Genomic DNA, 517,803 nt, shown 5'->3' on the forward strand with positions numbered 1-517,803 from the left:
TTGTATGGAAATACAAAAAACCTCGAATAGCCAAAGCGATCTTGAGAAAGAAAAATGGAACTGGAGGAATCAACCTACCTGACTTCAGGCTGTACTACAAAGCCACAGTTATCAAGACAGTATGGTACTGGCACAAAGACAGAAATATAGACCAATGGAACAAAATAGAAAGCCCAGAGATAAATCCACGCACATATGGACACCTTATCTTTGACAAAGGAGGCAAGAATATACAATGGATTAAAGACAATCTCTTTAACAAGTGGTGCTGGGAAATCTGGTCAACCACTTGTAAAAGAATGAAACTAGAACACTTTCTAACACCATATACAAAAATAAACTCAAAATGGATTAAAGATCTCAACGTAAGACCAGAAACTATAAAACTCCTAGAGGAGAACATAGGCAAAACACTCTCTGACATACATCACAGCAGGATCCTCTATGACCCACCTCCTAGAATACTGGAAATAAAAGCAAAAATAAACAAATGGGACCTAATTAAACTTAAAAGCTTCTGCACATCAAAGGAAACTATTAGCAAAGTGAAAAGACAGCCTTCAGAATGGGAGAAAATAATAGCAAATGAAGCAACCGACAAACAACTAATCTCAAAAATATACAAGCAACTCCTTCAGCTCAACTCCAGAAAAATAAATGACCCAATCAAAAAATGGGCCAAAGATCTAAATAGACATTTCTCCAAAGAAGACATACAGATGGCTAACAAACACATGAAAAGATGCTCAACATCACTCATTATCAGAGAAATGCAAATCAAAACCATTATGAGATATCATTTCACACCAGTCAGAATGGCTGCGACCCAAAAGTCTACAAATAATAAATGCTGGAGAGGGTGTGGAGAAAAGGGAACCCTCTTACACTGTTGGTGGGAATGCAAACTAGTACAGCCACTATGGAGAACAGTGTGGAGATTCCTTAAAAAACTGGAAATAGAACTGCCTTATCATCCCGCAATCCCACTGCTGGGCATACACACTGAGGAAACCAGAAGGGAAAGAGACACGTGTACCCCAATGTTCATCGCAGCACTGTTTATAATAGCCAGGACATGGAAGCAACCTAGATGTCCATCAGCAGATGAATGGATAAGAAAGCTGTGGTACATATACACGATGGAGTATTACTCAGCCATTAAAAAGAATACATTTGAATCAGTTCTAATGAGGTGGATGAAACTGGAGCCTATTATACAGAGTGAAGTAAGCCAGAAGGAAAAACACCAATACAGTATACTAACGCATATATATGGAATTTAGAAAGATGGTAACGATAACCCTGTATACGAGACAGCAAAAGAGACACTGATGTATAGAACAGGCTTATGGACTCTGTGGGAGAGGGAGAGGGTGGGAAGATTTGGGAGAATGGCATTGAAACATGTGAAATGTCATGTATGAAACGAGATGCCAGTCCAGGTTCAATGCACGATGCTGGATGCTTGGGGCTGGTGCACTGGGACGACCCAGAGGGGTGGTATGGGGAGGGAGGAGGGAGGAGGGTTCAGGATGGGGATTTTTTAAAGAGAAAATTAAAAAAAAAAAAATAGAACCTGCTCATCTGAATAACTGAAAGAAAGTCTTATTAAAAATTATAAATCATATATCATAAGTTTTTTAGAGAATATGGGAATTTTTTGAACTTTTTGATTTATAAAATTTCAAATATATGAGATTAAAGCATTTTAAATTAAAAATTGATGAATATGTAAAAATAAAGTCAACAAATAGGAGAGCATTCCTGTTTAGAATTAAAGTGATCATATGTACCTGAAAAAAAAAAAAAAGAAATTCATGAATATTTCTATAAATAACTTAATTCAACCCTCCTATAATTATCTCATATTGGGACAATATGAAAGGTTAAAAAATGAAGAGGGAAACTGTTACTCTTTTTTTCTTCCTCTATTTTTCTATCAATGTCAAGTTGTATATTTAGCTGATCCTACCTTCAGAAAAATTGCTAGATCAATCAGCTGCTGAGTAACCAACACCACATACTCAGATTCTACAAATAGGGTAACCCATTCTTCGAACACTTACAGACCTCCTTCACCTCCCTAACTGAATATGGCCATGAAAACCTGGACTGCTTTGTGAGGTACGAGGGGAGAAATATTTCTAACATATTCTTCACTGGCCAAGTACATCTTAACCTTGAAACTAAAGATCTCCGTTTGTTTCTATCCTGCTTCTTTTTTTCTCTTGGTCATTCTACTTACTTCTGAGCAGCCACTGCATTCTAGGAACCATGATTCATTTGATAAAGCCCATGCCTCATATTCATCTGTCTGTCCAAGCTTGGATGGAGAGTGTTTGCTGGTGGTGGGACAGTGCTAACTCTGTTTCAACTCTGACATACTGAGCTATACCCCTGCCATGAGATTTCCTCAGAGCTTTCCAAAATCCAACCTCTTCCTGACATCTAGAACCCTCTACTACCTTCAACCCTGTAGAAAAATGTAGCCATAGATAGGACCAGAGATCATGGCATAAATAATTTCACATAATTCCATCTGAATTCCCTTCCTTATGAGTAGAAATCATGTATCAAACTCAACCTTATCCACATTTCTTGCTTGTTACTCTTGTTTCAAATCTATTTCTACTATTAATAGAATTCTTTCCTTTTTATTGACAAAGAGAATCTATCTACCCTTTTGAATCTTGAGATGGAGTCTGCTCTTTCCATGTGTCTCCCCCATCCTCTCTTCTTTGTCTAATCACGGCCAATACGATGGCTATTCTGATGGAGCTCCTCTATGACCAGGTGGATTCCCCATGTTTCTCTGATTGTATGCCTTGGGATATGAGGTCATAATTCTTATCCAGTCAGTAATGCATCTACTAATAAAACCTGTCTTGGAAAGATGAAGCCATAATGAAAGGAGTTTGGAGTGAACAGCAAACATGATTAAGGTTCCTATGGTATTGATTTATGAGAGAATCATAGAGCAAACTAAGCACTCAAAAGAAATCTAACTGCTTATGTTGATATACAACAATAAGTAAACAGAATTATGCTTTTATTATTTTGATATGAAGGCTCTCTTCATTCAGGTTCCCATGGAAATGAACCCTCAGACAAAAATTTGAGGGCATGTATTTGATTTTGGAGGGAGCCCTGGCAAACCAGGGAAGTGACAGAAGGAAGTAGAAGCAACCAATATAAGGGACATCCTCAAGGAGTCACCCCCAGGGGAAAGTGGGGCCCGGTCCAGCTGAAGAACAACAGAAGTCAGTCTAGGCCACTTGGTTCAGAGTTACCCATTCGGGGAGGGGGAGTGCATGGGAACTGGGACAGCCACAAACCAACTCCCTTTGGTCCCTAATTCTCCAGGGCTTCTGGCTGCTTTTCCAGGGGGGAGAATGGGCCGTGTGCACTGGCCACCAGGCCACTGCGCACAGTAACCACACCTCTGAGGCCCAGGGACATGGCTGGGAGGCCAGTGCCTCCTTCAAAGCCTTTCATTCTTAACTCCTTTATTGATCAAAATTCTTACATGAAGCTTAATTGTCAAAACCACAGTTTAAAAATAAGCCAATGTGGGCCAAATCTTTAACAGAACCCTCATCAGAAAAGATATATATATGATAAAATAAATGTAGGAAAAGATGTTCCATATCATATGTCATTAGGAAAATGCAAATTAAAATGAAATACCACTACATGCTTATTAGTATAGCCAAAATCCGGGGCACAACAACACCAAATGCTGGTGAGAAGACAATGTGGTGGTTTCTTACAAAACTAAATATAGTCTCACGATATGATACAGCCACCATGCTCCCTGGCAATTACCCAAAGGAGCTGAAAACTTATCTCCACACAAACACCTACACATGGATGTTTACAGCAGCTTTAATCATAGTTACCCAAACCTGGAAGCAACCAAGATGTCCTTCAGTAGGTAAATGGATAAATAAGCTGTGGTACATCCAGACGATGAATATTATTCAGCATTAATCATAAATGAGCTATCAGACCAAGAAAAGACATTGTGTGGATGCTGAGTCCACTTCCTTGGCACAGTGGCTGGTGTGGAAAAGGTGATCAACAGGCACTTACTAACGGACAAGTGAGTGAGTAAGTAAATGAATGAATTCTCAACCAGCCAATAGGAAAATTTTAAAAAGCAGGAAAAAAAAGGGGGGGAGAGGTTACATTTATCCAGTTTTACTACTTTTAAACAGTGGTAAATGTGCAGCCAATGTATTAATGATCTAAGAAAGAGGGAATAAATAGTGACAGGAAAGTTATAAATTTTCAGTCAGAAATGAATGTGCTAAATAATATATTGCCTAGAAAGAGGGTAAGAAGAGAAGCATGAATGGATAACGATGACAATGGACAACACCAGTGAGGAGATAAACACAGGTCCGTGGAGAACTGACCAGGACCAAGATAACAGTCTGTAAGCAGAATGGGGGTCGGGGGGAGGGGGGGGTGAGCTTCTGGACCGGAGTGGGGAACCACTGAAAACAAAACAGCATAGGCTTCATAACTAAAAACACTAAAGCTGAAAATGATCCAGCATTTAGAAGAAAGTTGGCTGTAGTGATCTTTTCACAGAGGATACAGACACTCACGACCACCCTGGTTGGATCCTGCACTAACCTATGGATGTGACTGGGGTTTCTGCCTCTCCATGTGTGGACTCTCTGCTCACAGGACCCGCCTAGACCTTAGATACCATTGTGATTATCACCAAGTATTGTGGGCAAGTGGTAGAACTCTGACCTAATACAAAAGAAAAACACAGAGTAACTAAGGAAAAACAATCTTTACTTTAATGAATTTCAAAAAAAGAAATCTTTCCACTTGATAGAATAACTATTTTCTCTGTAAATTTTGAATATCATTGTCCGTACACTCACTTAACACCATATTTTTGAACATACTATAGCTATATTAAACCACATTCGGATTCCTCAGGAAAAGTATTATTATTTACTTTTTGTAGTTTAACAATGTCTTCAATTTGTCAGTAGCTTGTAGGAACAGCTTAGAAGAGGCACTTAAGCATGTCAACAAGCATAATACATTTATACCCGTTTAACAACGGTTCAAGATATTAGCTAGTGAAACAAAAGCTGCAGCAGGATTAAAGAATTAATTAAACTTTACAAATAGAGCTACAAGTAGACGTGGAATTGCTGTAAGTGTGAAAAACAGTATCTTCAGAACTCAACTGCTTCTAACCAAAAAAAAGTGAGTTATCGCCTTAAAGCAAAGAAGTAATAATCCAGAAATGGTAAGGGGACAAAGAACCAAGAGATCTCATAAGAATGAGTAACAAGTACTGCATAACACATACATGTACAGATATAAACAACAAACAGCTACTGTATACAGTCAACAGAGTAATTTGGCAAAATGAAGGCAATTTAGCTAGAAATATGGATAATTGAAATTTTAGCAATAAATATATTCATATAATGGATATGCATATGACCTAGAGGCTCTCAAACACAAACCAAATCTAGAAGCTCTCAAACACAAACCAAAAAATGAATGGATATTTTGTATAGTTTCAATAAAGTTATGAAGTAAAACTGCATTAACAAATCTCTCTTAAAGTGTACCTGAAGGCAATGATATATTGGTATATATCCCTATGCTTAAAAATAATCATGGAAGAAGGAGACTGAAGCTCTCTTTGCTTTTGTTACCAGAATCCTTGAATACAGACAGTAGTGAAACTAATCTACTGTTTCATCTGTGGCTTGAACAGTCCATCCTGAAGAAGCATTTCACAAGCCAACATCCTTCCATCCCTCTCGGGAAGTGTTTTGATTACTCTGCTTTATATATCTGTTAACTGAGATGTAATAAAAACACTCTCAACTCATCTCCTCCCTGGAGACGTGATGTGAGCAGAGCTGACGCTGCAGACACTGAGAGCTGTGATTTGGGTCAGCAAGTTGGAGGTGTGAGACAGAACTTAACACTAGGAGAAGATTCTCAAACCGATGTGATGTAATGACCACTTATAAAGAGAAAAGGTAAACAGTAACAGCACTCCATAGTTCCTACCACCAGAGCTGACCAACACTACCTAACATTCTTTAATTATGTGAAGTAACCACACAATACAAAGTAATCAATTATCTGATATTGCAACCTGACATGGTCTACTGAACATATCGACAACAAAATGTTCCTCAATATTGTCTACTGGGTACGCACTAATGAACACTGCCATGGGGCTGTTCAAAAATGAGCTCATGGAGTCTCATCCACTTGCAGCCAGAACAGGGGTTCAGCTTGTTCTTAGAACCCCACAAGAGAGCCCTGAGCTGTGGATAATGCAATCCATACACCACCACCTTCCCCTTCACTCTATATGAATGACTTTGAAACCTTTATTCAAACTTTGTCATGGCATACTTTGATTTTTTTTCTTGTACAGAAGAGTCTTTCACATGTTAACTTCCCATCTTCCCATGACAATTAAGTTACCACTGCTCTGTACTAAGTCTCTTTTTTATTTTGTTGAATCAAAGTCCTGGATAATGGTGACAAAAAAATGTATCGTCTTTCAACAGCATTGCAAAAGACATGGGCTTTACATGTATAACAGTGAGAAACTTGATATGTAATGTCTGATGAACACATAATACATGATAACAGACATTGCTGATGCATTACAGTTTTTGGGGTTCGCTCTTTTCTGCATCTGACTGGGGGTCTGGATGTGGACCAAGGCATCATCTGAGCCCCTGGCCATACCTAACTATATATGCTAACTTGATTAGGGATTCGGAGAAGGTGATGGCACCCCACTCCAGTACTCTTGCCTGGAAAATCCCATGGACGGAGGAGCCTGGTAGGCTGCAGTCCATGAATAGGGATTAGAAAATATAAGTAGAATTGAGATGGATGGTCAGCGCTGGACTCCTCTCAAGTATAGCATGTCTTCAAGTGCCGCACACAATAATGGTCCTGAGCAAAGAGAAGTCTAGCCTGACTGTAATGCTATCCATGCCCTATAGTTTACAGTAGACTGGGTGATGCCGTGTACAGCCATGTACAAAACTGAGAGTAGAGGTGAGTCCACCACCTTGCTCTGTCCGAGTGAGGGTAGGGTGATATGCAAATGTGAACTCATTTTACTCATTTATTTCTTTTTTAACATTTTGGAGTTTGGAAACCCAGCTCTAGGCTTCTCTTTTAGTGAGTATGAAAAGAGGAAGAGACTGTTTTTCTCCTCACTTAAAAAGTAATTTCTAGACTGCCATAGTGAAGAGAGAGATAAAGAGAAAGCTTGGCATGGGTGCTCCTTGGTTGTCTAGTGGTTAGGATTCGGTGCTTTCACTGTGGTGGCCTGGGTTCAGCCCCTGGTCAGAGAACATCCTGCAAGCCATGTGACATGGTCAAAAGAAAGAGAGAGAGAGAGAGATCTTGGCATTAAGACAATAATGAAGTGGCAGGAAATTCCGTGTCCAGTCACACGACTGACCATAGAATCTGAAGTGGTAGACTTGAGGCTTTCTCTGTGGATGGCAGGCACAACCAACTCACTGGCTGATGGGACATCCCACTTACATCCCCAATATTCCTCAGCTAATCCTTAGTGTCATCTTGAAGCAAGCACAAAATGAGACCTTGAAAGAATGGATATAAGTTCTAGAAAACTGACCGGAACTGGAGCGTGTCTATTTTCCTGAGTGTTTCTTTCTACTTTTCTGCCTATAATCAGTTCAGTTCAGTCACTCAGTCATGTCCGACTCTTTACGACCCCATGAACCACAGCACACCAGGCCTCCCTGTCCATCACCAACTCCCGGAGTTTACCCAAACTCATGTTCATTGAGCTGGTGATACCATCCAACTGTCTCATCCTCTGTCATTCCCTTCTCCTCCCACCTTCAATCTTTCCCAGCCTCAGGATCTTTTCAAATGAGTCAGCTCTTCGCATCAGGTGGCCAAAGTGTTAAGTTTCAGCTTCAACATCAGTCCTTCCAACGAACACCCAGGACTTATCTCCTCTAGGATGGACTAGTTGGATGTACTTGCAGTCCAAGGGACTCTCAAGAGTCTTCTCCCACATCACAGTTTCTGCCTATAATACTAATCTCTTTATTTATTAAATTTGGGAGAGTTCAATGATGCCAGTCGTACATACTTCCCTGAGCTGGGATTGCATCATTTGTTATTCTTGGTGCTACGAAAGACACATTAACTGCATATATCAAAATACCATCAGGTGGGCCTTAGGAAGCACCACTATGAACAAAGCTAGTGGAGGTGATGGAATTCAAGTTGAGCTATTCCAAATCCTAAAAGATGATGCTATTAAAATGCTCCAGTTAATATGCCAGCAAATTTGGAAAACTCAGCAGTGGCCATAGGATTGGAAAAGGTCAGTTTTCGTTCCAATTCCAAAGAAGGCCAATGCCAAAGAGTGTTCAGACTACCACACAATTGCACTCATCTCATATGCTAGCAAAGTAATGCTCAAAATTCTCCAAGCCAGACTTCAAACAGTATGTGAACCTAGAACTCACAGATGTTCAAGTTGGATTTAGAAAAGGCAGAGGAAACAGAGATCAAATTGCCAATATCTGTTGGATCATAGAAAAAACAAGAGAATTTTTTTAAAAATCTACTTTTGCTTTATTGATTACACCAAAGCCTTTGACTGTGTAGATCACAACAAATTGTGGAAAACTCTTCAAGAGATGGGAACATCAGATCACCTTATCTGCCTCCTGAGAAATCTGTATGCAGGTCAAGAAGCAACAGTTAGAATTGGACATGGAACAACAGACTGGTTCCAAATAGGGATAGGAGTATGTCAAGGCTGTATACTGTCACCTTGCTTATTTAACTTACATACAGAGTACATCATGCGAAATGCCAGACTGGGTGAAGCACAAGCTGGAATCAAGACTGCCGGGAGAAATATCAATAACCTCAGATATGCAGATGACACCACCCTTATGGCAGAAAGTGAAGAGCTAAAGAGCCTCTTGGTGAAAGTGAAAGAGGAGAATGAAAAAGTTGGCTTAAAGCTCAACATTCAGAAAACTAAGATCATGGCATCTGGCCCCATCACTTGATGGCAAATAGATGGGAAAACAATGGAAACAGTGACAGACTTTATTTTGGGGGGCTCCAAAATCACTGAAGATGGTGACTGCAGCCATGAAATTAAAAGATACTTGCTCCTTGGAAGAAAAGTTATGACCAACCTAGACAGCATATTAAAAAGCAGAGACATCACTTTGCCAACAAAGGTCCATCTAGTCAAAGCTATGGTTTTTCCAATAGTCTTGTATGGATGTGAGAGTTGGACTATAAAGAAAGCTGAATGTGGAAGAATTGCTTTTGAACTGTGGTGTTGGAGAAGACTCTTGAGAGTCCCTTGGACTGCAAGGAGATCCAATCAGTCCATCCTAAAGGAAATCAGTCCTGAATATTCATTGGAAGGACTGATGCTGAAGCTCAAACTCCAATACTTTGGTCACCTGATGCAAGGAACTGACTCATTGGAAAAGACCCTGATGCTGGAAAAGATTGAAGGCAGGAAGGGGACGACACAGGATGAGATGGTTAGAGGGCATCACCAACTCAATGGACATAAGTTTGAGGAAGCTCCAGGAGTTGGTGATGGAAAGGGCAGCCTGGCATGTTATAGTCGATGGAGTTGCAAAAAGTCGGACTGAGCAACTGAACTGAACTGAACTGAACTGAGTGGGCTGAATACTATTAACACTTCACTGGGATTCACTGCCATACAAAGCAAGTAAATAAATATTTAATAAGAAACCCTTTTATATTTAAAAATAATAGATTCACTGAACTCTAAAGATCAGCTTGAATTAGTTAAGCAAAAGCCATAATCATTAGTCACAAGAGAAATTAATTACTAATGTTCTTTTAGTTGTATAATTAGCTCAGTGTTTGGAGATTAACTTCTTCTTAACCTGGACTCTGCTAATCTCACATGAGTCTGAGAGCTCACCTAACGTCATGTTGTTTCTGTGATCCCTTCTTAACTCAGAGGGTCCCCTGTACAGTGAGAACTCTGAAAATCAATGCGACCCCACAGCAACCTAAGCTCTGAGCTTCAGCAGATGATGTTGGAATCATTATAACCATGCCTGTGTGAGTTGCTTATTACATCTGATTAAATAAAATTAACATGTTCACCCATCCTATTTTGCCACAAGCACAGGTACAAGGTAAAGCTAAACTGATAAGGAACATGACTTAACTGGGCTTTGTTTTGGTTGTGTGTATTCTTTGCAGCCAAGGGAATTCTGAAGGCAAACACGGAACTCAGGACCTGAGCTGGACTGGATCTCCTACATTTAAGGACTATAACTTTTAAATGCTAATTTTCCATTAATGATGACATTAGTGACCTGCATAGGTGTCTTTTGCTGGGGAAATCATGCTTCATTAGATGTGGGTCTCTGATCTCTGGCAGTCGAAGGATACATCCTCTAAGGGAATCTGAACAGTGAACCTTCCCTTGCTGCTGCTGCTGCTGCTGCTAAGTCACTTCAGTCGTGTCCGACTCTGTGAGACCCCATGGACGGCAGCCCACCAGGCTCCCCTGTCCCTGGGATTCTCCAGGCAAGAACGTTGGAGTGGGTTGCCATTTCCTTCTCCAATTCATGAAAGTGAAAAGTGAACCTTCCCTTACTTGGTCATTAATAGTACAAAGAAAATGTCTACTGCAGACCGAAAAGAAGCAATTGTTACTCATTTGTAAGCAATAAAGTTATGGATCCCCAATACCAAGAAACTATGACGGACAGGAAAAAAAACAGCTTGCCCTTCCTCTTCGAAGTGCTACAGTCCTGATAGTAAGGACTGCCATTTCACTTACAACCTTCATTTTGTCACTGCATTGTCCTTGTTCTCTCTGCATAGAGGCAGTTATTTCAGAATTAGGGGAGGAGCGTAGAGTAAGGTTAGCGGGGTGGTGGGGAGAGGGGGGGTGGGTGCTGGGAGCAAGCTAGAGAAACAAAAGCAAAAAGCTGGGTTAGTCTTTTTACTAATTACTTCCGGTTCCTTTGTCCCTTCTTCAAATGCTAGTTAACTTTCTACTCTTTTCAGAAGTGCCCTCTTCATACACTTCAGATTTCCCAGTTCTTCTTGCAGAGAGGCATTATTTAATTTATGTGTGCTATCAGCTCTCTTATTACGCGTTAATTCTACAAAGGGCTTCTGGCCTTTGGAAGAAAAGGATATGTTATACCTGAGTGTTAGTCACTGCTATGATGGCTTTTATCAAGTAGTCAGAAGGTGCTGCCACTAATATTTTTGGCAAATTGTTTGAAGGTGTATTTCCCAGTCGCTCCCTCAAGGAGGTCAAAGAGCCAATGTCTGTTTTGATGCATTGTGTGCTCAATATTCTATAAAATAAAAGGAGACAGGAAGCAAAAAAATGGGGGAGTATGAAACTAATTAAGATTCAAATTCATACATTCAGGCCTATCCTAATTTTTACAGTTTTGAATAAAATATTAGAATTTTTGGCGCACACTGACAAGTAAGAAATCTATCAACACAGGAGGCATCAATTAGAAGGCTGTAGTATTGCTTTCAGTTCTCCAGAATTATGAGTAAACCTGTGGTTCAAACACTGACAGTAGCATTGATTTGGCTTCACAAAGCGCTGGTGATGTGACTCTGAAATCAGTCCCCTATAAACCCAATGTTCTCTAGATTCCACAGGAAATTTCTGAATGGATTTAACTTTCCAGAGAAAGTATCTGGGTTCTCTGTACCACGAATTACTGGAGAACACTACTCAAAGTAAAATGAGCCAATGTCTCAACTCACCTGACATTCACACCGGGGGCCCCCCCAACCCCCAGCCTCAAAGCAGGCTTGCTCTGTGCTCCTTTTGCCCTTTCCCTGTCCACTCCCCCAATAAAGCGACCCGCACTTTACAGTGAAGATGCTTAAGCTAGCAGGAGAGAGCCAGCAGCAAAAGCAGGATCTCTGAACATACCCTGGTGTCCTCAAATACCATGGAACTTCAATATACTCATCTGAATAATCCTATCATCTCATTCTCAGGCCTTTCCCCATTTTTACACACACCATTTGCTTCTAAAAATATAACCGAGGAGAAATCAGAAATCAATGTTATACTGTCTTAAGTATGAAAACAGAAGGGTAATATTGTGCCTTGTTTCTAAACCAAGCATAGGGGAATAACTTGGCAAAAGGAATAAAATTTAGTGGGTGGGCTGAAGAAATAAAAAATAAAATAAAATAAAATGAGCTGCATATGGCAGTGGCGGTAGCTGGTGCCAATAACTGACTCATCCCAGTCTGCACTCATTACGTGCTCAAGCACTCCCCCGTGCAGGCAGCTTAATGAACACGGAAGCCCCCAACTGCGAGAGCCTCAGAGCAGCAATAAAGAGGCCATGCGCAGGACAGTCGGTGGACCGAGGCTCCGATTTGCACACACTCTAAGAAATTACTTGATGAGGGACGTTAATCTCCCTACATAGTTTATAATTAGAGCTGCACTATAGTTCCACCTTACTCAGTGTTTTGGAAAGGCTTTCAAATTTAGGTTAAGAGTTTTATTGTGGGCATATTATTAACTTTGAACTACTGCTACACTGAGCTTAATGTAAATAACTTCCAGGGGACTAGGCTTCTGTCTACCAAGCACGGCATTTTGCTCTTTCTAATCTAGTAGAAGAGTTTTTGAAGCAATGCAGATTTGCTGCAAAGTCTCACTCCTTTTCTCTGTAATTAAAAATAGGGGAATGCACAACTTACAGTCATGAACTCTAATGGGTCCCCAAAGTCGCCAACCCTTGTGCTAGAACCCTGGGTCAGTCCACTCACTCTCCCAAAGTCTGGAGGCCTCACCACTCACCCAGAAGAGCAGACCGTGCTTCTGTAGGCAGCCTACCCTGCCATGTGTGGTCAGGCTCACATCCCCTCTCGCCTGTTAGAGGCTATCACCCAGAAGTACTCCTAAAGCATCAATTTTTTTTTATTTTAAATTTATTTTTCTAGTTTATTCCCTTCTTTGTTTCCTTTACGTTGGCTAACTATTACTCCATTTATTACTCTTTTTTTGTTGTTGTAAAACTTCTGCACAGTGTTGTGTTTCTCCTTCTATCTCACAATTCTCTCCCCCCTTTCTCTTTCAAATCCACTTCACTCTAATCTTCTGTCCCCTCCCCTGAATTCCATTGCATTTGCTGTTGTTCCATTTCCTTATGGCCTCTACACTGCTAAATTGAATGATAACCGCTCTATCTTCAACTTAGAAAAATAACTGGCCATTTTATCTTCCTTAAATCATTTTATTTACTTAGCTCCCAGGTCACAAAAATTTCTTAGCTTTCCTTGGTGGTCGATTAGTACTGAGCCAAGGTATCTAAATTGGAAACGTATTTGCTGAAATCCATTCCTCACGGTACAACCGCTTGGCCACATGAGATATCTGGGGGCAGGTCTGGGAGAAGGCAGTAAAGCAGCGCTCAGACCTGTTTTATGTTGAGAAGGCTGGTGCAGGGACACAAGGCACCACGGTCACTCTCTGCTTGCCCGCAGGAAGGGAGTCTGTTGCTCCTGTCTCCTATCAGGTCTCCTTCAGGCCCCAGGAGCAATGCACCCCAGACAAGGGAGCAACCACCACACAGACTTGTTTAACCAGCTCCCAGGAGCAATAAAATCAAATCCCCATGATAAATTCCATGTTCTGTACCACTGGTAGGTCTAAATGTAGATCCAACCAAGATCCAGACCTACAGATCGAGGTGGAGAACTAGAAATGGAAATTGATTCAAATAAAATGAGTAACCCACCTGTCATACCTATGGGGATAATTAGGAAAAATTAGTTATTAATAATATTTTAGCACGTTTAGAAATTTACAGTTTTTGATTATTCAAAAAAGGCCCACAGGGCCTCCAGAAAATTCATGGTATCAACCAAACTTTCTGGGATATGGGGGTGGTGGGAATGCAATTCTACTTTAAAAAATCCACAAATGGATCCTGGCATTCTATGTGGGTTACATAGTTTTAAACAGATTGATGTTTTAACTGTAGAAATGGTTATTTTTTTCAATACATGTAGACTAACATTCTTCAAAATTCCATAGCAGGAGCATAAATTTGACTTTAGCAATCTTAAGAATATTCATTTTATTAATACCTCATTATTACTTAATAACCCTAGTTAGCGTTTGCTTAATATACTATCTATGTTCTGCTTTCTTAGGATCCCTAAGAACAAAGCCATATTTAAATAGTTCCCATTGTATTTGGAACAGTATAGAAATATTGTTCAATCTTGAAAACTTCAAATTTAAGAAAAACGTTCATCATTTTGAAAGCAGTTTAAGACTACCTGATGGCAATGTGGATCACCACAAACTGTGGAAAATTCTTAAAGAGATGGGAATACCAGACCTCCTGACCTGCCTCTTGAGAAATCTGTATGCAGGTCAGGAAGCAACAGTTAGAACTAGACACGGAACAACAGACTGGTTCCAAATCAGGAAAGGAGTACGTCAAGGCTGTATATTGTCACCCTGCTTATTTAACTTATATGCAGAGTACATCATGAGAAATGCTAGACTGGAAGAAGCACAAGCTGGAATCAAGATTGCCGGGAGAAATATCAATCACCTCAAATATGCAGATGACACCACCCTTATGGCAGAAAGTGAAGAGGAACTAAAAAGCCTCTTGATGAAGGTGAAAGAGGAGACTGAAAAAGTTGGCTTAAAACTCAACATTCAGAAAACGAAGATCATGGCATCCGGTCCCACCACTTCATGGGAAATAGATGGGGAAACAGTGGAAACAGTGTCAGACTTTATTTTGGGGGGCTCCAAAATCACTGCAGATGGTGACTGCAGACATGAAATTAAAAGATGCTTATTCCTTGGAAGGAAAGTTATGACCAACCTAGATAGCATATTGAAAAGCAGAGACATTACTTTGCCAACAAAGGTTCATCTAGTCAAGGCTATGGTTTTTCCTGTGGTCATGTATGGATGTGAGAGTTGGACTGTGAAGAAAGCTGAGTGCTGAAGAATTGATGCTTTTGAACTGTGGTGTTGGAGAAGACTCTTGAGAGTCCCTTGGACTGCAAGGAGATCCAACCAGTCCATTCTGAAGGAGATCAGCCCTGGGATTTCTTTGGAAGGAATGATGCTAAAGCTGAAACTCCAGTACTTTGGCCACCTCATGCGAAGAGTTGACTCACTGGAAAAGACTCTGATTCTGGGAGGGATTGGGAGCAGGAGGAGAAGGGGACGACAGAGGATGAGATGGCTGGATGGTATCACTGACTCAATGGACGTGAGTCTGAGTGAACTCTGGGAGTTGGTGATGGACAGGGAGGCCTGGCATGTTGCAGTCCACGGGGTCACAAAGAGTCGGACACGACTGAGCGACTGAACTGAACTGAACTGAACTGATGGCAACGTACACTGAAGGAATACCTGAAAAGGTGCCTGTGGCACACAGCATTTATGAGTGAAAAAGCTGAATTCATGAGAGAACAATCTTCTACACGCTACTGTACTTTTTAAAAAGAAGCAAATTTTGTAATTATTAAGAGATAATGATATATTTAATTCATTTATAAATACTAACTAGATGTTTCAATTTTTATCCTCTTTAATTTGAACATTGATTTTCTTTTTCTGTTAATTTATTTTTTGTAGTAAAGTTTGTTACACTTTAACAAAAAATTATGAAGTAATTCATTTTACTTCATTTTCTTACAACCAATCTTCAGTTTTACATCTATAAAAATTTATGACTGTAGAATATATGGCTAGCTGTCTAAGGAAAGGAGAACAAGATCAAGCAATCTACCTTTATGGCCATTCCTTCCCTTACTTGTAAAAGTTGTATTTATTGGAAAGATGTTCAGAAAGAGGATGGGTATGTGTATTGTGCGTGTGTGTGTGTGGTGGAGGGTGGGGGGCTTCCCAGGCTGCTCAGTGGGTAAAGAATCCGCCTACAACGTAGGAGACTCAGGAGACGTGGGTTCAATCCCAGGGCCGGAAACAACCCCTGGAGGAGGGCATGAATGGCAACCGACTCCAGTATTCTTGCCTAGAGAATCCCATGGACAGAGGAGTCTGTCAGGCTACAGTCCACAGGGTCACAAAGAGTTAAACATGACTGAAGTGACCGAGTACACCCACAGACACATATATACATATTTCATAGTACTGAAGTGTCTTTGCCTATGAGTACTAATACTCAGATATTATGCTATGTACTAGGATAAGAAATAGTGGTTGATGTCACAACATCCCCCAGACTTAAATTCTTTCAAAATGTTATATGTTAGATTGCTATCTATAAAAAGAATCTTTTTGAACTGAGTGAAATTGCCCCATGGTTAACATGAGTTTTCTTTATTACAAAGCATTTCCTTCAGTACAGTGGAAGATTACAATTATTTCACAGAGAAACCTGCATGCAGATTTGATTACAATAAGCCACAATACTTCAATATTCCAACAATTGAGTCCCATAGTCAGAGAAACTATGTGTGATCAAGTGAAGTTACCCTTTTCTGAAATAAAACCAGTGGTTGCCAGGAGATGCTGTGCTTGCTCACAAAGAAAGTCTAATCATATCTTCAGTCTCATTAGTCATAAATGTTATTAGTTCAAATAACCTCAAACCTGTGTTCAAATATTTTCTAGGTTTCTAATTTCCTCTCCTCTGGCTGGCATTTCAAGTGTATCTACAGGACTTTTATTGGGTACTTAAAATGAGTAGTAGACTCTTGGAGAGCCAACTGTTAACTCCATTTCAACAGGAGAGGAAAAAACAATAACCATTTCAATTTTTAGCGAGGACCAAAGAGCGTTTCTTTTTAAATGGGAACAATTCCCATTCCCTGTGCAAAGAAAGTAATGTTGACTGGTTTTCCAGGAAAATTCTCCAGCCTAACCTCTGGTGGAAGTCAGTGAGTGGTTGGGCTTTCCGCTGGTTTTCTACTCACTGACACTGATGCTCGCTAATCCTCACAGATTAACAGCAACTAGTCTTTAAATAGAAAATAATTAACATGGTCCTTACTCATTTATACTTCTATTTGTTTCCTTAAAATCTTCTTTAAATTTCTTATAAATCTGACCAGTTTATATGAGTTTTTACAACATCATGGAAACTGTAAGGATGGCTTCAAATTTTTATAGAAAATTAATGGGAACTCTTTCAGAGTTCCCACTATAATGACAGAAATAATAAAATATAAAATGGTGAATCTTCAGATTTCAAAATGAAACAAACCAACCATCTAACCAACTCACTTACAAATCAAGAAAAACTATCAGGAAAATTTTAGCAGAATGCCAGTAGTAACTAGAAGACAAAGGAAACATTGCTTCAAAATCTCATTATCAGGGGTTCTATTTCCAGAATGTCAGTACAAGGAAATCTATGAGTCCAATGCCCTAGAAAAGCAACCATAACTAGTATCTATTCATAGTCAGGATCTAACTGACATTACCCAACACTCCACTCCATCAGAGCTTGTTCAAGAACCCCTGTAGCAAACACCAAGACAGATTAAATTTTTTTAATTTACTTATTATAATTGGAGGCTAATTACTTTACATTATTGTGGTGGTTTTTGCCATACATTGACATGAATCAGCCATAGGTGTACGTGTGTCCCCATATTGAACCCCCCTCCCACCTCCTTCCCTATCCCATCCCTCAGGGTTGTCCCAGTGCACCAGCTTTGAGTGCCCTGTTTCATGCATCAAACTTGCACTGGTCATCTATTTTGCACATGATAATATACAAGTTTCAATGCTATTCTCTCAAATCATCCCACCCTCGCCCTCTCCCACAGAGTCCAAAAGTCTGTTTTTTATATCTGTGTCTCTTTTGCTGTCTCGCATATAGGGTCATCGTTACCATCTTTCTAAATTCTATATATATATGTGTGTTAATATACTGTATTGGTGTTTTTCTTTCTGACCTACTTGACTTTGTATATAATAGGCTCCAGTTTCATCCACCTCATTAGGACTGACTCAAATGTGTTCTTTTTAATAGCTGAGTAATATTCCACTATATATATGTACCACAACTTTCTTATCCATTCATCTGCCAATGGACATCTAGGTTGCTTAGCTATTGTAAACAGTGTAAACATGTTCTAGCTATTGTAAACACTGGGGTACAACTGTCTCTTTCAATTCTGGTTTCCTTGGTGTGTAAGCCCAACAGTAGGATTGCTGGGTCATATGGCAATTGTATTTCTAGTTTTTTAAGGAAATCTCTACACTGTTCTCCATAGTGGCTGTACTAGTTTGCATTCCCATCAACAATGTAAGAGGGTTCCCTTTTCTCCACACCCTCTCTGGCATTTATTGTTTGTAGACTTTTTGATAGCAGCCATTCTGACTGGTGTGAGATGGTACCTCATTGTGGTTTTGATTTGCATTTCTCTGATAATGAATGATGTTGAGCATCTTTTCATGTGTATGTTAGCCATCTGTATAAGACAGATTAAATTTTAATTCACAAAACCTAAAAATTTTAAAACATTAAACTATACAGGGCATGTTTTGTGACATCAATGAAGTCTAATTAGAATTAATAAGAGAAATAAAATAGGAAATTCTGCAATTACTTTAATATTAAACTTCTGTATAATCCAAAAGTTAAAAAAGAGTGCCCAAAAGATTTTAAATACTTAGAAATAAACAAAAGCTTAAAGTAAAAACATGTATAAGGCATCTAAAACAGTTTTGAGAGGAAAATTATAGCAACAAGTGTTTGCAATAAAAATATCAAAGGTCTTAAATCAATAATCTAACTCAGTAAACTAGGGAAAAATTAGCAAAATTCCCAAAATAAAAGCAGAAAAGAAAAATTCACAAAGAGTAAAAATCAGCTAAAATTAAAGTAAGGAAACAACTGAGAAAAAATCATCAAAATAAAAAGCTTTGTTTATTAAAAAAATCAATGTTGATAACTTCATCAAGATTAGCAGAGATAAAATGAAAGAAGATACATAATTAACTATAGAATGAAACTAAGAATACCACAACAGCTCCTTCAGCAAAGTAAAAAGTATAAGGGAATACTGCAAGACAAATTTATGATCATAAATATGACAACTTAAAAAAAAAAAAGATCAATTCCTAGAGAAACAGGCTACAAAGTCTCAACAAAAGTGAATGAGGTAACTGGACTAGACTACTACTATAACTATTAAAGAAAATGAATTTGTAATTTTAACCCCTGAAAAACAAATACAAAACAAAAAATTCACTTCATGACCAGATGACTTCACTGTAAAATTCTACCAAACATTTAAAATAAAAACCAAACTTACAGTTTCTTCAGAAAATTGAGCAGGAAGCCTACTTCCCTTATGAAACTACAGTACTGTAATACCAAAACCAGTAAAAGACAAAAATAAAGGAAAATAAGAAAGATGGTGTAAGAAATACAGACTAGTATCTCTCATGAACTTTGATGCAAAAATCCTCAATGAAATATTAGCAAATGAAATCAGCAATGCATAAAAGGAATTATTTATTATGTTCAAGTGGGTTTTATTTTAGATGTGTAAGGCTGGTTCAATGTTAAAAATTCATCAAAGTAATCTGTCATACTTATGAGTTAAAGGAGATCAATCATATGACCATATCATTGATCCAGAACAAAACATTTGACAAAATCCAATACCTATTTATGACTGAAAAATCTTTAATTAAATGAAAGTTACTGATTCCTTGAAAAACATAATCTACAAAAACTCACTCAAGGAGAAATTGATAATATGAGTAAATCTACATCTATTAGAGAAGTTGAATAAAAAATTAATAAATTTCCAGGCCCAGATGGCTTCACAGAGGAATTCTATGAAACACTTAATAAGGAATTTTACCAATTTTGCTCAATCTCTTTGAGAAGATAGGAGAGAGAAGACTTCCTAACTAATTAAATGAGGCCAGCATTACCCTAATATCAAAAGCAGGCAAAGAAGTTACAAGGAGGGAAAACTAGAATCAAATATCTCTAGTGAACATATATGCAGAAACACTCAAGTATTTCCATACAGAATACCACAATGTATACAAAAAATTATATATAACCAAGTTGGATTTGGACTTCCCTAGTGGCTCAGATGGTAAAGCATCTGCCTACAATGAGGGAGACCCAGGTTCAATCCCTGGGTAGGGAAGATCTCCTGGAGAAGGAAATGGCATCCCACTCTAGTATTCTTGCCTGGAAAATCCCATGGATGGAGGAGCCTGGTAGGCTACAGTCCGTGGGGTCACAAAGAGTTTGACACAACTGAGCTACTTCACTTTCACTTTCAAGTTGGATTTATTCCAAATATACAAAGCTAGTTTAACATTCAAAACCAATAAATATAATTTATCACATCAACAAGCTAAAGAAGAAAATCTTGTAACCATCAGATGCAGAAAAAGCATGCAACAAAGACTGGTGCTAATGCATGATAAACACTGATATACATGGAAACTGGAAACAGAGGACAATATCTTCAACTGGGTTAAAAAAAAAAATCCACACATCTTTCTCCCTAAGGTGAGGAACAGAACATGGATGCTCCCTCCATCATTTCTATTTAACACAATACCAAAGTCCTAGCTAATACAATAAGACTAGAAAAGGAAAGAAAATTAATTAAAGGCATACAGATTGAGAAGGAAAAACAAGATTTTATTTGTTCTCAGATAACATGATTTTCTATGCAGCCCAAGAATTAACAAAAAAGTCTCTTGGAACTGATAAGCAATTAAAGCAAAATTGAAGGATACAAGGTTAATACACAAAAGCCCAGTGGTCATGTATGGATGTGAGAGTTGGACTGTGAAGAAAGCTGAGTGCTGAAGAATTGATGCTTTTGAACTGTGGTGCTGGACAAGACTCTTGAGAGTCCCTTGGACTGCAAGGAGATCCAACCAGTCCATTCTGAAGGAGATCAGCCCTGGGATTTCTTTGGAGGGAATGATGCTGATGCTGAAACTCCAGTACTTTGGCCACCTCATGCGAAGAGTTGACTCATTGGAAAAGACTCTGATGCTGGGAGGGACTGGGGGCAGGAGGAAAAGGGGATGACAGAGGATGAGATGGCTGGATGGCATCACTGACTCGATGGACGTGAGTCTGAGTGAACTCTGGGAGTAATGGACAGGGAGGCCTGGTGTGCTGCGATTCATGGGGTCACAAAGAGTCGGACATGACTAAGCAACTGAACTGAACTGAACTGATGCCAGCAATGTGCAAATGTAATTTGAAGATTTAAATCAGCACAAGAAATATGAAATAGTGAGATACAAATCTAACAAAATATGTATAAGATTTATATGAGGAAAACTACAAAGCACTGATGAAATAAAGAAGGTCTCAACAAATGGAGAGATATTTATGTTCCTGGTCAGGAAGATTCAATATTGTTAAGATGTTCACCCTACTCTAATTAATATATAGATTCAATACAATCCCAATAAAAATTCCAGTAAGTTACTTTATGTATATCAACAAACTGGTTCTAAAATTTCTATTTAGAGGCAAAAGATCCAGAATATCCAACACAACACTGAAGAACAACATTAGAAGACCGATATCACCCAACTTCAAATTCTCCTATAAAGGCAGTATAATCAAGACAGTATGGTATTAGCAAAAGAAAAGACAAATAGATCAATAGAAGAGAACAAAAATCCAAGAAACAGACTAACACAAATCTCTAGTTAGTTTGATCTTTGAGAGAACAATAAAGGCAATTCAATGAAAAATGGATACTGGCACTGGAAAAAATGTATGAAAGTGAAAGCTGCTGAGTCATGTCCGACTCTTTGAGACCCCGTGGTTTGTGCAGTCCATGGAATTCTCCAGGCCAGAATACTGGAGTGGGTAACCTTTCCCTTATCCACATACAGAAAAGAAGATTAATTCAGACACTGACTTCACACCTTTCACAAAAAGAATGACAATGGATTGTAGCCTCACTATAAAGCACAACCATAAAATTTCTAGAAGACAGGAAATAACCTATATGAACCTGAATATGATGATGGATTTTTAGATACATACTCAAAGCACTTGTAAAATTCAACAATAAGACAAACCCATTATAAAGTGGAAAAAAATATCTGAACAGACATCTCACCAAAGAAGACATACAGATGATCAATAAGCATATGAAAAGGTACTCTACATCATATGTCATCAAGAAAATGTAAATAATACAATACTGAGATCCAGAAAATATGGAGACAATAAAAAGACCAGTGGTTGCTACGGGTGGAAGTAGGGACAGAGATGAATAGGTGGAGCACTGAGACTTTTGGAGTGATGAAACTAATTCTGTGTGACATTATAATGGTGGATACATGTCATTCTGCATTTGAAAAAATTCAAAAAATATACAACATAAAAAGTGAGCCCTACTGTGAAGTCTGGACTTTTCTTAACCAGAATATAGCAATGTTGATTACTTAATTGTAACAATAGTGCCACACTAATATATTAATAACAGGGAAAACAGTGTTTAGGGAAAGGTGGACAGTATATGACACAGTTGATACTTCTACTTCAACTTTTCTACAATCTTAAAATTTCTCTAAAAAATAATGATAACAAGAAGTGCTAATGTGGCTGTGTATAAACTGCATCTTCCTTACATTGCTTGTGAGAATGTAAAATGACACAGCCACTCCAGAAAAGGATGTGACAATGTCTTACAAACTAAGTATGAGCTTACTGTACACTTCAGAAATTGCACTGCAGGACATTTATACAAGAAAAATGAAAATTTATTTTCACACAAAAATCTGCACATCACACAAACGTTCACAGCAGCTTTATCTGTAAATGCCTCAAAGCAGAAGCAACCCAGATGTCCTTCTACAATTGAATGGTTAACCAAACTGCTTACAGTTTTTACTGAACAACTGTTCTGCAGCCATAAGATGGAATACTACTCAACAGTAACAAGAGGGCTCCTGACACAAACGACAACTTGGGTGGATCTCAAGGAAGTTGAGCTTCCCTGGTGGCTCAGAGGGTAAAGCGTCTCCCTGAAATGTGGGAGACCTGGGTTCAATCCCTGGGTTGGGAAGATCCCCTGGAGAAGGAAATGGCAACCCATTCCAGTATTCTTGCCTGGAGAATCCCATGGACGGAGGAGCCTGGTAGGCTTCAGTCCACAGGGTCGCAAAGAGTCGGACACAACTGAGAGAAAATTTTTTCTTTTCTGTTCAAGGAAGTTAAGTTGCATGCAAAAAGCCAATCTCAAAATGTTACATTCTGAATAGATCTATCTATATAACATCTGGCAGTGACAAAGTTTTAGCATGGGAAACAGATTAGTGGTTGCCAGGATTTAGGGAGGAAACAGGTGGGAGGGAGTGGCCATGTCTGTGAAAAAGTGGTACAGGGAACCTGTGATGAAACCATTCTTGTATCTCCGTGTCTTGTGGTGCTCATGCAGATTCACACATATGATCAAATTACACAAACTGAACACCCATGTGAGCAACAGTGGTAAAACGTATAGGGTGTATGCTGCTGACGCTGCTGCTAAGTCTCTTCAGTCGTGTCCAACTCTGTGCGACCCCCTAGACGGCATCCCACCAGGCGCCTCTGTCCATGGGATTTTCCAGGCAAGGATACTGGAGTGGGTTGCCATTTCCTTCTCCAAATAGGGTGTATGGGTTATATCAGATTTATTTTCCTCATTTTGATATATACCATAGTTACAGGAGATGTTGTCATTTGAGCAACTGGGTAAAGGATACAAGGTGTCCTTATGTATTATTTCTTACAACTCCATGTGACTCTATTATTACTTTCAACCACATAGTTAGAAAATACTGCTACATAGTATGAAACTAATTACAGAATGGCCTCTCAATAGATACATGATTGATAGAATACATTACATATATTTATATATAGTATATTATACATTCCTTTTATGTATGTTGTGTTATATTGTATATTATGCTATATATGATATGTTACTATCATCTACCTATACTTACAAAATAGAAAGAGATTAAATTAAGAAAAAACTATAAGGAAAAAAATTACATGCAATCTAATGCCATTTAGGTTTGGTTTCTCACAATACATCTTAGTGACAGTGCCCTAGAATTACTTGTGAAAATATTATAAGTGAAAGTGAAAGTTGCTCAGTCATGTCCGATTCTTTGTGACCCCATTGACTATACAGTCCATGGAATTCTCCAGGCCAGAATACTGGAGTGGGTTCTTCCCTCATCCAAGGGATCTTCCCAACCCAGGCGTGGAACCCAGGTCTCTCGCATGGTAGGCGGATTCTTTACCAGCTGAGCCACAAGGGAAGCCCAAGAATACTGGAGTGGGTAGCCTTTCCCTTCTCCAGCGGATCTTCTGGACCCAGAAATCGAACCAGGATCTCCTGCATTGCAGGCGAATTCTTTACCAACTGAGCTATGAGGGAAATATCTTATAAGATGCCTCCAAAAGACAGACTCCCACATGTCCCACTAATCCGTTTGTTATTTGGAATCTCACGTAAGATGTTTCTGGTGAACCTTTTGTACTTCATTTTTCCTGAAGGAACATGACTTAAATAATGGCAGTTGCTACTGTACAGCGTACCCGTGAGCCCAAGGTGGGTCGTAGAAGTCAGGCACCTCCGATGTTCTCCCTCTGCAGAGAGACTAACCCATGAGTATCTATAGATTCATTTTATTAAATTTTCTTAAATTATTGCCTCAGAACAAATAATCAACTTGGTTATTCAGTCTATATAGGTTTTTTTCAGAGTTTTAAAACACTAAGTAAATTCTCTTATCACTCTGCTGTCTGATGGATCAGTTGGAAGGCTATGTGACAGAGTGACACAGACATCTCTTCAAACAGATGCTCTGCTGTGCAGAACACACTTTAAATATTTTGAGGTTCCACTCTGCTCCTGCCCATTTACAGGTGTTCTACCTTATCTAACAAGAACATTTTTCTTCAAGCACAAACAATCCAGTGTATCAAAACTAAATAAGGATTTATACAGAGGTTGTGTGAAAATTAAAATGAGATATGGTGTGATGCCCCAGCAACTTTAAGATAAATTGTTTTAAGCATTAGGGAAATGTGTAATGTTTGGAACTTAATAAACCCTAGGAGATCTCACAGAGCCTTTGTCTTTAAAATCATTCAATCTTGAATCAACAGGTAAAAATGCTTTGGCACAAAGGTAAGAGAGATAGAAGCTAATGCTGTCTACTCTTTGAAGAGACCCCATCTGGGCCATAGACCCACTCTTTGTGGAGGTCATGGAACTGGTCCCCTCCTTGCACTCTTAAATTCTGCCAAAGTAACAGAAATCAAGACGATTTATAGAGTCTGCTTTGTGATGACCGAGAAACTTTGGCCTCTCCCTAGAAGGTCATCCAAAAAAACACAGGATTCTTCTTAAAAGTCCATGTCATGTGGTTGACTTATAGGCACAGATCTAAAGGATGAACATGCAAAAAACCCCAACATTTTCAAACAGTCAATTAAGACTCTCAAAAATGTGGAGACGAAGATTTTTTTCACTGTTGGCCCACTTACAGGTATTCTGAAGAGAGGTTTTATTAACTCCCATGGGGGCACAAGCCACTGTGGCAAATACAAGAAATAAAAAGAGGTAAGAAATGCAGCCTCTGTCCTCCAGTTATCTTTAATACAACTGAAAGAACAAAATTTATTACACAATAAGCACAGTGCAAAGAAGGTACACTTTTATTTGTCCCAATGTATTCATTGAGAAAATATGATGAATCTTAGGAACGTATGTCTACCTGAACCCAATGAATGGTGACATTTCAAAAATAAAAGCAGAGCCCGGGTACTTGGCATGAGAGAAAGCAGCAGAAATTTAAGAAGCCTATGCATAATGTAGGCAAATGTACTCAGTGTAGTTTCTTTATCAGCAGGCATAAATCTCCTAAGGAGGAAGGAGTTCTTTGCATGGATGTGTTGGAGAAAGAATTTAAAACACTAAAGACACCAGAAGACATATAACCAGTCAATTACATAACCTTGCTGCAATTTATAATTCGAAGTTCAGAACTATGACTATAAATTCATCCTATTTTTATTGGTGCTCTGAGACCAAAGATGAAACAATAAAATATTCTCTAACTGACCAATTGTATTGAATTCTGAACTCTTACCACCATTGCATGTATAAGATATTTTTTCTGTATGCATGCATAAATTATATTCATTCATATATAGTTCACATGTATATAAAGTATAATAGACAAGAGAAATTTTTATTAAATTACTCTCTCAGCACAAATAATCAACTTGGTTATTCAGGCTATATAGATTTTTTCAGTACCTTAAAGGGCTAAATGAATGCTTCTCTTATCACTATGCTGTCTCTGACGCATCAGCTGGAAGACTACATTCTATCCAGAATTATTTTGGCCGTGCAGCAACGATATAATGATCAAGCTGAGGGTTAATTCAATCCATATATCCTGTGGGACTGGCAGCAGGAGAAACAGGCAAAATGGACTTTGACAACCAAAGCACAATTTCAAAAATTACTAACTACATGTATAATTTTATTAAACAACAGTGTTAAGCAGCTGGATTAGGAAGAGCTAATAGGTTATTGTTTGTAAAAAGTCAATTAGGAATCAGTGGCATTTAATAAAGCTGATTTTTCAGGATGTCTATCAACATCATATTTTTTATAATTTGGGAAGGTCACATTTTACTCACCTTATTAAAAAGATTCTAAGTATATGAATTATGATGAAGGTATTCACTGTACAAATGAGTCATCAGTGTGAAGACCAATCATTAATATTTCATGCTCCCTAATATTGAGGAAGGTGTAAGTTGTATGCTGGCCTTCACACACCACCTTATTTTCATTTTATTTATACTGCATTTATACTGCCTGATTAAATTATTTTGTTATCTCTCTAAACATGGCAACTTTATGCAATTTAATTTTGACTACCACATCCACAATGTATTTCCTTGATGATGTGGTCTAAGAATCTGAATATATTCATCGAATCTTAAAATGTTGAACATTTAAGTTCTCCTTGGTATCAGTAGCTCCCAATGCAAGTATCTTTAATTTGCTAAATGCTTTGCTTGTGTTTCCTAACAGTCCCAAACCACAGAACCAGAGCATTCACCGAACTGTAATTACAATTCACAAATCATCTTTTGTAGAACCTGATCAAGAGACATTGCAAAATAATTTTCAGAAATGCAATTTTTATCACCTTCTTTACTATCTATCAATATAATTCATAACTGTCATTTTAAAGCTTTAATTTGCTGGTGGATATTGCATTATTGCACACCCAGGATAAAGGATTAGGAAAAGCCACATCCCTTAGCGTGCACGTTCCAGCAGACAGGCGTCTGCTTTTCAGAGCTTTGCCCACTAAGCTGATCTTTCTCAATCCCATGCCGTCCTAAAGCTAATTTCCACACCCTCTTTCTCATGCCCATCCGGAAAGAGGTGCAAGAGCTTAAAACTAGGAAATCATCTTAAGTGAATTTCCATATAATTTAACTCTTGACTGCTCTGCTGTTCTTACAGGTTTTCATAAAAATTGACAGGTCAAGAATTTAAATAAAATAAAGGTATATACGTGAAGCATACAGCATCAGTCAGTGTTTTGAGTTTTTTATAGCCTGATTTTCCTGACCAGTGCCCTTTCATATACAGAAATCAACTTTGTTTTTGCCAAAAATTCAGAAACATGAAACAAAATTATACTGGGATGTGTGATAGTGTCTGGGATCTCTAAATAGGGAAAGGACAAATATTGAAATGAAATACTGAAGGAAAGGAAGTTTTAGGGAGAGAGTTTTAGAGCCTGCTTTTTATCCAGTTATTAATTTCTTCCCAGTTTCTGATCACATCTAGGAAATCTCTTACCATGATGTATGTAATATGTTCATGTATCTCCAATTCTTATCTTAATGAGAATATGATATGTTCACAGAAACTTTACAATATTGATTGAGATAAATTCATACAAAAAATGCATATATACCATCCTAAAGTACTGTGTGAGAGAGTGGAAAGGCTGGATAATTCCAGGGACATGAGATGAGGCATGTATATTGATTTCAAACACACAAAATGATCAACTTACATAGTAGGCTCTGCTGCTGCTGCTGCTGCTAAATCGCTTCAGTCGTGTCCGACTCTGTGTGACCCCATAGATGGCAGCCTACCAGGCTCCCCAGTCCCTGCGATTCTCCAGGCAAGAACACTGGAGTGGGTTGCCATTTCCTTCTCCAATGCATGAAAGTGAAAAGTGAAAGTGAAGCCGTTCAGTCATGTCCAACTCTTAATGACCCCATGGACTGCAGCCTACCAGGCTCCTCCATCCATGGGATTTTCCAGGCAAGAATACTGGAGTGGGTTGCCATTTCCTTCTCCAACATAATAGGCTCTGCTACTGCTGCTAAGTCGCTTCAGTTGTGTCCGACCCTGTGCAACACCATAGACGGCCTCCTACCAGGCTCCTCTGTCCCTAGGATTCTCCAGGCAAGAACACTGGAGTGGGTTGCCATTTCCTTCTCCAATGCATGAAAGTGAAAAGTGAAAGTGAAGTCGCTCAGTCGTGTCCAACTCTTAGCGACCTGATGGACTGCAGCCTACCAGGCTCCTCCGTCCATGGGATTTTCCAGGCAAGAGTACTGGAGTGGGGTGCCATTACCTTCTCCAATAGTAGGCTCTATGAGGATGTAAAGAGACTAACTGAGTTGATTACCTGGTCTCAAGTTTTAGGGGGAAAAAAAAAAGACATATTCAGCAGTCAGAAAAATTCCAAGCAACACAGAATTAGAGTATAAATTGAGTATTTGTTGTTGTTGTTCAGTCACTAAGTCATGCCAGACTCTTTGCAACCCCATGGACTGCAGCATGCCAGGTTCTTCTGTCCTCCACTATCTTCTGGAGTTTGCTCAAATTCGTGTCCACTAAGTCAGTGATGCTATCTAACCATCTCATCCTCTGCTGCCCGCTTCTCTTTTTGCCTTCAATCTTTCCTGGCATCAGGGTCTTTACAGTGAGTCAGCTCCTCGCATCAGGTAGCCAAAGTATTGCTATTACTGTCAAATTGAGTATTACTGTCAAAGTATATGCTAAATATCATACTATCGAAAGAATGGTTTTGATGGAGGAAAACAAATTTTGATGAAAATAATAACACTTTCTAAAGGAGGTGATATTTGAGTCAGAAATTAATAAATAGATAGGAGTATTTTATCATTATCATATCACTTTACTACCCCGTTGACTTTAGCTAAACCAATGCTATCTTTTCTAAAGTTAATCAACAAAAGATCTGTCAATAAAAAAATTAAAATTATTGTTATTTTGGACATTCTTCTAGTTGTTTAAATGCTGTTTGTGCCAATCTTGTAGATGATAAGTTGTGTTTTGGTTGATTTTTTTGTTTGTTTGTTTGTTTGTTTTTTGCTTTACTATGATGAATTTGAAATGTGATGATTTTCAGACCTTAAAAACACAAAAAAACTAAAGTCAGGGAAAGAATGACTAGAGGTATATTACCCTGACCCATTCTTTCTAACAGAAACTGATTTATATTCTGTTCCTGATTGTGATTGTTTGCTCCTCTATGGAAAAAATTGATTTTATCCTGCAGTTCAAGCTTGGGTAAGTCAAAAAACAAAGTGAAATCAGCAAAAGTTATAAATGACCCAAGGCTATGGAAAAATCTTTTTATTGCAAATAGAACTCACTCCCCACTCTCTAGAAGTTCTCATGAGTAAATATCTGGTAATATCCTTAGAATTTTGGATGAGGATTCCCAGGGCCATGACACAGCAAAATACAGAGTCTTATGAAGCTTTCTAACATGGGAATGTTTATAGATTCTGCTAATTACTGGATTTTTCCTCCTAAATGGCCAGAGCTAACTTACCCTTGACAACACTGAGTAATTTAAGTGCCATGTGAAATAAAGGAAAAGAAGTAAGGCCTTTGGCAACTGAAGAGTAACTTCAGAGACCATCAGAGATGTTTCAAGAGAATTAAAGTGAGGATCACCATGTTCTGTGCAATGCAATCATTTTTCCCCTGTATTTCAGTGAAGTTTTCTGACAAATGCATGGTAAAATGGCATCTGTTTGGGGAGTTATGACAAAGTAGTGAATATATATTCATGGAAAAAGAAGAGTCCAAAGAACCCTAAGAAGACATGATGTATGGAATATGTCTGAGCTAACTGAATGGAATCTCATTTTCCTTTTTTCCCCCAAATATTCATGTTCCTGCATAAACATGTTCATTATGTGTAAAATCCTTATATAAAATGTCAAAAAATGAACCCAAATGAACAAAAAACCCATGTCATTCTCTTCTACCTCCATTATCTGAGAGTTATTCTTATGCCCACTGCACTTTCCACCACATTCAGCATCTTCTCACAGGCCTCTTAAGAGTTACTATATTTCCTGTCATCCAGGCCCAGTGAAGGTGTGTGATTATTACTAAGAACAAAGCAAGTACCCTTAATAAAAAGACTGTATCTAGATAGTGCTGTGAGACCGTCTTAAATGATTAGTATTCCACTTCCTACCTGCATACCATTTTAAACTCAATAAACTAAATTAGACTGAATGACTATTCTGTTTTTGCATTGGTTTACTTCTTTTGTATTGTTCAACTAATCTTTTCTTTCAATAATTTGGCTTTTGTATCAGACTGCTTATAAAGTATAAAATAAACTAGGAGTAAGAAAGAATCAAGTATTTTTCATAATATATAGAAATAGGGAAAACAGTCCTCCCACTGTTTCATGATTTACTTTCAGCCAGGCCACCTGTAACATATTGAGGGCTGAGTAAATACAAAACGTCACCTCTTACTGTCTGTTTCCTTCGAGCTACCTTCCTTCTCCTCTTTCCTTAGAATGCTGAAATGTAAGATTTCATGATCACTATCTTCCAAATTGCCTCTCACTATCACATTCTCATTCCTGCCCTCTTGATTCTTAGAATGGGTCAAGAATAACCTGCTGCATACCACATTTCTCTAGGCTATTTATCAGAAAAGAAGGGATCAATGTTTACTTTAACATAATAAAATCAAATCACAACAAATGAGTGAGTTCTACTAACTCTATGAGCTATTCTCCACACTTTTTAAAAGCATAACATAGTGAATCTATCTAAAAGATCTGGCCCATGCCTACACAACAATTTCCTAAGAGTTCAGCCTTGATTGAATATGTGTACTTTAATAATGGAAAAAAATTAGATTTCAACCATTTATAAAATACTGTGCACTTATCCTACATACTCAAAACATTTAGCCAAATTATAAACAGTATCTTACTTTACCACTCATAATTTTCAGCTATTATTTAATGCATATAGTTTACTTATTTCCTATTTCTATACTATCCATAAACATTTAAATACCAGAGATATTTTTAAAAATATGTTTATTCATATTTATTTACTGCTTATATTCTTTAATGAATAAATCATCTGCAAAGGTATTACTAGGAATTTTTGCTTCCAATAATGTCAGACAATCTTTAGTACACTTCAAAGGTTTAAAATCCTACAGAATATATTTTTCTGACAGCTCTGTAAATCACACAGTACTTCTACAACATTACCATAGAAATTAAGGAGACTACTTCTAAATTACCCATAGGGTAAAGAATAAATATGAAGAATACTAGAAAGTATTATAACTATAAAACTGCTTTCCCAACATTTTAATATGAAGCTTTTAATATTAAATTTATTGTTCTTTTTAAACTTGAGATAAGTGTTTCTGTAATTAATTTTCAGGAAAAAAAATTAAAAGAATATAAAAGATAAGGATAGAAACATGAAATATCCTACAAACATGCTCTAAATAGGTCAGTGAAATCTAGAATACCTCCTTGAAAAAAATTAATAAGACTGATAAACTCATGGGAACACTGATCAAGACAAAAGACAAAACAGAAACAATCAATATCAGAAATGACAGTGTACATCATTATTAATCTCAACGATGTAACAAAGATAATAACAACAGGGACTTCCCCAGTGGTCCAGTGGTTAAGACTCTGAGCTTCCATTGCAGGAGGCATGGGTTCTATCCCTGGACTGGGAACTAAGATCCCATAAGATAAAGGGTGATGCCAAATATATATATGGGAAAATTTCAATGATTATGGATTATAGATTAAATAGATTAACCTTAGAAAATATGCATATATATATATATAATTTTTTCTTTCATTTCTAGTTTGTTGAGTGTTTTTGCCATGAAAATGTGTTGGACTTTGTCAAATGGCTTTTCTGCATTGAGATGATCATATGTGGTTTTTTTCTTTACTCTGTTACTGTTACATACTCTGGCAATGTAGACTGAGTTTCAAATATTGAGCCCACCCTCTCCCCTCCACTCTGGATATTTCTATGACTCAAATCTTTACTCATTTCCATCTGTTTTTTAAATACTACCAGTCACTAATGTCTACTGTGACCATTCCACTAGTCCTGACTTATTCCTTTTTATTTTTTTTCCTATAATACAAGATGGCTAGAAATGGATTCTTTTAGTTTTAATTTATGTTGAAATGTCCTAATTTTCTCTTCATGTTTGATGGTAGTTTCACAAAATACAAATATCTTGGCTGAATATTTTCAGGGTTTTGAATAAGTACCTCTGCTGCCTGCTAGCCTCCGTTTTGATGATGAAAAATCAACGCTGATCTTCTTGATCTCCCCAAAACACAAAGTGCCCTTTGTCTCCTGCTGGTCTTAAGATTTTGTCTTTAACTTTGTCTTTCAGCCACTTGACCATGATGAATCTAAGTGTGGTTCCCAAGTGTGGTTCACTGAGTTTCTTCAAGATATAAAGTAATATTTTAAATCAAATTTGGAAAAATTTGGTTTGGTCATTATTCCTTCAAATATTTTTTCTGCTCCCTTTTCCTCTTCTCTAGTTTTTATTTTATACATATTTTTAAGTGCCTGATATTCCCCATCAATATTTCAATATCTTTCACATTATTACTTGAGTTACACTGTTTCTATTTACATATCCTCAAATTCACTGGCTCTTCTGTTAATTGAAATCTATTGTTGACATCAATTAATAGATTTTCCATTTAAGTCACTATAATTTTTAGCTCCCAATAAACATTTTCTTTTCTATAGACTCGATTTCTCTTTTATTTTTCTTAATTGCTGTGAAACTGCTGCACTCAATACACCAGCAAATTTGGAAAACTCAGCAGTGGCCACAGGACTGGAAAAGGTCAGTTTTCATTCCAATCCCAAAGAAAGGCAATCCCAAAGAATGCTCAAACTACCACACAATTGCACTCATCTCACATGCTAGTAAAGTAATGCTCAAAATTCTCCAAGCCAGGCTTCAGCAATACATGAAACGTGAACTTCCATATGTTCAAGCTGGTTTTAGAAAAGGCAGAGGAACCAGAGATCAAACTGCCAACATCTGTTGGATCATTGAAAAAGCAAGAGAGTTTCAGAAAAACATCTCTTTCTGCTTTATTGACTATGCCAAAGCCTTTGACCGTGTGGATCACAATAAACTGTGGAAAATTCTGAAAGAGATGGGAATACCAGGCCACCTGACCTGCCTCCTGAGAAATCTATATGCAGGTCAAGAATCAACAGTTAGAACTGGACATGGAACAACAGACTGGTTCCAAATTGGGAAACGAGTACATCAATGCTGTATATTGTCACCCTGCTTATTTAACTTATATGCAGAGTACATCATGAGAAACGCTGGGCTGGAAGAACCACAAGCTGGAATCGAGACTGCCAGGAGAAATATCAATCACCTCAGATATGCAGATGACACCACCCTTATGGCAGAAAGTGAAGAGGAACTAAAAGGCCTCTTGATGAAAGTGAAAGAAGAGAGTGAAAAAGTTGGCTTAAAGCTCAACATTCAAAAAATGAAGATCATGGCATCTGGTCCCATCACTTCATGGGAAAGAGATGGGGAAACAGTGGAAACAGTGTCAGACTTTATTTTGGGGGGCTCCAAAATCACAGCAGATGGTGATTGCAGCCATGAAATTAAAAGACACTTACTTCTTGGAAGGAAAGTCATGACCAACCTAAATAGCATATTGAAAAGCAGAGACATTACTTTGCCCACAAAGGTCTGTCTAGTCAAGGCTATGGTTTTTCCAGTGGTCATGTATGGATGTGAGAGTTGGACTGTGAAGAAAGCTGATCACCAAAGAAATGATGCTTTTGAACTGTGTTGTTGGAGAAGACTCTTGAGAGTCCCTTGGACTGCAAGGAGATCCAACCAGTCCATTCTAAAGGAGATCGGTCCTGGGTGTTCATTGGAAGGACCGATGCTAAAGCTGAAACTCCAATCCTTTGGCCACCTCATGCGAAGAGTTGACTCATTGGAAAACTCTGATGCTGGGAGGAATTAGGGGCAGGAGGAGAAGGAGACGACAGAGGATGAGATGGCTGGATGGCATCACCGACTCGATGGACATGAGTTTGAGTAAACTCTGGGAGTTGGTGATGGACAGGGAGGCCTGGCGTGCTGCGATTCACGGGGTCGCAAAGAGTCGGATGTGACTGAGCGACTGAACTGAACTGAATTGTTGATTACCTGTCAGCATACATTGCTTGAATACTGTGAACATATTTTCATTCAGTTACTTGGGCACTTTTATAGCATCTGCTTTGAAGTTTTTGTCTGCTAAACCCAACATCTGTATCCACTTGGTTTTAATTTCGAGTGGCTGATATTTTCTTAATTATAATCATACATTTCTGTTTCTTTGCATATCTAAGAATCTGGGTTGAGAACCCAATAATATAAATAATGTATCAGATAAAGTGGTATTCTGTTTTATTTTTCTGAGGGCTGTTGCTTCCTTACTTTAGGAATATGCCTTGACTTAAACTAAAATGTCTGACCCACAAGTACAGCTCCTGGTATATGATATGATGTCTTGGCTTTTCCATTCCTTTTTTCTCCTAGATTCCTGAGCTATGTGTCAACTGAAGGACTCACTCAAAGGTTCTCTCACTGCCAACACCTCCCAGTTACATTTCTGGAGAATCTGCAGTGAGCTCCCACTCCAGACCTTAGAATCCATCCAGGAAAGCTGTGGGCATTTGCTGCATGCCTGAACTGAGGCTGTCAACACCAGCTGGTAAAGCTGTGGGGAATCTCTCTCACCTTGTGTCAAGTCCTCCACCTCAGACAAATAAATACTTTGGGGTTTTGCTTCTCACCCAAATAGAGTCCGTTACCTCTTGCTGGCAAAGCTGCTTGGTTTTCACTGCCAACCACAAAGAAGCTGTCTTTAATTCTGTCCAAGGCTGGGTGGAAGCACAAGCACTCCCAGACAGAACAGTCAAGTTGAGCATCTTTCCCTAGCACAGCAGCAGTTTCTCATGAGTAAACAATTCTCAACTGATAGTCTGCCTTTTATCATTTCCCTGGGTCTTCAAATGATTGTAAAAATGTTTCCAGTTTTATACTAGACTTAATGGACTATGATTAACATTTCTTTTCATACATATTCAATTCTTTTGTTCCTGCCTCCTTTTGCCAGAATATTTAGAAAAAAAATTTTAACAGTTTCAAAATCATATTCTAAGCTTAGGCAATAGGCTAGGAGAGAATGCAGAGGGAGAAAAACACAAATCTATGATTCACTTTAAAAAACCACGCTCACACACATCAACTGAGCTTTCATGGTTTCCTGAAAAATATGATATTTTTGTCAATTTATCTTCCAACTCTTCCCAACTGTACTAGTCAGGATTCTCCAGACAAAGAACCACAGGAGATTTTATATATACATATAACGACTGCTATGACAGTCACCACCTAGGTGTGCCTCACAGGAGGATCTTAGAACACTTTACAGATTAATGGCATTTCATAGAATCTATAGGAGTTTCACTATCAAGGTTTCATAACTCTCAAGTGTACCGTTTGTGGCTGAAGAATACTGGCGAGAATTAACATGACGCCAGTCAAACCGTCCTGCCACCTTATGTATAAATGGAGCCTAAATCTCTCCTTTACACATTTAAGTCTTTGGCTAATATTATTTAAGTAATGTTCTCTTTCATGGTAAAACATTTCAGAGTAATCCAGAGGGTTCATGAACACAAAATTTTCCATTATATTAAACTGCTCCTATCTTTAATCCTCTAGCCCTTTTTATAACTTTTCTTGTTCACCATTAATTTTTAGCTGTTTTGGTTTGTTTGTTTGTTTGGAAGTCTTTTTCCTTTGAACATCTACTGAATAGTTGAGATGAAAGATGTGCTCAGGTTGATCATAATAAGGAGTCATTTTGATCATGTGTAAATAAGATTCTGAGCAGGAAGCACTGGAGAACTGTTTCTGCTGATAAGACAACATGCTATAGGAATGAAATTTCATGGCTGTATTTTCCTGAGCACATTTAAACTGGAAACTGCCAAAAGTTGTGTAGGGCTAGTCTCAGTCTCTTGTTTATTCTGCCAAGAATGATTGGATGGTATTGGACTCTTGGAGTGTCCCTCAGGTAGAACCATATCAAAAAACTTCTACCATTTCCAGTTCTCAATTCAAAACCAGCATCGTGAGTCTGCAGGGTGGTATATACAATCCTACAAATGACTACCCATGGAGACAGAACACACTGTCACCAATGGGAACATACATTATTTTAAACACTGCCATTTTGGAAGAACGCACTTCAAATAACTATATTTGAAAATAAAGGAAATCATGCACCAATTCCACTATACATATAAATATTTTTATGCAGACAACTGCACTGCTCCATGAGATGAATGTAATTTCAAAGGAGTTTCAGTTCAGTTCAGTTCAGTCACTCAGTTGTATCTGACTCTTTGCCACCCCATGGACTGCAGCACACCAGGCCTCTCTGTCCATCACCAACTCCTGGAGTTTACTCAAACTTATGTCCATTGAGTGGGTGATGCCATCCAGCCATCTCACCCTCGGTCGTCCCCTTCTCCTCCAGCCTTCAATCTTTCCCAGGATCAGGTTCTTTTCAAACGAGTCGGTTCTTCACATCAGATGACCAAAGTATTGGGGATTCAGCTTCAGCATCAGTCCTTCCAATGAATATTCAGGACTGATTTCCTTTAGGATGGACTGGTTGGATCTCCTTGCAGTCCAAGAGACTCACAAGAGTCTTCTCCAACACCACAGTTCAAAAGCATCAATTCTTCCACACTCAGCTTTCTTTGTAGTTCAACTCTCACATCCATACATAACTACTGGAAAAACCATTGCTTTGACTCTACAGACCTTTGTTGGTAAAGTAATGTCTCTGCTTTTTAAAATGCTGTCTATGTTGGTCATAGCTTTTCTTCTGAGGAGCAAGCGTCTTTTAGTTTCATGGCTGCAGTCACCATCTGCAGTGATTTTGGAGCCCCCAAAAAACAAAGTCTCTCACTGATTTCACTGTTACCCTGTCTATTTGCCATGAAGTGATGGGACCAGATGCCATGATCTTCGTTTTTGAATGCTGAATTTTAAGCCAGCTTTTTCACTCTCCTCTTTCACTTTCTTCAAGAGACTCTTTAGTTCTTCTTCACTTTCTGCCATAAGGGTAGTGTCATCTGCATATCTGAGGTGATTGATAGTTCTCCCAGCAATCTTGATTCCAGCTTGTGCTTCTTCCAGCCCAGTGTTTCTCATGATGTACTCTGCATATAAGTTAAATAAGCAGGGTGACAATATACAGCCTTGACGTACTCCTTTCCTGATTTGGAACCAGTCTGTTGTTCTATGTCCAGTTCTAACTGTTGCTTCCTGACTTGACTACAGATTTCTCAAGAGGCAGGTCAGGTGGTCTGGTATTCCCATCTCTTGAAGAATTTTCCACAGTTTATTGTGATCCACACAGTCAAAGTTTTTGGCATAATCAATAAAGCAGAAGTATATGTTTTTCTGGAACTCTCTTGCTTTTTCGATGATCCAATGGATGTTGGCAATTTGATCTCTGGTTCCTCTGCCTTTTCTAAAACCGGCTTGAACATCTGGAAGTTCATGGTTCACGTATTGCTGAAGCTTGGCTTGGAGAATTTTGAGCATTACTTTACTAGCATGTGAGATGAATGCAATTGTGTGGTAGTTTGAGCATTCTTTGGCATTGCCTTTCTTTGGGATTGGAAGGAAAACTGACTTTTTCCAGTCCTGTGGCCACTGCTGAGCTTTCCAAATTTGCTGGCATATTGAGTGCAGCACTTTCACAGCATCATCTTCCAGGATTTGAAATAGTTGAACTGGAATTCCATCACCGTCATTAGCTTTGTTCATAGTGATGCTCCCTAAGGCCCACTTGACTTCACATTCCAGGATGTTTGGCTCTAGGTGAGTGATCACACCATCGTGATTATCTGGGTCATGAAGATCTTTTTTGTATAGTTCTTCTGTGTGTTCTTGCCACCTCTTCTTAATATCTTCTACTTCTGTTAGGTCTATACCATTTCTGTCCTTTATTGGGCCAATCTTTGCATGAAATGTCCCCTTGTTATCTCTAATTTTCTTGAAGAGATCTCTAGTCTTTCCCATTCATTTTCCTCTATTTCTTTGCACTGACCACTGAGGAAGGCTTTTTTATCTCTCCTTGCTATTCTTTGGAACTCTGCATTCAAATGGGTATATCTTTCCTTTTCTCCTTTGCCTTTTGCTTCTCTTCTTTTCATAGCTATTTGTAAGGCCTCCTCAGACAACCATTTTGCCTTTTTGCATTTCTTTTTCTTGGGGATGGTCTTGATCCCTGTCTCCTGTACAATGTCACGAACCTCCATCCATAGTTCTTTAGGCACTCTGTCTATCAGATCTAATCCCTTGAATCTATTTCTCACTTCCACTGTATAGTTGTAAGGGATTTGATTTAGGTCATACCTGAATGGTCTAGTGGTTTTCCCTCCTTTCTTCAATTTAAGTCTGAATTTGGCAATAAGGAGTTCATGATCTGAGCCACAGTCAGCTCCCAGTCTTATTTTTGCTGACTGTATAGAGCTTCTCCATCTTTGGCTGCAAAGAATATAATCAATCTGATTTCAGCGTTGACCATTTGGTGATGTCAATGTGTAGAGTTCTCAAAGGATTTTAGGGCACAATGTTCAACAAACTATTGATTACACCTGAAAAAACGATTCTCATGAGACTCAATTCTCAGGTGAGGTGTAGGGAGAAAACATTCATTTTGAAACCTTTAACTCTTTGTACATAGGAACTTTTACTAGAATAGTTTCTGGTATCATTAGTCAACCTTGATTAAATAACTTTTTGTTGTTGTTTTTTTGTGTGTTTTTTGTTTTTTTACCTGGAATGAATTTTCATCATTCCTTCACTGATTTTATTGGTCAATAGTAGTTGGGGTATATTTCAGTCAAAATTAAGTCAATTAGACAAATGATGAAGCTAAGAATTTTTTGGTTGTCATTGATAACAACGTTCAAAAATTGGATTTCCATATTAGTCTCCTTCCTCTGCGGGCTCCCTGGTGGCTCAGTGGTAAAGAATCTGCCTGCAATGCAGGAGACATGGGTTTGATCCTTGAGTTGGGACGATCCCCTGGAGGAGAAAATGGCAACCCACTCTAGTATTCTTGCCTGGGAAATCCCAGGGTCAGAGAAGCCTGGTGGGTTACAGTCCATGGGGTCACAAAAGAGTCAGACACAACTTAGCAACCAAACAATAACAACTCCTTCCTCTGCATCCTAAAGGTTTTATCACATGCCCAAGGAATGGATACTACTATTATGATTTGGTAATTCCACATGTAAAAGGAAATTCACCATTTGTAAGAATTATCACATGACCTGACACCACTTTATCATATAATTGTATCATCCCTTTATATAACCAAGGAGTAATAGAAATAATAATAGTAATCCTCTTTCACAGAGATTATTTTATATAATCATCACAATAACTCTATGGAAAATGTACTAATCACCCTGAGCTACAATGCCAGAAAAGAAAATAGAATCCAAGTCTATCATAGTATAAAGTCTGTTTTCTTAACCACTTGAAAGAAACATTTGAGATAAATTACACAGTTCTCCAAGAAAGATTAGCCTTGATAATGTCACTTTTAGTGATGTGTGTAGAGGGGGTTGAAAGTGACAAGACACCTAGATAGACTGGAGCAAAAAAAAACAAAACAAAACAAAAAACATAGGATTCCCCATGCCATTTATGAAGAAAATAATTTTCAGATGTGTTGAACAACTTCCCCCAATCATAGAGCTATTATCTGAAGCTCCATACCACTTTAAATAAGACCTCTGAATCTTCAGATTCCAATTTTCAGACTCTTCCAGTTTTCACTGTTATCTCCATTTCTACAAAAGAGGGAGTTGGAACAGATGAGAAATAAAGGGAAGGATATGCTCAGCCGTGAAACTGTACAGCAAGTACCGGACCCCTCTAAAAAGATCATACAAGCCTTCAATGATACACGAGCACTCCATGTGATTTGGAGTGTCTCAGAAAACAATACTGAATTTTGACATGAAGAAGAAATTGTGTGTCAGCTAAGCTGCACCTGTGTCAAGGCTGTGAAACTCTAAGTCAGGAAACATAGGGTTCCATCACTGATCCATTACTTGCTAGCTGAGTAACTTCTCTCAAGTTACTTTACTTCACTAGACCTTAATAGTTACAGAAGCATAGTGCTGTTGTGTGAATTGGATATGATGATCCATGTGAAGTGGTTAGTACACTGTTCCATATATCAGTTCAGTTCAGTTCAGTCACTCAGTCATGTCCTACTCTTTGTGACCCCATGAATTGTAGCACGCCAGGCCTCCCTGTCCATCACCAACTCCCGGTGTTCACCCAAACCCACGTCCATCAAGTCGGTGATGCCATCTAGCCATATCATCCTCTGTCATCCCCTTTTCTTCCTGCTCCCAATCCCTCCCAGCATCAGAGTCTTTTCCAATGAGTCAACTCTTTGCATGAGGTGGCCAAAGTACTGGAGTTTCAGCTTTAGCATCATTCCTTCCAAAGCAATCCCAGGGCTGATCGCCTTCAGAATGGACTGGTTGGATCTCCTTGCAGTCCAAGGGACTCTCAAGAGTCTTCTCCAACACCACAGTTCAAAAGCATCAATTCTTCGGCACTCAGCTTTCTTCACAGTCCAACTCTCACATCCATACATGACCACTGGAAAAACCATAGCCTTGACTAGACGGACCTTTGTTGGCAAAGTAATGTCTCTGCTCTTCAATATGCTATCTATGCTGGTCATAACTTTCCTTCCAAGGAGTAAGCGTCTTTTAATTTCATGGCTGCATCACCATCTGCAGTGATAGTGTCTACTTAGTGCTTGTTAGCTGCTGCTGTTCATTTAATATGAACCAAGGGAAATTGTCACATCTAAACAAGATGCTTTGTAAGTAGTGAAAATAGCATTCTCTGACTTAACCACGATGAGATATTATCTATTGTGCTGATTCAAATGTAACATTATAAACCTACTAGAAGAAATGCGATAAATATCTATAAAGAGACATTTATAACCCATGAGATCAAACCAGGGAAACAGTGTAGCCAAGACACATTTTGGCTTACAAATGATGGAGTGCAATAGTAATTTCAATTTCTTGACTCAAGTATTAGTGCAAAGTAACAAAGAAAATCAGAAATGCAAAATCTTCATTTAATAAAATTTAAACACAACTGCCATCACCATCCACAATATCTGAGTATAGCTGCAAAGCTCAGCAAAGACAACAGAGAAAAGTAACCTGAAGGTGGTGACCAAAAGAAGTAAAAATCAGTCTGATTTCAAATTTCTCCATGGCAAAATACAATTCCAGGAGACAGAGAGCTCTAATACATAGTATGGAGTGAAAGTGTAAACCAAAAATTTTATAAACAGCCAAATTGTCACTTTAAATAAAAAGTCATAAAATGAAAAAAATTAAATCCAATAACCTATAAATCCTTCCTTTAAAAAAAGCACAAAATTCAACTAATCAAAAAATGACTAAAAAAATTACTATTAATAGTTTGCAATGTCATGGAATTTACTTTACTTTAGTGTAAACTAAAACAAATATGTTATTTATGTGTAAAGAACAGAATGTTTGTGTCAAAGGTCATAATAATGCAGCTATGAAACAAAAGTTGTGAAGAAAGACATAAGAAAATGGAAGATAGTATAAGCATACAATTTCATCTTTTACAGAAAAGAGATACATGGTGTGAATAATAAAGATGATAAATACAAGCATAAAGTTAAAGAGTAAAAAAAGTTTCATATACTAAAATTAGGTAGTAAATTAAGAGAAGCATACAAAGGGAATAAATATATTTATGCACTCTTACTCATGGTGTGAATCAATTTTTACTACATAAAAAAGGAACTTGAGTAAAGTACAGAATTGTTTTTATAGATTTAATGAAAGCCTAATTAATATTCCTGCATTTATTTTTCAGAAATTTCCTCTTATTCTAGAATCCATTCCGAAACACAAAGGACCAAGAACTTCCAAGGATATTTGAAAGCAGATTAACAAATCTGAAAGACTTAACATGACAAGATACCAAGGTTTATTATAAAAAGATAATGTGGCATCAACACAAGCATTAACTAAATTGCCAATGAAACTCAGTAGCGAATCCTGAAACAGACACAGCTATATGTGGTTAATGGCCAATGTGGCCCTACAATGCAATGGGGGAAATACTGCATTTTTCAATAAGTAGTTTTGTGTCAATTAGTGCATTAGTCTTCTATGGCACCATAAAAAAAGAAAAATTACCACACATGTACTGGCTTAAAACAATCCAAATTTATGACTCATCTTTTCTGTGGGTACTGATACAGGTGAGCTGGGGCCTTTGTTCAGGGCCTCACATAGGAGGATGCACAGGAGCTGTAGTCAGGGCTGGAGACTCATTTAAGGCTCTGGGTCATGGTTGTTGTTGGAATTCACTTCCTTTTAGGCGTTGGGCTCAAGCCCTCATTTGATAGAGACTGCTATCCCCTCACATGTGGGCCCCTCTCCAAAATAGAAGTACACTCCTTCAAAGTCAACAGGAAAATTTCTCTCATACTTTGGAGCTCTTTCTTCAGAAAGGGAAAGGCCCTCCGAAGAGCTCATCTGATTAGATCAGAGCCAGTTAAAATAGTCTCCCTTCTAATTAAAAAGTTAGCTTAAAGACATCTGAAAAATCACTTTACCTTTGTTCTGTAACATAGCCTAATCAATCATCTATTCTAGGGGAGGAGACTATTCTAGGCACAAAAGGCTGGAATCTCAGAGGGCATATCAGAATTTTCCACCACAATGAGATACCCCTAGAGACAAAAAAAAAAAGTTAAATCCTTATCTCAAACTATAAACAAAATTCAATTCTTATCTTACCTTATAAACAAAAATCAAGGAATTGCAGATTTGGGTGGGGAAAAAAATCATGCTTTAACAAAAGTGGAGAACAGTACATTAGTGATTGTGGTTTTGGCAAATAGCTCCTAAGACAGAAAAATAATACTAACAAACAAAAATGATAAGCTGACTATTTCAAAGTTAAGAACTTCTGTTTATTAAGTGCAAGTCACTCAGTCATGTTTGATTCTTTGCAACCCCATAGACTAATATAGTCCATGGAATTCTCTAGGCCATAATACTGGAGTGGGTAGCCTTTCCCTTCTCTAGGGGATCTTCCTGACCCAGGAATCAAACTTGGGTCTCCTGTGTTGCAGGAGGATTCTTTACTAGCTGAGCTATCAGGGAAACCCTTCTGTTTATTAAAGCAGAATAAAAGTCCAAAGTATGAGAAGACATTTGTAATATATATATACAACCAACAAAAGACTCTTATATCCACAATATATAAAGAATTCTTACAAATCACTATAGGAAACAGAAAATTTAGTAGTATACTGGAAAAAAGACTTGTAAAGGCAATTGAAAAAACGTATGCAAATGACAAATAAGCGTATGAAATGCACTCAATTTGATTAATAGTCAGAGGAATGAAAATAAAAAATACAATAAAACATAACACTCACTAGAGTGGCCAAAATTTACAAAAAGATTAAAATGTAAAGTTCTACAGAGCATGTGAATGAACTGGGAACATTACTGGAAAATGCTTTGTCCATGCCTACTAAAACTGAACATACCCATCACTGTGTACAGCAATCTCACTTTTAGGTTACACTTAATAAACATGTACCCAAATATATATGGACCATGAGACAGGCCAGCATGTTCCTAAGCAGCACTATTCCTCACATCCATAAAATGGAACTACTCAAGGGCTCTTCAGCAGAAGACTGGATAATCATGGTATATTTACTTAACAAAATAATATTCATAACAGGAATGAATGTCCTAAAACAATATACAGTAGTGAAATAAACACCCAAACATAAAGTTTAACAAAATAAGTGATACAAAAGAAGGAGTGATTATATAATTTATATCCAGTACATCCAGGAAAACATCTACTTCTGCTTTATTGACTATGCCAAGGCCTTTGACTGTGTGGATCACCACAAACTGTGGAAAATTCTGAAAGAGATGGGAATAGCAGACGACCTGACCTGCCTCCTGAGAAATCTGTAGGCAGGTTAAGAAGCAACAGTTAGAACTGGACATGGAACAACAGACTGGTTCCAAATCAGGAAAGGAGTACATCAAGGCTGTATATTGTCGCCTGTTTATTTAACTTATATGCAGAGTACCTCATGCGAAATGCTGGACTGGATGAAGCACAAGCTGGAATCAAGATTGCTGGGAGAAACATCAGTAACCTCAGATATGCAGATGACACCACCCTTCCACCCTTATGGCAGAAAGTGAAGAACCAAAGAGCCTTTTGATGAAAGTGAAAGAGGAGAGTGAAAAAGCTGGCATTAAACTCAACATTCAGAAAACTAATATCATGCATCTGGTCCCATCACTTCATGGCAAATAGATGAGGAAACAGTGGAAACAGTGAGAGATTTTGTGTTTGGGGGCTCCAAAATCACTGCAGATGGTGACTGCAGCCATGAAATTGAAAGACCTTGCTCCTTGGAAGAAAAGCTATGACCAACCTAGACAGCATATTAAAAAGCAGAGACATTACTTTGCCAACAAAGGTCCGTAGAGTCAAAGCTATGGTTTTTCCAATAGTCATATATGGATGTGAGAGTTGGACTACAAAGAAAGCTAAGTGTGGAAGAATTGATGTTTTTGAACTGTGGTGCTGGAGAAGACTCTTGAGAGTCCCTTGGACTGCAAGGAGATCCAACCAGTCCATCCTAAAGGAAATCAGTCCTGAATATTCATTGGAAGGACTGATGCTGAAGCTGAATCCCCAATACTTTGGCCACCTGATGTGAAGAACTGACTCATTTGAAAAGACCCTGATGCTGTGAAAGATTGAAGATGGGAAGAGCAGACAACAGAGGGTGAGATGACTGGATGGCATCATCAACTCGATGGACACGAGTTTGAGTAAACTCCAGGAGTTGGTGATGGACAGGGAGGCCTGGCGTGCTGCAGTCCATGGGGTGGCAAAGAGTCAGATACAACTGAGCAACTGAACTGAACTGAACTGATTGAGTACATAAAAGGAAGAAACAGGCAAAACTAACCTATACTATTAGAAGTCAAGATAAAGTTTACCCTTAAAGTATGCAAACAACTGAAGGGAAATGTGGGCAGAATTTTGAGGCTTGGATAATGTTCTTTTCCTTGAGCTGGATGCTATTTACACCAGTGTGTTAAGACTGTGAAAGATCTTTGAAAGGCACACTTCTAGGATATTTGCACTTCTATGTATATTACACAGCAAAATAAACTTTTACAAATAGAATGGAATGCCTCCAATTGCATTTAATTTCCAAGTTCAAAATTAAAATAAAACCATGTTAAAGATATCAGTTGCAACCAAAACAAACACACAAAAAAAGGTTAGAGTTACAACTTGAATATCAAGCTTTTATTTCAAGACAGAAAAACAAAATGAAAGAGAGCAGTGAATACCTTTATAATGATAAATTTGAAATACACAATGGATATCTAACAATTTTGCATATACAGGCAAAAAATAACACTATGTTCATCCAAGATGGGCTTATAACAAGCTCTGAAAATTTGCATCTCCATAAAACCAACAAAAAAAATGGCAATAATTCTCATAATCAACACTTTCAGGACTCTGGAAATCAATCAAAGACTAGCTACAGTAATAAAAAATTGGTATGGTATTGCCATAAGAATAGACATTGCCAAAGAAATAGATTTGAGAATTTAAAAATAAACCCATAGACCCACTGCCAATTTATTTTTGGCAAGCAAGGCAATGCCCATCAAGTCAGATAAATAATCTCTTTAATAAATGGTGCTCAGATAACTGGACATCCACTTTAAAAGAATGACAGTGGGCCCCCCACCTCCACTATATACAAAAATTATCTTAAAACAGATCAATCACCTAAATATATTGAAATTTTGCAAGAATCTTGGGAGGAAATAAGGAATGAATTAGGATAATTCACATCTTAGATCAAAAAGCTTCTGAGTTGAGAAACAAAGTTTATGGTTCAGCTCAGTTCAGTCACTCAGTCATGTCCAATTCTTTGCCACCCCATGGACTGCAGCACGCCAGGCCTCCCTGTCCATCACCAACTCCCGCTCCCACTGGAGCAGCTGTGAGGAGATACCCCATGCCCAAGGGCAAACGAGAAGCCCCAGCAAGATGGTAGGAGGCTGAAATTGCATATAGAATCAAACCCCATACCGGCCAGAGACGTTAGAAGGGTTCAAACAAAACATTGTGGGCACCAGGACCCAGAGACCCCATAGAGAGCTGCAGGGGCTCTGGGTGCATCAGACCTGGGTATGGCATAAGCTCTCTTGGAGGAGGTCGCCATTAACCCCACCACAGAGCCACCAGAACTTACACAGGACTGGGGAAACAGACTCTTAGAGGGCACAAGCAAAACCTTGTGTGCACCAGGACCCAAAAGAAAGGAGCAGTGACATCACAAGAGACTGACCCACAGTTGCCCAGGAGTGTCCAGGAGTCTCCAGCAGAGGCGTGGGTCAGCAGTGGCCTGCTACAGGGTCATGGCACTGAGTGCAGCAGTGCCTGCATGGGACCTTTTGAAAGAGGTCACCATTATCTTCAAAGTTTATGGTAAATAAACAAAGTCACTAAAGAGCCATCAAAAAATCTAACATAAACTCAGATTAAGGCATGTCCTCCTAGGTATGTTTCAAAGCTCAGAAAACGGGAGGAAAGCTACATCACAGCCACAGTCTTCAGAGCCAAAACCCAGAAACACTCGGAATGGTCACAGGGAGGCAGCCAGTGACCCGGCCCAGGAGCAGCCCCGGCGCGGCGAGGACTCGCAGGCTGCAGTGCCCAGGGCTGGGGCGGCCATCTCGGCCAGCGCCCTCCGCCAGCAGAGGAGGCCCTCACTGTCACCCCACTGCGGAAGACGAGCACGCTTACCTCGCGCGGCCTCCTGTCACCGAGGCACCTGCGGGCCGGCGTCTGGTCAGGGCGTTCTGTCAGGCGCAATCGCCTGAGGGCGGGCGTCAGGCCTGAGGCACGGCAGGCGCTGGGCGTTCGCCTCTGGTGCCGCAGAGCGCTGCCTCTGGGGCTCGGCTTTCGTAGGGACCCCAGATTTACGACGTGGGGCTTACCTCTGAGCCCTGGGTTTACGTCAGGACCCCAGTTTACGGCTGAGCCCGCTTTACAACGTGGGGCGTTAGACAAGGGCTTTAGTCAGGTGACGGTGTCCGGCCCCAGACCACGCCCTGAGTTCCCACAGGACCGTGCCCATCGGAGGGCCAAGGGGCGAGCTCTGCGGAGGCAGAGGCGACCCTCTGGGGCCCCAGCAGCTTCCCGGTCTCTACCAGGTGCATGTGCGGGTGACCGGGCAGCTCGGGTGGGAAGGGAGCTGGTCCGCCAATGGTGACCGTGGCCTGGGGTGGCTCTGCTGCCCAGCAGGCCGGGCCGTGGGCACCCGGGGCCCTCAGGTTTGCTTGGGTTTCGGGGGCCCTGTGGTTCCAGGATTGGTGGTTGTGTGTGTACTGTGCGTGTTAAGTATGTAGTTTATATAATACTTATAGTGTATGTAATACCTATAACATTATAATGCTTATAGTATATATGGTGCATATATAAGAGTTATGTACAATACCTATAATATATATAATAGCCACTGTGATTCCAGGATCAATCATTGTGTGTGTACTGTGCGTTTTAAGTATGTAATTTAAATAATACCTATAATATTATAATACTTATAGTATATCTATAATATATATACCTATAATATTATAATACCTATAATATATATAATACCTATAATATATAGTATATATAGTAGTTATATATACCTATGATATATAGCATATATTGTGCATATAATATATATAACTGTGTGTACATATGTACATATATATACCTAGTGTGTTAAACACATTTGTCAGAAAAGGAAACATGTTTCTTAAACGTAGGAAAAGATGCTCAAACTCCTTTTTAATAAAAGAAATAAAAATTTAAAAACAATTGACAATTTTTCACCTAGTTAAGTGGTAAAGATGATAGATGAATAGATAGGTAGATATACTTCCCACCAGAAAATAGGAAAACAGACTGTCTCATTTACTGTTCACGAAGGATAAGTCAGCAGAATTCAGTGAAAGGTAATTTTTACAATACCCAGTGTGTGTTCACATATACACAAACATAAGTATGGAAATTACTTTGATCTAGCAGAATTTTTCTCCTTAGCAGTTATTTGCTCATATTCTTTCACCTGTGGGAAACGAGGCGTGCACAGATTGTTGCAGCGTGGTTTATACAAACACAAATTGGATGAGACATAAATACCCGTTAATGGAAGACTTGTTAAATAAATTATGTACATCAATAAAATTGAGAACCCTGTAGGGAGCATTTAAGGGAAAGAGGCAGCTGTATATGTATTTTAAGTAAAACAGTAGGAATAGATGAATGTGTGTCTATGAGTATGTATGCTTGCAAATAAAAATAAATGTGAAATAAGTAAAGCTTGTTACTTCTGAGGAGGAACATTGGATAGATGGGGACAAATGAACTTCACATTCTTTGTATACATTTGTGTATTACCTGTTCTACAGAATAAATATCAGAAAAGTAAACAAACACCCAGGTTAATAACAATGAGATGCTGTGCAGAGACTCTAGCCCAGGGCTCTAATCTCTGACTTTTCCTTTAACAATCTGTGGCTTAATTAAGGTCAGTTCCTTAACACCTGGACATCCCTATTCTTATCAGGTAGATGAAGAGGGGACTTATAAAGAGCATTTTAGGGATCATTTGATTTCCAGTCATCTATTAAGCTATTCATGTCATAAGACAGATGCAGCAAGACCCAGCGTTTTATGGGTATTGTGGTTTTTGGGTTTTGATGTCTCTCTCTTTTTTTTTTTTTTAATTGAAACCATCTTCATTGGTCAATATGCTTCCTGCACTGTCTGACGGAGGGAAGAGAGACTTTGCTCAAAAACTCCTTTTATTTTATTCATAATGTAGGTCAGTTGCCATACAAACACTGCCTTCAGTTTCTCCCATATTCTAAAAGAAAGACAATAGTCCAATCAGAGTATTATTCCTCATTATGTAATTTTTCTATCAAAAGCTTGGGAGGGTTTTAAGTTCTATCTTGATTTGTTTGCTGCTTCACACATATGTGCTGTAATTACATTCAAATTGACACCTTCAGAGTAAAAAATTTTTTTCTTCATGATCTCACTGCCTTAGGTAGTTTCTCAGAGTGTGCACACCCCCAAAATAAAGTTGTGTGATGCTAAAAATGAATTCATTATGCGCAAATTGTTGCCTAGGAAAAGAGCCATTTAGAGGAAATCGCAGATGCACAGATTTGAGTGAACAACCGCTCATCATTTTCCAATTAGTTCTTGTCTGTGTGTGTGTTTTCAGTCTTTAATGCTGTACCTTTCTGTCTTCGCTTTTTTGTGTGGATTGTATGGCAGGCTTATTTCTCTGCCTTCGAGCTGCTGTTGAAAGGTTTATGGGATGTTATGTTTGTGGATGAAAGTCTATTGGCCCCACTCGGAAATCTGTTGAAAACAAGCTATCTTGTGTATTCAATTTGAATCTTAAACTATGGAGTAGAGGATCTGGTGAGAATGGCCTTGGCTTATCCACTGAGGTGTGTGGAAGATAAGTTTTGTGAGAGAGACTGAGGAGTGCTGAACATAGATAGAGAATAATCCTTGATTATTCAACTGACAGGAATACATGGCGAGGCTTGGGAGGCAGGGATTCTTAGGTCATCCACAGTCATGTATTTGCTTCCAGGACAGAAAATACTTCTATCCCCCAAAAGTGTTTTCTAGTTGAAGAGATGCTTGGGAAACTCAGGTGACTGAATTGACTTCCAAGAGGTTGTCAAACATAGTACAGATGTTCTAGATTTATTTTAAGGGGCATGGGATTTTCACCCTATTGCCCGCGTGCTATAGATGCCAGTAACACAAGGTGTTGCCAGTAGTGCATTCAGTAAAATGCCATCACGTTCAACATTTCATACCGTCCATCTCAACACATACCCCTTATCTTCACGTGTGACATATGGGCACTGTCACATCCATGAAGGTACTCTGGGTGTGAATGGTGTCCAACAGAAATATTGCTTAAATCATGGGCAAATCTATAACGATAAGACAGAGAATATCCACGGAAAGAAGGCCAGCTATGGACTAAGGACAAAGATCTTAAGGCACTGTGTTTGAGACTGTTTAGGGAATAGTGAGCTAACCGTCCAGCTGTTTCTTTGTGAGCACATACCTGCTAGGTTTCTGCTCCAGCCATGCACCACAGTGGGTGCTGTGATCCTGTGATTCCACCATAACTTGATCAGTGGCACTGCAGCTAAGTAACTGATTGTACATCAGGCAGCAGAGAGATCTTTGATTAATCTCCTCCTGGTATGTTTAAAAGATGGAAAACCCCCTACGGGTTCCCGTTTGCTCTCCTTCTTTGCAGAGATCTGAGACAAATAGTTCCTTGCCGTGTTATTCTTGTCTGTGTAAAGAGGATTTGTACAAGAAAAGTCCCTGGTGTAAACAGTATTGAAAACTTGTCTGAAGGATTAAAGCACCTCTAGTGATCTGCCCCCAGGACTGTCTTCTTGCAGGCTGCACTGATGATGCCAGGAGCAAGCTGCTTTGGATGGTGCTCAGCACCGGCATGGAAAATAAGTACAGACTGACACAGTACAAAATCAAGCTTTGCCTCCACATTTTATTGTAGATATAAAAGGATGGCAGGCTCAAGATATTAGGATATATGCATAATGTATCAACTGAAATTAGAGATACAATGAGCTGTTTTTTATGGGTTCAGTGGGCGTATTGAGCTATGTAAATAGGACTGTTAAGAATAGAGAAAACCAAAGCAAAGAGAAATCAAAGTATAGGCACAACAAAATACTAACACTTGAAAACACTTTAGAGCTTGTGGAAGTAGGATTCAGGATTTTTTCCTGCTACATCACAAAAGTAGTTCAGTGTCATTTACTAGTTCCCAAACAGGAAATTTGGTTTGACTGTCAAAATAATCCCTTCAGATCAGTGAATCGTTAACAACTTAATCCAGCAAAGCTCTGCTTTTATTTCCAGGCCAAGGTTACTAAAGAATGTTTGACACTTAAGCTGGGACTCACTGGCAGTCCTCTAATGCACTGACAACATTCTGAAGATTACAGATAAATCTAAAAATCACAGATAGAGCCCTGCCCAGGATGGCACCCATCTGTTCATCTTCTTTGCCCTCCAGAGTGGACAGAAGTCACTCACACACCAGTAACCACCTTTGTACCTGCTCTGTCACGGGGGGGGTGCTCTACTGACCATTTAAGCTACTCTTTAGGATGGGAAAGTTAGAGTGGAGGAGAGTCCCTGTGAGGAATCTAAACAGTGTCCTTTCTGAATTCACTGGACACTTCTACAGGTTCCCATTCACTTAGTGCTGCTTAGCCCATATTCACAAATATTTGAAGGAGAAAATGACTTGTTGCCAGTAATCGCACCACTTGAGGAGATACGTCTATAAATATAGACACCATGAATCAGCGCACCTTAAAAAGTTTTTCCATTTAAAAATGACATTTGAGATGGGATCCTGTGGATTAAAAAAAAAGCAGGAACCTGTGGGTTTAACAAGGTAGGAGAGTTGTTTGTTTTTTTTTTTTCACCCCTTAGTTTCCAATATTGTATAATATGATAATGTTTGTTGTGAATCTGCAAGATTACATTGCACGTGTGTGCTGTGAGGTTTCTAACTGTTGCCTCCAGCTATTTCACAAGATTATTAAGTGCTCAGAGTAGGTTTACTTTGGATGTCAGTTGTCCAGGGAGCTTTAACTGGTATGCTTTGTCACATATATTTTACAGCATGGTTCAAAGATACTGGATTACTGGGAGCCTTTTCCACAAACTGCTGTCCCATTTCCTTGGCTCAGTGTGTCCTGAACTACATAATGGGGAGGGGCAATCATTTATCTTCCTCATTTTCTCTACAGTTGCACACACACAGGGATGAAACATTATATTCCATGTGTCCTACTGTATTTTCTAATAGTCTGTAAAAATCATTAACATTTATTGTTAATATGGACTACTGTGGTCTTCCCAGGTGGCTCAGTAAAGGAATCCACCTGCCAATGCAGGAGACACAAGAGACGCAATTTCAATCCCTGGGTCTAGAAGATCTCCTGGAGGAGAGTATGGCAACCCACTCCAGTATTCTTGCTGGAAAATTCCACAGCTAGAGGAATCTAGCAGGCTATAGTCCACGGGGATGCAAAAGAGTTGGACACGATTCAGCAACTAAACAACAGCAACATGGACCATTATACAGATTTCTACTGAAATGCCAGCATACATTTTAAAATTTCTAGAACACATCCAGTGAGGGACTGTACTCCACTGTGATTTTGCCATTTAGCAATAATTTACATCAGTAAAAAGTCACAAGAATGTTGAGAAGCCTTTTTTTTTTTTTCAGATTGCGTGTGGTAGGATTAAATGGGAGAATGTTGATGTTTCATTTTGTGATTCCAGAAAAGTCTTTTTCTTTTCTTAGTTCCATAAACTATAGGTATGGCATCATTATTTTTATCTGCTACTTTTACTTCATTTTTGTTGTTTGTATATATTTTTAAACTTCCCGTGTTTTGTATATTCAGGGGGTAGATGGAAACTGCCAGAAAATCAGTTTCTTTACTCTTGGGCCCATATCCTCTGTGCTTTCAATAACTGGAAGAAAAAGGAAAAAAAAAATATTCAGTGAGAACATGAACTTTCCCCTTTTGCAGGCTCCCTCAAAGTGTTCAATTGTCTGCCCACTGAACAGTATGCTCTACTATAAGTTTCAAAATATTGCTGTTCTCACTTACTGTACTTTTTGTGTTTGCATAATTATAACATTTTCTTTCTTTCCTGTACTCCTCAGTTCAGTTCAGTTCAGTCGCTCAGTCGTGTCCGACTCTTTGCAGCCCCATGAATGGCAGCACGCCAGGTCTCCCTGTCCTTCACCAACTCCCGGAGTTCACTCAGACTCACGTCCATCGAGTTGGTGATTCCATCCAGCCTTCTCATCTTCTGTCGTCCCCTTCTCCTCCTGCCCCCAATCCCTCTCAGCATCAGAGCCTTTTCCAATGAGTCAACTCTTTGCATGAGGTGGCCAAAGTACTGGAGTTTCAGCTTCGGCATCATCCCTTCCGAAGAAATCCCAGGGCTGATCTCCTTCAGAATGGACTGGTTGGATCTCCTTGCAGTCCAAGGGACTCTCAAGAGTCTTCTCCAACACCACAGTTCAAAAGCGTCAATTCTTCGGCACTCAGCCTTCTTCACAGTCCAACTCTCACATCCATACATGACCACTGGAAAAACCATAGCCTTGACTAGACAGACCTTTGTTGGCAAAGTAATGTCTCTGCTTTTCAATATGCTGTCAAGGTTGGTCATAACTTTTCTTCCAAGGAGTAAGCGTCTTTAATTTCATGGCTACAGTCACCATCTGCAGTGATTTTGGAGCCCAAAAAAATAAAGTCTGACACTGTTTCCACTGTTTCCCCATCTATTTCCTATGAAGTAATGGGACCAGATACCGTAATCTTTGTTTTCTGAATGTTGAGCTTTAAGCCAACTTTTTCACTCTCCTCTTTCATTTTCATCAAGAGGCTTTTGAGTTCCTCTTCACTTTCTGCCATAAGGGTGGTGTCATCTGCATATCTGAGGTGACTGATATTTCTCCCGGCAATATCCCGTACTCCTGTACTCTTACCACTCCATATGCATATATATATAAAGTCCAGAAAAAATGACAAAAGAACCAGAGAGAAAAATCACAAAATTAAATTTGAAGCAGTTTCTATTCCTACTGCTTCAGCTGAACTTTCATTTCTGCTGCTCTGGGCTCTGTGGCCAGCATGCCAACTGCTTGACCTCCCTTGTCCTCATTCCTGTCCTCCAAAGTTAATTAGTTTGCACTTTGTGACTGGCTCCTGTTGTCTAGAGTCCCTGGAGTTAATCATGTCACGAGGGAGCATGTGTTCACTCAGGGACTTTCTATCACAGTGCTAATTGTACAGTTAGTCTAAGGCGGGTGCAGCGGTGCCCATGTAGTCTCTTGCAGAGGAGGGAGCATAAATCTAAGCACGGGCAGCTCTTCTCTCCAGCAGCTGCATGTGGAGGGCACGAGACAGTGCAGATTGCAATGGAATCCTGGTGTGGATTGCATGTCTATCTGTAATCTCTAAATACAGCTAGAGGAGAGTACTTGTTAAGCATTCAGGTACAGGAACTAATTAAACATAAAATTTCAGGGAAAGAGTATGGGGCAGATGGCATTACCATATTATGACAGTGTCATATATCAGGACAGACAAGTGTTTCCCATGTTTCTCCAAACATTACAGATATGTGCACTGATGCTTTAGAAGACCCCTGAAAACATGAAAAAAATTTCAGTCTTTTTAACTTTACCTCTCCAGTGTATGTGTAGTGGTAGCTCATGGTTTTAAGTTGCAATTTTCTGATGATTAATGATCCTGATAACTTTCTGTTTGTTACTTATTTTTATATCTATATTTGCAATGTACCTATTCAAGTTTCTTTTCCAGTTTTTATACATTGGTTTTCTTTGTTTCTGATTTGTAGTATTTCTTTATATGATATATTACAATTAAAAGACCTTTGACAGACTTGTATATTGCAAATATCCATGGACTGAGATTCCATTTCTTAGTGTTTGTTGATGAACAGCGATGTTTAACTATGATGAAGCAAAACTTTTCTCCTTGTCTATGTCCAACACTTTTACTGTTTGCCTTGTTTATTTAAAAAATCTGCCAAGCTAAAATTTCTAGTGCTTTCTTCAAGATGGTTTATAGTCATGGTTTACATTTCAATCCACATTACTTGTTCTCTATGTGGTAGGGGTCAAAGTTAATTTTTTTTCTATATCAGTAGCCTCTTTTTTAGCAAAAAAAAAATGAAAAAAGTGAAAAAAATTTGTATGGACTTACCATTAGCTATTGAATTGCTTTGGAGCCTTTGTTGTAAATCAGATGACCAAATTAGCATGAGTTTTTGGACTCCATATTTATTCTATTGGTTTAATTTCCTAGCTTTATTGTAAATATTCTCCCATTCTATTATTTTTATTTAAGCTTAATTATTCTGGGTGCTTTAAATTTCCATATAAATTTTAGAATCAGCTTGTCAGTTTCTACAGATACAAACAAATACTGACACTTTGATTTAGATGCACGGTACATACCAAATAATCAGTGTGTGGGCAAAGGATATATGGGAAATCATATACCCTCCCCTCAATTTTGCTACAAACCCAAACACGTTCTAAGAATAATCTATTAAAAATGACTGAGTCTGTAGGTATGAAGGATATTGATTTTGTGTTTGATTTTTTTATAATATCTTTTTCTAGTTTAATGCTGGGTAAATGCAGACATAAACTGAAAGGTTGGTATAGAATTGTAATTATTCTTTCTTGTATGCTTAATAGAATTCACCACTGAAACTGTTTAATTTTTTTAATAGTTACAGAGTTAGTCGTACTTTTCTTAAGTGAGCTTTGGTGATTTGTATCTTCCAAGGAATTTTCATCTATTAATACAGAATTATTTTTCCCCTTGTCATTCTTTTACTGGCCATGGGATCCTAAGGCCCCCATCTCATTCCCAATATTAGTAATTCGTTTGCTCTTCCTTTCTTAGTGTATTGATCAGTATAGATTCAGATTTATTCACTTCACTGATCATCTTAAAGAACCAGATATTATATTCTCTTATTATACTGTGACTATTTCCCTTATTTTAATTGAGTTGATTTGTGCTTTAATTTCTTTCAGCATACTTACCTCACATTTATTTTGCTCTTCTTGGTCTGGTTTATTAAGGTGTGCACTTTTCTCATTGACATCAAAGCTTTCTTCTTGTCTGACGTGAGCACTCGTTCCTATAATTTTTTCTCTATACTACTTTAGCAAAGCATCGAGAACTCTCCTGTGCTGTGATTTTATTCGGTTACACGTAGGCTCTGTCTGGTCTCTCCCCGCAAGGTGCTGCCTACCAGTGGCCAGGGGTGGTTGTAGTGCAGCCCATGATGGGTATGTTATTCATAGCATTTCTTGTGTTTCTTATCCACATCTAGATCTTTTATGAGGAGTTGCATTTTCTCCCACTTTGACTAGGAAAACTCCAACAGACCCTACCCAATGTGACCTTTAGAATCTCAGTTCTTAACCTCAGAGCACTCTTTTTGCCGGATGTGATTTGCTGCCCCTCACCCTGAGCATAAGAGCCCTGCTCTGTGAGCTCCTGTTCTCCATGGCAAACCCTGGAGATTCAAGCCCCCACCCCTGCTCCACCCCCAACTCTGAGCTCTCAGCTCAGTGGTATCACAGCACTCTGCTCAGATGCCTTAGTTTTATCCTGTGGTAGGAAATTGCCCACAAGTGAAGAACCAGTGTGGTTGTGGCACTCACCCCACGAGCTTCCCATTTCTAAAGCAAATGCCCTCGGATAGATAGTGCCTTAACCACCTTTACCAGAGTCTGGCAACAGTGCCTCATGTGTCTTGTCCAGGGTCATGGCTGTTGAGAGTGGAAGCAGTTAGCCCTGTGCCAGCTACTGCATCACAGCTGGACATCAGAATCTCCCTTGTACACCTTTCAAGTAGAGGGATCCTTCAAAAGACAGACCTGTTTCCTCCCAGCAAGTGTGATGTTTCTGAATTGTGGTTACAAAAAGAGCAACAAAAGCAAAAGTGTAAACAGCACGTCTGTCTCCCACAGTGTAGCCCTCACAGTCATGTGAAGAGTGTCAGACACACCTGCCACTGTGAGTGCCCTGCCAGACACTGACAGCTGAGAACCCATGCCTACACCAGTCACAGAAAGCCACAAGCCTTTAAAATCACACATCTGGGGGACATCTCCAGCTAGAGCCATTGGCAGTATATATTGCCATGTTTCCAAAATGATAGTAATAACCACAGAGTGAGAGCATTCAGAGGACACACCATGAAAAGACATGTCACTGGGTGCGTCCATCTGGAAAGGCAGGTTACTAGATGCATCTGCCTCTTATGTCAGCACACTGCTCTGTAGTTACGGGGTTTTTCTTTTTTTCCCAGATTTATTGAGATATAATTGACATACAGCCCTGTATATGCTTAAGGTGTACAGCATAGTGATTTGACTTACATATGGAGCATGCAGTGATTATTACAATAAATTTAGCGAACATCCAATTATAAGGTAAATATATGCAAAATTAAAGAAATTTTTAAAACATTTTATTTGTGATGAGAATTCTGAGGATTTACTCAATGTAATAATATGAAAACTGAAAGTGTTAGTCACTCAGTCGTGTCTGACTCTGTGCAAGCACATGTTCTGCAGCCTCGCCAGGCTCCTCTGTCCATGGGATTTCCTAGGCAAGAATACCGTGGTGGGTTGCCATTCCTTTCTCCAAGCGATCTTCCTGACCCAGGGATTGAACACGGGTCTCCCACATTGCAGCCAGATTCTTTACTGTTTGAGTCCACAGGGAAGCCTCAATGTAATAACATACCAGCATTGATTTTATTGTTGTTGTATATTATATTTCTAGTATGTATTTATCTTATAATTGGAAGTTTGTTCCTTTAGATTGCCTTAATCCAATTTTTTCTTCCCTGACCCCTTGATTCTGGTAACCACAAATCTGATCTCTTTTTCTGAGTTTGTCTTTGAAGCATAATTGATCTGCAACACTATGTTACCTCCTATTACACGAAATAAAGATTCAATATTTCTGTACATTTTAAAGTTATCACCATAAGTCTAGTTATAATATGGTTATTGACTATTCCCCACACTGTACATTTCATACCCATGTCTCATTCATTTTGCAACTGAAAATTGGTACTTCTCGTTCACCTGTGCAGGTATGTTTTTTTACTTCCTTAAAGAAACACCTTTGAATAGTCACCACATCCTATCTTTCTGCATCTTTATTAACACTCAGCTTTTCTCTGTTCTTCCTTCCTGTTTCTTGTCTTCTACTCACAGAGCACAGGTGGGTAGAAATCTTGAACAGTTGACATGGTCCACGTGTACTGGGAGAACAGGAAATCTAAGCAACTTGTTTCTCCTACTATAAGCCAGAGGAAATCTCAACTATGCTATCTGTGGAAGATAACCATGGCCTAGGGCATGGGTGCATTATCTAAGAATGGTGTGTCCAAATAGTGGAGTACTTTGAAATGCCATAAAACTCACAGCAACATTTACACCTCAGTTGAAAATTAAAACATAGATTCCTGTCTTTACCAAATACCAGGAATTTGTAGGAGGCATGTGTTTTTCCCCAGAGTCAACTTTTGTAAGATAATGAAAGTTGATATGCTAACCTCTGTTTCAATGAAGTAGTTAAGAATTTGTTGCCTGGTAACAGAGTTAGTATATTTAATATTTCTTGAGAAGTACACATCTTGATATATTGTTTAGAGATATTATGAATCAGGTGAAAATATTGATATTAAAATGGTTTATTTCTAATGGCTTTGAAAATTATAATAATAAATAGTACATGTTAGCTCAAAAATAATAGTTGTCTTTGGGACACAAAAAGCTCAGGGGCATATTTCAGGCAAACCCCAGTGGAAAATGAGTCCCTTAGGACAGCTATTGATTTGAATCTACTGTGGGCTGTATTCCCTGTGTCCATATTTCAAGGATTCATCTTCTTTATATTTTTTCCTGTTTTCACAACAGCTCTCGCTCCAACTCAGGCTTGATGGGCAAAAATGATGTTTGACGCTGTGTACACATCTGGTCACTGCTGACATTAAGTGCTCTGAAAATCCATCCTTGTTGACAGTGGGGAGGGCCGTGTCCTCAAGGAAGTTACTTGCCACTTCGTTGTCATTCGGTCACTCACTCAGTCGTGTCCGACTCTGCCACCCCATGGACTGCAGCAGGCCGGGCTTCCCTGTCATACCATTCTCTTATTTGCAGTTGCAGTAAGATAATTTTGTGGCCGATCTGGTGGCAGCGTAGTATAGCTTTTAACTATGTAACACTTTAAAACTGAACAGCTAAAACCATAAAAATACAGTGAAGCTTTATTTTTTACACTTGTAACACTAAAAATGCACTAATATGGTGACATAAGACGGGAGAATGTCATGTGATTACATTAACTGTGACAGAAAATAAAGTGTAAACCTCTTCAAGTAAATTTTCGTTGATCATTTTTGCTAAGCACCCCATCCAAAGATCCTTTCACTGTACTGGAACTCTGACTCTTCAGGAGAGTCTGATTGCAGGTGTGTGTTAGGTAGAGCTGGCATTGGCTTCCTGGAGCTCCTGGGGTCTCTGCAAAGAGGTGTCCCCCTGACACCCACAGCCCCTCCCCATCCACTGCCTCATAGAGAGCCTCCTGCCTCCTGCAGCGTCTGAGCAGGTGGTCTGGGTCTCTGACAGCATACCCCTGAAACTCATCTCAGTTTGGATCATCTTTGTGTTGGGTTCAGTGAATATTTAGTTGTGTATTCTCTATTAGCTCATCCTTACCATGAAGTTCAAGTTCTGAAGTTTTAGTCAAACCAAAGGGAAGAATGGAAGACTCACTCTTACTCACCCTTATTTTCTCCCTCCCTGAGAATAGAGCCTCTTCTCCCATCTCCCACCCAGGACCCCAGGGACTGGCCACGATGCTTGTTTCTTAACATGGTAAAAACATCCTGATGCAGAGGGCTTCGTAGGAGGCAGGCCAGGAGGGTCACCTGGATTGTGAAAACTTCGTGACACCCCTCACACCTGACCTGTGGTCAGTCTTCTTCGTCTTGCACTTAGTCATAAATCTGGCCTCGAGATATTGGACCCCCATACTGAGGCCAGGAAAAAAAAAAACAGCTCATCATTGTTTCCTGGGGACAAGTTCACCAGATGTGTCCCTTAGGAGATCAGTTGGTTGGACATGGCCACTAAAGCACCTGACAGATCACTCCATCTGTCAGGCCACCTCCTCCACCCACATCCCTTGGACGCAGCAACAGGAAACAGCCACTCAAGAAAGGAGCGCATCACATTCATACCCATGCAGTGGCCTCCCCGACACACTGCATGGGCTCTTGAGGCTGCGGCAGGGCCAGGTCACCTCTGTAATGCGCTGGAGTGCAGTTTTAGCCAGAGTTAAAGGGGATCATCATTAGAAACTGTTTCCTTCCTAATGGCTGTGATGACGACCTTCTACTTAGATAGCTCCGCTCAGCTGGAATGGCCACAGCTTATTATGTACTTAAAATAATGCACTTTATCAATCACTAAAATGCCACTTCTTCCAGGCGGGAAAATCACTGTCCTATTAGAGCCAGTGGCCATTGGACCCCCACACTGAAGAAGAGGGGAAGAACATTACCTTCTGAGGAGTGACTTTGTTCTGAGTAATGTGTTTTGGTTTGTTTGTTTTACTCACCGTCAGCTGTGTCCTTTTCAAACATGCTAATGTTTAATTGTTTTCCTAAGAATACTAAATACAGGCTTCATTTTACAGCTCAACTAAAAGACAGATTCAGTTCAGTTCAGTCGCTCAGTTGTGTCCGACTCTTTGCGGCCCCATGAATTGCAGCACGCCAGGCCTCCCTGTCCATCACCAACTCCCGGAGTTCACCCAGACTCGAGTGCATCGAGTCGGTGATGCCATCCAGCCATCTCATCCTCTGTCGTCTCCTTCTCCTCCTGCCCCCAATCCCTCCCAGCGTCAGAGTCTTTTCCAATGAATCAGCTCTTCACATGAGGTGGCCAAGGTATTGGAGTTTCAGCCTCAGCATCAGTCCTTCAGGACTGGTGGTCTTGAGGATGGACTGGTTGGACCTCCTTGCAGTCCAAGGGACTCTCAAGAGTCTTCTCCAACAACACAGTTCAAAAGCATCAATTCTTCGGCACTCAGCTTTCTTCACAGTCCAACTCTCACATCCATACATGACCGCTGGAAAAACCATAGCCTTGACTAGACGGACCTTTGTTGGCAAAGTAGTGTCTCTGCTTTTCAATATGCTATCTAGCTTGGTCATAACTTTCCTTCCAAGGAGTAAGCGTCTTTTAATTTCATGGCTACAGTCATCATTTGCAGTGATTTTGAAGCCCAAAAAAATAAAATCTGACACTGTTTCCACTGTTTCCCCATCTATTTCCCATGAAGTGATGGGACCAGATGCCATAATCTTAGTTTTTTGAATGTTGAGCTTTAAACCAACTTTTTCTCTCCCCTCTTTCACTTTCATCAAGAGGCTTTTTAGTTCCTCTTCAGTTTCAGATTACTCATCTATAAATACAAATAAAAACAATTGAAGTTCCCCCCTAAAATCTACTCATCTGCTGCCTATATTTTTTAAGGAAATGTATTTTGGAGAAAAAAATTTTTCTCTTACCTACAACAGTTTGAAGTAAAATCCTCCACACTCAGGGTGTCTTCTTTTGTGGTCACCATTTGTTGGTATGTCTGAGACTGAAGTGCAGTGCTGTTCCTAAAGCTGTCCTCTGACAAGTGCACCTCACAGGGTGACCACCTGGAAACGTCCTTGGAGAGAACTGCTGTTTCCCAGGCCCCGGGTGTCCAGCTCTGCCATCTCCCAAGGCACACAGATGGTGCCTTAGCTCCTGTGAATCCAGTCCTTTCTCTCAAGAAGTATATGGGGTTCATCACAGACACCCCCAGAACTCTGACTATGGCAGCCCCCACTCATCTCACTCTAGCCCTAATCCTAACCCTGTGACTACCTCCATACTTGTCTTATTACATGGCCCTTTCCTGAGTGTTCCATCACGTAGTTCTGTTTTCTTACCTGGATCTGAACTCCAAGGGGGCAGAGATCCTCTCCTTTATCCAAACACCTATAGTCCATGGGGTCGCAAAGAGTCACCACGACTGAGCAACTAAACTGAACTGACAGCACTTTGCCCATCCAGGCTGAAATATAGCATCTACAGTGTTGGCTGATTTTGGCCATGTCCCTCCTGGAGTGGGCATCACTGTCTCCATCCATACCCCACACAGCCAGGTACCTGCTAAGCATGTCACAGCTCTTAGTGTCTTTCTGGGAGGGAGATCAAAACCAAACGCCCCAGTTCCTGTGCTTTTAAATGTATATAGCACTCTCTTTTGTCAGAATGACTCAATAACATACATCACAGTTTGCCAGTGAACATGGGATGGGATGCGGGGCCAGTAGTTGCAGCATTTGAAACTTCGAGGTGAACATTCTCTCTTCGAGTTTCTCTGTCTCTGTCTCTGAGGCTGTCTGTCTGTTTATTCTTTCCCCACTTCTGCCTTCCCTTCCAAACCCTTGAATGCAGACTGACTGACTGTGAACCAGGTGACAGACACCAGTTTCAGGGACAGCTTTCCAGGTCCTCACCATGTCAACAGAGATGGGAAATACAGCTGCCTTTAGCACTTTGTCTCCATCATTATCCACTGGGTTTAATCAAGTGCAGACTCAGAAGTGCATTTGGCTTCCAAGCTATAAATCATGAACAGGAACAGTATCAAGGCTGAAGGGGAACAACAAACTGAGATCAGCCCTACAGCGAAGTACAAACCAGTAACACCCATTGTCCCTCTGGAGAATTGGATGAGATTTCCTCATGGGAGATTGTCCACAATGTATGGCAAAGCAATTTCCACCCTAACCCGAGGGAACAGTTCCCAAGGGATGGGACATGGGTCTGTTTCATTTACATGCAGGTCAAACCTCCAATTGATTTTTAACTGTACATTTTATTGTTTGTCAATAAAAAAAGAGAAGAAGTCCAATTTTAGGGACTTGGTCCCCACAGGCAAGCTACTGTGTATGTAACTGTATCCTGTTTAGCCTCCCTCAGTGACAAGCTTCTCAGCCATGTGTCCTCCCAGCCTGGAGAGCTGTAGGCATGGCTGACAGTTCAAAGGTCATGGGCTGAGTCCTGGAGAAGGCTGTGCACAGTGGTTGTGAGGAGCCACAAAGGCTTTGTCACCTTCTTTACTGCTGAAAATGCCAGTCTATTCACTTCTGAGGTTAAAAGAGTAACAGGTTTCAACAAGTCAGCAGCCATTTGTACCTGAGCATGAATTAGGTCCCTCAGATTAACATGGAGCTTCCAGTCCATTGGAGGAGACAATGATAACAAGGGCTCAGAAGGCACAAGGAAATACCTAGAGTGTGGTTCTCAGCATTTATACCAGCTGCTCCAAATCACCTGGAGACACTTGTCATAACTGCAGAGTCCTGGCTCCATGCCCAGGAATACACATGCACAAATGGTCTGGTCAATGTGTCTGCTCTTTAATACAAAATATCCCCAAATGTCCTAGTCCAAAATACTGTGTTTTCACTTAAAACATCAAATCCTAATTGGGCCTGGTTGGGAAAATCCTGAGATATCCATGGCGATGTGAAGCAGAAGGCAAGCAAGGAGGAGGTGGAGGAGGCAGGCCAGTGCAGGCAGCCACCACCATCCTCAGAAAAAAGACAGCACCCTCCATATAAGCATCCAATGTGGAAACAGCATGAGTGGGATCCAGCTGGTCTGATGTTGAAATCCCATGTCTAAGGGCAGAAGCAGAAGTTCTTGCTGATGGCTCTGTGTGTGCCTCAGTATACCTGAGCTCTGGCACCTTGTGCCACACTGCTAGAAATGGCATCTGCAGCCTCCATGATATCAGCCAGTGACGGTGCAAAGAGAAGCCAGGGGGAGAATTGTTGAGGGTCAACAAATCCAACTTGGGCCAAACCCAGCAAGACCTGGTGTCCAGATCAGACTGTCCTATAGACTACAGATGGGGAAGCTCTCTGTGATATTTAGAAGGAAAAGCTACCATGGTGAGGCACACAGATGCAGAACTTGATTCCCGATTGGAAGACATTTCTGATAACTCCTCCTGGCATGAGCTGCTAGGAAGACATTTCTAACACCTCCTCTGGGCATGAGCTGCATTCTGGGAGTGATTTCTCAGCATTTATTGCTAGAGGCTTTGGGGAATATCAGCTTCCAAGTTCATCCAGTGTTGGCAGGATTCGGTTCCTTGTGGTTGTAGGACTGAGGTTCCTGATTTCCTCGCTGGCTCTCAGCCAGGGCTGGTCTTTGCTCCTGGAGACCCCCAAATGTCTTCTCAGGTTTCCATGTTTCTCCATCCAGCCATGAAGGTTAGGTTTGCTTCTCATACTTCACTTCTGCCAGCCTCTCTTGTCTCCAACCAGAGAAAATTCTCTCCTCTTAGAGGCTCATGTGATTAGATGGGCACACTGAAAATCCAGGGTAATGTCCATGTTTTAAGGTCCTTGACCTGAACCACATCTGCAGGGACCCTTCGGCCATGTAAAACAGTATATAATTAGTTTGCAGGAATTAGTGATATCACTGGGATCACTCTACTGACACATCCTTCCATGATGCCATCTGTATGGCATATGAAGAGACTGCATTTCAGCCACAGCAGAAAAACTCTGGCCACTCCCTGAAATGAGGATTCAGCAGGTTTGTGGCAGAGCTCAGGGATCTGAATAGCTTAAATGTCTCATTTGATTCTATAAAGGGCTTTGTCTGTATCCTACCACAAGGCCTCTAGAGAGATCTTGGGAGAATTGAGTGCTTGTGGGAATATTTGGAGAGAATAGAAATGATGCAGAGTGAGGTAGGATAAATGTTAAGAAAAATGCCATCTGATTGAAAATGAACGCACCACTAGGAACCTCACTCTGCCAAGGATTCAGCTGTACCTTTAGTTAAATTCCTGGAGGTACAAGTTGTAACGTGTTCCCTGGGAGAACAGGCTGACAGCAGAAGTCAACAGCAGGATGTGTATGGGGGTGGATTCTGAAGGACTGTTGGTGAATGACAGAAATGAAGGTGACAGAAGCCGTGTTTGGGGGTCAGGTGCACCTTGGTTTACATTCAGATAAATTTCTTTGGAAAGAGTTCATGTTCATTTACCAAAACTGACTTTTGATTGATATGAAAGGTAAACATCTGTGTCTATGCTTATTTTCTAATTTAGAATATGTCTTAAATGTCAGATGCCACAAACATTTCTTGATAACATATATTAATTATTCCTAATAATATAATACATTCAAAAATTATGAAAAGGAACTTTGTGGAAATGTTTCTTAAAGGTTTTGGGTCTTACTTTTATATTTGGTAAAGATCTAGAAGAAGTTTGAGCTAACCAAATGTAAAGAAAGATTTTTAGTGTATGAGAGAAAAATAAAATGCAAATTGTTTAACTGATATGACCTTGAGATGAATGCAAACATCACCACATTGTTAGTATATGGTGTGGTATTTATGCACATTATGTGGTGTGGATTTATATGCATTTATTACACTTGGAATATTTCTAATCAAATGAAGAACTGTATTGATTACAATAAATTATCTTTTGGTGAAGTCGATTCTAACCACTTGTTCTTTAATAGAAAACTTTCAGAAATAGAGAAGGTTATTACATAATAACCCTTGGCCACTCTTCCACATCCTGTGGGATTTCACACAGCAGAAACACAATTTCTCTCCATGTTCAGGCTTGATACCTTTATATATCTGATCAAGTTCATCTCACTATTAGGAGCAACCATTAAACTAAAATGGGAACATCTATCTGTGCAAAAATCTCTATTCACCTGATGTAGATACTGAATAAAGAAGGTGAAAGGAATTTAACAGTTTGTTTGAAGTTATAGGCATGTAATTTACATACATAAATATGCAAATATTATTAAATTATTTAATGTTAAATTGATATTAGCATATATAGAGACAGGCAGATGGAGAGAGAGAAAGTCACATTTCCTAGTGTCCGATGTTGAGGAATTCCAAACCAGACATTTGGAAAGAAGAGATGGTTCAGAAGATGACCAAATCCTTTGGTGTGGACTATTAAACAAATTTATCTACCATATAGCAGAGTCCTAGTAAAAAGGGAAACAATTTGTGCCACTTCGTGGATACAGAAACGGTCCAGAGCATGAAGCACTCTTCAACAAGCAGCCTGGGTCGCTTGAGCAGAAGGCGATCTGAGGGTATGCAAAGCAGAAAAAGTACAAAACAAAACAAAGTAGAAGCTCATTCCCACATTGTGTTTACCCTCAAGGAAGTGTGTATGATTGTGTTTTAGGGAGTTCTATATTATTTATTACCATTACTCTGGTTATCTGGATGAAACTGAAAGAATGTCAGGTTTATAGTAGACAGTTTGGGTTTAAGGCCAGCTAGATTGCTGGACAGGCTTGGGCAAGTTGCAGACACACTCTGAGAACCACACAAAATGATGGAAACAAGCCATCTGCAGTGCCTGGTTTATGAAGGGACTGTAAATGTCTGTGATTCATCATATAAACCCTCGCTCCTGCCTGTGTTCACTATTCATACTTCAGTAACTCCTGTATCTTATTATAACACTGTCCTCATCTTCCAACCCTTGGCTCCTTTTGACTCCTCAAAGTGAGTTCTCGTTCATCAACACAGACCAAAGCAAGGTCTGACTGTCGGGAAAGGTCATTGTATTTGACAGGATGAGTCCCATTAGCTGCGGTCCACTGAACTCCAGGGGGAGAAAGTGGACAGCTTCCTCTCAGGCAGGATGAGCATGGACGCCTCCGGAGTCCTGGTGACAGCTGCATTCCTGCTGCCGTGCGGCTGGGCCTCCTCCTGCAGTAGAGAGGACTGGGACCTGGCCCCAGCTTCACCACTGATTCTGATATGACCACGGTCAAGTTATGCAGCTTCAAGCTTGACTCTCTTTATGTGTGAAATGGAGGCCGTGACAACCCCTGTTGATGCTGGCATTGAATGGGGGAGTCCACGTAAAAATCTTCAAGCTCACACTATTTAACACAGTGGGCCACTCGAGCAGGGCTGGTGGGTGATGGCCTCCTGGAACCCCATCCAAGAACATTCTGCTGTCACAGTGAGTCCCAGCCGTCCTTCGAGATGGGCACGATCATCCTGGGGGTCAAGGGAAGAAAATGAGACTCCAGAAACTTACAGCCAAAACCAATCCCAATTTGCACAACCAGAAAATCACCCTGGGCCCAAACCCGCATTGCCCTTGCGACTGTGTGTGGAATAGTCCTCCCTTACCTGTGAGAGGGTTATGTAAAGTCCCCGCCCCGTTAAGCTCAAGAGTGCCCTGACACATGGCTTTGGCCTATGAGCAACACATGGAAGCAGGTGTCACCTGTTCCCAGAAGCTTTCAGAGCTTGTGTAGGCTTTCTCCTCACCTGTCCACCTGGTCCAGAGAGAGGGAAGACATGGGCATCAAGACACACAATTAAGGCTCCTTTCTGCTGAGTTACCCTCCCTCAGACTGAACCACATTAAAGGCCTATTGTCTTTACCATTTAGTACCAAGAAATGATCAATCAATCATGTCCAGTTACCAATAATCTCCTGCTTATTCAATTTGCAAAGCTTCTATGCAGTGCTTAGTGATTGGGACGAAGTGAAATTTCCATGTAACATAAATACTTGTTATTTTCACTAAAGTTGTGTTAGCAAACGTTTCTTCCTTAGGCAGTGAACAGTGAATAAAGCTAAATGTGAATTTAGTTATTTGGGATAAGGCACAATTCCACAGATTTAGCTTCAGAAACTGTTGAAATTTATTGTTATGATTATACATCTGAGGTGAATTAGTCTTTGAGTCTTAATTTTAAGAAATCCAAATTCAGAAATGAAATTGTTAGTCACTCAGTCTTGCTCGACTCTTTATGACTCCATGGACTATAGCCCATCAGGCTTCTCTGTCCACAGGATTCTCCAGGCAAGAATACTGGAGTGGGTTGCTATTCCTTTTTCGAGGGGATCTTCCCAAACCTAGGGATCAAACCCAGATCTCGCACATTGAAGGCAGATTCTTTACCATTTGAGCTACCCAGGGAAGTCAGAAATAAAATTAGATTTGGATAATTCACATTCAGTAGATTCTGGTTTGAATGTAACTGAATCATGATGCCATGATCTGATCTGGTAACAGCATTAACCAGTTACAGGGTAAGCTAATCAGATAATCTGATAACCCATAATATAATCCTATGAAGGATTCAACATTTAAAATGATGGGGACACAATATGTAAGGATTAAAGGTATCAGGTCAGAAGAAAATGACTAGTCACATGGAAAAAATGACATTTTATATAGTATCCTTGCTATGTTTAGGATTGGTCTCCTAATGTAATTTTTAAACTATAACACAAAAGGAGCTAGTAGATTTTTATATCACAATGTAAATCAGAAGATTCCTATGCCAACTGCATCACCTACAGAACGAATGGGAAAGTCTTCCTAATTTTTTTTTTTGTTTTATTGTGTGATGACTTTCTGTGTTTCTCCTGCAACTGCTGTATGGGGCACTTAGGAAGCACTGGTATGAAAGTAGGGTCAAAACCAGGAGCAAAGAAAAAAATGCATTTTTGTTCAGCAATACAAAGCATGAAATAGTAGAAACATTTGAAATATAAACAATGAATATATTGTAAACCTAAGAATACCTAGCATTCTGAAACACAAGAGCCAGTGTTTGAAAACATGCAAAAGTGACCATCAGGCATGCCAGAAAGATATGTGTGATACTGTAGAATATTATGCTCACTTTGCTCTCAATTTGATATTCCAGAAATGGAACGAGCTGAAGAGGAAAGCAAGATCCATACTGACACTCCAGGATCTTACTAGCTCCCCAGAAAGGTTAGTGAAAGTCAGAAGCATTCTTTGAAATGGAGGAGTTGAAAGAGACACAGCTCCTTGAGGGGAGTAAACCTCTTCTGGGAGCAGAGGTCTGCAGTGGGTGCTGGAAGGCTACTTGGACAAAAGTCATTGCGTTTGAGGTAAGAAAAGGATGAGCAGCAAAGGAGCCCAAAGGCTTCTCTCTTTCAGAATAAAATTCTGTGGAGACTTTCTCGCCCGTAGTTGATCTGGAAGTGTAGTTTCTGAGACCTTTCCGATTCAGAAGTCTAATACAATGACTCTGGCATCACAAGTCTTTTGCCCCATGTTAACTCCATTTATGCGTCATCCCCTCTTCATCAGTCAACAAACATTCGCCAAACTGCTCTCAACTGCCTGAGCCTGTGAAGGCACAGAATGGAGAGATGGAAGGGGCATCATACCTCTCCTCAGCGAAGTTTCTGAAACAAGGACACGTGTGCCCTGAGGACCCCAGAGGTAGGACTGCACTCTGAGCACCTATCTCAGAATCTGACGTGAAAGGCCCAGCCCTCAAGTGGGGCTCGCTGAGAACAGTCCTGTGGCGCCTCAGAACATGGTCTGAAAAGAGCCACGTGAGGAAGCGACTGGTACTGTTAGTCAGTTTTTACCAATGGCATACAGAGATCTGGGATTTTAGGCATTTTTAGTACTCTTCTTCATAAGAGATTTAACCACCAAGTTGTGCAAGCCAAGTACGTCTCTTGATAACTATTTCATTACATGCCTCCTGCACATGATTTAATTACACATTTTGCTGGGTGGTGGTGGAAATTTTAAACATCTGATGTGTTTTGATGTGGAAGATCTCAGTGACCAAATTAGTTTTATTATCTATCCAAGTCATGTCAATACAATCAATAAACATATGCTAAGGTCCATTAATATACAGAGATTATATAGATTATATCATAATATAATACAGGTAAAGAGATTATCTCGATAGATGATAAATAGATAGAGATGGTAGGCAGGTAGATAGATGACAGGTAGAAATGAGACAGAGAGACAAAGGATATCCATAGCTTCCACCTGGAGTACAAGGAATTCCCTTTATTTTTGAGGGTATCCTGTGACTACACTGGAGAATCTAATTTCATCCATATATTTTGTTATGAAAACTTTGAGGGAAATATATTAACAGTTGCCATTTCTGAGTTGTGAATATTCAGTTGTTTGCATCTCTTTCACATCTCTTTCACCTTTTTTTGTTTAGCTAGCAAATACCTTACAATTTTAAACAAATCTATTGATTTTCCAAAACAATTTTACGTTTCCATATTTACATGCAGTTGAAATAGCTTCATCTGTCACATATAAAAAACTTTCCTAGGAAGAATGTTTCTGAAAAGTTTACTTCCCTGTCATGCTAGTTCACTCCCAGAAGCTCTCTGCAGCAGGCATTTTATGAGGAAAGAAAGATTCAGTCATAGGGAGGAATGTGGATAAACATAAATGTTAGACACTGTTAAAAGAAACAGTTACCTTAACAGTACTTGTATTTATTCATTGGGATTCAGCACATACAACCCTATAAACAGACTGGGAGCAGAGGGTTATAATACGAGGCTGTTCCGATGGGATGGGCTAGGACGAGAGTGGGAGTGGGCCAGACCCATGGAACAGAGATGTTGCCTGGTCAGGTTAAGTGCACATGGTGACTTTCATAAAAGAATATTTTGAGAATGCAGATCGTGTCAGAATTTTAATGTGATAACAGTGGAACTGGCATAGAGAATGGACCAATAGTGGATATATTCAGTTCCTACCATGACATTCTTGAGCTGAAATTTAATCTGAGGAAGAGACAAAACTTCCATGTGTGTAGAGTCTGGCATGAGCTTGAGAGAGCATCACTTCAGATCTTCACTTCACCCCTAAGAAGGAGAGGCCAATAGAGACTGGCTCAGGGTCCTCCTCTGGTGACTTCCTGGCTCATGAAATCTGCAGAGCCTCTAGAGACCCCAGCCAGGACACACAAGCAGGGACCATGACCTCCTGTTTGGTTCTCTGCTTGTGTCTGTGCCCTCAGGGACCAGGCAGTAATCTGCGGAGGACCAGGAGGGCCACAGAAGTGAGTGTTTACCTCACTAGAGTGCTGTGGTGCTCTGGGAGTTTTGTTGTTTTGAGAACATTTATGTAAGACTGGCCAAGGGAGCTGAGACTGCAGGTGCCAATTTTATGAATCAGATAAATCCTTACTTGTTAGCTGCAGTTGCATACATTTTCCCCTAAAGACACTGTAGCTTCCAGTTTTATTAGTAAACATGACACACTGGAGATCAGGTTCTTTGTGAGGCTGGCCACGTGTCTGGCCCAGCAGTGAGTGTTGCTTGTGTCCAGACACACTCATTTCCTGTGAGCCAGCCGTTCAGGATCCATGCAGTGTCATTTGATTTTTTTGCCCCACTTTGTTCAGATATCTAGCTTTTGCCAAGAAGCTGGGAGATACTTCCGTCAGAAATGCAGAGCAACAGAGCCATTCTGCGTTCTGGAATCAGACTTGGCTCCCATTGTGTGCTCCCTCAGACTTAAGAGTTAGATGCCCTTGGCAATCACTTAAACGTCACAGCTTTAGTTTTCTCATCTGTAAGATGGGTAGGATGATATTCTGCATGGTCCTCAGGCCTGATGCATAGTAATCAAGAGCCAATATATGTTCATTTGGGGCATGAGAGCAGCAACAGAAAAATGTTAGCACAAGCAGTGCTTCTGTGAAGAGGAGGTCGTAATGTGACCGACCTGAGGCATGGCTGAGTTGAAGCACTCTCGGGGGGAAGCCACCATCCCATGAACCCTCCACAGATTGTCTACAGAACAGTTTCTTAGAGCAGCTCCTCCCCACAAAGGTATCATGAAAACTCATGGCCATCCTCGTGATAAAAGCAGAGAAGAGGAAAACCATGTGGTTACCAGGACAACTTCAGAGGCTACTAACTGAGCAAGGGTTTAACTGACATCCTTGATAGATGACAGTTTAAGGTGTAGTGAAGACATTTGAGTATGAAATATGAGTGAATCTCTCTACCCTTCTGGACTTCCAGAAACAATCTCAAAGGAAATGACAACAGCAGTCCAAAAGCACTAAATGTGGGTGTTTCCATAAGAGGAACATGAGGAAGGGAGAGTGGTGATGAGCTGGTTAAAGGAGTCTCTAATGGAACAGACACTTCACTGGAATCAATGGAAGATTGTAATAGGAATGACTGAAGAGTAGGCTGGGAGGTAGAGAGGTTTGGGGTTACATGAAGATTGTCAGGGAGCATAAGCCCAAAGTCCTTTGTCCTAAAACTTCTATGGTTTACCATGCTTTCATGCTAATTTCCCATTTCTTTGGACATTTCACCCACAGTGTACTGACATTCTGCTACCAAAGTTCATAGCTGAGATTGTTCCAAAGCCTCAGATAAAGATGCGGTTAGGAGTGACATCATTATCATTGAAAATTAAGAGTTTTTACCTTCTGACCCTCAATTTAGACAATCGCCTGTGGACTAGAGGGCTTTTGTGAAGTCCAGGGTCCCATAGAGAAGCTCCACACACCTCTGGAACAAAACCAGTAGAGGAGCAGTTGCACTGAGAGGGGCCCAGGAGTGGTCTGGCTTTGCCCATGTGGGGCATGGTCTCTCCCTGGGGGAGAGTGTACAATGTGCTGCCCCCTAGGAGTGCCGAGCCTTGTCACAGAGACCCAGCTGGAGCACTGAAAGTCCATGAAATCAGGAAGACAGTACACAAAATACAGCAAAGTCCTAACCTGTAATAAACATGCTGTTTTGTTTGTGAGTCAGTCATTTGAAAAGAGGAGCAATAGAAACATGGGATGGTCCAGAATAAGACGGGTCATCTGTGTCCAAATGTGAGACCAGACAGGTCCTGCTTGAACAATTTGGGAGGAAAATCATGTGAAAGTTAAAAGATGTGAAACATGACTCCTGACTCGGACTATGTGAAAGACAATAGCATAGAGTAAACACCAGGTCTTCCCTGCGGCCATGGGGCAGACTTGACCTGCCACAGGGGCCGTAACTCCATCTGGTGAGTCGTGACTTGCTCTTAGTGAACTCCCAGCCATCAGATGCCCACCTGTGCACTGGTTTGAGAAGTTGAGATAATACTGAGACCTGCTCACAGCCATGCCCCTTAGGGAATCAGAGAACAAGAGAATGCTGCTTACTCTGCTGTTAGCATTATTACACTTGTTATGAAAGAAATGCAGTGTCTGTCAGATTATTCTTCCGCTCGCTCCTGTCTCAGATGGGAAGCCTGAGCACCTGTCTGTATCCACATATGTGACCAAGACTCACGGGAGTGGGTACGTGTGAGGGAGAAGAAGCATGAGCTATGATATATGTTTAGAATGTTAAGAAAGGATCAAATGGAAGAACTTTTGAGTCAAAATGTGAAACTGAAATTTTCAGAAACTGAAATCTCAGGCCAGTTTCAGGCAGGGAGACAAAAATCCGAGTAACGCTCAGCATCCAGCTTCAGATCCGACAATTCGGGTACTCGCAGGCCTGTGTTTCTGAGAGTCCCTGGGAGGAGGAGCCCCCAGTCTGATGAGGTCCAGCTCTTCAGAGGGCATGGCCATACCAGACACAGTGCTCATCAGCACTTACATGTGGTTCATTGGCACTGCAGGACGGAAGGTCCCAATTTTGTTCAAAAAGAAAGAGCCACCGCCTTGTAAGATGCCACCATCTGGTTAGCTCGTGCAAGTTCATGGTGCTCTGTCTCACTTTCTTTCCAGTAGAGCACCACATTCTGCATTGACAAGGAGGCCTTCCTGCTCTGCTGCGCCAGCCAATTTTTTCTCTTTTTTAGCCATTAGCAGGGAGGGTGTCCTTGTGGTGCCAGCGAGAGCATCCAGGGCTGTAATTTTTCCAAATTGCTGGTTTTGTTTAGCAGAATGGAGTTGGCTGTCCACAGCGATCCCGACAGCACCATGGGGGATGTTTAGACCCGCAAAGCAATTAGGAGACTCTCAGAGGAAATCCCACACGCAGCTGATCTCCTGTGAGAGCCAAGCTGGTGTCTCAGAACCAGGTCACACAGAAATGCTTGTCGACCTTCAGCTTGGATCTGCTTTTTTGTCTGTTCCTAGAGGGTCACTCTGCCCCACACGGCTCGTGGGCCCCTTCCCCATTTGCCCCTCTCCTTGGGTCCTGAGGAGGGGAACTGACCAGCTCCCCGCTGTGTCTTGTTAGGTCTGTGGCTCCCAAAGGCTGACACTCTTCGTTCTGGCACATGCACCTCTCTCAGAGATCAGCATTTTCTGCTTGTCAAATTCCTGCTGATCCTTCATGATCCAATTCAAGTATCATCTGTTTTTAAAATTAAAAGACCCCTGCTCCTTGGAAGAAAAGCCATGACAAACCTAGGTAGCATATTGAAAAGTAGAGACATCAGTTTGCCAACAAAGGTCCATCTAGTCAAAGCTATGGTTTTTCCAGTAATCATGTACAGATGTGAGAGTTGGGCCATAAAGAAGGCTGAGTGCCAAAGAACTGATGCTTTTGAACTATGGTATTGGAGAAGACTCCTGAGAGTTCCTTGGACTGCGAGGAGATCAAATCAGTCAATCCTGAAGGAAATCAACCCTGAATATTCATTGGAAGGACTGATGCTGAAACTCCAGTACTTTGCCCACCTGATGTGAAGAGCCAACTTATTGGAAAAGACACTAATGCTGGGAAAGATGGAGGGCAGGAGAAGGGGGTGACAGAGGATGAGATGGTTGGATGGCATCACCAACTCAAAGGACATGAGTTTAATTAAGCAAACTCTGGGAGATAGTGAAGGACAGGGAACTCTGGCATGTTGCAGTTCATGGAGTCACAAAGAGTTGAACACTACTGAGAGACTGAACAACAATTTGTAGTTACCCTAGCCATGAAATTAAAAGACACTTACTCCTTGGAAGAAAAGTTATGACAAACCTAGATAGCATATTGAAAAGCAGAGACATTACTTTGCCAAGAAAGGTCTGCGTAGTCAGGGCTATCGTTTTTCTAGTGGTCGGTCATGTATGGATGTGAGAGTTGGACTGTGAAGAAAGCTAAGTGCCAAAGAATTGATGCTTTGAACTGTGGTGTTGGAGAAGACTCTTGAGAGTCCCTTGGACTGCAAGGAGATCCAACCAGTCCATTCTAAAGGAGATCAGTCCTGGGTGTTCTTTGGAAGGAATGATGCTAAAGCTGAAACTCCAGTACTTTGGCCACCTCATGCGAAGAGTTGACTCATTGGAACTGTGATGCTGGGAGGGATTGGGGGCAGGAGGAGAAGGGGACGACAGAGGATAAGATGGCTGGATGGCATCACCAACCCGATGGATGTGAGTTTGGGTGAACTCCGGGAGTTGGTGATGGACAGGGAGGCCTGGAGTGCTGCGATTCATGGGGTCGCAAAGAGTCGGACACGACTGAGCGACTGAACAACAATTTGTAGTTACCCTAATTTCCCCAACAAGTTTCTTGGTCATGAATGTTCATTACATAGAATCCACAGGTGCCTTGATCCCAGACACCCAGCCTCTGGAACAGTGAAGGGTCCCTCCTGGCTGTCAGCTCCCTGCCTGTGGTGTCCTACTGGAACATCCTGGGTGGGCTGAGACAGGAGTCGGGCTCTGTTCTTTCAACACAGTGTTGTCTAAACTCACACCTCCCATGAGAGACTCCTGGTCTCCAGTCTGTCATGAGGCTATAACACGATGTCCTTTATAGGGGAAGACAGTTGGCAGCTGATAAAGGTTTGAAATCCAGGTCTGAGTGTGAGGCCAAGCAGTTGCCCACCTGCTTTTTGCTGCCCAGTCCCTTTCTAGTCTCTCCCAGTGGACAAGAGGACCCTAGATGAAGCGAAGAGGTATGTGTGGACACAGATGAGTCTCCACTTAAGACTCTATGCCTTGTGGACAAGAGTCAGGTTACTGAAGTGACCAAGATCTTTGGTACCTGAATAAAGACTGCATGGGTCCTTCTGCCCCACTGCAAGCAAAAATAATAATAGATTGTCTAGTCTATTTCGCCCATTTAAAAAACCACACTGCCTTTTTCTTACTGTTATATTTAAAATATGATAAATATCACAAAATATTTTAAAAGATCCACATAAAGTTGACAAAAATATCAGTAGCTGCTGTTTATTAAGCATCTATGCATAAGCCACTGTGCTAGGAACTTGAGATATGGTTTCTCAGATCTTCCCAGTAGCCTGGTATGGTGATTATTGTTATACTCTGTATTATAGAGGAGCAGGCTGAGCATCATCAATTAAGTGAAGAACTGAAAATCAAACCTGCTTCTTCTAGGTTTAAAGGCAGTGTCACACCTGGATGGGTTTCCTTGATGTGTTCCTGGGCAGTAAGGTTAAGCCCACAGGAAGTCGGCAGCTTACCGGAAGGTTGAAGAAGCCAGACACCTGATGTGCTTCACTTTGGGAAAACTGAAGTCCACCTTGAGGAGACGGCTCCCAAGACCCGTGCTCCATTGGCCTTACACCGGTAAGGGGCCTCAGGATCTTCAACTTCATTGTCCTGCAGACGTGTGAGTAGATAGATGCTTTGTCAGTGTGGAATGTGTGTGTGTTGATCTAAGGTAAGGGGAGACACCGCAGTCCTCTGACTGTGCCCCAGTGTGAGGAAGCATATCCCGGACCAGGAGGCAGCCCCAGGCATCGTGTGTATGTGCTCAGCACTGGTCTCCCAGCCAACCTGGGCCCCTGCTCCTGCTTTGGCCTATTGGAGAAGCTGGGTTTTATTTAGGGAGATATGAGGTTATTCCAAAATAGTTGAGTTCTGTGGGGAGGGCGAAAGCAGTTGTGAGAATATTAAATTTCCATAGGACATATTAAGTGCAACAGACTGTACAGGGTTCTCTCATGGGTGGGAGGTCATCAGGACTGGGCACGTTACATCATTGAAGATGAAGGTGAGAAGTATTAATAAATATTCCAAGAACTCAGGGATTCCATAGAAAAAGAAAACAAGCTCTGATAAAAGATACTGGCTCATGAAAAGTATTTTATGCAAAAGGACTCTGAATAAAACTAGGAAAAGGGTGAAAATCATTCACCAATACTGAAATATATGGGAAAAGTCCCTCTTTTTAAGTCCATTATCAAAAGTGCTTAAAACCCCACTGGGCAGAAAGAGTTCAGTCCATCTGTTCCTTTGTCCCTGGAAACAGAGCCAGTAAAAGCCAAAGAAAGCATTCTCTTTCTACATTTGGAAAAGGAAGAGGCCTCGAGGTAAGTTTTCCTGCTGTTACTGTGAGACTACAACCCTGGAGCCTCTTGTGAGGAAGAGGTTTCAAGGTAGGTTTTCCTGCTTTTACCATAAGACTGTAACCCCGGAGCCTCTTGCAGGCCTGAATCCAGGTTCAGTGTCTTTTTATTCGGTTAACTGTTCAGAGGTGGGGGGCCTATAGAATAAAAACACTGGTTAAGCTGAGATAATATCCTGAGCTTCTTTTGCTAAAATGTGACAGCACTAAATGTGTTACCATACTTTCATAATTTAAAAAAAAAAGTTGTTATCCCTTTTGGCGGGGGAGGGGGGGGGTAAAATGGGACTTTTATCTTAAAAAACAAAATGTTACCATTAATGTTAAATGTTTTTTTTTAAAAAAGGGAATGTAAAGATGGATATAAAGATGCCTGATCCTGTTACTCCTGCATAAAATCCTGAGCAGATTAAAAAACTTTCAGATTAAAGAATAAGATTCAAAACTGAAAAAAAAAGTGCTAAAATATTTTAGGGTCTTCACTTAAGTGCATATGAAAATGACAGATGTTTATGGAATTACAGAAGCACAGAGCCATGTTTTGTATCTTCATTCTTTCAGTCATCAAATTGGACATGGCAGTGATTCTGGGCAGGCTCTCTGCCACTGACCCACCTCACTCATTCCCACCGCATGCACCTTCTTCACTTTGCAATCCATGTACACATTGTAGTGAGAGATTTCAATTTCTTTTTTATCTGTTTGTTAGATGCATACGTGAAAAGTGGGATTTGGTTTTTTAAAAATTTGGTGATTGCTCTGTTTGTTTACAAGGAATACTGTTTTGTAATATTTTTTCTTGTAAATTTTTTATGGTTTGGCTTTCAGAGTAAAAAAGCAAAACCATTAAAAAAAAAATTAAGCTAGGCTTTAGTACGTGAACCAAGAACTTCCAGATGTTCAAGTTGGATTTAGAAAAGGCAGAGGAACCAGAGATCAAATTGCCAATATCCACTGGATCATAGAAAAAGCAAGAGAACTCCAGAAAAACATCTACTTTTACTTCATTGACTATGCTAAAGCCTTTGACTGTGCGGATCATCACAACTGTGGAAAATTCTTAAAGAAATGGGAATACCAGACCACCTTACCTCTCTTCTGAGAAATCTGTACGCAGGTCAAGAAGCAACAGTTAGAACCAGACATGGAACAATGGACTGGCTCCAAATCAGGAAAGGAGTACATCAAGGCTGTATATCATCACCTTGCTTATTTAACTTGTATGCAGAGTACATCATGCGAAATGCTGGACTGGATGAAGCACAAGCTGGAATCAAGATTGCGGGGAGAAATACCAGTAACCTCAGATATGCAGATGACACCAACGTTATGGCAGGAAGTGAAGAGGAAGTAAAGAACCCCTTGATGAAAGTGAAAGAGGAGAGTGAAAAAGCTGGCCTTAAACACAACATTCAAAAAACTAAGATCATGGCATCTGGTCCCATCACTTCATGGCAAATTGATGGGGAAACAATGGAAACAATGACAGGCTTTATTTTCTTGGGCTCCAAAACCACTGCAGATGGTGACTGAAGCCATGAAAGTAAAAGATGCTAGCTTCTTGGAAGAAAAGCTATTCCAAACCTAAACAGCATATTGAAAAGCAGAGACATTACTTTGCCCAGAATGGTCTGTATAGTCAAAGCTATCGTTTTTCCAATAGTCATGTATGGATGTGAGATTGGACCATAAAGAGAGCTGAGTGCCAAAGAATTGATGCTTTTGAACTGTGGTGTTGGAGAAGACTGTTGAGAGTCCCCTGGATTGCAAGGAGATCCAACCAGTCCATCCTAAAGGAAATAAATCCTGAATATTCATTGGAAGCACTGATGCTGAAGCTGAAACTCCAATACTTTGGCCACCTGATTTGAAGAACTGACTCATTTGAAAAGACCCTGATGCTGCGCAAGATTGAAAGTGGGAGGAGAAGGGGACGACAGAGGATGAGAGGGTTGGATGGCATCACCGACTTGATGGACCTGAGTTTTAGCAAGCTCCAGGAGTTGGTGATGGACAGGGAAGCCTGGCGTGCTAGAGTCCATGGGGTTGCAAAGAGTCGGACACAGCTGAGCAACTGAACTGAGCCAAACTTTGCTTTCAGAGTAGTTTTAGTCTCATTGTGCAAGTTGAAAAATGTTCTTTTATTTTCTGGAAGACTTTGTGTTGAATTGCTATTATTTATTCCAAAATTGTTTGGTAGATTTTACCAAAGAAGACATCTGGAATTGGAATTTTATTTCTTTAGTGGAATCATGGTTACTCTGGTCATCTCTTCTTGGGTGAGACTGCATAATTTCTATTTAATCTATCAAATATATTGCCTTACAATTTTTTAATATTCTTTTATCTTTTAAATGCTAATACGGTCTATGGTGAGCTCACACTTTTACTGATAATATTGGAAATTTGTGTCTTTTTTTTTCTTGATCACTCTAGCTAGACTTTTAATAATCTTCTTAATCTTCTCAAAAGGTCAGTTTTGGTTTAACTGATTTTCTCTAAGTTTCTGTTTTCTTTTCACTGATTTTTGTTCTTTATAATTTTGGGGGTATGGAATTAGCTTTTCTTTTTTCTAATATCAAAATTTGGAAACTTACACCACTAATTTGAGACTATGCTTCATTTTCTAATGTAAGCATTTCATGAATTAAAGCCCCCTCCAGGCACAACTTTAGGTGCATCTCACCCAGTTTCATAAATTCTGCTTCATTTGTATTCAATTAAGATATCCTGTAACTTCCCTGAGATTTCTTCTTTGGCTCTTGGATTTTATAAAAGAATATTGTTTAATTTCCAAGTTTTGGGATATTGTCAAGATACCTCTGTGTTTCTGCCATTTTTAGTTTAATTCTGTTGTGTTCAGAGAACATACTTAGTATAATTTCAGTGCCTTTACATGTGTTGATATCTGTTTCATGGCCAAGAGGACAGACACTCTGTCCTCAAATGCGTCGTGTGCACCTCACGATCACGTGGTTCCTCCGCTTTTGGGTGGCATATCCTACAGAATGTTGACTAGGAGAAGTCAGCAGGTTGGTACTGTTCAGGGCTTCCATGCTCTCATGTTTTGTGTGTCTATTTATTCTATCAGTTACTGAGAACAAGGTGTTCAACCCTCCGGAAATGATTTTGAATTTGCCTATTTTCCTTTTCAGTTCTATCAGATTTATCTTGAATCTTTATGATTAGTTCCATGAACATTAATCACATTAATTCTTCTTAAAAATTATCTGTTTTTATATAACATCTCTCTTTACGTGATAATAGACTTGTTATACAGCCTACACATTTAATGTTTACACCTTAGATATACATGTTTAAGTGTTTAAAATAATGCTTCATAATTTTAGTACAGTTTTCAAATACATAATAAAATATATAAATAAAAACACATACATCTAATGCAATTTTAAAGTAGTTTCTGATTTGAATATAAAACTGACAACTTTGAATACCTTGAAAATTATATCAAGGTACACATTAAGATGAAATGTTCTTCTACTTGATCCTTCTTAACAAATCTTCCTGCATTTCACCCAAGCAGGTCATGTATCACAAATATGTAATGGAAAAATTGTTTCTGCACTATAATTATTCAAGAAATTGATAACTAAGAGACCATTTAATCAGTTAAAAATCAAATTTGCAATGATAGACCTGAAGCAATTCAGAAAATAATCACTATAGCATCAAATCTGAATTCTGAAAAAGCGTTTGGGATTCAGACAGCTTATTAATGGTTGTTATTTAGTCTGTTTTAATGTTAGTGAATGTACTTAACATTTATACTACCTGTAAAAGTTACAAAACTGCCTTTATTTCTCTCAGAAGCTGGATTTGAGACGAGATTTATTTTCTTTCTTCAGGACCATACTACTCTTGCCTCGCAACAGTGGTCCTCTGTCTGCACTGACCGCAGCCCTGAGCATGAGCACGTGGGAACAGTAACAAAATTCTGGGTCTAGACGGCGGGATGGGTCATCGCAGGCAGTGGGATTTGAGATGTGGTTCACTTTCCTTTTAAACACATCGACACTCCTCTCGACTCTGTTACTGTTCTCACATGCTCACATCCAGGACTGCAGTCAGTGCAGACAGGACCACTGCTGCGAGGCAAGAGTGGTGTGGTCCTGAAGAAAGACCCCAGCAGGCTTGTCGCTGTGACCCAAGCTCCTATGACACCCACACGTTTAACACTGCTGGAGAAGATGGATGTACCCTGACATGTTGGCAAGGCTTCTTCCAGTCACTCCTGGGGCCTGCTTTGCCTCATCCACTGGACTTAGGAAGAGGCGGGTTTGTTGGTCTGGAGTGGAGGTCAGTGGAATAACTTGAGCTCCAGAACAGAGCTTGCCATTAAAAGAGAGGAACTTGCCAAGGGGACAGAAGGAAGCTTGAATGCAGAAGAAACATGTGGGAGGGGTACATGAGAAGGAAATTTTTAACATAGAAGCCTGATCACGGATTTGCCCAGATCTTTCTTACATGCCTAAAGCAGTTAGACTCTTACCAGTGCCTGCTGCTGCTGCTGCTAAGTCGCTTCAGTCGTGTCCGACTCTGTGCGACCCCATAGACGGCAGCCCATCAGGCTCCACCGTCCCTAGGATTCTCCAGGCAAGAACACTGGAGTGGGTTGCCATTTCCTTCTCCAATGCATGAAAGTGAACAGTGAAAGTGAAGTCGCTCAGTCGTGTCCGACTCTTAGTGACCCCATGGACTGCAGCCTACCAGGCTCCTCTGTCCATGGGATTTTCCAGGCAAGAGTACTGGAGTAGGGTGCCATTGCCTTCTCCATTACCAGTGCCTACCTGTAGGTAAATAGCTTCAAACCACAGTGCCCCTGCCTGCATATTGGCAAGGGGCTTGGTGGAGGCCCTTGTCCAGTGTCCGATGTTTAAACTCCCCACAGCACCCTCTGAGTCTGTGCAATTCCTCAAATTCACAGCAGCCCATGGCAGCGTTTCACCCTCAGACACTTCTGAGGAGCAGCATCTTCACAGGGAGCCAGGATCTGCCAGCTCTGACCATCACGTGGTGGTTTTGGTTGACAGCGGAGGTCAGATGGAATGAATTGCCCTCCTCTTCCAGAGGTCAGCCCTTCATATGCTTGAAACCCTGCTGCACCTCCACCAATTCTCCATGTCTCCTTCCACAACAAGCTCAGTTGTCCATGTTCTTTCAACACTCAAAACATTCACCATTCCGGCCACTGCTATAAAAACCCCACTTTGTCCATGTCCTTATTAATGTGTGATGCTGGGAACTAAAGAAGTATCTTTCTCTGTTGTCTGGGAAAGGTAGAGGAAAAGAATCGGTCTCTTCCTAAACAATGCTTCCAGAAAAATCAGCGTTTATTATTGGGGTCATTGTACACTATTACATCAGAGCAGGTGATAAACATGATTCCACCCCTTTGTGTTTTCAGAAGAACTCCAGAGACAAAGCTCTCATCTGCTTCAGAAAGGTTACATGATGAGGAGGAAGAAAATGTCGAGAATTCCATTTTATTTCCTCACTCCTACATTTTTTACTTTTAAGAAAATAGATTTTTCAACTCCCAAAGGAAGTAGATAACAAAAATAATTCTCAGAAATTTTTGTCCCGAATGCTATGACTGGATAATTTTTTTACTTTAGAAAGGATTTTTGAGAAGTACATAACCAAATGCACATTCTGAGCGCTTGAAGAGACACCGTTTTTCTGTTACACATACATATTAATAGGAACCTTCATAGAATGCTGTATCCATTGAACTATATCTTCATTAAATCTGAGAAATGTAAAAATCCCCATCTTTGAATAGGTCATCAGTTCAAGAAACATGAATTACGCCAAATGTTGACTTTTTAAAAATAATATCAAGATGATAAAAATCAGTGTTCTTTCATTGCTCTGCAAAATGTATCTTCTACCTCCAAACCAGTAATTGTATCAAGATAAGGAAGAAGACAGTGCTGAGTGACAATGGGGAGAATTCTGCCTAGCGCAGGCTCTGGAGTTGCACAGGACTGCCTCAGAATTGCAGCTTCCCCATTTAGTAGTTGTATGAAATTGGGGAAATTACTTAACGGCTTTAGGACTTCATTTTCCTATGTCAGACAGGGGCAATGAAGAGGATTATGCTGTAATGATGTAGAAAACTTCTCAGAAGACATCTGTCACCATAAGCAGCACCCAGCACCCCTGTCATTTCCTATAATGAAGGCCTGGGCTAATGCTCACCCTCTGAGCCTCCCTGCATCTGTGTGACCAGCACAATTAAGAAACGCTGGGAAGTTTGCAGAAAGGCCTTTCTCATGCATGCGCACCAGGCTATAGGCTACTGCCCATGCCTGTGTTTGCCTTCAATACAAATGCCTTCCTCTTTCAAAATATACTGTTTTTTTTCCCCAAAAAACCAATCTGTAAGTAGAAATCCAGATGGGCAAATGTAGATCACAGCATAAGCCAAACCCTGGCTACTCAGAGCAACCCCAGATACAGAGAATACCAGCATCACCTGGAGCGTGTTAGGAACACAGATTCTCCCTTATCAGCTTTACTAAGGCATCCATTCCCCAAGAGATGGATGGGTGTACCTGAGCCTGAGCACTTGTGGTCTGGACGCCACCCTGCACGTGATGAAGAGGATAACAGAACAAGGCGGCGTGTGGGCTCCCGGAGCAGCCCAAGTGAGAGCCATGCGGAGAGAGCTGGTAGAGCCCCTCACTTTACACACAAGGGAACTGTCAAAAAAAATTGCTTTGCACAGATCTGAATCCTTGAAAACTGGATCCCAATTCTACATGATTTTTGTAGAATGATAATTCTGCTGAGGGACACGTGGAAGAAAGAGGACTGAAGAAACAAAACCAGAGGATAAGTAACTTCAGTTTAAATCCCCTGTGTCTACTCAGCACTAAATACTAAATTGAGGTCCATGGAGATGTCATCCCTCTTCTTCACCAGAGGATCTCTGTGCCTGACACCGAGTGTAGGAAGCAGTGTTGGATGAACAAACTGGAGCCAAGGAACAGGAAGTAAGAAAGCTTCCTGGCGTTTACCGTGGAATAGTAGATCTTTCAGCTTCTAGGAAGGATCTGTGGAAGAGTTTGCTGGTAGCAAGAATACTGGGAGATTTGTGCAGACTGATTAATTGAACATTTAAAAGCTTGTTTTCATGTACAGTTTACTCAATTTATATAAGCAATTACCGAATTTGCATGTACAAATGGATGCAGCTGCAAAGCCTAAGGTATTTTTTTTTTCATTAGATCTACTAAATTTGAATCAGAAAATAGGTTTAAAAGTCGCATTTGGCATAGCTCTCTGCTAATGATAAACACAGCCCAGCATCCTGTACTCTTGAACAAGGTTACCGGGAAGGTCACTTACAGCAAATAAACTAATAGGATTTGAAATGCATGAAATCCTGTTTTACAGTTAAAATGCAAGAAGAGAACGGATCTTAATCACTTCCTACCTTGATCAACTCCCAACGCCTGCCTCAATGATTAGTTACATAGAAATAGGCCAGAGGAGTTCAGCAGCAATCCAGTGAAACATGTTTACAGTAATGACAATAACACACAGTTCGAGTTGTTATACAAAGTTGATGCTATTTTCTTTCCATTTTTTTTCTCAATTTCACAAGGGAGTTTAAAGGATGGGCAAGAATTTTAAGGCTGTGGTAGATAAAACTATCAAAATTTGACTAGATTCATACTGAGAAATTTTGACTATGTCTCCCTAATTTTTCTGAGCTCTTTCTCTGGTACTGACATTTTGCACTGCATAAAAGTGGCTTCATGTATAAATAAGAAAAAGGATGTTGTTTTTAAGTACTGATTGCTTCTGAGCAAAGAGAATTTTATGGTGGTCACCTCCAAACTCTTAAACCTCTAAAATCTTGACCAGATATTGAATGTACAAGGTTATTAGTAAATACACATTCTTGGGAGTTTCTTCATGTCCTAATAGTAAGTTAATACAGGAAGCATCTATCTGATAAATTTTAATGTCATTTGTACACAGACAGGAGTGATGATCTTGGTTTTCTTTTGAGGCTTTCCAAACCAAACTGAAGTGCTCCAACATTTGTGTATTTTAAATTGTGTCAGGCATTGTAAGCTGAAAGGGTTGCTTTTCCCTCTTGTAAATCCAACATAGCTTTTTCATCCCAGATAGTTCTAACATTTTTATCTTCGTTAAAGTACATCAGACAGGGTTGAGGTGACAGAGACTCCCAACCAGATGAAACAAATCCAATAAAGTTCAACTTGTTTGAGGCATTGCCACAAAACCCAAACTGCCCTTATGAGAATATATAAGGCAATTTGTTCCTGCAAGCTAACAAGGAGGTTCTATCTTACTGTTTTTCTTGATTTATAAATTTCCTTAAAAATCTTTGACCTTGGAGTCCCATAACCTTGCCTTTAGGATTTCGTGAACTCCATGTTTCCCTCTGATGAAAGAATTTCCTATGTAGTGGAATTCAGCAACAGCCCACCTCCACAGAATGATTTGACATCTCCTAGTAGTCTATCCAGAGAAGGCAATGGCAACCCACTCCAGTACTCTTGCCTGAAAAATCCCATGGACGGAGGAGCCTGGTAGACTGCAGTCCATGGGGTCATGAAGAGTCGGACACAACTGAGCGACTTCACTTTCACGTTTTACTTTCATGCACTGGAGAAGGAAATGGCAACGCACTCCAGTGTTCTTGCCTGGAGAATCCCAGGGATGGCGGAGCCTGGTGGGCTGCCGTCTATGGGGTTGCACAGAGTCGGACACGACTGAAGCGACTTAGCAGCAGCAGCAGCAGTAGTCTAGACATAAGTGAGGCTTAGCTGACTTCCGTGTGGAAGCACACACTCATACTCTGTATGTTAGTGTTTCACTTACATCACTGAGATTTCTCACTGCCATTGTTTCTCATAACAGTGGCTGTGTGAGTGCTCACAGGTGTGCCTGGCTTGTGTGGTCTCTGCTCATATAACCTGCAGCACAGCTCTGCAGTATAGGTAGTATGATTATCCCCACTCGACAGATGAGAAAATGCAAGTCACTTGCAGAATTCACATCTAATAAATGACTGGTTGATGATCTAGGAAACGAGATTGAAACCCACTTATCTCAGTTGCATAACCAACAACAGCTAGGGTTATACTTGGGATCACTGGATGTTAAGTCCAGGCACTACTGTTACCTAGGTTTCTGGGATTGGCTTCTGGTATATATAGTTTTTCGTATAGTAGTGTAAAAGTTAGGCTTTTTAACTGCTAAAGTGTGTCCCAACTGAAAAATCCTAAAGAGAATCTAATAAAAACAATAAAATCCATTTTTTCAAAAAAAGTTCTTTGGGCCCTTTAGATTATTATTCTGAATTTTATATCTCACCTTTAAATAATTAGATTAAAAATGTTTCACAGATTGGCTTGTATATGGTCTGCTAAGTGCTACTGCTAAGTCACTTCAGTCATGTCCAACTCTGTGCGACCCCATAGACGGCAGCCCACCAGGCTCCCCCGTCCCTGGGATTCTCCAGGCAAGAACACTGGAGTGGGTTGCCATTTCCTTCTCCAATGCAGGTAAGTGAAAAGTGAAAAGTGAAAGTTAAGTCGCTCAGTCGTGTCTGACTCTTAGCGACCCCATGGACTGCAGCTTACTAGGCTCCTCCATCCCTGGGATTTTCCAGTCAAGAGTACTGGAGTGGGGTGCCATTGCCTTCTCCAGTGGTCTATACATGGTCTATATATGGCATATGGTCTGTATCTCTGTAAATCTTCTGACAGTTATACTGGCTTTAAAAGTGTATATTCTTGGTTTTAACTTACCTTATCAAAATTCTCAATTCCATTATTCCTAATTAAAGCTACTAGTTGAATTCTGAAGCACAGTGCTTGGCATCCAAACATACTTGTCCTGTCTCCGCTTCAACCCCTCATAGTGAGAAGAGCCGCACCCCGAGTTTGCAGCAGTGGTCAGCAGCTGGGTCAGATGCAGGAAGCTGCAGCCTGTGGGTGCCCTCTGAGGCAGTTCCTAATTTTAGCTTCATCGTGTGTCTGGGAACTACATCCCAAAGTGTTTTAAAACATCTTTGCTTATCCCCTACTGCTTTCATTTACTTATACCTAGTTTAGCATCATCATTAGTCTCTTTAAAAAAGAAGAACAGAAAGAGCAGGATTGTGGTAGGCAGGTTAGAAAAAATGAGGGACTGACATTTGGAACTAATTTACATGAGGACTATTTGAATGCAACTACCTGTGACTCTATCCTACTTGCTTCTTCTCTGAAAACCATGGCCTGTGGCTATAGCCCTGGCCTCAGGCTGACACAGTCCTGATTCCTCTGCTCCCCATGGCCACCAAGGTGGCTCGCCTAGACTTCATCACAGGTCAGCCACTGCTGCTGACTGACTCTGTCCAATAGCAACTCAGAAGCGTTAAGCCTCTGGCAATTAAAATAAGGTTGTCCGTGATTCTCCTGATCTTTTGAACCAAATCCCTCTTTGAAAGGAAACTCACCAACTATCACTCTGATGACTGCATGTAGAAATGAGCCAAGACCAAGCTTCATGGACCCAATCCATTAAATCAGCATCGATCAGATAGAGCCATTTCTTCTATATTGCCTGCAATAGAATATATTCAGAGCACTTCATATTTCACTGTAATTATCAACAAAATGATTTTCATTGAATTTCATTCCTTCTCTTAATAAAAAGAGCCTTCAAAATGAATAATACAAAATTTTCTGCTCATTTTTTATACTTATAATCCACAAAGCATTCACCGGAAAAGAAATGACCCCTAAAATTAATCACAAAGGTCATTCACTATAGGGTTAAGACACTTTTTAAAAAAAATTCTACAAAGCTTTGTGAGTTTTTCCGTGGATTCAACTATTCAGACCCCCACAAATTGTTAGTCAGTGTACGAAATGTGATACAGTTTTTTTGTTTATAGATTTTCATACTGCTTCTGAAGTGCAATTTAGAAAGCTCCAGCATATTTAGTTCATTCGCTTATAAAAAGTCTGTTAAAGTCTTGTCAAGAAGCTTTGTATAAATTGTGAAGTTTGTGTGTTTTCAAAGCTGTTTGGAGAAGTGAAAGCTGTGACAATTAGATTATTTTAATATGATGTGGTCAATGTGTTTATTCAAATTATATCTGTGAAAGAAAGATTTAAATAATCTCAGAAATATATATGTATGTATGTGTATATATATATATGTATATACACACACAAAGACACACACACAGAGAGAAAGAAACCCTATTGTAGATTTCTGACCTGAAATTCAGATTCGTATTTTGAACGATCACCTCCTGCCATCCCCTCTCCATCTCTGGTTCCATCAGTGAGTTTACTCTTCCCCACTTTCCCAGCAGATTCCCAGTTCCTTCCCAGCTCAACTCTGTCCTCTGGAGATGCTGGGACTGCACTTTCTGTGCCCAGTCGCTGACAGCTGCGTTGTTGAAGGTCACAGTGCCTCCAGGAGCCTGATAACCAAATATATTTCTTCACTTGGTTTAGTAGTTCAACCAGTCATGATTTAGTATAGAATATAACCCTGAATGTTCACTGGAAGGACTGACACTGAAGCTGAAGCTCCAATACTTTGGCCACCTGATGTGAAGAGCCAACACATTGGAAAAGACCTGATGCTGGAAAAGATTGAGGGCAGGAGGAGAAGGGGCGACAGAAGATGAGATGGTTGGATGGCATCACCGACTCAATGGACATGAGTTTGAGCAAGCTCTGGGAGACAGTGAAGGACAGGGAAGCCTGGCATGTTTCAGTCCATGGGGTCGCAAAGAGTCGGACATGACTTAGTGACTCAACAACAACAACCTTTTGTGACTCAACAACAACAACCTTTTATAACTATCGGTTACTGATATGTATACAGTACATGTGCTTTATAATCCCAGTAAAGAATTCACCAACTTCAAGATTTTGTTTTGTTTCATTTTCCATTCACATGAAACATCCAGGCTCTATGGTTAGATTGACTGGATTCAAATAAGACTCCCACCACTAGTGCTCTGTGCACCCAAAGAATTCACTTTCTCACTGTGCCTCAAATATATATAATATCCAGGGCATTAATAGAAGCTACATGCATAGTTGAATATTTAAATGTAGGTAGGTAGATAGACAGATGTTAGGTGACAGTACAAAGAGAGAGATCATAATAATGATGAAGACATAGAGATGTACTGAATCATATCAAAGACTTCAGTAAATATTAGCTATTATTGTTGCTATTACCATCTATCATCACCATTGTCATAAGTATTTAACTCCAGGCATTCTGAAAAGCAAAATGTTAGACTGCTGCTTAGTCGCTTCAGTCGTGTCCGACTCTGTGTGACCCCATAGACGGCAGCCCACCAGGCTCCCCCGTCCCTGGGATTCTCCAGGCAAGAACACTGGAGTGGGTTGCCATTTCCTTCTCCAATGCAGGAAAGTGAAAAGTGAAAGTGAAGATGCTCAGTCGTATCTGACTCTTAGCGACCCCATGGACTGCAGCCTACCAGGCTCCTCCGTCCATGGGATTTTCCAGGCAAGAGTACTGGAGTGGGGTGCCATTGCCTTCTCCAATGTTAGACTATTATTCCCTAAATTTGAAGAATGTATTTCAGAGCAACTGAACAAGGAAATATATATATGTATACATACTGTATTATAATGTATTTATTTGTTACCTGTTTATTATATACACACATATATAAGTTCAATTGAGTTTTCCAGGCCCCTCCCTCCTAGGAATGTCTCCCATCTGCATTCTCAAAGCATGCACCCCCTCACACCCTGCCACACAGATGACCGCTCTGGGGGGGTCCTCTGAGTGTCTGTGCTTCTCAGTGGTGGTGGCAGTGTGGATGACAGTGGCAACGGAGACGAGGCTAGAAGCTGGCTTACTGAGGACTTACTGAGCACCCAGCACCACATTCTCAGCTGTATTTTTCATCAAGTGGTTTATTCCTTTCAATAACTCTGACACAACTGCAGCACATTCTTACCTTACAAATCAAAGTGTCAAAGTTGGAGAGTCTGAGTAAGTAGGACCAGCTCAAGAAGCTGGAAGCCAGGGGCTGGAGTTTGTGTTCTCACAGAGAGACTCAAGGCAGCTGCTGGGGCTCAGCTCTGGGGCAGTGATGACGATCATGATATTTTCTATGAAAAATAAGACATAATAAATGCAGCAGCGTTAATGTTGGAGTCTTCTTGATTTTGTTCCCTGTTGGAATCAGAATATTGACCGGAACTCTCAGGCTTTAGGCAGCTCAGAAATCTCTGTCAAATTAACTGGATTCTAGTTTCAAGACTCTCTCCACACACAGACCAATCAATACATAACATGAATCATTGGAGAATGGTTATGCCTCAGCCATGAGATGGAAGTATTATGCTTGAGTGTGAAATGCTCTTTGTTCTCCAGCCAGCTCTTGTGCATTTCATGGAACAAAGAATAAATGATGTAAAATAGGACTCTAGTTTCATTTCCCCTTCACTAAGGGACCGGTGGAAATTCTTAGGGTTCTTTGTGTATTTCTCCTTTCCATCTGTGGGATGTCCTAGTGTTCTGCTGTTCCACACTGTGTCGTCCTATTGGATCTACGTTAGGCTGTCACTCGCTTGGTTTCCAGGATCTTACTCTCAACCCTGGTTTATAAATTTTCTGAAAGTTTATATTAAGTACAAACTTACCAGGGTCTCTATAGAGATTTGCTTTATACAGCGCCTTACATTTCTGTTATTACTCTAGAAGATGATTTTTCTGCTAGATGGTGATCCGATCCTTCCTGCCACCTCTCCCCAACTTTGTTTTATTTCTGCCCCACTGTGGAAGACCAGAGTTGTTCTCTTCAGCAGGACTTCTCCCCCTCAGCTGAACCTGAGGCTCCATTTGGGTAGACATTTAGTCTTCATGAAAGCTGCCTGAACATAAAGTGTTGAACATCTCATGGATGTACAGGGTTTAGTATTTATCGTTTTATGCTCAGTGAATATCATTGCAGGCCACACTCCTCCAAATGACCACTGAGTCCACCGCAGACCTGCAGGAGTCAGTCACTGTGACTGACAACCAAGTATCGTTATATGTGCTTTCCCACCAATAAATACATCTGAATTATTTAGAATCACTCTGCCAGTTAACAGCTCTTTATACAGGTCCTCATGTATGATAGGCACTATTCTGTCCTAGATCCTTAAAATGTTTACGAAACTGAATCTTTTGGCTAATATAATTTTCTGATTAACTGAGGTTTATCTAGAAATGTTTTCTTAACTGTCATTTACTCATGGAATCATAGAAGTGGAAGAAATTTCAAATCCCATTCTGGTTGGTACCCTTACAAACCTTTGAGCTGCAATGTCAGAGACCCAGCTTGACTTTGGCCTGCAGTGGGTCTTCCAAGATGAAATGTGGGAAAGTCAAGATGGGCTTTCCCTCAGGAGGTCTGGAATCTGGGACTAGGCCTATGATTTCTGCTTCTTTTGGTGGCAAGCTTCTCCCTCTGAGCCGAACCTTCATATGAGATGCGGAGTTGGCCCTTAAAATTCTGGGCTCCTAATCTTGAGATCTCATAAGCATTAAAAAAAAAAAAAAAAGAAATAAAAAGATCTTTCACAGCTCCAGCTTAAAAGAAATCAACCTAGATGAGCCCTAGGTCCAGTGCCCACCCTCACACTAGCTCAGGGGTAGTGATGGATGGGTGCCCAGGCACTGGTCACTCCTCCTTAAACTCTGCCAAAGCAAAGGCAGGATGTGTTTCCCCAAAGGAGAGACTGCAGGACTTAAAAAAAAGAAACTCTGCTGTTCACTTTTCATTTTGCAGTTGCTGATACCATGCACAGATATTTAAGGGGCATCTCCTGGGTTCATGTTGACCATTGGTTGCACAGCTGAGATTAGAATCTGGAGTTCTCCAGGCTCTAGGAAAAATGTGTGTGTCCCTGATGAAAGTATTTCTAAATTTTCTGACCCCCATAGAAAGAATTTAAAATGTGTTCGATGACTGGCAATCATACATGACCTTGGCTGCCCCCAGACAGTCACCTTATGGTGGTCCGTGTTGAAGTATGGAGTTCTTCACTAATTGAATACCCCTTGACATTTCATAATCTTGGACACCCAAGTGAAATGAAGCTGTTTTTCTATCATTTCATTTCTCTTGTAAAATAGTAGGGAAAAAATCAGTTCAACTGTGGGTTCCAGTTAGACATTTTAAAACTTTTGAAAGATCTATGGCCCTCATTTGAACTTGGGAGCTCCTTAATAACCAGATAACATTCTGTTAACTAATAAATACACTTCCCTGCCTCTTCAGCTAATAAGCCTGTCATAGCTTGCCCCCTGTATGAAGAGGACGACAGGAGTAAACAGACTCCCAGTGAGAGGCGTGTGCTGTGCTTGTGATGAGTCAATTCGTGTCATGATCTTATTTTTAATGAGAGCATTTTCAAGAAGCTAAAAATAAGTCCATAAATGTAATACTATACGTGATATACACAAATCACCTCCATCTGGCTAATATCTAACCCCAGTCTTTGAAATGGTAATTACTGATTCTAAAAAGCAGTTGAGGAGAAATGTACAAAAAGCGTTCTTGGCATCTAATAGATGGGATCTAACTGCAAAGCTCACACCTCTACAAAAATCTTGAAGGGTGTGTAAGCAAAGGTATGTTTATGCAAGGTTCCTGGGGAGGGAAGCAGGGCTGGGGAGCAGCTGTGTGCTTATTTCTGAGTGTCCCGTTACCTTGCTTTTATTCTTAGTTTTTTCTGCTCATATCCACCAAGTGCTCTTGTCTAGTGCTCCCTAATGAGGGCTTTAAAGACAAACTGTGGGTCATGAGCATTCACTGCCCCTCAGGGAGCTGAGTGAAATGGCTCTTCTCTAATCTCCCCTCCAGTTAGGACCTGGGTCCCTGAACCCAGCCTGGGGACTGATGTCATGAGACCTGTCAACCCTATTAGAGCCACTTAATCTCTCTATGCTTTTGTTTTCTGAATTTTAAAATGTATGTCATAGAATGTAGGACAAGATAAACTCTTGCAGTTTGTGTGAAACACTGGGGCAAACACACATCGTACACACTTAAAATGTTTTTTGTACTTGATATGCCTGTGCAACAGAATCACTAGAAAAGTGCTGTAACAAGCATGTCTTTCGACATACACTGTAGACAGGATCCTCAGAAGAGCGGGAATAAGAGAGGTGTGGGAAGAGTCGACCCACATGGGTTGACAGTATGGGTCAGAGGTCAGCTAAGTCTTGCTTCAGAAACAGCAGGTACCTCACCAAGCAGGACTGCTCTATAAAAAGTAACCGAGATTGATCTTTTTTATTGCAAACTTGGTGATAATTCCAAACAATGTATAGAAGTTGCTATGAGATCATTGCATAGCAACCACATGATAAAACCTGATTGCCCCATAATTTTTTTCTTCTGGAATATTCCATCTGAACTTTTAAATACACCCTCCCATGCCCTCTGAAGCTCTCCCTCACGCAGCAGCAATCTGGCTCCTGAAAGAAGTGTAGCCGAAACATCCATGGTGGTTTTAGGAGATACTCGAACAGTCAATGGGGTTTATATTTCAGCCCAAAGTTTTTCCACAGTGCCCCCTGTGTTCTGGAATGTTCCATGCTGCACCAGATGTTGCAATCCAGGAGCGCAGTTTAGCAATGACCGCTGCATCATACCAGAGCTCCTTTGGCATCTCTCATTCCTGCAGTAGGAAAGCCAAGCCTCAGAATCAGAGAAAAATTATGTTCTTCTTGTTAGCAGTTTTGCAACCCTGTTAGAGTTACTTAATCTCTCTATGAGTTCATTTTCTGAATTTTAAAATGTATGTCACAGACTGTGGGGCAAGATAAACGCTTGCAGTTTGTGTGAAGCAACTGAAGCATGATGTCCCCCTTGGGTGTTGCATAGAGCCCAGCCCCTCTGTGAGCCCACCCTGCCCCATTTCCCTTCGTGTCCATCAAAGGCTCCTCCCCTGCCGACCCCCAGACAGCAGACTCTCGGGAGAGGGAGGTGAGGACAGAGGTGGACAGGCTCAGCCTCTGCAGGGACTTTGGCCTGTGGCCTCTGGGGGCTGCTTCCAGCCCGGATGTGGGAGCCTCCCTCTGCCTTGCGAGGACGTCCCACTTACCTCCACATCCTGTTCCATCACCTGTTTAACCAGTTTCCTGCTAAACTCTCTGCATTACAAAGTCTCAGAGTTGCTCCTGTGCTCTTGGCCCATCACCATAGGTCTGTTTCTGTGCCACACAATTAACACTTGTAGATGGCCATCCGGCTTCCAGGTGCGCAGGGCGCGCTCAGTTGGGGTGCCCCCGCCTCCAGAAGCTTCCTGGTCTTCCGGGCACAGTGCTGTCCCACCTGGGCCTTCACCCAGAACCCCACTTCTCTTCACTGCTCCCGTGACATTAAGTACTATACAGTCAACTTGCTGTCATTTGAGTTTCATTTATTTTTGTTATTTCTTAAAAACAATCCCTAGAAGGTACAAATTGTGTCTTTACATTTTTTCCTCCCTCAAAGCTATCGCAGGCACCTCAACACAATATCGGAGGTTAACACTGTTGAAAAAGTCTCAGCAGTTTGTGTTTTAATTGCTGGGATGTTACTCACAACAACACAGAGGGCCTTAAAGAGATAGATGGAAAAAAATATAAAATCTTCCAGCTGAAAGAGGCACTGTGGGTAATATCATTTACTTTTTATTTTATACATGGGAAAGTAGAGATTAAGAAAAGCTGGTGAGTTTGTTTAATGACACAGAGCTCTTAAGAGAGACTCCTGCTTCCTAACCTGGTGTGCATTCCAGCAGAAGAGAGGGATGTGCGTCTCGGACTTCACAACAAGGCTGGACGTCCAGAAGGAACAGTGTTTAGTTATTGGTCTTTATTCTTTTTGAAAAAATTTTTTATTTTTTTTAAATTTATTTGGCTGAGTCAGATCTTAGTTGCAGCAGTTGGGATCTTTAGTTATGGCATGTGGGATCTAGTTCCCCAACCAGGGATCAAGCCTGGGCCCCCTGCATTGGGAACACAAAGTCTTAGCCACTGGATGACCTGGGAAGTCCTGGTTCTCATTCTTAAAAGTGAAAATTTATTACAAAAACAAGCCTATATGGCATTAAAAATACCTTTATACATTATTTCAAAATATCTGAATATCATACTATTTTAGGTAAATGAGAAATATCTAGATGAATTTGAAACATGACTGTGTGCCCTCTGTTCTGTTACTGTTTGAATATTTATATTTTCAAGATAGTCAATTCTGCTGTGTCATGGATCTAGTTAATACACTATCAGCATAGTTGAAATACTGATTATTCAGCGGAGGGTGGGGGGGGGGGGCGGGGGGAGTGGTTTTCACAATGAAAAGTGGGGAAAAAATTAAAACAAAATCATCTTGACCTCTTGGAGTGCTGGTTGTGAAGGGGCTCCAAGGGTATTCTCAGAACAAGTTGTTGGACAGGACCAGACTGAGCCGAGCAGATCTAGGATCAATTCCAAAGTTATTCCTCAATGGTGGTCCCAGACTGAAGTGAGATACTGGCATTTTAAGAAGACACAGTAATCTCAGCCATATTGTTGAGTATTGATCCCTTTGAAGCACTTCAAGTGTAGCAGACACGAAATACTTGGGCTCAGAACACCAGCAGGATCTGAGCCTTTTCCCTTGGATGTAAGATCCTCATAGGAGAGATATGAGGGAAGCACCTGGGCATCCTGGGATGTCAGTGGCACCTGCCATGACGTGGAGCATGTGGTCAGGACCCGTGGTGGGCGGTCGCCCAGCATCCTCACGATGGCCTTCAGCTGGTGCAGAACTGTCCTGTTGAGGGCAGACAGACGAGCCAGCCAGGCCACACAGCAAGAGCACGCCTGTCAGCCTCCATCCAGGGCTGGAGAAGGGAGGGCCTCTCTCCTCTCCTTCCGGCCAGCCTCCTTTCCATCTAAAAGAGTGAACTCACACAGAAATGGATATATTTGTTCTTGTTAATAAGTAATAAAAAGAGGCTTCAGTTTCATCAGTATCACTTCTGATCACAAGTAAACACATGACTGGCCCTGTCAGAGAGCCCTGCAGGCAGGCTGCAGCCCAAAACAGCAGAGTGAGGTAGACAGAGGGCCTCCATACCACACTCTGGGTACCTTGCTTGGCCCTTGAAGCAACTTGTTGGGGCATTTTTTTTCCTGGGCAAGAAATGGGATCTGGTCCCCCATGTTGGCAATCTAGGAAAAATGCTGAAATTATCAACTCTGCAATAAGGAAAATGAAAACAAAACATGACTCTAGCCATTTAATTTCTGCCGAGGACACTAAAGACAGGAAGCAGAATTCTGTCTCTCAGTAGAAAGAACATGTTAAAATGAAATCAGTGTTTAGAAGTTTGTCAAGTACAGATATCATTCTGATAGCTTTGGACATCACTTTTAGATCAGCTGTTGCAACAAGATAGCTGTGGCAACAACTTTCGTCTGTGCTCAAAATAGATATTTATTTAACAATCTGCATGTAATATCAACATGCCGTGTGCAATATAAACAATAAAAGGAATTTTCAAGAAATACCAGAGGAACTAGAAAGTCAAAACATAAAATACTTCACGCACAGAGTTTATAGGTCTACTGTGAGGGAACACGACACAAGAAAGATTTTAGGGAAAATAGCTAATTAAATGTGCAAACTTTAAAAATGTAAAGAGTGATCACTGAGTAAATTATCCATAATGCAGTCTCCCTGTGAGAGAGAACACAGAGAGTTACACAGAGAAATGGGACATTCAGTATACTCCACAGAACTGGGTGTGAAACAAAGCCACCCAGGACTGCTTCATCCATCGCGTCACGGCTGCCAGATGTGGTCACGCTTGGCTCTGGGCCCTTCTGCTCAGACACTCATTGTACCATGTGTCACTCTGAGTCACAGCTGCAGGATGGGTCCTGACCCATTTCCATAGCTCTGGGCCCCTCAAAACTCCAGTTCTCCGAGCCAGGTATACTGACACGTGACCCGAGACTAGTGAGGATGGGCCATCTCCTCACTGCAGTTCTGTGGTGTGAGGAACTGGCAGATGTCGACATAGGCCCCTCAGGGGATGGTGGAATAACAGAAGACACGCAGCAGGATCTTCCTGATCTATTGCTAAACCAGTCCTCTAACTAGAGCGCCTCCTTCACAAACATGAACTTCGTACATGTCTGTGGGAGTCTGAGTTCTGCAGCACACCCAGACCCCTCAGTTCCAGACAGGCAGTTAAGGGCCTGTACGAGTGGCCCACGGAGCCCTGAAGATGAGATTCACCTCCCATCATGTCCGCTTGCCTCCTCATGGTTCCTCCATCTCCCTCCAGCTCACCAGACGCCCTCTGTCTCAGGACTTTGCACTTGTGTTTCCCACTACTGGGAAACCACTGTCACCAGGTATTTGCCTCACTCCCTTCCTCACCACTTGAAGGACTCCCCTAAAACCTAGCTTTCCCAGTGAAGACTCCCCCCAGTGACACTATTTCAAATTGAAATTTTTTTTCAATTCTATCATTCTCCATGGTATTTATCACACCTTCAAATGCTCTACATTTTACTCATCTTGTTTGTTTTCTCCCATGCCAAATCCGAGCTCCCCAAAGGACAAGGATTTTTATGATGCCTGTCCTATGATAGGCACTTGATAAACACTTTGGTAATTTCTGTGTGGAACATATGTGTGTGTGTGTGTGTGTGTGTGTGCATGCTTCAGTTTCTTCCAAATAGTATGTATAAGCCCCACTTTCAGACATTTTGAACCCAACTTTTTAAGAAAAAGTCGTATTGCATGAGTTGGATAAGCTGGCTCATGGTTCTTCCTTCTAACTCACATTCAGAGGTGAAGATTTGATTCTCCAATAGGGTATATTAATAGTTACTTTAGGACAGAAGGCTGTCAAATAACCTACTGATTTCATCTTTTGATTTTCCTTGAGTGCTGTATTTTTTAAGCTCTAAAAGACCTTGGTTTCCAGGGGAGTTAGAACTTTGAATACATCATCTTTCAACTCCAGTCGCTTGGGATTTGGGGGCACATCAGGAGAGTCACAAGGGATTTGTTCAAGGTTCAGTAACCTTTCCTGTTTTATTTTTCTGGGCACAATTTGACAGATGTTTACTGAGTGCTGTGCTTGAGGCTGAAGATACAGCAGTGGGCATGACGGAAGTAATCACCCCTCATGGAGGGTGCAGGCCGTGGGGAGAAAATGAAAATAATAGAATCACAACTTCTTGTAAATGCAGCAAAGTAGAAAAATGGACTGTGATGATCTAGGCAGAGAGCCTCAGGGAGAAGTGAGCAGGAACCTGTGTGCAGTGGTCCTTGAGCCGACCTGAAACACAAAAGGATTCATTGGCCTTGAGCCTGGACCAACCCCGTGGCTATGGCCCTGATGAGTATGTTCCTCCCAGAGCCTATGTTTTGTTGACCCTCAGGGGTCAGAGGTGAACCCACCTTCTGCGGAGATGAAGGTGCTTCCCAGAAGCTCCAGGCCAGGACGCAGCTTCCAGCTGTTGGGCTGTCTGTTAGTGCGGCTGCCTGTGTGTCTCCTCCCTGTCGTGTGGTTCTGGGTGCTGGGACATCAGCTCTCCAGTATCCCTGCCCATCTCCCTAAGTGGTTGCTGCCCGTCAGGGTTTCCTTTCTCCTCCAGCACTGTCCACTGATGGCCTTCATGTTATTAAAGTAGCCCAGGCTTAAGGTCATGAAAATCTTGAACGGAATGACATAAAACAGAGGCAGGGAACATTATAAAACAAGTGTTGAGTTGGGTAGATGTCACAAGAACCTCTGATGAGTAATTAGGAGTAAGAAATAGTCGGTGAAATGCTGTATCTGACAAGTGACAAACAGCACAGGCAGAAAATCAGCCAGCTTACCAACTAATGAAGGATCATTAAGTAATTGAGTTCCCTGTGACCTTCTTGATATCCTAATACGGGGATCAGAAATGAAAAACAGCACATATTTCAAAGACCATGAGACAACTTTGAGGGAATGGTAATGGCTTCATCTAGAGTAGTGTAGCTACATATCTTTGAGCGTGTCTTTTCTTGTGTAAACATTTGCAGGCAGTGATTAGCCTGTGCCCTCCTGTGCAGCCCATATTAACCACTCTGACAGAGCAGAACACGTTCTAGTGGGGCATAGAGTGCTCATGGCGAAAGGATTACAGCGTTCCTCGCAAGTGTTCTAAGCATCACTTTCTCCCAGAAAATTGTTGATATAAATGCATACTATCTTTGGACACATTTTCTGTTCTTCATTTCAGATTCTTAAGAGAAAGGTACAAAGTTAATGTTGCATATTATTCACACTTATTTTCAGGTTAGTTCAATGCCCCTTTGTTTAGAAAAATAATACAAACTTTTGCTTGTAAAACAGAATTGTAACATGACTTTGCTTCCTGTCTTTGGTTTCTACTTACTGTACTAATTATAGTGTTGCTTATGCAAATATGAAAAAAATAGTTTTACTATTTTATAGCAAACCAAAGACATAACTTTCTGTTCTCTATTGAATTAATAGTACATTTATTTCCTGAGAAATGTCTGCTTATTTTCTTATGAGAGTCCCAGTAGAAATCAAGCCATCAGAATTCCATTTGAGATGGCACAACTTACTCATTTTAAAGTTCTTCATGAAAATGTTAATTCTCCAGGGATTATACAATCAAATATGCCAATTAGTGTAAGCACAGTCAAATATATGTGACATAGTTCAGGACCATTTTCACAGAAAGATATTTTTGGATAATCTCTCCCCAAATGGTTGTTTAGAACAAGCAGGTCCTCCCTAGAGCCACTCGTGTTTCCTCATAACAACCAAGACCAGGAGAAATTCGGCCTTCGAGACAAGCAGTGCCCTCACAGGAGATGTACATTTCTTTTGCTTTAGTCTGCATTTGTTCTAAAGAGATTTTCTTTCCTAACCTAAAATCAGTTATGAATTTAAGGACAAAATTTTTTAAGATCCTTTATAGTGTATTACGGGAAAAACCAGTAGCCAGCCATCAGGTGCATACACGCATGCGCCTGCTGAGCCGAAGGTGTTAATGGCTGGGCTGATCAGGACTAGCCTATGAATTACTATCACTGTGGCCCCGTGGCTGGGGGCATGAATACAGCACCGGATATCTTGCTTTCTATTCCACGGTTTACCACTTACTAGCTGTGTGATCACAGGCAAGCTACCCAACTTCTCTGTTCTTCAGCGTCTTCATAAAAAGTTAGACATACTAGTTGTAGATATATCACAGAGCTCTTGTGAAAATTATATGGAGATAATACTTAAAGCACAGCCGAACTCTAGCACATATTAAGCACTAGATAAATATTAGCATTTATGACTTTTGGGGGACTCTGAAGACCTAACCTGAAGTATGAATATGAGTCAATGTAAAAGTATGTTTACATTGTTTCCTCTGAATTAACTATATTTTGGAGCCTACCATGTTCACAGAGTGTCTGTCTGGTTTTACAAGTCGTCAGCCAAAGTGGAACAATATCTTCCCCAGGGTAACCTTATCCCCTCCCTCACCACCGCCTCTAGACAGCTGGGACCTCTAGAATGACCTAGAAAAGACAAAGATCAAACCAACTGTGAGTCGCTAGGGAAGCTTTCATATCCTAGTAAAATAGACAGCTCAGGAAAGAACAAAAGGACATTTAAAGGAGATGTGGAAGAGTAGCGCTGAACGAGGAAGAAATCACTTCCCCTCGACATGTAGGAGGAAGGAACATCTGCTGTCCATCAGAAGTTCAAATCCATGTTTCTTCTTCCATATTCACGGGGAAAAGTCCTCTAGGCATCAGCAGTCAAGACTTCCGGCAGCCAGGACCTGCATACGGCACTGATGAATAGTCAGGAATGGAAAACACGGCAACTGAAGGGCTCCAGAAGTTCAGAAGGTGACTTGAATAAAATGAAATCCAATCACTATCAAAAAACAAAGGAGGAGGCTCTCTCAACATTCCTCTGGTGGTGCGTGCAAGCTGTATCCCTCCATGTTTAAATGGTAAGTATTTATAAATGTGATGCTTGTCAACATGGATATGTTTCCATGAAAATGTTTCCCTCTCTGACTTCTCTGATTGGAGTCTTTGCTAGCCTACACTCCCAGCCTGTGGACCCCTTGGTTTCTGTTCAAGTCCCAGTTCAAATGCCCCCATAATACGATCATAGCATACTGTGATCCTGACTTTAATCTGCAGTCCCTCAGTAGCAGCCCTACCCCATACAATTTTTATGACATCCCACTGGGTAATAAAGGTATTTGTATTCCATATACAAATGATTGTCCTAACCTCCCAGGTGGACAGCCTGGGAGCAGAAATGTCTGACTCACTGATGTAAATTTCACAACTCCATCAGAGCACCTGAGTAGACACTGCAGAGTTACGTAAATGCCCTTGTTAGAAGTACATGCTGCTGCTGCTACTGCTGCTAAGTCGCTTCAGTCGTGTCTGACTCTATGCGACCCCATAGACGGCAGCCCACAAGGCTCCCCCGTCCCTGGGATTCTCCAGGTATATAGATATTAATAATTCCCTGAATCTCAGCTGAAGGTGAAACTCAAGGTTATTTATGAAAGAGAGAGAAATATTCGATGCCTCATGTTTAGCTGATGATGTGAGAAAGTAACAATTTCAGCCAGAATAGAGAAATTGATACAAAGCATTAGACAAAAGTGAAGATGAAATGACACGGAGTATGGGGCTGATGAGAATCAAGTGAGAGATTCATTGCTGAAAGAGGCACTCAGCTGACGGTAGGTGAGCTCCACCTCGTCACTGGGAACAAATACCCAGCATGAAATAGAGAATCAGAGTTAACAAGGCAGTACGCTAACAAGCAGAGAAAAATTATGTGCAATGCTTGAGGGGATAATAGGATTGGAAAAGAGAAACTGAAAGAGAAAGCGAATGAGGCAGAGAGGAGCTGTATAACAATTGTATCTGCAGTAGTTTAAGGGGTAACTTCTGCGTGTATGCAAGACAAAAATAGCACACTCTTAGGACTGGAAGTTATGAAGAGTGAGAGGGACTGGGCCAAACTTTGAACAGCAGGTCCACCTGTCAGTCTGTCTCTTCAGAGTTGCCCCTTGGGACCTGCACTCAAGCAAAGCTCAGAGATGCAACAGGGAGAAGAGGCATGAGGTCCCATTTATCTTATCTCCTCCAGGGTGAGAACATCCACGGGGGCAGGGTTCTGGGCCAGAAATAAACCATCTTACTGAGATTCAAAAAAAAAAAAAAGACCAGAGATTACCAATTTCACTTGGACATTTTCAGGAGTGTCTGAATCATTAGGGACTGAATATTTCCAGATCACCTGGACCTTGACAGCAGCCAGGACTGCCCCCCACCATTCACATTGTCCCCACGGTGCTGCCAACTTTCCCCTGTACCCCTATGCGCTCTTCCCACCTCGTGTTCCGGGCACTCAGGGTTTTATACCCTTGGATCTCAAACCAAAACCCATTTTTATTTGTGATGATTCACTTTCCATTTCTCAGCACTGGGGTGGCCTTGCACACTTCTCTGTGTAGACATTCCAGTCTCCTTGCTTTACCTCAAGCCCACCACTTGACGCTCCTCTCTCATGTCCTTAAAGGATCACCTCAAGTTCAAATCAAGGGCAGGTTCAGTCTGCTCCTGCCCAGAGGCGCTCAGAGTTCTCAGCTGGTGGGATTGGTGTTTGTGGGGGATGCAAGGAGTGCTGTGTGACCCCACAGCCATGGGGTGGCAGCGACCATTGTCCAGATCGCTGGTGGCACAAAAGAGCTTCTCATCTCCGGGGTATTTACAGCCCCTGAGTCACGTGGCCCAGAGGTCTTCAGGAAGCTTCCTGTGATGGCATCTGAATAACCAGGACGGCCTCATCTCAGAATCCTTAGCCTGACTCTACCCTTCGGAGACTTTCCCCACGGGAGATAACATTGTGTGATGACAGTAATACTGGCCTCACAGCACAAGTTGTGAAGTTTTCCTCCTCGTCTCTTTTTTGGAAGAGTTTGAAAAAATTTGTGTTCTCTATTACATATTTGGTTGAATTTATCAGTGAAGCCAACTGGGTCTGGGTTTCTCTTTTTAAGGTAGTTTTTGATTACTAATTCAATTTCTTTGTTTTGTCTATTCAGATTTTCTATTTCCTCTTGAGTCAGTTTCAATAGTTTACTTCTTTCTAAAACCATGTCACATGGTTTGAGTTAGCTAATGTGTTGGCATGCAGTTGTTCATAAGCAGTCCCTTATGTGTTATTCCTGGAAGATGGTCAAGAAGATTCCTGTTTTATTTCCAATTTTAATAGTGAACTTTTTTTCTTCTTCACTCTAGCTAAAAATCTGTCCATTTCATTGTTTCTTTCCCATAACTGCCTTTTAGTTTGCTGGTTCCCTATTGTTTTTCTATTCTGTTTCATTAATTCCCACCCTAATTTTCATCATGCTCTTCCTTTGTTTCACCTTAAGATTATTTTGCTCTCCATTACCCTGTGTCTTAAAGTGAAAGATTAGGTTATCAGTTTAAGATCTTTCTTTTTTAATGTAAGCATTTATGTATAAATTTCTGTTTACATACTGCTTTGGTTGTATCCCATAATTTTTAACATGTTGTGCCCTCATTTCATTAATTTCATAGTTTTTTTTAAACCATTAAAGTATTCAGAAACTTCTCTTGTGATTTGCTGTTTTATCCATTGGTTATTTAAGAATGTCATAGTCAAAGCTATGGTTTTCCCTGTGGTCATGTATGGATGTGAGAGTTGGACTGTGAAGAAGGCTGAGCGCCAAAGAATTGATGCTTTTGAACTGTGGTGTTGGAGAAGACTCTTGAGAGTCCCTTGGACTGCAAGGAGATCCAACCAGTCCATTCTGAAGGAGATCAGCCCTGGGATTTCTTTGGAAGGAATGATGCTAAAGCTGAAACTCCAGTACTTTGGCCACCTCATGTGAAGAGTTGACTCATTGGAAAAGACTCTGATGCTGAGAGGGATTGGCGGCAAGAGGAGAAGGGGACGACGGAGGATGAGATGGCTGGATGGCATCACTGACTCAATGGATGTGGGTCTGAGTGAACTCTGGGAGTTGGTGATGGACAGGGAGGCCTGGTGTGCTGCCATTCATGGGGTTGCAAAGAGTCAGACGCAACTGAGTGACTGGACTGAACTGAACTGTGTAATAGTCACATATGTATGAGTTTCCCAAATTTCTTCCTGTTATTAATTTCTGACTTCAAGCCTTTATGATCAGATAACATACTTTTTTATGTTTCAGCATTTTAAATTTATTGAAGTTGGTTTTATGTCCTCCTATGGTCTGTCTTGAGGATAATGCATATCCTTACGTTGTCAGGTGTTTTCTGTAGGTGTCTGCTGTGTAGAGTTGGTCATCAGTAAGCTGTTAGTATTTCATTATTAAGCTCTATGTGTCTCTGGAGGATAATAATGGCAAAGACTGGATCCAACTGCAAAGAACTCATAACTACCTGGAAAAGTGAATATTTGAGAAACTGATGTACAATAAGCACAGTAGCCACAGGACTGGAAAAGGTCGGTTTTCATTCCAATCCCAAAGAAAGGCAATGTCAAAGAATGCTCAAACTACCACACAATTGCACTCATCTCACACACTTAGTAAAGTGATACTCAAAATTCTCCAAGCCAGACTTCAACAGTACGTGAACCATGAACTTCCAGATGTTCAAGCTGGTTTTAGAAAAGGCAGAGGAACCAGAGATCAAATTGCCAACATCTGTTGGATCATTGAAAAAGCAAGAGAGTTCCAGAAAATCATCTACTTCTGCTTTATTGACTGTGCCAGAGCCTTTGACTGTGGGGATCACCACAAACTGTGGGAAATTCTTAAAGACATGGGGATACCAGACCACCTGACCTGCCTCTTAAGAAATCTGTATGCAGTTCAGGAAGAAACAGTTAGAACTGGACATGGGAAAATAGACTGGTTCCAAATTGGGAAAGGAGTACATCAAGGCTGTATATTGTCACCCTGCTTATTTACCTTCTATGCAGAGTACAGCATGAGAAATGCTGGACTAGATGAAGCACAAGTTGGAATCAAGATTGCTGGGAGAAATGCCAATCACCTCAGATATGCAGATGACACCACCCTTATGGCAGAAAGCAAAGAAGAACTAAAGAGCCTCTTGATGAAAGTGAAAGAGGAGAGTGGAAAAGTTGGCTTAAAACTCAACATTCAGAAAACTAAGATCATGGCATCTGGTCCCATCACTTCATGGCAAACAAATGGGGAAACAGTGGAAACAGTGACAGACTTTATTTTGGGGGCTCCAAAATCACTGCAGATGGTGACTGCAGCCATGAAATTAAAAGATGCTTACTCCTTGGAAGAAAAGCTATGACCAACCTAGGCAGCATTTTAAAAAGCAGAGACATTACCTTGCCAACAAAGTTCTGTCTAGTCAAGGCTATGGTTTTTCCAGTAGTCATGTATGACGTGAGAGTTGAACTACAAAGAAAGCTGAGTGCCAAAGAATTGATGCTTTTGAACTGTGGTGTTGGAGAAGGCTCTTGAGAGTCCCTTGGACTTCAAGGAGATCAAACCAGTCCATCCTAAAGGAAATCAATCCTGAATATTCATTGGAAGGACTGATGTTGAAGCTGAAACTCCAATACTTTGTCCACCTGATGCGAAAAACTGACTCATTGGAAAAGACCCTGATGCTGGGAAAGATTGAAGGTGGGAGGAAAAGGGGACGACAGAGGATAAGATGGTTGGATGGCATCACCGACTCAATGAACATGAGTTTGAGCAAACTCCGGGAGTTGGTGATGGACAGGAAGGCCTGGCGTGCTGCAGTCCATGGGGGAGCAAAGAGTTGGACATGACTGAGCCACTGAACTGAACTGAATTGTACAATGAAGGGTAATGTTTGTGTTAGAAATTTTGAGTAGAGAAAAATTGTTCAGAAGTGTCTGATAAACTGAGAAATATGGTATTTGAAGGACAAAAGATTTTAGGGGAAGAGGGATTTGAGCTGTGTGCATCAAAGATGGGTAGGACTTGCCTGAGGTACGACCACAGAAGAAGTAGATATAAGCCATTAAGAGTAATAGGAGTTAGAAACTGTGTGGTTAGTACAAATCAAACTTGAGAATTGTAGATTAACGGAGTTGACAACTGGAATGCAAATAAAAGATAAAGTGATGGAGAAAGGGTAGACAGGAAATTTAGAAATACAGTGAAGATTGTGTGAGTGGTTGGTCATCAGTCATGTGGTGGACTAGCATGACTCCCAACCACTTCTTATTTGGTGGTGCCATATTTCGTGTCATATCTTTTCTCTTGTGCCCTTTTTTACACTTGGCTTGATTAATGCTCAGATCATTGCTTAAAATCTCTGTTACCCACCTGACCTCAAAAGTTATCTGTTTTTAAGTAACGCTGTTAAAAAGCCTAAACCCCCACTTCCAGTCTGAGGGAGGATCCACATTCTTTCTCCTATGCTCTTCAATCTATCAACACTGATTTTATTGAATAGCTACGAAACCACCAATAATTGATCATTTTGACTTGTAAACACATTAATTTCACATGGCTCAATTTAATATGCTCCTTTCTTGGGCAGTTCCAACACACAAAGCCCTAAAATGTTCATCCTTGTTGAGGATTGAGCCTTTCCCTGCATTTCTTTATCATTAGATTGGGGCTGCCCATCACACAAAGGAGCTGTGTGATTTTATTAGTTATAGGAGATAAAGGCACACAATCTTGGGTTCTCCTTCCATCCACATGCTCTGATTTACATAATAGATTCATTCCAAATTGTTTCTATTTGTCTCTCAACACAGCATGCTCCATATGGAGGCCTAATGAACACATTAACAGAACCTGTGGTGATCCATTTGTAAAGGACAAATTGGTTCCTCACGAGAAGAATCATTCCAGACATATATCTACAAGTTCACACACACACAGCCCTGTGGATGAACATAGGCCATACCCATTTTAGGCAGATTTAATGTCTTAAAATCCAAAGTAGTATTTTCTTTCTCCTTTAATCTGAATTTACTTACACTTGAAGTAAAGAAGAAAAGCTGTTTCTAAAATGTTAGCTTCATTACATTTGCTTTATTAACTCAAGTAATTCTTGATACTTCTATGCCACATTATTTATATGTATTACATAATGTGTATACATATAATATGTAGTTGATACTATTTCCAAGATTTCTTCCTGTTGTATATGGTAAGAAAATTTCGACCTGTAAATCTGAATGCATATACACAGCTACATTTGATTGAATATATTAGCAAAAAATGGAATGCTGAGATGAAAATGTGTTCTAATGAATGGCCTCACATAAACTCTTTCTGAAATGACAAGGTAGACAAATCACTTGGCCTGCTCTTGAATTTCTTTGTACTGAAACCAACAGCACCATTCTACTCACAGAAACATTGATTGTCCTAGTGTTAAGGGAAAAACATAAAAACCAGGTTTTAAATCATTCAGAACTAGAGAAAAGTGACTGTCTTTTGTGTGTTTCCTCAAGATTGCCTCGTATTTTAGACATTTTTCAGCTGCTGTATTGTGGATATATATTGGTTAAAATTGTTTTTTCTATTTGAGTTCCTATGAATGAGTCTAAAAAGGTATTTTGTATGTAGTTGAGGATCTATAACCCTGAAAGGTTCATGAATCTCCACCTTCTTCAGAGCTGGTCAGTAGCAGAGTCGCCTCTGGAATGCTAGGGTCTTTGCACAGGCCTCTCTCTCTCTCTTTCTGTCCACACGAATCCATGTCTGTGTCTATCCCTGTACCAGTATCTATAAATGGAGACATGAAATGATGGTTCGTTTTCTTTGTGAATTTGACTGGGCCACGGGGTGCCCAGACATTTGGTTAAGCTTTGTCCTACGTGTGTCTGTGAGGTGCTTGTGGACGAGGTGAACAGCTGGTCAGTAAACTGGGCACTGCAGATGGCCCTGCTCCGTGTGGGTGGGCCTCCCGCAGGTACTAAAGGAAGGCCTGCACAGAGCAGAAGGACTGAGTGAGCAGGCGCTCTCTCCTGCCCGTCGTTGCGCTGGCTGTTGGGCTTCTTCCAGCCTTTGACTCAGACTCTCAGACTGAAATCACAGTGTAGGCTCTCCTGTGCTCCAGCCTGCAGACTGCAGACCCTGGGACTCCCGTGTCCATGAGCGCTGAGCCAATTCTTACAGCAAATACATTCCGTATGTTTGCGTGTGTGCCTAGTAGGTGTGTGTGTGTGTGTAGTGTGGACATATGTATGTAAATGTTCGTATTGTGTGTACGTGTGCACAAACGCCTCCGTGCATGTACACACACCCCCCCAACCCGAGCCCCTGAGAGGGTTAGGACACACTCCCTGAAGTCCTTGCTAGTTTGAGGAGGAACGCTGTGAGTCGTCATCCACAGAGACCCAGGACACTAAATGTGATGGTGACAGTCCATCACTCAGGCCTGGAATGTGACACGTGTACTGCCGGCTGGTTTGGGCCTCTGAGCTTTTACAACAAACATAACTTGAAAGTTAATCTCATATTTTTTCCCTTTAAAAAAAGTCAGCAGTTATGACACTCATTTATGCAGTGTTTTCTCTTCACTGTTGTCACAGATTCTGCCACTCTTCCTGAATACTGTCTCCGCGCTGTGTTGCTAGGCAATTCCTGACTTGACTGGATTTAAATAAACACGTGGACGAGCGCAAGTGACTGCATCCTCCAGAAAAAGCCAGCAGCCTCCACCACCGAGCTCTCCTCATGCCACACTGAAGCCACAAGGGCCCCTTCGAAACATTTGGAAAAGTTATTTTTTTTTAATTTGATATGGAAACAGTGGTAAGATTTTTAAAATTGTAAAATATAAAAGGATATATTTTAATAAAAAATTGGAATTTTGCAACTAGTGATGGCTCATCATATCCTATCCCAAGAAAAATTTTAGTGCTGAATCTTCTTTATTAAACTTGACTTGCATTTTCAATGAAACTGATATTAATACCTTTAATTGGTATTCAGCTATTTTACTAATATTTCATGGGAATGAAATTTCTTATAGAGAATATCTAATGTCTTTAGACCTCAGAATTGGTTGTTCAAAAGTATTTGCTAGAGACATATGTGAAAATCCTCAGCTAGACATATTATGGAGAAAATGTAGTTCTTGCTCCAGAAAATTATAGTTGAATCTTGTTATACTCATTCATATTTCACAGAGAACATGGCTTCATTTTATGGGTTTTTTTTCCTATCTAAATAACATATGCTTGTTGTAAAAAGTAAATAAAATAAAAAGAAAGTAAGAAACAGAAATAACAATAAGAAAGAAAATATTAATCCATAAAAAATCTGACCCCTGACATGAAGAGGCCATCCTTGGTTGATGTGTCCTGCTCTGCATACGTGGGCATCCATGGAAACAGGGTCACACCGTCACACTATTGCAGCAAATATGCCTTCCCACTTTAAGCCCTCCCCAGCAAAGGCAGTTCCCCCAAACAGGTGGACACTAAAGCATAGATTCAGCTGCCAGACGACCCAGAAGGCAGTGGGGCCCCTGGGCCATCTCAGCCTCAAACAATCGGAGCTGAGCACACCCACATTTTAACAATGAAGGAGGTGAGGGACCATGTCTCTCGGGAGTCCTTCACTTCTGCCTGGAAGAGGGGTCACTCTCGCAGGTTCTCCCAGGCCCTAAAGTCAAATCAACTCGATAAATTAGATGAAATAAGAACGCCTTCTATTTGTAAGTGCTATGAATGTTTCAAAGTGCTTTCCAGTTCATTAGCTTTACACAGCACCTCTCTAAAATCAGAACCCTGGAGAGTCTTAGCAGAAACAGAAGTGGAGACCAATGCCCTCCCTCTGCTCAGGGAGGCCTGGTTCTGGTGTCACTCACCCACGTGCAGTCCCAGGGCAAGGAACCCAACACCTGGTGGCCCTCAAGGAACGTTTGGTGGAGGAGGGACAGATGGAGTGAATGGACACAGCCTGATGGACATTAGACGCACATAAACTGTCACCACTCCTACCCCACCTGACCCCCACGCCCTCCAGTCTCCCCAGGGATGCGCAAGATACAAAGAGATGCAAAAACACTGGCATTTGTAGATTCTCGTGTGAGTGGACAAAATCAAGTTAAAGAAGGAGGAGCTGTGCCCTAAATCACTGCAGATGGTGACTGCAGCCATGAAATTAAAAGACACTTGCTCCTTGGAAGAAAAGTTATGACCAACCTAGACAGCTTATTAAAAAGCAGAGACATTACTTTGCCAACAAATGTCCGTCTAGTCAAAGCTATGGTTTTTCCAGTAGTCATATATGGATGTGAGAGTTGGACTATAAAGAAAGCTAAGCATCAAAGAATTGATGCTTTTGAACTGTGGTGCTGGAGAAGACTATTGAGAGTCCCTTGGACAGCAAGGAGATCCAACCAGTCCATCCTAAAGGAAATCAGTCCTAAATATTCATTGGAAAGACTGATGCTGAAGCTGAAACTCCAGTACTCTGGCCACCTGATGCAAAGAACTGACTCGTTTGAAAAGACCCTGATGCTAGGAAAGATTGAAGGCGGGAGGAGAAGGGGACAACAGAGGATGAGACATGGCATCACTGACTCAACGGACATGAGTTTGAGTAAACTCCGGGAGTTGGTGATGGACAGGGAGGCCTGGCATGCTGCAGTCCATGGGATCATAGAGTCAGACATGACTGAGCAACTGAACTGAACTGACTGACTGAGCAGAGGTCACACACAGTCGCAGACAGCTTCCTTTCACTGTCCTGAGGTGAGGTGTCCAGAGTGAGGCGGTGTACTACTGTCGCAGAGCCCATGGTGGAATCCTGGCTCGCCTGCAGGTGCTCATCCTGGAGTCTGCTCTGGAAGCTTCCTGCGTTTGCCTGGCACCCTAACTTTACTGGTCACAGCAGATGCAAGTTGGGGATAGGACGCTTAAGAAGAACATCATAGAAACAAAATATTGTTTGTGACCGGAAAGGTTCACTCAGCTCTGACAGAGTGGTACAGAATGCTTCATGGGAGCAACAGTGGGTCTTAGTTATCAGGAGAAATGTCAGTGGAAGAAGATTTTAATCATGAAGTGAAGCCTTTTTTTTTTTTTTCCTTTGGATTTGTTGCTTCCCAAAAGAAAGTGTGCAACAAACTTAGGAAGAATTTATGGGGCATTTCCCACATCATATTTTATGCAAATTGTAATCATTCCATATGTTGTTTGGCTTGTTTATGAAGTTTGAGGGTAACTATTTAGAAAAATGCATGCCTAATGGGATCTGAAAAAGCTTATGCTTTTAAAGAGAAATCCATATGACACTGCTAACAGATACATTTTTCTAAGATATAGATTCTCTGTAAGTAATATCTTCCTCCATAAGCTGATTCTCCTTAACCACCTTGGCTTTGGTTTTATATTAAAAAGGCAAGCTATTTCATTGTCTGAAATAGGAGTTAGATTGAGTAGTACATTTGGTTATTCCTTTCTGTTCAAGTTTGTTGCAAAAAAAAATCTTAGGTTATTTTTATCAGTGTTTATCACCAGTTGTACTAACATAAGAAATGTTATGGTTTTTTAAAGAAAAGCCTGATCTTTATGTATCTAATTGCACTAAAAGATAACTATCTTTGCATCAGTGTGCCAGCCAACCAAATGTATAGTGAGAATCATAGTGAAACAACTTGGACTCCACCCGCTTCCCAAAGCTGAAAGTGTGTTTTATTATAAATCCATACGTTCTGGAGTTGGTGCCTAGAGAAACAGAGGAGAAATGGCAAAAAAAAAAACATGATTGCCCTGCTTCTTCAGTTCCATCACGGGCAGTTCCATGGGCCTATGTGGGCTTTGGGCTGATTTAAGGCGGAGCAGGATGGGGCTGAAGTCCCAAAGACCTGGAAGTCAAAGCTTACATGGCAGAACAATGTCATTCCTTTAGAAGCAGAAGCTGTCAGTGTTGGGAGCTGAGGACAGAATGTGACTGTGTTTGGAGATGGGTTTTTAGAGAGGTGAGGAAGGTAAAATGGGGTCCCTGGAGTGGGCCCTGATCCCATAGAACTGGTATCCTTATAAAAGGAGGAGAGGACACAGACCTGCACAGAGGGATGACCACGTGGGGACATGGGGAGAAGACGGGATCTGCACGCCCAGGAAACTGGCCTCAGGAGGAACCTGCCCTGCAGACACTTCTGCTACAGATGCCCCACCTCCAGGACTGGGAACAGTGACTCCCAGTCTGAGCTCCTGCTCCTGGGGTGTTTTGCTAAAGGAGCCTGAGCTCACTGACACAGGGGTCAGTGGTGGGCTGCTGTCCATAGGGTCGCACAGAGTTGGATACGACTGAAGTGACTTAGCATGCATGCATTGGAGAAGGAGAATGCATTTGAGGGGGCTCTGTGGGCTCAGAGGGATTCTACCAGGACAAATTCCCTGCAAGGTGTAGCTAGGAGCAGCTTCCTGGTGGGTGACCCGGATCCCAGCCTCCAGAGGGGATCGACGGGGCCCTATCTTCTTGGTCCTTAGAGGTTTACAGATGTGCGTGGAGCATAATGTGGGAAGTTCTGCTTCCCTTTCTGCCTCTGTAGACCTGCACTACTTACTGACCATAAGAGATGACGCATCCGCGGGAGCAGAGAGGAGAACCCTGAGTGACCACAGCTATGAAGCATAAAGCACAGCTACCGATGGCACCGGTATCCATTTAGAACAAAAGTGCAGCCTTTCCACGGTGTTCAAAGGTTTTAGCTGTGGCTCTGAGTCAGAAAATAGGAAATAAAAATAAATCAGGATTACTATTTGGGGGGTACATTTTATGCATATTTTTCTGACTCTGTGCAGACTAATTTTTTTCAGTCACAAGATTTGAAAATGTCTTTTGGAATGCCAAGAGGAAGGCAAGATTTTATTCTCAGATATCAATCAGAATCGCTCCAACTTTTTAGTTATTTTGACTAATATCGCAAATATTTTCTTGGTATGGAAAAATAATCTCTATATTTCTGCTGCTGTTGCTGTTTAATCTCTTCAGTCATGTCTGACTCTGTGCAACCGCATAGACAGCAGCCCACCAGGCTCCTCTGACTCTGGGATTCTCCAGGCAAGAATACTGAAGCAGGTTGCCATTTCCTTCTCCAATGCATGCATGCATGCTAAGTTGCTTCAGTCATGTCCAACTCTGTGCAACCCCATAGACAGCAGCCCACCAGGCTCCTCTGTCTACGGGATTCTCCAGGCAAGAATACTGGAGTGAGTTGCCATTTCTATATTTCTAGGTAGCAACTTTAAGAGCTCCTATAAATGACAGACAAGAAATATACATGTTCCTTGCAATGAATTTTTACAAATGTCAAACTTTGATCCTCCGTTTGTGCTGCTCCTGCTGCTAAGTTGCTTCAGTTGTGTCTGACTCTGTGCGACCCCATAGACGACAGCCCACCAGGCTCCCTGGTCCCTGGGATTCTCCAGGCAAGAACACTGGAGTGGGTTGCCATTTCCTTCTCCAATGCATGAAAGTGAAAAGTGAAAGTGAAGTCGCTCAGTCATGTCTGACTCTTAGTGACCCCATGGACTATAGCCTACCAGGTTCCTCCACCCATGGGATTTTCCAGGCAAGAGTACTAGAGTGGGTTGCCATTGCCTTCTCTGGTCCTCCGTTTACCTTTTCTTTATTCTAGTGCTGAAGAAAGAGAAATAAGGTTTATACAATAAATGAAGATCTTCATCCATGAGATTTCTTACAAAAACGAGTAAGGAGAAGCAGTAACAGACCTTTCAAAATACATCAGAACAAACATATTATTTTCCAACACTGAGTAACAATTTCTAATTTCTTGGCAGCTAAAAGTAACATGTATTTATTGTCTCAAATTTCCCATGATTGGGTCTCAGGTAACTGCAACAGAGACATCAGATACTCTGCAGTCTCACCTGCTACTTGAGCTTTTCTCCCTGGTCCTTGGGGTTGTTGGCAGAAGCCAGCTTCTTGCAGCTGTGGAGATGGGGACCCTGAGTTTTGCTGGCTGTCACTGCAGGGGCTGTGATATCATGCTCTTTGCTATAGGCCATGTGACCACAGGTCCCACCTGTGCTCATAGGGAATAGACTCCATGAGGTCATCAAGGCACCTCCTCAGCAGGGAAAGGGAGCCCTGAGGATTGGGGAAAACATGTAATGCAACCAGAGGTGAGTTCCTGAAAACAGCTGGGTAAGCATTATACAGGCAGAAAATGATACTTTACCAATTATGCCCAAAGAAAACTCATTTGCAAGTACAGATGATAACCATACTGTTTTTCTTTTGTGTCTTTATTTCCAGTACAGCCCTAACCCTTCAGTGTATTGTTTAGAATAATGAGAGGATTTATAAATGTATAAATTCATTTACAAGCTTCAAACACGGAAAGAGTAGTTGTATCATGGATTAAAAAATCTTTTGGGTGTGTAGAGCATCTTTTGCTTAAATATCAATGAAAATGTTAACTGTTCGGTTGATTCTATCAATAGCAAAACATTTTGGGACTTGGGGATGGATTCTGGAAGGCAGATAGGTCAGTTCAGACTCAGAAACGCCCAGGCTGACCAGGAGTGAGGCTATCCCTCTACCCTCAGCAAACTGGGGAAAGAGCTGCTATCCATCTCTGTTTCCAAAGAGCTTGCTCAGAAGACTCCGTGGTTCATGAGACAGACACTGAGGAAGAGAGTCTGGTGCTGGGAGCTGTCCCAGGTGCTGAAGCCAGAGCAGGACACAGAGCAAGGGACTCGCCCCTCTCTCCCCACACAAACTAGACAGTGTATTAGAAAGCAGAGATATGACTTTGCCAACACGGGTCTGTCTTGTCAAAGCTATGGTTTTTCCAGTAGTCATGTATGGATTTTGAGAGTTGGATGTTAAAGCAAGCTGAGCGCCGAAGAATTGATGCTTTTGAACTGTGGTGTTGGAGAAGACTCTCGAGAGTCCCTTGGACTGCAAGTAGATCCATTCAGTCCATCCTAAAGGAAATCAGTCCTGAATATTCATTGGAAGGGCGGATGCTGAAGTTGAAACTCCAATACTTTAGCCACCTGATGCAAAGAACTGACCCATTGGAAAGACCCTGATTTAAGGGTTTTTGTTTTGTTGTGTTTTGTGTTTTTTGGAAAGGAAAGATTGAAGGCAGGAGGAAAACAGAATGACAGAGGATGAGATGGTTGAATAGCATCACTGACTCAATGGACATGAGTTTGAGTAAGCTCTGGGAGTTGGCAACAGACAGGGAAGCCTGTCATGCTGCAGTCCATGGGGTCACAAAGAGTTGGACATGACTGAGCAACTGAACTGAACTCCCCCCTCAGGGAGCACTGCTGTGAGAAGAGGCCGATAAGGAGCCAGTGTGTACATGCAGAGTGCTGACAGGTGAGAGAGAGGGAGATAGATGTATAAGGAAGGGTCCAACTCACAGACAGGACAGTGCAGAGGGCCTTCCTAGAAGGGGAAAGGAAGCCAGGCCCAGCTGGGGCTTGTTCCAGGTGGATGTATCAAGGATCCAGGGGCTGAAATGTGGGGGCAGGGAGGATGGAGGGAACCACAGGAGAGATGCTGCATGAATGAGGGGCTCAGACCTATTCAGAACATTAAGAGGTTATGGGGAAATGGAGGTGGAAACAGATGGACACCAGAGAGAGAAGAAGAGTGGACCCTCACCTGGCACTGGGAGGGGTGGAAGGAGGGTCCAGCCCTCAGAGAAGCTGTGGCCTTGAGCAGACCCTGTTTCAGCCCACCTGGGAGAGCCCTGGGGAGGACTGAGATCCAAGATTTTGCTGACCTTTGACTCACAGTTCTGTAGGCCAAAGTTGCAGGATTATATGAATATATTTTAATTTATTTTATTTTTATGTATTTATTTTTTGGGTGAGCTGGGTGTTCATTGCTGCTTGTGGGCTCTTCTCTAGTTGTGGTGAGGGGGTGCTACTGTCTAGTTGTGCTGTACAGGCTTCTCACTGTGGTGGCTTCTCCTGTTGTAGAGCACAGGCTCTAGGCACATGGGCTCAGTGGTTGTGGTGCACAGGCTTAGTTGCTCCACGGCATGTGGGATTTTCCTGGGCAGGAATCCAACCAGTGTCCGTTGCATTGCAAGGCAGATTCTTAACCACTAGACCACCAGGGAAGCCCCTGGATCATAGGAATTGAGGAAGAATGTGAACTGGGTTCAGGAAAGAAGTTGATAAGGGCACAGGAGGAGGCAGGGCCTCAGGTCCTGGGTACTCGGTTTCCAGGATCCTAAATGATGGTATGTCACTGACAGCTGGTTATGACTGTTGTAGGTCACATTTCTCTGGTGTAGTCATTGCACAACTCCCTGGCTTATTTATATCCCTTCCCCCTACAAACCAAACCTATTCTCTTCTTTCAGCCTCCACTACTGCAAAGAAAATTTCCCCTATTTCTATCCAAAAGTGATCACTCTCTCATATTTTCACAGCACTGTCTTGTATTTTAACTCAATCACATTCTTCCTTTTCTAGTTTCTGTCCATGGGTGCATTGTATCTCTTCCAAGCTCACTGACATCTCCATAAAGCTTACCATGGTGCCTTTCTAATAGGAAGCACTTACTGAATTAAACATTGATATGAAAACCTGTCACATATTTAAATAGAATAATATAGTTAGCATTCAGTTACCATGTAAATGCAACTTAAATTTAGGTTGTCCTCTGCCATAGGGGTTACCTGGCTCCCCCATTTCTCAGCCAGGGGAAACTCAAAGGCCCCCTATCCCAAGTCCTTACTTCTTCATGCTCTCCAAGATTCCCCAGCATTTCCAGACCTGCGTCGTGTGGTCCTTAGAGCCGACCTGAAGAAAGCATTTGGAGGAAAGTGCAAGCAGCCATGAGGATCCAAGAGTGGTCACAATTCCTACAAGGAACCAAGTTCATACTGGCAACTCCACTTTCTCTGCTTGCCTGCCCTCAGGCAAAGCCCATCACATGTAGTTTTGCTGGCTTCCTTCATGGTCCAGCTGCCCTCCTCTCCTGCCCTCTTCTTCCTTCTTTATGCAGAGCACTAAGTACATTCAAGCTGGCTTGTCATGCCAAGAGGATTCCTTTTTCCTGACATTTTGGGGCACCACAATGCCCAGGGTCTTTCCTGGGGATAGAAAATATTTTTCCAAAATATGATTTTCCCCCTAAAATGAACTCTGATGCCTAATGTAGGACCATTCCACAAATAGTGTGAGAGATGGAAAATATCAGAGTCACAAACAGTTTTATGTATTTGGTTTAAAGGTGTGATGTCATTCTTAGTATTTCAGTGGTATCTACACTGAGCAAAATAAAGAGAAATGAAAAACTCATTCTTTCAGATTTTCTGCACTCAAAATTCCAAACAATTAACTTGCATGCTTGCATGATTTTGTACTGATTTGGTAGAATGTGTGAGTTGCTCAGGTATTACATGGAGGCAATCTGAGACATTCGTCTTCATTCTCTTATTCCCCCAGGTACCATTTCCTAATAAATATATGCACTCTATAAAATCGATGTCATAAATATAGACAGCTGACTCATAATGCTAACTAACAGGATTTCAATCTTTTCTCCAAAGAATGTGCAAAGCAATTCAGCTCCAACCCAAGTGGAAAAAAAATATCTGAAACTTGTATTTTTAGAAGGCATCTTCATTATGTAAGATGCTGAGAAAAAATGTAAACCCATACCTGGCATAGGAAAACCATCCAGAGGATGTGCTCTGCCCTTTCGCCCAAGTGTGGTTATACTCACGCCTCCCAGAAAGGGAGTCATGATCAGTAGATCATATTAGTCATGATCAGTTGATTACCAAACACTAATTAAGGACCTGTTCTGTACAGAGCCCTGTGCTTGATGCCTTGGGACAAATAATGGGACATAAGCCTTGGTGTCACACAAAATTACATAATATTGTTGCAGTCCTACAGTTGGCATAAGCTTCACAGTGGACTGTGAGATTATGAGTAACTTGAAGCATATCGCATTATAGAAGCTCAGAGAGATCAATAGTGAGTCAGAGAGATCAATAGTAAGCACTGAAAAGGTAGAGTATGTGCATGTGTGTACATGTGTGTGGTCTGTGCACATGTGAGGGCCAAAACGCTCTGAGAAAGAAACAATGCAAGGTTCATACATCAGCCAATCCAGGAAGTCATGAAATGGCCATGATAAAGGGCAGTGAGCTTGCAGGGAATTTTGCTCTGATTTCTAGTAGAAGAGTGATGTGGAATCAGCTGTTTTCATTGGTGATGACACTTACAGCAAGGATTGTAGCCCTCCCTACAGAGGTCAATGACTTGTCTGGCCTCTGCATCAGTGGAGTGAATGCAGCAGAATGAAGACAGGGCTGTTTAATCTTGCTTGATAAATTATCCATCAGAGTAGTGTTTTTCCCCATCATCTTCCAAGCCCCACAATTAAAACCTTCCTTATCTCTGTTCTTTTTTTTGAAGGCCAGTCTTTCCAGTGACCCCTGTTCCATGATTCTGGAGAAAAATAACGGCATATTTATATCAGTGGGAGCGATAGAAATGTTTCTATTCTATACATGTTGGTAAAGACAAAAGTTTAAATGTATTTATAAAAATTTAAAGGATTAGGACTTTTAAGATATGATATGAGAAACAATAGCATTCTATTAATCAGTAGCAGTTATCAAGGTGGTATAAGAAAGCAACAAAAATGTATAATAAAGAAAAATATGATATATTGTGGCTGCTGCTGCTGCTGCTGCTAAGTCACTTCAGTTGTGGCTAGATTAATATAAATAATTTCCATTTTAACAAAGGTAAGTGGGTTCTATTTTCCTAGTAAAATAACATCAGATTAATGTAAAAAACATCTTTCAGTCATACACTCATTCAAGATAAACATATTTTCACATGACACAGAAATGTTGAGAAAAATAGAACTAGCCCATTACAAAGAAAAATAAAAATGGGGTCAGAATATTGGTAACTAGATTACAAAGAGATACGTAACATGTAGAAGGGGTTGAGCTCTGTCAAGGATAGGAAGCTATGGGCAAAAGGAAAGGGGAGAGAAAAGAAGAAATTTGTTGGTAAATCTGATTGGGAAACAAAGGACTACTGATTATCAAGCTTTGAATTCAATAAATGTGTGTGTGTACACTGTAAGCAAGAATGGAACCAAGCATGAACAATCACTAAAATAATTTCTTCTTACATTTCTATATGTGATTATGTTATATAGATTGCCAGTTTTTCTCTCTCAAAGCAGAAAATTTCACTTCATAGCAAGACACACTAAAATAATTATATTCATCATCAGCAAAATGAAATTCAAGTCACATATCTTCACTGGAAACCCTTATAGTTTCCAGTGGATATATTCACTGGAAAAGTGATATATATTCATTTTTATTGAAGTATAGTTAATTTTGTTAGTTTTGTTAGTGTTTTGTTAGTTTCTGGGGTACACCAAAGTGATTCATATAGATATGCATATATATGTGTTCGTGCATGCTAAGTCACTTCAGTCATGTCTAATTCTTTGTGACCCCATGGACCATAGCCTGCCAGGCACCTCTGTCCATGGGATTCTCCAGGCAGGAATATGGAGTGGGTTGCCATGCCCTCCTCCAGGGGATCTTCCTGACCCAGAAATTGAACCTGCATCTCTTACGTCTCCTGTATTGGCAGGTAGGTTCTTTACCACTGCCAGCTGGGAAGCCCCATATGCATATATATGTATATGTACATTTGCTAAGCTGCTTCAGTCCTACCTGACTCTGTGACCCCATGGACTCTAGCCCACCAGGCTCCTCTGTGCATGGGATTCTCCAGGCCACAATACTGGAGTGGGTTGCCATGCCCTCCTTCAGGGCATCTTCCTGACCCAGGGATTAAAGCCAAGTCTCCTATGTCTGCTGCATTGGCAGGAGGGTTCTTTACCACTAGCACCACCTGGGAAGCCCATGTATATATACGTATAAAAGTATATATATATATACTTTTTCAGATTCTTTTCCACTGTAGTTTATTCCAAGATGCTGAATATAGTCCCTTATCTATTTTATATATAGTAGTGTGTATCTGGAGAAGGCAATGGCACCCCACTCCAGTACTCTTGCCTGGAAAATCCCATGGACGGAGTGCCTGGTGGGCTGTAGTCCATGGGGTCGCTAAGAGTCAGACATGACTGAGTGACTTCACTTTCACTTTTCACTTTCATGCATTGGAGAAGGAAATGGCAACCCACTCCAGTGTTCTTGTCTGGAGAATCCCAGGGACGGGGGAGCCTCGTGGGCTGCCGTCTATGGGGTCACACAGAGTCAGACATGATTGAAGCAACTTAGCAGCAGCAGCACCAGCAGCAGCAGTGTGTATCTACTAATCTCAAACTCCTAATTTATCCTCCCCACACTGGCCCCTTTGGTAACCATGAGTTTGTTCTCTATGTCTGTGAATCTGTTTCTGGTTTGTTGTTTTTTTTTTTTTTGTAGTTTATTTTAAATATGTAGCATATGTGATATCATGATATTTGCTTATCTGTAAAGGAGTGGGATACAAGTGCTTACTCATAAATAGTAAGCATCCCACTTCTAACTCCAAATGCTATACTAGTCTAAGCCTTTTCATTTTATTTAAAGTAGATATAAACTCTTTGTATGTTCAGTTTGATGCTGTAGGATTCTATGTCACTGCATAATTAGGAAAAGCCAAGATTAGGAATGGTTTCCAGACTATTTCTTCCATTCTTCCTGAATGAAAGGATTAATTTTCATAAAAGAACTTCATTAAAAGATGTCCTGCTCCTACTCAGTTTAACCCAGTAAGGGGGTCTCACTGCTTGTCTCCTCCTTGCCTGTGTGCGGCCCCCGTGCATTGCTTCTCTCCCACCCTTTGTTCCTGCACAGTCTCTCCCTCTTTCATCCTCTCTGCCCCCATGTCCTTCTTCAGGTCTGACTCCATATTCCTATAACTTTCTAAGGAGGATGTTCTGCACACCAGCCTGGGTTCCACTGCTACTTCACCAGAGTGCTTAGTACTACAACATATTTTCATTTAAAAAATGAGCACAAATAGTAGAGAATGACTTGGGACTATGAGACATGCCTTGGGATAAATAACACTGGTTTTGGTGTTTTGTAACCAACCAAGTCACTTCCAAAAGAATGTTCAGAATATTTTAAAAAACCAGGCCTGCGAAGGTCTCTGAAAAAATCAACACAGTGGAATAGCTAATTACCAAGATCCAGGACTGATCAACACAGAATATATATTAGGATATAATTGATGCTAATTATATCGGGGCTTCTCTTGTGGCTCAGAGGTTACAGTGTCTGTTTGCATTGTGGGAGACCCAGGTTCGATCCCTGGGTCGGGAAGATCCACTGGAAAAGGAAATGGCAATCCACTCCAGTATTCTTGTCTGGAGAATCCCATGGAGGGAGCAGCCTGGTAGGCTACAGTCCACGGGGTCACAAAGAGTCGGACACAACTGAGCTACTTCACTTCCTAATTATACCTAAGTATTAATAAAATATAAACATGAGGATATTTTGATGGAAAAAGTCAATCTAATTATAATCAAAGTTGGACTTTTTAATGACTCATCAGTCAGAGGGCTGAGGAAGCCACTTTGCACCCTGAGTTTATATTCACAGTCATGTATGGATGTGAGAGTTGGACTGTGAAGAAAGCTGAGCACCGAAGAATTGATGCTTTTGAACTGTGGTGTTGGAGAAGACTCTTGAGAGTCCCTTGGACTGCAAGGAGATCCAACCAGTCCATCCTAAAGGAAATCAGTCCTGTGTGTTCTTTGGAAGGAATGTTGCTAAAACTGAAACTCCAGTACTTTGGCCACCTCATGCGAAGAGTTGACTCATTGGAAAAGACTCTGATGCTGGGAGGGATTGGGGGCAGGAGGAGAAGGGGGTGACAGAGGATGAGATGGCTGGATAGCATCACTGATTCAATGGACATGAGTTTAAGTGAACTCCGGGAGTTGGTGATGGACAGGAAGGCCTGGCGTGCTGCAATTCATGGGGTCGCAAAGAGTCGGACACGACTGAGCGACTGAACTGAACTGAACTGAATATTCGAAACTTCTATTTGAAAAATCTTCAAAGAAAAACATCAGGCTATCTTACTCTTCTTTTACTTCTGAGAAGACAAATCAACTTATATTAGAAACATCATATTGCCTTTTTCTGACATACCGAAAAAGCCATCAGCTAATTCTCCAATTATTATACTTTTTGAGTTTTATGCTAACATCTGCCAACCAGACCGTCAACGTCTAGTAAGTCAACCTCTGAGAGCCTTGTCAGAGAGAACAGATGCTGCATGGCATCACCACGCTCTGCAGTTTGGAACAAACAGTCAGCTAGGCAGTGCGTGTTCACCCATTTTTAGATTGCACGGTAAAAGAGTAAAACAGAAATGTGGGAAACAGGAAGACCCAGCACCTTGCAGAACAAGCCCTCCCCAGGGTCAGTGATTCTCAAAATAAAATCTGTGTTATGAACAGTTGAGTCTGTCCTGACAAAAAGAAAAGAAAATATTTAACAAAATTATGAGTAAGCAAATTGGGAGAAATAATAGAAATTGTTACCTGGGGATACAGGGTTGGGGAGACAGGAAATTTTGAAGAGTGGTGTATTTGTGCATTATCTTGATTTCAGTAATAGTTTATTGGTTATATACATTTGTCAAAACTCATCAGAATTCTGTGTTTTAAAATATGTAGATAAATGCATGTCAATTATACTCAAATAAAGTTGTAAAAAAAAAGTGACAGGAAATATATCTAAGCAATTCCTGGCTAATGAGTACATTTTGATGAAGAATCTTTAAAGTAACTTATCCAGCAAGGTTAAGACATGATCCTCAGTGGATAGACCATCATAGCACAAGGAGCATTAAATTGCATGCCCCATTAGCAAGAATGAGGGCAGAGAAATAACTTTATCCAGTGAATTATTCATGTGTGGGTTTACTGAAATTTGATTTCTTTGTCTTAATTAGTATAAAACTTCGAGTTGTCCCTTCCACCAGTGCATACTGATAGAAGTGGTGAGATTTACATGAAACGTTCTACCAAATATTGAGTAAATTGACATTTGGGTCTTATAGAAAATCTTCCCAGGAAAAGCAGAAAGAACATCTCCAGTGCATTTCTTTTATGAGGCTAACCTAATCTTGAAACTAGTTCCTACTGAAGACTAAAAAATAAAGGAATATTAAAAGTCAATAATCACTCATTAGAAAAAGCTAAAAGTTGAAAAAGTAATGCATATATATATGTATAATACACTTTATATTCTATGTTAATTTAATATTATATGTGTGTATATGCATATATAAATAATATTTAATCACAAAATCATATTAATTTCTGGAATGCAAGAGTAGTTAACATTTGGGGGCTAAAATATCACTCAATTCTTAATCCCTTCAGTGCACAGTTTATTTCCCAATATAAAAAATTCTCAACTAATGTGAGTCTAAAAATATGCTCACCTTCCCATTTCCAGCACACTATTTTAACACAGGAGATGTGTTAAATTGTATTTTAAGTAAATTGGGAGAATATCACACCCTTGTAAGTAGTGTGCAAATCTTGCTGAGCACCAGCAAAGGGAGGTGCTTCCCTCGTTGCACTATAGCATCCCGTTCAGGGCCATCCCAGAGAAGGCAATGGCACCCCGCTCCAGTACTCTTGCCTGGAAAATCCATGGATGGAGCCTGGTAGGCTGCAGTCCATGGGGTCGCTAAGAGTCAGACATGACTGAGTGACTTCACTTTCACTATTTACTTTCATGCATTGGAGAAGGAAATGGCAACCCACTCCAGTATTCTTGCCTGGAGAATCCCAGGGACAGAGGAGCCTAATGGGCTGCTGTCTATGGGGTCGCACAGAGCCGGACACGACTGAAGCGACTTAGCAGGAGCAGCAGCAGGGCCGTCCTTCTGTGACACTCGTCCCCAAATTTGCTTCCATATGACCTTTCAAATTTATCATTTGTGTGTTTTCCCCTAGAATTTCCTAGGGTCTAAAAACTGAAAAAAAAAATTGAAGAAACAAGTTTGTCAAGCTCAATAGCCAGCAGGTGGTCCTGCCGCTGTCCACTGCAGCCGTGAGGAGGGCTGTCCCAGCAGAGAGTGGCACCTTCTGGGTCCTTGGTCCCTTATGCACATGCTGCTCACTAAAGCAGGTCTTTAGGTTGGAGGTAAAATTGTATGAATTACTGGCTCTGCTAGTCAGGCCATTTTGGCCTCAGCTGTTGCCACAACGTAGGATATCCCCAGCAGGGAAGGCACCCATGTCTGCATCGGGCACAGCCATGGTAAGGCCAATGACTGCCCCTCTGGAGCAGCGGTAGTTGTCCTGCTGCCCCTTGTGTGACTCTCCTCACCTGGGAATGGTGCCGCATCCAGAGTCATGCACCGTCCCTGCTGCCGGAGGGCTGGACATTGAGCATTGCTGGTGGCTGGTGCCTACAGGGCCAGCTCTCTCCACATGGCGTGTGTTCATGCCGAGGCTGTGGTCTTGCCCCACATTCTGGGCACAGGATCCCCTACTGCAGTAGGGTTCACCCTCTCCTGCTAAGCTGAGAGCTGAGGTAAGGGCAGTTATCAGGAACATGGCATAGTAAACATGGGAAGACAACAGTTTCTTTCGTATTCTTGTTAATCTGAAATGTTTCTATGGTTAACACATCTATTGAATTATCCGTAAAGTTTAACATAAGATTTTTCTAATATTCATTCTATGAATACAGTGAAATCACAGAACTGTAGATACTGGTAAAAAGTAACACTGAGGGTCATTTTAATTTTCATTATTATTAGATTGAAAAAATGTGTCTGCTGAAGTCTAACCACTATGAAAAAAGGCCAGAAGTTCATCTATTCAACTGTTATCTTGTTAAACTGAGTCATGAGTTAGTGAGAAGCTTTGTCACTTTTTGTGATATAAATTAATTTTTAAGCACAGATTAAATATTAAGCAAATGAAAACTTGAAACAGATGGCTAAAGCTTATCATATGAAAGAATCACTGTAGACTTTCTGCAGGTTTTCACAAAATAAATTAATTTTTATTTTACCTGCTGAGGACTAACTCTAAGACTTAAGAGGGAAAGTGCAGTGAGTGAATTTCTTCCATAATTTCCAAATGGCAGCTACATTTTCAAGTTCTCCCCATTCTACACTTCATATTCAGAAGGACATCTGTGCATTTATTTCTCCCTGAAGAACAGCAGTTCTCTGCCTTTTTCCCAAACATAAACTGTACTCCTGCTCGTGTGACCCGGGAAATTTTGAAGACTCCCTGGTCTCTATGGTGCGGCAGACCCACCCTAGCCCAGATTCTTTCTCCTTTGTTTCAGGTGTACAGCAAAGCGATTCATAAGTAAGTTCATTTGTGTCGCATTTTAAATTCTACATATAAGGTACATCAGATAGTATTTCTCTTCCTGACTTACCTCAGAAGGTTTATATAGGTCTTCTAAGCCTCTCCTCGTGGACCTTAAATTAGCTTCAAAGCAACACTTCTCTGAAATCTCAAAAAGGTTTGTGCCTTTTGTTTTTGCTTTGCCCTTTTTGACATCATAATTACTCAAGAAGTTAAAGACGTCTCAGTTGTGATTCTGAACACCTTCTAATTTTCAAAGTCCCTGGATTTTTTTGACCACAGGCTGTGTTGATCCCTCACATCACCTCCTGGTCACTTCGTGCCCTGTCCATGGTGCTGCCTGAATTTCTCAGGGCATAGCTTCTCTGCCCTGGTGACTCAAACAGTAAAGAATATGCCTACAATTCATGAGACCTGGGTTCGTTCTCTGGGTCAGGAAGATTCCCTGGAGAAGGGAATGTCTACCCACTCCAGTATTCTTGCCTGGAGAATCCCATGGACAGAGGAGCTTGGCAGGCTACAGTCCATGGGGTCACAAAGAGTCAGACACGACTGAGCACCTGACACTTTCACCACAGTGCTGCCTGAATTTCTCAGAGAGAATATAGGTTCCTTATGAAGAAGACACAGAACAAACTAGTGGTAACATGAGATTTTATCTTCACACATTCGCAAAGTTCTGGTAAAATAAACAGACTTTCATGCATAATGTTCCCTTCCTAAATACATCTTCAGTGGATGCAATTTATAAACTGGTTTTGTCAGTAAATCATTCTACACATCCAAAAAAAAGAGGAAAAGATTCAATCTTTGTCTTTTCATAACATGATGAGAAATACTCACACTGAATCTTTGAAAAAATTATTAGATACAGGTAAACCACTATAAAACAATTTTTAATGTAACTATTTATGGCCCTTAATTAAATAATCAACAACTAAAGAACAAACTTAAACACTGGGTAAACATAATAAAATTCTCCGCTCTGAATAAGTACATTTAAAATTGGGCCAGTTAAACACTGAGTGTGTATGTGCTTAGTAGCCCAGTTGTGTCCAACTCTGTGCAACCCCATGGACTGTGTAGCCCAGCAGGCTCCTCTTTCCACGGGGATTCTCCAGGCAAGAATAGTGGAGTGGGTTGCCATGCCCTCCTCCAGGGGATCTTCCTGAGCCAGGGATCAAACCCAGGTCTCCCACATTGCAGGCAGATTCTTTACTGTCTGAGTCACCAGGGAAGCCCAGTTAAACCTTGGCCAATGTGTAATTCTCTTAGGAAACAAATTTAAAAAAAGGAAAGCAATATTAAACCCCTCTATCTCTATCTCTCTTTCTCACACTCACACACACACACACAAACTCAACAAACTCAAAAAATTATTTGCTTCAAGAATTGCAGAGTTTAGAGCTTTAACATATAAAGTTTCTTACAAATAAATAATAAAATATGAACAGAAAGTAAGAATAAATGCAAATATCTAAAGAGAAAAAGCTCAATAAATATATAAAATGTGTGCAACATCACCAGTAAGCAGCAAAATGCAAAAATATACCAGATTCCATATTTTACATATCAAAAGGAACAAAATGTATCTAAATTAGAATGCTAATTTTGTCAAAAACACAGTGAGAAGAGAATTGCCACGCACCACTTAGGGGAATATAGGTGTTAGAACACTGTATATTGCTTTCGGATTGTCCATCAGAGCTCTTTCAGAGTTCAGATCCTTTTACTCATTATTTCTGCAATAGGAATCAGCATCATCTTCCTAATCAGAGACTCATGCTGGAATCTGTGTGCAGATATGTTTGCAATGGCATCATTTATGAAGATGTGTATTAGTACAGCTGAAACGTGCAGCTCCCCAGAGGCTCAGTGGTAAAGAACCCTCCTGCCATTGCAGGAGACTGGGGTTCGATCCTTGGGTGGGGAAGATTCCCTGGAGGAGGAAACAGCAACCCCCTCCACTATTCTTGGTGAATAAAACAACAAAAACAAATGCAGCCGGGGGGTTGTGACACATTCTAAGGATGGATGCTCTGGGATAGCCTGATAAAGTTCCCGTGATGTGCCCTAATCTTCCTCATGAATGTTCCTCTCCTAGACTATGGACTTCATATATCTTAAGTTTCATCACAATCTGTGCATCATTTTATGAAAGTCTAGATCATACTGTGTACATTTTTAGAAGTTCCTCTGTTAGTTACAGTCTCTTTGAAGATCATGTGTGCTTGATATTCATGCTACTGCTTGAGAATCTCAAAACTGTCCACTCAATGTTTTTAAACGATTAATGTTAGATGATAGATATATTAGAACTGTGGTGATGGAGAAGACTCTTGAGAGTCCCTTGGACAGCAAGGAGATCAAAGCAGCCAATTCTAAAGGAAATCCACCCTGAATATTCATTGGAAGGACAAATGCTGAAGCTGAAGCTCCTATACTTTGGCCACCTGACATGAAGAGCTGACTCATTTGAAAAGACCCTGATGCTGGGAAAGATTGAGGGCAGGAGAAGGGGGCGACAGAGGATGAGAAGGTTGGATGGCATCACTGACTCAATGGACATGAGTTTGAATAAACTCCAGGAGATAGTAAAGGACAGGGAAGCCTGGCCTGCTGCAGTCCATGAGGTCACAAAAAGTCGGACACAACTCGGCAACTGAACAGCAACAACAAAATACTAGAATGAATTTGCTAAATTATTAAGAAATTCCCATACATAACCCTTGAATCAATAATTTAAAAATTAAATCCCCCAAACACCTCAACTTTTCATTTTATATTGCATGTAGGTACTGAGTACACACATTTTAAATTTCTGTCCAGACTTTATAATTCTTCTGTGATATTCAGCATCTTCATGAATAGTAGAAATGCAGAAGACTTTATTTTTTTTCCTACAGTAAAGTCAAAGCCATGACAGCATATTTTTAGAAAACCCAATAGAGCACAAGTATTTGAGCACCTAACCAGAATCTCAGGTTGTACTTTTGTTATTTATTTCTTATTATAAAAATGGTATTTATTAATTTTTTTCCTAAAACCTTGAGATAAAAATTTAAGTCATTTCCCTGGATGTAGCTAGCTTAGATTTATTGAAAATAAGTACATTTTCCTACAGCAGACCTTCGTTCTGGTTGTGATTTTCTCGTTTCTGGAGCCTGTTTGCAGCTTTAGAGTAGATCTGCTGGAGAAAAGCCCTCTCAGTATCTGTTTATCAGACGATATCTGCATTTACTCTTCTTGGAAGATGCTTTTCTGGATACACAGACCTAAGTTACTATATTTTCTCTCAGCACTCTGAAGGCACTTTCCCTGTCTTCTGATTTCCACCTTTGCAGTTGAGAAGTTCCTTAGCAGACAATGTGCCTTTCTGTCTGTATTTAAGATCCTTATTTTTTCTCTTTCCCGGAGTGTCATTATAACATACTGGGATGTCTGTTTCCTTTTGTTTCTTCTCCCAAGTGGTACTTGTGCTCTCTGCATGTATGATCAGTGTCCCTCTGCAGTTCTGGTGACACTTGTGTCCCCTTGGGCTCACTGCTTCCCCTGGCAACTGTCTGTATTTCATGTTAAATACTCTCACTAAAGCCTTCATATCGCTTAATTTCTCTCCAATTTCCTCCCTGTCACACATCCTGAGTAATTTCTCAGACTTATCTTGTAATTCATGAATTCTCCCTTCATGTGAAACAGATCTTATTCTTAATTTGCTCATTGACTTTTTAAATTCAGCCTTTGTAATTTTCATTTCTATTTGTTCCATGTGTTTTCAGACCTCCTTAATTGTCTCTGGATGCTTGCTCACTTTTCTGTGGTGATATTTATCTCTTTAAATACTTCACATTTAGTTATTTTATAGCCTCGATTTGGTAATTCCCATTTCTGAAGCATTCCTCCCGTGTCCACCAGGCCCCACCTCCAGGACCACCATCAAAGTAAACATTCAGATTTTTTATTTCAACATGCAAAGTATTGCCTACAATATATAATCTTTTTTATTAATGCATAATTCACTCAGCTTATTTATTTGTGGCATTCATCCGTGCTATTCATGTATCAGGTTTTTTTTTAGTTGCTAATTATCCAACATATGTAGGGCTATCTCACAGTTTGTTCACGTATCCTTGTATTAAGCGACCTGAGCTGTCTCCAGGCTTTGTTTATTACAAAGAGAGCCTCGTGAACATCCTTGTACAAGTCTCTTCGTGAACTTGCATTCTCACTTCTCCATAAATAGCCCAGGAGCAGAATGGGGCACACTAGAATGGCTACATGTTTATTTTTATAAGAAACTGCTATGTGTTAGTTCAAAATACCTTTAACATTTTTACACTCCATCCAAAAATATACGAGTTCTGGGTGCTTCTCATCCCCACCAACACTCGGTATTTCAGGCTTCTCCACTGCAGCGGCCGCACATTCTCCTGGGTTTCACCTGCTCGTCTTCCTGTGGAAAGGGCCTCATGCCACACTTTACCTGTGTTTACGGGCTGCTTGAAGATTTGTTACTGAGTTATAGGAGACTTGTCCGTGCTGGGTGCCGCTGTCCTTTCAAATATCTATTCTGTGAACACTCATTCCCACTACTGACCGTCCTTTCCCTTTCCTTAATGATGTCTTTTGGAAGAGATTAAAAATTTTTGATGACAGCTAGCTTATTATTTTGGAGAAGGAAATGGAAACCCACTCCAGTATTCTTGCCTGGAGAATCCCAGGGACCGGAGAGCCTGGTGGGCTGCCATCTATGGGGTCTCACACAATCGGACACGACTGAAGCGACTAAGCAGCAGCAGCAGCAACTTATTATTTAACTCTTCTACGGTTATTGTTTGGGAGATCTGTCTAGGGAATTCATCCCTCTTGTGAAGATTTTCTGAAGATTTATACTTCTGTGTTTACATCCATAATGCATTCAAAATTGATTTCTATGTATAATATGATGTCCAGGAGGTAAAGTCTACTTTGAGGTGAATGAAAATAGCATAGTTCCAACTCCATTTATTGAGGAAATTTCACTTTGCCTGTTGCATGGTTTGGTGTGTTTGTTGAAAATCAGTTGTCTGTTGAAGTACATGCTTGTTTGTGGGTTCTCTGCTCTGTGACTTTATCCATTTGCCAGTACATGTTCTCATTGTACACTATCTTGATCACAGTAAGCTCTGGTGGGTCCTAACATCAGGTAGAAGAAGTACCCCATGTTTCTTGTTATTGTTCATGACTGTGTTTGAATAGTCTCACTTTCATATAGATTTTGCAATCAATTTATCCATTCTTCAAAGCAGGCTTCTGAGATTTTGATATGAAAGGCATTAATCAACCTATAGATCAGTTTGTGGAGAACTGACATCTTAAAATCTACTCTTCTAACTCATGAATATGGTAAGTCCACCATTTATTTAGGTCTTCAATTTCTCTCATTAATATTTTATGATTTTTCAGTATAAAGATCTTGCACATCTTTTGCTAAATGTATTCCCAAGTATTTTGTCTTTTTAGAAAGCATTGTAAATTAAATGTTTTTTTTAGTTTCATTTATCAATTTTTGTTGCTCATATGTAAAAATACAATTGGCTTCTTTTTTTAATTTTATTTTATTTTTAAACTTTACAATATTGTAATTGGCTTCTTTACACTGACCTGGTATCCTGAAACCCTCTGAATTCAATGATTTGTTTACCAGGTTTGTTGTGGATTATTTAAGATTTTCTCTCTGCTTAAAAAAAAATTCTCTGAAAATAGAGTTAATTCTTCCATTCAAATACTCATGCACTTTGTGTATTTTTCATTATTTATTATAATATCATCTAGGGCCACTGGTATAATGACTAATAAAAGTGGTAAGAGTGAATATCTTCCTTGTTCCTGATCTTGCTGCTGCTGCTGCTAAGTCGCTTCAGTCCTGTCCGACTCTGTGCGACCCCATAGACAGCAGCCCACCAGGCTCCCCCGTCCCTGGGATTCTCCAGGCAAGAACACTGGAGTGGGTTGCCATTTCCTTCTCCAATGCATGAAAGTGAAAAGTGAAAGCTAAGTTGTTCAATCATGTCCGACCCTCAGCGACCCCATGGATTGCAGCCTTTCAGGCTCCTCCGTCCATGGGATTTTCCAGGCAAGAGTACTGGAGTGGGGTGCCATTGCCTTCTCCGTTCCTGATCTTAGGGAGAAATAACTCATATTTCACATAACATGTGAGATTAGCTCATAGATAACCTTTACCAGGTTAAGTAAATTCCTGAGATTCTTATTTTCAACATTAGTGGGTGTTAAATTTTGTCAAATTTTGCATCTGTTGAAATGATTGCATGTCTTTCCCTCTTCATTCTCTATTACAGTAAAACATAGTATTTTATTTCAAAAAGTTAAATGTATTCCTGGGTTAACTCTATTAGTTTATGATATGTTATCTTTCTATCTGTTGCTGGATTTAGATTGGTAATAAATCATTAATGTTATTTGCATCTATGCCCATGAGTAATTTTGGTTTTTAGGTCAGTGTTCATGAGAAATATGCTTCTTAAATTTTCCTTTTCTGTCTTATTGGGACATGCTCCCTTCTGCTCTGTTTGAAGCGTGTAAGATGGTGTTATTGCTCTCTAAGAGAATTTATGGTGAACCCACCTGGGCCTGAAACTTTCTTTGTGGGAGGATTTTTTGATAATTAGCTTAATTGACATAGGGATATTTATATTTGCTGTTTCATCTGCACTCAGTTTTGGTTAATTTTACTCTTCTATGAATGTGTCCCTTTTATCTAAGTTGCCTTATCTGTTGACATTAACTTGTTCAGAATGTCATCTCTTTTCCCCTTAACAGGTTTATTAAACCTGTAGTAAAATTTTCTCTCTCATTTCTGGTGTTGGTAATATAATACAATGCTTACAAAGGAAAATAAGATTATTCCAGAGAAATTAAAGGTAAAATATGAATATAGTTATGGCAGGTGAATGCAAATGAAAACAAGGCAGGTGTCACACCTTGATATGAGACAAAAGCTGGTAAGAAGGAAGAGAAACTCAGATGGAGCATTTAATAACAGAGGGTTAGCACTTCATGACCCACTCCAGTGTTCTTGCCTGGAGAATCCCAGGGACAGGGGGAGCCTGGTGGGCTGCCGTCTCTGGGGTCGCACAGAGTCGGACACAACTGAAGCGACTTAGCAGCAGCAGCAGCAGCACTTCATGATGCTGAGGGATACAACACTGGTATAGAGCTAGCAGTCATTACGAACTACACCCAGATAAAGCAGCAGCATTGTTTATAATGCGGACACTAGAGCTGGAAACATAATAATAAGAGACTCTCACTTATTTGTCTCAACATAAAACATGGCAAGGGCTACATAAAGAATAGAGAAGACAGAAACCACAAATCAGTAAGGCAGATTGTATTGCTGTAAATCATACTCTAAACCCACGTAGGTGGTTCTGCATTGTATCTGAAGAGCATTTCAGTGCATTTGGATAATATCATATATGAAACGAATTGCCAGTCCAGGTTCAATGCATGATACAGGGTGCTTGGGGCTGGTGCACTGGAATGACCCAGAGGGATGGTATGGGAAAGGAAGTAGGAGGGGGGTTCAGGATGGGGAACATGTGTACACCCGTGGCGGATTCATGTTGATGTATGGCAAAACCAAAACAATATTGTAAAGTAATTAGCCTCCAATTAAAAATAATAAATTTATATTTAAAAAAATGAAAAAAAAACTTGGAATGACTTAGATTACAGACAGAACTTCAGTGTCCCAAAGAAAAATAACAAAATCAACAATCTCCAATCATTATGAAAGATATTGAAAATTGGAATGGATATCAACATTTATAGCCAAAAAGCCTTCCTAGAGCTTTTTTAAACTGTGAAGTTAAACCATGGCTAGAAGTGGGGAGAATTGAACACACACATTTGAGTAAGACAGGAAATTCAAAACAAAGTTTCAGGAATGCAGGAGTGCTTTAATAGTAGGAAATCTTTAACTTTTAGCTTATAACTTTTTACTTTTAAGAATTAACTTTTTTAATGTATTATAGACCTCATATTAATACAGTTAAGGAGAAATCATATGGTCGTTTCTAAAAATTCTGAAAATGAATTTTGCAAAACCAAAACATATCATTTTTTCAAGTTAAAAACACTCAGTATGATAGAAAATGACAGCACTTAACAATACCTATAGAATCCATATATATGTAAGAAACTTTCTTTCAATAATTTTATTTTGATTATAGTTTTGCCATTGTTAATCTCAGATAATTTCTCATTGTTATATATTTTTAAGTTCAAATACAAATATGTTGTATATCCCCTTTTCTTTAGCATCATGTGGAAATATGAAACAGTACAATCACACACATATATGAGAGAAAGCTAAAGTCACTCTTACTTGCAGATGATATAATTATGTATGAGATAAAACCAGAGGAATTGATAGAAATGCATTAGCAAAAGATAATTTATAAGTGAAAGTGAAGTCGCTCAGTCATGTCCAACTCTTTGAGACCCCGTGGACTGTAGCCCACCAGGCTCCTCCATCCATGGGATTCTCCAGGCAAGAATATATGTTGTAAAATCAACACACAAAACTAATAACTTTTATGAAAATGAAAGTGTTGGTTGCTCAGTCCTGTCTGACTCTTTGCGACCCTATGGACTCTAGCCCACCAAGCTGCTCTGTGTGTGGAATTTTCCAGGCAAGAATACTGGAGTGGGTTGCCATTCCTTCCTCCAGGGGATCTTCTTGACCCAGGGATCCAACGCGGGTCTCCTGCAGTTAAGTAAATGACACTTACAAGACATAATGGAAGGAAATAAACTATTTAGGAAGGAAGGAATGGAGGAAGGAAGGGAGGGGGAAGGAAGGAATAGGAAGAGAGGAAAGATGGATGGAGAGGAGGGAAGTACAGAGATTCAACAGTGAGCAGAAGTCTCATGTCAGCGCAATAAAGTAATTGTCAGCTTCCATGGGTGCCCTTTTGCTATCATAGTGGTTCTGCCAGTTGTTTGTTTCTGGTTTTCTTCTTTGCTTGTGATTCAGTCAGTGGTTTTACTGGGAGCCACTGGACTCAGCCCCAGACCTGCCTTTGCTGCACTGTCGGGACTCTTGCAGGGGTGAAAGGGTGTTTGAGCGGGACCCGTTCTGCTGGATCCCGCCCACCAGGGGAGGACACCCCTCTTTGTCTCAGGATCACGCCGCCTGGGCTCAGAGGAAGGGCGGAGGTGGTGCCCTCGAGATTGGACTGAAATGGAGCCTACTTTTTCCTCTGACATTCAGCTCCCAGTTACATCAGGATGGATCCAGCCTGATTAACCACTTATGAGATGTCAGGAAAATCACCAAATACATTTCTTGTGCAAGATTGCTCTATTTGAAAACTCTCAACCTCCCATTACCATGGAAACCACAAAGATTCTACAGTGGATTACAATGTGAGATTTTTTTTTACTTGGCTGGTTGTGTGTAATTAACTTTTGTTATATCATATTTTTTCTTGATTCACCAGAAAAGGCTGCTGTAATACTTGCTGTATCACTAACAAGCCCACATCTGAGCTCCGTTTGAAAGGAGGAAGCCTGGGAGGGAGACCGAGTTCCTGCTCTGGCTCTTCTGCAGGCTGTTATTAGCTGTCTGACTTTGAAAAACGTGCTTTTCCTTGGCCTGGGTATCCTCATGCATGGCGGCTGCAGCAGGGCTGGGAGGGTGGGTGAAAGGGCTCAGGAATGATTCAGAGTCCTTCCCAGCAGAAAAATTCTGTGATTCTGCACTTACTTCTCTTTCCAATTAAAACACAGTCACCATCACTGTCTGAGCACTTGAAATAAATGAACCCCACCTCTGCAGCCTGAATACTTTTCTCAGTGAAGTTAGCTTGATTTTCTAACTGGGGGATATTAAAGAAGTGTTTGAAGTAACTAATGTTGGATCAGTAAGTAAGCCAAAGTAAGCCAGTTGCCCCCTTACCCAGTGCAATGATAATAATAGCAACAATTGCCATGATAATAGTCTCTCTACTGCTTGTGACCATCCCTGTGTGCCCAACATGAGCTAGGCTCTCCACAGTGCTTGATTCAGAAAACTCTTGACAGGTGATTATCATTCTCCCTTCTTATAAGGAAAGTTCAAAAACCAAATAACCATCCTATAGCCTCTGACTTCTTAACTAGTAGAACTAGGTCTCAGTTCATGTTCGTTCACCCTGTTACTTCCTGTGGGGTCTTAGCTGTGTACTTAACCACACAGAGTCAGGCATTAGTTCCGCTGACATTTTCTAAAATTACTACCCTACAATTTATAGATAACCACAATTCTAGGCAACCATTTAATTTCTGACCAAAAAGTTAGGAGTAACACTGAAAGCTTACATTTTCAACCTTCTTTTGGTCATCGCTAATGGCAAAAAAAAAAAAAAAAAAAAAATCCAAAGTAAAGTGTCTCCCTCCAAAAAAAACTGAAAAATGTCAATTCTTGTCCAGTAAATATGACGTTGTCACAAATGATCAGAGGTATCAAAGATGATAAGTTAAAAAAAAAAACCTTTGTGCACCTTTACGTATACCTCCTACTCCAGTGTTCTTGCCTGGAGAATCCCAGGGGTGGGGGAGCCTGGTGGGCTGCCGTCTATGGGGTCGCACAGAGTCGGACACGACTGAAGCGGCTTAGCAGCAGCAGCAGCAACGTGTGTTTATAGTCATAGTCTTTTCCTTTTCTGTAACAGTGTCTTGGGTGGGGGGGAGGGTTCATTGCACTATTTCATTGTGTATACTTGTGTGCTGATTAATATGGAACTCTCAAAGGAAGTTCTGTCAATCACAAGTTCAGTGGTTGGCACGTATCGGAGAAATAACAGCCAGTCATCGGAAAGCATGGTGGCCTTAAATATCCACACACATACAGCCCAGCAGTTTAAAAGGTCACCATATACAACCTAGCCTCCTTTTTATTATACTTTTTATTTTAAAATTTAGCTGAATGTCTGTTGAGATCACCCTGTCTTTGAGTTCTACTTGAAATGAGTAAAGCCTTCCTCCCAAAGTGAATGGGAAGCTCTGCCCCCACCCCCAGTCCTGAAATCCCCCAGCTCCCTTCCCTGTGGGACTCCTCGGCCCCCCTGACACCCGACCTCCTTGTCTTCTCGGCAGCAATGTCAGGGTATCAAGTGATGTCAGGTACCAAGCAGGTGATGTTGGATTACCAACTAATGTTGGGGTACTAAGTGACATCAGGGTACCAAGCACGTGATGTTGGGGTACCAAGTGTGTCGGGGTACCAAGTGATGTCACGGTACCAAATGTGTGATGTCACGGTACCAAATGTGTGATGTCGGAGTACCAAGCATGTGATGTTAGGGTACCAAGTGTGTCAGGGTACCAAGTGATGTTGGGATACCAAGCACGTGATGTTGGGGTACCAAGTGTGTCGGGGCACCAAGTGATGTCAGGGCACCAAGTGATGTTGGGGTACCAAGTGATGTCAGGACACCAAGTGATGTTGGGTACCAAGCACGTGGGACACTGCAAACCTTAATGAGGTTCTGGAAGTAGGCCCGGAAGTGGCTTCCCAGGTGAAGAGCTCAGAGGTCTTGGGAAAGCAATGATGCTGGGAGCTTCTCTCCAGCTGATTTCAACCCTTGGCCACCAGGCTCCTACTTGTTTGCTGCCTCAGAGCCATCTCAGCTCCCGGTGCCCTGGACCCACCCAAATGACCATTTTCTATTATTTTCCCGTGTGGAGCTCCTTAGCAACTTTTAAGTGTTTGCTCTCTTCCTTTACAATTTCTCATTTGAAGTGTAGTTAACAGTAGATTGCTGGAAAAAAAGGCCATTGGGGTCAGGATCAACTTGGGTCATTTGTAGTTGATTTCAAATAACATTTGTTTCTCACTCTCTATTTTCTCTCACATCTGTTTATATTTTTGTGGCTGGCGTCCACTGTCTTTTGAATGGACTAATACACAGGAAGTTATGATTGGCAGTATTTGAAAATATCCATAGGCATCTGAATACAATCATCTACAACTAACTTGACCCACTGCTTGCCGTGCTCCAGGTAGGGCCATCTGGGCCCAAACAAGTCAGTCATGCCCACCTGGAGAAACAAGCAAAGCCTGCCCACCCAGGGCTGGGCTGGCAAGAGAGCAAGACAGGCAGGGCTCTCCCACCACAGAGAAGGGTGCAGGTCCGCCTGCTGGGATGGCCCTCCATCACACCTCTCAGGGAGCAGACGACTTTCTCTGCTGTGCGTGGGCTGGAGACAGGAGCGCAAAGCAGAGGAACTGGCACTTACTGGCCTACACTGGCCAGTTGCCAGAGAGGCTGTAGTCGGGCTTGCCAGCAGGTAGCTGCCAGACACAGTGAGGCATTAGGCAGAGGCTCACCAAGTGAAGGAAGGCCCAGTCCATCGTTTCAGAGACCTTGGAACCAGCTCCCACTTCCCAGTTCCATCCTTGATAAGAGCTTTGAGCATCTGTATTTGTTTTATTTCAAACCCAAAGGCCAAAAGTGGGATTTGCTGTTGACAAGGACTCGGTCGTGAACAGTACTCATTTGTGACCCCTACATTCCCCACCCAAAGCCACTCATGGGGGGACAGCCAGTGACATTCCTGGTTTTATCACCACCATCAAGCAGCTCAGTACTGGGTCTCTTGGTCACCTGTCCACAGGCTCTCCCAGTCTGCTTCCTAATATCCCATCTTTTTATTATTATTACTTGCATTTATTTTACAAAGAACTGTGGATTTCACTCTTCCTGTTTTTCCCTGATAAGCGTCCTGCTAAATGAAATACAATGAGGCTATTGGTGCAAATTACTGAGTAGATAATGTTGCCTGACATTGGGGTCAATGGTGTTGTTAGCAGTGGAAGGTGGTTACATTTAAACAAAAGATTGTTCAAATGAGGGAGCCTGCAAGTTACTGGCCGGTCACAGAGGCTAAAATTATAAATATGCTAATATGTCATGCTATCATACTATGACTCTGTTGTTAATAAAATATTGAAAAATTATAATTATGTCTAAATATAGTAGACACAGTGCTATTCAAATTCTTATCTGATATTTGACCATATTTTAAATTTTTATCTTGTCAGCCATAATTTAGGGGAAAGAAAAAAGAACTCCACAAATATGATTGATTTTGCTGTCATCTCTTTTAAAGTATAAAACACATCCTTTTTTACTTTGGATCTTTTAAGAAAAGGCTTTTGAATTTAATTCAAAATGAAAATCACTCTGGGGTCATTATGAGTCTTTCTGTTCATTTTTTTTACTTGATTTTGACTGTAGAAAGTACATCCAAATCATCCTGCCCTCACCCTCATTTACAAAATATAGAAAAATCGCTGTTTTAGAGGTTTATTCATGGGTGGCTACTGTATTATTTACAAACTAACATGCATTGGCTAAATATGGTTATTCTAAAATAAATATATTTCATGTTTCTGCTTAATGTCCAAAATTCACAGATTCAACCTTTTACACACCACTTTTTTTAAGAAGCTAAGAATTAAAATCCCTGGAGCATATTACTACCCTGTTGAATTTTTAGCCAGTTGCCAAGGAAAGGAAGGAGTTACATGGGTCAGGCAATTCACATGGTAAAGCGTCACACCTGAATATAGCTATACCTGTGGCAGAAATTATTTCCTCTGAGCAAATCAAGAAAGTTTCCTGAAGGGGGCTTCCCCAGTGGCTCAGACAGTAAAGAATCTGCCTGCAATGCAGGAGACCTAGATTTGATCCCTGGGTCAGGAAAATCCCCTGGAGAAGGAAATGGCAACCCTCTCCAGTATTCTTGCCTGGAAAAATCCCATGGACGGGGGAGCCTGGGGAGCTGCAGTCCACAGGGTTGCAAAGAGTTGGACACAACTGAGCAACTTCCCTTTCACTTTTCACATTCATGCATTGGAGAAGGAAATGGCAACCCACTCCAGTGTTCTTGCCTGGAGAATCCCAGGGATGGGGGAGCCTGGTGGGCTGCCATCTATGGGGTCGCACGGAGTCAGACACGACTGAAGCAACTTAGCAGCAGCAGCAGCAGGAAACAAGGTCAGGACTTTTTAAGTGTCCTCTCTCAGATAGGGCTAACTAAACATCCACAACCCTCCTCTCCTGGTGTCTCTCGACCCAGAAAATATGAAGAAAAGGTGTGTGACAAGCTCAGTTCTCTCCAAAGAGCCTTGAGACTAAGTCTAAACAAATCGGGTCAAATTTGTGCTCATTTCTGTGCACTGGCCGGGGTTAGGTCTGGCTCTCTGTCCACGTTGTTCAGTCGAGCGATGGGCTCAGTAGATGCTGGGTGGCCAGCTGCGTGTTCAGGGAGCTTTATACCTGGGAGGAGCCGCAGAGAGATTGTATAGCAAAATTTGCACATTTCACAGCAAAGGACAAAACTGGAGGCCATAACTGTGTCTTCAGGGGCTGCCAGCAGCCTGGGGGAGAGGGCGGTCTGAGCTGTGACTCCAACACTGTCCTCCTTCCCTACCTGGTCATTTAGCTGGGGCTGCAGGCCTCTGAAGGGACACTGAGAGTCCGGCTTCATGAGGAGACACACCTGAGGGAGGACACCTGGCTTGGCCTAGGCTGGGTGGAGGACAGGGGCTCTTCACAAAGGCACCTGTTTCCCAGAGCTGCTCAAACCCGTGCCCCCGCACTCCTGCACTGAACCCAGAAGATATATTCTCACAAAGTGAACCCAAGAAATGGACAAAGAATCATCCTTTTTCAGCAGCACATGGGTCAGCATTCTGTGATAAAAGCAAAAACTGTCTCTGGCATTTCAAGGAAAGTTGGATTTAAGCAAGCTTCGAAAGGACTGGGGAGGCAGGACTTGAGGAAATCCCAGAATTCAGGAAAGTGAGACATGCTGACTCTGGTCAGTGATTCTCAGGCCCCCCACCTGCCCCTCGCCACCAGAGACTCCCCTCTGGCACAGGTAACCAATCCCAGGCTTCCAGAGAGTCCCAGGCGAAGACTGAGGAGCCGTGCTGGTGCTCCTGCCCCACCAGACATCTGCTTGCCTTCTTCACCTCCTGCCAAGAAATGCACACCCGGATAGCTGGTCCCCACAGTTAGGAGAGTCTTGCATTTATACAAAAGCGGCTCCTTTTGGATGTTTAAACTTTCATCTTCGTCCAGTCTCCTGAGCCACGTGGAGCAAATGCTGCAGCCCCTGGACTGAAGGCACTTCTCAGAACCGTCCTTTGGGCTTCCTCAGGATGAATCGGACAAATTTCTGCAACCACAATCAGTGGACCGAGCGAAGCCGGGCCAACAGTAGCAGCTGCTGATTGAGCATCATGTTGGTTCTTCTCTGGATAGACTCTAGGTTACTGGTGTCGCTTCCTCAGAGTGACCCCGGCACATCCCCAGAGGCCCCTTCACTGGCCTCACAAGCAGTCAGAACCTCGCTGTCCACTCTTTGTCGAGGTTACTTCCACTGAAGTGCCAGGTTTCATGCTCAGGTATCGGCCTCGGAGAAAGCTCTCCAAATCTGGACACCGAGATTGATTCTTTGTAGTTTTCTCTAAACGTGAGCCTTTTATTGGCCTTGGTCCAGAGTTACCACCCGCTTGATATCTGAGGAAGGGGAGGGAGACAGATTGTGGTATAAAAAACGTGGAAAGGAACATAAGGAAACCTTGGTGAAGTGAGTGTAGAACGAAGAGGCCCCAAAACTGGGGAAGAATCATGGATTTCAGGGACTGGGTCAAGAGTGAAAGTCCCATGAAACCAAACAACTTCTGGGGTAAGTAGAGATACATTTTCTTCAGCTTTGTCCAGTTGTAAGATGGGCGATGTATCCACTGAAATCTTCACTGTCAGAGGCAAAAACACTCTCTATGAAAAGCAGACTGTCTCTCAGCAAAGCCATTTATCTCACAAGATATGGATTTTTCCGTCGCTTTAGATATGCCAGTCAAGTAGAGGGGACATAAAAATAAACGGATCTTAACGCGGTCTCTGTCCCATATCAGACACTAAAACTGAGTTATATGTCCACATATTCCCAGCTGGACAATAATCATTTTCAATCCCTTTATTTATGGCATGCATCTAGGGAAGAAGTACAAAATACATAAAATTCTTAAACAGCAGTAAACAGACTAAAAATTATTAGACTTGTATCATTATTACTACTATAAGTTTTTATGTTTCTATTTTAAAGGATCACATAAGTCCAAGGGGATTTTTCATTTAATGAATGATCCTGCCCAATAAAGTAAGAGAGGAAAAACCCTCCTTCCGGGACACGAATCCCATCCTCTCCTCCTTAGTAACTCAGTCTGTGACAGCAGGGCCCTCCCACGACATCCCAGAACTGAAGACTCTGGGACACACATCCTGACAAGGGAGCATACAGGGTCATTTCATCTCTGACCATGAGTCAAGTGTCACTGTAATTAGTACAGTCTCTCCTAAATGCAGTGATCCAATATGCCGTGGTTTATGGGCCAAACATGTGTGTTTATGAGTGCCTATCAGCTATCAGAGACAGCTCTTCTAAGTTCTGTAGCATTTGGGTCACGGTGGTTGGACAGACATCACGACCTACTTTCTGAGATCTTTCATGTTAATAGATATATTGCATGGGTCAATATGATTTTTATATTAACATACTGGAATAAAGACATAATTTTAAATAAAAAGCACAGTACATGCTCTCCAGTTTCTTCTCAGTCATTAAGCAGGAGAGTATTAAAATCCATTTGCTGGGACAGCCCCTGTTTATAGTGATCAAAAACTGGCTCCCACTTGACTTGTACTCGATACTTGGAAACACCGAGGTCTGGAGACAGTACAGTTTTATCCAGGAGAAACGCAATGGATACCGTCGTGTGCCAGCTTTCAGCAAGCTCTTACATTTGCTACAAAATGTCTCTGAAGTAACTTTCTGCTCTTTCCCATGACGCAGGTTGATTTCTGGCACTTTTACTTTGGGCAGTCCAGTCAGCGCACAACTGTTACTCGATACTTTCTGGTTACGAGGTGTTTTAACTGCAGCAGAGGCCTGCCGTCCGGCCTTGCTGACGTGGGTGGCCAGGTGGAGGCTTCCCTGTCTCCCTCACATGGGCACCTCTCCCAGAGCTGTGAGCTTGGCTCCAAAGGAGAAGGACCCCTCCAGAGTGTGGGTGTGAGAAGACTGCCGCTCTGGGGGACACAAGTAGGACAGAGGGGACACTGCAGAGTTCAGAGGAGTCATGGCCCTCCTTCAGATCCTGCCCCAAGATCTAGCCCCCAGGAGCCTGAAATAACAGCTCCTAGGGGCTGAGGGTCCTTATCTAAAAGCGAAGGCTTGGGATGCATTCTTTTCAGTGTCCCGTCCAGTTCTCAGATTGCCTGCTCTTAAGGAGTGAGGTGACTCCTCACAGCTATGGGTGTGCCTGGAGACAGAGCAGGGGGTGGACACAGCCTGGCCCCAGCCTTGCCTAGGATATGAGGCAGTCCTGTAACAATGCAAACAATGGGGCAAAGCTAAAAGAAAGACTCACAGGCTTAGAGAAGACGGTCAAGTGTCACCATGCGGACAACAAGTAAAATAACCTCAAAATCCTATTTCATCTAAATCCATCCATATCATTTTATTAGAATTATTGATTTTTTTCCCACGTTCTTGCTGAATGAAGATGGATTACTAGGTAGCAAATTTGTAGATAGTAAAACTTACAGGAAATCACTCAATACATGGAATACATACATAGAAGGAAGTCCAACCCAGTAAAATACAGTCTAATTTGATGACATAAGTATATAAGAATAGATCTAATGTAACCATTTACACAAAGAAAGAACATCATATTATGTATATTATGTATTTGTATAAATACATATAATGCGTGCATGGATATAAATATGTATTTAATATAATATATAACAGTCAGTGACTGTCAGTCTGACTGAAAAAAGGACGGGACTCTTCTGATGGAGAAACCTGGGGCTCTAGAATCAGATAGAGTTGGCCCTTCCTGATGGCTCTGGGCCTCTGTCTGTGGGACCAAGGTGGGGCATTCACCCTGTCCCCTTCCCTGTGTGTCCAGGATAACATATCTCTTAAATGGACTGCATGCATGCTGATTTGCCCAAGAGACCTACACAGTGGACAAGTCTTACCTCGCAGATAATCAGGTGCCCAGATAGGTCCCACGCTCCTAAACTTTAAAGGGATGAAAGGAACCAGCCGATGCCAACTGTCTGCTCCCACTTGAACAACGAAGATTCATTGAAAACATACCAGAGAGAGGAGATGCTCCTCATTTTAGTGTACTGTTAGGGACACGAGAAGACAAGAGAAGAGAGGTTAGTTACTATGGGTCACATTGGAGTGGACGAACTGACAGAAATACAGTCATTTCTCCTCCAATTAAGAAGTAATGTTTGTTTCAGGCGCTCATCAAAGAAAAGCCAATGTGTAATTATTAACTTAAGTCTATAATAGGTTTGAGATCTACCAAAAATAAATATGAGCAAAGACTGGCTCTGAGAGTCCCCTGTCTGGGAAGAGTTAGACATACAACCAAATAAATATGCAATGATACAGATATTTACATAGAAGTGAATTACATTAAAAAGTCAGGCACACATTTTCCCTCAATTTAGAATTCACATTTATTTCAGGTTGTGACTTGGACTTCAATCTTGACAGATTTAAGTGGTAATCTGTTATAGTATGAGATGGCATGCAATGTATTTATTGACATTTCAAATTACAGCATTTTCAATGAGAAAGGTATCTAATTTTGAGCTACTGAAACAGCATGGTGTAGTCATATATTTCCTGTTGAATAGTCATCACCTAGAGATTCAGGATTCTTATTTATAGCAGATATCTAGGATGGGAGTACAAAAAATGATGCTAAATAGATGAAAAGTCGCCATCATGATTATTAACATGCTGCACTTCTATTTTAAAATACTAAAGAATCCTATGATATTTCTGCATTTAATAATTGTGTGAGCTCAATAAAAAAAAAATCATTATTTCCTGACATTAATGAAGTCAACTTTCCCAGCACAATTTGAATAGGCAATTGAACAACGGGACTCAAAAATGCATTAAAACCAGGTCAGCTGCTCGGCATTTCCAACAATATGTCCACAATTCCATGAAGGGTAATCTTAAACCATTTTTCAGAACAGCCTGTACATCTTTATCTTAAAATTCCAAATGTTTCAACAATAGACGATTGTTAGAACTAGACAATTATTTTTCAGCACCCATTGATTAATGACTTAGTCTGTGACACAGGGAGAAGCTGTAGAACAAAGGAGTCCATTATAATAATGCACGGGCATTAAACCATCTTCATTAATAGAATCTTCGGAATGCAGTTTAGCATAAAACCAAATATGCCATAAAGAAAGTGGAGAGGTGAGAATTTTGAATATATTTTGGAAACTCACTTGATATAAAAGAAGATTAAATAATGTTATTGCCTTCTATTAAAATTCTCTCTCACACACACACATAGGCACACACAAAGATTTAACTGGTAACAACTGTCTTAAAACTGCATTTTTAACACTATAAGAAATTGATAATACTTTTAAATTCATATATTCATAGTGGTCATTGGCCTTACAGAGACCAGTAGTTTTTTAGGAAAATATTTATCTGTTTATTTGGCTGCATCAAGTCTTAATTGCCACACACAGTATCTTCACTGCATCATACAGAATCTTTTATTGGGCTCACAGGCTCTCTAGTTGTGGGGCATGGGCTCTCTAGTCATGGCACACAGGCTCTCTAGTTGTGCACAAAGACCTTCTAGTTGTGGCACATGGGCTCTCTGGTTGTACACACAGACTCTCTAGTTGTACACACGGGCTCTCTAGTTGTGGTACATGGACTCTCTAGTTGTGCACACAGACTCTCTAGTTGTGGCACACAGACTCTCTAGTTGTATACACAAACTCTAGCTGTACACACGGGCTCTCTAGTCACACACGGGTCTCTAGTTGTGCACCAAGACTTTACAGTTGTGGCACACAGGCTCTCTAGTTGTACACACGGGCTCTTTGGTTGTGCACACAGACTCTCTAGTTGTAGCACATGGCTTTCTAGTTGTGGTACACGAGCTCTCTAGTTGTGGCACACAGATTCTCTAGTTGTGGGGCATGGACTCTCTAGTTGTACACCCTGACTCTCTAGTTGTGCACACAGGCTCTCTAGTTGTGCACACAGACTCTCTAGTTGTGCACACAGACTCTCTAGCTGTGGCACACAGGCTCCAGAGCGCACGTAGGGCTCTCTAGTCGCAGTGCATTGACTTACTGGACTTGTATAAACATTTATAACTTATACTATTCTCTAACTAAACACAAACCAGTAAAAGAACAAACAGCAACATCAATAACAGCAACTAAAGAATCTTGCCATAGCAGTAAACTGAATGAACTTCTGAAAGCAGCTTTTTACAAGTATATATAAGTCTGTGTGTGTACATACATATGCATATATGAACTTATACAGATATGAAGGTGTTTCTAAAGAAATCAGATCTCTGGACATTTTTAAAGTCCCAGGTTATTTTGGAGCAGGGGTGGGTAATGTTGCTGTAATGTAACTTCTCTGTAGTACTCTAGACCACTCTTACCCATTTCAATCTGGTGGACATCAGCTTTTACCAGAGCTGACCTGTTCTGACCTCAAGGTTAATGATACAGAATGCAATTAATTAATGAGGTTTCCTGGGCATTTAACCCTGGCAGGCATGAGGCTGTCTTTGTAGGTCTGTTTTAGATGAGCGTCAATCCTGGTTTTCTTGGAAGAGAGGAATTAAGACTTCAGGGCAGGTTCAGGGAAGGAGAAGGTGTTTTCTCTGCCCTGTGAAATAAGAAAACGGTGCTCAGAAAAGCCCCTGTGCTGAAAGTTGGGTGGAGGAGGGACAAGGTGTGGAGGGGGGAGGAGGGGTGGAAAAGGGAGAAGGGATGGAGGAAGTATGGGGTGGAGGACATGGGGATGGAGGGTATCAGGGGTTTTTGCATCCCAGCCGCAGGCAGCCAGCACTGCCCAGGTGAATGTGGGATCTTCTCCAAGCTGCTTCTCTTCCTTAGTCCCTGCTCCCTGAAAGGAGGTGGTGATCCCCGCCCTGGCCCCACCAGTTGTGTGTTCTATTAACAGAACCTTAGGAAAGGCACTGTTGCTCTGGCCTCTTTGGGGTTGCTCCCCATCCCTCCGGGTGAGGTCCCCCCGGGGCTGCCTCACTGAACAGATGGTGCCGTCTTCACCAAAAACAAGGAGGAAGGGCTGTGTCTGCTCTGCCCTCAGAGGATAGTGTCCAGCACTCAGAAGACATTGAAATGGGCACCTCTTCCCCTTATACATCCTCCTGCTGATGCAAGAGATGCAGGAGATGTGGGTTCAATCCCTGGGTCAGAAAGATCCCCTCAAGGAGGAAAATGGCAACCCACTCCAGTATTCTTGCCTGGAGGATCCCATGGACACAGGAGCCTGGTGGGCTAAGCCCATGGGGTCCCAGAGAGTCGGACCAACTAAGCACATTCTCATTACTCATGGTGGTTATATTCTACAATTTTGTCACGAACCCTGAATTAGTGAATATTGAACCACTCTTATAGAGGAAATACAGGGTTAGGTTCCTACAAGCTTCTGTTCACATTTTACTCAACCAATCAATACCTAACTTTGAGTCTATGTGTTTCTGTTCAAAGATAGCTTGTTCAGTGTAATGTGGATCCATTGACATTGACCCTACTGCCCACAGCGCTGTCATTCACATCTGAACACTGCTTAGCACATGGGTATTTTTCCCGGGTCACAGCCTTCTTGAGCTTAGGCACAGAGGACTAGGCTGGAGCCACTTTAACAGCAAAGTCGCCAACAAAAAGCACAAACATGCAGAAGGGACCTACGCTTGCCACCTGAAACAAGAAGGCAGAGCACTGGCCCCCGGCTCCTCCACTGGGAAGGTCCAGGCTAGGCGACTCAGACGTTCTTCACTCTGCACAGGTCAGAGAGCCACCTGCGCAGAAGCCACCCTGGTGCTGCCTTAGGGACACGAGCTGTACTCTACCCAGGGGGCAGGTTCACAAATAGGGAAACTGAGAGTAATGAGGGTAAAGATACACATTCCATATAAAAATGTTAGTACTCAGCTCAATAAAGAAATGCTCATAGTAGTGTATTATCATTGGAAGATAATGATAGTTCCCGGGAGGGCACAGTGAGGGGCAAAGAGAACCAGGCAGCTTGTTAGACAGCCTGCGCTCATTCACAGACATGGTAAGAATCCAGGGGTGCATTTTGGGGTTCTGAAATAACTCATCTGAGGCATCCGGTAATTATGTTACATCCTTCACCTGAGTTAAGAAAGCATGCAAACTGAAACACCACTGTTTCTTGAAGTGTTTCTTTTAACTTTTCATAACACTTTAAAAATGTGTATAAGATACAATACTCAGTTATAGATTATCTGACTAGAGGTCCAATGCACAGGCCTCACTATGCAACTTGTACATATTTCATCGTCTAATTTGTTGGTCAGTGTCTAACAGCAAAATGCTCCAACATGTCACTCTGTTGACTGCACATTGCTAAGCAAACCCTACAGCTTCTAAACATATGAAAACTTCCTTTCTTTATTATTGGACTCTCCACACTAAATCAAATCAGAACTAATTAAAATGTATGGCTATAGCAGAACAACCTTTGACATCTGCGAACTTTAAAACATTTTGGCATACATAGAATTTTTGTTTTTTCTGGATATGACTGGTCAGAAATGCAGACAAGAAACTGCTGCAAGAAGGAGACCAGGTTATCTTGACTGGTCTTGTGTTCTTACCACCAACACACCACAACTTTCTCTTCAAAACTTAGGTTTCAGACTATACTTAGCACTTCAAGGAACATGGATTCCAGCACTTCCCACCATTAAGTTACGGATTCCTGCTAACTGTCCTCTGAATTTTCAGATTTCCATTGGGCTGAGCAGCAAACCCAGAGGCCCCCATTCAGGATCATGTCCATAGATTCCTTGAATGAAGTAGGGAAAGGGGCATCCAGCCAGAAACTGGAGAATGAGGGCAGCGGTGGCTTACAGAAAATGGGAGGACACCTTGTCCCTCTGGGAAGGCAGTCAAGGTCAAGGTTCTCAGACCCCATGCACCATCCAGACAAGATGCTGGCCGACGGGCTCTGACCCCACATCTTCCCAGAGTCACAACAGAAAGAGGCTCTTCCCTCCCTACAATCCCCCTGCTACCTGCGCCACAGGAAGGAGAAGGAGACAGAGGAAAATCTGGGGATGGGCTCTGATTCACGGACCAGTCCTTCTGTCTAGGTAGATCGATGTCCATCCGGCTGTCCCTTCCTGTAACGGGTCCTGCTTCTACCTCAGTGACCACAGGCTTGGCTGATTACATGCTCTGGAGCAGGAGGAGACTGGACTCCTGGACGCCACATCTAGACCAGGCCCTGAGAGCCACTGGGGCATGGTTCTTTCCCCTCTACCGTGAGCACAGCCATGTCCTCGATCTGGGAAGGAGGAAGACCTGCTGGAGAAGACACATTGAGAGTGGACCCTTATTACTGCTGTGAACCCTTTAGACTTGGGACTGTTTGTTACTGCAGCATAACCTACAAAGGATGACAAGTAATGTCTTATTGGCTTGGGTCAAATGCTCTTCAACACTTCATTAGTCCTGGAACGCTCCCACATAGACACATTAGAGCCAGGAAAATGGGAGGCAGGGAAGAAAGGATTCCTGAAGGTAGAAGGAGCTTCACAGGGAGAGTGTTGATGCAGGTAGTCATGACTGTGCTCAGACAGCCAACCATGCTCCCACTGAAATGTTTCCCATGACTTCTGTGCAAAATGAAATTCGGAATCTTTATCCTCCTGTCAACAGCCTTTCAGTGCTCCTGTCAGTTCACCTAGCCAGATCTCCTGCTGTTTGTAAAATTCTGGGTAAGCCAGAATGATTTCCTCAGAATCCCTAGGGAAAAAAAAGAGAGGGAGAGACAGACTGCCTGAAATGTCTCTCTGGTCTTCAAACCCATAAATCTGCAATGCCAGGGAAAGCTGGTTTTCCGCAGCAGGGTTCTTATGTGCTCAGTAATGTTTACTGGGCTGAGAACTCACCTACTAAATGAGGAGTTCTCAGACCACTCCTGTCATGTCTGTTCTTAAGCCACAATCTCCTCTTGTTAATACTGACACTCCCAGAACTTACTGTACGGTTGCTGTGAGTTACTAGTTAGCTTCCTCCACCCACCCAGCTGCTGGGTGAGCAGGTTCCACCATCATGAGACACACACCCCTCAAGGGCTGTCCTGTGGCCTTGCCTGCAGCAGGTGCTCGGGGTCCTTGGCCGGGTTCTCCTTGCCATCACTAAAGCGGATGTGCATGACTGATAACTCACTCCTGGTAATGGGAAGCTCTCAGAAACCTGCTCCACCTTTCTAGTCCAAGTGAGCCATCTCTCTCTTATTTTAAGTAAGACTGGACGTGTGTGTGTCACGTGTCCTTCAGGAGTGTTGTTGCCCAGGATTGGACATGCCTGCTAATGTGGTGAGCTGCACCCATTCCTTCTGACTCAGTGGATTAAACCAGAGAACAAAACAAGACACAGTCTTTTCTCACACTTTAGGTTTTAGATTCAGCATGTCAATTTTCAATTTCCTTTTACTAAACCAGGCACAACAGTTATTATTATGTTCTTCAAATTTATCCTCTAACCACTATGGTATTGCATTATTCATTTGTGTGGACCTTTTTTTTAATGATTCCCTTAGCAATAAAACTAGTTCTTTTTTTAATTCTAAGGTCTCATTCTTTGGCACTCTTTTCTGAGATCTCAACATCTGGGCACTTAGCCACCAAAACTGCTGTCTATAGCAGCCTCTGTAGAGGAGGCGTCTTCACGGGGTGATTTATCTAAGGATCTTGTTCCCCTTTATTAAATCCTTGGGAATAGATTCCCCTCAAATATTCTCGCTTAATTTAAAAAAAAAAAAAAACCTATTATTCATAAGAGAATTCTAAGGCAGAGCAGGACGACCTGGATGCTGTATGGGCACAGAGTCAGGAGGAGGCCCCTCTCTTGAGGCGGGATCTGGGCTGCTCCGCAGTGCCCCCAGGTGGCTGCTCGGGGACACTCAGCTCTGGGTCCCAGTGTCCTGAGGGCTCGGGTTGCTGGTGTGTCTGTCTGCATACGTAGGCATGTGTGTGTGCATGTGTGCACATGTGCTTGCATGCATGTATGTGCACATGTGTCTGTGTGCATGTGCTTGCATGCACGTATGTGCACGTGTGTCTGTGTGTGAGTGCACGTGTGTGTGCACGTGTGTCTGTGTGAGTGAGTTGGAGAGAACTAGTGGACAGATTTTATGATGAGTAACGTGGAAGCATGGCTCTTTGAAAACTCATTCCTTCTCCTTCTCAGAACCAGTAACAGAAAACAGATAGCATCTGGGACAAAGACTCAGATGGTGATGAACATTTAGGGTTGAAAACGGAGGCACCCTGAGAGGTGAGTGTGTTGTGGGGAGCTCTGCGGATGTCACTCCACAGGCACAGAAGAGAAAGCAAGCCTCAGCCGTGCGGACTCACTGTTGCCAAGTGCGGGGGGCAGCTAGCCCATCACACACACACACGTGACAGGGGACTGCAAACGGGCCCTGTCTTCTTCCTGTGTCTTCCTTTGTTTCTCCCTATTGTTTTCAGCTGTGTTTGTTTTATCGTGTTGTGCCCTTCTTCCCTGAAACGCTGGCATCTGCCTCAAACCCGAGGGCTGCAGCATCCTTAAGCCCAGGCCGGCCTCTGGAGGAGCAGGGTGATTAACCCCCAACTCTGCTGTGCTAGCAGAGAGGCGACGGGAGGAGCCCTGGCTCCCTGGCCGCCTGCTCGGGGCTCCAACCAAGCCTGTGTCTCGGAGATAAAAGGCAGCTTCCTCTCCCATGAACACAGAGACAGCAGGTCCTCTGAGGGTCGTCACAGCCGCCGACTGGGTCTGTGCTGGTGAAAGCCTGCTCCTCACATCCCAGGCCTCCCAGTGACAGGACAACCACATCTGGCCCTGCAGAGGCAAGCAGGGCTGGAATGACGGCACTCCTGCAGCAAACAGGCCACGGTCACGCCCCGTGCTCAGGAGGCACAGGGGAGCCGTAATCATCCCTGCCCCTCGCCAGCAGAGTGCCCTGGGCAGAGGTCAGCTGGCCACGTGGCCTCCACCTGCAGTCCATGAGGGACTGTCTCTTCTCCAGCTCCTCTGATGAAATGTTACAGAGTGTCCATGTGGGCCAGGCATTCATGACACAGGGAAAAAAAGCCATCTTTACACTGAAACTCTGTTTGTAGCTGAGGTGACTAGACCCACACACCCGCTTGCTGACCAACAGAACCACTTAACATACCAAAAAAGTACTGGTCTTTTGTAAAAGACCTTGATTTCTGCTATCTCAACTTGCGGTTCATTTCTTGAGACACTGATGATGTAAGAATCCAAAAAAAGCCTTAGTCATCATCTGTACCTAACTGTCCATGGGGGTAAAACTGGAAAGTGTGTTTGAGCCTCCTCACTTTAACGCACATGAAGTGCGGCTTTGATGGGATCACTGTTTATCACAGCTTTGATGGCTGACAAACACAAAATCCTTGTGCAATGAGATATCACAGGCCAAGAAAAACAACAAAAATAGGAAAGAAAATAAAAAGCTTATGTACCTCAGGTAAATATTCAGGAAGGCCAGAGAAGATTATACTGACCCTATTTCCTTAAGGTCAAAGATCCAAATTAATGTATGAAAATTCTCTTTCATACCTTTTATTCTGATTTTTACCCAAAAAAAAAAAAAAACTTGAAAGAGTAAGTAAAAGTAAAAACATAACATAAATGTGAAACAAATAACTGGGGAATTGAATGCTTGGGTGTTCATTGAGCTTTAGAAATAAACTATATCTTATCACATGGTGCAAGGTGTGAAAATTACTATTATGAGGTTTGGGGAAAGCATTTAGACTAATGTGCTTAGTAGCCACATCCAGGTATAGTTAGGATCAAAATATAATAGTATTGGTTGGAAGCATCTGGGTTTTATAGAGATGTGGATTTACTGTTTTTCCTCGCTGCCATTTTTAGAAAGCCACCTCTTCTCCTGGTCCTCTGGGATGTCATGTCGAGAGGGATTGTGGCTGTCACATCCTGAAACTTCCCGTAAAAAAAAGGCTCCGATGCATTTCAAAGCACAACTGAGTGGATGGGGGTTCACTGACCTGCTCAGGCCAATGCATTTCTCTTAACCGTGTGTCCCGGGGTGACCCAATGACCCCATCTGTCCTCAGGATTTCCCATAGTAGACAATTAAAGACACAGTGTTTTCCTCTTTCATACTATCAATAATGTAAGCTGCTCCCCTCACACAAATACTTCATGTCTAGTGGTAAAGAGCAGTGTGCGCTAAAGGATTTTCTTCTGTGAGTGCCTGACGCTTTCAGAGCTCACCTTCCACTTGATATACATTCTATAAACATTACCACTTGCCTTCATTACAGAATATGCCTTAACTGTAAAGACCAGTGAGGTCAAGTTTATACAGAGTATGCAGTGATCAGGCTTCCCTGGTGGCTCAGATGACAAAGAATCTGCCTGCAGTGTGGGATGCCCATCCAGTGATTAAGAGAGTGTCTGTTCCTTATGATATACTAAATGCATATCAGTGAACGAGACTGACTATCATGGTGACTGTGCATGGTGCAGGGTGGGGTCCTCAAACTTGACTGGACATTCACTCACCTGTGGAGACCTAAAGATGCTAACACTTGACTCTACCTTTAGAAATCCAATTCCCATCTTGCATGGAGACTTTGAGATCTGCTTTTTATTTAACACTGAAGTAAGTAACCAAGGTTAAGAGTCATTGTGTAAACATGGATCTCACAACGTAGTAGCCTCAGGAACTTTTCTAAAAGATGTTTTGAATTTTTATAAATTTCTAGTACAATTTTTTTTCTTTTTTTTTTGCCATTTTCTGTGGTTTCCAGTTGTTAAGAACTGAAAATTATTGTGTCCAACTGAATGAAGGCTCTTGCGGTTAGAACATCTATTAAACTTCACTAGTTTAGGGTTCTATAGAAGATGCTATTCCTGGGTGGCTAGTGTCACCCACCAGGAGACAAGATAATTAGTGTCATCTAATATTTTTAAACATGTGCCTCATTAGAACTATTTTCATTTTCAAGAGGACTCAGTGTCCAGTATCATGAAATAATTGGCCTCATCATAAGAATGACTCTCTTTCTAAAGGGAGCTTAGAGAAGTATGTCCCTTGTCATATAACATTGGCATGTGTTGAAAAGTAGGGAACACGTGTACACCAGTGGCAGATTCATGTTGATGTATGGCAAAACCAATACAATATTGTAAAGTAATTAGCCTCCAATTAAAATAAATAAATTTATATTCATAGAACAGTCTTTTGGACTCTGTGGGAGAGGGAGAGGGTGGGATGATTTGGGAGAATGGCATTGAAACATGTATAATATCATATATGAAATGAGTCGCCAGTCCAGGCTCGATGCACAATACTGGATGCTTGGGGCTGGTGCACTGGGACGACCCAGAGGGATGGTACGGGGAGGGAGGAGGGAGGAGTGTTCAGGATGGGGAACACGTGTATACCTGTGGTGGATTCATGTTGATATATGTCAAAACCAATACAATATTGTAAAGTCAAAAAATAAAATTTAAAAAAGACAGAAAAAAACAAACAAACAAAAAAAAAGGTGTCCTAATTTTTAATCCCATGTGATTTACTCACATATTTTGCCTTCTTTTCAGTATCTCCAAAACAGGAATGGTCATGGTACTTGAATATACATTTATCAAATCATCTGGAATGAGAGGGGGAGTTTTTTAGCTTTTTTATATGATTGTAATTAATTGATTTATATTTTAGAGCAGTTTTATATTTACAGAAAAAATTTACTGAGAGTTCCTACTCCCAGCTTCTCCTACACATTCTGAGTTGGTGGGTTTTTTTTTTCTTTCTACATTTTATCACTTCATTCTCTTGTTCACATGGTTTCTGAAGAGAAGTCTAATGTAATTCATGCCTTTGTGCCTCTGTATATAAGGTTTTTTTTCTCAGCTTCTTTTGAAACTTTGTCTTTGATTTTCTGCAGTTTAAATATGAGCCTGATTGTAGATATTTTTATATTTATCTTAACTGGTATTCTCTGAGATTCCTGGATCTGTGGTGTAGTGTCTGCATTAACTGTGGAAACTTTTGGCAATATTGTTACAACTATTTCTTCTATTTATTTCCTCCTTCCAGTATTCTTATTATACCTTTTATAATTGTCCAGTAGTTCTTGGATATTCTATTGTGTAATTCTTCCTTTTTTCTCTCTCTCTCTGTATTTTAGTTTTGCAAGTTTCTCTTAACATTTCTCAAGCTCACTGATTCTTTCCTCAGCCACACCCAATCTACTGAAGGCTCATCAGAAGTGATTCTCATTGCAGTTACAGCTTTCCTAGCCTTTCCTTCTGGTTCTTCCTTAGAGTTTCCATCTCTCTGCTGACATGACTCATCTGTCCCTGAATGTTGTCCATGTTCTTCATTACAGCCTTTAGAATGTTAATCACAGTTATTTTAAATTCTGCACCTTACAATCCCATCTGCCAAATCTGAGTCTCGTTATGGTGCTTGGTCTGTCTCTTCAACCCATGGTTGGGGCGGGGGGAGGGGGTTCTGTTTTGTTGTCTTTTGTGCACGCCTAGTATTATTTTGTTGTTTAATGCTGCACATGAGGTACCAAGTAGAAGGAAATGAGGCAAATAGACTTTTAGTGTGAGGATTTATGTCTATGCAGCTAGGAGTCAGGCCATGTTCCCTGTTTGCTATAATTCCAGGTGTCAGAGGCTAAGGTTCCTCCGGGTGCCCTGGTTTTGTCTCCTCTTCTTTGGGTTTCCTCCTCTTCTTAGATGAGGTCTCTTTCAAGCGTGTGCCCCATTATCACATGGGAGCCCTGTTAACATGGTGGTGATGGAGCAGGGGAGGCAGACGTGTTCTGAGTCTGAGGACGAAGGGTCAGGGCTCAGTCTGTTAGGGAGCCTGTGCCCTGGGCTGTGACCCTCAGTGAGCTTCTCAGTTTGGTTTTCTGCCTCCTTTTAGGTGGGACGGGATGGCTGGCATGGACTGGAGTTCAGTTTTCCTGTCCCACTGGTCATTTAGGCTCTGATAATACCAAGAGCGCAGGTCCAGGTTAAGTGGCTTCCCCTGAGGCAGGTCTTGTTAAGAGGCACAGAGTGCTCTGTCCTGTTTCACAATGGGTCCTTTCCCCTCCTCCTGCTGGAAGCCTTTGGGGACTTCTCCCCAACACCCACTATCAGAACCTAGTAGGGCTCCAGGAGGTAAAACTCTCAAACTCCCTGTGACTGGGTGCCCCTGGAGTTCTTTAGTCTCAGACTCATCCACACTGGGCCTCCAGCAGCTCGTCAGCTATGGGTCTGATCTCCCAAGGAGGGTCTCCTCATCTGTGGGTTTCTGCTCCTGTGAATTATGGTGTTCTGTGCCTGCTTGTCTGTCCCTCCAGTTTTCCCTGTGACCTCATTGCTCTGATGCATCTGAGAAGAGTTGCTGATTTTTGGTAGGTTCAGCTTCCTTCTTGTAATAAAGATGAAAGTGATGACTTTCTTCACATGTCCTGCAGGAAACTGGAAATCTTATCATCCAAATAGAAAATCAATATTCTTTTGCTTGATGATCAAAAATTCAAACTGAAACCTCACTTCTGAAGATAAAGGGATTTTAAAACAAAGGTCACCTGTAACCTTCCTGTCTCTCGTGGGCAGAGGGGCTCAGGTCCCATGTGATTAACAAATTCAGCCACGTAGCTGCTGAAATGAGGCACCCAGGTCTCAAGGGCATGAAGTGAAGCTTCATAAAGGAAGTTTCAATTTAATCGTGATTGAAAAATAGATGAAAATTTTAGAAACAAGATGGTTGGGTACATGCTCTCGGATGGCCTCCCTAGGAGATCCCTGGGCTCATTTAGTTGATGTTAAGGCCTCTGGTTCCCCATTTGGGAGATGAAGGGGGTGGAGCCGAGAAATGGCATTCACACGGCTCCTCACAGACACGGGGAGTGGTTTGCCCCTGAGGGCTCTCGGAGAGTGGGGGTGTACCCTCCACAGACAGTCCCTTCTCAGGGACCCCACGCACTGGCTACCACACTCCTGCCTGAATAGCAGCACCCTGGGCTAAAAGAACTTTGAAATGCCTTGCTCAGGCCAGTCATTTAAGGTCTCCTTTGGTTCCAACTTTCTATAAAATCCACGGAATGTTACAATGAGGAAGATCAAGTTATTTGGAGAAGAGAGGGAGGAGCAAAATTTACTTAAAAATTTAGCTCTGACTCTCCTTTAAAATTGTGCCCAAGGTAAATGGTGTTGACGCCAGGCCATGAGCCTGTTCCCCTTTCCCCAGCATCATCTCCCATCCCCGGGGACACTTTACCTGTATTTATTCTTGTGGATGAATCAGAAAATGCCTTCCGAGTAAACAGGCCAGCACAGGGGCTGGTGCTGACCTGCAATGGCAGCTCCCCACCTTCCCGACTCGGGACCTTGTGGAGATCATATCCTTGCAGAGTGGTTGGAGGGAAAGATAGATGCTTCTCAACAGGAAACATAAATATCATGACAGTCATGACCGCTGTGCACAAGGCTGTTAACCACCAGAGACACACAGCTGAATGTGCGAATCAAACATCGTGGTTGTTGAAATAACAACGAGAATGAGTGGGATTACACCCTCTCGAGTCGCACGTGCTGAGACGCCTGCAGTGGTGGTTACCCCTCTTCAGGAGCTAAGGGAGCCCACTTTCTGATGTGAGAAGCTTGTGTTTGATCTCCAGTTGCTGTTGCATTTACATATCATGAGAATGTGACTGACTTAAGTGTATGGACCTCTCCCATTTATTTAAAAACATTTTTAAAGCAAGCTGATTTACAGTATTATATTATCGCCAGGTGTATAACATAGTGATTCAATATTTTTATAGTTATACTCCACTTATAGTTATTGCAGCATGACAGCTCTATTCCTTGTGCTATAGAACATGTCCTGGTTGCTTATCTGTTTTATAGATAGTAGTTTGTACCTCTTAGCCCCCATCCCTATCTTTCCCCTCCCTCTTCCCCCTCCCCACTAGTGTGTCCTCTGTATCTGCACATCTTCTGTTTTGTTACATATATTGGTTTGTTTTTTAGATTCCACATATAAGTGATAACATAGAATATTTGTCTTCTGACTTATTTCACTAAGCATAATACCTCCAAGTCCATCCATGTTGTGGCAAATGGCAATATTTCATTCTTTTTTATGCCTGAGCAGTACTCCACCGCCTATATGTACCACATCGTCTTTATCCATCCATGTGTTGATGGGCACTGGGGTTGCTTCTATATCTTGGCTAATGTAAATAATGCTGCTGTGAACACTGGAGTCTGTGTGTCTTTTCAAATTAGTGTTTTCATTTCCTTCAGGCATATACCCAGGAGTGGGATTTCTGGCTCATGTGGTAGTTCTATTTTTAGTGTTTTGAGGAGCCTCCCCACGGTTTCCCATCCTGGCTGCATCAGTTTGCATCCCCACAGCAGTGAATATGGATTGCCTTTCTCTGCGTCCTCGCCAGCATCTTCTAGTCCTTATTTTGGATGATGGGCATTCTGCCTGGTGTGAGGTGGTGCCTCATCATGGTTTTGATTTGTGCTTCTCTAATTATTAGGGGTGTGGAGCATCTTTTCATGTGCCTTGGCCATCTGTATGTCTTCTTTGTAAAAATGTCTGTTCAGGTCTTCTTCCTACTTTTAAATTGAGTTGTTTGCTTTTTTATACTGACTTGTATGAGCTGTTTATACCTCTTAAAGATATCATTTGCCAATATTTCCTCCCATTCAGTAGCCACACCCATTTATTTTGATGTTTTCAATATTTAATACACATATTACTATCATGACTCAATTATAAAATAATTTTATTTTTCCATTGTATTTAAAGACTTAAAGAATCTAAAAAGCAACATATTTATCAATACAACAGTTTTCAGAGACATAAATGATCATTTCAGTCATGAAATTGTTAGTTCCTTCAAAAAGTGCAATTATGACACATCTAGTAATATTTTACTATAATTTTTTAAATAGTTTTAGGGAAATAGAAATATATTCACAAATCATAGAAGTCAAAAGCTCACATTTCAAAATTATTAAAATTCAATACTAAAATTATTGAAATACCATTGTACATATAGGTTATAGATGTAAGATTAATTTTTTCAAATTGCATCTCTCAAATTTTCCCTTTTTAAAAGAAATACCATATTAGCATATTTCCCTTCCTTTATCACAAACTGTTTCCTGGATATGGAAGAAATTGCAAACACTTTAATAATAGCCCAAAGTGATTTTCCGATTCAGTCCTTTACAGGAGAGCCTGGAATTCATTATTGCTTTAATGATGGGCCTCTTGACTCCAGCCAAGGAGGCTTGATATTTTCGCTGGTGTCTTGTCCACTGGGAGGTGGTCACTGACAGGATAGATCAGCAGCCTGCACTGCATTGAGATGCGGAACAAATGGGGCTGAGTCCCTCCCGTGCGGCTCTGTGGGCTCCGCTGCCACTAACAATTACCAGGGACAGGGGCACAGACGCGCGGCAGGAAGCCTGACCCCAGCGCGGCAGCTCATTTTGCACCCCACTTATTCAGTGCGCCCTGCCCTGTAATCTCCCCACATTGTTATCTGTGCGTTTACACAGTCACACCTTCATTATGTCCCCAGGGCCAGCATCAGCTGTTTGTCACATCTATTGATTGCACTCAAACTGCAATTTACAGAGATCGCTCTCCAAGGTCCTGAGAAAATCCCGTCTCTGTCTGATGGGCTGGCGGCGGGCTGGTAAGGACCATCGCAAGTGTCGGACAGAAACCACAGGGACCCACAACAGCCCCGTGTCACTCTTGGGAAGCAAACGCCAAGGTACCCTTAGGACTGGACACCACTCAGAATGACAGAATTTCACCGAAGCTAGGAAGCAGGCAATGTTGAATGCCCCGTTTGCCATGAATCATCAGCATTACAAGAAAAGAAACGTGGCTGTGAGTAGCAGTGCCCTGCTAATGTGTAACCTACACAGATCCCGAAAGTAGTCACAGCGAGCATGTGTAACACTGTTTAAACTACTCACCACAAAGCCAGAAAAGCAGAATTCATGCCCCTGTTTTTCAGATGAGGAAACTGAGGCTCATAGACTTCATGTGATTTGCCCAGATTCCCATGGCCAGACTGACTCAAGTAAGATATGAACTTAGGTCTGCTTGGCTTGGAAAACCAGCCCCTGCCCAGGTTCTGGCCTCTACCTGCTGAACGCTTCAGGTGCGCCGTCTTAGGGGAGCTGGCTTGACTTTGCCCGCCACACTCATGTGTTTCTCCTGGGATGCACCTACACTGTCTCCTTCCTGTCCCCGTCTTCCTCAAAGGCTGCAATCCTTATCACTTTCCTTCTCCCATTCCTTCTGCAGAATATCTTTTAGGGATGTGTTGTGGTAGAGAGAAGGACTCTATAAGAGAAGCAGACACGAGGAAGTAATGAAGTAAGCGTGCTCCCCCAAAGCTGCTCCTTGCCCCAGTTCTCAGCTCACCTGCTGTGCTGTGCGCTGAAGAGTACAGTCTGGAAGGTGGAAGGAAGAACGCGGCCCCACTTTCCAGGGTTGCACACCTGGTGTGAAGATGGCTCTCCAGCACTGACACCAGCACATGGCCAGGAGTGCCCTGAACTCCCACCGCCACCCCCAAGTATAGCAGGCGCTGGGCTGCAGCATGCTCACAGGGTGGGTTGGCTCAACCTCAGAACAGCTGCAGAGGTAGGTGCTGGTGGGCTTTGCCTCCTGCAGGGACGAGAGTGAAGTTCACGGCCCAGCAGGAAGGCAGTCAGGCCAGCTCTGCTGATGGTGCTCTGGACACCATGCCCACCACCGTCCGATCCTGGGGGTCCATGGACCAGTGAGGAGGAGTTTTGTGAGACAGTACTGGCTCGTGTCAGTAACAGCACATCTGCACCTGCACACAACTTTCCACCGTCCCAACAACGTTCACAAACCTTGGTTCCTCTCGTTTTCTCCACAGTGCTTCCTTTGTCCAGAATGGCAGGCTCCAGGGGATGGTGATCACAGCACAGACTGCCCCTCCAGGAACGTCCCTGGGTGGAGGAGGGGGTACAGAGGTGAGACTGCTTTTTGCTAACTTGGCTGGGCACTGAGAACATGAAGGAGAAAGCATGGGAATAGCTCCTGGATGGGAAGCCCCAAGACATCCAGGAAGCTGGGCAGCTGAGGCCAGCATGAGGACCCCAGTCTTCCAGGGCTAGGCTGCAAATAGCTTTCTGGGAAGATGGTTTTGATACGCTTTCTCTCTTTCACTTTCACTTTTCACTTTCATGCATTGGAGAGGGCAATGGCAACCCACTCCAGTGTTCTTGCTTGGAGAATCCCAGGGACGGAGGAACCTGGTGGGCTGCCATCTATGGGGTCGCACAGAGTTGGACACGACTGAAGCGACTTAGCAGCAGCAGCAGCAGCTCTCTTTCACCCTCAACCAAGAGGGACCCGGGAAGGTGTCAGTCGTCCATGCTCTCAGCCAACGGTCTCTGCAGGCACACTCGCAGGCAAGTCCTCACCATCTTCTATTCTTCATGCTTCTCATTTCTGAGGGGCAGGAGCTGCTGTTCTCTGTGGAAGTGGGTGCAGAGGAGTGATTTTCCAGCACATGAGAGTCCTAAGAGCAAGGGCTGTTCTACTGGGTCCAAGGTTTTAATTAATAAAAGAATAGCACTGTGATTTGTGGAATGTAGCCATGTGACCTGCAAACACACATCTTGCATTGACAGGTGACAGCAGAGCTGGCTGTCAGAGGGCATCAGCTTTGTCATGTGCTGTGTGCTCAGATCTCCTCCACCAGATTACGCTCCTGCCGGTATGCCTAAGTCCCTTTCACTGGGACTACCTCTGCTCCATGATGGGATCAGAGTGAGTGCTTTTTGCTCACTGTGACCCCCTCCCCTGCCGACATTACTCATATGTAGGCTCAGGTGGGCAGTTGGGAGGAGGGACCTTGGCTGAGGGTCCTGATGACCTTCCCTGGAGCCGGGGCAGAGATGCCACTGTCTCAGGAAGCAGCCACCCAGAGCCATCCATCTCCCCTATGCTGAACTCGGTAAAGAGCCCATGGGTCTTCCTTCTAGTGTTTTCTCAACTCTTTCTCTCCTGCCTTGACCAAAGCAGGGAATTATAAGGCAAGTTTTTAAACATTACTTCCATAAGTGATCAAAAAACCCTGGTGGTTAACTCGGTGTCCCTTTCTTTCTCTGCTCTATTTCTGGGCAGAGGCAAGGGAAAGAGCAAACTGAGGTTTCACAATATACACATAGCCTCGATCCCCGGTGAGGGATGAATCCAGGAAACCAAAGGCGGAAATACAGTGTTTAGACTTTAAACCTTGGGTAGAGAATTTATACAGGCTTCCCAGGTGACTTAGTGGTCAAGAATCTGTCTGGCAATACAGGAGACACAAGTTCAGTCCCTGGGTTGGGAAGATCCCCTGGAGAAGGAAATGGCAACTCACCCAGCATTCATGGACAGAGGAGCCTGGTGGGTTACAGTCCATGGGGTTGCAAAGAGTTGGACATGACTGAGTGACTGAGCATGCAGGCACAGAGAATTGAAATGAAGCCACAGCATCAGCCCACCCGAGTCCAAATACCAGAAATGTATTCCTGACAAGTTCCCATCCCTTCCTTTCAATTCATTACGTTGATTAACACCCCAAACCATTAATTCCATCTGTGCTTCGCTTTCTTCCTTTCTTCATGCCATCACACAGCTCTCTGGGGATATGACAGTGCTCGTTTTGAAAATCACTGGTTCCAAGACAAGATTTGGAACATTAAAAAATTAACTCTTTGAACTGTATCAGTTTAAGACACAAAGGAAAATCTAGGATAGGGTGTGCATTAAGGAAGCTTTAAATAGTAGTAATTCTTTATGATTCAATAAAATACTAAGGTTTCACATTTCTGAAACTAGCAACTAAGGGCATTTTAAGTGTAAATGTCAGTTATTGAACCTATCTAATGTCGAAGAGGATTATTTCAGGTCGTCATTTCTCTCATCCTGCACGAACACTTAATGGTAAGATACCATACCTTATTCCAAAGGTCACAGAGACCATAAAACACTGATGTGGATGTGGTCCCACGGCTGGCAGCCTGCACGCTAGAAAGGAATGGAATCAGTGCTACAATTAGCCCAGAGGCAGGTTCGATGAGCCAAGATCATCTTAGACGGGGCCTGGGGTGCCCGTGGGACCCACGCCGTGCAGACCATCTTCTCAGGGCTCCTCTTTTCATTTTTATGTATTTATTTTTGTCTGGGTCTTCACTGCAGTGCTCAGGCTTCTCCTTGCAGTGGTTTCTCTTGTCACAGAGCACGTGGTTTGTGGTTTGTAGGCTCAGTAGTTTCAGCCCCGGGCTCCAGAGCACAGGCTCATAGTTGTGAACTATTAGTTGCTCCACAGCATGTGGGATCTCCCCGGACCAGGAATTGAACCCGTGTCTCTTGCACTGGCAGGCGGATTCTCTACCACTGAGCCACCAGGGAAGTCCGGAGGGGTGCTTTCATCACGGAGACCACTTTGGCTTGACAATTGTCCTCATCTTGGGAAGTCTATGGTTAAAATCAGGGCACTGTGTGGGGAGAGACGACAGTAAGGCAACAGGATCCCTTTACAAAGCACTCAGCTTGCTTGTTCCTAATTCAGTGTTCCCAGCAGCTCTGCGGTGTCTTTCTCCTCATTTTACAGACGAGGCTCAGGAGGGTTCACTGCCTTTCCCAGGAGTGGGCACAGCACACAGAGAAGTAGAACATGAATCTGGCCTGTTGGTAGCAAATTCAGGGTCTTTCCTTCTCTTTACCAGCATTTTCTGAGTAATGTTCCGTTAAACATCAATACAGAACTCAAGTAATTTTCAGCTGGAAGACAGACTTTGGTAAATTAAAATTTGTGATATCGACCAAGAAAGAAAACTCAGCCAAAATTATTTGTCCCCAGAGCTCACATAGAAATAATTAGCAATCACAGAACATGGAACTTGGAAAAAGCAGATCTTTTGCAGATCTGCTTTGAAATCAGTAAGGATGCATTTGGTGTTCTCCCAAACTGCAGGCATGCCTGGGAGAGAGGGCAGGGACAGAGGGAGAGCTGGCTGTAGGTGCAGCATCGTGCCCAGGGCGGTCTCACACTCAGAGCCCTCCTCCAGGCTGGACCCCTCACGCCCTCCCCTGCTGGCCACCCTGCTCCCACCCCTTGGACGAGAACGAGGAGTAGGGCGTGGGTCACAGCACAGGTCATCCCCACGTCTCCTCCACTTCCAGGTCTCAGGCCCAGTTTCCTTGATGTGAGTTATTTAATTTGAAGAACAATGGCTGAAGATGAAAGAGTGAAAAAGCCCTCCTGTGCTATTTCTCTGTTTGTGAAAAGTAATAATTTAGTGCAGTCTGTGATGAGGTCATGAGTTGGCAGGCATAAACATGTCCAGGGAACACTCTGCTGCTTTTTTCTGCCTGGTGGAACTTGTCAGGGGAGGCAAGGGGAGCTGAACTAAACTTTGGATTCTACAAAAGTCCTGTTCATTTCTGTGGGAGTTACTTGCTTGGGGAAACCTGTGAGAAACAAGTTAACTGTACTTTTAACTGGAAGTGCAGATGTTGTGATCAAGTAAGGAGAGAACCCATGTGTTGGTCTCAACCACAGGTGCTGAGTCCAGGAGCCTAAAGGGGTGCACAGGGGGTGGAGGCACAGGAGGACTTATTGGTGTGAATGTGCCGCTCTCAGGCTCTTCACCTGCAGAAACAGACCTGTTCTTCTGTAACATTCTAGCCGGCCAGCTCTGCCTCCACTGCACCCTGAGCCTCCCTGACCTCAGAGGATGCAAGGACAACAAGGTCCCTGACCTCGGGGGATGCGAGGACAATAAGATCCCTCAAGAAGGCTTGCAGAAGTTCACAAAAGCTACCAAATCTCCAACTCCAGAATGAAAGTGAGCAGAGAAATATGGTAAAAACCACATTGGAACCATCCCCCCGGGAGCCCCCTTCTAACCACGATGACTTCGGCATGTTTCCCAAGTACTCTGAGCCTCAACTTCCTTGAGAGTAAAAGAAGGATCTGTGAGAATCACACCAGAGTCGGTGTGAACTCAGTAACATGCCTGGGACAAGCGACACTTCTGGTCTAGGCCAGCTCCAGGAACGCTCGAACCACAGACCTGGCCCAGGTCCCTTGCGGCTCTGAGGGCCTCAGGAGGAGCAGACCAGACCACCACCCAGAAGCACTGCGCACCTACAGTCCTGAGGAGACCCGCACTGGAGATCTTGGGGTGCAGGGAACACCCCGGGGGCCCTGCCCTGCCTCAGTGTGAAGACCTGCTCCCCTCCAGGCCTGCCCAGCCCCCTGTCCTTGTCCAGCTTCCACTTGATGGCTATGCAGGGGCCGCACCTGACTTTCCAGGCAGCCCCCCACCTACTGGGACCCCCACTCCTAGCTCCTGGTTTTGGCTCATACGGGCTGAAAATGGGCCAGCGGAGTCTCCTGATGGACTGGGGGAGGCGTGGGTGCCTGCAGCTCTTCCAGCATCTGTGTTTCCAGCCTCTGTGTTTTCACGTCTGTGCAGCAACACCAGCGCTAAGCTGTGCTGAAGTGACTAGAAACAGACAGGAGGCAGGGAGCTTCGTCTAAGGCATCCTGTGTCAGAGCATATGATGGCAAGCTCTGGTTCAGAAGCCTCCTCCATCCCCAGAGACACAGATTCACTGAGCTGCCAGGCCTGAGCTTGTCCTGCCTTCCCAACGGGGCATGACCTTACGCAAGTAAACAAAAACAGACTAGCCCCCGTCTATGCAGAATAATGTCCGCATAAATTATACCCCAGAACTTTCAGAAAGGTAAAGATCGGCCAAGATTTTCATCTTGACCAGCTTTCGAATCAGGATTCTAAGGATTCTAAGGATTCGGGACTAAGTGCTGAAACCCGGGTTCTAAGTGTGTGGCCTTGACCACCGCCCTCTTGGGCTGGAAGCTGTAGTCCCCAGTGACCACATCCACTCTCCAACCAGGGGGCCAGGGCACCCACGCTTCACAGAAAGAATCTGTGATGACGGGAGGTGAGGGGGGGCTTGGTAAATGCAACCAGGCTGGAAGGTGCATTTGCTCGAATTTCTCCCCAAGGCATCTCCTCTTGGCTTCTGGACTAGTGTTTTGCAAAAGGCTACACAGGGAAAGTATGGGTTGGTACTGACTCCGAGTTTCCACAGGGGGAGTCCTACAGCTGCATTTCCAGACACAGTTGATGCTCTCAAATATCTCTCATGCTACAAAGAGTACGTGGGCGGGTGGTGCACTTCTCCAGGATTCATGAGAAAGAGCAGAAGAGGTGGGCTTGTGAGGTCAGCAGCAGGAAATGATTGAACCCGGCACATAGAGGGACCCTGGCGTGACTGCGTTTATCAGCCTGAAATGAGCCAGACACTTAAACGCCTAAGCAGGAAATACACAAGCCCCTCCTTTTCTGAGGCTAACTGGAAGAATGTGTGCACATTCTCTCAAAAAATTTTACCCACTGATTTACCAGATAATCACAAAGTGATCAGTGTCACCAGTTGCTGTTGTACAGATTCTCAAGCAGGAGTAAAGGTGGTGATCCCCATTACACAGATGAGCAGACTGAGGCTAGTCTACACCACTCAGCAGAGGCAGAGCAGCGGGGCTAGTCTTGGATGCAGACACCCTCCTCTCCCTTCAGTCAGTGAGAGCTGAGCCAAGACCCCTAGCCCCCCGCGTAACAGCACATCCAAACTCCCAATTGCTTCCAATGTTCCCTAGAGGGAGTACTTTTTTCTCATATAAAGAAAATTATCTGGAAATTTCTAAGTCCATGAGGAGCTTGAAAAGGGTGTATGTAAAGTAGGAAATAGAAATATTTGTGTGCCATTTCTGCATCATCCTGTTAACGCTAATGACTTTTAGAGTGGATTTTTTTTTCCAAACCATTACTGTTATAATTAACAGCCTATGTGATTTAAATGCAAAATGCAATGAAGATGGCTGGATTATTTTCCTTCTTAAATCTTATGTTAGATTTTTAACGTTCCATAAGTATGGTCTTGAAAAAAAAAAAAAAAAAAAACAAGATAACCCTGAGAAAAATTGTTCAAACCTGGTTCAATTTGCAATCTTCCTCCTGGTGAATATTACTTTCTTTCATCCGAATGTTACATTCGGTGATAAAACTATCAGATAAAAGCCCTCTCTGCCTTTCATTTCATTGTTCCCTAAATAGAGCAACCTACTGACATCCCTGCCTTAAAAATCAGGCTCCGACCGAACCCCCGCGTCTTTATGCAGCATTTCTTCCTTGCAGACGGAACAGCCAAGGGATGTGAAGGAGAAAACCAAACAAACATGAGGGTTCTGAAAAATGAATCCCCCTAAGAGGCTGTCTCCCGGGGAACTGCAAATCTTAGCCCCTGGCCGAGGAAGCGAGGGCTCGGTATTTCTTAGAGAGAGATTTCCCCCTTGACACCCGGGTGTGCGATGGATTAACTAGTTAGAAACTGGTGAGAGGCGGGGTCCCTGCGCCTGAGAGCGCGGGAGCCGAGTGCCCTGTCCGTGCGGCCGGGCGGGAGCAGGGCTGGGCTGACTCCTCAGTCCGCTGCCCCCTCGGGCTTCTCGCAGGGAGGCCGGCTCGGCCCGCGCCCCCTCCCTCCCAGGCTGGCCCCTTCCCTTTCCAGCGCCCCGGGCAGCTCCGCCGTCCAAACCGGAGCTGAGTTTGCTGACAGGAGCGCACGGGCTGGCAGCGCTGATGTCAGAGCCGGCGGACGGCCGTGATTGGATCTAATTAGACTTCGCAGCAGCAAATAGACAGGCTCCCTGCGTGATCGGCTTCAAAGTGGCTGGTGCCCAACAACTAGCAGAGGTGCCAAAGTAGAGCCTGCGCGCGGAGCCCAGATTCGGGGCGGCTGGGGCGGCGGGCGCTCCGCGGTCCCGGCCTGTGCGCTTGGTGCGGGCTCAGACCGCCGGCTCTGCCCGCCTGGACGCAGGTGACAGGGAGCCGCCAAAGGAGACGGTGACAGCCTCCAAAGGAGACGCCAGGAGTGCGAGAGCGCAGCCCCGAAAAGTGAGCCGGCCCCGATCCGCAGGAGCGTCCCCGGCGGCCGCGGCCGGAGCCGGAAAGCTGAGAGTGTTGGAGAGAACTCCCGCCCGGGTCCACTCGCCGGCTGCTGCCATGGCATCGGTCCTGGGGACCAGCAGAGCGTCCGGAGGGCTGAGCGGTCAACTCAAATGCAAGTCCAAGCGGAGGAGGAGGAGGCGGGCCAAGCGGAAAGGTAAGGACCGGCTTCCGCGCCGCCTCTCGCGCACTCCCCGCGACGCGCGTCGCTTCTGCGCGCCCTGCCCGCTTCTAGCGGCCTCCCTCGGGATGCTGGGGCGACGTGGCCGGGGCCCGCCGAGCGCCCCGCTCCAGAGTTCAGGTCCCTCCGTGAACGCCCAGGCTTCCGCAAGCCCGAGGGGGTGGCCAACCAAGCGGGGGCTCCCGCGGAACGCGGTGCCCTCCGCGGCCTCCGGCACGGCTGCTGACCGTCGCGCACAGACGCCGGTGCCCAAGGAAACGCTCCCCTAAGCCCTAAGCGTCCCTAAGAACGAGGAACGGACCTCGCGCCAGCTTCTCCATCCCAATTGTCTTGGAGGCGGGAGTGGGCAAAACCCTGGCAACCGCCTCCCCACGCTGGGTGACAGTTTCTATTCCGAGCGGTGTCGGCTGTTTTGTAAACACGGGGACCTGCAGCGAGGACGGGGTTCGTCCGGGGGGAAAAAGCAGAAATTAATGCATGAAAAGAGAAACAAGCATCGCAGCTCGTTAGAGATGAGGAAAGCTGCGAACCAGGAGGGGAGAGGAAGTGTCTGGTGTCAGGTTTGAGCCTGGCTCCCCAGGTTCTGGGAGACAAACGAGCCCCCGAAGTTAGTCGTCAGGTGGGCAGCCCAGGGTCCCCTCGGGGGCAGGGCGCAGCCGCCCGCTGCTGCACCAGGAGGACGGCCCTGGGCGCCGTCCCGCCGGTGTCTGTCCCTGGAGGGTGGCCGGAGCCCCCTCGGTGCGGCCGCCTCTTGCCCAGAGAGTAACTTATGTCAGCCGCCCCTTATCATGAGCCTGCAGGAGAAAGTTCAGTTATTATTTGAAATGTGTTGGGGTTTTTTAAGTGACCAAAGAGCCCTAAAGAACAGGGGGAAAGACACAAGCATCGTGTGTCAGGTTTCCCGGTTTCTCTGCTGGAAGATGCGGAGTTAGTTGTGGTTGAACATGTACCTCCTTCCCCAAGAATCTTCATCCTTGCCGAGGCCTAAGATAAGTTTCTGCTCCATCTCCTCCTAACTACTTCCAAACGGTCCTGAGCCCTTCCCGACTTCTTCCTGTAGTAGAAATTAACCAGAAGGTTTGAAGGAATAAATGCCAAGACACACAGCCATTCATTATGATTACATGTCAGGGTGGCAGGGAGCTAGGTGACAGCTTCTAGGAGGGCTTCAGAGCCTTGGTGTGGGGGGTGATTCTGTAATTCTGGCTTAACTCTTGAGCTGCTGCAAAGAATGCTGGCTACTCACTTTGTTCCCTGAAAATTTTACTCCGAAACAGATCTGGTCAATGTCTTCCAAAAATAATGCTAACAGAAAGTGACAATGATATTGAAAAAAAAAATCACAGAATTTAATGAGTATAAATTTTAAAAGTAATGAAAAAGAAACATTGCCTTTTACGCTTCAAGTGTTCATGTGTTCCAGTATTTTTATTTAGTATATTTAAATATTAAAATGGAAAAGTATCAAACAATATTTTACAACAAAGCAAAACCTATAGAAAGAAAATAGAAGCTGATGAACACTCATGTATTTCTCCAAATTCATTTTTTGTACCTTTAATTTAAAGGCAGTCATGTTAGCTTAGAAGGGATTCATTTTCAGAAAGGAAAGCAAGAAATCTGAAGGAGGACTTCATTGGCTATAAACTATGACAATTCAAAATAAAATTTTACGTGAAATATTTATACGCTTTATTTTGAATATACCAAGTCTCTTAATTTTTATAGCCAAAAATGAAGTAGGAAAAGGTATTCAGGATGTGTGTACTAATTCTGGTTACTTGCAAATTTATCTGTGGGGTGAAGTTTCTTATGTCATCTGCCAACAGCTTATCATGGTGGATGAGTCAAATCAAACCTCTCAGTGTTCACTTCTTAGGGAAAAGTTAGCAGCATAGGTGTGTGTGGTCAATGAAAAGAAAACAACAATTACAGAGCTCTTTATTTGCATTTTCCTGGGAATAGATGAGTCTGTATATAATTCCTAATTATTACAGATGCTTTTTTCCACTCTTCTATCAGGACAGTGGTGAATTTAAATTATGTTCTAATATTCATGAGTTTTAACAGCAGAAATAGAATAGAATAGCCTCAACTTTTAAGCTTATCTAATAATAAAACTCTGTATCTGTCACAATTTAAAGCCCATGTGTGTATGGGTGGCTGTTAAGGAATTTTGATAAGGCTCTATAGAATACTAAGTAAAGCCAGTGATTATGAGTACACAGAAAGAGTTCTTTTTCTGTGTAAATGAATAAATTAAAGTAAATGTACATTTTTTGCCAGTGATAAGCATATTTCCACCTATTCTCACAAACAAGAATTATTTTGTTTGCATCATAACTTTTAGTTTCCCAGAGCTGCTAACCAAAATGCTACTGGCTTCTATACAAATTCTCTAAACGTGGCTTTCCTGAGATTTCTTTCTTTCTTTTTTTTTTTTTTTTTTGACTGTTAAATTGCCCTTTATTCTTTTTTTTTATTTAAATTTATTTATTTTAATTGGAGGCTAATTACTTTACAATATTGTGTTGGTTTTGCCATACATCAACATGAATCTGCCACGGGTGTACACGTGTTCCCCATCCTGAACCCGCCTTATGCTTTTCATTGTCAGAATAATCTATAGGATCTGAAATAAAAGCTCTGTAGCTATAGTATAAGTGTGGAATTGACACAATACTCCCATTTATTATTACATAGGATTCAGAGCCTTGGAAATGAAATTTTTTTTTCCTGTAAGAGATATTTTTTAGTCATGATACCACACAGAAAGCAGTCTATATCATTAAAAGTAAAAAAAAAAAAAAAAACTTAGTCTCAAAATATGACTTCAGGTATTAACTAGGCATGACCTGCATTTGTCTCTCAGGTAAACTTTTAAAAAGACACTAAGCAAGCCTCCCCATCCCCAATCCTCCTGTTATTTCATTAGGACCCAGTGCCATCCCTTTTTGCATTTTTCTCTCTGTGTTATTTTTTAGTTGGGACTTTATCTTATAAATTGTTTATGGATCTTTTACATTTTCTGTACAAACAAGAAATGTCAAATTTTGACTTTTTATGCAAAAAAGAAAGGCAGTTTTTTGAAAAGCTGAGCGAAGGACAGTGTTACCATCTCACTTGCACACTATGGTTCAGGACGGTCATCTGCTCGGTAACATGTACACCCACACTGTGGTTAAGGACGGATCCTTCACATGTGAGCCCCATCAGCTTCTGCTTTTGTCTCGTGCGGAGACTTCCAGGAAATCCTGACCACACGTGTAGTTTAGGAGACTTGCCTTTTGCCTCCCACATGGAGCACCCTCTTAGCCAGTTCCTCGTGGAGAATCCTGGAGGCCGTGCTGGGCCTTCCAGTCCCGAGTGAGACTGTGTGCAGGTCTGCACGCAGCCTGTTCATGCTGGTCTTAAAGTCATGCCTGCACATGTTACAAAAGAACTGAAGGTGTGGATATTGTAAAAGGTTGTAAAAGGTGCATATTTTAACCCTGAGTAGTAAAGGCAAAGGTGGAAGGTTTCTTAAATTAGTATCAGCTCAAGCAGGAAGCACAAAAGGCAGCACCATCAGAACAGATAGCATAAGTCAGATAAAATAAGTCGCTTACATGTATCAGCTCCCTGAACCATGGACACCTCCAGGGAAATATGCCTGAGGAATTGCATAGGTGTATTTTTAATTATTAAAATAGTATATGTATTCTCTTTTGATCTCTTGGTGAGCTTTCTTTGGTGAGAGTAATTTCCCAAAAAGAAACTGTGTATTGTCATGAAATGCATTTTGTAAGTAAAATATTTTTAACATTTTACCCATGAATACATACAGTGTATAAAACAATTGAAGTCTCTGGAAATTAAAAAAAAAAAAGATTCCTCTTTAAATACAAATATATTAGGAAATGGATTGAGAACCAATACAAATTCAGTTGGTTCCAGGAGGTAAATAGGAAGACAGGGTTTTAAGTGAAGTGCATCAGTCACTAACACAGAGAGGGGGAACTTTGGGGAACTATTTGAAATGCTGTAGAAACAATCCTTGGTAAGTAGATCCAGCTGAATGCGGCATCAACACACCACCTGTCTTTTCTGAGGCGTTTGACAGCAAGCTAAGTTAATGCTTGAATTTCACATATTATTCCAAGGAAATCCCTTACCCAGAGTTCTAGAAAATTGAGGGGTAGCTCTGCAGAAGTAAGTAAGCTGATGAATCAGGAGGAGGCAGGAGCAGCCAGTCATGAACTTGGGGAAATGTGGGGGAAAGTTGGCCAAAGGAGCAGGATAAGGAGAGCATATGGGTGGAGACGCAGGCTTGTTGTGAAATGGCATTCCATGAAAAGCTGATGAAATAGAAACATGGGCCACAGATGAAGGTGGCAGAGGCCGGTGGGCTCATCCTACCTGGTGGGACTGCCTGCCTCCTGCGTCGCAGCCAAGCATCCCTGCACGCAGTAGCCTTGCTGGCCCATAGCTCCGGATCAAGGGCTGGATTTAGTGATGAAATTAAACTGACGGAACTGTTCGCCCTCTAATTGTGTAAGGGCTTTTTCTTCCTTTCTCTTTTTAAAATTTGTATTAGTACGTCTGGTTTCTAGTGACCCGTGTAATAGCAGTAATTTGAGATTGCTTCAAGGGCATTAGATATGATGAGTGAACTTGAATTTAGAATAAAAATATGAGGCTCATGTATCCATCGCTAAACAGTGGTGATTGGGTTGTTGGAGAACTGCTGCCCCAGAGGGGCATCACGTAAGGATATGCAGAATAAGGAAACTGCAGCTTTCTTTTCTTGAGGCGTGGAGAGACAACTTCTGCCCTGAAAGCATTCAGTGTTCAATTTAAAAACCGTAGATGTCTGTGGTTGTGTGTGTGCATGTGTACACATGCACACATGTGTGTGTATACATACAGTGAAGACAGCTGAAAATCCTGAGCATTTTTTATGTCTGCCTGCTTCTTTTTCTAAAATGCTAGAAAATGAAAGTCATTGGTTTTGTACCGTGGATAGTTTTGAACAATTCCTAAAACCAAAAATAATACCGCGGATCTTTATCATTTAAAAATATTATCTCTGAATGCTGCATCAGTAAATGGAGCTCTTAATTACTAGCGAACAAGATTTCTAAAAGGATAAATTTTCACATAATAGGTGAGATTTTAAAGGTACTTATTTTAGCCATTTCTAAACTGGAAAAAAAAAGGAAAGAAAGGTGAGTGCCCACGTGAAATATGGAAAGCACAAGGTCCTTCGCAAAATATTCAGACTACTGAATGTTGGCCTTTCCCCGAGCGTATACATCACAAGAAGAGCCACACAGCCACACGCTGCCTGAGCGCGGCCAAGACCCACTCAGGCTGTCGAGTCGCTGTGAACACTGAAGCCAAATTAACCCCTGTCTGTTCAGTTAAATGGTTCTCCTGCACTGAAATGCAGAAATACATGCTGTGACACACAGGATTATGCAAAGAGAATTGTTTATTCCTCGCTAATAATGCATTATAATTCCCTTAAGAACATATCACTGTCAAATAAAAGAACATTACTTTCAAAAAGACGGGAAACATCTTGCTTAATTCTTGATCCACTCATGAATTTGGTCTCTGCCTGTGGGATCAGGAAACAGAAAGAGGAGGGCATGCTGAGAAATTTAAAACCTAGCCTCTTATACTTACGTATGTTTGTACCTCGGTTACAAACACCTCTCTTGGGTGATTAAAATTTTACTTTCTTGTTTATTTTATTTAGAAGGAGTAGGGGACAGGGGCTGTTGCCTGGTTTCCTGACCTTGTTTCAACAGTCACAGCAAAGGCAGCTCTGAGCGCCGTTCTTGTCCATCCACACACTTGTGAGTGAATTCATTTTCCCAGGAATACCATCCAAGAAACAGCAACCCAGAAGTGGAAATGTTTGCTTTTTAAGCTATCGGTAATTTTCCCCAAAATAAACTTGGCTGCTTGCAAAGACAGCTGATTTTTTTTTTCTGAAGAATAAGTGATAAATATTTGAAAATAAAGAGTTAATCTGAGTGCCTAAGTTCTCTCCAAACACTGTGGATATTTAGTCATCTTTTATTGTAGTTGCAGGTATTAAGTATGAAATAATTTAAGTATGAAATAATTTAAGTATGAAAATAATTTCGTTTTATTATTTCATGGATGGAAAATGACTGCAACCAGTATCTGGTTTCTGGTAAGAAAGTGGCTAGTCAGTGTCCCTTTTGTGTCATAAAATAGACACACACAAGTTCACTATCATCTTGTTTAAATTATGAAAATTATCAAGTTAATGTTAAAAAAATTTAAATCTCAAAAAACAGCAAGTGTGGAATATAAATTTTATATTCATACTAAAGAAGCATTTTATGCTTGATTAAGAAAGTGTCCAATAAATGGGACATTTATAATGATAAAGAGTAGCATTAAAGACGGAAGAGACCTACAAACGTTCAGGTGACTTTAGGATTTTAGGATCATTTTTTTTGAATCCCTAAGAGATGCAATTTTAAAAGCTTTTTTTAAAGCTGAGTTCACTTAAAATTATGGTCCTGGAGGAGGCTCCATGGGGCTGCCTCGGTGCAGAGGAGGCAGACAGAACAGCCCCAGCCTGAAGAGACCCAGCGAGGGGCTCAGGCTGGGATGTTCCAGCTCATGTCCACGCCCACTGCCGTCCACAGCTCCCCTGACTGAGGAGGAAAGCTGGGGTGTAGGCGGAAAGTGGGCGAGGACAGCTAGCCCCTCCACTGTGATGACCTGCTCCCTTCAGCTACAATCTGGTTCCATCCCTTCCACCAAGCACTTTATACAGGCGCCCACTGAGGTCTCCCACAAAAGAGGTCGAGGCTTCTTTCTGAGGCAGTGTCACCATTCGGATGATAAACACAGCGAACATTGCTCAGAATGCATTAGCAAATCCTCCTTTCTGGAATCTCTGCTCTACAGACTTGACTCTGCCACCCAAATGCTAGCTCAGGGCTTCCAGGGGGTCGCACACAATAGAAAGTGTTCCTTTAAATGCCTCAGCCAGGATGTGCTTTGCAGACTTTCACAGGTTTAATTAATCTTTACTGCTCCATTTATTTGAGATGCAATCTCTAATTCTTGTTTCCTTCCGCTGATAGAAGACCTGCCTCATCACTGTGTGATGTCTTACGTGATTTCTCAAATATGGCACAAAAGCGGGACAGAGGGGACCCAGTTCTTGGAAACTGGAGCCCAAGTCAAATCCTCTCTGTGTTAAAATCAAATAGAAAGTGGGGCGGCTCCGTTTCTCAGAAGCAGGACTTGGGAATCGTGATAAAGTAGCTCACAGCACGCTCCTAGAACACCAATAATTGATTTAAAAATGACTTTATCAGCCTAAGTCCATCGGAAGTACACAGATGGCCTCTCTTTAGAATTAATGCAATGTTTCCTAAAAGTTTAATTGCTCTTGGAAAAGTCCAGTATAATGAACATGACGGACACGTCAGCAAAGCAGACCCTGGCCTCCTCCCCGCAAGCCTGGCTGTGTCCGCTCGTCCCTGTCCAGAGCAGATGCTCCTTCTGCATTTGGCTGGCGGCTGCGGAGCCCGTGTCCTCACAGGAAACACTGTCCCCGTCAGACCACGGAAGGTGCACAAGCTCGGGTACCGCCTGTTGTATACAACTTTAAAAGATTTTTGTTTTAATCTGGGTGTTGCGCAAAACAATATTAAGCATCATACCTTCTCCTATCCCTTAGCTGAGTAAAAACACAGAAGGCCCGCTTTAACCACAGACGTAAAGATGCTCTGTTTGTGTTTCAACTCTAAATATTCATACCATGGATGAAACTTTGTAAAGGACCTTCTGAATTCTAACAGAATTCTAACAGAAAGCGACTTTTTCATTCAAAACATACAGTTAAAAGAGAATTTTTTTTTTTAATTCAGATGAGTCCGTGCTGCTAATTTCCTTTCTGAGGAAGAAGTGAATTTGAAATCAAAATCATTGATATATCCCGAGGATAAATAGTAGCTTTTTAAAAGCTCTGACACAGTCGGACAGGGAATGAAGTATCCTTGAAGGATACTGAACAGAACAAATGCTGTCCCCCTGACGGTGGCTCTGGGGGCAGCACGTGTGTCCCCGCAGCAGCCCCTCCCAGAACTGGAGACAGGGATCTGCTCGGGGCTGGTGGAAATTGGGGGGATCTTCTCTCCCTAAGCAGTTAGGATAAGAAGGTTACTCACTTTAGATCTAAAAAATGAGCAGTTCATATTTTATTGTTATCACCTTTTAGAGGAGTTAAATTTATTTGGGGCTTTTGTATGTAGATAATGAATAGAATTCAAGTTATTAAAAATTGCACTTTCCGTAGGCTACTAATATATGCAAACAATATATACAGATGACAGATTCAAGATTTAAGATATATGTAAATATTTATTGAAATAATGAATATTGAAATATTAAAAGATTGTCCATCAGCTGTCTGGACTAGCAGAAGTCTAACATACTCATTTTTAGATGAACATTTAAAAAATCAAGTGTAGAAAAAAGTCTTGAGAGGATAAACTCCTTGAAAGTGAAAAAATAAACTTGGTTTATGATCGTGATATTTAGCATTGAGAAAAACATCTTTTTATTTTAAAATTTCATAAAGAAGTAAAATAAATCTTTTCGTTATTGCATCTAATAAAAATTAATCTATCCTCTTATGTCATAAAACACGAGAAACAGAAACCATGGCGGTATGTGGGGCTGTTGACAGGAGGAGAGGGGAGGGAGAAACCAGAGAGTAACTTCCAGGTCTCTTTCTTCCTGTGCTCTGGTCAGAGCTCACGTTCCTGCACTTTATTTTCTGTATCTTCCACAACAGAGCGGGCTCTGGATTGAAAGTGTGGGATACGAGACCCAGCTCTGCTCTCTTTGCAGTTTGCCTTAAACGTGGCGTGTGTACTCAGACAAGGGCTAGCTTCGACCTGTGCGAGTGGCTTTATTCACCTGCAGCTGTGTCACCTTGGGCACCTGCTCTGGGCTGGGCAAAGGCTTGGAACTACAAAGGTACAAGGGAAAAGAAGTTGACAGAGTCCTCCTTTTCTCTGAGTTTATACTGAATTTGCGGAATAGATACACAAATGTACAATCATAGGAAATGAAAACAGACTCTGTGACCCAACACAGTTTTAGGTCCTATGGGAGTTTTAATGCCCACTTTTATCATATATTTTACAAAATTGAAATTCTTTTATCATTTCAGGTGAAACTACATATATAAAAATTAAATGACTAAAATGCAAACTTCTGTAGGTCTGAGCATTTTTATCCGCTCTGCAATGTCAAAACATATTAGCTGCTCAGTTAAAATCCACTGAGAACGTTGATTTCATTTTTGACATAAAGTTGCTTAAAGCAATAACCAGAATATAGTAAGAGGGAAGCTTTTCTAAGGAGACTGGGTGCAGATGGTAAGCTGTGCAGAGACTGCTACAGTTTACAAACCACAAGAGGAACTGGGTGAGGGGTTACTGGTGATTTCACAAGTCACCTGGTGTGATGACCTCTCGGGAAGGACATGGCTTCTCCCTTTCTTGTTTCATTAATTGTATGCAGGTTTGATTGGTGGGTGTTGGTCTGTGTGAAAGATGGTCCTTGGAGGATGGGAGCCAGGTACACTTGGTGTGTTCCCAGAAATTAGCACACAGGCTCTCTCACTGTACACCATCAACCAATGGTTGTTGCTGAATTCACTTATAAAGAGCACCTGCTGACTTATTTTCGAGTCATTGCTGTGGAATGTTGAGTGTGCTCATTCAACAGACGTTCATGGGACGTCTTTGTGTCTGCGCTGCACTAAACGTCAGGGATTAAGCAGTCCAGAAGTTCTGGGAAATGTTCTGAGTCAGAAAGCACATCTCAACATGGCCGTGTTGTCCATGCTAAAGAGCTGGTCCACTCCCTCAGGAAGCTGGGCAGCACCCTGCTGCCCTTTGCCAAGCCAGATCCCCACCCCTCCCCACCGGTCTGTATGCTCAAGAGTGTTTGTGTAGATGGGATGAGGAGCCACCCTCGGACCCAGAGAATGCCCAGGGTGCATCTTAGCGACACTGTTGCCCACACACCCTTGACCCTGAGGCGTTCTCAGCCTCTCCACCCTGTGCCTTTAGCCTGGGCTCTGGGGTGTCCCCTGCCAACCTGCCTCGGGAGTGCACATCTGTCCCTGAGTCCTTCCTACTGCAGCCAGCCCCCAACGCCTCCTCCGAGACAGGCCCAAGCACTGCCCCACACTCCGCTTCCACCCTGCTTCTCGTTGCCCAGAGGTCCACTCTGTCCTCATGGCTGAGGGCAGAACTTGTATGCGTCTATGCAGATCAGAAGTCTAGCACGTGAGTAAAGCATGCGTCTCACCTGCGGGATGGCTGGCATCTCTCCACCTGGAGGTGGTACAAAGTAGGGCACAGGGCTCATCCCAGTGGTCATGGGAGGCCATCCCACCACTGGGTCCACTCAGGGCTGTGGACTCAGGACACCCTGTGGGAAATACAAATCACTGGACTTGTCCCTTGTATCTGTGTAGATGGCACATTTCCTGGTCTTTCTTCTCTCTTACCTGAGACGGCCTTGGAGCAATCTGTCTCTCCATCCATCCATCCATCTTTGTCTCCATCTCACACACGTGAATTAAGTGGGTGACCAGGGTGCAGCGCCAGGAGATAAAACTCTTCAGAGCACGACTTGCCTGGTCTGCTCTTGTGGCTGCAGTGATGCTGGCTGCTCCAGTGGGTCTTGGTATTTGTCTATAATGATGCTTAGGGAAGTCTCCAAACTTGAACATCAGGAAGACAATGAAAAATGCACGTTGTTAAAAATTGAAACCATATACTGGACTGAATGCTACCTCCCATTTGTAAGTCTTCGTAATAAAATAGTTACTTGGTGTGCAACACCCCGTATGTGACACCACTGGACCCCCTGTTCTGGGAGTGGGGGGATGTTGAGTTTACCCACATCCCAGGGAAAGTATAGAACTAGATGTTCATAAGGTTGGATGTGTCTGTTTTACAGAATGTCAGCCTCACTCAAAAGGTTAGCAAAACACAAGAGCGGGCAAACCGTGAAAGATTCATTTAGTTGAGACTCTGGTATTCAGTTTTCAACAAGATTGTCTTGGTTCACCACATGTAAACCAGCCATGCTGAGGCCATTCAACCCACTGCCCATGTGGCCCTTAGACAATAAGAACTAAAATTAGTCACTAATATTTACTGAGCACCTACACTGTTCGATTCCAGAAATTCCTCTCTGCTACACCATTTCCTTATAAAATGGAACAATATTTGAACTGTAGATTGTAAGATATATATATTTCGTGTATATTTCACATATATATATGTGCATATATATATATATATATACACACACATTCACTCAGAGATTAGCAAAACATTGTCATATTTAGGTGACCTATAAATGAACTTTTAGGACAAAATTTAGAATAGAGAGGGTTTTGGGTACTTATTAGACTAAGTTAACTGTACAAAAAAATCTAGATAGACAGTATATTAGTTGGCTAGGGCTGTATAACAAACACCACAGTGGAAATTTATTCTCTCTCTGTCCTAGAAGCCGGAGATGGGAGTCAAGACGTCATCAGGGTCGCCCTCAAGGCCACACCCTGGGTCCCATGTGATCTCCCTCTGTGTGTGTCTGTGGTGGGGACACAACTCTGCCAGAAACAGACAGAAGTTCTGTTCTGTTTACCTTTAGAGACATTTCCCAAACCTAAACACACTGTGGGTTCATCAACATCCTCTTCCAAGAAACATCTTCTCCACCTCAATAAGGGTCAGAAAATGCATGTTACATCTTTGTCACCGTGATACCTCTAGTATATAAACCATAAAGTCTGTATTGGATGAGCAGTACTCGAATCCAGCTGACCTTAGGCTTGATGAGATAATGCCTGGAATACTTTTTCTTAATTATTTTGTCATGAGTGTTCCCAACTGATCTGATGATGTAACCGATGTGGATTTTATTTCACTCAACCTCTTTCCCACCTGGCAAAGACCCCCATTTCTAGCTAAAGGTGGTGTGAACTTCGATATTCTGAGGCGGGTTCCCTTCCTCCCTGCCCGACCACGGAGGCTCTTTCTCCGCAGAATCAGTCCTCTGCCTGCCTTCCTGAGAGGTTAAGTAAAGGTCCTCTTTGTTTCTGGAGGAGGGAAGGGGGACCCCGAGGCAAGCATCTCCTTCCGAGAGCTGGACAGTGAGGAGCCAGACCTGGACCCAGAACCGTTGGTATTCATCCAGGTGCGCTTGCTGAGGACCCACCGCCCTCCTGTGGAGGCAAACACGCAGATTCCTGGGAAACAGGGGCTCATTGTCTCCTGGGGATTCCTGAGCACACGTCTGGAGAACGTCCTCAGTGCCTGTGAGTGCTGCCACATGGAGCAAGATGGAAGTCTCGGGGCAGGGGGAGGGGGAACTCTGTGCTTCTGGTTTTCGCAGAGGTGCTGAGCATGAAGCCAGCTCATAACATCATAATGTGTGTGAGTGTGTGACTGTGAATGTGTATTTGTGGGGATGTATTTGCATGTAGGTAAACACATGTATTTATGTATACACATGCTTATATACAACTGTGCTTAAGTAGCCTTTGCTTAAGTAGCCTCCAATTATCTGATTGGATGGTTGAAGAAACCTTTAGAGATCGTTCAACCAACTCAGACATTCAACATCTTCATTGTTCAGATACCTAAATAATACACACTCACTCCAAAGTAAATATTAATTGTTGCACAAGGTAAAAAATATTCAACAACTATAATTAATTAATATTAGAGGTGAAGAAATTTTAAGTTCTATTTTTAAAAATCAAATACAGCAATAGAAAGTCTGAGTGCTGTACATACACAACCCCTGCCTGCACAATACCTATATACACAACACCTGCTTACACAATGTACACACCTGCATACACAACTTCTGTGTGTACAGTATCCATAAACACACTCCTATATACACAACTGTATGTACACAACCTCTGCACACACAACACAGGCAAAAAGGTATATCCAGTGAGCACAGAGTTTATAGTCATATTCAAATCGATATTTTGCAGTGAAAATGAAGCCTATCCTTCACTCAGTGAAACCCAGGAACTAAATCTGAATGTTCTAAAACCTTCTCTTCATACGTAAATACTCTTCTTGTGCATCTGGATTTAAAAGGAGAGCATCCTGACCTACCTTGTGTGTGTCTGTGTTGTGTACAGGATATTTTTCATAAACTTCCATGCATAAAGAATATATTTAATGTTCCAATTTCCTAGATTAAACTAGCTCAGAGTCTGTCTGGTGTACAAGTCAAAATCAGCTTGAAGCCACAAGTAAACATATAGGTTCTGTTTCACATTCACTGAGTAAATGGATGAAAAGTGGCTTACAAATTAGATTTGGGTAGAGAATAGTCAAACAGGACATCTGAACTCAGTGTATGACAACTGATTCTGGAAGTGTCAACTTTGAAACAAAGCAGTTAAATGATGGAGACCCTTGTTAGTAAACAGCCTGTTCCCCAACGTAACAAAGGACATTAGCATTAAGGGGATATACGCAACTCCACGGGCACAAATGGCCTGAGATTGCTCTTCCCGTCTGTTCAACATCTTACTCGTAAAATCATTCCACGTAAACACACACAGGTAGATTTCTGGACTCGTAAAATCCCTTTGTGAACAAACGTGAATGTTCTTGGTGACATTGTATTGATGTGTATGACAGGAGAATGACCTGGATCCTGTACCTTCAGCAGCGAGCATGGGAGGCTGCCTTACGCCACTGACCTTGAGCAGAGAGTGGCCTGAGCCGGTCTCTTCAGACCCCTCCCTGATTGTCCTGTGGAGCTGACAGCGGCTCCAGACCCCAGGCTGGGTCAGGGAAGAGCTGAGGGTGGATGAAAGTACAACCTGCATTTGACGGAGGGGCCCCTGAGCCCAGAGCAGGCCTGACGCAGAGGTCACACCTGGGCTCAGGTTACACGTGGCAGGCCGTCTACGCGGCCTCCCTGAACTTCCCTGCTGATGTGCTACCCTGAGTAAAATTCTCCAGTTGCAAAAATGTCTCCAAACTCCCAGCTGTTTTTCACTAGCAGCCGTCCTAATCTCAGTGTCTCCGTGTGTGTGTGGGGAGTGGTGTATGGTGTGTGAGGGATGTGTTTGTGGGTGTGTGTGTATGTGTGTGTGGGTAGAGAGTGTATTGCTGTGTTAGCTGCTCTCAAAACGTGCTTCCAGTGGCTGTCCAGCACTCAGCGACTGTTTGTTAAGGAGGGAACTTGTGTGTCCAGGTGTGCCCAGGTGTGCCCAGGTGGTGTCTGTGTACACCTGAGTGTGGGCCTATTGGATACAGTGCTGGTCAGGACCCTGGAAGCCTCGCGGGGACTCTGTGCTGTTCAACTCATAACTTCTGTGAAACCATCAGCCAGTGTCCACTCACCTTCTGTCACCACCATGTGACCTGTGACCTCTCCAGGTACATCCCCTCCCAGGTGCTCCAGCCCACCTGCCTCCCTCCAGCTACACATTTTCCCCCAAAGGCCACTGTCAAAGTCTGACGTCATCTGGTTGACACTGTACACAAACATGAATGAAAAAAAAAAAAAAAGCACAAATGGAGAAATGTGCTGTCACACCTAGGGGCCTGCCTGTCAGCAGGTAAACCGTTCTGCCCAGTGCACATAGCGACGGCGGTTTTCGTCAGCAGCAGCAAGACTGAGTGAGGTCCCTCCAGAAGGGGTGACAGGGAACCTTCGTAGCCCCCGACTCTGCAGCGGGGAGAACACAGCCTGCTTCCATCGGGGCTTTCTGTGCCTGCTTCTTCATGCAAACATGCCCAGAAGACAGAAGGAAAGGAGTGAATCATGTAATACACCTGGAGATTTCTTACCTTTGTGTGTAACAGAGTCCATCAAACTTATGTAATCTTTGCTTGTTTAAGAGCTGTGTGAATTCTTTCCAAACATGTTAATTTTTATAAGATGGCAAATGGTTCTATTTCTGCTTGGGAAACAGCCATTTTGCGTAAAGTCATGGTTTTGAGCACCTATTGTGTGTCAGGAGCTGTGCACAGAGTCAGGTACATGTAAGAAAGCAGTCACTGTCACTCTGGCCTCCGCCGCAGAGGAACCTGGGCATGAGTTTGAAACGTGCACTTTAAATACTGCTGATAACTCTGCTGTTCTGTGCATTTCTTAATGGATCTTAGGCATGTGTAATTTGGAATTTTTAAAACTTTTTAACAGGTGTGTTTTGAGCAACAGAAATCTTTGGCAGTTGGGATTCCTGGGAGCTAAAGGTCAGTCTGACATGACTCAGTTCAGTTCAGTCACTCAGTCATGTCCGACTCCTTGCTGTCCCATGGACTGCAGCATGCCAGGCCTCCCTGTCCATCACCAACTCCTGGAGTTTACTCAAACTCATGTCCATCGAGTCAGTGATGCCATCCAACCATCTCATCCTCTGTCATCCCCTTCTCCTCCCGCCTTCAATCTTTCCCAGGATCAGGGTCGTTTCAAATGAGTCAGCTCTTCACATCAGGTGGCCAAACTATTGGAGTTTCAGCTTTAGCATCAGTCCTTTTAATGAATAGTCAGGACTGATTTCCTTTAGGATTGACTGGTTTAATCTTGCAGTCCAAGGGACTCTCAAGAGTCTTCTCCAACACCACAGTTCAAAGGCATCAGTTCTTCGGTGCTTGGCTGTCTTCATCTTTCTTTATCTGACATGAATGGGGGCCACCAAAGAAGGTCTCTGAGACGCACATGGTTCCTATGGACCCTGAGCATGTAAACCTGCAGAAAGCACAAAGGAAGAACTTTCTCAGTTATCTTCAGGGTGATGGGATTGCATTCCCCAATTTCAGGAGCCCAAGTAGTTATAACGGTCACAGCCCCTGATGACTGGAACCTGTCGTATAAGACAGGAGCAACTAACCGAGAGGATAAGTGACTTCAGATGATGCAAATGGTGAACCAGCTCTAAACATCTTCAGATTTCCTCTCGTTGGCACCTTTCTCCTCTGCTCAGTGTGGGAGCGCGCCCTATGTGTCCACCCGGGGACAGCACTGCCTCATCCGAGAGCCGAGCCACACAAACCTGTGCAGACAGGCGCTCCCACCTCCCCAGGTGCGTCTCCAGGAGCCGGCTATGTCTCCTTCCTGCTGTGGGACCTCAGTCCGGCCCAGCGTGTCACGCTGACAGTGACAATGCCTCTCCCACAGGAATCACAGGAGGCAGGGTGGTTAGAGGCAGCTGCAACTGCAAGACGGGAGCCGCCAGTGTCGGAGCGGTGCCCAGGGCTGGGCTGAGACGCCCACGGCCTATTTCAAGGACCCTGGGAGCCCCAGACCAGCCAGGCCTCAGGTGACCGCGGGCTCGAGGCTCCTAAGGTTTGAGGGGATTGATATCCAGCACAACCGATGGTGTACAGGACACCTGGGCACAGCGGGCCCTGATGCAGTTGTCACCGCCCCCCTCAATTCCGGGGCATCTCGGGAGCACGTTGGGAACCCTGCTCCACGTGGTCAGAACAGGTTGAGAAACGGTGTCAGGAGCAAAGCTGAAGTCTTGACGTCCTCATTGTGCAGAAGAGATGAGGCTGGAGGGAGAAGTGGGTGTGACCGCCGGAATAGATGGCGGGGACTGAAGAGCAGGAGGCAGTCAGTGGGGTCGGGTCCTCCCCGGGTCTGGGCCCAGCAGTGAGGCAGACGACCTCATCACCCCCAAGTTCACAGGCAAGGCAGGTCTCCCCGCCTCCTCAGGGCTGGAGCAGGTCAGGCGGTGAACAGTCTTCTGCACCACTGAAGGTGACATTTTCCAAGTATCATCCCCTTCTTATTGACCCGGCCTCTCCTCTGGGGGCCAGTCACAGTGTCCAGGTGGTCAAACCAAACACACATTCATCATTTGTATTTATTCTAAATAGTAACTTTTGAGGAGAAAGGGTGATAATTATCCAAGACCCACGAGGCCCCCAGTGCCTAATTCAGTGCCTCCCAACACTGTGGTGGACACAGGTGCTCAAAACTTATTATGAAGGTTCCAAGATGATGAGAAGAAATACAGATGTATTAGGAATTAAATGTATACGCTTCTGGCCTGAGTACAAAGGACAATAAATATTGTTGGCACGGGACAAATTAATAACCAGCATAAATCACAGATGACGAGGACACGGGCTGCCCTAGAACCCCTGCCATCTTCTTTCCCCTTCTGATGGACAATAAACCTCCAGAGCAGGGTGTGGAGGCCCAGGACGTACTGTCCTCCCGGAGACACCTGGGAGGGGAGGCCTCTCAGGAGGTTGGCACACACACAGAATGACCGGGGAAGGAGAAGGCAGCTACTTCTCAAATTAGCATAATTAGTAATTATCCCTTAATAGCCCCACTCGGCTTCGGAGACTTGGCACTTGAAATTCTGCTTAAAGTTCAGTGAGAAAAAAACAAATTTCACGCTGAAATGTCTCAATAACACAGCTGAGCTGCCAAGGTAATCATCTGCTTGCGGTAAAGGGAAGGAGACGAGCAGGTACACACCCGAGCCCTCCCCTGTCGGAGGGAGGTGTGCAATCACACCTCTTTGGACAGAAAACAACAAAGAGCGTGCCACATCCTAGAATGTGCCCCAGTCTCTCTTCCTGTCTTTGAAGACACTTTCAGAATTTTCCCTCCCTGGGGAGCCCATGTCACCAGCCAGGTAGAAGAGCCATTCCATCTAATGAAACATAATATCACTTCCCAAAGATCAAAGTCTGCCCAAAATAGAGACGGTGTGGAAAAGATAAAATAAAATACAAAGAAAGAAAAAGCAAACAGACGCATCAATGTCATAGCCAGCAGCTAACAAATCTTACACACCTTTCTATTTGCCTATTGGAACTCAAGTCCAAATAAGAGCTAATAACCCTGAAGTTTAGTATCCATGGCAAGGAAACAGATGGATTCTTTCTAATTTTATGAAGACATGTTTGGCAGAACACAGAGGAGACATAGTTAGAATTTTTTTCAGCAACCAAAGTGAAAACAGTATCTTTCTTTAGCCTGGGCAAGGAACACTTTGCAACTTGTCAAAGCAGCCTTCTGATATTAATTCACTGAAGCCATTTGTAGAAAGTCTACACTATCAGCTTACGTGGTTTGAGCAATGAGCCGCTTGGCGGAATTCAGATAGGAAGGCAAGCAGGTCTCCAGCTGGCAGCTGTGGACGACACTGGTTCAGCACAGGAGCAGGAACTGCTCCGTTAAGAGATCAGTAGTGTCAGGAGGCTGAGAGTGGAGACGATCAGAGGAGTCTGGGACTGCTTGTTCTCATGGTTAACATGCTCCCCTTGGCACCCCTCTCCACTGACCTCAGTTCTCTGCTCCACCCACTGCCACACGCTCCTCGCTGTTATTTTCATGGGACACCCCTGACCCGTTCCCAGATTAGCTCACTGTGCTGGCCATCCTTCCATGTGGCTCACAGGCTCATGAGTTGTTTGTACTGGTGACTCTCAAAAGTAAGACAGAAGGAAGACTGATGTTTGATCCTCAATTCCCGCATAGAGCATTTCACAGATGCCTTCTCGCTGAATCCTCTCAGTGACTCAGCAAGGTAGACATTCTTACCTCTGTTTTTCAGGAAAGGAAAATCAGGTCCTAAAATGATACGGAATATGGTAAAAAGAGGACTTAACCTGAACCTAAAGTTTTCCCAGGACTCAAACCATCTCTCAAAGCTCATACCTTCTTCTTGAAACACCAAGCAACATTTTAGCAGCTCCGTTTTTTGAGGAAATTCCATATTGTCTTTCATAGTGGCTGTTCCATTTCACATTCCCACCAACAGTGTATCAGGGCTCTCTTTTCTCCACACCTTCAGCAACACTTGCTGTTTCTTGGTTTGGGGCTTTTTTTAAATGGCCGTTCTAACATGTGTGAGGTAACATCTCAGTTTTCATTTGTTGTTAACAAGTGATGTTGAGCACCTTTTCATATACTTGTTGGCCATTTGTATGTCTTCTTTGGAGAAATGTCTGTTCAAGTCATTTGCCTATGTTTAACCAGTTGTTTCTTTTTCGCTATTGAGTCGTGAGTGTTCTTTCCAAGAATTTTGGAAATTAACCCTTCCTCAGATCCGTGGTTCATACGTATTTTCTCCCATCCTGTAGGCTATGTTTTCTCTTCTGTTGCTGGTTTCTTTTGCTGTACGTAGGCTTCTTAGTTTGATGTAGTCCCACTTGTTTGCTTTCACTTCTGTAACCTGTGGTTTTGATGTAAATAAAGATTCATCTTTGCTCTTGGGGGTTTCTAGTGTTCCCATCATCATTTGTTGCAGACAGTACTTTACCTATTGTATTTCCTTAGTGCCCTTGTCAAAGACTAGTTGACTGTATATGCATGAGGTTTCTTTTTGTGGACTCTGTTCTGTCTTGTTGGTCTGTATATCTGTCTTTATGCCATATTGCTTTAATTACTGTTTGTGATAAATTTTGAAATCTGGAAATCTAATGCCTCCAGCTTTGTTCACTTTTCTCCAAACTGATGTGGTTCTTTGGGGTCTGTTATGGTTCCACATGAATTTTAGGATTGTGCAATTGATACTTTAATGGAGATAGCATTGACTGTATAGATTGTTTAGTGTTTGGACGTTTTTAACAATGGTAAATCTTTCAATCCATGAACACGGGATGTCTTTCCATTTGTTTTTGATTTCCTTCATCAGTGTTTTATTGCTTTCAGGGTACAAGTCTTTCACTACCTTGGTTAAGTTTATTTCTGAATATTTTATTATTTTGATGTTATAGTAAATGGGACTGTTTTCTTAATTTCCTTTCCTGCTGGTTCTGTGTTTGTCTACAGAAATACAACTGATTTTTGTATGTTGATTTTGTATCCTACAACTTAACTTATTTATTATCTCCAATAATATTTTTGTGGCATGTTTGAGGTTTTATAAATATGGGATTATATCATTATCATCTGCTAATATATATCATTTCCCTTCTTCCTCTCTAATTTAGATTCCTTTTCATTCTTCTTCTTGCCCAGTTTACCGGGCTAGGACTTCCAGTACTGTGTTTAGTAGAAGTGGTGACAGTAGGTATCCTTGTCTTGTTCCTGATATTAGAGGAAAAGCTTTCAATTTTTCATCATTTAGTATGCTAGTAATCCTGCTTCTGGAAATTTACCCAAAAGAAATAAAATCAGGATCTGGAAGAGATATCTTACTTTCATGTCCATTGCAGCTCTGCTCACGGTGACCCAGATGTGGACATGACCAGTATCTTGAGATGAGTCAGAATATTATTCAGTCTTTAAAAAGGGAAATCTGCCATTTTCAATACCATGGAGAAACCTAGAGGACATTATGTTAAGTGAGGCAGGCCATCACTGAAGCAAAAAATGTGTGATTCCACATATCTGAGCATCTAGAAAAGTCGGATTCTTAGAAATGGAGATATGATTATGGTGGCAGGGGCCTAGAAAATTGGAAACGGGGAACTTTAACAGGAATAAGGTTTGATATGAAGGATGGGTGAGTTCTAGACAGCTGCAGTGCAGTGTGCCTGATGATAGTAGTGTGGTGTCGCTAGGAGGGTAGAGCTCACTCTGTGCTCTTAGCATGGGCATGCACACATGCACACACACACACATACATGCACACACACAACAGAAGGGCACAAGGGCACTTGGGGAGATTTGGACATCTCCGCTGATTGTGATGATGCTACTGCATGCATACATGCACACACACACACATGCGCGCGCGCACACACACACACACACAAGGGAAGGGCACAAGGACATTTGGGAGAGTTGGATGTCTCTCAGCTGATTGTGGTGATACTGCTGCACACATACATGCACACACACATGTGCACACACACACACGAAAAGGGCACTTGGGGAGATTTGGATGTCTCTCATCCAATTGTGGTGATGCTACCAAAGCATTTGTGCACATCCACACTCATCAAATCCACAGCTGGCCAGAGTAGAGTGCATTGACCTGTGAAATTGTGCAGGAATCCAGGACTCCTGGAGAAGGCAGCTTTAAGAAAGGAACCCAGTGACAAAGCTGTCTTTGGGAACACTTTGTTTTGATGCAAATAATTTGTATGTCCATTTCATAAACTAAGAAAAGCCCTGGGGCTGGGTATGTGCAGAGAAGAGCATGTCAAAAGATGTCAACACATCTTCATGCTGCCACATCCAGAGGAGACACAGTATTCGTCTTTGAAGTGGGGATGCTCTGGAGAGTATTGTCCTTCTGGTGAGGACATCGGTGTGTTTATTTAGTGGCAAGAGATCTGTGACCTCAGTGCAGGAGGAACAGGATTGGAAGGACCAGATTCTGTCTCAGAGCAGAAGTTACATGGCTGCACAGTTGGACCTCTAGAGACGGATTCCCAGTTTGTTGAAACTGTAGGACTGTTTTTCTTTGAAATGAAACTATTTGAAGGACCCAAGAGGAATTGAAAACAGTGCTGTTGGAACATCCTCTGGGCTTACTGTTTGAGAAGGATGAAGGACTGTAGCAAACTTTATCATCTAGTTATGTGGATGCCAGCCACGGACTGCTCTTGGCTTCCAGAAGGAAGACAAGCCCGCGAGCAAGGAAGGCACAGGAAGATCTGGTTCTGCAGTCGGGTCAGTAATGCCTTTTGCCGATGTCCCACCTTTCACTGCCCCCATCCTGTGCATGCCCATTTCTCGCCCCCATTCCTGACACACAGAATATCCCTGCTTCTAAGTGGCAAGATGATATCACAGATGCCACAAACCTACCCGGGAGCTGAGGCCTGGCCCGTTCAGGAGATAAACAGCCACCTGCCCTCCATGAGCAGGCCAAGAAAACACCAGCATCTTCACAGACAAAATAAGTAACCAGCCAAGGAAGACAAAGCAGGGGGTCTGGCTGGTCCCATAATTTCTGTCCTTTCACCCGATGAAAGTGGGTCAACGTTTTATGCTGCTCATATTGGGTGTCATCACTTTAACTCCACTAATAAAAGCTAATGGCTGATTAACTGTTAGTGGGAACCGGAATCTCAGATAAAGAACAGAAAGATAAAATGGCAAATATATGTTTAAAAATCAGGCATTAAACCACCAAGATGCTCCTGTAAAGTATAACTTTCAGATCCAATGAATGATATCTGGGGAAGATGTGTTGAACTGAAAGAAAGTCACCGAATGTGGACCTTGCAGCTTAGGTCTTTCTCATGCCTCCACTTGTGTCTCGGAGTCAGTAAAGCAGAGCGGAGTCAGGGCTGGAGTCATGGGAAGCCCTGGGGCGCCCCAAGCTTCTCTGTTCCACAGATGGCCCCTGGGTGTGACATATGTAAAACTGCCCCCTCCTCAGTTTGGGGAGCATGGTTCTCTGCCTGAATATTTCAGTTTAATCATCTTACTCATTACAAATGTCTCTAAACACTTCTTCCCTTTGTTGACCTTTCCTGACCCATCTTTCCTGGAGACTTCACCCTCTCCCGAGTCACCACCCTCTCCCAACGCCCTGCCTCTCCCCTCTAGCAGCTGACCCCCCAGGACCCTGCAGCACTGATGCAGGCCAGCCCTGTCCATACGGCCAGCCCTGCCCACAAACTTCGCCTCATCCATCCCACCAGCAACATTCCAGACCCCGTCCACCCTCTACAGTCTCAAAATCGGCCTCGGACATGGGCCCACCCTTCACAATAGAGCAACCCCAGGGCCAAAAAGCTTTGAACTCACCATTATTACATCAAGATGGTGGTTGTGTCAAAGTCATGCTAACGCTGTAGAAGTGTGGGAAATGAAACTTTAATTAAATAGTGGAAAACCCAATCTAATTTTATCTCTTAATTTTAATGAATCTAAGGCAATGGCACCCCACTCCAGTACTCTTGCCTGGAAAATCCCACGGACGGAGGAGCCTCATAGGCTACAGTCCATGGGATCGCTAAGAGTCAGACACGACTGAGCAACTTCCCTTTCACTTTTCACTTCCATGCATTGGAGAAGAAAATGGCAACCCACTCCAGTGTTCTTGCCTGGAGAATCCCAGGGATGAGGGAGCCTGCTGGGCTGCCGTCTATGGGGTCGCACAGAGTCGGACACAACTGAAGTGACTTAGCAGCATGAGATTTCAAGTGTGAATCTTCACACTGAATGAAACGGTTCATAGGATTTCCACCCACCCCTTTACCTCTAGGCCTGTGCTCCTGGACCGAGCACCTCTGGACTTAGGGCCTGGTTGCCCAGAGCGTTCACCTCTCCGTCTGTTCTCTTCCCACTCAGGCAATGGGCCAGTAAGTTCAACAGACGTGAAAAGAGAGAAAAGATAACCCAAAACTGGACAGGTGAAGGCTGCAGTGTCTGACCAGCTCCCAGAGTGACCAGCTAGTCAGTCCCCAGGAGAGTGAGGAGGGCTGGGTCCCCCCCGCCAGCACACGGGGGTCATCACCACATGGGAGTCATCACCAGCCGCTCAGCTGTCTACACGAGACATCACAGGCTCCACAAACCCCTTTCTCCGAATTCTCTCGGCCCGCTTGCTGCTGGGCCCTGGCCCTCAAGCCCCAGGTTACCTCTCCAGCCCATCCTCTCGGCATCCCAGTGACCACGGGTCTTGTTATGTCACCAGATGCCACAGCAGGTAGGACTGTGGGTCCCAGGTCACAGGCTCAGCCCCGTCACCTGGTGGCTGGTTGAGCTGTGAGCCTGCTCTTCAGCCATTGGAGGAGCTTTCGGTGGAGACTGGAAGGAGACAGGACAGAAAACGCTGGCTTCACAGTGTGGGAAATGAGGACCAGTCGTTATCACGACTCCCTCCACACCATCACTTTCACTTCCCAGTGGAATTCCCGCCTCAGCAACCTTCCCTCCAGAGCTTGTCCGCAAGCTTAACCTGTGGAAGGACACACTTAATCCTGTCACCCGGTGGATTCAGACTCCTCAGTGGGTTCCCCTGCCAGCTGATCTGACTCAGACCCTTATGGGAGGGTTCATGGGCCACGCGACTGACCGGCCATCCCTCCCCATGGAGGCCCTGTCCCTCCACCCCCATCACCTCCATCATCCTCAGGCTCTTGATGCCTCTGTGCACTAGTGTGTTTATCAGAGCAACAGCTTTCAAAAGCCCAGTATGTGGTCAGGCTTAGTGGATGCAAAGTGAATTAAAAGCAAAAAAAAAAATCCTGACCCTCTGGTAGCTTTCATTCTGTTGTGCCTCTTGGAAAATTCTTTTTTCCTCCATCTCTTGCCTGACAATCTTGTCCCCTCCTCTTGGGGTTTCATCTAATTACTGATTCTTGGTTTAAATATTCCATCAACTCTCCAAGGCCACACATCTAAGTAGGACACTGGCTTTGTACTTTTGCCATCGTGTGTTCTAATCACTCTTCTGTGTGTGGTCTCCCCACTGGGCTGGGAGCTCCTTCAGATCCTGTGCCTCTCACAGCAGTGTTCTCAGCACCCAGCGTGGGGCCAGCTTGGACGAGGCATCCGTACCAATTTCACTTCTTTGTTGGCAAGAATGGAAATCACATCCAAGCAACTTAAGTGAAGAGTTCGCTGGAACTGTTCTGGGTGGGTAATGGGGTCAAAGCTGGAGACAAACAGTCGGAGCACAATAATGGTGACAGGTACCTGAGGCACACCTAGGCCCGACCACCAGCGTCAGTCTTGCATTTCCATCCAGGGTTCCGCACGCTTCCCAGTCAGGCTGGTTTTGTGGAGTGAGGCGCCCACGCAACAACGAGGAGGGGCTCGCTGAAGGAGGGGTGGTGCGTGGTGCTGCACTCAGCAAGGACGAGCAGAGCAAGCAAGGGGCAGGCACTTACGACCCTGTCCAAGGGCCCACACTGCAGGACAATGTGTATTGTATCCACACACCAAATACTGTGCTCAGAACAAAAGTGCAGATTGCGCTACGGTGATTGGGTGGTCATCTCTGCTTGAATGTTTCCTTTCTCTCTGCATCAGATCCCCAGAGCAAAGAATGGAGAAAAACAGGCACACATCGCACTGAGAGTCGAAGGATGAGTCCTTAAACGTGTTTCACCAAAACAAACTCAGATGATGTGTGTTCTGACACCCCTCCCCCACTCACAGCACACCTGCGTGTTGGCTGGATATGCCCAGTGACCCCTTTCTTATGCTTGGAATGTGGCAGAAGCTGTGGAGGCCACTTAGAGATTAGGTGACAAAGCGACTGAGCCTCCTACATCACGCCCACTCTGGCAGGTGGGCAGTGGACACGGGGTGGGTTTGGAAGTGGGTCCTCCGGCGCCAGGTCTCCAGGTAAGCCCTGAGGCAGAGCTGAGCTGCACCACCTGGGTTCCTGACCCATGGGAAACAAGACCTGGTGTGTCCTGCCTGGCATGTCCTGCCAGCCCCTAGCCCCATCATCCTACTGTCTTGTCTGTCTCTGGGCTTGATGACTCTAAGCATCATCTAACTGGCATCTGTCTTACAGTATTTGGTTTGTTTTTGTTTTTTTTTGTTTTGTTTTTTGACTGGCTTCTTTTACTCAGTGTAACATCCTGAAGGTGCATACATGTTGTAGCATGAATGCACTATGACTCCATCCATGGGGCATGACTTACGCGGCCACCACTGTCGACAGTTCGTTCTCCTGCAGACACACTGCTTTTACAAAGGGGCTGCAGTCAGACCTGTGCATAGGTCCTTGTTGTGAAAGCCTTGCCGTGCTTCCAATAAGAATGGTATCTTAGGTCACTTGTCTTGCTGGGCTATTGCTCTGAGTTATATGTGCATCATCTTACTAAATGGGCAAGATGACAAGAAGACAGGAGGTGTCTGTGGAAGTGGTCCGTGGCTCGTAGGTCTTCCTTTGGTGCCCACCATGCAGGAGGGGGCTTGCCTCCAACCCCCAGGCATCTGATGATTTGTACTTAACAAGTGGGGGAAGGAGGCCCAGGGAGGTTAGGACACTGCCTGCGATCGCAGCCCTGGATGCAGACTCGGGGCCCAGGGCCTTGCACAGCCAACTCGGCGAGTGGCAGCGAGGCCCCGGTGCCCAGGCCCTCAGATCTGGGCTTCTGGTCACCTTCCGTGTGGTGTGGACACCACCTTCTCCCCTTTCTGCTCGTCTCACCCCCACATCAGCATCTCAGAAGCAAGCTGTGCAGTCAGGGACCTTGCTATTCCCGTCTTTGCTGTGAAAACATAAAGAAACTGTTAAGAAATAGTCCTCATTTCATGCTTTATTTTTGTTTTGATGAATTGGTTTCACAAATATTTCCCTTACGAAAAAAAATTGTGACATTCCCTTGGGACAGTCCTAAGTCTCAGGAAGTGTCTTTGGAATGTAACAGAGCTGTCCAGCTGTGTCAGTTTCACCCTGTAGACAGCAGCGTGGGGGACACATTCTCAGCGATTAAGATGCCTTTTGCCAACAGGAAGCAGCATCAGAAGTATGGATCAACCTTTCCTCGAACTCCAAGTCTCATCCTTATGCAAACCGCTCTCAGAAGAGGTCTGGGAACCGGATCTTGAAGTTGATGGCCTTTGTTCCTTTATTGTGTGGCATAGATTGCAGTTTGCTCTCTTGTGTTCTCATCCTGGTTTTTCCTAGGCTTTCTGTAGCTTTTTTCAACTGTTAATAGTCAATTACTATTAATGTGCCTTGTTGGGCTTCCCTGGTGGTGCTAGTGGTAAAGTACTTGCCTTCCAATGCAGGAGACTTAAGAGAAATGCGTTCAGTCCCTGGGTCGGGAAGATACCCTGGAGGAGGAAATGGCAGCCCACTCCAGTATTCTTGCCTGGAGAATCCCATGGACAGAGAAGACCGTTGGTCTACAGTCCATGGGGTCGCAAAGAGTCAGACATGACTGAAGTGACTTAGCATGCAATATGCCTTGTAGACTCTGCTGCTTCTAACTGGCGAATCTGAATTGCACTGAGCTTGTTGTTGTTCAATCACTCAGTCATGTCCGACACTTTGTGACCCCATGGACTGCAGCGAACCAGGCTTCCCTGTCCTTCACCATCTCCTCCTGGAGCTTGCTCAAACTCATGTCCATCAAGTCAGTGAACAATCTTGTCCTCTGTTGTCTCCTTCTCCTCTGCCCTCAATCTTTCCCAGCATCAGGGTCTTTCCTAATGAGTTGGCTCTTCACATCAGGTGGCCAAAGTATTGGAGTTTCAGCTTCAGTATCAGTCCTTCTAATGCAAATTCAGGACTGATTTCCTTTAGGATTTACTGGTTTGATTTCCTGCTGTCCAAGGGACACTCACTTGTCTTTTCCAACACCACAGTTCAAAAGCATCAATTCTTTGTCTTTCAGCCTTCTTTATGGTCCAACTCTCACATCCATTGGATCAGATCAGATCAGTCGCTCAGTCGTGTCCGACTCTTTGCAACCCCATGAATCGCAGCACGCCAGGCCTCCCTGTCCAACACCAACTCCCAGAGTTCACTGAGACTCACGTCCATTGAGTCAGTGATGCCATCCAGCCATCTCATCCTCTGTCCTCCCCTTCTCCTCCTGCCCCCCAATCCCTCCCAGCATCAGAGTCTTTTCCAATGAGTCAACTCTTTGCATGAGGTGGCCAAAGTACTGGAGTTTCAGCTTTAGCATCATTCCTTCCAAAGAAATCCCAGGGCTGATCTCCTTCAGAATGGACTGGTTGGATCTCCTTGCAGTCCAAGGGACTCTCAAGAGTCTTCTCCAACACCACAGTTCAAAAGCATCAATTCTTTGGCACTCAGCCTTCTTCACAGTCCAACTCTCACATCCATACATGACCACAGGAAAAACCATAGCCTTGACTAGACAAACCTTTGTTGGCAAAGTAATGTCTCTGCTTTTGAATATGCTATCTAGGTTGGTCATAACTTTCCTTCCAAGGAGTAAGCGTCTTTTAATTTCATGGCTGCAGTCACCATCTGCAGTGATTTTGGAGCCCAGAAAAAGAAAGTCTACTGAAAAAAACCATAGCTTTGACTAGATGGACCTTTGTTGTCAAAGTTATATCTCTGCTTTTTAATATGCTGTCTAGGTTGGTCATAGTTTTCCTTCCAAAAAGCAAACATCTTTTAATTTCATGGCTGCAGTCACCATCTGCAGTGACTTTTGAACCCAGGAAAATAAAGTCTGCCACTGTTTCCATTGTTTCCCCTTCTATTTTCCATGAAGTGATGGAACTAGATACCATGATCTTAGTTTTCTGAATGTTGAGTTTTAAGCCAGCTTTTTCACTCTCCTCTTTCACTTCATCAAGAGGCTCTTCAGTTCCTCTTCACTTTCTGCCATAAGGGTGGTGTCATCTGCATATCTGAGGTTATTGATATTTCTCCCAGCAGTCCTGATTCCCAGCTTGTGCTTCATCCAGCCTGACATTTCGCATGATGTACTCTTCACATAAGCAGGGCAACAATATACAACCTTGACATACTCCCTTCCCAATTTAGAACCAGTCCTTTGTACCATGTCCAGTTCTAACTGTTGCTTCTTGACCTGCATACAGATTTCTCAGGAGGCAAGTAAGGTGGTCTGGTATTCCCATCTTTTGAAGAATTTTCAATAGTTTGTTGTGATCCACACAGTCAGAGGCTTTAGCATAGTCAATGAAGCAGAAGTAGATGTTTTTCAGGAATTCTCTTGCTTTTCTTATGATCCAACAGACGTTGGCAATTTGATCTCTGGTTCCTCTGCACTGAGCTTGGACACCAAGAATTCAAGTCTTTTCGATGTCTACATAAAATACAGGTAAACTGTCTCCAAAAATATTTTTAGTGGCTTTCCACTAAACTAACAAAGTTTATTTTGACAATTCAGATGTCCTTAATGCCTCATTCAGGATCAACCAAGTCCTCACCATGCAACTGAGTTCTCAAAGTTAGCATAGCAAGTGTGAAAGGAAATCACACCTGTCCAGTTAAACAGGCAGCAAAGGCTGTTTTCAGGAGTATCCAATGCGGAGGGAGAGGGCCTCGCCCCAGGGGGACCGGATGGAGGGTCAGGAGCTGGTGGAAACCCTTGGGCATCAAGGACCCAGGCTGGGGCTCTCACATCCAGGGGAATTCTTCGTAAACTGAATTCTTTACAAACTAGCAGGATTCTTGGTAAAATGGACTTGGCAGGGCAAGGCCAGGTCCCCAAGGGGCCCCGAAGAGCTGGACAAAGTGTGAACAAGGGACTCTCATCCCTCACAGGTCCTTATGCTGCCCAGGGCCACAGGGAAGCCCTGTCCACAGTGCGGCTTCCGGTTTGGTGATTGTTTCATGAAAGGTTATGAAACTGGAAAGATGGCTCTGGTGAAGTTCAGGCAGTTACAAAGGAGGCTCTGAATTCTGTCATCACATTAGGAGTCACTCAGGATAACCCGGGGCTTCTAATTGGTGGCTTTTCAGGACAGTTGAGTGGTTCTGCCCCTTGTTTATCTGAAGGGCTGGCAACAAATAATTTAGGACCTATTTTGAAGACTGCTAAATGCGGGCTACTTAAACTGTCAAGTGTCTTCCAATTATGGTAAACAGCCCTTTGAATATTCAGCTGTGAACACAAGGATCCCTGGGTTCCAGTGGAGTCGGGAAATTGCTTATATTGCTTCTTTTAAGCACTCACTGTTTGTGAGTGCGGGATTTACTTTCCCTGGACCAGCTCCAGCATTATCTACACAATGAAAACATTTTATTAGCAGAGATATTCACAGAGACCCCCCCCACTTGTACTGTGGTGTGTGCTTTTCCTTATCCTGTATGATATATGAGCTATGCTTAAACATACCAAATTTAAATGTCTGTACAGTCCTTAAAAAATAGCCAAATGAAATGTTCATATGTTTTATAACTCTCATAAAACACATGCTCCAGCCTGATTACCTAAAGAAAAGAGAGAGCAAGCCAGATCTTAGGTTTGAGCTCATAGCACCTAACCAATTATCATATGACATTTAATTTAATGTTTGACTCATTGCCCTGGACTTTACAAAGACAAGAGCATGAAATCTCTGGTTTAAAATTAAACTCTGTTTGGGACCATCTATGTAGATAATTTTTCCTGTGGTCATGTATGGATGTGAGAGTTGGACTGTGAAGAAGGCTGAGCGCCAAAGAATTGATGCTTTTGAACTGTGGTGTTGGAGAAGACTCTTGAGAGTCCCTTGGACTGCAAGGAGATCCAACCAGTCCATTCTGAAGGAGATCAGCCCTGGGATTTCTTTGGAAGGAATGATGCTAAAGCTGAAACTCCAGTACTTTGGCCACCTCATGCGAAGAGTTGACTCATTGGAAAAGACTCTGATGCTGGGAGGGATTGGGGGCAGAAGGAGAAGGGGACGACAGAGGATGAGATGGCTGGATGGCATCACTGACTCGATGGACGTGAGTCTCAGTGAACTCTGGGAGTTGGTGTTGGACAGGGAGGCCTGGCGTGCTGCAATTCATGGGGTCGCAAAGAGTCAGACACAACTGAATGACTGATCTGATCTGATGTAGATAATTTCCCACACAAACGTGCCTACTATAAATGTAACATCATTTCCTGGATTCAACTGCTAGTACAAATGGTAATTTTACAATAATAACTGGAAAAAAAAAAACCCAAACCCTCTGTTTTTAGTAGATCACAGTAAGGGTCTTTTAGAAATTATGAAGGTGTGAAAGCTCACACCTTTGCCAAGAATACCCCTGTGAGCCTTGAGCAAATGGGTCTCAGCAAAGCCTGACTGTCCCCCCATCTCTGGGGCTTGAGATCTGGGTCAGAAACATTGGTGACGCTTATTGACAGACCACGTCTGCCTGTGGAATCAATGCTCTCCCAGTGCCCAAGTGTCTTTGCCAAACCATAAGATGAGGAGCAGATTTGGAATGAATGTCAGAAAACTGTGTTGATGAGACTGCTGCCCAAGAAAGTGGGGACAGGCAAGGAGACCCTGAGAGTTTCCAGAGGATGAGGTGTGGCCCCTGCACATCCAGGAACCTAAGCCGCTGCTGTTCTGCTCTGAGGTCTCAGCTGGACCCCGCCCGTCCATCAGCCCAGCACCCACCCGGGGCACAGCTTGCCAGGGGTCACCCCTCCCAGCCTCGTCTTCCCGTGTGCTCCACAGGTGTGACGCCTGTGACGTCACGCCCATGTCTGCTTTGTCCTGGGCTGTCCTCCCCTCACCCTCCCCACTCTGTGTCTGGGTCTGGCAAGCCCTGGGCTCTGAGAAGCCCTGAACAGCAGCGCTCAAGTGTGCAGTCTGTCTGTCTGTTTGGAAAGCCCACACAACAGTCTCCCCTCCTCTCCTCTCTGGGGACCATCCCCACGGAAGCCCTTCCGTCTTGCTCCGACCCTCCCGGCCCTCTCCTCCCCTCCACCTGGGATCTCCTCCACACCAAGGAGTTTGGCTTCTCTGTGCTGATGATGCTTTCCTCTGTCACTATGGGCACATGGCCTGGGGTGTCCAGGGGGCCAGGGCAGAATCAACCCAGCCACACTCCAGGGAAGGCTGACCACCCACTCGGCCTCAGGAAGCTCATATGCGAGGGACTCCTGAGGTCTGCTCCTGCAAATGGGGCAGGGGCTCCCAAGCAGTCCCCAGCCCCCCGGGAGCTCCTGCACCCAAGCCTCAACCCTTCAGCGTCCCCGCTCCATATGCCCTGTGAAGTAGCTAGAAACAGCTGGAGACCTTTCCTATGGCCCGTTGAGTGGAGTTTTAACTCTTAAGGACATATCTGGGGCAGCAACAGGGGAGCTGGGAAATAACCAAGATTAGAGATGCTGGAGCAGTCATTACAACAGCCCAAGGTCTTCCTCTCAGAGGTCACCATCCACGGCCCCCTGGAGACAGGGTGCTCTTATTAGTAAGAGTAAGACCAGAAGTCCTGGTTCCTCTCAGGCTTTTCAAGGCAAGACCCCGGACTCCTGCCCCGAGCCCGCCGAGGGGCCCAGTGGATGAGGGCTCCCTGACTGCTGTCCCTTCGGTGCTCTCCCTCTCAGATCTGCTTTCCTCATTTTTTGTCTCTCTTCCCACATTCATTCTAAGCACTTAAGCCCCAGCAGCCCGGCCAGGCCCCCTGCCCTGGACGGTGGTGGGGAGGCATTTCCGATGGAGAGACCTCACGGGCGGGGAGCGCCCAGTTTCCAGGGTGTCAGAGAATCTGGGCCTCAGCTCCCTCAGGGTGCTGTCTTGAGCTCTGTGAAGCTATGAGGCCTCCCTATTCAGTCTCTTATCAGTAAAGGATGGAGAACAGAAGGCACGTGCCCCATGGGCCACAGAGATGGCCACCAGAGCTGATGGCAACCAGAATGCCTGGCATGCGGTGGGCACTGAAGGGATAGCGGCCCTTTCGTTCACTGATAGAAATTCGTTAGTAAACGCAGCTCCCTCACAGGGATGCCCTGAGGTCAGCCACGTGTGGGCGCTTACGCCGGGTCTTTGAAGGGCATGAGCGGCAGGGACTCTCATTCATGGCTGGTGGACGGGATCCAGGCGCAGCCACCCTGGAAGATGGCTCGGCAGTTTCTTACAAAGTTCACATGCCCTTGCCACATGGCCCAGCAGTCAGACTTGTTGGTATTTACCCAAAGAGGTGGGAAACTGATCTGTTCACAAATGTATATACAGCGGCTTTATTCACCATTGCCAAAACCTGGGAGCAGCCAAGACGCCCTTCAGTAGGTGATGGATAAACAAACGGTGGTGCATCCAGAGAGAAGAATGTTTTTCACTGATTAAAAGAAATGAGCCATCAGTCAGTGAAAGACACAGAGGAGGCTTAAATGCATGTTACTAGTGAAAGAAGCCAACCTGAAAAAGCAGCCTACTGAGTGGCTCCACCTACATGACCTCCCAGCAGAACTAGGGAGACAGTGCAAAGCATGGCAGGGCCGGGGGCGGGGGGGCTTCAAAGAGCACAGAGCGTTTTCAGGGCAGTGAACATGCCCTGGACGGTCCTCTCACAGCAGACATGCAAATCCCGGGAGACGTGTAGCACGTCTCCCGAGTGTGACCCAAATGTGAATGTAGGTGTTAACAGTGTGTCCGTGTCGCTTCATGAGCTATCACACTGACCAGATGTAAACACTGAGGGGTGTGGAGGGAGAGGGCACCCGGAGCTGTCCACACATCCCGCTCAGTGCTCCTCATACCTCAGCCGGCTGCTCTAAAGGTAGTCCACTGATTTAAAAACGCATGACTGCCCGCTGTAGCATTTTATTAGCTGAGTTGCTCCAGTGTTAAACTGAACATACAACCATTCATGTGTGCACTGCATGGACCTAGACTCAGCTCTGCCCAGCACCTCCTGACAGAGATCCTGACCACTCCACGTGCATCACCAGCTGCTCCATTAGACTGTACCCGCAGTTCTCAGGTAATCACCCAGGTCCCTCAGGTGCTGTCCTCACCTACACAAAGCACCCGCCAAGTGGACAGCCAGGACACCTCCATGCCAAGTGAGAGCAGAGGCAGCCATCCATCCACCAAGAAAAGCATTGCCTCAACCCAAGCAGGGTCACTGCTGGACAGGCCATGCAGCCAGGACCCAGCACCAACCCTGGGAGTCCCCGTGGTCATGTGACTACTACGGGCAGAAAGCAAGCAGAATAATGTGGGCTCCTTCTGGGCCAGGATCTCCAGAAGAATTTCTTCTTCTCTGATCAGCTTGGAACAGTGGTTTTCACAGGGCTGAAGGTGACCACATGGCTCAAATTGCCGTGAGGAGCTGCCACCCAGATCTGACAGCTCCTTGAGCAAGAGATTGACTTGTTTTAGTTTCTACAGCTGTGGTCAAAGTACCACCACTTAGCAGCTTTAAACAAGCCATTTGTCACAACACAGCTCCATGGTCAGTCATCCAGGCTCCCTGAGTCTTTGAATTCAGTTCCTAGAGCTTCATGACTGAGCCCCTATCCCTGGATCTGGGCAGAGGTGGGGGATAAACACATCTCATGACCCTGCAGCCATGCATCTTTCGGCTTCAGTGGAAAACGTTCTCTGCCTTGCTGTTACAGGTGATCAGACGCCTCCCACCTCCTGTCCAAGGGGTGAACAAAGCCATGGGCCCCAGAGTCTATGAGGGCAGTGGGAGGTGGTGAGAGCGAACTGATGGGAGCGGACTAGGGTGAGGGTCAGAGCTGGAGGCCCACACCCTCAGAAGGCCTCCAGACCCTGGCACCCAGGTCAAGTGGGGACTCCCTGGGTGAAAGTATGACCCAGAAATTGCAGGTCTGGTGTCAGCTGATGAGTTTGTGGAGGACAGAGTGGGACGGGGTCCATAGGACCCAGCAGGTGTTGACACTCAAACCCAGGGCAGTTCGGACCAGAGACAGCTAGTGATGGGCATCAGGGCTCTTTCAGGAAACAAGAGATCTCCTGCTTTCACCATCTGAATGCCATGTCTATGTGTGTTAGGTTTTGCTCTTTTCTGAAATTTTGTGTGGCTCCAGATTTTTAATGTTTTTCTTTAGTCACATTTCAGGGGGACTGTGCTTTCTGAGGAGGACTTCCCAGGTGGTTTAGTGGAAAAGAATATCCCTGACAAGCAGGAAACATGGGTTTGATCCCTGGGTCAGGAAGATCCCCTGGAGAAGGGAATGGCAACCCACTCCAGTATTCTTGCCTGGAGAATCCCATGGACAGAGGAGCTTGGTGGGCTACAGTCCATGAGGTTACAAAGAGTCAGACATGACTGAGCAGGCACACACTTTGATCAATGTGGCCAGCATCCTGCAAAGGCTCTTCCTCCTACAGACCCACCCTGAATGCTGGCACTTGCCTTTCTGCTCTGGGCAGGATGGGAATTTGATAAGCAGAGACGCCCTGGGGCCAACAGTAACGATGGCCATTATCCTTTATTAAGCAGGTGTTGAGTGAATTGGTCTTTTCTATCGCAATGCAGATTTACAGTGCAATAGGCGATCCATTCTTCAATGCAGTGTGCTGTGCTGATAAATTAACAGATGGCGATTGATTTTTTCCCTCTAGTCCCCTGTTTACACCTGACAGGCCATACTTTATAGCTGAGCAGTTATTTGAAGTTATAAACATTATAATTAGCAATTTTTTAATTAGGCTGACAATTAACAGGAGATTTGCAAAGCTGCTAATTTGACATGTCCTACTCTCCATAGTGTTTATGTTAACCACAAGTCGAGTGAATTCAATTGAACAGAACCATGGTGTCTGGAAAAAAATCAATCTCAGAAGAACCTTTTCTCCCTACTTGGCTGGCATCATGGCATTTCAGACAGAAACGTGGGAATTCAGTGTGATTTCACAAGATAATACAAAGAATCTGCTAAACATGGAACGGTGGGTGCTCTGCAATGTACTGAAGGCCAGGTGCCCAGCACAGAAGAGCCTGTGTCAGCCATGGGGAGGCGGGGCCTCAGGGGCCCCCAGATGCACTGGTGCCAGGACCCTCATCATACCATGAGCTGTGCTGGATTGTCGGGGACAGAGGGAGATGTGAGAGACAGAGACAGGGTCAGAAAGATGGAGCCGGAGATAGAGACAGAGAAATGGAGACAGAGGAAGACAGAGAGAGACACAGAGATGGAGACAGAGAGAGAGAAGTGGAGACAGAAAGATGGAGGGGGGGCGGGGAGATGGAGACGGAGATGGAGACAGAGAGAGACGGAGATGCAGAGAGACAAGGAAGACAGGGGGAGAGAGAGAGGGGGGTCGCGTCTCCAGGCCCCTGGGGTCCCCCAGCTCCTCTCTCTCCATCAGTACCTTCCAACCAAAGGGAGCTTTCCTGACTCCAGCTCTGACTCTGGAGTCCCAAGTGCTCCACTCAGTGTCCAGGAAATAGCACCTTTGTCCTCAGAAGGCTCCTGAGATCTGTCACGGGGTAGCTGCTCCCAACCGAGGGGACATCACCCACCATCGGGCCCTCAACAGACCTTAGGGATGGGAGCTGTCTGCCCTGGACGCAGTGGTCTTGGACAAGACAGGAGAGGCCAGGAGCCAAGGAGTGGGAATGACTTGAGAATTCTCAGTAAGACGAAGCCAAAGTGCTGCTTCTGTTGTGTTTTAGAGAGAGGAAGGAACACGGAAGCACAAAGGAATATAAATACTCAAATCCCACCAGTTACACTTGCTGCCTTCCCAGGGCTCCCACTGCCTGTTGGCAGCAAGCACACCATCCATTAGAACTGGCTACAAGAAGAGACATAGGGAGGGCTCTGATTAAGAGCATCCCCGCTTTCATGTTTCCTTGAAAGCCTAGATCTGAAGAGATGTGCCACCTGGAGGCCCTTTGGGAGCCAACCTCTAGCTGACACTCTGCCAGGTGCCCGGGGCTGGAGAAATCACACACGAGCACAGAACTGCCCAGAGAGACCCCAGCTTCACCCTCACGTGTGCTCAGAACACACCAGGCAGGGAGCACCCCTTTAAGGACAAGGGCATCCACCTTCCGGCAGCATCTTCTTGGAGCAGGTTGCCTGTGCTTTTCTCTGCCTGAACTGATGCTTCACATGGGAGAAACCACAGTGTCCCTGGGCCATAGGAGAGCTCTGCCCCATAGGAGAAGTGCATTGCTTAATAATCACTAGCTATAATTATGACAATTAATTTGACACAAGTGAACACATTTGCCTGAAGGCATTTAATTTCAGAAAATTCTACATTCATCCCACACGTAGCCCAGACCTTAGGGTCCCAGTATCAGGTGTGAAGGCCACTCACAGAGCCAAGAATTTATAACTCAGGGAGCAGAGTTTCATCCAACTGAGCTTGCTCCATTTCTCTGTCCCTCTCTGTCTGCCTCTGTCTGTCTGTCTCTCTCCGGGTCCATGGAGCAGGGGCAGGAGGTGAGCCGAGAGTGAACCCAGGGTCTGAGACCACCTGGGACCCTCAGATGAGCATAAATTGTCCCGAATACACTGTTAACCCACAGGAAGTTATTTTAAAATGACTTTTCAGGATAGTCATTGACACCCATGTGCCAATGTGCCTTAAAAAGGGGGAGCATGTGCCTTAAAAAGGCTGGATCACTGCGTGTATTCTCCTCTGAAGGGCAGGCACCAAGTAAAATGTCCCAGAGATATGTTCATAAAACTGCTCAATGTTTTCTACAGACTTCACTCTTCCACGGGCTCTTTACAGTTACCTGAAAAATTAAATTTGTGCGTTATTTTGTGGGAGGAGGTAGATACATTGAGATTCACACCTCACAAGTAGTGTTGAAACCCACTAATTCATACACTCGTATGTAGTATGAACAGGATAACCAGGTCTCTTGCCTCCCTTGAGAGGTGGTGTGACACCCGCTGGACTCCTTAGGGCCAAAGATGCTGTCTACAGCCCACCAGACATGCCGGCCAGGTGCTGGCCGGCACCAGTGTGAACCCTGCATGATCAGCAGTGCCAGGAGGGAGCCACTGAGTAGAGAGACCACCTCCAGCTCACACACTCCTGTAATTTCACTTTCTCTAGTGTGGTTTCCACGTCCATTCTAGGATCAGTCAGAATGACGACCTTTGACCCAGAGGACAGAATATCTGAAAATACGGGAGATCTTGATGCTCCTCGGTTTCGATGGTTAACCATGCCGGGCATCCTTGCTGTGGTTCCCTGAGCACAAATGGCTGATGGACAGGGAATTAGTTGCAATCGAGTGTGTGTCACAGGTGTCAGCCGCTCACGATGAAGCGCCTGCTCCTGATGAGCCAGTGAACCCACAAACCAGCCTCAAGGGGCTCGTCCACTGTCCCCCAACCCTGTCCTCGGGGAGGGGCTCTGCAGGCATCTGCTCCTGCAGCCACACCCTGAGAGGTGGTTTGAAAAGCATCCCCCAGTCGTTCTAGGGGGTCCCTCTCAGCAGAGGGCGGTGACATGCCCGTGGAGGGAGACTGTCCACTGTATCCCACGTCCTCTCCCCCCACCCATCCTAGTCCTGACCGCCCTCAGGGATAGAGCCAATTCCTGACCCCCTCCCCGCCCTGGGTGGAGCTCCATACAGAGTCTGACTCCCGGGCCATGCTCTCTCGGATCTGCCAGCACCACAACCCGACGCAGGTAATGGTCAAAGACCAGCAAGAAGGCTGAGTCGCAGGCAGAGATGCGGGAGGAAGGATGATTCAGCAGGACTGGCCCGGCCCAGCATGGCTGGAGAAAGCGGGTCTGCAGGGCAAAGGGACCACATGCTAAAGACGCAGCCTGTCCTGGGCAAGGCCCTGTCCTCTGGCCTCAGTTTCCAGAGGACCGAGTGGCCTTTGCACTAAGACACCAGGCAGGGCCAGTGGCTCCAGGGTGGGGGCGTGATGTGCAGGGGCCCTGGTGGGTCTGGAGCTGGGTCGGCTCAGCCTTCGCCATGGGTCGACGGTGGGTGCAGAGAGCCCCAAGTCCAGGAGAAACACCAGGAGGAGCAGGAGTCCGGAGCAGGGAGCCGGCTGACTGGAGGTCTGCCGGCCAGGTGCTCTGAGAACCACCAGCAGAGCTTTTTCACCCAAGGCTTTGGAGGGGACCTTCTCCCCAGTGACCACCTTCTGCTTCTGTTACGAAGGCCAACTCATCTGGAATGCAATTGCACGTGAGCCCAGATGCCATCTCCATTAGCTCAGCATGCACGGGGCTCAGTGTTCACACTCTGTTAGCTCAGTGTGCACATTAGCTCATCATGCACAGGACCTGGGGCATCACTGGAGCATCAGGGCTGAGGGTCCCGCCATCAGTTCATCTCCACGGCCTCGTGATGCAGGCCCAGCGCCTACACCCAGGCAAGCCTGGAGAGACCTCTCCCGGGTCACCTGCTGGAGCCTCAGCCGTCATACCCACCGACAGCCCAGGATTCAGTCAGGCCTGTCTGGAGTAGGGGGAGGGGGTGGCGCAGGTGACACAGCAGAGAGGCAATTTGTCATTCCACGGTAGGGACCACACGGGCTCCCCAAAGCCAAGCAGCCCACTCCGAGCAGGCCTAGCCAGGTGCCTGCAGCACAAGTGGGTCACCTTGACAGAAGGGAGGCGGTGCAGCCCCCAACATCCTTGAAGTGACCTCAGCTGGGGGGCAGGGACTGTCCTGCCAGCGGTGCCCCCACACGCAAATGTGGACTTTGCGGGAGGCTCCGTGTGAAGGAACACACCCGTGGTCACTGCACCCTGAGCCATGTGTCTTTTCAAGCAGGTTGGGTGTTTCCCTCCGCATGGAATGGACGCCAGGCCTGTGGTTCTGCAGAGGACAGACAGGGGCTGGACGTCCACTCTGAGGAGGATCTTTGCTGGGGGTTGGGCAGGGGAGGGGCCAGCTTAACTTAGGAGAGTGAAGGGTGGAGCGGGCAGGACACGTTACAGTGGCAGTGTGGACTCAGGGCAGGAGGCCCAGCATCCAGCCCCTTTGTGTTGGGAGGTGCTGACTCTGTGAAGAAGGGACTGGGGCAAGCTTCCACCTTCACGTGCTGGTCTTGTCAGCTCTGCTAACCTGGCTCACCTACGAGGCTGCCCCTCTCCCCTTCCTCGTGTGTCTTTTCCTCCATCGTGACCCCGGAAGCCCCCGTCTTGTCCACACGTAGCCACAGTGTTTCACCTTCTCCTCAAGAAGCACCCTCCTCCTCGAGCAGCCTGGACAGAGGGCGAGCAGACCCCTCCCAATATAAGCGTGGCTCAGCCCCCTCTGTGTCAAGCTGTCAGCTAACTCAGTGCCTCAAAGACTGTGAGAGAGATGGGGACCCTGGAGGGCCCCATAGACCCCCACCATGTGGGACTCCAGCAGTCAGTGCTGTGAAGGTGTTCAGAGAATCTGTGACTGTGCTCTAACTGAAGAAAGGAACAATGTTTCATGAGTAACCCCGTCCATGTGGGCTCTGGACACCCTGAGGACCGAAGAGAAATGCCTCCAGGCCAGTCCTGAGTGTGGGGTGCCCCCGCCCCTCAGGCATCAGCATCCACAGTTTCAGACGTCATCCCACGTGATTCGGGGAATAACTGTGTGCAGATCACAGATGCAGGAACCTCAGCAGAACCTAACAGTCCCGTCTGCATCCATGTGTGCCTTCCAGGAAGACACAGCTGAACCCCAGCGGATCAGTGACTCGGGGAGCCAGAAGGTAGAGTTGAAGCTGGGACCCAGTGACCAGCCACCGGCCCAGGGCATCTGACTTCCTCACGCCCAGCCACACCAGGCGTGTGACCCTCATCAGCTGACCCTCTGTGCTGTCTGCAGGCTGACCCTCATCGCAGGATTATTTTTTGCAACGCAATCAACAGCTTAGAATTCTTCCTGTGCTCTCCACATGCAAGACACCCATACCTGGGTGAAGAAGCAGTTGCAGCTCTAAAATAAAAGTTGACGGTACACATGGGCAATGTCAGCCACCAGACACACTATGGTGACACCGAAGGGAGAAATGTAGGTTATATCAGTCAGGAAAGATTCAAATATGGAAAGGGGCCGGGAAAGATTCAAGGAGAGTCTGGAAAAGGCCATTTTCTGTGGAAAAAAATGGTGCAACTCAGTGCTGGACAGAGCAAATGGAGTCATATTGGACTCAAAAAATCTGTTCAGTTCAGTCAGTTCAGTTGCTCAGTCATGTCCGACTCTTTGCGACCCCATGAATCGCGTAAGAGGCACCAATTTATAATATGAACGCAAGCTAGATACATAATGGGGACATTTCAAGACATAAGAATCCCCTTTCTCTGAAATGTGTCGCATACCAGCCAAGAAAGGTTGAAGTCCAAGGGGCTTCGTGTCAGTCTGAGATCCAGGTGTGACTTGGTAGCGTGTGTCTGGGCACCGTGTCAGACTCTCTCTGAGCTTCACCTGAGCACCTCCTTTCTCAGGGTAGCTCTCACACCAAATAGCACCCTTGTGAGAAGCTGCAGGAACACAAAGCATGGAGACCTGACCCAGCCTGGAGACGGGGTGACGAGCGGCCTCACACCTCACACCCCGTCCAGGCCTTTCGGGCCCAAGTCCCTCTGCAGAGGGGGTCATGGCGGTGCCCTCCACAGCCTGTGTGATGACAGCATGGCCAGCACACACAGGGTGCTTCTGACACGGACGGCGTGTGACAGCACTCAGGAGTCCGCCTCTCTTTTGCACTGAGGTGCCGGCTTCACTGTTATCACCTCGCTGGCAGTTACAGCCCTAGACTCATCTCTGAATGTGATGTACACGAGAAAGGCAACTCAAGCAGTGTTGGAGGCTGGTGGGTGGACAGATGCTCCTGCGAGGGCCGGAGTCTGCAGACAAGATCCACGTGGACCACGCTCAGGCACACACGTGTTCTCCAGGTTAACAGCTCTCTGGGGATGCAGTGACTGTAAGCACAGTGTGTTGATTTTGTAAAACTAGGGAAGGAGCATGAGAAACAATGGAACAAATATTTCCTAGAAAACGGACTTTTAAAAGAAACTGTTCGTTGGTTCCTAGAGTGTCTCTGGCAAAGTGTGAATTGATTCCGTGTATGCGGAGTCCTGGGGTGGCTGAGGAACAGGCTAGAAACAGAACCTGCTGTGTGGTCCGCCACACATCGGGGAGCTTCTGGTTGAAGAAGGTCACCGTGTGCCTGGTTTTGTGCAAAATGGCTAGAGATAAACCCTGCTTTGAAGGGGCTGTGACTGAGAGGGATTATTTTAGGCAGCAAAGGAGAACGTGCAGAGCAGATAGGGTACAAACCTCATACCATAATCTTCAGATGCTCAAAAGGCCACAGAAATATTGCACTTCAAAAAAAAGAAGCAGAAGCTTTTTAAAACTGTAAAAAAATATTTTTTTCAGTGTCCTAAGCTTTCTGCTAATGTGCCTGTATGTCTTTAAACCCAGTCTCATTGGATTTCCCTAAATTATTCCTCACAGAGAGGCATGTACATACTCATTTAGAATTTCCTGCATCAGCTTAATGGTATTTCAGGCTCATAAATTAGAACTTCCAGATCTGGATACCCCCTAAAAAGATAAAATGAAATATCTTGGTTTTTGTTTTCTCCCGGGCCAGTGGTAGAAGGAACCACAGATGGAGGGCAGCAGGTAGTGGCCCACGCGGCCTCGTGGCCTTTGCTGGGCACTTTCCACAGAGCGCTCCAAAGCACTTCCCTTCTTTCTAATGTTCCTGAAAAGGCATCCAAATGAAAAGGCCTCAAACTACTCATTTATCTCGGTGAGGGTCTCTCCAGTTATTCATCTTTTTTAATTATGCCTCAAAAGGAACATGGAGCTGCCATAAATAACGTTAGCCGTGACAGCGGAGGCTGCATGGGCCCAGGCAGAATGTGGGTGCAGTTTCCCTGCTGGACTTTCTCTCCACATTTTCGGGCACTTGGCGTTTCCCCACGGCTTTTCCCTGGGCTTCTAGAACCAAGGCTTAGTGGCTGGGCCTGCCTGAGCCACGGACGCAGACGGAGGTGGACCATGTGGACTCGAGTGATGTCACTGCTCAGGGCCCACACAGAACCCTCACCCTCACTCACCCCCGAGGTCTACACTGACCCCAGAGCACCTCCAGGATACTGAAGCCAAGGAGGGGGCTGCCTGGAGATGCCAAGCCCATGTGGACGGAGCCCAGTGTCTGAGCATCCTCTTTCTGGGTGAAGCCTCGCATCCTAGGTGTAAACATTAAGGAAACAAAGTGGGAAAGCCTAGACCCCAGAGAGAGGCTCCAGCATCAGTGCAAGTGTCCCTGTGTCTGAGGGTCTGGAAGATGTCTGGCCACTGGCAAGTGTGAGCCACCGAGCAGGGGCTCCACTCCTATGAGCTACGGGTGGGATGGGACCAAGCCCAGGGACAGCGCCTGGGCCACTGGCCATCTGTCCTGGCCGGCGTGTGCATCTCCTGCTTTCCAAGGAGAAGCCTGCACCTTCCCTCCTCCGTCCTCACCCTCTGCTCCCCACCGAGCCTGCAGCCAGGCCAGATGATAGATGGAGGCGGCTCAAAACAGTTTATTTTGCATGTAACACACAAGCAAGTGAATAATGTCCTCTGTGAGCACACTGCCCGGGGACAGCAGAGCTGGGTGGCAAGGGCAGTGGGGACAGTGATGGAGTGCTGCCCCGAGCAGTGCACTGGCGCTCGTGACGTGGGCCTTGCTCCCCAAGGGGGGGCCCAGGGCCAAGCCCCAGGGAAGCCCCCCTGCATTTGGATGTGGTGCCAAGCTCTGGGGGGTTGACTCGGAGCTTTGATCCTCACTGCTCAGCCCCTGCGAGGGGCATGGTGAACCCTGCCCCCCACTGTCTTTGCGGTGACCGGGCGTGTGGGCCCCTGAGCACGCCCTGCTCTCACGTGACTGAGCTGGTGGCAGCTGGTCCTTGAAGGTTTTCAGGCTCCTGAGTCCTGGTGGGTTTTAGAACTGGGCTGGGATCCAAGCCGGGTTTCTCCAGACCTGGCAAGTTAGCCGACAAAAAGGAGGGTCTCTGAGAAGCCCTAGGCCCCCTCCCCAACCTCACTCATGCGCTTCCTTACCTGCTGTGAAATAGAAGTCACTGGTGGTTTTGGAAATAAACTCACAAGGTAAGCCAAGGCCCTGCTCTGAGCCCCCTGGCCTGGTGGCAGGGTCCTTAGCTGACCACTGGCAGAATGCATTGAGGCCTGGGGTCTCCAGGCAGTTCTCAGAGCAAAGATAAGGTGACACAGGAAACTGCCTGCACAGTGGAACTCAGGTCGCTCTGCTAACTGTAGATGCTTCCAGGGTGAAAACCTACAGCTTCTACACTCCAGAAATAAATGCAGACCTCTCCTTTTCTTTAAGAAAAAAAAAAAAAAGACACCCTGGTTTAAAGAACACTGCGCAGTTTTCAGAGCTGATGTGGAGCAGTCTCGTCACGTCCCAGGAAGTTCCTAGAACGGCAGGTCCGCACAGTAGCACACCCACCTCCTGCTGATGCTCTGCATGGAGCCCACTGGCTTCTTAACCTTTGGGAGATGTTTCATTCCTTCCCGGTGCCGATTCAGATCAGAGTACCCGGAGATTACTTTATGAGCTGTTTTATATCAGGCGTTAAATAACACGATTGCTCTTGCTGGTAACGTGTGGCTTCCACAAGAACTGCAGGTGTTTTTTTCAATTCAGTAAACTGAATACGTATTTACAGTTTACTGAAACTTTTCTTGGATGTAGTTATAATAATTCTAATCTTTACGCAATAACACCTCAGTCTCAGGATAAAAGCAATTAGAAGCAATCTTTTTTTTCCCTAAAAGCTTTAACTCTTAATGGGTTCATAGTATGCATTACCTGTAGCTAAGAATAAATTTTAGACTCTTGCTATTTTTGCCAGGGAGAAATAAAGGGCAGCTTTTACCCTGTCAGTGTGTGCTGGGTCTACCAGGCTGTTTCATCTGGATATTTCTTCTTTATTCCCTACTTTATATTATTGAAACTCATTATCGGCCATTAGTTTCCTTTTAAAAAGGAATTTCTGCACTAATATATTTTTCAACTCACATAGACAAGGAAATCAGAAAATATTTCTTTATATAGTTGACTTGTGTTTCAGAAGATCTACCATAAAAATATGTACTGAAAGTATGTTAAATGCGTGTGTGTGCATGCACACATATAAAATATACATACACAGGATATCTCACACAGCTCTGTGAGTCTCCCAGACAACCAGAGACTTCACTGAGGCTGGTCCTTTGTCTAAAATGTTTGACTTGACCAGCTTACTCGGGTAGTTTAGAGCCTCAACCAATTTTTGCTATTTCTCCATCAGTCGCATTTTCTTCACACTTCAAGTCAAAATGCTAATGGGCCACTTGAAGTCCCCTTAGCAGTGATCAACTGTGAGGTCTGACACTTGCTTTTAACCTTTACTAAAAGGTAGAATTTTTTGCTCATTTGTCACTTTTCACCCACTTTCTTTTAAACATCACCAGTGATTACTATACTGAAAGGGAAAAATAATATCCCACCTCTCCCTCCCTGCTTGTCCCCATTAAAGAGCTGTACATTTAGGATGAGCTTAGATTTAACCCCATCAGTCTGAGGAGTTAGACTCTGATCATCAAGCGTAAGTTAGGGAGACAGTCAAGATGTGTCCAACAAGCTACCTGCAGATAAAATAGACTTCCTTGGGGAAAACTGGGGACATGTTTTGTAGATAGTGAGTTCCCCATCATGGGGGTGTGTAAGCATAGCTACCGAACCCCCTTGGCCAGTAGCATCCAAACATTTGTGAGCAGTGGGGTTAGAACACTCTTCTGACTGCCGGCCTGGTGTCCGGTGGGTCCCGAACTTCACTCCGAGCTGGAGTTGACTTGAAGACCCTTTCCAAGGGCACATGGAGGACCTGTGGCTGTACCTGGGCTCCAGCGGTTCATGATGTGGGACCTGGGTAGAGTTGGTGTGCTGGCTAAAGCCTCCTGTTATTAGTGTGGAGCAAACACTTCTTCTCCGGCTGCTCTCAGTTGGTCCATGGGACAGGGAGAGGAGGAACAGCTGAGGAAAGGTAGTCTGGACCACAGTGAGGGCTCCCTGGGACCCCCCTGGACCTGGCAGAGGGGGCAGCTCTCCAGCCAGCAGCATTCACAGCACAGGCTCTGAGCCCGGCTCCCAGATGGCCAACTAGTGGAGGGGAGAGAAACCAGGTCATTCCTAAGACTGTGGCTCCTCTCATTCTTCTAGAACTTTCTGACACCAGCAGACACTCTTCTGTGTCGCTGGTACCCCAGTTGTAAATACCCCTTGACCTAATGAAGGATAACAGCCCCGTATCCCAAAACAGAAGCTCAACGAGACTGTCCCTTCCTGCCTGGCCTGCTGTGGATGTGGGGCAGGTAGTGAGAACAAGGAGCACTGCTCCCTGCCAGGTGGGTGCAGACCTTGGGACCTCAGCCGCCCTGTGACCGTGCTAACATGTGGAAGATGCTCAGACAGGGCAGCTTGTCTTCCCTCGCAACCAGAGACAGGGCTGACGGCTATGGCAGGTGGACACGGGTCCAGAGAGGGAAGGAGCTCCTGGGAGAAGTAGGCACCTTCCCAGAGAGCCAGTGTTTACAGATGTGTCCCCCCAGGAAACACACTTCATCCAAAGCCTAACTTTCTCTCTGGAAAAGGGTGATAACAAAATGAGCTGCCTTGTGGGGCTATTGTCAGAACGAGATGAGGCACACAGAGCGTCAGGAACAATGCTTGTCCTGTAGTCGATGCTTGGTGAGTATTAGCTTGCAATACATACTCTTTACTATAATTGGCCTGAAAAAAATCACTAATGAAAGTGGAACAATAGACTGAAGCTTTATAGGGTCTCAATCGAGTAAAACTGTTTAAGAAAACGTGCCTTTAGCTACATTCATTATAGCTTTTATAAATGCCATTTTTATATTAATGCTAAAAGATTTATTTGACATCATGTTACTCAAATATATGTACTTTTGGCATTTAAATTAACTTCTTGTCCCAAACTCTAAATGGGGAAATATGTCACCTTTTCTCAAACAATCAAGGCTCATTATTAATTCAAAAGTTAATGACATTTTGAGGCTATTTCCTTAGATTGAAGTGTAATATCTACATCTGTCTTAGTGCGTCTCTCCTGAAATGATTAAAAGTTGCTTCATTTATATTACGTGTTGAACTTGACAGGGTAATTTAGGAAGGGTCCTGGGGGCCAAGGGGAGCTGGAGAGGAAACTTCTCATTCCTGTAAAGTTCTCTCAGTTAAAGACAACCTCCATGCAAAGGAACAGAAACATGATGTTTACCCAGACACGTACGATGTTATAAACCAGCATTACCCCAGTAAAGAAATTAAAAATACTTGTTCCCTGCCCAAACCCAAAGCCTTAGTCTGCTGACTGGGCAAGCCCCAGGCTTCCCTGGTGGCTCAGATGATAAAGAATCTGTTTGCAATGCAGGAGACACGGGTTCGATCCCTGGGTTGGGAAGATCCGCTGGAGAAGGGAATGGCAACCACTCCACTATTCTTGCCTGGAGAATCCCATGGACAGAGGAGTCTGGTGGGCTACAGTCCATGGGATAGGAAAGATTCGGACATGACTGAGCAACTTTCACACAAAAATATTTGTATTCTTTCACAGCCAAGGAGAACACAGCCTGTTCTCCCACCTGGCACCCTGACACAAATACCCCTGGAGAAATAGAGTGTGTGGTAGCATCTTTGCTCTGCTGGTAGCATCTCCCCTCTTGGTGCAGAGGTGCCTCGCTGGAGGGTCACAGCCAAGCCCTGCAGGAAAACGTAACAGCTCTGCATGGAGCCCGGCCAGGCGAGGTCATGAGCCTCCCATACAGGTCAGGACAGAGCCTGTCTCATCACAATGTTTCCCTTACATCCTGCGAGGGTCATGTTTAGCTATTTAGTGTCCAGAACAAGTGAGTTAGTTGATGTAAAAGAACTTGAAGACTTTAAGCTCCAAGTTGAGAATAATTATGTAAGAAAAGCTCTTCCCTATCTCAAGGAGAGCACGTTTGCTTCTCAAGAACATGTGGGCTTTCATTAGACACATTTCCTCTAGAAATCACTGTGATCACGGCTCTGGCCAGAGAAGAGGGTGATGCCCGAAAGGCCTCCCAGTGGGAGATGCCACCTGCCACTCCTCCTTCCCGCTCTGAGACCAGCAGGGCCGAGAGTCCGAAGGATTCCACAGGAAGGGGGCTCCTGTTTTCTCCTACGCTTGTCACCCCTGCGACCACTGTCACCAGCTTGTTTCTCGGTTTTCCCCCAGCCCTGCTGTCACTTGTCCCCTGGCTCAGCTTCTGACAAGCTGTTTCCCATATGATTTGTGCCAGAAAGCCACTACCTAGGATACAGCGTGTGTACAGTTGCATGTGAGGAAGACCTAAGTGCCCCAAGTCCTTGCCTCAGAGCCCGGGGAGAAGGGCGTGAATTGCACCAGTGAGCCTGCACCTCCAGGAAGCCTCTGTCTTTCTCTGACTCAGGTTCTTCACAATGCTCTTGGTCATCTGTGTGCCAGGTGAGAGGCCTCCCCTCTGGGAAGTGAAGTGACACCTTAATAACAGCCCCAGGAATGGCCAGGATGAGAGCAAGGCTCAGACAGAAGCTGAAGCCGGGCTTGAGGGATGATGGAGGGAAGAGTAAGGGGCCATGATCACCCCCACGTGACACAGAGGAACCTGGAGAGTCGCTTAATGATGGTCGTAAAAGCTGGGGAGGAGTGTGGCCAGCGGACTCTGCCTCCGGAGGACAAGGAGCCGAGGGTGGTAGGGGCTTGAGCTCCAGCAAGGATTTCCTCAGAGGGACAGCATGGAGTGGCTCAGGGCAGCCACGTAGGGAGGCCTCTGTTTGGAGGTGATGACAAGCTATGGGCCGAGTCACGGCTGGCTTGGACCTCTCGGGGTGGGTGCTGTCAGCAGGCGAGCCTGGTGAGCACACCGGTGATGGAAGGGCTCACGCCATCCCAGATTAGGGCCCTTCAGAGGCTGCAAGTCACCCATGACACACACCAGACATGCATGGAAAGGATGTCATACCCAGGCACCACACCCGCCAGCACCACTCTGTCCAGACCAGACACAGGGCTCCAAAGTCTCCTCCTATGTGAACTCACGTACTAACATTGCACCCTGAGAAATGGTTTAAATAATGAATGGAGATGGTCCATCTCAAGATAACCTATTAAAATTATACGCATTTTAACCTTAATGACCAGGGGTGATGGACGCATTGGTATACGTAAGATAGACGTAAAACTGTAAAAATGCCATAAATTCCCAGAGTACCTTATGATCGTCTCAGTTTCACAAATACACTTAATTTAGTTCACATGTAGTGAATTCAGGGAAACGTTTAAGTTTATACCCGCCTTCGAGGGTTTAAATGAGCATTGGCTCCTATAAATACAGATTGCTTGGCTTAACTACATCCAGCTGTGGCAGAATGAAAATAGACCAGAAATATGAACAAGTGTTTGTTTTGGAAAGTTAACTACTGGTTTTGTGAGAAACTTCTTAGAGCTAGTTAAAGCTGGATTATTAATGAATATAAGCACACTTATAATGCTTTCAGTTACCACTATTGGTTGTTCTGGTAATGAAACAAATTTCATTAAAGTATTTTTAATACACAGAGATATATACACCTTTGTTGTTGTTCAGTCACTAAGTCATATCTGACTTCTTGTGACCCCATGAACTACAACATGCCAGGCTTCCCCGTCCTTCACTATCTCCTGGAGCTTGCTCAAACTCATCTCCATTGAGTCAGTGATGTTATCTAAACATCTTATCCTCTGCCACCCCCTTCTCCTCCTGCCCCCAATCTTTCCCAGCATCAGTATTTTTTCTAAGGGGTCGGCTCTTCTCATCAGGTGGCCAAAAGTACTGGAGCTTCAGCTTCAACATCAATCCTTCCAGTGAATATTCAGGGTTGATTTCCTTTAGGATGGACTGGTTGGATCTCCTTGCAGTCCAAGGGACTCTCAACAGTCTTCTCCAGCACCACAGTTCGAAAGCATCAGTTCTTTGGCAGTCAGTTTTCTTTACGGTCGAGCTGTCACATCCATACATGATTACCAGAAAAAACATAGCTTTGGCTATACGGACTTTCATTGGCAAAATGATCTCTCTGCTTTTTAATATGCTGTCTAGGTTTGTCATAGCTTTTCTTCCAAGGAGCAAGCATCTTTTAATTTTTTGGTACATCTTTAAAGTGTATCAACTGGAAAAATTGTATAGATACTGTGATGCTTCTGAAGCTCTGGAAGTGAACTTCATGTCACAGTAAAAAAGATGAGAGCAGGAATGTCCCTGAGTATGAGATGAAACTTGGCAGCTTGGCTTATTACAACTGGAGTGATTATAACCTGCACACTGGAGAGGAGAGAAGGGCCTTCCTGGGTTGGGGATCATCAGAGGGAGAGTCTATAGCTTGGGAGTAGGACTTGTACAGTGTTGATCCAGGTGGTCACTGGTGAGCCCATCTCTAAGCGTAAAGGGTCAGTGTTGAGAACAGCCAGGCCTCCAAGGTCACTTCTGTGAGCTGCCTACTCCAGATGGGGATCAGAGAATTTCAGGGGAGTGGCCCTGTTTTCTCCATGTGCTGAGTCTGTGGCCTGGCGGGAGAGGACTAAGAGAAAACACATGCATGTAATCTTGTTTTCTCCATCATTTACAGAAAGAAACAACCTCACCAATAAATACTTTCTGATCTACCCCAACTGAAAAAGGGGCCACTAATGAGTGCTGGACCGAGTGTGTAAAGATCATGCTGAAACACCCAGGACTCTAATCCCTTCCCTTTCTTCTGATGCACCTCCTTAACCCCTAGGGGACGCTGCCCTACTTGTATGCAGAATAAAACTGGGCTCAAGGTGAGACTTGTTGCCGACAGGCAATGGAATATTAGGAATACATTTTTTTGTCAGCAATAGTTGGGAAGGAAAAGCCATAACGAAGTTATTTTCATGTCTTAAAATATGTTTGTATTTCTTGTGTGTGATAGTAGCTTATTAAACCCCTCCCCATGCCATCGCTATAACAGAATTCTAAAATGTTTTGAAAACATTCCTTGGAGCCACACAACAATAATTAACTGCCTAGCAAGTGCTGAGCAGCAAGCCGCCAATAGTAGCACAGCCTAATGTCGACAGAACACAATTAATCACGGGACCACCATCACACCCCGGGTTTACACTTGGCAATCACAAAGCACTGTCATGGCCCCGCTGGTCCTTAAGATGTATGTGCTAAGTGCATATCCCCCTGCAAGCAGCTCAGGAGAAGCAGGAGGAAGGCTCTGAGAACTCGGTCTCCTGGTGGTGTTTACTCACTTCCCATTAGGTGCGGCTCACCAGCTCTCTGAGGATGGAGTGTCCTGGGGAATTCCCAGTGCCTCTGTCTTCCGTGGACATGCAGCAGGCCCGACCTGGTCACAGCGGGACTGCCCAGAGCACATACTCGACAGGGCCTCCCAGGCCAGAGCCCTGCAGATGGAGGTGAAGTGAAAGTGAAAAGTGCTCAGTCATGTCTGACTCTTCTCGGCCCCGTGGATTGTAGTCCACCGGGCTCCATCGGATTCTCCAGGCGAGAATCCTGGAGTGGGTTGCCGTGCCATCCTCCAGGGAATCTTCCCCACCCAGCAGCCGACTCAGGAACACGATGGGTCTGCCCAGTGTTACCGGGGAGTCCTGACAGGGCCGCTCAGCAGCAGCAGGACTTGCTCCTCATATGTGAAGTTCCCACAGTATGTGGTTTTATACTTTGGCATCAGGTCTGTGCAAAGACAGAGGTTTAAGTGTCAAGTCAGACTGGTGTGCTATACTGGGCTCTTCTCTTTAACCTCCAACAGATGTAAGAAAGCAGTAAGATAGCAAAAAAAAAAAAAAAAAAAAAAGGACAGAAAGGCAATCAAGAAAAAGAACTGGCAGGTACTTCTGTCCTTCGCTTCAGGCAGGCAGCCCTGAACGTGCAGCCCGGCCCCACTCTCCAAACGGAACCATGTACCTCCTGGTCTCCAGGATCCTTTCAGGACTTGGGTTCTGTGATGCAATCTCCCAGGACTCTAATCTGCAGTGACTGGGGCTAGAAAAGCAACCTCCGAATCGATAAATCAATCTAAAGCTCGTCAGCCCCTTCTTGTGCACGTCAGCTGTTAAAATGTATGCGCTCACCTGAGTCCTTGAGGAGCTAGCTGTTTACTGAGGGTCGTCTGCAGGGCACGGGGGGAGCCCAGGCAGACCCAAGCAGCCAGGCCCAACAAGCACGCATGCAGACAGGACACGGGACTGGAGCCTGGGGTGGAAGGAGGACCCACTAGTCAGGTGAGGAGAGAGGAGTGGCGCGGGCAGAGGAGGAGGCCCATAGTGGGTTTTGATGAGTGAGAACACAGGCAGAAAACCAGGGCAGACACTTGAATCTGGTTACACAAAATACAGAATTGGCCAAGCTCAGAATATGTAGGCTACTTCAGGAATGACTCTCAATCAGTCACAAGAAAGGCAGACATATGGGGTGACTACAGCTACCCCCACCTTACCTATGGCCCCAGAAAATTCCCATTGCTCTTCCTTGTTGAGCCCAGGTGTGGCCTCAAAATACCATGGAAGACAGGCAGTGGCTGTGAGTTCTGAGTTGAAGTCAGTCCTCTGTAGACAGTGGCTGCAAACTCCTGTCCCCAGAGCCAGCTCCACGTGGTAACAGAGGAGAAGAGGTGTCTCTTCTCCCGGGTAGCAGAGGAGGTCAGGCAGTGAAGGGTCAAGACAGGCTGAAGACGAAGGCCAGGTGCAGAGTCTGGTTGGAAGTCCAGTCCAGACCAGCATCCACACAAGAGAAAGAGCAGGAAAGAGGCAGACAAGACCGAGGAGTTGACCTCCTGTGGACGGGGGCAGGGAGCAGCCAGCCAACTTAGCAGGGTGAGGAGTTAGGCAGCGGGTGTCCAGAGAGGAAACAGGGTGGACAGACAGAGCCCGAGACCTTTGGCCTGGGCCATCGGAGCCCCAGGGTCTGAAGGCCATCACCTGAGATTGAGTCTGTTGCCTCCAATACTTCTCCATCCCGGGTCCTACCATCAGCCTAGTCTTGCTAAATGCCAACTTGATAATGCTCCAAAACCCTCACCCACTCCCGATTCCTAAAGACCATAAACTTAGACTTGTCAGAACACAAACCCAGCCCCAAGTCCCGTTTCCTTACTGAGGCCTGACCCTTCTGCCCCTGGTCCCGCCAACCCAACCAACGGTCAGCTGTCCAGACCACGGTCCCCATAAGCTCATCCGTGCTGGTCTTGAGTCAGCCCAAATTCCTTGTCATATCACAGAAAACAGGCTGTAAGCACCTGGTCTCTTGGGACCAGATCTCAGGACTCATTAATTCTGAATAACTTACAGAAGCGTTTTGCCAATTCCAAACAGATAAATTCACATTTTCCCAGAGAGCTCAAAAAAAATAATCCATAGGTAAAACAACAATAAAGGTGAAAGTGGAACACATAGGAACCCCTCTATGTGACACTTTAAAAATCTATTTAAAAAAATAAAAAATAAAAATAAAAATCTATTTTTAATGAATTATACTTGTGTTTTTAATTCACTTGCCTCTCCTTAAATAAATACAGCATGACATCATCTGTCATTTCAGCTTTTTTCCTTTCAAGTCAAGTAGGATCTCAAGTGCTTACAAAAGCTGTCCTCTCTTTCCAGCTTACTTCCTTTTAAAGTACTTTTTTCCCTTCAAAGACTCTGAGGATGAAATTAGAAGTCACTTTGCTCCTGCATTTTGGTAATGAATAATTATGCTGTCATGCAGTGCATAACTATTAATTACACGACTGCCTTTTCATTTCAAGGAGTTATTTAATAATTTTTTAATAAAGAGTTACATATGTCAGTCTCTAAAAAACATATCAATCAATGTTATTTTTCAAGGTAGAGAATTGTCATAACCACATGAAGATTCACTGGGTTTGTGATTATAGTCTTCACCATTTGTGTGCTTTGCTGCTCTGAGAACTGTCAGCCGAGCTTGGAAAAACACCAGCTCCCAGACTGCCCTGGGCCTGTGTTTCAAGGTGGCAGGACAGGACAGCTCATGACTGAAGTCACCTGTTGAAAAGCCACACTGCAGAAAAAGCTAATGGTGCCTCTGGTTCCACGAGAAATTCTGGGGAGAATCTCAGTCTTTAATGGTTTTTTAAAGTGGAGGCCACCCGGGTTCCTACCAGTTTCCAGGCACATCATCTCACCTTGTTGTCCGTCACCAGCATCCTGCACGGGACAAGGTGAACAGCGGCGTCAACCCCTGGGCTGTGTGAGGGTTAAATGCCACGTTCACCTTCTGGGCTCTGTGAGCGTTACGGAGGGCAGGGCCAGGCATCATCCTCACGCTGGAGAGTCTATTCTCAAGGGGACCTTCCACCTTCCCGGGACGCAGGGTCCATGCACCAAGCAGGAAACACTCCTCTAAAATCACACATTATCTACTCTCAAAGAAGAGCAAAACCAGGCAGACTCAGAGTCCCAGGGGAGGCCAGCGTCCAGGCACCAGCTCCGCTCGTGGAGAAGGCAGGGACAAGGGGGTGGGGGGGTGGTATCTGGGCAAGGACAGAGCTCTGGCTAGTGGCAAAAACACGGGCTCAAGTGGGCTTTGTGAAATCTGGTTCTATTACTAAAATGTTCCCCCAAATGCACTGTTTATATTCGTGTGGAAGTGAGATGGAGGCAGTGGCATTCCAGCAGTAGACTAGACTGCATTTGCCTCTTTGGGAAATTTCATGTAAATAGAGCAAGGCAGTGTGGAGTGGTTTGCTTCTAGCTTCTTTCCCTCGGTGCAGTTCTGAGACTCACCCCCATTGTAGCATGTAATTTGTTGTCTGTCTGGTGTTTCATGAGGTAGACAGATGGTCCTCCCTTGTTTATCCCTCACTGTTGATGGACACATGTGCTGACCCCAACTCCATCTGCAAATATAACGCAGTGAATATTCCCTTTGGTGCCTGTATGTGGCCCTACTGTTTTGTTCCTCTGGGCAGACCACTGGGTGTGGAATCACTATGTCATATGGCAAATGTACGGATTCAAGAGATTAGGGTTACTGTTTGCATGGTATGTATTTTTTCCATTCTTTTTACTTTTAACTTATTTGAATCTATCTTGTGTGTCTTGTACACAGCTTATAGTTAAATCCTTTTTGTCTAATCTTATAAACTCTGCCATTTTTATTTGAGTGTTTAGACCATTTATATATAATGTAATCATTGATATGGCCAGATTTACACTTGCCATTTTGCTGTCTTTTTTCCATTTGTCTCCTGCCTTTATTTCTCAGATCCCTCTCTGAATGACTGAGTGTGCTACTTTACTTCCTTTGTGGACTATTTCACATCATCAATTGCTCCAAATGAAATTAGCCACTGACTGCAGCCAGAGGCTATGGTCTTCACAGCTTGTCCTGGCCCTGGTAGAATTGCCACCCTACAGGGAGGGATAGCATGTTCAGGGTTATAGCGGCTTCCTGGGGAAAGGATTTGTTGACCTCTTCAACTGGCCATTGCTAGAAGTCCTGCCTGCAATTGATTTTTAGGGATTTTATTTTTTATTGTTGTTGAGCCTGCTGCAATGTTTTCTCTACTAAAACAGTGCCGTTATCCTATTTCTTTAATTCATGGAATTACTGTCCGTCACCAAGGCACAGATTTTAACTGCCTCAGCCCTGGTAGGTGACCTTTCTTAAAACTTAGTGACACTGATACCTGGGAAAAATGACTCATTGGTGTAAAAATTACTTCCAGAAATGATGACAAAATTTTCAGTTGACTATATCAACATTTCCTATAAGTATATGGGTTTTCAGCAATTTCTCTTTAGTTTGTTACTTTTAGAGTCCATTGAACAAATATTACATTTTTTTTAGTTCTTGAATGGCAGTAAAGGGGTGAGAGTAATGATGGTGGATTTTTTTAAGTAAAGCTACAAGCTTAAGAGCTTAAACGAGAAAAAATACACAAGCCCACTTTTCTTCAAATTTACAGAGAAATTATATGACTGACCTATAGGACACGTGCTAGAAGGAAAACTAGAACTTAGGTGCCCCAGGGTGGGCAGCCCATAGACGGCATCCTCGTGGGTGTAAATATGGCCATCTGATGGGGAGGGGGAGTCTCAGAGCTGCTAGGAACATGAGGGGGCCACAGACAGGAGCCCTCCCTTCAGAGAATCTGCACCAGGAGTTGGTTCTCCACACAGGGAGGGGAGCCCCCACCCTCCGCCGCCTCTGAAGTAGCCTTGCCTGCAGGCAGCTGCATCCACAGGTGAGACCACGCTGAGGTCAGGCTGCCGGGAGGCTGAGCAGAGCTGGACCGGCAGGCAGGGAGCGCACCCTGCTCATTCCTTTGACTCCCATTTGTTGGCTTTCTTTTCCTGAAAGAAGCGCTCAGGTTCCCGACACAGGAGCAGCACTAGGGCCCACCAGCAGAGGTTATTCTGAGAGCAGCTCCACTACCGAAAGTTAGTGGCCATCAGTGCCTGTGCCATGGCTGAAAGACACTGGAGACACATGTAATTAATGAGCACACCCGTGGCTGCCACCCTCCTCACATCAGAGCACAGACTGTGATCCCCACTCCACCACCGACCTTCTGAAGCCAGTTCCGCCAGCCCCAACCCACCCAAGTCTTCACTCCTGCAAACCCTTGCTGGCCAGTCACCACATCATGGGACATAGAGTGCTGGTGAACTCCATGTGCCCCTCAGGAGGCCTGCCCATGGCTGGGAGCACTGGGGTCAGTGGCCTCTCTGCCCAAGGCTCAAGGACAGAGGAAGTGGGCATGCCCGTGCAGTTCCCTCACCTCCTGTTGAAGGAACTGTGGCATCTTCACTGGCAAAGGGACACCTCTGGTTACTCACGGCTCCAGTGGCCATGCCTAGAGTTGTGGTTTCAGGGAAAGACCCTTTCAGTGAGAGGGCCACGCCCACCCCCACCCCTGCTTGCCCCAGTGACCACAGAGCCTCCACCCCTTTCTGCTTCCAAGACAAGTGCTACTGGGCCATGGAAGTGAGTGCTTCCAGGTCACGGAAGTGAGTGCTTCCAGGTCATGAGGCTTATGTGGTTGAGGCTGAGCCCACACAGCATTTCCTTCCAGGGGAACAGTTTCCCAGGTGGCCATCGATGCTGGACAGGCCTCACGGGGCAGGAAGGAGGCCATGCCATCGCATCCACTGTGGGACACAGGGCAGCCCCCGAGAGCAGGGTAACCTCCAGCCATCTGCTCATGTCCTGAGCTCCACTGTGCCATTTCACCATTCCAGCTTCGCACCATCCCATAATAATGAAAAGATAAAATATTAGGCCTCAAGTTTTGCTGCTTGTGGCAGCAGCTTACCACTAACCTGTCTCAGTAGAAGACTTAAAGGCACCCCACTGCAAGGCTGCCAGTGGAGGAAACAAGCTCATGGACCCCAGAGGTCTGCTTGTTGCCCAACTCAGAGGAAAAGGGTATTTTATAAAATTCTTCCAAGAAGTCCTGAGGTAGACACATTTTCTTCCTGCTGAAACACACTGAAGGAACCTGTTCTCCTGTCCTCCTGATGAGAACTGGACAATAAAAGCCCAGTGGATTTTCCCTCGTTGTAAACCCTCATAGCAACACTGGGCTTCCCAGGTGGCTCAGTGGTAAAGAACCCGCCTACTAGTGTAGGAGACAAAAGAGACACAGGTTCAGTCCCTGGGTCGGGAAGATCCCCTAGAGGAGGGCATGGTAACCCACTCCAGTGTTCTTGCCTGGAGAATCCCATGGACAGAGGAATCTGGCAAGCTACACTCCATGGCGTCGAAAAGAGTTGGACACAACTGAAGCGACTTAGCATGCACACACGCAGGCACATAGCAACACTGGGTTTTATTAACTTTCACACATTGATCCATCGCTTAGGAAAATAAAACCATTGCTTAAAGCCATGGCTGATGTACTAAATGCACTTGCTTTGCCTGGCTTTAAAAGTGTCTAGGAGAAGACAGTGGTCTAATGATAAAATGTTATTTATTTGCTTTCAAGGCTGCCATGAAGCCTGATTTTGATATTCTGATAATACAGTGTAATCAACATTTTTTTACTTTACTTGTCCTAGAACAATAGTTTGGCCTTTTACCATTTTAAGTTGATGACATCTGTACAAAAATACTCATTTTCCCCTCGAGAAGATGGAAACACTGTACTTCCCTCTTTAACAGCTTCGGCTGCTTTCAAGCCTGAATTAACGTGTCTGTCTGTGTGTTATGCCGATGATGGACATCTAGACTTCAAGGTATAATTTCCAGTAAAGAAAAGTCATTTTATTTCCATCTGAATAAGCACTCTATCATACCGACCAAGTCAAACAAAGTTATTATCTGGCTTTTCGCCAAGGCATGAAAAATAGAAAGGTCATATTTTTAATAGCTTTGTACTCTATAGTAATCAAATTTGTAAGCCTGGAGAAATAAACTGCTTGAGTCCGTGGGCTCTGCTGGGCCGTGTGAAACTGCTGGCTGGCTGTTCCGATGCCCAGCCCAGCTGCAGCTTATCTCTCCTATGAGCTCAGGACACAGGCCCTTGTGCTCTAATCGTAAAGCGGCAGAAACCGGCTAGTCAGGGCACGCCGGCTCTGCTCCACCTTTGAAGCCGACACCAGGCGATAACGACCAATCCAGCTTCACTCATGGACAAGGAAGATTACAGCCCTGGAACCTGGACACACTCAGCTATTAATAGATTACTCAAATCAAAATTAATTAAAACGAACACCTTCTTTAAAAGTCACTTTTGTTTCTGGGGGCTGCACTGTCTTCCCTGAGATTCTGAACAAATCAGAGTGTGGCTGCAGCTGACTTTCAAATTTCTCTTTGAAATCATGGGTAATCCCCAGGTTTGAAGAACACCTTTGTGGATGTCCACATCAAAATAGTAGTAATAAGAACAGAAAAAAAAAATATGTAAAGACACCTTTCTGAAGAATCATGAAATTCATAGTTTTGCTTTAAAAACTTTTCACAGAGTGATTTTCGGTAAGGACACACACTTCAGTTATGATTAGAGCATATTCTGCCCCAGAGGTTTCCAAGAACTGTATTGCTTCCTTGTTGGTTAATTGTAAATGTCTTTCCCTGCATATGTCTCCTTCCATTCATCCCTATTCTTGAGATATTAGTCTAATAGCAGAGTTATTTTTGTCTCTGGCGTATATATACTGAAGAGCTGGCATGAGACCCTTTGTAATTCTGAAACGCTATTGATTTGCTCAAAGTCATTTAATCAGTATGTGCCATAATAGGTGAACTCGTCAACAGCTTTCATCCAAACTTCAGACATTCCTGTAGCTTAGAAGAAAATTTCTTTCAGTTGCCAGCCGCTACATACCAATAGTTTAAAACAGAGTTCAGCAAAAGTATAAATAAAATAAAATACAGTTCAACACACTTGTCCTCCAGGAGTAAATTTTATGGAGTAAATAGATTTGGAGGTCAAGAAGCAAAATCAGGATATTATGTAGGTGTTTACAAAGCCATTCAAAGTCCACCTACTTAAAAATGGGTGCATTGTTAGCTTACAGGTGATAAAATACATACATACATAAACACACACAAAACCAGAAAGAAAACAAACAGGAGAAATAGCTGGATTCAGCCCCAAGGCCATAGCTCACCTACCTCCATTTAAGTAGAGAGTCAGGTGGATAACTAAGGGTTAACAGAAGAGTCTCTGAATTCACTCCAGTCAGGGCTGCAATGTTGCTCCTGATTTGAACAAGATGTTCAGCATCTCTTGGCTCTGATTTTCTCATCTATAAATGAGGACAGTAGTAGTGGCTGCCTCGGAGCTGTAAGGATGAATAATATTAGTAGTCAGTGATCACTACTAAGCAACTGCTACCACTGTTATATTCAGTTCAACAGAATTTCAGGAGCACCTTCTACTGGTCCATGATTATTTGGGGGATGCCACACGTGCCCCTACCTGGAAGGGTCACTCCCGCTTCGTGTAGAGCTGCCCTGCCCCCCAGCAGAGAAACAGAAGACACAGCCCGCCTCCCCAAATCAGTACAAGCCATCAGCTGCTCCCCACTCCTGCTTTCTGTACCCCCCGCAGGGGACCCTCAGAGCCTGCCTCCGGAACCAGCCTGCAGCCACTGCTTCAAATAATCCCAGGCAGAGCACAGGCCCTATGGGGCCTGGAGGAAGGTCAGGGCGGTTAAGTCCTAAAAAGGTCTTGCAGTTTCTGTAGGTTGGGTTTGAGGAACCTCAGCCCTGTGGTGCCTTGACTTGTAGCCCTTCTTGCGATGTTGGAGGCAGGGATGGCTCAGCACAGGTGAGAGCAGAGAGGCGGCCCTCCTGGCCTGTGTGCCAGTGAGACCCCATGTGTGGGACCCCTCCTGTGTCAATGGGAGGACCAGGCATTTCCAGGGCTTGTCATTGTTATTATTTATTTTCTATTTATTTTAAAGTGTTTTTTTAATTTGTTTTTTGTTTGTTTGTTTACTACTGCAGGATTTTGCACAGAAGGGAAAGGGTGGGTGTGAGAGATAACAAAAAATCTCATTGCTGGGAAATACATCAAGTCACCTTGAGCTAAGGTCGTCTGGAATGAATCCTATCCTTCTGGGCTGAAATTACGCCAAAGGCAAAATTATTTTTTTCTCCCTTCCTTCAGCCTAATGTACGTGTCATATTCCTGTCTTAAGACTGTCACACAAGGACAGCCTTGCTTCCAGGGAGAGGGGAGGGGACCAGGCATTGAGGACAGAGGGGAGAGGACACCAACAGAAGCCGAGTTCTCCACTTGCAGGCATCTGGGAATCGACGACTGTCCTGGAGTGGGGTGCTCAGGGGATGTGGGTCCTGACTAGTGATGCTCGAGGGGAGAGAATCACTACTGGAGAGAGAATGTTGTGCAGACAGGAGACTTCCAAAGGGAAGGGAGTGGGTTTCTCCCCGGGATCAAATGTCCTACAACTGTCTAGGGTCTCTAGTCGTGCGTCCTGAGGTGAGCTGAAAGAGGAACCAAGTCATGCAGGTTTCTGCAGCCCTGGGCCGCAGGCCTGCTGATGGTCCAGAGAGTGAGACAGAGATGCCAGCCCCTTTCAGTGGTGGACTAAGTGAGAATCACCAGGAGAACTCGGGAAAGAGCAGCCCGTGGAGGAAGGTTCCCTTTCCTCTCTCCTCCTGTGTTTGGTATTTTTCTGGTAGGTTTTATAACTTTACAACTTACAAGCAAAGGGTTCAACTTATTTTCTGACACATTAAAAAGCTGTGTGTGTTTAACACATACGACTCGGGGAGTTCAGGGTAAGAATATGTATGACCCCACTTCTGGGTGCAGTGTATCAGGGAATTTAATCAGCACCTTGAAGATGTACCCATGGTCACTCTTGTAGCCAGGGTGGCGTGCACAACAGCCAAGCTGTGGAACAGCCTGTGTGAGGGTTGACAGGTGAACAGCGCCCGTGCCGTGGAGTATAGCTCACCCCTGGAGAAGAAGGTCCTGGGGTCTCAACAGCAGGAGCGGACCTTGAGGGCACAGAGAGTATCATGGTGGTTGCCCAGGACAGAGGAGGGGATTGGGGAGATGGAGGTCAAAGGGTACAAGGTTTCCATGGTTTAGAAGGGATAAGCACTGGAGGAGCTGATGGACAGCACATTAATAGAGTCATTAATACAGCGTATCATGCACTGAGTTTGATGGGGGCATGCATCGTATGTAACGTGACCTCACCACAAAGCCATAGCAGTGGAAAAGGGGGTCAAAGCAATGCTGGAGGGGAACGACATGTCTGTGGCCTCCATGGCAATAGCGGTTCCTGTGTGGCTTTACAGAGCTAGTGTCTTGTTGTTGTCATCTCTGAAGCTGTGTTATAGGGTTGAAGGCAATATCAACAAGTTGGTGGGCCCTTCCTGCGCCCAGGGACCTTGCCAGCACTAGCACACAAGGGGAAAGAGTTCTTGGCCTCGAGGCACCTGTGGACCAGATGGCAGTGGAAGGGCTCCAGGGCTCTGGTCCCCCTGCTGGCGGTGGCTGGACCGTGCATGGCCTCAGGGGACAGAACTGAGAGTACCTGTCTTGACACCCGTCAGCTGTCCCAGCTTGCTGGCCCCTCGTGTGCCCTATAATTCTCATCAGCCCTTTATCCAGAAGAGCAACACCAGTCACTAAAAATGACCCTCCTTCCCTCCTTTGCAAAGACCCGTGTAGAACGTCCAGGGAAAGCCGTGTGCTCCCAGGTGTGGAGAACGTGCATCTGAGGCAGGTCTGGTCCCCACATGTGGGCAGGGGGCAGGTGAACGTGTTACTGAGAAAGACAGGACGCGTTCTACGTGAGCACCGTGTGCAGACAATGTGCTGGGCAGAGCTGCGGGGGGCCTGGAGGTGCTGAGGGAGGCGATGGGTGAGAGCGGAGAGGGGCTTCACGGGGCCAGCAGGGCTGAGCAGCACCTCTCCTCCCAGGGCCTCTCTCACCGATGCCCCTGGCCCCAGACCCACAGCCCTGTCCCAGAGACGACCTCACAGACAGGTAACTCCTCCAATGAAAGAAGTAAGAGGTGTGAGAAGGCGGATAAAAGGCAGTCATCTGAGTCTCACTGAGACGCCAGCTCCAGCTCAGCTGGCAGAAAGAACTGTGCGAAATTGAAGGGGGCCTTGTTCTAGGGTTTCCGTCATGAAGCATCTGGCTCCACCCAGACCTCCAATTCGGCTGCTCAGGGAGACGGTGGAGAAACAGGTGTGAGTGAGGTGCTTGTCCCCACGCCCCTCCCAGGTGGCTGCGTCCCGGGGGGGCTGTGGCCACAGCCCTGCAGGGCGAGCCCCGGTCACTCACTATTGCGTGCTTATCTCCAGGCAGTGGAACATCTCTGACCTGAAGGCCCCTTCTCATAAAACTATCTCTAAAAGGAAAACAGGCAGTAATAACAATAATAATCAGCAATCAGTTTAGCTGGTGGCTGCCCAGGCTTGAAGCTCTCTGGGCACCTTTACTTAAAGAGCTAAACACAAATGATACTAAATGGACACATTGTGCAGTGTTCTGAAGGTGCTCTGTGACCCTCATAATGAAAAGGGCAGGGGAGGCAGCACACAGACCTGCTATTAATTACTGGGCCTTTAAATGAAGAAGTGACACCTGCAGACACCTGCAGAGGCCAGTCACTAACTGTTCACATCGTGATGACCACAGATGCACAATGGACAAACTCGTTCCAACCGCACAAGGAAAGGACCTGGGATCCACACCAGCGAGCGCGTGGCTTGCAGCCCCACCCCTTGCTTGAGGATCCAGAGTAGATGAGCAGATCCCAGGGAAGTGTCTTTTCCAGGCCTTTTTCACAACTGCAGCAAAACCCCACAGATAAAGCACCATTCAGAGGGCAGGGGACCCGGGGGTTAAGTGTGAATTCCCGTCCCTCCTTTGTGAACCATAGGAGGCTGATACTCTGGCTCCAGACTGAAGACCTCCAGGAACAAGTGAACTGATTAAGCAATTTCATGAGCGTGAGAGGAGGCCATGTGGGCACCTCTGAGTCAGGAGGCGAGGGCAGAGGCGGAAGGCTACTGGCCCCCGCTGCTGCTCCCGTGGACGGCAGAGCCGGGCAGCACACAGTTAACATGAGACAAAGCCCAGTGCGACCAGCGGGTCTCCTGCAATCATCAGCAGAACCCGCTATTATAGCCAATTTAATGGCTTGAAAATGAACTCATTAGTGGTCTTTTATCAGTGGAGAAAGTCTATTAAATGCGGATGTGCAAAGCTGCAGCCCAGGAGCTCATTTCCATCCTGCCTGTGACCTGAACAAATCCGAGATGTGCTTTTCTGGGAGCGGGGTCAGGCTCTGAGGGAGCTGGGGTCGCGTGGCCTCCCCGCCTGCACCCACCCCAAGCCCAGAGGCTCTCAGGATGATCCACAGGGTGTTTCCGTCCCCTTTCCTGACTCCCATGTCATCCACATGCCCCCAGACAGCTTCCGGGACCTCTAAGCGAGGACACTGTCACCCAGATGTGATCTGGGGTCGTAGTGACCTGGGACAGCACCCTCCACAGGGCTGCACAGCTCAGCACAAAGCAGCTGGGGACTTGGCTCAGCCCAGGGCTTTCCGCGGTCTTCCTGCTCCCTCCTCCCACCTCCCTCCTCCTCCCCCTCCTCCACCTCCTCCTCCTCCCTCCCCCCTCCTTCCTCCTCCCCGTCCCTCACTGCCAACACACTGGAGAGACCAGAGGGACACTTTTATGTTCTGTTCATTCCTTATTTCCCGCTGGTGATTAGATTTAAATGCTCTGGGACAAACAGTGAGGGCTGAACGCAGGCCAGGCGGCTGACTCTTCATTAGCTCTGGGATGGGGACCTGATTAGCATCAATCTGTGGAGTAAACCTTGGGGCAAATAGAAAGCGTCCCTCTCCCGCCCCCTCCCCAGTGGCCCACAGACCTCCCAGGCTGCCTGCGGACTTCAGCTCTGGTTTGAATCTACATCCTGCACGGGTCACTGCTCATTTGCACAGACTCTTCTTGTGAGCATGACGATGAGTGGCCTGGTGGCAGAGACCGCCCCGTCCTTCTCTAGAGATCAGAGACCAGAGACCACTGGGCCGAACCCAGGCAGGATGGGATTGGTGCCTCAGGAGCTAATCAGGTGACGCCAGGCTGTCATTACTCTGGCGTCGTGAGGGGCAGATCTCAGTAGGCAGGAGTCGCTTAGCGATTAGAAGCCCCTTTTCCACTTAAATCTCACTGGACCCCACTGGAAGCCAGAGAGTGGTGCTCATGGCACAGGAATTGTGAAGGCGGAGGCCATGGTACCCACCGATGGGACCCACCAGTGGTACCCACTGTCGTCTACTGAAGCTCAGAGACCGCTTTCTGTACTGGATCCTCTAATTGGGTGTGAATTAAAAGTGCAAGCTCATGGTTACAGGTCTCATATACAAGGTTTTTGTTTGTGTTGTGTTATTTTGTTTTGTGTTGAGTGTGGAGTGTGTTTTTAAGCCAACAATCCTCACTGCCCAGCAGGTCCTAAGTGGGGAATTCTTCATTCTTTGTCACCCGCCCTGGTCTACCTGCCCCACATGTATCATAGATACAAACAAACCGACAGGTAAAAAAGTCCATGTCCTCTCACTGAGGTGGTTGGAGCCTCAGGTCTGACGCATCCAGCCAGCACCTGGGAGCCCCTGGGGCCTGGCTTCCCTCACTGGCTCCTGTTGGGACAGCCTCCTTGGGGCTGCTGCCTGGGCATCAAGGCAGCCCCCACTCCATCCTGTCCCCACCCACTGCCTGAGTCCCTCTTCTCAGGCAACCCGCAGAGCCCTGGTCCCTCCTGGCACCCCACTCACTCTTGGTGAGTGAGCTTGGGCTTCAGAGCCCCTCCCCGACATCTCTGCATCTCAGGGGCTTGGGCGGCCGGTTCAATCACCAGTCCACAGCCAGCCACCTGCCTGCAAGCCCCTTTCTCACAGACCCCAGAGCTCCCTGCCCCCTCCCTGGGGCTGCAAACAGCATCCCAGAGCCCTCAGCCGCACCCCAGTGCCTCCTGTCATCTGGCGGGCTTGGCAAGCAAGACTGGGGGCATCCCTGGGGCTCAGCTCAAGGAGACATCCGCACCCCAAAAGGTGCCCACACACAGGATAAATCGGCAAATAACGTGCTGTATTCCTCTAGATGGTCCCTAACTCGTCAGTAAATTTGTGCTCTGGGAAGCACAAATACTATACTAGGAAGCTTATGCTAGGAAGTCCTCAAGCATCAGCCTTAGTGTTTCTGAGAAGTCTCCCAGAGCAGGAAACCCAGTCCTTGAGGCAAGGGCCCCACGCAGCTTCCAAACTCTCTGGGTCCCTAATAAATAGTATATTTATTACTATAAATCCCTGAATCCCACAGGGGCAGCTGGAAGCTGGTCCTCAGCGTTATTTTCCAGTTTTACAGAAGTATCGTTGGCAGATGAAATTGTATATGTTCAAGGTGCACGACATGATGCTGGACAAGTGTCCACATGGGGACATGATTACCACGTCCAGCTGACGAGCCCATCCCCCTCACAGGCACCTTCCTGACTTTCCTCCTGTGATGAGAACACACAGGATTGGCTCCTCAGCAAATTTCAAGAATACAATGCAGTATTATTAACCACTGTCCCCACGCTGCACATTAGATTGGGTTGTTTAAGAAAATGCATATAATAATCAAAGGTTACTATGACTTTAGCAAATAAACTATGTATTCTCTGTCCTCAATAGAACCTATACAAATAAAAACTGAATTACAAGTCACTGCAGGACTTGCTGCTAATTCCAGCTGCAGAGAATTCTTTCTTGCCCAACAAGGGGCACTGCAGCTCCTCAGGGCCTGGCTCCCCACGAAGTGACCACCCTGGGGATTGTACTGAACCCGGCTCCCTCCCTCGAGGGAGTCAGGTTTACGCAGAAGAAAGGCCAGCAGGGGACCTCTGGGCCACCTCACCTACCCCTCAGCGTCCTAATATAAGAGGCAATGGTGTAATTAAGGCAGGGGTCACACGTAGTCCAAAAAGCATGATTAAATTAGTGTCTGCAGACGTTGTAAGAGTCCTCTAACTCCCTACTGATGGGAACGAGGGCACAGAGACCCTGAGGTCACAGAGACAGGCTGGGTTTTCCAAGAAAAGGAAGGAATCAGAGGAGCCAGCTTTCCCTTGGGACTCTGGAAACAGCTTCTTGAACCTGGTTTCCTACAGATCAGATTCACATCATCCTTTCATTACTTTTCCAATAGGAAAACTCAATATACTATTTATTAGTGTAACTCCATTATATAAATGGGTTTATTCTGCCATTACAAAAATAATTGCATGGAAAATGCGCCTTATGAATTCTCTGACCATTCTATTTTGCCCTTTTCCTTATCTCAGTCTTCTGAGTTTTAGCTGCGATATTGGGGGCACGGCCGAATAAGCAGATAAAAAATGCCACGCTTCTTCAGCATGGCAGAAATGATAAAACTCAGAGGAAAGTGTAATTTTATTCAGAGCTTGACGCACACAAACTTTCTCACCAAATTTATTACTGGAAATGGTCGGGCGCCTCTGAGTTTAGAACCCAGGGAAACATACCATCTAGTGTGGCAGGCTGTTAAAGCTCTGCTACAGCCTTGCCTGTTATGGGGACATGGACCCCGAGGGGCAGTGAGCCAGCCAGAGGCCAGGATGGGCTCTGCATAAGAGCCATCTAAGTCCAGAAATTTTCGATGCACTTTCTTATCATGTAATTTGAAAAAGTTTGAAAATCACTGATCACAACTCTAAAAGTTGATGCCATCATAGAACATATGACAATTGTTATTGTTGTTCAGTTGCCAAGTCCTGGCCAACTCTTTGAGACCCCATGGACTGTAGCACACCAGGTTTCTCTGTCCCTCACCATCTTCCGGAGTTTTCCCAAGTTCATATCCAATGAATCAGTAACACCATCCAACCATCTCATCCTCTGCCACCCCCTTCTCCTCCTGCCTTCAATCTTTCCCAGCATCTGGGTCTTTTTCAATGAGTCAGCTGTTCCCATCAGATGGCCAAAGTATTGGAGTGTCAGCTTCAGCATCAGTCCTTCCAATGAATATTCTGGGTTGATTTCCTTTAAGACTGACTGGTTTGATTTCCTTGCAATCCAAGGGATTCTCAAGAGTCTTCTCCAGCACTACAGTTCAAAAGCATCATTTCTTCAGCACTCAAACTTCTTTATGGTCCACCTCTCACATTCACACATGACTACTGGAAAAACCATAGCTATACAGACCTTTGACTATACAGACCTTTGTCAGCAGAGTGGTGTCTCTGCTTCTTAATATGCTGTCTAGGTTTGTCACAGCTTTCCTTCCAAGGAGCAAGTGTCTTTTATTTTCATGGTTGCAGTCACCATCCACCTACAGATACCCACCTGATACTCACCCATGACTCAGCCTAATGATGCAGCGTGATGTCATCAGTAGCCTCTGGGGTCTGTTTCCCACGTACCCCTCAGTCCTGGAACCTTTGTCAAGCAAGTCAAAGGTGACGGAGGATATCCAGAACCAAGTCAAGACCTGGGATGCTCAAGGGGTGCTGTGTGCTCATCAGGAACACTTCCTAAATTCATCCACACAATTGCCAGTCCTTCTGTTACCATCACCCTGTCAGTCAGGCTGGTTGCTTGCACAGTTCAGGAAGGAAGTGTGTCCAGCACGGAGACCGTGAGTACCTCCCAGGGGCCACACTCCACCTTCGCTTCCTCAGAGGCCAGCAGGCAGGCTCTGTCCTTGGGGCTCACTGCTTCCTTCAGGGCAACCAGCCTGGAAGGCAGGCCCAGAGAAGCACAATGTTCTGTGGGGCCCCGTTCTGTCGTGCCATTCCCTGACATAGGTCCCCCATCCTGGCCATCCACCTCCTTCCAGGTGCTCCCTTCTGGCCTGGGGCCCTGCAGCCACCTCCTGCCCAGGCCACCGCCTAGGGAGGGCGTGACCACAGAGTGACCCCTGGGCTCCAGGGCTTGTCCTGCAGCCAGCTCCCAGGGATGCCCTACTCCCCCTCTGAGGCACCCCTCCCAGCAGCCTCTGCAGCTGCTCATGCCGGGCGGAATTCGCACTGTGCACGGAGACAGGCCCTCACGACCTATATCAGGAAGCTCACCATGAACCCTTCGGTTCCAGATGGGCTCTGGGTCTACCTATGGGCTTGCAATTGGGCCCAGGTGATAGGGAATTGCTTTAGAGATGATATTTTCTTAAAAAAAAAAAAAAAACTTATCACAGTCGCCTAAATATCTGCTTCATTTTGTTACACACATATATCAAAAAAGAAGAAAGAAAGGGAAACCCAGAGGGCTTGGCTTGAAAGGTTTTATTTTCATTTCATTACTGTCATTCGTGGCTGTGAACCTTCACGAAGACTTCCAACTCTTCAAAAGAAAGACCCATCATCATGGTGTGTCATCATGGACTCCTCACCAGTGTAGTCAAAATTGTTTAACATGGTCTACGGCCCAGTGAGCCTTCGTGAGTCCAGCAGGAGGCGCTGCCATGGAGACAGTTGCTATGGAGACAGTCACACCAGAAGCAGACAGGCTACACTTTGACCTTGACACAGGAAAAGCCAAGGGGAGTACCCCTCACTTTAGCTCCATGAGTCTCGCCTGTGGGGTTTTTTGGGCTCCAGGATCACTCCCTGGCGTCAGTTGCAGAGGCTTTGTGAGCATTTCCCACCCTCACTGCATCTTTTGTCGACCACCAGCTGAACGAACGTTTCCGTAACTTTGAAGGGGTTTCCCAGTGTCTGTCAGAGCCTGTGTGCTGGCAACTCCCAGAGCCTGGACTGGGACTCGAGGAGTCTGGGCCCTTTGACAAACAATCAGCAGCGTCAACTCAGAGCCTACGTCTGAGCCCAAACCCTTCCCCACCAAACTCAGTGGGGATGGAAGTGGCCCCACCACTGAGACCCTAGCAGAGGAGCCAGTCAGGGCATGAGATGGAACCTGGCACTTGGCAGCCCACGCACCAAAACAGAAATGAGCTCTTGAGTCAGCAGAGAAGAAACAGTGGTTGTGCCGTTAGCAGGTGGCCATGCAGCCCCAGGCCCGCTGCATTCCCCGACTCGTCCCAAAGCCCCCAGAGCCCTGATGAGACAGGGTCACATTCAGGACCTCCGGTAGACAGTCAGGGCTCTCTCAGGCAACATTTGTACGAAGTTTTCCCAAACCAACCCATCAAGCACTATAATAGGAAACAAAGAGGGAAAGGGTGGAGGTCAAACAAATTCAGGGAAAAAACCAAACAGCAAAGAACAGCAATGCCAAAGAATGTTTAAACTACCTATTCAATTGCACTTATTTCACAAGCTAGTGGGTTATGCTCAAAACTTGAGCAGTAGAGGACCAAGAACTTCCAGATGTACAGGCTGGGTTTCAAAGAGGCAGAGGAACCTGAGATCAAATTGCCAACATCCGCTGGATCATAAAGAAAGTAAAGGAATTCCAGAAAAACATCTGCTTCTGCTTCATTGTCTATGCTAAAGCTTTTGACTGTCTGGATCACAACAAACTGTGGCAAATTCTTGGAGAGATGAAAACCAGACCACCTTACCTACCTCCGAGAAACATACATCCAGGTCAAGAAGCAACAGTTAGAACTGGGCATGGAGCAACTGACTGGTTCAAAATTGGGAAAGGAGTACATCAAGGCTGCATATCATCACCCTGCTTATTTAACTTCTATGCAGAGTAAATAAGAAGCCCTATGCAGGGCTTCCCTGCTGGCTCAGCTGGTAAATAATCTGCCTGCAATGTGGGAGACCTGGGTTCGATCCCTGGGTTGGGAAGATCCCCTGGAGGAGGGCACGGCAACCCACTCCAGTATTCTTGCCTGGAGAATCCCCATGGACAGAGGAGCCTGGCGGACCATAGTTTGTGGGGTCACAAAGAGACAGACATGACGAGTGACTAAGCACACATGCAGAGGACATCATGCAAAATGCCAGACTGAATGAAGCTCAAGCTGTAATCAAGATTGCTAGGAGAAATATCAATAACCTCAGATATACAGATGATACCACTGTAATGGCAGAAAGTGAAGAGGAACTAAAGAGCCTCTTGATGAAGGTAAAAGAAGAGAGTAAAAAGGCTGCCCTGAAACTCAACATTCAAAAAACTAAAATCATGGCATCCAGTCCCATCTCTCCATGGAAAGTAGAAGGGGAAAATGTGGAAGCAGTAACAGATTTTCTTTTCTTGGGCTCCAAAATCACTGTGGATGGTGACTGAAGCCTTGAAATTAAAAGTCGCTTGCTCCTTGGAAGGAAAGCTATGACAAACCTAGACAGCATATTAAAAAGCAGAGACGTCACTTTGCCAACAAAGGTCTATATACCAGTAATCACGTACAGATGTGAGAGTTGGGTCCTGAAGAAGGCTGACACTGAAGAATTGGTGCTTTTGGATTATGGTGCTGGAGAAGACTCTTGAGAGTCCCTTGGATAATAAGGAGATCAAACCAATTAATCAGTCCTAAAGGAAATCAACCCTGAATATTCATTGGAAGGACTGATGCTGAAGCTGAAGCTCCAATAGTTCAGCCACCTAAAGTGAAGAGCCAGCTCATTGGAAATGACCCTGATGCTGGCAAAGACTGAATGCAGGAGGAGAAGGAGGCAGCAGATGATGAGATAAAGGTTAGATAGTTTCACCAACTCAATGGACGCGAACTGTATCAAACTCCAGGTGATATTGCAGGACAGAGGAGCCTGGCGTGCTGCAGTCCATGGTGTCTCAAAGAGTCAGACATGACTTAGCAACTGAATAACAACAACAACAAGCTTTCTTGTAGATTCACTCACATTTGACTTTTCTGAGGAGTCCCACAGCAATAAGAGAACAAATAATCAACCAATCAATAAGTTTAAAGAAGACTTCTCCAAACTCTTTAAGATAGAACTGTCTCCCTTTGTAAAAAAAAAAAAAAAAACCTGTCAGAGTATTTCACAGAAATAGTGTACAGTAGAACATGCTTTGGAAATTATAATTTCTTAATGATCATTATTATTTTTACTTCTAATTGCAAATTCCTCAAAGGATGTTTAATGTGAAATAAATTCAAGGCTATCGAGTGCCGTGGTGACTGACTCCATGATGAAGCAGGAGGGGAAATGAAGGCATGGCTGAGGGGAACATGAGGGACCAGGACAGGGTGTCATGGAGACGGAGGGTCAGGGCCGCTCCCTGTGTCAGAATCAGGATGGGGGCTGGGGATGGAGGCTGAGCGCGTAACTGACACGAAGGATCTCCTGAGCCTCGGATTCGCTGCACAGTGATCCCACCACGATTGGAGAATCGGGGATGACAGGAAGGTGTAAACACCACCTGTGCCAGGATAGGCAGTGAACAGAAACCCCTCCCAGGGGCTAGGAGCCCCAGTCCTGGGCTCACAATCGGGGTGAATAATGCTGGCTGGAAGAATTTGATCTTGCGTTTCCCCAGACTAACTGGCAAGCAGATTTTCTTTCTTTATAATAATTTATCACTTACAAGACACCAGAGCTACACAGAGATCATTGAATAATAGATGAAATTGTGCTGAACCACGTTTCTGCCCTAAGGAGTTTTCCATGTCGAGGAACCCGTGGAATCATGTCGAACAAGAAGAACGCAATCCTGCTGTCTCATCAAACATGACGGGTGGTATTCCCGGTGAGAGGGGAGGGAGGCGGGGACAGAGGCAGAGATAGGAGGTTCCTTAGTGCAGAAGAGAGAAAACAGAGAGGAGCTCTACCTGCCATCCGGACACTGAAGGGAAGACAGAGCAGAGCCACCTGAGGGTGGGGGCTGAGCCCAGGGGCTCCACTTAGGACCCCACCCCAAATGTAGCCCCACTGCCCAGAGCTGTCTCTGGGTCCATGCCGGTCACCCAAAAATGCAAGCAGTAGAGTCAAATCAGTCAGGTCAGTAGGCTGACCCTGAGCAGCACTGACGAAATAAGACTTGGCTGGAGGGGGCAATGTGTGTTTAAGAGGGAGAAAGAAGGACTTAAACGGGAACCTGCCTCAGGGCCATGGTGGGAGGCCCTGATGCCTGGCCAGAGGGTGGAATTTGGAGCCCACGTCCCCACAGGCATGTCTGGAACCCGTCTCATTCCCCCTCAGGGCTCCTCACATCCAGGTAGGCTGATGGCCCGCCCACCACCCCTGCTCCAAGTGCGTTTCAGCATTCAGAGCTCGGGAGATTGTCGGCTGTGAAGGAAAGGAACAGTGCAGATTGAATGATACCCCTGGGGGGTTTATGGAACCACAGTAATAATTTGTGCATCAGACTCGTGAGCATCAAGTGGGACACACCTGGAGAAGAAAGCCTCGAGCCACTTCTGCTCAGGTTCTGAGGCCGTGAGGGTCAGGGACGTGTGTGATGTCACCTTACAAGTGAATTCAGTGCAGGCTGAGGATTCACCTCTGATTCTGACTCTACTAGGATGCTCTCTCCTCCAGATGCAGTTTTATTTCTCGCACAAAACCCCCAGGGCTCCCTGGTCCCTGGGAAGGAGACCACCCATGCTGCCCAGAGGGGTGCCCACTGCACATGGGGCTCCCACCCATGACCCTTCACCCCAGAAGTGGCCTCCAGAAAACCCTGGACCTCCACAGGGTCCCAGTGTCCCTGGGATGCCCAGCCATCAGACTTGGAATGAACGTCTTGGGTTCCCACTGGCCTGGAGTGGCCTGGGAGACATTCATCTGTCCACAGCACCATTTTCTAGAAGCCTGAGTGCCCACAGGAGACCCTCCTGTATCTGCAAAGAGGTGGGTTCTCAGTGACATTTTGTGTGCGATGGCCCACCCCCTCCTTCAGCAGTGACCACATCACGGGTCCCCCCACCCCATCTGGCTACCCGCTCTGTGTGGTTCCTTCCTGCATCTCCCAGGTCCTGCTGGGCCTGTGCCCACGTGTTGCTGGGATCCATGCCCAGACCCACCACTGACTGTTCATTCTCTCTGGGCCATCACTGGCGGCCGAGGCCCAGGGTCCAAGCATTTCTGTAGGGAGGGTGCACTGTATCACAGGAACCTGCCGTGCCAAATGGGATCAGAGGGGTCCTTGGGACTCTGGAGTTGGAAGTCACCATCTTCTTGAAATGACTCCAATTAGAGGCTGCTAGGGAGCTTCCATGCCCAGTCAGCCCCAAATCCCGAGACGTGACAGGTCTTACCCAGGGAACAGAGATAGAAGAGCCCCAGGTCCGTCAGGGTCAATTCTGAGCCTGAGTTCAGGGTAGGGACCCAAGAGAACCGCTTGTCGGAGCCTTGGAGTTGGGCAGGGATCCCTCCTCAGAAAACCCCAAACCTGCTTTAATTGGAACTGCCAGCTGCAGAATCTGGTCCCTCACATCACAGAAAGGCAGCATTCAGTGTTGAAAATTCAGGGAAAAAGGCGAGTCCATGGCCTGACTCGTAGAGAACTGGGGGGTCCCCAGGATCTTCTTTGTCTGGAAGCTTTAACGGATATGGTTTCACACCTGCTGGGGATGCGGCCACGAATGGAGGTGGGGCCTGAAACCTACCCCGGCAAGGTCACCAGCCCCGAGCAAGGTCACCAGCCCCATGGACCAGTGCTTCTCAAATATTTTTGTTTTTCAAAATAAGCAAGCAAGTCATGTATTTAAAACAAAACCTAGCTTTCCTGTTCTCTGGATGAAGGCGTGAGCAGTCTCTTCTCTTGACAGAGGGACCCTTGAGGGCCAGAGGAGCTCGATTCACCCTCAGAAGTCTGTACCAGAAATCACTCCATTTCTTTGAGGTCAAAACCTTGCCTATAGGAAAACCAATTTTGTAGCCAGATTATGTATAAACAAGAAAGGAGATGAGAACCCTTGGTGGAGAAATGAGTATATGTGTAGTTATGATCATCCTAACCAGAATTTAAGAGAAAATCTTTTGAGTGCCAGAAGACAGAAAATTTGCAATTCCCTGGTGTAATTGAGTATACATTTATAGACTTTATTTCTGTTTTGGCAATTAATTCTTCCATAATGGAGATACGCTAGTTAATTTAAGTCATAATTAAAAACAAACCTAGCTTATATATTGATTTCATTACATTGTATTTCATTTCTGTTTATCGTTTCACATTTTAACAAGTTAATAAAAGAGCCATTTTATGTATTCCTTTAAACCACTTACAAACCCAAAGTACGTTTTGAATAGAAATGGAATTTGTGTGGCACATATTTTTTCTCTTCTATAATAATGACGGTGTTGTTTAAGTGACATTAAATAATCAAGGGAAAACCAGGAATCCAGTATTTGTTCAGAAGGAAGTTTGTGTTCTCCTGGTTTCCCAGGAAAAATGGGTTCCCGTTTGCACTTGAAAGATGATGGTCGGGGAGAAGTTGCTATTCTACCTGATGAGGACCATGAGTGGATTAATCCCTTGGGACCTGGGAAGGTAAAGTCAGGACCAGGGCCTTGTTTTAGACATTTTCTAAGTGTCCACCCTTGTTGATCTTCACACATGAAAGACCTCACTTCTTTCTGCCATTCCCTACTGTCCCACCAACTGGTTGAGTTTCTTACGTCCAGGACTCGGTGGCCCTCAAACCACATGGCCAAGCCCACTTCCCGTGGCCATCCAGCCTCCCATCCATCACCTGGGCTGGGCTCCTGGCTAGATCTCTATAGATGTAGTAATATATATACATTTTATGTACATGTATATACACACACGCACATTTAGTACTCAGAGCGGTAACCCCTTGAGGTGGTGCCATACTCAGAAGCCTCCTCCGTGTGCTCTCAGTCCTGCTGTTCCCTTTTACAGACTCGCCCTGAGGTTCCTAACCTGCCCAAGGTCACAGCCTCAAGGTGAGGCAGGGTCTCCTGCTCTCAGACGAAGTAGCTGCTGTCCCTCTGGAATAAATGGCAAAGCTGGGAATGTAGGCATATTGGATGAGTCTGTAAAACTGCTCTAAAAAATAAAACCTCTTAAAAAGAAGAAGCTTTATGACATAGTTCCTCATTCAAAAAAGGAAGACCAGTGAAAGCTCACTGTCTAGAACCAGGTACACCCTCTAGTTTGGAGACTAGGCAGTCAGATTGCGTCGTCCGTAAGAGATGACTCGTTGTGAGTCTCAACTGCCAAACTGAATCCTCTGAGCGTGTAGACGGTCGGTGCTTTATGAGCTGGGCCCATGGGACTTGGTTGGGGATGGGAGAGTTTCTAGGGGAGGTGGCTGCCTGAACAGGGCTCCACGCTCAGGGAGAAGAGCTGGTCACATGGACCCACACAGCCAGCCAGTGCACCGGCTTGGGGAGCTTGGCGATCGGGTGCTGAGGGCACAGCATGGAGACACCAGGTGATGAGGGTAGAGTCCAGTGGGGGTCAAGGCGTCCTCCTCCTGCTGGTACTCTTTCCTGGGTGATAAACTGGACATTCGCGTGACCTGCACCCTGTTTTGTGCTCCGTGAAGCCTTCCTGTCCGTAAAGACGTCTGGATGCAGAGCCCCTGGGTCCCCTCTGCGCCTGTGACAGCATCATGTGTGACTGAGCACACAGGCGACCTAGCGTGCCCTTCACTGCTGATCAGCAAGCTCTCTGATGGAGCCAACAGGCTTCTTCTCCCAAGTGATTATTAACTTTGAGTTACGTGTGTCCTGTAATTCCCCCATTTTCATCTTTCTTTAATAAAATCCAGAAATCACGTGGATCAGCTGTAAGAACAAGTGCATGGTCAGACTGAACCAGCCGTCATCTGAGAAAAACTGAGGTCTGCTGCGTGGAATCCCCTGGGCCGCAGCCCACCGGTCACTCAGGGAAGCACGGGTCTTGGTGCAGTTTGTAGTGGGTGGGGTTCACCCTGGGAGCTGTGAGGAGTGGGTGGACCCCTGGGCCTAGACTGTCTGCTGGTCCCCATGTGTGGGTGGTGACCCCGTGCTGGTGGGACGGGCCTGCTTGTGGCCTCTGCTCCAAGTGCTCTTCCAAGTGCCGTTTCCTGAGCAGCATGATGAACCCCCAAGAGCTTTGGGGTCTTGGGCTGATGCCCTTACAACCCGAAGGTGGTCAGGAGACCTGAGTGCTAATCAGTGGCTAGATGCTGAGCACCCCCCGCCTGCCGGCCATGAGGGCACAGTGCTGGGCATTCACCGCCTCCCCCATCTCAGGGGTGGTGGAGATGCCCCCAGCCCCATGGCCACTATGTCCCAGACTCAGGGGAAGGACTTCCCCCACACCGGGGGGCAGCAGGGAGCCTCAGGTGTGACCTGGGACATCGTTCCCCAAGCGCCACATCCCCAAGACTGGACATGGGGACAGGCCTCAGCCAGATGGCCTCCAAAGTCACAGGGCTGTGTAAGGCCCGTGAAGGATGCCCAGCATGTCCTGGCCTGCCTGGGGTCGCCCATAAGCCCTGCAGTGCCCCGCTCTGTGCACACACATCCCATCCCTAGTTGGCCCCCCAGGGCTCCTGGAAGAGCCTGGTCTCCCTAAGACCCCAGCACGGGTGTTTCCAGGGAGGCAGGCAGGGCACCTCCGACACCACTGACCCTGGAGAACAGTGTTCCCACGTCTGTGGGGGCACAGGTGGCTCCTCCAGGAGCAGACAGAGGTGCCTGCCCCTCCGCTGCATGGAAGGGCCCGGACCCCCAACAGGAACGGCCGCAGAGCTTTGGGCCCCAACATCACCTGGCCGGGGACACCACAGGTGGAAGAGGCGAAGGATTACAGGAAGATGCTGGCACCGCAGGGGGTCTCGCAGACCAGTGGGGCCTCATGCACTCTGTCTATCCCATTTCTCACTGCTCTGGTGTCTTCAGGGCCCCATTTCCCTGTGGTCACAACCCTGGCACTGGCACAATGGAGTCGTCATTTCTCCCACCTGGAGGAGTGGCTGGTCATGCAACGACAGACTCACACCTCTGCCTTTTAATGAGCCAGGCAGCCTGGCCATTGATTTACAGCAGCTTCTTAGGCAGGGGAATATATGAGTTTTAATTCTTTTTAGGAAACAAAACAGCAGAATTGCTCTGCTCGTAAAATCCAGACCCAGGCAAGCTGCTTTGTGAGGGGTGAATTAATTAGCTCTACTTATTAAGGTTTTACTGCTATTGATTCATCCTGCTCTATCAATAATCTTAACTCACCCACAGAACCAATTCAGTTTAATAACTTGTGAAGGAAAGTTGGGAAACTGAGGGCCCTGTTAGAATAGGACCGCCTGAAGTTTCTCATTTCAGGACTGCATGTCTGTCTGTCCATACCACTCCAGGTGTCCTACATCCTAGAAAACACCTCCACATCCCTCTTACCCACCCCACTCCCTGCTGCCCCATGGCAGGTCATGGAAAAGCCTGTGACAAGCTGACCCGTGTGCCTGCTAAATTCCCATGTGGAAGCCCCGCCCCCAGGATCCCAGAAGGTGATGGCAGGTAGAGATGGGACTTAAGGAGGTGATGGAGGTGATGAAGATGAAATGAGGTCACAGGTGGGCCCTGTTCCCATAGGACTGGGGTCCTTATAAGAAGAGGAGATGGGGACACCAGGAGAAGACGGCCAACTACACCCAAAGGAGGGGCCAGCCCTGCCCACACCTAACTGCCCGTCCACACCCACAACCACCCCAAGCTACCCACCCTCCTCTCACTCCAGACCAGGACATCCCCCTCCCCCCCAGACCCACGGTCCCTCCCTCGAACCCCAAGGTCCACACTCGCCTCCCTGGACATGTCTGGGCTTCTGACCAACAAGGTTGCGTGTTACTTCTCAGGCCTTGCTGGGCGTTCAGTTTCTTTGCATGGACAGTCCTGCCTCCCTGAGCAGCAAGCCCAGACATATTCCAGGGCCCAGGTGAGCGTCCCACGGCTCCCTTCCTGTCTTGAGTGGCAGGTGGGCCTGGTATGCTTGGTCCTCAGCGTTTGAAGCTTAAACAAAACTGCATTGAGCTGCTGGCCTTCTCAACTCATTTCTGACCAATATTTGACGCTCGAGGACACCACCTCCCCCAACCCAGCCGCCTCTGACAACCAGACCCTCCCAGGACAGGCCATGCGGAGCCTGTGCCCAGGGAGGCGGGCAGCCTCAATGTGTGGGGCTCTGACTCCCTCCCACTACCCCCAGACCCCTGCCTGGGTTTCCAGGACCCAGAAGCCTCCACCGCAGTCAGGACCTGGGTTTTGCTCAATTAGGTCTCCTCCTCTTAGGACAGAAAGGGCAGCGGGGCCCCACCTCCCGGCTGCCACACACTATGGACCAACGTCAAGGCCCTGCCATCACGAGGGAGAAGGCAGGGGGGGCCCAGAGCAGGGATGTCCACACCTGGGGTGGGGATCGGTGGGACCCTGAGCCCCCAAAATGGTGGTGGGAGGAGGGGAGGAGCCATTCCCAAGCCCAGCTCCGCGGCTTCTCAGTCAACGTGCTTGAGCCCCCGGCGGACACGCACTACCCCCCACTCCCCCAGAGTCCTCAGCAGGAGCACTGCTCACATCTGGATGTTCTGCTCTGGATGGAAGGTGTGGTTGCTCTGGTTCATTCCCTGAACTCACAGAGGGAAAAAAAACAGAGAAAGCATACCTGACAAATAAATTATGGTTTTATGAGCAAGCACACTGTACATATTTCCATGAAACTGCAAACAAATACTGTCATGCAGGCTTTAAAAAAAACAAAAGCAGATCAAAAGTCACATGTCCAAAAGGACTCTTAGTTCAGCAACAGTTCATGCAACTGTCTGTGCTCCGAAGATGCATGCGCTCTGCCTCCAGGGTGTGGGCGGGCATCCAAAGGCAGGAGGAGACACACAGACATGCAGGGGAAGAAACTGGGGGCCTGTCTTTCCTGTTTAACATACCTTAATTCGGGGGCACATTTGAAGTTGTTTTTAGAAAGGGTTTTTTTCACAATATTCAATACTGATTTACTGGAATAAAGAAATGGGATTAATTTGAGCATAGTATCTTATTAAACCAGCCTTGGTTTTGTGTTTTAAAGAAAAAAAATGATATTCTTAGAAAACAATTTCTCTGTCTAGAGAAGTAGGTTCACAGACAATTCAGTCCTCGATTGATTGGAAGACCCAGTGAGTGGACGCTTCGAAGGTCCAAAAGCAGGCAGGTGCTGAGGGAAACACAAGTTTCCTGGGGCGCCTCCAGATGGAGCTAAGAGTAAAAGCAGAAACTGAAGAAGGGGCCGCGTGGGAGCCCAGGGAGACCTCAGCTGCTCATCCCGGGCACAGAGGCCGGGTGCTGCCCCCACCCCAGGAGCTGTGAGGCTCAGCCAGAGTGCGGTGGGGACGCCGGGCGCCCTTGGATGGGATGGGGGTCACTGCTATGGAGCCAGTCGGCTCAGGTCCCAGCTCCGTGTGTCTCCTGCCTCCCTCTCTGCCTCTCCGCTTCTCTGTCCCTGTCTTTCCATCACCATCTCTGTGTCTCTCTGTCTCTCCCTTTCTCTGTCTTTCCCTCCCTCTCTCCGCATCTCTCCATCTCTGTCTCTCCCTCTCTCTGTACCTCTCTGTCTCTCTCCCTCTTTGTCCGTCTCTCTGTCTCTGTCTCTCTGTTTCTCCCTCTCTCTGTGTCTCTGTGTCTCTCCTTCTCTCTGTGTCTCTCTGTCTCTCCCTCTCTCTGTACCTCTCTGTCTCTCTCCCTCTCTCTGTCTTTCTCTCTCTTTCTCCGTCTCTCTGTCTCTCTGTTTCTCCCTCTCTCTGTGTCTCTGTGTCTCTCCTTCTCTCTGTGTCTCTCTGTCTGTGTCTCTCTGTCTCTCCCTCTCTCTGTCTCTCTCCCTCTTTCTCCGTCTCTCTGTCTCTCCCTCTCTCTGTCTCTGTGTCTCTGTGTCTCTCCTTCTCTCTGTGTCTCTCTGTCTTGGTCTCTGTCTCTCCCTCTCTCTGTCTCTCTCTCTTTCTCCATCTCTCTGTCTCTGTCTCTCTGTCTCTCTCTCTTTCTCCGTCTCTCTGTCTCTGTCTCTCTGTCTCTCCCTCTCTCTGTGTCTCTGTGTCTCTCCTTCTCTCTGTGTCTCTCTGTCTCTGTCTCTCCGTCTCTCTGTCTCTGTGTCTCTCCTTCTCTCTGTGTCTCTCTGTCTCTGTCTCTCCGTCTCTCTGTCTCTGTGTCTCTCCTTCTCTCTGTGTCTCTCTGTCTGTGTGTGTCTCTCTCTCCCTCTCTCTGCCTGTGTCTGTATCTCTCTGTCTCTCCCTCTCTCTGTCTCTGTGTCTCTGTGTCTCTCTGTCTTGGGCTCTGTCGCTCCCTCTCTCTGCCTGTCTCTGTACCTCTCTGGCGCTCCCACTCTCTGTCCTTCTCTCTCTGTCTCTGTCTCTCTCCCCCTCTGTCTCAGTCTCTCTCTTTCTGTCTCATCTTGTGTGTTAAGAGGCAAATGTGTCCAAGGTTTAAGGCCCACTGGGAGAAACAGTCCAGATGCGGTGGGTTGTGTCAGGAGTCTCAACAGGAGAATGGGTGGTTTCAGGTCAGACCACCACCTTCCACACGAGCACACAAGACTGTCAGCAGGTTTATTTTTCTCAGGACAGGACCCGTAGACTTCCTGTGATTGTCAAAGGCACTCAAGCCAGCATCTACCATCACTGGAATTAATGAGAGCGTGTAGCCCTTCACTTTGTAAAGCTCTTCAATTCCCCATGTCTGCCCTGAAGTCTAAACTGAAGAGAATTCTGACTTGAATTCTGTTCCTCTCACCCCCAGAGTTTTATCTTCTTTTCTGAAAGGAGTGTTTTATATTTATGTATTGTGTCTGGTTTTCTTATTGCTTTTGAGTCAATCATAGCCACATCATTATATGTTCATAAAAATCACTTTAGCTACATTTTAGAATTTAAAAGAAAACAGTTTTTTGGAAGCAATTTAAGACAAGAACAGATAGCAGTAGTATAAATTAAGACTTTATTGTTAAAATGGTTGTACATTGTGTATTCAGAGTGATTCTATATAGAACATGTAAAAGTAAAGAGTGTGCAACTTCAACTCTCTGTTTAGGATGCAAATTATCTCCGAAGTGGCTTTAGTTTTAAATAATAGTCAGAGCTGTTTCCTCCAGTTGAATCAGCCATATGCTGTCAAGAGTAAACATCACTGAGACACATGACAACCAGATACTACTGACGGGTGTGCTTTATTCTCATCTCCCCTAACTCCCAGCCCTGTATCCCCTGTATCCCCCAGGATCTGACTCTCTCGCGTTGGGCAGTGACCAAGGGGAGCAACCAGGACTTCACAGGACCTGGTCTTTAGGGCAGCAACTGGGGAAAGAAATCAGGATCACCATGGAAGCAAAGTGCAGAGGCACCAGGCGTGTAGATGTGCCAGTCCCCAGGAAACCAGGGGGCCAGCCCCCTAGGCACAGGGACCAAGGGTGAGGGCTGCACGTGAAGGCAGACGATCTTACTCACAAACAGCAAGAGGTCCAGTGGCCCTGCACACATGCCCAGGGCCCTTCTGGGCTTTTTCCAGACTAGTCTCAACCAGGAGGAGAAATAACATCACAAAAGTATTGGACCAGCCTGTGCAAAGAGGCTGGACTCCTGGCTTATCCTCGAGAACAGTTAGATAGAGATGGAGATGTGAGCGCTGGGGTCACGAGAACCAACACAGCAGCTGGTGTAAGAACAGGTGCTCTCATGGCCAGGGCCAGAACCTCCTTTTCTCCCAGGACAGGCAGGCCAGCCCGCATGCTCACCAAAACACACAGGTGGTTCCTTGAGCATCTCCCAAACAGTGTTTGCCCCACTTTTCTTTAGAAGGATGACTGGGCAGCAGACCAGGTCTGACATGCTCTGTTAGAGCTGTGTGGTCCATCCACCAGTCATCTTGCTGGACCTGGGACAGCTGAGTTGCAGCCCCGAGTGGACACACGGCAGGGAGGCTGGGGAGTGGAGCAGGGCGAAGGCCAGGCCTGGGGTTCTGCTGGGTCAGGAGCCAGTGGGACTAGGGTGATTGCAGGGAGTTGGGGTGGGGAGGTGTGCAGCAGGGAGGCTGGTATGCAGGGTGCAGAGCGCCCAGAGCCAGCAGATGTCTGGGTCCTTCTCTTCATCTCCAGTTCCAACTGGGAAGATGGGTGTCTCCCAACAGGTCCCCATCAGAGAACAAAGCCTCCTCCGTGGATTCACACAGAGATACGAACACAGAGAGCTGGTTCTGTGGGCAAGGGAAGGGCTGGGAAGATGAGAGAAAACCAGATGTGGCCAGAATCACAGAGGCCTGGGCTGGGACAGAGCAAGCAGGTGGGGACCTGGAGACCGGCCTGCCCTGCAAGACAGAGAGGGGAAGGCCGGCCAGGGGAAGGCCAGCCAGAGGCAGGCCCTCCTGGGCACCCAGGGAGGTCACGGGCTTCAGGCCACCTCTGCTGTCATTCCTCCAGTTCCAGAGTTCTCCTGTCCTCAGGGAGCGTGGACCTCATTTGCAGATGAGCTGGCATGCACGTGGGGACCAGGTGCTCATGCCTGTGATCGTCAGTGCAGGGAAGGAGAAGCTGTGAGCTTTTCAGCCTGGCTCCAATGCCTTCTTTGTCTCTGACCCACTGCATCTCCCTCTCAACACATGTATTTTTAGGCCTCTAGGCAGAAAGGACTGTGACTCCTCCAGGAATAGCTTCTTTGAAATCAAACAGAAGGAACGAGATGTTTCTGAGCAATGCGGACGCCTAGGGCCCATTAGCGCATCCTTCCTTTTGATTTCCGTTTTCCTGGCGGGAACCACACTTCCTTCAAGGCTGGAATCACCTCTCTGATGAGGCGTGCTCTTCCCGTTTGCCGAGCCTGCCCTCCTGGGTCAGGGCAGAGGCCTCTCTCACTCCACTGACCCCGCAGAATCCAGCATTGGCATGATCAAGGGCGGTTCTCAGAGGCGCCGGAGCCAGTGGAGTTTGAACCGAATCCAAAATGCATGTGCCGTGCAGCTTGGGAAAACGCAGCAATTAAAAGCAGCTAAAACTAAGCAATTTATGACTTACAGATGTCAATTTATGACAGAAATCACTGCATATATTGTACCAGCAAAGTGACATTTATTTGGTAATTAATGATTAAAACAGTAATTTCCCAACATTAACAGCCACCTGGTGTCTGGTGGCAGTGAGAGAAGCTTGCCAGGGCTGGGCTGTCTCCTCGTGGTGGTGGGAATGTCACCCTGGGCCCTGTGCTCCAGCCGGCTGCCCCATCTCAGCCCAGAACCTTCCAGATACAATGGGCACAGCCTGTGAGGCTGGTGTACAGTTTCTGCCTCAAAACATCTTACAAGCATTTGCTGAATGAGTGACCACATCAATGAATTAATTAATAGTTTGATTCCATAGGAAACAAAAACCAAAGCAGACAGGAAATGTAGAAGTACCTGTGGAGACCTGGGGGTCCCCTTCCCCATTTCCCTGGGCCAGGCCTGGCTGAGGTCCCACCAAAGCTGGCACCTTAGTGAGTCTGAACGTCTGTCCTCCTTCCTCATAGATTTAGTTGTCAGTGTAAGAAAGATATCCTCTGACCCTTACCTGTAGGACCCTGACCCAGTGCAGAGCAGACCACCCACTGCTCCCTGCACCCGCTGCTCCCCAGCCTGGGAGGTCACACGGGGTGCACAGGTGACGTGCGGGTCTGCCGCCCCTGCTCTCAGAGTGCACCCTGGATGTGCTGCCCTGTCACAGTGACAGGTCCCACCGCTCAGAGAGGGCGAACACAGGCCAGGGGCTGCACACCCACATCAGGAGGTCCCCAGCATTCTGCTGATGAAGGACCACACCAGGGCCGGGGCAGAAGCCCACCACACTCAGCCTCCCTCAGGGTGCTTGACATCGTTTGCTCAGGCCCCCTAGCTGAGGTTAGGGTCTGCTCCACTGTCCACTCTCCATTTTGCAGTGGGGCTTTTACACCATGTCCACTGACCCAGGGCAGCGCTGGGCACAGTCTGGTGGTTTAAGCAGCAGGTGTTCATCACCACCCAGTCCTGGAGACTGGTTGTCCGATATCCAGGGCGAGCAGGCTGGCTCCTCCCGAGCCCTCTCTCCCAGGCGTGGATACTATCTTCTCCTGTGTCCTCCTGTGGTCATCCCTCTGTGTGTGTCTGTGTCCTCACCTCCTTTCTTATAAGGACCCCAGTCACATGGGATCAGGAGCCCCCACATGACGTCGTGATTCCTTTATCCCCTCTATAAAGGCCCATCTCCAAACGCAGTCACCTCTGGGGTCCTGGGGTCAGGACTTCACATGTGAATTTGAGGAGCATAACTCAGGCCACAGCACAGCACTCTTCTACCATTTTCATGCTTTAAAAGCACCTTATGCTGAAGTCTCTGAATTCTGCACCACTTCATCTGGTCATGGCCCAAGCGGCTGCCCCAAGCGCATCATGTCCAGGTGGAAGGCAGTGCTGGGGGTCCTAGCTCTGCTGCCTTCTAGCCTTGTTCTTTCCAGGGGAGGGAGCCTGGGGTCTGGGCTTTCCCCTCTGTGGAGTCAGGGTAACTGCCACATGCTCCCCAAAGTCTCCACCACCTCTGTGGGCTCTGCAACCTCCTCCTACAATCAAGTCACTTAACCCCAAAGCCACTGGATGGACTGGTGCCTCCAGGTCTCTGGGAAGCAGGGCGTGTCACCCACATGAGCCACTCAGCTTTAACCAGCCAGAGAGCTGACGTCCCTTCCACAGTTTTTAGCAGCAAAAATGTCTTCCACGTTTTTCTTGGTTTTCAAAGACATGTGGTGATGCCGAGGTTTCAGAGCCAGATAAATTAGTACAGTGGCCTCGAAAAACAGAGCTTTCTTAGATAATTGCTGGTGCTCTCTGTCACAAGCCAAGGAACAGGGAGGAAGGCATCTCTGCAGTTCTTTGAGGTCAGCACTTCCAGGAAATTCAGAGAGAACAAAGCAACCAAGACGGGGGCGTGGAGACTTGCTCAGAGACAGGAGAGGAAAACAAATCCAGTGCTTTGGCGTGTTCTCTCAGTGTAACCCAGCTCGCAGATAGAGCTCACGGAGAACAGGATGGCACAGCCAAGGCCAAGGGTGCCCGGGACACCTTGGACAATGCCCATCCCCTTGCTGGGCTGCAGGGTGCGCTGTCCAGGGTGCTGGCGCTTGGCTTCCTCAGACAGGACAGCATGCTTTGCCCTGTCCAGTATCACACTGGCAATGTGGCCGGCGTGGCCCACATCTTAGCTGCACATCCCGTTCTTATGGAGCCCCTGGGGTGTGCTGAGCGGGGACAGTGGGATCTGCCTTGATCCAACCCCCACCCCCCGCAGCCCTGCTCCGCTGTCCACACAGAAAGCAGCCCCTCAGCATGAACTCTGTGTGCTTTCAAGTCTTACTTTCAACAGCAGCTTTTGTGGGTTCTCAGAAACACTGAGAAGCCCCTTTTTGCAAGATAGAAGTTCCTGAAATAGAGACAAAGTCCACTTGGATGGGCCCTCCTCTGCAGAGAAGCCATGGCTGCACACCCTCCGGGCTCAGAAGTTACCAGCTCTCTTCCCTCAGGATGGGGGGTGGTGAACACAAGCCCCCGTCACCCAGAGCAGCAGGCACGGGTGTTTCACCACATCATTTGTCAGGGGTGCTTCCCGTTTCAAAGGCTCCCTTCACCCGTTGAAGAATGAAGTCAGTGACAATTTATCTTCCTTCGGATGCAAACGTTTCTTTTGCTGTGTGAATCCGCTCATCTGCAGAGGCTCTACAGGAGATGCAAATAGTTCCAAAACAATAAATGCAACTAGAACGGCATTGTCGGTGCTCTGATCTAAATTGTCCTCCCATTAAGTCTGAGAGGTTCGTGAGAGCTTTAATTGATCTCTTTTTAGATACAATGAGCTATCAAAAATGGAATACTAAATAGCAGGCTTTTTGTCTGCGACTCGCACGGGGAGGAGGAGCTATTTTAAACCGTGCTTCCAGCGCACTAATCACACCAGGCCCCAGGATCCATCCACCTCGTGGATGCCCTCCTTGGGGTCCTTATTCCAGGTCTTGAAGGACCTGGCATGGCTGGTGGGGGCAGGGAAAGGAGAGCAGAGGACCTTGAGCGTCAGCTCTTCAGGGTCCCGTAACCGACTCATGTTTCTGGGGCTAAGAATGTGATGGGGCTGGGGGACATTCCTTCCCGTGCACCCACCTGCACCACCAGCCAGACGGGGCAAGATTGCAGTCTCCATGCAGCCTCGTCTCCACGGCCTCGACTACCCAGGACCAAGTGCCAGCCTTGGAAACCTGTGGGCCTGGATGTCAGGTCTAAACCATGTCTGGGTCGGGCCCTGCCTCCTAAGATGTGCAGGGAGAATCCTGTCCAGTGGAGCATTCTGCAAGGAGTCTCAGAGGAGGGTTCCTGGAGGTCTCAGTGGCATAAACTGATTTACTGACTGTACATTTCTGCCTATGTTGACTCCAGAGAAATCCTCTGTCCCCGGGGACATCCCTGGACATCCCCTCCCAAGTAGGGCCTGTGGACCTGCCGTCAAGACAGGAGAACAGAGGCCACCAGGGATGAGGAACGGAACACACACTCCTCTTCTCGTTGTTGAGAACAGGGGCCTGGATTTGGTTCTCAGCTGAAAAGGACTCTGAGCTGCCACTGTTGAGATAACATCCCACTGTCTGCTCCACCTCTAATTATCAGTCTGCCTTCCGGGTGAAATGGTGCTATTCAATTATTGTTTTTTGTTCACTTGTCAGCCACAAAAAAAAAAAAAAAAAAAACCACTGCTTTCAAACCAGCTAAAAGAACAGAAATTCTGCAAATTGCTTTCTCAACCTAGTTACTTCAGACCTAATACCTCTCTGCAGAGTGTCAAAAATTGTATAATGCTATGTTGCCTGCAAATCGTGCTTAATGTGGCTGTTTCAATGATTTGTTGTACATTATGTAATTTTATTGAAATGATTTCTTTTGTCACCACTTTGTATGTGGCTCATTCTGACACTTCCCACTCGTCACATAAAATACACATTTGATCCCAGCCTTGTAAATAATCACAGGATTGTCACCAGGGCTGAGTGGCTTCACACCCCCTAGTGAGGCGAGGCTGGAGCCAGTTCCCAGGTCAGGGGTGGGGTCACGGCAGGACCCATAATCCTCGGCCTCACCGTGTCCACAACCCCCCTCAGTTTTGCCTTTCTCTCATTTTTAGAGAAAAAGGGCCAGTTCTCTGAGAGTCATCCTGGAGACCTCACACCCCGGCCTTGGGGCAGCTGGACCTGATGTCCTGTGAAGCGGAAGCTGGACGGGGCAGGGCAGTATGAGGCTGCTGGTCAGCAAGTGTGTCCCATGAGGGCCGCCCCTTTTCTGTGGCCCCTGGAAGGACTGGCCAGAAGGCAGAGGCCTGTCCGGCCCAGGTCTTGCTGCCATGTGAGGGGTGGTCCCTCCAGGCAGATGTGTGTGACCCTCAGAGTCTGATCAGCCAGCAGAGGAGGCTCTGCTGGCCAGGCACCCTGAGCCCAGAGGATTCCCTCAGCCCACTCCCAGGTCCCATGTTCATGGCCTGGCCAGCAGTGCATCCCCAGGTCCTCTTGGCGGCGCCTGCATTTCTAGGATAAAGCTCCCAGCATGTCCTCACTGCCCTCAGCTGTTCTCTTCTTCCCTGACCCCCAAGGGAGCGTTTGATAAGCATTTGTCCTTTCTTTCTGGGCCTCTCTTCTGCTCCCAGGCGCATCTTCTCTTTCGTGTCCTCACCTGAGAGAGGACCGGGGAGCTCTCTGCGATCTCTTTAGAAGGACCCTGATCCCATCCTGGAGGCTCCACCTTCATGACCTCATCACCTCCCAGAAGTGGCCAAAGCCCCTCTCCTGACACCGTCATCTGAATTCGGGGCTACCGTTCAACCAGCAGCCCCCCGCAGGCCTTGTACTCTCAGGTCTCCCGCAAGTCCTTTTTCTTCCTACTCTTAGAGGCCAGGATTCCAGATCGTCCTGAAAACCGAGGGTGAAGAGGCACTTGCTTCCAGTGGGGTCAGGAGACTAGAGGCCTTGGTGGGAGGTGTGTGTCCACTGCAGGAGGCCTGGGCCTGCGGCCACGGCCCCACACTGGCCTCCTCCTGTGGGACAGAGCAGGGCTGGCGGGGCCAGAGCTGGAGACGAGGACCCTGTGGACGCACCATCCACCCAGCGTGGGTGGACATCACACCTCATCGGGAGGTGCAGGTAAGCAGTGTCCAGGCAGCTCAGAACCTGGAAGGTGCAGTGACAACATGAGCGATGCTGACAGGTTCCCCTCAAAGGGAAGCAGGTGTCAGGAGGGAGATGAAACATGCCTCCCTGTCACCTCACACGGAACAAATGGACGGTGGGGTCTGGCCCCCAGAGGCACAGCCGTCTGGGGAGAAACGGGAGAGTCGAGTCTGAGGTTATAAATCACCGTAATTTGTTACAATTTCCAAAGACAAATATGACAGGGTGGAATTACTTTGCAGGGCCGAGGCAGTCATTTGCAGGAGCCATAAAGTGCCGTATAAATCTGAGGACGAGATACATTTAATCTGAGGAAACCGTGCGGCATCAGCTCCGTCTGTCCTGTTTACCAAGAGCTCGGGTGCACTGATGCTGTGGGTCTCGTCTCTCTCGAGGCAGTCAGGAGAGGTTCACGGGGCTGGGAGGGAGGCTCCTGGGTGCCCGGCACCTGCTCAGGACAGGATGGGATGGAAAAGCCAGTGGGGGTCCTCTCTGTCTCCTGCGTCCCCCAGGACAGCGATGCCGCGGGGCTCCCAGAGCCTGGACAGACAGGGCGGAAAGAGGTGCCTGGGAATCCCTGAGCATGCTGGCCTGGGGTGGGGACAGGCAACGACTTTCAGCCACTTCACTTCTGCTGTGTCAGGGGCCATGTGCATGAGGACAGGGTAAGGGGAGGCCTCTGGCTGAGGGGCAAGCTGTGCGGGCCCTCCTGAGAATGGAGAGGGCATGTCTGCCTGGACACAGTTTAAGAAGTGCCGAGGAGTGAAGAGAGGCAGATGTGTGTGAGTGACGGCTTCCAGCCGCAGGGCTTGTGGGAGGAGCCGTGGAGGAGCCATGGGCAGCATCTCTGCATTCATGTGATACTCTGTGGGCATCTCCTGGGGCGTCCAAGTTCTCCACAGGAGCCCAGGACTCCAAAGATAGAAGTGGGCTGTCCCAGGGGTCCTCACTGCCTCACCCAGGGTCCCCCCCAACCCCACCTGAAGAACCAGATCCCCAGGGAGGCCTGGGCTCTGAACATCCACTGAATTCCCTTCGGGGCACCCAAAATGTGGTCCACCCCAACGTGTCTGCCCATGGCCTGAGGGCTCAGGGGCCCAGGGACCCCCCTGAGTTCACCACTGACCAAGTTGAAGGGCCAGAGGACTTGCCCCACAGCCTGCACAAGGGCACCCTTGGCTGAACCACCAGTCATCAGCATTGAGGGCTTTATAATAAAATGCCCAAGTGAGAAAGACACTGGAGGGGTAGCAAGGCGCCAGGGCCCCCGAGGGCTCGAGGAGAGCTGGACCCACCTGTGTCCTGCTGCCTGACCTGTCGAGGCGTGCTGTCACCTGCGCTGGGCCACAGATGCCCAGACAGGTAAAGCATGGCTTCTGGAAGTGTCTGTGAGGGTGTTTCCTGGTGAGATTCACGTTTGCGTCGGAAGACTGAGTAAGCAGATTGCCCTCCCAGAGTGGTGGGCCTCATCCCAGCAGTTGAAGGCCTGAATAGAACAAAAGGCAGAACAAGAGAAGGTTCTTTTCTCAGCCTGACTGTGAGCTGGCACGTTGGTCTCCTCCTGCCCTCAGATGAGATTCAGACGGGACAATGAGGGTGAAGACAATGAGGGTGAAGAACTACTCTCTGATATTTGTTTTGCTAGTTTCTTAAAAGAGAAACAAAAAGACAGTACAGGGAATCCGAGATTGACATAGTATCTCGGAGGAGAAAACAGAACATCCACATCACACTCAAAGGATGATTTGTCTTCAGGGTAAGAGACACTGCTGATCAAGAAAATGCCCGCAGAAAGCAGACGGCGCAAACAGTAATAATTAACTCTTCGGGGACAGTGCACAGGGATGTTTTGCTCTGATTCAAATTGCAGGCGTAGATGTATTTGATGTCAGTTTGCAGCCAGAGATGCTTGTGATGGTTTCTGAAAACAGCAGAAAAGACAGAGAGCTGGCAGGAATTTGAAGTAATGTGGGAAATCAGGCATGGAATTCTTTCATCCCTTTTTTAGGAAGAAAACTTGGGTTTAAAATATGCAGTTACTGCTTGGCTAGAACGATGATCAGCTGGTGAAGTTACCACATTAGTGAATAAACTGCTCGCTGAGCCACCATCAGGCTGGGGTCAGAGACCCGGTGGTCTGTTTGGGGCTGGACATGGACTTTGAATCTAGGAATCGTCAACAGACTGAGGCCCAGGAAGCGGTCAGGTGTCTCACACAGGGTCTGGTACACCTTTCATGGGAGAGTCCCTGGGAGGAAGCATATGGGCCCCACAGGCCCTTGTTATCTTTGATCTGTGAGGTCAGATTTGTTAAATGACCTCTGATCTGCTGAAAAGACAAAGCCTGTTGGCTGATTCCTTTATCCGAGGGCCCCTAACCATGCCCTGCCTGTGTGGCGCTCTGTGCTGGCCCTGAAAGCTGTGGTGAGCTGGCCGCAGTCTAGCCTAGATCTGCTTACCACAGGAAGGCCACTGAGAAAGCCTCTAATTCGGGGACCTGGCCCCAACCCCGACTCCACAGACCCCTGAAGCATCAACGGAACTGTTTCCCCCGAGCTGTCAGGGCCTCATTTCACCTTTTTTACTGGAGTATGGTTTTTTCACAATGTGTTAGTTTCTACTGTACAGAAAATTGAGTCAGTTACATGTATACATCTATCCCATCTTCATGGAAAGGAAATCTAAAAAGGCATCTATTTATTTTGACTACAGAGGGAGAGCATCCCTTGACCACGGAAGGACCTTCCTCACCCAGAGGGCATGAGAACCTGATTGTGACTGATGAGTGTAGGGGCAGAAACCCTGGGGTGAGAGAGGGGTGCAGATGGGGGGAGGGGACAGAAAACCCGGGGTGGTAGACTGGTGCAGATGGGGGTTGGGGACAGAAAATCCGGGGTGGCGGAGTGGTGCAGAACTAGGCCCCCAGGCCTTCCTCCAGGCCCAGACAACTTACCAAGTCTGTGCCACCATTTACCAACCCAGGAAAGGGGTAGCATATGAACCTCGTGGAATCATCTTGCACAACCTGTGAAATAATTTAGCATATGTGTAAGTCTTAACTCAGTGCTTGATATGCAGCAAGGACTCAATAGATGATTGTTCACCGATGGGAAGTGATATGTAAAGAAGACTGAAGCGTGGCTAGGCACTGTGAAGATAGATTCCTGGTGGTCTGAAAGGACCATAAATGGAGGTGCATCATTTGAAGTGCGTTGAAAAGTCTGCACAGGCTAACAGCTATAAGGATGAGTGGGTGTGGACCTGCTCAGATGGAGGCGGGAGTGGTGCAGGTAGAAGGCCGCCCACTCTGATCCTGGCAGAAGGCTGTGTGTGCAGCTCTGTTATTCACGGCCGCCTCGGGAAGAACAGGGTCCATAAAGCGTGGGGCTGTTATTGATGGTGGCATGATTATATGTCTCTTACTGCACAGATATATCAGCCTGGCACTTCTTCACTTACTCCAGGAGTTTTATAAGGTACAGTTCAATGGCATTCTTGCTTAGTGAGTAATTTTAATTTGTGCATCCAGAGTGATAGATTTTTGAATGTTAGCGACAGCAAAGACCCATCACTCCTCCTCCCCACCCCCTGCCCTGCGGCAGCAGGATCACCCGCTCCTCTCAGTCATCCATCTGATGTCCTCGCCCATACGGCTCCAAATGTCTCAGCTGCCAGGCTGTCCTGCTCCTCCAGTAGACACGTGATTAAATGGAGGGGAAATTATTCTAATATCTCATTCCATTTCAGCAAATAAGATAGCATCACACGTTACATCTTTAATCGGTAAGCATCCTGTACATATATTGATGGGCTTTATTATGAGTGATCTTCACAACAGGAATGAAAGCCTTCCTGCCAGCTGTGGGAAAGGGTTAGTTTTTATTATTATTTCACTTGCCTGATTGACTTAAAATGAAAAGCAATGATGAAGAAGTTTTTAAATACCCAGAAACTAGGTTGCTGCTTCCTGTACTCTGGGATCTTTGTTTATCTGTGATATCTTCAGTGGAATCACCACCTCCGGTCCTGTGAAAGCAAAAGCTTTGTCTTACAGTGTTGACCAGTGTTCGGTGATGCCCCTCTTACAAGGAGGAACCAAGGTGCTGCTAACACAGCACCAGCATACATGACATTGACGATTTTACGGAGTTCGCTTACAGCTGCTCAATAAATAGTTTGGGGATATTCAAAGCTCGTTCATCATTGATTTTCATTTTCAAGGACACAAAGATAATCAGAAATATGACTGGCCAGTTTCCTGGATTAAACAGTGGGCCAGTGACCCTCCCTCTGTGCTCATGGGGTTGATATCGCCCCTAGACGCGACGGTTCCACAACCTGAATGGGGTCTGCTTGGGAAGTGACAGCTCTGTGCCAGGGACCCGTTCTCTGTATTTCACATAATTGTCGACAAGCATAGATCCCAGCGCTCAGGAAGCTTCTCGCCCAGGACTCACTCTCAGGGCCTCACCTTCCCCCTGTGCCCTTGCACAGCTCAGGGTATCCTCTCTCGGTGCAGCCCAGGCTGCCCCCCAGGCCGCCCTTCCCCTGGGCATGCCCGGGTGCTCTGCCAGTAGCCAAGCCCCTCCCTCACTGCACTCAGCCCCCACAGCTGAACTGGGGACAGTCACCTCAAGCTGTTGAAAACAGTTTGGTGGTGGTGGTGGTGGCAGTTTTGTTTGAAATACTTTGAATTGAAAGGCCCTCTATAGAGAAGCAGCATTTCAGTAAACTGTGCAAAACAGAGATCTGAAGTGTTTCAGAAAAGTCAAAGAACTGGGAGAAGGTTTTAGAGTAAAAAGAACTGGAGTAAGTGAAATCAGTGTTTCCAGATTGGAGGTCTTCTCTGCCAGATGGAATTATGAGATTTCTGAAGGAAAGGACAATGCCAGTGTTTGATTATTTTATTCTGCAGCTTTAATTATGACCATTTCAAATTTCAGTATAATGAGTTCTATAAAGATGAACCTGTTTGTATCCTGACATGCACACATTACAAGTAGATCCTGGAATCCCTCCTTCCCCAAAAGTACCCAAGAGAAAGAAATTATTCAAGTCAGGGTGCAGCCTTCTCACAGCTATTAGCACATAAAGTGCTTCCTGAGGTGGTCCCCTGATGTGAAAGTCAGGATTTACCAAATCTCATCCTTATTGTGAAGTTATTATTATTTTATTACTAAAGCCCATCACCAAGGCAGGGGTGCTTACTTAAATTGGCAGTTAGCTATGAAGACAGAAGGGTGAAAAGAGATGGCACCGTGTATTCGTGGACATAAATTACATTTAAATCTTGAGGCTCAAGCATAGATTTTATTCGTCTGTTCTTTGTGTATTTCATATCAGCCAGACTGCAATTTCTGAGGCTGGAAATATTAAGTGTCGAGTTACAGACCTTCCCATTGCCTCTCTCATCCACAGCCTGTTGATTCCCGGAACCCCAGAGCACATGCATACGTCACATGTGGACACCCACACGTGTGAGCTCACACACGCATGATGACCCTGCCCAACCCCTCCCTACCACTCCATCCAGGCGATCACTCAGCTACACTGCTCTCTTAACCTAAGGCTAAGAGCAGGGATGCGTCTTGCTGCAGCAAACACTCACAGAAATAGATTCCCGTGAAAACCAAACAAAAAGGCAATAGAAAGAGGAAGTGGGAGATATTAAATTTTTCATTAGATCCACTGCTCCAAAGCTTTTAGGCTCCATGCTCAGGCGCTTTGCTTTCTTGCTGACCCGTAATCCAGTCTCGTTTGAGGAACTGAAAACTCAGAATTGTGATGCCTCCGGGTCTGAAAAGAATGCTGGAAAGACCAAGGAAATGGATGTGCATTTGTGATGGGAAAAGAGGTGATTAAAGAACCCTGATCGCTTGGATTTTATGTTATATATTTGCTGCGGAGTTTTAGGAATGAATGGCTATAATCCTAGTGGAGCTTGAGTTTAGTGATTCCATGACTATGAAACCTCTGTGGGCTTGAGTGTATAGGAATCAAAAGCCTAGACCTTGTGTTTGCTCGATTGCACTGAATACATCCATCGTCTCAGAGAATGTGTTGCACCTTAGACGCTCCCACAGAATTCTGTGATGGTGCGTCTACCATGTATCTACCTGTCATTTCGCCTATCATCTCTCATGTATTTATCATCTATCTATCTCCACATTCCCCAGGCATTGTCTGGAACATAATAAGTATGGAGCAAATGAGTGAAAAGCTTCACAGAAATTAAGGAATAAATGGATGGATGATGAGCAAACAAATAAATCAAACTGATTGGGATGACACAGAAACCACTCAATACATGTGTATAATACACAGCATGGGTGTTTTCAAAAGAGGAGATTGACAGGAGAGCAGACTGGACATGGAAATAGGGGCTTCCCTCATAGCCCAGTTGGTAAAGAGTCCGCCTGCAGTGCAGGAGATCCCAGTTCAATTCCTGGGTCAGGAAGATCCGCTGGAGAAGGGATAGGCTACCCACTCCAGTATTCTTAGGCTTCCCTGGTGGTTCAGCTGGTAAAGAATCCGCTTGCAATGCAAGAGACCTGGGTTCGATCCCTGAGTTGGGAAGATCCCCTGGAGAAGGGAGAGGCTACCCACTGCAGTATTCTGGCCTGGAGAATTCCATGGACTGTATAGTCCATGGGGTTGCAAAGAGTTGGACATGACTAAGCAACTTTCACTTTCACCAGGCTGACTAGGTGATGACAGGGAAAGGGTGCATGAACGGGACTGAACCCAGAGCAAAGCACTTGTTCCTCTGGCCACTGGGATCACTGGCTGTGTTGAGGGTGAAAGAGTCACTAATAACTGGGAACTACAGGCCAGAATAAAATTACTGCATTAAGGAACTAGAGAATCCTAAGCACCCTGGTCTGCTGGACTTGATGATGATGGAAATGCCAGACCTGTGCCGGCAGAGACAGGAGGGTGGTGTGAGGAGGCCCTGCCGAAGCCCAGCGCAGAGCGGGTGAGGAGGGGACATTCACATGTACAGAGACCCCCCTCCTCCTTTGCCCATTCTCAGCTGTGTGGTCCCAACCCCACTGAACACACTGGCATTCCACCCTCAAATCTAATGTTAGACATTAAGACTACGTCATGTTTTTGCTTGCATATTAATACTTGAAATTTATTATTTTAGTTTAAAATGATACAATATTATCCAACTTCTAAATTCTGTATCTAAGTGAATAGTCACTTGTTATTATTAACTAAGTGGCCACCTGACCAAACACACTCATATAGAACTGCCATATAGAACCGCCGTACCATCCCCTTTAGATCTGAAGAAGCACAGATCTAAAGCCTAAGTCTATTAATATTAATAATAACCCTGCTGATCTCAGACTCAGGCCTTAGCCCATCAATTTGCCAACAGATGTGTTGGACAGGGCTCCTGTTGTTGAGGGGCTGGAGGCCCAAGTTGGCCCAGTGCCAGCAGGGCCCACAGTGCAGGGAGGTCAAGGTGGAAATGTGCCTGAAAGGAGAGCTTAAGGGCTTCATAACCAATAACCAAATTCCCCCTGTAATTCCCCCTCCAGTAAGAGTGCGGAGTCGTCCACACTGCTGGGAAAAGCAGCCCAAATGAGGCATCGAATGAATAGCAGCAAGGGGCAGAGGTCCAGAAGGAGACCCTGTGTCTCGGGCACACACTGCCCCAAACACAGTCACTGCGCTGAGCAGCAGGCCTGGGACGTTCCCCGGGGCAGCAGAAGGCCAGGGTTCAGGTGCACTCGTTCAGAAATGAACTGTGAGAGTATGAAAGAAACATGACTGCTAAGGAGAGGGCGATTGCTCTAGGTCTTCACCAGGAGGTAAGGAACCTGCTGTGCAAGGAGACACACACCGAGGAAGAAAAAGGGGCAGCAAGGTTCAAAAACGGGGGATTTTCAAGAGTCGTGGGAAGACAGGAGGCTCTGAGCTTGAAAATCCGTGGGACCCCACGTGAACGAGGTGCAGTTCACTCCACCTGTTGGTTCACAGGAAGGACTCCAGCTTCAGTAAGGCCCCCACTCAGGGACCCACCACATCCAGGGTCACAGGTGCCCCACGTCCAGCCTTCCGTCCTGGAGGAGGGGACCTGAGACTTTGTCTCTCAGATTCCTGCAGACTGAGTGCCAGTCTGTCGGCATGGACTTCACTGCCACAGCCAGATGCACCAGAGACACAGGACACACTTTAAGGGCATCACAGCACCAGCAATACGATGGTGATTGCCATTTGTAACTGCTCCAGGCAACTGTGTGGTTATTGCAAATCCCTTTGATTTTTCTCAACAACCATGTGAGACAGACATTTTTAACTGAGGATTATGCCTGAAAAACTGAGAATTACAGAGATTAGAAAATGATACCCAAGACGGTTCAGGTGATCAGCAGCTTAAGTCAGGATTCGCTCCCGAGGCTGTTGGATTTCAGAACCTTCTTAACCACTGCATCCTGGTGCCACCTGGGACATGGAAATCCTGAGTGTGCAGCAGTGGGAAAGGGTAACACTCTTCACATAGGAAACATGCCCTGGTTCTACGATGCACACAGTCTCCATGACTTCTGTGTAGTTTATAGCCACCAATCTGCAGGACACACTTGAGCACTTTTGGACAGAAATACCAAGCACCCCGGGTGTGTGCCAGTCTCTGCCACAACGGATTTTGAACCAACAGAGTCCAAATGAGGAAAGACGGTGGATGGCGACCAAGATGGGCTCGGTGGACCCTTCTGGAGCATATGCTGCCAAACTGGGCACTTCAGTGTAGATCCTGGCCTTTTGTAAAAGGTTAAGGAACCATCTGAGACGTTTACATCTTGGTGTCATATATGTGGTAAATACTTAAATGTTACTTGATATCCTCATCATGCAGGACATGGGAAATCCCTGAGAACCTATCACCTGGGAAACGTGTGATGCCATCTTCCCTGAACTGTCTTCCTGTGGGGCATGACCCATATCCAGCAGAAACGAATGCAGATGACATGAACTCAGGGGCTTTCAGTCTAGCCACTCTGCAGAAACATTACTGCAGGTAATAGGCTCCATCCTCCACGCCAAAGCTGCAGCTGTGGGGAAACTATGCCCTGTGGAGCCTACAGTCTGATGATTCAGATGAAGGAACAAAGACGTGATGACATTAAACGATGTCCTGATTGGCTAGCAGCAGAGCTAGGACCAATCTTGTGATTCTCGAAAGTGTTCTCATCATTATCCCCTGTCACCGTGGGTGGGGCTCCCTGGACCCACGGCTCCTGGGCAAGCTGCTGGGAAGGCTGTGTGCATTTCAGGATGGTTGCTCATCAGGGACCCAGGTAGCCTACGGTATTAGCAAGGTCAGTAGGTGAATGTAGGTAGAAGGTAGGTCAGGAAATGGAGAAAAGGAAAAAATAAACATAAACACTTAGATCCCAGCATGTGAAAAGTGCCAGCGTGTCCCTCTCCTTTCCTGGTGCACAGTGAAGGCTGATTTACCAAACCCGCAGCTGACATCCAACACCTGGGCACTTTGTCTGACAATGCCAGCATCCATAGTTGCTTTTGCCCAGAGAAAGTTACAGCATTCCAGGATCTGCCCAGCTCACTTCGCTTTTAGTGAGAATATAAAGGACAGTAAAATCTGCTTCTTGGTGTTCATTTGCTTAAACAATCTGAAGGAGGAAATGATTTAGAATCATTTCCTGTCTAATTCACCACTTAAGCAAACACCACTGTTTTCTGATAAAGGATGCTGGGAAGCGAGAGCTCCATCCAGGGCAGCGTGTGAGTGACGTTATCTCTGTCTCACTGGCACAGCTGCTCAGGCCTGGAATATGAAATTTCCTGATGGAAATTCCACCTCCAGGGGCAGGGGGCCGGCAAGACGCATCCCTGGATCGAGCATGGCCAGGATCCAGCCCGGCTGCTCACAGCAGCGTTCACTCGCTGCCCGGCGTGGGCACGTCTGTCTCACCGCTCCTCACTCTGCACGTGCGTCGGGCTGGTTTACAAACAAATGGGCTTAAATAAACTGCCTGGCAGATCACCTCTTTGCTATCATTGCTGAGACCTCGAAAGTCCAAATGCCTCCGGGGAGGCCACTGGCTGTCCTCTTGTCACCGTCCCATAATGTCCCCTGGAGCACGGCATGGCTCTCCTTATCTCTACCTTGGTCAGGGGGGCATGTGCACCGGGGCTCTAGTGAAGGGCACTCGGGCGAGGCCAGTGTGCTACCCACTCAAACAGGCATTCCTTCCCATGTCCTTATTGCAGTTTGAAACAGACAACGTTATCATAGGAGCCCACGCCAACCTTGGTTTTCCAAAGCAGAGACCCGCAGCATAGGTAAATAAGTAGGTGTAAATAAGCTTACTTACCGCACAGGTAAATAAGCAGGTGTCCAGGTCCAGGTGTGAGCTGGAGCGACAGGCTCCAGCCACCTCTGGAAACGGGAGATGGGGAAATGAGGAGAGGGCCTCCATGAACCAGGCTGTTAGGTACCCATCAGAGGGCCTGCCTTGGCTTCCCGGGGGCGAGGGGGAGTGGGGGGAACAGACGGACGCTCAGGTCACAGCTGGCGTGAGGGGGTGGGCCACACAGGACAGACAGGCCAGGCTGGGGAGCAGGGAGGGTGGGCAGACACGGAAACACGTTCAGGACCTGCGGGCTTTCACTGCAGGGGGCCTGTCGCAGCTGCCGCCGCAGAGAGGAACCTGATCAGCTCTGACTTCTCAGAGTCTATAGACAACACAGTTCCACTCCACAGCTGCTCCCCACCAAACAAACCCACCCGCCGCTCTCAGGTGGTCCTGCTGGACAAGAGGCCACATGATCCTGGCATTCCCCTCGCCTGGACAGGTGGGGCCACACGTTATGGTGGAAGACTCTCCCACGATTTACACACCAACCTGGAGCAGCCGAACCAACCACGTCCCACACTCACACAGGCAAGAAGCGAGTCCCAAGACAGAAGAAAGAACACCCACCTGCCGTGCCCTTGATCGGGGTGACCTGCACGTGGAGCTGCTTCAGGACACCCCGCAAAATCACGGCGCAGCCAGACCCCACCACTGGGGTTTCTTGTCCAAGTCATTATCCAGGGGTGTCCCGCAGCTCAGGGTGAATGAAGCAGGGCTCTTAGGACTGGCAAACACCCAAATAAACTGTCAGGTGAATTTCATAGGAATCCATGGGGCAGCCCCCCTTCTGCTCAGCAAGTACTTGTCAAATGTTCACCGTGTGAGAGGCTCTGAGATGGAGCCACGGTGAGTACTCCTCAGACCAGCAACATCTCCCCGATGCCCTAGGGCAGCCTCACGTGTCTCCAGTCTATGGCGGGAGGTCCAGCCTGACAGCAGCGAGCTGAATGTGCAGGCAAACCCGGGTGTCTGACCTTGAGGTCTTGAGTCTGAACACCGAGCCTTCTGCTTAATACCTACGACCTTGATTCTTCAGAAACTTGAGGTTTCTTGTCTGTGAAATGGACCCAGCATCACTGGCCCCATGCAGCTGAGCTGAGGACCTGACAGCCACATGGGCCCCTGGTCTGGAGCCTCATGCAGGCACTGCCTGTGCCCTCTGTCCATTCCCACCAGGCCCCGAGGCCCGCCCGAGCCCCAGCTCTCCTGTCCTGCTGATTTTGTGTGTCTTCAAAAGGACTTGCTGCCTGCATGCCCACACAAACATGCACACACATGTAACCTGCCTCCTCCAGCTGGAATTCGAGCTGCATGAGAAAAAAGATTCCAGCTGTCTCATTCCTTGTTCCTTCCAAGCATGAGAACAAGGCCACCATGGGGGAGAGGCTCAGTAAACAGGCAGTGAAAGTCTTTCCCATAATCACCTCTCTGCTGAAGTCAGCTACTCAGCGATCACGATCACAGTCACCAGCATCTGACGTGCTCCCCAGTGAGGCCCCACCCAACCCCGGGGCAACACAAGTAAGTAGAAGAAAGCAAGCGAAAGAAACGAGCCCTTGGACTGAGTTCCTTCTGTAATGATATGTGATTGTCACTGATTTTGTGGCAACAGGTTTTAATGTTCAGGTGCAGATTTAGGTCAGATTCTAGTGAAGAAGTGGCTGCCCCGGGGGAGGTACTGATCCAGGGTGAGCAGCAATTATCACGGCATCCTGAGGGCCTGTGGCGGCGCCTCCCAAGGTCTCACGGTAGCTTCATTAACATGAAACACTAAAGAGAAACTAAGCCCACAGTTAGAACGAGATCGTCATCTGCCACCCAGTGCCCTCTGTGGCTGAAACTAAAGAGACCGCTTCGGTGAGTGTGGGTAGAGATGGCAGAGCTCAGAAGCCATTTGGGTTAAAACACAATTTAAAAGCCCAGCCTCGACTCAAGGAAAGAATGAGAAGGCCTTGCTGCGGGTCCGTGTCCTGGTGGGGGCCCAGTTCTCGTCCTGGTGAGGGCTCAGCGCCTCATTTGAATTCCCTTCCCATTCTGCAGCTGTTACAGTGTTTTCCAGAAAGACCCAGGAGCTCCATCTGGGTTCAAACACTTTGGAGACTGCAAGGACCTAATGAGAAGCTGGGCGTCCGCAGTCTGTGCCACTCGCCCATCCTTTCCTCAAACAAATGCTCTAACACTGCTTCCGCGAGTCAATGAATTTATTAAAGGCAAATAGTCAGTCCCATCTGCAAATCCTGCAGAATGCAGCGTTTTGACTAAATGACATTTAGCCGAGTTGTAACTCTAACGTCAAAGAAAACAGTAGCAGCTTAGTCCTTAAACCCCCGTCCCAGGGTGGATATCATTTCCAATATCCTGCACAAATTCTTTGAAGGGTTTGTGCCGGGCAGACCCCAGAGGGCTGCTTTGGGATTAGTTAATAGTGAGAAAGCATCAGGCTGAATTTATTGGTTATGGGCTCCCATGATTGCATAAAAAATAAAATTAAAAGGAAGCCCCCAAAGAACAGTTTATCAAGTGTGATGATGGTACCTCTCTGACAGGAGATCATAAAAGCATATCAGCAACCCCCCAGTGTCATGTGTTTGTGGGTGAAGTCAACGAGATTGATGGTTTTACCCAGGAACGGCATTTTAGTTCAACATGCTGTTGCCATTAGCCCCAAAAAGCACTCTAATCACCTAATCCATGGCACACCATAAAAGCAGGAAACGAGCACGATTATGGGGTCTTTATGGACCTGGCTCCTCTGAAATGCAGCCTGTTTATAGCGGCTCTTGCCTTCCGTCTGCATGGACAGCTCACAAGGCGTCCTCCCCTGAAGGCCGATCTGGGGGTCAGCCCTCACCTGAGCCTGGGTTCATGGAGGCACTCCTGGGAGCCCTTCAGGCCCTGAGGTCACTAAGGACAAGACCAGCATGACCTGGCCATGTCCACAAGCTGTGCAGGGGCACATAGACCAGCAGCCCAGGGAGCTGAGCTGGACTCTCCTCACGTTGGAGGTGAAGACGCTGGGCCAGGTGTTACCAGCAGTGGAGCCAGGCCAGGGTCCACCAGCCTCGGCCTCTACCCACTGCTCCCTGCCCTCGGGAGATGTTTGCTGGCAGGGGGCAGCCTCCCCAGGAGGCCCTCCATCCGCCCAGGTTCTCCCACCATGTTGCTAAGGACCTACGGTGAGCGACGTCCTGGCTGTGCTGGGCTGGGTCATGCAGGTGCTGATGACCTCCCTTGACCCTGAAGGGCACTTGACTTTGGCATTTGTACTTCTTTCTGTTGTGTGGTCACCTTGGTTGCACTGGGTCTTCGTTGCTGCATGCTTTCTCTAGTTGTCGCAAGCAGGGGCTCCCCTCTAGTTGTGGGGCACAGGCTCTGGTTGCGGGCTTCTCTTTGCCATGGTACATGGGCTTCAGGAGTTACCCAACTCCGGTTCAGTTGCTCCATGGCATGTGGGATCTTCCTGGACCAGGGATGGAACCTGGGTCCCCTGCACTGGCGGGCAGGTTCGTATCCACTGTACCACCAGGGAAGCCCTGTTGTGCAGTTTAGAACACTAAAGTCTGGAGACTCCCCAGCTCACCTGGACTCACACTTGAGTGAATCACGGAGCCTGGATCAAACACCAGAGGTCTGAGGAAAGTCTCAACCACAGGGCCCATGTGGAAGCCCTGAGGGGCTGGAGGGACTAGCCATCTGTGCCTGCCCAGCCTCCAGGCCCTGAGGGAGACTGGGTCCAGCCCTCTCCCCACTGGTCTCCCCACTTCCTGTTGATGATCCACCTCCCCCACCCCCTGCCCTGGTTCTCTGCCAGTTGCCTGTCTGGCCCAGAGGACTCACCCCAGCAGAGACCCCTCCAGGGACAGCCCATCTCCTCACCTGAGTTCTGAGCCTACTCGTAGGGCGGGCAGGGAGATGGTGCAGTGTCTCCACATCCCTTCTCTGCACGACCTGGTGCTGCAGTGTAAGCTGCACTCACAGATGCTAATCCCTGTTGAAAACTGTCACCCTGATCCAGCATGGATGAGGCTGGGGGACACAGACTCCGGGGAACGCAGCTGTCAAACTAGCATCAGGAGCCGAGGTGCCCAGGGCAGGTGTCAATTGTGATAATCAGGAGGGAGGGACAGGGGCAGGAGGGAACAAGGCCTCTGCCCACAGGAAGCCCTCCTGGGCTGTGTGGCGGCAGTGGGGGGCATCTCCCAGAGGGCGCAGCCTCCCCCTCACTCCAACTCCAGGCTGAGCCCATGAGCCCATCTGCTCACCTCCCCGCCCAGCCCCGGGTCCAGCACCAGGCCCAGCACTGGGCCCTCACCATCCCGCAGGTGGAGGGTTGGGGTTACTTGGCACCATGGCAACCTGCCCCCGACATCAGGAAAGGCCTTCATAACTGTTTGAAGGGCAAGTAAAGTGCTTCAGTGGGGGGTTGGGGGGATGAGAACATTCCAGCCCAGGGGCTTCCCAGCAGCGTCCTCCTGAGTTTGAGGCTCTGGGGGGACCCAGGGATCAGCAGCAAATGCTCCAGGACTTCCTCACTATCCGTTAGCAATGATGCTTGGTCTCAGGCATGAAGACACCCAAGCTGGGGCTCACCCCCCAGCTCAGAGGGACTGGGCGGGGTGACCTCCGGCACCTCTAAACCTGAAGCTCGGTCATTCAGAACTTTCCACAGGGTGTTATAGTCTCTCCCCCCAGAAACCATGAGTCCGGCAGGCAGACCCTCTCTATTTCAGAGCGGTTACTGGAGGCAAACTGGAAATGAACCTCGCGACCAAATTCAAACTTTCATAAACAAACAAGTCATTAAATTTTTTCTGACTAGCATTACTCATCTTCGTGTGAAAAATATTCAGAGGATCTTCACAGCAGTTAGCACACCTAATGGTTCAGACGCATATTATTTTACCCAAAGACACATTAGTATAGATGATCAGGTCAGGTCAAGTGTGTATTATCCAATAGTAAAACAAATAACTGGTAATAATTACCAGAGTGTGTCCTGATCTTGATATCAAGAATAAGAAAAGTCATGAAAAAGGATGAAATTTAAAAATCACGTACTGTCTTTTTTTTTGATACACCACACATGCACACAAAGAGACAGACAAAAGAGTCCGGGGTCTGCGGATAAAAGAAGACGTCTGTTGACAAACAGATGGCGAGGACGGGGAGCAAGCGCCATGGGGTGCCAGGCGGCGGGAGCCCCAGCAGTGGGCCCCCTGGGTTCGCAGTTGGAGCAAATGACTCGGGGCTGGAAGGTGCTCGGGCTCTAATTCAAGCAGAACGAGCTTTCAGCAGGAAGGTGTGTGTAGCAGAAGATGCCGCAGGGAGCTCGCTTAACCTCCCTGCGACTCAGCCACCCAACCGTGAACTTCCCCGAGAGGAAAGGGGTGTCGGAGTCGTTTGTTCTGCCTGAAAAGAAAGCGGCTGCTTTCACAGTCCTTGCCCCTGCCTGTCTTCAGGGCTATGGTCCGTCTCCGCTTCACCGCGGCCCCCAGGCTTTCTGACCGTGCGGAGATGGGCACAACCTGCACACAGTGGTTGTGCTCATGGAACATCCCAAGTGTGTTTTGTAGAGCGTGATTCCTGGTTTTGAGAATTGCAGAGTCCAGTACAATTGTTTTTAATGTCAGGTGTGACACAAAGCTGTGATCTTCTGTTAGCAAAAATAAACAGTAAAAATACCTTCAAGACCTTTCCAGATGTTGAAAAAATGTAGCTCTAAAAAACGAACAAAACTGCACGTTTGCATGCATGCATGCTCAGTCGCTTCAGTCGCGTCTGCAGCCCACAGGCTCCTCTGTCCGTGGGGATTCTCCAGCCAAGAATACTGGAGTGGGTTGCCACGCCTCCTCCAGGGGATCTTCCCGATGCAGGGATCAAACCCATGTCTCTTATGTCTCCTGCATTGCAGGTGGGTTCTTTACCACTGGCGCCACCTGTGAAGCCTGGACGGACAGACAGCACTAAGGTCAGGTCGGAAGTTTCAGAGCAGATGGGCTGTTTCTCATCAGGTGGGGAGAGGCGACACCTGAGCTGAGTTCTGGAGAAACAGAAGGTTCTGAGTTGCTGGGAGGAGCGGCATGGTTTAGACAATGAAGTGCTAGTAGTGGAGACAGGGCGTCCTTTCAGTTTCTTCTTGTAAGTTTTACTGCAGATCGTGGATTTAAGCTTAACCTTACTGCTATTTCCTAATGTTTTTCCATGAGTTATTTAAAACATAATTAAGATGCTCAATTGCAGCAGAAAAAACAGGAAATGAGTAGAATGGCGGGAGAAGAGAGATGGTGCCATATGGTTATGTTATTACCCAGCCCCACCTGAAACACAGGCATCCTGGCAACATTTATTGAAAAATAATTCATACTTGCATGTATAAAGATTATTTTCATGCAATAGTCAGACACCACGATCCCAATTTTGGGAAACAGATGATTTCAGCCCCAGGCCTGTCCCCACAGCCCCGGGGCAGTGCTCGCTGCAGTGAGGCCACCTCAGACTTGTATATGTTTGTGTGTGTGTGAGTGTGTGTGTGTGCAGTGTGCAGCATGTGTGTGCATGTGTACAGTGTACAGCGTATGTGTGTGTGTGTGCATGTGTACAGTATGCATGTGTGGAGTGTGTGTGTGTGCACACTCCTGCTTCCCACACTACAGAAGATGGTTGTCTTTCTCGGTATAGATGCAGGAAACAACATTGTGAGATGCAGAAGCATCTCAGTGGGTGGAGCAGCGGGGGCAGGGCCAGGCCCATGGGTACAGGTGGGGCAGCACCCTGGGCAGCTCATCTTGGTTGGGGTTGGCACCTGGTGGAAATGGCGGAGACAGAGTCAGTTCTCCGTGACTCCTGGAGGTGCTGTCCACATGCTCTCTGCCGACCAACAGGTCACTAGCCATTGGCTCAGCTCTGGAACTGCCTGGCAATTGCAGGTTCATTTCCCATCCCACCTGGCTGTTCCCCAAGCGGGCACAGACAGGGTCCATCACTGGCCAGCTCTCGTGTTGGGGAGGGTGATGACTGTTCAGGATGTGGAGTTCCTAGAAAGAGAATAAAATAACCCTGCCCTCAGCCGGCTGGTTCACAAATCACATGGCTTTGTCCTCAGCAAGACACAGAGCTACTGGCCTCTGGGTTCTTGTCAGTGAAGAAAACCTTGAATTCCGTTTTCTAATCCTCCTGAAATGCCCAGCGGGGAGAAGCGATATTTATGGAGGATTGTCTGAAGGACAAGAAGTCCATAAATCCCCCAGCTGGTTTACATTCACCCTTGGATCCAAACAGGCTGTGGGATGAGGGGCGTGATACAGCTGAGCAGTCGGCTCCCGGCCTCCTCAAATGGCTCCTTATAACCTGCTCCGCACTGGCTTCCACTTTTAATTAAGGGTAGTTGTGAGAAACAGTGAGTGAGTGAGTTGGGGTGAGCACGTGTGTCTGAAGAAAAAGTCCTAGTGATGTAGTAGAGAGGGTTCACACGGTCCATTTATTAAAATGCAGATGCCTGGTTCCTGTTTGGTGATTCCATCTGGGGCAGAGCCCAGGACCCCGCGTTTATCAGGTCACTGCATTGACTCTGGTGCAAGTGGTCTGACACGCACATTTAGAAGATTGTCTTTGAGAACCTGGAGGGAGCTCTGGACATGAAATTCTACAAAAATTAGAACATACACACACCATCCTCTGTGGGCTATTCCAGGAGAATGGAGACTCCACAGTTCAGTTCAGTTCAGTCTCTCAGTCAAGTCCGACTCTCTGCGACCCCATGAACTTCAGCACACCTGGCTTCCCTGTCCATCACCATCTCCCGGAGTTGGGTCAAACTCATGTCCCTTGAATCAGCAATGCCATCCAGCCATCTTGTCCTCTATTGTCCCCTCCTCCTCTTGCCCTTAATTTTTCCCAGCATCAGGGTCTTCTCCAATGAGTCAGCTCTGGGCAACAGATGGCCAAAGTATACCACATTTAAAACTTTCATAAATGTTTAAGCTGATCAACAGGACATGCTAGAAATCCATCTCCAGGCTTTGAACTCATCAAGACCAGGCTTTTCCAGAACAAGCAGTTTGTTTTTATTTTATGATTATTGTGAATCTTGTCAGAGATCACAACTTCTTTGGGCAGCAAGGAACTGCTCCTATCTAACTGCACCCACCTCTAAGAGACGGACAGAATTTAGCATGATGGCAATGTGCCTATTTGATTCCTATTTTATTGGCCTAATTAAATTGTTCTTTGCTACTAACTCACCCAAAATTTGTTTTTATCCTTTTGTTTTGCAAATGCACGATGACGCACCCATTGCTCATAGCCCAGTGTGCAGTGCTCTCTGCAAGATGGAAGTTCAGTTACATTATGGTGGTGGTGATGGTGATGATGGTGATGGTGACATGGATAATGGTGGTGGTGGTGGTGATGATGGTGATGGTGACATGGATAATGGTGGTGGTGGTGGTGGTGGTGGTGACATGGATAACGGTGGTGGTGGTGATGGTGACATGGATAACGGTGGTGGTGGTGATGGTGGTGGTGATGGTGATGGTGACATGGATAATGGTGGTGGTGGTGGTGACATGGATAACGGTGGTGGTGGTGGTGGTGGTGATGGTGACATGGATAATGGTGGTGGTGGTGGTGGTGACATGGATAACGGTGGTGGTGGTGATGGTGGTGGTGATGGTGATGGTGACATGGATAATGGTGGTGGTGGTGGTGGTGACATGGATAACGGTGGTGGTGGTGATGGTGGTGGTGATGGTGATGGTGACATGGATAATGGTGGTGGTGGTGGTGGTGGTGACATGGATAACGGTGGTGGTGGTGGTGGTGGTGATGGTGACATGGATAATGGTGGTGGTGGTGATGGTGACATGGATAACGGTGGTGGTGGTGATGGTGGTGGTGATGGTGACACGGATAATGGTGGTGGTGGTGATGGTGACATGGATAATGGTGGTGGTGGTGGTGATGGTGACATGGATAATGGTGGTGGTGGTGGGGGTGACATGGATAATGGTGGTGGTGGTGATGGTGGTGGTGATGGTGACATGGATAACGGTGGTGGTGGTGATGGTGACATGGATAACGGTGGTGGTGGTGATGGTGATGGTGACATGGATAATGGTGGTGGTGGTGGTGGTGACATGGATAACGGTGGTGGTGGTGATGGTGATGGTGACATGGATAATGGTGGTGGTGGTGATGGTGACATGGATAATGGTGGTGGTGGTGGTGATGGTGGCGGTGGTGATGGTGATGTGGATAATGGTGGTGGTGGTGATGGTGACATGGATAATGGTGGTGGTGGTGGTGACATGGATAATGGTGGTGGTGGTGATGGTGGCGGTGGTGATGGTGATGTGGATAATGGTGGTGGTGATACTGGTGATAACGGTGGTGATGACAGTGATGACGAAGTGATGGTGATGACAACTGTGACAACTAGAAAGGATTATACTTTATACCCAAACAGGAAGGTTGGATTCTAGTCTGTATTTATAACTCAATGACATGGAATATGTCTAAAGCTCACACACCTTAATGCCCAAATGCCGCCCCAGATCCTCTGTAAGACTACACTGTACCCAGATGCAACACTGGACGGGAATCATCTTCCTCGGTCTCAGTGTGCGTGTGCACACTGCATGGTGGCCCTGGATCGGGTTTATTTTTACTTGGCACCATAGCCCCTGAGACACTTTTCATTGAATCTGGAAGCTACAAGCTGTCTTTTTGTCCTTAGAAGGTAGAAATTCTCTGGAAGCATTTATAAATGAACATAAAGGTGACTTTCTTGGTGTAAACTTTACATATTTGACATAAAACCGGGAAATTTCCTCCAGCATAGATCTATTGCCTTTTACTGATGATTCTCTTAAAGCCACATGCTGTAACCGAGGAACTATTTTTGCAAGATTGGTTTTGTAGCAAGACTTAATTCATATTGCCAATTTCTACCACTTATGCTAAAATGCAACTCTCAAACCAACCATATTATGCAAATTGTGGTCTAAAAACTATTTTAGCCAAAATCAAACTGTTTAAAATTAGTGGGTGGTCCAAGCCTGCCTGCACAGAAATATACAAGTTATACCCGTGGTTTGCTTGAGAATTTAAAATAATAATAAAAAAAAATAGAAAGCCTAGAAAATCACTAAATCAGCACAAGTTTGGGGTTTTTAACCAGAGATAACTAAAGAATTTCAATATAGGAAGGGTTTATAGTTGGGGTGGGGTTGGTAAAGGAAGTGGCTTGTCTTGAGCAGCGCTGACCCACCACGCATACTTTTTTACTAGAGCACCCCACTCCAGCACTCTTGCCTGGAAAATCCCATGGACGGAGGAGCCTGGTAGGCTGCAGACTATGGGGTCGCGAAGAATCGGACACGACTGAGCAACTTCACTTTCACACATTTATTTGGAGTGGTTTGGGACCCACGTGGGCATTTGGGAGGTCAAAGCCCTCATCCCGCCCTTGACTCAGCCTGTGCTTTATGGTCAGGAATTGGAGAGTAAGCCTAGTTCCGCCTGTGTGTACAGTTGTTTAATCATTCCAAAATGACACTTCAGTGTGGTCACCTGGCTACGGTGACGTTGCCATATTTCAAAGGAAGTGGAGCTGAAGGGTAGCCCGCAGTTGGTGTTCTGCCAAGCTGAAAATAGCATTTAACAGGCTTTTAATCTACTGCCTGGGCTATGGGCCCCATGAGTGCTGTTTTCGTCCGCAGATTTTAAAAATTAGAACAAAGGGTTATTTTCCCCCGGCATTCACAGCTGACGGTGTTGTTACTGTGGCTTTCACCGTGGAGCAGAAGATCTCCAGCAAGTGCCGGCTTTCAGTTCGCTACTCACACAAATGTGTCTCCGTGTTTAAAGGTAAACAAGAAGCGGGAATCCAGACAAGGACACTGTTTCAGTCAAAGACAGTTTGTCAACCTCAGACCCAAAGCTGATTTCCAGGAGACACGGCTACTCCTGTGTGCTCATTCTGTCGAGCTTTTCAAATCTGTTTATAGAAGAATTTAAAGTGGGGGGAAACAGGGACCAAGGGCAGGACCACACCTCTGTTACAGCACTGTCTTTCCCACACCGAGCACCTTGTAGATACTTGGTGTGTGAATAAATGAGGACATAGGTCCCCACAGGCCATGGAGAGGACCAAGGCAGAAAGTGCTGCGAGCGTGAACGCAGCAACACTTCCTTGCTTTGTGACTTTTTTTGTGACTCATGGAGACACAGAACATTCAGGCTTTATCCCCTCCCTCACCCCCATCCAGCACTCCCTGCCCACCGCACGCCAGAATAATGTGTCCATTGTTCTGACCTGAATCTATCAGGGTCTAAAACTGGAACATGTGATCGTACTGCAAAATATATATTCAAAGAAAGAAACAAAAGCTGGCATAAATCACCAGGAATTAGGCAAAAATAAGTAATTTAATTTTTTTCCCCTCTCCCATTATCAAATAATAAAAAGAAAATACTACAATTGACCCAGTGTTGCCAAAAATGTAAAGTTTTAATTTTTCAGTCTGGGGCCAATTTTCTTACTTACTTGACCAAAAAGCACATTGTGCAGCCACCACGGCCCAGGGCAAGGCTCTGATGATGGGTGTGTGTCTCGTTGCGTCACGTGTGGGTGGCCTGCCCCAGTCTGTGTCCCACAGCCACACCACATGTGGGAACAGCCAGGTGGCCGGGAGTGCCCCTGAGGTCTGAGCGCCATGTCCTGACGACCAGGCTCATGGCCCTCCCCGAGGCCGGGGCCATCAAGTCGAGCACCCCTCATCCACGTGGTCCCTTCTGAAGCACCCCGCCCCCCCGCCAATCCCCGCCGGCTATCTGCACCCCCGCTGGTCCTGCAGCTCCCCTGTGGGACCCGTGGAGCCAACAGGAAGGTGGCAGCTGTTCCTGATTCACAGATGTACCCCTAATATCCCCTCACCCCCCACCGGGTCTAGCCTCAGATGACCCCCCCTCACACTGAGTCGCATCAGCCCCTCCCAGCTCTGGAGGCGGGACCCAGCCCAGGGTGTGGGCAGGGCTGCAAGGGAAGGTGCCCCCATCCCCCAGACCGGGTGGTCTCTGAGACCCGTCTTCTCACAAAGACAGCTGGCGGGTTGGGTCACGGTCTCCCTACTCCACTGTGGTCTCACTCGCCCCCACTGACTTCACCTACAAGCACCTTCTGTCCACGAAGGTGTTGTTCTGAGGCCCTGGGGGTAGGACCTCCACGTGGCTTCCGTGGAGGGCAGGGCTCCGCCCACATCAGCTGTGCTGCATAAAGGACCCTCCTGCATCGTCCTCGTCACCGACCCTGCCTCCTTGCCACCCACAACGGTCTGCCCATCCCAGTCAGATTCCTCTCCGTCTCCAGCCGCTGACTGTAAGGGCCAATCCAGAGAGGACATTTTTTGTGCTGCTCTCTGCTCACCTCCCAAAATCGAGACGCAGAGACTCAGTAAGAAGCTACAGAAGGAGCCATATGTTTATATCACTGAGCCACTGCATGGAGGGTCGGGGCATCCTGACTGTGTACAGAGAAATCACAGTGGCCTCCATTTTGGAGCATTTTACAAATTAAATATCTTTCTTAAGTCCTGTGATCTTTACAACAGTCCCATTACCTAAGCAAGGGGCATGTGGTCCAGACTGCAACTCAGAAAGCAGGACTCAGGGAGGTGATGGCTCCCCAGGCGGGAGTGCAGGCAGCAAAAGGTCCCAGACTCTTCTGTTCTCTTCTCTTTTCAAACCAGCTGCCACCTCATGGAGGGTGTGTGTTCATGTGGAAAGATGCATGTGGATCAAGGGCCCCATGTCCAGGGAGGTCTGAGCAGGTGTCCTCGGGGTTGTGCTGCCCGCTCAGTCTGCATCTCTTCATTTTGTCTCTTTCTCTGTCAAAACTGCCTCTCAGTTGACACTCTTTACTTGTTGTCCTGTTACCATCAGGCAGAATGACAACTGGGGGAACAAGATGGAATCAAAGGGTGAGTTTCCAGGGGGACACACAAGGATGGCTGCCCTCTATTTCTCGTTATCAGTGGTTACTTAATAATTCAAGGGGCAGCACAAGAATGGTGGGTGTCTCGCAGATCATAAAGTTGATTAAACCCAAAGGACGCATTTCCTCTGGCTGAACACCCACAGTAGTCTCCTGGGTGGTGCTGTACTCCTGTTTTAAATCTCTGAGAAACCTCCTTGCTGTTCTCCTCAGTGGCTGCACCCGGACATTCCCACCATAGTACACCAGGGTTCCCTTTTCTCCACATCCTCGCCAACATTGGTACTTTCTATTGTTTTGCTTTTTGTTTTTTTCAGAGAAGGGCATCCTAACAGGCATCAGGTGACATCTCACTGTGGCTTGACTTGCATCTCCCTGATGATTAGTGATGCTGAGCAACTTTTCATGTACCTGTTGGCCATCTGTATGTCTTCTTCTTCAAAAAAAAATGTCTATCAGACATTTTTGTCTATCCTCCACCCATTCTTTTGTCTGATTGTGACAGAGTAGAGGTGTTAGTTCCAACTACAAAGGCAATCATTTTGCAAGAATACATCAGCATTCCTACACCTTAAATTCAAGCAGTGTTACATGTCAGTTATATCCCATTTTTTTAAGGATATAAAATTATTCCTAAAAAGAAGTGGCAAAATTGACAGGACAAGAGAAGGCAGTTCATCTCATTTAAGGACTGATCAGGCTGAAATAGATGAGGTGGGTTTGGCCCAAGAATTATTATTCAGAAACATTCTCCATCTTCACATTTCCCTCTTGGTTTAAAAAAACTCTGAGATTGATTCTGTCTTCCTTCTACTAACACAAATAGAAAACCCTAAATTTATGGATTTACTGCTCCCGGGCAAACACACTACTTTGGAGCCATAAAGGGATTTGTTCCTCTGAAATCACAGAAAAATGCCCCATCAGAAAATGCTGAACAGTGGATTAATGTACAGAGCCCAGCAGGTGACGTTGCAGAGCTGGCGCCCTGATGGACAGAAACTTCCAGAGTCACACAGTCACCCGCCCAACGACAGATGAGTCCCTCGGGCCCCTGAGTAAACAAGATGCCAGTCAGGTGTCTTGGAGCAAAAGTATCAGGGAATGACTTTGGCTAAGGAACGAGCAGATTGGGGAACATTTGGTCACAATAGCTCGCACAGCCCAGAGAAACCTGGAAGGAAGCAGACTCCCTATTTGAGCCGCATCGTTGTCCCAGAGGCTCGCTGCCAGGGGTCTGTGTGCGGAAGTACAGCGACCCATCTGTGACCCATGCCCCTCGGAGGGGTGTGACTGTCCTATGACTGGATGTAGAGTCTGCTCTGAGATACAGGCCTGTCAGGCAGCATCCTGGAGATCCCAGAAGTACTATGGTCTCCCCCACCTGGCAGAAAGTGGATAAATGCACCCAGTTAGGACGAGAGAATGCTCAGGGACCATATTTCTCTCAGTCAGCACCCTGCTAGGGCCATGGGCCTGCAGACACGTATGCATACACAAGACTGTATCCTCAGCCCCCCTCCCCCAGGGCTAGCCTCCTCCTCTCTGGAGGTCACGGCTAACTGAAGGGTCCTCAGGCTGACCATGTCAGTGATGACATGACCTCTGGGGGAAATGTGATTTCAGAGGGATCCTGCCCTGGTGGCATTTGGTCATTCATCTATTTTTACTCCGATTTGGTGATGCACCCCCGGGTGCTCTTTGGAAAAGGCCTTAATTAAGATTTCTGCCTGCGGCAAAGTGCTGGACCCAAGACACATCACATGGCAGCAGCCCAGACACCGATCACCGCTCCTGCGGCCCGAGCATGTGGCGTGAACAAATATTGCCATTTTCATTGTGCTGGGAGTCACTTTTGAATATGATTTAAAAGACAGCACCCACTTAGAATTTTCAAACATCCATTTCTTCACCAAATCTGAGACGATGTCCATATCTTTTAAAAGAAGCTACTCACCTCAAAAGTCAGTAATAATGTATAAATTACAGAATAATCCTAAGTTAAGGGAGATTTTTTATATATATACAAAAATAGAATGGATCCTTCACATTAAATGTTTTCATGAAGCAAATCAAGAAATAAATTAGGACTCCCTTTTATAATTTATGCCATTCTTAAAAAATGAGCTGATGATGATATAATAATATTTAAATTAGTAAGATGGAAGGACTCAAGTCTACTCTAAATTCAGTTAATTCCTTCTGTGTGATCTTTGCCTTCCTCCTCTGGACTCCCGGAAGGGTCCTTCTCCACGCCAAGGCCATCCTTTCACTTGTGGGCGGAATCGCTGCCCCTGCTCTCCTTCTTTGACCCTTCTCAACTCTGCAGAGATACAGAGAGGCGTATATACCTGGTTGGCACAGGCCTGACACCTGAACTGAATGACAGACATGTTTCTTGAACATTTTATATTCAAGGTGGCTTTCCAAAATCTCACCTACTGTATATATACATATATATATATATATATATATATATATATATATATATATATATATACACACACGCATGTTTATGATTTTAAGCCTGACTGTGTCTCAGCAGTAACTTCTGTCACAGCAGGGTCCTGGGACATCTGCTTGGTGAACCCATAGAGCCTGGGGGATGGGCAGGGGGTAGGGCAGAGCAGCTGGTCCAAGCCCAGACATCCTGAGTCGCCTCCCCTGCCTGCTTCCTCACGGGAGCTGCAAAGAGTCCTGCTGCTGAGCTGGACTCAGTGAGCAAGGTCTAAGTTGAAAACTAAGGGGAAGTTCTGCCTTTTCTCTCCTTCCTCTTCTAGCCCCAAACCAACACACACATCCCATAGATCTACATCCCAGCTACTTCCTCAGCATCTTCCATCAGAGAATACCAGCCATAAACCTGGATTTCTGGTTTCTCTTGAAATGCCTGGTGGTTCTGGCCACACTCTGTGGCAACAGGTGGCCTTGCTGACCCTTGTCCGTCATCCGTGTGTGGACTGTCCATCACCGCTTCTGCACCGCTACCTTTCTCTGAGGTAGATAATGACTGTGCACACATGTCTCTCTCGAGGTAAGAGATTAACACACAGACCAGGAAGAACACGGCAGAGCCTCACTGCGGGCAGCAGCCCCCGTTGTCTGTGCATGGTCACAGCTCAGCTGAACTGAGACCCAGATCCCTGCAGACACTGTGTTCTTGGTCCCTTGACCTAAAGTTCTCAGACTTTTTGTCTACATTGCTCAGTTCATCAGGTAATTTACTCAACCGTCCATCTAGACTGACCTATTTGGAGTACAATGCTTTGGAATTTAGGGGCAATATTGCAGTATTTCAGAATTCTATCTGTCATGTCCCAAATGACTGAAAAGTTGTGGTCAGAGCTGCCACCAAGAAAACTTCTGTCACACATGTCCTGGTGCTCAGTGAATACACATGAGCGCACATAGACGTACATGCATACACATGTGCACACACGTGGCCTCTGGTCAGGTGAACGACAGCAGATGTGACACCCCTAGGAATCGGGCTGTTTCTCGCTTGAATGAGGCCATAGAGGCGCCAGAACACAGACCTCAGAGCTGACATGGGTCATAATCCCCAGCAGGCTGCTCAGACTGTCCCTGCTGAAATCCGAGGATGCAGCCAGAGCAGGCAGAAGCACTTGTTTTGATTCTCTTTAGGAGAAACCTGGGCACCCAGGGGCCCATGTCCCGCTGGAGTCAGACGTGAACAGGCAGGGGTCCAGGCACACATGCGGTCCCAGAACAGGGAGGGCAGGGCTGTGGGTGGACAGGAGCCCACAGCCCCCTGGGTTCTCACACCAGCAGGTGCCAGGTCTTCCCTGTGAGATGAGCTCTGTTGCAGCCAGCAAGTCTGTGTACACCTCACAGGCCAGGGGGCCTGGTGCGACCCATCCCCTCAGCCAGCAGGCAGTGCCAGAGGCTGGTGCACGGGAGTCTGTGATGCCTGCACCTGTCCTACCTGTGTGCACACCTGCCTCCTGCACCTGTGCCCACCTATGCGCACACTCACCTCCTGCACCTGTCCTATCTGTGTGTATACCCACCCCTGACCTTGTGCCCACCTTGTACACACCTGTCTCCAGCACCTGTCTTACCTGTGTGCACACCTGCCTCCTGCACTTGTCCCACTATGCACACCCACCTCCTGCACCTGTCCTACCTGTGTGCATACTCACCTCCTGAACCTGTCCTACCTGTGTGCACACCCACCTCCTGCGCCTGTCCTACCTGTGTGCACACCCACCTCCTTCACCTGTCCTACCTATGTGCTCACCCACACCCTGTACCTGTCCTACCTGTGTGCACACTCACCTCTTGCACCTGTCCTACCTGTGTGCACACTCACCTCTTGCACCTGACCTACCTGTGTGCACACCCACCCCCTGTACCTCTCCTACCTGTGTCCACACCCATCTCCTGCACCTGTGCCCACCTGTGTGCACACCCACCTCCTGCACCTGTCCTACCTGTGTGCACACTCACTTCCTGAACCTGTCCTACCTTTGTGCATACCCACCCCCGGCACCTGTCCTACCTGTGTGCACATCTGCCCTAGCACCTGTGCCCACCTGTGTCCACATCCTCCCCCTGCACCTGTGCCCACCTGTGTGCACACCTGCCTCCTACATACCTACACACATACTCACATATCTTCCTAGATACTCACCTACACACATACCTACATACGTACATACTTAGCTACATACTTGCTTACCTATTTCTCCACATATGTACCTGCGTACTTACCTTCACGTATACATGTGTAGCTACATACATACACACCTACCTATGTGTCTATTTACATACTGTCTACAGGTACTTCTACCTACACACCTACATGTTTACCTTCAAACACACATGCATATGTACCTATATGCATATACATATTCCCACATCCATACACACCTACCTAAGGGTCCATCTCTATGCATACACATACGTAAAATGCAGGAGCAGATGCACATCTTCCTACCAGCCTACATAATAAGGCAGATTTCCTTAGTGTTTCGTGCTAAGTGGGGTATGTTCACCTGAGTCCCCACCACCTAGATGCTTAGGTTTATTTGAAGATCGCAAGGCTTGAGTCCTGTGCCTTGAGGTGGTGCTGGGTCTCCTTGGATTTGCAAATGGGACAGAGCAGGACAGAGCGAGGGAAAGGGGGGCAGGGTTGACATGGCTCTTACCCCAATTTAGGACCTGGCAACTCTGGAAGACCCCCTGGCTCAGCCATGGAGTGACTCTTCTTAATTTCACCTACACGTGAGTATCTGACAGACGGTACATCTCGCAAAGACGAGTGTTTAAGGAGAACTCCACACAACAGGAACTCTAGCCCAGTGGTTCTGTGTGTCACTTTTCAAACCAATTTTTGAGGATTTGTTTCCTTTGCAGCTGAAAGATAGAAATTAAGTCTGCACAAAAGAGATAGCATTGTCCCCGGGAAATATCCAGAGGATTAATGTATTTTGACTGAAGTGAGCAGGAAATTGTGCTTCGGCTGTGCTTATGGGCTTATTGTGAACACATCACATCAAGAACAATTTGTTAAACGAGAAATACTGGGTGTGGAAACAGGCAGGCAGAGTAACGGGGAGACAGATCTGGAGTGGCCGTGATGTGCGATATGTCGTCAGAGCTGAGAGCCCCTCTGATCAGGAGGAGGCGGACGGGTACCCAGAAGGAGGGAAGACGTGTTCCCATCATGTTACTTCTGCATCGTGGCTGAGACGGGAGGACCAGCACTTCCCATGGCGTCCAACCGTAAACTCAGTGCACCGGGCCTGTTGGAACAAGCTCCGCTCGGCCCTCTTAGATGACACTGCATCATGGTCGCCTTCTCACATATGCAGATGAGAAGGTGAGAAAGAACGCCCAACTCCTGGATGGCAGGGACAGCACCGGTGTCCTCGAGTCACTGCAGGTCACAGTGACGCCAGCAGAGGCAGCTGCTGAGTGCTGCGTGGTGTTCTCCTTTGTTCTGTTTGGTCATTAGTTTCTCCATGTTAGAGATGGAAGAAGGCAGGTCACTTTTTAAAGATTCATTGGTTATCACGTAACAGTCAAAATGACTTTCTGGCTGTTACCCTGTAAAGCATACCATTCAGAGATCAGAAAAGCAGCATCTCAGGGTGGGAAGTACAGAGGTCTCTGAGTTTTCCAGGCAGACCTTCGTTTCTTCTCAAGCAAAGCGCTGTTGAAATTACTTGCTGTCTAGAGCATTGGGTAGTGTTTTCTGCAAATACTTGCATTGCTAAGACAAAATGACTACACTTTTCTTGGAATTACTGTGGGATTGTAAGTGTCACTCAGGATGCCTCAACTTATGAAACCTTTGGGATCCTGTTGTTTCAATGATGGGGATACTTAGATCCCAAAGACCTGCGACCACATGAGAACGAGGCAGCTGAGTGGTTAGCCCAAAGACCTACAATCAACAGTGTCCAGAAAGATAACTGACAAGGGAAATATGTTGTTAGGAGCAGGAGTGTTGAAAATGCCACTTTGGAGTTTATGGTCTTTCTCAACTTTTGCTCTTAGCATCATTTACATCTATAATTTAAATCCTATAAGATTTTTAGAAAAAAAAGAAACTAGAAAAAAGTCTTTTTAGAAAAAAAGAAAGAATAGTTTGCCTTTAAGTCTAAGGACAATAGCAGCAAAGAAGAAGTTCCTTGAATGTGAAATGTCATATTCTTGTCTGAAAGGAGATGCACGAGCTGATGCTTTATTCTGGCCTCTGTAGGTTCATTTCAGAGACGATGACCCCGTGTATTTACCTGCAGCTTCTCCTTGTTCTCCAGAACATCATCACGTGGTCAGGGTAACAGGCACCCCAGTAAAGGATCGTGAGCCCCGCCAATCAGAAGAGGAGATGGGGCTGCCCTGGCACCTGCAGGTGAACAGACAGGACACCCCGACTCCTCTGTGGTCCTGACAGCAGCGGGTGGACAAAGAGGCAGCACAGTCCAGGGGGTTTCCTCAGGTGGCAACAAAGTGTGCCGTGGACTCTCAACCCGTGTGCTGGGGGGCATTCTGGGAGAGTTGCTGTGACTTGCCAAAGAGTACTCCTCCTCCACCCATAGGCAGCCCAATACTGTTCTCTCTAATTGTAAGAGTGGTCCACAGTGTGGGACCAGAACTTGGTCCTGCACCTGCCCCCCTGGATGCAGCCTTTGCAGTTCAATCCACGTAGCAGGAGTCGAGTGTCCAGGACCCTTGCAGCAGGTTCCACCCAGCCGACACACATTGGGGTGAGCCTCCCGGAGGAGCCGGGCTCACAGTCTTGAAATCCTCTGGGCAGATCGGAGTTCCGGCTGCCGATGGCCTTTCTGATCCGGTTGCCATGGGAACGGCGGTCAGATGGAAGAGGATAAGGTAGGGAAGTTATAAAAAGAAGTCTGTCATTAAAACCCGCACCTTGTCTCCCAAGCTTGTGCGTTTCCATGGAAGCAGGAGCAGATCCACTCACGGCGCCATCGGGCCGTGGCCTCTGGGCTGTCAGTCATTCAGGCCTTCTCTCAGGAGCTGTTTATGAGGCCTTCATGACCAGACCCCGCAAACCGCCCAGGCCAGGCCAGGAGCTCTGCGTCTGGGGCCCCACAGGGCCTGAGGTGCCTTCTTGGAGGGTCCTACTGAGTGGGGACACCCCAACAGGCAGGCAGCCTGGCTCCCTAGGGTGACTGCCCCCCTGAGGCTCTGTCACCCTCAGTCCCAGGCCCCCACACGCTTCCATGAGGCCAGCCCCTGGGGGGCCCTGCCCCCGTTGCTGGTCTCTCCTGTGCTGACCTAGCTCCCCGCCCACCCTAGGCCACTTCTCTGCTGCAGAAGTCAGGCTCCCTCAAGACACAGTTGATGGCGTCTCACCTTCACCTGAGACTCTTCTGTTGGAGGTGCATGGCGCCCCCTCTGTCGTCAGAGCAGCGTGTTTAACTGTCTCCAAGACAAACGATTTCTCACCTAGGTTTGAGACGAAACAAAAACTGTGTATTTTAGACACAACAGACATTGATCTCTGTTGCCTGAAAATTCATGCAGCAACCTCCTCGTCTGCCTGGGAAGGCGTTTCTAAGACTCACTCCAGGGGCCTTTACGTCCTGAGATGAAGCACAAATACACAATGATGCACCATCGTGGCCTCACCCACCCTCTCACCCGCGCATCCGCCCTACCATTGCACTCACGGTGCTGTTGGATCCACTTTCTCAGGTGTAGACACCGAATCTCGTTCATCTCAGTGGTCTCCTTACCTGTCACATGGGAGATGCCCACTATGTGTGTTGAGCTCTTAGACTGAATTGCTTTCATCGAGGGCAAGATGATGACTGTGTATTGAATTACAGCATAAATAAACTTGATTTGTAATCGTCTAAATGACCACAAGCAAAGACGACTGCTTTGTTCAAATGGCGATATCCGGAGGCCACTGTTCAGGGAAGAATGATGGCTAACGGGGAGGTGTGGGCACTGTCCTTGGTCCTGCCTCGTTCGGTGTTTTCACATGTGGAAATAAATCATAAATTCCTGAAGGCACACACACCTGGAAGCAGGGGCAGTGTAGTGGTTGTTAGAACGGGAGTGCAAACTGCAATAAATAGGAGACGGAGCAACACAAAGCTTGACAAGAGACCCCTCCCCACAAAATGAAAACCAGAACAAGAACAATTAGTTTTCTCCTGCTAATTGAAGACATATAGAAATAGAATTCCCTAGGGTGTATTTTACAGGGATGCAGATTACAATAATGTAAGAAAGCCTTCTGGAGCACTCTGAGTGTGGGGTGAAGTGTTTGTGGAAGTGAGCTCACATTCTTTGGATGCTGGGAAGTCCTCCTTTGGGACATTTGGCAGCAGGTGCGAGGCCGCTGAGAAATGTATCTTACGGGTTCTCCTTTCTATGGTTCTTAGAAGCAATTTGCACAATAGAGTTGGCCTATATTTACATCTAAAGTCGCTTGCATGTAATCTGCCATGCCATTATGACATAAACTTTATTTTAAAAATTGGTGTTCTAGAGTTAATAAAGAGTGAAATGATGTGTTTATGATAAATCTTGGCTGTTACAAAGCTCCTTTAAATGTAAGTGGGATTCCTGCAGGATTGTGAAAAGAATACCTTTTTAATGCTATTTTGAGGTAGTCGTGATTTTAAGTTGCTGCTTTTCAATCTGAATATAAAGTTATGTTCATTCAGCTTTAACCTTCCAGTGACCTTTGTTCCATATCATTTGTTATTCCTACCGTGCCTGTTGTTACCCCGACAGGGCTTTCCTGGTGGCTCAGACAGTAAAGAATCTGCCTGTAATGCAAGAGATCTGGGTTCAATCCCTGGGTCAGGAAGATCCCCTGGAGAAGATCCCCTGGAGAAGGGAATGGCTACCCACTCTAGTATTCTTGCCTGGAGAATCCCATGGACAGAGGAGCCTGGTGGGCTACAGTCCATGGGGTCGCAAAGAGTTGGACAAGACTGAGTGACTAACATTTTCACTTGCACAGTGCCTGTAGTGTAGAGCAATGCATATATGCATCAATAATATTTTGGCTTATAATTTCCAATCACTGGAGTTGGAAAGATACATGTATTACATTTCAGATATTGGTAATCAATACCCCTTTGATAAAAATAGATACACACCTAATGCCCTTTGAATGTGGTTGCACTGGAAACAGTTGTGGTTATCTGAGTTATTTTGCTGCAAACAAAAATGGTTTCGGGAGATGGCTTAGGGTATCTTTCCTGCTAAAGGGACTATTTCAGAAAGTCTGAAACATGAACTTGAAGGGACCTTCCAGTGCTACATATCCACAGCTCTCTGGCTGCCTTGCCGACATCCAGACTCCTCACGCTCACATATCCATCCATGTGAAGCACATTTGCTTCACTCAGACTGCTCCTCATTCCCCATTCAAATCCCATCCATGCTTATCTCCAAGTGCCATACCATACTGTTTCAACTAGTGCAGCTTTGTGACATATTTTGAAATCAAAAAGTGTTACTTCCCTGTTTGTTTTTCTTTCTCAAGAAAAAATGACTTTGGCTATTTGAGGTTTTTTGTGCTTCCTATGAATTTTAGGATTTTTAACAATTTTCTGTAAAAAAAAAAAAAGCCATTGGGATTTTGATAGAGGTTGCATTGACTGTGTAGATTACTTTGGCTAGTATAGCTATTTTAACAATATTGTCTTTCAATCCATAAACATGGGAAGTTGTCCCATTTGTTTGTGTCTTCTTCAATTTCTCTCATCAGTGATTTGCACTTTTCAGTGTACATGTCTCTTACATATTGGTTAAGTTTATTTTTAAGTATTTTATTCTTTTGAACATACATGGCCTTGGTTTTTTAATTTCCTCCTTGCTTAGTTCATTCTTCATGTACAGAAAAATGACAGATATCTGTATACTGAGTTTGTATCCTGCAAATTTACTGAATTTATTTATTACTTAGTTTTTTTGTGGAGTCTTCAGGATTTTCTACATATAAGATCATGCTATCTTTAAACAGAAAATTTTACTTATCTAATTGCTCTGGTTAGGACTTCCCCACTATGTTGACTAGAAGGGCAAGAGTGGGCATCCTTGCCTTATTCCTGATGTTAGAGGAAACGTTTTCAACTCTTCACCATTGAATTTGGCATTAGCTATGCTCCTGTCATGCATGACCTTTATTATTTTGAATTAAATCTCTTCTGTTCTTAGTTTGTTTAACTTTTATTATGAACAGATTTTTTATTTTGCCATATACTTTTTTCACATCTACTGAGATAATCATATTTTTATCCTTCATTCTGTGAATGTGAATGTGCTATATCACTGTTATTGATTTGCATATATTGAACCATCATTACATCTCAGAGATAAATCCCTTTTGATCATGGTGTACAATCTTTTTACTATGCTTTCTTATTCAATTTTCTAGTATTTTATTGAGAATTTTTACATCTATATTCATCAGGGATATTGGGTATTGGATTTTCTTGCGGGATCTTTGTCTGGCTTTGGCATTAGGGTGATGTTGGCCTCATCTGGAGAAATGTTCCTTCTTCATCAGTTTTTTGGAAGAGTTGAAGATTTGATGCAGCCTTATTCACAATAGCCAAAATATGGAAACAATCTAACTGTCTGCCGATGGGTGAATAGATAAATAAAATGTGCATATACATACAATAGAATCTTATTCAGTCTTTAAAAGGAAGGATATCTTGCCATGTGCAACAGCTCAGATGAACTTTGAAGACATTACGCTGAGTGAAACAAGCTAGTCACAGAAAGACAAGTACTGCATGATCCCATTATATGAGGTCATCAGATGCTTAAAGCAGAGAGTAAAATGGTGGTTTCTAAGGGCTGGGAGTAATTTTCCTTCAAAAGGTAAAAAATTTAAGTTAGGAAAGATGACTAACTTCTCATTTCTACTGTGCAACACAGCGTGTGTAGTTACAATACTGACTGTGCACTTAAAGTTTAAGACAGCAGGTCTCACATTGAATGTTCTTGTCACCAAGAACAGGAGCAGCAGAGGGAAGCGTGAAGGTGAGGGGTGTTTGCTATCCTGATGTGGTGATGGTTCCATGTGTATATGCATATCGCCACACTCATCAAATTGTGTGCATTAAGTACATCCAGACTCCTGTAAATCAATTATAACCCAATAAAGCTGTTTTTAAAATATGATACATACAGGAATGAATAAATTATAAATTAAGAAACTACTATCAAACCAATCAATTCAGTAAGGTACATCCATATTCTTGTGCTAATTGTTACCTCACTTGATCACCCCTCCTTGTTCCACAAATCTATTCTAGAGGTTTTCTTCCTTTGGGACTTCTCAATAAGCCAGCAAATTTAACTTCTATGAGAGCATGAAAGTGTGGTATTAAAATTGGTAACCATCAATTAAGTAAAATTTGGAGTAGCTAATGGTTTTCAAAACTATTTTCACTTTTAAAAGATAAATTCTAAGATCAGAATACTAAATAATAATAATAATTCCGAATTAGGCAAGGGACTAAAGATGACATAAGATGTGACCACTAAATATTATCTGAAAACTTTGCATTTTGCCAACAAAAGGAAGGTTGTGACATAGTAACCTCGCACAGGTAACAGCACGTTCTAGACTCGAGGAGCAGCAAGAGGCCCTTGGCCACACGTGTGCCATGGAAGCTTTCAGGTTACAGCCCGATGGAGTCCAGGCTCTCATAGAAACACCTCTTACGGTGCCGGCATCAGCCAAGGAGGGAGGAAAGGTTTGGACACAGCTCCTCATGGGCCCTCAGACGTGGCTGGTGTTTCCACCTTCCCCCAACCCCTCAGCTGGCTGCCTCCTCCCTCCCAAAGCATTTGGATGCTGCTGTGAGATTGTCTAGCAGTGGATCTGCCCAGATGGGAAGGGTAGATGTCGGATGGAGAGACCTGGTCAGCCCACAGCACCAGGGAAGGTGGCAGCTCCCCTGCAGACCTGGAGCAAGAGGCCCGCCAAGAAGACTGGCCTTCACTCCCCAGGGTCATGGACAGTCCATCTCCAGCCTCCATCTGAGACCAGTTCCCACAACAGACTCAACAGGCAACGGGCCCTGACTTTATTTTCTTGGTGCCATTTTTCTTCTACTTTTCAGCTTCATAAATACTTGCATTTTCAAGTGATAATGTTATTTTAGAGGGAAAAGCTCAGGAAAAAGGACAGAATTGATCCTGACTATCTTGCCCAGATGACAGGCTAAGAGCATGCTGGCTGAGCAGTGCCTGCTGTCAGTGCTGGCCTGGCACGTGGCCCATCAGAGCCCAACTTGGATCCCACTGTGATTGCAGAAGGAGGGCAGCCCCTGCACAGGAGCACTTACAATGACAGCAGAGGGATGACATTACCCGGCCGCCGCATCGCAGACGGACAGCTCTCATTTCATGAAGAGGGCCTGGTGTGGTGGCAGAGCCAGCTCCCCGCGAGCTTAATGTGCTTTTAGATAAAAAGCTCACGGTGGAATAAAGGGACTGGATGGAGACTGTGCCGTCCACCAACACAAACATTTGTGTTTATTTTCCCAGAGCGCAGAGCGCCAGAACTGTATCAGGAACACTGGCGATGCCCATTCTGAGTTCCACTTGCCGACGTGGGAACAGAGCTGGCCAGCACGTGTTGGCTCCTCGGGCCCCTGCAGCGGGCTCAGTGCCCACGTGAGGTGTCAGGGACCCCTAATCCTCCTCTTGCTTGGGCACCAGCAGTGGAGGCTCCGCGGCAATGACGTTGCTGTGACTGGCACAGAGATGGTTGGAACCGCTCCCGAGGTACCATCCAAGCTCAGGATAATTCTCAGGGCCTGAAAAGGATGAGGTTGTTTCTCACAAAGCTGCACAGGCCTTAATTAGTTCTTGAAAACCTAACCGAGTGTTGTTTTTTTTTTGTTTTGTTTTTTTTTTTTGTTCACTCAGAAAGATGCTGGCTCTGAAGCACAGACAGGAGCTTGAAACCCAGTGACATCTTTTCACACAGACTCTGTTTCCGAGTCCTGAGCCTCTCCATTTGGTGCCAAGAGCTAAACTGATAGGCACTTAAACTGCTAAAGACAGATGCAGACAGAAACTAGGGTAACTCTCACGTGGCGGACATAAACCCAGATGCTCTCCTGCTTTACAAGGGACTGTGGGAGATGGAGAGACTTGTGACTTGTCTTTTTGTTCCCTTAAAAGTGCACCTCAGACTTCCCTGGTGGTAAAATGGATAAGAGTCCACCTGCCAGTGCAGGAGACACAGGTTCCACCCCTGGTGCCGGAAGATTACACATGCTGCAGAGCAACAAAGCCCATGAGCCACGACTGCTCAGCCCATGAGCCACATTACTGAGCCCGTGAGCCACAACTACTGAACCCACAAGCCACAGCTCCTGAGCCCGTGCACCACAGCTACTGAAGCCCATGCACCCTAGGGCCTGTACTCAGCAACAAGAGAAGTTACCGCAATGAGAAGCCCCGAACCACAAGGAAAAGTGGCCCCCATGCAGTGTAACTACAGAAAGTCCACGTGCAACAATGAAGGCCCAGCGCAGCCAAAAAAAAAAAAAAAAAAAAAACTAACAAGTAAACAAAAAGCACTTTTTTAAAAAAGCAGGGGACACCTTGAAAGCACGAGTTGTTAATCTGGATGAATCCAGTGGTTTTAAGCCATGTTCTAAGGTAGATCTGAACCGAAATCCCTCGCAGGCATTCAGGTTCAGAGAGAATCATTTCGTCAATTATAAAAAGTAGAGTGGAACATTTGTTTATGATCTGCACCAGGAGAGAGTGAAGGCCTTTCATTAATCAGATGTAAAATGACTCATTACTGACATGAGTGTGCCTGTTAACTGCGTTCAGAGGGAGAAACCACATAACCCTACAGGGCTGTCACTCATGTGCCTGAAGGGGACAATGGTCCCGAAGGAGGACAGTGATCTCTGAGGAGGAAGAGGGTGCCCCCTCAGGCCCAGGGTCTCCCCTCCAGGCCAAGGGTCTCCCCGCCAGGCCAGGGGTCTCTCCTCCAGGCCCAGGTCTCCCCTCCAGGCCTAGGGTCTCCTCCAAGCCCAGGGTCTCCCCTCCAGGCCCAGGGTCTCCTCCAGGCCCAGGGTCTCTCCTCCAGGCCCAGGGTCTCCCCTCCAGGCCCAGGGTCTCCTCCAGACCCAGGGTCTCCCCTCCAGGCCCAGGGTCTCCCCTCCAGGCCCAGGGTCTCCCCTCCAGGCCAAGGGTCTCCCCGCCAGGCCAAGGGTCTCTCCTCCAGGCCCAGGTCTCCCCTCCAGGCCTAGGGTCTCCTCCAAGCCCAGGGTCTCCCCTCCAGGCCCAGGGTCTCCTCCAGGCCCAGGGTCTCTCCTCCAGGCCCAGGGTCTCCCCTCCAGGCCCAGGGTCTCCCCTCCAGGCCCAGGGTCTCCTCCAGACCCAGGGTCTCCCCTCCAGGCCCAGGGTCTCCCCTCCAGGCCCAGGGTCTCCCCTCCAGGCCCAGGGTCCTCCCCTCCAGGCCCAGGGTCTCCTCCAAGCCCAGGGTCTCCCCTCCAGGCCCAGGGTTTCTCCTCCAGGCCCAGGGTCCTCCCCTCCAGGCCCAGGGTCTCCCCTCCAGGCCCAGGGTCTCTCCTCCAGGCCCAATGACTCTCCTCCAGCCCCAGGGTTCCCATCCAGGCCCTGCCCAGTGCCAGGCGGTTTCCCACAGCTGACAGGGATGCCCTGCAGGGGTGGGAGGCAGGAGGTGCAGGAAGCAGGGCTGAATGGGCATGTCACCACTTGCACATTAGACACATGGGCATCTACAGGGCAGGTGGCCTCCACTATTCATTATAAATGGTGTTTACAAGTCCTCTCACTCCTCCTGTGAGTGAGTAGCTGTGTTTACACACACACACATGCAGGGTCATCCTCTGTCCCACACACCTGCCTCCCAGCTGCAGTTCTGCACTGTCACCACCAGTCTCTGGTCATGCTGCGGCCCCAGCGGTTGGCAGAGGCGTGTTTACACAGCCATCCAGCTCGGCTGGAAGCTGTGACGGTTTGTACGGGACACGGGCCTTGTCCACAGGGGCTATAACAAACGCACAGGCCTGGCAGCTCATCAACAGCACGCGCTGCTCCTCGTGGTCCAGCGGGTGGAGTCCAAGGCCACGTACTGGCAGGTTCCTTGTCCTCACCTGGAGGCTGGGCAGCGGCCCTGTGGTCCCATCCTGGGGGCTCTACCCCACAACCTACTGACCTCCCGGGGCCAGACCTCTGACGCCATCCCTTGGGGCTCAGGGTCAGCACATGAATCTGGGGAACAGAAACCCTCAGGCCACAGCTCCCATTCACAGGAAGTTTTACGGGGACAATTAGCCAGCATGAAATTCCACACACAAACACACACATACACACACACTCTCACACACACAAATAAACACACATGAGCACGTGGACAGAGGGGCCACCAGAGCCCCCTGAGGCTGTCACAGAGACTGAGAAAGAAGCAGGTTACAGATAGAGGAGAGGGGCCACTGGCAAGAAAACGTGGGTCTGGAAAGCTGGAAGAAAGCCTGAATAGGTTTGCTTTGGAAATTAGAATCCCGATGGCAAAGTAACTATAAAATAAGCTCAAAATCATCCACGCTCCTTCAAGGGGAAAAAAAATGATTTAGAAACTCACCTTGGTGCTTAATTAGGACAATTATTTAAAGTCGATCAGAGGCCAGGGAATGCATGAGAGATCCAAATCCCTCTTAAAAACACACTTTTCCTCATCAGGGAAAACTTCTTTTAAAAAATTATAGGCAGAAAGAGAATTAGATAAATTGCCCTTGAAATTTCTCCATTTTCATTTGGCAGGAGATAAATCCTCAGCTCTCTGTTAAAGGGATTAAGAGTGGATGCTCCTGTCCTCGCCCTGGGAAGGACTGTAATTACAGGGACCATATTTCTGAACCATACACCAGGACAGCTGACCTGACAAGTACACGTGTATTTGTGAAGACAATGGGATGAGATATTTGAAATGGAAAATGGCCCACAAGCACCAGGGCTGTAGTGAGCAGAAATAACCTGGTTTTCAGGCTGTCTTCATGACGTCACCGGTGCAGCACTTCCTCGTCAGCACTTAAAACTTAAGATTGCCTCTGAAATTGCCTCCTCGCAGCCTCATCCATGGCACAAAGCGGATTCTGATCTTAAAGGAGCCAATTCAGTTGAGTCAAAATAACCACTTTTCCATCTTAGGAAAGATTATCAGAGCAACACAGTATATAATGTCCAAACTAGCGTGTTGATGTGACCATAAAGCCCATCAGCATATTGTACACAGAAGTGCCTCTTTGACATTCGGTCCACTGTGTGTCGGGGTCTATCCCACTTTAAGCAGATCTGATATGAAATTTTAGAAACTGTATATTAAGGAGTGACTATGCGTTGATAGACAGCACCTCATTTCACACAGCTTCCTCCATGAGGCTCTCTCGGTGAGATTGCCCATCAGGTTAGCATTGACATGATTATCGGCGAAGGAGGGAGTCAGGAGATGTGAGCCAAGAACGCCTTAGCCAGTGGAGGCCCCATGAGCACGGAGACCAGGCCTGAGGCTGTGGCAGGAGGCCAAATGGGGAGGATGCCAGACTGTTCTGGAGGGCGGGTGAGGATGCCCTGGTGATTAACTGGAGACCCAAGCAAAGTGGTGGCCCCTTCTGGGGGCTGGATGGAAAGAGAACCTCTTGGGAGCCTGGCTGTTGGCAGGGGGGTCCATGTTGGGGTGATGCCAGGGCGGGGAACTTCTGGTGGGCTGTGATGAGTGCCCCAGATGAGCTCAAATGGCAGATGATCACTGTCTCCAGGCCTGGAGGCTGGGGTCTGGGGTTTGGACCTGGAATGGGAGACATTCAAGCAGGTTTGCAAGCAGGGAAGAGGACGGAGGTTGGCAGAGCCCAGGACACAGCTGATGCTGGTGGGCACCTTGGGGTGATGGTCCAGAAGCAATCTTGACCAGGCACTGCTGGAATCGATGAGTCAGCTGTTTGGTTGAGTTCGGGGTCAGGTGTTTCCTGGAGAGACAGCAAGACTGGCAGGGAACAAGCGGGTTCTGTTCTCACTGGCGGAGGAGACCTGCGAAGTCCTCCAAGCTTTCTCTCCAAATAGTCCCTAGGGAAATGAGGTAAAAGCCCTGTTTCACTGCTTTGAAACATTTGGTTGTGCATGAAATTATACAGTTCCTTCAGCTCTTTTGTTACTTTGTCAATAAATGGCACACACACATTGACAACAAAATTATTTATTCTGAATGTCCTGTTACCAATGAAAACTTGCAACCATTTATGGTGAGCTGGTCAATTTATGAATTGGTACAATCCTTTAAGTGAGAGGTATCAAAGAAAAAAGAATTCTTTTAGCTTAAGGGTTTGTGTTTGCATTTATATAACATGTTTGTGTGGTGGTAGCTGAGAGAGGGGAATAGTTTCCTTACACAAATATCACTTGCTTTTAGTAAATTCTGTAGCCGGATGACCAGGAAATAGTTTTGTATCCATTAAAAAGTTCAGAAATAAACAATCATAAAATATCTGATTCCCTAAAAAATAGTAGTAAGAATATTCATTTTTAAAGCATTAACCATCCCAATTAAAAAAGCTTTTATGATGCTGTGGAAAAATTGGATCCAAATGTTAAACTTTTTCAGAAAGTAAAAAGGCAGACCCCAAACACAGTGCTAATTCCGACCAGAGCATTTGTTGTTGTTCAGTTGCTAAGTCGTGTCTGACTCCTTGTGACCCTGTGGACCACAGCCCACCAGAAGTCCCTGAGCTTAACTTTCCATTAAAAAAAAAAAAAAAACAGGGACTCTCTCTCCCACGTGCATGCGCTCTTTTCTTTCTCTCTCTCTCTCTCTCCCTCTCTCCCTCTCTCCCTCTTGCTATCTTCTAAATAAAATGGAGGTGTAACACTGAATTGCCTAAGAGCTGTAACACAGTTTGTCCAAGACCCGAGAGCTGTGATGCGCCGAGGGCTTTAATGTCCGTTGCTCCAAATCTTTGTTGTGACAAGACAAAGAACCGAGGAACATACACTCGCGTGACATCTATGGGGCCGTGACTCGGATTTAACCTGGCTGAAACAACCTCTGCGTGGAAGAGGCCAAGCACAACAGGAGCCCAACTCAGCGAAGCTCCCACGCTAGAAGCAGAAGGTGAAGAAACCCAGTGCAGGGGAAGGCCCATCGTGCTGGAAACCAGGACAACGAAAACCAAACTCAGCAGAAAGCTCACGTGGCCCAGTCTCAGATTCCAGAAGACCTCCAGTTAAGAAACCTTGGACCACTGGACAAAACCCCAAGAGGGATTGTCAGAAGATCCTCCGACCAATCCTGAGGAAATCTGGTACACTGATGGAAGCAGCTTTGTCTTGGATGGAAAAAGAAGAGCCGGGTATGCAGTAGTCTCCAATTTTGAGACCATAGAGGCTAAGCCTCTGCCACCAGGTCAACCAGCTACAACATGCAGTGCCAGTTCAACAAAGATATAAAACTACAGCTGACCACGGAAAATATCACACACCCTTGGACACCGCTATAAGGACTCTGAGGCTCGAGACTAGCAAGAGGGGGAGGCCCAATACCCCTCGCTGCCCCAGTTCAGCAGGAAGTAGCCAGAGAGACCTCGATGCCCCTATTCCCAAAGAATTGGGCCTCCCATCTCTTGAGGGGGGAATGTTAGGTAGGTAGAATAGGGAAAAGGAGTCCAAAATGGCGGTGGCTAAAAGACAAGGAAGGTCCGAGGACCAGAGTGAAGACTTCAGGCAGAACAAACAGAACAAACAGCACTCCTGGCTAAGCCCAATTTGCATATGGCAGGCCCAGGTGGAAGAAAAAACATATAAAAGGAGGAGCCAAAATGCTTTCTCTCGGACTCTCTCTCCCGCGTGCGTGCGCTCTTTTCTTTCTCTCTCTCTCTCTCTGTCTCTCTCCCTCTCTCCCTCTTGCTATCTTCTAAATAAAACGGAGCTGTAACACTGAAAAAAAAAACAGCAATAGTTTTTATCTATGCATTATTGTTCAATCATTGCCTCTGTTTTCTTTTTTAAAAGTTTTTTTTTTTTTTTGGATTTTCGGTTTTTGTCCATCCACTTAGCTGGTTAGTCCACAGACACATCGGTCATTCAATATCATCAAAGTCTGAATTAGCCAGCACCCTGAGACAGTAAATCTCTATTTCCTAATTATTTTGCTCATCATAATTGTTATAAATTAACATTTTAAATTCAGAGAGTGACTATTTTTAAATACATACCAAATGGGGAAACTTCTCCCAGGTGGCACCTGACTTTCATCTGGCAAAGAACACGGAGGCATCTGGTCCTTGACAAACCACCTCCTTCTCAGCTGCAGTCCCTCCTCACGGACGTCTGTGGATGCACACACACAGCAGCAGCACGTAGTCTGCTTGTAAATAAACTGTACCTGCGAAAATCACGTAGTTCAGGGACAGTGGAGCCACTCTTTTCTGCACAGAGGAAGAAAAGCAGTTGAAGCCTTGACTCCAGGGCTGAGTTTTGTCAGGAAAGTTTGATGTGACTGAAATCACGGAGAGCTTCCTCTGCTGCTGGTTGATATGGAAATACGGGGTGGACTGAATTCCTGCAGAGCTTTAGGAGACAGGATGGAATTGCTCATGAATTTTGGTCTCATCTCTTTCTTTAATTGTTATAAAATACAAGTAACGTAATGTCCCATCTTAACCACTTACTCTGCCACGTGTCCATCACCACCGTCTGTCCACAGAAGCCCTTCGTCTTCCCAAACTGAGACGCTGTCCCGCTTACACACTCTCCTTCAGCACCTGTGACTGTCCATCTTTGTCTCTGTGACTTTGACTGTTCCAAGTATTAATAGCACGTGTACGTGTAATTGTGCAGCATTCTTTCCCGTTGGCTTATTTCACTTAGAAAGATGTTTTCAAGGATCACCCAAGTTGCAGCATGTCAAAATTCCCCTTTTAAGGAAATAGATTCTGCTGTACATATACACAGCATTTTGAATATCCATTCATGCATTGGGATGATGGGTTGCTTCCAACTTTTGGCTTCTGTGAACATGATTGTATAAGTATTTCATAGAGTAGTCATTGCTCTGAGTTCATTTTACTCTCCTTTCTCTGTCCCTTAAGGTAAAAAGTTAGATTATTTGAGATGCTTTCTTTTTGAAAGTACATGCTTACACTTGTAAATTTCCCTCATGGCACTGCTTTCTCAGCATCCCATGCATTTTGGTATGGCATGTTTTTGTTTCCATTTATCTCAAAATAATTTCTAATTTCTCTTGTGATTTTTTTTTTCTTTCATCTTTTGGTTGTTCCAGAGAGTATTCTTTAATTTCTACATGTCTGTGGATTTTATAATTTTCATCTGCTACTGACTCCTAGTTTTGTTCTATTGTGATCAAAAATGATGTTTTCCATGATTTCAGTCTTCTTAAATTTAATAATATCTGTTTTGCGCTCATTGGGGAGAAGGTTCGATGTGTACTGGAGGAAAATGTGCGCTTTGCTGCCGGCAGGTGGGGTGTTCTGTTAGGCTCAGGTGGCTGCTGTGTTGTTCAAAGCCTCTGTCTGCTTATTGATCTTCTGTCTGGGGGCTCTGTCCATTATTGGAAAAGGAGCGTTGGTGTCTCCCACTATTATTGCAGGGATCCTGTTTCGCCCTTCAGTTCTGTCGATGTTTGACAATATTTAGGAGCTCTGAGGTAAGTGTGGCCACCCCTGATCTCTTTTGGTCGCAGCTGATGTGGAATCTCATCGTCAGTCCTTTCACCTTCAGCTCCTTTTTGTCCTGACATCTAAAGTGAGTCCCTTACAGACATTGGGTTGGATCCTATTTTTGTTTCTTTTTATCCGTTTTGCCACTCTCTGTCTTTGGGGAGTTTAATCCACTTACACTGAAAGTAAGGACTGACAGGAAAGGATTAATTTCTGTCATTTTGCTATTCACTTTCTGTATGTCTTACAGTTTTCTTCCTCATGTCCTACCTTACTGCATTCCTTTGTGTTTAGTTGATTTTTCAGAGTGACAACTTCTTGTTCCCTCCTCGCTTCCCCTGCTGTATATTTCATAAATACTTTCTTTGTAGTTACCATGGGAATCATGTAAAACATCCTAAAGTCATAAGAGTCTATTTTAAATGGAAAACGTAGCTCCAATGACATACAAAAATTCTACTGTTATGTCACTTCGCCCTCCACACTTTGTTACTGATATCACAAACTGTGTCTTTCTGTATTGTGTACCGATTGTTGTTCCGTTGTTAAGTCCTTAGCATTTACTGCAGGGAAGGTCTATTGGTAAAGAACTCTTTCAGTTTTCGTTTATCTGAAAATGTCTTCATTTCTTCCTCATTTCTGAAGGACAATTTTTTGGATGTAGAATTACTGGCTGGCAGTTGTCCTGGCCCAGGTGAGACAGAGACCAGCTGCTTCCAGATGAGCCAGAGCATCGCAAGCAACTTCCTCTCTTCTCCTCCTGTCTGAAACAGGAGCCTGTGGCTCCTTGCTCACACTGCATGCTGCATAGCAGGGACAGGACACGAGTGAGCAGAACACCATAGAACTCCCCCTGCTGTGGGCTCAGCTTCTGGCCTGAGCCTCTGCCCAGCTACTGGGGGGCCTGGTCACTGCAGCTCCCACAGAGCTGCTTCAGTCGGTCTGTTGTTGCTCACTTAGTGTTTTGTGGGGCTCAGAGCTCCGCGGTCCCCAGTCTTGCTGATGTTATTCCTCCAAGGTGAACGTAAGATGGCACAGACAGTGGTTCTCAGAGTGAAGTCCTGAGTGGCAAGGCCAGCATCAGCTGGACGCCCAGGAGTGAAGGCTCTCAGCTCCACTGACTCAGATGCTCAGGGCTGGCATTCGAGAGCATCAGTTTCTCAGAAATTCTTTCAGTTCAGTTCAGTCGCTCAGTCATGTCTGACTCTTTGTGACCCCATGGACTGCAGCACGCCAGGCTTCCCTGTCCATCACCAACTCCCAGAGCTTACTCAAACTAATGTCCATTGACTCAGTGATGCCATCCAACCATCTCATCCTCTGTCATCCCCTTCTCCTCCCACCTTCAATCTTTCCCAGCATCAGGGTCTTTTCAAATGAGTCAGTTCTTCACATCACGTGGCCAAAGTATTGGAGTTTCAGCTTCAACATCAGAACTTTCAATGAATATTCAGGACTTATTTCCTTTAGGATTGACTGGTTTGATCTCCTTGCAGTCCAAGGGACTCTCAAGAGTCTTTTCCAACACCACAGTTCAAAAGCATCAATTCTTCGGTGCTCAACTTTCTTTACGGTTCAACTCTCACATCCATACATGACTACTGGAAAAACCATAGCTTTGACTAGACAAATCTTTGTTGGCAAAGTAATGTCTCTGCTTTTTAATAAAGTGTCTAGGCTGGTCATAACTTTTCTTCCAAGGAGCAAGGGTCTTTTAATTTTATGGCTGCAGTCACCATCTGCACTGATTTTGGAGCCCCCAAAAATAAAGTCTCTCACTGTTTCCACTGTTTCCCCATCTATTTGCCATGAAGTGATGGGGCCAGATGCCATGATCTTAGTTTTCTGAATGTAGAGCTTTAAGCCAACTGTTTTCGCTCTCCTCTTTCATTTTCATCAAGAGGCTCTTTAGTTCTTCTTTGCTTTCTGCCATAAGAGTGGTATCACCTGCACATCTGAGGTTATTGATATTTCTCCCAGCAATCTTAATTCTAGCTTGTGCTTCATCCAGTCCAGGATTTCTCATGATGTACTCTGCATACAAGTTAAATAAGCAGGGTGACAATATACAGCCTTGACATACTCCTTTTGCTATTTGGAACCAGTGTGTAGTTCCATGTCCAGTTCTAACTGTTGCTTTTTGACCTGCATACAAATTTCTCAGGAGGCGGATCAGGTGGTCTGGTATTCCCATCTCTTGAATTTTCCACAGTTTGTTGTGATCCACAGTCAAAGGCTTTGGCATAGTCAATAAAGCAAAAGTAGATATTTTTCTGGAACTCTCTTGCTTTTTCGATGATCCAATGGATGTTGGTAACTTAGCCTAAGAAAAAGAGCCAGACAGCTATGGAAAGGGAGAAGTCCCAACTTGCCCCTCAATTACTCAAATGCAGACACAGACGTGTCTTCTGTGGGATGACAGACATAGGTTGGTACTTGGCGTCACAGCGGACCTGTGCTTTCACATCTGATATCTCCCTGGACTTGCTCAGTCATCATGACGCCAGATTTGTGCAGCTGAAAAGTCATCATCACACACAAAAGCGAACTCTGTTGTCTGACACAGGCAGCTCCTGTCTTCAAACATTCCTCTCTGCCTGCAGACCAGGCCCCCACCCCCTCACACCTGCATCTGATAGCCGGGGGCAGCCCTGGGCCTCCACTCTCCCACTGTCTACAAACCCAGGCTTCTAACTTCATCCTCTTTTCATGCCTCTGTCCTTTAACAAACACCAAGATCATCTGTGACCTCTCTCTGAAAAGGAGACCAGATTCACTCTTCTCTGTGGGTCTGTGAGCGGAGGCTCAGCTCTCCTGGCCCCCTCACTGGGAACACAAAGAGCTCTGGCCCTCCTGCAGTGAGCTCATGTCCCTCCAGGCCACTCCTCAATGTCCACCCCCCCTCCCGGGCACGTGTGACCCTCACCGCATGTCAGGCATGTCCTGTCCCCAGGCATGCATGTCCCCTCGCCCGATATCAGGCATGTCCACTCCTGGCACAGCCATGGCTCCCAGCCTGAGAGTGGAGCTTGGAGGCCACTCCGTTTTGGCTGAGACTGCGACCCTCACGTGACCTGCGAGCACCGATGGTCCACTGAGGAGGCCAGTAGGGCCCAGGGTTGGCTTTTCCCATCCTCAGAAGGTGACTGTTCCAGGCGTGCTGGGTTTCCTGTGTGTAGCCATCCCTCACACAAAGTCAGTGGGGGTCGGCTTCACCTCCCGCATTTCACGGTGTCTTGTGTGGTCTTACGAGGTGTTACCTGACACAAGTGTCTGTCAGGACTCTTTCCAGAAAATACTAGTTAAATGCAGCTGCAGGTTAATTTTTCTGCTCATGTAGGAATGCTCACAGCTGGGAACATCATCACTTTCCAAACTTTGACAACAGGCTTTTTTTATGCTTTTGCTTTTCTAGGACAGATTCTTAAGAACACACAGCAGACACTGTCAGCCCCTCCTCTTTCTCAGCACCCCATAACCTCTTCTGTGGGAGCATCTGACTCAGTGGGAACTTATCTGGCAACAGCCAAGCACCCCAACTCCTACACCACTGTTAAGGAACCCCTAACTTCCTATCTGTCCTTGGGACTAGGGAGCAGGTTGTAGGTCATCTCCCGGGGTCCCCAGGGCTGAGCCCAGGGCCTTCTCCACCTCTGCTTCAGGGGTCAGGGGTCAGGGCTCCAGGGAGCACCTCTAGAATAAATCCATCTGCACACAGATCCACAGAATTCACTTTTGGGGAAACGTATGACCCTGGGTTCTTGTTCAGTCCCCTTAGAGATCAAATTCAAACTAGGGAAGAACCAGAAATGCCCAATAAAGGCAGGGTCAGAAACATGAGGCCCCACCCCTAGGGCGGCAGGGAACCCACCAGCCTGAAAGAGTGACCAGAGGTGTGGCCACCAGGACGGAGCCATCTGCAGCGCCAACCCCTTGGCCATGATTGCAAAGTGCAAGGCCACATCTAGGCAGGGGAGAACAGGGTGGGCAGAGACCTTAGGGACACTCGTCCCCGAGACTGAGAAAGCCTGATATACATGGGAGACCAGACAAAAGGAGACAAATCATCACCAGTTTTAAGGGCAGAAGAAAAGTGGGCACAGAGCTGAGGATGGAGTTCAACATGAGGAGCCCCTCTCATGGTGAGGAAGGGGCCCTTTGCTCCCCTCGCCTGCGTGCCCAGCACAGAGTTTCCATCCACTCCCACGACAGGAGGTCACCACTAGCACGCACCCTCCCTCCTGGCTCACACCCTCCATCAAGGTCAGCGAGATACAATTAGAATGCTGAGGCCTTCTGTCCACACCCTTGGCTCATTGAACTCACCCAGATGTTTTCTTTTCTACTCAGTGAAATGATGACATTATTAGAGGTTAATAGTTAAGGTTTTATCTAAATGAGGGATCCAGAAAGTTCTTAATTTAGCCACTGAGCACCTAATAGAAATAAAATTGGAACCGAGATTCTGACCATATTTCAATTTCATGGGAACTACTTTGCAGGAAGCACCCAGCACTAGGTCACTCTTTCCACACAATACCTTTCGTTTCTGCTAACCAGGACCTGACTTTGTATGTCTCCATGAGGCTTCTCTTTGGGGAATTCTCTTTCACCAGGAATTTGACTTCTGCTCTGAGAATCCTTCGCTGCGGAATTGCTGATGTGGAGGGCCCTGGGAGGAGTTAAGTGAGGGAAACAGAAGTGACAGGAGGGGTTGAAACAAAAGGGGAGAAAGTGGGTAAGATTGTGGGTGAATGACTTTGCTAATATTTTACCTTGGTGATAAAGGGCGAGCTGAACAACACGGATGAGGAAGAACAGGGTCAGTGTCTGAAGGAGCACAGGACCCCAACATGAGAAACGCGGATAAAGGGAAGCGAGGGCTGAGCACCCAGCAAGCATGGGCAAGCGACGGGAGGGCTGCAGGACAGACCGGGCTGTGTGGCAGCGGGTCACATGATGTCTCGGTCACATGTTGTCATAGTCCTGGGTGCCAATCAGGGGAAGGACAGCCAGGGCCAGGCTGGGGCCCTTGGTGAACCGAGGAGGGCTTCTGGGTGGTCAGGAATTGGGGAGCTGAAGTAGCACAGCATCACCCCCAAGAGGTACCCCTGGATTACAGCCCCATCTTCCTCTTAACAAAAACCTGAGATACTGTTTGATGAGTCGCTCACCCTCCTGCGGAGACAGTCACCTGCTTTGTGGGGCACGGAGACCTGCACCCTTCCTTCCTGTATGGTTTTCATGATTTCTTTCTGCTGCTCTTTGTTTTTTTTAACTGAAGCATGAGGCTTCCCTGGGGCAGGGGCTCATAGTTGCTCATGCCATGTCCAGTGGTACATAGGGTCACCTGGAGAGGAAACCTGACTCCCTGGGACACATGGAGCCCACAAAGTGCAGTCAGCCCAGTGTGGTCAGTGTTTCTGCCACGTCACGGCTCCAGGCTTGAAACAGAAACCTGGAGCAAAACCTCATTCGGCACACTCTCAGTTTCGACTCTTGGCCATCTTCCTCACTCCAGAAACAGCTTTTGTCATCAACTGATGTTACAAATCAGGCCTCCGGAGTGAATAAAAAAGATATGGTACATATATGCAGTAATATGTAATATTACTCAGCCATTAAGATGAATGAAATAATGCCATTTGCAGCAACATGGATGGGCCTAGAGAGGGTCATCTGAGTGAAATAAGTCAAACAGAGAAGAAATATCATATGATATCCCTTGTATGTGGAATCTAAAAAGAAATGATAGAAACTAACTTATTTACAAAACAGAAAGAGTCTCACAGACTTAGAAAATGAGCTTATGGTTACCAGGGGGGAGAGATGGTTAGGGAGTTTGGAAAGGTCATAGACACACTCTGCTATATTCAAAATGGACAACCAACAGGGACCTTTTGTATAGCACATGGAATTCTGCTCAGTGTTATGTGCCAGCCTGGATGTTTGTAGCTGGGTCCCTTCTCTGTTTACCTGAAACTACCACAACATTGGTAATCGGCTATACCCCAATATTAAATAAAATGTTTAAAGTTTGAAAAAAGAATCAAGCCTCTAGATTCCTCAATAGTGTAGACACCTGTGCATCTTTCTGACCTGAAACGAAAGCTAAAACCATGTCTCTCCCAGTTCCCACTCGCCTCTCAGGTGGGACCACTTTGGCCTGTGGTCCCCCATCTCAAGATGTGTCACCCCTGCTGGTCAGAGCCCCAAGCCTGGTGCCACCAGGGAAGGTGACACTACTGGAAGGTGACTCCTCTTCACCAGACAGGGGTCCCTGGAGCCGAGATGCTCCCGGTCACCACCACTTATGCAGTCAGGGGCTCAATGCCCATTGGGACTGTCCATGAAAGGACTCTGAGCAGCAGAGAAAAATGAGCTCAGAAGCCTTCTTGTCTGGGCACAGGGCCAAAGCCCGTCGCTGCAAATGCAGTCTGTTTGAGATCTCCTGCTGCCTCCTCAAGCCCCTGTGACCTTTGATTCCACTCCATGTTGTTTCCATGTTAATTTTACTGTTAATATGTGGCTGCAAATCCTGTGATACTTAAACTACTCAAATGTATTGGGGCTTTCCCGGTGGCTCAGCTGGTAAAGAATCCACCTGCAATGCAGGATACCTGGGTTCAATCCCTAGGTTGGGAAGATCCCCTGGAGGAGGGCATGGCAACCCACTCCAGTATTCTTGCCTGGAGAATCCCCATTGACAGAGGAGCCTGGCGGGCTACAGTCCTTGGGGTTGCAAAGAGTCGGATATGACTGAGCTTCTTTCACCTTCACCTTCACTTAAATGTGTTAATACTTTTCAAATACTTGGGTGGAATTTGCCTCCAGGAGGATGTTTGGACATCTCTGGGCCCCGCGCCTCAGGGAGGATGGTGGTTGACACAGGGGCCGCTGCAGGTGGAGTAGCCCCCACCCCCCACAGGGGGTCCTTCCTTCCCTGGTTTGTCCAGATCCTTCCAAGTCTACGACAGTATCCTCACCTCCACCTATCTTCTCCTCTGGCTCTCATCAGCTTTGTCTCAAAAAGGCAATTACAGGTCACACATGTTCAACTGTATGTCTTTTACCCACAGTTCACTTTATAACACTTGCACCTCACTTCCTCTTACACCCAGTGCTCTGAACTATGCTCCTTTTATTAACTTAATTTTTCTCTTCTTATTCTACTTTTCACTCTTTTGACAAGTTCTCTGACCCATTTGCACACATGTGCCCCCACAGCAAGGCCACTCCACACTTCGATGAAACCTTCCATGCTGTTCTCAGCCACTTCACCTCCCCCCATTTTTCCAGCTCTGTGAGCCGGGACCAACCACACCACCTTCCAAGTTGCATCCCGGGTTTTGAACTGGCTCTGCTCCAAGCTCTCCCCAGCTCTGTGTCCTGAAGGAGATGAGCTCTGCAGCAAAGCTCTTGTTGTTGTTGATACTGATATCACTATCAATGGATCAGCAGCCAAGAGTACCTCCACCAGCGCTGTCCTTGGTCCTGAATGTTCACCCAGGTGTCAGTCAGCTCAGCACCACCTCTGAGAGTCTGACTGTCATCACCCCTGCCTCACAGATGGGGAGCCTGAGTATCAGAAATGCTCATGGAATGTCTCACGGGAAGGAGCAAGTCCTGCCAAACTCAGGGTGACTGCCCCCAGCCACAAACGGCATCCATGTTGGGTGGACATGATGGTAATGATAGCAATGAGAAGGGGTGTGGGAGAGGAGTAACAGATCTGTCTGTCTGTAGGGTGATGGCCCTGGGCGAGAAGGGCAGTAGCCAGCTCCTCCTGGATGTGAGGGCCCAGCAACTCCAGCTGGGCCACCATGTGCTGGGAGGGTGAGCAGTAGGTCCCACGTGGCTGCATATGGGAGTCATCTGGGGAGGTTTCTAAAAATAAAAAAATGAAACTTCCACCCACCACGTCCAGGGTGGATGTGGTGCAAGTCATGGGCACACACTTTCCAGACATGTCCCAGCCTCGAGCCAGTTGTGGGTTCCCTGCCATCTGCAAGAACCAGGACCAGGAGGGGGTTAGGGCCAGGGGTCTTCTCTCCCACATCCCATCCAGAGCACTCTGACTGCCCTCTCAATCTCTCCCTCTCCCTAGATGGCCAGGAACTGCTCTGTTCCCCCTCCAAATGTCACCATGAGAGAACCTGCTCTGCCCTGTGCTGTTCTCTGCATGTCTCCTGAGTCCCTGTAAATGCCGGGTGCTGGGCCATGTGGCTGGGTCCACGTCCAGCACTTGGGGACACGTGTGGGCTGCTTTCGGAGGGACACTCAGGTCACAGGTTGTTTCCAGCTGTCCCACGACTTTCTGAGAGACGAGTGTTGCAATCTCCACTGTCTCAGCAGATTTGTTTGTTTCTCCTGGCAGTGCTATTGGCTCAAAGTTCTGTTTGCTGCATAAACTTTCAGCATGGTTCTGTCCTCTTAGTGAATTGACATTTTCATCCACAGGAAGTGACTTTCTTTATCCCTAGTAATACTTTCTGGTCTGAAAACTCCTTCGTCTGATACAGAGACTCCAGCTTTCTACTTCTTGGTGTTCTCACAGCACAGATTTTCCTGTCCTTTTACTTTGAACCTATTTGTGATTTTGTATTTGTTAAGTGTGTTTGTTTGAGGCAATTGTCTTAGTCTACCCAGGCTGATAGAACAGAACACTGCAAACTGGGCAGCTTATAAACACTGGACATTCATCTCCCAACTGGAGGCTGGATGTCCAAGATCAAAGTCTGATGAGGTCTGATGAGGACCTGCTTCCTGGTTCACAGACAGCATCTTCTTGCTGTGTCCTCACCTGGAGGAAGCAGGCAGGGGCTCTCTGGGGTCTCCTTTATAACGGCACTAATCCCATCCTGAGGGCTCCACACTCATGGCCTCATCGCCTCCCAGAATCGCCCCTCCTACTATCCCCTTGGGATCAGGACACAACACGATAATTGGAGGGACACACACATTCAACTCACAGCATGTTCTCTGCACCCACATCTTTTCTCATCCAGCCTGAGGGTCAGGTGGTTGTTTACTCCCAAGGACCATGAAAGAAAGTCATTTCATCCTCACAATGCCTTCGGGAAAGAGGGGTAAAAAGCCCGTCTTGCAGAAGAGAAAACTGAAACCCAAAGAGATTATGTAAGTTCTCTCCAGGATCATCTCAGATGCCGGTATAGGCAGAGTGAGGACCCCTCCCCCAGTGCCCGGGGGGTGCTCCCCCAGTGTCTGGGGGCCCTCCTCCTCCCCTCTATACTTCTGTTCGTGCTCCATAGAGGTGCCTGCTGACCTGCCAGCGCAGAGAAGCCAGATTCAATCTATTGAGACACACGGTAAACCAGCACAGAAAGTCACAATTAAACTCTTACCCACCAGCTTTAATTAACTCTGAAGTTCCATTCATGTTTTACAATTAAGTGATTAAACAGTCAATTTTAAAATATTTTCTTAATGAAGTCATGAGCTTCGGGGAAACCAAGTGCTGTAATTAAATTAAGGAGAAGAATGAAACAGAACATTTGACAACTGCATAGGTTGAAACATTCTGAAACAAACATCCCTCCCAAGGCCGAAGTCAAGCACTTTGAAACGAGTTTTAGGGAGAGAAAAAAGACTGCACAAACACACGAGAAAGCAGCATTTACCCCAATCTGTCACAAACCCAGCACTGTAATAGGTGAACCCACACATATAACATTAAACGCGCACATGAACACCGTAAGACAAATGACATTACTTTTGTTTTTTAAGCAAAAGGACAAACTCAAGCTCAGAGAGCTCAAGTGAGTTCCCCAAAGGAGCACAGCTGCCAAGTGACAGGGCAGCACGGGGCGGAGGACACGCCAGTTACCCAGGCAGGGCTCTACACTCCCTTACTAATTAGGAAAACATCCCACTTCCCCATTTTTTTCTAATATTCTCCAAGAAAAAAATAAGCTACTGATGTTGAGTTTTTTTAATCAATTGACTTCCTTAGTATTCTCAGATAACTCTCACTTATTGGCATTTTCACTCTTTCCCCTTTGAATCTCAATTAAATCTAAGCTGGGACATCAGCTCAACTCATACTCATATCTGGAAAATGATAAGAAAGTTTCTTACCATTTGCAACACTTGTGAAACAGACCCTGTGACTTGAAGGTTGTTGGAATTTTCCATGCCTCTGATCCCACACACAGGCTGCCCCTCTCATAAAGAGCCAATTGAAGATCAAAGGACAGGGTTAAACGCGGCTGTTGTTTGGTTTGTCAGGGAGAAGCAAAGTGGTTGCTCTGTATGACAGACCCGGCACCATCTGGTTAGCAAACAGAATGATACTAAGATGAGAATCAATTTGCTTGTCTGATGGGGAAGGAAACCGAGGACAGAGAAGACGAGGGGGGAAATAGCCACAGAAGGCTGGGGCATGCATGAGCCCTGGGCTCTGGGTCCACTGCTGTCCCACGTGAGTGGGAGGAGGGCACAGTTAAGAGCAAGTGGGTCCCAGGAGGAAGGCAGAGAGGCCGGCTTTGGTTTGGGCGAGTTCTTTCCCCCGGGTCTCTGCCTACTTGAAGGAAAATTTTTAATTAGTTTGCACTTGGCCTCACCTTGGGAAGCTTTGATTTTTCTCTTGCGCACGCTACTTGTCAGACCTTCCCATTGTGGGGGTCAGTTCCACGTACAGTGTCTTCACGTCTCTGTGGTACTTTGCCTCATCTGCATGCTGTCTCCCATCAGCCTGGGCCCCTTGTTCTCCAGACGGGCTGGATGCACTTGCCCCCTTTCCTGTTGTCCATTCAGTTCATGCGGACGTTTTCCCTTGAGCATCTCTCAGTCCATTTCCATTTCACATGAGATCAGAGTTCTCTTTGTTATCCTCCCAAGTTTTGTAAGGAACAAAAACAGAAGAGACAAAGCATTAAACTGAACTTTTCTGTCTTCTGTTTTTATCACATACAATATAACGTTTGACTGTGTTCGCATTGATCTTTTCAGTTAATTTAATAAGGACTGAGTGCCTCATTCTCAAGAGGGCAGCTACTTGTTCTTTCATTTTATGAAAATACTCGTTGTCGGTTGGCCAGCAAAGGCACGAGCCTAGGATAATAGTCATCGTTTAAACCGACAGAGCTGCTATAAATGTTTGCCTTTTCCCAGCTCAGTTCAAGCACTGCATGGCCCTCCCCATCAGGCCTTGGATAGGAGCTCAGCGTCTAAAAAAGGAAACGCTAACACACACTAAAGAAAAGGAAATCTGAAACCTAGATCAAAACATGAAATCAGCACATGTTTAGTTGTGGAGGCGCAGACAAGACACGGTGGGGATGAAGTGATGGGAGGACATCAGCAAACTTGCTGACCCAGAGAGAAGCCCCCAACTCTTCTGTTCACCTCTGGATCACAGCCGGGGGAACCTGCCGGACCAGGGCAGTGCGGAGAAAAGCTTTCCTGGAAAAATGTGAATAATCCAGGCGTTGTATAGTGATGTGATTTAAATTTCAGTCGCTTAATATGATATCTCCATGGGGTATTCAACTTCACAGTTATGAGAAAGCTATGGGAAGATCCTATTTCAAGAAATTTTTTAGCGTGTGTTGCTTAAAATTGAACCTGCCTCTTATCTGAATTTTGTTTCATTTTTTCCAATGTTAATGGGGCCACTGTGTTGGAAAGCCACACATTCACTTATGAATTGACTTACAATGTAAAATCAAATGAATAATTTCTTGTCATCTCCACAATATAAAAAGAGAATTCAGAATAACGGAATTAGCACAGTTACTTCATTTCTCTGAGCTCAGTTCCTTCATCTATATTAAAGACAGGAAAATGCTGTTGTCAGTGTCAGTTTTTAAAATTAAAGGAAACCCCTCTGTACAAATTACTTAGCACTCCAATCAGTGTTAAAACCACTTTTGATTATCGCGACATTAACAAATTGCCACAGGAAAAAGTACAACATAAAACCTTATGGAAATAAATAAAAATGATTGGCTTTACTTCCTGTCTGATTTTACATATGTGAAAAGTAATACCTACCTAATAATGATTGAATGTGACAGTTTACTGAGATGATACATATTAAGAGCTTAGGAAAATAATGTTAGCTATTATTACCATTATTATTAAATTGTCCCCCAAAATTAAGAACTGTATGAAAACAATTTTCTGCAACAACTTTTCTTAGAGTTGCCTGTTTATTTTGAAAGATTAATCACACAAATGCTTCTTCCTTTCAGATGCTAGGAAGCACAGGTTAAAAGCAGTGCATATGAAAAAAATAATGAAAACAATTATGACCCCATGGACTATACAGTCCATGAAATTCTCCAGGCCAGAATACTGGAGTGGGTAGCCATTCCCTTCTCCAGGAATCTTCGAAACCCAGGAATTGAACCCAGGTCTCCCACATTGCAGGCAGATTCCTTAGCAGGCGAGGCTTCAGGGAAGCCCAATGAAAACAATAGACAGGAATATTGTTTTCCCAGAAAATAATTTTTTTCAGACAGTTTAGCTTGTTGGAGGAAAAATATTCTCTAAAAACATTTCTTTTCCTATGCTTTTCCCCTAAGAATCTAAGCTATCCTTCTCTGGCTGGATGATAAAGGACAGTTCAGAAAACAGAAGTTATTAACTACCCAACAGCAAATGAAACTAGGCACCTCATCCACAGGTCCAAAAGCTGACATCTGGTCTACCTGACAGTTGTACTCAGGAATATGTATATGGTAGTGTCAAGCTGATACTACTGAGGGGGCTGAAAAATGGTGACATTGAACCTAAGAAGAAACTATAATCACAAAATGCTTCTGCAGTTTGCAAGCTCTTCATTCCCTCAGCTACAGCAATGACTGATGGGAGTGTGTGCACATGAGTTTTCATTGCCAGGTCTTTCCCAGACTCAGCTGAAGCACAGAAACTAGTGAACTAATCTTCACAGCTTTTGTTCAGCTGAAGACTCCATTTCTCTATTTAAAACAGACTCCCATTTCTAGGATCCCACTTAAGTCTTCCACAGGACTCTGGAAAATACAACAGTATTTCACTATTAATATTTGGTTCACATTTGTTTACCTTGGACTGGAGTGTGGCAACCCTTGATTGATTTACATTAGACATTAGCCATTTTTTAGAAAATCAGTGCAGAGTAGCCTCTAGGACAGACAACCAATAAATTAGGCTGTGGTAACTAAAAAATAAAATTGAAAGTAAAATCCATGACTGTTATTCATCTTGATGACACTGAAGTTGTGCTACGTTTGAGGATGTCTGTGGGCTGAGGGGCTCCAATCTGTGAAGCCAGGAAGCTACATATTATAAAGATACATAGTCTATGCACCGAAAATGGGAAAAGGGGAAGAAAGAGTAAGGGAAATAACTCATGCATGGGAGAAAATGTTATGGAATATTAGAGATATGAGACAGAATATTACACATAGAATGGATATGGTTAAAATCATGAGAAGCAGAATGACTGACCCAAGGTCATTCAGCAAACATGTTCTTGAGTCTAGTTTGAAATTCGGTCTGTCTTTTTTATTTAGTTTTATGTGGTTCATCAGTGGTTGCAAAGTCTAGTGAAATAAATGTGCAGTGAAGACTAGAGGAGCAAAAAGTGGATGATTGCCTCCAGCCACCAAAAAAAAGAAAAAAGGTGAATACTTCCTGAGCCCCAAATCCAGACTTGACATGACCACACTGAGCTGCCTTCCCCAGAAAGAGGGGAGAGGGTCCCAGTATTAGGGGTGGGGACAGTGGCAGGGCAACCCCAAAAATCCCCACTCTCCTGTGTGGACTGGAGCCATCAGGCTGTTGGTACATGAGTGCGTAAGACACTAGACCTTAGCTCTAGAATCTCACATGAAAAATAAAGATAGAAATTTTCTTCAAAATAACTATGTAGGGTTCTTATTTGGCTTCCCAGGTGGTGCTAGCAGTAAAGAACCCACCTGCCAGTGCATGAGTAGTAAGAGATGCGGGTTCAGTTCCTGAGTTGGGAAGATCCCCTGGAGGAGGGCATGGCAACCCACTCTAGTATACTTGCCTGGAGAATCCCCATGGATAGAGGACCCTGGTGGGCTACAGTCTGTGAGGTCGCAAAGAGTCGGATACAACTTAGCATGCATGCAAGCTGGTTCTTATTTACTCAAAGTATAATGTGCATCTTATCTCTGGCTCATTTTAATCTTCACCATTTTCCTGCACATCCCATGTCCATTCCACTTCCGAGTCTCTGCTCCTGTCTGAAGTGTTTGCCTGCTGATGGACACAGGTCACTCTCCCAAGCCCCTTCCTTCCCCACAGGCCATCAAAATCATTTTTCCACCTGCACTCGGATGAACTCCAAGTTCCTGTCTTCATGTGTCTCTTGCTACTAATGATTTTCCCTTTGTGCCAGTGAGTCATCGTCCCTCAAAGTTCAAGTCTCTTACAGAGAGGAGATGTTTCATTTAAGTCTGTTAAAAATGATCCAAGAAGAAAATTCATGTGATGCAAACATCCTTCAGGAGGTGGATGGTCTCTTCTTTAGAAATGTGCAGTGTGGGGAGGGTGGGTAGGAAGATTTATAGGATAAAGAAAAGAACAAGGAAGAGAAAACTGACAATATTTGACTGGAGCCCTCAGTGAGTCCTGGATGGGCAAGAAGGCCCAGAGCTGCCCGGAGGGTGGGGCCAGGCCGCCTGCCCTGCGTTTCTGGTTGAGCAGGACGTTCACAGGGACACAAAGTTCACTTAAGCTCCATTCGCTGATGTGGTTCCAGGCATTACCTGGGCCTAAGTTTATTCCACATGTCTTTTAGATCAGTGTCTTTCTTTTTTTATGTATTTATTTATTTATTTGGCTGCATTGGGTCTTAGTTGTAGCATGTGGGACCAGGTTCCCCGACCAGGGATTGAACCTGGGCCCCCTACGTTGGTAGCACAGAGTCTCAGCCCCTGGCCCCCCAGGGAAGTCCCAGAGCAGCCCCTCTTGGGTCAGCACCGGACACACAGATACTGCTCAAGATGCTGCTTGACTCCACCTGCTGGTAAACCATGTCCGCCTGTCTGTCTGTGCATGTTCCTGCTGGAGAGCGGCTCCTGATGTACCCTGTCCACACTCTTCGTAACTGTGTCTGTAACTATGACCTCATAGGCATATGCTGTAAATGTACATAAACTAACACAATGTAATATGTGTAAATCACAATTAGATATATGTATATGCATGCATGCTCAGTCGTGCCTGACTCTTTGTGACCCCATGGCTCCTCTCTCCATGGAATTTTCCAGGCAAGAATACTGGAGTGGGTTGCCATTTCGTTCTCCAGGGGATCTCCCAACCCAGGGATCGAACCCACAACTCTTGAGTCTCTTGAAAGGAGGGTTCTTTTAACAGCTGAGCTACCAGGAAAGCCCACACATATACATATACTAGTGTCTATATCCCCACGAATTTGTAGAAAAGCTTTTCTTTATTTACATCTTTTACAAAAACTGGAGAAGGGATTGGCAATCCACTCCTAGTATTCTTGCCTGGAGAATCCCATGGACAGAGGAGCCTGGCGGGCCACAGTCCATGGAGTCGCAAAGAGTCGGACACGACTGAGTGACTAACACTACTTTACAAAAACAATTTCAAAAAATTTATTTTAACAAACTTTATGCATTTCTTCCTAGGAGATTGAAACAGAGTATTTCCAACCCCCTTCCTCTCTCCCTGGAAAATGTTTCTTAACTCTCTAAGAGCCCTTAACACAGCTCCTGGCCACTCTAGGCAGGCTCATTCAGCTGAGCAGGGTATGAATTCCCACAACTGTATTTATCCAAATATGTAGCTACTATATATTTCTAATTTTGTATCCAAAAAGCCTGAACACAGATATGATGAGATTAATAGAAAATGCCAAAGAGTAAGAAATATAAGGATTCTTGCATAATGTCTCTGGAAGAATATTCTCCTTGGAAGAAAATATAGGCAGTAATAAATCAAGATGCTTCAGAGTTATATGAAGCAGATGAATTTTCATCATAGAAAATAAGACCTTTTACTTAAACGAAATCATTCATTTAGAGCAGAAATGTAAAACTTTAAATGGCAGTTCAGGTAGCTTCTCCCCAAGGGAAACTCAGACTCATCTGAGCACATTAACATGCTTTAGCGTCCTGTTCCCTAAAAGCTTTGGAAGGTGGAAATTTTTAGGAAACAAAAATTTAGTGTTCACAATGTAAATGCTTTTTTTATTATTATGAAAGTGTTTATAACACTAAAAAGCATTACATGAAGACTAACCCAATTCCAATCCTATCACACTGTCACCTATCATTATTTTGTAATATCAAAGAAGCTTTTGAATGAAAAGCCAAGCATAATTGCCTTTTAAACCACCAATATTACGAGCTTTTAAGCACAAGAAATTAACGTGTTCACCAAAAATCAGTAAAGAGTTTCTTTACAACAAAAAGTGATCCAGGCTAATTACAAAAGAAATAAAAAAGTGATAGCTGATAGGAAATTGTAGGTTTCCCTCATGATGATTCTTCATATTGAAAATTCTAGAAAATGAATAGACAGTTGGTAACAGTGAGCGTTTTCTGAGGAGCTGCTATGCATGAATAAGTTTATTTATTCCATACACACATACACATGCACACACATGTACACACACACACACACACGCACACACACAAAGAGAGCCATGTGAAAGTAGTCTCTCTTACAAAATGTTACATTACAGGAGATGCCCTGGAGTTTGCAAATCATGCATTCTCCTCCACTGATGTTTGTTTGGTTGATAAGACGCAGGTTGAGGGGGTGCCAGTGGTCATTAGAGGCTTGTCCCATCTCAAGTGGCTTTTCTACAAGGCTTCCTGTGAAACAGTTTTCTTTTTAAAGATGATTACACATCTTACTCGGAGAAGGCAATGGCACCCCACTCCAGTACTCTTGCCTGGAAAATCCCATGGACGGAGGAGCCTGGTAGGCTGCAGTTCATGGGGTCGCTAAGAGTCAGATACGGCTGAGTGACTTCACTTTCACTTTTCACTTTCATGCATTGGAGAAGGAAATGGCAACCCACTCCAGTGTTCTTGCCTGGAAAATCCCAGGGACAGGGGAGCCTGGTGAGCTGCCGTCTATGGGGTCGCAGAGTTGGACACGACTGAAGCGACTTAGCAGCAGCAGCAGCAGCACACATCTTACTGAATCTCCTATTATGAATGATATGGGAGAGGAACTTCTCTGCGGGATGGTATTTCTATCTTCTCTCTTCTTCTCCTGGAAACTTGCCTCCCCTCACCCCTCATCAGTGAAAGAGGCAGCTGTTCTGACACTAACTCACGGTCCTGGGGAAGACGTCGAGACAGCGGCCGGGCACAGCTAGTCAGGGCCTCGTCCACTGGTGTCTGTCCTGTGAACTCGGTGGCAAGACTCAGGCGCCACGTCTGTGACGCAGGCGCAGTTGTACAAGGCGGTTGTAAGAATGTGAAACGACCCAGACGCAGCCGGTGATCTGAGTGCTTAATCCACCTCCCTGGATGCACTGTTTGCTGCCTTTCCCTCTTCCCCTCAAATCATTTAAAAATCCATCACACATATGGCCTCCAGTCAGGCTCATTAAGCAATAAGAATAGGTCTTTTAACGCCCTGCATTACCCGCTACGCAAAACAGTCTGAGGGACACGTGAGATGCATCTGTCTTAATTTGACTCACACTCCTGAATTTGACTCAGTTCAGGAACAGTTGTGATGGTGGTGACCTTGGTTCTCTTTTCCGATGCTCCCCTTCCTCTCTCACAACTTCTTCCCTTATTCTCTCTTCATTTTCCTCCCTCTTGGATTATGATAATTGCCTTTCTCAAAGCTTGCCTCAGGGTTGTTTTTCTTTATTTTATTTTACGTATTTATTTTATTTGCTTTTGGCTGTGCTGCTTCTTCATTGATGCAAGGGCTGTTCTCCAGTTGTGACCAGCTGGGGCCACTCTCTCGCTGTGGGGCACAAGCTTCTCCTTGTGGCGTTCTGTTGTTGCAGAGCCCGGGCTCAAGGGCGTGTGGGCTTCAGTCATTGCAGCACTTGGGCTCAGGTTCAGTAGTTGTGGCATAAGGGCTTAGTCGCTCAGCAGCATGTGGAATCTTCCTGGATCAGTGATCAAACCCGTGTCTTCTGCGTTGGCAGGCGGATTCTTTACCGCTGAGCCACTAGGGAAGCCCTTACCTCAGGGTTTAAATGTCAACTTGAATTCATTAGGGACCAGATGGCAAATAAAAGACTACGTTTTTAAAGTTGGACTGAGTTAGAAAACAAAGGGCTTTTTTCGTATCAGCCAGCTTCATCCAGGAGAAGGCAATGGCACCCCACTCCAGTACTCTTGCCTGGAAAATCCCATGGAGGAGCCTGGTAGGCTGCAGTCCGTGGGGTCGCTAAGAGTCGGACACGACTGAGCGACTTCACTTTCACTTTTCACTTTTCACTTTCATGCATTGGAGAAGGAAATGGCAACCCACTCCAGTGTTCTTGCCTGGAGAATCCCAGGGACAGGGGAACCTTGTGGGCTGCTGTCCCTGGGGTCACACAGTTTCAGACACGACTGAAGCGACTTAGCAGCAGCAGCAGCAGCTTCATCCATACCTGAAACCACCTTTAAAATGGGACATTCGCTTAGCCGTTTATTCATTCTTCAAGAATGGAGGGTCCCCTGCTGTGCTAGGCTCTGGTGTACAAGGTGAGCCTGACATCTGCCTCACCCTTGGGGGTCCATGCAGTCAGCCCAGCCCCTCCTGCCCCAGGACAACTGACTCAGGAAGGATGATAATCAATAACATAGGAAGATAAAAGAGAAGACAATCCTTGGGACCTTTCCCTTCCCTTCTGAGCAAATATTTCTTAAACCTACACCACGAGCCAGACAGCAAGGTTTGCTGTCAGACAGAAGAGACAGACTGCAATCTCAACCTCCACTAGAGACTTGGGACTTCATGATTTAGGACTTTCTGTTTGGAAAAGTAAGTCAGCACCCTAGATCAAAATGCACTAAGGAAAAAACGTCCTTAGCAAAAGTGCAAACGTAAAGATCAGAGTAATCAGCTAAGACTTTGTGAAAAAGTACGACCAACCATATTTCGTAAAAATTTGGAGAATTGGGGAGCTTTATTCTTACCTCTGTTGACTGTTGCTCTGAGAAGCTGGAGGGGCTGACTGTGTTCAGTACGTTTATGCAAGTTAATTAAGCAAAGTCAGTTTTTGTATTCTCCAGCAATTTGAGTAGGTCATAATGTACATAAGTCAATCTAATGGTTTTTTCTCTCTTCCCAAGCTTTAATTCATTCATTCAGTTAATAGCTAAGCATCCCCCAGAGGCATCAGGTGTTACACTGAGGGCATGTAGAAACAAAGTAATGTAGTCCTGAAATCTACAGGATCCTGAGAAAAAACTTCAATGAAATAGCCATGTCAGTAAAGCCCTCACTGAGGGCTCCTGCGCCTGGAGACTGGCTATCCGTGCAGTGACCCATGTGCCATATGGCTTCTGACCCGGAAGCCTGAATACCACCATCAGCTAAACCACAGGCTTCTCTGCACATCAGACCTTGACTCCCATTCTCTGTATTAGTTTGGCTTTGTCACTTCTTAGCAAATATAAAATATAAGCACAGCCTCTGACGAACACAGCACAGCTCACGGGACCAGCCCAAGCAGAGGGAGGAGCTTGGAGCTCATCCGGCCTCTCCAACCGCGCCACCCCACGGAGTTCACCATACCACACGGCCCACATTGAACCCTCCTCTCCTTCCTCTCTGAACACCTTACTCGGTGACGGATGCGCAGTTGGGGGGCTCTGATTCTGGCTGAGTCAGAGTTTGTGAGTCTGTTCCAGCACGTGCGCTACATGCCACGGGCATCGTGTCAGTCGGGTTGTACATCAACCTGCTGACAAATGGAGAAAGACAAGGAGGGTGTGGACGGGTCACCCAGTCCAGAGCAGAGCCAGCTCTCGGGGGGCAGCCCAGGAGACCTCAGGAGAGGAGCAAAGGAAGGACCTCTGCCTTAGACACCCCAATCGTCCTTGATGAGACCCCAAGGAGCCTGAATGTAGTACCTACTGCACTGCAGTTCTCCACGGAGGCCTGTTGAACGGGGACAGGACAGCAAAGTACAGCAAACCTTGGGGACGCTGACCAGCAGTCCGTTAGGTACAATGTGTCAGCACACTTCCTGCCTTGTTAAAAGACAGGAATTTAAATTAGTTCAACCCAAGTGATGTTTGTTGAGCATCTGTGGTGTTCCAGGGCAAAGCATAGTCTCCGGGAAGATTAAAACTTAGGGAGACAGAAATTTAAACAAATGAATGCCATTTAGCATCATATGTCCTGCAGAGCAGGTGGGGAATGAGGTGTGGTGAGGACAGAAGACGGGGTGCCGTGGCCAGATGACACCGTCACGAAATCAAATGAGGCAACACAATGAAATCTCAATTCCTGTTCCTGCAAATCAAGACAAATTAGACAACCATGGTCTGTGTTTCCTTGGACCAGAAAGACTTGGATTCCAAGGAGCACAACAGAGGTCGCATTCTCTTTGAATTCTTACCACCTCGTTCTATTGTTTTTCCAGCCAGTAATGAAGGTTAGCATGCAGGCACTTGTGCACACGTGCACACATGCACATATGTACATATACACACACCAGGACATGAGGAGAAATAGACTCATTCCTCTGATACAGATATACACACACATGCGCACACACACACACACACACACACATACAAATACACACACACCAGGACATGAGGAGAAATAGACTCATTCCCCTGTTACAGTGACGAGCTTTTTTTTCCTGCAGCTGCTAAATGCCTTTGGAGAAGTGAGGCTGAAATTTCAGCTTCAAAAATATCACAGTTGATGTTACTTAGAACAGCTGGTGGTTTCCACTGCTTGCTCCCTGGTGGCCACTGTTCCAATTTGTGGCTAGCCTTGTCTTCAGACATCTCGGGGCAACCAGAATACGACAGGATGACAGATCGTCCTCTCAATGGATACTGACAAACAAATTAGTGCAAAGATGCTTTTCGTAGCCGACCAGATGTGTTGAGTTCTATCATATGGAACAAGCAATGAGAAACTGTCCAGGCCCATCTGTGCCTTCTATTCTTTATTTATCTCCTCCCTCTCTCTCTTTCTCTCTTCTGTCTCCTGGTGCACTGTTTGGAGACACAAAGTGCTGAGTTTACGTGTGCACTGAATGGACAATTTGGGGAGCTGGCCTCACAGCTATGGCTGAAACTTTCCTAGGAGATGATCCAGGGAAATTAGGCCAACCAGTGATCAAGCTCTCCAGGGGCACATGAAAGTCATTTGTGACCTCCCCCCAATCCTGTCACCACCACGAGAATATGAAGTTTTATCACAAGTCCGTACACACCAGGAAGAGTCTGCAGAGTAAGCAATCTGCCTCCGTGAGATTTGGAACCACGGCTTCAACATAGACCCACGTGGGATGCACAGCATGTATTCTTGTCCATGGACAGAGTGTCCACTAGACTAGTGGGTAGTTGGGCGATAACCCTGGACTCCACTTACTCCTAAGTCCCATGAAAACATTTTAATATTCTCCCCCGCTTCTCAGTGACAAGTCAACGGTCTTTGAGGACTGACTGTGTATCTAGAACCCACTGGGTATGAAGAACTGTGTGAAAGAGGAATTGATGCCCCACCCCCAGAAAAGCTGAGCATCCCCTTGTGGATGGGGAACACTGTGAAAGCCCGGCTGGCACACAGCATCCTCTGATGAGGCTGGTGAGGCTTGAGATCACGAGTGTTTCAGGAGAGAGGAGGACAGGGAGGTTTCTAGGAGCTCATGCAGGTCCTAGAGAGGACTCAGGAATAGAAATCAGCCTTGAGGACTGAGTGGGACTCAGATGAGTGGGGGAAAGTAAGCAGCAGCAAATTCAGGTGGGGAGGCAAAGAGCGGCGTGAGCAGTAGCCCGAGGCCGGGAGGCTCCCTGTGTCCCGAGGCCTCTTGCTTGGGGGAAGAGGCAGGGGTGTGGCTTGAGAGGGGAGCTGGAGCCAGGGTGGAGCCCTGCAGGGGGTGGAGGGTGGGGATGGGGGTCCAGGATGCTGGGCAGAGAAGGGGCTGGTCCAGGCACCATCACTGGCTGTGGAAGCTGGGCAGCCCATGCCCCGGGCTCTGCAGGACAAGCAGACAGCCTCATTCTACCCGTGGCTCCAGATGGGCAAGCTGTGGGGCTTGTCACCAACAGAGACCAGCAGGGTGGGTGTCGTTGTCCTGCTCCAAGGGGCCATGTGTCTTCACTCGTCACAGGACCCCTGCAGGGATGAGTGAGTTCACTGCTGCACCCCCAGGATGTAGAATCACGTCTGGCCTGAAGTTGTCAATGAATTTTTTTTTCAATACATGGATAAGATTCTGTAATCAAAGGACCCTTGTGAAGACTGTTCCAACCCCACACAACCCCTGAGGCCCCCAGACTCCCGCAGCTTTTAGAAGTAGCCAACTTTTACCCAGAAAAATCCATTGGCTTGCTTGATGTCATTGGGTAACAACCCTGAAGTTAAAACTGGGGTCACTTGAGTGCCATTATTTTAGTTATGTTGAGCATAGCTGGAGTTCAGATCCCTAAGTCATAGCAGGCCCCCTGGCCTGGAAACCAGCACCCTGTGCAAATTCACACAGTAGGCAAGGACTGCAGAACCCGTGAGCATAGGCATGTGCTGTTCTTGACCGTGAGACTAGTTGGTCTGTTCAAGCTGCTATAACAAAGGACCCCAGCAGGAGTCCTTCCCCACAACTCTGGAGGCTGTGGGTCCAAGATCAAAGCACCACTGTGTCTGGTGAAGGCCCACTTCCTGGTTCACAGACTGCATCTTCTCGCTGGGTCCTCACATGCAGGAGGGGCAGGGGCTCTCGGGATCTCGTTACAAAGACACAGATCCCATCCTAGGGGTTCCACCCTCACGACCTCATCACCTCCCATGAGATGAGGCCCCCTCCTGACACCACCACACTGGGAGTCATGTTTCCACGTATGAATTTAGAGGACTCAGATACTGTCTGCAGCAAAATCTCTGACTCCACCTGAGTGCAGAAGGTTCCTTTTGTCTGGATTAGATCAAGGCAGGTCCCAGGTGGTACCTGAACCCATTCTTTCTCCACCCTAGTGACCTGGCCACCATCATTGGCCTTGACTTTTTTTTTATTGAAGCGTAGTTGATTTACAATGTTGCGTTAGCTTCTGCTGGTCAACAAGTGGCTCAGTTACACATACGTGTAACCTTCTTCATAGTCTTCTCCATCGTGGTTCATCATAGGAGACTTGGTGTGGTTCCCTGCGCATAAGACCTTATAGTTTATATGTTCTAAATCTTATAATTTGCATCTGCTAATTCCAAACTCTCCATCCTTGCCTCCCTTCCCCAGTCCCCCTTGGGACTGCTTCTGCTGCTACTAAGTCACTTCAGTCGTGTCCAACTCTGTGCGACCCCATAGACGGCAGCCCACCAGGCTCCCCCATCCCTGGGATTCTCCAGGCAAGAACACTGGAATGGGTTGCCATTTCCTTCTCCAAAGCATGAAAGTGAAAAGTGAAAGTGAAGTCGCTCGGTCATGTCCGACTCATGGCGACCCCATGGACTGCAGCCATGGGATTTTCCAGGCAAGAGTGCTGGAGTGGGGTGCCATTGCCTTCTCCGCCCCCTTGGGACTGGGGAACCTCAAATCTGTTCTGTATGTCTGAGTCTGTTTCTATTTCATAAATACGTTCATGTCATATTTTAGATTCCACATATAAGATATGTCATACGGTATTTCTGTTTGTCTGATTTACTTCACTCAGTATAACAATCTCTAGGTCCATCCACATTGCTCCAAGTGGCATTATTTCATTCTTTTTTACGGCTGAGCAATATTTCATTATATATATATATATACACACACCACATCTTCTTTATCCATTTATCCATCTGTCAATGTACATTTAGGCTGCTTCCATATCTTGGCTTTTGTAAACAGTGCTGCAGTGAACATAGGGGTGCCCGTGCCTTATTGAATTAGAGTTTTCTCCAGATGTATGCCCAAGAAAGTTATTGTTGATACTAATTGTCATTTTAGTTTTCTGAGGAACTTCCATATACTTTTCCATAGCGTCTGTACAAATTTACATTCCCACCAACAGTGTAGGAGGGTTGCCTTTTCCCCACACCCTCTCCAGCATTTATTGTTGGTAGACTTGTTGATGAAGGCCATTCTGAGCAGTGTGAGGTGGGACCTCATTGTAGTTTTGACTTGCATTTCTCTAATAGTGAGTGACACTGAACTTCTATCTGTGTGTTTGCTGTCGTTGGCCTTGACTCTTGCTAGCGCTTTGACTGGAGGTGGGAGGTGTGGGGCCTTGAGTGGTTCCCCTGCACAGAGGGAGGGGGGACACAGAACACAGCAGAGCAGAGAGCAAGGACCCGGGGACTCAGATGCCAAGACTGCCCTCTCAGTCTCCTCTGCACTGACCCACTCAGGGTAGACGGGCAATGCAGGCTCCCGGGGAGGAAGGGAGGAAGCCTCAGCACCCATGCCTCGGGACCTTGTTCTGGTTTGTCCTGGGCGTGAGTCACAGTCCTGGATGTGGTCCTCCACCCTCTGCAGCCAGGGTCCCGAGTCCGAGGACACTGCACTCCCCTCTCGCCGCTCCGGGTCCTCTGCCTTTTCAGTTGATCCTCTTTCTGGATGATGAGGGCCTGCCATCAGCCATTGGGGGTTTTATTCTTCATCGTAAAAAGATGTAACCCAGAGGCCAGCTTCTGTTTTGTAGATAGAGTCGGGAGATCAGCCTGAACTCTAAATCATGTAAACCTCTTATGATGAAACCTCCTCGGATGTCAATGAGCAGTCTTGATAATTAGATAAATACGCCTGCACTGGTTACCAGCTAGTGACGGATCTAATTATGTTATTTCCCGTGACTGCACTGGTCTGACACCACCTCATCAAACATCTGCCTCTGCCACTTCTCGTCAGCCTTACACAGAGCTGTCGATGTAAAAGCACTTATAAAAGTAACTGATCAAACAGGAACATCTCCAGGCAGGACTCATGAAACAGAGAAATGGCACAAGTTGTGTGCACCAGGTTAGAGCTGCAGAAGGGGTTTCCTGCTGGCGAGCAGGGTGCATGGCTTTTAAATATTATTATTCACATTTCATCATATAGCGAATGTTCCTGCCTAATTGCTAAATGTTTTCTCTTGTGCTTAAATTCCATGCCACAGATTATTTAAAAATTGACTTTACAATATTTATTCTACTTATCTTCTCAAGCCAGACCAGGCTTAGCCCATAGATTTTGTGAATTATTAATTTTTAAAAGCGATTTGTGCTACATTTGACTCTGGGATAATGTCCAGAGAGACACTGATTTCTGGCCCACAACTTAGAGAACTGAATCACTTTGATGCATCTTTAATCTGAAGAGTCTTAAAGCGAGCACAGCAATGTTGTGCAAAAGCTAACGAGTGCGTACTCGACATGTAGATCCAGCGGTGAGAGAGGAGACTCCTGCTTCGGCAGGTCGTCCGAGCGGTAGCCTTGGACGTGGAACTCGCCGGTTATCTGACGAAAACTGCTTGGAGGGGCTGTAATGGAAGTTAACAAAACCGTGGAGTGCACAGCACCGTTGCACACCGTGACCCAGCCTCCAGACTCCCTATTCCCTTCGAGGGGTGGCTCCTGGCTCCCCTAGAACCCAGCCCACTTTGGGAGCCCAGACAGACCTCCCACACTGATTTTCTCTTCACTGCTTAAGTATATTATAGTGAGAGTCCATCTCCATTCACCAGATTCTATCGATGCATTTAAATCATATACAAAATCAAGCGTAGCTTCCCAGACACAGTAGCCAAATGTGTCGCTTTGCATTTTTGTGTGTGTATGCAACCCCCTGCTTCCTTCTTGTTTTTCTTGAGACCAGTGCTGTCCACATGCCCATCTCCTTAACCTTGTTATTTGCCGCAAATCCAGTGTTAAGGGAGAATCTGTTTCTTCCAGGGCTATGTCGTTACACTTACAAAAAGAGTATAAGACATACATCGACTCAATCAAGCAAATAACTTTTCCTCGTCTAGTTTTATCCTTTCCAGAAACTGAATCACTATTTTTAATTTTAATAAACAGCTAATCCACTCAATTGAAGCAGCTTATTTACACAAAACCAATTTGATGAAATGGTTAAGGAAAACCGAACCAAACGATCATTTTGTGACATCGCAGCCTCACGCACAGAAAGAGTGCTTTCATTCTCGGTTGGTGTCTCGATATTCCCAACTGTACTCGCCAGCTCTGATGAGGTGAAGTGTCTGCCCATCTCTCATCCCCATACTCTCCATGTATGGGCCCTTCCATCCATAATTCTGCCCACCTACCATCCACTCATCCTCCCATCCAGGCCCAGAGTCCTTGGCCCCAGGGCCCAGCCGCCCTCCTGTAGGCTCTGGTCCCCGCTGTCTGTGGGTGGGTCCCAAGTGGGGAGAACCGGGACAGGCGTGGGGGGGAAGGGACTATCAGTGTCCCCAAGAGGCCTGCACCTGGATGGGGTTGCCATGGTGATGCTCATGATAACTCGTGGGAAGCTGCTCCTTCTGTAGCAAGGGGAGAAAATGGGGGCACAGAGGGTGACCGGCTCGCAGGGGTTGAGGTGGGGCATGGCTCCACAGTGGGACCAAGAGCTACTCCCACATCTCCTGGGGACCAGTGGACCTGCCCAGAGCTGGAGCTGGGCACACCAACACTGCCCCACACCAGAGCCTCCAGACCCTTCCAGGATGCGTGCACAGGTCACTACCATCAGGTCTCCCCGCATTGACTCGGGTAGCAGGCCTTCTGCGGTCTTTGTGCATGGGCTCAGAAGAAGTACGTTCTGCTGTTCTGGATAGTTTTGAATTTATAGATATAATAGCTCTAAAGAGAAAAGAGCAATTGTGAAGCAGGAACAGAGTCCCAAACCCACAGAGCTAAACTCAAGTTGGCTTAGATTTGCACACAGATATTTTACATTCCTTTGTTCAGCAAACTCTCCTTCCAGCGAATGTTTCCCATCTCCCTTCTCAACACACTTGCGTGGTCCAGGCGGCAGCAGACAAGCCCAGCTCTTGAGGATGTTTTGCAACTTTGCTTGAAGACCCGAGGGCTGCCCTAGGCCTGACCCCCACGGAGGGCTGCCCCCCACCCCAGTATCCCAGCTCACGGGAGGCACTGGGCTCACTGAGAGAAGGGCGCTCAACCAGGCATCTGCAACTCAATTGTTGCCTTCACCCCAAACATCTGCATGGAGTCCTTGACAATTTCTCAGAAACAAGAGCCCTCCTCAAAATTCCTGGTGACTCAATCAGGACAAAGTAGAAACAAAGGCGTCAGCCCTGCTGGAGTCTCTACTTCTGTCGTGTTTCCAAGTCAGTTCCAGGAAAAAGTTGTTCTAAACAGAAGTTTTAGAGAATTTACATAGAGAAATGTCACTAGCAGCAATGAAGTAACAGACTCTGCTCTTCTGCTTTTCTGAAGGCAAGTCCCAGGTGGTACTGAACCCATCTTTTCTCCACCCAGGGTCCACTCTGGTGACCTGGTCCCCATCATTGGCCATGACTTTTTTATTGACGCATAGTGGATTTACAATATTGTGTTTCTGACAAAGCAGAAAAACAATAGCTGTTGCTGCAGAATTGATTCTGTTGAGCATACAGGTGACACTTACTGTATGCAGGCACTTTCACAGCCCTGGGAACAGCCCTTGCATTTCCCCAGAACTCACAATTCACAGGGTCTGTGGGCTGAGGGCTCTGCGGACATGGTTGCTCTGCAGAAGCCGTGAGTCAGAGCCTGAGTGTGAGCAAATCATGTAATCCTTCCATGCCTCGGTTTTCTTATTGATGAGAAGGAGGCAATACTAGCAACTAACGACTGCCCCGAGTGTTAGTTGAGGTGATACAGAAAATTGATGTTTAACTCTTTCTTCTTGAGACATAGTCGATACCAGTAACACCCAAATAAGCAGCATCAAGCCTGTTACAGGCCCTGGGCCAGGGAGGAGGTGGGGGGCTGTCCTCAATCAACTGGTGCTATACCCAGGATCTCTGAGGACCTGCCGGGAGCAGGTAGGAGGGCTCCCTGGGGACGGAGGAGGCAGGTCAGGGGCTCTGCAGCCCCACTCAGCTTTAATGCCAGGACTTGTATATAGGAAGCTTCCACCTGAGATTTAGCTTAATGTGGGCAAAAAGAGAGGTAGGGTTCAGCAAGTTACAAGTTTTTGAACAATTTTAATGAGAAGAACCAGTAGAAAGGATCTGCTCCAGGGCTTAACCTACTGCTTCCTTGGGGATGAAAGAGATAGTCCTAATATATTTCTTTCCAGCTCAGATTTGGGGATTTCAGACCCACTGTCCATCACTTAGCCTCTGGGGGTCTGGTCAGCATCCTTTAGGTCCCTGGATTTTCCTTAATCAGCCAATTCTGTCTCGTCAAGTGGGGCAGACTCCAGGTCCTGGGCAGCTCACAGCTCTCGATGCTGCCCCGAAGCCCACACTGAGGCAGCTAGAGAGCGGATCACTAAGTCATGAGATGACATGTTTTCACCAGGCGCACGGGTGACCAGAGTGGAGTCGTGCATCCCAGTGCCCTGGCCTGGCTCTGTCCTTGCCACTCTGATGCATGCCAGCAGTGTAGTGACAGCCCGCGGGGGCAGGGGGTGGCTCTGTCTTTGTGGCATTATTGGTCATCTCGAGACTCAAGGGTAGGCTGTCAGCTTGCTGCCTGGGGACCAGACACATAGCCCATCATCACTCCCGAGTGCATCGCAGAAGAAGGGCCCACACACTCAGAGACGTGTCCCCAGGAGCTGGCTGGCCCCAGGGAAGCTCCTTGGTCAGGCGCCTGGCACGCAAACTCTCAGATCCCAGACACGGTGACCATGAGCTACAGTGTCCACACAGCCATGATCCAGGGGTGTCCTTGAACTTGCTTGGTTCAAAGAAAGGGTTTGCCTCCTGTTCGTCCTCGTGTTGAAACAATACACTTACATTTTAATTAAATGCAATGTAGGAGCTTGTCATAAGGAAGGTACAGAGAAGCAGGAGCCGGTCAGCAGGAAGGCACCTCATCCGGGGTGCCCTCGGCCTCCGAGCTCCAGAAGGTGCATGGTGCCCAGTCCTCTCTGAGTCCCAAGGGCAACCAGACCCCAGGCACACAGGCAGCTGGGGCTGTGACACTGCCCCTCGCTTGTCTCCAACCAGCACCGCTGGGAAGGGAGCTCCACAGGAGCCAAGGAGCCGAGAAGGAGGGTGCGGGCCTGAGGCCAGCGCTGCTGACACTCCACGGGTGACACTCAGAGCCCTGGGAGGGCCTTGGTCTCAGCTCAGAGTAACATGGACTCTCCTGCCAGCAGGAGCCACAAGAGGTGTTTGTCGGCAAGGCTAGTGCCTGATGAGGCAACCATGGAAACCCTCGATTCTGCAGTTCTTACAAGAGCCCCCAAAGAGAGAAGCTTCCTACTGAAAAAGCAGTGGTTCGAATCCACACCCCATCCCTGTGTTTGAGTGTCGCTCCAGCTCCCAACACCCCGCCCCAAACAGTTACTCTGTATCGTGGAGCTTGACTCCAAACACACAGAAACAGGTCCTCAGGCAAATTAAAAACATCCATTTGCCACATCTTATTATCAAACTGGGCCGAATGCAAAATAAGAGCATTAAAAGGAGCCTCACAGGGATGGGGGACTTGCACTGTGTCCCGGTCTCCGGCCGTTGTAACACCAGGTGCGTCTCCCCAGACAGACGAGCACGCAGCCGCCAATAACTCAGGGTGTTTTATCACTGTGTGTCCGCAGGCCAGGCATCAGATGGGAAGACACTCTTGAAACAGAATTAAATAGTTTTAGATCTAATTTTACCAGCCTGAACCAGGTTGCAGATTGATTTTCATGGCATCTAATAGAGAACACACACGTGGCCCATCTTATAGAAAATCCATCTACCACACTGCTTTCCACCCAGTCTGCTGCTCACTAGAAGTAATAAGAAACTAATATTTCACAAGCAGTGTGTCGTTCTGTAAATGGCCTCATGCTCCAAAGGAGCCAGGAGCCGCCCATCAGGCAGCCCAGGCCCCCAGGCCTTGTCAGTGCCGGGGCCACCCCATCCAGACCCTGCCCGAGAGTGCCCAGAGGCATGTGCCCACAGCCCATCTGTCCCAACACTCGCCCCCTTTTCCGCTCGTGTCTCTTACTCCTGTGTTCAGGCCTGCCTCCAAACCTGGGCGGTGCTGGGCTGTGACACACAACAGACAGGGTAATCTCGCTGGACAACCTCTGCCTCCTCCATCACCAGAGTGGTGTCTACACCGGCCTGTGTGCCGATCACAACAGAGCATCAGGAGGAGAATGCAGACTCCACACAGGCCTGGGGGCGGTGCAAACACACACCTCAGATGCCACACAGGCCTGAGTGCAGTGTGAATACACACCTCAGACTCCACACAGGCCTGAGCGCAGTGTGAACACACACCTTAGACGCTGCACAGGCCTGAGGGCGGTGTGAACACACATCTCAGACTCCGCACAGGCCTGAGTGCAGTGTGAACACCCACCTTAGACTCTGCACAGGTCTGAGTACAGTGTGACCACACTCCTTTAGATGAGGATTTCTTTTTCTTATTTAGATGCACTTTCTTGCAAAGAGTCCCCGTCAGTCACATGTCAGTCCTTTGAGCCCACTGTTTATGTGACGTGCAGAGCAATATCTGGGGGAAGCTGGTGTGGTTTCAGGCGCCCCTCCCCCAGTTCCCAAAATAATCCAGGTGTAGTTGGACCTGATGACATGTGGGGGGCAAGCGAGTGCGGGCACACTGGGGACCTGTGTCCAGGCCTCAGAGTGTCTTGGATGAGCTCTTTCTCTCCTGCCCTCCTTTCCCCCTACCCCTCTCCCCTTCCCCCTCTTTTCCTTCCCCCCACTCACCATCCAGAACTTTATGTTTGCTGCCCTCGGGCCCCCTGGGCCCCCAGTTCAGAACCAAGGCTCCAGGCCCACAGTAGGGGGGTCCACCCAACCTAGATGCCAAGTTCCAGAACTGCCCAGAGCCTCTGCACAGGGGCCCTCAGCCAGCCTGGCCCCCACCCCTCTGACCCAGCCCAGACTCACGTTTCAGCACAAGAACACGTGGCTCTGGGGCCGACCCTAAAGGGGTAGGGGTATAATTGAGTGGTCAGGCCACCTCCAGTGAGATGCGGTTCCCCCCACCTCTTTGGGCCCCCTGGACAGGACAGGCTCCTCACACTGTTCCTTCTTGGCATCAGTGTGTGAAAGTATTGATTCTGGGAGCAGCCAACTTGCATTTGATAAAGCTCTGCTGAGTGAATATAGTAGTGTGCCCCGGTGGCTGGAGGTCAGGTGTGGGCAGGCCCATCCTCCCGAGGCCTCTGCCCGGGGCACGTGGACACTGCCTTCTCCCTGTGTCCTCACGCAGTCGTTCCTCCATGAGCGTCTGTCCTCATCTCTTCGTCCCGGTCACAGGGGATCACAACCCACCCTCGCAGCCTCACTGTACCTTCATCACATCTTACAGGCCCATCTTCCAATGTGGTCACATTCTGAGTCCTGGAGGTCAGGACTTACATGAATTTGGGGAGGACACTGTTCAGCCAATACAGTGAATGAGGAACAGACAGGCTGGCTACGAGTTTCAAGACCAAACTCATGATCTTATCCCCTGGGCATTACCAGCTGAGCCCAGCTGGTGAGAAACAGACCCTCTCGTGTCACAGGCCCAGAATCTTTCTCTGCCTGAACTCCCAGCTCAGAGATGGCAGCTTGAACACAGTCCCTTAAAATTCATGTTCCTGAAAATCAGCGAGAGAGCATCTTGCCTCCCCGCTACTGCCTGCACAGAGGTTAATTGTTCTCTGGCTTCCCGGGCAGCCCGCCTGCTCAGGCTTGTCCTCGTCTCTGTTTGGATAGAAGCATCAGTTCGCGACACACCTGTGCTGGGGGAGCAGCCACGACAGGAAGGAAAGTGGGTCAGGCCTGGGGGCCGTCTGTCAGAGCACGTCTGGGGAAGAGGAAACACAAGGAGGGAGCACAGAAAGAGCTGGGTTTGTAGCCCGAAGGTGCTGACCACGCTCTGACGCTTCCAGCTGTCACCGAGCTGTGCGGACGTGGCCGCGTGTGGCCCATGGACGCCAAGGACAGAGCATAAAACCTCACTCCAAATGGCTGAAATAGGGCAGGACCAAGTGCCGAACTGATCTCATTTTTAAAAATAACCTGTGAACTATTTAATGCTTCTCAGGAGGCAGAGGAAAAGATCAAATCTGCAGGCATTTTAGCAATTATGGTTTTTAGCAAAAACAAAAAGTAACATGTTTGTTCCAGCAAACATGTTATTTCACATGGGTAGATTTTCCAAGTAACTGACATGGACTCCTGCCCCAAAGGGTTTTTCCTAAATTTTCATCTTAATTGGTAAAAATTGTTTCATAAACTGTTGATAAACAAAACAGTCTGTGAAAGCAAACACGGAGTTCACAACAGCACGGTCCGAACCCTTGGACCTTTGCACGACTCCTCAGTCCTCATGGGTAAACTGAGGCTCCAATACTGCAGGGCATTGACAGGGCCTGACACTCCTAACCATCCACTCACACGGGCTCGTTCTGCCTCTGGGTTCATGTGTCCGAGGACAGCCCCAAAGGGCCTTGTCTTTGGCCTTGTCTTCTTAAAGCCCTTTAAATGAATTTGAGCTTCCAAATCTACAAAGTAAGCAAAAGAGAAAGCAAAAACCCCAGGCCCTGACTAGGAGGCCTGACTGCACATACAGTTCACTTTAATATCTGTCACCTCAGGTTTCTCCTTCCTAGAGTAAATTGTGCTCTGATGCTCACTTCTCGTCGTAGTAAATCGTGCTCTGATGCTCACTTCTCGTCATTTAGTTTCTTGTCCAGTCACATTTTGTATCTTTTATTATTTTAAAATAATTGAGATATAATTTGCACACAGAGAAATGCACAAAGTGTGTGTGTCACAGTCCAGGGGCAAATGCACACCCGTGTAACACATGTCTCTGACTACACGTGGGAGGTTTCATCCTCCCGGAAAGACCCCACCCTCCCAGCCAGCCTCCCTGGCCCTAGTGTGACCAGTGTGTGACCTCTGCATGACCCGTTGCCAAGGGGGGCTGTGCCTTTTCTGGGATCGCAAGGAACCTTGTCTTTTACACCTGGATTTTTGCACAACATGATGTTCTAGAAATTCATCTGTGTCATAATGTATCTTAATCCTCAATCCTTGTTATTGTTGATCACAGCCACAATATGAATTTAAAACAGTCCATGTTCACATCCTTATGTTACCAGGCCCTTGGGATGCTTCCCAATGAGAGCTGACTCAAATAACATTTCTGCAAATGCTCTGGCTCAGGTTTCATCTTGAACGAATATATATGAATGAACGAATGCATTCTTGAAGGAATATATATTTCATTGATCTTGTGACCATTTTCATTATGATACAAGATAGAGCTCAGAATTCACTTTTTTCCAAGATGATGTAGTTTTTCAGCACATCTTGTTAAAAAGACTTTCTTTCACCCCAGTGTGAGACTCTGAGACCTTTGTTGAAGGTCGGTTGATCACACAAGTATGATTCCATTTCTTGAACCATCCACTTTGTTCCATTTTTCTATCTTTATGTCATCACCAAATTGTATTTCTTCTTCATTATCAATATTCTCAATGTGATCTCGAGCATTTCCAGAAAGTGGCTTCTGCCCCACACGTGCTCCAAAAACACACGAAATCACTTCAATGTGGGCCAAAGCTATTTATTTTGCAGTTGTTTGCACTGAGTAATAAGGTTTATAATACAAATGTCCTGGATCATTCATTCCAAGTAGCTCATTGAAAATGCCATTATACTAATGACCTGAACATCCCCCCAAATCACTCCTGACTGGAGGCTGGCCTGCATGCTGTCCTCACAGGGGCCTCTCACACAGAACAATGTCCGGCTGGTTCACAGGGACGCCAGGCCTGAGCTGAGAGCCACAGACCCGTCCTCAGGCAGAGAGGCCCAGCCCGTTCAGCTGCTTTCCCAGGAGAAAGACCCCCTCCTTCCTCTGACTCTCCAGAGAGAGGCCTGTTAACCAGCTGCTCTCAGCAGACCCAAACCATCCAGAACTGAGAGTAACAAAAGCAGGGCCTCTATTTTCCATCAGTCTGTGACCTGCATGAAGCCAGATTTTCAAACGACTGTGAGAAACACAGAGACAGAAGCAGCTGGGCACTGGGGCTCTGCTCACCTGGAACCTGCAAAAGTAGATGCCTTGACAGGCCTGTGTCCAGGAAACAACCACGAAGAAGGCACCAACAGCAAATAATTTGTCTTGGAATTTTTCTAAATAGAAAATGCAGTTCCTCACCCTTTTCCCTAATGACCTTCTAAAGATTCGGTCTGAGGGAATTCCCTAGCATCCAGCGGTTAGGGCTCTGTGCTTTCACAGCACTTTGATCATTTATTTATTTTAATTTGGCTGCACTGGGTCTTGGTTGCTGCATGTGGGATCTAGCTCCTTGTCCAGGGATCGAACCCAGGCCCCCTGCATTGGGAGCGGAGTCTCAGCCACTGGACCACCAGGGAAGTCCCTTTCACAGCACTTTGATCCCTGGTTGGGGAGCTAAGATCCCACAAGCTGTGCACTGTGATAAAAAGAGAAGACCCTGTGTGTCCTTCCTAGGAGTCGCTGTTTCCACCGAGAGTACACATGCTGTCAGGGTAACTACTTCTCCCTCCTGAAGCATCCCAGCAGGTGGCGGTACCCAGAGTCTGGTGAGCTGACTCAGCATCTCTGAGGCTTTCTGCCTGGCTTGTCTGAGTGGTTTCAGCTGACCTGAAATCCAAACCCACCACACCAGAGAAGTGGATCAACCAATGAAGGGCTAGGGTTACCAAAAAATCCACAGGATGTGCAGTTAAACCTGAATTGCTTTTTATTTTTTAAATTGTAGTAAAACATACAAAATATAAAAGGTGCAGTATTACCCGTGCTCCAGCATGTAGCTCAGTGATGTTAAGTATGTCTCTATGTTATACAGCCACCACCGCCTCCACATCCAGCTTCCTCATTTCCTCAGGCTGGGCTCTGTCTTCACTCACTGACCAGCCCCGTTTCCCTCCTCCAGCCCCTGGGGGCCATCCTCCCGCCTGTCTCGGTGATTTATACGTCTCTACTGAAGTGACTTAGCAGCAGCAGCAGGGGCCTCACAGGAGAAGGCAATGGCACCCCACTCCAGTACTCTTGCCTGGAAAATCCCATGGACGGAGGAGCCTGGTAAGCTGCAGTCCGTGGGGTCGCTACGAGTCGGACACGACTGAGCGACTTCACTTTCACTTTTCACTTTCATGCATTGGAGAAGGAAATGGCAACCCACTCCAGTGTTCTTGCCTGGAGAATCCCAGGGACAGGGGAGCCTGGTGGGCTGCCGTCTATGGGGTCGCACAGAGTTGGACACGACTGAAGCGACTTAGCAGCAGCAGGGGCCTCACAGACATGGTCACACTGCATTTGTCCTTTTGTGGCTGGCTTCCTTGGTTAGCACCATGTCCCCAAGGTTCAGCGTGCTGTAGCCTGCGTCAGAATCCTCTTCCGTTTCAAGGATGAATAATGTTCCCTTGTGTGTACAGACCACATCCGTCCGTCTACCTGTGGACACTTGGGTTGCCTCCCCATTTGGCTGTTGTGCGTCACACTGCTTTGAACATGGGCGTGCTGTAACTCTTTGAGTCCCCCTGTTGGTTCTTCTGGATCGACACCTGAGTGGAAATATGCGCTTCCCAGTGGCTGCACTGTTTTACACTCCCACCAGCCATGCACTGCGTTCTGATTTCTACACATCCTCACCCACATGTATTATTTTCTTGTTTTTTTTAATAGCAGCCAGACTAACGTGTGAGAGGCTGTCTCACCCTAGTTCTGATTTCTGTTTCCCTGATGATGTTGAATATCTGTTCATGTGCTTATTGGCCATTTGTGCATTTTCCTTGTAGAAATGTTTATTCAAGTCTTTTGCCTTAAATTTGCATTTCAGATAAGTGATAATTTTTGTAGTGTGTGTATGCCCCACACAATATTATAGAGATGTACACAGAAAAATATCTTCCATGTATCCAAAACTCAGTCTTCACTAGATGTCTTGAATTTTTATTTGACAACTCTGGCCACCCTAGAAATGGAGGACACTGATGGATGGAAAACCATCTCTAAGTATTTCACAGTTTGTCTAAGGTGAGCTCTGAAACGGCTTGGTGTGTTTTGTGGGTGTCTGGCTGGGAGCCCTGTTTATTAGAAAATTTTAATTTCATTTCAAAATGCTCCAGACTAAATCATTTGAGCTTCACACTCACTCTGGAATATTACTGGGCTCCTTTAATGAAATTATAACTCAAGAAGAGATTTCATTCCCACACAATAAATTGGCACAGCCGCAAGGGTGGGAGTGGGGCCTTCCCTGGCTGATTCCTCTTGTTCGGCTGAATGAAGAGGGAGCAACCTCCCGTATTTGAGTTATTTATTGTTCTCTGAGTGAGCATTATATTGTTGCCTGTCCCTGCTGGAAACAACAGCTGTTAACAGGCTCCTGAATGAATTTCAGCATGAACTCCCCTGGCCTCTGGAAAGCCCGGCTAAAGAGAAAGCAGGCTCAGAACAGAAAGAGAAAGAGCACGTTCCAGGCCTGGGTCTGGAGTCGGCGGCACAGCTGAGGTTTCCGCAGAAGATCGCAGAGCTGTGCCCGGAGCAGGGCTCTTGTCTGAGCACAGAGCAGACACAGGCAGCACCAGGCATGGAGGATGCAGAAAGTGTCCCTGACGGGGGCCCTGGACGCCCCAGCCAGCGGAAAGGGCAGGGGTGACCTTGTGGTGACCTCTGACACATGGGATGAGCAGCGGCATGCTTCCATCCGTGGTTTCCTAAGAACACGTGGTTTCCTAAGGTCACGTGGAAAGTCAGGAACGCTGCAGCCCTGAAGGTCTTAGCAGAGGAGCTCTGGGGGCATCAGGTCTGAGTTCTCCTATGGACTCACTTGGGGTCGGGGCCAGGGTTCTGAAATAGGGAGTCTTCCTTTTGGTCCCTTCCTCGGTTATTCTCTTGTTTCAGCCCTTGGTCTCTGTTTAGAGGGAATAGCTGAGCCTGTTGGTCCCAAGCACCACCTCGTCCTGGGTTCGAGTTGCTCTCTGTGCTGCCCCCAGGGGAGTCTGCAGCCAGGACCACCCCTAGGGTTGCAGGCGGGGGCTCCCGGGCTCCTCTTGCCACTCAATGACCACTCCCACTTCAAGGGACCCTCCACGCCCTCAACCCTGCTCCCTCCTCCTGTCCTGTCATCTTCTGCTCAAACACACATCAAGTATCTGTTACAGTTTTGAGAAGTCCTTTTTTTTCAGGCGCTTTCAGTCCACAGAGCGAGGTCTCCACCTCTGGGGAGGAGGGTCATGGCTCTGTTTGCAGAAAGCTCATTTATCTGAGACAGGTCTCAGTTTGCCTCGCTCCTCTCTGTGGGGACATGGAGACACCAAAAATAAGAAAATAAGAAAGATGGAGATCATAAAGTTTAATATTGAATGGAGAGGGGAATTTGATAAAATGCTGTCAGAAATTCAATAAAAAACTAAACCAAAAGGGAGAGGCTAAAACCAAAATGAACTTTCAACTTCCCATGTCCAAATCCCCAGTAATGAGAACATGTGAAAGCACTGAGTTTTTCTGAAACTTGGTGTCAAAAGTGCATTTCCTGTTCTTTTCTTTCCAGACAAAGTGAGCATGTTGTCAGCCTTCATCGCTCCCTTCAAACGCCTGAACCCTGGGGCCATCCACGCAGAGGATGAGGACAACCTCAGTAAGCAGCTCCTTCCCCAGAGCCGGGGTCCCAGCCCCCCAATTGGGATCCCATCCCCACACAGTGGTAGGAAATCCAGGCAGTGACCATGTGACTGAGAACTCCAGGCATTGCAAGAAAAGATACTAGTTCTCCTGACCACCTCTCCTCTCTTTTCTTTGCTTTTCCCTCCAAACCAAAAAGAGAAAGGAAAGTGAACACAGCCTCTTTGAACAGTATGTCCAGTTATTTAACAAGGAAAAAGTTGGACGGGTGCCTACTGTTGAAACTGCATTTGGCTTGTGAAACTGGAGAGACACCCAGAGGGAGGGGGGCAGGGGAGTTGCAGATCTGGACAGCACACACGCCAAGGAGACCAGAGCGGATGGCTGTGAGGAGAGGGAGAGTTGAGTGCGTGTGTTGGGCAGGGCACCCCTCTTGCTTGAGGCAGGAAAGCATGGAGGGTGAGATGGTCCACACAACCAGAACACGTCTTGCATTTCAGTGTTATCTGACAGGGGATAACTGACTACCTTTTCAGCCAGAGTCAGGCATGTGCTTGTAGGAGCAGGCAGCCCGCTGATGGTCACTGAGGCTCTTGGGTGGGTGACCAAGGAGCAACGGGTGTGTCTAGGGGTTCATCATGGGGGTCCCCAGGCCTGGTCTCAGAACTGGCACAGGGCCAGGCTCTTTGGGGGCAGGAGCACTCCAGCCCTCTTTTCTGGGGGTCCTGGAATTTCCAGGAAATTCATTGGGAACCCCAGCTCCTGAAATAAGCAGGGGAGTTGGCCTGGACAGGCCTACAAGTGTCTGCCTCCCCTTGCCTGCTGTTTTCAGAACTGCATCTGATTCTGCTCTGTGTCAGGGGTCTTGTCCTTTACACATGTTCCCCAGCTCAACCTAACAGTAACCCCTGAGGCAAGAGCTGCCAAACCCAGTTTCCATCTTAAGAAAATGGAGTTGAGGCAGGTGGAGGGGCTGCCCAAGGTCACACACATTCACTATGGTCGTGGGGGACTTTGACCTCTCACCTTTTTGACCCAGAGCCACAGAATGACCACTGCCCTGCCCTGCAGCTTCCCTGACTTCACGCAGACTACTTGGGAGGCTGTGTTGGGAGGAGGTAATCTGCCTGTCTGCAGAAACCATGAGTGGCATCACCCCCAGAGCATGTATCAAGATAGCCTGGGAGACTGCACTTCTACCAGCTTTTATTAATTACCGATCAACACGGGTGGGGTCTTCCTCCATGCTTGGATCTGCCCGACTCACTTTAAACTTTGAGGCTGACAGATCTGGGATGATGACCAGAGGGTGTGGACGCAATCTCAGGCCAGGAGGAGGACAGGCTGGGCCTGCCAGGTGGTTCCTCCAAGATAAACCTTCTCCTGAGAGACTCAGGAGGCGGCCGCCACACCAGCCACTTTGATCACACACACTGCCTCCCCCATCCCACATCTGGGAGATCAGTAAGAACATGGAGAGCTCCCAGAGAGTTTCTGGGCACTCTGCTGTGGGTTCCAGGGGTTGAGCTGTTACTCTCTCCATCTTTACCTCCAGTTTGGGAAACTGCGGGTTATTCCCGCCTCTTGGCCCAGGTGCTGAGAGAGGTCATCAGCAGCAGGGCCCGCTGTCCCCACAGCCCTGGGTCACACGGTCTGTCTCCCCTCCAGGTACCAGCAGTGCCGACGTCAAGGAGAACCGCAATGTGAGCAACCTGGAGGCCAGGCCACCGCCAGCCGGGGACAGGGCCCGAGGGGGCGTGCCCGGCCTGAAGAGGAAGCGGCCGCTGGAGGAGGGCAATGGTGGGCACCTGTGTCCCCTGAGGCTGCTGTGGAGGCGGCTTTCATGGTCTGTAGCACCCAAGAATGCACTGGTGCAGCTGCACGAGCTGCGGCCAGGCCTGCAGTTCCGCATGGTGTCACAGACCGGCCCGGTGCACGCACCCATCTTCGCCGTGGCCGTGGACGTCAACGGACTCACCTTCGAGGGCACCGGGCCCACCAAGAAGAAAGCCAAGATGCGGGCAGCAGAGCTGGCCCTCCGCTCCTTCGTGCAGCTCCCCAACGCTGGCCAGGCACCCCCAGCCCCCGGCGGCATGGCCCCTGACTTCACCTCCGACCAGGCTGACTTCCCCGACGCCCTGTTCCAGCGGTTCGAGCCTGCAGCTCCCAGCGAGGGCTTCCCAGGGGGCCGCCGCCCCCCTGCCCCCGAGTGCCTGTCCACGGCCTGCCAGCGGGGCCGGCTCCTGGGCCACCCACTGGACCTGGGCCTGGGGGGGCCCACGGCCCCGGGCACCGGGAACCCTGTGGTGCTGTTGAACGAGCTGCGCTCCGGCCTGCGCTATGTGTGCCTCTCGGAGCCTGAGAAGCGGCGCGCCCAGAGCTTCGTCATGGCAGTCAGCGTGGACGGGAGGACGTTCGAGGGCTCGGGACGCAGCAAGAAGCTGGCCAAGGGCCAGGCTGCCCAGGCTGCCCTGCAGGCCCTCTTCGACATTCGGCTGCCCGGCCACGTCCCCAGCAGGAGTAGAAGTCACATCCTGCCCCAGGTGAGAGCCCTCGGGTGGCTGCCAGGGGGCGGAGTGGGGTGGGGGCAGCAGGCAGTCCCCCTGCTCCATCCCCCTGTGTGGGGGGCTCCTATGCCTCCCAAACAAGCAGGTGCTGCCCCTCCTGCCTTGGTGCAGAAGCTGAGCTCGGATTTGGGGACAGAGAGCCTGAAAGCAAATGTGGGAAGGGAAGGAATGCCGGGGGACTGGGCAAAGGTGATGGAGAGCTGGGCAGCCAGCTGTTTTGGCAATAGTGATGCTGGCCACAAGGGACAGGGCAGTGGGGGGAGGGCTCCCTGCCCCCGAGAGGGCAGCACAGCAGGACGGCCCCTCGGTGCCCGTCATTGGTATGTTCGGTGCCCATTGGCGTGTTCAGGGCCCGTTGGGTGTTCAGTGCCTGTCGGCGTGTTCAGTGTCCATTGGTGTGTTCAGTGTAGGTCAGCGTGTTCAGTGCCCACTGGTTTGTTTGGTGCCCATTGGCATGTTCTGTGCAGTTGGCGTGTTTGGCGCAGGTCTGGGCTGCGTCTCTGACTCTGGGGCTGGAGTTCTGCCAGAACAGAGGGCTGGGTGGGCGAGGAGCTCAAAGGGGACCCGCCCCTCCCTGCCTCAGGGGCTTGTCACCCACAACACACGAGCACCTCATGGAGCTCAGCCCCGCACAGGGGAGGCGTCCTGCGCACCATCCTGGTGTTGGGACCTATTCACCTGCCTCCTCCTCCTTCTGCTCATCTATGAGCATTGTCCCCTCTGAGCTGACACAAGAAGTCCCCCTCATCCACTTCCTCATCAGTGGGGGAGAGGTTTTTCAGTTAAAAGCCCTCAGTCTGCACGGGGTCCCTAGTCAGAGCTCGGCACTTGTAAATCTCTGCTCAGACCAGGGCATCCTCATGTCACAGCACCTCACATAGAATCCACTGTTTGCCTGAGGAGGTCATGTGTCTACTGGGGGTGGACTCGGGGTGCTGGAGGGGTGCTGGACAGAGCCCTCATGTCAGATCACAGCCAGGAGCCAGCGTCCGACCGTCCGTCCATCCCTCTACCCATTTGCCCATCTGTCCATCCTCTCATCCGTCCAGTGAGCAGTTCTCTGACTCTGGCAAGCATAGAGCATGGACGGGCCCAGCAGGTACCAGTCTGGTCCCCACAATTCAGCCACATGACGGACAGAAACTGCTGAATGGGGAACCCCGGGGGCAGCTGTTTCTCCTGCTACCTCTGCCCCCAATTCCTTCATTAATTTTCAAATGTTTACTGCACATTCTAGGAGCAAATTGGAGGGGTTGGCCCGTTATCTCCCCGTGTCTCGCCTCCCACACAGCCTCAGATGATACACAGTGTGGACAGAGGCGAGTGTTTGGTGTTGACATGAGTCCTGGCCTGGAGCATGGTGGCCCTGCTGTCCCTTCCTGACGCCCCCACCTGTCTCTCCCCCTCTCCTCAGCCCGGTGTCTCCACCTCGTCTGTAGCTCTGACCCCCCAACACCTTCCAAGGCAGCCCCCCAGCCCCTCTCAGGCCGGGTGACCTGGGCTGCCCATGAAGGCCTCCCTCCTCTGCTCGACGCTATTTAGTGAGCAGAGCCCTTCCTCCAATTCTGCTGTGCACACTCGCCCACACACACACACACCTTCATGAGGGCTGAAGGATGTCGGTGAGCCCGCCATGACGCCTTTCCTTTCACGTTGTCAACCCTGTGCTCTCGAGACGCAGGAACCGGGCGGCACTGCTGCTTTGTAATGGTCGTTTGACCCCAGAATGCAGCACATCAGTGAAAGCTGCCACCGCTAAAAATTCCTCCCTGACAGTCGGCTAACACCCACCCGGATGACGGGTATGGAGGGTAGGGAGCAGCAGGAGGCTGCGGCCCATCCATCACCCCGGGCTGTCCTGGAGCGTGTCGCCTGCTCCCCTTTCAGCACCAGGCAACCTCTGGGGCCTTATTAAGTCCAGAGCCCACCTTGGACGTGGTCTAGATTCAGAGACTCCAGGGTCCCTGTAGACACAGCTCCTCTGCCTCCTCTGCCCAGGCGTCTATGCTGTCTGCAATGCGTCCTTTCCACTCATGCCGGTCCTGGTCACCAGGGTCACAACCTGTCACCCATGTAACTGCGCCGCCAGCACCTATGTCAGGAGTCATGCCCCTGGCCCTGCTGTGCACACCCCAGGAAGGTCTGTAAGGCCCCTGCCCGAGTCCAGGGCAGGTGGGGGCGGGGCAGCGTTCACCATGGAGAGACCTGGCCTCTGACCCTGGGGTATACAGCTCAGGATTTGGCGCTCTCTGCCCTGGGGCAGGCTCAGTGCACAGGACACCTGGGGTCTTGTTCGATGGTTTGCTCGCCAGGCCCGCCAGTATGATCAGTCGGCAGTGTGGGACTTCTGGCTGCAGGAAGCCCAGGACCAGGCATCTGCAGTGCTGATGCCACACAGGTGGGTCAGTGCTGATGCCACACAGGTGTCCAGCCTCAGCCCAGAGCAGATCTCAGCGGGGCTGACTCAGTGGGTCAGAGGCTCTACCCATCCTGAGGACAACTCTAAACAACTCAGTCCCCCAGAAACCCCTCAGCTCAGACCCCAGGGATCCGCCCCCAGGGACCCCTGCCCTCGGTGCCCAGATACCACCCTTCTTGGACAAGTGAGGCTCCCTCCAGGCTGAGCACCCCTGTCCAGCGGGAAAGAGTCATTTAGGCTGGTTTTGGCCTTGAGTCTGAAGCAGTTCTGAAGAATAACATTCTCAATGAAGATTAAAATCATGGACATGTTGGATTTCCACCACCTCCTCAACATGAGGGGTGTCTAAGAACCAGGCTGGTCCCTCCCTTCAATTTCACAAGATCTGACTTCAGGTCTCTTTGCCAGAGTGACAAGAACACAGCTTTGTTAAATTCTCTACTGCCCATCACAGGCCTTAGTGAGTGGACACTGTGCAAACACCACTGATGAGGTGCCTGCGGAGACCAGGGGGAGGTGGGGGGCAGGCCTGAAGCTCAGATTTCCTCTAGGTTCACAAGAAGTGTGGATGCAATAACAAGACCACGACAGAATATAAATGCTCATTAGCTGGAACATCATTGTTAAAAGAGAAAAAGGTAAAAATCATAAGACCTGTGTCTCTGTGGTCTTATTCCTCACCCCTGGCATGAGAAGACTGGGATTCTAGGATTCACAACAGCATTAAATTCCGCCAGAAAGCCTTGTCTCTCAGTGCTTCTGCTCTGTGGAAATGGAAGAGCATCAGTCACGTGATAGAGAAGAAAGTGACTGAAAGTTACAGGGATCTGGCGGGAAGGGGAGGGGAGATGGTGATGCACAGCCCCTCGTGTGAAAACCACGGGCTTGTCTTGCTCCGAAGTCTTTCACCCTCAGTGCTGCCCTTTCTTTGTTTGTTTTTCTTTCTTTTTTTAAATTTCCATGTCAGGCTGCGGTGGTACTAACAGTGTCTGAAAGATACAGTCAAATCAGGCAGCACACGTTCTCCCCAAGGGTGGGAGGGTGTGCGTTTGAAACCAGCTACCAAGGCTGCATGCTGACCAAGCCCTTTGCAGGTCCTCCCAGGGAGCGGATGGCCCCGGCCAGGCCTGGCCGTTGGTCAGGTGCCCAGAACACCTTCTCTGCTCCCTGATGGCACAGCTCTCTGCTGGGAGGGGGAGCCAAGGGACATGTATCATCATGGAAATAAAAATGCCTCCAGAGGTCAGCCCTTTACCGCAAACTTGGATCTGAGCTCCAAGTTTAGACCCAGGGCTGACTGCATCTCAACCTCAACAGCTGCACTTGGGGACACAACAGAGCCCTCCCCTGCTGCCCGGCCACCTCACAGGTTGTCTGGTTTCACACCCCTGCTGACCTCCACCCTACCCGCAGAATATTCACTGGTGTCACCTCGACAGATCAGCAGCAGTGGGCCCTCAGATTTCAAATGGGCCTGAATTACAGAGGGTGGAAATCACACCCGCTCAGCTTCGAGATGGCTCAATACCATCCAAGGTGTTTTCCCCTGAGGACACCCCAAAAAAGCACTGGGACCCTGTGAGGCCCCCCTCCTGAGCCCCAGTGGCCTCACTCCCCCAAATGCTCCAGTCAGCTCTGCCCTGGCCACGTGTCCGCCGCCGGGTCTGCAGGGGCCCATGGTCCCAGCAGCCCATCCACCTCCCTTTCAGTGTTTCGTGCTTAGCCATGGCCATTCTCCCTGAGGCGAGGCCATGATTGTCCAGGAAGCCTCCTTGCATTCAACTCCTTGGCTCCATCTGTGATCTATGGCCACAGACACCCTCTTGTGGTCCTTGTGGAGGAAAGAGCAGCCTTCTACCCTCCTGCCTGTCCAGCCAGCACTGGCCTTCCCCACATCCTCATCTCCTCAGTAGAAGCACTGAATGCCAGACAGGAGTGATGGGTCCCCTGGCTGCTGTCACACACGTACCCTGGCCCCTGTCTCCAAAAACCCCTGCAGTGAGGCTGCTGAAGGCTCTGTAGATGCTAACAATACATATGTGCATTGACACAGTGCACATACAATGTGTACACAATGTAACTTATATGATACAAGCTATACATGCAGTGCCTACACAATAAACTCATACAATCTATACAATGTATACACAGTGTCTATACAATATAATTTATATGATACAATTTGTACAAGGTACAATGTATACAAAATATAGCTTATATGATACAATCTGTACAATGTATATCCAGTATAATTTATATGATACAATTTGTACAATGCACACACAATATAACTTTGATACAATGTATACACAATATAATTTATGTGATATAATTTGTACAACTGTATACTCAATGTGTACACAATTTAATTTATATGATATAATCTGTACAATGTATATACAGTATCTACAAAATATAATTTGTACAACACAACCTATATAATGTATACACAGTGTATATACAATATAATCGTACAATACAATGTACACTTGTACACTTAAGCATGATGGATACAATGTACCATCTACATTTATATAATAGCCCCAGCATCTGAATTTCTACTGAAGTTTGACACAATTGAAGTTAGAAGAGATAATTGTGTCTTTAAACCTGTATGTTCCCCATCCAGTGTTTGGTGTCATCAAATACAGTTAACATGAGTGTTGATCAATTAAGCAGAGGCTGTAAACCAAGCTTCCCCACTTGCTCACGATTCCACAGCCACGACTGACACTGGCAATGCCGGGGTGACCTATAGTGATGTGAGGAGCTGATATGTATCAGACACTGACTGTGTCACATGTTGCTGTACACACTTTACATATATTAGCACATCTGAGCCTCACAGAACCATGGAGGGGGCCCCACTCATGAAATTCTCCAGCCAAAGTCTGGCTGGTGAAGCTGGGAGGAGGATCACAGGAAGGCGGAGGGCAGAGACCCTCCGTCAGGCTCCAGGCTGCCCACCCTGAGTTCCCAACACTTTTACAGGTTTGTCGAGGAAACGGATCCACCTGAACAATGGGGCAGTGCATGGCCTGTCATGGTGGGAGTGACACAGGGGACAGAGTGTGCCAGAGCAGGAGGGCCAGCAGCAGAAAGGGGGCTCCCAGGTGAGGGCCCCAAAACAACAGAGCAGAGGAGCAAGCCGACTCCCTCACGAGAAGATCACCTTTGTCAGCACAGAGCCTGCCCCTGGCTGTGTAGACGGCAGGCTTTGTGGGGAGGGACGGGCCCCCTCTTCCTTGGGGACATGTTGTCACAATGACGAGGACGGACAGCAGAAAAAAACACGGCAACTGGGAGGAAGCCCACATGCAAAGAGCCAGAGGAGACAAAGGGGAGCATCCCCAGGGGGACAGCACCTCTACCCATGGAGCTGGGGGCCTGCACACGATGGAGGGCGGGTGCCCAGTGGCCATTTGCCTCTGCCCTGCCCCCAGAGATGGACTGTGGGGCAGCCCTGCTCCACAGAGGTCCCGCTCCCTTTCTGCTTGGCCGTGAACACCCTGTTGTCTCAGGAGACTGTCCTCGAGCAAGAAGCAAATTAACACCATTCTTATCAGAAGCCAACGGCACCCTACCCCTGTGCTCAGGGTTCAACGTCACGTGTGCACTCAGGAGAGTAGGGACATGTCGTCAATGGACACTCCATCGCTCTTCTGAGTGACCAGGACATCTGTGCCCATAGAAAGCCCTCCTTCTAAATGGATGTGTTGACTGGACAATTGTCAAAGTTTGGCACAAAACCCCTCTACCGGGGGCTGGTTGTATTTGGGCCGTGTTTGGTGGTGTTTGTCTTTCATAATCAAAGCAGTCGGGAGGCAAGCAGGAATACAGCCCAGGGGCCATGTGGGCGATTACACAAACAAGGACAGGGATGGACAGAGGCTCTGACGGCTCCCGGAGGAAGGGGGCCCAACAACAAGGCCCCCGCCTGCTTCCCTGAGTCAGCTCAGCAGAGGTGCGGCTGTGTCAGCATTGACCCTGCTGCAGACCAGATTGCATCCGCTTTTCTCCAGGCAGAGAGCTGGCTTCAGGGAAAAGTTGCTGTGACCCTGCAGACAGGTTATGGGGGGGCAGGGCGGGGAGTTGTCAGCCAGGAAAGAGACTCCGACAGACAACAAAGCCATAAGCCATCTAACCAAGAATTGAAAAGAGTCTTAGGAGGGAAGATGCTTTGAATTCAGACTATGGAACCACAGAACGTGCTGGTGACTGGAGATGAGTCTAGACTGACGTGAATGTCCAGGTGAGCAGCTGGCAGATCCCAGCCTCCAAGCCCTACAGACAGCATCTGCCCGCCACTCCCCAGGTCGAATGGCTGGGACAAGACAGCAAGGAAAGTTGTCTCTTTCCAGCCTAAAAACCATTGGCCCCACCGCTCCGTCCACTCTGACAAACATGAAGGAGCCTCCCAGAGGCCTGGACTATTGCCAGCTCTCATCATAGGAGCTGTGGCTGGGGGGAGCCACCCAAAATGGGAAATTCACACAATGAAAAAATTCCAGATCATTCTAGACAATACTTCGGATGGCCAGTTGGGCCTGATTCAATTGGGCAGTTGGGCCTGATTCAAAAAAGTTACATATAACTTCTGGTTACATATAAAACTCACAAAACAGGTCTTTAAATAAAAAGGGATAAGTCTCTTGGAATTCATTCTGAAATGGCCCAGCTCCGGGGTCTCCTGAGTCTGGCTCTGCTGTCAGGCCACCTGCTCTGTCTCCGTGGTCAGGGGGAGCCCAGCAGAGTGGGGAGGGGCTGCCGTGTGCACTAAAGGCCACGGCCCCCGAGAACAGCTGATGAAGACCAGAAGTAATGAGCCGAAACTTCTCGAAAGTAATTCTTCCCCGGACTAAGGACAATAATAAAACTCTGCCTGACATGGGCTACCCTCGGAGGACTAAGAAAGGGTAATTTTTCCTGCAGAGAACTTCTGTGGTCTTCTGAGGGTGAGTGGGCTGCAGAAGTGTCTCTCCGAGAGGAACACCTCGTAATTCATGAGCAGCTGAGCCTAAACGGAGTTGCAAAGGTCATTCTTACTTTATAACAAGAAGAAATATTCCAAGAACCCTCAAGCCCTTCATTTTCCTCCCGCAGCCATGTGGTGCCCATGCATCATAATACAGAATTATCTGCCTTTCTAAAGCAAGGACTCTGACTTTATGAACATTTGGGGGTTCACATGATGTTTGAGAAATCTGAAGGGGTCCAGTGAAAGGCACTGCTTAATATCCTTCAACTGCTTAATGTCCTTAATGTTCTTCAACTGCTCAGGGCATTAAATAGGCACCAAGTACGGAAAACCTGAACAAACAAAGATAAACATGATAAAATGCATTAAGTCACAGTGAGCATGAGAGATGGACAGGAAAATCATCACGATAACGAGGTAATCGCCTTAATGGAGATGCTGCAGCATTCCGCTGGGGTGTGTCTGATTACTAAAGGGAGTGACATTTTAAGTGCGTCACAGAGTCCCGTGGTCTGGGAGCCTCCTTGGGGGATCTTACAGGGATGCAGAGAGTAGTTCATTTATGCATTCCATGAATTTGGATGACCGCGTGTTGGAGTTTCTGAAAACGGGGGACACATCTAGAAATCACTGGATTTCACAAACAAATTCTTTTTGAATAAGAGTTAATTATGTTTTCAGTTGTAATGAAAATATGTGGAAACATGCTATGAATGGTCATATTAACCACAGCAGCCAAACGTTAAGACCCACGTGGCAGGCAGTTTATTGTGATGCAAACACGTCTGAGTTCCTTGTGCTAAATAGGATGAGCCGGGCAAAGAGCTAGTTGCAGAAACAGTGAAAAAACTGGGGGCTGCAAATTTTGCCTTGATGACTTTTGAAATCCGAGAAAAGTGACAGAGTTCTTCCTGTTACAGGAACTGATTTATTCTTATAAGACATATAAAAATATTTCCTAAGGTTTAGAAAAGGCATAAATGACTGTCAAGTTTTGTTCATAGTCCCACCCATGGCTTGCCAATAGCAGGCCCACTGGCAAAGACATCGGTTTCCACGTATCCATCCATCCATCCATCCATCCATCCATCATCCTACACATATAAGGGACAGCGCTCTGCCCCAGGCAATGTGCCAGGGGCTGGGAACACACACAAGTGTGTAAGAGGAAGCTCTGGCCCTTGAGTGTTTTCCAAGTTGTGGCCCAATGTCTCCTGTGTAAGGTTTGCCTGGGCGCCATGTTTAAGAGCAGAACCTGGCCCTTATTCTGAAATCACCGAATCAGAATATCTTGGGCTGCATTTTTAACAAGTACTCCAAATGATTCTTAGTCATGCTAAAACTTCATAATGAACATTGGGGAAGGGTGTAAATGAGAACAAGATACAAAACGTTCAGAGACGAAGCCAGTGCAGAGGTAACTCCTGCTACACTCCGGCTACTTGTTATCTCTTGTTCCAGAACCTGAGTGATAAGCACATCTGTTACGAGGGTTATCTGCACTTACAGAAGGACCACTGGGCTGCTTAGGTCCAGTTTCCTGTTTCACCAGGTGGGCAGGAGAGGCAGGAGGGGGCGGATTCGGGGTTCAGTTCGGCTGCCTTTATGCCCCTTCAAATGGGAAGTAACTGCACTCAAGCATGATAGAGCAGCAGTGCAGAGAAAGGGGACAGATAGAGGGACAGGCAGGGGAGACAGACAGGGAGACAGAGAGGGGACAGACAGGGGGACAGACGGCAGAGACTGACAGGGGACAGACAGGGGGACAAACAGGGAGACAGACAGGGGACAGACAGGGAGTCAGAGAGGGGAACAGACAGGGGGACAGAGAGAGAGACAGAGAGGGGGACAGTCAGGGGACAGACAGGGGGACAGACAGTGGGACAGACAGGGAGACAGGGGGACAGAGAGGGAGGCAGATGAGGGACAGACAGGGGGACAGACAGGGGACAGACAGGGGACAGACAGGGGGACAGACAGGGGGACAGACGGGGAGACAGACAGGGAGACAGGGGGACAGACAAGGGACAGACGGGGAGACAGAGAGAGAGACATACAGGGGGACAGAGAGGGAGACAGACGGGGGACAGGCAGTGGACACACAGAGGGACAGACAGTGGGCCCACTGGCCTCTCACCGCAGTCTCGTCTCCCCAGCCAGTGCAGACAGCCAGCCCCTCCCTTGTCTCAGGGAGTCTTCCCCGCCTACACTTAGTGACCATGTGCCGCCGCTCCACCGCCCCAGTCTCCTTCCTCTGTGCTTTGTCTTTGTTTTCCTGCAAAGTTTTCTCTGTTCAACACAAATGCTGTGCCTGTTTACAAGTGTTAAGTGTTGACAGGACAAGAAAAAGCACAGAGATGTGAAGACAGTCACCTCCTGAGCCCACAATCACTCTCATGACTCTGAGCTATACCACTGCACACAGCGGTGGAGTTGACATGGTGGCCCGGACGTGGACCCAGAACCCAGTGTCCGGGCCTGACTCTCGTTCACCCACGATGCCATCTGCATGCCTGCGGGCCCCATGCCCACTCCCGCTGCCCCTGGAGGCTGGGAAGGCCAGGGTCCCAAGACACGGGGCTCGGTGGGGGAAAATTCAGATGTGTGGTGCACACGGGGGCACAGTCCCTCTGGCAACACAAGGCAAAGTCTGGTTGGTGGAGTGTTGTGTAAAAAGGAACAATTACAGCACCAAAGTCACCAAAACCATGGAGCGAGAGCAGAAACTGAGTGTGCTCAGCTGGGCCGGGCACATCGGGTGAGGTGGTGGTGGGTGAGAGAAGGGTCAGCACTTCCTTCTGAGCTTGGGGCTGAGCTCCAAGATGCTCGCTTGCAGCCAGAATGAGGGGCCCATGCTGCCGCCAGCAGAAGTGTCTGAGGGTTGGCTATGCGGGCAGTTTCTTACCTTCTTCTAAGGACAGGCAGGAGACAGGGAACAGCGTGGAAAGCCCAGAATATAGGAGAGGAAAATGGTAACTATGAATCAGATCAATGACTTTTAGTCCATAAGTTAGCAAAACAAATTGTTTAAAAATCTGGGATTCTTTCTCAAATAAATTGATTCATCCTGTCCAAATTCACTGCAGTAACCAGTTAGTGGTTTCTGTATTGAACAGATAACATCACAGAACCAAAATCACAAAGACGTGTAAAAGAGGGAGTGGGGTGGGTGGAAGGCTGTGGTCCTCAGTGGCACGAATCCCCTGCCTTCAACAGGCGAGCGCCTGCACTGTCCTAGGGTCCTTTGAATTCTATGTCAAACCATCAAAAATACACCGTTCTCAGTTGGAATATTTGACATCTATTAGACACCAAAATATTAGAGAAGGAAATGGCAACCCACTCCAGTGTTCTTGCCTGGAGAATCCCAGGGACGGGGGAGCCTGGTGGGCTGCCGTCTATGGTGTCACAGAGTTGGACACGACTGAAGCAACTTGGCGGCGGCAGCAGCAGACACCAAAATAACGCCAATGGTTAAAAGCATTTCCAGGCTTCCCTCTGTAGATTTGGGATTTTAACTCTCAGGGTGACTGATCTTCATGTTTACACGTGTTTAAGTGGAGGAATCGGTAAATGACATTCTGAGTCTCATGTATCCACATCTTATACAGCGTCCTGATGTTGACAAGATCAGCTTTTCTGGAAGCAAACAGCCCAAATGGCAACCACCATGTCTCCTGGAAAGGAGATTCCAGAAAAAGCCCTAGAAGCTTTCTAAGGAATTCTGAGTGGATGAGTCTGTGGGTCCATACTGATTAGAACAGTGTGCTAAAGTCCCAAAGTGTGGAAGGCGCAGACGGTTGAGAACCTAGATGTTTCAAAACTTTGTATTTTAATCTCAGTATTTTATAACAATTTTATTGAGATATAAATCAGGTAGCATAAAATTCTTCTTTTTAAAGTGGTTTGTGGCATATTCCCAGAGTTCCGCAGCCACTATTGTGTCTAATCTTAAGACATTTCATCCTTAAAGCCCACCAGTACTTTCCCCCCACCCCCAGGCCCGGCCACCACTCACCCACTTTCTCTCTCTTAGGATTCGCCTATTCTGGGTGTTTCATGTAAATGGACTCATATAATACATGACATTGTCCGGCTTCTTTCATGGAGCATAATGTTTTTCAGGTCCATCACGTTGTACAATGTATTTCATTTATTTTTATGCCAAATGATACTCCATTTTTATGGATTTAACTAGTTTTATTTCTCTATGTAAGATAATACTTATCTGTGTGGGCTTCCCTGATAATAGCTCAGTTGGTAAAGGACCCACCTGCAATGCAGGGGACCCCGGTTCAATTCCTGGATCAGGAATATTCTCTGGAGAAGGGATAGGCTACCCACTCCAGTATTCTTGGGCTTCCCTTGTGGCTCAGCTGGTAAAGAATCCACCTGCAATGCGGGAGACCTGGGTTTGATCCCTGGATTGGGAAATCCCCTGGAGAAGGAAACGGCTACCCACTCTAGTATTCTGGCCTGGAGTATTCCACAAACTGCATAGTCCATGGAGTCGCAAAGAGTCAGACATGACTGAGCAACTTTCACATTTATCCATGTGTTAGTCCATTCAGCATTTGGGTTGTTCCACTTTGGCTACTATGAATAATGCTACTGTGCACATTCTGGCACACACGTCTGTGTGGACATATTTTTCATTCCTCTTGGGTAGATACCTCACTGTGGAACTGCTGTTTCGAAATGTATTTAACATTTTGAGAAACTTCCAAACTCTTTTCAAACTGATCGCATTGTCTTGCAATCCCACTAGCAGCACATGAGGCTCTGATGTCTCCACAAGCTCGTCGTCTTTGTTTCAGCCACTCCAGTAGGTAGAACTCGCGTCTCACAGGTGTGGACTTGCGTTGCTCTGATGACTGAGGATACTAAGTGCCTTTCAATGTGCTGCGTGCCAGTGCATCTTCTCTGGAGAAATACCTATCCAGACCCTTGAACTGTTTCCCTTGGGTCTTTCTTGCTGAGTTATAAGATGTGCCTCTGAAAGCAAGTGGGTCTGACATGAGCCGTGGATTTTGGTAGAGGCTCCTTGTCAGGCTGAGGAAGTTCCCATCTGTCGCCCGTCTATGGAACGTATCTCACTGCTTTATAATTTGCATATTTGTGTATGAGTAGCATGAAAAGACAGAGAAGGCGATGGCACCCCACTCCAGTACTCTTGCCTGGAAAATCCCATGGATGGAGGAGCCTGGTAGGCTGCAGTCCATGGGGTGGCGAAGAGTCGGACACGACTGAGCGACTTCACTTTATTTTTTCACTTTCATGCATTGGAGAAGGAAATGGCAACCCACTCCAGTGTTCTTGCCTGGAGAATCCCAGGGATGTGGGAGCCTGATGGGCTGCCATCTATGGTGTCGCACAGAGTCAGACACGACTGAAGCGACTTAGCAGCAATAGCAGCAGCAGCATGAATAGAATGGTTTATGTCATCTGGAAATGAATTAAAATGCATATAGGGAGTGAATGTCCAAAACAACTTCAGGTGTCCTCATTATAATCAGAAAGTCTGGACATCCCTGGGTTCCAACACAGCATCTGCAAGGCCATGCTGGTGGACCGCCCGCCCTGGGGAGGCCATCCCCTCACACGTGCTCCAGTCTGTCGACGTCTGTCCACACCTGACCAGAAACAGGAGAACGCATGGCTGACCGGAAACCAGGTAAGCATGTGGCTGAGTGGACCCACCTGTGTCTCTCCTGGCTGCAGACACAAGAAAACCAGGATGAGGCTCAGTGACCATCCAGTCAGCCCCTACTTGTCCAGAAATACCACATAAGGAAGTGCCCTTCCAGGGGGACACTGGACACCGACCCTGCCCCTTCAGTCCTGGAAAACACTCCCTAGGATGAGTCCTAAGGCCCCAGTCACAGGTCACCGTCCTGGCTCTTCTGAACCCGGTTGTGTCCCACTCGGCATGATTGGCTGCCCCAGGACACCCAGCATCGGGGTCAGCGCGTGGCTGGGAGGCTCTCTGCCTCAAGCCGCCACGTGTGGGTCTCAAAGGGGCCGAGAGGCAGCGCTTACTGCAGTGTCAGGGTGCCGTGCGTGAGAACTGTGCATCCCCACGAGTGTGCGGAGCAGGGAGTCAGGCAGGAGCCATGGCCGGAAGGACTGTGGCTGAGACATGGACAGAGGGAAGTGCGGTCAGCGTGCGGGCCTTTGCACACAGTCCTGCTGCCTGGAGCCAGCCCCCTCACTAGGTAGACAGTGGCTCAAACACTGGAAATGTCAGTGTGTTCGATTTCCAGTCTGAAATATTTTGAACACATGATACATTTTAATAGATTTAATTATTTAAACTTTTAAGGATCACTGAAACAGATTTAATAGCAGAAGTTTTTCTTATTATTTTATTCCCACTTTCATTGTTGTGAACGCCTGGATTTCCATTTAGAAATAGTCTGACAGCTTTTACATCTCAACTGGCAGCAGGCTCAGAACGCGAGGCGGCTGCCAAGGGCTCTGTGTCATGCTGAAATGCAATATTGTGGCGTTTTGCTAAACCCTTTCTCTACAAAGCTGCCAGCGGCTGCAAGCCTGCGAGTGTGAACTTTGTGCTGAATCTGAGAACCCGCCGAGCCCTATCGGTCATGAATTAGCAAAGATGGCCCTCTGCAGTCCCTGCCCTGGGGCTGTCTCTTGATGAACAAAGTTAAGGCAGAGTTTCAGCGTGGAGCTCCTGGGGTAGGTTTGACACACACACTGCTGGGAGGTGGCAGGATATCTCCCCGTGTTACAGACCATCGGGGGGCTGGGCCCTGCTCTGGGAAGATCTACAAAAAAGCATGATAACAGCAACACTGAAACCCGTGACATGGTTTGAACTGTTCAACAACAAAACAGGGAGAGCACTGGCTGGTGTGGAGGTGAGGGGCCGAGCCCTGCGTGGTTTGTTCCATGAGCAGGTGGAATGCAGGCCTTGCTCTCGTGATGCCCCAGCTACTGAAAGGGCACAGAGGGGGCCGGGGGTCCACGGATTCCCTAATGGAGCACGGCCTGGAACCGTCCTCTGAGGCTGACGAGTCCTTTCTCATTGGGGTTACTGGCATCCACCGTGACCCGCACAGACCCCCAGGGCTCCCGACCCCACCCCATGGAAGCAAACTTACACCCCCAAGGGCTTATCTCCACATCTGCACAAGTGGTGTCCACTTTTCACAGTTCCTGGGACTCTGGGTGCAGGTCCCCACAGTTTTCAGACTCGGTTACATCCACACCACCTGCCCCCAAGACACATTATCCTGCACCTAGAATCCTGACAGTGTCTGAGTTGGTACAGTTCTTAACTAAGAACTACCAGTTGAACCTGGACCGGTCATTCTTCTCCACTTGAGGGAGGGCATTCTGCCTTCACTAAGGTCAGCCGGGCCAGGGTTCCAAGGCTGGCCTCATGGAAAGGCCAGCTCACACCAAAGTGGCACCTGTGGGATGTCATGGGGACACGCAGGCACTGGCCCCTCCATCTGGCAGATTCATTTACTCAGATAAATCACACCTTCTCTCTCTTAAATTCAGCTCTCCAGGGAGCCCCATTTTGACATTTACTTATTAACAGAGACCTGCTCTGTTCTCTGTGGAGTAGGAGTGGGCAGGGAGCCTACACAGGCCTGGTGCCCACCAAAGACGAGGTGCCCGTGATCAGTAATCTCAGAGACATTCACACACATCCATGTGGGGATTCCACCCTGGGAATACATCCAAAGGAAATAATTTGCATTGGTGAAGGATAAGACAAGATGGTTCTGTCTACCAGCCAGGAATTGAACCATACCAACTGGTGGCATTTATCCTCTAGTCCCCAAGGGGCAGGGTGTGACAGGAACCAATGACACAAGTTGAGGACACTCAGGCTCAGGACAGAGGGGAAGCAGGCATGCACAATCGCCAGCCCCCAAAGAAGGAAAAACACCAGCTGTCAGCCCATCAGACACAAGAGGCACCTTTGCAGTGAGTTCTTCTCACTGGAGCTACTAGGTTCATGATCATTTCGTTGGAGATCGTGCTAATCCATCGTCATTGGCTGCGTACATCTTGGTCCATTTTTTTTTTTTTTAATTATGATGATGAGTTTTTGAAGCAGAGAAAATTTTAATTTCTCTAGAGTTAGAACTGGTCATGGAACAACAGACTGATTCCAAATTGGGAAAGGAATATGTCAAGGCTGTATATTGTCACCCTACTTATTTAACTTCTATGCAGAGTACATCATGAGAAATGCTGGGCTGAATGAAGCACAAGCTGGAATCAAGACTGCTGGAAGAAATATCAGTAACCTCAGATATGCAGAATGACACCATACTTATGGCAGAAAGTGAAGAAGAACTAAAGAGCCTCTTGATGAAGGTGAAAGGGGAGAGTGAAAAAGTTGGCTTAAAACTCAGCATTCAGAAAACTAAGGTCATGGTATCTGGTCCCATCACTTCTCGGCAAATAGATGAGGAAACAGTAGAAAAAGTGAGAGACTTTATTTTGGGGGGCTCCAAAATCACTGTGGATGGTGACTGCAGCCATGAAATTACAAGACACTTGCTCCTTGGAAAGAAAGTTATGACCAACCTAGACAACATATTAAAAAGCAGAGACATTACTTTGCCAACGAAGGTCCATCTAGTCAAAGCTATGGTTTTTCCAGTAGTCATGTATGGATGTGAGAGTTGGACTATAAAGAAAGCTGAGCACCGAACAATCGATGCTTTTGAACTGCGGTGTTGGACGAGACTCTTGAGAGTCCCTTGGACTGCAAGGAGATCCAACTAGTCCATCCTAAAGGAAAATGAGTCCTGAATATTCATTGGAAGAACTGATGTTGAAGCTGAAACTCCAATACTTTGGCTACCAGATACAAAGAACTGACTCACTGGAAAAGACCCTGATGCTGGGAAAGAAATATTGAAGGTGGGAGGAGAAGGGTATGACAGAGAATAAGATGGTCGGATGGCATCACCAATTCGATGGACATGAGTTTGAGTAAACTCTGGGAGTTGGTGATGAACAGGGAAGTCTGGCATACTGCAGTTCATGGGGTCGCAAAGAGTCAGACATGACTGAACAGCTGAACTGAACTGATGAAGTCAATCTGTTGGATATATGACTCATTCTCTGCTTCTCTGCTTGGAAAGCTCTTTTCCACCTACCCTGGGGAGTCTGGTAAACACTCACTGTGGTTTACCTCAGCTATTTTTATGCTTTATCCCAGCCACATATTTTGAGGTGTTAGCCAAAGGCAGGATACTGCTTGCTTGCCATCATCCTGGAAACCTTCGTGAGGACTTTTCTCCCTGCCTCTGACATTCTTCCCTCCTGCACATTTGTACACATGATGAAGTCTGTCCCAGGCGTATAGGTCCGGGCTTGCTCTTGAGCTGGTTTCCCAAGGTGTACTCGCTGTTGTTACTCTCTGGGGCATGGCAACCTCTGACCCTCTGCTGGCAGTTTCTAGGATTTTCCTCCTGTTCTTCAGCCAGGACTTGGGAAGTCACCATCTGGCCAACATCAGAAATCAAGGCCACGTTTCTCAGCTGCTGGAGCTGGCCATGTCGCCTCTGGACGACTTTCCATCTCCAGTGTCTGTGGGCCTGCTGGGGTCGGCAAGGGTGATGGGGAGACACCTCCGTGGTTGGGGCGGGACCCATTGGTCCTCCTCTGCTCACGGTGACAAGAGGACCGCTGTTCTTGGTCACTTGTGGCAACACTTCAGAATTCACAGACATCTCCCACAAAGGGACCAACCTATGCAGAGTGAGGGATCCTCCTGCCCTGTCGATGGGGGAACTGGTACCGGAAGAGGCCGCCCTGCACCCCCAGGTGCAAATACCTTGAAGGCCTAGGCAGGCGTTTGCTGAGCCCTCAGTCCATGAGGGGGCAGAGGGTGATGAGGTGTCCCACCCACAGCCCCAGAGGTCCCAGCCCAGCAGAGCCTCACAGTGGTGACAGGGACAGCAACAGTTTCTGGGTTCTGTCTGCCTCATCCTCCAAGCTGTGAGGATAAGCCCAGATGGGCCCCTGGTCCTGCCTCATCCTCCAGCTTCATATCCTAGCAGCAGCAGCTCCACCTTCTCTGGGGGCAGGTTTGTTTCGGGTCTTCCTGCTCCCAGAAAACTCCCACAGCAATGAACACTAGAAGGCGACATGCATGTTCCTTTGTCTAACAGAGTCATGGTATATTCTTCACTGAATGCACCTCTCAGATGGGCAGAACCTAGACATGTGAGCAGCAAACATTTCAAACCAGTTCAGACAGAGTGCAGCCCCCTCCTGGTACTCATGTGTCCATGGGGGTCAGCAGGAAACCCTCATGGTTCTGGGGCCGTGGAGGGTTTCAGAGTGACTGCCCCACCCCACCCGCAGACCACAGTGTGGCCCCAACTGAGGAACCCACATCCCATGAGGGATGGGAGTATGAGGGGGCTGCAATGAGGGGTGCTGCCCACCCATGGGGGCCAGAGCCAGGAGGAACTGGCCAGCTCCACCCCTGGCCCCCAGCTCTGCCCACCCCTGCTGTCAGGACCCCCAAGCCACACAGGAGGTCCATGGGAGCCCCCCCCCCCCACTCCAATGCTCGGGTACTCAGGTTACCCACCCAGAGGGCACTGAGGACTCCTAGAGAAGCCAGATCTGAAAAGGGCACCCAAGAAAGGGGCATCTCCTGGAGAGTAGGCTGATTGACACAAAGGGTCTCCCAGAGCCCATAGATCTAAGTCATGTTCACTCAGAGTTTTACGGTTCTTCCTTCCCTGGAAACAATAATATTGTGAATCCCCTCTGGAGATCGTGTGCCCCCCAGACGCTCCTCCATGCCTCTGGCTCTGGGCTGCTGGTGTCAGCGTGGCTGTCAGGACCGTGCAAGAGGGTGAATAGGCACGGTCAGGGATGAGGCTTCACCTCAGGTGCAGAGGACTGGTATGGTGACCATTTTTAAATTTTGTCTGCCTGTCTCCAATACCATTTTTCTTAATAAAAGCAGAAAAGTAAGATGCAAGCACAAGAGAGAAAAATGCAGACCATAGAAACCAGCTCCAGGGACAAGCAAAGCAGGGACCCAGCACAAGATGCTGGTGGGAGGCACGCATCACAGACTTGCTAAAAACGGAATTATTTTATTTCGTGAAGCAATGCCCATAAAAATGATTTTTGTTCTAGCCTGAGCTTGGCAGCCTGCGAGGAAATGGACCGGATCTTAGACGGGGCTTTAACCAGGAGAAAAATGGTGAGGTTGCACTCTGCACGGCAGTGCACACGCCACACACATGCCCAGCCCTGCAGCCTGGGCTTCAGACACGAAGCCAGCAACACACGCATTCGCAGCAAAACCACCTGAAAGCTGCCACTTCAGCATTTCATTTCCGGGGCTAAATGCAATGAAAATCTAGCTGAGTTTTAGCCAAACGATGTTTTCATTAATGCAGAAATAGAGACTTCGGAAGCTTCCCTCCAGTCACTTTCTTTAAGTCCAGGCCAGGATCTCAGGGGGCCCCTCTCTGTAAGGTTCCTCAGGCTTTGTCCTGTTCTTTGCTTCCCAAGTACAAAGAATCTAACAGCACCACCGACTTTAAACAGTGCCGGGTGGGTTGTCCGACGATGCTCCACGTGGCAGGCCTGGAGTCAGGTGAGCTACGGCCCCATGGCCCCAGGGGGAGGCCAGGCTTCAGGGTCCCTTAGCCATCGCAGTCCCACAGCTGGGAGGGACACAGGAACAGACTCATAAGTGCAAATGGATTCACTTGGGAATTAAAATAACAACTGGGAGCGTCTGTACTTCTCAGTCTGAGCAAGGATGAAATTAAGAACTGCAGAGTTCATACTCAGCTTAAAAAAAAATTAAACTTGTAACATTTAATTGCTCCTGAACATTTGTGAGTGCCTAAAATTCTGCCATAAAAGCTTTAATTTCTATGCTGAGCAGATAGGATGATTGAGTTATAATTAAAATGGTAATTATACCTTTAATGCTCCATATTTGACTTTTCAAAAAATTGTTATGCTCCAAGAAAAGCTATTTAAAGATCAGAAGGAAATGTTTGAAAAATGAATGTATTCAAGACATTTTAAATCTTTTAAAATCCAGTTATTGATTTTTACATGCTTTCAAGTGTAGTCTAAAACATTTTCTTCATTTATTTTGGTCGATGGAAATAATAAAAAATCATTGGGATGTGAAAAGCTTAAACGAAGGCAATATTCTAGAGGTTGATATTTACTGTGATAAATATTTGAAACGTTGGGGGCGCCAGGGAGGGGCTCAGTCCTGACCCCCAGCCACTGGGAACCCCACCAAAGGTGGGGAGCCACCTCGGTACCCCTGCTGGCTGAGACAGGCCCCTCTGGGCTCAGCACTGAGAATGTGACATTTCCTCTGATCCCTTATCGACTGCTGAGAGGTGAAAAAGAACACCTAGAGCCATAAATCAAATGTCAGGAGGAAGTCTGGTGGAACCATATCAATACCTCACAACATCCGGCGTGCTGGGCACCAAGGGAACTCGGGCCAGACCAGCACTGGCATCCAGGGCGCTGTGCCTGGGGCAGCGGTCAGCGAGCTGGGGGAAACCAGGGGACCTTGGGCTCGGGCCATCCTGATGGCAGCAGATGTGTGCGGAGATCACATGGGGAGATAACCCACAGGACTACAGAAGGGACCCTCCAAGGAGCGAGCGATGCAGGTGGGGGTCTTGGAAGCATGTCCATGCAGTGGGGCAGCTGGCCTGCACTTGTCCAGTCGGGGAGGAGAGGGAGGCCATCTAAAGAGCTGATGTCCTGCGGCCTCCCCACCACCATCTTCCTCTCATCCCGAGGCAAAAGAAGAGTGTTCTAGAAAGTTCTACACTAACAGCAAAAGCCGAGAGAGCAGAGAGGCCCTCAGGGGGGCTGCCCAGGCATGGCGCCCACTGTATCGGTTTGCTTCCCTGGATAACTTCTGCCCCTTCCAGGGATCTGAGGGAACTTCTGTGGCCACTGTCTGACTTGTTTGTGGCCGGGCCTCTCTCATCCTTGTGAGGTGGGTCATCCACACATCCGGGGAAGCTCAGGTCAGGTGAGGAGCGGCCTGCACCCAGCACGTCTGCCCCTGGGATCTACAGCCCCTCCCGGGGCCTCGCCACTCAGGGCAGGTGAGGGGCAGCCAGACAGGGCCTGGGGGAGGTTGTCCCAAGAGGAAGGGGGCCAGGACAGGAGGGATGGCGCTGGGGTGGACGCCTCTGGTCAGCTGCTGTCCCCAGTTTTTAAGACTTCCTCCCAGCCTCCTGGGGGGCAGCCGTGGCCTCCACATGTGGGAATGAGCAGGCTGCAGGTAAGGTGGGCACTGGGTGCCTAGGGGAGCCCTCGCTGCCGAAACGGGACAGGTGTCAGAGGAAGCACTGCTTCTTGGTGTTGCTGACAGGCTGCACCCCGTCTGTGGACACTCATCCCCCATCTGTGGACGCTCGTCTCCCAACTGTGGATGCACGTCCCCTGTCTTTGGACGCTTGTCCCCCCATCTGTGGACGCTCGTTCCCCCGTCTGTGGACGCACGTCCCCCGTCTGTGGATGCTCGTCCCCCGTCTGTGGACACACGTCCCCCCATCTGTGGACACACGTCCCTCGTCTGTGGATGCTCGTCCCCCGTCTGTGGAAGCTTGTCCCTCATCTGTGGACACTTGTGCAACTCTGTAGGGACTGTAGCAGGGACCTGGACCCTCTGCAGTGGCCCTGAGTCGGCAGCCCTCCTCATCTGAGCTCCCCTGGGCTCCCCACACTCACCGTCCATCGTTCCTTCATTGTAAGCTGATGCTGGAAGCCACCCCACAGAACTTTCCAGACAGTTGGTTCCCAGACCTCCATCTCAAAGGTCACCAGCCAAGGTCGCACGAGAGTCCTCAGTGCTGCCAGCTGTCAGCAGAGGCATGGACGGTCATGGCAGCTTGGAAATTTTCTGACTCCAAGAGTGAGTAGGCAGAAGCACATTTTTTGAAAGCTTTGTATGAACAGGAGTGTGGCCAAAGGCCCTGGTGGAGTGTCCCTGTGGTCTCTGCTCTGAAGCCCCCGTGTCAAGGCCTCTGTGCCCACACCTCCCTGGACTGGGGCCAGAAGGTGGCCCTGCACCCAGGCCGGTGCCTGTCTGTCATCTGTCTCTCTTCTGTCTTCCCAGAAAGCAGTGACAAAGGCTGTGGGGAGTACATGGCCTTCACTGGACCCTTCAGTGCAACTTATCAGGGGTCAGCCAATCTTAGGCATCTGATCAGGGTAGAAAAAAGTGTGAAGCGGTTAAGATAAAGGCAGCAGCGTAGCCCACACCTCCATGGCTTCCTCCTGCCGTGACCCTGCCGTGGACACGGTCACGGCCCCTCCTACCACAGCCCCTCATACAGTGGCCCTGACTGGAGCTGAGATGGCCAGTGCACCCCTAGGGGCTGGCCCTCGGCTCCCAGAAGATGCACCGCATAGCCTTTGTTTCCACAAAATGCAGAAGCCACAACATGGAGCCCACATCTGGAGAGGGGCACCCTTGCCCCTGCGTCCGGGTCACCTCAAAGCTGCCCACTTGCCACCCAGGCCTGAGACCTCTGGATGGAAAGTGGAGGTCAGCGCATCCATGAAAAATCAGTGCCTGGGAGTCCGGGAGCAAGCAAAGGGGAGAGTTGTTTTTCTGTTCCATTTCACCTCCAAGTTGAATTATTGATCTCGGTGCTTTATTTTCACATGAGTCTATTTGAGCGACAGACGCTGCTCAGGCAGCGCCTGCAGAGGAGCCGGAGACGCTGGTAATTAAGGACCCGCGGGGTCGCAGAGTCGCGGGGATTAGCTGCTCGCTGGAGTGAGTGCAGACTCTGGGATTAGGACCAAGAGCAATCGTTTCTTCCAGTTTCTTAAATTACACTTCACTTCTCAGGAAGGCTTAAGATCCGGCCGACCGGTTCCAGAAGAACTTCATTTAACCACCTTCCACCATCTGGGGAGCAGGGGCCAGGTCTGGGGACAAGGTCCCGAGGGTGGAGGATGCAGGACAAGTTTTAGGGGCCTCAGGGAGCAGGGCAGGCTGGTGGGGGAGCAATGGGGGATGCTGACAAGTCCCTGATGTGACTGCAAAGGGCAGGACGGCCTCCAACTTCCCCTCCTCCTCCTCACATAGGGGGCGGAGGGAGCTTTAGCTAACCCCTGGCTCAAGAGGGCCCATCCTGGGCAGTACCAACACCAGTGGCTGTGATGTCCACTCTCCCAGGGACGTTTGCTCATAGGACCTTATAGCTTATCTTCCAATGCAGATGACGCCCCACCTAAGGCTCAGTTCAAGAATTGTAAACACAGCCACCTGGAGCATTTCCATCACTGGGTGCCGTGGAGATCGCCATCAGACTCTCACCCAGCCTGACCACCGACCGCATCCTGTTTGCTTGTTCCCAGTACATGGCCCAGCGCTTGGTCCACAACAGGCCCATTAACACCTGCTGAGCAAATGAGAGCATGATGGAGCCGCAGGAAATCACAGGGGAGGGTGGCAGGTGGTCCTGAACTCAAGCCTAGGGGGACCAGGGAGGTGAATGAAGAGACACGCTGGGCTGAGATGCGAGCAGGCAGGACCGCAGTGAAGCCAGAACGTGGAGGGCAGCCAGGACGTGGAGGGCAGGCAGGATGAACTGGCCAGACGCATGGTACTTCCTGAGTCAGACCAGCAGAAGGCGGGACCTTGGAGGTGCGCTGCCAGGAACAAAGGAGGAAACAGGCCTGAAAACAGATGTGAGAAACGCGGAGGCAGAGGCAGAGAGGGAGGCAGAGGCAGAGAGGGAGGCAGAGGCAGAGAGGGAGGCAGATTCGCCTCAGACAGAGCATCCCTGACTGTGCAGCCACAACCTCGGCTGACCTCAGAAGGGGGTCTGGACCTGGAAGCACGGCCCATGGCTCAGCCCGCCTCCCACATCCTAAACTGGAACCCACGTGCGCAGGGCAAAAACCATCATGAGTCATTTTACCAAAGTCTCTGTTGCTGGGACGACAGTCATCGGTCCTGGGACATTTCAAAAAACTTCTCAAATTTTAAATCTAAGCCAGAAACAAACCAAAAAATAAAAAAGAATCACTGCTAATTGCAGCTGATTGTGCCACTGATGAGGGTGAAAGAGAAGAGTGGAAAAGCTGCTTTAAAACTCAACATTCAAAAAACTAAGATCTTGGCTTCCAGTCCCATAAGGTCATGGCAAATAGATGGGGAGAAAGTGGAAACAGTGACAGATTTTATTTTCTTGGGCTCCACAATCACTGTGGATGGTGACTGAATCCATGAAATTAAAAGACACTTGTTCCTTGGAAGGAAAGCTATGACAAACTTGAACAGTGTATTTAAAAGCAGAGACTTCACTTTGCCAACAAAGGTCCACATAGTCAAAGCTATGGTTTTTCCAGTAGTCATGTAAGGATGTGAGAGTTGGACCATAAAGAAAGCTGAGCACTGAAGAATTGATGCTTTTGAACTGTGGTGTTGGAGAAGACTCTTGAGAGTCCCTTGGACTGCAAGGAAATCAAACCAGTCAATCCTAGAGGAAATTAGTCCTGAATATTCATGAGAAGGACTGATGCTGAAGCTGAATCTTCAATACTTTGGCCACCTGATATGAAGAGCCAACTCATTTGAAAAGACCCTGATGCTGGGAAAGATTGAAGGCAAGAGGAGAAGGTGACGACAGAGGATGAGATGGTTGAATAGCATCCCTGATTCAATGGACACAAATCTGAGCAAACTCTGAGAGATGGTGGAGGAGAGGGAGGTCTGGTGTGCTGCAGTCCATGGGGTTACAGAGAGTTGGACACAACTTAGCGACTGAACAACAACAAGCGCCTCTGAACCCCAGCACAACCAGCCACAGCCTGCAGATCCCCTGAACCAGGAGCAGACCCACGTTCACTACATGTGCCCAGGGGCTCAGGGACCACCACACCCACCCAGCTGAAAGCGACTGGGACAGAGACCGGTGCTGTGAAATAAGACTGAGCAGTCAGGGGCCCAGTTGAAATCAACCCCACGGCGCTTGGCAGAGTCTCTGTTTTTTGTTTTGTTTTGTTTCCTAAGTTCACTGCTCAACATCTGCAAACAGACCATGTTTATTATCACCCAGGACTTCCTAGAGGCAGCCTGCGAGACTTCCCCAAACATCTCCCTCAGTCAGACCCCTACAATCACTAAAACTCTGTGGAGTTTACTGCTGGGGGGAGGGGGGAATAGTCTAAATCTGAGAGAGAGCCTAATTTTATAAAAGAATTACTGCCTGTGTTGTTTTTCCCAGAGGACATCTCAGTCATGGGCCTGATAGTGTTTGATCCTTGCCAAACCCAACTTGTAATAAACCACATCTATTTGTAAACCATTTTCAGAGCTTTTGCAACTGAGAAAATTAAATTAGGAGAGGACTAGACCTCCCATGCTCTCTCTCCATCCTGTTTTCCCAAAGAGAAAGTTAAAAGATGACCCAAGCTTAAATTCCCCAACTTGCTGATCACCCACCAGAATAAATGGTTTGCTCAAAAATTAGTAACCTAGAAATGCAAATTAAGACAGTGAGATAGCACTGCACACCTGTTAGCAAGGCAAAACCAGGACGCTGACAACACCAATGCAGGCAAGGATGTGGACTTGCTGGTGGGACGCAAGACGGAGCAGTCACCATGGACGACAGCCTGGTGGTTTCTTACGAACTAAACAAACTGTTACCATATGACCCAACTCCTTTGATATTTACACAAAGGAGTTGAAAACTTATATCCACCAAAGAAAAAAAAAATCTGTTTATAGCAGTTTATTCACAACTGTTGAAACTGGGGAGCAAACAAGACACCCTTCAGTAGGTGGTAGATGAATAAACTGCTACATCCAGACAACGGAACATCACCCTGAGCAAAGAGAAACAAGCCATCAGCCATGCGAAGGCAGGAAGAAAACTTAAATGCATGTCACTAAGTGAGATGAGCAGAACGGGAGAGGCTGCAGACTGTATGACTCCAGATCTATGACACCAGGAAGAGGCAGAACTCTGGAGACAGTAAAAGATGAGTGGTTGCCATGGTTACCAGGAAGGGCGTGATGGATGAGGTCAGGGAGCACACAGGATTTTAGGGCCGTGAAACTACTCTGCACAACACAGAAATGAAGGACCCTTTCGCTACACATTTGTCCAAACGCATAGAAGGTACAAACCAGGAGAGAAGTCTGATGTAAGCTGTGTGCTCTGGTGACCATGACGTGTCTGTGTAGGTCCATGAGGTATCACAAACGTGATAACCTACCGGGGGGATGCCATGACCCCAAAGGTGAGGGTGCCCGTCACACCCTGATGTGGGGACCCCTGCGGTGTCCACCAGTGTGGGAAGCCCAACTGCATGACTTGTGGCGGGGGCGGGGGCGGGGGCGGGGCGGGGGGGTCATGTCCATGCTTTCCCTGGTCTTTGCAGGGCTTAAAGGCAGGTTTTGTGGGACTTCCCTGGGGGTCCAATTGTTGAGACTCTGAGCTTCCACTGCAGGGAGTCAGAGTTCAACCCCTGCTTGGGGAGCTGAGATCCCACAAGCCACACAGGTCGGTCTAAAAGAGAAAATGACAAGTGCACCGTCTTTGGGGGATATTGACGGCGGGGAAGGCTGTACATGGCTGGGGTGGCAAGTACACAAGAAATCTTCGTACCTTCCCCTCAATTTTGCTGCGAACCCAAAACTGCTCTGAAAATTAAGGTCTGTTTTTTTAAAAAAATGAATTACCTGACAGGATTAGACCAGAGCCATCAGCACAAAATTCAATGACAGGAAATAAACTACAAGGAATTCTATAATGATTTCTTGGCACTGCCTGATATTCACTGTAGATTCTCATTAGTCACCCTACTCTTTAATCAGCCAAACTAATGAACCCTGAGGAGACAGAGAGACAGAGACAGAGAGACAGCGAGGAAAGCTGGGCCTGCCCGCACCCTCGTCAGGCTTCCATCCTGATGAGCACACGTTAGACACGGGCAGCCTACTGTCTAGAGCGGCTGCCTTAGTGACACATGTAAGCGTCCTCCGTCACGGGTCTGCTGACCTGCGACTCGCCCGTGTGGAGAGCTGTCCCGCTCTGTCAGTGGCCGGAGCTGACAGCGTCGCTTGGCCGCTCGGTGTCACCCATGTCTGCAACATTCAGAGGTTGAATAGCCCTGGGGTTTGAGTTTAACACAAGCAGATAAAGAGCCCTGCACCTTGGCCTTGTGTCTGTGATGCGGCTCGGGGTCTGTGGTCTGCGCACCTGGCCAGGCCCCACCCTGCAGGGGAAGCACCCGAGAGTGCTCACACCGTCTCCACAGGCCATGGGCTCGCCCCTGGTGCTGTCTGTCTTGCACACTTTGGACACCAGAACCAGGGGCTTTTCTTAATTCTGTAATGCTTTTCAATTTTACAGAAGTTTCACATATTGGATTTCATATAATCCCGTAATAAGCACTTTCCCTGCTTCCCTCTACCCATGGTAACTACTAGTGTTTTCTCTGTGTCTGTGAGTCTGCCTTTTGCTTTATTCACTAGTTTGCTATATTTTTTGGATTATTCCACGTGTAAGTGATATTATATACTATTCGTCTTTCTCTGACTTATTTCACTGAGCATAGTGCCCTCCAAATCCATCCATGTTTCTACAAATGGCATTATTCCATTCTTTTTATGGCTAAGTAATATTCCATCATGTATATGTACAACAGCTTCTTCATCCATTCCTCTGTCAATGGACACTGGGGTTGCTTCCACATGTAAATACTCAAGTTTTAAAGACGCTGTAGTTCTCCCATATTAGATGACAGTAGAGATTATTTCTCTGAAGAATATTTTGAAATAACAAAAGAAAACCATTTATCACTGTTCCACAGTTTAGTTAGGTAACTCTAAAGATCAAAAATTCTTAATGAGCCCCTTCATGTCTTTTGTGGTCTCTAAATAAACCGGAATTCTAGGCACAGAGGCAGTCCCATCATTAGCAGGAGTAGAAGCAAAGGTATGTGGCGTTCCGATGACCAGCCCACTGTGTCCACCCTACTCAGGGTCCTCTTCCTCTCTATCTGCATTGTGACCTCTCACATTGTCCCCATTTTTTCTCATGAAATTATAGAGCCTTATCTTAGCTTTTCCTAAGTTGCTTTAAGAGGCCAAAAAGTACAAACCAATTCAGTTCGATGCCTTTGACTGCTGTCCAAATGGCACGCCATCCCCGCCAAGCTTCCTGCTCCATACTCCCTTGTGGGCTTTCCAAGACTGTGTAACATCTCAGTTTTTCACTCTTCTGACCTTTCTCCTTCCTGGGTCACATCCGGGCCCTTGGCCCCCAGTCATCCACCAGTGAGCGTGGCAGTGCCGGGCTCCATCCTAGATGTTCAATGTGACCCCAGACAGAAGGGCCTTGTGCTGGGCCTTCCCAGGACACTGGAAGTGGACTGTTCTCTGTGAACAGCTGAGAGGAGATGGACACACACAACAGACACTGGCGATGTTCCCATGGGAGGAGAACGTGAGCTCACACCCCTGCCTCTGTCCTCACCCCAGGCGTCCTGCTGGTGCAGCTGGGACCTGCCCTGGGACCTTCCCTGGGTGCTGTTAAATGTGTCCTCACCCTGCGCATCCTTGCCCTGGTGCTGTTAAATCTCCCAGGAGAAGCTAGCAAGCGGGTGAGGTGGTGACCCACCACTTCACACCGGGGCACACACACAGCAGTGGGTGGGGTGGAGCTAGTTACTGTGACGTGTGGTGGAGGAGATGCCCCACGAAGGGAGGAGGCAGGCTGGCTGGATGCGTCAGAGGGTCCACACAGCTCTGAAGTTGGAAGAGAAAGAGAAGGCCGGGAGGCTTGATCCCATGGTGTCACCACCAGATGGGGTGGTGCAACTTCAGTGTAAAGAGGCGACGGCTATAGGAGAGCTTCCTTGGGCCTGGCAGCGTCGAGGGGGGTCACTGAGGAGTCTGCCGCCTGCTCTGAGTCCATTTCCGTGGCTGCCACTTGGAAGTCAGGCCCACACACGTTTCCAGAGCCAAAGGCCTTGTCAGCGGGATCATAAACACGTCATCCACCCAGGATCTGCCAGCTGCAGCCACCAAGTTCAGGGGGATTGTCACTCGTCCTGAGAAGGAAAGGGAAATGGGGAGACCTCCCTCCCACCTGCCAGGGCAACTCCATTCTCCCTGGGCCTCCAGCCCCACACTCAGCGGACAACACACGTCCACACGGCGGCCTCCAGTGGCTCGGAAATGAGCCCTCCGCAGCACACAGCGCTGACACACCGGCCGATCTTATCGGCTCACCTGAAGCAGAAGGGAAGTTCGGTTCTTCCTCCTGTCAATCACCCAGCCTTTGTGCAGCCGACTTCAGCCACCTCCCCAACCTGTCCCACCTGACGGAGCCTTCTTCGCAAAAGCCCGTCTTCCATGGGATCTTACATATCTCCTTTGCTTGCTCTCCCTTCCCCGACGACCGCCAGCCCCTCCAACCAGCCCTGCCTGGACCCCAGATGCTGTCTTCCGTTTTGCATCTTATGTTTTGAGAAAGACAATCCGACAATCCACGAAGCATCAGCGACTGCAGTCTGTTATCCAGGCTGCAAGGCCATCTGGACTTCCTGCTGAAAAGGTTGGACATGGTTTTAGGCAAGATTTTTATCAGATCCGTGAGGAAAACAAAGTCTTGAATGCATTACCGTCTTCCAAGGTTGGTGTCAGATTTTTTTTCCCCTTGTCAGTTGCAAAACAAAGCGCGAAAAGATGACAAACCCAAGGAGCTGAGAATGAAGATACACATCTCCAGAGGAAACTTTGTCAAAGGCAGCGGAGGATAAACAAAAAATAAATTAGTTCTGGTTTTATCAGAAACTGGACAGACTTCCACTGGCATAATAGTCTGTGTGGCATCTCCAAGCCTTCCTGGGAAGTGCCCTTAGAACGCAAAGGGAAAATCCGAGACGCTCACAACAAAGGCAGATTGCTCTCCAAAACCTATCAGCAGGTCTTTAAATGTGCACAAGAAGAAAGACTGAGGGGAAGGAAGGAAAACCAATCCCAGGAAAAGTCAGGCTGCTTAGAAATCTCTCCTTCTTCTCTCTCTCTCTCTGTGGATGAGACAAAGACTCTTCTAAAAAGGTTCAACTTTTCAGTCAAAAAATGTTGGTTTCTTAGCAACATACCTGCTCCTGAAGGCTATGGGTTTTTTCTCCCCCCAAGTTATTGAGGAAACTCCTGGCTGGTTCTCATGCCAGCATCATCCCCTAACAAGGACCCTCACATGGAGAACAGGCTGCAGCCATGGTACACACACACCTCTGCCTCTCAGTCCTTGACCTGGGCCCCCGGGTCGCAGACTTGCCAGGAGTGGGCCAAGACCTCAGATGGAGGACCGGGGTCACCTCCCCCAGATGCACAACGTCCAGGGGAGGGATGGAGTTTCACCATGCAGTGCTGCCTCCACCCCACGAGGGGACGCAGGCCCCTCCCCCGCCCCGGGTGCAGCAAGGCCCCTGCAAACAGCCGCCTCGTTGTATCAGGAGAAAGAGAAAGCTGCCAGCTCGGTCTGTGTGTCATGATCCCAGATGTCCTCACAGAGAAGGAAGGACACAGACCAGCCTCAGAGCCCAGCACTCTGTCTAACCAGGGGATAAGTAGGCTTTGCAGTAAAGTGATGCTTATTGGAAATGTAACTTACAAATTGTTTTCTATTTCGCTCTGGACAGACATTTGTTTTGTCTGCTCTGTTCCAAGTGCAAGCCCTGGTGCTCTAGGTTCTCTTAGTTTAGTTGAGATTCCCTCTGGGACAGGCTGGGAATCTCAGGACAGAAGGACGGACGGACGGACGGGTGTGGTGTGGTGTGGATGGGGAAGCGGAGCGTGGTTAAGGGTCAGGGTAAGCGTGGACCCCATGCTCTGGGCTCAACGCCCAGCCCAGTAGAGCGTCCTGGGGACAGTGACCTTGACAAGGAGGCTGAGGGCAGGACCCAGGGATGCTGCGTCCATGCAAGGCTAAGGGGGTGGGGCATTCGGGGACCCATCTGGAACCACATGGGACTGACTTCCTGCTGTGGGTCCTGATTCTTGCTGAGTGTGGTGGGGGCACTGGTGAGGGGAGCGACCCTCAGGCCTCCACGTGTCAGCTGACCTTCCCAGGTGAGGATCCACCCTGGGCCCCATGTCTTCAGTGGAAGGTGTGGATGGGTGAGGCCCGAGGCCCCACGTGGAGCAGCTCTCGACCCTGGGGTGCCAGGGTCCAGTCTGTGCCTGAGGAGTGAGGCAAAGGCCACGCTCAGTGTCCACACATAGAGTCAGGAAGGCCACCATTCCCAGGCGGAGCTGGACGCCCTGTGGAGCCTGGACACCAGCTTGGTGGCCAAGCAGCTCGGTGGCCAGGCCAGGCTGGGGCAGACACTGACCGCTATGCAGTCTCCCTCCACCCTACCCCTGAGGCCCTGAAGGCTCATCCCCACTCCTGAGACGGCCGCCAGGCTTTGGGGACCCTGGGCCTCTGGTCCCCGGGGCAGGTCCCAAGTGTCTGTTCTGCCCAGAGGATGCCTGGGGACGCGGACCGCGCCCACAACAAGGGCTCTTTGTCCCTCCGCCGCCTCTGAGGGCCCTTCATCCATCCGTGGGGGCAGGATGTGAAGACACAGTCCCTTTCACTGAGATAAAGGCGCTCAGTGGGGCGACGCCAAATCCTTTCAGAGTGCAGGTGCCTCTGGCCGAGCACTGCCAGATATGAATCTAGTAAGAACCCACTGTCACCCCAGAGGATCTGCCGTGCTTCCGACACACCTGGGGGCATTGTCTCCACGGCCCATTTGTGTTCAGAGAATTTGCAGCATCACCCAGCGCTCCTGTAGATTCCACGAGTACCTCGGGTTTCTGTGTCCTCCAGGCCCATCCACGTTGCCGCAGACTCAGTATCCCCTTTTTCATAAAGGTGAACACAACTCCATGGTGTGTGTGCACATGCATCGCGAGGCTGGTCTCAAGTATGTGATCCCTCAGCTTTGTCTGCCTGGGAGACACCTTCATTTTCAAAGAGTGGCCTTTTTCTTTCCTTGGTGCTTTGAATGCACCTCTGTGGCCTGCGAGGTTTCTGCTGAAAAACCCAGTGGGGACCTCACAGGCGTCCCTTAAGCAGGATGAGTCCCTTGCCTCTTGCTGCTTTCAGAAGCCTCTGTCTGTCTTCGACTTCCGTCATGGAATCACGGCATGTCCTGGCATAGACCTCGTCCTGCTCAAACCGCTTAGGATCCTTTGCTCCCTGAGTCTGTGTCTGTTTCCTTCTCCAGGTTCAGGAAGCTTTTTTATCGCTGTTTCTTTAAGCTTTCTGCCTCTTGTTCTGCCTCTGCTCTTCTGGGCTCCCTTAACGTGTCCATCGGTCCTTTAACCGTGTCCCATAAATCCCTCTCCTGTCCATCTTTTTTTCCTTTCTTCTCCCCTGGATAGTTCCAAGTGACTTGTCTTTGAGTTCACAGATTTCTCTAGAAAGAGGAATTCCTGCTCGACCAGGTCTGCTGGTGAAGCTCCCTGCTGTGTTTTTTCATCACAGTCATTGTATTCTCCAGCTCCCGAATTTCTGTTTGGTTCTGTTTAATGATTTCTGTCTCCATTAAGCTCCTCGTTTTGTGCATGAATTGCTTTCCTGGTTTTGTTGAGCTGTCTATCTGCGTTCTCTCGTAGTTCAGTGAGCTTCTGTTAAAACAGTTGTTTTGAATCCTTTCTCAGGAAACTTGTAAATCTCCGGTTTTCCCAGTGCCGTTTACTGGAAACGTGTTTTGGTGTCATGGCTCCATGTCCTTTATGCTCCTGGTAGTCACATCTTGCCTTGGTGTCTGTGAGTTGAAGGGACGGTCGCCCTTTCCAGACTTTAAGGACTGGCTTCAGTGGGAAAGCTCTTCACTTGCTGTGGTGCCAGGCACCAGCTGGTGGCATGCGTGGTGGCCCGGGGGTGGCGCTGGTTCCCAGAGTGGGAAGAACCAGGTCAAGGGCCCAGGTGTGTGTCCCGCGGTGCTGTGTCCAGGGAGCGGGGACAACAACCTTCCCCACTATGGATGTCCAGCTGCCTCTCCCACGTGTCTCACACAGGAAGCACGTGGTGGTGGATCCCTGGTCTCGGGCCTCCATGAACTTGAAGAATTGCCCAGTCCCAGCTTCAGTCAGCACTACAGGTGTGCTGTTCAAAGCTAGTTAGCAATTTTAACCAACTTTATTTCTCCTTTGGGAACTGATTCTCAGGGTAAAGAGATGAGATTAGGGTCCAAGTCACGAGATGAAGGGTCTGAGAGCTCAGCATTCGGAGAACGGCGTTGATGTCCTGGTAATTTCTCAGAACAGGTGTGAGGCTCCCTTGCTATTCAGGCAATAGCTAAACAACTGCTCCCAAATTTAACAAAAGCTAAGAAAGTAAACGCCGCTTCCTCTGAGGGGCTGCGCTCCCCACAGAGAGCCCTTCCCTCTTGATGCGCAGCAGTGATTCTTCTTGTTTACGTCGTCTTCGATCCAGATGAGCTCAAACAGCCATGAATCAGCCCCAAACAGAGGCCCTCATCTGTGCACGTCCTCATGTTTTCACACTAATGAGAATTTAAAGATTCTAATTAGACCCAGATGCAAAATATCTCCCTGAGAAAGCACCAGTGCAACAAAAGCAGAAATATCACATTTTCCAATGTGGTTTTAGTTTTCTTCTACATGTTTATTGTATTGAAGTTAATTGTTAAAGCAGTAACTGCTGTTAACATGTTTAAATGAATATGTCTATATCTAACCATTCAGATAATTGTGAGTAACTACAATTTACCTAATCGATATGTAGATACCTGGCATTTGTGCACACAACCTCAACTCTCAATTATTCAAGGTAACAAACGTGGGGTCTCCTTACTTCCCCTCAGCTTGCTGGGCTGTGGACAGGTGACCACAGCGGCCCCTCTGGGTCTATATGTAGGTGAAGGGGATGGGCTGCCCTGGTCACTCAGCTCCAGGCAGGCCCCCAGCCCTGGGGGGATATTCAGTCAGGGGCTCCTTCAGACAGAGGACCCCATCTGACTCATCTCTGGATTTCAGAAGCTTGAAATCAGACTTGAAACCCACTAGTGTCTTGCTCAATAAATTTTGATTAATTTCCCTGCCCTAGGGTGGGGGTTTGGGGGCACTCCAGAGGCCCCAAAGGCAACATACACTTTGGGGTTTGTGGGGTGGGGGAGTGGTGTGTGTGTGGGATGGGGGTCTTGGGGTAGGGGGCTGTGGAGGGTGGGGGTGTGTGTGGTGTGGGGGTGTGTGTAGTGTGGGAGTGTGTGAGGGGGTGGGTGTGTGTGTGATGTGGGGATATGTGTGGTGTGGGTGTGTGTGAAGTAGGTGTGTGTCTGGAGGGTGGATGTGTGTTGAGGATGGGTGTGTTGTGGTATGGGGAGGGTGTGGTGTGGGTGTGTGTGGGGTGGGGGTGTGTGGGGTGGGATGTGTGTGGGGTGGGGTGTGTGTGGGGTGGGGTGTGTGTGGGGTGGGGTGTGTGGGATGGGGTGTGTATGGGGTGGGATGTGTGTGGGGTGGGGGTGTGTGGGGGTTGGCGTATGTGTGGGGTGGGGGTGTGTGTGGGGTGGGGCTGTGTGTGGTGTGGGAGTGTGTGTGGAGGGTGGGTGCATGTTGGGGTGAGGGTGTGTGGGGAATGAGGGTGTGTGTTGGTGTGTGTGTGTAGGGTAGGGGTGTGTGTGGAGGGTGGGGATGTTGGGGTGAGGGTGGGGGTCTGGGGTGTGTGTGTGTGTGGAGGGTGGGTGTGTGCGGGATGGGGGTGTGTGCAGGGTGGGTGAGGGGGGTGTGAGGGGCTGGGGTGGGGAGGTGGGGGTGGGGGTGTGTGTGTGGGGTGTGTATGTGTTGAGGGTGGATGTGTGGGGGGTGTGTTTGTGTGTGGGGGTGTGTGTGTGTGGGGGTGGGGATGTGTATGTGTGGGAGGTGTGGGGGGTGTGAGTGTGGGTGGGTGTGTATGTGGAAGGTGGGTGTGTGTGGAGTGGGGGTATGGATGGGGGTGTGTGCAGTGTGGGGGTGTTTGAGGGGTGAGGTGTGTAGGGGGTGGGTGTGTGTGGAGGGTAGGAGTGTGTGTGTGTGTGTGTGTGTGTGTGTGTGGGGTGGGTGTGTGTGGAGGGTGGGGGTGTTAGGGGTGGGGGTGGGGGTGTGTGGGGGGTGGGGGTGTGGGTGGAGTGGGGGTGTGTGAGGGGTGGGTGTGTGCGGGGTGTGGGGGTGGGTGGGGTGTGTATGTGTGTGGGGTGTGTGTGTGTGTGGGGTGTGTATGTGTTAAGGGTGGGTGTGTGTATGTGTGTGGAGTGTGGGTGTGTGTGGGTTGGTGGGTGTGTGTGGGGTGTGTATGTGTTGAGGGTGGGTGTGTGTATGTGTGTGTATGTGTGTGGAGTGTGGGTGTGTGTGGGTTGGTGGGTGTGTGTGGGGTGCATATGTGTGTGGGGGTGGGGGGGATGTGTATGTGTGGGGGGCGTTTGGGGGTGTATGTGTGGGTGTGGGGGTGTGTGTGTGGGGGTGTGTATGTGTTGGGGGGTGGGGGGTGTATGTGTGGTGGGGGGGATGTGTATGTGGGGGGTGTATGGGGGGGTGTATGTGTGGGTGTGGGGGTGTGGGGGGGTGTGTATGTGGCGGGGGGGGTGTGGACACTGCTGTTGCCAAGATGATCAGGAAGGTGCCACCCGGGCACTGGGCTGATGAATACAATGTTCATCAGTGACCCCAGAACACCTGGCCCGAGGCTGACAGCAGGATGGACGAGTCAGAAAGACGAGTGTAGACCAGCCAGTCCGCCGGCAGTGCGGTCAGCCTGACTCCAGGTGATAAAAGATCAGCAAATGGCCTAACTGATGAGCATCTTCTCACCCCAAATTGCCAAATTTTCACTAAACTTGGCTGCGTGGAGCTTTGATGTGTGTGTGATTGCTCCTTACAACCGACGCATTCACATATCCGTGCCCAGGGGTGTAGGTCAAGTCAATACACAGCTTTCCGGGCCCCTCGATGTTCACCCGTCGCCCAGGTTCTTTGAAAGCGCGCCCAGCAGATGGCACACCTCAGGGTCAGGGTCATCCAGGGAGCGGGGAGGGACGGCCCAGGGGAGTCGTGGGCACCAGAGAAGCTGTTACTGGAATGGCCATCTCGACCATCACTATCCGAGCTCTGTGCCAAGTTCAGAGCTTTTCCATGGTGCTGGGAAAGGGTGACAAAGGCCTTCCATCTTTCATACCTTCTTTCAGATTCGTTATAGGCATTCAGTAATTCAAGATATAGAATAATTGAATCGTTGCACACGTGTTCACCAGTCCCTGACTTTGAAATGAATGAGGCTTTATTGCCATTGTCAGTAAACAGGAGCCATGACCAAGGCCCAGAGACCAGCTTTTCCTCAGACCCAGAAGAACGTTGAGAGGGAGGCGGGGGAAGATCCTCGCCTGTTCGTGTTCATGGGGCCCCCTCTGAGCCATGCCCGCCCTCTGGCGGCCTGATGACCATCCCCGCAGCTTTTCTCCAGCCTTCCCAGTTCCGGCCGCATGGACGGCCAAGAGAGGACACAAGTCAGCCCCACTGTCTCGACCGCTGGCAGCCTGCCTCCGCCTCCGGATGCCCACTCACCTCATGTGCTGTGGACAAGGTGGACAGGAGGGCGAGGGTGCCCCATCCTGCCCTGCCCACATGCAAATCTAACCTTTCTGATATTCCAGCAGCATAAACCCGAAGGCGGGATTTCAGCAGGAAAATATTTACCCACAGCTCTCTCCCTCATAATCTATCGATTTTAATATCCTCCCCACTTTGGCTGAATGTCAATTTTACCCCAAGGACTGCTCCTGCAACTCATTTTATTTACTTAGGCCTTTCAAAATATTAGTGTTGGAAATAAGTGGAGTTTGAGTCTTTTGGTGGTCCTATTTAAAGTTTATTTTTCCTATTTGAATAAGGCTGGTAATTTGCCTCGGTAATTGGGGCCGGCGGGCAGCATGCGGACCACATACACACAAGTAGCATTGCATTCCTGTTTTCGCTGGGAACGTGCAGCTCATTAAATGCCGAGCCAACTTCCCCACTTAAGCTCTGGAAGCAGAGCCACCTGACGATCACCATCGTTTAACCAGAAGCCAGTCCGCTCTCCTCTGATTGCTTCTGTTCCAAGTGTCCAACCTGTGCCAAGTTCTGCACGAAAAGCATCAGTGGACCCCAGACGGAGCTCATCAGGCCCTGAAGGGGCTGGGCAGCTCTGCAGACTCTGCAGCCCCTACCCCAGTCATCCCATCTGCTCCTGCAGAGAGAAGGGGGCATGGGGGAGGCGGCGGGCCCCTGGGCATCACGTTTCCTCCCACTGTAAACCCCAAGAGAGGCTGTGACCCACTTGGGGAAGACAGAGTGACCCTCTCCCGCTACCCAGGGACCTTCGGAAGCTAAATCACCAGCCGCCAGACATCCTCTTTTTCATATTTAACAAGGAATTTGTGTTGCAAATGACGCTTCAGCTCATTATTCAGGATTTTTGCAGTGTGTCTTTAGAGCTTCTCTGCACAGGGCTTTCGATATTGCAAAGCTGGCTTCTCACCCATTCCCACATCCAGCCTCTACTGCCCCACCCAGACCCCACCAGAATCTCCCTGTCCACTGTCCTGATGGGCAGACCACCCACCCTGAGGGTGCCAGGAGGGGCTTCACCACAACTCTTGCTGGGCTTGTGCCCAGGGGCTGAACCAGACCAGACTCGGGGGTCTCTGTAGGATCCCTCCCCTCCCCCCAGGATGGACTAGACTAGACTGGGGGGTCTCTGTAGGACCTCTCCTCTCCCCCTAGGACAGACTAGACCAGACTCGTGGATCTCTGTAGGACCCCTCTCCTCCCCATCAGGGATGGACTAGACCAGAAAGCATTGATGCTGCAATGTGCAGCCTGTGGGCTGGACGTTCAGTTCAGTTCAGTTCAGTCGCTCAGTCGTGTCCAACTCTTTGCGACCCCATGAATCGCAGCACGCCAGGCCTCCCTGTCCATCACCAACTTCCAGAGTTCACTCAAACTCATGTCCATCGAGTCAGTGATGCCATCCAGCCATCTCATCCTCTGTTGTCCCCTTCTCCTCCTGTCTCCAATCCCTCTCAGCATCAGAGTCTTTTCCAATGAGTCAACTCTTTGCATGAGGTGGCCAAAGTACTGGAGTTTCAGCTTTAGCATCATTCCTTCCAAAGAAATGCCAGGGCTGATCTTCAGAATGGACTGGTTGGATCTCCTTGCAGTCCAAGGGACTCTCAAGAGTCTTCTCCAACACCACAGTTCAAAAGCATCAATTTTTCAGCGCTCAGCTTTCTTCACAGTCCAACTCTCACATCCATACATGACCATGGAAAAACTATAGCCTTGACCTTTGTTGGCAAAGTAATGTCTCTGCTTTTGAATATGGTGTCTAGGTTGGTCATAACTTTCCTTCCAAGAAGTAAGCGTCTTTTAATTTCATGGTTGCAGTCACCATCTGTAGTGATTTCGGAGCCCAAAAAAATAAAGTCTGACACTGTTTCCACTGTTTCCCCATCCATTTCCCATGAAGTGATGGGACCAGATGCCATGATCTTCGTTTTCTGAATGTTTAGCTTTAAGTCAACTTTTTCACTCTCCTCTTTCACTTTCATCAAGAGGCTTTTTAGTTCCTCTTCAATTTCTGCCATAAGGGTGGTGTCATCTGCATATCTGAGGTTATTGATATTTCTCCCAGCAATCTTGATTCCAGCTTGTGCTTCCTCCAGCCCAGTGTTTCTCATGCTGTACTCTGCATATAAGTTGAATAAGCAGGGTGACAATATACAGCCTTGACGTACTCTTTTTCCTATTTGGAACCAGTCTGTTGTTCCATGTCCAGTTCTAACTGTTGCTTCTGACCTGGAAAGTGGGCTGGAAAGACCCCCTCAAAGTTTGCTGTTGGTTGGGGTGCTCACCTCCACCCTAGGAGACTGAAGGAGCTCCACAGAGCCCATGGAGGCACCCTGGAACCTGAACTTACAAAAATAATACAAGACACGAGCTTGCTTTTGAGCATTTAGCTGCTTCTACCATAAACCAAATGGAGAAAAATCAAATTATCTCAGAGTCTGATTAGTTGGGTTTGCAGTAACCAGAGTTGACTGTATGTATTAAATCTCAAGTGATTAAAACATTAAAAATTCCTAGTGTTAAATTAGATGGTAAGTCTGCGTCTCCCAACGTGAATTCTAAGTTTCTGCCTGGTTTCTAACACACCACGTAATCAACAGCATTTACACATACAAATCCAACTATGAAGAACTACATGCAGCTGCAAGCATGTATGTGATCTAATTAAAGCCAATCACTGAAAATAGTTGCAGTGCTGGGGAGAGGGATGGGGGGCTGGGGAGACGGGGGACTGGGGGGTGGGGGGTGGAGAAGGTTTGTGAGGGAAGGAGGCCTGAGCACAGAAAGCTCCAGGCTGAGTTCCTTATGAAGCCCCAGTCTGTTCATTTCCCAGGTCTGAGGAGACACCTCAGTGCCTTAACAGAGGACATGCACTTTTCCAATGCAGGTGGTTATTCACGATTCTCTTCTTTTGACTTTTAAACCCAGAAAAACTAAGGGTCATAGTTCAATATATAAACATTCCATAAAACTCCCCCTGGCAAAACTACAAGCGAGACTTTTCAAAGCCACCCTAGAAAGTAATGCTGGTTAAATACCAAAGAAGCAAGACGTCTCAAAGCCGCCCTAGGAAGTGATACTGGTTAAATACCAAAGAGATAAATTTTAACAGGCTAAATACCCCTGTACATCTTAATTAGACTGTCCTCCACCCAGAGTAAGAAAAGTTAAAGAAATCTTTGCTTTTTTCTTTCTACATTCACCTTTATAAAATGTTAATTGAGAAATACGCTTAACATAAATGTCAAGGACCCCTTAAAAGGATAAAGAAAAAAGACTTGTAGGGGAGATGTTTAAAGGAAGGTCTTGATGGAGGACGGGTGGTTCAGAGGCTGGATGGGGACAGGGTGGGAGGGGGCACTCAGAAGCGGGGGTGGGGAGCTCTGGACCCCGCCATCCAGGAAGCACCTGGGAAGTCACTGAAGAGAAAGGGCGGTTCCCAGATGTTGGGGTGATTCCTGGGTGTTGGGGTGATTGGTTCTGTGACACAGGGAAGAAAGTGGGAACCGGTTGTCAGTGGTGTGAGCACCAGCTCACCCGCAACTGGAGGAAGCCTCTGCGAGGCGGGAAGGAGGCAGGGACAGTCCCCCCAGGGTCCTGCTTGGGGGCTCGTGCCCCGGGGCCACGCTGGGCCAGAATCGCTGTGGCCAGCTTGCCATCTTGAGGCCAGGGGGTCACAGAGCGGGCGGTGGGCCGCGGGCAGAGTGGAGGAGGGAGGAGGCGCGGTCACAAGGCTGCTGCTTGTGTTTTCCAGGAGTTCGCAGATGCCGTGTCCCAGCTGGTCACACAGAAGTTCCAAGAGCTGGCCGTGGGCCTGGCCTCAGCGCACGCCCGCCACAAGGCGCTGGCCGGGATCGTCATGACCCGAGGTAACACCTCCCCGCCGGGAAGAGGGGGCGAGCCTGGAAACAGGACCCCCTCCCCATGAAGACACGGAACAGAGCAGACAGTCCACCCCCCAGAACCCCGAAGAAGGGCGACCGGAGGGCACAGCAGTCCCTTTTCGTCAGGCATGTCCCCACACCTCGTCGTTGGGGGAACTGCAGCATCCTGCCTACAGGAGCTCAGCCAGGGTCAGGCTCCACAGGGAATCCCTTACCCCGAGATTCCTCAATCCCCTTCTCAGGGCGCACACCACCCTGAACAAACCCGTTGCAGGAGACAGAAGGCAGGCCTTCTCCAGCCTCCACCCCTAACCGCTCACGGACGGTGACAGAACAGCAACAAACAGCCCATCAAGGCTGCTCTTACCAGCCAGGTTCAAGAAAGTGATGCTTAGTTTTAAACCATCAATTTGGGTGAAAACATCTCACTATTAAATAACCTACTAATAGTAACTAGCCATCTGGTTATTTGAATTCAACTGTTTCTAGCTGCAAAGTTTGGGGTGAGCTGGTAATGACCTACCAGGGAACGATTACTGTCCAAAAGCCTGGGTGTTAGAAGTCAGACAACTGGCCCGCTTCCCTCTCACTCTAGACACCAGAGGCTCCTCCAGGGCCACCGAGTGCAAGGCCACTGGGGTCGGGGCAGCAGCACGAGGACACTCACTCGGTCTTTCCACATTGGGAAAATGGAAATGAAAATGCCTCCTCCCAGGGTAAGCTGGTGACCAGGACACAGGACATGAAGAGCTCTGAAAAGTAAGAATCACTTTATAAGGGTAATGCTCTAAGTCAAAGGCAAGTCTCTTCCATCAGTGACACTGTTGAATTTGGAGCAGGTGCCCCACGGGAGCCACCAGGATTCTGTAACCCTGCCACTCTGCCTTGATAGAATAAAACATGTCCCAAACTAAGGGCTAAGAGCCCCCCTCCCCAGTCCAGACCACTGCCGCTGGAGGCAGCCCTCAATCCAACTGAGGCAGGCAATCCACGTAAAGAAACTAAATGCATAAAATGCATTTCCATAAAATGTTATGGAAAACCTCAAACGAATTTTTTGGCCAACCCAATATAGCATGGGCTTCCCCAGTGGCTCAGTGGTAAAGAATCCATCTGCCAATGCATAAACACAGGAGCCACAGGTTCAATCCCTGGGTTGGGAAGATTCCCCTGGAGGAGGGTGTGGCAACCCACTCCAGTGTTCCTGCCTGGAGAATCCCATGGACAGAGTCTGGCGAGCTATGTAGGGTTGCAAAGAGTTGGACAGGACTGAGATGACTGAGCACATATGCGTGCAATATTACATGAATGTGAGACTTTACATGGTAAACCTACACTGATTAGTAACTTATGACCATGGAAGAATAAATTACTGAAATTTACTTTCCTGTTATAAAGAGAAGGTTTAGTAAACTTGTTGATTAAAAAGAGATTGGGAAATATTTTGCAAAACAACTAATAGAAATATTTTCAAATATTCACTTACTTAAAGGTGATGGGCAATGTAATCATAATTCTAATTCAGTTATCCAAGCAAATGCCTAAGAAACTTTAAAAGGGGGTGATGTGTCTTTTTCTAGCTTTTATAACATATATTACAATGTTGTAAATTAAGTTTATTTTGAAATAAAACCTGACATGTCATCCCCTCCATTTTTAGGCAGGAAGCCAGTTCACCCACATCAATTATCTCACGAGTGAGACTGATGCCGTTTTGTAGCCACTCTGAAAAATACAATGGCAGAAATATATCCTTATGAACAGCACCACTTTTACCTTTATGAAAACACTGCATTCACTGGGAAAAGCACAAAGAGAAGAGAACTTACAAATGGAAGTTTCCATCCTTGCCCCCAGGCAAACTCGGAGGCAGACATTTTATTTTTTTTTATTTTTTAAAATTTTATTTTATTTTTTAACTTTACAATATTATATCGGTTTTGCCATATATCGAAATGAATCCGCCACAGGTATACACATGTTCCCCATCCTGAACCCTCCTCCCTCCTCCCTCCCCGTACCATCCCTCTGGGTCGTCCCAGTGTACCAGCCCCAAGCATCCAGTATCGTGCATCAAACCTGGACTGGCAACTCATTTCATACATGATATTATACATGTTTCATTGCCATTCTCCCAAATCATCCCACCCTCTCCCTCTCCCACAGAGTCCAAAAGACTGTTCTATACATCAGTGTCTCTTTTGCTGTCTCATATACAGGGTTATTGTTACCATCTTTCTAAATTCCATATATATGTGTTAGTATACTGTATTGGTGTTTTTCTTTCTGGCTTACTTCACTCTATATAATAGGCTCCAGTTTCATCCACCTCATTAGAACTGATTCAAATGTATTCTTATTAATGGCTGAGTAATACTCCATTGTGTATATGTACCACAGCTTTCTTATCCATTCATCTGCTGATGGACATCTAGGTTGCTTCCATGTCCTGGCTATTATAAACAGTGCTGAGATGAACACTGGGGTACACGTGTTTCTTTCAATTCTGGTTTCCTCAGTGTGTATGCCCAGCAGTGGGATTGCTGGGTCATATGGCAGTTCTATTTCCAGTTTTTTAAGGAATCTCCACACTGTTCTCCATAGTGGCTGTACTAGTTTGCATTCCCACCAACAGTGTAAGAGGGTTCCCTTTTCTCCACACCCTCTCCAGCATTTATTGCTTGTAGACTTTTGGATAGCAGCCATTCTGACTGGCGTGAAATGGTACCTCATAGTGGTTTTGATTTGCATTTCTCTGATAATGAGTGATGTTGAACATCTTTTCATGTGTTTGTTAGCCATCTGTATGTCTTCTTTGGAGAAATGTCTATTTAGTTCTTTGGCCCATTTTTTGATTGGGTCATTTATTTTTCTGGAATTGAGCTGTAGGAGTTGCTTGTATATTTTTGAGATTAGTTGTTTGTCAGTTGCTTCATTTGCTATTATTTTCTCCCATTCTGAAGGCTGTCTTTTCACCTTGCTTATAGTTTCCTTTGTTGTGCAGAAGCTTTTAATTAGGTCCCATTTGTTTATTTTTGCTTTTATTTCCAATATTCTGGGAGGTGGGTCATAGAGGATCCTGCTGTGATGTATGTCGGAGAGTGTTTTGCCTATGTTCTCCTCTAGGAGTTTTATAGTTTCTGGTCTTACATTTAGATCTTTAATCCATTTTGAGTTTATTTTTGTATATGGTGTTAGAAAATGTTCTAGTTTCATTCTTTTACAAGTGGTTGACCAGTTTTCCCAGCACTACTTGTTAAAGAGATTGTCTTTAATCCATTGTATATTCTTGGGAGGTAGACATTTTAATAATTTTAAATTTTGCTCTTGTGACTCTAAATACTGTGCTGGTTCTATGTTTCAAGATTTTCTATTCTAAATCTTATCAATTGATTCACACTATTAAAAATGGATATTATGTTGTTTTCCATTTCTGTATCTATAATATACACTTAACCCTTTGCTTTTCACCCTGTTAGATTGGATGGGGCGTCTCCACTTTCCATTTTGTAAATTGGGGCTGGTGGTGTCAACCCTGTCTTCCCCCGGTGACGTCTCTGCATGTGGATGGATTTTTATGTCATCAGCGATGGTGTTCATACTCTCTTCTGTGTTCTGTGCCTTGGCCATCTCCTCTATCTCACCTCCACCATGGGTTTAAGACTGAAACCACTAAGCAGCATCCACACTCAGGATGCTGTAAGTTGCGTGGCAAAGTCAGGTGGCTTGCAGGAATCTCACAGTTCTCAGCCGCAGGTGGGGGTGCATCTCTGAGGAAAGAGCCTTTCCCCCTATTGGGTCACATCCATCCTCAATCCCCCCACCTCTCAGACCATGTGACACTGAAGGTTGGTCCAACCAGCTAGACTTCCTTAAACCACTTTTGGGGGGGGGGGTGGTCACATGACCTCCAAGCCCTCGCACCTGCGGGGTGCACTGGTGCTGGAGTCTCTGCCCACCAGACCAGGGGTCCCATACCACCCGCCTGGACCGCTGTCTCAGCATCCATGCCATTCTCCTTCTGTCTCTAGAAACATCTTTAAAATGCATAGGATGGAAACTGAATCTCCACATCTCCAGAAGCTTCTTAACCCAGGTCTCTTGCTCCTGGGAGGGTGAGCTGGGGTGTCTGAGCTCACACTTGCTTGCCCTGGGTATTTTCCAGGGCTTTTCTCTGCTCTCTTATCCAGTATCTCTGACTAGGAATGTCCTAACTGACATCTGTTTGCAGTGGTCGCCCCACCCCTGCCACGGGAGGGCATGGTCTTTTTCACTTGAATGCTACGTAATTTCATAAGACCATGTAGGTGTGAGCCAGTTACCTTCCCTGACATATTTAAGTCATTTATTTTGCAATTTTTCCTGTATCATTTATTTGATAAATTCCTTCTTTCATTCACATTTTTGTCAAATTTTCAACATTCTCAGCTAACTCCCTGTCTTTCACCTTCCTGTTAATCTACCTTTTACTCTGTGTTCCTAGAATTTTCCAGGCAAGAATACTGGACTGGTTTGCCCTTCCCTTCTCCAGGGGATCTTCCTGACCCAGGGATCGAACTCAGGTTTCCTGTATTACAGGCAGATTCTTAACCATCTGAGCCACCAGGGAAGACTTGCTGTTAATCTACCTTTTACTCTGTGTTCCTGGAAATTCCCTGTGTATGTGACAGCTCTTCAGCTGCCCTGTGTTCTAATTTTTGCAAGCTACTGTCCACAACTCCTGTCTTGTCCTCTGGTTCCTATTTCTTCAGAGGATGCTCTTCTTGTTTCACTGCCAGCCAGTCTCTTCAGGTTTCTCTGACTCACCAGCACATTACTGAGCCTGTCTCTGGTCCCTAATCACAGTGATTCCTCTGTGATTGGTGGAGTCTTTCTTTAGTTTCAGTTTTTCCCTTTTATCCTGGTTATGATTTCTGTCTGAACATCCACATTTGTGAGTAAAATATTGGTCCAGTCATCGTAGGCACCACACACGGATTTCCCACCCGAACAGAAATGCTGCCCACCCCACCCACCCTGTTTCCCCCTGCAGGCGCCTCCTTGAGCGGAGTGGGCAGGAGTTGGTCATCCACAAGGGACCACCCGAGGCCGAAGCGAGGAGATGAACCTCCTGCCAGGTGTCCCTCAACCCCACGCATCCGCTCCAGGGGGGCAGCCCCTGAATTAAAATGGGACACAGGCTCTGCCTGCTCTCAGCCCAACTCAGCATCATGCTTTCTCTGCGGTCAGAGCTGGAAGGCAGGCCCATTCCCACGCCCTCCACTCCCAGGTCCTGGCGGTCAAGCCCTGCCCCCAGCCACGCTCTCCCTGGAACCCCTCCTTCCCGTGGGGCTGGAAATGGAGGAGGATCAGAGCCTCTGGACCCAAATCTGGACCGTGTTCCGGTGGAGCCCGGGTCAAGCTCTGTTCTGACGGTGCCCACGCTCCCACGAAGAAGCAATTTCTGAGCAGCTGTTTGTCATGAGTCTCAGTTGATATGAAAATTGCAATTTTTATAGCATTTTCACATACGCCTATCAGTTGATTGCACCAACCCCGAGAAGTGGGAAAGGAGGGAATCTTTATTATCAATTTGAAGAAGTACAGACACCAAGACCAAGAGGTCAGGTGACCCTCACATCTGATGGGGGGGGGCGGGTATGCAGAGCTAAGATGCAGCCACAGGCTCCAGTCCTTCATCCACGTGGCCCTGGACACAACTCAAGGCACAGTGCTGAAGATCTGTCCATGCAACTGCTTAGGTCTAAGGTTATGAAAGAGCCAAAAAAGGGGTTCCCTAGTGTATATTTTTAGAAGTTTACATTTAAAACTGTCTTTTGCCAGCCTGGCCTGCAAAAGTTAGAAGATTTGGTTTCACTCTTTCCCGTTTAAGTTAACTCTTTCCCATTTAAGTTAACATGCAGCTTTAAACATACATGAATGCCTGGGATTTATACCCGCCCTGAAAAAACACACCTCCTTGAAGTTGGGCAGTGGAGAGCACAGCCCAGGACAGCCCCATCCAGAATGCCAGGCCCTCTGGGCAGCGGCCAGGCCTGTCTTCTCTGGGAAAACTGGAAGCGCTGATGAGCTCAGCATCAGAACGTCAGTCAACCTTTCAGAGTCATGAGATGTTAAGAGATGTAAGAGGTGCTTTGTTGCGTGCATTTTGCTCAGGTGAGCAAGGAGGTGGAGAGTTGGGCTGGACTCTGGCTCGAGAAGAACTGGCACTTAAACATTGCTTTCCCATTGGCACTCAATAGATCCTGACAGATCAAATACAGTTGAGACTTCTTTCTGCCGCCAGGAGCAAAAAGGAATGTCCACCTTCACAGAGGCCTCACAGAGGCAGGATTCAAGGACTTTGTCCCCATATTCCCAAATGCTTTCTTTTCCTCTTTTCCTGAATGACTGGCAGTTGCTTCAATAGTAAAATTAAAAGTGGGGTATTTTATTTATGCCCAGGAGGATGCAGGGGAGATGAGTAGGAGCAAATGAACTGGACAGAAGCCCCGTGCTGCGGTGAAAGATGGTAAATGACGAACTGGATTCCAAGGAGTCGGTCATAATAACAGTTTAGTTGACAAAACATCTCCATGGAGACACAGGGCACATTGAGATTCCAAGGGGCGGACACCTTGAAACGAGGAGTGTGATGGACAATTGATTTTAAATCTGGGGTTTAAACTGTTAGTTTAAACCACAAAATGCAGGACAGATTTACCACTGACCCCACATAGCATGCGTGCTGACTTATTTATGGTAAATGTCTCCCCTTAAAATGGAGCAAGAAAGAACATGAGGACCACCCAGCCCACTCCCGGCTCACATGCAGATGAACAGGAGTTTAGAAGAATTCACCAGGTCCCACTGGGTCAGAGCTCAACCAGGTGATGGGCAGCAGCCCTGACTGTGGGCTACATCCCAGAAATGCCTATGTCCACCTGCATGAGGAAGGCGACAAGTGTCAGGAGTACATGAAGAAGAGAAGATGACTGAACCTGGGCCGTGTTCTTCTGAAATCAGACGCTACCATCAAAGCCATTCAGATGCCACATGTAGATGGTCATCAAGTCATAGCCCAGCATGTAACTGCCCCAAAGATTTCATGGGGGAAAAACCAACTCCCTATTTTCTCTGGCGGCAATAAACTATCCCCATCTTTTTTCCAGTCTCTAAATTTAGTGGAAACATAACACTAAGTTTGTTAGTGAACAAATAACAGAAAAAACACTAACATCTAATGTTTGTCTATGTGCCAGGGGTAGCTTTAGGGTGTTTAAACCATCTTATCTTATTCAACAAAATATTCCACTTTCTCCCTAATTATGACCATCAGTTGTCCACGCTGGGCACAGCTGCTTGTGAAAGAGGTGGCTGGAAGGGAGGGAGGAGAGAAAGAAAAGGATAGAAGAAAGGAAGAAGTGTCAGGAAAGCCACGGAGTTCATCAGCTCCTATTGCCCCCCACACCCACCAAGGCGGCTGCAGGTCCAAGGATGTTCTGAGGGGTCGGGACTAATTAAGGCGCCAATGGGAAGCTGGGTAAAGCTGTACCTTTGAAGAGCTTTTGATCTTCAGATACATGTACTGGGGGAGGGGGCTCACTCTGGGAGGAGCCCTTGGTACCCTCTGAGTGGAGGCATGGCTCTCAGGAAAGCCAGGACTCAGGATTTAACCTGGAAATCAGGGTCTCAGCTTCACCACAGGTCGGGTTGGCTCAAGGTGGTCTCACAGTCCTGTCTCCTGTTCCGCAGGGCTTTGTGACCCCACCCCACGCCCCGGGGTTTAGGGCTCTGGACCCCCAGCAGCAGGAGCTGCTTTCCTTACTTACATAACAGTATCCCTGAGGGCTCCCCATAGACCCGAAAGCTTGGCTAGGAAGCAGCTTGCATAGCCCTGGACAGGACCAGAGGGGACACGTGGGCATCAGGCCCACCCTCAGGGAGTCTTCCAGTTAGGGGGTGATCCTTGGCCAAGGGTCAGGTGACGGCAGGGTTCCCGGGCTCCCCAGCACCTTCCGCTGGCCAGCTGGCTGTCTATTTATAAACTTGAGACTCAGGTTGGGGGGAGGGGTGGGGACAGACGGGGAGAGCAGACTCAGTGCCCGCAGGGAGGGCAGTGGCCGCGGGCTCTGATGCCTCCTCTGTTCCCCAGGCCTGGACGCCAGGCAAGCCCAGGTGGTTGTCCTGTCCTCGGGGACGAAGTGCATCAGCGGCGAGCACATCAACGACCAGGGGCTGGTGGTCAACGACTGCCATGCGGAGATCCTGGCCAGGCGGGCGCTGGTCCACTTCCTATACGCACAGCTGGAGCTGCACCTGAGGTGAGCACGAGGCCTGCACCTGTGTCCCTCTGTCCTGGCATCCCCTGTCCTGGTGGCCCCTTGGTCCTAGCCAGCCCTGCACCTGCCAGTGGCCATGCCCCGAAAGCACGCGGCTCTTCACTGGGCCGTCCCAGAGGCGTCTCACTTGAGGACCCCCTAGGCAGGGGCAGACTCTCGGTGGCCCCGAGCACAGCAGGCATCTCAGCCAGGTCTGCTGTCCCCCACACCCTCTAACACAGGGTCCCAGCAGCCGCACAGAGCGGGCACAGGCCCAGGGGTGCTGAGCAGACGCACAGGGAGCAAGGCCTTCATACACTATGGGAAGTTTTATCCGAGCCCCTGATCTGCAGCTTCTCCTCAGTTCCAGGCCCACAGTAGGTCGGCCTGGGCTGAATGTGGGGAAGAGAGCTGGAGACCTCACCTAACGTGGGGAGGGGTTTCTGCCCTGAGTGTCCAGGTCAGAAATGTTTCCAAACACCCCTGACTCTGGGTGTGTCACCATTGCCCGGGCCTGGCTGTGCGCTGGCTCCCAGCTGCAGGCTGAGGGCAGGGGGAATGGACACCCGGGCCCCTGCTCTGGGGGATGGTGGGGAGGGGACCAGCAATGGCTGCAGAAAGCCAGGATGCGCGTTTGCCCCAAGGTTCTGGGGAACTGTGGCTGGGGACCTGGCGTAGAGTCGGGAGGCAGAGAGGCTGGTGGGACACAAGGGGTTCCCAGGCTCCGCCTGTGTGAGCAATCAGCAACGGGGCAAGAGGTGTGAAACAGCTGGACCCGGAGGAAGGGGGCGGTGACCGGCAGTACGGGGGTGTGGGCGGGGCCGCTGGAGGGCCGCGGCCGGGCTTCTCCGTGCGGGGGTGGGGAGCTCCTCCGTGCAGGGGGTGCTCCTCCGTGCTGAGGGGAGGCTCTTCTGTGAAGGGGGCTCCCCTGCGCGGGCGGCCGGAGGGGTCTACGTACAGAGTTCCTGGGGGGCCGCGCCTCTCTGTCCCCATTCTTCATCTGACTCAGAACCTGGTCAGTGTAGACGGTCCCCTAGGGAACTCGGGGCCCTATGACCCCCAGCACAGACACGCAATCAGGGTCACGGCCCCGAGGACGCAGATCGGGGAGGACCGTGGGGGCCAGACCCAGGGGGCTCCACGCGGGGGGAGACACGCGGGAGGTGCGGCGGCGGCTGTGAGCCGAGCCTGGGGGCCCAGCCGCATATCGCGGCTGAGCATCCGCCCGTCTACAGCAAGCGGCGCGAGGACAGCGAGCGTTCCATCTTCGAGCGGCTGAAAGAGGGCGGCTTCCGGCTGCGAGACGGAGTCCTGTTTCACCTGTACCTGAGCGCCTCGCCCTGCGGAGACGCACGCCTGCACTCACCCCACGAGCGCGCGGCCGAGCGTGAGTAAGCGGGCTCCATCACCAGCATCACCAGCGTCATCACTGTCACCTGAGTCCTCAGTTCAGTTCAGTCGCTCAGTCGTGTCCGACACTGCAACCCCATGAATCGCAGCACGCCAGGCCTCCCTGTCCAACTCCGACTCCCAGAGTTCACTCAAATTCATGTCCATCGAGTCGGTGATGCCATCCAGCTATCACATCCTCTGTCGTCCCTTCTCCTTCTGCCCCCATTCCCTCCCAGCATCAGAGTCTTTTCCAACGAGTCAACTCTTCGATGAGGTGGCCAAAGTACTGAAGTTTCAGCTTCAGCATCAGTCCTTCCAATCAACACCCAGAATTGGTCTCCTTTAGGATGGACTGGTTGGATCTCCTTGAAGTCCAAGGAACTGTCAAGAGTCTTCTCCAACACCACAGTTCAAAAGCATCAATTCTTCGGCACTCAGCTTTCTTCACAGTCCAACTCTCACATCGATACTTGACCACTGGAAAAACCATAGCCTTGACTAGACGGACCTTTGTTGGCAAAGTAATGTCTCTGCCTTTTGAATATGGTGTCTAGGTTGGTCATAACTTTCCTTCCAAGGAGTAAGTGTCTTTTAATCTCATGGCTGCAATCACCATCTGCAGTGATTTTGGAGCCCCCAAAATAAGGTCTGACACTGTTTCCACTGTTTCCCCATCCATTTCCCATGAAGTGATGGGACCAGATGCCATGATCTTAATTTTCTGAATGTTGAGCTTTAAGCCAACTTTTTCACTCTCCTCTTTCACTTTCATCAAGAGGCTTTTTAGTTCCTCTTCTTTCCCATCTCTTTCAGAATTTGCCACAGTTTATTGTGATCCACACAGTCAAAGGCTTCGGCATAGTTAATAAAGCAGAAATAGATGTTTTTCTGGAACTCTCTTGCTTTTTCCATGATCCAGCAATGTTGGCAATTTGATCTCTGGTTCCTCTGTCTTTTCTAAAACCAGCTTGAACATCTGGAAGTTCATGGCTCACATATTGCTGAAGCCTGGCTTGGAGAATTTTGAGCATTACTTTATTAGTGTGTGAGATGAGTGCAATTGTGCGGTAGTTTGAGCATTCTTTGGCATTGCCTTTCTTTGGGATTGGGATGAAAACTAACCTTTTCCAGTCCTGTGGCCATTGCTGAGCTTTCCAAATTTGCTGGCATATTGAGTGCAGCACTTTCACAGCATCATCTTTCAGGATTTGAAATAGCTCCACTGGAATTCCATCACCTCCACTAGCTTTGTTCGTAGTGATGCTTTCTAAGGCCCACTTGACTTCACATTCCAGGATGTCTGTCTCTAGGTGAGTAATCACACCATCGTGATTATCTTGGTCATGAAGCTCTTTTTTGTACAGTTCTCCTATGTATTCTTGCCACCTCTTCTTAATATCTTCTGCTCCTGTTAGGTCCATACCATGTCTGTCCTTTATTGAGCCCATCTTTGCATGAAATGTTCCCTTGGTATCTCTAATTTTCTTGAAGAGATCTCTAGTCTTTCCCATTCTGTTGTTTTCTTCTATTTCTTTGCATTGATCACTGAGGAAGGCTTTCTTATCTCTCCTCGCTATTCTTTGGAACTCTGCATTCAGATGCTTATATCTTTCCTTTTCTCCTTAGCTTTTCGCTTCTCTTCTTTTCACAGCCATTTGTAAGGCCTCCTCAGACAGCCATTTTGCTTTTTTGCATTTCTTTTCCACGGGGATGGTCTTGATCCCTGTCTCCTGTACAATGTCATGAACCTCCGTCCATAGTTCATCAGGCACTCTGTCTATCAGATCTAGGCCCTTAAATCTATTTCTCACTTCCACTGTATAATCATAAGGAATTTGATTTACGTCATACCTGAATGGTCTAGTGGTTTTCCCCATTTTCTTCAATTTAAGTCTGAATTTGACAATAAGGAGTTCATGATATGAGCCACAGTCAGCTCCCCATCTTGTTTTTGCTGACTGTATAGAGCTTCTCCATCTTTGGCTGCAAAGAATATAATCAATCTGATTTTGGTGTTGGACATCTGGTGATGTCCATGTGTAGAGTCTTCTCTTGTGTTGTTGGAAGAGGGTGTTTGCTATGACAAGTGTGTTCTCTTGGCAAAACTCTGTTAGCCTTTGCCCTGCTTCATTCTATACTCCAAGGCCAAATTTGCCTGTTACTCCAGGTGTTTCTTGACTTCCTACTTTTGCATTCCAGTCCCCTATAATGAAAAGGATATCTTTTGGGGGTGTTAGTTCTAAAAGGTCTTGTAGGTCTTCATAGAACCGTTCAACTTCAGCTTCTTCAGTATTACTGGCTGGGGCATAGGCTTGGATTACTGTGATATTGAATGGTTTGCCTTGGAAACGAACAGAGATCATTCTGTCATTTTTGAGATTGCATCCAAGTACTGCATTTTGGACTCTTTTGTTAACCATGATGGCTACTCCATTTCTTCTAAGGGATTCCTGCCCACAGTAGTAGATATAATGGTCATCTGAGTTAAATTCACCCATTCCAGTCCATTTTAGTTCGCTGATTCCTAGAATGTCGACGTTCGCTCTTGCCATCTCCTGTTTGACCACTTCCAATTTGCCTTGATTCATGGACCTCACATTCCAGGTTCCTATGCAATATTGCTCTTTACAGCATCGGACCTTGGTTCTATCACCAGTCACATCCACAACTGGGTATTGTTTTTGCTTTGGCTCCATCCCTTCATTCTTTCTGGAGTTATTTCTCCACTGATCTCCAGTAATATATTGGGCACCTACCAACCCAGGGAGTTCGCCTTTCAGTATCCTATCATTTTGCCTTTTCATACTGTTCATGGGGTTCTCAAGGCAAGAATACTGAAGTGGTTTGCCATTCCCTTCTCCAGTGGATGACATTCTGTCAGACCTCTCCACCATGACCTGCCCGTCCTGGGTGGCCCCACACGGCATGGCTTAGTTTCATTGAGTTAGACAAGGCTGTGGTCCATGTGATCAGATTGGCTAGTTTTCTGTGATTATGGTTTCAGTGTGTCTGCCCTCTGATGCCCTCTCACAACACCGTCTTACTAGGGTTTCTCTTACCTTGGACATGGGGTATCTCTTCATGGCTGCTCCAGCAAAGCACAGCCACTGCTGCCTTACCTTGGACGAGGGGTATCTCCTCATGGCCGCCCCTCCTGACCTTGAACATGGAGTAGCTCCTCTCGGCCCTCCTGTGCTGACGCAGCCACAGCTCCTTGGGCGTGGGGCTGCTCCTCTTGGCTGCCTCCCCTGACCTCAGGGCATGGTGTTGCTCCTCTCAGCCGCCTCTGACCTCAGGCATACGGTAGCTCATCTCAGCTGCCCCTGACTTCCGGGCATGGGGTAGCTCCTCTCAGCCCTCCTGCGCCTGTGTAGCAGCAGCTCTTTGGGCATGGGGTAGCTCCTCTCAGCCACCGACCCTGACCTCAGGGAGTGGGGCAGCTCCTCTCGGCTGCTGCCCTGACCGCGGGCGTGAGTCCTAGTGCCATGTAAAATGGCAAAGAAGAGATTCAGGCTCTAGCCAGGGGAGAGCCAGGCATCCCCAGGCTCAGCCTCTCAGCTTGTTTCTCCCTTCCAGAGAAGACTCAGAGGCCAGTCCAAACTGGACCTCACATTGCCAAGGACCTGGTTGGTAGCACGGTCAGTCACAACCTGAAACCTCTTTGAGTAGTGCAATGACTTTCTTCCCCAGAGATGGCCTCTGGGTGCTATTAATATGTTGGAAAGGAACTTCAGTTCTTAGAAACCATGAGAACATATGCCAAGAATTATCTGAGATCTGTAAGAGAAGGTGACCATGTATACTCAAATGTCATCTATTGTTCAGTGAGGTATGCAAAAAAGTAATGCATTTTCATGAATTCTAAAACTTATATAGAAACCTTGTAAAGAAGGCATCTACTGTCCATCCATGTCATGGTGTGTATATCAGTGCTGATATCACTATGATATTTCACATATAATTTGCATGCAAAGCAGTTAAGCATTTTTATAATACAATATAATGCAGACTAAGTGTACAGAAATTTTTTAAAAAGACAAAGTAGTAAAGTTAATCTGTCTTGTTCAGGCCAGTGCTTCATGTAACTGTGGTGTGTGTGCGTGTGGGGGCTCTGGAGAGGAAAGATGCGGAACAGTGACAAGGCAGTACCCCACCTGCTGGTGTCACTTCTGGGTGTAGAGACACCCCCCCCACCAGACCCTTGGGAGCAGCTCTGGGCTCCCAGGTCCCATCTCAGTCCCTCAACCTAGGAGAGAGGTAACCCCACTGTCCCCATTTTTAGATGAAGTAACTATCACAGTGGTCTTAAGTAGTTTTTCCAAGGCTACACAGTTGGGAGACCATAGAGCCAGGACTCAGATTTAGACTGGGTTTGCAGCCCGCTGCCTGGAAACTAGGTGTGATTTCTGAATGGCCACAAAGGTGAAAAGAACTTCTCAAGAGGTGAGAAGGAGCCCAGACATCAACGCTGTACACGCGGCTCCTCCTCTAGCCTGCCTATGCTCAGTGTTCAGAGACCAGACGGCTGCAGAGCCTCTGATGGTCAGTGTCCAAACTGTGGTGCAACGCTGGCCGAGCTGGACCAGGGCGGAGTCATGTCCCAGCTCCTCCACATCTACATGAGCCCGTCCCGCCCAGAGGTGCTGCCCAGTACCCCCTCACCCATCATATGCGGCCCCCCACCCCCGTCTTACGTGGCTCTCATCCCCTAGTGAGGCCCCCTTCCCACCCACCCCCCAAATCTTACACGGCTCTCATCTCCTAGTGAGCAGCAGCAAGCACCTGGCCAGGAAGTTCCGGGGGCACCTGCGCACAAAGATCGAGTCTGGGGAGGGGACGGTGCCTGTGCGCGGCCCAGGCACGGTGCAGACCTGGGATGGCGTCCTGCTGGGCGAGCAGCTGGTCACCATGTCCTGCACAGACAAGATTGCCAGGTAACAGCAATTTCCTTTCCTCACGCGAGAGCCGCCCTGGTGTGGGGAGGGGGACGAGGGCTGTGGTCCCGGAGGGGGGCCTAGTCTGGTACTGAGGTGCACCCTGCAGTCCCGGACTCGGTCCACATCCCCCACCTCCATGGAGAGTCAGGCAGAACTGTCAGAGGGGCAGCCAAGGCTCAGAGAGGCAGGCACTCAGGGACTTGGGGAGCCGGGCAGCAGGGACCCCAGGCCCTGGACCCTGACCCTGCACACGGAGGTGGCCCAGGTACACTCGGCGCCCCTGTGGCTTCCTGGGCTACACAACAGATAAAACCTGAGCTCCTGTAAACAGGGATCTAGAATCTTGAGGGAAATGACCAACAGGCTGCAGGAGAAACAGGGCTGCTTACTGCCCTGGAGGGACCGACCACCCTGGCCCAACCGCATAAACCAAAGCACTGATTTTTGCAGCAAAGAGAAGTGCCCGTAGCATCAGCTGGCTCCTCTGTCAGAAAAAAATGCGCCCTCCTTTGTGATGTTCTCACCCCTCATCAAGAGGGAAAAGCAGCTGTGTCTAGCATGAGGGAGTCCTCCTGCTACCCCAAGAGCGCTGGGCCTCTGACTGACCCCTAGAAAGTGAAGTGGACAGATGAGGCAGAAATGAAGATTCACCGCCTCTAGGACCTCAAACATCAGGGGACAGAGAGTGAAACTCGCTACGAGGCCAGCGTGGTGTGGGGCATCGACAGTTCTCACGGACATGGCCGGTCTTTCTGGCCTGGCTATGAGAAGCAATCCTCCGTCACAGGCGAACGCCGAAACGCCACCTCCTGAAAGGACGGGGAACGGGTTTTGGGGGTCTTTAGCTCTTGTCTCTCAGAGTCCAGAGGCTTATAAAAGTCTAAATCTTCTGGAACTAATGTTCCTTTAGATATGGTTTCTAATTTTAAGCACCTGAACTTGATTATCGATTGCAATGTGTCTTTAAATGAACAGATTAAAACTTTCTCCATAAAAATGAACTGCAAGTAGTTACAGCTGCTGTCCAGGGACTTCTGTGCTGAGATCGCGGGCCACGGGGGTCCCTCCCTCTGAGTGTGGGCAGGGCAGTCTGGGCTGGGGCCGCCCGGGTCCAGAGAGTGTATCCCTCATTAAAGAGGCCAGCTTCCCAGAATCGCCCCTCAGGTATCGTTGGCGTTTCAGTGACCGACAGACAGACACAAACGTATTTCTTTAGGATTATCTACACTGAAACCAGATCTAGAACTTTCTTCTCTGTCAACATTGCGGTGATATCACTGTTTGAACTAGAAGAAAGGCATTCTCCCATTCCCTCCAGAAAACTGAAAACTCTCCAGTTTGTATTCAGGGTGACTTTGGCTTTATCAACAGCATTGGCTGGACAAGTTAAACTCCTACAGCCAGGCCAGGAGAAAGCTGATCATCTCTGCTGCGAAGGTGATTAGGAGGAAGCCAGATACAGAATTTGTTTGTCTTTAGACAATCCCACAGCCAGAACCATTCAGATACAGCTTTGTTCCAAGCCAGTCCATGGACGGCCTCTGGAACGCTGACCTCATCGTTTGAGAAAGGGCTTTGTTATCCATGGGGATGTCCACTCTGCGGCATCTCATGCCTCCAGCAATGTCCTCTCCTTCATACCTTTCGGACACCACCTCTCTGGGAAAATCACCCACCAAACCCCAAGGACAGCCCTCCACTCCTTTCAAGGAGACAGGATGTGACTCACAGAAATGACCACAATCATTTTTTTAAGTGAAGTTATGCAAATCTGATAGGCTAAAGTAAACGTTTCATAAAACCAATGACTGTTTAAATTGTGGGACTAAACTGTTTGTGTGTAAATATTACCTTTTATATTCCACTTGAGTTTTATGTGGGTGAGCACATTACTTTAATGACCCGCACTTATGGAGGAGGGGATGCGCCTCCATGCTCGCCAGCCAGATGGCTGCCTTTTCTTGCATGAGATTAAAAGATGTTTCTCATTCACCTCGATGCTTCTGAGGCAAATTAATATCGCCAGCTAAATTGCTTGTGTTTTTGGAATAAAATTTAAAGAGAACTTTTTAAGGCAATTGGTGTCACAGGTTCCCAGAGCAGACTGCTCTCCAGGTAGGCCTGCTGGTTTGAGCGTTCGGTAATTAATGGAAAGAATTCTGTGTTAATTGACTGCTTCGGGAAAGGGAAATATAATGACTCCTTATTAATCATGAAAGGAAATGTGCGGCGTGGAGGCCCCACAATAATCGCTCTAACCGTAGAGAAATGTTAATTAATGAAAAGAACAATGATGTAAGAAATTAGCTGCGTGATGCTTGTGCGGCGGGTGGGGGCTGGATTTTAAGCACATTATTTAGAATGGAAACCGCAGAATCCTGCCTTAAATAACACATACGCGGAACCTTGTTCCACCCAAATTTAGGGGAAAGTCTGACAAGGGCCCTGTCACCTTTGCTGGCAGAAGCCGACACGCACCCAGAGCAGCTTTCATTTCGGAGCCCCATGCTCTGCTCAGGGCCCCTGAAGTCAAAGCAGCCCAGAGCCCAGCGAACTCATTGGGTCACCGGAGCAGGCCCCACCCACTGCCAGGTCCCCCTGGGCCGGGCACCCAGGGCCTGACCCCCATCTCCCCCCAGGTGGAACGTGCTGGGCCTGCAGGGCGCGCTGCTCTGCCACTTCATCGAGCCCGTGTACCTGCACAGCATCGTGGTGGGCAGCCTGCGCCACACAGGCCACCTCTCCCGCGTCATGAGCCACCGGACCCAGGACATCGGCCAGCTGCCTGCCTCCTACCGGCACAACCGGCCCCTGCTCAGCGGTAAGGAGGCCATCCCCAGACGCACACCCCTGTATCAAGCCCTGGGCCCCAGGGCAGGCTTTCCAGGTCGGGCCTACAGCTGCTTAAGACCCAGCGCCCGGTACCTGGAAGACCAGACGGGCAGATGAAGGCACTGGTGACAGTCCAGGGTGGACTCCCCGCATGCGCGGTGTTACTGTCAGGGCCATGTCTGCGGGGCCACAGAAGCACAGGCAATGAGCACATGTGTCCAACAGCGGAGGGGACCCAGGGCCGCCGGCCACCCCGACCTGATCCAGGAGCGAGTTCCTGAGAGTCTCCCCAGCACCCCCACCCTGGGAGGGGGCACAGCCCGGGATCCTGAGGACCAGGAGTCACATGGCTATGCCCTGGCAGCCGCCTAGCTCTGGGGTCTGTGGGGGTGACCCTCCATCCCGAAGAGCCTGTCCTGACCAGTGGCCCCGGGAAGGTAGAAGAGGGGCGTTTCTGTGCTCCCCGTGCTCCTCCCCTGCAGTGGGGCCAGGCAGACGCATGTAGACCCACAGGGGCCAGCCGGTCCAGGGCTTGGGCTTGGACGAGATCCTCAGAAAGAGGAGACAGAGACAGTGGAGGGCTGTGGTGAGAGTCAGCCTAGGAGCGCCTGGGACCCTGAAATTGTTCACTTAGGAGCCGAGGGGCACTGGTGGTACCCGCAGGGTGGCGGTGAAAACAGAAGGCACTAAGCTGTGAGGGCACCCACAGGCCAGGCCAGCTCCCCAGAGGAGGCACCTCCCACCCCTGGTCCCCCCACCCCCACAGTGGTCCCTGGCCAAGGATAGCATCTCGGACCCCAGAGCTCAGAGAGGGCAGGAGAGCATCGGGGCTGGGACTGCCTGGTGCTCAGAGACCCAGGCTTCTTACACGCGAGACTCTGTTCCTAAGACCTGCAACCCTCTGCCAGAATTAGGGAGCCCCCTCAGATGCCAGGGCCAGAGAGGGGCCTCAGCAAACTGCAGGGAGGTCATGGGACAGGGGTCGCAGGGGCCATCTAGGACCATGGCCCAGCTTTCCTTGCTGTGACCCTGGGCTGACCTGTGGTGGACGGGGTCCCCTCACACGCTTCCCCACCATGAACGGTGCCTGCAAGTCTGACCCAAAGCTGTGCCCAGGGGTCCCCAGGCCAGAGCCCAGGCAGGTGATGGCCACCAACAGCCTGGGGGTGGCTTTCCTGGGGGGTTGGTGCCCACAGGAGCTGGGTCTGCAGTGCAGTGACTTCCGGCACCAGGCGCTGCTGCCCTGGGAACTAAGTGGTCCCGTCCACTGTCCAGCCATCCAGCCATCCACTCGGGAGTAGCAGGCTGCAGAGGAGCAGCATGTGGACAGGAGGGGTGCCCCGTGGCTGGATCCAGGTGTCGGGAGGGCCAAGGGGGTGGGGGTGGGGAGGAGCTGGGCTGAACACCCTGTAGCGTCAGGACCATGAATACGAGGCCAAGCGCGTCCTCTGCCCACTCCTGTGTGACCTCAGCAGGACCCGGGGACTGGCCATGTTGGCTGCACACAGAGTGGAAGGGCATGGAGGGCACGTGGCCGAGAGCCCAGGGTCAGCGCCCTTCCTCGAGGCCACCGTCCTCTGTGGTTTAGAATCTACAGTAGCCCCTGGGCTTAGAAGGAACCGGTTTAATGCTCTGCTGTCCTGAAATGCAAACACAGGCCAGTTTCCAGTCCACACTGGGCCCTCTGCTCACCTCGCCATGCCAGTGGCCCTGCATCCTCAGGCCTCGCTTCTTTTCACTCCATCTTGTGTCCGTGACCCTGGCATCCACCCCGTGGGAAGCTGGCACGCAGCAGGTGCCCCATGAACACGTGTTCTCAGGCGGCCTTCCCGTGACTCCATCCATTCCCCAGTCCACAGGACAAACATCCAGAGAGGGGACACATGGGCTGTGTCCTCACTGGACAGCCTTGCCTCCAATGCCCTGAGTGCGCCCAAGCCCAGTGACAGCGGCCACCCGCCCCTCCCTCAGCCCCGGTCCCCACTGGGCGGGCAGCGCTCACACCCGGCACCTGGCCTCTCTTGGCAGGAGTGAGTCAGGCGGAAGCGCGACAGCCTGGGAAGGCACCCCACTTCAGTGTGAACTGGGTGGTGGGCACAGCAGACGTGGAGGTCATCGATGCCACCACTGGGAGGCGGAGCTGTGGCCGCTCCTCTCGGCTCTGCAAGCACAGGCTCTCGGCACGCTGGGCACGGCTCTATGGCAAGGTGAGAGCTGCTCCCTCAGGGTCTGAGGGCAGGGGGTGGCGGGGGGCACAGGTGGGGCCAGGTGACCGCAAACATGCCAACTGGTCCTCCAGGGACCCTGGACGTGGCCCCTCCAAGCACGTCCCCCACCCGCAGCAGGCTCTCCCTGTGGCCCCAGAAACAGATGGAAAGGGGCTCAGTGGTGAACAGCTGTGGCCGGCCCAGCCCGTGAAAAGTCTACGGGGACTTCAAAGTCAATGTGGTTCCGGTTCAGACAGAAGGAGACAGATGCTCTAAGGTTAGGTGCCCTCAGTTACATGGCAGTGAGTATCAGGGCTGCGGACTGGCCAGCGAGCAGTTGGAGCCCCCACCACGGCCCCCACTGGCCAGGCCACTCCCGGCGGGCTCATGGCCCCTCTTGCTCTGTTCCACAGCTGAGCACACGGATCCCACGGCATGGGGACACGCCATCCATGTACTGTGAGGCCAAGCTGGGGGCACGCACCTACCAGGCCGTCAAACAGCAGCTGTGCAGAGCGTTCCAGAAGGCCGGCCTAGGCACGTGGGTGAGGAAGCCACCCGAGCAAGACCAGTTCCTGCTAGCGCTGTGAGGCTGGCAGGGCACGCTGCGTGCGGCGGGCGCCCCCACGGTGCTGACCCGCACCAAGCGTTCGCTTTCCTCTGGTTTCCAGAAACACGCGTGTCCAAGCTCGGGTGAGCAACTTGCCTTGGGTTAGGGGCGTGGTGCTTCTCTGACGGCCACTCCCAGGAGGCCAGGACCGAGGTTGCCCGCCACACCCCGCTTCCAGCACAGATGGCCCTGTCTCCCTCCCCCGTGTGTCCAAGGGAGCTTCCATTCGGGCCGGAGGTGCCAAGTGCTGCCTTGAAAAGTGCCGAGGTGCAGCTGGTGAGGAGCAGCCAGGCCCACCCAGCGCCCCAACCCCGCCACGCACCTCCTGACCGAGGGGCTCCCACAAGCACAGCGTGTGGGACTTCAGGGTAAGCCACGAGTGAAGAGAAAAGCCATGGGCTCCTCCCCAAAGAAGCCAGAAAGCACGAGCTGTCGCGTTCATCGGTTTCAGTTTTTATTCCACTTCCTTTCAAAAGGACTTGAGGTGCATGATATTAAGCAGCCCCAAAACAGGACCAGAGAGTGAACCATCCTCACAGAGCAAAGGGTCAGTTCCCAAAGCACCAGGGCCACGATCAAGGGCCTGAGGAACCCACCTGCGGACATCCAGTGACGAGGGCCCCACACCATCGCTCCCATGGCTGCATCCCTGGTGGACGATGACTCAACAGCACAGACAAGGTCTGAGCCACTTGGGGTCGTCTCGTCCCAGACTGAGTCCTGCCCTTGTGCCTGAGCTTTATTAGAAGCAAGCCCAGAGCACACGGAACCTGCCGGATCTTGGTCCCCGATCTTGGCTCTCTGATCTCCGTCCTGAACGACAAACCCTTCACTCAAGCAGCTGCAGCAGCGCAGCAGGCAGGGTTCTGCCACTTCTGGGTCCCCTGCCCCGTGCACCTGGGGGGCCCAGGATTGAGGGGGCAGGAACCTGAGCCCGCTCCATGCAGTGGGGAGACACCCAGGACACCCTCAGCCCATCGTACGCCTCTCACCACTGAGGACTCATGTCTGGCTCCATCATGCTGGTCAACCAGCCCCTCGTTCCTCCAGTTAAAAGATCTGGCATTCATGGTGCAAAATAGAAACAGCAAAGCTCCACAGCAGCCCGGGCTCCTCACTTAACCTGACAAATGCAGGCACAGCGTTGCATTCACAGATCCCACAACAACGGGGCAAAAGCGAGACAAAGCGAGCTGCCGGTATTCATCACAAGTCTGGAAGGAGACGCTTCTCCTAGGATTTAATATAAAGTCAAACTCAGCACTCTAGTTCTTTGACAAGAGAAGACTGGCACGGCAGTGAACAACTTTTCCGAGATAAAGTTTCAAGAGAGATGAAAACGTTCTTGCAAACAGATGACTCATAGGGATCTTTCATAAGAACTGAGGAAAGACAGTAAAATCTTAATTCTTACACAGCCAGGGTCAAGGCCAGTTGATGTAAGTCTCTGATCCTCCGACATCTCACCAAACGAAGCTCAGCCAGAGGCCTTGGGCCGGTTGTGACTCTGACTCTGGAGCCTGAGTCGGAGCCCTGCTCTCGAGGCTGGAGGCACAGCCTGGTCCTGGCTCTGAGCAGAACCCCAGCTCGCAGCACCCTGAGCTGATCCTCAGGGACACCGTCCACACTTCATACGAAGGAGCTCCCGGCACAGGGAGCAAATGCCAGGGATGATGCGGGGTTGGGGGGCGACCCACAAATGAGGCGAGGGCACTGCCCAAAGTACCTGCTTAGGGGCTCAGAAGGCGCCCACTCACCCATCTTGAGCCTCCCCCAGGGCCTGGGTCAGGGCTGCATGTTCACATTCATCTGAGGCACTGGGTTTCCACAAAGTACCCCAACTGATTATGTAAACAGCTGCTCCTGGAGGAGGCTGGCACCTGACACCCAGTGCCCGTAAGCACCAGTCTGGGGCCAGTCTGTCGTGTCAGAAGGGTGCTTCTAGGCAGGAGAGGTGGACAAGGAGTCTGCAGGGCCCGCCTGCAGCAAGACAAGGGTCCAAGGGCAGCAGAAAGCCAGGGCTCAGGGCCTGGCACTTTGCCATGAGTAAGCAGGAAACGAGGAAGGGCCCCGGGGTTCCTGGCACAGGAGGGCAAGCGGGGGCAGGAGCTGGGACGACTGAAAGCTCGAGGAGGGGGTCTGGGGTGGTGGGAGGGCCCAGCTCAGGTCATCCCAGAGCCCAGAGGTGCCTCTCCCTCCTCTCCAGCCCCAGGAGCCTGGCCCTGCTTAGGCGGGGAAAAAAACCTGGGGAATATGAGTCAAGCAGAGCCAGACACCTCCTGGACCCCTCCTGTAGTCTCTGTGAGAAGAAAACTTGAGTTCCCCTGAAAGCAGGACAGAGCCAACGAAAGGGCCCACCGTCCACCGCCCGCAGAACCTGCTGGAGCACCATCTATGCCTCCGCACTCACACTTGCCCTGCTGGGTCACATCCACCGGCGCCATGGCGTCCACCTCCCTCCCCAGCGCACACGGCTCCGTGGGGGAAGGCCTGGGGCTCCGTGTGCAGAGCGTCTTGGCGGGACCCACCTGCAGAACTGGGAGGGGGCAGCGGGTCGCACATGTGACAGCGAGTTGCTCAATTCGAGATTTGTGTTTTGTTTTTACCAAGCAAAGGATGTGCAGGTCTATAACTGCTGTTGCCTTTTGCTCCTCTCTGAGCCTGTTCATGGCTGGAGGCTACGGTGTCTTAACGTCCACTGTTCCTCAGAACCGTTGACGAGCTTTTCAAGCAGGCGCAGCTCATATTTTCCCACATGATTCCTTTTTCAAGTATTCTGTTCTTACTGGTAAAGTTAAATGCATTTTTTCTTTTTTTTCAGTATAATGTTTATCATGTCTGGAGAGCCATAAATAGTAAATACAAGGTATATCAATGCCCAGAATAGAACAGTTAGAGTATTTTGATGAAATCCTATTTTTTAGATTAAAAATTTCAAGATGTGTCTATAGTATCTTGTTTAAAGAAATTAAAAAGACATTTGAATTTTAGACATTTTTAATTTAGAGAAACTTCTATACCCATTTTTTAAGAAGCCATTCCAATGAATTCGTCTAATTGGCCCCAAAATACAACAAATAGCACTTTCTGATGAGACCAAAGGGAAGTCAGGAAAGCCTGTTTATGGACCACCCCTCAGCGGCCAGGTGAGCCTGAGCTCCTCCCCATCGTCCCACATACTCCCTGGCCCTGCATGGAGTCCCTGCAGGGGGTGGGCGGTGGGGAGGAAGCTCTGACTCGGGAGGGCCCCTGGGGGCCCCTGCCCACCCCTGCCCGGTCCTGACTCACCCCCAGCTGATGCACGGTGGGTTCTGAGAATGCGGGATGCTCCAGCTCCTGCTAAGATCCTCCCACAAACTGAATCAGATCAAATGAAGAGTGCAGGTGGTGGGTGGGGGGAGGCAGAAACAAGAGGCAGAGGCAGCCGCTGCCTCCAGCTGCCTCTTCTTTCCTCACGCTTTCTCCCTACTCGACCTCCCCACTTTCCTTTGCCTGACCCCCCATCCTGGTACCACTGAGCATCAGGTCTCAGGGGCGTGTCTGCCCTGAGCCCCACTTCGTTGACTGTTTCAGGTCTTTGCTCAGGACTAGGCGGCCCCTGGCGTGTTCCCGTGATTTCGTGTTCAGGCTCTTCAGACCCCTGGAGCCTGTTCACCAAAAGGGACACTGACACCACAGCTCTGAAATGTAGATCGTATCACTGCTGCAGGGATGTGCGGGCAGCACCGGCCCTGGAGAAAGAAACACCTGGTTCCCAACTCCTGCGAGAAAGGAAGCCGGGGGAGAAATACCCTCCAAAGACAAACGACCTGAACTCAAGGGCCTCGTGTCACACAGGCACTAGGTTTCTACCACTCCGCAGTACACACATCAGTAAAAAAGGAAAAACACTTTCCCAGCAGTGCCCAGTTAATTTTCAGCATTTTTTAAGCAAAATGAACTTAATAAATAGTAATTCTTAAATGAAAGTATGTACATGAAAAGCATGACTGAATGGCAATATTGTTAACGATCGATGTACATTTGTAATATTTGTAAAAAAAAAAATCCGAAACCTTAAAATATGAATTTACATATGTTAATTTGCCTCTGAGTTCTGTAAATTGCACTTCAGTGAAATCTGATAAGTGAATGTTTCTGTTAAGTGAATAAAAACATTAAGCACAATTGTGCTTTCCTTGGGTGTTGGGCCTTTCTCATCAAGCAGAGTTCTAGGGGCTCAGAGTCCACAATTCTGCCCCCACGAAGAAACAGCAGTGTCAGCTTCCGAACTTTCATCTTCTTACAGGAGTGCATCTGAGATCAGGCCTCAGGCAGAGGGGTCTGAGCCCCCCAGTCTGGAGGGAAACGAGCCCAAGGTGAAAAGGACAACAGATGCCCCCTGGTGGCCAGAGGCCAGGGATAGGCACTCTGCTGGACAGGGACTTGGGGGACAGGGACTCTGGGGGGACAGGGACTTGGGGGACAGGGACTCGGGGGACAGGGACTCCGGGGACAGGGACTCAGGGGACAGGGACTCCGGGGACAGGGACTCAGAGGACAGGAACTCTGGGGACAGGGACTCCGGGGACAGGGACTCCAGACACAGGGACTCGGGACAGGAACTCTGGGGACACGGATTCCAGGGGCAGGGACTCCGGGAGGACAGGGACTCCGGGGACGAGGACTCCAGGGACGGGGACTCGGGGGACAGGGACTCCGGGGGGACAGGGACTCGGGGGACGGGGACTCTGGGGACGGGGACTCTGGGGACAGGGACTCCTGGGACCGACACTCCAGGTGAGGTGAATGGGCTGAGTGCAGGCAGCGTGTGACCACCCAGCTGTCACAGGTGGGGCCACAAGAGTGTCCGCACAGGCAGATGACTCAGGCTGTCCCCCAGGCCTCACAGACGAAGTCCACCGAGAGTCGCCCTCCCCCCAGGGTGACTCCAGCTGGAGCTGGAGTTGGGGGGGGACCACACCTGCCCACAGGAGACGAACAGCACCTGGCAGCCAGCAGGTCAGCTCAGGGTCCTTCCTCCCGGGAAAGTGGCCCGGTGAGAGTTAGCCTGTGGTCTGGACACGGGGCCACCCAGACTCCATGTGGGGGCTCCTCAGACCCGACATCACCCAAGTTTAAGGGACAGGACAGTGACCACGTGACCGGCAAGTCGCCCCACGGGGAGCAGGGCACCCGGGCTGGTCGCTCAGCAGCACTGTGAACCCTCAGGGAGACAGGTCCTGGACACAAGGGGAGGAGGAGCGTCCACAATTCCTTTGCACACTCGGAGAACCCCTCTCACCAAGCGGCAGCTGCTTCCGGTCCCCATGGGCTCCTACCTGCAAGGAGTGGGGACTGTGTGAGGCTAGGACAGCCCCCCCAGAGGCCGAGGACGCAGGGGCAGACCAAAGCTGACCTCTGGCCTTGAATGCCCTGGGCTGGGACTGAGCCAGACACACCGTCAGGGACGTCAGCCCCCCTTGGCCACTCTCCCCCCAGACCCAGCCTCCAGGCCTCAGGCTCTGCTTCTGCCACGGTTGGGGTCCCTGCATAGAGAAGCGGGTTCAGAAAGCCAGTAGCCAGAAGGATAAGTGTCCACCACACTTGCAGTTCCCTGTGGGTGAGTCAGGCCACGTCTAATCACGGGAGAAGGGAACCTTCCTCCCTGCATGTGGGATTTCTTCTCCATCCTGACCCGGCAGGGCAGTGTCACAGGTGGTGACAACCTCGGCCAGGACCGCACCTGGAGCATCTGCAAGAGGCCAGTGGGGGGGGCTCTCCGCCCTGAGCTCTGTTCCGCGAGGGGTCAGTGTCCAGAGTGACTTCTGACTCTCACCCCCAGCCTGGGGAGCCCACGTTGGGGGAAGAGGGGGGACTAAAAAAATCCATCGTCCCCTCCCCGGGCTGAGGCACACGGACGAGCGAGCCCGGGACAGGTGACACTCGCTGCCTGGCTGGGCCAAGGGGCCCGTCCAGGCAGGCAGCCTTCGTGCGCTCAGGGAAGCAGCTCTTGTGGAGGCCTGCGGCCAGAAAGGAGGAGAGGCCTGGCTGGGAATGCAGAACTGCAGCTCAGCCCCGAAGGCAGCGGCCTCGCCCACCTTGCCTGTGGCTGTGACTGTGATGGCCAGTCTCTGCCTCCCTCCTGCGGACATCCCACCTGAGAGCCCGCTCTGCTCTGCGAGGCCGCACCTCAGGTGCCCGGTGCAAGGAACGAGTGAGGCTGCTGAGCTTCTCCACTAAACCCCAGAACTGAGGCCCCTCAGCGAGGGCTGCTTCAAGTTTTCAAGAAAAACCTGTTCTCCACACCGAGAGCTCACGGGGACTAGGGGTGCTCTGTGGACCACCCACCCTGTCCAGCAGGGACTCAGCTGCCACCCGAACTGGGGTGCCCTGAGGACCCATGAATCTCTTTGCACTGACCTCAGCTTATCCAGCACCTGGTTGGTTGGTTTCCTCAGTGGGTGGAGGCTGTTTGCACGGTGACTTGGGGCTTCCCTGGTGGCTCAGCTGGTGAAAAATCTGCCTGCAATGCAGGGGAATCCAGTTTGATCCCTGGGTCGGGAAGGTGCGCTGGAGAAGGGATAGGCTACCCACTCCAGTATTCTTGGGCTTCCCCTGTGGCTCAGCTAGGAAAGAATCCGCCTGCAATGTGGGAGTCCTGGGTTCGATCCCTGGGTTGGGAAGATCCTCTGGAGGAGGGAAAGGCTACCCACGATAGTATGGTCCATGGGGTCGCAGAGTCGGACATAACTGGGCAACTTTCACTTTGGCATCAGGGAAGACCGCACTCACCCACAGCTCTGAGCAAGGCGGCTCCTGCCTTTGAACCCCAATCCCTCATCTTTTAACAACAGAATCATACCTGCAGCAAAGGGTTGTGACAAGGATTCATTAAGTATGTTAAGGGGAATGTGTTTGTTTTTGGTAATAAATAGTCATAATGATGAGTTACTACTCGAGTCTGGAGGTTTTCCGCCCTCCTTGCCATCACAGGACTCCAACCGTTCACTAACAGGAAGAGTCAAAGTGATCACTCTCCAGGTTCTTCAATAAATAGTATTTATTGAGACTTGCTATGAACAACCCATCGTCCTCTATCCTTAGAGATAATAAAACACATGTGCTCTCTAGTCCCAAAGAGCTCATAGACTAGTTGGTGGCAATGAACACAAAGCAATTTAAAAAGAAATTAAATGGTGTTCACAACACAGGCAAGACATAATTAGCAGTGGACAGCACTGCTTTCCAATGAAACAAGGAGGCCACAAACCAAGTGACCAGGCAAGTCTGGTGCCAGGGGTGGGGGTGCTGGAATAATCATAGGGAGGCAAGGGCACCTGGTGGGGGCGTGAAGACAGGACAAGACCACCCTGGGCAGGGTCATCCGCAGGAAGAGTCCAGAGGTGAGAAAAGGGAAATGCAAGCTGCCCTGCCTCGAGGAGAGACATCAGAAGCCCTAATTTATAAATGCTCGTAGGGACTATCTCAAGAGGTAGCCACTGGGAAGTGTGCAGAGATTCAGAGATAAGTCAAGGTCACTGCAGAGGGACTAGACCAAACACATTCACTGCCCTTCTTGCCTGTTGCTGGACCCCTCTCCCGGAAGGGGGCTCCTCTGCCCCTGGACACCCCACAGCTCAGAGAAGACACCCACCATCCTGTCCCCTGGGGGTGACACATGTGGACGTGGTCAGAGCAGGTGCCCAGTGGGCAGGTGTGGGGACAAGGCAGCTGGAAGCACGGCCACAGCCTGGGAGCCCCAGGGGCCAGATGGGCAGAGACCTGATGCCAGGGTCAGCTTGTCAGTAGCATCAGCACCAACCCCAGAGCTGGACTGTCTCAGCCAGAACCCCCCTTCCCTCTCTGGTCCACGCTGAGACACTGGGAAGAGACCACCTACCCGTAAACTGTGGCCGTGAGGCTCCGTGAGCAGCTAATACACAAGCACCCAAGGCAGTGCCCGGGCAGACAGGGTGCCACGGGCCCCCACTTCTGCCCCACAGACAGGACGCTCACTGTTGACATCTGGGCCCCTGCCGAGGAAGATTTCCCTGAGGCCTTCATGCCATGAACCTAGTCCACACGAGAGGCAGCTTCTGAGCTGAGCCAGCCTTCCATATCAAGCCAGCTCAGGGGCCAGATGCACATGAAGACACCTGCAGATGACTCCAGAGCTGTGACTGCACTGCTCCCAGCGTGCGATCCTCTCAGACATCGTGGAGGAGAAAACAGTCACCTCTGACACACCCTTTCTGAACTCAACCACAGAATCCATGAGCACGATGACTGCCCTGTACACACGTGCACACGTACTATCTGACTCTCCTCTCGCCGGCGTGGTTTCTGATGAAATGTCCCATGCTCCTCTCATCCCTCTGTCCTGTAGCTGTGGTATATTCGCGGTACGTTCTAGATTTTGTTTTCGCTGTTCTGCAGTTTGAATGTGACGTGCCCAAGTGTTGATTTTCTGGCCTTTCTGCACTTGAAGGCACCCCCCAGCATCTCTGATTTGTGGTCTGCTTTATGTCATTACTTTTAGGAAATTCTCAGCTATTATTATTTCAAATCTCCTTGCTCTGTCCTCTCCTCCAGTTCCCAAATGTGGACATCACACCTTTCTGTAACTGTCCCTGGATGTTCTATTCTGACTTTTTTGTTTTTTCCTCCTTGGATTCCTGTTTGGGACGATTCTATTGACCCATGTTTAGACACTCAGTCCAGTCTACTGAACGGTCCTCAGAGGCGTTCTTCATGTCTGCCCCAGGGTTTTGGTCTTTCTTATGGTTTTCACATCACTCCCATCAGCTCTCGCACACTGTCCACCATTCCCACTAAAGCCCTTAGCGTGTTAACCAAAGTAGTTTTGAAACCCTGGCTCCGTAACCTCCAGCATCTCTGCCCCATCCATACCTATTTTACACTTCATATATGATCAGTGTATTTCACACGTTCAATTAGACCCCAATAAAACTGTGTCTAAAAAAAGGAAAATCAGGTTCCTATTTACAATAGAGAGAACTAGTTACAGAACATACACAAATAATTGTATCACTGAAAAAGCAGAAAAAGTTCACCAGCAGGACATTTTTATATTATTTGTTGAGAATCAATTCAGAGGTAGAAGACATTAGTAATACATATGCATTGTAGAAAATGATTTTATTTTAGCAAATATATGAGAACTTACCCACTTAGCCAAATAAATGCTGCTTTCCCCAAAACAAGACTGTGAGAATAAAAAGTCTTATTCTGACACGTGGCCCCCGCTCAACACAATTTTTGGACTGTCTCCTGGATTTGAAATTGCCTTCAGTCCCCACTTATGAGGAACATAAGAAAACTACTTTTATTGTTTTATGATCACACCTGGTAAATGAAATCCGTATTACATTTCCCACTTTAAAGCCAGGATTTATAAAATATATCTGACCAACAACCCAATTTTGCCAGTATAAACTTCTGCCTTTTGACAACTGCCTTCATGACTATTTTTTTTTAAAGCCAACCACTGTTATTATCATTCTTGTATTTTATAGGACAAAAAAGAAAGAAAGAAAGGGATGTAACAAACATGTCAGGTTGCATTTTTTAAAACCTGCACGTTTGTACATGTTGTTCTGTTTACACTGGAGAGCAGGCCCTCCCTGCCTTCAGGCGCAGCGGGTGCACGTGTCTGAGGCCCTTCTGCAGCTGCAGCCCTGGCACACATGGCACGGCCCATGTGGCCACAGGCGCAGCAGCTCTTCCTGCAGGAGGTGCCTTGCAATCTCTGCATTTGCAAGAGCCGGCACATGTGCAGGACCCACCTGCGGTGCAGGAGCGGTTGGGATCCACGGCGAACTGAAGCAGGGCTGGGGTCCAGAGACGACTGCACAAAGGATGGCGAGGATGGCAACGGGGCGTGTGCTCAGTGACTGCTTTTCTCAAGAACATGATCTTGGAACAAAATTGGCTTTGCGTTTCCTCCCATGGAACATACAATGACGGAAAATAAGACAATTCAGACAATTTACACGTTTGTAAGTGGAAGAACTAGTATCTGAAGTGAAAAAACAGGGTTTGCAATAAGCATGAAACTGATGTGGGGAAAAATATTACTACAAATTCCCTCATCTTACCAGCATTCACTTGATCCAACACTTTCTCTTTAGAACTGTTTCTATTATCTTGGTTGTATTATGTTAGACACATTAAAGGAACATCTGTAGGAGCACTCAGGTTATACAGTGTGAGAACTGGAACACGCACCCGTGTGCCCAGCGTCCAGATCAGGACCTGCCCCCATGTGCCCACCCTCCAGATCAGGGCCGGCGTCCATGTGCCCACCATCCAGGTCAGGGCCAGCACCCGTGTGCCCACCATCCAGGTCAGGGCCGGTGCCCGTGTGCCCACTGTCCAGATCAGGATCGGCACCCATGCGCCCACTGTCAAGATCAGGACCAGCACCTGTGTGCCCAGGATCCAGATGAGGAATGGCACGGTGCCAGTCTCAGCTCCTCCTGATCTCACCATTTCCTTCACCCCAGCCCTATTTCTGGCCTACAGAGGACCATTCGGAATGTTGGGTTTCATCCCACAAAATACGAGGCTATGATCACATACAAGGCTGGATGGCTTATGCCTCACGAGGTTTCACACGGTCCAACAGTTGCACACAGCTGCATGTGAGTCATCCAGTTTCTGTTATGTCACATTTTGCTGTGTAGATGTACCAAGATTTGCTTTCCAGTCCCTGGTGGTGTGTGCCGGTTGTTCCATGTTTGGTGCTATGACCTTGAACATGTGCTCTTTGCAAGCCCAGGGACTAGAGCTCGCCAGGCTCCCCTGTCCTTCACTATCTCCTGGAGTTTGCTCAAATTCATGTCCATTGAGTTAGTGACGCTATCTAACCATTTCATTCTCTGCTGCCCCTTCTCCTTTTGCCTCCAATCTTTCCCAGCATCATTCAAATGAGTTGACTCTTTGCATCAGGTGGCCCAAGTATTGGAGCTTCAGCATCAGTCCTTCCAATGAATATTCAGGGTTGATTTCCTTTAGGATTGACTGGTTTCATCTCCTTGCAGGCCAAGGGACTCTCAAGAGTCTTCTCCAGCACCACAGTTCAAAAGCATCAATTCTTTGGCACTCAGACTTCTTTATGGTCCAACTCTCACATCCATACATGACTACTGGAAAAACCATAGCTTTGAGTATTTAGACCTTTGTCAGCAAGGTGATATCTCTGCTTTTTAATACTCTGTCTAGGTTTGTCAGTTTTCCTTCCAAGGAACAAGCATCTTTTAATTTCATGGCTGCAGTCACCATCTGCAGTGATTCTGGAGCCCAAGAAAATAAAATTTGTCATTACTTCTACTTTTCCCCTTCTATTTGCCATGAAGTGATGAGACTGGATGCCAAGATCTTAGCTTTTTGAACACTGAGTTCTAAGCCAGCTTTTTCACTCTCCTCTTTTACCCTCATCAAGAGGCTCTTTAGTTCTTCACTTTCTACCATTAGGGTGGTGTCATCTGCATATCTGAGGTTGTTATTTCTCCCAGCAATCTTGATTCCAGCTTGTGTTTCATCCAGCCTGGCATTTCACATGTACTCTGCATAGAAGTTAAATAAGCAGAGTGAAAATATACAGCCTTGTCATACTCCTTTCCCAATTTTGAACCAGTCTGTTGCTCCATGTGCAGTTCTAACTGTTGCTTCTTGACCTGCATACAGGTTTCGCAGGAGACAGGTAAAATGGTCTGGTATTATCATCTCTTTAAGAATTTTTCAGTTTTTCTTTTAATGTTCTGTCTTTCACATATAATGCTGGAATTGATTCTCCTTCTGTTGTGAGATGTGGGTGTGTTAGTTAGTCATATCTGACTCTTTGTGACCCCCATGAACTATAGCCCCCCAGGCTCCTCTGTCCATGGGATCCTCCAGGCAAGAACACCTGAGTGGGTATCCACTCCCAACCCCAGAGATCAAACCTGCATCTCTTGCATTGCAGGAGTCTGAGCCACCAGGGAAACCCTTGGTGTGTGAGACAGGGATCCAGTTTTACTATCTTCCTCCACATGAATAACCAGTAGTACTAGAACCATTCATTTCCCCCCACTGATCTATGACTATATGAGCTGAAATGGTTCAGGTTTTCATTTATGCATGAATTGACTTTGATATCTTTGTTATACTGGTCAATTTCCCACTCTGTGCAAACCCCTCACTCTGCATACTACAGCCCTGCCAGACTTGAGGCAAATTTTTTCTTCTCTTTTCTTGCCTCCTCTTTTCTCTTCTTGGGCATCTTGTTAACCCTGGCCTTTGCTCTTTCTAATAAAACTTAGGAACCACACTGTCCAATGCCTCAAAAAAAACCTGGGTGATTTGGATTGGAACTGCACTGTATCTACTTGCCAATATTGGGAGAACTGACACTTTTATAATATGGACTCTTCCTATTAATAAACCTGATGGTCTGTCATTTTATGTCTTTTCTAATATCTATGTTAAAGTTTTAAAATATTTAAAATATGGTTGATTTTAACCCTCTTTTTGTCACATATTCAAAAAAGCAAAAACTTCTCAGATAACGTGACATATTTCAAAGGTTCTGAAATTCCAAAAACTATAAAAAGAAATACAATAAAAACTCACTTCTACCCTACTCTCATTTACCATATTTCCCAGTCCCTCACAGTAACCATGTCTAATCATTTCTTTTTTCTTTCCAAGGTGTTTTTCTTTGTGGTTAGCGTTGAAATTTCTCTATAAATATTTAATAACTTAAGGCCTTATTCTTTCAAACCCCAGTAGAACAAAAACAGATATTTAAAACCCAATCTCCAATCAGACGTAACTTGGTGCAGATGTGTGCCAGTGTACTGGTCCATTTGAAACCACGCCTTTGTGACTTTTTCTTCTTACAGAACATCCTTGTAAAGGTCCCTTTACATTTTCAGTCCTGGGTGTTCACTGGAGGGACTGATGTTGAAGCTGAAACTCCAATACTTTGGCCACCTGATGTGGAGAGCTGACTCATTTGAAAAGACCCTGATGCTGGGAAAGATTGAGGGCAGGAGGAGAAGGGGACGACAGAGGATGAGATGGTTGGATGGCATCACCGACACAATGGACATGGGTTTGGGTGGACTCCGGGAGTTGGTGATGGACAGGGAGGCCTGGTGTGCTGTGGTTCAAGGGGTCACAAAGAGTTGGACACAACTGAGCGACTGAACTGAACTGAAAGGTCCCTTAGGGGAGGGGTGCTGGTAAAAACTGCTTCTGTTTATCCACAGACCATCACTTCACACTCATTCCTGAAGGAGGTCTTGCTGAGCACAGAATCGTAGTTATTTTCTCTTCACTTAGAAGCATCTGGCATATTTTCACATAGCTGAACTACTGGAGAGAAATGGACTTTCTCAGTTCCAGTTCCAAGATTTCCCAGGCAGCACTATAATAGCCATGTCTGGGCTGGTGGAGCATGCAACAGCTCACGCAGCATGCAGGTGGGAGGATGGGGTTGTGGGCCGGTGGTGACAAGGGGCCCGGCAGCACGGGGTAGATGAACTTGGCCCAGGTAACAACTACAGTCTCCAAATCATAGCTAAAATTTCCCAGCATTTCCCTATCATTGGGAGGGGGGAGAAGGGGGTCCTTCTCACACACGGTAGCACCCTTTGGGTACCACGGACATCTGTGTGCTAGCCTGACGGGACCTGCGAACTGCCCTCATCATGGGATAAGCCCTGCCCTCCCCGCCTGCTGCCCTCAGCTCGACACTCACCACGAATCCCATGGAACCAGACTCCCATGCACTCGTCCGGAGGTGCCTAGCGCATGTGGAGTAAGCCACCCTTCTCAAGCCTGACCAAGCCGCCTCCGTCATGGACGCCCTCCACACCCGGTCACGCTTCTCAAGTGGCCGAAACCTTGCTCTTGTCCCTCTCACTTCATGACACTCTCTTCAGCCTTGACGGGAGGCTCTGATTTGAAGGTCCTCTCCCTGGAGACCCTGTCCGGCCCAAAAAGCACACAGTCCGCAAGGCACCAAAGGGTGCTCAGTCTACCTGCATGTTGGCCCTAAGCTGCTTAATGTTCTTAGAAATCTGGTTTTAAACTCAGGGCACTTTTGTGACTTCATTTTCAGTCTCTTCATACAAGAGGGACTGCACAACATGTGCTGATGTAAAGCAGAGGAACTCTCAACGTAGGGAATGATTTCCTTGACTCCCAATTTATTCAGTGAAAACAGAAAACCTGTGCACAGTGAGGGAGACACGTCTTGGTGGCATTTTGATGAAATCAAAGCAATACAAGCCTTGCCTTCTCAATTCTTTGTACTAACACGAACTTTAAATGCAACTGAAGGTATAACTATGAAATCTAGGTAATACTCACATTTTCGAAGAGTAGGATAAGGGAGAAATTGTGGAGAAGCTCTGCGCTCTGGGGATTGAATGTGTGTCTGCGGCCCACAGGACTGGGGTGGCAAGTCCTCCTGGTCTGGGGCGGGGCTGGAGGACACCCCGGGGAAGGCCCTGCCACCTGCCGGGTTCCCAGGAGCCACCTGCCACGGCTCCCATGGCAGATGCAGCTCCATCCACGTGGCTGAGAACAGGACAGTGAGCAGGGCTACGGCCAGTCCCAGCATGAATTCAACACAGAAAACGGGCCCTCTCTCTGTAACAGGTCACTTTCTGTAACTGCAATTGTTTTCAACTTTCAAACAAGCTTAACTATAGTAAGGACAGGACAAGTGTCTTATTAAACTGAGGAATTTTGACAAAGGACTGTAGTTCGTCAAGTTATTAACTCCCTTCAGAAATTTTGGGGTGGCGATGCAGGAATGGAGAAGTGTAACGTGGTTTATTTAATTATAGTATAACAGAAAATAAAACACAATTGAGCTTTGAAGTCTAAAAGTAAAGTTTTTCAAATGGGCAATACTATAATTAACTTGTTCACTTTCTACATGATTGTGATGTTCAGTAGCCATTAACAATGCTTTACCCAAAGCAAAAACATGAAAAAAAGCCAAATAATTTTTTTAAAACTCCTAATAACAACACTTTCACAACAACAGTTACAGAACATGGGTTTTTAATGAATCTCATACTGCAATGAAGACACTGAACATTTATGAACAATTACATCAACACAGTAAAAACACCTTCTTCTACACAACACTTAAAATGCACACTTTCCCCCCAAAAAACCTTATTTTTCACAGATTCAAGCAACAGATGATTTACATAGGATTCTTCAGTTCCAGAATAGGTACAGAATTTTCACTCTGCAGAAACTGATGTGCAGTGGCTGAGAAAGGGTGTCGTTTGTCCAACAACACACCTCTCAAGAAATTCTCTTGACACACGGTCTCCAGTAAACACACATTTCCTCCTCCTGTGACAGGAAATTCTGGACTCGTCGGCACATGGACAAAACCACTCCCACTTCCAAACACTGCTTCAGATGAGATCAAGGCAGTGGGCCACATGATTTCACTGCAGCCGCACGCACACACATCCCGCGCACACTCATGTGCACAAACAGGTGTGCACATACAGCACCCCCAGCTCCTTCGTGACGCCTGAAGACGCCCTGTGACCACAGTGGCGGGTCCCACTCCTGAGAAGGGCCAAGCCCTGGGGAGGGAGGGGGCGGGGGGAGGGAGATGGGGCTGCGTGTGGAGCCTCATCCACACGGCCACACGGCTGGCACACACGCTGAGTTCACTCGCTTCCCATTGTTTCAGCAGGCAGAGATCTGGGTAAGTCTGGCACAATGATGTGCAGACATTTTCCAATGTTCCTAGCAGTGACTCTAGTAAGACACTCAGCTGTGAGACTAAAGCAGGAGAGAGGCCGGTATGTGCAGGGGCAGGGGGGCAGCTCCAAGTGAGACCCAGGGTGGGGGCCATCCTCACACCGCAGTCAGGGAATACCGGACTCCAACATCAGCTCCTGAGCCGCCACTGCTGTAAAGCTGCCCTGAAACTCCTGCCATCTCACCCTCGCTCCTCAGGTCTCCCTCCCAGCCAGCCAGGGGTCTGACTGGGTCTGACCCCGACCCAGGCCTGACCATCCAGGGCCGAGAGGCCTGAGGTCAGCTACCATGGGGCCTGACCGAAGGACCCGCGGGCGAAGGACCAGCATTCAGGCTGCCCCACCTGTGACACCACAAAACGGAAGTGGTGACAGGACGAGGCCGACACGATGGCTTCCAGTGTCCCTCTCCGTGCCTGTCCCAAGACAGCCTCCAAGGGTTACAAACGGGGCAGGGAGAGGCTGGGGGGCACTGAGATGTCTCGCTATCAAACTGTAACTCAACAAGAAACACGACTCGTGAACACTGGACAGAAAGTCCTGAGAAGGCAGGAGCAACAGGCTCCAGGCAGAAGGGGCCGCTGGCAGCCCTTCCTGGGCAGGGCCATCGCTGCGCCCACCTCTCCTGCCTTCTGGATGAGTTCATTCCAGCTCTAAATCACAAGTGCCTGAGCCAGTAACAGTGACACCCCAAGTTTCCCAAATACTTCATGTCTGAGGTAGAACTCATTTATTTGCATTGCTGGCTCTCAGATGCCGCCAGGAAGTGAACCCACTTGGAAAAATGCAAACCCAAGGTGTAGAAAATAAATAAGGTTTGTCTTCAGGTAGCAGGGCCTTCTAGAAAGGTCAAGTCACATTCAATGGATAAGTCATCTGAAACTTCTAAAAACTGTTTATAACCACAGCTATAAACTAAAGTGCTTTAAATTTTACTTAATATCTGGAATCAGTGATTAGAACCATTCTATTTCAGAATTTGCCAGCATGAGATACCTCAGGAGATTGAAATGGTTTTCCATAAAAAGAGCAGAAATTTTTTCTTTTCAAAAGAAACTGTCCAAATGTTGCAAATTCAACATTCTACGCTTTTTTTAACTTCTAAAATCCAAGCAGATTTCACAACTGTAACAGAACACAGAGGTGAAGCTGAGTTAGCACACGCCAGAACCCCACACAGACGTGAGGTCTCTGCCCACTCCTGCCGGACAGGCACACATGCACCATCGCTCCAGAGACCACTGACCACTCACCCAGACGCCCCGCCCTCCTGTCACCCGACACACCAGGGACTCACTACACCAGCGGCCATGGAAGGGGCTCCACCTCACGGCCGCAATGCCCACACACACAAAACGGAAAGAAGCAACAGGGCACACCTCTGGACACTTCATGCAAGCTGGGTACAGCGAGGAGAGAGCACCCTGCTCAGGCCCACCGCCCACAGCCACGGCGTCCCAGCGCCCAGCGAGCCGGCAGGCACGGTCCCCGGCCGGCGGGAGCCTCCGAACGGCCCTCACTTCTCCTGCAGCAGAGCTGGGATGTTGATGTTCCAGCCAATGGCCTGCCGGTCAAAACCGCAGGTGAACAGGTTGCACACAGGGTGGTCCTCGCTCCAGGCTGAGCCGCACACCATCCGCCGGTGGCCCTGCAACCAGGCACAGCGCCGTCAGAGCAGGGCCTGAGCAGGACCACACCCCCACGACCCGTCAGAAAGGGGGGCCGTGAACTGGACCAGTCAGGAGACCTCCTGTGCTGCTGGGGGAGCTGCCGCAAAAAGAGGGGTGGGAACACGGCTGATCTCAGTGCAGCCCAACCAGCGCCTCAGGACCCTTTCTCCAAGAACAGGAGTCAGACAGCAGTCAACAGGAAGAATACAGAAACGGCCCCTCTGGGATGTTTTAATGAATAAGTGAAGATAGATGATGTGGGAAGAAACAAATATAATTCACTCAAAGACCCTAAGTACCTTTGAACAAATAATTGCTTCAAGGAATAAAGGAGCTAGAAATATACCTTTGGTGCCAAATAAAACAAAGATAAAATAAGTAGCCTTTCAAGTAGATTCCTGCCACCTTCAGAATGCTGGAACAAACACTGAGGGCTATCTGGGGAGTTTAAAGTGGACACACTGACCTGTTACTATAATACACAACAGGTACAGGGCAAAATTCAGAAAAGCTGACAGAAATCCCATAAGTAAAACAGACTCTCAACAGAACAGCACCAAAATTCCCTCTGCAAGACGTCCCCATGGCGGGTGTCATCCACACACTGGGGAGGCCTTCCCGGGCCAGAGGCCCAGGGCCACCAGTGGAGGGACGTCCACCGCAGGATCAAGACCTCCCCTCCATGACCACTGAGAAAACTGCAGCAGGTCACCTGAGACAGGCACTAAAGTCAGGGCTCTGGACGAGAGACCACAACCGCCAGGCCCACGGCAGGACACTGGTGTCAGTGACCTCACAGCAAGGGGAGGGGCTAGGGAGCTGGGGAGTGGAGGGCCCAGAGCACCCCCATCAGGTCCATGCTCCCACTCACACCCCTCTGCTCACTGGGCCCCAGCGCTCTCGAGTCAAATGACCAAGTACTTCTGATGGAGACCTGGTAAGAAAAGGGTGTAAAATTGTGAACTTTCTTCTGCTGACTGCATGTGAGACTGTTGTTTTGAATGTACTTGGGTAATTAAAACCCACTGTGAGAATTAACTTCTTTCTTTCAGGAGGGGCTCCTGGAGCACTGAACACAGCCAGGCTGGCTGGGAGCTCCCCACGTCAGAGAGCAGGCCCCGCCCCCAGCCGCCCGCATAGGCGGCCCCAGCACGCACCTGCCGACTGCTGCGTGGGAGCCTGGCCAGCCGCACACCCGACATGTCAAACAGCCTCACCTGGCGGTTGTCATGGGGGAGGGCGATGATTTTTTGGCCAACGCACACATTGATCCTACAATGTGTAGGAGAGAAAAGTAAGTTACGTAACCAACAGTGACAACACGAGTTTTTGACATTATAGGTGATAATGTAGTGGGGGTTTCACACATTCCACTCTTCAAGCCAAAACACATTAGCAAACCAAGGTGTTACCAGCCTATGGCATTAGAAAACGGGCTGAGTTACTCACCTGTAACTTACATGTGCTACACAGTAACCTCTGGCCAAAAATGACTCATTCTTAATTCTTAAAAAGCTCAATACACCAACCTGATTTTATACCCAGGTTTCAGTATTTATAGAATACAGAATGTGCATTAGAGGATCAATAAAATATATTTTCCCGGGAGTCTAAAGCACTTTTCCCAAGGCCCTACCAAGTGAACACAAGTTTACAGGAAGCCAACACATGCCACAAGCCCCCTTAAGGCCACCCTAATGGTCCATGGGGGAGCACCCATCACCTGTTGATGGCAGAGTCTGTGCGGATGGTGGCAATGGGGGACCGCATGTTCTTCAGGTCCCAGACCTTCACAGTGCGGTCGTCACTGCCAGAGACCACGTTATCTCCCACGGTGAACACGGCAGAGGTCACAGTGCTGCCAAGAGAGGGCACGGGGTCAGAACCTCATCAGGAAGTCCCTGTCCACAGTGCACAGCAGACACCCTATCCTGCCACCCCAGGGCCTGTCGGGCGGGCAGGGAGGCAGGGATGTGGACACCATGAGTCATCAACTCCGCTCACTGGTTCTCCTGCTAACCCCCGCCAGCACACAGGGGCCGCACTGACCTCTCCAAGGCGGCCTCACCTCATCCCGGCAGTGGAGCAAGGAGCAGGCTCCCAGACAAGATGGGCCAGATAGACAGGACCCACCGAAATCTCTAGAGCAGACAATTAAACATCCATCCCAACTGAGACTTTCAGACAATTCAATCAGAGCACTGGAAAAAAAATTAATTCCAACAACAAAAAAAAAACATTTAAAAAATGATCTGAACAGACTTCTCCAAAAGAGGTTTACAGATGAAACCTGAAAACAGGCCCATGAAAACGTGCTCAACATCACTAGTCACCAGGGAAATGCACACCAGACCCCAGTGAGCTGGTACTCCACACCTGTCAGAATGGCCGTCACCAAAGAGACAGCGATCAGTGTTGGAGAGGGTGGGGAGAAAGGGAACCCTCCTACAATGCTGATGCAAACGTAAATTGGCGCAGCCACTGTAAAAAACATTGTGGAAATTCCTCAAAGACAGAACTATCATGTGACCCAGCAATTTCACTCCTGGGTATTTAACTGGAAAAAAAAAAAAATCAAAAAGATACACATGTCCCAAAGTGCATGGCAGCCCTGTTTACAACGGCCACGACACAGAAGCAACCAAAAAGTCCATGGACAGAGGACTGGGTAAAGAGGATGTGTCCATACAGAGGGATGGACCTGGAGAGCACTGTGCTGAGGTCAAAGGCCGAGTGCGCCACAGGGAGAAAGACGGAGACAAGGATAACCCCAAGAGCAACGCAACGAGTCACCCAAACTCCTCATCCGACGACAAGGACACAGTGCGGGCTTGAGTGGGAACCAGGTGCTGCTGCCCCTCAGGTCACAGGGCCATCAGGGCCCGGCCGCTGACAAGGCCCTAGGGCAGACACCTCCACTGCTGGCGACCTCCCTGTGGATGTGAGGTCTCAGGAGGTCTGGCCCAGTTAAACCTCAGTTAACACTGCTAAATTAGTGGGAAAAGTCCCCACAAAGCTTGTCAAACCCTGTTAATGAAATGCTGAAAGACGCTGGGTTTCAATGCATCAGGACCCTGACAGGTATTGTGGGGCATCAAAGAGAGAGGCTGGCTGCAATTCTTCCAAGGACTGTCCTCCCAAGGCCTCTCCCACACGGTCCCTTGGGGCGGTGGAAGGCCCGGCCCCATCAGCGCCCACCGCCTCATTTATCTTGTCGCCGAGAGCAGCCGAGCGTGTGCCTCCAGCTGACAGAGCGGCTCCGCTGCCGCGGCACGCCTAGAACATTCGTTCCGCTCCCTCTGCGGGCCTCCATCAGCGGAGACAGAAAGCTGGGCTCCTCATTAGGACCCACAGCTGTCCCCCCATCACACAGGGAAGCGGCTGCTCTGCATAACAATCTGCTGAAACTTCCCAGCCAAGGAAGAAAGTGCACAATGTGGAAAATGAAGCCCGGAGACAGGAGGCAGCAACTCCTCTGGCACCGGCCGCAGGCGCCTTCTCATGCTGAAGGGGATGGGGCCTCCGACGGGGCAGAGTGAGAAGGCAGGGAGCACACATTCCAGCAACGGGGCCCAGGCAGACCCTCACTCCTCCACCTTTGCAGGCAGCGTAAGGGGCACGTGGAGTGCAGACCCAGGTGTGACGTGACACATGGCCTACGCCACCCTCCTGCCTGACAGTGCTGCTCACAAACCCACAAGGACCTAACCGATGCTGCTCACAGGGCTTGGGCAGCCCCCCACCTTCCACCCACTGGCCTCCAAGCTGTGCTTAAGACGCTAAGGTCCCCGAGGAGGAACCCATCCTTGGGGACACCCTGGGCCCTCAGAGCGCTGCCCCCACGAGCACTGGCACCCCCAAGTTAGAGAATGCTCAGCTCCCACAGTTCACGATCTCAGATACCTGAATGAGAAATGGAAACTCATCTCCCAATGACACAAACTTCTGAGGAGTCCTGAAAGGCCAGCTCCCCAAGGAGCAGACCCTGAGATAGCAAGCATTCAAAGGAAGTCAGGTTTGCACCACACCGATTCTTTCTAGGATTTCAAGTCTGGCTTCCCCTGGAGGAGGGCAGGGGACACTCCAGCAAGCAAGGCCAGACCTCACTTGATGCCCCTCTCCAGCCGCCCCCAGGCTCAATGCAGACACTCCTGTCCACTTCACAATGAGGCTAAATCCCAGAACCGCTCCCTCGATCACCGCGTGCCAGGCCCTGCGTCCTACGAGAAAATACACGACAGAAGGTACTGACACTATCCAGCCAAGGGCCCTGACAAGGTCGCGTGCACACAGGCCTCAGAGCCGCATGCAGCACCTATCAGAAGTGACACGGGCTTCAAGGAACATAACACGTGTAGAGGCGTGGGTGCGACCTCTTACAGGCACCACCACCGCCCCACCCTGCCCCCTGCCCCAGGGAGCTCAAGGCATCCTGCCAACACCTTATCAGGTCCAGAAGAAGTGCAGACAGAAATTTTTCTGTGAGACATCATATCTTGTTTTCTTTAGACAAGAAAGCACCTGAGTTCACACTCTAGGAATAAAGTAAACAAGTGTATGAAAGGAATTTAGGCAAAAAAAAAGAAACAACTCTGCATTCTCAGATATTTCTAAGAATGAAATATTCCGTGCTGAGCTAATTTCTGATTTCTTCAATGCCAGAGTTTATGGCACGTGTAGACACCATCAGCTGGGCACAGCCTGGAGTCATCGGCCACCCACGGGGGAAGCTTAATGACCAGTGACTGCCTCCACTGCTGGCCCCTTTTTATCGCAATGGAAACAAAGCAAAATGAAACTAAAAACAGGGTGACAACTCTGCCGCACTCCACAGGAGGCGGTGGTGCTGGGGGGCTCCTCTCAAGTGCAGCAGGGGTTCCAGCGCCAGAGTAAGTTTCATGACAGTGAGAGCCGTTCACAGGAACGGCCCTGGATCCGACCCGCATGGCCGGAGTTCAGCCCCACTGACTGCACGTCACAGAGGGGCCAGGGCGTCGTCCCCACCAGGCCATCCTCAGGTGGTGGTGGAAAGCACATGAACGCACAAGGACCGAGCCCATCAGACAAAAAGTTCTGGGTTTCGGCTAAGGCTGATGACAGAAATACATGAGAAATGAACTGCCAATAGTTGAAACTCCTGTGACATTCCAAATTTTTCCAACTAAACATCTCTGTCATTTCCAAGAACAGAACACACTACAATCCCCACTTATCAGGAAAACAGCTGGTTAAAAAAGGTTTCTAAAATTGCTTTTCAGTCAAATTGGTATACCTTGGGCCACCAAACGCTTGTAATAATACAGACCCCAAGCTTCACTACATAAATCCTGTTAAGATTCCTATTATAATGAAGAAATTTCATAATACAGAGTGAAAATAAAAGCAACATACCAAAAAGGGGGTGGGGGGCTCATTTGTCTCTTTCACAAATGTACAATGAAAACCCTGAACAGACACTCCACCCGGAGCTCTCTCTCCACCCAGCAAAAATAATACAGCCAGATCTCAGGGGGACTCGTCCTACAGACGTTCGTTTATCTTACACAATAGTGTTATATCTCAAACCCTACTTTCTGAAAAAGGCACAGGAGCCGCGTAACAGTACCAGAAATAAAAAGGAGAAAACAGTATCTCTCCCAGCTCCTAAAGAAGCTGGGCTACAGAACTGAGTCAGTGATGCTGAAGCCTACACCGCTACATCTTGCCTTAGGAACAACCAGCACACAGAACACTCGAATTACCTGTATTTCGAGTTAAAGTACTCATATCACGGAAGATGTTAAGAGTCCAACACACTTCACTAGAGAACTTGTGCTGAGTCCCTATAAATGAAAATATGCCCTAAGATGAGCTTTCCTAAAGTGTGTTCCACATCATAATAACATGAAACATGCAGTCACACAGTAAGAAACACTGCCTGTGTGTCAGCAACCATCCACTGAGAACCCTCCACAGGGACTTTCCAGGGTGACACAAGGGAAGAAGAGCCACACTCCTGAGAACAGCACACCTGAGTGTTTGTTTCAATGCTCAGAAAACCACTGGGTTAGGAGGATCAAGAAAACCATCCTAGAAAACCCAGTCACCTCCCAGCCCAGACCACAGTTAAAAAGACATTTATGCGACCGAGACTCACTCCGTGTGGCCCTGGAACACGTTCACGGAGTGGATGGAAGGGTCGCGGAAGTCCCACAGGCGGAACGTCGTGTCGCGAGAGGAGGTCACCACCAGCCGCTGGGTCGGGTGCGTGCAGCAGTGCGTCAGCTCCTGGTCATGCCCTGTGGGAGATGGAAGACGCAGTCACAGTGAGGCCCCCGCCCGGCTCCCAGGAAAAGCAGCTGCGGGGACGGTGTGTGGGATCAAGGGGGACCCGTGTTCCTTCCCCTCGTGCATTCGAAAGAGCTGAATGAGCAGTGTGGGAGGGACACTCCTGACCCCGACGGATGAAAGGTCAGGAGGGTCTCTAATGGCCAAATGTGTGAGAAAGTACAGTTCTGAGTTTCGCATGTGAGAAGAACCTCTAATAACCCAAGGGGGAAGCACATGGTGAGACACATCCCTGTCACTTAATGACAAAACGCACTGACAAGCAGGTATGAAGGCCGGTGGTGGGCACGGGGCTATACACGCCCTGCTGGACTCCTGCCCTGCATGTGGGCCCAACCTGCAGATGTGTGGGATGGTGTTCTGGTGATCTCAGTACATTATAACGCAAAATGGGTTTTGCAGATATGACTAAGGCCTCCAAATTGCATGGCTTTCAGTTAGTCAAAAAAAAACCCAGACTTCCTGGGTGGCCTGCCACAGTCAGGTGAGCCTTGAGAGAGACTCGCTCCTGCTGGCCCGGAGGAAAGCCAACACCATGTGGTGAGAAGCCTCTGTCAGGGCCGGGGGAGGGGGCCTGCAGCCGCCTCCAGGTACTGAAAGCTGCCCCCAGCCAAAAACTGGCAGACAAACGGCCACAGGAAAGGGATCCTTGCAATGGCAATAAGAGGACCGCAGGTCTCAGGTGAGGGCACAACCCCGCCAGCATTCTCATCCCGCCCACGACCCCCTGATAATCAGAGCGTCAGGAAGCACGTGCCCAAAACTCCTGGCCAAGGAACAGCATGTTATTTTAAGATACTAAGTGTGTGGAAATTAAATCCAAAAAAAAGCTAACACACCAACCACATTCAAATATCTACATACTGCACATCTCTAGATGCAATTACACCCCCTGAAGAAAAGATAAATTTAACCACTAATGGCTCCATTACTCAGGAGGATCTCTGAAAATCACAGCTGTGCCAACACTCAATCCAGACGAGAAGTCCCTCCCACACGACGCACCTGTCAGGGAGTGGACGAGCTCTGACGTCTCCACATCGTACAGGTTGGCCGTTCTGTCCCAGGAGGCTGTCACTGCCTGCTTCCCGCCAACCAGCCAGTCAGCAGCTATGACCACTCCCTGGTGGCTCTTCAGAGATGTCAGCGGCGCCCGGATGGTGGGACAGTCGCTGGACGCGTCGGCATCTGCATCAGGCTCATCCTTGTCGGAGCACTCCACTTCGTCCTCGCCACAGAGCTGCTGCTGGGGAAGCAGAGGCAGGTCCCTGGAGATCCTGACCTTGCAGACCAGCCGCACAGTCAGACCGCTACCGCCTATCCTTCCAGGACTTAATGACCATTATGACCGATCCAGCGGGTGTCTGGCACTAAGTAAACATGCACACACACACCATGTAGGAGCACACACCACATGGACACACGTACACAAGGATATGTGTGTCACGTCTACAAACACGGCAGAGTTAAAATAAAATCTGTTAAAATAAAAAATATATACATAACACACTCAATTAAAAATGAATTCTTAAGTGGCTTCCCTGGAGGCTCAGTGGTAAAGAATCCACCTGCCAATGCAGGAGACATGTGTTCAATCCCTAGTCCAGGAAGACCCCACATGCCTCAGAGGAACTGAGTCTGAGAGACACAACTATCAAGTTCTGTGCTCCAGAGCCCGGGAGCTGAGACTACTGAAGCCCATGCATCCTGGAGTCTATGCTCTGCAACAAGAGAACTCACTGCAGTGAGAAGCCTGTGCATCACAACTGGAGAGGAGCCCCCACTCGCCGCAACTAGAGAAACCCTCACAGCGTGAACTCACCCAGTGCCCTGGGCCTGCGAGGACCCCCACCTGCGGGAGCAGCCCAGGGAGGGCCCCTGTGTGCATACCCCACAGAAACAAGATCAGATCAAGTCACCCAGGAGGAGGATGAGAGCGCACGTGAGGACCCAAAGGTGGCACTGAGCTGATGTGGTGCAAGTACACCCGACAGGACAGGTAGGAACTGGGCGGTCTGTGGTTTAAACCTGTGGTCCGTTCTTCTCAACATGCAACCTAACTTGTCACCAACATTAAAACTTGACCCACATGACAATGACATCACACGCCCCACTAACCTACAGGGTTTATCTCACATGAGAGACAGACAAGTTGTCTACAATCAAATATATAAAACACTAAAAATTTAACCTAACCTTAAAATTAAAGGACTAACATATGTATATGTTATAACTTTTGTGGAAAAGATAAAGTAAACGTAACCACAGGCGATGTAGACAGACGCACGCCCTGGTCTGCTGGGCGGCCTGGCACCCGGCTGGTGTCCTGGCAGGCAGACGGTGGCCTCGCTTGGCCTCTCCTGAGTGCACGCAGGGAGAAGGTACAGGGAGCCCTCGGGTGCCTCTTCTCCTCCAGACACCAATCCTGCTGGTCAGAGCCCCACCCTGCAACCTCACTTGACCTCAGTGACTTCTTCAGAGGCCCATCTCCATGGACAGCCCCCCAGGGTGAGGGTTCTAAGCTATGAATTTGGGGACACACACATTCAGTCCACAACAGAAACCATTAAGTTCCTCCTAAAACTCACAGATGTCCAGAACCCACCGACATACCCCGGGTCGTGCTCTCAGGGTAAGTAAACGTGCTGCTTACACTAGAGTCGGCCGCAGGCTGAGGAGCAGGCAGCTGGACTGCATACCTCCACACATGGGCAGTCTGATCTCCAGAGGCTGAGGAGAGAAGGCGGGGCGGGGCAGTGCGTTACCGGCACGCAGACGAGCATGGGTGAGACCCCGCTAAGTCCACTCCTTGAGGGATCACAAGGGATTGACTTGACTTAAACAGGTTCTTCTGAGATGTTCCCAGGAATAGCAAAGGTGCCCAGAGATAATTACCTATAAAAATAATTCCCTCCATCCCAAGGTGGAAAGCTCTGAAGGCTCAGAGAAAACTCACAAGGCGTGGATTTCATTCTCCACCTGGCTAATCTAAGACGACAGACACCCAAGTCCACAGTAACTCGAGTGCACGATCCCGTCTGCTGAACCAGGAGGCACCTCGCCCCGGCAAGGGAGCAGCTGGTACCGAGACCTCACTGTCAGTAGCCAGGCTGCGAGGGGTGCTCAGAACCCAGGAAAGACAGAGGGCTGCTGAGAGGCACAGATGGCCTGCAGACATGCCAAAGGGCCGCCTCCACCCGAGACAGGAGCACTGTCTGGATTCCACTTTCCCTAGCTGCAAAGGCTGCAAAGCTCCCCAAAGCAGTGGATGGTAGCATGGGCCTCAGGGCATCAAAGTGTCCGACCTTCTGGCCTCTCGAGCTGGCATCCAGTCCCAGCCCCATGTGCCTCCTCTCCCCAGGCCACCACTCTGCCGGCTTCTGTCCCCACCGCAGCCTGCCGACACGTCTCAACCTCATCCCCCTCTCTCCAGCCCAGCTGTCCCTGGTCTCCCTCCGGCTCCCCAATCACACAACAAACAGCCCCCATAACAAGGCTTCACTCCCAGCTGACGGCTCCCCAGAGGTCAGCTCAGACGTTCACTAGCTGTCACCTGTCCACAGGTGCAGGCCTGTTCAAACCAGCCTGAAGATGAAAACAGGTACTCTGGTCCTTCACAGAAAAGCCTGCTGGTCACTGGTCTAGACACACACTCACCCTCCAGGTTACATCTGTGTCCCCAAAACACAACAGGGGTCCACAGGATCACACAGTTTTATGGGCCAACTCCTCACTGTGACCATGAAAGTGTTTGTAAGACCACTAGATGAGGTAGAGACAAACCCAAGAGACCACAGCTCTTTCTGGGAGGACCACTTGGGAAGAAGTGAAGACCTAAGCCCTGGAGGTGCCCAAGCCAGGACCGCTGACCTCCTTTCTGTGCACACAGGGACTGAGAGAGCCTGAGAGTCAGAGAGTGGGCAGCAGGGATAGGCTCTGTAAAAAGACCTCCAGGAGAACCGAACTAACTCGCAAGCCACTGCTGGTTAAAAATAACCCTTGGTATTGTTTTCTTTATTCATTTTTCATGCAACTTGTGAAATGTCTACTAACGACCAACTTCTGTGAATGGCACGGCTAATCCTGACGCTACTGATAAGAAAAGGAATGACAATTGTTTTCAGATCAGCAATAACTATTCAATAAAGAAAAAAAAAAATCAACATACCGGTGAGGGCCAACTGTTCTGATGGATGAAATTTTATGGAATTTACTGCAAAGTAAAAATATTGAAAAAACAGGTTTACAATAAGAATATATCATCAATATCTATTACAACTACAGTATATGTTGTAAAGTTAAATTTAAAAACTAAAGAATTATGATAGTTCAATATTAAGTCTTCTCATTCCATTAAACTATGAATAAAGAAAACAAAGATACAACGCAAAATAACTAAATATGAACTACCAAACCACTCAAGAATCGGCTACACAGGAAAACAATACTTGATCTCTTAAACACTGAGAAGTCACTGAGGGCTAAAAGTAAACCAAGTTGAAAAAAGAAAACTTAATTACAAAAGGCAAAGGTAGATTATGGTGGGGGACACTGTTCACTGCCCACACGCCCACCCTTCAGAGAAGCCACGAGTTCACAATGTGCACAGAAATGAGACCACTACTCCCTTCAGGACAGCAAAGCTGGGGACTGCAAGTGAGGCATGTGCCCGGGGAGCCACGGGCTGCACAGGGCGGCGGCGAGGACAAGGAACACAGAGCCCATCTCCCTTCTTAACAGGAGCCCTCTCTTGTCTAAAACCCAAAAAAGTAACAAACAATAAGACAGGCTATTTTTCTAAATGGAAGGAAAGAGCAGAAGATTTAAAACTGTTCCAAGTGGCTGACTTTGAGAAGTGGAGATGGCAGTGAGAAGGATGAGCACAAGGCCCCCATGGGTTTGTCACACAAGCTAACGCTTTCTTAATGCTCAGGCTGATGAGTACTCAGTATGTCACACCCACTGCAGGAGCAACAGCCCCCAGGTATGGTCCTGAGGGAGATGAAGGGTCCAGCTGGAGGGGACAGTGGACGAGGCAGGGGTGGGGGGCCAAGCAGGACCTGGCCCACAGCCCCGATGGGAGAGCAGTACACCCCCACTGATAGGACGGGAGATGTGCCAGGGAGGAGGGGGAGAGGAGGTGTTTACCCAAGTCCGTGGGGGACACAGCAGACCCTGGAGGCGGGTAGTGGACACAACCTCCAAGTCTGTGTGCAGGGTGAAGGGTGAGCTGGCCAGGGGCAACGAGACACAGGCCCAGAGCCGGGGCGCCAGAAGGAAGAAGGGAGAGTGGGACAGCCCATGGTGTCCGCAGCAAGGAGCCCAGCAGCCACCAGCACCCACAGGGCTCACATACAGCACCTCTGCACCACAGAGCCTCAGCAATTGGACAGCGCGAAGCCAGTGGACACACGTCAGTCCCAGACCGTGCAAGGCAAGAGGCTGAGGCCCAGCCCCCATAAGGGGACGCCCCACGATCTACGGCTCACCTGACCCCACGTGGCCCGTGTACTTGGCGAGGCTCCGACCCGTCTCGATACTCCACAACAGAGCTGTGTGATCTGCAAGATCCAAATAAACACAAGTGAGCCGCTGCCAACATTAGTCTTTTTAATTAAACAGGAGGATAAAAATTCTAAACTGAGAAGTTTCATCACCACTAGTATCTCATGGGATTTTGCTCACACTCCTCTGTAATCCAACTGATGCAAGAGGACAGGGGGCCAGTGACCCACCCGAGGCCATGGAACTGGCAGGGGAACCTGGGAACCTGACTCCTGGGGCATGGCCATGCTGCCAGCACCAGGCCTGGGACCTGAGACACCAGGGTCCATGGGTCATGGGCTCCTCACCTTTTTGAAATAGTAAGACTTTTCAGAACATCAAGCTATATTCAAATGCAAACAGCACCCAACTCCAGTTCCAAATTATCTGAGATAACCCATGCTCTATGGACCTCTCCAAAACAAAGATAAAAAGGACACTCATTAAGGAAACCTGACACAAAGTGCTGATTACCCATGTGAGATTTCAGAAGTCATAAAAAGGAATCTGTATCCTTTTTAAGCTAAAATTTCCAAAATAATCTGCGGTGCTCATGTATGAACACAGTTTTAAACAACAGAAAACTTTCTTCATCATTCTAATGACTTTACATTTCCTATTCCCACCCAGAAAGGCTGGATGTAGCACATAACTTCTCACAAGTTGGCACTCCTTTTCCACAAGCGAACACATTTTTAATTCCGGGAATTTTTTCTGAAGGGTTATTAGGTTATTAGCTCTCAGAAGACACTTCCTCTCCAAGGAGGAGAACGGGGCTCTCTGATGCCGCCCCAGGACTCCTGGCAGTGGAACCCCTACACCAGGCCAGCATGGCGCTGTCAGACCATACAGCATGTCCTTGGAGGGGCCTCTCGAGTGGGAAAAAGTGCAATACACTATCAAAGCAAATGTACGCGGACTATGGCTGACAAGAAAGCCAATCACAACTACCTAATGCCATGGAGAGGCAATCCACCCTGTGCCACTGGACAGCGTCCCGGACAGTGAGTGGTTCCAAACGCAGCCACTCACTCGGATGCCGATAGGCACACAGCTAAGCGTTTGGCCACACTACCTCCAGGAAGGCCCTGCCGCAGGCTGGGGTGGTTCCAGACTCACCAGCAGACGCCGTCCCCAGCACCACAGGCTGCGTCCTTGCCACACTGACATCCCAGATGCCATCCCGGTGGCCAATATACTCCTTCACAAGCTGGCACACTGCCCGGGATGTGGTGGTCTTGAAGCTGGAGACAATCTGAAATTGTGATGGAATTTATTGAGCAAATATGTTTCAGTTAAAAAAAAATATGTTTGGAAATACATAAATCATTGAAAAGTGATTTATAAATCAATGTGATTTATCAAAAGTGATTTATAAATCAATGTGATTTATCAAAAGTGATTTATAAATCAATGATTTATAAATCAAATTTATAAATGATTCATAAATCATTGAAAAGAAAATTTAAAACGTTATAGCAACACAGTGTAAGTGCAGTTAGATCTCACAAAGCAGGGCAAAGTCCTTACAAAAGCCTCAGAAGAACCCTACAACCACCCCCCACTGCCTGCCTGCCTGTCTGTGTACCTTACATGTCCTCATACACAAACCGAAACTATCACACAACATTTCCAAATTCTCAAAAAAAAAAAAAAAAAAGCAGGACATAAAAAGTCAGGTAGGTACACCCCAAACCCTTAACACTAATTACTCTTACTATTGGGAGACCTGTATTTTCTTATTTTTAGTAACTCACACCAAACCAGGAGAAAAAGAATCTAAGGTGGGAAGGAATGAAAAAATAACAGGTGAGGTCACTGAGCACAGCCTCAGCCAGCCCTGCTCCTGAGGGGGAAGGGGGCAGGGCAGGGCCAGCGGACCCTGGCCTCAGGCGGCACACAGTCTGGCACGGACACTCAGGCCCAGCGGTCAGGAGGCACCGTCCGGGATGACCCACACAGCACGTAGCCCCACTTTCTCTCACAATGGAAGGGCCTGAGGGAGACGCTAACAAAACATAAAGGGTTTGGTTTTCTAACTGTTCTGGGATAAAAGATGGCTTTTCAGCCTTTAAAGTTAATCAGAATACTGAAATGGTAAAACCAAGTTTAAAAAAAAGTGTGAGGTATTCTACAGCTGCTTTAAACACTGATTTAGCAAAGCCCTAAAAATGCATCTATGTTTAATTTCAGTATAAACACTTAAAACACAATCCACTATTTCACCACCACCAGCATGAGCCTTCAAATGATTCCTGACACAGTGAAAGGCTGAAACAGACTTCCAGCAGAGAGACTCACTCTTCAGTACACACTCCTGACTCGGCTTAAATGTAAAAGGAGGGACAGCACTTCCCAGGTGGTCCCACAGTCAGGACTCTGCGCACTCACTGCCAAGTGCACGGGTTCCATCACTGGTTGGGGAACTGACATCCCACAAGCCATCCAGACACTTTCAGGAGGGGCGGGGGCAAAGCTCATGACAAGTGGTGGGCAACTTCTCAGATACCACTGTTCTGAGATATGAACTGCCCCCACTTGCCCAGCAGAAACACGGGTCCATGGCCAAGACTTGTGCCAACCACATTTCCAGTGAAGCTGGAGGAGAGGGATTGCGATTGATGCCACCAAGCAGATGGTCTCAGGCACCGCTTCCAGGTGCACGCCACATTCTGACCACTGAAGCACTGTTTTCCAAATATGGACTCAGGCATAACTGCACAGAGGCCCATGAGACTGAATTACCTCCAGGGAACACTTGTGATGCAAATGCAGAAGGATGCTTCCGAATTATCCTTTGCACTAAAATAAAATTTAAACTCTAAAAAACAAAGGGCTTCCCAGGTGGCGCTTGCTGTAGTTCCCTGTCAGCGTTCAGTTGCTCAGTCATGTCTGACCCCACAGACTGCAGCACGCCAGCACTAGGTGGCGCTAGTGGTAAAGAATCCACCTGCCGATGCCAATGAAGGAGATGCAAGAGATGCGGGTTTGGTCCCTAGGTCTGGAAGATCCCCTGAAAGAGGAAATGGCAACCCACTCTGTATTCTTGCCTGGAAATCCCATGGGCAGAAGAGCCTGGCAGGCTACAATCTATGGGGTCTCAAAGACTTGGGAGAGTTAAAAAACTGGCTTAAAACTCAACATTCAGAAAACTGATCATGGCATCCGGTTCCATCACTTCATGGCAAACAGGAGAAACAAAAGGGGAATCCGTGGCAGATTTTATTTTCTTGGTTTCCAAAATCACTTTGGACAGTGACTGCAGTCATTAAATTAGAAGACGCTTGCTCCTTGGAAAGAAAGCTATGATAAACCTAGATAGCATATTAAAAAGCAGAGACATCACTTTGCCAACAAAGGTTCATATAGTGAAAGCTATGGTTCTTTCCATAGTCATGTACAGATGTGAGAATTGAACCATGAAAAAGGCTGAGTACCAAAGAACTGATGATTCTGAACTGTGGTGTTGGAGAAGACTCTTGAGTTTCTTGGTCTGCAAGGAGATCAACCAGTCAATGCTAAAGGAAATCAACCCTGAATATTCATTAGAAGGACCTATGCTCAAGTTCTAATACTTTGGCTACCTGATGCAGAGAGCCAACTCACTGGAAAAGACCCTGATGCTGAGAAAGATTGAGAGCAGGAGGAGAAGGGGACAACAGAGAATGAGATGGGTGGATGGCATCACCGACTCAAACGGACATGAGTGAGCAAACTCCAGGAGACAGTAAAGGACAGGGAAGCCTGGCGAGCTACAGTCCATGGGGCGCAAAGAGTTGGACACGACTTAGCGAGACTGAACAACAACAACAAAGAGAGGCTTTTTCACAACAAAAGAACCTTATCTTTATAAAAACCCATGTGAACAATTTCACAAGTTCCTGGGAAACAGTTTGCTGGTTAGCCTGTGGTGCTGCCCCCACAGGCCTCAGAGCCAGTCCACAGGCCCCAAGAGGGGCGGGTCTGCTGGGGGTGAGGAGATTGAACCCATCCACTCCTCCAAGAACACTCGCTGCAGCAGAGGAGACCTGGACTCCGTTTCACCTTCACTCTTTAAGGTGTGTGCACAGGCTACTAAGATCGTTAATAGTATGTTTCTTATAAATTCAGATAAATTTTTAGTCTCTAAAATGACTGGGGCTTTTAGTATTTCTAATACATTTTTTAAAAGCAATTATTGTACACTTCCTTATCTTTGTTCAAATCTTAAATTTTACTACTCATGGTAAGAGGTTGACTCTATATAATCCTTTCTTCCTCTACTTCAGAAATGATCAGAAAATTGTGGAATTCTAAGACCATACACTGTATATATAAACTGGAATAAACAATATAATTCAAAACAACATAAGAAGTTAAATAAGAACGTAATGTCACTTGACATTTTTAAAAAGTACTTTAATGTTTATTTAAAAATTCAAAACTACTAAATGTAAGCTAGATATAACAGAACAAAAAAATTTTAGTAAGCCACTTACATCCTAGAGTTATCAAAGGAAACACAAGAAAATGTCAGCAATATTCATGTTTTTTAAAAAACAAAAAGTTACCAAAGACTTTCAAATAAGCAGAAATAGCCTAAGACTGAAGCTGCTCCTTGAATTGCAGTTCATCTCACTGTGGATACAAGCTTAAGTTACTTAAGGGAAAAATAAAAAGCTAACAAAAAACTATTTATGCCTTCATAGCAGACTCACCACAAATTTCAACTTCCTCCTAATATTAAGCAAAAGTACTATACACTCGTTTAAGGCAGGTAATTTGTTTATTCCAAATACCCCAAAGCAGAGATGCACACAATCACCTCAAAATATTACTTCATAGTAGTATTCCGCCAGAGATAAACTAATTCCCAAATAATTAAATCCTTGCCATTTTAAATGATGATTTGTAAAACAGCAAAATATGACAAATGTCTCTATTCTGCCTTTGGACCTTCACTTTTTTATCATACTTTGCAAACTAAGGAAGAGATGAACTAAAACGTAACTACAACTCACAATGTAAGTTCCATTGCTTTATACCCATTTGTTAGCTTCTCTGAATTCAGAATCTCCTCATCAAGCCACATTAACAATAAAAAATGTACTTTCCCACAAAAAAGACCACACCTACTAACACATGCTGTGTCAGCCACAGTAAGCAGCATAGGTAGCATCCAGGTGCCTCTGCCCTGGAGCCACTTAACATCGACAATACTTGTCTTAAATATTAGGTTCCTCTCTTCCCATCGCACTACGTGCAGACCCACACACTCATGAAGGCCCGAGAGCCACACATACCTTGCTGGTGGAGGCCTTGTAGGTGGTCTTCAGTTTCTGAGAAAGCTGGCTGGTGCTGTGACTGGCTGCAGAGACACAGAACCAACCGTCAAGAAATCACACAAGCAAGAATGTCAGAGCTGGGACGGGGAGATGGCTCAAGGACACGGAGGACAATGCAAGCCCGGGGTGTGCCCACACCAGCAGAAACATGGGCTTCCTGGAGCCTCCTCGTCCTTCCACACCCGGATCCAAGGGATGCTACTCAAGCTTGCTGACCATGCAGAGGAAGCGAGTCTGCACTGGAGTCAGACTTTCTCCCTGCAGTCGCCTGCAGGAAGCCAGCCTCACCTTTCGTCTTGAGTTGGCCCTTACTCAGTTCTGCTCCATCGATCGCTTGTCCTTCAGCTGCTAAGCGCTCATTAAGAGTCTCGACTTCTCTACGCACTGAAAAGTAAAATGTGCTTTTCAGGTATATTCACCAGTTCCAAAACTGAGTACATAAAAATGTTGCATGTTAGAATTGTCTAAACAAGCACGTGAATGATATACCAGTAAACAAGAGGATGGCCACAGAGTTCCAAAAAACTCAAAGACATTCCAAAAACACAAAGTCCACCACTCATGCCACCCCAGACAGACACTGTGCTACTGACCCCCAAACGGGGCTCCTGGATTTCAACAGAGTTCGTGTCCTTTGTACTTTATTCTGTGCACTTAAAACACTGTTCTGGTCCTGTCTGAAACTCAATAGAATACTTACAGTCTCGCCTGAAATCATTAGGGGAAATGTACAATAACAAAACCTGACTATCGTTACTGTTGTCTGCACCAGAGCGTCAAGTGAAGGCTACACATCTCAAAGACTAAAAGTTGAAGGGAAAAAAAGAAAAAATTTAACAGTGAGGAGTTCCCTGGCGGTCCAGTGGTTAGGACTCTGGGCTTTCATTGCCAAGGGCCTGGGTTCATTCCCTGGTCGGTGAACTAGTCATGCAAGTCACAAGGTGCGACCAAAAACAGAAAAAAAGTGAAGAGAAAAGTATTGAATCACAGTGGACGTGAAGAAGGAAGAGGAAGGCAGGAGATGGGGAAGAAGAGAAGCAGACGCAGGGTGTGGGAACGCAAGATGGGGCCTCTGTCCTCACTCTGCAGGGACCTGTGGTCACAACCCACTCCAGCAGGAGACAGACGCCCCCAACCCCCTGCCCCCAGACCCTGCCCTGAGTGTGCGGAGCTGAAGATAGTAAACAAGTGCCATCATAAGCCCCCCCAAACACGTCAAAGCAGAAAAGAAAAGGGGTACAAAGGTGAATGTGACCCAGAGATGAAACTCTCAAATATCCATATGGAGAAGTGACAGGTTATAAAAGTATTTCAAATAAGAGCAATACTCACATTCTAAGTTTTCAATATAAAGGTTTTCAAATTCTCTTTCTATTTGACCAAACAGTTCCAGAAGAGTACTGCGAACCGAGGAAGGCAGCTTAGAATCCTGCAGAGAAAAAAGGTTGTGCTGAAAGTGAACGAGTAAGTGAATGAGGAGCTCTGACACCGAGCACTAGTACACTTTTTCCAAAGGGAATTACATATTTTATTTCTTCTACGTAAACACTCAAAAGAACTTCAAGTTTCAAATTCCTACAGCTGAAACTAAAACCAAATTGTGTAAATGGTTTCCCAGGATGGCACAGGTTTTGAGGCCAAGCAGGTCTTCAAACACGTAACTCCCTTTACAAGGAAAGAAACAAGCCTATTTAAAATCTCCGAGTTTGTGGGAGATGAAGCTAAGAACAGCCCTTATGCTCCAGCATGTGGCATCACAAGTCAATCTTAGTAAGTGGTACCTCACAATCCTCACATCCACTGTGCTCCAAGCAGAGTAAACTGGACACTTCCTGTAACTCTGCTGCTGCTAAGTCACTTCAGTTGTGTCCGACTCTGTGCAACCCCATAGACGGCAGCCGACCAGGCTCCCCGTCCCTGGGATTCTCCAGGCAAGAACACTGGAGTGGGTTGCCATTTCCTTCTCCAGTGCATGAAAGTGAAAAGTGAAAAGTGAAAGTGAAGTCACTCAGTCGTGTCCAACTCTTAGCGACCCCATGGACTGCAGCCTACTAGGCTCCTCCATCCATGGGATTTTCCAGGCAAGAGTACTGGAGTGGGGTGCCACTGCCTTCTCCATTCCTATTAACTCTACTCAGCACTTAAAGATTGCTCCAAGGAAGAAAAGTGAATTCAGCTGTAAGAGTGAAAGGTGAATCAGCTGAATGAAAACACCAGCGTGGAAGGTCCCAGGCTTCTGCAGGGGCTTCACTATGAAGCTACGACTCAGTGAAACTTCTAGAAGTCTGCATTTTCACGGCTGGCATGGAAGAGGCAGGCCCCTTTCCTGGCCTGGGTCAGTGCTTCCAGTGCAGACATGGGTTTCCCACTCCACAACTAGCACCGCTGCCTCCTTGCTTCTGATTCAAGAATCCAATTCCCATAAAGGCTGCCCGACAGTTAAGCCTGTAATCCCGTCCAGAGTATCGCCTGTGGCTCCACTCGGAGCCTGAGGCCCGCCACACATACCATGCCAGGTGCCCACATCCAACGCCATAATCGCCGTTGCTGCCGCAGGACCGGGCCAAGCGCCCCCACCAGCCCAGGGAGCTGCCCGTCTGCCCACAGGAACCGACCCACCTGCAGGGTTCTGAATGACCCTCACAAAGGGGTACCCGAGAGGCAGCTGGCTCTACATCACAATGGGGATGGCGCGGAAGCCCTGAGAACACGGGCCCCTCACACAGAGTTACCCCCAAAGATGCCATCAGGGGCAGCAACAAAGGGTCACTGCTGGAAACTGAGATGACTAACAGTTTAAAAGTCCCTTAGACAACCTGCACTGGCCAGTGGGGGAGCTGACGGTCACATGTGACTAACCTTAAAACTAGGTCAGTCACGATTTTTAAATTCCTCTGTCCCACCAGTCACACGTGGCTCTGGGCGCCCATACAGGCAGCACAGATCTAGAACCTTCCACCACAGAAGTTTCAGTGCACAGCTCTGGTTCAAGCATTCCTTGTCAGAAGAGACGAGGACACAGACACCAGCGAGGAGGAACGTGTGAGGACACAGATTGGGTCCATATCCAGGAAGGAAGCCTCAGGAGGACCACCCTGCCCACACCTGACCTCCAGCTGCCCACCTCCAGGATGGAGAGAAAAAAGCGTCTGCCATTTAATCTCCCATCTGTGGCACTTGGCTGTGGCCATCCGAGCTCACAAGAACAGGCAAAGCCATTCTGGAGGCCCCTTCAATCTACAATTTTATTTCCAAATTAAGTTAAAATGTAACCAATTCATTATTCACCCAGTCAGTACATAAGAGGACCCTAAGTGAACATTTCCCACCCACCAGCAACAGCACCACTTTCTGAGCACACATAAGCTGCATCCTGCCAGCACATGTTCCACGTCCCAGCTTCTTAGGTCAACAGCAAATGAGCCAATTTCTCAGATTTACACCATATTTCCCTGTAACATTGTGGTGGATGAATCAGTTCTAACTGCAAAGGAATGATTATCTATATCTACATAGATAGATAGACAGATATGGGGCGGGGGGGGTGGGCAGGTCATCTTGGTTCCCTGACCAGGGATTGAACCCATGCCCCCTGTGGTGGAAACTTGGGAGTCCTAACCACTGGACCATCAGGGAATTCCCAGTATTCATACTTTTACTACCCTGTAAAGATTACACCTGCCAAAGTAGGAAACTCAAGAGACACGGGTTCGATCCCTGGGTCAGGAAGATTCCCTGGAGAAGGAAATGGGAACCCGCTCCAATATTCTTGCCTGGGAAATCCCAAGGACAGAGGAGCCTGGCGGGCTACAGTCCGTGGGGTCGCAGAGTAGGACATGACTTGAGCGCACATACACACACATACACTTACGCCTATATAAACATATAGCAGATATATCTACAATTTATTTTACTATAACATATGCTTTTATTTAGACTTAAGAAACAATGTTCTTTTAAAAACCTAACGTTTTACTCATTACAGAAGAACTAGAAAAAGAAGCAAACTTATCTTTGTCAATAAAATATTAGATCACTTAATAAAGGGGGCATCGAATTATCAGAAAGACATACAATGTAATAAGCAGCAGATATACTCACACAGCAGACACAGGATAAAGCCAAGAAAAGTTAGTGAAAGATCAGATTCCAAGAACTCCTCAGAGAACAAAGATCATTATACCTGATTCTGCTCTCCTCTTGAGGCTCTGAGACAGAAGCCTAAAAGTACTCTGTCAATCTGCCTGTGCAAAGAATAAAAACTAGCCGACTATCACACCCACATTTATTACAATATGTAACACACTAACCTAGAAATTGAATTCTGCCTCTTTAGGCTGTTGCATTTGACTGTCATTTTCACTGGTCTATGGGGGGCCTGCTTGTTTTGGTAACCCACACTTTCCCTCCACTTTGGAGATCTGTATACACTGGGCTATTTTTTGAACACTGCCAACACGATTCACATCTTCACCAGACACTCACCTGTCCCTCTAACATGTCTCTGGGCAGGCCCGTCCTCTCCTGCTCTGAGCTGTTAGTTCTCCGTATGGAAAGGCTATGAGATTTGCGCTTCTGTTTTGCTTGGCGAGCAGCTGAACAACTCCCGCTTTCTGTGGGCATTACTTCTGGAAGATGAGGTCCTGGTCACTCCTGCAAGAAGCTAAACAGGAACAGGAAAAACAAGTACGGTATTTCTGATATGGCAAACTGAAATGAAGGAAAAACAGGGGATAGGGATGAAACTGCCCACTGCCAATTTCCTTATTATGTTAACATTTACTATGTAAATTAGAACGTAATACATTCACATGTTTTAAGGTAGAGACCACAGCCTTTGTTAAACAGGTAACTTTTTTATCAAATTTCATGAACACCCTTTTAAAAAATCAACAGCAGAGAAGGGTTTAAAATAGAGAACTCTCCCTTAGCCCACTCTCTGCAGACTCCCCGACTCCCCTGGGGAACCAATTCTAACTGCATTTTCCAGCTACAGATTCCAGAGCTATGCCCTCCTAGAGAAATCCGATGCAAGCCCCAAAAGCGACTGCAGATTTTCTAGCAAGCACATTAAAAAGGTAAGGACAAATAAAATTTTAATGCTTTATTTAACCCATGTTTAAAATACTCTCATCTGAGTCAAGTAAAAAACCCAAATGAGGTCTGTCAGCATTTGTAGGCTCCAGTTTCCTTCTCACTCACAACACCGCTCACTGGGAACCGGCCACGTTCGTGGGGCTCACCTACGGTGAGCACCACCGTGATACCATCATACAGCACACAAAATCCTGCATGGCATTCCAATACTCACGTAACACATTTTCCTTTCCCCATTTTGGGCATTATTCATTTCCTGCTACCATGAACAACTCTTCTCAATACAATCACATTACTTAGTTAATATGACTCTAAGCAGTATATTTACACAGGACACACTCCTTCTTCAACTGCAAATTAATATTTTGGATATCACTTCCTTATTTTCTGCTCTCACTGCTCCCTCCTTCTCCCAGAATACCTTTGTGAATGCAAGTAATTTTAACCATATACTTATATTTCTTCCTTCTTCAACAACCGACAGTATCTGTAGGTCCTCACTGAAAAATGGCTCTCAGTGTCCCACCTTCTCTGGAGCCAGCCCACAGCCCTCCACTCCCCACTCTGCTGTGGCAGAGTGCGTGTCCTCTGGGGATCCTGAGCTTAGGGCTCTCAGCCCGCCCCCGCCAATGGACCACAGCCACCTCCTGTGGACTGCTGGGGCTGATCCCCTGTGGATGCAGCACAGCTGTCTTAACCATGCACCTACTGCAAAGAATTCTGGCCCTTTCCAGTTTCTTACTATTACAAATAAAGCTACTATGACAATAACATAGGTTTTTGCTGAAACTCCAATACTTTGGCCACCTGATGAGAAGAGCTGACTCGCTTAAAAAAGACCCTGATGCTGGGAAAGATTGAGGGCAGGAGGAGAAGGGGATGACAGAGGATGAGATGGTCGGACAGCATCACCGACTCAATAGACATGAGTTTGGGTAAACTCCAGGAGTTGGTGATGGACAAGGAGGCCTGGCGTGCTGCGGTTCATGGGGTCGCAAAAAGTCATACACGACTGAGTGACTGAACTGAACTGAAGTTTCTACTTCTTCTGACTCCTGTATGTTTACAGGAAAAAAGAAACTAACAAGTTTTTTAAAATGTTTGAGATAATAATTCACACACAGTCCACTCTGCCAAAACTTCTAAATTTTGATCAAGTCCTAACTCATCCATTATTTTTAAGACTCATACTTTTAGAGTCATGTCTAAGAACTTTCCACCAATCCTAAATTCCCAAATTTTTATGTTTTCTTCTTAAAATTTTAGCTTTATCAGTTACATTTAAATTTACAAGCTATTCTGGGACTGTTTTTTTAATAAAGTGTGAAGTTTAGATCAAGGTTTTTGGGGTTTTTTTTTTTCTGGTGGTATCCTGTTATTCTAGCACCATATGCTAAAGACAATCTATCCTACACCAAATTGAGCAAGTTTGGCATCTTGCTCAAAAATCAATTGGCTATATTTCTATGGGATTATTTCTTGGTTCTCTATTTTGTTCCACTGTTCTGTGTTATCTTGAAATCATACATCTTGTGATTTCTACCACATCTTTTTCACAATGTTTTAGCCATCCTACTTCCTTTGCCTTTCCACAGAAATTTAGAATAATCTCATCCGTATCTGCAAAACTCCTGATGGAACTTTGATAAGAACTGCGTTTAATCTGTTGACTAATCTGGACAGAACTAGCTTGTCTATTATGTAGAGACTTCCAATCTATGGACACAGAGGATCTGTTTCAGATCATCTTTGATTTCCTTCCTCAGCTTGTAGTTTTCGCATAAAAGTTCTACATATACAAATAACCCTGAAGATTATATTTTTGTGCAATTTTAAATTGCTGGTATACAAAAATACAACTGATTTGTGTGTAATAAGCTTGTATCCTATGCTCTTGTTGAACTCATTTACCAGTTCAAGATTTTTCTGGAGATTATTTAGCATCTCCTATGTGGACTACTGTGTCATGTAAAAAAGGACAGCTTACTTCTTCCTTTCTGATCTGCATGCCTTTATTTCCTTTTCTTATCTTACTGACTTGGCTAGAAATTCCAATGCTATGTTGAATTAGAAGTAACAGCAAACATCCTTTCTTTATTTGGATCTTGAAATACTTGAAATCTTGAAAAATACTCAGTTTTCACCATTAAGTATATTAGCTGTAGGTTTTGGGTAAACACATCATTTTATCAAGTTGAAAGTCCCCCTCAACTGTTCACGTTCTGAGAGTTTCACGAGGGAGTGTCAACTGTGTCATGTTTTTTCGGGAGTCACTTAATATGAGCACATGGCTTTCTTCTAAGCCCCTAACAGGTCAATTACACTGCTGATTTTCAATATTGACCTAAACTTGCATCCATGGAGTAAATCCTACTTGGGCATGGTGCATAATTCATTGTTTGTTTTCTCATTTTGTTTCTTTTTTCTGCCTTCTTGTAGGTTGAAATACTTGAACATTTTTTGGAATTTCTTTCTGATTTCTCTTGTTTTGGAGTTTCTTTTGCATAACTTTTCTTAGAGGCTGCTAAGTTTTCATTATCTTTTCACAGCTTATCAGTCTGCTGACCACCAACGTTCTACCAGTTCCTGGTGAGTGTTGAAGCTTTACTTCCTCCACACCCCTCTGCCCTCCCCACTGACAACATGACTGTCTTAAGTGTTTCCTCCAAACACACTGAGAACCACATCAGACAGCTGTGCTTCAACTTTCAAACCTAAGTCAGAGAAGGAATGTCTATTGAATTTACCAATTCATTTACTCTCTCCATTGTTTCTTCTTCCTTCCTGGTGTTCCTACAGCATTTCCCTTCTGTTGAACTTCCTCTATTATTTCAGGGTAGCTCTGCTGGTAACAAATCATGTGAATGATGTTTTCACTTGATAGAGAATTCTGATCTGATGGTTCTTTTCTTTCAGCACTTGAAAAACATACTACTTCCTTCTGGCCTCTGCAGTCTGTGATGAGAAATCAACTACAGACAAAGGGACATTTCTCTCTCCCATTGCTTTTTCATCTTTAGTTTCAGAAGTCTGACTATGAGGCAGCTTAGCAGATTTCTTTGAATTTATCCTGCCTGGGTTTCACCATATGTTTTGAATATATAGGTTTATGGCTTGCCAAACTTGGGAAATACCTAGCCAGTGTTTCTTCAAACATATTTTCAGCCCCACTGTCTCTCTCCTCTCTTCCTGATAAGGACAGGTCTCTTGGTAAAGGCACAGGTCCCAGGGGTTCAGTTTACTTTTTTCCAGTCTATTTTCTCTCTAATGTTCAGACTGGGTAATTTTCATTGTTTTATCATCAAGTTCATGGATTCCACAAGCTCACTATTGTACTCCCCAGTTCTAAAATTTCCATTTGTTTCTTCTTTACATGCCATATTTTCTTCCTGAGATTTTCTATTTTTCATTTGCTTCAAGTGTTATTATCTCCTCACTGAAAATTTTATCACGACTGTTTTAAAATCTTGTCAAACAATTCTAATATCTGCATTGGTCCTGTGTGGCTGTTAGCTACCTTTTCTGATTCAAGTTGACATCTTCCCCCTCGGTGTGAGAAGCCTCAGGATGCTGGGTGTTGTTATCAGACATGAGACCTGATCTAAGTCTTCCAGCAGGCCTCTTCTGATACTGACCCAGCCAGCAAACAAGGGTATGGCCTTGTTTCTGCCAGGTGGATATAGAAAGTGGGGATGGAAGCAAGTGCGCCCCATTCCGCCTCCTCTGACCCAGGAGGAAGTCCCCCTGCCGATGCTGGGTGAAGCTCTCTTGGCCTCTATTCACACTGCTGAGCTGAGCCTAGGGCGCCTTGTCACTGTGCGGTTCCAAGCTTCATCACCACAGGTGACGGTAAAATTCCTGAACTTTTGCTAGGTTTCTTCTGAGGCAATTCCAACAGGAAAGAAGAGTGTGTTCTTTGTTACCGCACAACAGAGATGAGAACCCGGCTTCTCACCAGGCCTCTCTGATCCCACCCGGCACAGTGTGGTCCCCACAAGGCTTGTCAGGGGTCAGAGACTAGATTCCCTACCCAAGCTGGGACGCTCAGCGTGAGGTGGGGCCACAATGTTTTCTAAGCATGTCCTGTCTGGCAGGCTGTCCCTTTCCTGGTCTTCTGGTCAAAGGCCAGCTTTCTCGGGGCTTGCTGAGCCCTTTGGCATTGCTGGGTTGTGGCTGCTCAAGGCCCAAGGCTAGGATGTATGGGGCAAAAGGAAAACCCAGGGAACTTAGCCCTGAGTCAGTTCTCAGGTCCCCATACCCCTACAGTTTTCTTTCTTCTCTCCACTTTTCAGTCTCATGTTTGTTTTTTTGTTTGTTTATTTGTTTTGTATTTAATGTCCACTGTTTTTAGCTGTACTTAGTGGGAGCAACAGGAAAAGTATACATCTACTGTAAAGCCAGAGATCTTTTGACTCCCCAGTTGAACATGTGTAGGCCTTGTACAAAAAATAACAAAAAAGTAAGTACATTCAAGACAGTCCATTAGTTCTTTGTGTTTAGGTTTTAAAATTTGAAATTCACTAATTTATTAAAATTATCACTTTTTGCAGAGATCAGTCCTGGGTGTTCTTTGGAAGGAGTGATGCTAAAGCTGAAACTCCAGTACTTTGGCCACCTCATGCGAAGAGCTGACTCATTGGAAAAGACTCTGATGCTGGGAGGGATTGGGGGCAGGGGGAGAAGGGGACGACAGAGGATGAGATGGCTGGATGGCATCACTGACTCGATGGACGTGAGTTTGAGTGAACTCCGGGAGATGGTGATGGACAGGGAGGCCTGGCGTGCTGCAATTCATGAGGTCGCAAAGAGTCGGACGTGACTGAGCGACTGAACTGAACTGAACTGATATAGACAAAATTTAACTCTCAAATGTTTTTTAAAAAGGACACTTAATAAGATAACTTTTTATCTCCAAAATTCTCATTAAAATATATATATATCTTCCATTTTCCTTGCTTTTTTGTATACTCTATCTGTCAAAGCCAGCCACAAGGCCAATCCCCATTTAAGCAGAGGGCAGAGGCTTCACCTACCAACAGGACAATAAGAATCTGTGTTATCCATCACACCTTACTTCACTCACATGAGTTTGAGAGTCATACAAACCTAAGTCCCCACCAACTCCTCAAAGGGCTGGCTCTCTTCCATCATGAAGCTTCAGCTTGAATGTCACTTCCCATAACAGCCTCCCTTGAAGACCACTAGCCACAGCACTGCATAACTCTCGCCATGCTTGTATTTACATCCTATTTATGATTTGCCCACTAAATATGTGTTTCCCCCACTACACAATCAACACAGTGAGGACTGGGACACAGTAAACTGGGGCCACTACTGTATTTGTACCGTATTTGTTAGGCCTGACATAAACACATCCTCAAATATCTGATGGGTGGATGAGCACTACATCTACCACTGACAGACTGTGTAACCCTGGTCAGGTTACTTAACCACCTTCTGAAGGCTTAACTCTGTATCTTTAAAGCAGGGATAATAATAGCACTACTTCATTAAGTCACTCACCAGTATTCCTCTCATCTGGATGGGCTGAGCATTGGAAATGCGGTAGTGAACAAAACAGACTTGGTTCCTACCTTCTCAGAATGCTTAAGATTTGAGTTGGAAGACAGATATTATACACACAATCTCATAACTTATTACAGAAGTTATAAATTGTGACGAGGGCTACAAAAGACATGTGCAAATATTATGAGACCAGCTATTAGCTAAACAGTTACAAAGATCATTCTGAGAGGCCAGCATCCAAATTGAGACTGAAGAATTCCTAAGAGTTAACCACATGGAAAACAGAAAAGGGAGGAGATATTTCAAGGACAGGAATAGCATGGGAAAATGCCCAGATATTAAAAAAACAAATACATCTGTAATACAGCAAACAATGGACAGAACAGTGCAAGGTAAGTGGAGTGACAGGCTTAGAATCTAATCTTTTGTTTACAGTTTATCCTAAAATAAAAGGAAAGTCACTTAAAACTTTTTACGCAAATAAGCAACAGTAGACTGGCTGCTATGTGAAAAATACACTAAAAAGTAAGACGACCATGAATGAGAAGCCAATTAGGCAGTTACTGAAACAGTCGAGGTAATAGATTATAACAGTTAAGATTAGAGGAGGATGAATGGATTGGGGTGGGCAGGGGGAAGAAGACAGAGGTAACAAGGAAAGCCCCTTTCTGAGGCAGCAGGTAGGTGAAACAGAGATCAGATTACCAAGATGAGAGAGCAGATATGGAGAAATCAGGACCTAATACTGAATGTATTGTTTTTGCAATGCCTTTGAATGTCAAAATACAAGGAGGCAGGGTGTACAGGTTTAGAGATGAAGAGAGAACTACAGAACATGTATAAAACTGGGAGAAGTCTACACTGAAGTAAAGACGGGTTCTTTGACCCCATCATGCCTCTAAGTCCAATACCTTACCATTTTTAACTGCTCTTCTGCACAACAGGGGGGAAAAGTGTATTACTGGTAGATATAGGTGGCTCAGACGGTAAAGCGTCTGCCTGCAATGCGGAAGACCTGGGTTCGATCCCTGGGTTCGATCCCTGGGTCCGGAAGATCCCCTGGAGAAGGAAATGGCAACCCACTCCAGCACTCTTGCCTGGAAAATCCCATGGACGGAGGAGCCTGATAGGCTACAGTCCATGGGGTCACAAAGAGTCAGACACGACTGAGCAACTTCACTATTACACTATTATAGGCAACACAGAATAAAACTGTCTCTCACAAAAAATTATTTTTGATGGAAAATGACGGAACAAATCTTTTTCATGAAATTTAGATCTGAAAAATTTGAGCTATAGAAATTAGAGACAGTTGAGACAAAAGTATAAAGAAAAACAATGGCAGAATCTGTGGTTGGCAGAATTTTACATACACACAAAAAAGATACTGATATTTAATTTAAAGTATTTGAACATAAATTCTTTAAGCAACTCATATGATCCCACTGAAGAGTATTTCAATAACTTTTTAATAGAAGCATTTAGAAACTATTTAACTGCCGTATACAAAAGTTGTCCAAGAAATCAAAGTGACTTAAAGGAATCTTAACCAGAAATTATATTCTTCACTTTAAAAACTAAAGGTCCCAGGTGGAAGAGGCAAAAATGAGCCTTCTGGGGTGCTGCAAATGTTCCCTATCTTGACCTGGTTTATGCTTATACAAAGATGTATATATAGGTAAAAATCCACAGAGCTGCACATTTACAACTAGCACACTGTATGAATTTACTGTATGTTTTACTCAATAAAAAACAACTCCCAGGCTAAAAAAAAATAGGAAGGTATATATAATTCTCTTTTCAGCAAGTACACATGTTAAATGACTAACTTCATAAAGCATCTCAGTTATTAAGATTTTCAACACAGAAATTTATCCCAGCCACCTCACAGTTCATGTTATGTTTTTTTAAAGGAACAAACATATCAAAACCCTGTTTCACAAAGCTCAAGAAAAAACGTGACAATCTCTAAATATTTCAATCAAGCAAGTAAAATAGCAGAAAGCTTCTCTTTCCTTAAGAATGTCATCAGTAGAAATACTCTGGTAAACGTAAACTGGGAAGTTAATGCATTCCGAAGGTTCTACAAATTGCTTACACAAAGTGTGAAAATTGCAGTATTAACCTTCCTTCCACCTCAATGATAGTCTCCCTTAAGGATCACATAACCAGCTTGTTCAGCGTCTGAATCTTCAGTAGAAATAAGCAGTCTTCTTCACTACTAACTTGTAAGATTCTCACCCCAGCCTGTCCCTGAGCCTTGAACCCCTTCCTCAACCCCATGAACCACCTGGTACTACTCTGGGCTTTGCCTGCTTTTGTTGGTCACCTCACCAAATAGTCAATGTACTGGTCATCTTTTCCCACTCATCAATTTCTACACAAATACACACATTTCAAATAATTACAAATATGAAAGAGGCTTTGGTCCTTCAAAGAGGTTTTAGCTCTTGTTTAGTCACTAAGTCGTATCCGACTCTGCGACCCAACGACTGTAGTGCGCCAGGCTCCTCTGTCCATGGGATTTCCCAGGCAAGAATACTGGAGTGGGTTCCCATTTCCTTCTCCAGGGAATCTTCCTGACCCAGGGATCAAACCTGTGTCTCCTGCATTGGCAGGTGGGTTCTTTACCATCTGAGCCACCAGAAAAGCTTCATGACAGGGCACATGACCACATTAAACAGAAGGTTTAATGAATAAAAGGTCCTACGGTTTTTTTAAACACATCCAAAAAAGTATAAATAGTTCCCTCCAAGAATCCAACCTCCCTATCCTATTGGTCAAGTACATCAATTTAATATGAACTCTCCTTCTGTGCAACTGGTTTGCCCTTGCATGCCACATGCCTACTATACCCTACAAACAAAACAATACTCACAATTTCAAACTCAGTGGCGTTTTTAAACAGTTTTGGCCAAAGAAAAATACTGACTAAATAGTAAATGTCATGAACGTTAACAACATGCAAAAAAAAAAAAAGGTTAAAAGCTATACTCTACATGTGGCATTTAATAATACAAAACGTAGCTGAAAAGCCGAGAGAGTTTTTCATAGCCCTTCACTGTAAAAGTACCCTTACTCAATTCCGGAAGACAAACGACAAACTCAGCTGCTGAGTGACATCAACCAAAGGCAGCTCCGCAGTCCAGCCTCGGTAAACTGGCTAAAGGTTCGTCCACCCAGTCGAAGGCACGCTCACCAATTCTGGACCTGATGCTGGACTGGGGGCATTTCTAACCGGAAAACCACCAACGCTACTTAAAGACCTCTATTAAAAGAATGAGCTCGCATCAAGGATGAACTTCTTAACTGTCTAGTCGTCGTATGAGAAGAAACAGCACTTGGGAACTCAGAGCGCCGTCGGTACTCCCGGGGGAAGGCGCTGACGGCGTCAGCTCGCAACCAAGGCACAGCAGGTGCGCGCAGCTGCCCGGTCCTGGGGAGGAAGGAAACGCACCGGGGCCTCCGTGCGAGCACCCGGAAGGACGCGAGGCTGGACACGGCCCGCCGCTCCAGCCCAAGGTCGCGGCGGCCCTTGCGCGGTTCCACACCCCCAATGGTACTGGGGACCCCGGGCTCCGACACGCTCGGGGGTGGGAGGTTCCCGGAGGCGGCGAAGGACCCGCCTCCCCAGCCGCTCTGGGCGAGGGGCGCGCGTTCCAACTCCGTCCAGACCCAGCCGGGCTTGGGGTCGGAGAGAGGCACGGAATCAGGGCCCAGGTCCGGGTGCGCGGGGCCCCCCAGGACAACCCGGCCCAGCGAAGGCCGCCGCCGCACAGCCTGCGGCTGCGGTCCCGGGCTGAAGATGGCGGGCCAGCACTCACCTGTCACGCCGCCTCCGAGCCCACCGCTGCGCAGTGCCACCCCGGCAGTGAGCTGCCGCCCGTGTCTTCCCAGCCACGCGGGGCACGGGACGGACGCGGACGCACAGGACCCCGAGTCCCGCCTAGACGCGGCCCCAAGACCCGGCAGCCCAACGCCCCACACTTCCGGCGCCGGAAGTCCCCGCCCCGCCTCCGCCCCACGCCGGAAATCCCTCCCGCCATCCTCCACGCGCAGGCCCGACGGGAAGTCCCGCCTTCGCCCCGCGGCTGGCACCGCCGGAAGTCCAGTCCATCGCAGGAAGTCCCACCCGCTGCTCGCGGGGGCGGGGATCCTCTAGTGGGTCGCCGCGGCCTTCAAGTGGGTCGCGGCGGCGGCAAATACACAGCTGGGCCCCGGGACCACCCGACCCTCGCCCTGCGGTGTCGGCGCCCATCTGAAGTCCTCGCAGAGGACCGAAGGGCGGCGGGCGCCCGTGGCGCGGGGGCGCTGAGAACCTGCGGGTACTCACGGCGGCGGGGGCCCAAGGGCGTCCCGGGCGGGCGCAGGTCGGCGTCCATCTGGACCCGGGTCGGGTCTCTGGAGCCGCCGGCCCCAGTCGGAACCGCCTCGTGTGCCAGGAACCGCTTCCCGGGCGTCGCTTCCCGGGGCGGCGCGGGCGAGACGGCTGCGCTTGGATCCCGGCGGATCTGCGGAGGGTGACTCACCCCCTGCAGCCTCCGGTCTGAAGTGTGTGTTCGCCATTGGCTGCGGAGACGAAACAAAGGCAGCGTCTCGCCGCGAAAGGTGGGACCTGATGGCCTTCTTGTCCTTGTACAGGTTGGAAAAATTACAGGGTGCGCAGGCAGCCTCTGCTCTAGGAACAACCAGCTGGGCGTTTAAAGTCCTAAAGCAAAGACGAAATCAGAGACGCGTGGGAGCATTTTTTTTTTTTTAATACAGATTAAAGCTCATCATTCGAATTGGAGAAGCATTAGTACGATTGTTTCACAAGAAACAAACTCGACGTATTTGGGGATTCGAATAGCCACAAAGTTTGTGCAATAAAACCCGAGGTTACTTCAATATTCAGTATAATAAAAGTTTATTGCTAGAATCAATTATATAAGGTGAACTTAGGGTTTCAAGTTTGGTGGTTGTAGCTACTATTCAACTAGCAATTTTGTTAGGGACGTAATATGCACAAGGCATTCTGCAGGGCGAGGGAGCAGGTAGAATGCCGAGTGAACCACAGTATCAGCTCCCAATTGATTCAGGTGCTAACATGTAGTTTTATTTTGCAGCACATCATCAACAGTTTGGGTGAAACTTAGGATGTTGTTATAATTGAGGTAATCTTTTCTCTGCTATATTTAGAATTCTGTAAAAGTCAACCATGACTGTAAAGAACTGTCACAAAAATAAGAGGGGAAAGGAATCAACACTTTGAGGGCTCACTGTGTGCCAGGCACATAACATATTTGTTAACTTGTCTGATTGTCAAGCCAACCTAATAAAGTGCTGATCAAAACTGCAATGAGGTACCACCTCACACTGGTCCAAATGGCCATCATCAAAAAGTCCACTAATAGTAAATGCTGGAGAGGGTGTGGAGAAGAAGGAACCTACAGCCACTATGGAGAATAGTGTGGAGGTTCCCTGAAAAACTAAAAATACAACTACCATATGATCCAGCAATCCCACAACTGACCATATACCTGGACAAAGCTCTTAATTTCAAAAGATACATGTACCCCCAAATGTTCACAGCAGCACTATTCACAATAGCCAAGACATTAAGCAATCTGAATGTCCATCAACAAATGGAATGGGTAAGAGACGTGGTGTGTATACATACACACACACAATTGATAAAGATGTGTGTATACACTCATGCGTGCGTGTGCACAATGGCATACTACTCATTAAAAAAAAACCTTTTGCAACATGAATAGGCTTCCCTTGTAGCTCAGTCAGTAAAGAATTTGCCTGCAGTGCAGGAGACCTGGGTTCGATCCCTGGGTTGGGAAGATCCCCTGGAGAAGGAAATGGCAACCCACTCCAGTATCCTTGCCTGGAAAATCTCATGGACAGAGGAGCCTGGTGGGCTGCAGTCCATGGGTGGCAAAGAGTCAGGCACAACTGAGCGACTAACAGTTTTTGCAACATGAATGAACCTAGAGATTGTAACAGTGCGAAGAAAGTCAGCGAAACACATATTTGTAGGTGGGATCTAAGTTCAGTTCAGTCACTGTGTCCTACTCTGTGACCCCATGGACTGCAACATGCCAGGCTTCCCTGTTCATCACCAACTCCCTGAGGTTGCTCAAACTCATGTCCATCCTCATGTCCATGGAGTCAGCAATGCCATCCAACTATCTACAGTATGATACAAATGAACTTTAATTTACAGAACAGAAATAGACTCATACAAAAAACAAACTTAGGCCTACCAAAGAGGAAAGGTGGGATGGAAAAATTATATTGGGATTAACATATACACTACTATATATAAACAGAATCCAAGGATTTACTGTGTACCACAGGGAACTAACTTTATTCAACATCTTGTAATAACCTATACTGTTAAAGAATAATGTGTAAACTATCATTTTGCTGTACACCAGAAACTAACATAAATCGACTGAAGTACAAATTATTCTGAATTGAACTTAAAACATGCGAGCATGCTAAGTCGCTTCAGTTGTGTCCAACTCTGTGCGACCCCATGGACTGTAGCCTGCCAGGCTCCTCTGTCCACGGGATTTTCCAGGCAAAAATACTGGAGAAGGTTGCCAGGGCCTCCCTCCAGGTGGTCCTCTCAACCCAGGGATTGAACCTGTGTCTCACATCACCTGCATTGGCAGGTGAGTTCTTTACCACTAGCGCCACCTGGGAAGTCCAATTAAGCGTGAGGATATTATAATTAGCTGTCAAAACTCAAAAAGCTAGTATGCAATGGAGCAAAGATTGGATTAAAATCCAGGTCCACATCAAAGCCCACGTTTTCCACAGTGCTTTCCTTTGATAGGGTTGCGGTAACAAAATGCCACAAATCAGGCTTAAACAACAGAAATGTATTGTCTCGGGTCTGGAGGCTTGAGGTTCAGGATCAAGGTGCCAGTCGGTGCTGGTTCCTGCTGAGACCTGTGACAGGGAATCTGTGCCATGTCTCTCTCGCGTGCGCGCCTTCTGGTGGTTTGCCAGCAACTCCCGACTGGCAGAGGTCGTTTTCTAACTCCTTTCCTCCACAAATAGTGACAAACCTGTCTAGTTACTTTGAAGTCGCCACACTACCCGGCGGGGACAGCTCACGCTCACCAACAGGTCTGTTTAGCTCACAGAACCGCTTCACACAAGCGCCTCCCCGCGCCTCAGACCCCGAGCGCGCGGAGACGCCTGACGTCAACGCGCCGCGAGCACAAAGCCTCGGGCGCGTCGATTGGCTAGAGCGGCCAGGGCCGAGGGCAAGACGTAAGCGGACGTTCACTCGGACCCTAGTCAGCGAGTGCCTTCCGTCAGGCCGTTCCGCCATCGAGGAGCGTCACCTCAGCTGTGTACTGAAGGCACCGAGAGCACCCGCGCGGCGGCCTGGGGAAGGTTCCGCACCCCAGAGCCGTGGGAGGAGACGCCTGGAGATCTGGAGTGGCACCACCGCGCGACCGTGACGTAGGTCGCGGGCCGGCGCACCATTGGCCGGCGGCAATGTGGCGCGCCCTGGCCCCGGCGCGGGCAATTGGCCGCGCGGCCTCGGGGGGCGGGGCTCGGATCGGAGGCGGGGCCCGTGCCTTGGGGCGGAGTCTGAAGGATACTCCCCCGGCGGTGCAGCCTACAGTGGAAGGCTCGTGTCTCAGGTACGGAGGAGAGAGTCTGTGAGGTGTTGGGAGGCGGGCGGGGGTCCGGGCTCTGCGCGCTGAGGTGCGGGCCGAGCGCTTCCGGATCGCATCCCGTAGTCTAACCCAACCGTGTGGGGAAGTAGCCGGAGGTCCGGGGTCCCCGGCGCGTGGGTAGCGCGGGTGGCTGTAAGCGCGGCCCGGGGCCCGGCGCTGGGGAGGCAGTGGGGGCGTCCTCCGACTTTGGGACCCACGCCCCCAGGTTCCCGGGGCGGCGCGGAGGCTGGGCGGCGATGCCGGAGGTGAGCACGGACGACCTGGACGAGCGGCAGGTGCAGCTCATGGCGGAGATGTGCATCCTCGTCGACGAGAACGACCGGAGGATCGGGGCAGAGACCAAGAAGAACTGCCACCTGAACGAGAACATCGAGAGAGGTGCCCGCGAGGGCGGCGGGCGGCGGGCCGGGGTCCTCGGGCGCAGGGAGGGCGGGAATACCACGTCGCCCCCTCCTGCCGCCCGAGCCCTTGCGAGCCCCAGACAGAGACTCAGGGCATCGCATCTCTCTCGCCGTCAGGGCTGTTGCACCGAGCTTTCAGTGTCTTCTTGTTCAACACCGAGAACAAGCTGCTGCTGCAGCAGAGGTCTGACGCTAAGATTACCTTCCCAGGCAAGTGCTCACCCTTTGTGTGTTGTTGGCAGGTGTACGTGCTTTGATTTGATTTGTCACGTGTCTCGGCTATCTCTGGTAGCCGAGATCAGAAAATTCTAGTCAGTTGCTGAGTTTTATTTTCTTCACACGAGAAGCTTGTACGGTGGATGCAACCTAATAAAGCAGCAGTAAAGGATAAGAGCTGCTGGGTATGTATAGATGTGTCTGTGATCATTTGTGTCTTATACACAAGACCGTTTAACCGTTTGGGTTAAGAAAGCATTCATAAAAATGTACATCTGCCTGTGTCTTTCACAAAATGGTCGCTGGTAGCCCGTTATAACAGATTTTAAATTCTCCAGAATCATTTTATTTTTGTTACTTTTTAAACTTAGTTTTCTTAATCTTCCTATTTTTCAGAAAAAGTTTATCTCTGTATATTTATAAACATTAACATGTTCCAGGGTGTTTTACTAATACTTGCTGTAGTCACCCATTAAGCAACCCAAGTGAGCTGGAAGAAAATGATGCTATTGGAGTAAGAAGAGCAGCACAGAGGCGGTTAAAGGCCGAACTCGGAATTCCCATGGAAGAGGTAACCCACCATACCAGCTGAAATGTATTTAGAATACATTAAAACAATTTTAGTAAAACTTTAAATTCAAGTGTAGCTCTCTGCTTTGTATCACTTGGTTATTTTCAGGCCCCAAAAAAGCCCATTAAATAAGTTAAATTTTGACTTCATAATACTTGTAGATATTTAACTCTACCACAATGGGTTGATCTATTAACCGGTATGTAAAGTTGACTGTTTTATAATTGACCAAAGATGAATATTTTCTTGTAAACTACAGACCGGATTGGGTGAATTGAAATTATCCTCTTGTTCCTGGAATTGTCCCCTTTCAATAAGACCTGAATAAATAAAAGTATCTCTCTTATCTAGTTAAAATGGGAATTTTTTTTCCTGCTATAAATTAAGATGCGAGGGGGAATGTCACACTTCTAGTTTGCGTGACTCTCCTATTTTCTTTAATACACATTTTTCAATAAATCTTCTATTTTTGGTCCTTTGGGAAAAATTTCAGACTTGAAACTATTTAATACTATTTCAAGTATACATGTTTTCCTGGGTTGGGAAGATCCCCTGGAGAAGGGATAGGCTACACACTCCAGTATTCTTGGGCTTCCCTGGTCGCTCAGCTCTTAAAGAATCTGCTTGCAATGAGGGAGACCTGGGTTCAATCTCTGGGTTGAGAAGATCCCTTGGAGAAGGGAACAGCTAACCACTCCAGTATTCTGATCTGGAGAATTCAGTGGATTGTATAGTAGTCCATGGGGTCGCAAAGAGTTGGACAGGACTGAGAGACTTTCACTTTCACAGTATATATACTTTATGTATTCCGTGTAGTAATAGGAAATTGATGTTTCAAAAATTATCATTCTAAAACTAGTTCTGTGTTCAAGGTATTACTGAAATGTAGTAGGTTGATTTAGATTATTTTTTTGTTGATGTTTTGGAGGTTTTTCTTTTTTTTTTTACCCTAGGTTCCTCCAGAGGAAATTAATTATCTAACACGAATTCACTACAAGGCTCAATCTGATAGTATCTGGGGAGAACATGAAATTGACTACATTTTGTTGGTAAAGAAGAATGTGACCTTGAATCCAGACCCCAATGAGATTAAAAGCTATTGCTACGTAACAAAGGAAGAATTAGAAGAACTTATAGGAAAGGCGGCCCATGGTGAAATTAAGATAACCCCATGGTTTCAAATTATTGCAGATACTTTTCTCTTTAAGTGGTGGGATAACTTAAATCGTTTGAATCTGTTTGTTGACCATGAGAAAATACACAGGATGTAAAAGTGGAGATGAATGGTTACTAAAGTACTGAAGAATTTCTATAGTTAGTAAACTTAAAATGAACTTTAAAAAAATCTGGTTCCCCACTGGAACTATCCTTGGAAATACTGATACTTTACAACCAGAATTTGTATAGAAAAGAATTCTTGATTTTATGTCATACACCCCATATATATGTGCAATTTGTAAAAAAAAATTTGAGAGATTATACAAAGAGCAAAATAAACTTAACCTGTCTAAACAGATGGTTATGACACATTTAAACAAACACGTGGTGTTCATTTTTTATATATTGTGATAAACATTTTCAGAAGACTTGTATACACTTTACTCTCTTCCAGGTGCTTGACATATCTTTTAACTTTTATCATGGTCCAGAAAAATGTGCAATGGAAGCTATTTGCTTATCTACTTCAAAACATTGCAGTTTAACTTTCCATGTTAAGAGATAAAATATAGTAGAGCAGTTCAAGGAATTAAATGACATGATTTTTGTCATTGAAAGTTAATTTTGTGGTTTAATCATTCTGGAAGTATTTTTGATACTTAAAAGTCTAACATTGATTTTGGTAGGGACTTTGGCTAGGTGAAGTTATTTAAATAGTCCATGCCAATTAGTAAAGTCTGGTTTTCAGAATTACTAGGAACACAGACTATTTGTAAAATGGAACTTGGGTCAGTTGAGTCATACTCAACAACAGGCTCTTTTAACTGGCACTGCAGTTTAGGCTGGATAATTCTTTTTGAAGGTTCATCCTTTGCCTTGTATGGCAGCATCCTTAGGTTCTACCCAAAAAATGCCTTTGGCACCCCTCCCCCCATGGCAGCCCCAGTGACACCATATGCTAAATGTCTTCTGGAGGACTTGTCTGCAGTCAGGCCATGTCGTAGGAAAATTAACAAAAACAGGTTAATATTCATGTTAAATAGATTTGGGTTATGGAATATGTATGATTATTTGAACTGTACCTTGACTAATAGTACTTTTTTAAACTCTTGCCATGGATTTTTCACATTTGAGACCTTAAGACTGCTTTATTATCCTTGAATGCTATTAATTTCAGGCAAAACTGGCAAATGTTAACTTTACCTAACAATAAAAATAAAGATAAATTACCACATTTTGATACTGTTTATTTGTTACAACTTCAATACAGTAATAGGTGAAAAGTCCTGTGGTAGCTTAAGCATGGTAAATGCATTCACAATGCATTTATATTATTTCTAGTTCTTTAGCTTACAAAAAACTTGGTAACTACAATGGCTACTGCTTGCTGTGTGGGCAGTGGTATCTTATATTTAGATTCTGGACAAAGCACTGGCAACAGGTACAGAACAAGGTACCATCTATTAAACTTTATTGATATTCCTATTTTGTTCATGCATTGTTTTTTCTGTCTCCATCTTCCTGTATCTTCTTTAACAGCTTTAAAGCAGCTGTTTTATAGTCTTTGTCTAGTAAGTCTGCCATCTGGTCTTCCTGAAGGATGGTTTCCTAGTTTTTTTCCTTTAATGGACCACATTTTCCACACTATTTTCATACGGGAATTCTTAGTTGTGGGTATCTGTGCCTTCTGAGGTCTTCAGGTCTCAGTTCTTTTTCCAAATGTGTTTCTTTTTTGTCAACATGTTGACTTACTAAATTCCTGAGCGGGCAGTGCTTTTTGAAGTCATAATTCTTAAATCTCTAGCTCTCAAAAGGGTAAAAAAGGAAAAAATGCAGGGGAAAAAGAAATAAGCACTGGCCCTTCAAATTCCGCTGGCAGGTATCCATCTGTTTACAGGTATCCATCAGAAGCAGCAACTGCCAATCAAAAATCCCAGTATTTGGAGGACAAGGCCCTTTAAGGGCTCAATCTGATGCCAACAGGCAGCTCCAGAAACACTGGCACAGTGACCAACTTGGGGTTGGGAGTGGGAAGACAGGCTGATGCTGAGCTACAGGGGCTAAAACTGACCCAAACTGGTTTACCACCAAGGCCTCCCCGCCACGGGAAGAGGCCAGCCTTTAAACTCCTTGAGTCCCAAAGAGTCAGCAGAGTTTCTGCCAGAGGAAAATTCTGAGATGGGAATATCAGACCGCCTGACCTGCCTTGAGAAATCTGTATGTAGGTCAGGAAGCAACATTTGGGACATGGAACAACAGACTGGTTGCAAATAGGTAAAGGAGTATGTCATGGCGGTATATTGTCACCCTGCTTATTTAACTTATATGCAGAGTACATCTTGAGAAACATGGCTGGAAGAAGCACAAGCTGGATTCAAGATTGCTGGGATGGTGTTGGAGAAGACTCTTGAGAGTCCCTTAAAAAAAAAAAAAAAAAAGACTGCTGGGAGAAATATCAATAACAGATATGCAGATGACACCACCCTTGTGGAAGAAAGTGAAGAAGAACTAAAGAGTCTCTTGATGAAGGTGAAAGAGGAAAGTGAAAAAGTTGACTTAAAACTCAACATTCAGAAAACTTAAGATCATGGCATCTGGTCCCATCACTTCATGGCAAATAGATGGGGAAAACAGTGGCTAACTATTTTGGGGGCTCCAAAAGCACTGCAGATGGTGACTGCAGCCATGAAATTAACACGCTTACTCCTTGGAAAGAAAGTTATGACCAACCTAGACAGCATATTAAAAAGTTGAGACATTACTTTGTCAACACAGGCCTGTCTAGTCAAGGCTATGGTTTTTCCAGTGGTCGTGTATGGACGTGAGAGTTGGACTATAAAGAAAGCTGAGCGCAGAAGAATTGATGCTTTTGAACTGTGGTGTTGGAGAAGACTCTTGAGAATCCCTTGGACTGCAAGGAGATCCAACCAGTCCATCCTAAAGGAAATCAGTCCTGGGTATTCATTAGAAGGACTGATGTTGAAGCTGAAACTCCAATACTTTGGCCACTTGATGCGAAGAACTGACTCATCTGAAAAGACCCCCATGCTGGGAAGACTGAGGGCAGGAGGAGAGGGGGACGACAAAGGATGAGAAGGTTGGATGGCATCACTGACACAATGGACACGGGTTTGGGTGAACTCTGGGAGCTGGTGATGGAGGCCTGGCATGCTGCAGTTCATGGGTCGCAGAGTCGGACACGACTGAGAGACTGGACTGAACTGAACTGAAAGTATAATCCCAGAGGAGAGGGACTCTGGGTGTCCCTGGTCATTCCGCCTGATATCATTCAACAGGTTTCTCTGAACATAACCTTTCCCAGCACAAACAAAACTTTTACTTTACTTTGGATCCCTAAAATGCAACTTTCAAACACACCTATGTGTAGAAAAGCCCTGAATTACTCCTCTCAACACTGGAGGACCCACAAAGGTGCACTTAGAAACACCAACAGTGAGCAGAGGGGACTTGGAAACTGCACGCAAAGCAGTGGCCATGGCAGTTTTGTGGTCGAGAAGTGCTGCTGTAAGCACTTCATATTCTCACATGCTAATTCCCTTCATTTCACTGGGCATGAACCTCATAATGATTTCCACTCAAACTAGTTTTCAGCAGTGGACACTGAATCAGGAGATGCCCACATTTAATTGCTTCAGCAACTTAGGCAACATTCTACTCCACAGAAAGGTATTTTTTGCTTTGAAAACAAAAAAGAATTGTCATTTGCTTTTTTCCCTTTTCATCTGCCCAAACTGACAGTGGTTTGTAATTGAAACAAAAACCAACCAAATAAATCAAAATTTCTTTCTTTTCGAAGTTTATTTTGGATAAAAATAGTTGAAGACAAATCAAACGGTGCACTGAACAAAAGGACTAGGAGCTGACTTAGTCCTTTTACTGCTGGCATGCTATCTGTAACCTTTCACCAGTTCAGACTTCTGTCCACACCCTCAAGTAGAGGTGCATTTGCCAAAAAGGGACTCTTCATGTGCACTGAACCAATGTTCTCTCTTGCACAAGAGTAAGATTTGTCCATCAAAAGCAACACAGTCACATCAATAAATCTTTCCTGTCCTGCAAGTCTGAAGCAACCAAAACTTCAGAAATGAGAAACCACTGCCCACCCAAAATATCTATAATACAGTGACAAAAAATTACCCACACCCATACATTTAAGGCATAACCATAGCTTTCAGCAAAGCATCAAGTCCTTGAGTTACTTCACTGTTCTGTTCAGTTTACAGATCACGACTCCCAGCTCTGTGAAACCAAACCAGGAAAAAGTCGGGTCAAAGTGTTTCAGCGGCAAAGGACACTATCTCCTGTCCTTTTTACCAGCTTTCCTCTTTCCTGAGAGCAAATGCTTCGGTTTCATGTCAAACACATGTCTGTCTGCCTCCCCTTTCTTCCCCAAGCGATTCATCTTCTTCTGAGCATTCTTCATCATTGTCTTGGCCTTCTTCACCATCTATAAAGGTAAAGAAAAACCTATCAGTTGTGAAAACCCAAATTTCCAAGTGAATTTCCATTACCTGTTAACACTTGATGTGAACAGTCCAGGTCTGTGCTGTGAAGAGAAGCCCTGGTGAGCATCACTCACACCATTTTCCCGTGGACACACCACAGTACCTGCAGGATGGAAACTGTACCAGACCAGTCTAGTATCTGTGAGGACCAGACACTCTCAGACCTGCAAGATGAGGTACTTTGTTCTGTTCTACTTCCCTCTCAGCAGATGAGGGCACGGAGATCTGGCCATGGAGCTACTCGTACCTGACTGACAAGTGGCAATGCTGGTATTAAGTCCAGATTACTGGACGAAATGGCTCCCTGAAAGCACACTGCTTGTCAGTTTATATACAAACTTTCTCATCTATATGAATTTTCAAAATGCTGAAACTGACCATTTTTGTATTTAAAGAGAAGAAGTAGTAGTTGCCACAAAAAAGAGACTATACACATCCAAAGTGTCTTTTCCAAAAGACTGCCCCAAACAGCTCTCTCCTGTGGTGGGTGAGGGCCCCATGTCCAGGCTCTGAGTAGGACTGTTTCCTAGCATAGCCCTGAGTGGCAGGGACCAAGGCTCAGGCTGCAAGGCTACTGCAATACCCTGCTCTGTCCACCCTGAGAAGGAACACACAAGCGTGAAGAAAAGGCCCATGGACACCCGGCTGTGCAGGGGCCAAGACCAACCCTTGGGGTGCAGCACTCAGAAAAGCGCACTCCACCACCCACCCCACAATCTCTGCGGCTCCAAGTGTTTGCCCCGACCCCGAGGGGTCAACCGTAGAGGCTACTGTTTTATTAGCTACTCGTTACAGGGACTAACCTTGACATCCCGGAGACCAGAGACATCACGTGGAGGCCGAGAACAGCTGTGACTGCGGGTCACAGAGGCGGGCAGGACAGAGTCTTCCCGCTTCCTCTTCCTGGTGATGCTCCGAGACCTTCTGGCCTGGACTGCATAATGGGCCTGAAACAGAGTAGGCTTCAGTGCCTCGGATTCCCAGTGCCTTGAGGTCCTGGCACCTTGAGGACCCGGCCTTAGGGACAAACATGAAATTACTCCAGTGGGGGGAGAAGGCACATGAAGGGCTTGTAGAACTGTCATGAACAAGCTAAATACATTTAAAACATAAATAGTCAGGGCCTCCCCTGGTGGACCAGTGGGGAAAAGTCCTCCCTTCCACCGTAGGGGATGCAGGTTCAGTCCCTGGTCATGGAACTAAGATCCTAAATGCAGCACAGTATGGCCAAAATAAACAAACAAACAAAAAAAAACACTGTAAAAAAATAAAGTAGACACAGTCCCCATTAATTACTGGTCAAATATTCGTCTTCACTCACACAGCTGCTGTGTGCTACTCAGAGCTGCCTGTTCAACCTCCTAAGCAGCACAAGTTTATGTCAAGAGCGGCCCTCCTTCTCACCCCACTTCTGCAGTTACTGGCCGCCAGAAAGTTCAGCCAGGAAGCTGAGCAAAGACTCAGGTGCTGAGGACAAGTTCTGCAGGCCGCTGCTCAAGGTGTCCCTCAGGTTACTGTCTGGAAATAAGACTGCACAGCAATGTGAGAGGAAGGCAGGCCAAGAGCCCAGCATCCAATAATCATTAGTCAGGAGACATAATGTGAACAGCACACATGGCTCATCAAAATCCGATTAGTCTAACACGATGGTTTTCCTTGTTTCGGTAATTCCACTTCTGAGAAACTGCTTTGAGAAATAATCCAGAACGTCAAGATGCTCTTTCATACAATGATGTGTACTCTGGCTCAATTCATCAAGAAAAACTAGGACACTAAAAAAGGTATGTGAAATGCCTTCTAACCTCTGGGGTCTGAGGCATGGCTTCGAACTATTTACCAGCCTATGTTCCTCTCACACATAGGCACTCAGCACCACCTCCCGTTTATTTTGTCTAAACTGAAGCTAATTAAAGCTCGATGTGAAGACACTGTCACCAAAATCAAAGTCATAGCTAAAGAATAAGAACTGTGCAAAACAACGTTAATTCTCAACACAAACCCCAGAAGCGCCAACTACTCCGTAACCTGTTCCTACCCTGGTTCCCAGGACAGTGCCCCACCCCAACCCCGGCCGTCTACACTCACATTGTCTTTGTCGTCCATATCAACACCAAGACTGCGCATCTCATCCTCCAACACCTTCCGCTGAACCTGAAAGGGGAAACGACATTGTTTTAAACAGTTAGTTTGATGAAACCTTAAAAAAAAAAAAAAAAACTCAAGGAAAAATGTACAGAACAATGATCCAAGATACACTTATTTTAGAAACTCTTTTACTTAGGCTCACATGCATGTTTTTGGACAACTCATTACATAACATAAAAATTAACATTTTCTGGGTGATTACATATTACACACAGGACAACGTACGCGTGGCCCCCAGGTTCCACTCAGCTCCCCCGGGGTTCCCACATGCAGACCCAAGAGGCCAGCAGCTCCTCCCCCATGGTGGGGGGACACAGCAATGCCACAGCTGTCCCCGTCATCCGCCACCACACAGAAACCGCATGTCAAACACACACGTGTGCTCCATGCAGACAGCCTGGCCCAGCTCACTCAACCATCCCCCACACCACCCTCCTTCCCTGGGCGCGGTGACTCCAGACAAGAGCCAGGGCCCAAGGAGACAGACCTGAGGACCAGAGGACCCTGGCTCCATCCACTTGTGCCTCAGCGTGAACCTCCCCATCCTAACCAGTCACAGGGCTCAGATAAACCACTCTGGCTCTGAGTTAGACTGCGTTAGGTTTCTGAAGAAAGTAAAAGGGAAGTCCTGACCAATAAAGAATTGAAGAATAAGGACGTGTTAACTGATGAGTTTACCTCCACAAATTTACCCATAACTCACGATCTTCATTTGTACAGCTACAAAGTAGTTGAATCCAACAGTGAAAGTCACCAAGAAAGGGTGGAACACTCAATATAGAATGTCAACACTCAGCCAACCTCAAAAGTCAACTTACACCAACCAAAAGGCAGGGCCATACAGACGACCACACACAAAGAACCACTGACTCTTGAGCACAACACTTGCCTTCTTGGCCGTCCGAGGCATCCTGGGCCCCTGTGTGTCCTTCTCTCTGGACTGTAGAATCTTCAGCTTCTTTTTTTCCCTAATCTGTTTTGCCAGCTGTCGAATCTCCACCATTTCTTCATCTTCACTTTCAGATTCACTGTCATATTCTCCAGCAGCTGTTCTTAGTTCTTCTTCTTTTTCTAACTCTTCCAATTTCTTTTTTTTAAAAAATCATAATTAAAGTCAACAATGGAAAACTCATACATAAGTATAACAACCTTTATAAAAACCAGGTTTCTCCTAAGCTTTTTGAGGTGATACAAATGCCCTGGTTCAGGCTCACATGGCCTCGGCAAGGCTCACCTCCCCGCAAACAGGCACAGAGATGAGCAAGAAGACTACACCAACAGAAGCAGACTGTTCCATGCCACTTCTTCACCTTCTTTAGAAAGAATCACTCCCAACTCCAAGGTGAAAACACGTAAAAGGTTCCCCTCTCTCCTAGCAGGTACACAAAAGCTCTGTTCTTAGAACCATAAATATCAACCCAAACTGGCCTTGGACCAGGACAGCCTGTGTATCCATCCCAAAGCCATTCCAAATACAAGCTCATTAGCTGTACGGTTAATAACATCTTTAAAAATGTATAATAATAAAATAAAATAAAAATGTATAATAAACCTCAACAATAGCCCAAGTCAAAGGTGCTCCCATCACTACTGTGGTAAGGCAGAAGGAGGGAAGGAGACTGGAAGGGGATAGGCAAGGTGAAGCCAATCATGGGCCATCAGAGCCCAGACTGTGGAAGCGTGCTGCTACACAATAAGAGACAGAGCAAGAGTCACAAGTGAAGAGATGAAGACATGAAATATAAATCAAGGACACCATCAGAGAACTGGCAGTTCCTCAAAAAGAAAGACATAAAATTACCTTATAATCCAGAAATTCACCTAGGAATCTGCCCAGACATGTTGAAAATACTCAATACTAATACATGAACCATGACACCCAAAAGATGGAAACAAAGATGGAGTTGGGAGTGATTCTTTCTAAAGAAGGTAAAGTGGCGGCATGGAACAGTCTCATGTCCATCCATGGATGAGAGTATGAACTATAATACTATATAGAATGTGCCATTCATTTGAAATAGAACATCACTAAGAAAGAGGGAGGAAGAAAGCTGACACATGCTACAACACAGACGAACCTTGAAAATACCATGCTCAGTGGGAGGCCAACTTAGAGTGTGACTCCACTTTATAGGCAAGCTGACAGAGACAAAAGAGGATGCGGCCGCCCGAGGCCAGGGAGGGGAGAAGTGCTGTCAGAGCTGGGAGTTACTCAGGGACGATGAAAATGAAAAGGCTCTGGGACCACAGGGAGGTGGTGGCTGCACACCACCACCTATGTACTAGATGCCACTCGATCGCACACTTTCACACATTAAGAAAGACGTGACTCAGGACTGCAACTGAAGGGGAACACAGGGTCTAAGGAAGGCTTTGTTTTTTTAAAAAAGAAAGAAACTTGTGGACACTCGTATGTTAAGAAATATCAAGTGAGGAGGGGGCCAGCCGCGAGTGCCAGAGCAGGACCAGGGAAGAGGAGGGTCAGGCTGGGGAGTGGGCAGCCGCAGCAGAGGGTCCACTCATGGGGTGAGGCGGGGTGGGGCAGGTGACTAGGGTGTCCACACGTGAGAGTCCTTCATGAAGGAGGCACCCTGAGCCCAGCAGAGGAAGACAGGGAGGGAGGTCTGGTGGAGGAAAGAGTGTGCACCAGCCTCAGGTGGAGGGACACAGGGCTGAACACGGGGCCCCAGGTGGCAAAGCCCAGGCTCTCGGTGGGCGCAGAAGGAACAAGGGCCAAGGACAAAGTACAGTGGGAAGTTATGCTCGTATCTCCTGGGTCAAGTTGAAGAGGAGTAAAAGTCACACGGTGTCACCAGGGACACAAACCTGCATGATGTCAGGGTCGATATAGTCGGCTATGTTATGGCCTTCCCAGATCTCAGGGATCTTGTCGTATTTCTCAGATGAATTCATTATATCCCAGTACTCTAAAGGTCAAAAAACAACAAAAAAATCTTCAATTACTGGATGCCCAAGAGTTACCACTTAACCAAGTCCCACATTTGCAAAGACAGTAGAGCATCTGTGCTCAGTGCCAGGTAAACAAGGTAATGTGCTCGAGCAGAGGACTATTCCACGCTCATGCCAGGGCCCATCAGTACCCCAAAACCAAGAGTCCTAAGGCATGGACAAGAGACTATCGATGGTATCAGCCTGGCCGAGCATTATACACTAGGAAAGGTACAAAAATAATCCCTCACCAAAAACAAGAGAAACCTACTTCGGAAGGAAAAAATCTCAGCATCCTGGCAACCTTTCACCTTCAAGAAATTAAACTAACAAAATGCTGGACAACTTGTACCCACTAAGGTACCCTCATACTCTTCCCACACCTAGCATCTTAAACTACCACACTTGAGCCCTTACTTTGAAGATCCAGAATATAATCATCTCCCATCTCCAGTTCCAGGTCCCGTTCCTGCAACGAAAATGTAACAGTTTTCATCAGCACTTCCGACCCCCAGGGCCAGAACTGCCGGGTGCCCCCCAGACCCATGGCATTACCCCTCTCCAACCTTTTGCCACTTGAAGCTCAGCACCAACTTCCAGTGGGAAACCTGCTTCCACCCCTGGCAGCCCTGTCCCCCGACACCAGAGAGGGTCCCAGCCCTGGGGATTATGCTCCCAGGCGCCCCCGTCCCCACTCCAGCACAGGCCTGGGGCTCCCTCACCCACCCGCCTCCTCTTTGGCTCCCCGAGCTCCATCCTCTTCCTGCGTGCCACCACGCCTTCAGGGATGAACGGGGGCCTCTCCTGTGAAAATATGATTGGAAATACCCATGTGAAATGCTTGCTGAATCAAAACACAAAAAGAAAAAAAATGTCTACAGAATGTACAGAGCTTCCCAGGTGAAGCTAGCAATAAAGAAACCTCCTGCAATGCAGGAGATATAAGAGACGTGGGTTGGACCTCTGGGTCGGGATGATCCCCTGGAGGAGGGCATGGCAACACATGTATTCTTACCTGGAGAACCCCACAGACAGAGGAGCCTGGCAGGCTACAGTCCATGGGCTCCTAAAGAGTCGTACACGACTGAAGTGACTGAGCACACATACATAGAACACATAAGAGTCTGACTTCCTTAATATAAAAATTAGAAATCAATAAGAGATAATCAACCTACAGAAGTGAAGAAGTCAATCAGTATGTTAATCACCATGAAATACCCAGTTCCACACAATGTTCAGTAACTAGAAACAATCAAGTTGAATAATCAGTGAGTGCGACTGCCTAAAACCACAATGTAGAAACATCACTTCTTATACTTTTCACTTTATTTTGGAGAAAAAAATGTGTGGTACTGAAAAAAAACTGAAAACTGGCACAACTTTCTGTGAACAAATAGTTTTACAGTAACAAATGTCACTGGCAATGATCTTTACCTATTGTTAGTTCCTAGACTGGTCACCAAAAATTAGTGCTGAATGAATAGAATACATGAAAAACATCAAAATAATTAATAACAACAACAACAAAAAAAAAACAAGTGAAAATTCCCTGGCAGCCTAGTGGTTAGGAGTCCGGCCTTCACTGCCAGGTTCCAGGTTCAATCATCCCCGGTCAAGGGACTGAGATCCCAAAAGCTGTGCAAGAAAGACAAAAAGAAAACACACCATGACAACAGAACCATCTGTGGTCCGTCATACTGATAGAACAGGAAGTGTGCACTCTCAAACCGTCAGGAGCATAAACTTCCAGTGCCCTTTTGAGAACAATGACATTTTTGATGCCATGTCTTAAATTTCACTCTACCGATAAACTTGCAATTAAAAAAAGAGACCTATGCATCCCACCCTATTTAAAACTTGAGAAAAGCTGATATGCCAGAATGTTTCTGGAAAGATAAACGAGACGAGCTGCAGGAGGCAGCCTCTGGTGGAGGGAGCAGCAATTTAACCTGGCTCCTCCTTTCCTTTCACCTTTTCAATCCTGACACACACACAGCGTGACCTTGATCTAAGCGCACCCAGGAAACCCCACCAGCCCCACAAGCCCTGCCTCCAGGGCCTCCATAGGAGTTCTCACCTTGTCATCTCTCCTGCTGGGAACAGCCAAGTGCAGTCTGTTCAGCACCTCATTCACTTTATTTCCCTTCATTTTGGTTTCAACACGATGAGCTAAAAGCCTGTCACAAGCCTAGGAGGGTGACAACACACGGTGCTAGGTCATGGGGCATCCAATGTCCCATCATGTCTGAAAGGGCCCAGGAGCCAGAGCCCCACGCCAGATGGGCCCGAGGTTGGAACCTGCCACGCTCTCTCTCAGAACAGCCTCTGCGAGCTGGGTGCTAGGACCCCCAAGTTCAGTAAGTTGCCCAGGGCAGACTGTGTGCTCCTGGAGTGGGGAGCGGGTGCTGTCTCCCTTCCTGGGTCAGGGCAAGCCCAGGCCAATGCAGGAACCGAGGGGGCAGGACCGGGGCAGACGACCCATGGTGGGTGTGACCCCCATTCCCAACACTCACAGGGCAGGAGGAGGGGGCGCAGAAGCGACAGGGAACCCAGACGCATCTCTCAGCAGGGCTGCTGGCACTCGGGGCTGGCCAAGCTCCTACCAAGGAAGGGACTGGCCTGCTTACAGGGTGCACTGACCTCTGTCTTCACTCTGATAACCCCCTCCTCCGTCAGTGTACTGGTCTCCACCACAGGAAAGCCTTCCGCCTGCAGGTCTAGAAATATTTTCTGGGAACACAACGGATGAGTAAACACGAGCTGCGGCATTTATTTTCAGTTCCCATCCACAAACCGTCCTCCTCCTCAAACAGGTGCTACAGATGCTACTCACAACAAACACCTCTGTGGTTTTTAATTCTTCTGAAGAACATCTCCCAGAACTGTTATTTATTTGTCCCTAAATCCTGCTGTGATTAAGACAATGCACATTATGGGGAGAATCAAACCAGAGTGCAGGAAGCAAACCTGAGGCACTCAGGGACATTCTGTGAGGCCTACCCTTCTGAAGAGAACCTTGGCAAAACCAAGATACATCTTCACAGACAATGCTCTCAATGTTGTTCTTTATAAATACCTGGCTTCCTCAGCCTAAGATAATTCCCGAGAAAACACCTCAGCAACAAGTACGACTCATCGACAAACGAACCACCAAGACCCTAAGAGGGACCCCACCTGCACCTCCACCAAGGCTACCTGACACCTCGCTGCCGGCCTGACCACGAGCCCCCGATCCAGAAACAAGTGCCAGCTCAGGACTTCAGGCTGCTCAGGGTGGAGCTCTGCTTCCCTCCTAGGCCCCTCCTCCCTGGAAACACCAATCACAGCATGACCAGTGTGGCTACCCGCACCCATGCCACCTGCCCAGGTGCCCAACTGAGAGACAGCCCTTCCCAACAAGCAGCTCCTGGGGCTGCCGCTCTGACCACAGGCACTGCCAGCCCCACGGCCTCTGAGAGAGACCACAGGAAACCTCATGGTCCCTCTGCCACTGATGGGCATCCGTGAGGTTACAGCGACTCAGTCACTAAGGACATAATCTCAACCGTAAAACAAAACACTGTGAACTAGCGTCACTAACATTCCTTGTCAACTCCGGTTGTGGGAGACGAGGTTCCGAATCAGCAGGAAATTTTGAAAACATCGAGGTGATTTACCTGATTGTCCTCAGAAAGCTCAGAGATCTTCTTCACATCACATTTGTTTGCTACGACGATAAGAGGCTGCAGCGAGGAAGAAAACTAATGAAATCATCACCTTCGCCATTACTCACAGAAGACCACACCGGCCCATACCCACCTTGTTGACAAAGAGTGGCCTGAGGTTCCGGAAGAGTTCCAGCTGCTCCGCGAGCCCATGGCCACACTGCTCTGACAGGTCCATCACGTACAGCACCGCGGCTCGCAGGTGAGCCAGCGCCGTGATGGCCTGCATCTCGATGGTGTTGCGGTCCTCCAGAGGGTGGTCCAGGATCCCAGGGGTGTCCACCACCTATGGGCAGACAAGTCAGCCCAGCACACAGGCCGAGGGTGCCCACAGACCTAGACCAGCCCTGATGGAGCTCCCCACTGACCACGGTGAAGGAACAAGGCAGTGGGAAAGGACAAGTGAAGACCGGGGGAGGGGTCCTCACTGAGGAACGAGCTCACCAGTGACGCTGAGGGCTGGGTAGAAAGAGGACTGCTCTTTCCACGAGCCCTGGATTAACCAGCAACGCTGAGGGCTGGGTGGAAAGAGGACTGCTCTTTCTATGAGCCCTGGATTAACCAGCACACCCCCGAGTGCTCAGAACACCACCACTGTTTACAATATCACATTCAACTATGGACACAGGCTGCGCCACCCTTTCTGGGTTTCTGAGGATGCATCAATCAGAAGTCCTGCTGTAAGCAGAGCACAGACGCCACACTGGGAGCCGCTGTGTCCCAAGTTCACCTGAGTACAGACAGCGGCCCCCATGCAGCCCTGGAGCCTGTCCATGGGGGGTGGGGGGTGCTCTGGCGACCCAGGACCTGCTCCCCAGGCTCCCTGGACATGGGCAGACCCTCATCGGTGGGAAGCCCAGAGCTGGACGCCAGGAATGAGGCCACACGCCCCAGGCCAGCGCTCACCTGCCAGCGCAGATACTTGTAATCCATGTGCCCCACAAACAGAGACTTGGTGGTGAAGGCATAGGGCTGGACATCCACATCTGCTCTCGTCACCTAGAATAAACCACAGGTCCTGACTTTCACATCCTCCCAGAACAAACGCCTCAGCCGCACAGCATCAAGACTATCGGAGGTCAGAAGAGACCCCACGACACCTCACGTGACTAGACTGCTAAGACAGGAGCCAGCACAGACCAGGAGGCCCCCCTCAGCCTACGCAAGCGGGTCCTCGGTCAGTGTGGGGGCAGCACCAACCTTGTTGATGAAGCTGGACTTGCCAACGTTGGGGTACCCGCACAGAAGTAAGGTCCTCGTGTTCGGGTCAATGGTGGGCAGACGGGACAGATGCTGACGCACTGTGAGAAGGCGAAAGTAAATGTGCTTAACTTCATGAAAAAGCATAAGCGACTCACAGCTGACGGTCTGCTCAACTTAGCTGTACACTCCAGGCCTGTGGCCATGTTACCACACTCCAACAATGTTCACACACGTGACGAGAAAACATGAATGAATGGAGGAGGGGCCAGCTGCAGGGGCATCCAGGCTGAACCCAGAACCCTCCTCCCAGGTCCAAACAGCGTGGATTCCCACCCAGCAGATTGAGGTGGGGCCCAGACCACACAACCCAGAGGACTGAGCAAGAGAGTAGAGTTTGAAAGGGCGATTCGACCGAGTGTGCGCTCTAGCACTTCCTGGCCTACAGGACTCCTTTTCCACGTAACAAGCAACCCTCGGGACCTCGACTGCTCCAGCAGCACCACTGGGCGGGCCACCTAAAGACCTAACCGATGACTGGAAGCACTGTCAAAGCAGCTCACAGTTATGATCTTGTTGCAAATTACATGCAAGATGCTGGGGGAGGGGATCAAAATCAAATCAGTTAAAAATAACTGAAATGTAAAAATATATATGCATACAAAACAGCACAAAGTTGTTTCAATAAAAATTATTCTACATTAATTCAGAAATCGCCTACTGAATAAAACTATTAGGTAACAAAACTGGAGTAGCAGTTTGATGCTAACATGTTTTACACTAAAATATCAGTAACAGGTAAAATTACAGGTCACTTTATTTTTATACATTTTGGTATCTCCCGGCCATTTATAATGTACATGCCTTGCCTATTAAATTTGAAAGACATAAATGTTTTTAATAGTGCTATTAACATGTTAAGTATTAATTAAGTTCTAGCTGCTTTTTCAATCACATCTAACCTCTTAGACTTTCTTAAAGGCTAGACTGGGAAAAATAATTTGTTCCTTTGATCTCTATAAGAAAACAAAAATAAACATTATAAAAATAACTCTTGATAATAATCAAGTACTTTAACAGAATGCACTAACAAGTAGTTAGTTGCTGATGCATAACAAGTACCTTGTTCCAAATATTCCAAACTCTGCTTCTGTCTTTTAATAATAGTACACATCCGCCCGAGAGCAGCGCGTTTCAGTTGCTTGCAGCGGTACAGAGAATCACCATATTTCATGAGCCGCACATAATCTTTTGCAACGCTGAAAAACAGAAAAACATGTAAGATTTTGCTCTCCTTTGACCGTAACTTAAAAGATACTACAGTAAGAAAATCCCTTACTTGTCCACTAAATTTTTGGCAATGTTTATTTGTCCTAGAGCCAACTTGTAATGATCCTTGTCATAGAGAATGTTCATCAAATCTGCATAAAATGGATGAATATCCTGTAACAAGAACAACAGAATGGTCACCTTGGTCTGGCAGGTTCTCCTCCTGTGTGTGGCTAACACTTGAACATAACTTCCTAGGGAAACACATCATACCTTCTGCTCTTCCTCATCGCTCACCCTCCCCCCTCAATCTTCTCCCCAAGCCTCTCTCAGTGACTATTTAGTCACAGAAAAAAAATAGAGTCAGCAGGGAAGCGAAGTCCACCTGCCCTGTGCAGGCCTGGCCAGGCCCAACTCCATCTGGGCACCAGAGCCCACCCCTTGGGCTCGAGAAGAGAGCTCCAGAAATACTTTCCCATCCATCCAGCCAGTCCCGTCAACCTGTAAATGTGCTGTTATTGCCCAAAACTTAAGAAGAAAGTTTTAAAACCCCCATCTCTTTGCTCCTCTTCTATTTGTACAGGTGTTTCCTGGTGCTGTCACCTCATCCTCACTGCATTTTTCATCCTCATGCACTTTCCGAAGTACCTGCACTTTCTCCAGAAACTATACCCTCATCCAGCCAGTGGCCACTAAGCACTAGCATCAGGTCCTAGAATTTTACACCAGCAGTTTCTGTCACATGAACCAATCTCTTCTCTCAGCCTTAACCCACCTTCAGGGACTACCTCAGGGCAGTTGAGGCTCTCAGGCTGTATTGCAGACCCCACATCCATCATCACCTCAGCAACTTCACAACCACGTGGTCCCATTCAGGGGCTCCACAGGCAGGGTCCACTCCTGCATCCTGCAGCTAAGCACACAGGCAGATAGCTCGGTGCAGCAGGGCCTAACTTCGGGGGCTCAGTGAAGAAGGCAGCGCCCCATGAGACTGCCTCTCATAAGAAAAGCACACTGACCATCAGCCTCAACAACAAAATAACACACACTGCTGGGCCTCAAGCCACTGACCCCATCTGAAGCCACAGGAAAGGGCGCCTTGTAAAGAAGGTGAGGAGGACGCACATAGGCCACCAGGACCTTGGGCTTCTGAATTCAGTCCAAAGCTTTCAGAATCCCAACTGTCCCCACAGCCTAGAGATTACAGAGAAAGCCCAAGGCTTTCAAAAATAGGAGTTTCACTGGGGAAAAAAGATACTAAGGAATCAAAAAACCTCCGATCTGCTCCCAGTTTTGTTACTAACTTTCGGAGTAAACTTTGACAAGTCAATTATTTCCTCTTTCCTTCACTATCAGTCAACTAAGTAGACACACCTGGTTTAACCTTGCCTAAAGGTTCATATTTACATAATCGCTTTCATCCCACAGTCACTTACATCCAATTTGGGGAAATCGGTTAGAATTTGTGAGAGTCTGTCATGGTAATTCTGCTGAGTAAATTTGACTTTCCTCATATAAAAATGTCTAATGCGATGGATTTGGTAATGTTTGTGGATAACTGTCGGAGTCTTTCGTTGAGTCTTCGATAATGTCAGGTCAATAAAGTCCTGCAATAAAATAAGACAGTTACACCAAAAATGTCTCCTTTCACCCACTTATTTGAAATCACCTTAAAAGACTAATGTTCAACAATGTATTTTAAACTACAAACACTTTCTATTTTAAACTACGAACACTTATTCTAATTAAATCTTCAGTGTAAAGCTCTGTTCATCTTTATGGTTCCTTGCCTTTATGAAAACACTCAGCAAATGCCTGCTGAAATAAACTTTATCCCACACTCTTGACATTACCGTAACTTCCATATACCTAAAACCATCTGAAAGGTAAGTACCCAGAAACTCAAGCACAAATCAGGAAAAAAGAATGTTTTAAGGAGATACAGTTCTACTATTTCGGTTTGTGTATCTCCAGTTCTGACAGCACACACAATAACCGGTAAGACGAAAACCCGCTGTTTTCAATTTCCCAAGGAAAGGTGGACATGAAAAACTCCGGCATGAAGTCCAGAGCAAGCCGTCCAAGAAGATCGGCATGCCACGCTGTCTGCTCTGGGAGGCACCGCCGGCTCTGGGAGGCACGCTGCCGCCGGTCGTCCGTCTGACAGACACGACGCAGACCCACCTACTTCACAGAGCTTCCTGACTCTCCCCCTCTCCTCCGGGCAGATTCCAACACCCTGAGGGCCCTAATCTTTGAGGAAGGGCCCCCACTCTCTGGGAGGACCCCAAACCAGGAGGTCCGAATCTCGAGAGAACGTGATCTAAGGGGCCTGGAGGAGAAGGCGGCCCCTTCCAGCCCACCGTTACAGACCGGAGCCCCAGCGTCCCGCGACCTGGCCGAGAAAAACGGGGGCAGAAGGGCCCTTGGGGCCTCCTACCTTGGCGGACGGCACCACCGTGATCTTCTTGAAGTTGTAGTGCGCCATGCCAGCGATTCACCACGAGGGGACAGCCGCCCGGACTTCCGCCGAGGAGCCGGGAATAACTTCCGCCGAGAAGGACGAGACTTCCGCCTGCGGTGCGTAGGCGGTGCGTCAGTTCCGGCGCTCCCTGCTCCCCACGCACGGCCTCGGGGTCACACAGCGCCCTCGCCTGGCCGGAGGAGGGGTCGCGGGGCCGGGGCGGAGGGCGCGCGCGACGGGAGAACTGCGCCGGGAAGGCGGCGCTGAGGTCCGGTCCCCACCGCGGAAAGGGGAGCGTCTTGAGAGGCGTCCCCGGGCATCAGTGCTGCCCAGCCGGGTCCAGGGTCTGGCTGACCTGGGCCAGGGGTCTGGGGGGACTTTGGGAGCCTGGGGGGTGAGGGTAGGGGGGTCAGAGGGGCTCGGAGGGCTCCAGGGGTTTCGGGGAGTCTGGGGTCTCCGGAGATCGGGGGGTCTGGGGTCACCGGATCGGGGGGTCTGGGGGAGCGGGCGCGGGCTCTGGCTGGGTGAGAGGAAGGTGGGGGGCGCGCGGGTCTGCTCCTTCCGCGCTCACGTCGCTTCTCCCCCGGTGAGCGCGCTTCCTTTTTTTAAATTTTTTGGTCGGCGAGGCGGGTGGGATCTTAGAATCCCCACCAGGGATGGAACATCCGCCCCTCCAGTGAAATCTCAGTCTTAACCACCGGACCGCCAGGGAAGTCCCCTGCTTCTTATTAAATGAAGGCTGTGGAGGCCCAGCCTTGTGCGACAAGGGACGCCTCTCCTCCACCGCGAGGCCCCGCTGGCGACCCTACACTACCACCCACCCCATCTTGGCCCCACCGGAGCTGCCAGCCTTCCCCCAACCCAGGCCAGCCGCAGGCCTTTTGTCCCTCTTCTGCCTCAGAAGCCCCTCATCTGTCCCTCCGCCTCGGTGACTCTGGCTCTTGTCTTAGCATCTCTGCTCCCCTGACCGTGGCTGACTGACCTGCCCACTGCCTTGCCCCAACGAACTCCACCTGGAACTTTGCCCCCCACCTTTACTCTGCCTGCCGGGGGTGGCCCCAAATGCCTGTATGAACCAGACACTTCCAATCAGTTGTGCACTGCCTGGGCACAATTCCAGATTTGCAGCACAGCCTTTCTGAGAATCAGACTGCAGATGGTCCATCTTCCGGGTCCTGTGAAGAGGGGCAGTTGAAGGGGCAGCCCAGAGCCGGGCTGACCTGCTGCGAGTGCAAAACAGGCTGTGGGTGAGATGAGGTCAGAAGGAAGGAGATGGCCCCTGAGACCCGCAAAACCCCACAGATGAGGGGTAGGGCAGGAAAAGCCCACCCAAGGCAGAGGGCTGCGGTCGGCTCCGTGGCTGCCCTCTGCAGCGGACAGAGAAGAAGGCTGGGGCACTGAGACACTGGCCTCTGTAACCTGCTAAAGGGTGGCCACTCCCTTGTAGAGCCCAGGACCACATCCTGCGGGAAACTACCTGTGTGTGACCGGGTGTGGTGCGCTGTCCAAAGCACCTGCCCATGTGTGAACTCATTTCAACCCTACAGCAACGCTGTGAGTGGGCAGGGCACTGAGGCCCAGCAAGGCTGCCACTAGCCTGTCACAGATAAGGGGCAGCAGTGGGGCTTGAAGCCGGGTGGCCACCCACATCCCTGCTGTCCACCAGCAGCTGCTCTGCCCCTGCATCATCTCCGCGCCCCTTGACTTCTCAGATCGTTTTAGCAAGTCCTCTCCTTCTTATGTGAAAACGTCTCCTACATTCCCCAAATTCCAACGCAGAAAGTAATTCTAGAGAGTCAGGATTCTCTCATCTGTCACTAGCTGTACTGCCCTTTTTTTGTGTGTCGTGGGTGTTATAAGCGTGCCTCCTGAGTCTGTGGCACTTCCAAAGGAGGCCTGAGAGGTGATTAGACTCATCAGGATCATTTGCTTAACCCCAGACAGCTGTGCCCACCGTTCCTGAGAGGCACAGAGCTGTGCTCACACCCGTCTCTTCCTCAGGTACCTGTGTGTCCCTCAGCCTTCCCCCCTCACTCTTATATGGTCCATTCCTCCTCGTCAAAAACTATTCTGTTTATATAAATTCAACCAATCCTTTGCTCTAAATAACAAATATCCTTTCTTTAGCTCTTAGCTCTAAGCAATAATAAAACAATTTCTTACCAGTTGTGTAGGACTGTGCTTTACTTTTTAGTATAATAATATTCTCAACAAGCTTGTGATGTGCCACTAAACCAAGACCAGAGGCTTGCTTCTCCCCAAAGGTGCTCCAAGTGACAGGACCCCAGGCCCTGCTGAAGGCCAGCATCTTCTCAACTGTCCCATAACTTAGTCATGTATATAGACAGCATATGGAGGGGACAGAATTTTTTTTTTAATGATGATAATATATCGGATACATGATTTTCTTGGTTTTACGAAGAACAGTTGAAGTCTTCTTGTTCAACAGAAAAGAAGGGGAACCACTAGAGAAACAGAAACATAACCTTGACAAAGAGAAAGCACATTAAAAATATCCCTGTCAGAGGAAAACCTCAGAGGACTTCCTACATCCTGTTAATGGGAAGTGGACAAGTCCTTGATATTTTTATGATTCAGCCGTGAATCTGAAATCATATTCACCTAAAACGCTAAACTCTTGACCTGCTGACAAGCCCTGCACTCACAGCTATGAAAGCCACGTTGAGTGACCTGTCCTCAAAGCCCTGGAAAGAGGTACTCGCACACAGACCACCGCAAATCAATTCTGTATGGAAACCTCATTGGGGCAGCACGTGGTCGTGCCCTGAGCGTTGCCATGAAGCATGTTGAATGCCTAGCTTCTCACCAGGGAGTCTCAGTTCAACGTGTGGCGACAGAATCAGCACAGTCACGCAGAACCTGAGCCATGTGCCAGCCTTTGAGGGACAAGAACTAGCAGGTGAAACCCTGCCCTGGTGTCTGTGTGCCCAGGCCACAGGTGAAACCCTCTGCTCAGCCACCAGGCCCATCTGGATGGACACACGAGCACTGTGACTCGGGGGAAAAGAGACCCAGAGGCAGGACAAGGCACCAAGGCAAGCCGCCAAGCATCCATTCAGCCTCCACTCCACCGGCCGGGGCATGGCTTCCCAGGGGCAGGTATGCGTCTGGACCACACGTCCCTGGACACGCAGCTGGGCTCCCAGACCCTTTCTCAGGAGAGTGGGTGGGCCAATGGCCAGTTCCCGAGCTCATGGTGCCCGTGCACCAGGGTGTCCAGTGACCAGGGCTCCTCAGACCACGAGCCTGGTGAAGGACACTCCCCAGGGTGCCCAGCGTGCTTTCTGGTGACTTCCGACTACCGGGGCACTTTGCAGCCAAAGGGCTTGTCCCCAGGTCTCTTTATGTTGGGATTGGTCTCTCTACTTTGCTGCCTTGTTGCTATAGTTCTGATTGACGAAAAGTACATCCTGCAGCAGAGTCTGTGCCAGGAACTGTGACCAAACTTCATACCTAAAAGGAGCCTTTGTGTGGGGATTAGTCACGTAGCCGAAGGTCACGCAGATCTGGCATGAGACGTTAGGACTGCACCTGGCAGTCCCTCCTTGCGTCCCCAGAAACTGTGTTCTGGTGGCTTGTTCAGTATGACTCGGGTGTCCCCCAGGTCCAGCTTACTTCCCACGGCCCCTCGAGGGCAGACTGTATGCCCTCCTGATGTTTCCCACCCTGGCAACACTGCCCCGGGCCTCTGAGAAGGACAGCGGAGGTCAGCCAGTGGAAAGCTGGTGCAGCCGGGGCAACACTTGCTCTGTGCTACTTGGGGTTCCCCCTTTCACAGCTCCTCCCTCAGCTCCAGACCTCCAGCTAACAGCAGTGGGGGGGCCCCTCGAGGGGGTGCACCCAGACACCTGTCCCACAGAGTAGTCAGGCAGTGCCTGACCCCAAATGAGGCAGCTTGGCTGCAGGGGCAGATAGGACAGCTGCCTGGTGAAACTGAGTGCCTGCTCCTTGTGGCCGCAGGTGACTCTCCCCAGAGACAAAGTGGGGTGCAGGGGGGCCACAGAGAACACTCCACAGCTGAGACTTTGTGATACAGCAGAAACAACTGCCTAAACCTCGGGGAAGCCACTTACTCTCCTCAGGTAAAATCTGAGAATGGAACCAACAGCTGACCAAACAACTTGATCAGGCAAACAAGCCCACACCCACGGTGCCAGGCTTCTGGGTGACTTCCCTCAGGCAGCACTCTGCCCCCCTGCGAAGTCCAGCGCTCCTGGAAGTCCAAAGGCCTGGTCCCTGTCCCTCAGCCATCCACACATCCAGTGAGTGTGGCATGTGTGCAAGCTCGCTGCCAAGTCACCCTTCCAGGTGGTAAATGGGGTAATTGAACGAGCTAACTTGTTACTGCAAAGATAAACATAAAGCAACTTTTAAATATCATTCATGTGGCTTTGCTGAAAACAGATTAATATCGAAACTAATGTTTTCACCTTAAACAGTGAAAGTGTTGAGACCTTAGCAGGAAGGCAACCAGTAGCTCCGATGTCCTGGCCTGCACCCTCTGGGCTCGGTCTGGAGACCCCCGGTTGCAGACGCTGTAACTGGACTCTGCTAGCAGAGGCACCCTCCCGCCCACACACTCAGAGCCACCTCGAGGGCCTTTGTCTCAAGGGGATTAGCCTGGGCCCTGTGGCACCGGGCAGTCCATGCGACCGCTGACCTGGCTAAGCCACTGAACTGTTACATCGTCAGCATCTAGCACACTGCTTGCCCATAAGCCAGGCTTAATCAGCACCGGTCAAATGAATCAGTGTATTCAGCTACGTTCAGACAGCATGTCTATGAGCCAGACACTTTTACAGTGTCTTTACAAATTGTCAATAATTTGACTCACATACCAGCTCTCTGTACAAGCACCATCACTGACTCTGTTTCACATAAGGGGAAATGAGGCACAGAGCCACTGAGTCAGCTCCCTGTGGTCACACAGCTCATCAGACTTGGAACCGGAGTTCCGACCTGACTGCCCAACCGCCAAGTCCAGCCCTTAGTCACTGCGGATGGTGAACAGGGAATGAACGATCTTTCCGGGGCCACACTGAGCACCCAAGGGACCTGCAGCCCGAGGTTCCAGCGCCCCTGCCACTGACTCTCAGGCTTACTGGATGGAAGCTCCTGAGACCAGAAGACAACCTTGATGTGGGGTGGACTGGGGTCTCGGGCAAGCTGCCCTAGGATGACCAGCTGGGTGCCCGTGCACGGCTACAACAGAGGGTGAGGGGCGAGGAGGACTCGGGGGCACTGGCACCCAGCTTAAATACATGGGCCACCTGTTGACAGAGGCATCCCTCGGACCCAGTGTCCACTTGCAGCTCGTTAAAATCAGCACTTGTGAAGACCAGCCCTGAAAATCTCCCGAGCAGACAAAGCAGTGTAGTCACACAAGCCGAGCTCAGTTCTGCTGCTTTTGTGAGAATCACTTGACTCCTTGACTCTGTCTCTGGAATCGTGAGCAGAACTTAAACTTGTCTCCTGAGGATGCTATGAGGTCACCACTGACCAATTCCCCATCATTTAGGAAAATTCTAGAATCATAACCAGTCACGGTGAAGATGGTGGAGGAAGCACACTGTGGACTCCGGGAAGCCCGAGAGAAGCTTGCGGGTCTGGACTGGGGTGTCTAAGAAGGGGAGTGGAGGGGACACTGGTCTGGGCCTGGGCCACCCACCACTGAGAGGACCAGGAAGAGCCTGAGAACACGGTTGGTGCTTGGCTGGGACACGGCGAGGGGGCTGCTCAGTGCAGCCGTCTGTGCTGTTTGGTGTCGAGGCTGGGGCCAGAGATACAAGGGTGGGAACCACGGACACACAGACGACCCTACAGCTCTGACCTGACCACAGATGGAGCAAGGAAGGTGGGGGAGGGGTGTGGGGAGGGTGGGATGGAGAAGGCCCTCCTGCACCCCACCCTCAGGGCCGGAGCCCGCCCACCACCCTGGCCAGGGCTCAGGGAGGGCCAGCCCTGCCTGCTACGCTGTTCCTGCCCAGAACTGGCATTTGGCTTTAACCTGCAGCCCATTGGGCCAGAGTCCTGAGATCCGCCACGGTCCAACTTCACCCCCAGGGCCTGGGATCTGGCCGGTTCCCAGGGGAGGAATACCCCCGTGAACACACCGCTGTCCGGAGTCTCCTGGCCTGTGCTGTTCTGCATCCTCCCCACCTCTCACTGCAGGAGGGCGGCCCCTAGATCTCAGCGCCCAGGACCCAGTTACACCAGCGACCTAACCACAGCTCTACAGCCTGGAGTCTGCTGGCATCTGCAAGAGCCAGACTGTGGCCGAGGCCCTGGGGTCTGAAGTGAGTCCCGACAACACTGCAGTGGCAGGAAGGACAGGGAGATCCAGGACTGAGCGCCTGGTGCACCCCACTCTTGGCTGGATGTGCTTCGGATCCTCTCTGACTTGACCCATACAGAATCCTGTGAAACAAGTTGTACTCCTATTTAATAAATGAAACCAAGATTCACAGAGGCTGAGAAGCTCACACAGCCCCAGCCAGTGAGGGGGGAGCCTGGGTTTTAACCCACACCCTTGGCCCCAAGCCCTCGTTTCCACTCACCAAGACACCTCCCACCCACCGTCTGGGTGCTTGCACTTGAACCCTAGTCTCTCCTTTAATCTTCACGTCAGCCCTGTGAGTCCACCCTTTCAAAAATCAGGGACCTGAGGCACAAAGAGATTTGCCTGGGGTCCCCCAGCAAGCAGGTGGTCCCAGAGCTCCAGAATGTAGCTCCAGAGGAACACCCATCACACTATCAGCATTACTTCATTTTCTCATATACTGATGTCTAGACATATATCCTGCCCCGTCCTAAAGGAACACAAGGAAAGTAACAAAAATATACTCTACTCCACAGTGGGGGATGTATGAAATAGGAAAAACCCAGGACGAAGTAGAGTCAGAAAAGAACAGGTAACTGTCATCATGAGCTCTAGGGATGAGTGTTTAGGGAAGCCAGCAGGAGCCCTGGGGGAGCCAGTGAGGTGAATGTGTCTGAACTGCATGCATGGGTTTGCTTCTCTTGTTTCAAGGATCATGACCTCCTAGATTCTGTCTGCTTTTGTTTCAGCTCTGACATCTTCAAACTATTATTTTTAATATTTAATTCAGAGTTTATGATTATTATTACCAGGAGAGTGAGTTCCCCCAAAAGCCACTTTGCCACGGCCTAAAATAGACTTCCCAAAATATTTTCCCGATGTGCAAGTATGTTTAGGCCACTGAATAATGTGAAATCAAGATCAGACATTGTTACAAATTGAGGAAAAAGTACTTTTTTTCCCAACTGTTGTTACAAAATAATTTTGGTCACCTCCATGTCCCATTGTTTGTATTATATAATTTGGGGACATGTTCTATACTTAAAGAGCAATAAAGTGAAAGTCGCTCAGTCGTGTCCGACTCTTTGCAACCCCACAGACTGTACAGTCCATGGGATTCTCCAGGCCAGAATACTGGAGTGGGTAGCCTATTCCTTCTCCAGGGGATCTTCCCGACCCAGGAATCAAACCGGTGTCTCCTGCATTGCAGGTGGATTCTTTACCAACTGAGCTATCAGGGAAGATTTACATCTACTCTTATCCTGTGTTTAACACCTGTAGCAGTACCTAGAACTTAATAATAGGTCACAAGAGTAGCAAAAATAATTTTTACAAGCCTGTTGCAAATAGAAAGGAAAAGTTACTTTTCTACACTTTGAACCAATATTTGAATTGACTGAAGCCTTGACATTTCCAATAAAATAAAAAATAATTAAAATTAAAGAACAAATTTCTGTTTTGAGAGTTTGCTCAAATAACTTTTTTCTAAATGAGTGTTTGAGTTGAATAACTGCCCAGAAACAGGGCGTAAACACAACATGGGCAGCTTAGCACATGTGTGTGTGTGCGCGCACGTGTGCACACACCCACACACATACCGGCGCACTAATGCCACTTTAATTGGTTTTGCAAACACTGACAACTTCACCTGACACACAGCACACCCGTCACCGGAGGACAGGCAAGCCAAGCCCAACACTTGGAGCACTAAGACATCCTGTAATAAAACTCCAGCCTGGCCTGGAAGCGACACTTGGAATGTTTCCTTTCTTTCTTCTCAATCTCTGTCTTCCATTTCCTTTGCCTCTAATTCTGCCTGTTGAGCTTCCAGGTTTTACTTCAAATTTCTTCTCTCTTGATGCTCAGTGTAGCATTCTAGTTACCATAAAAAAAAAAAGAAAGAAAGGAGAACAAATTCCTTAGATCTCCAGGAAGAAGATACAGCCCAGCTTTGAGGAGGATCAGAGCTGCTATAGCTGGTGCTCATCCTAGGAGCCAGAGTAAAATTACTCTTCAGCTGCTGTCAGTGCTGGTTGATATGATGAGGAAGCCCCAGCACTGCTCTCAGAGGACGCCGTGTAAATATTCACCAGCCACTCAGAACGACAGTCCTGCCCCCATGTTGGGGTGGGGATTCCAGTGATTCGTACATGGAGTCCAGATGTCCAGGGCCTGGCAGAGAGCCCTCGGTGCCATCTGCACCACCCATCACGGCATTTTCCTTTGAAACACCCTGAAGGAGAGACATCAACTCAAGTTTCCATTTACGAGTAGAGGCTCGCGGTTTCTCAAATCTCTCCATCCTATTGCCAGCTAGCACCGATGGTTATAAATTTCCTCTCAAATTAACTAAAATCCTCTTTCCAGAATGTGCTACTCATTGGTTGCTCTGCCATGGAGCTATACAAATGTATGGTTATCTAATCCATAAATGCAAACATGCCAGACCACTGTAGTTTTTTAAGTCAGCTTACATCCACATCCTTCTGTCGGTGTTGGTGGTAGGATCTAATCTCAGTGAGGAGAGTTGCTGCTCCCACCCAGTAAACCCGAGCAGTGAAAAGGCCCAAGGGGACAGTGGAGGCCCATATTCAGGACGTTCCTATCGTGACCACCCCACGCTCATCCTCAGTGGAAAGCTCAGGGATGCAGGGGGTGTGCCCAGGGCTGCACTCCCCAACAACAGCCCTAAAGTAGCATTGCTGTAGTGGCAGAGAATGAGGGCTACTCTCTAGCTGCAGTGCTCAGGCTTCTCTACTCTTGTAGACCAAGGGCTCTAGGCTGCTTGGGCCTCAGTAGCTGCAGCGTGTGGACTCAGTAGCTGTGGTGCCTGGGTTTTGTTGCTCATCAGCATGTGGGATCTTCCCAGACCAGAGTTAGAACCCATGTCTTCTGCGTTGGCAGGTGGATTCTTTACCACTGATCCACCAGGGAAGCCCCTGCCCAAGTCTTTCTTACAATATGGTGCCAGACCTGGTGCCTGGACATGGTCTGTGCTAGGCAGAGAACTAGAGTCTGGAGCCCCTTGCTCCAGGCATTGCGACATGACAGCATTCTCCTGCGACTCACCGCCCTGCCAAGCTCTTCTTTGCGGTTCTAAGGCATTTCATGGAGAAGGCAATGGTACCCCACTCCAGTACTCTTGCCTGGAAAATCCCATGGATGGAGGAGCCTGCTAGGCTGTAGTCCATGGGGTCGCTGAGTCGGACATGACTGAGCGACTTCGCTTTCACTTTTCACTTTCATATATTGGAGAAGGCAATGGCAACCCACTCCAGTGTTCTTGCTTGGAGAATCCCAGGGACGGGGGAGCCTGGTGGGCTGCCATCTATGGGGTCGCACAGTCGGACACGACTGAAGCCACTTAGCTTAGCTTAGCTTAGCTTAAGGCATTTCTACTTTCTGAAAGATCATCAGCAAAGCAGATGAAACTGTCAGATGCTGGACTTTCAGGAGAACCAAGTTTACAACGGCTCACTAGGAAGGCAAAGTCTCCATCCTCGTCTCCATACTCATCGACTCATCTTTACAAAGCTCATTTGATCAGAGAGACCTCATTAACATCTCTATCTGCATCTATAGTTAAGATGCTCACATGGAGCACAATGCTACCAATTTAGGCTAATCGGAGGCAAGGCCAACGGAATTAGTGAAAAGTCAAGTACATCTAAGTAACCAAAAACATGCTAATAAAGGGTTACTAAATAGAAAAGACTCGTTTGGAAACTCTCTAAGAATCCCTTCAATTAGCACACAGATGGTTTGATTGGTTCATCTATAATGTTTGACCTCAGTTTGCTCTCAAGCAGCTTTACTTGCTTTAAAGAGCCTTTTATGAACTCGAAGGCAGAGTACAGCTTGAGCCAGTGAGATTATTACAAATTACCAGTTTCCAACATAATGAAGTTTTTATGCTGTAAGGAATACAGGGTCTTGGAGACAGAATCTCAGTGGCTATTGAATCTAAATGTCTGTTCACTGCTAAAGGCCCGGCTCGAGAATTTTTCCTGAGCAAGGACTACGTAATAGACCATGTTACATGGTCTACTGGGAGAGAAGAGGGAGGGAGGCATGAGTCACTGAAGGTGGTGGTTAGAACCTGGGGCTTCTGTGTCCACCTTCAAATGGAAGGGAGAAGGGCAAGGAGGTTCCTGTGGGAAGAATAAGCTGCTGCCTTTAGGAAAGAATGGGTTTTTAGGAAAACGCACGAGAGATAAGAGAGTTTAGATACTGTTTGTCAGGTGCCAGTGGTCTCACCGTCTTCTTCATGGTCACTGGGATCCCCAGATAGGCGGCTCACAGGATGCTGGTTCTCAGTGTTGTGCTGGGAGGAGAAGCCGCCCCAAAGAGGAGACCCCTTTAGTCAGGTCAGGGGTGCTTTGAGAAAGCTTGTTTCTGCACCTGTTAAATAAAAACTGCAAGTTTAGTTTTCATACCAACTCTAGGCTTCTGAGTGGATTCCTAACAGTCATAAACTCTTTCCTGGTTTAAACATAAAGGCAAAAATTTTAAGTCTGTCAAGAGTATAATTATTTCCCAACGACGGCTTGGTGGCTGGTAGGAAAGGGTCCATCCTCCACAGAAAAGGATGCTTATTTATTTCAAGACACATGACTGAGACAGGTTGAAAGTGCCACAGAGCCCTGCTGTCTCACCGCAGATAAGCTGTTGGCAAGAGCTATCATATAACAGCTGCATGTATGTGAGACAGTGAGCTTAGCATGTGAGCAAGGGCATGCATTTCTCCTTTTTTAAAAAAATATTTATTCATTTATTTTTGGCCGCTCTGGGTCTCTGTTGCTGTGAGAGGGCTTTCTCTGGGTGTGGAGTGTGGGGGCTTCTCACTGGGGTGGCTTCTCTTGTTGCAGAGCATGGGCTCTAGAGCACAGGCTCAGCAGTCGTGTCACACAGGTTTAGTTGCCCCGAGGCCTGTGGGATCTTCCTGGAATAGGGATTGAACCCACATCCTCTGCATCGGCAGGTGGCTCCTTAACCACTGGACCACCTGGGAAGTCTGACATTCACTTCTTGATAGGAAAACTGTTATCATCCTACAAGATGAGAATTAGGTATTTAAAATATCAATTTTCTGCCCTAGAAGGGGAAGTTTCCGTGTGACTGCCTGGGTGGGGTTGGCTTCCGCATACACCTTATCTTCACCTTCCCAGCACTATCCTCACAGAGACACAAGACGAGGTTTCTGGACAAACATACATCAAACAGCCCAGAAACCTGTCTGGGGAGGCACAACTTGCTTCCATGTGGGGCGGCCTGAAAATGGACAATGAAGTGCTCTTTATTTGTGGTGAACAGAAGGCTCGGTCCTGTCCGAGCACTGACTCTGCCTGTGGTTCTCAGCATTCCGCTCTCTCAGAGCCGCATCTTTGATCAGGATCAATCAGGAGGATCCCATGACTGTTGCTGGCTGTGCTGAGTCTGCATAAATAAAGAATTTTCATTTAGAAATAGGAGGCCATGTGCAAGACCACAGGGAGCCAAGAAGAGAACGGCAGCTAAGGTGGGAAACGAAAGAGGTGAACGAAGCCTGTGCACTGCCGGAGACAAACTGAGCAGATCCACCTGGTCCTGAGACAGACCTGAGATGGCAGCGGCAGCAAGGCAGTGCCTGCAGGGAAGCCACCAGTTGGGCACGGGGACGCGGGGGGAAGGGCCGAGCATGCCTCGCTTTCCAGTCCTCCCCTCTTTTCCCGCAGCCACCACAGCGTTCACTTGCTCTCGTTCAGCCGCTCAGTCATGTCTAACACTCTATGACCCCATGGGACTGTAGCCCGCCAACCTCCTCTGTCCATGGATTTCCCAGGCGAGAATACTGGAGTGGGCTGCTATTTCCTCCTCCAGGGGATCTTGCTGATCCAGGGATTGAACCCACATCTCCTGCATTGCAGGCGAATTCTTTACCACTGAGCCACAGGGATTGCTCAGTACTGGATCTCAGAACGTGTTCAACCACTTTTCAGACAGCTGATTACTGGGCAGGCAGTCCCAACACGTGCATGCATGCTAAGTTGCTTCAGTCGTGTCCAACTCTGTGCGACCCCCTGGACTGTAGCCCACCAGGCTCCTCTGTCTGTGGGATTCTCCAGGCAGGAATACTGGAGGGGGTTGCAAACCTGTGCACACAGCTGAAGCTTCCCTGTGTGTCAGGGAGGGAGGGGAAACACAATAAGGTGAGGAGAGGGCAGCCCACCTCTCTCTCCTCAGCCTCCAGGAGCTGGAGGGGCATTTGTTCTCAGAAGGAGCAAGAACACATCCCCTTATGGAGCACTGAGAAAAAACTAAGGAAGAAGCAAACTGGGAGAAAACAAGCAGTATTACAGCTATGGAAATGCCAGGCTAACACAGGCACAAGTCGAGAAAGAGAAAGATGTGTTATGAAAGAATGTAATTCAGCTCCTGGAGAATGTTACTTATGCCCCACAAGTGAAGAAATTAACTGCAGATGAGAAACAAATGTTTCCCTAATCCTCTCAAGTATCAAAGTTCTAAACCCTTATAACTCGGGATTTTTCTTTTAACACTTCGATCTTATTATGTTTTTGATCCTTTGATTCCTTTATCTCTTCTCAACCTATAATCAGATCTGCACAGAATCTATCCTACACAAACACACCCTTTTTACTATCTTTAAAATTTTTGAAGCACAACATACATTTGAAAATCAAATAATTGGAAACATCGATGTAACAACCCCTCAGGGTATGAAATAGAACATTAGCAACAATTCCTGGGTGTCCTTCCTTTATATCTTCCATCTTTATCTTCACTTTTCACTTGACTTTTGGGTGCTTTGTTGGGGAATCTACACCGTGTTTGAAAACTCTCCTCTCATTAGAGAGGCAGCAGCAGTCAGGAGCTGGTCTTTGAAACTGGATTGACCAGAAATCAAACGGAGATCAACAGCTCACCAGCTGTGTGACTCTGGGCAATGAACTCATCCCTGAGCATCAACCTCCACACACATGGAATGGGAGAATGAAGGCCTGTCTCACAGCCTGTTTACTGATTAAGGAAACGGGAAACCAGCTTCTGAGCTTCAGCCCTGGTCCTGCGGTGCAGAGTAGAAGTCATGGTCTTTAAGCACTCCGAATGATTAAAAAATTGTGAAAATAAGTGTTAAAAAATAAGTGAATATAATTAAAGCAAAAACAAAAGTAGAGTGTTTTTTTATTTGTTAGTATATGAGTAATTGGGGTACTCATTCTTCTTTCCTTTTTAACTGGAGGATAATTGCTTTACAATGTTGTGTTGGTTTCTGCTGTACAACGTATTGAATCAGTCATAACTATATATCTATATATCCCCAGCCTCTTGAATCTCCCTCCCATCTACCCCCTGGGGTACTCATTCTTAAAGAGCCAATTAAAATCTATATATAGCCATATAAAATAATATCACAGGATAATCTTTTACTGACATGGGAAAATATTAATGCTGCATTGCTAAATGAAAAAAATAAAGAAGAATAAAAAACAGACATTGCAATTACAACACATGCAAAAGGAAAGGATGACCCGGACACCAGGAAAAAAGGAAAAAGCAAGCAACAAAAAGTGCTGGTGAGAGTGACCAGATCTTATCTAAAACTTCAAAATAGCCACTATAAATAATGTTCAAAGAACTAAAGAAAACCATAATTAAAGAAGTAAAAAAAGGTATGATGATGACAATGTCACATCAAGTATATAACACCAATAAGACAAATGATAAAAAAAAAAATTTAAAGAAACAAACAGAAATTCTGAAGCTGAAAAGTACAATAACAAAAATGAAAAATTCACTAGAGGAGCCGTAAATGAGAACTGGCATTAGCAATAGTCAGCAAGTTTGAAGATAGAACATAGAGATTATAAAATCTAAAGAACAATAAAGAAAAAATTATAGGTGCTAGCCCAAGGGCAATTAAGAAAGGGAAAAAAGCATATGGATTGGAAAGGAAGAAGTAAAACTCTCTCTGTTCACAGGTTACGTGATATTGTATATAGAAAATCTTAAAGAACCTGTTAAAAAGTACTAGAAATAATAACGAATCCAAGGTTGCAAGATATAACGTCAAAATACAAAAATGAACCATACTTCTATATATTTGCATGGAACAATAAAAAAAGTGGAGTTAAGAAAATTGTATTTACAATAGCATCAAAGAGAATAAAACACTTAGGAACAACATAAGAAGTTTAGAACTCGTACTTTGAAAATTATAAAACCTTGTTGATGAAGATTAAATAAAATGAATAAATGGAAAAATATCCTATGTTCATGAACTGGAAGATGTTATGTTGCTCAGATGGGAATAATCTCCAAGTTAATCTACAGACGCAATGCAGTCCCTTTCCGAATCTCAGCTGGCTTCTTTTTTTTCTTTAAAAAAATTAATTTATTTTACATTGCTCCAAAGATGTCCCCCTCTGAAATCCTAGACCTCCCAAACGTAACACTGCACCTTGCAAAGGGTAAGTTAAGTAGCAGATGGACTAAGAGAGCTAACCAGCTGACCTTACAATAGGGAATTCCAGATTACCTGAGAGGGCGCAGGGTAATCACAGGGGTCCTTAAAATGGACAGGGAGGCAGGAGAGTCAGGGTCGGAGGGCTTGATCTCAGTACAGCCGTTGCCGGTTTGAAAGACAGAGGAATGGCCAGGAGCCAACAAACGTGGGTAGCCTCTATCAGCTGGAAAATTAAGGGACAAGTTTTCCCCGTGAGCCCGCAGGAAGGAACACAGAACTGCAGACACCTTGATTTTAGCTCATTGAAATCCATTTCAGATTTCTGGCCTCCAAAACTGTAAGAAGATTAATCTATGTTGTTTAATCCACTGTCTGCAATAACTTGTTCCAGCACTAATAGGAAGATAATACACACCCCAGTTTGGTCACTTATCACTATCGAAAACGATCTTATTTAGTCACTGACGTAGTGTCTTCTGGGCTTCCCAGCTTGTGCTAGTGGTAAAGAACCTGCCTGCCAATGCAGGAGGTATCAGAGACGCAGGTTTGATCCCTGGGTCAGGGAAATCCCCTGGAGGAGGGTATTACACCCCACTCCAGTATTCTTGACTGGAGAATCCCATGGACAGAGTCCATGGGGTCGCAGAGTGTTGGACAGGACTGAATCAACTTAGCACACGCAGTGTCTTCCACTCTGGGAAGTGAGTCCATGAGGGTGAGGACCTGTTTTCTCACTGCAGTGTCCCTAGGGCCTGGACCAGCAGTGAATAGAAGTGGTTGTTCAGTGAAGACCTCTGCAATCAGTGAAAGAGGCTAACACAAACCCAAGGGGTAGAGGCTGGTGGTCCTGTGTGTTTAACAGGCATGTATAGCAGAACATTTAGGCTTCCTTGGTGGCTCAGACAGCAAAGGATCCACCTGCAATGTGGGAGACCTGGGTTCAGTCCCTGGGTTCGGAAGATCTCCTGGAGAAGGAAATGGCTACCCACTCCAGTATTCTGGCCTGGAGAATTCCATGGAAAGAACAAGCCTGATGAGCTACAGTCTGCTGGCTCGCAGAGTCAGACACAGCTTGGTGACTTTCACTTTCACTTTTGAAGGGAGTAAGACAAAGCAGAAGGAGAGCGGTGTAGACAATGCAGTTTCTCTCTACAGAGAGAGCAGGCAGGCTGGCAGCCCAGGGCTGACGTGTCACTGCTCCAGGAGCTCCTTATGAACCAGGAGCCCTCCAAGTCCCTCTGCCTGTATGAGGTGTCCTCGACCTCCTGGCTCAAGGTGAATTGTTGAGAAAAACTTCCAGAAACTACCACACAACTTGACCCACCTGTGTACCAATGGTTATCACAGACAGTGGGAAAGCCACAAACATCAGATCCCACTTTCATAAACACGCACGCATCATTAGAAGGTCTTATCTCAACAACTAAAGAGAGTTTCTTTCTATTTTTTAATTTTAAAATCATTTTTAAAATTTATTTGGCTGCGGCAGTTCTTAGTTACAGCCTGTGGATTCTTTTTGGCTGTGATATTCAGGTTCTAGTTTCCCGACCAAGGACCTAACCCGGGCCTCCTGGGAGTGGGGAGTCTTAGCCACTGAACCACCAGGGAATTCCCAAGAGTGTTTCTTTCTTGATGGGGGAATGTGGGAAGTTATTGTTTTCTGCTTTGGGATCTTCTGTGTTTTCCATATGAATGGCAATAAACATGCACTGCTTTTGTAATTAGAAGAGTCCAATAAAAGGTGATTCAAGGAAAGGGAGGAAATGCCAAAGTCAAGGGGCTGCTGTACAGATTTATGCAGGAAACCAAGAGGGTTGGTTTGTGGCTGAGAGAGGAGAAGGGACACTTCCAGATCCACCAAGAGGACTGGCTTTTATTCTCCCATTGTCAAAGATGCTTATAAACAGTCTGGAGGGTTGTTAGGCTTGGGGCTTCAGGCTTAGCTGTATTTTGATTCGGATTTTATTCCCTTCACAGGATGACAGACTCTAAAGGAACAAAACATGGATTACAGCTCAAGCTACAGACAAGGCCAGAAATGTAAATACCAGGATCTTGAAAACTAAGCTTTTTTCAGTATTTGTCTACATAACAGATTCATCCCATCACTGTCCTTGGTCCCATTTGTAGAGTTTCTATTTGCTCAGAATGCCCAGCTCTGACCTTCCTGTTGGTACAAGGGGCTGGGCCTCTACGAGAAGCTTCTAGAAGCAGCATGGTGACCTGCAGCCCACAGCCCACCATTGACAGGGAAGCAGTCCCATGGAACCTGCTTAGTCCTTGTCATTTTAGGCTGAACAAAATAATAACTGAAAGGTTTTCTGTCATAGACAATGTACCTGAGTGCCTCTTAGATGCCAGGGTAGTCTTGGGCATGCAGACGGGAGCCCTGTAAGTACTCTGGTAAGGTGACTACATAGTTGTGGTCCAAATCAAGCTCCATGCTATTACATTTAGCCGTAGGGGCTGGTGCATGTATAATTTGATGGAATCACTCAGGGTTCATGGGGTCAGCAGTTTGAAAGTGGAAAGCTGGTCTGAGTCAGACCCCAGGAGAGCTGCATAAAGAAGCCTCCGGTTTGATGGGTAGACCAGAAGCCCAGCCAGGAGGCTCTCCTCCTGCGGGTGGTGCACCACCACCCCACCCTGCCTTCCTGTATGTGAAGGTGGAGGGGCACACTGTGGGGACCAAAGTAGGGAGGGAGCAGTCTGCATCAGACAGGATGAGAAGGAGAAACAAAGACCCAGGGCTCTAAATACCCTCACACATTTCCTTCTTGCCAGGGTTTTCAAGGGATTACATGTGTATATGAAAAGTTACCAGTGTAGTTTCAAGTTATTCCAGCTAAGAGAACAGTGTTTGCTTTGCTTATTTCCTGCTAAAACTTAGAGCAGAAAGAGTATTAAGCCCTTTGGATTTTCCAATGTGTCTTGAAGGCTGGAAAAGCTCTCTTAAATCCATGGAGTGAGAGAACGTAAGCTACACATTCCAGGCAACAGGCAGACATACTTTGCCTGGGGAATAAAATACCTTATTGAAAACACAATGCCCTGAGTTCCACATGGTTTTAGGAGTGGTAATTTCATGAGAAAGAACTTTAGAAATTTATCAGCCATTGGTATTGTTTAATCAGCGTCAGACCCACAGAGAGGTGAGTTGGCTCAGGAAACGCAGAAATGCTAGAAACACATTTCTAAACTTGCGAGGGGCTGGGGCCCGGAAAGAAAAATCTGTATTGTATTTAGGCACTGTATTTAGGTTACCAGCCTGACCCTCCACCACCACGTAGCACACCTGGCACCCATGGAGTGGGGCTCCTCCACTGGCTATAGTCCCAGGGGGTTGACGAAGAGTAGAGATGCAGGTGACGTCAGCAAGGTGAGGACGAGGCGGTCCCAGGCTGTGTCCTTCCACAGAAACAACAACTAAAACAACTACCCAGGGTGATAACACCCTTGGAAGAGCTCTGGAGTTCAATTCAGTTCAGCTCAATTCAGTTCAGTTGTTCCGTCATGTCCGACTCTTTGTGACCCCATGGACTGCAGCATGCCAGGCCTCCCTGACCATCACCAACTCCCAGAGTTTATTCAAACGCATGTCCATTGAGTCAGTGATGCCATCCGACCATTCATCCTCTGTCGTCCCCTTCTCCTCCTGCCTTCAATCTTTCCCAGCATCAGCGTCTTTTCCAGTGAGTCAGTTCTTTGCATCAGGTGGCCAAAGTATTAGAGCTTCAGCATCAGTCCTTCCAATGAATATTCAGGACTGATTTCCTTTAGAATGGACTAGTTAGATCTCCTTGCTGTCCAAGACCCTCAAGAGTCTTCTCCAACACCACAGTTCAAAAGCATCAATTCTTCAGCGCTCAGCTTTCTTTATAGTCCAGCTCTCACATCCATACATGACTACTGGGAAAACCATAGCTTTGACTAGACAGACCTTTGTTGGCAAAGTAATGTCTCTGTTTTTTAATATGCTGTCTAGGTTGGTCATAACTTTTCTTCCAAGGAGTAAGCATCTTTTAATTTCAAGGCTATAGTCACCATCTGCAGTGATTTTGGAGCCCAAGAAAATAAAGTCTGTCACTGTTTCCACTGTTCAATTAAGAAACTGCAACAGCCCAGGGGAACACAAAAACTGATGGCCACAGAGGGAAGGTGTTTCCCCTCTGTCACCCCGTTCCCCAGACCAACACATCCAGGGCCAAGAGGAATCGCCTGCACGGTGAGTCCCCACAGTGAAAAGACAAAGTTCAGGAGGGCTTTGGTGGGAACCCTCCCATACTCACCTCTCACTGTCAGCCCCCCAACTCCTGCTTTTTACAGCAGGTGAAACAGTCAATTCAAAACACAATCATCACGGACTTGCCTGGTGCTCCAGTGGGTAGGAATCCGCCTGCCAATGCAGGGGAAACAAGTTCCATCCCAGATCCAGGAAGACCCCACATGTCATGGGCCACTAAAGCCCACACATCACCACTACTGAGCCTGTGCCCTAGAGCCCATGGGCCGCAGCTACTGAGGTCCCACACCTCAGAGCCCGTGCCCCGCAGCAAGAGAAGCCACCATGACGAGAAGGCCATGCACCACAACTAGAGAAAGCTTGCACACCCTAGAGCCCATGCTCCACAGCAAAAGAAGCCAGCCAGTAAGAAGCCCATGCCCTGCGAGGAAAAGTCACCCTCACTGCAACCAGAGAAAGCCCTCGAGCAGCGACAAAGACCCATTGCAGCCACAATTAAATAATTAATTTACAAAAACACACAATCATCTCAACAAAGTGTCTGCCACCATCACAGATTGGATCCCCTACCAGAGCGGTTGTGAGGCCCTCCTTGCTGCTGGGTTTGCACAGTGAGAAGCAAGTCGTGATTTCTGTCTGTCCAAGACTGACCTGTGAAATGTGGACAAAAACACCACCGTCGGCCCCTGCACACCATGGCAGCTGTGGAATTACAGGCCTTCGGGACAGAGGCTCCATCAACCAAGCCGGACATTGCAGCAGCCGGGCAGCCATGATAATAGCGGGAATGTAGCTCCCCCGCAGAGACCCTGGGGCCCCCTGCTTCCTTGCTGTGTCACCACTCACCCCGCCTCCACTCCCAACCGTGGCCGTGTGCCCGCACAGTCGCAGTCCCTGCTGGTGAGGAACAAGCTGCAGGCCAACTGCACCTCCTGTGTTTCATCCAGGCCGCTGCACTTCGGGCAGGCCCTGCTCCAGGCAGCACGTGCCTGATGTGGTTAGGCTCCCAGAGGCCAGCCAGGAGCTTGGCTGTCAGACCTCAAGCCCGCTCCCAGGCCCTGCACAACAACATGGGTGCTCCCAGAGCTGGGCCCCTGGGAGGCCCTGCCCCTCCTGCCCCTGGCTGTGCTGTGCTTAGTCGCTCAGTCATGTCCAGCTCTTTGTGACCCTATGGACTATAGTCCGCCATGCTCCTCTGTCCATGGGATTCTCCAGGCCAGAACACTGGAGTGGGTTGCCATGCCCTCCTCCAGTGGATCTTTCCCACCCAGGGACTGAACCTAGATCTCCTGCATTGCAGGCGGGTTCTTTACTGTCTGAGCCACCAGGGAAGCCCAGCAAGGTGGTGGTGCCATCTCCACCACCACTGGGACCCTCCCCAGGTCCCAGGGCTGGGGATGCAGACCCCACATCACCTCATAGGGTTGGCTCTTGGGTAGGAGGTACTGGAGGAAGACCTGCCACAGGACATGTGTCTGACAGGCACCTGAGTCCCAGCTCCTGTGGCTGCCCTCCCCCCGCCACCTCTCTGACTTTAACTCTGAAGCACCCTGTGCCAGCTGCTCAGCCCCCGCCACAGGCCCGCTGGAGCCCTGATCTCCCCCGGAACAGCCTCACTTCCCCCCAACTCCTCAGAGAGCCCCTCTGACCTCCGAGTCCTGATGCATGCCAGCACCCCTCACAGCCACACGTGGTTTCCAGGCACGAGTCCCCACCTACCACGGCCGACGGCACGTCTTTCCTCACGGGTCCCTGCAGACAGCCCTCCCTCCTCTGTCTGCACCTGGGCTGCATGAAGCTGCCTGCCTGCTGGGCCAGTGACTGGCACACCTTCTTGGTGAAGGGCCACCTCTCCACTGTTCTCGTGTGCACAGAGCGACCAGGGACCACGCAGGAGCAATGAGCTGTGTCTTGCGGCCTCCAGGAGGATAGGGATACCATGTGAGGGCTGGAGAGTGTCTGGGCGCCCCAGGGCCACACAGCCAGGATGGTCTCTATGGGGTGACCTGCTCCCAGCCTTGAGGGTCAGCTCTGAGTCAGCCTACAGGCAGCTTCGCCCCGGCCCCTTGTTCCTGGGTCAAGGCCGGCTCCACCTGCTCAGCCCCGCTTCCCCATCTTCCCCGGATCTTGGTTAGTCCTTCTGCTTTTCCCAGGTTTTTAACCCGTGGCCTCTCCAAGTATTTTCAGGGAGGCTGAGAAGATTTACTGTTCCCACATTGATGAAAGCAGAAACCCCCTCACCCTGTGCTTTTACTGCATAGTCTAGATTCCCTCAAACACACTCTGTACCTGGAGTTCACATCCCTGAATCCATTCTGTTATTAGGTTGGTCCTTTGAATTTTGTAACTTATTTCTTTTAAAAAGTATATTTTATTCCCACCTCCCCGTGTTGAGTACAGAGTATACAATAGAGGATTTTTGTTGTTTTTTAAACCAAGAGTCAACCACCTAATTTTGAAGACTGCAAAAATAACCCATAATACCTTAAAAAATCAACAAAATTTATAATAAAAATTAACAAAATAAAAATTATGTTTAAAATTCCCTACAACTCTTTCTTGTAGTGGTGTTCCTCCTGGCGGTCTGCTCTTCTTTCAAGTACATAATACTGTCCTGAAAGTTGCCGAAGGGTCTACTAGCTTCACATTTTTAAAGTTCTTGCCTATTTCTGGCTTCAGCACCACAGCCTCTGGGGCTCTTTATTCCAGTTCTGCCTGTGGTCCTTGTGTCCTTACATGTCTCAGGGGCCTCAGGGGTCCCTGGGGGGTCTGCCCAGGTTTATAAGTGAAGAGAGCTTTAGGAGCATTTGTAGCCGACGTGGCTGTCTCTGTTGTGCCTGCTGTCTTCGTTTTTCCTTTTATTCTGCAAAGAAGCTATGGGTAAAAATGAAACTATATATAGATGAAAAAACTCAGATGAAACAAGAGGTCAGTGTATTAACATGGTAAGTGATTCTGGATCATGAACGAGTCAGTGTTTATGTTTCAGTTCTTTTTCCTTTCTCACTGGGCTAACTCTGTCTTTAGATAGAATTCTAGAAAATTCTGGAGTTCACAACTAGCAGGCATAAAGATGAAGAAAGAGGAGACACTTCCTTTCCATCACCACCCATCCATCGGCTTGCTGCAGCACACAGTCCCCTCTGCACACACCTGAGGTCCCCTCTGGACCTGGCGGAGGGGCGAAAAGTCCTGGAGAAGGAAAGACGGACAACAGCCCCCAAGGAGCAAAGGACAGTGCTGCGTGCCTACAGCTGCGAGAACTCCACAAGCAAATGCCATGTATTTTCGTCAAGCAGCTCCCACTGACAACAAAGATGTAAATGCATCTGCTCAGTGAGGATGTACAGAATCGCCGCAGTTTACTATTATGCTATAATTAAATGAAATGGCCCTGCAGGAAGGAAACGTGGAGAGGCTGTCACAAAAAACCCAAAGTCACAATATTTTCAGCAGCTGGTGAGTCACTATTCCCCAGGAATAAACACAGCCTGAGGCAGACGACCATGCGTGGCCTCTACACATAGGAGTGTCTGCAGCGGTGCTGAGCGCAGGCTCTTAACAGGCAGGAGGGAGCCAGTGACTCCCGAGGCTTTCCATCCATGAAGGCAGTGCTTCCTGACATACTGCTCGGGGACCTCGAGTTACACGTGAGCCACAGACCCAGAGTTAATCCACCAGTGATGTTCAGAACAGTGTCGCCAAGGGTATTTCAACTGTCCGCTGACTTGCCTAAGACAGTGCAGGCAAATCAAAGTGTCTCTGTGTGCAGATCTAATGTACGGTGATGGTGAATTAGGTAATAGGAGTGTTGGTATGGGGCTTCCCTGGTGGCTCAGCAGTAAAGAACCCGCCTGCAATGCAGGAGACCCAGGTTCAGTCCCTGGGTGGGAAAGATCCCCTGGAGGAGGGCAAAGCAAAAGACTCTAGTACTCTCACCTAGAGAATCCCACAGACAGAGGAGCCTGGCAGGCTCCATAGTCCATAGGATCACAGAGTCAGACACGACTGAAGCAGCAAGCAGCAGCAAGCAGTGTCAGTTTGGGGCTTCCTGAGAGGCACTAGTGGTAAAGAACCCACCTGCCAATGCAGGAGACATAAGAAATGAGGGTTCGATCCCTGTGTCAGGAAGATCCCCTGGAGAAGGAAATGGCAACCCACTCCACTATTCTTGCCTGGAGAATCCCATGGACAGAGGAGCCTGGCAGGGTACCATCCATGGGGTCGCAAAGAGTCAGACACGACTGAAGTAACTTAGCATGCATACACGCACAGTGTCGGTTTGGGTGAATAAAACAGAGCTGCTGTTTACTGAGTGACTACACAAGTCAGCTGCCCAACTCTGAGCAGCTGTGAGGGAGATGGTACGATCCCCATCTTACAGATGGGTAAACTGAGGTCTATAATGGGTAAGCAAGTCAGCAAATTCACAGTCAAAGTGGGCAGCCAAGGCAGCGCAGTGCCCTGACTGCTCGTCTGTCTATAAGGTTCCCTGGGGCCCCAGCCCAAGGCCGGTCCTGCAGAGGGGTCAGGCTGTGCAGCCCAGGGTCATAGGGCCAGGAAGAGCGCCTCTGCTCCTTTGTGCAGAGCTGGGCTTGGGCACAGCGTTCTGACCCACTTCCTCTCACAGGCACCATGCCGGCCCCCTCCACACTTGCATGCTGGTCCCCGCCCCAAAGTGCTGCGTGACCCTTCTCAACAACTCTCTCCTCCAGAGCTGCTTGCTCTCCAGGCTCCGAGGCTCCTTCCTGGAAACATGGCCAAGTGGTAACAGTGTCCTAACCACTACAGCTGTGAGCCGTGCACCAGGAGAAGTGGCCCCAGGCTGGGCTGGGGTGGACGAGTCACTTCAAGGTATTTTGCCTGTTTTTCCCTGAAACCCCTGGCTCTCCTAACATTCCACATTCATCCACAACAGTGGCAGCTCCAAGCCCTGCACCCTCGCTGGCTCCTGAGCGGGGAGGTGAGTTGCGGGGGCTCACTGTTAATTATCGCAGCAGAAATGGAACCGTGGGGTCTTTGATCGGCACTGACAGGACCAGCCTAGAGGAGACGCTGATTTCCTGCAAGTCTAGTGAGACTGTTTGTAATGAAGACCCCAGATCTCTGAACCAGGCTGCAGTGTGTGTGTTCCCGGAACCCTAAGCAGATGCTCCCACTGCCCATGCAGGGCCACTCTGCCCTCTTCCAGAGCAGGGGAGTCCTTGGCTCCAGTTTATGGCGGTTCTTCACCATAATGTAGGTTGTGCTTTTACCACCTGGAAAGCCTGTACTTTTTAGGCAAACATAAGAGTCTGAGGTATTCAGAACCAGAATCTTCAGACCAACAAAATAAAGCTGCGTGTTCACAAAGCATGTTCACTCACACAACTATTCAGAATGAACAGTAAACCCACCACGCACCAGATTTCTGCCAAGCACCGGAGATTCCAAATGGTAGGTCTGCTATCACTGCACTTGCTGCCGGCCCGCCATGGCCTGGTCCACACTCCACCCAGGGCACGAATCCTGCAGGCTACTGGAGTGGGTGTGCCCCGGTTATGCTAACAAATAGATGTAGACAGTCTAATACTAGAAACAGGATGAAGAGGATCACAATGCAGCTCTAAAAAATGATAATATTTTTAAATCAAAAGCAAGATTAGATTGTAGTGCAGTAAATAGCAATCTTTATGAATCTTGAGGATTTCGAATTTTGAGAGTTTTTCTGGTTATTTTCAATTAAAAATCCTGGAATTTTGAACGCCAACTGGACAAAGATGATGAACAGAGCACCTCATTTGGCTCCTTTGTCGCTGAGTGGGTATCAGCCTTGACTTTGTCAAGGGTTCATTTGCGCTGTGGGTAAGAGGCCGCTGTCCGGCTCTAAGTAAGGGCTTTCGCCATGGTTCCACAGAAGGACCTTCGGGTGTGTCTGTGCTAAATGACAGAAAGTCATTTTTCAGGGAAAGTGTCTGTGGACTCTGCTCAAGGTTTCTGAGTTGGCTGAGACCTCGTCCGTGCGCTGAGACCCCTCAGGCGGGCACACCCAGAGCACAGGACACACTTGCCTCACCTCCCATGTGGCCGACGTAGTCAGAAGGCTGCGGGCCCATCTGTGTTAAAGCAGGCTCTTCAGACTCACACTCATGAGACCCACAGGTGGAACTCAAAGGCCCCCGACGTGGCAGCCCCGCAGGCCATGGAGCCTGGAGCCCAGGCTGCTGGGGTTGAGGGCCAGAAACAGTCACGCCATCCAGACCCTGCAGCTGCTGAGGTTGTGGCGCTGGAGACCAGGCCTTGCATGTCAGCAGGCCTGCTCAGACCCTGTAACTGTGTAACTGAAGACTATTCCAGGCACTGGGCAACAGTAGAGGAAGAGACATGCTTTCAAGAAATAGAAAGGGTCTTACTGTTTTAAGGAAAGGTGTGAGGAGAAGTAAGAATGCTCATCACCTCCCCAGAAGGTCAGCAGCAACCTCGCAGGCAGAGGGGAGAGGTCTTCTCTGGGCACCCGCACAGAGTGCACAAGGACAAAACTCTGCCAGTTATGGAGGCGTAGACTTGCCATCAGATTTCCCAGTGATTTTGTAACAGAAAACATTCCTGAACTTTCCTGAATGTGGAAAGAATGGTGGCATCGGCCAACTAACATATCTTACTGGAACTGTCTGAGTTCCAAGGAGGAATTTCAAAATAAGCAATGGTCTTACTTTACGACCTTTCTCAACAGATGTTCCATTTTTATTTCTCTCTTGATTACCTTTAGAAATGTTTGTGAAAGTATTTACCACATATCACATTTCTCACTTAAAAGTTTGGCTTCTCTCAGCAAAAATTAAAAGTTGAAGTTTTCCATCATTCAAGCCAAAGTGAGTAGAGGAGGCCCCTCTGCCTAAAAGGCACCAAAGGATAAGATTTGGGCCAAAGAGCCACATGTGAGGTATTATTATTGTCAGTCTCTTTGCCTGTCAAAAATCCTGTGTGTTCCTGACAAGAAAGGCAATCATTGTGCTATGCTTGTGCACAACCCAAAGCCCTTCCTGAAAGGCCCTCCCACTTCATCTTTTGCAAAAGACCATGCTAAGAAGATGAAAAGACAAACCCATAGACTGGGAGAAAATGTTCACAAGGAAAATATCCAACAAAGGACTAGTATCTCAACTACGTAAAGAACTCTCAAAATTCAATTCAGCAGTAAAAAACAAATGATACAATTACAAATGGGTAAAAATTAGGAAAAGATATTTCACTGAAGGGGATGCACTGATGGCAAATAAACATAGGAAAAAATGTTCAACATAAAGAACCATAATGGAAATACAAGTTAAAACCACAAGGAGTTATCACTGTACATGTACCAGAATGGCAAAAATTAAAAATGATGGCAGCACCCAGTACTGGTGAGGAAAGGGAGAAACTTGATCACCCATGTCCTGCTGGTGGAGATACAAACTGGTGCAAACACTCTGGAAAACAGTTTGGCTGTTTCTTAACAAACTAAACATGCAACACAGTAATTACATTCCTGGGCGTTTATCCAACAGAAATGAAGACTTACATTCACACAGAAACCTGTACACAAGCGTCCACAGCAGCTCTGTCTGTAATATCCCTATGGAAACAACCCAGATGTCTTCCTTGAGTGAATGGTAAAACTGTGGTCCATCCATTCCACGGAATAGCACTCAGTGACAAAAAGGAATGAACTATTGACGCAGACGTACAACCATCTGAACAACTCTTCAGAGAATTATGCTGAATGAAAGAAGCGAATGCCAAAAGGTTACTAACTGTACAATTCCATTTATAGGACATTCTTGAAATGAAAAGAATTGTGGAAATGGAGGAGACATCAGTGGCTGCCAGGACTGAGGAGGAAGTGGTGTGCCTCTAACGACTCAGTGAGTGGGACCCCTGGTGATGGAGTGCCCTGTGCCTCCATCAACATCGGTGTCTGGGGGGATGCTGCCCTCCAACTGTGCGTTCTGCCGCCATGGGGGAACTGGGGAGAGGGGCCTCTGACCTCTCGGCATGGGAAGCTATTAATAGAATTACCTCCAAATGAAAAGTTTAATAAAGAAACAGGAAGGCAGTGTGCCTTCTGCATTTGGGAGGCGTTTTGCCCCTGTCCGTCCAGAGTGGAGACCTGCCTGTCAACACAGTGAATGTACTGTCACAGACTCTGCCTCGAGAAGCCTTTCACCAGTCAGCATCACACCGTCAGCCATCTGACCATATCAAGAGTTAAGACACTTCGATTCATTATTTTTTTTTTCGATTCATTAATTTTTAAAAATTGTATATCAACCTCATGATTTAGGAGCTTTCTACATTTAAAGGAACCTCTGTTCATCAGTCAATCAAGAAAATCTGAGACTTCTTAACCTCCCTGCCAGGGGCCACAGCCTACTTCCTTTTTGGTTCTACTGGGTCACGGACTTCCTCCCTGGTTCCTGGTGTCTCACTATGTACCACCACTGACCATGGCCCAAGGCTCATGCCCTCTGGTTGGAAATGTGGGTCACCACAGTGCCTCTGCCACTTGTACTGAGGACAGAACTGAGTCATATTTTTCCATGCCTGAAAGAAGCAGAACAAAACGTTTTTTTGTTTGCGTGTTGGCAAGAATTGGCAAGATATACTGGTTTTGATGATGAAATGCTGGCTCTTGCTTCCTTTTCACCCTAAAGAAGGAACTCAGCAGATAAAAGTATTTCAGAGTCAAAATTATGACAGTTTTCCTTTCCAGTTAGCTTGGACTGAAGTCATTATCCCTACATTTATTTTTTTAAGAAGGGTATTTTTTTCTAGTGTTTTTCTAAAATCTAATGTAGCTGCTCTGTTTAGTTATAACATGGTTCAATCCTTTGATTCAACAAATGGGAGAAATGAACATTAATAACTTGAAATAACTTGCTGGACGCTATTCAGAACTGGGGCCCACAGACCAGTGCTCTTTGCACCCATGTGGCCATCCCTCACGCAGACACAGTCACTAGAGGACAGACCTGAGAGGAAATGCTTGCTCCTCTGGTCTTTTAGGATTCTTTTAACAACTGGAGAGACCACCACGCGAACTACCCTAAAAGTTACCAGAAAAGCAATTTGGACAAATGTATACCTATTTATTGGAGAAGGCGATGGCACCCCACTCCTGTACTCTTGCCTGGAAAATCCCATGGAAGGAGGAGCCTAGTAGGCTTCAGTCCAAGGGATCGTTAAGAGTCGGACACGACTGAGCGACTTCACTTTCACTTTCACGCATTGGAGAAGGAAATGGCAACCCACTCCAGTGTTCTTGCCTGGAGAATCCCAGGGACCGTGGAGCCCGACGGGCTGCCGTCTATGGGGTCGCACAGAGTCAGACACGACTGAAGCGACTTAGCAGCAGCAGCATACCTATTTACGGACGGAGGTATATCTATTTATGGACGGAGGTTCGTGACATTGTACAGGAGACAGGGATCAAGACCATCCTCATGGAAAAGAAATGCAAAAAAGCAAAATGGCTGTCTGGGGAGGCCTTACAAATAGCTGTGAAAAGAAGAGAAGCAAAAAGCAAAGGAGAAAAGGAAAGATATAAGCATCTGAATGCAGAGTTCCAAAGAATAGCAAGGAGATAAAAGAAAGCCTTCCTCAGCAATCAATGCAAAGAAATAGAGGAAAACAACAGAATGGGAAAGACTAGAGGTCTCTTCAAGAAAATTAGAGATACCAAGGGAACATTTGATGCAAAGATGGGCTCGATAAAGGACAGAAATGGTGTGGACCTAACAGAAGCAGAAGATGTTAAGAAGAGGTGGCAAAAATACACAGCAGAACTGTACAAAAAAGAGCTTCATGACCAAGATAATCACGATGGTGTGATCAATCACCTAGAGCCAGACATCCTGGAATCTGAAGTCAAGTAGGCCTTATAAAGCATCACTATGAACAAAGCTAATGGAGGTAATGGAATTCCAGTTGAGCTATTTCAAATCCTGAAAGATGATGCTGTGAAAGTGCTGCACTCAATATGCCAGCAAATTTGGAAAACTCAGCAGTGGCCACAGGACTGGAAAAGGTCAGTTTTCATTCCAATCCCAAAGAAAGGCAATGCCAAAGAATGCGCAAACTACCGCATAGTTGCACTCATCTCACACACTAGTGAAGTAATGCTCAAAATTCTCCAAGCCGGCCTTCAGCAATATGTGAACCATGAACTTTCAGATGTACAAGCTGGTTTTAGAAAAGGCAGAGGAACCAGAGATCAAACTGCCAACATCTGCTGGATCATGGAAAAAGCAAGAGAGTTCCAGAAAAACATCTACTTCTGCTTTATTGACTATGCCAAAACCTTTGACTGTGTGGATCACAATCAACTGTGGAAAATTCTGAAAGAGATGGGAATACCAGACCACCTGACCTGCCTCTTGAGAAACCTATATGCAGGTCAGGAAGCAACAGTTAGAACTGGACATGGAACAACAGACTGATTCCAAATAGGAAAAGGAGTATGTCAAGGCTGTATATTGTCACCCTGCTTATTTAACTTATATGCAGAGTACATCATGAGAAACACTGGGCTGGAAGAAGCACAAGCTGGAATCAAGATTGCCGGGAGAAATATCAATCACCTCAGATATGCAGATGACACCACCCTTATGGCAGAAAATGAAGAGGAACTAAAAAGCCTCTTGATCAAAGTGAAAAAGGAGAGTGAAAAAGTTGGCTTAAAGCTCAACATTCAGAAAATTAAGATCATGGCATCTGGTTCTATCACTTCATGGGAAATAGATGGGGAGACAGTGGAAACAGTGTCAGACTTTATTTTTGGGGCTCCCAAATCACTGCAGATGGTGATTGCAGCCATGAAATTAAAAGATGCTTACTCCTGTAAGAAGGAAAGTTATGACCAACCTAGATAGCATATTCAAAAGCAGAGACATTACTTTGCCAACAAAGGTCCGTCTAGTCAAGGCTATGGTTTTTCCAGTGGTCATGTATGGATGTGAGAGTTGGACTGTGAAGAGAGGTGAGTGCTGAAGAATTGATGCTTTTGAACTGTGGTGTTGGAGAAGACTCTTGAGAGTCCCTTGGACTGCAAGGAGATCCAACCAGTCCATTCTGAAGGAGATCAATCCTGGGTGTTCTTTGAAAGGAATGATGCTAAAGCTGAAACTCCAGTACTTTGGCCACCTCATGCGAAGAGCTGACTCATTGGAAAAGACTCTGATGCTGGGAGGGATCGGAGGCAGGAGGAGAAGGGCACGACAGAGGATGAGATGGCTGGATGGCATCACCGACTCGATGGATGTGAGTTTGAGTGAACTCTGGGAGTTGGTGATGGACAGGGAGGCCTGGCGTGCTGCAATTCATGGGGTCGCAAAGAGTCGGACACAACTGAGCGACTGAACTGAACTGAACTGATACCTATTTATAAGAATAACAATTATTCTCAAATTTGACTACTTAAAAATCTTTATAAGTCTTTATATATTCATTTAAACACCAGCCTCTGTAATTAAGAGCTGATATAAAACACACAATCTGTGAGGAGGATAAGGAATGTAAAGGCCTTTCCAGAAATTTTCATACAGAATGTGGAAATTAAAAGTCTACTTTTATTTTTAGCAGTTGATTTTCAGTATTCTATAATGTGGTGTTAACTTGAGAACAGATACATTTAGAAAAGTACCGGGAAGCAAGTACTATTTATAGAGACTTTTCCCCAAGGGGTCAATTCTTTCAGCACTGTGATATTCCTGGCTGTAAGTACTGTAGACTGGGTGGATTCAACAGTAGAAATTTATTTTCTCACAGTTCTGGAGGCCAGAAGTGCAAGATCAAGATCCTAGCCAGTTCGGTCACTGAAAAGGCTGCTTCCTGGCCACATTCTGGCCCTGTCCTCGCTTGGCCCTTCCTCGGTCAGCCCTGAGGGGTGAGGGCACCCAGAGCTGTCCATGTCTCTTTTCACAAGTCCCCACCCTTATGGCTGCTTTGAACCTTAATCATTTCCTTAGATACCTCATTTCTAAACACAACCATACATATAAATTCTGGGTGAACATATTCAAACCATAACAGATTGTTACTGTCATTCATCGCTAAGTCATATCCAACTTTTGCAACCTCATGGACTTCAGTATGCCAGGCTCCCCTTTCCTTTACTATCTTCTGGAGTTTGATCAAATTCATGTCCATAGAGTCAGTGATGCTATCAAACTATCTCATCTCTGCCGCCTCCTCCTGACTTTGATCTTTCCTAACATCAGGGTCTTTACCAGTGAAACAGCTCTTCAATTCAGGTGGCCAAAGTATTGAAGCCTCAGCATCAGTCCTTCCAATGAATATTCAGGGTTGATTTCCTTTAGGATTGACTGGTTTCATCTCCTTGCAGGCCAAGGGACTCTCAAGAGTCTTCTCCAGCACCACAATTCAAAAGCATCAGTTCTTAGGCACTCACCCTTCTTTATGGTCCAACTGTCACATCTGTACATGACTACAGGAAAAACCATAGCTTTGACTATATGGACCTTCGTTGGCAAAGTGATGTCTCTGCTCTTTAACACACTGTCTAAGTTTCTCATAGCTTTCCTTCCAAGGAGCAAGCATCTTTTAATTTCATGGCTGCAGTCACTGTCAGCAGTGATTTTGGAGCCCAAGAATATAAAGTTTGTCACTGCTTCCACTTTTCCCCTTCTATTTGCCATGAAGTGAAGGGACTGGATACCATGATTTTAGCTTTTTGAATGTTGAGTTTCAAGCCAGTTTTTTCACTCTCCTCTTTCTCCCTCATTGATGGGCTCTTTAGTTCCTCTTCACTTTCTGCCATTAGAATGGTATCATCTGCTTCTCTGAGGTTGTTGATATTTCTCCCAGCAATCTTGATTCTAGTTTGTGAGTTATCCAGCCTGGCGTTCTGAATGATGTACTCTGCATAGAAGTTAAATAAGCAAGGTGACAGTATCCAGCTGTCACTCCTTTCCCAATTCTGAACCAGTCCATTGCTCCATGTCTGGCTCTAACTGTTGCTTCTTGACCTGCATACAGGTTTCTCAGGAGACAGGTAAGGTGGTCTGGTATTCCCATCTCTTTAAGAATTTTCCACAGTTTGTTGTGATCCACACAATCAAAGGCTTTAGCGTAGTCAGTGAAGCAGAAGTAGATGTTTTTCTGGAATTCCCTTGCTTTCTCTATGATCCAATGATTGTTGGCAATTTGATCTCTGGTTCCTCTGCCTTTTCTAAACCCAGTTTATACATCTGGACGTTTTGGTTCATGTACTGCTAAAGCCTAGCTTGAAGGATTTTGAGCATAACTGTACTAGCATGTGAAATGAGTCCAGTTGTATGGGTAGTTTGAGCATTCTTTAGCATTGTCCTTCTTTGTGATTAGAATGAAAACTGACCTTTTCTAGTCCTGTGGCACTGCTGAGTTTTCCAAATTTGCTGACATATTTTGTGCAGCACTTTAACAGCATCGTTTTTAGGATTTTAAATAGCTCAACTGGAATTCTGTCACATAGTAATGTTTCCTAAGGCCCATTTATTCATAGTAATGTTTCCTAAGGCCCATTTGACTTCACATTCCATGATGTCTGGCTCTGGTTAGTGACTACCCCTTTGTGGTTTTGTTTGGTTCTGTGTATTCTTGCCACATCTTTTTTAATCTCTTCTGTTTCTGTTAGGTCCTGTCAGTTCCAGTTCACCATTTCAAAAAGGAGTCAGGCTCGTGAAAGAGGCATAGGTAGGTAGTTCTCAGGCTGGGCATCTCAGGAGGCTGGGTCAACAAGTGAGCTTGGGCTGCGATTCATCTGAAGGTGTGCTTAGGGCTAGGGGACCCCATTTTCTTCTAGTAGAAATGAAGCTATTCTCCTCTGAGCATAGATGTCACAGTCTGACTAAATTTTATCAGTATTATAAGAGAGTATTATAATAAGCCTGGTTGATTCTTTTTCTTTTTTTCTTATAACAATTTTCAGTAGGTTTTTAAAAAAATTTTATTGGAGTATAGTTGATTTCAATGTAATGTTAGTTTCAGGTGTACAACAAAGTGAATCGGTTGTACATACGCATATGTCAACTCCCTTCTAGATTCCTTTCCCATGTAGTCATTTCAGATTATTGGGCAGAGTTCCCTGTGGTATACAGTAGGTCCTAAATATATGGAATGCTTCACGAATTTGCATGTCATCCTTGGGCAAAGCTTCTGTATCATTCCAATTTTAGTATATGTGCTGCTGAAGCAAGTGCAAGTTTGATTGCTTCTTTATATAGAAAGTTATTTGTCTTCCACTTTGCCACATTAGGTAAGGTATAGCATAAAAAATTTCCACCTAGTGAGATGTGAGGTTTGCATGATTGGACCTCCATTCTGTGGACAGAGATGCGGAACACAGTATGGGGTGATGGAAAACGTACAGAGTCTGGAAGTCTGGATTCCCACTTGCTGGCAGATTAGTTTACACCTCTGGGTTCCCTTTCCTTACCTATACAGTGGAAATGATGGTAATTGACATTCCACTGTCATTTTAGGGATCTGAGACTGCGCAGTGGAAAACATCTTATACATTCAAAATGGTAAAGACATGGCAGTCATAATTACTAATATTATATAAAAGCACTATGGAGTGCTGGATAAAATTCTACATTACTGATAGGAACTACAAATAACACCCTCATCAGTATTAATATTACAGATCCAAAACCAGGATTGCAACAATTCAGAACACTGCTGTGATGTTTGCTATGCTCCCATTCTGTGTATTCAATTTTCTGCTTCTTAAAAGTCTCTCCTATCACTCCGTGGTCACTCCCTGAACCTACTGTTCAGTAGGGAAAGTAGGGAACCTACTTTTCCCTTCTTGGCTTTCATGGTCAAACCTCTTGAAACAACTGTGTGTAAGTGAGATCTCAAACACAGGCTGTGGGTTACATAAAGACCCCTGTGGACACAGCAGTTTGTGTGTTTGTTTTTATTGGACTCTGAGCGCCTCCAGGCTGGGCAAACTCCCTTATGTCACCCCAGCCAGTCCCCATGTTTCTGTTAACTCTCTGATCCCTGAAGATGCCTTCAGCATTTATAACCTCTAGTGCTAAAGATAAAAATAGTAATCTACAGAATCACATACTTACAGACGTCAAATTAAGGAAGGAAAGATTTGCAAGTTAAGATATAATTTATACAATTATGTCATACTTTCTAAACATGGCCCCAAACTTGGCCTTCAAAAATAGTGACTTATACACATATGGACTTCCCTGGTGGCTCAGACTGTAAAGAATCTGCCTGCAATGCAGGAGATCTGGGTGGGAAGACCCTCTGGAAAAGGAAATGGCAATGCACTTAGTATTCTTGCCTGGAAAATCTTAGAGCAGCCTGATGGGCTATAGTTCACAGGGTCACAAAAAGTTGGACACCACTGAGTGAATGCTTCAGTTTTCAGTTCAGTTTCATACACACATATACAGGGAATTGCTAGCTTGATTTTACTCACTCCTTTTTATTAATAGTAATAGTAATAATTACAAAGGTCCATCGAGTCAAGGCTGTGGTTTTTCCAGTAGTCATGTATGGATGTGAGAGTTGGACTATAAAGAAAGCTGAGCACAGAAGAATTGATGCTTTTGAACTGTGGTGTTGGAGAAGACTCTTGAGAATCACTTGGACTGCAAAGAGATCCAACCAGTCCATCCTAAAGGAAATCAGTCCTGAATATTCATTGGAAGGACTGATGCTGAAGCTCAAACTCCAATACTTTGGCCACCTGATGGGAAGAACTGACTCATTTGAAAAGATCCTGATGCTGGGAAAGATTGAGGGCAGGAGGAGAAGGGGACAACAGAGGATAAGATGGTTGGATGGCATCACCGACTCAATGGACATGAGTTTGGGTAGGCTCCGGGAGCTGGTGATGGACAGGGAGGCCTGGTGTGCTGCGGTTCATGGGGTCGCAAAGAGCCGGACGTGACTGAGCGACTGAACTGAACTGAATAGTAATAAAGTTTCTCAGTCATGTCCAACTCTCTGCAAACCCATGAACTGTAGCCCGCCAGGCTCTTCCATCCATGGGTTCTTCAGGAAGCAATGCTGGAGCAGCAGCTATTTCAAATGCTTTGGAAAAGCCACCAGCCCAGTAAACTGTATGAAAATGGAGTGAACAAGTTCACCTTCCAAGTCCTCAGGTCAGCATTTCACCAGCCAGCGGTGATCATGGTGAGTCATAAATCAACTTAAAGGATGATAACTAGACTTAACAAAAATAGAAGAGATCAAAGAAAATGGCATAAAGTAAGGGTAAATATTACCTCATAAAACTTCTTAAAAACTGTGCTAAAACATATATAACATAAAACTGACCATTTTAATCATTTTTAAGTGTACAATCTGTGGCATTAAGTACATTCACAAAGGTGTGCCACCATTAACAATATTTCATGAAACTTTGGTTTCATGTGTATGTATGTGTATGTGTGTGTGCGCACACGTGCGTGTGTGTATAATGGCCTGTACTATAAAATGTATTTCTTATTATGGGCCTTGGCTTTTTTTTTTTCAAAAGTGTGAAAACTCTACATTAGCTCACTTTTCCCATATGTAAGATAATGGCTATTTCACTAGGACTTCAGTGAAACTTGGTTGTTAGAAAAATATTTTAATCCTAAATGTGAGGAGATACTTCCAAAGAAAAAGATAAATTGAAACATCTGACATAATGAAAAATTTGTGATGCATATTTGTCTTTATGTGTGTAGGTGTTGCATATTTGTTCACGTTAACAAATGTGTGGAGACTGTGTATTCAAAGAGGGTAATACACCCAGAGTCAGGGTACAAGGTCAGAAGACGTTACCCTTAGAAACTGAAGGTAAAAAGAATGGACATACACTGGTTTAGACTTACTTTCTTGGTGGCAACTCCAGCTGTGGTGCCTGCTGTGGTGTTTTTTTTTTTTTTGGATGACTATTATGAAAGCTTATTTAACAAAAAAGTTCAGTAAGAAAATGTACATGAGTCAATTTTTCTCCTAGTGAAGTGTGGAGAGGGGATGCATGCTGTTGATCTCGCTGGTGACATAGCCGTTGTTCGTGCTTCTTCCCTGGCTTCTAACGTGGTGACGCTCTTTCCTTGTGCTGCCACCATCCCAGGACTGTTGTGTTGCCCACCAGTTGCCACCTCCACACAGTTATCTATCACACGTTTCATAAAGGGTCAAATCCCTGCAACATTCCTTGGACATGTCTGCCACCATTTAATTTCGGTGATAACGTTTTATCCATAAGATTCTTCAACTTGGGAGGGTAAGCTTTGCTCGTGATGTCTGCTCAGTGAGTTCAAAGATGCCTCCAAATGGAACTTCAGTCGTCCCTCAGGCTGCAGCGGCACGCCTGGTGTTCTGTGTCTGACTGTGATGGCTGTGCTTCTGATGAGACTTAAGTGTTGCGCTAACCGAATCAAGGAAACAGTCTCCCAAGTCTGATCAAAGTGACTAAAATATATCCAGAGGAAAATGCTGATGTGTGGAAAATAGTCACACAACTGTAGTATATGTTATTTAAGGTTATGATGGTTGTTGTGTTAAGTCACTCAGTCTTGTCTTACTCTTGGCAACCCTGTGGACTGCAAACTGCCAGGCTCCTCTGTCCATGGAATTCTCCAGGCAAGAATACTGGAATGGGTTACCATTTCCTTCTCCAAATGTTATGATATCAAAACCAATAAACAAGGAAACAAAAATTGCTATTACCATGGAATCTAGGGGGGGAAAAAAGTGCAAATGATAAGGATTCCAAGCCTGCTGGACTCATTGTGGTGAATGGTGTCAGAAGCAGCTCACTGAGAAAGGACAAAAACCTGCCACAGGCTGGTGGGTGAGCTTGCAGAGCTGGAACGAGTTCAGTTCAGCAGACATCTATGAATGATGAATAACAATGAGGATGAATGAAGTTCCTGCGTTTGCGAAATTCCTAAGGAGGAGATAAACGACCACACACACTGGTGCTCCTACTCAAAGCAGCAGGAACTGTGATGCAGAGCCGTGGATGGCCCTGACGCCCCGGGGAGGGGCTGGGCACGGATTCAGAGAAGGCTTCCTGGAGGGGTCAAAGGGTCTGGGCTGAGTCGTGGAAACTGTGGAAGACAACCAGCCGGAAGGAAGAGGGGAGTCTCAGAAGGGAAACACACAGAGGTGGAGTGGCTCGGTGTGCCTAGGAAACTACTCAGTTCAGAATCCGGGAGGGAAACCTCAGGCCCCTCCAGGTGGTGTTTAGAGGCTCCCTCCCCTGACCCTGACAGCTCATCACCACTAGGCAGCAACAGGAGCTGCCCAGCTTTTAAAGGACTGAGGGGTCCTCCTCAGGGGAGCCTGGAGCGGGGGTGGGGGTGAGAGGCACGCTTCTCGGGAGACTACTGAGAAGCCAGCACAGCACCCCCTGGCACACATGCTCCATCCTAGAGTATGCGGGGCCAACTCCGGCCTGGGGGAGACGGGCCAAGGAAGCCAGGAGAGCCGCAGGGAAGAACACAGGGCAGCGTCCGGTGGCAGCCACGCACAGTCTAGAACTCTGGAGACAGGGGTGTCTAGACAGCAACCTTCCCTCCCCTTAGAGGAATGCCTCTGAGGGACATGGATGTGGGGCTGAGGAGAACGTGCACTTAACATGCTTCTTAAGTCTAGTCCTCTGCCTGAAACATCCAAACGGGATGTCTCTCATGATTCATCCACTTATCTTGCTTTCAATGAGAGTGACAGGCAGGCAGCAATCATAGTGAAAATACCACCTTTTCTGAGGCCTGGAGTGACGCATTTGCCTCAGTGCAGACAGGACTATGTAGGTCAACTATCCCAGAAGATATTGCCAAAAATAGTAGGAATTTAAGCCGCCATCACAGGAAGCACCCTTGGCTGAGAACAGAGATACTGTCAAAGGAAAACACAATCCAACTACAGAAGCATCTACTAGGTCTCTACTAGGAACTGGCTCCGGGGTGTTACAACATACGCTACACAGAAAAGTTCCTCAGAAACTCGCTCTAGATATGGCTCCTGTTGCCAAAATTGATCTCCCCTGGAGGCCCTCAGGCCTTCTCCCCCTGAGGGCTGGCACCTGTGGACACAGCTCTGCCCCACCCTCCCAACCTCTCAGTTTCCAGAACCAGAGGTTTGGCCCTATTGTTCCTCCTGAGGGAGGGCTGTAGAACATCCTGGGAAATGCAGTCCTCCTCTCTGACTGCTTTTTGGGCCACACGTGCTCATGGAATATTTGTAATGAATTGAAACCCTCCATTTTATCACCATATTTTTATTATCATGAGGAATTTAAAAACATATTCAAAAGTAGGGAGAAGAGTTTCATGAGCCCCCATGTATCCATCACCAGCTTTCAACAATTTTCAACACACTAGCTTGTCCCATTATTTCTTATGTATTCCTGCTGACCACCTTCCTTTACTTCCCTGGTGGCTCAGACGTTAAAGCATCTGTCTACAATGCGGGAGACCCGGGTTCAATCTCTGGGTTGGGCAGATCCCCTAGAGAAGGAAATGGCAACCCACTCCAGTACTATTGCCTGGAAAATCCCATGGACAGAGGAGCCTGGTAAGCTACAGTCCATGGGGTTGCAAAGAGTCGGACACGACTGAACGACTTCACTTCACTTTTCACCTTCCTTTAGATGGTTTGGAATCAAATGCTAGATATACATAATACAGTATCATTCATAAATACTTCAGTGTATATCTCTAAGGGCTTCCCTGGTGGCTCAGATGGTAAAGAATCTGCCTGCAATTCAGGAGACCCAGATTTGGGTGGGGAAGATCCCCTGGAGAAGGGAATGGCTACCCACTCCAGTATTCTTGCCTAGAGAATTCCCTGGACAGAACCTGGAGGGCTACAGTCCATGGGATTGCAAAGAGTCAGACATGACTGATCACTAAACAACAACATATATATCTCTAAAGGAAAACTCTCTGCTTGACGAGCCTTATATCTACAGGCGAGTTACAAACACATATCTCACATCTAGTTCACTAATTAAGGTTCTGTTATATTCTCTTTCTGTGTAAGTGTGTATGTGTGTATTCCACTGAACTATTTGAGAGAAACTTGCAGATGTCTTGATCCCTCTCCTCTAAATACATCAGTTTATATCTTCTAAGATCAAAGATATCTTCTTACTGAGCCACAAAACAATTTACAAATAAATCCAATTGGGAAAATTGAACCTTGATTGTAAGATCAGAAGATTCCATATAGAGATTCTAATTATGATCTCTATAGTAAATTTTATTCTGATCAAGGATCTAGTCCTGGATCATACGTTACATTTAGTTGCCATATCTCCTTAGTCTCCTTAAATTTTGAAAAGTTCCTCAACCTTTCGCTGCCTTTTATGGCTGCACCGTGAGGCTTGTGGGATCTTAGTTCCTGGATCAGGGGTTGAACCCTAGCTGTCTGAGCGCAAAAGTGCAGAGTCCTAACCAGGGACTGCCAGGGAAGTCCTCAGCCTTCATATTTTTGAAGACTGACAGTTTTGTAGAATGTCTTCAGTTTGAGTTTGTGATTATCCATCATGGTTAGTTTGTGGCTTGACTGGAACATGACATTACCGATATCACGTGACGTCAGCAGGGCACCATTACAGGAGATGCCAACTTTCACCCCTCAGTTAAGATAGGGTCCATCATATTTATCCACTGTTCAGATCAGTTCAGTCACTCATTCATGTCCGACTCTTTGCGACCCCATGAACCGCAGCATGCCAGGCCTCCCTGTCGATCACCAACTTCCGGAGTTTACCCAAACTCATGTCCTTTGAGTCGGTGATGCTATTCAGCCATCTCATCCTCTGTCGTCCCAATCTCCTCCTGCCCTCAATCCCTCCCAGCATCAGAGTCTTTTCAGATGAGTCAGCCCTTTGCATCAGATGACCAAAGTATTGGAGTTTCAGCTTCAACATCAGTCCTTCCAATGAACGCCCAGGACTGATCTCCTTTAGGATGGATTTGTTGGATCTCCTTGCAGTCCAAGGGACTCTCAAGAGTCTTCTCCAACACCACGGTTCAAAAGCATCAATTCTTCGTCGCTCAGCTTTCTTTATAGTCCAACTCTCACATCCATACATGACCACTGGAAAAACCATAGCCTTGACTAGACGGACCTCTGTTGGCAAAGTAATGTCTCTGTTTTTTAATATGCTGTCTAGGTTGGTCATAACTTTCCTTCCAAGGAGTAAGCATCTTTTAATTTCATGGCTGCAATCACCATCTGCAGTGATTTGGGAGCCCCAAAAATAAAGTCTGACACTGTTTCCACTGTCTCCCCATCTATTTCCCATGAAGTGATAGAACCAGATGCCATGATCTTAATTTTCTGAATGTTGAGCTTTAAGCCAACTTTTTCACTCTCCTTTTTCACTTTGATCAAGAGGCTTTTTAGTTCCTCTTCATTTTCTGCCATAAGGGTGGTGTCATCTGCATATCTGAGGTGATTGATATTTCTCCTGGCAATCTTGATTCCAGTTAGTGCTTCTTCCAGCTCGGTGTTTCTCATGATGTACTCTGCATATAAGTTAAATAAGCAGGGTGACAATATACAGCCTTGACATACTCCTTTTCCTATTTGGAATCAGTCTGTTGTTCCATGTCCAGTTCTAACTGTTGCTTCCTGACCTGCATATAGGTTTCTCAAGAGGCAGGTCAGGTGGTCTGGTATTCCCATCTCTTTCAGAATTTTCCACAGTTGATTGTGATCCACACAGTCAAAGGTTTTGGCATAGTCAATAAAGCAGAAGTAGATGTTTTTCTGGAACTCTCTTGCTTTTTCCATGATCCAGCAGATGTTGGCAGTTTGATCTCTGGTTCCTCTGCCTTTTCTAAAACCAGCTTGTACATCTGGAAGTTCAGGGTTCATATATTGCTGAAGCCCAGGTTGGAGAATTTTGAGCATTACTTCACTAGTGTGTGAGATGAGTGCAACTATGCGGTAGTTTGCGCATTCTTTGGCATTGCCTTTCTTTGGGATTGGAATGAAAACTGACCTTTTCCAGTCCTGTGGCCACTGCTGAGTTTTCCAAATCTGCTGACACATTGAGTGCAGCATCTTCAAAGCATCATCTTTTAGGATTTGAAATAGCTCAACTGGGATTCCATCACCTCCACTAGCTTTGTTCTTAGTGATGCTTCCTAAGGCCTACTTGACTTCACATTCCAGGATGTCTGGCTCTAGGTGAGTGATAACACCATCATGTTTAACTGGAAAAATACCTTTTCCCCCTTTGAAATCAATAACTTATAAGCAACTAAAAAGCCATGAAATGGCATACACAACTTTTTACTCACTGATTTTCAGCATTCACTGATGACTCTTGCCAGAATAAATGCTACCATAGTTGCAACATGGTAATTTAAAAAATAATTAATTCCTTCTCCATTCATTAGTCAGCCTTCTACTCTAAGGAACACCTTTCCCTTTTTCTTCTGCATCTCTATCACTTTTTTTACTTACTTATTTATTTCTATTTAGTAAGAACTCATGCAATCTTTTATTTCCCAATGCATTCTAATGTGTTACTGTCATATTCAGTTTGATAGTTCCATCTAATTTGACTAAGTTAGTTCCTTATTGCATTTCTACTTCAATGACTTTTTGGGGCCAGAGATTCTCTGTGAACTTAAAACCTTTTACAAGCCCTCTTTTGTCTCCTAATAAAAATCTTGACTCACTAACAAATTCAAACATCCTAAGCGGTTTAGAAGACCCTTGGGGTTCTTACCATGCTTACCCCTCCAGACTCCCATGCCTTCCACCCACCTTACCAGATTGGTTTCATGCTTTGTCATGTTCAACTATGTCCTCTCTCCCTGCTGGAAGTTGTGTTGACAGCCCCTCCACTGCGGTCTCTTTGGCCTTGGTCTACTTATCTCTTTATTTGATTCCTTCCCAAGCTGGCTGCAGACCCTCCTGTGTGCTTGCTACCTGGGCAATCCGTGCACATACCATGGTAATCCTTACTCCTCTTTATCCCTTGCTATCTGTTCATCTGTCTTATGGTCAGTGCTGCCCTGGGGCATCTCCCCAGCACTTGGCACAGACCTTGAGTACAGCAGGGATGTGGTGAGGGCTACCAGGGCCCAGGAGGGAAATCAATTTTCTGAATGGAAAATATACAAATGATTGACACTTGTGTAACTTGAAAAATAAGCTAGACTTTACCAGAAGTGGAAGCAGAAGGACACCAAAAGACCAACGTGCTCAGGAATGAAGACACTCCACTCAAAACTTCGTGAACTGCAAACACTCTAGAACTAGCGCTCCTCGCTTTGTTCTGTTCCCTAACAGGACTTAGCACACTCCGGTGACTACCTGCTGATTGGTCTTTTAGTAAACGGTAGGGTCATAGAGTGTAAAGCCTGTGTGTCATTCATATTCACACCCAGAGACTACCCCAAGGCCTTCAAAAATGCCTGTTAAAGAGAATGGATTTGAAGGTTACGGTATCTAACCCTAGGGCAAGAAAAAAAAAAGGGGGGGGGG

At 46.8% G+C, this 517,803-nt stretch overlaps 4 protein-coding genes, 1 long non-coding RNA gene and 3 pseudogenes across 15 annotated transcripts; 3 read left to right on the top strand and 5 right to left on the bottom strand.

The window, feature by feature from the left end:
• The first annotated feature begins 167,982 nt into the window (after window positions 1-167,982).
• On the top strand, window positions 167,983-405,854 carry ADARB2 (adenosine deaminase RNA specific B2 (inactive)). 3 transcript variants are annotated; one of them, XM_061436532.1, is made up of 10 exons: window positions 167,988-168,518; window positions 338,837-338,923; window positions 340,576-341,450; window positions 381,280-381,394; window positions 389,544-389,712; window positions 390,945-391,096; window positions 395,867-396,035; window positions 398,678-398,859; window positions 400,899-401,077; window positions 401,491-405,854. In XM_061436532.1, exons 1-10 carry the CDS (start codon window positions 168,419-168,421, stop codon window positions 401,665-401,667), a joined length of 2,205 nt encoding a protein of 734 aa, XP_061292516.1. In that variant the 5' UTR covers window positions 167,988-168,418; the 3' UTR covers window positions 401,668-405,854. The 3 variants fall into 3 exon arrangements, with proteins under 3 accessions (XP_061292514.1, XP_061292515.1, XP_061292516.1); XM_061436530.1 differs by having other exon boundaries at window positions 167,983-168,518; window positions 400,899-401,582; XM_061436531.1 differs by lacking the exon at window positions 338,837-338,923 and having other exon boundaries at window positions 167,983-168,518; window positions 400,899-401,582.
• Window positions 405,855-408,711: 2,857 nt separating this feature from the next.
• Window positions 408,712-416,506, bottom strand: LOC133259280 (metallothionein-2A-like; annotated as a pseudogene).
• Window positions 416,507-418,850: 2,344 nt separating this feature from the next.
• On the bottom strand, window positions 418,851-451,387 carry WDR37 (WD repeat domain 37). Of its 8 annotated transcripts, none has more exons than XM_061436541.1 (14): window positions 451,297-451,387; window positions 440,826-441,003; window positions 437,673-437,769; window positions 436,629-436,724; window positions 436,299-436,363; window positions 432,136-432,271; window positions 430,962-431,033; window positions 429,641-429,685; window positions 428,126-428,202; window positions 426,478-426,715; window positions 425,282-425,423; window positions 420,869-421,003; window positions 420,303-420,417; window positions 418,851-419,123 (listed from the first exon to the last, which is right to left on the bottom strand). In XM_061436541.1, exons 2-14 carry the CDS (start codon window positions 440,961-440,963, stop codon window positions 418,992-418,994), a joined length of 1,488 nt encoding a protein of 495 aa, XP_061292525.1. In that variant the 5' UTR covers window positions 440,964-441,003; window positions 451,297-451,387; the 3' UTR covers window positions 418,851-418,991. The 8 variants fall into 8 exon arrangements, with proteins under 8 accessions (XP_061292525.1, XP_061292519.1, XP_061292520.1 ...); XM_061436535.1 differs by having other exon boundaries at window positions 426,478-426,718; XM_061436536.1 differs by lacking the exon at window positions 451,297-451,387 and adding an exon at window positions 450,788-450,876.
• On the top strand, window positions 440,918-444,604 carry LOC133259281 (uncharacterized). The gene is made up of 3 exons (XR_009740346.1): window positions 440,918-441,026; window positions 441,331-441,418; window positions 443,987-444,604. It is a non-coding gene; the product is annotated as an uncharacterized LOC133259281 (long non-coding RNA).
• A 2,826-nt stretch (window positions 451,388-454,213) lies between the features above and the next one.
• IDI1 (isopentenyl-diphosphate delta isomerase 1) lies at window positions 454,214-458,234 on the top strand. 2 transcript variants are annotated; one of them, XM_061436543.1, is made up of 5 exons: window positions 454,214-454,618; window positions 454,860-455,032; window positions 455,173-455,265; window positions 455,712-455,842; window positions 456,796-458,234. In XM_061436543.1, exons 1-5 carry the CDS (start codon window positions 454,470-454,472, stop codon window positions 457,111-457,113), a joined length of 864 nt encoding a protein of 287 aa, XP_061292527.1. In that variant the 5' UTR covers window positions 454,214-454,469; the 3' UTR covers window positions 457,114-458,234. The 2 variants fall into 2 exon arrangements, 1 of the variants encoding a protein (XP_061292527.1); XR_009740345.1 differs by lacking the exons at window positions 455,173-455,265; window positions 456,796-458,234 and adding an exon at window positions 455,298-455,456 and having other exon boundaries at window positions 454,236-454,618; window positions 455,712-455,799.
• Window positions 458,235-460,800: 2,566 nt separating this feature from the next.
• On the bottom strand, window positions 460,801-476,263 carry GTPBP4 (GTP binding protein 4). The gene is made up of 17 exons (XM_061436533.1): window positions 475,234-476,263; window positions 474,230-474,400; window positions 472,864-472,967; window positions 472,647-472,783; window positions 471,525-471,625; window positions 471,231-471,323; window positions 470,419-470,610; window positions 470,277-470,342; window positions 469,261-469,350; window positions 468,698-468,808; window positions 467,347-467,424; window positions 467,038-467,089; window positions 466,498-466,598; window positions 464,561-464,758; window positions 463,612-463,677; window positions 462,330-462,473; window positions 460,801-461,468 (listed from the first exon to the last, which is right to left on the bottom strand). The coding sequence occupies exons 1-17, from the start codon at window positions 475,279-475,281 to the stop codon at window positions 461,316-461,318; spliced, it is 1,905 nt and encodes a 634-aa protein (XP_061292517.1). The 5' UTR covers window positions 475,282-476,263; the 3' UTR covers window positions 460,801-461,315.
• Window positions 476,264-508,429: 32,166 nt separating this feature from the next.
• Window positions 508,430-508,519, bottom strand: LOC133259979 (U6 spliceosomal RNA; annotated as a pseudogene).
• Window positions 508,520-511,230: 2,711 nt separating this feature from the next.
• Window positions 511,231-511,549, bottom strand: LOC133258847 (small nuclear ribonucleoprotein G-like; annotated as a pseudogene).
• Window positions 511,550-517,803: the final 6,254 nt, after the last annotated feature.

This window comes from Bos javanicus, chromosome 13 (assembly GCF_032452875.1).
Source record: "Bos javanicus breed banteng chromosome 13, ARS-OSU_banteng_1.0, whole genome shotgun sequence".
Taxonomy (NCBI): Eukaryota; Metazoa; Chordata; class Mammalia; order Artiodactyla; family Bovidae; genus Bos; species Bos javanicus.

Bases quoted from the DNA above. Each gene is read 5' to 3' on its own strand.
- IDI1 (XM_061436543.1), top strand. From the start codon at position 454,470: ATGTGGCGCGCCCTGGCCCCGGCGCGGGCAATTGGCCGCGCGGCCTCG. The intron at 455,033-455,172 runs GTGCCCGCGAGG...TCTCGCCGTCAG, and splicing joins GAACGAGAACATCGAGAGAG to GGCTGTTGCACCGAGCTTTC. The intron at 455,843-456,795 runs GTAACCCACCAT...TTTTTACCCTAG, and splicing joins TCGGAATTCCCATGGAAGAG to GTTCCTCCAGAGGAAATTAA.
- GTPBP4 (XM_061436533.1), bottom strand. From the start codon at position 475,281: ATGGCGCACTACAACTTCAAGAAGATCACGGTGGTGCCGTCCGCCAAG. The intron at 463,678-464,560 runs GCAAGTGTTGTG...TTCCCCTTTCAG, and splicing joins TGCCTCGGACGGCCAAGAAG to GTTCAGCGGAAGGTGTTGGA. The intron at 461,469-462,329 runs GTTAGTCCCTGT...TTACCTTTATAG, and splicing joins CTGGTCTCCGGGATGTCAAG to ATGGTGAAGAAGGCCAAGAC.
- ADARB2 (XM_061436530.1), top strand. From the start codon at position 168,419: ATGGCATCGGTCCTGGGGACCAGCAGAGCGTCCGGAGGGCTGAGCGGT. The intron at 168,519-338,836 runs GTAAGGACCGGC...TTTTCTTTCCAG, and splicing joins GAGGCGGGCCAAGCGGAAAG to ACAAAGTGAGCATGTTGTCA. The intron at 338,924-340,575 runs GTAAGCAGCTCC...TCTCCCCTCCAG, and splicing joins AGAGGATGAGGACAACCTCA to GTACCAGCAGTGCCGACGTC.
- WDR37 (XM_061436535.1), bottom strand. From the start codon at position 440,963: ATGCCCACAGAAAGCGGGAGTTGTTCAGCTGCTCGCCAAGCAAAACAG. The intron at 426,719-428,125 runs GTAAGCAGCACG...CTGCTTCCCCAG, and splicing joins AGCCTGCGGCCGACTCTAGT to CAGCAGCTCTGTGGCGAGGA. The intron at 421,004-425,281 runs GTGAGTCTCGGT...CTCTCTTGGCAG, and splicing joins GTGTTCCAGGGCCACACGGA to CACTGTGACCTCTGCCGTGT.